The 576,716-nt window shown below is 40.3% G+C and overlaps 6 protein-coding genes and 1 long non-coding RNA gene across 9 annotated transcripts; 3 read left to right on the top strand and 4 right to left on the bottom strand.

Annotated features, from left to right (window-relative positions):
- Positions 1-1,662: 1,662 nt before the first annotated feature.
- Positions 1,663-16,401, bottom strand: LOC134854674 (glycine betaine transporter-like). The gene is made up of 7 exons (XM_063871027.1): positions 15,885-16,401; positions 13,017-13,220; positions 11,898-12,165; positions 11,207-11,472; positions 10,789-10,964; positions 8,093-8,277; positions 1,663-3,115 (listed from the first exon to the last, which is right to left on the bottom strand). The coding sequence occupies exons 1-7, from the start codon at positions 15,951-15,953 to the stop codon at positions 1,848-1,850; spliced, it is 2,436 nt and encodes an 811-aa protein (XP_063727097.1). The 5' UTR covers positions 15,954-16,401; the 3' UTR covers positions 1,663-1,847.
- An 11,628-nt stretch (positions 16,402-28,029) lies between these two features.
- LOC134854607 (probable E3 ubiquitin-protein ligase MGRN1) lies at positions 28,030-311,465 on the bottom strand. 3 transcript variants are annotated; one of them, XM_063870942.1, is made up of 14 exons: positions 311,434-311,465; positions 63,797-63,849; positions 63,557-63,738; positions 60,556-60,644; positions 60,334-60,492; positions 60,115-60,226; positions 59,764-59,892; positions 48,258-48,463; positions 46,850-46,994; positions 36,733-36,962; positions 36,210-36,270; positions 33,957-34,020; positions 31,988-32,200; positions 28,030-28,480 (listed from the first exon to the last, which is right to left on the bottom strand). In XM_063870942.1, coding segments are annotated over exons 1-14 (1,761 nt in total). In that variant the 5' UTR covers positions 311,436-311,465; the 3' UTR covers positions 28,030-28,364. The 3 variants fall into 3 exon arrangements, with proteins under 3 accessions (XP_063727012.1, XP_063727014.1, XP_063727011.1); XM_063870944.1 differs by having other exon boundaries at positions 36,847-36,962; positions 46,850-47,087; XM_063870941.1 differs by having other exon boundaries at positions 46,850-47,087.
- Positions 135,793-168,125, top strand: LOC134853918 (choline dehydrogenase, mitochondrial-like). Its single transcript, XM_063869884.1, has 7 exons — positions 135,793-135,920; positions 152,992-153,106; positions 153,562-153,789; positions 154,035-154,218; positions 165,592-165,767; positions 166,464-166,825; positions 167,369-168,125. The coding sequence occupies exons 2-7, from the start codon at positions 152,992-152,994 to the stop codon at positions 167,954-167,956; spliced, it is 1,653 nt and encodes a 550-aa protein (XP_063725954.1). The 5' UTR covers positions 135,793-135,920; the 3' UTR covers positions 167,957-168,125.
- On the top strand, positions 197,960-217,705 carry LOC134854341 (oxygen-dependent choline dehydrogenase-like). The gene is made up of 9 exons (XM_063870561.1): positions 197,960-198,151; positions 198,711-198,825; positions 199,284-199,466; positions 211,154-211,390; positions 211,887-212,070; positions 213,061-213,236; positions 213,698-214,059; positions 214,402-214,671; positions 216,859-217,705. The coding sequence occupies exons 2-9, from the start codon at positions 198,711-198,713 to the stop codon at positions 217,186-217,188; spliced, it is 1,857 nt and encodes a 618-aa protein (XP_063726631.1). The 5' UTR covers positions 197,960-198,151; the 3' UTR covers positions 217,189-217,705.
- Positions 223,129-311,456, bottom strand: LOC134854608 (zinc finger protein 771-like). The gene is made up of 3 exons (XM_063870945.1): positions 311,435-311,456; positions 229,111-229,303; positions 223,129-224,552 (listed from the first exon to the last, which is right to left on the bottom strand). Exons 2-3 carry the CDS (start codon positions 229,175-229,177, stop codon positions 223,306-223,308), a joined length of 1,314 nt encoding a protein of 437 aa, XP_063727015.1. The 5' UTR covers positions 229,178-229,303; positions 311,435-311,456; the 3' UTR covers positions 223,129-223,305.
- On the bottom strand, positions 258,977-262,549 carry LOC134854279 (growth hormone-regulated TBC protein 1-like). Its single transcript, XM_063870474.1, has 2 exons — positions 262,100-262,549; positions 258,977-260,371 (listed from the first exon to the last, which is right to left on the bottom strand). The coding sequence occupies exons 1-2, from the start codon at positions 262,536-262,538 to the stop codon at positions 259,671-259,673; spliced, it is 1,140 nt and encodes a 379-aa protein (XP_063726544.1). The 5' UTR covers positions 262,539-262,549; the 3' UTR covers positions 258,977-259,670.
- Positions 311,466-482,068: 170,603 nt separating the features above from the next.
- Positions 482,069-525,485, top strand: LOC134854255 (uncharacterized). Its single transcript, XR_010164400.1, has 2 exons — positions 482,069-482,495; positions 524,821-525,485. It is a non-coding gene; the product is annotated as an uncharacterized LOC134854255 (long non-coding RNA).
- The last annotated feature ends 51,231 nt before the right edge of the window (positions 525,486-576,716 follow it).

Consider the following 576,716-nt stretch of genomic DNA (forward strand, 5'->3'; position numbering starts at 1 on the left):
ACGCCAATAGGCTGCAAGAACTTGTTTTTGGGCGGCTCAAATCAGAAAAAAAAACACTTTTCTGCACTACCCGGTTAGTTAACAGGAAAAAGTAACGCTAATTCAGAGATATCGCAGCGATTACCACCTATGGTTCAGTGTATGATCAGGGTCACTTTATCCATGATCAGGGCTAAATCATCGCTGAATTAGGGCTAAATTTTCAGGTATGAATCAGCCATAAATCATCCATGAATCAGATAAGAATTTTCACTGCAATAACCCTGAAGACCTATGAATCAGGGATATCTCATTCCTGGAAAATTTCTGAATAGCCGTGAAAAATCAAATCATAAATAGTGCAACAATGAGCATGAATTTTCTAGATGTTAGTTCTTTAGCCCAGTTCACAAACTGGTTCACGACGTGGGTACGGTTTCCCAACCGACATTCTTTCTTGCGTGACGTTGTCTTCGGTTCGTACTTTCGTACCTTTCAACACTAGATTCAAGTTCACTTGCACGAAGTCCCAAAATTTTAACGCGTCAAACTCGCTTTTGAATTTAATAACCACTCGAGAGCCAGCACATTTCTTGAAAAAAATTTTTATGTGAAACGTATTTTACCTGCGGTGGCTGTTACTGGAGTTTTGGACCCTTTAGAATAAGGTTTCTGATTACTTCCTTGAAAGCCTTGATACCTGTGTAATCGGGCCTTTGAGAATAACTGCGAGGAAGTGCTCATTTTTTCTCCTCAGGGCAAGATTTTTTAAATTTGTTCCTTGCCGAACGGCAGATTTTTAAACACCAAATCTTTTTTGGCAACTTTTGATAAAAGAAAGAACTGTTTTAGGTTGTTTTGAGCTTAGTTTGGCTGTGGGGGATGCATCTTTTTTCTATTAAAAACAGTTTTTTTCTTCATATTTTTACCAAACATTGCCGCGTTTCCGGTAAATTTAGTTGCTCTTTAATTTTAACCACCAAAACTTACACATTTCTACATTTTCGCGAAAAAAAATTTAACAATTTTAAAAAACACAACACATTGAAATTGATAACTTGTTCCGTCGTGGCTGTTCTGATAAATTTTAATCAATTTTGGGAAGAAAGAGCTGTTTAAACAATTTTCTAACTCTCATGGTGATAGTTTGGCTCATTTATTTCTCACATCTCACAAAACCAACTTTTGTACGGCGCATCGACGGGTATTGCAAGGTTAAGTATGAAGACCAAATATGTGTGTGAAAGCCTAATCACACCAAATGTGTCGTGGCAATCTTTATAACAATCGGACAAGGTCAACCAAAAATACTAAAAAAGCCAGCCATATGGGGAAAGGAAAATGATAATTTGTTTGCCAAATTTTGCTTTTCTGTATTCGAAGTACCTCGTTTGTCTTTAAAGACGTCCTAAATTTGAGCGTTTCATTCTCTTTTCTGATAATTTCATCGATGTGCAAAAAATTCTGTTGGTAAAAACAATTGTTTGTTTGCTCTTATATCGCTAACTGATTCGTTTTTGCAATTGTAGTTTTTTGTACATGCTTAATTTTCATTTTAAGAGGTGTAATTCATGATGTTTCACTATTGGCGCATGCAAGTTTTTCATATTTCAGAACTAGCTGCGTGTAATTCATAAGTCATGTCCATAATTTACCATTTTCCTTATCAGCAAGCTATAAAAGTTTGATTGATTAAAAATCGTTTCTTGCAAGTAATTTTACAGAATAGGAAGAATTATTCAATCTAAAACCATTCAGTGTCTGTAATACTTATTGATACATGAAATCTCAAAACTCGATTTAAAGAAGTTGCTTGTGGTTCTTCTAGCTCCTGTACAGTTCAGTCCTATTTACAATCATCACCGATTTCAGAATTTGTAAGTGGGCGGCTCCATTTCTTTCTGGGCGTGACCGTTTTCGGCATGAGCCAAGTTGTTTGCCATCGGCTTCACCTCGTTGTCACAGCGTCGCAGCTGCTGTCCGACACTCGGGTACAGGAATAGTGCCGCGAACCAGTCCTCCACCGGGTTTCCAATGTAGTCGCGGTCCACTCGCACGGCAGTTCTGCAGGCGCCGATGATTGTTGCGAAGCCGAAGAAGCAAGTCCAGGCGAAGGCCCAGAACTCGTGTTCGACCCAGTGCAACGGGTACAAGACCACGAAGCAAAGGAGAAGGAAGTAGGCGATGCCAGCGAAGATGAAAGTCATGAAGTCTTTCATTTTCCACACTCTTACAGCCGCTTTTGCCGACCAGTAGGGTCCGAGAATGAACGCCAGAAGCCATTCACCAATGATGTCCAGTTTGAACTCAGTGGCGAAGTCCAGATATCCCACTGGGAAATCGGGCGCCTGAGCGTCAAGATCCCTGTAAGATACTCCGCATGCCCTCCACAGAGCTACACAGAGGAAGCAAATCACAAAGGTGTAGGGGAGGCCACAGACGATTGAAACTGTCTGCAAGGCTTGTAGCGCATCCTTTCCACCTGCAACCAGAAGTGCGGTTGCCGCTCCGCCCTCAGTCAGAGCCCAGAACACTCTCTGCAACGTCGGCGGTTCCAGGTCTCCGTTGGATCCCAACATGTCGATGATGTAGGATCCCGAGTCAGATGAAGTGACGAAGTACATGATTATAGCAGCAATTGAGAGGACGTCAAGGAAGACTCCGAAGTTGCCATGAGATTCCATGGTAAAGAACCACCTCTCTTCTGTGCTGAAACAACTGAGTCGAACAAATTTCTTGTCAGCAGATCTTGCCCTTTGGTTTCCGAATGATTCCCCAATCCAGGTATGAACCTCATTGCGCTGCATTCCCTCGGCAGCTGCATAGTTAAGCGTAGCATACCCGCAAGCATTGCAGCCTCCCAATTCAGACCCTGATCCGTCACAGTAAGCTCCAAAATCGGTAGCATCCACAACTAAAGCATTAGTATCGGTTGCATATAATCCTGTGATTGCAGTGTTATTTTGAAAGTTCTGGTTGCAGCAGTATCCTTCTTGAGCCGCCAGACGTTCCAGTCCGATTCCGGCACCCCCGAAGAACCCGAACCAGAGGAAAGTGTACAGACAGGGGGCTGTTAGAGTGCCGTTTATGAACTCCCGGATTGTTCTTCCTCTGGAGATTTTGGCGATGAAGATTCCTTAAAGTATGAAAAGTCAAAGAAGCGTCACCGTTGATTAGTATAGAAACAATTCTATCTTCAGTCAAAATGACAATTCTAAAACTATCAAAAAAAACATGAGCACATTTTACTGTGCGTGTTGCTCATCATGTCATGACCATTGTTACCTTAGCAAAGCCCCCGAAAAGCCCGTAGATATAATGCGCTTGAAGAGATGAGTTAGCCATTCATTGTTGATTCAATTTCCGCCGCTACTCGCTAAATTTGTGCATTACACGCGTAAAAAATTCAGACCAACTGTTCTAGACGCCGAGAGAAAGTTTATGAACTATAAACAAAGATAGCCGGTTCCTGTGCAAGTAGCACAAAATGTTCCAGCCATAGCCTTAAAAAACACATTTTTTTCTTCAAATTACTGTCGTGTCTTCTTTTAGGTGGTATAAAAAAAATCTGAACAGAAAAAGTAAATGAAGCACAATCAAACCTGCCGATTGGAAAACAGCTTTTGTAGAAAAACGATTAATAGAAACGAAAAAAAAATCGGTAAAAAATTTCCAAAACTTTCTGAAAAAAATTGAACTTTTTGATTCCCAAATTGGCGCTGAAACAATAAAAAAAATCACTAAAACTAAGTTTTCACGGCTCAAATAAGGCAAAAGGAGGCTTTTGCCAGCCTGAACGCTCACCTTATTAGCATGATTTTAACCAAGTTAAAAATTTAAAAGTGAAAAATTTCAGACTGGTTTTTGTGGACACGGAGAAACTTTTTTTATCTCGTTCGAAACACCACTGAAAGGGTTTCAATATGTTGTATGACTCGACCCGGCTCTTTTCCAGTTCCCCCCTTTCAAATTCAATTTTGAAAAGTCTATTTAACGTAATCATAATGCAATGAAATTTGGCGTGGTGAACAAATCGACAATTCTGAACAGATTTGTTCATCATACTTTACAGCGTAACATCACGCGTTTAGCCGTAATAACACGTAAAACAAACATAAAACTCGGTATTTTGAAAGGGGGAAACTGGAAAAGAGCCCTCGACCCAATCTGATGATAATTTTTGGCTCCTAGTTTTGCATGGAAAAGTAAAAAACTTCAAAATACCCGAACACAAAGTTCTTCCACGTTTTTAAATTGATCGGAACAAGATGTAAAATTGCGAGCAAAAAAAAAAAGATTTATGTCGTAAGTACCAAGCTCTCTTCCAAATGATCGCTTAAGCATAATAACAATCAAAGAATTTTTAGATTGAAAAATATTTAAGAACTGAACAAGTCTGCACGGATCAGAGCAAAATGCTGAAGGTTCAGAAAATTTTTTATGTAATTTCAGAGAAAAACAAACTTTTTTACAAAAAGAAACTTAAAATATTTAAAAAACTTTGACTAGTTTTGTTTTTATAAAACTTCCATACACACAGAAAAATCGTAACGGAACTTTTGAATCAAAAAGCAAGCAATAAGTCAATTCGGAAAAGTTTCTGAATCGGATTGTTTCGCCGCCAACGTTAAGCTTTAACACAAAATTTAAAATTTAGAGCAAGTTGTCCATACCATGTCGCATTAAATGGCAGCTTTCACATCCCCATAACTTTTGCAAAAGATCGCTGGTAAACTGTTTTGCTAATTTCAAACTTAAGGTATCAGTATCCGACAAATTTTATAAGATGTTTTCCTCAAATGTGTTATTCAAATTTTTCTTGATCAATCGAAAAAATCGTTTCGCCTTCCGCTCGTAAATTTTTGAAAGCAAAACCAGTTTTTGGAAAATTATTTTCCAGATCAAATCTATTTTAACCTAGGTAACGAAACATTTGATCTAAAGTTAAGTCCAAGCAATAGTTTGGCTATTCAACATTATAAAAAAACTAGTAAAAATCATAAACTTTTGAAATTAATTAATACGCGTTTGTTTGCAAACAACAATTTATTTGAAAGCTAGCAAAATCAATCTATACAAAACGGTTCCTCGGAACCAGGGGTGTATTTGGATTTAAAGGGAGACTTGGTATTATTTAATGACATCAGTTTTCGGCTGACCAACCGTTAAATGTTTCTTCAGGAGCCTGTGGCGCCATGCTTTAGCAACTTACAAGGAAGCGCACGCCAAAAAAATGCAATTCTAGGTCAAAACTGTCTGATTAGTCTCACGCAAAATTTGTTTAAGAGTTGGATTAGGGGGAGAGGGCGTTGACCTCAGGAAGTCCACCCCCTCACCAACCAAAGAGTCCACTCTTTGGTGTTATTTTATGGCATCCATTTTAGCCGGACCAACCGAAAAACTTTTCTATAGGCGTCTTTGAAAACAGCCTTTTTGACGTGTTATTTAAATTATTTAACTTCAGCTAAAAAATTTTGGTCAATATAGGGTCTTAAGATTGTTTTGGGAGTGCTCGGAAAATCAATTTGGTCGAACTTAAAAAATTTTTGAAAAGTTTTAGAAAAACCCGACACTTCAGACTCTCCTTTGAGAAAAGCCTAAGTCCACCCCTGCTCGGAAGGCTGCTAAAACAGGCTTCATAATTTTTGCTGTAGACAGCACTTCCAGGGTTGTGATTGAATCCTTCAGAGGAGCTCAGGCAGGTTCAGACTGCAAACATTTGTCCGCAACCTACGCAAACGAAAAAAAACTACCAGGTGCGCGAATGACCGGTATAATTGTTTTTGCTAGAAATTCGAAATTGTGGTGTAACTCTGATAAAAGCATATGCAGTGTAGTATATAGATATATTTTTTCTGTAACTGAATGTTTCTGAGCGCACTACTGGTTTCTAATACTTAAATTATAAATTTTTCGAAAAGCTGTTTTTTTTGCAATGTTGTTTCGAATCAAGTTTTCTTCTTTTTTAATACGAGGTAAATTAAAAACTGTTTCAGATTTTTAGGAGATAACTTCTTTTAGATTTTCTAGTTTGCGAATATGTGGATTTTCTTAATCAGATTTTGCAAGCTTAAGCAAAATTAGGACAAAACTTTTTCATCTAATTTCCAGACTGTCACAACTTTTTTCTGACTTTTTGGCGACTAATTTTTAGCCAAAATTGTAACTTCCTGAATATCTCAGTATATTTCAGACTAAATTCCGGCTGTTTTTCAGATTATCGCGACTATTTTATAGATTATCGTGACTATTTTCCAGACTAACGCGACTAACGCAACAAGTTTTCGGTATATCGCTTCCATAACTCGTTTCCAATTTCTGCAAGTTTCCGATTTTTTTTTCAGCGACTCAAAGATTCTGTTTGGACTATGAATTTTCGTTTGCAAAAATAGTGTCTTTAAACTTCAAAAATCTAGAAATTATTTGCGAATTTCAACTCGGGCTATGGAAAATTAATTTGAAAATATTGTGATAGCATCAGTCATATATAATGAGCAAGGCAGTTTTGAACGGGGTATTTATACTGTGAATAAGGCAGGTTGACAGGTAAATGTTGGCAGGTACCTGCCTCTAGTCAAAAATGAGTCCGATTTGAGGCCTCAAAATTGGACTCACTATCACACCTTGGAATTTTTACAGCTCAAATATTTTCACACCTCTACTGCAAATGGACAGGTTTTACTTAAAACATTTTAAGTAAGCAATCAAAAGGGAGGGACCCTTTGGTTTGCGTTGGTTTCAAATTCCTACCCCTATATCCGCTGGACCATATATTAGATAATGGCAATTTTAAACAAGACGAGCTGCACAGAACTTCCATTACTTTTTCCCCGATTGCTTATCAACTCATTGGTTTTCGACAACAACCCTGTAAAATTAGATAAGAAATTTAATTTTGTCTGTGGTGACAGGTATTTGAACTCAGGGGTAGATTGAGGGGGGAATGGTGGGCGAGCCGTCCCCTCAGTGATTCGAACCCCTCACCAACCGAAAGGTCTCCCTTTGGTATTTTTATCATCCATTTTTGGCCGACCAACCCTTAAATTTAGACGAATTTTTTTCGGCATTTTCAAAAAACGGCATTTTGACATGTTTTTTTAAAAACTAGCCTGCGGCGCAATTTTTTGTCCAAATACTTTATAATCGTCTGGGAGCCCTCAGGAAAAAATTGGTCGACCTAAAAAAAAACAGTTTTTGCAAATCCCCTCCTCGGTAAAATCCTAGATCGGCGCCTGTTGAACATTTTTTGCAAATCCCCCTCCTCGGGAAAATCCTATATCGGCAACTGTTGAACATTTTTTGCAAATCCCCCTCCTCGGGAAAATCCTATATCGGCGCCTGTTGATCATTTTTCGCAAATCCCCCTCCTCGGGAAAATCCTAGATCGGCGCCTGTTGAACATTTTTTGCAAATCCCCCTCCTCAGTAAAATCCTAGATCGGCGCCTGTTGAACATTTTTTGCAAATCCCCCTCCTCGGGAAAATCCTATATCGGCGCCTGTTGAACATTTTTTGCAAATCCCCCTCCTCGGGAAAATCCTAGATCGGCGCCTGTTGAACATTTTTTGCAAATCCCCCTCCTCGGGAAAATCCTAGATCGGCGCCTGTTGAACATTTTTTGCAAATCCCCCTCCTCAGGAAAATCCTAGATCGGTGCCTGTTGAACATTTTTTGCAAATCCCCCTCCTCGGGAAAATCCTATATCGGCGCCTGTTGAACATTTTTTGCAAATCCCCCTCCTCGGGAAAATCCTAGATCGGCGCCTGTTGAACATTTTTTGCAAATCCCCCTCCTCGGGAAAATCCTAGATCGGCGCCTGTTGAACATTTTTTGCAAATTCCCCTCCTCGGGAAAATCCTATATCGGCGCCTGTTGAACATTTTTTGCAAATCCCCCTCCTCGGGAAAATCCTAGATCGGCGCCTGTTTGAACTCTTTACACAACCTTGTGCAGCCAAAGATTAAACGTTTATGTTACGTATGGGAAAAAGGAAAAGAGGGCGCAACAGCCGTTCTTTGGAAATAATTGAACAGCTTGCTTGTTGTTCGTTTCGCTCGTGTATAAACACTTAACAAATCGGACGCCGCCGACCGACAGAGAGGACTGAGACTGACCGACGAAGGGGGACCAGGCGATCCACCATCCCCAGTAGAAGATGGTCCACCAGTCCATCCAGTCCTGGTGTCCGTCAGTGCCCTGCTCCACGTGTCTGCCCCTGTCCGTGCCCATGGCACTCGGCGAGTGCATCTCAAATGCATCGCAGTGGAAACCCAGTTGGATGATGTAGTTCAAGTAGTACCTGACAAACACCTCACCTCATTTCAAAACACAACTAGTCGCCATTTCACCTCTTCCCATTCAACCTTTTCCAGTTTCAGGACATTTTTGTCGGCTTTTATGGATAAATGCGAATGTTTGTGTTGTGAGCTATTAAAAATGACGTACAGAAAATTTGATTTGCTGTGTTGACGGTGCAGAACAAATCAGTAGAGCTGCTGCTCCGGCATTTTTATTGCGATATTAAGAAAAACAGAACTATGACATATAGCTCAAACATGGAAAAACATGAGCAATCAAATGTGAAATATTTTGTGGCATTGAAAAACTGATTGCTGTTTAACTATTTAAGGAGAAACACTATTAAGCTCTTGCTCAAGAAGTGTGTGCATTTTTTGTTTTAAAGTTTTCTGGACTGGGTAAAGATGTGCAAAAAGCACGCGGATTATATGGGTCTCGAACTTCCGACTGGGAGGGAGAATTTTGCACTTCACCGTCACTTCTTATAAATCGTTTTCATGCTGATTTAAATTATTTGGACAAAAGGCGAATAACTAGAAACTTAAAGCCAACTTAAGTTCAGTGCAATTAATAAAGTGCGATTTGTTTTGAAAAATTCGGCACAATTAATAAGGTGCAATTTGTTTTGAAAAATTCAGCACTATTAATAAAGTGCGATTTGTTTTGAAAAATTCAGCACTATTAATATGGTGCAATTTGTTTTGAAAAATTCAGCAGAAATAATAAGATGCGGTTTAATTTCAAAAGTTCAGCAGAATTAATATGGTGCGATTTGTTTTCAAAAATTCAGCAGAATTAATATGGTGCAATTTGTTTTGAAAGATTTGGGTCCAATTTGTTTTAAGTCGACCAAACTGGTTTTCTGAGCTCTGCCAAATTACAATAAAGAAACTATTTTGATAAATTTTGTGCGCCGCAGGCAATTTTTTGAAAAAAAACAGACCCAGAAAAAGCGTATTTAGGCACTTTTGGAAAATGTTAACCAAGAAAATAACGTTTTTTCGGCGCGCCTTCCCCCCTCAAAATCATAATTATTATAATTTGACACCAAAGGCCCTTTTAGAACAGCTATAGGGACAATCAGCCAAAAATTGATATTTCAAAATAGTACAAAGGGGGACCCTTTTGGTCGGCAGGGGGTCGAATCCCTGAGGCGAGCGGCGTCCGCCCCCCGCCTCTCTAAATCCGATGGTGTCCAAAGTTACCCTAAAAACTGGTCGTTTTGGCTTTCATTTATTCAATCAAGAATTACGCTAAAGCTACCAAATCAATTACCGTAGCCCAACAAAAGTTTAAGGAGGGTATAAATAACAAACTTTTAGGAGGGCGTTAAAGAATTGTTTTTACTTGAAAAAATGGTGCTTTGTATTGTAAAAAATGACATTTTTTGTCTATCAAACAAAAATAAATAATCTTTCACATTTTTTGGAGGTCATATCCACCTGAAATTTCGTTGGGTTATGCGAGGGTTTCACTTTTTTATAATTTATCAGTAATTAATTTTGTAGTCTTAGCGTAATTCTTGATTGACTAAAAGAAGCCAAAATGACTTATTTGAGAGTAAATTTTGGGCTTGAACTTCGCAGAACAAATTGAAATAAACTCTGCTGAAATTCTCAGCAAAATTTGTCTTCATTTTTATTAACAATATTTGACTCAAGTTGAAAAACACGAAAAAATTCAAGTTATTTGCGTTTCGTTCGAATTATTTCAATCAACACTGTAGTTTAAGCGAGAATAAAAACCAAATGCATACATGAAATCTTTCCGGAAAACTTTCATGTGATTAAATTTTTAATTATTCGAGAGATGAGGTTATGTAATCAAGAGGACTGCTCGTATCAGGGCGAAACCCTGAATGTTCCGGCTGCCTTTTAATGTCTATGGAGCACTAAAACGAAAAAAATCATATGTATTAAAACAAAATGATTTTTTTTTTTCAATTTGACATTTTTTGTAAAATCATCACCCCACACGCCATATAAATTACAAAGCTATAGATTTGCTCCTATTAACAAATCAATTAGGGCAAATCAGCTTCCTTCAACCAATTTGGAATGACTTCTAAGACGGATTACATCTCCGCTTACGCGTTAACAGCACGAAATATATCGCGCGTTGATTGTCTACATTGGCCCTCCTAAAACCGCCGAAACTTTGCAAAAACTGATAACAGGTGATATATCTTTTCAAATTGAATCTCAAAACAGCAAAAACTTTCGAATGCCAAAAAAACTTCCAACTAAAATTGTTAGTTAAAAAGTTTTTAAAAAACTTGTTTAGAGAAAAAAACACCCGAGCACAAACATTCCGTCTTTTTTTTCGAAAATAGTCAGGACAATTAACTTGGATATTTTTATTTTCGAAGATTCAATTGTCAGCTGCTTTTAGTTGTGGGCTTATTTTAACTAGCAAATCGAGAATCTAAGGCTGAAAAACGCCAAACAAGCGTTTGTTTGATTTGATAGTTTAAAAAATGTGTAGCTGCGTATGGGGATGATGTTTAACTTGCCCGATGGACTGAGTGAAGACGTTGAGGAGGTAGACGGGGTTCTGGAGCAGTCCGATGAAGGTGAGGAGGATCATGCCCATTCCGAAGCAGATCTCGCTCAGGCGTCGGATGCCGATGTCCATGCCAGACACTGTGGATGCAGTCGCAATGATGGTGATACCCCACACTATGATCACCTACAAACAACAACACAACACTGCTGTCACAGTATTGCACTTAACAAGTATGCAAACATGTACATTAAAAATAACTACTAGGCTAAACATGTTGATCTTAAAAAATGAACTTATCACAATAAGTTAGAAATCAACTGTTCCTCGTCAAAATCCTAGATGCGCTCCTGAAGGGCCATGATTATGTGCAATAATTATAGGAAAGAAGTTGGGTACTAGTGATGGTCGGTTTCACCGATGCTGACCTTGACCCAATCCTCATTGGGGATGTCGCTGTTCATGATGGTGAAGCCCCCGTTGATCTGGATCACCCCCAGACCCAGACTGGTGCAGACCCCGAAGAGGGTGGTGATGATTGACAGGATGTCGATGGCATCCCCCACCCAGCCGAACACCTTGGTGCCGAGCAGGGGGTAGAAGCACGAGCTCATCTTCATCGGCAGACCGTGTCTGTATGTCATCAAGGCCATCAGACATCCCACAATGGAGTACACAATCCAGCCGTGGATTCCTGCAATACACTAGTTTGCTAATAGTTAACATGTATTCATACTTTTTCTTAACAATTTTGTCAACAACTATATCAATCAATAACTCAAATCCCGCAGTCCATGTTATACACTATACTATCTCAAGTCGTGAATTTAGCGCAATGATTTATAAAAGTGCCTTTTGTTCCGACCACTTCACGGAGTAAAAGGAAAAACAAAATAATTGGTTCGGTCAAAACAAGTGGTCGGAACAATCTGTCCAACTTGCACAGCATCCGGTTACTCTTTACTGGTCTTATTGTTTTTCTCCATTTTTCTCTAACTTTGAAATGATTATCAAAACTTCTGAAATTTCGATGGTTGTTTCGGTTGGATACTATGAAGTTTGTCATTAATCTGTTTATAATTAAATAGTAATGGGAGGGGAGGAGTGTATGGTATGTACCCCAGTGGAAGAAGGTGAGGTTGATTGCGTCTTGGGCCACCAGATTGTCGGGTCTGTAGGGGTCAGCCAAGTACCTGTTGGTACCATCAGTGTAGTGGAAGATAGGTTCCGACACTCCGTAGTAGAAGAGACCCACTCCGATTCCACAGGCGAACAACATCGTGAACCAGGTGAGGGTTGGGTACTCGGGTTCTTCGTCATCTTTTCCCAGCTTCAGTTTTCCGTACTTGCTGAAGTAGAGCACGATCATGAACAGCGACCACACGTCCTGAAACAGATCAGATGTCTTCATCGACACTTGACTTCTTTCTAAAAGAAACAAATAATTATTCGACATATACACAAATTCCAGTTAACTTCCAAATAATTCAAGTGTTTTCCACAACTTCATCAGGGCCACTAAATGGAATATAAGAGCCAACTTGCTGTAGTCCTTGAACAAAGAAGTTCCAGAAAACATTGTGACAATATGTCCAAAAAACACGAAACAGGAATGCGTGACAAATGTAAGCTTTGTGAAAACGCCTATTTGTTTTCGGACGAGGCTTCCAGAAGCGCCTAAAACACATTGAAATATTTCAAACTTTCTTTTTAGTTTGACTAAAACAGATTTCCGTGGTCTACTCAAACCTTAAAAAATGAAAGCCTCCCCCACAAAATCTAACCCTGATTTTTCCAATGTTCCAATGAGTCAAACGTGCACGTGAATTGAAATCTCCGCTACCGCAAATTTTAAGTTTCTTGTTAACTACCTACCCCCACCCCACCCCCTATGGTACCTTGTAACGAATCCCTCCATCTACTAAGCGAAAGTTGATCAGTTGAGCGTAAACGAATTTTGTACCTAATACGAATGCCGCCCTTTTGCAAAAGGGAAAAAGTTATAGGATCCGATTTGAAAAATAAGCGATGAGCTTAAAGTAAATCATGATAGAGTAAATGTGAGATTGGGTCTTGTTGTGACCTAAAGGCTATCCACCACATACCTGTGTCATGGCTTAGTTAGTCCGCATGTCAATTTTTATAACAATAATCGGTTGATGCTGACAATAAGTTTACTAGTTGAAGTTCGCATATGATGGCGGGGGGGGGGGGAGGAAAAAAGGAAAAAGAGCGGACCTGGGATCCGACATAGAGCCATGTGAAGTTGTCGGTGACCCATGCCCTGGCCTCGCCCATGTGTGAGTTGGCCTCGTCGTGGAACATACACCAGAAGATGAAGCCCCAGATGAGGATGAAGGAGGGGATGGACACTCGGGGGTTGAGGTCCACTCGCAGCAGGCGGGGCACCGACTTCGGAGTCGCAATTCGCCAACTGGTGTCCTGAAAACATCCTCACTTATCCTTCACTTCTTCGCTATATTTATTGAGACAACTTTTGCCAACTACTGAAGCATCAAAGTATAAGCTAGACCAAATAAAGTTGCACATTTTCACAAACTAATTTTGTACAAACCGAAACCTGTATTTATCAGATAATTGATACATTCTTTTGCAAGGCGCTAAAATTAACCTTTTTTTTTAATCAGACCAGATGACTCAATAGCAACAGTCGTATATCTATGATGACAACAACATTATGAACACATTTTACTTCGGACGAGCATCACAACTAGAAACGAAACCATAACAATTCAACAGAATATCTGAATTGCAAATAAAACATTTTAAAAAATTGCTTTTTGAAGACGAAAAAATTATGCTAAGTACGTAACATTAAGACTATGAAGTTGTATCGCAAATACATTCGAAGGTGACGGTCCACAACGTATAGATTTTTAAGTGTACCATTATGAATATTTTTTGTTGCTTTTCAGTTTTGCATGGCAATCAGCGGGGTCTTTCGTATTATTCAGTAATTTTAGCCCCAACCCCCAAAAACTAAATAAAAAAAATACACATGCACAAAGAAAAAGCCATGTGCATGTGTATTTGTTTATGAGTAGCCTGTAACTCTAAACGGCGCTTTAGTTACGAGTTATCCAAGTGGCCGTCCAGCTCACAATTTTTACGGCACTTATTTCTGGTTATCGAACAATCCAAATTTTTCTTGAGGCGCTTGTGATGTCATAATACTTAAGCCTGATGGGGCATTGCACGCCAAAAAACTACGATCGTTAATTCCACTTTTTTCAAAAAACATGTAAAATTTGTTGTTCAAAATAGAGTCAAAACCTGTTCTACAAAATGTCTGTCTTTTGTTCCAAGTTTTTTTTTTAGTAATTTCTGCATAAAGATTAGTAAAATGAGCGCCGGTGAAAAATTAACAAAGTTGTGTTTGTTTTAAGTTTTTCGGTCAAAATTTGAGCTTTAAAAACATCCGTCAAAGAGGAATACCCGGGTTGACCTCCATGGATCAAAACGCTAATCATATAACTCCATAAACTAAGTCTATGAAAAAATACTAAGCAAATTTCGTACATTTTGCTAAAAAAGTCATCGAATTTTGAAGGAACAAGTTTCTTGTTTTGGCATAAAAACTGGTGTATCGTCGTCAATAAAAGAGAAAAACAAAAGACACATGGAAGTTGTAAGACTACGGTTTTTTTTATGGTGTCAACAATACTTATTCTAAGTAGTTCAAAATAGCCCCCGCATTTTTTTCAATCGCAAAACGAATTTTGTACTCAAACAAACGTTACCCAAAAGAAACTTTGCATGTGAAAATCAACTTTTGTGTACATTAAGTTCTGAGTTTTTTCTGATTCGCAAACTGACTTTTTTCCGTTTCGGTAGATTACTTTTTTTCATAAACGCCTTTCCTATCTATGACATGTTCATGTATGTCTTTGAGTAAGGTTTGTCACTTAGGTTCGGTTACGAACAAAACTCAAAATTTTATTAGATTCAATTTAAAAAACTTAATTTTTCAGTTTATGGAAAAGTTCTTAATACAATTTCCATATTTATCAAAAAACAATCATCATAGATTTTCATGTAATTTTCTGTGTTGATGGTATTGCATGAAAAGAGTATGATTAGCATTTTCCATATATAAAACGTATGACAAGGATTTTTGGTGAACCCGCCTAACCAAAAAGAACAGAAGATTTTCCAACAGCTTAAATTAGTAAAATAAAAAACCGTAGAAGCTATGTCTTTGATACCAGTTTACAAGGAAATAAGTAAAAAAAAAACTAAAAAGGCCATTTTTGATCTGTTTTTCAAAAAAGTTTCTGCTGCTCGAAAAATTGATGAAATTAGATTTTCATTGTTTTGGGAGAACTTTGATGGCTCGGAATACAAATTTGGTCTATTAAAACAACGTAGTCAAACCTTTCGAAAAAAATCAAAAACCGCCCAAATGAAAATCTGCAAATTAAGGGCGCCTGATCTGGTTAGCTGAAATAAATCTACTGGAAAATTATTACATGATTAATTCAATAATAATTAGTCAAGTCATTAGCCTCATAGTTCCCGGAAAGCCAAAAGTTTTTTTTTGATCTCGGATAGCCGACAAAAATAAATATGTAAATTGAAGCAACTTATCAAAAGTGCAAAACTATACAAGCAATGCAGTTCTTGCGCACAAATAGTATGATCAGCCACACCAACATTTAATGCCTTGAAACTTTTGGGCTATTCGGGAAGGAATTTCGTTCGGCTATCCGGGAACGCGACTCCGAGGTACGGTGGCGTGTCACAGAATCAAATACCCGGATAGCCGAAAAAAATTCCCCGCCCTTAATTAAATTATAGACCATCAAAATACAAAAATTGTCTTCTGAGGTAATGCGAGGGGTTGCTTTAAAAACGAAAAAAAAATCGATCGATATTTCTTAAGATCGCCGTTTTTTATCTATTCCGAAACGCTTATAGATCTGAATTTCAACAAAACATTCTCCGACAGGCAATTGTATGGCGGTTTTGTACATCTCTAAGTTAGTTATTAACAAGAAACTTTCAGTGTTTTCAGCAATCCGGGAATGCGGCTCCGTGTGTTTTAATTGGACAAGACTCAGTTTGAGTTTAGCTTCTTTGGTTTACCTTAATCTCCCCATAGGTTCCGTCTCCCTTGTCTCCGAAGTCGTCTTGAATGTTCGCCTTGTTTGCCATTCTCCAAAGCTACACAGACGAAGTATTTGTCGGCTTAATTGTTTTACTTTGCTGAAGAAAGTTCTTTTTCTGCTGTGTTGTAGGCTAAGCTGAGCGTTTTCACTCCAGATTGTGTTGTTCAAAAATGATTTTTTGCTTCTTTTTTCAATCCTTGGCTTCTTTTCTACAATATTTTGAGCTGTGGTGACAGAGTAAATTGATACACGTAGAAAAACGGCCAATTATTCGACCAAAAGTTAAAAACAAAAGCCAAAACAGAGCGACTGATGATAAAAATGAACAGTAAAGTTCAGTCAGTTGAATAAAAGCAAATTTGCAGCTCGCTGCTTATAATTTGCTAATTTTGAAAGCCTCGTGACAAATTAAAAATCTCTTTTTCTTGGTTTCTTTCAAACGTATTTGAGAATCAAACAGTAAAAAATGTTACCAACAAGCTCGTTCCAACTTTCGAGAGTTTAAATAACCACAGGGGATGAGATCGGCATGTTTAAACGCGTTTGAAAGAAACCAACCAACTCGAAAATTTAGTCTTTGATCCAACTTTTCTTTTCTTCACGCAGCGGCCACGAACGTATTCAGTGGTAAACTTTGTCAGCTTTTAGCATAATTGCTGGTGATATATAATCAATCACTCGACAAAAATAGAAAAAAGAGAACATTTTAGCTGATGATTAAATAACAAGCAGATTATTAAGAGATCAAATGTTACATGCAAAACTGCATGAAAAATGTGAGCTGAGGCCTTAGTATGATTTTAAAGTGAGATAAATATTTTCAGCATGGGTTGAGGAATAAGGATGGACATCCAATATCTCAGAAAATGAGTCCTTTGCTAAACCAAGAGCACCCCATTAATAAAAAAAAACATTTTTCTGAAACTTTTTCTGAGCACTTTTCATAGAGTTGAGGGTATCCCGAACCGGATTTCCATGAATATCAATCAATTAGACAGTCATTTTATCTTCAGCATCTATAAACATCTAAAATAGGTAATTATTGTTCCGAGTTTTGATACGAAAGAAACGGAATATTAGTGCTCGGGGAGGGTTTTCGTTCTTCAGGCAAATTTCGACTTTTAAACTAGCCATTTTTGACGGAATTTTTTAAATATCATTCAAAGGGTATTGTTGTCCCGAGCTGAAATTTGAAAAGATATTTCACCTGTGATCAATTTTCGTAGAGTTATGAGGGTTGTAAGATTGCCATTTTGGCCATTTTGACCAATTTGGGACAATTAACGCGCGATATAATTCGCGCTATTTACGCGTAAGCGGAGATTTAATCAGTTTTATAAATTGTTCTAAATTGATTGAACGAAGCTTGTTCGCCATAATTGATTTGTTACAAGGAACGAAATCTATCTTTTTGTACTTTATATGTGGGAAAGTTATCATTTTTTAGAAAAAAATTTTAGAAAAAAAATTATCATTTTGTTTTAATTCATTTAATTTTTTAAATGTTATTACTGCTGCTCCATAAACCTTAAAAGGCAGTCGAAACATTGAGGGCTTCGCCCTGATACGAGCAGTCTTGTATTCAATTTAAAATGAAAGATGATACTGCTACTGTTTTTTAAGCAAAATCATCCCTTTAGAATTATCTATAATGGTTTATAAAAGACATCATCGTTTTTTTCTCAAATTAGTTGACATTCTGATATACTTTTATTTCATTGAAAACTTGAACGGTGGAATACTTAAACTTTCAGGAAATTTTCTCTGATTGGAAATCTGTTTTTTTTTCTCTCAGGAGTTTTTGTCTTTTTTTATACATTTTTTTAGCTGCGCCTATTTATGTTCCACCATTTACGTCCCTCCCGCACTTGACTCGCCTTTCAATTGCACACTCTTTGGTATTCGATCTGAATTCGACGTAGAGAGTGTTGACTAAGCGAGGGATATCACTTTGCAAAAAAAACTGTAAAACTGCTGATTCGAATATTTATAAAAAAAAATTAGCTTCATCGGCTAACCAGCAAGCTAAGTAGACAAGCAAACAAACAAACAAACAAACAATCAAACAAACAAACAAACAAACAAACAAACAATTAAACAGAAAGCTCTAAATAGCTCGAATCTTTCAAGAAATAGTTCTGCCTATGGAAGAAAACCAGAATAAAGTAAGATCGGTCTAAACTCCCACCCTCCTCAAACCCCAATTGAGAACTAAGACCACTAACTATGAAACTCAAAGGACGGATCCTGTAGATGATTTGACACACGCAGTCAAAAATCCGGAACCCTCAAAGCTCCCCTGGCTCAAGTGATATCAGTTCTCGGGAGAGCAAATCGCCTTATTAAAATTCAGTAACTAGCGATGGAAACTGGAGGCTGGGTGGCCCTGAAATAAACAGTCCCCAACCCGGTTTCCGAAGTCATTTCTCGGCCCTCAAAAATTGCAGGAAAACAAATTTTATAGCTGCGATAGGTAGTGACAAGATACATAATCTTATGAAAAAGAACCATTTAGAACGGAGAAAGAAACTTTATGAACTCCGAAAACCACCCGTAGTCGAAAAATAGGCAATTTATGCAAAAGAATGAGAGAAGGCATATTGACTTTCATGACGGCTTTAAATTTTAATACAAACCTCAAAGAACTCCCTATGTGAGTAAAGTCCTTTCAGCGACTCCTTCTGGTGTTATTAGCTCTTTTCCGGGTAGAGTGATAAGGGTCAAAATAGGATAACTTGGAAATTTTTAATGGGAAACGGACAAAATTTAGTAGGTAGGAAACCATTAGACTCTTACTTCGAACAGGACCGTTTGAACCCTGGTGATCCCGGGTTGACCTTTTCTTGACTTTTTGGCATTAAGGCCCAAAACTGTACAGAAAATGCTTGAGTTTAAACATGAAGCAGGCCTGTCGCCAGCTCTAATCTTTGAAAATGGGAGTCAATCTCATAATGGAAAATTGGGAGAAAACTAATCGATACGAAACCCATCAGACATCCCATCGATTTTGACCTCGTTTTGGCAACGTGATCCTTTAGCTCATTGTACTTTCACGCAAATCTAGTGCTGCAATTGTATTTATATATAAAGTAAAAATAAACAATAGTTATTATTAAGGCCTCAAAAAATATCGGGTGAAAATACATATCTGAAATTCTCCAAAAATGACGGAGAAACTGAAAAATTTTTTGGAAATTTTTCAGTTTCTTCGGGATTTTTGTCGCAATTTTTTGCTCTCTAAATGACGCAAGAATTACAAGGAAAAAGTCTTATCTTTGTCAACAGAATTTAAAAAAAGCATTTTTTCCCGCATTATTTCAGTAAATTCAACTTTTTTGTTCGAGCTATTTTTTTTTTCTAAATTTATCAAAACTCAATAAAAACTTTGAATCTTTTCAATCATTATCCAAAGTATATTAGTGAGGCAATCAGGGGAAGGGGTCTGGTTGCTGACGCCCATGACTTTATATAGCTTGTAAGCATCCGGTCAGCAAGCTATGCATTAAGATAGGGAATAGGTTCTCAATGTATTAAGTTAGGCTATAGGTTTCCCAATGTATTAAGATGTGTTATACCCAGTTTCAGATGGTAAGTTTCAAGAACTTTTTGGCGCACCGACTTTAAAAAAATAGTTTTGCGCTCGACTTAGCCAATAGATGCGCTTCCATTTTAACTCCTACGGTTTGATTTTCTAAGAGCTATATTTTCCTACCAAATTGCTTTACCATACAGGAAAATTAAAAAAATCAAATCGTAGGAATTCAGAAAAATTTTGAAACTATTTCAAATTTTTAATTTTTGCAAATGCGTTTTTATGTTGAAAGCCGAAAAAAAATGGAAGAACAGGTTTCAGATTGTAAGTTTCGATTTAGAGCATGCAAAGGAAAAAACTGAATATTTATTTCATCTCAATTATATCCCCTCGGGTTATCTAAGGAAAAATTGACAACGGGGGACTATCTTTGACATGTTAACTGTGTCCGCTCCACTTATATACGAGGAAATTTGAAAGCTCCCCACGGATAATGGATTTATATCCCACTTAACCTCTTTCCAGATTATCTGCTGGGGAAAACGAAGGACAGCTCACTTCTACTAACTACTTTCATTAATTATTTTATCTTTTTCGACTTAATTATCTAACGATTATGTATCAAATGTACACTAGTCGTTCCCCACAGTGTTTTTGAAGCGTAAAATGTATTCTTAAGATAATAAAACTTCATTTTTTTAATATTAAAATTAGAATTCGTCCAACCAAAATTGCATAGTTATTTCAATAGAAACTTTGTATAAACAAGCAAAAAATATAAATTTCAACCAATCAGGTAATTTGGTCAAGATCTAAATTTTACTCCAAATTATTTATTTATTTTGTCATATTCCTTGCTAGGATTAACTTCAAATCTTCTTTATCTTTTATCTTACAAATACTTGGAAATTTTATTGGAAATTCCAAAAATTTAACCTCCAAAATTGTCAATGGTTTTTTTCCGAATTTTTTTTGTATGTTAACTTTTCTAACTCTCTCAGAGTAAGAAATGGAAAGCCTTCTCATCAAGAGTTTTATTCAAACTATTCCAAAAAAATTTAATAAAGAAGAAATGCTGAGTAAATTGCATAAAATTATCAGTTTTTGTTAGTTTTTGGTGAAGCATTCGTCGATAATTTTTGTTGAAAAGGAGTAGGGTTTCTTTTTCTAACAAAACAATAAGCAAAATAGTAGGTTTTATCCAATTGAGTAATCATGTTCCAGTAGTAGTAGTAGTAGTAGTAGTAGTAGTAGTAGTAGTAGTAGTAGTAGTAGTAGTAGTAATAGTAGTAGTAGTAGTAGTAGTAGTAGTATAGGATTTAGAGCATCTGCTCTAGTTTTACTTTTGATAGTTTGCACAAAATAGAAACTATTCATCTTTGCAATTCTTAGCTGATTCACATATAAAAACAAAGATAGTTTGATACTAAGTTCTGGATAATGCAACGGTTCAGCTGCATCTCCTAGTGAAGTCAAAGAAAAAAATAGAACAAAGTGACTTTCAAAATCTTCCATAGGACGTCCTGGAAGTTCTTAGTTAATCTGCATTAGTTTAAGTGTTGTGATATAGGGGCTCTTCCACACCGAATAATTCTAAGCTCTCTCAAGTTAAAATGTTGATAATTGAAAAAATTTTTATAAAAAGATCCTGCACCAGAAAAAGTTTTACTGAATAAATTGGTTTTGACGAGATGAATAAAAGTTTCTGCTATAGTTTCGATGTATTTGTAATGGACAAATTCTTTTTCCAGACTCCATTGCAAATTTTGATGATTAGGTACAACTGCTAAAAGTTTAACAGTAAGCAGCGAACTATCAAGAATAATCAGACCATTCGTTGAGTCATCCATCAGACAGCATGTAAAAATTAGATCTAGCTCAAACTAATTTAATTTGAACTTTGGTATTTGATGGTAACACTTTTTCACAAACAAATAAATCAAGGACAAGCCTATCGTATAAAAAAAGTTATCTCTGTTCCTAAGGACATTTCCTCTATCAGTGAACGGATATATATCAAATGCTTCCGGAAATTCTTCAAAAAAAATCCATGACCGAAATTTCAAAAATCAATTACTCCTTTATTACTCACTGCCGACAAGTTGAATTCGTTCGACATTTGTGCTTCATGATGATACATACCATTGGCGTTATAAGCCTTTGTTTTGGTTAAAATAAACTTAACAACTGGACAGCAGAAAATAAGGTAGATTGTTTTAATAAATTAAGTAAGGTTCTGGTTTCTCATCTGAGTCATCCCCTAATTTTGCTTGTTTTCTTTTTTTTTGTTTTATGAAAGCGTCAAACAAATTGCATTTGAATAGTTTCAGATTTAAACTGTGGCGGGTATCATGCATCCCAAATGAAGATTACGGTCTGTCTCAAATTCAAACTCAAAACTGCTTTCATCCCGAGAAGTACTGGGAAACAAACCTTGTTACTGGGAAACACTGCTTCCAAAATGGAAAACTAAAAAAATCTCTACAGAAGAATTTGTAAAAGCTCCGTACCAAAAATGGTTACTTTAGTCCAAATTCAATTAATTTGTCAAAAACGTCTTTCCGTCTACTCTTTCAAGAAATGGTTCTACTAGTTCTACGCCTAGACTTCTTTTTTTTACCTAATGGTTCTCAAACTGATTTTGTTTGCCTTTTTACTTTGGAAATGAACGCAATACAACATAGAACGTAGTAAATGAGTTTTTGTATCGCCTACTAAATTATATTCTACAAGATCACAATATATATAGTCAGGGAATGTATTCTTGTAATGTCGTAAAAATAATGGGGGATAATTGGGTCCTTTTCCGTTCAGTATAACTCCTGTCTGATTTTGCTCTAATCACAACTAAACAAAGGACTTGAAACAACACTTTGATAGATAAACACCGATTAATCCTCAGGTAAATAACTGGCTACTTTTTTGTAAAACCTTATCTACTGATATATATATTCCAATTATTTGAATTTTGTGTTTTTCTAGAACTTTCCGAACTTTGTCCTTCATGGCTGCAACTAAACCAACACTACTTGTATACAATCTAGGTTCAATATGCATCATTTCAATCTTTCTTTTTTTCCTCACTACTGTGTCTATGAGTGTAAACTTTTTTTCAGTAGCGTTTTGGAATAATAAAACGTACGATACTTCTGAAATAGGAACAAAAACACCATTCTCCTTTATGATGTATTTGTTCCGCTAAAAAAATTGTGAAACAACTGAAAGTATTATACGGATAACAATTAAAAGAAGCATTAAAAACTAACACAACAGTAAAAAAAATCCATGACTACTACATGATAGAAATTTAATATGAAAAAAGATCCTTTTTTAATTTGAACACTTACATAGCTCTTTTCGTCAAATGTCCAAGACTCTTTTTCTTCTCTGAGATATTTGATGATTTTTTTGCTGTTTTTTTGTAGATATTGATGATTTTTGAAGTTTTTCTACTGTACACTGGGGCTTGTATCCTTATCGAAACGAAATATCTTTTTTCTAGAATTCTCAACCTATGCCCATTTTTGATATTTAGTTTCGTATGTTTCATAAACGATTGGAAACACAATTGATAAGAAATCAATTTTTTCTCATCATACAGAGTTTTGCTATGACCAATTTTTACTATGATCTAATGTTAAAACAAACAGTTGCATCTTAGGAACAAATTTTTTACTATGATTTTCAATATAACGATATAGTTTATGTTTTGCAGACTGAATTGCTCTCTCTGCATTTTTGAATAGGTTTCAATGTCTTTTTCCTCGCAAAATTCCTTGGCAGTTCCCCCAGGTTAAGTTTGTTTATCAACCCCACAATTTTTCAACAGTTGTTTTTCCGATTATTTGTTTTTCTTAAAGCTTGCAAAGTGTATTTGTTCTATTTTGTTTCATTGTTTGAACTCTGACAAATCTCGAAAAATTATCTACAGCAACTAATAAATACATGCCTCCATTGTTTTGACTAGCTAGCTTGTCTACAAAAACCAAGTCTATACACCATATTTCAATGATTTATTTAGAAAAAGCTTGCAAAAGTTTGATTTTTCAAGGACGAGATTCACTGTACTTAAAAATCAAAAAAAAGTATGCAAATATTGGCGATGTTCCGAATAAGGCTGATACAAAAGCGAACCAGAATTTGAAATTTTGCTGTCAAAAAATTGCAATAAAAATCGTCTAATTTGATAATGGGTTTTTGATGAAGCGAAATTCTAACTCCACATATCGCATATTTTTTGCATATTTTTTCTCTATTGTTGAAAGTTAAAATCTAGATTGATTACAATTCTAAATTTTATCTTGATTGATTCCATTGTTGTTTTTGCAAATTACTTATTGCACTGATTAACTGTTGTTAGTTTTTCAACATGATATGGTAACTAAGCTAAACCGACAACACTTAACCAAGCAAACGACAAGCTTTCATTTTTTTGATATGCAACGTTTTTCAGCCGGAAAAATCCAGGCCAGGTCCATACTTAGAACCGTTGTTGTACCAAACGTAATTCAGGATTAAATAATATTGAATTAATTTTAACCAAATTATTTCAATTTGTTTGCGACGTTCTGCTAATGCTTGTCAATCTCAAGCGTAATACATAATAAAACAGAAAAAATTTAGTTCTAAGAATTTCACGCTTCAGTTACCTCTTTCTAAGTCAAAGTTTTTTGTTTTTCAAGGTTCAGCTGAGCACAAAACAGTTTGCTCTGTTAATTTAACTCTACAATGAATGAGCGTGTTTATGAGTGAGCAATGCGTTTACAGTCTCACACAAAATTGGAAGTTTGATTTTTCAAGAACGAGGTTCAGACAGCATGTAAAAATTAGATCTAGCTCAAATTAGTTTATTTTGAACTTTGGTATTTGATGGTAACACTTTTTCACAAATAAATAAATCAAGGACAAGCCTATCTTATAAAAAAAGTTATCTCTGTTCCTAAGGACATTTCCTCTATCAGTGAACGGATATATATCAAATGCTTCCGGAAATTCTTCAAAAAAAATCCATGACCGAAATTTCAAAAATCAATTACTCCTTTTTTACTCACTGCCGACAAGTTGAATTCGTTCGATATTTGTGCTTCATGATGATACATACCATTGGCGTTATAAGCCTTTGTTTTGGTTAAAATAAACTTAACAACTGGACAGCAGAAAATAAGGTAGATTGTTTTAATAAATTAAGTAAGGTTCTGGTTTCTCATCTGAGTCATCCCCTAATTTTGCTTGTTTTCTTTTTTTTGTTTTATGAAAGCGTCAAACAAATTGCATTTGAATAGTTTCAGATTTAAACTGTGGCGGGTATCATGCATCCCAAATGAAGATTACGGTCTGTCTCAAATTCAAACTCAAAACTGCTTTCATCTCGAGAAGTACTGGGAAACAAACCTTGTTACTGGGAAACACTGCTTCCAAAATGGAAAACTAAAAAAATCTCTAAAGAAGAATTTGTAAAAGCTCCGTACCAAAAATGGTTACTTTAGTCCAAATTCAATTAATTTGTCAAAAACGTCTTTCCGTCTACTCTTTCAAGAAATGGTTCTACTAGTTCTACGCCTAGACTTCTTTTTTCCACCTAATGGTTCTCAAACTGATTTTGTTTGCCTTTTTACTTTGGAAATGAACGCAATACAACATAGAACGTAGTAAATGAGTTTTTGTATCGCCTACTAATTATATATTCTATAAGATCACAATATATGTAATCAGGGAATGTATCATTGTTATGTCGTGAAAATAGTGGGGATAATTTGGTCCTTATCCGTTTAATATAACTCCTGTCTGATTTTGCTCTAGTCACAACTAAAAAAATGAATTGAATCAAAACTTTGATAGATAAACACCGATTAATCCTCAGGTAAATGACTGGCTATTTTTTAATAAAATCTTATCTACTGATATATATATATATTCCAATTATTTCAATTTTGTGTACTTCTAGATCTTTCCGAACTTTGTCCTTCATTGCTGCAACTAAACCAACTCTACTTGTATACAATCCAGGTTTAAAATGCATCATTTAAATTTTTCTTTTTTCCCTCACTACTGTGTCTATGAGTGTAAACTTTTCAGTAGCGTTTTGGAATAATAAAACGTACGATACTTCTGAAATAGGAACAAAAACTCCATTCTCTTTTATGATGTATTTGTTCCGCTAGAAAAATTGTGAAACAACTGAGAGAATAATAACAGAGGGGATAACAATTAAAAGAAGCATTAAAAACTAACACAACAGTAAACAAAATCCATGACTACTGAACGATAGAAATTTAATTTGAGATTTTTTTTTCTTAAAGATTGCAAAGTGTTTTTGTCCTATTTTGTTTCATTGTTTGAACTCTGACAAATTCTGAAAAATTATCTACAGCAACTAATAAATCCTTCCCTCCATTGTTTTGACTAGCTAGCTTGTCTACAAAAGCCAAGTCTATTCACCATATTTCATTGATATATTTAGAAAAATCTTGCAAAAAGTTTCATTTTTCAAGGACTAGATTCATTGTACATAAAATTCAAAAAAAGTATGCAAAATATTGGCGATGTTCCGACTGAGGCTGAAAAAATTGAGAACCAGAATTTGAAATTTTACTGTCAAAAAAATTGCAATAAAATCGTCTTATTTGATAATGGGTTTTTGATGAATCGAAATTCTAACACCACATATCGAATATTTTTCGCATATTTTTCCTCTATTGTTGAAAGTTAAAATCTTGATTGATTACAATTCTTAATTTTATCTTGATTGATTCCATTAATGTTTTTGCAAATTACTTTTTGCACTGATTTACTGTTGTTAATTTTTCAACATGATATGGTAACTAAGCTAAACCGAAAACACATAACCAAGCAAACGACAAGCTTTCATTTTTATGATATGCGACGTTTTTCAGCCGGAAAAATCCAGGCCAGTTTCATACTTGGAACCGTTGTTGTACCAAACCTAAACCAAGATTAAATAATATTGAACTAATTGTAATCAAATTATTTCAATTTGTTTGCGACGTTCTGTTAATGCTTGTGAATCTCAAGCGTAATACATAATAATACAGAAAAAATTTAGTTCTAAGAATTTCACGCTTCAGTTACCTCTTTCTAAGTCAAATTCTTTTGTTTTTCAAGATTCAACTGAGCACAAAACATTTCGCTCTGTTAATATAACTCTACAATGAATGAACGTGTTTATGAGTGAACAATGCGTCAACTTTTTCGATGTTTCGAGTAAGGCTGAAAAAGTTTGATTAGGGTACAACAATGTGAATTTTTACCGGTAAAAAGAATTTTTGGAAAAAATGGCTAGCAGTGACAAAAAGCAAATTATCTAAATCACCACATGACCAACTCTTGAAATAGAAAAATCAAACTATAAATTATCAAGTCCAAGAGCTATTTGTCTCAGACAGTTCGCGTTGAATCTTGAGATCTTATTTTTCTTATCTTTTGCTAATGGATCTCAGGCATCGGAAACGAATTGTTGTCTGGAGAAATTTTTTTTGTTCGACGATGGTCACTCAATTGATGATTTGGATAATTCAAATTGATAAAGATTGGCAACAAGTTTTTCAGAATTTTCCACAGATGGTATGATCTTTATCAGTCTATGGAGATTTCGAACGTCAAAAACAAGAAAAGTTCAGTGTCAAAAAAGTAAAAGCGAAAAAAATCTAACTGCAGCAAAATTCAGAAAAACCAAATTTCATGCTACTGCATTTTTGGCGAAGAAAAGATGCCGCGTTTTTTTTGACAACTTGCTAACAAACTTACTGCTGCTACCAGTCATGGTATTTTGCTTTGAAACGGTACAAAAAACTGGGTTTTACCTTTAAAAATCAAACCAGTTCAACTTTTCTTCAGCCATCTATTTTTTGTTTTACTTGGAAAAAATAGAACTGACTGAAATACCCAGCCAATGCGGTCAGCGTCGTGGGGTCAAATGCCTGTAGCTAATCCTAGGCAGAGTTGCTAACTTCATTTGAACCTAGTTATTTGTAAATAATTTGCAGCCAATTTTGGTATGAGGCTTGTTTTTGATGGAATGCAATGTATTTATTTTATTATGTATTTATTATGGGATTTCAAAACAAAATTTGATTAAAGAAACAGCAAACATATCGTTTCTGTTATTTGTCTCTAATTTACTTGAATTCTAAATTTTTGCACATTTCAATCTAAGACATCAGGCATTGGAATTGAATTGTTGTCAGGAGACAAACGTTTTTTTCGACGACGATCTCTCAATTGATGATTTGAATAATCTAAATGATAAAAGCTGGTAACAAAATTTTTAGAATGTTCCAAATGTTGCATGATCGTTTCCCATCTAAAAAGAATTCAAACGGCAAAAACGTGAAGATTTCACTGCCAACAAATTTTATGCGAAACTCAGACAACTTAAATCATCACAAGACAAATTTCTGAAAAAAGTTTTTCACATTATAAAAACATCGAAACTAAGAGTCACTTGTCTCAACCAGTTCGCATTGCATCTTGAGATTCACACAAGATTTTCACACATTTCTTCGATCTTGGATATCAGGCAGTAAATAACTCATTTCTCTAATACGCATATAGCTAGATCAAGCTGTTCAAATAAGGCATACTTTTTTTTACCAAACAGAAGGACTTAGGTTTCAAAAATGTTAAGCAAAAACAAATCGAAACTTCAATCAAAAACTTCACCTCCAAAAGTTTGAAGGAAAATCTAGCTCGCTATTCTTACCTGTCGATTGTTTCATTGACTTTAAAAATGAAATAAGCATTGTAATAAAGAAAAACCGAATATAATCAGTAAACAAAACAGCGTCATACTTTTGAGCAATTTAACGCAAAACACTAGCATTTGTATTTCATGTCAGTTTTTCAATCTATCAACACAAAAAAGGTTCACAGAGTTCATTTGTTTGGAGAGAAAAAGTTGGACGCAGTTCATCTGTCTAGCCCTGATTCTTCCACCGATGTGAACTTGTGATGTGCGCCTTGCATGTTAGGATCCCGGGCAGGCACCGGCGGTGGGTTCTCGGAATTTATGCAGCCACTTGCTCCTGCGGAAATACAAGAAGCATTAGTAGCATTTTTAAACCCGTTAAAATTCTGCGGGTTAAATTCTCTGTGATTCTGTGGTTAAACCCGTTTTATACAATTTTCCTATGTTTCTTAGGGTACAAGAACCAGGACTGCAACAATAAACGAAACTGAGACAAATATGATCAAGAAACACAACTGAATAGTGTTTCTTGATCATACTTGCCTCAGTGTAATTTCTTCTGATCAGAATGCGAATTTAGGAGCTTCAAACTTGATCGATCATTGGGCTTTAAAGGCCAATGAACTCCTGAATGCGCAACTGCTAACCTTAAAGCTGCTTCACTTGCCTTTTCTAGCCTCCGGTCCTACTCAATGCAGGACCAACCGTGGGCGAGGGGTGTCATTCAAGCCGGTCACACCTTGAGGAGCCGGATGACACTGGACCTATCCAACCGTGACCGAAAAGGATTTCGAACGCACGACCTTCATTCGTCCTCATTTTTCACATAAAATAATTTCCTTATAGAACTTCTGGAAACCAGTCACGTGTGATGATAAAAATCAATCGGATATTTTCAAAAAATAAACTTAAAGCATCCACAGTCAAAAGGTTTCTAGAAAGAAACATAACGAAGAATCTTAAAACCAAGCAAATATTAAATTCTATTTCGAGTCCTTAACCCTTAAATTCCAATTGCACTAGCGCCTAACTGGTATGTTTGTAATACTCTCGTATTCTCAACCGTTTAGTTAATCTTTGCTAGCGGTCCCTTTGCAGCTAAAGCTTCTCCTGAAAAACGACTATATATATTATAAGCAGAAAAGGCATTGGATGAAACCGACTTATATTGTAACTTCGGTAAAAAACTGGCTAGTAGGCTGGATGCCAGGCTATATTGATGCATGACTGGATGGATAACTCGATTGATGGCTGCATCACGCGATGGATCGTTGCCTGGAAGGATGGATATATGGCTGAATGTTTAGATGAATGGTCGGATGACTGACTGAAAGGATGAATGAATGGAGGAATAGATCGCTAAACGGATGGATGTATGGCTGAAAGGATAGATGGGTCGATGGCTAAAATTATTACTAGATAGGTGGAATGATGGATCGATGGCTGCATGAATGAAGAGTTAGATAGATGGACGGATTGCTCGATAAAAAGACGAATGGATTGATCGATTGTTGAATGTATAGTGGGATGATATATATGACTGGTTGGACTAATGGCTGAGCAAAAGGATGGATATATTGACCAATGGATGGCTGGTACAACGATGGATGGATGGTTCGATGAATGGCTGGAATGGATAGATGGATGAAAATCTCGTTGGATGATTGATACATCGCTGGATGGTTAGCTGGAATGATGACTGCATGATTCGATGTACGGATGCCTCGAAGGATGTACAGTTGTCTGGATGTTGGATGAATGACCAGATGAACGGATGACTGACTGAATGGTTAGATAGCTGCAATGATAGAACGTTCGATTAAAGGATAGCTGAAAGTATGGCTAGATAGAAGGATGGATCGATGGCTGGCTTTATGAATAAATAGTTGAATAGATTGCTCGATAAAAATGGATGGATCGATGGCTAAGAGATCGCTGGATGGATAGATGGCTGGCTGGGTGGATCGATAAATAATCGGGTGGATGAATAGATGAATGGCTGGATGGATCGAAAGATATCTGGATGAATGGATAGCTGAACGAATGGCTGGATAGATAGACCAATGGACAGCTGGTTGTATCAATGATTGGATGGCTCGATGAGTGGCTGGGATGAATGACTGGCTGGATGAATTAATGCAAGTCTGAAAGCATAGATATTTGACCAGATGTTTGACTGAATGGCCGGACGAATGGATGGCTGACTGAATGAATACACGAATCATGCATTGAACGATAGATCGCTGAAGGGATAAATGGTTGACTGGAAAGATAAATGGCTCGATGGACTGATGGCTATAAGTAAGGCTAGATAAGTGGCTCGATCCTAGTTGGATGATGGCTGAATGGATGAATTGGTGAAAAAAAAGATGGATGGATGGATCGACGGATGAATGAATGGTTGAGTGGATAGGTGGCTGGCTTGTTAGTTCAAAAGAAAATTGGTTGGGTAGATTGGAGCAGGGCTGGGTGGATCGACATATACCTGGCTGAATGGATCAACAGATATCAGGATGGATGGATGACTGAACGAAACGAATGGATGAACCAATGGATGGCTGCATGTATGATATGAACAGATGAGTGGTGGGCTGGATGTATTGATACTTGGCTGGATTGGTTGATAGCTGGATGGAAGGATAGATGGCTTGATGGACGGATGACTAAATGTATGGCTAGATAGGTGGATGGATCGATGGCTGTACCGATTTCTAGATAGAAAGATGGACGGATAAATCGATGTCTGAATGGATGGTTGGATAGATAGATGGATGGCTGGCTGGCTGGATCGATAGATAACTGGATGGGATGATTGATGTAAACCTGGCTGGATGGATCGATATGGATGAATGACTGGCTTGATGCATGGATGGATCGCTGCTCGCTGGATGAATTGATCGATGGATCGCTGTCTGGATAGATCAATTAATGGATTACTAACTCGATGGATGGCTGTGATGATGGATTGGATGGCTGAATAGATGGTGGCTGGTTGGATAGAGTGCTGTATGGACGAATGGCTCAATGGATATGGCTAGATGTATGGATGGCCGGTTGGCTGTAATGATTGGTGACGGGATTGATGACTGAATGAGTGACATGATGGATAGATGACTGAATGGAAAAAGGACAGGTAGCTGAATGTATAAATGAATTGCTGAGTAAAAAACAGGGTGGATAGATGGCTGAAAAGAATGCTGGATGGATGTCGAGATGTATGGCAAGATGGACGGATAGCTGAATAGATGAATGGATCAGTGCATGGCTTAATGGATCGATAGGTGGCTGCTTGGCTGGCCGGATGGATCCCACCCTTAGACTGTCCTGCCTTGCCTGGCCCTCACCTGCCTCGCCTTGTCCTCCCCTTCCCCGTTTTCCGTTATCCTGTCTTCATTGCTCTCACCTCCTCAGCCTTGTCTGGCCTTACTCTACCCTGCGAGTATCCCTACAGCCTCACATTTGAGCCTGATCATTGATCTTGCAATCAAACTGGAAAATCAAACATAGCCAACAGACAGTTGGAAAAACGAATAAAAAACAAGAAAACAGAACAAAAATATAGACAGAAAACTTTTTTTGGGAAAACTGTAAAATAGGGAAAACTGGACTGGCACATGTGTATTTTTTTATACCGCTGGAAATTGAGAAAAGTAACGTCCATTTTTGAAATTAGAGTTCAAGCATGTTTTTTGCGGCCTTCTCAATTTAATTTTAACAAGAAAATGAACTGAACTTGAAAAGGAATTATTAGTCAAACCATCGGAACAAAAATTAAGCTTTGATCAGTTTTCTCAAATTGAATCAACTCTATCTAAAAGCTTGTGATTACTTTTAGGAGCCTCACCGGTAATTTTATCTCTTGTCGTAGGTCTGCTGGACGCTCGGTCCGTCGAGTTTAGGGATCCCCAGTTGACGTAATCAGAGGCAGTCTGGGCTGGTGTCTTTTTACCTCCCATGGATTGAAAATTAGTCTGCTGGTCATGGTTAGTAGTTCGCAATGCTAACTCAAAGCTCTCAGGCTTCAACGCGCCAGCTGAATGATCCCCCGAATTCGCGGCTAAAACGCAATAACATATTTTATAAGTAAGGTTAAAGAAGTAATCAAAGTCAAAGTGTATCAGGCTACATTGCAAGTTCCTTCACTAAACTATGATGTATCTTGTTAAGTCCCATTCGTTGTTTCAAACAGCTCTTAACACTCCTTGTTTATGATAACTGGCTCCAAATTAGTTTTTATCGGACATTATCAAATATCTACCTTGAAAATGACCTGCCAGAATTATTGAAACCGAGAGCATGATAATTATTCAGTAAAAAAAATTAAATCGTCTATTCAAACTAGTCCCGTTCAAGCAGTTCATCACGTTTTAGTGACTTTTGGTTAAAATTGAGACCAATGAGCATCTCCAACAGACAGTTGTAAAAGAGTCAATGAACGCAAAGAAAAACGGACTTAATTATTTTTTAAAAACTGGCTCTTTTCCAGTTTCTCACCCCTGGTTAAATTTAAAAAATCAGCTGATCAAAAATTGTTCATGCTGCAGTTCGCATGCAAAAAATCCCAAAAATTAGATCACATATTCACGCTTACACGTTTGATGCAGTTTATAACATGAGAAGTAGTTTTAAATAGTTTCAAACGGCGAATTTCAGAAAAAAGGGGGAAACTGGAAAAGAGCTGAAAAACTTCATCTTTCGAATTTCAAAATGAAAATATATGGCTGAAAAACTCTTTGAATTTCAAGAACAATTCATGATTGACACTTTTTTGAAAAATTCAATTTGCAAAATACTGGTTCAATAGGTGAAGTTTTTATCCCGAAAAATAAACTCCTAACTTGAAGTCGATCACGTTTTTGTGACCTTTACACTTTTGCTGTTCGATAGTAGAGCTGCCTTACTTTCGACAAAGGAAACGAAATGAAGTTGAAAATCAATCAAAAGTCAAACCACGAAAAATCAAATTGGAGCGTGAAAAATTGTTTCAGATTTTTAGTGAAAAAAAATCACAACTATATAAGAGTGTGAACTGCGTTATCATTTTGCTCGATAGTGGAGTTTGCCTTCCTTTCAACGAAGAAAATGAACTGAATTCAAAGAGAAATCAAACGACAAAAAAGTACATTTGAGCCTGAAAAAAAATCATCGCCACCTATATAAGACTCTGAACTATGTTCATCGATCTTAATAAGCAGAAAACAATATTCAGACAAGCAATAGTCCAACAAAAAATTTTAAGACAGAAAGTACAAGTCCTAGCCTGATCCGAGCTAAGTACAACCTTTAACCCAAATCAAATCTGACGCTAAGTCTAAATTGATTCTAGAACCAGTCTATCGAAATATACCCAACAGACATTTGGAAAACTGTTAAGGAAACGGGGAAATGATGGATTTTTTTTCAAACATTTTTCAAGTTTAAGTTTCGGAGAAAAAAAAATATCACATTAAAACTGTTTGAATTTATTTTCAGAACCTTTTATGATTGACACTCTCTTCACAAAACTAACCCAAATAGAGAAAACTGGAACAAAAAGTAAACACAGAAATCTGAGTTGTAAAGCACTTCCAAAAAAAGTTGTGCTTTTACGCATTATTCGCAAAGTAATTGCACAGCGAAATCGGCCTTCCTTTTAGCAAATAAATTTTGAATTGGACTTGAAGGTAATCGAGTCAGACCGCAAAAAATCCAATTTGAGAGTTATCCAAAATTTGAGACATTCCTGGCAAAAAAATCAACACGAATTCTTTAAAAATTGTTTTCTTGAAATACTTTGACACTTAAAACCAGATTTCTGACGGGAATATGCTAACCGTTTTGTTTCGTCTGCAGCAGAGGGGTGACCGTTTCTTGATAGTCCTCCTGCACTCTCGAGTTCTGAAAACCAAACAAATTCAATGTGGCCTAGGAAATTAGACAAGCGAATTAGACGACCGTTAACAATAACTCTTTGTGAATTTATACAATAAGCACTGGTTCAACAAACTTTTTGCTTAGATTGAAGTTATATAGAATATATTATCACAGAAAAAAGAATATATTATCACAGAACTGATCAAATTTTGTAATTTTTTCTGTATAATAACTTTAATTAAAAAAAGTATAGTTCATTTGTGAATTACAAAAACTATACAACTGTGAATTAACCTGATTTATGGTTGACAACAGTGTTTAATCAGTCAAAACTTCATTCAAGTCTATAAACAATTTTTGCGAATCTTGCATGCGAGATATCTTCTAAATTCAGTTATTTTCTGATCCTCTATTTGCTTGTCGTCTAATTTCCTAAACCCCAAGCAAAAGTTGAACAGCAATTAAAAATGCACCAAGGCATTGCAGTTCTATAAATGCAGCAAAAACTTTGCATTATACTACTAGCTCAATTGAGGACACCTTGGGGTGGTCAATAGCTATGAATACTTAGAAGCAAATGCTAAAAAACTGACAATAAATACGAAAAAAAATTAAGGGTTAAAATCATGGCAATTTAAAAAAAAAATCCGAAAACAACACCAGTTTTGAATCTCATTCGCTAATTGCAAACTGCTCATATTGGTAACTGAACTAAAAACAAGTTCAAAAGATCGACCTTTACCCAGAAACCTAAAATAAAGGGTTTATGAGCTTAGAATAACAATATTTCTCAGATGATATAACAAAATTCCGTCGAAAACGTTTTGTTAACAAGTGGAAAATTGACTGAACTAAAAAAAACCACACCAAGCATAGATATTCCGCACTTTCTTCGAAAGTCGGAACAAAAATGATGGTCAAGACAATTATCGTGTTCATGCAAATCTTTCATCTTCTCAGCAGAGCATCAAACATTGATTCACGTTATTGTTCCGACTTTCGTATCGAAAGTTACGGAATACTTGTGCTCGAGGTGGTTTTATTTTCTTCAGACAAATTTTGACTTTCTAACTAGCCATTTTTTACGGAATTATATCAGCCAAAAAGTATTGTTGCCGTGAGCTCAAATTTGGAAAGATACTTCACCTGTGATTATTTTTCGTAAAGTTACGGGAGTTTGAAAATAGGCATTTTGGGACAATTAACGCGCGATATATTTCGCGCAATTAACGCATAAGGGGAGATTTAATCTGTCTTAGAAATCGTTCCAAATTTGTTGAAGGAAGAGATTGCCATGATTGGTGTGTTACTAGGAGCGAAATCTATCAATTTATATGGCGTCTGGGGGGATTATTTTCACAAAAAAATCTCATATCAAAAATCCATTGAACTTTAAAGGCAGTCGGAACATTCAGGGCTTCGCCCTGATACGAGCAGTCAGTCTTGTTTATTGTTTCCTTCCAAATGAAATGGCAGCTAAGTGTAGCAAACAGTCACTACTTGCCAATACCAGGATTGATATCAGCATTTAAAAATGACTTGTTATTACGTAGTCTGGTAAAAGTTTAGCCCCATATTGAGAGGAAGAAAAACAAGCCTGCTCGTATCAAGGGAAAGCCGTGAATGCTACGCCTGCCATTCACCGTCCAAATTTAAAAATGGAAAAAGTCGGAACAAAAATGATTTCGTATATTTTTTTTACAATCCCTTCCCACAAGATACGTTAAGTACAAAGTACGATATGTTGCATCTGGTAACGTCTTATTAAAACCAAATTAACTGCTTCAATTGAACTTGGAATGAATTTTTATGTCGGTGATTCTTTAATAGGACGAAATAAATCGCGCGGTAATTATACCAAATTGATAATTTTCAAACCATCATAGTTTTACGAAAAACATTCGCAGATAAAATATGTTCTTTTTTCGTTCAGAACATCAAAAGCGTTCAGATAACATAAACATAGCCAGCGAATGATCGGGAAAACTGAAAGAATTCGAGGAAAAGATTAAAAGCTATTCAAGATTTTCGTGATCTTAACAGTCTTGCTGTTAGATAGCGGAAGTTAGCTTCCTTTTGACCAAAGAACTTAAAAAATCAGCACTTCTTTCAAAGAAAACAATCATCACTTCGTCACTATCTCTCATAATAATAACGGCTTAAAGTACCGATTTAATTTAAGCAGTTAAAACCGAAGCAAGAGCAGAACTTACATGGGCAACGATAGCTGGATAGCATTGAATGTTTTCATTGCGAAGTTGATCCTTCTCTTCACTGTAACAAACACATCTATGTCAGAGTTGATTATTATATGCAGTACCGATTGGATAATAAAACAAAACAAAATCACCGCGAGCTATATAAGAGTCTGAATTACGTTCATCGACTCTTAATCAAACACTGCAGCCACCAGCATTTAATTCACAAGATACATTTCTTTTGCACAAACACATTGCACAAACAAAAAACGTGTTAAGGGGCTCTAAAAACAAAGAAACACGAATAAAAATATGCCTCAAATGGTAAAGTTCAGAGCAGAAAACCTCTAAGAACTCGGCAAAATTCGCTTTTGGGAAATCAGGAAACAGACTTAAACCATTACACCATAGAATTTGTGAGTTTGAACAACAAAGCCGAAGTATAAACCAGCGGAAAATTACGTCACTTGAAGGAAACTCGCATAACTTTCCTAACATAACAGTTACATAAATGTGACATATATTACGTAGCAGTTACGTGTTATCGGCTGGTTTATATGGTAGCAGTATATTTTCCGGTTTATCAATGGTAATGGAAGCTGCTGAGTTTTCAGACCACTGAGTATCGTAGCCACGCCTTGAGATATTTGACCTTGATTTTGAACGCCCATCGATACCTGCAGTTGCTTCAGGCGAACTCTTCCCAGGTGGACATATGACTATTCCTATTGGGAGACGAAGCATGCCTTGTGGTACCCTGCCAGATTCCTGAAGAAAAACACACAACAAACAATAACTGATGTTCACTTCAAGTAGAAGATTAGACACAGTGGCGAAGCGGTTCTTCGCACCACTTGCGATACAACACAATATTAGCAGTGCAAGCTAGCAGGCAGGAAAATAAAGTCACTAAATCCAAAAATAAAAAAAACATAAAAAATCCAAAACGTTGTCTGGAACCATGTCCTATTTGCGGAAAACACGTCCAGAAACGCAATCGACGGCAATTGATGAAAATTCAAAAAATCATTAACAAGCGGCTACTGAGCCGACGAAACTTTATAATTTCCCGTAGAACCGAAATATAACTGTTATAATGAAAAACTTTGAATCATTTTGTGCGATCCGGAATGAAGCATAAAACCTATTCTTCCTTTGAAATGACCCCAAACTAGGTCACTTAGCCGATAAAAAGTTAAGCCGGAATGAAGCATAAAACCTATTCTTCCTTTGAAATGACCCCAAATTAGATCAATTAGCCGATAAATAAATAAAGTACAAAAGTAATTCAAAAAACAGAAAGCAATTAATTTGAAAACAGCGTACAAAAAATCAGTTCTACGATTTGTCAACTAAGCCGACAAAACATAAGCAGGCAAACTATAGGCCGTCATTTTTTTGGAAAGATATAATTCAAGTTCGAAAAAAAAAAAAGGTTCCTGGTCAGATTCGAGCCCACGACCTTTGCCGTCCCAGCCGTATTATTCGCCTCTAGGCTAAGTGCCAATCACGCATATATATTTGAATTCATTATGAACCAAGATACAGGTAACTATGTTAAATAAGTTGGATCAAGGGAGCAATCTCCTCCCCCCGTAATGACTAAATGGGCTATCCCCGCAAAACAAAAACTGTAAAACGCTATGAAAAGACTTCGACAAACGCACGAAGATGGTTAATGTGTTCATATCACGCAATCAATTGACCGTCTGAAGTTTATTTTATAAGATTATCGAGAAAATTCAAACAAAAAATCGAAATTTATTAGAAAAAAACTTTTATTGCAAAATTTTGTTTGGGCGACCACTACCTAAACGCAACTCAGGAAACCAAATTACACTTCGTGACCATGAATAGAATTAAAATTAAAGTAAAAGCATAAACAACTAAACCGAAAAAAGAACTAGAGTAAAACGATAAATTAACACCGATAACTTTTGAATAGTCAATCTTTTTGTAATTAGCCACACAACATATTATGCGTTTTATACGCCCGAGGTTATTTTCCTCCCTCGCGTGCACTTTGTTTCCCAACTGCAACTGAGACAAAGTAAAGGCATGCAAGGATTGCTGTATTTGGATAGCTTCAAAAATCTGGGTTTGACATCTGTACCATATCGCCTCAAAACGGCGGCGAAATCCTTCGAGAGCGATGTTTGTTGTCGGCTGGTGGTCATTTGTACGGAAACACACAATCCACATCTTTCTGGAACCTGGCCTTGCTCCGTGAGGTATTCCGGTTTTCCTTTCCGCCAAATGTATCCTCGAAGAAATTTTTAAAATCCTCTGGGATCTGGTAGCTTTTGATGACAATTTTGTATCACTCCTCTACATAAAGAAGCGGTGCAAAAGCAAAGGAGGTCAAGAGGCGTATGGACAATTTGAAATCTTTGTCCTCTCGATAATGAACGGCATAACCGAGTTCAAGAATCTTTCTGTACATAGCCTGAGAAAAAAGAAAGCAACACCCCTTTATTTCTGTTTGTGGGAACTTCTCCCTACGAAGCCACGAGTCTAGCGAAGCCCTTACAAAGTCCATCATAACAGAAACTGTTGTTTTCGCGTCTGACTTTAGATTGGACCAGAGTGCGTGTGTGTCTTGACGCTTACCCGAGTGAAGTGCGCAAATGCAGGAGAAAGTTGTGCCGTCAAGAAAACAATGCACTGTGTAGACCTGGTAGAAGTTTTCCGCGCAGCTCTTAAAAGTTCTATCGCTGAACCCGTTCCATAACTGTTGAGAGCATCAAAATCTATTTTCATGCCAAATTTGTCTGACTCTCCTTATGGTTTTGGGGAGTACAGGCATCTTCGAGGAACATTCAGGCGTCCCGTGTACTAATGCGGAAGAAAGTAAATCAATTTTTTCATGAAGCGTCTGTGCAGGTTGCCGCGTTTTTGAGTTTCGCATTGGTTGCATATGTTTCCATTAATGCGTCATCGGGTCCATTCGTATGTTCCTGTGTTGACGATTTCACATACTCTCCCTTTTATGTCCAAAATGCATTGCTGCTTTGATCTCCTTAGTTCGCATTCCCAGTGGACTGAGTTGGTTAACTCACGTTTCCTATAATATGTGTAACTGTTGTATATGGCCTTCTGCCCTCTTTGATCTGCATTGAAAAGATGATTATTGGTTCTAAACAAATTTCACGTATTTAAGAAAATGAACCAAGAATTGCATCCGTAGCCAATTGTTTAATAGCTAATTGAGGGGGGGGGGGGTCACAATGAGTCTGCGCAAACTGGTGTTACATATATCAAGTTCATATTTTTGCTCCGACTTCTTTGTTGCAGCGCAAAAGTAAATGGATATAAACGAAACGAAAGTGTGAAAGTGAGCAAGAACTAATGGCCAAGCGGTCCAAGATAAATGCTAGAAATTAGGTCGACCGGTTCGGAGTAGGTTCAAGACTCCACCTACCCATGTTATAACATGCTAAAATAGGGTATCAGCCCCTATTTTTGCATGTTATAACATGTGTAGGCGGGAGGCTCGAACCTACGACGAGCCGGTCGACATAAGGTCTAGCATTTGTCTTAGACCACTTGGTCATTAGTACTTACTTACTTAGGGCAGAACGTGCGCATCCGTCTTTACTGTAGTTAAGCTTAACGATGAGCGCGAGAGGGTAATATGCTCGCGGGATGTCGGATTCAATAACCCATACGAGATCACCCGTCAGATTGGGTGTTCCACTTCGCACGCTTGTTCAGTAAGGGGACATATTCTCGTAGCCAACAAGACAATATTAACGTCCGCATACGGTCGAAGTGTTCGCCAGCAGATAGCGAAGGAAAGCTTGCGGCATAGCGTCCAAGCAAAACGTGATTGGGGGGCTAACGCTTCTAAATCGCGCGAATCGGTACTTACTGGAGTGATCGGCCTTGCATTCAAAGCCTGATCCACTAAGCAGAGTTTTGTTCCTCGCACTTTTTCTGTTACTGTCCTACTGCCTAGTATATCGTGGAGCACACGTTTAACACTACGGACGAGACGCTTCCAAGAACCGCCATGATGTGGTGCTCTGGGAGTGTTAAACTTCCAGGCAATACCTTCATGTGCAAAGACGGTTGGAGCCACGTAGTTTCAGTTCATGATACATTCAAGAATTTCCTTATCTGCACCAACAAAGTTTGTTCCGTTTCCGACCAAAAAATGCTGTGCAGTGGCGCGCGATAAAAAAAAAGCTCGGTGCCCATCACACATGAGCTGGTGTCTAGTGGAGGCACAACCTCGAGGTGTACAGCCCTAGTGGTGAGGCAAGTGAAAAGAAAACCATCTTTTCTCAGTGCTCTTTGGAATGGAACATAATATGGTCCAACATATTCCACGCCTGTAGAGGCGAAAAGTGGTTGCTTATACCCGAGGCGTTTGACGGGTAAATCGGCCATAATCGATTTGACCGTGATTGCTTTCCGCTTTCGACACGTAACGCACTGATTTTCAGTAGACTTCAGTAGTCGATGCAACCCCAGTATAGCGTACTTCAGGTCAATCACGGAGCGCATGTGGTCGAACCCTTGGTGAAAACCCTAAATTCCGAGCCAACAACCGAACTAAAGTATGCCGGTCGTCAAGCAAAATGGGGTGTTTGGTATCAAATTTGGTGTCATTTTAACTTATGCGGCCAATGGACCGAAGAAAACCAGCCGGCCCTAAGAACGAAGAGTACGTTGCAATCTTGTTGTTGCTCTTATTGTGTTTAACAGAGGTAGTAATTTCACTTCGACTTGAAACGAGTCGATTTGCGCAAGATGTACAAGCTTCTTCTCCGCTATATCTAGCTCAAGTAGATAGGTGAACTCAATGCTGGTACCGCAAATTGTGCATGTGATGGCAGCAGCCTCAAGATAAAGGCAATTGTTTGCTTATACCTTGTTGAAGAATCGAATTTTTCCCAGTCAAATCCTTGATCCAGTCTTGACTGACGCAACATCGGTGAAGAAGGAATACGATGTCTCCAAACACTTATCTACATCGCATGACGGACAGTTTAACCTGATTTAATTGATATCACCTCTTGATTGAGTTTAAACGGCCACACCCTAGTCCTACGAATGGCTGGCCCAAAAACCCAGCTGCTATCCTTGAGGGCTTCTGAAGAAACCCCTCGCGGACCGGTATCAGGATAATCGCCACTCAGGACATGGTTAATCTTGTCAACGATGGTAGATTTGAGTAATCCGCCGACACGCCGACACAGTTTCCGACGAAGACAGTAACTCATCATTAGAATTTAGCCAATACAGCACAGTGGTGCTACTTGTCCACAAAGATATTCACTTTAACGCTAAGTGCCTGCACAATTTTGACTTTCAACCATGTGGCAAGTAGAGCAGCTTGAAGCTCTAACTTGGGTATTGACAACGCTTTCTCTATCGCGAAACGCGCTTTACCGAAGACAAAATAGATTATGAGTCGCGCACGCAAAAACCCAATGACGCAGAAAACATCGTGCGAGTTATCACCGAACAGGTTAAGCTCGATGCGATCCACAGGTTCTGTGAAGTAACTGCGGGGAAGTGTCAATTGACATAACAGAGGGAGGGAGGCCGGAGTGACACTCGAGAAGCTTTCCCTTATATCTTCAGGTAAATCATTTTTCCATTTTTGGCCACTTATTCGCTAAGTGTCTTTGAGTAAAGACGAGCCGTTACGGAGTACGGGGCTACTAGCCAAATTGACTTCGGGGTTCATTACAAAGGTTATTTCTTCAATCTTACTGACAAACTCAGTCAAAACAAAAACAACTAATTTAAGCAATTTTACCAAATCCCGACTAGTTTTAACTGCTTGCTCGATGTTTTCGAACGATTCCAAAAAATCGTCCATATAGAACTTTTTGGCAACCACTGATGCTGCTGCAACTGCCACAAAAAATGAAGCGAAGATTGATCTTGGCCGAGGACTCCATGGAAATACAAACCCTCTACATCCGCAGAGACGGCGTGCACAAGCAGTCGGAAGCGCAATAGAACGAACATCAGGTTTTGGATTATGTCTGGACCCACCAATAGGACTTGATTTGAAAATGGGTCATGCTTTACAGCCCCGTTATACACTCGGCGCAGAAGATACCACTCTCGATCGGTTCGCGAACGTGGATCATAAGGTTCGGCGTTAACGACATGACCTTTCTTGATGTCCTCCCTTATTGTATCTGCGTATCTTTCGCGCAGCTCTGGGTCTTTACTTAACCTTCGCTTCGAAGTTTTAAATTGAGCGAGCTATGAAAAATAATGATTAGAGAGACAGACAATTTTATCAGCCCAAAGCAGGGGCACGATGTATTTTCACCATCGTGGAATGTTTCTGAAATAAGGATGGATAAAGCGCGTTTATCCGCAGAAAAACAGGCATCGACTTGTTTAAAGGCTCCATAAGATTCCAATTCATACCAAGACTTTATCTGGTCAGTTAAAGACGAGTCTTCATTAGCAAAACTAAAGCACGAACAAGTTGACCCGGCGGACAGTGGTAACGGACCACAAACGACCAAACCTATCGGTAGGCGGTAGGAACATATTAAGTTAGTCTTCTCCTAAGAAGAATTTAATCGGACCAAAGGCGTGGTAGTAATCCTGTCCTAAGATAACTTCTACATCTTCAGAGTTGTACAGTAAGGGCTTTATAGGAGGATATTTATCCCGCTACTTGATACATTCTGTACCAATGAGAATGTTGTAATCCACATATGCCTCCATAGTGAAGGATAAATTAACTTTATTTGGTTCAGACGAGACATTGAATTTGACTCGCTGAGTTTCGATGACGTTTAGGGCATGGAAACCACTGATAGAAAAAATAGTATGGCTCACCAACCTACTTTAAGCGGCTAGCGACAGATGCCGATACCCAAGAATGTGTAGATGCTCCGTTGCAAATAACCAACTTCTGGGCACTGGCGCTATCCGAAAATACACCACCTGTTGCAATTGGCAACAGTCTTTTCGGTATTTCTTTGTAATTTTCTCTCCTTACAGCGGCATGAGTGGAAACAGATTTAACATCTTTCGGTTTAGATTCATGTTGTTTAGTTGATGTTGTTTACTTGATGTCCCTACAGCGGCATGAGTGGAAACAGATTTAACATCTTTTGGTTTAGATTCATGTTGTTTACTTGATGTTGTTGTTTACTTCATGTTGTTTACTTGATGTTTAGATTTCAAGTTGTTTACTTGATGTTTTTAATTTGGTGGAAAAAAAATCTTTCAAGACGGTGAAGAAGGACGTTGTGCGTGTTCTCACAGTGCTGATTTGGATATTTCTTTGTTCTTTGCCTTCGTGCAATTAGAGAAGCTATGGTTCCCATTGAGGCAAGCAAAGCAAAGCTTTTGCTCAGCTACAAATTTCGCTCGCTTAGTATCTTTCTTTTCCTTGAACACAGCGCAAACCCAATGTGCATGCTTTACTTTACTCAGCGGAAAATTAGGCTTGCTTTTGTTATCGATAGGGCTTTTATAGTTAGATACAAACACTTATTTTCGGTTTATACTGTTTCTTTCTTTGGTTTGAGCAAAATCATAGCGCGCTCTCTTTTAACCAATTAGGGAGAGAGAGAGAGAGAGAGAGAGAGAGAGAGAGAGAGAGAGAGGAGAGAGAGAGAGAGAGAGAGAGATGGCTTAATTGATCGAAAAAAAGTTGTAACCCAAAAAAGTATATATTCCGGTTTGCTAACGCTTGCTAATCGCAAGCGTAATAACGGTTCCAACGAAGACACCTCTCAAAGAAGAGCAACTGCAACGCCCATATCCCACGGGACAAAAAACTTCATACCCCCCTCCTCGCGAAAAATCAGCGCATATGAAAAGACTGTTTTTGAAAAGAGGGTGCTCAGAGCCGCCTTGCGCACTGCACTCGTGTTATTCTTACTAAATGTCCGTTCCCTGCTGCCGCTGGATCTAAGGGATATGTAGAGAACTAAAAACAGCTACTACTTCCTGAAACAACCAAAGCACGCTCCCTGAAAAAACTAGAAGAAACAGTACAAACCAAAAACTAACATCTACTACTACCAGCACAAACTACAACAAGTACATCAACTAATAACACTTCAGCCAGACGACCAAACCGAAGCACTTCTAAACTCAAGCATTAACAAACTATTCAGCAACCACAAGAAGACGAGGAGAAATGTTGGCAGCTCATACGCACCTTGAATGGAACACGACCCAAATATTCGATTCCATTTACACTATCTCTCTTAGCACCATAGCCAATGTTTTCAAAACTCAACTCCAAAGAGAACTCAGAAGACTAAAAATGATGCCAATTTACAATGCATCCCAATTTTATGCTGAAGAGATTTGAATAAATCTATCTGAATAGTTCTATACTGTCAAGTCGCGTACTGTCGCATTTTATCTGAATGCAAGCGTCGCGCCTTTCCCGATCCTTCGGTCGGCCCAGACAGGCTCACAAAAGTTCATCTGAAGCGTTTGAGTGACAGTGCCTCTCAATAATTGACGTAAGCAACCAACTTAAATCTGCGATCTTTAAATACCTTCCACACGGAACACTGCCATGCGACTACTGCCTTTAGCAAAACCCAGACAGGACGCCATTCTTCCCACAGTATACAGCCCTATATATCTACAAAGGTAAGTACTAAGAAAACTTTAGCAATTTTCAAACCCCTCCATTATACCTGATTGAAAGAACAGCCCTGCATTCCATTAACAATGTACTTGCCTTACTAACTCTAATCAAGGCTTCAACCAGAAAAGATCCCATAAAACTGTACTTGCAGCCTGTGATCTCTCTGAAGCATTTTACTGCGTAAACCACCACGCCACTATACACATAGTCGAACATGACCTTTTTCCAGACTCAGTCTGCTGATGACACGCAAAAAGTCTTTTCCAATCATCTCTCCAAATCTAGGATAATCAGCAGCGGAATCCCCCAAGGATCAATTATCGCCTCGAAGCTTTTCAATTTCTATACTAGCGACTCACCAGCCCAGCCCTTCTACAAACCGAAGCCATTTATCATGCACAGCCGATTTTAATACAGTGCTGATTTAAATTAACCGGACAAAACGCGATAAACTTGAAATTTAAAACGCGTTTTTCTCAAATTAGGTTGAGTTTAGGTGAAAATTTATGAAGACAAAACTTGCTTAAAATTTTAGCAGAATTAATATGGTGTAATTTGTTTTGCAAAACTCGGGCCCAAAATTTTACCCCAAAAATGGGTCATTTTGGCTTTTCTTAGTTAATCAAAAATTACGCCAAAAATAACGAGTCGATCACAGACATATTTATATCAAAGTGAGCCCCTTACGTAGCCCAACAAACCGAAACAAATTCTCCAAAACATTGTATGAACTAATTTATTTTTGTTTGATAGACAAAAAAGGTCTTTTTTACTATATAAAATACCCACTTTTGATTTAAAAACATTTTTTAAACGTTTTGCAATTTTTTTTTGGAGAATATACCCTTCTTAAAGTTTATTGGGCTACGTAAGGGGCTCACTTTGATATAAATATGTCTGTGATCGACTTGTTATTTTTGGCGTAATTTTTGATTAACTAAGAAAAGCCAAAATGACCCATTTTTGGGGTAAAATTTTGGGCCCGAATTTTGCAAAAACAAATTACACCATATTAATTCTGCTAAAATTTTAAGCAAGTTTTGTCTTCATAAGTTTTCACCTAAACTCAACCCAATTTGAGAAAAACGGGTTTTAAATTTCAAGTTTAACGCGTTTTGTCCGGTTAATTTAAATCAGCATTGTATACATCCAAAGACCAAACAAAAGCCTCATTTTCATTCCTCTCTATCAACTTCATCTTCCATTTTTTAAACAAAAAATTTGCCCTGGAACTTTCTTCTCTATTTATTGTCACGCTTCTTCCCTGATTCAAAGAACATTTAGGAGCACCAACCCCCTCCCCCCCAATCAAAATCCAAAATAGTGAACTATCAGGTTATCTAATCGGACTTAATTTTGACCATTGTCTTAAATACTCCGACTCGGGCCATTGACATTGAATGAAATCCATCTTCCCCAAATATTCGCTACTGAACTACCCTCAACCGAAAAGCCCGCTGCAGCCTATCACATCGTGCCGGCTACTGTCAACTACTTAATTCATGCCTCAACAGACTCAACCAAAATACCATATCCATGTCCAAAGTTCTTCAACTCCTCTTTGGACACTAACCACCTGTTCTCCTGCCCCTATAAACTGCCAATTTGACTTAGCTCTCGTACCGATCCTGTCCAGTCCTGCTATTAAACCCAATTCCCATTTGACAGCTTGATGTCTCGCCGAAAGATGCGAAGACACCAGAAGCACTGACACATTCACTCATTCCCATTGACACAGCAGGTCTCCATTAACGAACACCGAAATAACCAATCGCACTGCGCCAGAGAGGCAACAAAAATGAAACGGTTCAGGCAGTGGATGACCATAAAAAAATAAAAATCCGTAAAGGTCGTTATAAGGAATATCCTAAAATATTTCTAACTTCTTCAAATTCTTCTTCATTCGAGCTTCCTGGGATTTGGCATTAGTTCAGTCGATTGCCAAAAATTAACAAATAAAAGCAATAGCAGGAAATAATCTAATTGTGGCATCTTTTCAGATTGTTTCGAAGATGCATGAAAACATTTTGCATTTGAATGGAGACGACACACTTACTGCTTGGTTTCCGTACGTATTGTCCCTTTGCCTATCTTGTTTAGAAAGAGCGTGTTCTAGACTCGCGGCCGCCTCTTTCTCCTCTATAGAACACTCTGACTCTGTCTTCAGGAAGAATATCTGGAGCACCAACTGGAAAGGCATCCTGCAAATCGGACACGAACTGTCATTCAGTTTCATCTTCATCGCACAAATGGAGCAGCAAGTCAAATGTCTACATGGCAGAAGCACCGAATCCCTCAAATGAACAAAACTTGACAAACAGATAAAAATTGTGGTATGTATGATAGATTTATTCATGTGTAAACAATTAGTAGCAATCGAGCTAACTTTTAATTTCAAAGAAAAACTACATGGCCCTAAAGCTCTCTGAAATGCAATTACAATTTTCGATTGGCTCTTTGTTAATTTTACCCCAGTTGAGAAAACATGATCAAAAAGGTAAGTTTTTCATTCCGCTGGGAAATTTAACACAGAGGCGAAGCTGCGATTCGCAAACACTAGCGACAACACGACAAAAAGCAGCTCTAGAAAAAGCAATAAGAAAAAATAAAAACAAGCCTCGAGTTAGTAAACATTCGGTGACGTCTCGGACTCGAGCCTACGACCTAGAAATTTTTAGTCCCACGCACTAACCACTCAGCCACGGACGCTTAATTTATAACGAACAATAGCCACAAATAAAGCCGAGAACAGATGCTATGAAATTTCCAATGCTACAGACACACACGTGAACAGTTTTAATAAACACTTTTTATTGCGAGTTCGGTTAGAAAAAAGATAAAGGTCGTACTAAAACATTAGCTGCCGGCTAGTGTAAAAAATAAAATCCACTTTGGAAACTAGAAATTGTTCACATTTCTATATTTGCAATTTCGCAATTAAAAAGCGCAATTTTCCTTGCTGTTAGAAAACAAATTTGAATTGAACTTAGAAAGTTAGCACATTCAAACCGCGAAAAAACCACAACAGTCAACAGATGGTCAGAAAAAGGAACGTGAAAATCATCGCTGTGAAAAATGAAAGTTAAAACCCACTTTCAAAATTATAAGTCGATCACCTTTTTCGTAGCATTTCTACTTTAGCTGTTCGATAGTTGGCGTTTGTTTCCTTTTAACAAAGGAAATGAAGTGATTTAAAAAAAATCAAAAGTAAAACCGCAAAAATCAACTTTGAGCGTAAGCAAATTCTGAGACTTTCTAAAAAATTCTACGTTCATTGACTCTTAAAAGAGATCAAGAAATCAATCAAAATCAGCAGTTGCTTGGCTGATTTTGAAAATTGGAAAATTTTTGAAAATTGGAAAAAAATTTTGTGTTCATTAGAAGTTTTTTTTAAGTGTACGCCTAGCTCGCATTTAAGGAGTGTGAAGGAAGCGCTGATACTATGTATCAAAATATACACTAACATTGGTTCCTCCAAGCACATTGTGCAGTCCAAACTGGGGGACTTCGCACGGGAGGCAATTGCATCCTCCTCTGCCAATCCTCTCTCTCCGTCTCCACTATGTTCAGTTGTTTCTGCAATGGCATTATATATCTCCTGCATCAAATACACTACTCCGTTGCTGCACTGGTAGAGCTTCTCCAGTTTGACAGAATACTGACTGCCACTCTGAAACGATTGCAAGCTGAGATTATTTGGAACGAAAACATGGTGGCAGGACAGTTTGCCCTATTCCCAACTACCCTTTACCATTCTACCCTATACCATTATACCCTATACTAATCTACCCTATACTAATCTACTCTATACTAATCTACTCTATACTAATCTGCCCTTTATACCAGTTTAACATGTGTCGATTTGGAGCTTAATGAAATCTTTCAAGTCCTAATAAGAATCGGAATGATAACAGCACGTGTTAATTCATTTGAGTCCAAACTTTTGGACACAATTTGATTCTTTCACTTCAGGAAATTGTTCTAAAGACTAAATCACAAATTAAGCCTCAAAATCTAAAATTTGTCTCAATTAACAGGTTTTAATCCCCAATTTTCAAAATCACGTAAAAAAATGAAACAAAAACTAGGTCTTATATCAATTTTCCTTGGAATTACATTTACCAAAATGAGTCAGATTTCTTGGGTTCTATCCCAACAGAATCGGAGAACGCTTGTAATTGGTGGCCACGAGTTTACCAAAAAACAGGAAACAAAAAATGGAACTGGAAGTGTTCAAGGTGGGGGTCCCATAAACGCAAAACGACAGCAATAACCCGAGATAACGATCTTATTTCCTGTACAAATGAACACACTCACGAAGTATTTCCTGGTCGTTCAGATGCAAGGCTTCTCGTGCAGAAAATGAAACAAGACACAAAATTCAGCAAGTACCAGTCAATAGCAACATTATAGCAAACGGCCTGCAGCCTGTGTCCGAAGAAAAAGCCGTTTAATTAGCTCTTCCTTGCCGGTCGGTGATTAATCGGGCCCTCAATCGACAGTAGATAAATTAGAGACCCACAGTGCCTCCAATTGCCGACAGATATTTTGAGGAACCAAAACAACACGAGGATTTTTGCGTCTTCAATAGCTGCATTGGAGATCCAGAAAGGATGTTGATTTTTCGTGATGTTTGGCTGTGTGATGGAACATTCAAAGTTTACCTTGTTCAACTTTATCAATTTCACACCATTCACATTCAACTCATTGGATTTTACCCCCCCCCCCTGCATTTATGCACTGTTGCCAAACAAAATGAGCATACTTACGAAGAGCTACTGAAGGGATTATCAGCCATCACCGAAAACACCGAGCCTCATCGCATTCTCCTCGATTTTGAACTTGCAGCAATAAATGCTTTCGCTAATCATCATACCGGAGCGTTGCTTAAAGGCTGCTATTTTCATTTATCTCAAGCGTCCAACCGGAAAACAAACGAAGTGGGCCTAAAACGACTTAAAGAAACTAATCACGAACTCATTGCGCTTAATTCCAGCTCTACCAGTTTTGTACCAGTTGGAATGGTCAACGCTGCTTTTGACTTAATTATTGAGGACATTGAAAAAGTGTCCGATAAATTTGATCTCGAAGACAACATCAATGAAAAACTTGATGAGGTAGCCTCATACTTCCAACGCACCTACATCAAAAGCCAAACCATCGGAAGGAATTCTCGCGACCCCTTTCCAGTAAACCTTTGGAAATATTCCGAAGAAACAGCTACTGGAATAATAAGGACAACAAATGCTGTAGAAGGCTGGCATCTTGGCGTTGCTACTCTATTTAAAGGAAACCACCCCTCCATTCACACCTTTCTGGAACAATTCAAATTGGATGCTGCCATTCAAAAAGTCAATATAATTAAAGCAATGGGGGGAAACAGCAACCCCAGTCCCAAAAAAAAACAGGGAATTGAATGAGAAAGTGAAAAACATTTGCAACACTTATAAAAAAAATTCTATTTTAACATAATTGTATTCTCTCGCGCAATTAAGTCATTCTTAATTCTGTTTATTTTATCAAACTTTTTGAATTTGTCAAAACTTCAATTGAATTTCTGGAAAACATACTTTTTGAGGTTCCCGTGGCCGTAGGGGGCTGATATTTTGGGAGGTAAAAGAGGCCAATATCAAAAGAATCTTACTTTCCCCTCACCCTGTCCCCCAGTACCACCTTGGCTTAGTACTGAGGGGTCTACCCCTCCTTTTGTGATCAACTAGTCAAACCTTCAGTAATTTTCGAATTTCATTCAAAATTTGACTTCTTGGTGATTTGCTCTTTCGAACTTTTGCTTTAACAACACATGCACTATCCGCTAAGCTATGACGACTTGATGTGATGTGACTTTTGTTTGTTAAAAAAATAGCCGCAACGCATTTCTATAGCAAAATTGGAATAAAATTTTTGTTCGTTCAGGCTTTGAACGCATTTCCATTTTGAACAAGCAAATTTCACGTTGCTTCGATATTTTGTTCACGTGAGTGAATAATTCTTTGATCACAATTAATGGTTCTTTGATTTGTTCGGAAATATGATGTTTCGGATTCTCAAGAGGATGCGGTAAGTTTCAATTGCTTTAATTATAGGGTAGAATGGTAGAAGGTAGATTGGTATAGGGTGGATTGGTATGTACGATAGAATAGTATAAAGTAGATTAGCACAGGGTAGATTGGAAAAATGTAAAATGTCATGGAACCGAAAACAAGACTATTCATGACATGAATTTGTCTCACTCCTATTTCACCTATTGACAACTTGAAGCAGATGCCAAACTCTTACTACCGATAATTCAGATATCGTCAAACAGAGAGACTTGATTTCACCAACGAAAAAAAAACACCAGAAAAAATAAATATGTAAGATAATCCATAGAAACTGCTATCAGCAAAGTTGACATTAACAAAACATAGCCAGCAGGCAGTTGGAAAAGAGTCAATGAACGCAAACAGAAAAAAAATAATATGGCTTGTTTTTTGATAAAATCTCAACTTTTGAATTTCAAATAAAGAACAGATGACCTTGAAGCTCTTTGAATTTCAAGAACAACTTATGATCGGCAATTTCTCGATAAAATTAACCCAATCTGAGAATAGATTAATTTTATTTCGCTGGGAAATCTGATAATTAATTTACATTTTCGAAATTAGAGGTCAATGTACACTAAAAAGAAATCAAGTCAAACCGCAAAAAATTGAAATTTAGCGTGAACAAAATTTAAGACTACTTTTTCCTGCAAAAAAATCTTCAAGACCTATATGCAGTAGCGGACTTTGGAGGGGGCGGGAGGGGGTTCAACGCCCCCCTCCCCCTCAGGGATTCGACACTCTGCCGACCCAAAGGGTCCCCACTTTGTACTATCTTGAGATATCCAGTTTTGGCTGGCTGACCTTAAAACTTTTCTAAAGGCGCGTTTGGTGCCAATCTATGCTAATTTTCAGGTGGGAGCTCGCGCCAAAAAACGCAATTTTTTGGTCAAAATTTTCCAAAAAAAGCCTAAAAATTTTTTGGTCTGTTTTTATTTCTAAATTTTGCCTGCGGCTCATAAAAGTTGGCCAAAATAGGGATTTTTTAGTTCATTGGGAGAGCTCGAAAAATTAATTTGGTCGACCTAAATAAATTTTTTTGAAAATCCCCTCCCCTCGAGAAAACCCTAGATCCAATCCCGACACTGAACAATTAAGATTTGAGCTTCCGAATACAAAAGTCGTTCCTGATACATTTAGATATCTCTGTAGCACTTGCTAATTTCGTCTAAAATCTTACAACAGACTGTTGAAAAAAAGTCAATGGACGCAGGTAAACAAAGAAAAACGTGTTTATTTTTAATAATCCCAACTTTCGTTTTTCGGAAAAAAATAGATGACCTCAATTTTTTTTTATTATATATACTAGCGTGTATATACTACCCAACAATATATATACTAGCGTGTAACTCACCACCGGTGCTTCGAATTTTTGACAACTCAGGAAAAACCGCATATACAGGAAACCAGATCTGCAGGCTTTTCCTGTACTCTGACAGAACCCAATTACATGGTAAGGAATTTCAAATTTTAAGTTTTGAAATTTATTCGAAAAAGCACAAAAAACGTCATATGTCAAAAACTACAAGAAGTTGAGCAGTCACACTTGGAGACAAGATTCGTAACCCCTGAGAGTAGCCTCAAATCACACAACTACAAGGCAATGCATTTCAAACTTTGAAAACAAAAATTACATCAAGTTTTTTTGAAAATATTTCGAAAAAATCACAAAAAAACGTCATATCTCGAAAACTACAAAGATTGGAGCAGTCATAACTGGAGCCAAGGTTCGCAATCCCTGAGAGTACTCTGATAGCCCCATATTACAGGGTTGGGAATTTCAAACTTTGGGAAAAAAAATCGTTAAGTTTTCTGAATTTTTTTAAAAAATCACAAAAAACGTCATATCTCGAAAACTACAAGGATTTGAGTAGTCATAATTGGAGGCAAAATTCGCAATTCCTGAGAGTACCCTGAGAGCACCCAACTACAAGGTAAGGAATTTCAAATTTGGGGGAAAATATTTCAACTTTTTGAAAAAATCCATAAAAACGTACCTTGACAGCACCCAACTAAAGGGTAAGGCGTTTCAAATTTTGAAAACAAAGTATACATCAAGTTTTTTTTGAAAATTTAGGTTTTAATTTAGAAAAAAATATATCAGAAAAAATAGAAAAAAGATCGAAAAGAAGGATTGAAAAAGAATTGAAGATTGAAGAAATTTAAAAAAAAGTAGATTCAAAAAATATACAAAATAGAAAAAAAAAGATTCAAAAGAAGGATAGAAAAAGATTGAAACAGAAGGATAAAAAAGACAGTAAAAAGATAGAAAAAAAATATTGAAAAGGAAGGATCGAAAAAGAAGAATCGACAAAAAGATACAGAAAATTTTTTTTTAAAAGATAGCGACAACAATCGAAAAAAAGGTTGAAAAAGAAAGATAAAAAAAAGACAAAAAAAGAGAACAAAAGATCGAAAAAGGATGGAAAAAGATAGATTAAAAAAATCAAAAAAGAGTTATCGAAAAAGAAGGATCGATAAGATTGAAAAAAAGATGGAAAAGAAGGATTGAAAAAAGATAGAAATAAAAAGATCGAAAAAGAAGGATTGAAAAAAAAGATGAAAAAAGATCAAAAAATAATACTGAACTATCAGGTTATCTGCTCGGACTTAACTTTGACCCTTGTCTCAAATACTCCGAGTCGGGGCATTGACATTGAATGAAATCCATCTTCCCCAAATATTCGCTACTGAACTACCCTCAATCGAAAGGCCCGCTGCAGCCTATCACATGTATTATATCAATATGGATTACATTTTACGGTTATAAACATACATATAAATAAACCGAAACCATTTGGGCAAACAAAGTTTTTAGCGAACAAAAACAAAATATAATATACGAGGTCAAGAAAGATAACTTCAATTTCAAACAGCAGAATTAAGTCAAAAGATAGCCACAGACAGTTGGAAAAGAGTCAAAGTACTCAATAAATAATTTTCTAAACAATCTTATTGGCACTTTTTTTTGTAAGAAAAAAACTAAACCATTTTGTTAAAAATGGACCAAAAGGTAAAAATATAATTAAAATCATTTTTTCGACTTTAAAAGTCGATTGCATTTTCGTGACCTTCACACTTTCGCAGAAGAAAGTGACAGTTACCTTACTTTTTTTTTAATAAGCAGACCAGAAAGAACAAGAACTATCACCTCCGCATGGTGGGTCCCGGGCAACGTATACGCCACTAAATGACCGGAGTCTAGGACCGAGGTCTGTATACGGCTAACGATCGCGCTCGTAGCCCCGCAACCAATTGAGCTTGAAGACTAACAGTTCGATCCTTCGGGTGGTATGTTGACATTCTTGCATGATGCTGCACGGTTGACGGTAGTTGACCAGATGCCAGACCGGTCTTGGAAGCCACTGGTATTCATAGCTGGGTATGTCTAAAGCAACCTCTGTTTCTGTCTGACCATTAAAAAAGCTCATGGTCAATATCCCAGTGCCGCACGAGGCTGACACACAAGGCATGTTATGCCCTGTGCTAAATGATGTCATTTACAGTGCCATATGCCCGAAAGATGGTTTGGACTCGTAAGGTGGGTGGTTAGGCATCTTGCCACCCTTTTGAGAGTCAAATCCTGGTGTTTCCGACCCCCTCAGTAAAGGTCTGGAAGACTAGACTCTGGTGCATTTGATTGCTTTGTTGCACTAGGCTGAGAACTTTTAACAAAGAAACTGAACTCAGCTTAAAAATATCTTAAGCCAAACGGCTAAAAATCAAAATAAAATCATAACAATCAGGACGACCTATGTAAGTGTCTGAACTACGTTCATCCACTCTTAAACACTCAACTCAACCGCAGTGTACGTACAGCAAAAAAAAATCAAAAGATATTGCAACTAAGCGAACAAAACAAAAGCAGACAAAAACAATTGAAACGGAATAATTCGTTTGAAAAAAAAAATTCTGTCAGATTCGAACCCAGGACCTTTACGGTCCCAGTCATTTTGATTGCCTCCAACACAAGTGTACCGGAGACGCTGAAAAATTTGAATTCGTTATGAACTGAGCCTAAATGTACCATTTCTAATTTTAACCATTGTGTGAACAAACTATTGTACGGGAAAAGTGTAGAACCCGACTGAAACACTTTTGCTGATCGCAAGGGTAAAAATCAATATGAAACGTGGTATTTGTATCGCAAAGTATATGTTCTTTTACTCAGAGTTTATGACTATCTAACTCCCATAATGTCGGGCAAATTTTCCTGTGAGGTTTAAGGAAATGATGGTAATAAGTAGGCACTTTTATAGAAAATTTCTGAATGTAAAATCTCAGGTCGTGGAGCGAGGAAACTTTTTTAAAAAATACATTTTCTATGTTTACATAAAAATTTACATTACCTACCATTTAATTAAACATTCTCCCATCCATACCCTTGATGCCCTGATTCCCGGTCTTGGAAGCCACTGGTATTCATAGCTGGGTATGTCTAAAGCAACCTCTGTTTCTGTCTGACCATTAAAAAAGCTCATTGTCAATATCCCAGTGCCGCACGAGGCTGACACACAAGGCATGTTATGCCCTGTGCTAAATGATGTCATTTACAGTGCCATATGCCCGAAAGATGGTTTGGACTCGTAAGGTGGTTGGTAAGGCATCTTGCCACCCTTTTGAGGGTCAAATCCTGTTGTTTCCGACCCTCTCAGTAAAGGTCTGGAAGACTAGACTCTGGTGCATTTGATTGCTTTGTTGCACTAGGCTGAGAACTTTTAACAAAGAAACTGAACTCAGCTTAAAAATATCTTAAGCCAAACGGCTAAAAATCAAAATAAAATCATAACAATCAGAACGACCTATGTAAGTGTCTGAACTACGTTCATCCACTCTTAAACACTCAACTCAACCGCAGTGTACGTACAGCAAAAAAAATCAAAAGATATGGCAACTAAGCGATCAAAACAAAAGCAGACAAAAACAATTGAAACGGAATAATTAGTTTGAAAAAAAAAAATTCTGTCAGATTCGAACCCAGGACCTTTACGGTCCCAGTCATTTTGATTGCCTCCAACACAAGTGTACCGGAGACGCTGAAAAATTTGAATTCGTTATGAACTGAGCCTAAATGTACCATTTCTAATTTTAACCATTGTGTGAACAAACTATTGTACGGGAAAAGTGTAGAACCCGACTGAAACACTTTTGCTGATCGCAAGGGTAAAAATCAATATGAAACGTGGTATTTGTATCGCAAAGTATATGTTCTTTTACTCAGAGTTTATGACTATCTAACTCCCATAATGTCGGGCAAATTTTCCTGTGAGGTTTAAGGAAATGATGGTAATAAGTAGGCGCTTTTATAGAAAATTTCTGAATGTAAAATCCCAGGTCGTGGAGCGAGGAAACTTTTTAAAAAAATACATTTTCTATGTTTACATAAAAATTTACATTACCTACCATTTAATTAAACATTCTCCCATCCATACCCTTGATGCCCTGATTCCCGGTCTTGGAAGCCACTGGTATTCATAGCTGGGTATGTCTAAAGCAACCTCTGTTTCTGTCTGACCATTAAAAAAGCTCATTGTCAATATCCCAGTGCCGCACGAGGCTGACACACAAGGCATGTTATGCCCTGTGCTAAATGATGTCATTTACAGTGCCATATGCCCGAAAGATGGTTTGGACTCGTAAGGTGGTTGGTAAGGCATCTTGCCACCCTTTTGAGGGTCAAATCCTGTTGTTTCCGACCCTCTCAGTAAAGGTCTGGAAGACTAGACTCTGGTGCATTTGATTGCTTTGTTGCACTAGGCTGAGAACTTTTAACAAAGAAACTGAACTCAGCTTAAAAATATCTTAAGCCAAACGGCTAAAAATCAAAATAAAATCATAACAATCAGAACGACCTATGTAAGTGTCTGAACTACGTTCATCCACTCTTAAACACTCAACTCAACCGCAGTGTACGTACAGCAAAAAAAATCAAAAGATATGGCAACTAAGCGATCAAAACAAAAGCAGACAAAAACAATTGAAACGGAATAATTAGTTTGAAAAAAAAAAATTCTGTCAGATTCGAACCCAGGACCTTTACGGTCCCAGTCATTTTGATTGCCTCCAACACAAGTGTACCGGAGACGCTGAAAAATTTGAATTCGTTATGAACTGAGCCTAAATGTACCATTTCTAATTTTAACCATTGTGTGAACAAACTATTGTACGGGAAAAGTGTAGAACCCGACTGAAACACTTTTGCTGATCGCAAGGGTAAAAATCAATATGAAACGTGGTATTTGTATCGCAAAGTATATGTTCTTTTACTCAGAGTTTATGACTATCTAACTCCCATAATGTCGGGCAAATTTTCCTGTGAGGTTTAAGGAAATGATGGTAATAAGTAGGCGCTTTTATAGAAAATTTCTGAATGTAAAATCCCAGGTCGTGGAGCGAGGAAACTTTTTAAAAAAATACATTTTCTATGTTTACATAAAAATTTACATTACCTACCATTTAATTAAACATTCTCCCATCCATACCCTTGATGCCCTGATTCCCGGTCTTGGAAGCCACTGGTATTCATAGCTGGGTATGTCTAAAGCAACCTCTGTTTCTGTCTGACCATTAAAAAAGCTCATTGTCAATATCCCAGTGCCGCACGAGGCTGACACACAAGGCATGTTAGGCCCTGTGCTAAATGATGTCATTTACAGTGCCATATGCCCGAAAGATGGTTTGGACTCGTAAGGTGGGTGGTTAGGCACCTTGCCACCCTTTTAAGAGTCAAATCCTGGTGTTTCTGACCCCCTCAGTAAAGGTCTGGAAGACTAGACTCTGGTGCATTTGATTGCTTTGTTGCACTAGGCTGAGAACTTCTAACAAAGAAACTGAACTCAGCTTAAAAATATCTTAAGCCAAACGGCTAAAAATCAACATAAAATCATAACAATCAGGACGACCTATGTAAGTGTCTGAACTACGTTCATCCACTCCTAAACACTCAACTCAACCGCAGTGTACGTACAGCAAAAAAAAAAATCAAAAGATATGGCAACTAAGCGAACAAAACAAAAGCAGACAAAAACAATTGAAACGGAATAATTCGTTTGAAAAAAAAATTCTGTCAGATTCGAACCCAGGACCTTTACGGTCCCAGTCATTTTGATTGCCTCCAACACAAGTGTACCGGAGACGCTGAAAAATTTGAATTCGTTATGAACTGAGCCTAAATGTACCATTTCTAATTTTAACCATTGTGTGAACAAACTATTGTACGGGAAAAGTGTAGAACCCGACTGAAACACTTTTGCTGACGCAAGGGTAAAAATCAATATGAAACGTGGTATTTGTATCGCAAAGTATATGTTCTTTTACTCAGACTTTATGACTATCTAACTCCCATAATGTCGGGCAAATTTTCCTGAGAGGTTTAAGGAAATGATGGTAATAAGTAGGCACTTTTATAGAAAATTTCTGAATGTAAAATCCCAGGTCGTGGAGCGAGGAAACTTTTTAAAAAAATACATTTTCTATGTTTACATAAAAATTTACATTACCTACCATTTAATTAAACATTCTCCCATCCATACGCTTGATGCCCTGCGAACTATAGCAATGGTCCTACCAGAGGTAGAAACAAATTGATGAAATTTTTTTTTGAAACAGCAACCCAATGTTTTTAAAAAAGAAGCGAAGTTTCACTTCCATACACAAGCAAAAATACCACCGATAACGCTACTGGGAAAAACTGAATGATTAAAAGTTTGAGTCTTCAAAACTTCTTAAGTGACGAACGCCAATTATGAGTCTAACATAATTGCTAAGTGACGCAAGCCAATTATGAGGCATTAGCAGTACCTGTCGATATGAAAGAAATTTACCAACTGATATGCCTCAATTTAAAGAGCGGGCTCATTTTAACTAGTATACGAAAAAGTTCATTAAAAACATCCGACCATGACCAGGTTCGAAGCCTCTATTTTGTTGTGGGTCCACGTCCCTACCTCTACGCTACAGATCCGTGATACCTTGAAGCTAAAGTGCTATTTGTAATATAATAGTCTATGTTAATATCCTTAGCATTGGCTGTACTTAATAGCTGGTTATTGATCAAAATTAACACTTTCAAAATGAACAATATTTGCGACTTCGGTTGGAAAACAAGAGAGTTCATACTATCACACAAGCTTCGCCTGTGTAAAAAAACGCTCAATCTATAAAATAATTGCCTGAATTAACTAAACGCCACAGAACAGAGCCAAAAGTCAGCTGTGAAAGAGTCAATGAACGCAAGTATACAGACAAAACATACTGACTTGTTCATGGAAAAAATCTCAACTTTCGAACTTCGAGGTTAAAAAAATATGACCATAAAATTCTTTGAATTTCTAGAACAATTTATGATTGACCGTTTTTATTATTAAAATAACCCAGTTTGAGACAACTGGTTCAGTAGGTAAACGTACTAGAGATTTTTATATCGCAAAAATTTCTATTTAGCGAAAATTTTTGTTTCGATAGGAAATCTGATTATCAAATCCATTTTCTAATTTTGAAGTTGGTCGTTTTTTCTTTTGTGGCTTTTTCACTTTTGCTGTTCGATAGTGGAGTTTGCTTTTATTTTAAGAAAGGAAACAAACTGATTTTTAACAGAAATATCTCAAAATTCAAACCGCGAAAAAGTAAATTTGAGCCTGATTATTTTTAAAGGGTTTTTTTTTGAAAAGAAGAAACAAAATAAAATCATCGCGACCTATATAAGAGTCTGAACGACTTTCATCGACTCTTAACAACAAAGAGTTCATTAAAACTTTATATTTTATTTTCCGTCAAACATTGAGCTTAAGAGCATGATCTCAGCGAATTTGACTTAAATACAATCCAATTCAGAGGAGTATGCTGGAATGGAGCTGAAAAGCGACCAACCTCGAAATTAAGTGTTTACCTGATCCAGGCTCATGAAGGCCGTGTGTGAATGTCCAGGATGATGATTCTCGTCAGCTTCCAGGTGTAGCACCAGGGGCGTCGGTGTATTTTTATTTTTACCATCTTTCTTACCCTCGCTGTACTTTTCCTGGGAAAAAAAAATCGATTTAAAGGGTAAAACTGAGTTCGGAACAATAGCATTATTGAACGATTTCTGTATGTTATAACTTTGAAGAGCAGCGTATGCATAAAATATTTCATACTCGTTGAGACAAAATAGCATGACACTTCGTTTCCAAGCATCGAGTAAAATTTAGCTGACTTAGTCATACTCGAGCGATGCTATCATGTTTCTTTCATGTGCTCTTACCCATTCTTTGACCAGACCTTCGTGATCAATAGGTACTAAGGCTTCAAAATCCACCGGAGCACCGTCTGTTGGCTTTTCAAACTTCATCTCGTGTAATATCTCTCCATTGAAGCTACATATTCAAAAAATATATAGAGAAATAACTTAATAGCAAAATGAATTTCTCTCATCAAAATTTGGAAGATGACTCATAATAAAGATACTTAAATAATCGCATACCATAGCTTGCCGTCCATGAACACTTCAGTGGCTCTTTGATACAAGGTTGCTCTACCTGGAACATCTGTAACAAAACTGCAACTGAAAATGTACTGATTTAACTCTTGTTCCTGAGGTCCGCTGAAGTATGTCTGCATTGCAAATCCATCGTTCACTTCTCTGAAAAAAAAATCTTGCCAGAAAAGTATTCTTTACAACTAAGATTCAGTGGTTTTAACGTACTTATTAATTTTCAATGAGTCCTTGTTAACAATAATTGAGGCACGCAATGTTGTCAGAGGCTCTTTTCCATTAGGTAGATGCCCATTGAACTGAAACAAATCACAAAAATACTCACTAATAGCACTTTCATCATAGTTTGCTAGTATTTTGTTCTTTATTGTTATAATCTTTGATCGATACATTCCACCTAGTATCTATTGTACTTCCTTAACTGTGAATTCAAGTCTTTTACTACTACTACTACTATCATCAAAAAGTACGGAAAAATATCTTTATGCCTAAATAATTATGCCTATTTCAGGAGCTTGGCGTTTACCCGCGGGCTTATAAAAGGCCATAGATACAAAATAACAGAAACAAATTTACAATGACGCCAGATACACAGAAAAACGTTACCAGATTTGCATAGAACAGAAAAAAAAGACTCATGAGCAGTACCGGGACAGGAGGAGGGTGGAGTTCCCTTTTTGCAGGACAACTGACAGATGTTGCATAAAATAGCAAGCAGCTTGCCCGGGGTCGGCACAGGCAGAGCGCGCTGCTGCCATCGAAGCAATGCGACGAATGATTTTAGCGGCAATGGGCGACCACCCACCAAGGGCCTCGACAGAGAGGGGCACAAACGAGATGCCAGCTTCTTCGCACGCGGGAAGGCGCTTTGTGAACTTTCGCTCGTCGGATACTTCGAGGGCGTGACCGGCACTAGTTCCAGGTTTTTGCAAAGTAGATGACAGCAGGGAACTAATGACGGTCATGTCCAGAGCGGCTGGACGACCTCGATAACAACAGGGGAGATAAATGTCTCCCGGGCGAGAGCGAGAAGTGAGATTGGCTTTTTCTAAAACGGGGGAGAGAGCTGCCTTAGTGGGACTGTTGAAAACGCCATCGCGCAGTCTGTCATTGCGCGATATGCGGTCTCCGTCGGCTGCGCAAGCGAGGGCGTGATCGCCAAACGTATCTAGAGTCCTGGAACATTTCGGGCACGTAGACTCGCTGTTGAGTAGGAAACTCCGAGTCGATAGCAAACTGCAAACCGAAACTCGGCTGCAGGAAGGGTTAACCCTGGCGCCTTCAGACCCGAAAGCCAGTCACCACTGTTGGGGAGCGAACAGGAGAGCAGTCTGACTGTCTCGGGGCGTAGAGGCGGATGACGTGAGCTCGGACCAAGACTTGGAATCAACTAGGCTTGAAAGTTTCATTTGTGCTTTGGGGGCCATTAAAAGAATGTCAGCGTTGTCACTTAGAAACTCGAGGGAGGACGAACAATTCAACACGGTGGAGGGCACCGTGGTGTTGTGAAAGATCCGGTCAGAGAAATTTGGTGTCAAGGTAGCACCCGAGGAAGGCCACTGGGGCAATCGAAGAAGAAATTGGAAGCCCGAGGACACCTTTAGCCACAGGCAGTGAACACTGCAGGCGTTGAGACGGCGACAGGGCTGAATCAGTAATGGACTCGAGACATAAGTGAACGGCATTGTCAGAAGGGATCGCAAGTCTCTTTTCAAGAACAGGGCTTGGATAAAGTCGTCGTTAGTCGAAATGGCAGCGCCCAGGTTCTTCAAACCACTGCTCCGAACGGTAATGGCATTAGGAAGAGCACTAAAATCCAGGTTGGGGTTGGGAGACCAAGCTTCACACTTCTCAACGCTGACCTCCAAGCCGATTTAGCCATAGACGAAACCAAATGCGGAAAAACCTGAGCAAGGAGATTAACATCGCCGACAAGGGAACCATCGTCTAAGTACCAGACGTTACAGGCGAGATCAGGAAATTGGTTCCTAAGAGCTACAATGATGGGATGAATCGTAATGGCAAACAAGCGAGGAGCCAGTGGGTCAGCTGTCACCTTCCTGGACGCCACACGCGGATAGAACAAGGGAATTACCGAATTTCAGCCAGGATGGTTGGCTATAGCAGAACTCGACCCACCGGAGAAGCTCTGGAAACTGGTCGGCAACCTGCCGAAGAATAGAGAACCGGTCGAGGGTATTAAAGGCGTTTTTCAGATCGACCTGGAGAATAGCCAAAGAAGATGTGTCACCCACGGGAGCAACGAGCCCGTTCAGCGCGTGAGAAACGGCTTCACAGCCACCAGGAACGCCCACTCCGACCAGAAGAGGAACGAGCAAAGAGGCGGCTTTCTGGCTAGAAAGACGACAAAGGCACTTGGCAACAAGTCTGCGCAAGATCTCACCAACTGCTATGGGTCTTACGCCACCATCTTTTTTATTCGGCGCAAGAAGGCTGGCTCCGCATAAGTAGGGAGCAATGGAGGTAGGCGCCTCACTACGAGCAAGAAGATTGACAACGTCGAGAACGGCAGAGATGGCTTGATCCCGGTAAGCGGGTGAAGGGCATAGAAAAGCATTAGACAAGTGTGTGGCATAAAATTTGGAGACACCTGCAGCAGAGTCTTTTGGAAAACTCTTACCACAGTTGATCAATATGTCACAGGAAATGCTGCACGGGATAAGATCTGGAGGATTATGCCTATTGAAAAATCTCCACCTAAATTATAATTTGGAGAAAATTAGGCCAATTAACTAAATTATTTTGAAAACATCGATAAACTCGTTAAGAGCGTTGTTTTCCACCCATTATAAAAAAGATCAACCGTTCAGTTCCTTCTCTCCCTGGTACACCGTAGAATGTGCTTTCCAAGCACGCATTAATTCTAAGTAAACTATGCATTTCATTTTGAAATATTTTCCTACATCACTTTGTATGTTGATGGGTAAAAAATAGTCAAATCGACGTTTAATTAAGTTTCGATGATTAAATCTGTAGTGCTAGACAACAATCTCTTCGTTAAAAAAATCTTCTGAAACAAAAATCGTATTTTCTGCCCCTAATTTACTTTAAGGGGTGTTGTAATGTTCATGCCACATTTTTATTGCACTTTGAATTGATGCATGATTTGTCTGTTTAAGTTTAAGTGTGAAAAACATCAACTCGCTAGTCACGCTAAAAGGAAACTGTTCAACTGATCCTAATACTCTACCGGAAATGCTTGGTTCTTTCCGAGATGCATCATATCCCTTCTAGACCCGAATAGCAGCCTTGAGTCAAGTTTGGCATCAACACGTCGGGTGTTGTTTCCGCCATCTGATTGTGTTTGATCTAGCTTGATTTGCTCCGAAGAAAATTTGATTCCACCGAAATAGAAGAAGTCATCAAAAAGCTCTACAAAAAAATTTGAAAATAAAAATTGTTATAAAAGCATATAGTTAACTGAACTTACCGCTATCTGGCTGATCGAATACACCATCACTCGGAGAGGAAAATATGCCACCCATCTGAAACAGCAATAAACCCCAATTCAACGAAGTGTAATCAGAAGGTCAAAAGTATCATAGAGACAGAGGTTACAGTCAGGAGTCCCTTCATCACGTATTCCAGTCAAAAACCTTGGAATTTTCTAGATATGGAAGTGATACTGATAAAAGGAGATGACAAGTGTTGATGTCCTTACAATAAAACTCGATACGGGTTACGTTTCTTCAATAAGAACACGCAACTCGACACGAAAAAATAGAATATACAAATACAATTATGTTACAAATTTCGTCAAAAGTTATTTTGTCATTTATTGTTCCGGGTATGCAAGCGGCGTTCGCAATCTGTAAAGCCAGGGAGATTAAAGCCAAGGAGATTCTCTGTTTTAAAAAGCTGCCTGCTCTGCAACTATTCAAATTCATCAATCCTTCCCAGCAGAGGATTGCTTGATTTCAATCCGATTTTAACACGCGGGATGAATTCAGGAGTAGCGAGCAAACACTTCGATTTTGGTCCAAAAAATGGAGTGCGGTCTTTATTTAGACAACCGCGTATTCATACTCGTCAGTATTTAGACAAACACTGTATGAACCAATCTCTATGAGCCATAAAAACATGTATGTAACATTCGCCCGGAAGTTGTTGTTGTGAAGTACACATCGACGGAAAATAGAGCCAAGCTATAAAACGACTGGCTAGCGTCTAATCAGAGCTCTACATGCTTTTCACCGTCTCTGCCAAAGCCAGTTCTTTCGGTGGTTTTTCAAACATCGGGTCGACAAAAACGTTACTGTTTTCCGGCTTCGACAAGAACGCTCAAATGAAATTAATTATATGCGAAAATAGTGAGCTCATGGCTGGGTCTCAGTATCCCCAGACCACGAGGTCACTCCTAAAAAAAGGGCTACTACTATCTATCATATTACTATTGTTTTTGTTCAGTGGATAAAAATCATCATCTCCATCGAAGATAGATCAACCCTTTCCCTCAACTTCTAAATCATCATAATCTGAAAACGAATGTAGATGTTATTAATTCAATTCAGGACATGACCAGAAGCTAAAAGTTGTTAATTTAACGAGTTAGTTTCCTCCCGAGGCCGCTCCGGATTCTGGAATCCGGGCAAAGAACAGTCTTAAGTGTTCCTGGAGGCTGTACACGTCGTCCAAATACCCTTCCTGGTTCTCGGGAATCGTGTTGTAACTAGTCGGTCACTGTAATATCTGTACCGCTGGTATTTCTTCCCGTGTCGTCTCTATCCACGAATATTGTTGTTGTGTGTGTTAGCACGTTTTCAGTTACTGCAAAATTTTAATATCGCGAAGTGTCTTTTCTTTTATCGAAATTTTAAAATTTTACATGTCACTCCAAATTGACCTTTCCCAATCCGTCAAAATGAACGATTAGCACCACTAATTCGTTAAAACCGTCAATCTTCCCAGTCAGATGTTTCGAAACCAAACTTGCATTTTGGTCAAAAATGCAAGTTCGGGTTCGGCAAAAAATTTCGAACCCGAACTTGCATTTTGGTACATTCTGGTCGAACTTCCCAAGTTCTTATAGAATAATGCTTAGATTTGATAGGTGAAAAGATTTTATTTTTTGTTTAAATCCACTTAATGGTCTTTTATGATGCTTTAACGTCTCTAAATCAGTTTATACCAACTCAATTATCCTGACGATGGACATAGTTCCGAAAAGGTTCGAATTCACATTTTGTGGCATTCGACCAGAATGGCCAAAATGCAATTTGTGCAGACTTCGAATTTTTAGCAGTAAGCCTTCCGGATTGGTGGTTGTTAAGAACTAGGAACGTTATTGGAGCGATTGGCCAGACGGTGAGGGCTGGAATATTCTGGTATTTTTATATTTTAAAATTTCGAATTATGACGTCATATTTCTGAGAAACGTCAGAAACGGCCATTTTGGCAGAGAAGTAAAAGAAAAAAGAGAACAACTTTATCTGCGATAGCGAACAGGACGAAAATCGAGATTAAAAACGACAACGAACTACAGAATAGCAGAGGACGTTCCGAGTTGCAACTATTGTGCTGCTACAATAGTTGCAAGGCCGTTGCGAACAACGGTGAAGGGTAAGAGACAGCCTTCCGGAATAGGAGGAAATCAAGATTAACGAGCTTCATTCAGCGGATTCGTCAATCCGGAAGGGTAAAGGAACTGAAACTTTTATCCTGCCACGTAAACTTTTAGCATCCTGTCATGTCCTGACTTGAATTTAATTGATATTTGGATTAGTTTTGACAAGGATGAGGTGCTAGGAGTTGTGGGGGAAAGGGTTGATCCATCTTCGATGGAGATGATGATTTTTATCTACTGAACAAAAACAATAATAATATAAATAGTAGTAGCCCTGTTTTCAGGAGTGACCTCGTGGTCTGGGGATACTGAGACCCAGCCATGAGCTCACTATTTCTGCATGTAATCTAGTTAATTTGAGTCTTTTGACCGAAGCCGAAGGCAATAACGTTTTTGTCGACCCGATGTTAGAAAAGACCACCGAAAAGTACTGGCTTGGTAGAGACGGTGAAAAGCATGCAAAGCTCTGTTTAGACGCTAGCCAGTCGTCTTAAGACTTAGTTTTGTTTTCCGTCGATATGTATCTTCCGGGCGAATGGAAAACAGCTGCAGTTACTCCTGTTCACAAAAAAGGTGACCGAAAAATGGTGAACAACTATCGACCAGTATCGCTATTAAATATTGACAGCAAAGTCCTTGAAAAATGTATATACAAAGACCTGTACCCTTACTTTGCCTGGTATTTGACGAAACATCAACACGGTTTTACTAAAGGTAGATCAGTCTTGACAAACATGCTCTCTTTACTGAAAGAAATATATGAAGCGCTTGACAATGACTCAAACGCAGAAATTGTAGCATTCTACACTGACTTTGCAAAAGCCTTTGATAAAGTTCCGCATTTTGATCTACTTAAGAAAGTTGCACTTATAGGAATAGGAGGCTGCATGTTAGAGGTCTCTATGACTATTTGAAAAACAGGAAACAGTTTTTACGAGTAGACAATATCAGCTCAAAAGTTTTAGAAGTCACTAGTGGTGTTCCCCAAGGATCACTTTTAGGACCACTGCTCTTTTGCATTTTTATTAACGACCTACCTGAAGTATTCAAATTCTCTGAACCATATATTTTTGCGGATGATCTTAAACTACTTTCCATCAAAAAAACATCAATTGAAATTCAAGAAGATCTGGACAAAATTCAGCAGTGGGTAACTGAAAACAAAATAGAATTAGCACTAGATAAATGTGCAAAAGTAAGTTTTAGGGGCGGAGACGCTAACTCTATGCTTTTTGGTGTAGTGCTTGGAACATCGATGGTTGTGAAAGATCTGGGAATTTTTGTGTCGGGCGATTTAAGTTGGAAGGTACACATTGAAACAAGATTAAAGAAGGCAAACCAAGTACTGTACCTCCTGAGAAGAAACCTATCAGCAAAGATAAATACATTTGTAAAGTTAGGCCTGTATAAGTCACTAATACTCCCAGTGTTATTATACGGACTCTCATGTACACATATATCGAGGGGGGATCAATTGCAGTTGGAGCGATTTCAAAAGAAAGTAATCCGTTGGATCACTGGAAATAAAACGGGAGTGTACATCAACGAACTACGCTTGCTAAACATTTTACCCCTGCCCATGTTCATCCGGCTAAATAACATCTTACTTCTTGCCAGTCTTGATTCTAATGAACGAAATGAAATAGTGTTAAACAGGCGAACCACACGGGCTAGAAATACAGAAATTTTTGAGATGCGAAAAGTGAGAACGGAAAAAGCGAGAAACGAATTTGTTTTCAGAACCAGTAGGATTGTAAATCGATTAGAACCATATATTCATTTTGATAAACGAATCGGCCTCAAGACGAGAATTTTAAACACGATGTGGAAATTTGTAAACGAGAGATTTTCAGAAATGACAACGTGCACGTGGCAATTATTCTGTGATTGTATCACGTGCAGAAACAAGTGGACATTGTTTTAGAGAAGACGCCGGGACCAAGAATCCCAACAGCTGTGCTGTGAATCCCCAACAACAACAACAACAACAACAACAACAACATGTATGTTTTTATGGCGCTCCTGGGTGTTATTCTTTTTTAAAATCATGACCGGCAGAACTGTTAACGAGCACTCCGCGCCGAGCGGATGCTCACATTAACGCCCTTAATAAGCCTAAACCGCCGGGGCGGAAGGGTAGTTCGGAACGCGGAAGCCTTCCGGATTACCGTGAATAGTTTTTTAACCTAGTTAAGACCGAAAATTCACGAACCAGGAAGGGTGGGGGGAATCGCGAACCCCTCATCCCCTGAGTGGTTTGTGACCAAAAACACTTAAAGATATAAGTAAAACCAAACAAAAAGTAGTATAGTACCCAAGAGAAACAAAAAACATAAAAAAATTGCCGAAAAAACCAAAAACAGTAAAAAAGTAGAAAATCAGTAGAAATCATCCCCCCAGACAAGATGTGATCCAACCCCCCCGTTTGTTGTTGATAGATATATTGTTGTTACAGGCATTTATATCGGTCAAGATCGTTACGATCAGTTTTGTAGCCCGTTTGTGAGGCTTGTACTGTAGGGTTATTTGAGCATTTAAGCACGTTAATGATAAATTGCGCTCAATCCGGAAGGGTCAGCTGATTTGCGCTCAATTCGGAAGGGTCTTGGGAGAAGGCTGATCCGGCAAGCAGTACAAGGAGCAACAAGAAGAGGCTCAACAAAAACAACAATCGACTGTTGGGTATCGTTAACAAGTTTTGTATCCCTTTTGGTACCAAAGTTAAGATAGTAATCTGTGGGGGGCTCGACAGTGCTGCACTGTAGTGACCCTTCACCGAACTGCGAATATCCGAGTTAAGCACCTTAATTCGGATATTAAACAAACCCGGAGGGGTATAGTATTACTAACATTATTACTTATATAGCCTATATTAATAGTCTTATATCGTTTTTCAGTGAAAAACAACAAAAACAGACCGGTTTTTAGGGTCAAAATAGCGATATTTTGATCCCCCCACAAGTCGCGATTTTTGAAATATCGATATTTTTTGAAACGGAAAAAAGCGCTAAAGTAGTGTGTTACATCGTAATCGCACTACCATAATAGATAGAACCGGTTAAGTTTAGTTCGGAAGTGGTTGGAACTATTTTGGAACCAAAAACCGAATTTTCGTGATTTTTGAGAAAACGAAACACGATAAATTTAGAAAATTTTTTGAAATTTTTGAGTTACAACAGTAAAAATAGTTGTTCGGACAACATCCACTAGTGAATCTACAAGTTTTAAAACCCGCTACCCGAAAGCCTTCCGGGTTGCAGAGAAATCGAACTTAACGTGTTTGATTTGGTGGATTCATCAATCCGGAGGGGTACAGGTAGCATAGTTTTTCGCAAATTTTTTCAGCAGCGTTTTAGATTGGGTCTTTTGCATTGAACTAGAAGAATATAGGCCTTCTGAGCTCGGATCAATAATTTTTAGGTCGAAAGGACCTGATTTGCGGAAAAAGTTAGGCGGAACCTATAAGAGAGAAATTTCTTGACTTTAGAAAAAAGACGTTTTGGTTAATAACTTTGGAACTACTGGGCATATCGAGTTGATCTTGGTACCAATAGATCAGGAATTAGCTGAGCTTACTGATAGAGACAAAATTTTTTCGGAAAAATAAGCGTGAAAATTTTTTGAGATTGTTTTTAGCAAATTCACCAATTAGGAAGGGTAGAGCCTTCACGTTTTATAAATTTCTTTTAGAAAAGCCCTTATACCCCTACTAAAAGGTGATAGCGGTTGAATAAAGTAACTTTTGGCTGTTCTAGACGAAAAGGGAAGGCTAAAGGCACAGCAAAACCTTAATCGAGCCGAAGTTAGGCGAGCGATAAGACCCTTCACCGTTAGTGTGAATTGTGAAATAAGAGGCTTATCTTCAATCCGGAAGGGTCTAGGAAAGTAGCACATACCCTTCCTAGTTAATTGAAAGAGCAAAATTGCATCGGAGAACGTATCCGGAGGGGTATAGGTTGGAAGTAAGAAATCTCCGAAAAGCTACTTTTACAAAACCGGAGGGTTCCCAATCCGGAGGGGTCAAAATTTTTTTCAAGTTAGGAGGGTTCCGAATCCGGAGGGGTCTTATAGTTGCTAATTCGGAGGAGTCCAAATCCGGAGCGGTCTTATATTAACTAACTCAGAGGGGTCCCAATCCGGAGGGGTCTAGATTCTATTAGTCCGGAAGGGTCCTATTTGTGCCAATCCGGAGGGGTATTTTTTTTTTATTAAAGGCCTTAGGTAGACGAAAGAAAGACTAAAAAGTGAGAGGTATTAGGTTATTAGCACACAGGCTAGGTATCAGTGACTGCACTGGTAACTTGCCTTTCAATAAGAACCAGACCAATACAAAACAGGTCCGAACTCGGATATTCGCGACACTAAATCTAAATTAAAAAGAGCGTGATTCATTGGTGTGGATTGTAACATAATACGTTTTTGGGAAAAGTGACTGCCCTGAGGATTTTAGTAGGTCTAGCTCGGGCAGTCCGAAGGCAGATAGGTAACAGAGTACTCGGTGGGTGCAATAGACGCCCACTTGAGAAAATTACTGCCTTCAAAGTTTTGTCTGTTTGGTGCAGCACCGAGCAGGGAAGGCTTTTTCTTTAAAAGACAGGTTCGACTATTGTACTGCGACCGACTAAGAGTACATTACACATATGTTTTTTTTTATAGAGGTATTCATAGTTTGACATTAAATATATATATATATATATTTTTTTTATTTTAAATCAACATAAACTGTGCTTGATTGGGTAGTGAGTACACTATCTTTTAAATTGACTGATAACATCATATTGTGCTAGTTTTCAAATCTTACCACCGATATTCGGTTAGTGTGAATAAATTTTATACAAACTGTACTCTGATAACATACAGGGATTCGTGGTCACTATTTAATAGAATCTGGTGAAATTTATTGTGTTGTGTCATTATTATTGTTAACAAAACTATAAGGTCTCTAGCAATTGAGTCAAGAATAGGCATTAGAAAGTGACAAATAGAGAATGAGTCTAGACAAGTCATGGATACCAAAGCGAGGTAATAGCTCTAGGAAATTCATACCTGAGGAGCAGAGAAAGACGATGACCGATCCTTTTGTGGATTGGATCAAGCGATCCCGGTCTGATAAAAAGGGACGGTTTCAGGCAGAATGGTTGAAACGAGAAGTCAGAAGACCTCAGAAGAGCGAAAAGAACTGTTAGAAGTGGAGAGAACTGTTAGAATTCAACAAGAGCAGTCTCTTGGGACTCTTGACACAAAGTTAGACGCGATGATGGAGAGGCGAACTCAGGCTATCATGGATAGGTTGGACGGGCTACTAAGCAGCAAGAGTGGACCAAAAGAAGGAGAGCCGATTTCGGGAGGTCCCAGCAGGGAACCGAGGGTGAACTTCAATGAACATCAAAGGAGGAAGACGTATGGATCCACTAGAGGCAGGGGCAGTTCGTCAGGCTATGCCACAAGGGGTAATGGAGCATGGGGACCGAACAGTAGAGCAAGTTCAACGGGGAACAGACGAACCTCTAACGAACGACCAACGCAAAGCACACATGCGACGGGAGAAGTGATTCCGGCAACAGGGGGCATGCAAGCCCGAGGAGGAGTCATGTGGGCCAAGCAGGAAACACTCACGGTGATTCGGATTGCAGGGATGCACCGCACACAGAGCCTTCGACGAGGTGTGAGGACACTCAAGCGGGACACTCAAGGGATGCTACGGCAATGGCCACAGCATTTGAACCCCTGAACAGGTCTTTGGAGACATTCCTGACGCGGTTATCTAGAACCAATGAACGCAGTGAGAAGTCCAGAAGAGTCTTTAAGAAACCAAGATGCTACAAAGACGAATCTGATGGCTGTATTGATACCTGGATAGAGGTATTGAAGCTGCATTTCGAGGAAGAGGACTTGTCGGAGAGACAGGAATGCAGCGCGCTCACCAGCAACTTAGAAGGGACAGCCCTGAACTGTGTCATGGCCAAGAAACAGTATCAACGTGACACTGCTGAGAAAATCTTCGAAATCTTGTTAAACCGTTTCGGATCAGGGGTGCAGGGGCACCAGGCGATGATGCGCTTCGAGAAACGGAGGCAACGAGAGGATGAAACCATAGACAAGTTTCTCGATGATTTGGATATGCTGAGAAGACGCAGCCAACCGGATGAGTCAAACCGAAGGATGAACCTGGCCGTAGCCTCAAAATTCATCGATGGTGTGAAAAATGATGAACTTCGTACGATGCTAGCAATGCATTACACACCACTATCAACTAATGGCCAACACCGGAGGAGTTGAGGCTCAAATCAAAGGAGTATCTTTTGTTGAAACCTCCTTCGAGATCTGGATATTACAAGAACAATTATGGCAATTTTAACAACGGACCAGCAAACCAAGGGAACAATTGGTACAAACCGAGGGATGATATGGACAAGAGACGCTCTTGTGCTAATTGCAGTTCAACAGACCATCATGTGACAGCATGCCAAGCTTACAAACAAGGCATGAAAGCAATAGGCTTTAGCCTCGAGGACGAAGATGCGTCAGAGTTGGACCATGAGGATTTCATGAGAGGATTAATTGCAAAATTCGGCCCGAGATGTTTCTTTTGCAACTTGGAAGGTCATTTTAAATCAAATTGTCCGCAACTCTGGGATGCAGTGGCAGACATCAAGCATCCAAGACATGAAGAAGCTTTGTCAGGAGTGAAAGCCAGCAAGGCTCGACTTTTGAGTGAAGCGGAAAGGATAAACCTCAAGAGCTGGCGGCAAAGAAGATGCAAGCGGTAACAGAGAAGGCACGTGAGCCGGAACCAGCAACTGCGGCTGAGGACTTCAAGTTTGATTATAAGGCAGCCGCAAGGGATGCTCTGAATAGAGTACAGCAGGAATTGGTGACAAAAGAGATCGAACAAAAAGTGAAACTTGAACTGGAAAATGAAAAGCTTCAGGAGCAATTGAATACCCTCGAAGCAACGGAGTTCGAAGAAACGAAAACACCAAGCAGCTTAGACATGAAACTTAAAGTGATCTCCGGTAAGAGGTTCGGCATAGTGCCGCAGGGAAATAAGATACAGTCGATAATCTCAGTGGCTGGACATCAGGTAATAAGAAATCTGAGTGAACCATCAGAGTTCACTTTAATGCATTTGGACACATATGCAGATTATCTGAGGCAGGTGGAGCCACGCACCGAGTCGAGAGCTGTGCGAGCACTACTAACGACGGGTGGCCCTCGCATGAAGAAACTTCATGGACGCTACATGGAGGTCTATGGGCCGTATCAAATAATGCTGAACGTGGATGGAATCAGTATCTACACCAGGACTTATATAACAACAGATGATGACCAAATGGGGCAGATCTATTTGGGTGAAGAGGAACTCAAAGTCCGCAGGATAGGCCATGACGCCATGATGGAACAAGACGCGGTACACATTGGATATGAAGCAGATGTGACAGCACATCTGCTCGACACCAACGGAACAAAAATCGGAGTCACAGGGCTTCTGGACACAGGAGCGGTGGTGAGTGTGATGCCGATAAAAACCTGGGAAAAGATGGGCTTCACGTGGGAAGATCTGATTCCTACGAATCTCCGACTGGCCGCCGCAAATCGAGGAGCTATCTACGTAGCCGGAAGAACACCGATAACGGTCCTTCACATGGGAGGACGAGATCTTTGGATGAGCTTCCTGGTGGTAGAGAATCTGGACGACGCCGACCAATTCATCTTGGGCAGAGACTTTGTCAGGAATTTTGACGTGATGATTGACTTGAACAACGGTCTAATACGGATTAGAAACCCGGACCGAAAGTATGTTAAGAGACCAATTAATAGGATAATAACAGACGAAAATAAGGTACCAGTTTTTTTGGATAGAAAAGTAAAATTACAACCAGGACAAGCTGTAGTAGCAATTTTTAGAATGAGAAATTTAAATTCGTTAAGTGATAGTAAACAGGTTTGCTTAGTACCGAATCCAAATAGTCAGAGTTCGGTGATTTTAGGCCGGAGCTTCTCGGTAACGCGAAACGGACTGTGTGTCAGTGTGTTGTTGAACACACTGGAGACCACGGTTTCAATCCAGCGTGGAAAGAAGCTTGGCTACGCTTTGCCGATGAGGACTGACTATGAGGAGACACCAAACTTGAAGAAATATAGTGTGAAAGACTGTCCTTATCATGCCAATAAAGATAAAATTTTAAAGAGGATTAATGAATTAAAATCTATTCATAAATTGTTTTCAATGAAATCCGAAACGGACGACGGCTTATCAAGCTGCTCGAATTTTCCGGAACGCCCCTCGTCATATTAATTAGAATCCGACAAACCGGTTTTGCCAGAGATAGAACATTTAAAAGGGAAAATAGGTGAGGGAGATTTCGAAAAATTGCGGCACCTCCTAAATCGGAACGCTGATGTATTTTCAAAACATAAGGCGGACATCGGTTGCTGTAATTTCGTCGAACACGAAATCGAACTAGAAGAGGGCGCCGTTCCCCATAGGGAAGGCGCAAGGCGAATGACGCCACATAAATCGGAAGCGTGCCGAGCGGAAATAGAAATGTTGCTTGAATACGACATGATAGAACCCTCGAAATCACTGTGGGCCTGCGGGGTAGTAATGGCGAAAAAGAAAGGGGGGCAGCTTAGATTTTGTTGCGACTTTCGTTACTTGAACGCGGTAACGATAAAAGATGCGTACCCGATACCGCGAATAGACGAGAGCCTATCTAAGCTTGGTGATGCCAAATTCTTCACCACATTGGACTTAGGTTCTGCCTTCTGGCAGGTCCCTCTGCGAAAGAAGGACAGAGAGAAAACCGGATTCGCGTGCAAATTGGGATTGTACCAGTGGAAGAGGATGCCCTTCGGCTTGTGCAATGCAACGGCCACTTTTCAACGACTGATGGCTCAGGCTTTGACGAAAGTGACCAAGAAGTACGGGAATCTCGTGATGTGTTACGTGGATGACGTAGTCATAGCGACACCGACCGTGGAAGACCACATTGATAGGCTCGATGAGGTCTTTGGATGCATGAAAAGAGCAGGATTAAAGTGCAAACCATCGAAATGTGAAATCCTTAGGGACTCGATTAAGTACTTAGGAAGAATGGTGGATAGGCATGGTGTGAGGCCGGACCCGGAAGCAGTGGAAGCAGTGTTGACATGGAAAGCTCCCAGAACGGACACACAGCTCATGAGCTTCTTAGGGTTTGCCAATTACTACCGAGAATTCATTAAAGGATATGCGGACAAGGTGTATCCGATGCAGAAGCTGATGTGCAACAAAGGGAAGAAGTTCGAATGGAACGATGAGGCACAAGCTGCTTTCGAGAACATAAAGCGGGAACTGTGCGAAGCGCCAGTGCTGGGCATGCCTACAGAAAAGGGCATGTATGTTCTCGACACAGACGCATCGGTGGTGGCCATCTCAGGAATCTTGCATCAAGAGCAAGAATGGAACGGAAGAAAAGTTCTCCGTCCCATTGCATACGGCAGCAAAGTCTTGAGTGACACAGAGATGAAATATGGCGCACCAAAAGCTGAAATATTTGCAGTAGTCACCTTCGTGGAAAAGTACCGTGCATACTTGGGGAGCGCTCCCTTCAAGTTACGCGTGGACAACAGAGCGTTATCCTGGTTGAAGACCTACTCGATGGATCAGAGTTATATTGGTAGATGGATAGTAAGATTGGATGGCTACCATATGATAATCGAACATAGGATGCGTGATAAACACCAGAATGCTGACAGCCTCAGCAAGAAAACTGAGTTCTATGAAAGATTGGAGCAAAAGCAGGCCAATCAGGCGGAAATAAAGGAGGGATTCTCGTTTCTGGACAAAGAAACTTATGGAGCTCTTCCCTTAACGAGATGGTTGGATAAGTCTGGACATCCAATTCCAGGGCACCCTGAGTTACCTGTAGAGAAAGCAGCCGAGATAAAGATCCTGTCCAAGGAGGACCCGGTCCCCTTGGATCTGTTGCTGCGCTCGAACCTGGTCCAGCAAGAACTCTCTCGCATGAATATAAACAGCCTCTCATTATTGGATAAAACGGTGCAAGTCACACCACAAGTGATGCGGATGCTGGGTGGATTGTTAGAAAGAGAAGTGACCAGAGATGACCCCGAGTGGACAGCTGCAGTGGCATCGCTAACAGTCAGTGAGAAAGTGAAGATCATGCCGTCCAGACGACAGCACGAAGAGAATGAGAGGGATTGTAGGACAATAGTTCAGCAACTAGTATCCTCAATACCCCAAGAGATTTTAACGAGTACTTCTTACGGACAGAAAGAACAGGGAAGCAGCAAGCGAAAGAAAACCGTCACCTTCGTGGACCAGGATAAGGAAGGTAAAAAGGTAGAACAAAATCGGCTGCAAGACTATTTGTCCGGGGAGACGAATGATGAAAAGAACCAGCGATCACAAGATCAACACCCGGGACAAAAAAATTTGTCCGGGGAGTCTGAGATAGACGAGAAAATTCCTGATGAGAAACAGGACCTAGAGAACAAGGTTTTGTCAGGGGAGTTCAGATGGATGCGAAGAAGGCACAGACATGATCTGGAGGAGCGTGCAGTCTCCAGCACAACCTCTTCGACGGATGATGATTCCCGAAACTCAGGAATGGACACCTATTCAGACAGGAACTCGAGTTTGGGATCAGAACTGTCAGAACTAGCGATACACACGCTACTAGTGGAAACTCGGGCAAGGGACCTGGACAGAGAGGTGTATCAGGATCCTGACAGCGATCGCTACCTTATACCAAGCGAAAGAGTCTTTGACAACGCAGCGGATGACTTAGAAACGATAGCGGTATCGAAACGTTCGATAAGCTTGTTGCCGCAGAAAGAGGTAGTCAGGACTGATCTTCAGCCGTTTGAACAAGAAACACAACCGTTGGCGAAGAATTGGTGCGTTAAGCTGGAAGAAGACACACATCAGCCCAACGAGCTGAATAGTCAGATGAGGGTCATGAAGACATACTTGAAGGCGAGATACAGACTCTCGGACCTTCTAAGAGCGCAGAGAAATGATCGCATGACAAGCAACCTGAAAAGGTGGGTCGAGAATGGTTCTCCGGATAAAGGGGACCTCGAGGAGGATAGTTATCGCATCCTGAGACAATACTTCATGCAGAAGGAAGGGAGGTTATATTTGAACAAGGACGGGATCGTGGCTTGCAAAAGAAGAGAGGAAGACAGAGTCCTATACAAGTATAACGCGATAGTGTTACCGCAACTCTATCAGACAGAACTATTATTCAGGTCACATGATCAGATGGGCCATCAGGGGATCGACAAAGTATATCAGAGGATCCTGAAGCGCTTTGAGTGGCCTGGGATGAAAAAGGCATGCGAGAAATGGGTAACAGCATGTCTGTCATGCCAACAGGTCAAGGATCCAAGGAAGTTGCGATTTCCTTTACAATCGATCGAGTCGTCTGAATTCAGCGAGGTGGTGCAGATAGATCACCAAAAGATATGCATGACAGACAATGGTTATAATCAGGTGCTGGTCATGATAGATCATTTCACGAAGTATGCAGAGGCCGTGCCCTGCATAACTGCCTCGGCGGAAGAGACATGCGACCACCTGATCAATACATGGATAGCAAGACATGGTTGTCTGATGACGTTTCAATCGGATAATGGAACAGCTTTCGTAGAAGAGCTTACGAAAGAGCTTATGAGACGCTCACAGGTCGCTCAGGCTCACTCCACGACATACCACCCTCAAACGAATGGCTTAGTGGAAAGACAGAATAGGACGTTAGTGTCGATGCTGAGAGTATACTGTTCCAGGTATATGACCGACTGGGACAGATACCTTCCACAGGTGATGGGATCATATAATAGCACGCAACACTCCACCACTGGAGTCAGTCCACACATGATGCTAACTGGACACGAAAAGTCTTTACCCTTAACCTTCTTCTACCCAGAATATGAGGGAAAGAAAACGTCTCCACAGGTCTACGTGAGGGATGTGATCAGACGCCAACAGGAGCTGAACGATTTGTGTAGACGAAACAATCAGCAGGCACAGGCAAGGCAGAGGAAAAGATTCGACAAGAAAGCAGCTGGTGCAAAGGCTTACTCGGTGGGAGACTACGTATGGGTATTCCAGAACGTTATACCACCGAAAGGGACAAAAAAGCTCCTAAAAAAAATGGAGGGGACCCTTCATGATTACAGAGGTGCATCAGGAGGGACGCTTTTATAGACTGAGTACTGGCCGAGCCGCACACTACGAGAATATAAAGCCACACAATCCATCAACAGAAGACTGGTGTATACCTGCAGACATGGAAGAAGGGGATTATCTGATGATGGATCCTGCTTGTGAGGTCAATGAAAAAGGCACCAGGGAGAAGAACGATGGAAACGAAGTCGTAGAGGAAGGTACGGATACACCGCTGGACCTGGATCCAAACGAACAGATCGAAGCGGACGATGAAACCTTACCCTACGCAGAGGAAGAGTGGCAGGATCCCGAACAGACAGAGGTTCCCAAGAACTTGGAACCAGATCTTCCGTTCACGATGCAGACTCGTCAGAAGGACGGGACGAGACCAAGAAAGAAATACAATCCTTACGGTGACGACTTTGTAGTGGATAGGATAGATCTAAAGAAAATAGTAGAGGAAGTAGTGGGTCTAGAGGAAATAACTGTGTCACAAGACATTGACATAGTCGATGATCACGACGATGAGTGGGTTGACGACTGGTCGAAACCCGAGGTAGAATTCGACGACGAGCAACAGCAGTCATATGAACAAGACTTGACGAACCTGCGTGTCTTAGAGTGGCTGAATGAAACGACCTCGGATCCAGAGGAGACCAGCGTCACGATTCAAGACGTAGATCGTGAAAGCATGAAATACATCAAGACCGAACGAGATGATCCTTCCTGGGCTGCCCAGGAAGGACGACTACTCATTCCAGCTTCTAACCTTGACTTGATACCCGGTATGCGATCGACGGGGACGTCGATGGATATTTTTGTCCGGGGAGTGGGGGTAGGACTTACCCACACTGAAAACTTGATAATAAAAAAATTAAGAATAGCAAGGGAAACAGGAGAATTAGAAGCAGAAACAGGTGAAGAACCTAATAAACCTGACATAGGCAGGGTAGTTGAGTCATATTTTAATTTACCGAATGAATATTCTAGTAACATAATACTAACAGACAGTGATTTCATACTCACAAACAGAACATGTGCGATAGCAATCACTGCAGACCTGAGTTTTAGGACAGCGTTAGCGGCAGATTTTAAGAGGGAATACAAAAACGTGGAATTCCTTTGGAAGCAAAGACCAGGGATAGGGGGCGTAGCAGCCTTACCTCCGGCGGTGTCGCAGATACCGGGAAAATACTTATGCTTCTTGGTAACGAGGGCAACAGAGAAGCAGCACATGGACCCAAAAAACCTAGTCTTGTCTTTGACGAGGCTGAGGGACTTCCTTGTGGAAATGGACGTGAAAGAGCTCTCGCTTCCAGTGTACGATCCAAACAGAGGAAGATTGCATCCTCGGGAATTGTACGCGCTTGTACACGTGATATTCTCTGATACGAACATACAAGTATATCTACATAAGAAATATTACTTAAGTATAGGCTGAGTGATGTGCGAGAGGGTGTTAGGCCAAAGACTAAGTTGTGTGTAATATGTAACATGTGTGTTATGTTATGTTATGTGTTAGGTTATTAAGATCATGGGTAAGTAGGGGTTAGTGACCATGAACAACTAAATGACGATTTTGGGAATAGATCCAAAGTTTGGACTGTCCAATCTTAGGTCGAATTCCAAAATTTTAGAAACCAATTGATTTTAATAAATTTTAGGATAAATATCTTTTTATCTGAACTGTTTTTAAGCAAATTTTAACGATATATGTTAAGGTGAAACTGACAAATGTGACATTTGTGATTGCTTTTCTAGATCCTGATTGATCATTTAAATTACTCACTTGAGTCAAATCATCAAATCGAATCAAATCAAACTTGAAAGAAAAGAATGGATAACTTCAACTTGGATGAATTGATGGACCTGGCAGAGGCATATGTAGGACCGATGATAGATGCGATCTACCGTCGGCTGATCGATCGAGACTTCGCTCTGGAGGACCCAGAGGTAGTCATGTTGCTGACCGCCCTGATCAACATCTTGGGGCACGACAACCGTGGGGACCGCCCCACGGAAGTCCTGTTGATGGCAGCATATGGAGAAAGAGGAGTACAAGACCGCCCGATCATGAGAGTGATGAGGTGGAGAAACGGGGCTCTCTCAGGGAGTGACTTGGCGAGTGAGCCTGGATTGGGAAGTTCTAGGACTTACCAACCAGGTGAGATGCCAATGCCCTCCAAGCCCAAACCTGGGCTGAAGAGAATGCATCGGGAGATGAACAGCGAGGCGACCTCGTCTGGTTCACCACTGAGAGCAGCTGTGCCACCAAAAAGGGCGAAAGTAGGACAGAAAGTTCAGACGAACCAAACCATGCAAGATCTGGATGAGATGAACGATGAACTGAAAAGTACGAAGAAGGAGCTGGACGAGATGACCAGAAGCATGCTCCAGATGGAGGAAGATCGGGACATGTGGAGAAAGTTGTTTGAAGATTGCAACAAAAAGCAGGGTCAAGAGCGCTTGAGGCAGGAATACAAAGAGCGATCGGAGCAGATGGCGTTGACAACGGCCGTGGAGAAAGTGATACCTGCAAGGGATATTCCTCTTGGGCAGTCACCGATGGAGCTCTTGACGCCTCGAGAAATGAGTCAAACAAGGGAAACACGGCTCCCGACAGAGACAAGTCGAGTAACGATCCCGGATCCTAGTGACACCTCGGGTGACCCCGTCGAGGAACAGACAGTGAGGAAGCTGATAGAGACAGCTGGACGACTGGTCGCTAACAAGAATGCGCCAGGTTCCGGGGTGACTGCACCCTATGGAACGATTGACGATACGGGCAGAGTACAAATCTCCCAGACCGTGATCAGACAAGGGATAAGTAACGTGACACCACTCATGGGGAGTTCGAGAATCCCAGAGAGGAAAGCACGAAAGATGCCAGCGAAGAAAGTGTCTCGCATAATAGACGTGCAGAAGAATAATCAATTGAAATACAATTTCACGGGAGTTCCGGAGACAGATCCGAGGGCCTGCTTCAATCGAGCTACCTGGAGCCCGTCTGTGAACCTGCAGCAACCACCACTCGGGACATCTCACCTGATATTGGGAGACAGCTTAGTCAGAGTGCTGTCGGATTTGAGGACCTCATGGGTCACCACGGTGATGGCCTTTGGAGGCGCGACGATAGCCCAATTATATCGGATGGAACTGATGAATCCAGGGAAGATTCCCAATGTGATGATCTTAGTTGGGACGAATGATATCTCCAGAGGATCAGACGAGCAGGAAGCACTGTGGGAGTCAATGATGGTGTGTTTGTTCACTACTCTCTGGCAGAAGTTCAGTTGCGCGGTACTGACCGTTTGCACGGTGCCAATGAACGCGAGAAGCCTGACAGCATCAGGAAGAAGGCACAACGAGGGAGTCATAAGATGGAACAACATCTTGAGGAACCTAGCAAATCGAAATGCCGGAAGGATGATCCTCATGGACATTGAACATGAGTTGAGAGCCATGGATCAGGCCAGACTGACCACGGATGGCATCCACTTCGACATTATCGAAGGACAAGCTTGGTTGAATCGAGTCTTCCAAGAACGGTTGGATGAGCTGGAAGCAGAACTCTTTGACACAGGAGTGCTGAAGGAAGAGGGAACGGTGAGTGATGCGGTGTTTACCACCTTTGTGCCTCCTAGCCTGGAAACACGCCTGGGTACGGTCCCAGCCGTCACGAATTACCGGCAACAAAGCTCCAGTGAACCAGGTCGAAGAACAGACGTGCAGGATCGGTTGGGAGAAGCACCGATGAGGAGAACAATTCATCCTAGGAGAAGGATAGGACCTGTCAACCAACCAATCGAAGAAGTAGCAGGCACATCTAGATCGGACACTAGATCGGAGACGACGAGTACCAGTCGAGAGGAAAGACCGAGCAGAGGCTCATTGTTGTGGTCGAGATCCATACCATCTCCTTGGCATATATACAAAGACGAATTAATGAAGCTGGGCCTACAGAGAATAAGCTTCATCGAAGATGCAAGGAGGATGCTGAATGGAGCGACGCTATCCGTCAGCAGATTGTACTCGATAACCGGCGTAGACTGGTTGATAGCCGCTAGCATAAATTTCAGCTCCACGACGGCCCTGAGATTTGCTGATTTGGAGGGACTGCCCTCTAACAACACGATGGGACCAGTGAATGCAAGACCGTTGCAAGATGTGAGATTCAACTATGATGAGGGGAATCGTGAAGAGAGACCAGGAAGATTCCTGACGGCGAGAGCGCCGATTGGACAACACGTGAAGATATTCAAGCAGCTGACGACACCACCTGGTCATGTAAAGGAAAGAGTGTACCCAAAACTAGTGAACCAAGATGGTGATGCCAGAGATATGGCGGATTGACAGCGATAAAGAAAGATGAAACCATCTTCGCCGCCTATGACAAAGCAGAGATGAGGAAGGCCAAGATTATGGTAGTAGCGAATTCAGAGTTCGTGTACACTTCCAAGTCTTTGTTTTGGCTGGACGTCATAATGTTGGCAGCGGTCGACCTGGACCTACTGCAATCAGTATCTTTGGCTATAGGGGTACAAAGGCAGACGGACATGAATCCAATTACAATTGTATTTGCTGGCATTAATGACCATCTACACAGTAGAGGTTTTCTGAGCAGGCTCAGAGATCCTGCAACAGCAGAAAACGCAGTATGGCCAGCGATAAAAGACATCCTGGAGTCGATGGGTGAAGTGGGGGATGCAACGAAGGAGGGGTCATTCAATAAAGTGGCGTTGAGAGTAGTATTCGCGTTGTCTCCGGGATATGCACATCTCCCGGATGGACTGAAGTTTGTGTACGCAATGGTAGCCTTACTTTCGGAAGGAAAATATGATGTGATCATATCGGCCCCGAATCGCATGATAGAAATGGAGAACCTGAGGCCACTTAAGGCTGAACTGCCTGCAGTATGGTCAGATATCTCAAACGCGATGAGAGGATTCAAGGACCACGCGCTACACATGTTAGTGTTGGACGAAGTGCTGGGGTTGGAACTGTCCAACTTCAGTCGGCAACTCAAACTGAAACCGGGAATAGACGACGACCATCAAGTGATCACGGCAATGTCCAACGACTTATGGCTGGAAGCTCATGTGAGAGAAAATAACAGACAGGAGGCACCAACGAGAGAACAATTGCGGAAATTAGATTGTCTAAAAGATTTAGATCTTTTTGAGACAATGTGCAAAGTTCTAAACATTCCGATGGAAGTGAAGAAGATATGGGCAAGAAAACGATTGATGCCATGGTTCAGAGCTAACATGACTGCATGGTTGTACGAGTAAGCGAAAAAGCATATGTCGAAGCATGGCAGAGTTTACAGTGAATATCAGCTGGACATTGGGGCAGGAGCTTTCAAGCGAGTTCTCGTGACTCATCGGAATGCAGTGACCACCGCTGTGAAAATAATTTCCAGGACGAGTGAACGTAGTGGAAAGGAAAAGGCAGAGATGCTGAAAGAAGATTTGGAGAGAAACGTGACGTTGTGTCTCCACAACAGCTTCTGCAGAAACAGAGAATCCAACGTGGATCCCCTACCTTGCTGTAAACAGAGGGTAGAACAGCAGAAGTGTTGGAGGACGGCTTCCAACAGCGTCAGGATAGCCAACGACATGCTACAAGACACGGAAACCGAAAGTGCGGAGTCAGTATCACAGGAGGAAGAAATGGAACATTGATGAATGGTCGAGAAAACAAGAGGCAACAAGAAAGAAAATTAGAAGAATTTAGAAGTTTTAGAACTTCTAAACGACCAAAAAAGAAGAGAACAAAGGAGTGATGAAGAAAAGTTAAAACTCAGAATTGTTTTATGTGTGTGAAAAACTCAAGTGAGAAACCAAGCAACCAAGTTGTAATTGAAAACTGAAACATTTAGTTGAGTTTTGAAATTGTTGCAATTATAAATTTGCATTTTGATTTTAGTTGAAGTGGCTTTAGAGACACTCACTTACTATTTATTTAGAAAGGCTTAATTGGAGGAGTATATTTAAATATTCCAGCCTGCATGACTGTTTTTAATCAGCTAGGAGAAGTGATCACTTTGTGATGACATGAAAGACTTGAGTAATCTCTCGAAGAGGGAGATTGTTTCATTGTTCTTTCTAACCACAAAGTTTCTTAGTTTTAATATTACAGGACAATAACAAGCAAGATTTCCGAAGGGAAGAGCATAGTAGGATAATTTTAGCTTGTTGGTTGGCAGGACTGTCCTGCAAGCCAACACCTTTTAAATCTAAGAGAAAAAGTTTTAATCGGGACATTGACACTGGAAGTCAGAAAATATGTTTTATCTTAGGTCATATCCTCAATGTGCAGATTAATGAGAGCATTTGAAGGCTATAGTGATGTAGTATGATGCCATTTATATTCTGCAGTGAGTCGATGTGATGTGGATAAAAGTAATTTCGTGCATTTTGTAAATTCTGTTCGATGACACTGTAACAATTTTATGAACATTGCGCGATTCAATGAGGACCTTGACCGGACTGTCCGGGGAGTATGTGGCATTCGACCAGAATGGCCAAAATGCAATTTGTGCAGACTTCGAATTTTTAGCAGTAAGCCTTCCGGATTTGTGGTTGTTAAGAACTAGGAACGTTATTGGAGCGATTGGCCAGACGGTGAGGGCTGGAATATTCTGGTATTTTTATATTTCAAAATTTCGAATTATGACGTCATATTTCTGAGAAACGTCAGAAACGGCCATTTTGGCAGAGAAGTAAAAGAAAAAAGAGAACAACTTTATCTGCGATAGCGAACAGGACGAAAATCGAGATTAAAAACGACAACGAACTACAGAATAGCAGAGGACGTTCCGAGTTGCAACTATTGTGCTGCTACAATAGTTGCAAGGCCGTTGCGAACAACGGTGAAGGGTAAGAGACAGCCTTCCGGAATAGGAGGAAATCAAGATTAATGAGCTTGATTCAGCGGATTCGTCAATCTGGAAGGGTAAAGGAACTGAAACTTTTATCCTGCCACGTAAACTTTTAGCATCCTGTCATGTCCTGACTTGAATTTAATTGATATTTGGATTAGTTTTGACAAGGATGAGGTGCTAGGAGTTGTGGGGGAAAGGGTTGATCCATATTCGATGGAGATGATGATTTTTATCTACTGAACAAAAACAATAATAATATAAATAGTAGTAGCCCTGTTTTTAGGAGTGACCTCGTGGTCTGGGGATACTGAGACCCAGCCATGAGCTCACTATTTCTGCATGTAATCTAGTTAATTTGAGTGTTTTGACCGAAGCCGAAGGCAGTAACGTTTTTGTCGACCCGATGTTAGAAAAGACCACCGAAAAGTACTGGCTTGGTAGAGACGGTGAAAAGCATGCAAAGCTCTGTTTAGACGCTAGCCAGTCGTCTTAAGACTTAGTTTTGTTTTCCGTCGATATGTATCTTCCGGGCGAATGTTACATTTCAATAATTTTTCTTCTTAACAATTAAAATTTCAGACCCCAGAAAAGCTTTAAAAAATTGGGTTGTGAACTGTTTTACCCACATGGGCGCGCAGTTTTCAAATTATTTAGCAACCCGAAAATTTGAAAAAGAAAAGTGAAAAGAAGTATCAAAAGAGTTTTGCTATTCTTTAGTTCATTTTTTTATTAATTTCCTGATATTTTTATACAAAAAATCATTCCTTGTGACAGCCAGTTCTCTTGAAAGACCTTGACGCAGTGGAAAAAAAGTAAATATTTGAGGCATATCACAGCCATACCGGGCCGTGCATCGAACCACAATCAAATCAACAGGGACAAGAATCTTGCTAAAAAAAACCACTGAGGGAGAAGATAATTTATTGTTGTGGCACGACATTACGAATAACTCTTAGACAAGCCACATGACCGGAGGTGCAATCGGAGGTCCCATCAAGAATATAGAACACAGAAAAGACCATGTTCGCTCCTTGACATACTGTACAAGGAACGGTGCCTAACGTATTGGAGTAACTGAAAAAGACTGGGGTTCTGACCATCTCGGCGGAAAAATTGCTGGTCTCCAAAAATCAAGCAGAAGTGTACACCTGAGATGGACAGTTGATGAAAATTGATCAACCAAGCTTAGCCAGGCAGTGAAATCCCGGCTGAAGCTAAGCAGACTGATCTGCGGCAATCTAGGAGTAATCCTTGTATTTTAAATCTGCCTAGTTGCAACGGGGTTGATAGGTTGACTTGCTGCGGCTATCATTCTCCTTGCGGCTGGTAGAGTATGCCGAGCAGCATTCTGCGTTGACTGACATTGATCGAATAACCGATCGTATTCTGCATCCTCGGTGATAGCGTCAAGCAGCTCCTGATCAGCTGTGCCATTCTGCCAGATGGCACAGCGCAACCTTCCGACGAAGCACGAATCAGAGAGAAACGGCCTTAACAGCAAAAAAGTGCTTGAAAGGAGGGTCGAAGTATTCTGAAATTTTCTATTTTTAAAATTTAGATTTTCAAGTTGATATTTCTCAGAAATACGAAAAACGGCCATTTTGACCAAAAAAGCTGAGAAAATCAGAGAACAACGACAAATATTGTGAAAAACAGTCGTCCAAGAGACGGAAAATACGAAGCCTCTTATCGTGGCAACAACGCACGATAAGACACTTGTCAGCGGATACTAGTGGAGAAGGAAGCTTCAGTGGGGAAGGAGTATTCCACGGAACCCTCCCGGGACGCAAATTAGGAGAGATAAGAGCGTTATCGCTGGAATATCACGGGAGCGGAGGCTTGGTCCCCCAGAGACTGTTTATATGAAGGGACTGTATAAAACTAACTATATAGCTACTTGGATGTCGTGAAACTTTAATTTAACACCGGTGTAACTTGATATTTTAGAATATGAGTAGCTAGGAAGAGGAAAGGGTCAATCCATCTCCAATGGATTTAATATAGAACTGTCACACAAAAACATATTAAAATAGGTTGTTCGAGCCGTGTTTTTAATGACAATCACGTAGTCTGAGGATCCGAGACTCAGCTATGTGGTTGTGTTCGCATGTAAACGAAAGCTGATCAAAAGTCGTTTGACTGATGGCCTAAAAAGGTAACTTTTTACTTTGCCCTAGACAGACCAGAAAATCAACTGGCAAGGTCGAGACGGTGAAAAGCGAGTAGGATTAAGGTAACTGACGCCTGCCAGTCGTTAATAGGTACTTTTTCCACGCTCCGTCGCTGTGTAGTATTTGGGCGAATGTTACATAGAAGTTTTTATGGCGCTCCTGGGTGGGCCTGTCAAAGGCATAAGACCATCATGATCAGCAAGCGTTTCAGCGACGAACCCTCCGCTCCGGGCGTAAGCCCGAGGTAGAGGCCTTAATGACCGTTATTGTACTGGGGGGAAGATGCGTACCCTCCGTCCAGTGCTATTTAGCTTTTTAACTTAGTTAACACCGAAAATTCCGGGGGCCGGAGGGTTAGGTGGGAAATCTAGAGCCCGCTTGTCCTGAGGTCTCAGGACCAAAAACAATTAAAGAGAAAGCGTAAAACCAAACAAAAATAGTGTATAACCAAGAAAAAGCCAAAAATAAGTTTATTTGAAAACAAAAAAGTACAAAAAACAGTAAGAAACCCAAAAAAGAGTAAAAAACATAAAGTGACAGTTTATATGTTATTTCCGGACGAGATGTGATCTGACCTTCCTATTTGTTGTTGTTTCAGATTGATTTATATCGTTTCTGATAGAAAGATTGTGTGTTTTGGTGAAGGGTTGGATACCCTCCCTCGAGTGTAATTTGAGTGTTTAAGCACGTTAATGGTGATTTTGCCGGTGACCGGAGGGTAGAGTGGCAAGCTGATCAACGTGTTCCACACTCAACAGGGACACCAGGGACAACATCCGCAACGACTGTTGGGTATCGTTGAAGCAATTTTAGTATCGTTCGGGTACTATTTCATTAAAACTTAAGTGGTGGGGGGCACGATTGGCGCGGTCCGATTGTACCCTCCATCGATTACAAATTTCCGAGTTAAGGGTCTTAATTCGGGTATTTTGGTGCAAAGTAGGGTATAGTACTATTCATTAACGACTACTAATAGGTTATTATCCTTATTACATATTACTTATCTCCTCAATTAGACCCAAAAAACACCCAATTTTATCGAAAATCATCGATTTTCGATCAAACTGTAGACCCCCAAAATTTTGGATATCCGAGCTTTTCCGAACAACAAAAAGCTTTTATATAGGGAGTAGCTACGTAGTTCGATCCCCCTAACTAAAAAAACTGCGTGAGAAAAGACTCAGTAGAAGTTGGAAAAAACCAAAATTTTTCGGTCAAAATTTCGATAATTTTCTGAATTTTGTCAATCTGTTTTGGGGATCGAGTTTTTGAGTTTTTAGAGTCAGAGCAATAAAATTTTTTGCGTTAGGAGCGTGCTAGCATAACGTGCTCGGTTACTAGAGAAATTCTTGAGTAACCCTCCGATTGGCTCCTTGGATAGAGCTAAAGACTTAAGGATTGGAAAAGGAAGGAACCGGAGGGTCCAAATTTGATAGTTATTGAACAAATTTTTTTCTCCAAACCAATTTTGATCCGGTTTTTTTGCACTATTCCAGTGCCGTACAGAGGGCTACTACGCTCGTTTCAATTATTTTTAGGCACTTTTGATAGGAATTGCGGAAAAAGTTTCTCAGAACCTATATAGGTGGTGAAAAAAGGCCATTTGGACAAACACGTTTTTGGCAATTTCTCAAAGACTAGTTATCCGATCGGAATAATTTTGGTACCATAAGTCGACGTTTTGGACCACTTTTCCGGACCGCAACCATTTTTGGGTTGATAATCTCGGAAAAGAGAAATTTTTTAGAATTTGTTGGTTCGGAGGGTCCAAATTACAGGTAACCCTCCGAGCGGCAGAAAATTTTATCAAAACACCTTTTTATCCAACTGGGAAGGTTGACCGTGTCAGCCAACCTAGTTTTAACTCAGGTGGACCGCTTTTGGAGACTTTATCGCGGTAACATAACCTTTTTTCTTGATTTTTGGGGAACCCTCCGAAGTAACCCTCCGGAGTCAGCTAAACCCTTTAGCAACCCTCCTTAGTGGAAAATTTCCACGAGATCATCCAAAGAAGTTAAAACAGCCCCCCATAGAGAATTTAGCTTGTTTTGACGCTTCCTGAAGTTAATTGAAGGCCCTTCTAAGTGAGGTTCAGAAATTTGAAAATTTTGGAGGTACCCTCCGGAGTAACCCTCCGGAGCATATTAAGCATCTTATTGACCCTCCTTAGTAAATTTAAGGGGACCCTCCGAGGTAACTTGGGTGATTAAGGTAACCCTCCGGAGTGTCTTAAACCTTCTAAACAACTTTCCACGAAACAACCTTCCTTGTTAGAAACTTGAGGAAATCTTCCGTGGCGATTTGGGAAAAGGAAAATATCCATTTAATCAAAATCATATTAGGATGTTAGGCGGGCTTATTAGGATCATAAGAGCCCATTTTGACCCGAAAATTCGTGATCAACTTTGGATTCTAGGACTGTCCTAAAAGCCAACACCTTTTAAATCTAAGAGAAAAAGTTTTAATCAGGACATTGACACTGGAAGTCAGAAAATATGTTTTATCTTAGGTCATATCCTCAATGTGCAGATTAATGAGAGAATTTGAAGGCTATAGTGATGTAGTATGATGCCATTTATATTCTGCAGTGAGTCGATGTGATGTGGATAAAAGTAATTTCGTGCATTTTGTAAATTCTGTTCGATGACACTGTAACAATTTTACGAACATTGCGCGATTCAATGAGGACATTGACCGGACTGTCCGGGGAGTATGTGGCATTCGACCAGAATGGCCAAAATGCAATTTGTGCAGACTTCGAATTTTTAGCAGTAAGCCTTCCAGATTTGTGGTTGTTAAGAACTAGGAACGTTATTGGAGCGATTGGCCAGACGGTGAGGGCTGGAATATTCTGGTATTTTTATATTTCAAAATTTCGAATTATGACGTCATATTTCTGAGAAACGTCAGAAACGGCCATTTTGGCAGAGAAGTAAAAGAAAAAAGAGAACAACTTTATCTGCGATAGCGAACAGGACGAAAATCGAGATTAAAAACGACAACGAACTACAGAATAGCAGAGGACGTTCCGAGTTGCAACTATTGTGCTGCTACAATAGTTGCAAGGCCGTTGCGAACAACGGTGAAGGGTAAGAGACAGCCTTCCGGAATAGGAGGAAATCAAGATTAATGAGCTTGATTCAGCGGATTCGTCAATCTGGAAGGGTAAAGGAACTGAAACTTTTATCCTGCCACGTAAACTTTTAGCATCCTGTCATGTCCTGACTTGAATTTAATTGATATTTGGATTAGTTTTGACAAAGATGAGGTGCTAGGAGTTGTGGGGGAAAGGGTTGATCCATATTCGATGGAGATGATGATTTTTATCTACTGAACAAAAACAATAATAATATAAATAGTAGTAGCCCTGTTTTTAGGAGTGACCTCGTGGTCTGGGGATACTGAGACCCAGCCATGAGCTCACTATTTCTGCATGTAATCTAGTTAATTTGAGTGTTTTGACCGAAGCCGAAGGCAGTAACGTTTTTGTCGACCCGATGTTAGAAAACACCACCGAAAAGTACTGGCTTGGTAGAGACGGTGAAAAGCATGCAAAGCTCTGTTTAGACGCTAGCCAGTCGTCTTAAGACTTAGTTTTGTTTTCCGTCGATATGTATCTTCCGGGCGAATGTTACATTTCAATAATTTTTCTTCTTAACAATTAAAATTTCAGACCCCAGAAAAGCTTTAAAAAATTGGGTTGTGAACTGTTTTACCCACATGGGCGCGCAGTTTTCAAATTATTTAGCAACCCGAAAATTTGAAAAAGAAAAGTGAAAAGAAGTATCAAAAGAGTTTTGCTATTCTTTAGTTCATTTTTTTATTAATTTCCTGATGTTTTTATACAAAAAATTATTCCTTGTGACAGCCAGTTCTCTTGAAAGACCTTGACGCAGTGGAAAAAAAGTAAATATTTGAGGCATATCACAGCCATACCGGGCCGTGCATCGAACCACAATCAAATCAACAGGGACAAGAATCTTGCTAAAAAAAACCACTGAGGGAGAAGATAATTTATTGTTGTGGCACGACATTACGAATAACTCTTAGACAAGCCACATGACCGGAGGTGCAATCGGAGGTCCCATCAAGAATATAGAACACAGAAAAGACCATGTTCGCTCCTTGACATACTGTACAAGGAACGGTGCCTAACGTATTGGAGTAACTGAAAAAGACTGGGGTTCTGACCATCTCGGCGGAAAAATTGCTGGTCTCCAAAAATCAAGCAGAAGTGTACACCTGAGATAGACAGTTGATGAAAATTGATCAACCAAGCTTAGCCAGGCAGTGAAATCCCGGCTGAAGCTAAGCAGACTGATCTGCGGCAATCTAGGAGTAATCCTTGTATTTTAAATCTGCCTAGTTGCAACGGGGTTGATAGGTTGACTTGCTGCGGCTATCATTCTCCTTGCGGCTGGTAGAGTATGCCGAGCAGCATTCTGCGCTGACTGACATTGATCGAATAACCGATCGTATTCTGCATCCTCGGTGATAGCGTCAAGCAGCTCCTGATCAGCTGTGCCATTCTGCCAGATGGCACAGCGCAACCTTCCGACGAAGCACGAATCAGAGAGAAACGGCCTTAACAGCAAAAAAATGCTTGAAAGGAGGGTCGAAGTATTCTGAAACTTTCTATTTTTAAAATTTAGATTTTCAAGTTGATATTTCTCAGAAATACGAAAAACGGCCATTTTGACCAAAAAAGCTGAGAAAATCAGAGAACAACGACAAATATTGTGAAAAACAGTCGTCCAAGAGACGGAAAATACGAAGCCTCTTATCGTGGCAACAACGCACGATAAGACACTTGTCAGCGGATACTAGTGGAGAAGGAAGCTTCAGTGGGGAAGGAGTATTCCACGGAACCCTCCCGGGACGCAAATTAGGAGAGATAAGAGCGTTATCGCTGGAATATCACGGGAGCGGAGGCTTGGTCCCCCAGAGACTGTTTATGTGAAGGGACTGTATAAAACTAACTATATAGCTACTTGGATGTCGTGAAACTTTAATTTAACACCGGTGTAACTTGATATTTTAGAATATGAGTAGCTAGGAAGAGGAAAGGGTCAATCCATCTCCAATGGATTTAATATAGAACTGTCACACAAAAACATATTAAAATAGGTTGTTCGAGCCGTGTTTTTAATGACAATAAAAGGATCTGAGGATCCGAGACTCAGCTATGTGGTTGTGTTCGCATGTAAACGAAAGCTGATCAAAAGTCGTTTGACTGATGGCCTAAAAAGGTAACTTTTTACTTTGCCCTAGACAGACCAGAAAATCAACTGGCAAGGTCGAGACGGTGAAAAGCGAGTAGGATTAAGGTAACTGACGCCTGCCAGTCGTTAATAGGTACTTTTTCCACGCTCCGTCGCTGTGTAGTATTTGGGCGAATGTTACATAGACGTTTTTATGGCGCTCCTGGGTGGGCCTGTCAAAGGCATAAGACCATCATGATCAGCAAGCGTTTCAGCGACGAACCCTCCGCTCCGGGCGTAAGCCCGAGGTAGAGGCCTTAATGACCGTTATTGTACTGGGGGGAAGATGCGTACCCTCCGTCCAGTGCTATTTAGCTTTTTAACTTAGTTAACACCGAAAATTCCGGGGGCCGGAGGGTTAGGTGGGAAATCTAGAGCCCGCTTGTCCTGAGGTCTCAGGACCAAAAACAATTAAAGAGAAAGCGTAAAACCAAACAAAAATAGTGTATAACCAAGAAAAAGCCAAAAATAAGTTTATTTGAAAACAAAAAAGTACAAAAACAGTAAGAAACCCAAAAAAGAGTAAAAAACATAAAGTGACAGTTTATATGTTATTTCCGGACGAGATGTGATCTGACCTTCCTATTTGTTGTTGTTTCAGATTGATTTATATCGTTTCTGATAGAAAGATTGTGTGTTTTGGTGAAGGGTTGGATACCCTCCCTCGAGTGTAATTTGAGTGTTTAAGCACGTTAATGGTGATTTTGCCGGTGACCGGAGGGTAGAGTGGCAAGCTGATCAACGTGTTCCACACTCAACAGGGACACCAGGGACAACATCCGCAACGACTGTTGGGTATCGTTGAAGCAATTTTAGTATCGTTCGGGTACTATTTCATTAAAACTTAAGTGGTGGGGGGCACGATTGGCGCGGTCCGATTGTACCCTCCATCGATTACAAATTTCCGAGTTAAGGGTCTTAATTCGGGTATTTTGGTGCAAAGTAGGGTATAGTACTATTCATTAACGACTACTAATAGGTTATTATCCTTATTACATATTACTTATCTCCTCAATTAGACCCAAAAAACACCCAATTTTATCGAAAATCATCGATTTTCGATCAAACTGTAGACCCCCAAAATTTTGGATATCCGAGCTTTTCCGAACAACAAAAAGCTTTTATATAGGGAGTAGCTACGTAGTTCGATCCCCCTAACTAAAGAAACTGCGTGAGAAAAGACTCAGTAGAAGTTGGAAAAAACCAAAATTTTTCGGTCAAAATTTCGATAATTTTCTGAATTTTGTCAATCTGTTTTGGGGATCGAGTTTTTGAGTTTTTAGAGTCAGAGCAATAAAATTTTTTGCGTTAGGAGCGTGCTAGCATAACGTGCTCGGTTACTAGAGAAATTCTTGAGTAACCCTCCGATTGGCTCCTTGGATAGAGCTAAAGACTTAAGGATTGGAAAAGGAAGGAACCGGAGGGTCCAAATTTGATAGTTATTGAACAAATTTTTTTCTCCAAACCAATTTTGATCCGGTTTTTTTGCACTATTCCAGTGCCGTACAGGGCTACTACGCTCGTTTCAATTATTTTTAGGCACTTTTGATAGGAATTGCGGAAAAAGTTTCTCAGAACCTATATAGGTGGTGAAAAAAGGCCATTTGGACAAACACGTTTTTGGCAATTTCTCAAAGACTAGTTATCCGATCGGAATAATTTTGGTACCATAAGTCGACGTTTTGGACCACTTTTCCGGACCGCAACCATTTTTGGGTTGATAATCTCGGAAAAGAGAAATTTTTTAGAATTTGTTGGTTCGGAGGGTCCAAATTACAGGTAACCCTCCGAGCGGCAGAAAATTTTATCAAAACACCTTTTTATCCAACTGGGAAGGTTGACCGTGTCAGCCAACCTAGTTTTAACTCAGGTGGACCACTTTTGGAGACTTTATCGCGGTAACATAACCTTTTTTCTTGATTTTTGGGGAACCCTCCGAAGTAACCCTCCGGAGTCAGCTAAACCCCTTAGCAACCCTCCTTAGTGGAAAATTTCCACGAGATCATCCAAAGAAGTTAAAACAGCCCCCCATAGAGAATTTAGCTTGTTTTGACGCTTCCTGAAGTTAATTGAAGGCCCTTCTAAGTGAGGTTCAGAAATTTGAAAATTTTGGAGGTACCCTCCGGAGTAACCCTCCGGAGCATATTAAGCATCTTATTGACCCTCCTTAGTAAATTTAAGGGGACCCTCCGAGGTAACTTGGGTGATTAAGGTACCCACCGAAGTAGGCTAAGTGTCTTAATGACCCTCCGAAGTAACCCTCCGGAGTGTCTTAAACCTTCTAAACAACTTTCCACGAAACAACCTTCCTTGTTAGAAACTTGAGGAAATCTTCCGTGGCGATTTGGGAAAAGGAAAATATCCATTTAATCAAAATCATATTAGGATATTAGGCGGGCTTATTAGGATCATAAGAGCCCATTTTGACCCGAAAATTCGTGATCAACATTGGATTCTAGATCGGGTGTATTAGAAGTACCCGAACAAAATTTTTTTTTTGATTGTGATTTTGGTTGTGCGGTTGCCTTGAGCTAATTAATAGGAAAGTTCGGGCAATCCGGGAACAAATAAAAGAAGACCTCGGTGAGTGTATTAGGCAAATACACACTCACTTGAGAAGAAAAGTTGTTCCCTGCTCTCGTGCACTTGGAGCGTTCCGGGTGTGGGGGAGCTTTTTCATAGACTTTAGAAATTTTCGATCAGAGGTTGCCTTGAGCCACTTGATAGGACAGCTCAGGCAATCGCGGGGCACCTAAAAGAAGACTTCGGTGGGTGTATTAGGCAAATACACACCCACTTGAGAAGACTGTGTCCTGGGCTTTGTTCTTTCGGATCGTTCCGATTGGGGGAAGTCTTTTTCTTTAAGACTAAGTTGTATTGATCTGTTTCTGAATCATCACTGCTTTTTATCAAAGATTGTTTAATTTTAACAAAGCAGTGACTTGATAAAATGTGTAGCGATAAATTGATACTGACAAAAGGTCGCTGTCACCTGTAGGATATTCTTATCTGATTATCTATTGTGTTTTGTGTGTTGATTAGATCTTGTGAAAATCTTGTGATACTGTTATACTATACGACAGGGTTGAGTTAGCATTATATCAATACTGAGCAGGCCCTGTGTGTGTGTGTAACTCTAGCTGAGTCACTAAGATTGTCATTGAAAAACCTAAGAGATTGATACTGACTTTTCGACATACGAATATTGTTTTTTTTTGTGTCACAAAGTATGCAGCGCAGGGACTCGTTAGGATCGACTACTAAGATTCCCAGGCTGAGCAAGGGCAGCACGCGAAAATTTAAAACTAGGCGTAGCCAGTCCTCGTTTAGCAGCGCCTCCGACGTGTTTGCTGAAAACGAATCGACTAAAGGTCAACCTAATCTTTCAGTGAGAGGAATGAGATTGAGGACGAATCCAGTTCCGCCGGAGGCAGATGCCACCCCGGAGACAAGGTTGCCAACTGTGCCACAAGTCAGTTCAGTACCAGATCTGACTACGGTCTCACAGGACACAACGATGTATGCCTCGATGTTTGAGCCTCTGAACAGATCTCTCGAAACATTCATCACCAAGCTCTCGAAGTCAACCGAGAGAGGAGAGAGGTCAAGAAGGACACTTAAAAAGCCGAAGTCATATAAAGACGAGTCAGACGGCTGCATTGATACTTGGATAGAGGTGATGAAGTTACACTTTGAGGAAGAGAATCTCTCCAAGAAACAAGAGTGCAGCGCGCTGACGAGCAATCTGGAGGGTACTGCATTAAGTTGTGTTATGGCGAAAAGAGCCAATGAGAGAGACAGCGCTCGCAAGATATTCGACATCCTGCTGAATTGTTTCGGCTCTGGAGTACAAGGGCACCGGGCTATGGTGAAGTTCGAGAAGAGGCGTCAAAGAGATGACGAATCCATAGATAAATTTTTGGACGACCTTGAATTGCTTAGGAGGAGAAGCAACCCAGATGAGAAAATATCCGAGCGAAACTTGGCGATTGCTTCGAAGTTCATGGACGGAGTAAGGAGTGAGGAGTTGAAGACGATGTTGGCCAATCACTTCATCCTGTCGCTTGACCAGGTACCCACGCCCGACGACTTGCGTATGAAGTCACGCGAGTATTTACTCATAAAACCGAGGGCGCAAAACCGTTACAGCAATTATGGCAACTATAGCGGGACAAACATTGGTGCGAATTCCAGTTGGTACAAACCTCGCGATGACATGGATAACAGGAGGTCGTGTGCGAATTGTGGTTCGATGGACCATCACGTTTCCGCGTGTTCTGCATACAAACAGAACATGAAGGCCATAGGCTACTTTCTCCAGGACGCCGACGCGACCGACGAGGATCATGAAGAGTACGTCAGAAGGCTCATCATGAAATATGGTCCGAGGTGTTTCTTCTGTAATTTGGAGGGACACTTCAAGTCGGATTGTACTCAATTTTGGGATGCAGTAGCGGACGCGAAAGATCCCCGCCATGAAGAGGCGCTTTCGGGTGTCAAGGCCAGTCGAGCACGACCGATGAACGAGGCTGAATCTCGGAGAAAGGAGACGACACCGAGCACCTTCACGACCAAAAAGGTTAAGATATGGCCTGACGAGGTGGTAGCCTCGAACCTCGAAGCAGAGTCGTCTAGCCCACTCAAGGTGGATTACGGCCTGGCGGCAAGGACAGCGCTGCAGAATGTCAAACAGGACCTAGCCACGAAAGAAGTGGAGCAATGGGTAAGGTCGGAGCTGGAAGGCACAGATCTTCGGGAAAGTTTTAATGTTCTGGGTAAAACGACAAAAGTAGAAGACAAAGAGGAACCCAGGAAACAGGGACTAAAACTGAACGTTATATCTGGTAAGACTTTCGGAATGACGAAGGAGGGGACCAAAATAATGTCCATCATCTCAGTCGCAGGGCACCAGGTGGTCAAGAACTTGAGTGAACCATCCGAGATTACACTAGTCCACCTGGACATCTCTGCCGACTACCTGAAGGAGAAAGATCCCAAACTGGACTCCAGGGCAGTGCGAGCGCTGCTCACAACGGGAGGTCCGAGGCTGATGAAAGTGGACGGACATTATATCGATGTCCATGGCCCTCACACGATCCTAATGAATGTGGATGGCATCAATATCTACACGAAAGCTCACATAACTGATGCGAACGATCAGATTGGCCGGATATACATTGGTCAAGAGGAGCTGAAGGTTAGACGGATCGGACACAACGCGATGCTCGAACAAGATGCGGTGCACATAGGTTGCGAGGCCGATCTGGCCGCACACGTTCTGGACGTGCAAGGCAGACAACTTTCAGTAAAGGGACTGCTAGACACGGGAGCAGTGGTTAGTGTCATGCCAGTCAAAACTTGGACCAACATGGGTTTCGAGAGGTCGGATCTCGTACCGACAAACATCAGGTTGGCAGCGGCCAATCAGGGAGCGATCTATGTGAGTGGACGAACCCCGATCATTTCACTGCAGCTCGGAGGAAGACATCTTTGGATGAGCTTCCTAGTAGTGGAGAATTTGGACGAATCCGATCAGTTCATCTTAGGAATGGATTTCGTTCGCAACTTTGACATCACGATCGATCTCAATGACGGGTTGATTAGGATCAAGGATCCTGAGAGAAAGTATGAAAAGAGACCCCTTAATAAGATCTTAATAACCAGGCCAAGGTGCCAATTTTTCTGGATCGAAAAGTTAGATTAAAACCAAACCAAGCCGTAGTAGCGACGTTTAGGATGAGGAACTTGAATGAACTCAGCAATGACAGACAGGTGTGTCTGGTACCAAATCCAAACAGTAAAAGCTCGGCTATTTTAGGAAGAAGCTTCTCAATCACTCAGAGCGGACTATGTGTGAGTGTGTTATTGAACACAGAAGCAACAACAGTGACAATACAGAGGGGAAAGAAACTTGGCTACGCTTTGCCTCTGAACACAGACTTTCAGAGTGTGGAGAACTTGAAAAAGTTTGATGTAACTAAATGTCCATTGCATGCGAACCAAGAATGTATAATGAGGAGAGTGAATGAATTGAAATCTTCTAGGAAATTGTTTTCAATGAAGTCGGAAATAGATGATGGGCTGTCTACTTGTTCCAACTTTCCTGAGAGGCCGACGGAAGCGGAGTTAGCAGCGAATAAACCTGTCTTACCTGAGATAGAACATCTGAAGGGTAAAATATCAGACAAAGAACTAGATTCGCTCAGAGCGGTGCTAAATCGGAACGCAGACGTTTTTTCGAAGCATAAGGCCGACATAGGCTGTTGTAATTTTGTAGAACACGAGATTGAGATAGAAGAGGGCTCGGTACCTCATAGGGAAGGGGCGAGAAGAATGACCCCAAACAAGTCAGAAGCGTGTAGGAAGGAGATCGAGATGTTAATGGAGTACGACATGATCGAGCCGTCGAAGTCCCCAAAAAAGAAAGGGGGACAACTCAGATTTTGTTGTGATTTCCGTTATCTGAACGCAGTGACTATAAAGGACGCATACCCCATTCCCCGCATCGATGAGAGCCTATCCAAGCTGGGAGACGCGAAGTTCTTCACGACGTTGGATTTGGGCTCTGCGTTCTGGCAAGTGCCACTCAGAAAGCAAGATCGAGAGAAAACAGGCTTCGCGTGTGAGTTTGGATTGTTCCAGTGGAAGAGGATGCCATTCGGATTGTGCAACGCGACGGCCACATTCCAGCGACTGATGGCCCAGGCACTCACGAGCGTCACTAAGATATACGGGAATCTCATCATGTGTTATGTCGATGATGTCGTGATTGCAACACCAACCTTAGAAGACCACATAGAGAGGTTGGAGGAGGTGTTTTCTTGCATGAAGCAGGGGGGTCTGAAATGTAAACCCTCTAAGTGTGAAATCCTCAGGGATTCCATAAAGTATCTGGGCCGCCTGGTTGACAAACATGGAGTGAGACCAGATCCCGAAGCGGTTGAAGCGGTGCTGACCTGGAAGGCACCTAAGACAGATACACAGCTGATGAGTTTTTTGGGATTCGCTAATTATTATCGAGAGTTCATCAAGGGGTATGCTGACAAAATATACCCCATGCAGAGGTTGATGAGAAACAAGGGCAAAAAGTTCACCTGGACTGATGAGGCGCAAGTTTCATTTGAAAACATCAAACGTGAACTTTGCGAGGCACCGGTCCTCGGCATGCCGACAGAGAAGGGGATGTTCGTGCTGGACATGGATGCATCAGTGGTTGCGATATCGGGCATACTTCACCAGGAGCAGGAGTGGAACGGGAGAACGGTTCTTCGTCCGATAGCCTTCGGGAGTAAAGTCCTGAGTGATACTGAAATGAAGTACGGCGCACCAAAAGCGGAGATGTTTGCGGTGATCACTTTCGTGGAAAAATACAGGGCCTACTTGGGGAGTGCTCCCTACAAGTTACGTGTGGATAATCGTGCCCTTGCCTGGCTGAAAACCTATTCGATGGACCAAAGTTATATTGGTCGTTGGATCGTGCGCCTGGATGGATACCACATGATCATAGAGCACCGTACCCGTGACAAGCATCAGAACGCAGATAGCCTCAGTAAAAAGACAGAATTTTATGAGCGCCTCGAGGATAAACAGGCTAACCAATCAGAGATCAAAGACGGGTTTTCCTTTCTGGACAAAGAAACCTACGACAAACTGCCACTTACTAGGTGGTTAGACAAGTCAGGGCATCCTATACCCGGACACCCTGACCTTCCAGGTCAGCACCGGTTGAAGCGGTGCTGACCTGGAAGGCACCTAAGACAGATACACAGCTGATGAGTTTTTTGGGATTCGCTAATTATTATCGAGAGTTCATCAAGGGGTATGCTGACAAAATATACCCCATGCAGAGGTTGATGAGAAACAAGGGCAAAAAGTTCACCTGGACTGATGAGGCGCAAGTTTCATTTGAAAACATCAAACGTGAACTTTGCGAGGCACCGGTCCTCGGCATGCCGACAGAGAAGGGGATGTTCGTGCTGGACATGGATGCATCAGTGGTTGCGATATCGGGCATACTTCACCAGGAGCAGGAGTGGAACGGGAGAACGGTTCTTCGTCCGATAGCCTTCGGGAGTAAAGTCCTGAGTGATACTGAAATGAAGTACGGCGCACCAAAAGCGGAGATGTTTGCGGTGATCACTTTCGTGGAAAAATACAGGGCCTACTTGGGGAGTGCTCCCTACAAGTTACGTGTGGATAATCGTGCCCTTGCCTGGCTGAAAACCTATTCGATGGACCAAAGTTATATTGGTCGTTGGATCGTGCGCCTGGATGGATACCACATGATCATAGAGCACCGTACCCGTGACAAGCATCAGAACGCAGATAGCCTCAGTAAAAAGACAGAATTTTATGAGCGCCTCGAGGATAAACAGGCTAACCAATCAGAGATCAAAGACGGGTTTTCCTTTCTGGACAAAGAAACCTACGACAAACTGCCACTTACTAGGTGGTTAGACAAGTCAGGGCATCCTATACCCGGACACCCTGACCTTCCAGTGGAGACGGCCGCGGAGATAAAGCTTTTAGCCAGAGGCGAGCCCGTTCCGTTGGATCTGCTAGTTCGATCCAACTTGGTGCAGCAAGAACTTACCAGATTAGGTATAAACAGCATGGCTCTGTTGAACAGGACGGTGAACGTGGCGCCGGACGTCATGGGAAAGCTCCGTGACTTGTTGGACAGGGAAGTGGATAGGCATGATCGTGAATGGATGGAGACCATGCAGCGGTTGACTGTCAACGAGAGAACAGAGAAGAGGCCAGTGTCCATTCGCAGCCGAGGCGTTGAACGGGATTGCAGGTCGATTGTCAACCAGCTGGTGAGCTCGATGCCGAAGGAGGTCTTGTTGAGAACTTCGTTCACTGAATATGGAACACTGAATCAGAACCAAACTACTGAGGAAGTCAGGATCAGGTCGAAATCTAGCTTCACGAGGAGAGTGCATTTCACGGATGCAAAAGAAGAATACGAGCCGAGCCCAGATTGTTCGTCCGTGGACGAGACAATTCCGGGGAGTCTGATACATTCGAGCCAGTCAAGGACGACTCGTCTGAGGAGTCAGACACCTTTGAGCCCGTGCAGGACGACTTGTCCGGGGAGAGGTTGACGAGACCACCTAGGGACAGAATTTTGTCCGGGGAGTCGAGAAACATCTCAGACAACTTGGAATATGATGTTGAGGAATCAGTCGACTCAAGTGTTGACTCGAGGCCCCAGTCCTGGGACAACACGTCTGAAACAACTTCCAATTCCGATATGTCAGAGATCGCAATCCACTCCTTATTGGTAGACTGGAAGCAGCGTGGGCTGGACCGAGAAACACATCAGGATCCAGACAGGGACAGATACACCTCAGATGAAGAGGGCACTGTGGTAGATAATGCCGCAGACGAGCTCGAGCTGATAGCAGTTTCGAAACGCCCAACCAGATTGCTGCCACAGGGTACGGTCGTCCGTACCAATCTGGAACCATCTGTGCAGGAAGCGACGCCTTTGAAAAAGATATGGTGTGTCAAGTTGATGGACGATGCTCATGCTCCGGAGATAATGAGTGGGCAAATGAACGTGGTAAAGACGTATTTGAAAGCCAGGTACAGGCTGTCGGATCTCCTAAGGGCTCAACGAAATGATAGAATGACGAGCAGTCTGAAGAGATGGATCGAGAATGGAGCACCTGACAAGGGAGACTTGGAAGAAGACAGCTACAAGATCTTGAAGCGCTTCTACCTGAAGCGAAACGACTTGTTATACCTGAATAAGGACGGAATCGTTGCCTGCAAGCGAAAAGAGGAGGACAAGGTCCTCTATAAATACAATTCAATAGTGTTACCACAGTTGTACCAGACCGAATTGCTCTTTCGCTCACATGATCAGATGGGCCATCAAGGCATGGACAAAGTGTATAACAGGATACAGAAACGATTCGAATGGCCGGGATTGAAAAAGGCTTGTGAGAAGTGGATCGCCGCATGCCTGTCATGTCAGCAGGCGAAGGATCCCAGGAAACTAAGGTTCCCCCTACAGTCAATAGAGTCGTCAGGTTTCAACGAAGTGGTGCAAATTGATCATCAGAAAATCTGCATGACAGCAACGGGCTATAATCAGGTGCTGGTAATGATCGACCATTTTACGAAGTATGCGGAAGCAGCACCCTGCATGACAGCATCGGCGGAAGAAACATGTGATCATTTGATAAATGTGTGGATAGCGAGGCATGGCTGCCCCATCACGTTCCAATCGGACAATGGCAAAGCATTCGTGAGTGATCTCACGAAGGAGTTGATGAAAAGGTCGCAGGTAGCGCAGGCCCACTCGACCAATTATCACCCGCAAACGAATGGCCTAGTCGAGAGGCAAAACCGCACACTGGTATCCATGCTGAGAGTCTACTGCTCGCGTTACATGGATGACTGGGACAAGCATTTGCCGCAAGTGATGGGTGCTTACAACAGCACGGAGCATTCCACCACGGGAATAAGTCCGCACATGATGTTAACGGGTCATGAAAAAGCGCTCCCCCTGACGTTTTTCTACCCTGAATATGAGGGGAAGAGGACAGCACCGCAGACGTACGTGCGGGATGTTATTAGAAGACAGCAGGACCTCAATGACTTATGCAGGAGGAATACGCAACAGGCATAAATTAGACAAAAAAGGAGGTTTGATAAAAGGACAGCTGATGCGAAGGCCTACTCAGTTGGCGACTACGTCTGGGTGTTCCAGGAAGTGGTTCCGCCAAAGGGAACCAAGAAATTATTAAAGAAATGGCGTGGTCCATTTCAGATAACAGAAGTGCACCAAGGAGGTAGTTTTTATCGATTGAGCACTGGAAGAGCAGCTCATTATGAAAACATCAAACCACACAATGCCTCGTCAGAGGATTGGTGCATCCCAGCGGACATGCAAGAGGGAGACTATTTCATAGTGGATCCTGCTTGTGAAATGAATGAAAGGGGTACTCGCGACAAAAACGACGGGAATGAGGTGGTGGATGACTGCGACCTACCACTGGATCTCGAGTTGACCGAGCGAGTAGAGGTGGACGATGAAACTCTACCCTATGCCGAGGAAGACTGGGACTGCCCGGAACAAATTGAAATTGACAAAGGAATACAGCCTGACTTTCCTCTCACTATGGAAACACGCCAAAGCAAGAGAGGAAAAAACCAGAAGAAATACAATCCGTACAGCGAGGATTTCGTTGTAGACAGGATAGCTGTAAGTGATGTCATGGACTCGCTAGTGGGACTGGACGAAGTGGCGATGCTAGAAGAAATCGACTTGGTGAACGATATGGATCAAGATTGGTTCGACGATCGATCAGAACCGGAAGTGGAGTTCGAACCAGAAGCGGAACAGACTCATGACCAAGAACTAACGAACTTGCGCGTACTCGAATGGCTCCATGATCTGCCGACATGATCTGCCGATTCAGGACGTCGATAAAGACGGCATCAAATACATCAGTCATGACAATACCGAGTCCAACTGGGTCGCCCCAGATGGTCCTCTACGTGTTCCACAGTCCAACCTCGACCTCCTAGACTTTGGGCGATCGACAGGGACGTCGATGGATATTTTTGTCCGGGGAGTGGGGGTAGGACTCACCAACACCGAAAATCTGATAATAAAAAAATTGAAATCGGCAAGAGAAACCGGAGAACTAGAGACAGAGGGCGAGAATGCTAAAAAACCAACTTTTAGACGAATCTTTGAATCGTATTTTGATCTACCGAACCATTATTCGAACAATATTGTCATAACGGACAGCGATTTCATACTCACGGAACGCACGTGCGCCATAGCGATAACCGCGGACGTAAGCTTCAAAACAGCACTAGCGGCTGACTTCAAAAGAGAGTATAAGAATATCGAGTTTTTATGGAAACAGAGGCCTGGTGTGGGAGGGATGATAGCGTTGCCCCCTGTTGCATCACAGATACCAGGGAAATATTTGTGTTTCCTGGTTACCAAGGCCACTGATAGGCAACACGTAGATCCAAAGAGCTTGGTATTGGCCTTGACTCGACTTAGGGATTTTTTGGTTGAGAGAGGAGTGACCTCTCTCTCGTTGCCAGTATACGATCCTAATAGGGGAAATCTACACCCGAGAGAGTTGTACGCACTTGTACATGTGATATTTTCAGAGACTGACATAGAAGTTTACTTACATAAAAAATACTATTTGAGCATATGCTAAGAATTGCGCTCGGCGATAAGTGGTTTTTATTAAGTTACTCGATAAGAATTAGAGTCAAGTTTTAGATTAGGTTAGGTTTTAGGTACAGTATTAGGGAATATGTTTTTATGTGATGGTATAGGCGTGTGATGTTTTTGTTTTTTATGTGTTATGTTATTGTTATGATATGTTTCATGTGATTGTTATGATGTGTCATAAAAGACCTGGGGTACTCCAGGTCATCAAGGTGACAGCGCACATTCGTGCTACCCTGACAAAGATAAAGGTGGACGATCCACCTTGGTGCTAAATTTTTAAATCAGAATTAAGAAGAGGATTTCAATGGAGAGTTTTAAAGAGTTGAATGATGTTGTATCCAAAAATGATGGTTTTAAGTCGCGACTTGTTTTTTAGATCTTGATTGATCGGAAATTGTTTACTGAATCCATTGAATCGAAACGAGACAGGAAGACACTACACGACAGCAAGAATCAACACGATAAGAAATGGGTGATACGAACGAACTCATGGAATTCCTCTCAGCGAGTCTAGGAGCGACTCTAGACGAGATCTATCAGCGGCTGATCGATTGTGATTTCACACGAGAAGACCCGGGGCTGGCGATGTTTGTGGTCGCGCTACTCAATGCATTAGGACGAGAGGGTCGAGGGAATCGCCCTACGGAAGTCGTGTTGATGTTGGCCTTCGGTGAGTCCGGGACCGCCGATAGAGGCCGAAATCGAATGATGAGATGGAGGCGTGGAGAAATGTCTGGCCTCGACCTGGCTCGTGAGCCAGGACTAGGCGAACAGAGGGACCACCGGCTAGGTGAGATGCCCTTACCAGTCCAACCGGCGCAGCCACTCATCGGAGCGAAGAGACAACGTGATGGGCCAGGCCCGTCACATTCGGTCGACTCCCCTACAGCTGCTCCTCCTTCGAAGAAAGTGAGGGTGAGTGAAATAAAGATCCAGACGTCGGAGACGATCGAGACGCTGGAAAAGAAGGAGAAAGATCAGAGCGAGCTGTGTGCCAAACTCCAGGAGTATAGGGCAATAGCTCGAGAAAGAAACGAATGGAAGAAGAAATACGAAGATCTCCAGGTGGCTTATAAGGAGGATGAAATAAAGCACCTGAAGGAGCTGTATATGGCGAAGGTGAGCCAGGTGTCACCGGAAGTTCTGGCGAGCATGAGATCCTCGGAGGGATCCAACGACACACGCCCCGGGACAACAGCCCAGGAGCTGTGTGTATCGAGAGGGCCCGAGGTTCTGGATTTACGTGCATCGAGAGAGCCCGAGGCTCCTCAGCAGACACGATTGTCTGCTTCTAGTCAAAGGTTCACGATACCAGACCCTTCTGACACTTACCTCGCTCCTCAGTTCCAAGAATCGTTCAACCAAGTGGCCAGAGCAACGATGGATGAGATCAGCCGAACCACTGGACGGACATTGGGTAGGATCGTTCCTTCCCAGCGTCGTGATCAGTCATCTAATAGCTCGGAGCGAGCACCCCACACGATAGTGCCCTCGGGGACTGCGCATGGCAGAACCTATCAAAAGTCCCGCGTGGTAGATATTAGGAAGAATCTGATGACACGGCACCAGTTCACGCAAGTAGCTGCGAAGCATCCTCGAGCCTGCCTGAATAACATGAGCTGGAACCCCGCTGCGAGCGACCAGGTAATTCCCCCAGGGAGTCGCCACTTGATCATAGGAGACAGTTTGGTGAGGGATCTAAATGAGATCTTCGTCTATGGTCAGACAACCACTCTGTCCTTTGGAGGAGCTTCAGTGGCTCAGGTCATCAAGATGATGGAATTCCAAAGCGAGGATCACCTGGATACGCTGGTGATAATGCTAGGAACTAACGACGTCTCGAGAGCCCCAGTGACTCCCGAGTGCAAGTGGGAGCCTCTGCTGGTATGCCTCTTGAAAGAACTGAAGGAGAAGTACAGGCCCAGGTTTGTGGTGCTGTGCACGATACCACAAAACCCGCTGATGGGCACCACAGTGGCAGATTTCATGAACGGCAACGTGACACGGTGGAACGAAATGATCCGTAATCTGGTGAGAAGCAACCCTGGCGAGTTGCGACTTCTGGATCTCGAAAACACGCTGCGCATGATTGATCATATTGCGCTTAACAGAGATGGGATACATTTCAACACCCAACGAGGCAGACACTGGATGAATGATGTATTTCAGACGCAGTTGAGGGAAATGGAGCAGGAGTCGAGGGCGACCAGTTCTCTGGCTCTGACCAGCTCAACGACTGGAGGAAGTAGAATAAGGGCAAGCGTGCCCGAATCCCTCGTCAACCGCCTAGGGCCCTTGGCAATGGAGACGGCTGTAGCCGCACCCACCGCTCCGAGCTCAAACGTGAGAGAGAGGCTAGGGACTGCTCCTCCTCCCAGAACACAACCGCTTGAAAGCCGACTCGGCAGATCAGTGGTTCAGAACAGAAATAACTCCCAGACCGTGTCTAGGAGGAACGATCCGCCCGCCACGGCAAACCCTGCTTCAGCAGCAGGACCGTCTACGAGCGCCGTGCCTGCGGAGGGAGTTGAACCAGGCAGCCTGCTGCTTTGGAACCGATCAGACCCGAGTCATTGGGGACAGTACAAGACAGAAATGTCCACGAAATTGAACATGAATACCCTGAGGTGTCGGGAGGACGCGATGAGAATGATTGGCGGAGAGAGTCCCACGGTGTCGCGATTATATCGGATATCAGGCGTGGATTGGCTGCTAGCAGAGCAGGAGCAGTTCAGCTCTACGACTATGCTCCGACATGCAGACTTGAGCGGGTTGCCTCAGGACAATACCTTTGGACCCTTGAACACGCGGTCCCTTACGGACGTCCGACAGAGAGCCCGGGAATTGACGCCACCTTCTCGAAGGGGCAAGTTTCAGGTAGAGAACAAGCCCAACAACAAGCATCATAAGATGTACAGGCAGTTCGCTAAACCACCCGGTCAGACGCCTGGCGAGTATTCAAGGGACTACCCCCGAACGACCACGGTAGATGGAGATGACCAGAGATATGGGAAATTGAAGGCCCAATAGGCGATGGCCTGTTCGCAGCTTACGATCCCTTAGAGATGAAAGCTGCAAAATATCTGATCGTAGCCAGTTCCGATTATCTCTACACGCCCCGTTCTCTCTTTTGGCCCAACGTGATTTTCTTCACGGCACCTAAATTGGATTGGGGACAGGAAATCGGCATGATGATAAGTGTACGAAGGGTGGTCAGTATGGAGCCGCAGGTGATAGTGGTTGCAGGCTCAAATGATCATCTGCAAAGCAGGGGCTTATTGTCACGTCTGACGGATGGGTCGATCCCGAGCAACGAGGTCATAGGGGAGGCGATAATGACATTGCTCTCGGCGATGGCTGAGGTAGAAGCAGCAGCAAAACAACGTTTCACCCATAATGTGGTGAAGGTGGTCTTTGTGTTGTCACCAGATACGCTGCATTGCCAGAACCCCTTCAGTTTGTATACACAATGGTTACGACGATAGCAGAGGGGAGGTTCAACGTGATAATTCCTGCCCCGAACAGAGTAGTAGACCCAGACAATTACTACCCGTCCCGATCTGAGCTTCCCGCCGTTTGGGCTGACATTTCGAATGCCATACAAGGGCTCAGAGATTGTAGCACAACTCGGTTGGTGCTAGATGAAGTTCTGGGGTTGGAGCTGTCCAACTTTGCCAGATTGCTGAAACTAAGACCAGGGGTGGACGACGATCATCTGTTAGTACAACAGGTGGCTGATGATCTCTGTTTCAGACAGATAGATCATGCCGAGAATGAGCAGGGCAGGATAGTCAGGAAGAACATGACATCAGCGGAAGAAGATCTCATGGCAATGGCTTTGCGCACGAAGCCGCACAATAACGTATGGTTGTACTTGTCACCAAGGCTGTGCACCTTGGGTGAGGACGCGTTCGAGCATTCGCCGGCAGTGATAAAGGAGATACATGTGTATCTGAAAAATTTGTTTGATGCCCGGGAGTTAGCTGGGGGCATGATGTTGAAGCTGATGCAGGACGTAAACACGATGTCACTGGACAAGTTCCAAGCTGACGTGCTAGCCACGAGGGCACAGTACGAACGATCGGATGCTATCTTGGGTGGAATGGGAGTGGGATGGACGCCATCCTTCCTGTCGACGTGCTATCCTAGGGCATCCCGGAACTTGATCGCGAGTTTTGTCAGAGACATCAGGAAGTTATCGATTGGCCTGGTGTTAGCCTTGTACGTGACATTTGGTCACGAAAATTTCGTGAAGGGGCCGGCGAATCTCTTCACCCAAGCGTTGGCAGATTTGAGATTGGATGGACTCCTGACCCTGATTGCCATTACCTACGGTCGACTGGGTGATTTCCTTGTGCTCTTACGTTACCCTGAACAACTACAGGGACCCAGTCGTGAGTTCAATGCACAGTTGGAAACCGCCTCGCTCAAGAAGATGAAAGACTGGAGGACTCTCCCGCTCCAATATCTTTTACAGCAGAACAGAAGCGTCACGGGAGAAGATAAGGTGGCGACGGATGCGAATGAGTGCAAGCAATATTGTGGCATTCCCTTGCTGACAGATTTGGCAGTCATGATGCGGATCGATCCGTTGGCTCTGATTCACGGACTGCGGGAATTCGTCACGGTGGTGTATGGACCGGTGATGTCTTTCGTGTTCCCGGACGTGCAAGTCGAGGCATACAGGAATTCGGTGTTATACGTCAACCTGGTCTCAGTCGTGGACTGTTCCGTGCTGAACTGGGTAGAACAGAGGGAGTTGAGAGGGCTGGCCAGTGACGATAGGCTATTCGGAAGAATAGCGGAGCCAGTTTGGATTTTGATGGATTTCAACAACCACTTCAAGTGCCGAATGGGCCGTGAGGAACTTTCTCACATCCAGTTCAACCCGAAGCTTTGGAACTTAAGACCAGTAGTGAAGGATACGGGAGCGGCCATGGGAGTGCCACTCTTACCAGAAGCCTATGCAAACGCTAAAGAGAACCAGCAAGCGTGGCTTTCCGGGTCCAGGCCGCTGCCGGACCAATGCCCTCGATATCCACCGATAAGGAGGATGTTATTGGGAGTCACATCTCCCATAATTGCCCCTCGAATCGGAGCAGCTCGTTACGCAGAGAAGAGAATGTTGAAGTGGAGTGAAGGGATGGAGCCGCGCTTCATCGGCTGGAATGTTGCAGCCGCGCACACGTTTGACTTCTCATTTCCTGATGCTTGGAGTAGGAAAAAGATCAAGGCGCTACCCTCTAGGAGACCAGAGGTCTTGGCCGAAATGTGGAACGAAGTGTATTCTCCCACAGATGACTTATCAAGACTGAAGTGGTCAGTAGAAGTGAAAGTAGTGATGATGGAAGTGGCAAAGGAGAGCAGAGGAGGCTCATATATAACAATAGAGGACCTGGCACCACATGGCGAGGAGTCTGTAGAATTCCTGGTGAATGATGAGTTGTTTTATCATGCAGGAGACATGACCGTACCGGCTCGGCCGGACTCGGGCATAGACTCACGACAAGGACCTTCAGGACCCAAGCCAAAACCTGATGCAGGTGATGATGAATTGATGGATCAGGACGATGACGATAACGATACCGAGGGAAAGACGGGAAAACCGGGTGAGACGGATCTGGGAGCGTTAGAGAGAGACTTGCTAGAATACCGGTTTAGTGAAGACGACGATGGGGAAGTCGATGGGAGTCTATTGCTAATGACGCCATCTTCTTTCATGTCCCCTACAAAGGAGGCGTCGGCCGACTTATCCCCGATAGACCCAATAAGCCAGGCGAGAGAATGCCGAAGCAGGGATCCGCAGAAATTGCTCCATGAGTCACCAAGGAGGAGAAAAATTGAAGAATCAATGAGGGTATCCTTCCTGAGCACGCTGCCGGAAGAGGAATGGGAGAGATATCAAGGTGAGTTAGAAGGCAAGACGGGAACAACCTGGAGCCGAGTGAATTTCATGGAAAGATTATGGGACGTGATAAGGCGATATGGGACGCAGTCCATAATGAAGGTGGGATTGAACCAACCCATCATGCGTGAGGTCTTGGAGAAAATAGTGAACTCCATGGAGTCGGATGTTCTGACCGAGTCAGTAACAGAAGACAGTGCCGATGATCAGCAGGTTGCAAAGAAATTACCTGTCAGACGAGCCAGGAAGGGGCTGAAGCGACTAAAAGGGAAAACAGGAAGTCGAGCCATGAACGCGAGAGTGGTGAAGTCGAGAGCCAGCGCAGTGGTGACCTCTTTAACGAGCGTAGGCAACGCTGACAGAGGGATAAAAAGAGAATCTGATACCCCCTATGCTCTTGGCAGGTCTGACCACGACTGCCGTAAGATCAAAGAAAACAGCACGAACCCTGGCAGACATTAAATTAGAGATGGAGATCATCAGTCAATGTGGATCTGGAGGACTTGGAGATTACAGGCCCTCGCGGACCAACATGTCTAAGTTGAAACTGGAAGGACAACTCGACGTGGTCGAGTACAGTCGAGTCACTGTTCCGGAATCGGTCCACATGGGAGATCCAGCAGGGGGTTATGTGGAGATGTTGAAAGCGAGAAACTCAGCGGGAGGGCACCTGATGGCTTGGAGCGAGAAGCGAGCCATGCAGGAATATCTGAAAGAGCTCACGGAGAATTCAAATTTAAATCGAAAAGAATACGGCACGGTAATGTCCTCTGAAGCGAACGAAATTGGATTGGAAAAGCTACTAGAAATCTCCTGGAGGGCGGCCCTCCAGAGATACTTCGACCAGTCGATGCATGCACCTGCTACGGTGGCAGCATACCTGGCTCATCCTTGCATGAGAACCGATCTGCAAGTACGGTTGGCTTGGTGCTTGATGGGCATCAAGAAGGCGGAGTATGAAGCCAGTAATGATTCGAAATCACTGGAACAGGAGCTGGAGTTGATGGAAGCTCTGCGAGCGTTGATTTCAAAAGACGGTTCTGCGATAGCATGGGCTAAGCGTAAGGATGCCCTTTGCTTTGTCAGGTTCGTGGTGGATCGTATCCCCACTCCTGTTTTGGGAGAATGTATAAAGATCATTCGGCAAAAGGGAGTTGATTGCGAAAGGAACTTCCTTAGGGCACTCCTGGAACTGTATCAGGACATGCCGTTGACTGTACCAAACAAGGAGTCGAATGGCATGGAGAGCTATCGCAAGTTGGAAGAAGTGAGAAGATATTCCAACAAAGAATTGAAAGTGAGCCGGGAGTTGATTGAAGCAGTCAAAGGACAAAAAGAGTTTGCAACACTAGGAAAACTGAAGTCGTTCCAATATGTGTCTGGCATACCGGGGATGGCGTATAATCCCTTCGTGAATGAAGAAGAAGCCAGGGAAGCGTACTTCGACAATGAGCAAGTCATAGTACTCAATTTCTGGGTTGAACGTATTAAAGAAACTGGAATGCTGATGGTGGAACAACCCAAGCTGGGAATTATCTTGGAAGAACGAGTGGTCGAACCCTCGGTTCCCGAGCTAAAGGGGCAAGTGAGTTTTGATTGTGGTTCTTGGGACGGTACCTTGAAAACCAGTCTAGTAACGATGTGGGAACTCATGAAGCCTTCTTGGTGTCCTCATCCTATCGCCGGTTTAATCTGGGACATGACGGCGGATATCACGTTAGACCTAGATGATGACGCGAGTTTGCATGATCTGGCCATGATACATCATCTGCTGGCCATGAGGTTGACGAAGCGGAAGAGCAACCCATCCACGGAGCTGTCCGAGGAAGGTCCATCGAGCAATTGGTTGAAGCAAGGCACATGCTTGGCTCAACATAGTGGGATGGAAGGACATGTTTGTAACCTGGGAGACTGCCTAGTTACGCTGAGCGAGCAGCATCGGCAACTGGCACGATTGTACGGAAGATTGAGCATGTCGGATAAGAGTGGTATGGAGTTGGTCGCGGACTGTCATGGGGTGACGGATGTAAATTTGATCACAGCCTTGGGATTTTGTAGCATGACGAGTTCGATTGAATCGCTTGAGCGCCTGGAGCGTGCCCATGAGCTAGTGACGTCCCTCAGCGTGGAAGTATTCCCTGGAGCATTGCAAACGGAGCAGAAGATCGGAGGCTGGAGAGAAGCTCTGGAGAACGAGATGAATCTGAAAGATAGTGAGGCCTATCATAAACCGACTGGTTCAAAATATCTGGTGGTTCAAAATATCAATTGCAGTAGTAGATATCCCACACACATGGTGGTGATGGATGCAAAGACACAGCAGGTGTTGATTGACCAACTTTTCTCTGTGCCAAAGTGCGTAAGGTTGGCCAGAATGTCGGAGAGGTCATATGATTTGTTGGCGAAGATCTTTCGGGCAGTCCCGAAGAGATCTGAAGGCGAGTTGCAAGACGTAGTGGGTGAAGAGTTTCTGAGATTAAACGAAGGCAATGTGAGTGAGTTCCAGAAGCAGAAAGCGAGTGGAGCGTTACCCACTGAATTCCCCACCATAGAAGAGAAAGACGACTTACACAGAATTCTGATGGAGGTGGAACCGTTGCTGGGAGCCTCAGGGTATCGGACCCGAAGGAACATAGTGAGAACCCATGGGGAGTATCCTTGCCACTGCTTGGCGCAGACGTTGTGGTACCCCAAACGCGGGAATCTGATGCTAGTATGGGACGTGGAGGAGTTATACTCTACGGGGTTGCCCGATCAGAATCAACAGGTGTCAATCGTGGTGGTTAGTGCCAAGCTGGCAGTGAGATGGCTGGAGGCTAACGCGGACACAAGTGAACAGGAGATGGCCGTGCCGACTCCTGAACAGCTGAGCAACGTGAAGATGAGTCATGAATTGGATATTTTCAGAACCACCTGCAAGGTTCTGAGAATACCTAAAGCCATTGAAAGAATATGGTCAAGGCAAAGATTGATGCCTTGGTTCCGTGCAGTGATGACATCATGGATGTATGAACGCGCGAAGCGTCACATGTCGAGGAACACGGAAGCCTATCAATCTTTCCATCTAGATATAGGACCAGGAGCCTATAAGAGAGCATTCCTGACGCACAGAAACGCGGTCACCACGGCGGTGAAGCGAGTAGCTGGAGCGCCTTGTGTAACTGAAGATGAGAAGAAAGAGGTCTTAAGAGCTGACCTAGAACGAAACGTGAGCCTGTGTCTTCACAACAGCTTTTGCAGGAACCGAGAGCAAAAGGTTAATGTTGACTTGCTACCTTGTTGCAAACCGAGGCTGTTGGAACAGGAGAGTTGGGGCACGGCCCACAACTCCATGGACATGCTGGAGAAAGTATTGGAAGACAGCGAAGCTGAAGATCAAGATGGAGAAGTGATGGAATGAAGATGAACAAAGAAGAGAAGAGAAGGAGAAAAAACATGATTTTATTTGTGTGCTAAAACTTGAACCAATCAACCAAGTTTTGATTATTGAACTTGTTAAACTTTTTGTTTTGATTTAGTTTGGTCAAACCAAACTTTGAAAATTGTTACAATTGTTAAATTGTTGAAAAAGAAATTTTAGTTATACTATTTATGTATGTATATATAGAACATAGGTGAGTATATTTACCTATTTAAACACGATTGAAGTTTTTAACCTGTGTAAGACACAATTTCACTGTGTGGCGACATGGTAAGATTGAGTAAACTCGCTCGAGAAGGGTGGGTAACCCAATAACTTTCCTAGCCACAGATTTTCTTAGTTTTAATATTGAAAGGACCGCATAAATAACTGATTATACTTGGTGAGTGACGTTAAGTTAGTTTTAACGGGTGCGTGGCCGTGCCACGTCCCACTTTTTAATCACAAAGAGTGAAAAGAAATTTTATGGCAAGACGACGTAAGTAGTCAGAAAAGAAATTTTATCTAGGACACTCCTCATGGTGCAAATTTTGTGAAAATGTTGAAAGGCAGTGAGATATAGTACGATGCCATTTGTGAACACGTAGTGAGTTGAGGTGGGGTAGATAAATTTCATTTTCTTATGCGATTTGTAAGATTGATTACAGAAAACTCGATAACTACTTGACGATAACCCGGTGTTATGCGATCAATAGGGACATTGATGGGGACTGTCCGGGGAGTATGTGCCATTCTGCCAGATGGCACAGCGCAACCTTCCGACGAAGCACGAATCAGAGAGAAAAGGCCTTAACAGCAAAAAAGTGCTTGAAAGGAGGGTCGAAGTATTCTGAAATTTTCTATTTTTAAAATTTCGATTTTCAAGTTGATATTTCTCAGAAATACGAAAAACGGCCATTTTGACCAAAAAAGCTGAGAAAATCAGAGAACAACGACAAATATTGTGAAAAACAGTCGTCCAAGAGACGGAAAATACGAAGCCTCTTATCGTGGCAACAACGCACGATAAGACACTTGTCAGCGGATACTAGTGGAGAAGGAAGCTTCAGTGGGGAAGGAGTATTCCACGGAACCCTCCCGGGACGCAAATTAGGAGAGATAAGAGCGTTATCGCTGGAATATCACGGGAGCGGAGGCTTGGTCCCCCAGAGACTGTTTATGTGAAGGGACTGTATAAAACTAACTATATAGCTACTTGGATGTCGTGAAACTTTAATTTAACACCGGTGTAACTTGATATTTTAGAATATGAGTAGCTAGGAAGAGGAAAGGGTCAATCCATCTCCAATGGATTTAATATAGAACTGTCACACAAAAACATATTAAAATAGGTTGTTCGAGCCGTGTTTTTAATGACAATCACGTAGTCTGAGGATCCGAGACTCAGCTATGTGGTTGTGTTCGCATGTAAACGAAAGCTGATCAAAAGTCGTTTGACTGATGGCCTAAAAAGGTAACTTTTTACTTTGCCCTAGACAGACCAGAAAATCAACTGGCAAGGTCGAGACGGTGAAAAGCGAGTAGGATTAAGGTAACTGACGCCTGCCAGTCGTTAATAGGTATTTTTTCTACGCTCCGTCGCTGTGTAGTATTTGGGCAAATGTTACAAGCAGTTTGTATACACAATGGTTACGACGATAGCAGAGGGGAGGTTCAACGTGATAATTCCTGCCCCGAACAGAGTAGTAGACCCAGACAATTACTACCCGTCCCGATCTGAGCTTCCCGCCGTTTGGGCTGACATTTCGAATGCCATACAAGGGCTCAGAGATTGTAGCACAACTCGGTTGGTGCTAGATGAAGTTCTGGGGTTGGAGCTGTCCAACTTTGCCAGATTGCTGAAACTAAGACCAGGGGTGGACGACGATCATCTGTTAGTACAACAGGTGGCTGATGATCTCTGTTTCAGACAGATAGATCATGCCGAGAATGAGCAGGGCAGGATAGTCAGGAAGAACATGACATCAGCGGAAGAAGATCTCATGGCAATGGCTTTGCGCACGAAGCCGCACAATAACGTATGGTTGTACTTGTCACCAAGGCTGTGCACCTTGGGTGAGGACGCGTTCGAGCATTCGCCGGCAGTGATAAAGGAGATACATGTGTATCTGAAAAATTTGTTTGATGCCCGGGAGTTAGCTGGGGGCATGATGTTGAAGCTGATGCAGGACGTAAACACGATGTCACTGGACAAGTTCCAAGCTGACGTGCTAGCCACGAGGGCACAGTACGAACGATCGGATGCTATCTTGGGTGGAATGGGAGTGGGATGGACGCCATCCTTCCTGTCGACGTGCTATCCTAGGGCATCCCGGAACTTGATCGCGAGTTTTGTCAGAGACATCAGGAAGTTATCGATTGGCCTGGTGTTAGCCTTGTACGTGACATTTGGTCACGAAAATTTCGTGAAGGGGCCGGCGAATCTCTTCACCCAAGCGTTGGCAGATTTGAGATTGGATGGACTCCTGACCCTGATTGCCATTACCTACGGTCGACTGGGTGATTTCCTTGTGCTCTTACGTTACCCTGAACAACTACAGGGACCCAGTCGTGAGTTCAATGCACAGTTGGAAACCGCCTCGCTCAAGAAGATGAAAGACTGGAGGACTCTCCTGCTCCAATATCTTTTACAGCAGAACAGAAGCGTCACGGGAGAAGATAAGGTGGCGACGGATGCGAATGAGTGCAAGCAATATTGTGGCATTCCCTTGCTGACAGATTTGGCAGTCATGATGCGGATCGATCCGTTGGCTCTGATTCACGGACTGCGGGAATTCGTCACGGTGGTGTATGGACCGGTGATGTCTTTCGTGTTCCCGGACGTGCAAGTCGAGGCATACAGGAATTCGGTGTTATACGTCAACCTGGTCTCAGTCGTGGACTGTTCCGTGCTGAACTGGGTAGAACAGAGGGAGTTGAGAGGGCTGGCCAGTGACGATAGGCTATTCGGAAGAATAGCGGAGCCAGGTTGGATTTCGATGGATTTCAACAACCACTTCAAGTGCCGAATGGGCCGTGAGGAACTTTCTCACATCCAGTTCAACCCGAAGCTTTGGAACTTAATACCAGTAGTGAAGGATACTGGAGCGGCCATGGGAGTGCCACTCTTACCAGAAGCCTATGCAAACGCTAAAGAGAACCAGCAAGCGTGGCTTTCCGGGTCCAGGCCGCTGCCGGACCAATGCCCTCGATATCCACCGATAAGGAGGATGTTATTGGGAGTCACATCTCCCATCATTGCCCCTCGCATCGGAGCAGCTCGTTACGCAGAGAAGAGAATGTTGAAGTGGAGTGAAGGGATGGAGCCGCGCTTCATCGGCTGGAATGTTGCAGCCGCGCACACGTTTGACTTCTCATTTCCTGATGCTTGGAGTAGGAAAAAGATCAAGGCGCTACCCTCTAGGAGACCAGAGGTCTTGGCCGAAATGTGGAACGAAGTGTATTCTCCCACAGATGACTTATCAAGACTGAAGTGGTCAGTAGAAGTGAAAGTAGTGATGATGGAAGTGGCAAAGGAGAGCAGAGGAGGCTCATATATAACAATAGAGGACCTGGCACCACATGGCGAGGAGTCTGTAGAATTCCTGGTGAATGATGAGTTGTTTTATCATGCAGGAGACATGACCGTACCGGCTCGGCCGGACTCGGGCATAGACTCACGACAAGGACCTTCAGGACCCAAGCCAAAACCTGATGCAGGTGATGATGAATTGATGGATCAGGACGATGACGATAACGATACCGAGGGAAAGACGGGAAAACCGGGTGAGACGGATCTGGGAGCGTTAGAGAGAGACTTGCTAGAATACCGGTTTAGTGAAGACGACGATGGGGAAGTCGATGGGAGTCTATTGCTAATGACGCCATCTTCTTTCATGTCCCCTACAAAGGAGGCGTCGGCCGACTTATCCCCGATAGACCCAATAAGCCAGGCGAGAGAATGCCGAAGCAGGGATCCGCAGAAATTGCTCCATGAGTCACCAAGGAGGAGAAAAATCGAAGAATCAATGAGGGTATCCTTCCTGAGCACGCTGCCGGAAGAGGAATGGGAGAGATATCAAGGTGAGTTAGAAGGCAAGACGGGAACAACCTGGAGCCGAGTGAATTTCATGGAAAGATTATGGGACGTGATAAGGCGATATGGGACGCAGTCCATAATGAAGGTGGGATTGAACCAACCCATCATGCGTGAGGTCTTGGAGAAAATAGTGAACTCCATGGAGTCGGATGTTCTGACCGAGTCAGTAACAGAAGACAGTGCCGATGATCAGCAGGTTGCAAAGAAATTACCTGTCAGACGAGCCAGGAAGGGGCTGAAGCGACTAAAAGGGAAAACAGGAAGTCGAGCCATGAACGCGAGAGTGGTGAAGTCGAGAGCCAGCGCAGTGGTGACCTCTTTAACGAGCGTAGGTCGTTCAGGCGAGAGCGGGCAAGGAGATAGTGCAACGCTGACAGGGGGAGAAAAAGAGAATCTGATACCCCCTATGCTCTTGGCAGGTCTGACCACGACTGCCGTAAGATCAAAGAAAACAGCACGAACCCTGGCAGACACTAAATTAGAGATGGAGATCATCAGTTAATGTGGATCTGGAGGACTTGAAGATTACAGGCCCTCGCGGACCAACATGTCTAAGTTGAAACTGGAAGGACAACTCGACGTGGTCGAGTACAGTCGAGTCACTGTTCCGGAATCGGTCCACATGGGAGATCCAGCAGGGGGTTATGTGGAGATGTTGAAAGCGAGAAACTCAGCGAGAGGGCACCTGATGGCTTGGAGCGAGAAGCGAGCCATGCAGGAATATCTGAAAGAGCTCACGGAGAATTCAAACTTAAATCGAAAAGAATACGGCACGGTAATGTCCTCTGAAGCGAACGAAATTGGATAGGAAAAGCTACTAGAAATCTCCTGGAGGGCGGCCCTCCAGAGATACTTCGACCAGTCGATGCATGCACCTGCTACGGTGGCAGCATACCTGGCTCATCCTTGCATGAGAACCGATCTGCAAGTACGGTTGGCTTGGTGCTTGATGGGCATCAAGAAGGCGGAGTATGAAGCCAGTAATGATTCGAAATCACTGGAACAGGAGCTGGAGTTGATGGAAGCTCTGCGAGCGTTGATTTCAAAAGACGGTTCTGCGATAGCATGGGCTAAGCGTAAGGATGCCCTTTGCTTTGGCAGGTTCGCGCGAAGCATCACATGTCGAGGAACACGGAAGCCTATCAATCTTTCCAGCTAGATATAGGACCAGGAGCCTATAAGAGAGCATTCCTGACGCACAGAAACGCGGTCACCACGGCGGTGAAGCGAGTAGCTGGAGCGCCTTGTGTAACTGAAGATGAGAAGAAAGAGGTCTTAAGAGCTGACCTAGAACGAAACGTGAGCCTGTGTCTTCACAACAGCTTTTGCAGGAACCGGGAGCAAAAGGTTAATGTTGACTTGCTACCTTGTTGCAAACCGAGGCTGTTGGAACAGGAGAGTTGGGGCACGGCCCACAACTCCATGGACATGCTGGAGAAAGTATTGGAAGACAGCGAAGCTGAAGATCAAGATGGAGAAGTGATGGAATGAAGATGAACAAAGAAGAGAAGAGAAGGAGAAAAAACTTGATTTTCTTTGTGTGCTAAAACTTGAACCAATCAACCAAGTTTTGATTATTGAACTTGTTAAACTTTTTGTTTTGATTTAGTTTGGTCAAACCAAACTTTGAAAATTGTTACAATTGTTAAATTGTTGAAAAAGAAATTTTAGTTATACTATTTATGTATGTATATATAGAACATAGGTGAGTATATTTACCTATTTAAACACGATTGAAGTTTTTAACCTGTGTAAGACACAATTTCACTGTGTGGCGACATGGTAAGATTGAGTAAACTCGCTCGAGAAGGGTGGGTAACCCAATAACTTTCCTAGCCACAGATTTTCTTAGTTTTAATATTGAAAGGACCGCATAAATAACTGATTATACTTGGTGAGTGACGTTAAGTTAATTTTAACGGGTGCGTGGCCGTGCCACGTCCCACTTTTTAATCACAAAGAGTGAAAAGAAATTTTATGGCAAGACGACGTAAGTAGTCAGAAAAGAAATTTTATCTAGGACACTCCTCATGGTGCAAATTTTGTGAAAATGTTGAAAGGCAGTGAGATATAGTACGATGCCATTTGTGAACACGTAGTGAGTTGAGGTGGGGTAGATAAATTTCATTTTCTTATGCGATTTGTAAGATTGATTACAGAAAACTCGATAACTACTTGACGATAACCCGGTGTTATGCGATCAATAGGGACATTGATGGGGACTGTCCGGGGAGTATGTGCCATTCTGCCAGATGGCACAGCGCAACCTTCCGACGAAGCACGAATCAGAGAGAAAAGGCCTTAACAGCAAAAAAGTGCTTGAAAGGAGGGTCGAAGTATTCTGAAATTTTCTATTTTTAAAATTTCGATTTTCAAGTTGATATTTCTCAGAAATACGAAAAACGGCCATTTTGACCAAAAAAGCTGAGAAAATCAGAGAACAACGACAAATATTGTGAAAAACAGTCGTCCAAGAGACGGAAAATACGAAGCCTCTTATCGTGGCAACAACGCACGATAAGACACTTGTCAGCGGATACTAGTGGAGAAGGAAGCTTCAGTGGGGAAGGAGTATTCCACGGAACCCTCCCGGGACGCAAATTAGGAGAGATAAGAGCGTTATCGCTGGAATATCACGGGAGCGGAGGCTTGGTCCCCCAGAGACTGTTTATGTGAAGGGACTGTATAAAACTAACTATATAGCTACTTGGATGTCGTGAAACTTTAATTTAACACCGGTGTAACTTGATATTTTAGAATATGAGTAGCTAGGAAGAGGAAAGGGTCAATCCATCTCCAATGGATTTAATATAGAACTGTCACACAAAAACATATTAAAATAGGTTGTTCGAGCCGTGTTTTTAATGACAATCACGTAGTCTGAGGATCCGAGACTCAGCTATGTGGTTGTGTTCGCATGTAAACGAAAGCTGATCAAAAGTCGTTTGACTGATGGCCTAAAAAGGTAACTTTACTTTGCCCTAGACAGACCAGAAAATCAACTGGCAAGGTCGAGACGGTGAAAAGCGAGTAGGATTAAGGTAACTGACGCCTGCCAGTCGTTAATAGGTATTTTTTCTACGCTCCGTCGCTGTGTAGTATTTGGGCGAATGTTACAAGCAGTTGAGGATTGAGCCAAGCAGTGCTCAAGCTCGGTTGTTTCATTCATCAACTCGTCCTGGTTACAACTGAGGTTAGCACAAAATTCGCTGATTTTAGAAATTTGCCATTTTAGAAATCCTTGAGTTTCTATGAGCTCGATTTAACTTCTTCATAGCTGATGTAGTTTGACTTTTTGCAGTAGGCTCAGCTTATTTTTTTTAGGTTATTAGGCGAACGAGAATGATTATTTAGCTATAACTAGAAAACGGATGTATCGTATGAAAAATGAAATAATGATGATTCACTTACAACAAACTGCGGAACAAATGAAATGGATAAATTATCGGAAAATTACCCTGCGTTTTAATTTGAGTTTACATGTGACCAAACTAAGCCCTTTCAAACATGCTTTGTTTGCTCCAACATTGTCAGCTCCATTGATCGCTGATCAATCCATGCAGTTTTATTGTCATATCTTTTGTTGTCTTTGCTCGACATTTTGCGTAATCTTAAAATCGGTCGTGTATTAAGCTTCCCAATCCCTGTTTTACTTGCACTACCCTCACTAGACTAGCTTTTCCGGCATATAAATTTTCCACATTTCGAGGTGGCCATGCTAATGGGGCGGTTATCATCATCAGTTGTTTGTATTTTATCTCCCCTTCTCAAGTTTTGCTTTCTGCACCGATCTTGAGTTGTTGCATAGCAGTTAGATACTCAAAAGTCGATTCTTTCCAGAATTCTGCAATCAGTTTGTGAATTTAATTGAATCGTGTTCTCGGGCATGTTTCATATTGATTAAGTTTATCAATGTTAAGAGCAGTAAAAATGGGCGTTTGACTTAAATTTAAACCGTATAGCACCATTGATGGAGTGAGTGGCACGTTTTGATTGGTCCTGAGTTGAGTATAGCATCTATCTGACAAAGCACTGTGTCACTGTGTCAAGTTTAAATTTTCCTCATTTGCTCATTGTCTCTTGATCGAGTAGTTTCATTGACTCAACAGCAGCTTCCCACAGTCCTTCAAAACTTGGAGCCCTTGCAGGTATAGTAATCCAATTGATATCAAAGTCTCGATCATGATCAGGGAGGCTGTCTATCTTGTTTCTATCCTGTGGAAGTCTCTTCTCTTGAATTAGCATGTTGAGTGATCCAATGAAGTTGGTTTCAATACCGGAGAAAATCTGCTTGGGGAATCCTCGTGGGAATCATGAACCTTCTGATAACCTTCAAACATTCTTCAGTGTCCAAGGTTTTTGAAATATCCAAGCGGATTGTTTTAGTAGAAAGCAAATGGAAAGTACTATGCAACACTTGAGTAGTTGATCAGCTTGCTTATAACACTTAGGTCTGCCTAATTCGATACCAATATAGGAGAGTGGTGGTGATGGGTTGAATCTTTGATTCATTGATTCATTGCTTTACAATGGAACCTGAAGCAAGTGATGCAGTTGCCTATCATTGCTCGCGCCATCGTCTTGTGAGCAACAAGGATATTCAGTCCACAGTGTACTTGAACAATGTGACTATGGCTGATCACTGTTCTCGAAAATAGAATGTTCGTAGCCAATATCAACCCAAATTTTGCTTTCTCGTTCAAGCAATCAGCAGCTGTGAGTCGTCCACCAACTTATAGCATTACATCACTGTCTATGAACGGATATAACTGAAGGAGGTTTAATGTTGGGCTAATATCTGGTCCATTTTTGATTACTTTCTTTTCTTCGTCAAAATGCTGCTCCTGGACGTCTCGTACAAGAAGGTTTAGTGCTAACTTTCGCAGCTGATTGCGATCTTCCGTGTTCTTCTTCAGAAGTTTCGGGGGCAAACTTTGCAACTAAAGCTCCGATGCGTAGAGCTTTACCAAAAGATCACCATCGTTCTAAAATGAGGATTTTTTCACTTTTTTTGATTCTCCGACATTCAGTCCTGGTTGCTTTTGCTGCTTGCATGATTTCCTTCCCACCAGCTGCCTGAATGAGCAGATTGGTTTCGTCGAATGACCGAGTGAGATCGTTCCTCTTTTCATTTGCTTCGATAATTGTTGGTTGTGATGGAATGCAAACTTCACTTGTCTGCAACCAAAAGGATCCTGACCACCAAAGCTACAAACTGTGTAGTTCAGCTGCTGCTACTGATCATGTTTTATGATAGGCTGGGTTTAAACGGGTCAGAACGTGTTTCCACTTGTCGGTGGGTAGCATCTGTTGATTTTTGGCAATGCGGTAGGCCACAAAAGTAGAAAACCTGCTTGGAGTTGATCTGATCCAAGCAATGGCTATTGTTGAATCACTCCAGGCGCTGACATCTAGCGTCAATTACAAATTCTCGAATGACTTCAAGACACATTTTAGCAGCTTACAGCCCAAAAACTTTGAACAGAGCTTAAGTCTTGGGATGCAAACTGTCTTCCTTGGTTTAAGTCGTGACTTGGCGGCTAGCAATGAAGAGTGGATTCCTGTGTCTGAATTTGTTTTGGCATAGACAGCTGCTCCATAGGCCATCTCCGATGCATGGCTGAAGAGAAGGAGATCGACTTACTGAAAGCTGTCCTTGGCCAAGTAACGAGGTACTGCCAGGGAAGACAAAAGTCCTAAGCTATCCATTCAGTGTTGGAATTGGTTCTCTTTATTTGCCCCAACACCATCATACCATTCCAAATTCGCATTCCATGTTTTTTTGGAATATTATCGTCGGCAGTGTCGTTACGGGGTTCACTTGTCCAAGAGGAGCAAAAACTCGTCTCAACTTGCTTGCTGTAATCCGGCGAGTAATTGTAGGTGTTCGAATGCTCTCAGGCAAAGCTAATGAGCTGCTCTCAATCATTCTAGGTGGGTTTCTGGTTGTCTTTCTTGTCTTTTTAGCTCAATTTAGCTGACCAGAAGATGCTAGTTGGAGTCCTGTTTGTGTTTTCTGCAAATTTTATGCTTAATTTCTTGACTTGATGTTTTGCGTCAGGAAATATGTTGGGGCATGACTGAAATGCGTCCCTGCTCTTTTTTTGGGGGGCGGGGGGTTGGTTTTTGACTCTGCGCCGTAAAAGTTTTTGTCGAGATAGACCTCATTATGGCTCCTGTGAAGCTTATGGCTTGATCTTTGCAAAAAAATCATTGTAGGAGGCATCTGGATGATTTCTGTCAGTGGGGCCAAGCCAGTGAAATGTGTTGATAGCCGGTTTGCTCTCAATTTTTGATTTTTTAGGTCGGAAAACATCGTTGCCCTCTTCTTGGGTTAAATCGACCCCAAAAATTAAAAAGTAAATTTTGACAATAGTTCATGTGATGTCGTGTCGAGGCATTTATGGTGAATACGACTGGCAAGGTCTGGTTGCTCTTTGTTTTCTTATTCAACTGTTTTCAAGATTCCGGAGTTGACCAGAGTGTGTTTTAGGAACTCGTGAATTTTGTTTTCTAAATACCTTGATCCATTGCAAAAATCTAGGCAATTTTTTGGGAATCCGCCAAGGTCCGAATGCACCAGATCCTGGCTGGTCTCAGAGGTTTCTCTTTCTTTTTCATCTGGGGGGCTGAACTTGGCCACGTTTTTGACTTTTTCGGCAACAATTGAAATTGCATCAAAATCAACACTCGAGACCTTTGCTGGCTTGATAAGATTTGCGATGACTTCGGGCATGTCTATAGGCTTCACTGAGTCCAATTTATTTGTACACCGGTACTGGAAACAATCAAAAACTGGATGGCAATTGAGCCCAGGAATTTTGACGCTCTGATCATTTTTTGCTAAGAATAACTATTTGTTTTCATGTAATTTGTCGGGTATTTCGTTCATGACAACCTTGCTGTTGCGTGCCCAGTTCCGATTGTGTAGGCAGTTTTTTACAGAGCTCTGGCGCATTCTGGTTGCTTGGTCCTCAGTATCTGTATCACTTTTTTTTTCGTCCACGTAGAAGGACTCCCGAAGTCCTAGCTTTGTCTGTTCATCATCTGTTGGTTCAGCGGTGTCTGACAAGACTCCTATGGCGTGAGAGCTACTCGATGCTACAACGTAGATGGCACAGGACATCCGGTATTTCTCAATCGTTTACTCTTTTTTTCTTCTTCAGTAGAGCTGATGTAGATTATCTGTCTATATTCCCTCAACTTCTAAATCCTCATAATGTGAAAACGAAAGTAGATGTTATTAATTCAATTCAGGACATGACCAGAAATAAAAAGTGTTAAATTAAAGAGTTACAGTTTCCTCTCGAGACGGCTCCGGATTCTGGAATCCGGGCAAAGAACAGTCTTAATTCTTCCCGGAGGCTGGACACGTCGTCTAAAGACCCTTACTGGTTCTCGGGAATCGTGTTGTAACTAGTCGGTCACTATAATATCTGTATTGCTCGTATTTCTACCTTTTTCGTCTCTTTCAACGAAGATTGTTGTTGTGTGTGTTTGCACGTTTTCAGTTACTGCGAAATTTCAATGTCGCGAAGTGTCTTTTTTTAACAAAATTTTAAAATGTCACTTCAAAATGAACTTTCCGAATCCGTCAAAAAGAACGATTAGCACCACTAATTTCTCTAAAAACGTCAACCTTCCCATCAGATGTTACAAAAAATTTTGAACCCGAACTTGCATTTTGGTATATTCTGGTCGAACTTCACAAGTTCATATGTAATAATGCTTAAATTTGATTGGCGAAAAGATTTTATTTTTTGTTTAAAACCACTTAATGGTCTTTTATGATGCTTTAACGTCTCTAAATCAGTTTATATCAACTCAATTATCCTGACGATGGACATAGTTCCGAAAAGGTTCGAATTCACATTTCAATAATTTTTCTTCTTAACAATTAAAATTTCAGACCCCAGAAAAGCCAAAAGCTTCAGTTGTAAACCTTTTTATCCACATGGGCGCGGAGTTTTCAAATTATTAAGCAATCCGAAACTTTGAAAAAGAAAAGTGAAAAGAAGTATCAAAAGATTTTTGCTATTTTTTAATTCTTTTTTAATTAATTTCCTGATTTTTTTATGCCCTGATGCCCACTGGGGAGAAGATAATTTATTTTTGTGGCACGACATTACGAATAATTCTTTGACAAGCCACATGACCGGAGGTGCGATCGGAGGTCCCATCAAAAATCTAGAACCCAGAAAAGACCATGTTCGCGCTCTGACATACTGTACAAGGAACGGTGCCTAACGTATTGGAGTAACTGAAAAAGACTGGGGTTCTGACCATCTCGGCGGAAAAATTTCTGGTCACCGAAAATCAAACCGAAGTGTCCACCCGAGATGGAAAATTGATGAAAATTGCTCAACGAGTCTTAGCCAGGCAGTGAAATCCCGGCTGAGCTATGCAGATTGATCTGCAGCAATCTTGGAGTAATCCTTGTAGTTTAAATCTGCATAGTTGCAACGGTGTTGATAGGCTGACTTGATGCGGCTATCATTCTCATTGCGGCTGGAAGAGTTTGGCGAGCAGCCTTCTGTGTTGACTGAAGTTGATCGAATAACCGATCGTTTTCTGCATCCTCGGTGATAGCGTCAAGCAGCTCCTGATCAGCAGTTGAGGATTGAGCCAAGCAGTGCTCAAGCTCGGTTGTTTCAATTATCAACTCGTCCTGGTTACAACTGAGGTTAGCACAAAGTTCACTGACTTTAGAACTTTGCCATTTCAGAACTCCTTGAGTTTCTATGAGCTCGATTAAATTTCTTCATAGCTGATGTACTTTGACTTTTTGCAGTATGGCTCAGCCACTCTGCTTAGTTTTCTTAGGTTATTAGGCGAACGAGAATGATTATTTAGCTTTAACTGGAAAACGGATGTATCGTATGAAAATTGAATTAATGATGATTCACTTACAACAAACTGCGGAACAGATAAAATGGATAAATTATGGGAAATTTAACCTGCGTTTTAATTTGAATTTACATGTGATCAAACTATGCTCTTTCAAACATGCTTTGTTTGCACCAACATTGTCACCCCCATTGATCGCTGATCAATCAGTGCAGTTTTATTGTCATATCTTTTGTTGTCCTTGCTCGACAATTTCCGTAATCTTAAAATCGGTCGTACATTAAGCTTCCCAATCCCTGTTTTACTTGCACTACCCTCACTAGACTAGCTTTTCCGACATATAAATTTTTTACAATTCCAGGTGGCCATGATAATGGGGCGGTTATCATCGTCAGTTATTTATATTTTATCTCCCCTTCTCAAGTTTTGCTTTCTACACCGATCTTGAGTTTTTTCATAGCAGTCCAGAATTCTGCAATCAGTTTGTGAATTTAGTTGAATCGTTTTCTCGGGCATGTTTCATCTTCATTAAGCTTATCCATGGTAAGAGCAGTAAAATGGGCAATTGACTTGAATTTAAACCGTTTAGCACCATTGATGGAGTCAGTGGCACGTTATGATCGGTCCTGAGTTGAGTATAGATTCTATCTGACAAAGCACTGTGTCACTGTGTCAAGTTTAAGTTTTCCTCAATTGCTTATTGTCTTGTGATCGAGTAATTTCACTGAACTAACAGCAGCTTACCACTGTCATTCCTAGCTTGGAGCCCTTGCAGGTATAGTAGTCCAATTGATATGAAAGACTCGATCGTGATCAGGGAGGCTGTCTATCTTGTTTCTATCCTGTGGAAGTCTCTTCTCTTGAATTAGCATGTTGAGTGATCCAATGAAGTTGGTTTCAATACCGGAGAAAATCTGCTTGGGGAATCCTCGTGGGAATCATGAACCTTCTGATAACTTTCAAACATTCTTCAGTGTCCAAGTTTTTTGAAATATCCAAAGGGATTGTTAAGTAGAAAGCAAAAGGAAAGTACTATGCAACGCTTGAGTAGTTCATCGGCTTCCTTATAACACATAGGTCTGCCTAATTCGATACCAATATAGGAGAGTGGTGGTGATGGGTTGACTCTTTCACTAAGGTACTCTGCCATCAATTGATTCATTGCTCTACTATGGAACCTAAAGCAAGTGATACAGTTGCCTATCATTGCTCGCGCCATCGTCTTGGCTCTTATAATTCAGAACTGCTGCCTAGTGTGAACTGCTGCCTAGTGTTTCAAAAACTTTGAACAGAGCTTAAGTCTTGGGATGCAAACTGTCTTCCTTGGTTTAAGTCGTGACTTGGCGGCTAGCAATGAAGAGTGGATTCCTGTGTCTGAATTTGTTTTGGCATAGACAGCTGCTCCATAGGCCATCTCCGATGCATGGCTGAAGAGAAGGAGATCGACTTACTGAAAGCTGTCCTTGGCCAAGTAACGAGGTACTGCCAGGGAAGACAAAAGTCCTAAGCTATCCATTCAGTGTTGGAATTGGTTCTCTTTATTTGCCCCAACACCATCATACCATTCCAAATTCGCATTCCATGTTTTTTTGGAATATTATCGTCGGCAGTATCGTTACGGGGTTCACTTGTCCAAGAGGAGCAAAAACTCGTCTCAACTTGCTTGCTGTAATCCGGCGAGTAATTGTGGTGGGTGTGCGAATACTCTCAGACAAAGCTAATGAGCTGCTCTCAATCATTCTAGATGGGTTTCTGATTGTTTTTCTTGACTTTTTAGCTCAATTTAGCTGACCAGAGGGTGCTTGATGTTTTGCGTCCGAAATTATCTTGGGGCATGACTGAAGTGCGTCCCTGCTCTTTTTTTTGGGGGGGGGTTGGTTTTTGACTCTTCACTCTAAAAGCTCTTGTCGAGGTAGACCTCATTATGGCTCCTGTGAAGTCGGCCTGATGTTTGCAAAAAATCTTTGTAGGAGGCATCTGGATGATTTCTGTCGGTGGAGCCAAGCCAGTGAAATGTGTTTATAGCCGGTTTGCTGTCAATTTTTGATTTTTTAGGTCGGAAAACATCGTCCACAGTTGGCCTCTTCCAGAGTTAAATCGACCTCAAAACTTAAAAAGTAATTTTTGACAATAGTCGAGGCATGTCTGGTGATTACGACTGGCAAGGTTTGGTTGCTCTTTGTTTCCTTTTTCAGCTATTTTCAAGATTCCGGAGTTGACCACAGTGTGTTATAGGACCTCGTGAAATCTGTTTTATAAATACTTTAGTCCTTGCAAAAATCTAGGCAATTTTTTGGGAATCCGCCAAGGTCCGAATGCACCAGATCCTGGCTGGCTCTCAGAGGTTTCTCTTTCTTTTTCATCTAGGGGGCTGAACTTGGCCACGTTTTTGACTTTTTCGGCAACAATTGAAATTGCATCAAAATCAACACTCGAGACCTTTGCTGGCTTGATAAGATTTGCGATGACTTTAGGCATGTCTATAGGCTTCACTGAGTCCAATTCATTTGTGCACCGGTACTGGAAACAATCAGAAACTGGATGCCAGTTTTGACGCTGTGGTCATTTTTTGCTAAGAATAAGTATTGGTTTTCATGTAATTTGTCGGTTATTTCGTTCAAGACAATTTTGCTGTTGCGTGCCCACTTCCGATTGTGTAGGCAGTTTTTACAGAATGCTGGCGCATTCTGATTGCTTGTTCCTCACTATTTTCACTACCAATGTTGTCGTCCACGTAGAAGGACACGCGAAGTGCTAGCTTTGTCTGTTCATCATCTGTTGAGTCAGCGGTGTCTGAAAAGACTCCTATGGCGTGACAGCTACTCGAAGCTATAAGGTAGGTGGCACGAGTCATCCGGTACTTCTCAATCGGTTACTCTTCTTTTCTTCTTCAGTAGATCTGATGTACATTATCTGTCTATGTGGTGGACGTCTATGTCTATACATCTTGGTTAAGTCACCAGATAGTGCAGTTTTGTAGAACCGGAATAAAAAAAAGCTGTTAAATGGTTCTGGTTTTCCGTTTGAAGTTAAAACTGATCCGTTGAAACTCTTGATTCCGACTTCCAAACTAACATATGATGAAGCATGATAAAGTACATCCCGAGTGGCAAAAACTGAACTGACACAGGTACCTTTTCGATATGGCAAGTGTCAATCATCTCCTGGAAGACGTGTTTATACTGGTCTATGGCTTCACGGTTCTGTCGTGGCTCCCGTTCATTAGAAAAGAATCGCCGGAAAGCTTTGCGTACTGAGTGACCAATATCGGTCAACCATTCATTGTTGATTTCGTCTTCGTCATAGATTTGTGATTTGTTGATCGGCAATCTCACCATAACTCCTCTGTCTGGTCCAAACATTGTAAATTGATCGAAAAGTCGGTTAAACTCAAGCTCGTTTGATGAGTGTTGGGATTCTAGAGTTGAAGAAAAATCTTGAGTTTCCAAGAACCTGTTAAATGTGGTGGACTGGCTGTCAAGTAAGTTGATTCCATGTCGTGGCGAGTGTCTTCTTGTTGTGACTGTGTGATCGGTGTCAGCGAAACCTGAGACTGTCCAATTAGAGATCGTGTCGGTTAGCAGTGTAGTTCCTCCCTTAACCTTCCGTGACTTCACAGTATATGTGTAGTCGGATTGTCCAAACAGGAGAACAATGGTGTTGGGCTTGTCGAAAGCTCGATCTGCTAAATTGTAGTTGCTGATCTTTCGTATGCCTGTGGCTGCAATTTGAGTTTGAATGCTATTGATCCGTGATATTTTCCAACACCACACAAAAAACTTTGAAATTGATAACAGACTTTGGTAGAATTGTGAGGTTAATTCGACCATGGGTAGACATAGCGTTTTTCTGGTTTACTCCAACTATGTTTGCCGTTGGGAGAAATGTGATTGTTCCAGCTCGGTTGATTTCAAGAGCCTCTATTGTCGCTGCGAGATAAGGTCTGGGCTAACTAGAAGTACCATGAAGAATTGTATGGTACTGCTTTTGACATGTATTTCACAGTGATGTCGAAGGACATTGCTGGATGACGTGGCTGGCAGACGAATAAAGGAAGCATATCCAATTATTGGTCACGAATATCTTTTTTTGAGATGTTGTCATCGATCTGTATTTCGCACATTGCCAAATTGGGTATCGCTCTCGGCAGGTTCGAGATTTACACTGGGGTAACGAGAAACCATTCTCATGAGATCGGTTCTCTCCTGTAAAGAACATCTGCTGCGCATGCTCTGGCTTATGGACTGTGGAATGAGATCCACCTCTAAAGACCTGACTCTGGTTGCAGTTTTTATGCATTCTGAGATTCAGGATCGAGATTCTCGAAGAGAAGGAAACGCCACAAATTGATTTCTACTGACCATTTGAGTTCCTTGATGGACTGTGAAGTCTCGTTGAAGACTGAGTGTAGCTGACGGAGCTGAGACACATTCACGATTCGAGCTACAGTGAAACCGTCAATTTGTGACAAATGCCTTGACGTTTTCGTATTTCTGCTGTAGCCTTTGATGCGCTATTTCGTAGTTGCTTTCTGTCGTCTCCAAATTCCTGATGGGCTTGGAAGCATGGATCGTCAAGCAACTCTTGAGATACATCAACATTTGAACCGGTGACAACTTGTCATTGTCATGGACAGTTGATCGAAATTGATCAATGAAGGTTAACCAGGCAGTGAAATTGCGGCTGAAGCTAGGCAGATTGATCTGCGGCAATCTTGTTGTAATCCTTGTAGTTTAAATCTGCATAGTTGCAACAGAGTTGATAGGATGTCTTGACTGACATTGATCGAATATCCGATCCGATTCTGCATCTTCGGTGATATCGTCAAGTAGCTCGTGGTCAGCAGTTGAGGATTGAGCCAAGCAATGCTCAAGCTCGGTTGTTTCATCTCTCAACTCGTCTTGGTTACAATTGAGGTTAGTAAAGATCGCTGTCTTAAGAAATTTGCCTTTCCAGAACTCTTTGAGTTTCTGTGAGCTCATTTAAGCTTCTTCATAGCTGGTGGAGTTTGACTTTCTGCAGTAGGCTCAGCCAGTGTGCTTAGTTTTTTTTAGAATATTGGGCGAACCAGAATGATTACTTCGCGATAGCTGGAAAGCGACTGCATCGTATGAAAATTGATTAATGATGATTTCGTTGCGTTTGTATATGGGAGTTGTGTAAGTGGGTGTGATGTACTTGTTTTTCTTTTTCTTTCTTTGTTCTATTCACACAAACACAGCTTCAGTTATAAAATCCGATCAAAATTTTTTTTGTTCATTTTTGTTCCGTTCATTGAAAATGGCGAGAATTTTTTTCTCGACTTTTTTTTAAATGTTTTTTTCTTTATTTTTGATATCCACGCAACATCAGTTCCCGCAATTATTCATCTGAATGAGGTGAGTGGTCATTTTTATTAAAATTTTTTCTATTTTGTTTCAAACAACACTAAAATTATTTCGAAAAAGTGTCACTGTGTCGAGAAAAACCGGTTTGAAACTTTTGAGCTTCAGTCTAACTTTATGGGATTTAAGGAAGCGAGCAGATTTATCATAGAAGTATAAGACAGGACTTAACACTAAATTTTTTTGAATTTTTATCGCGTTTTTTGGACTAAAATTAAAAGCATATTTCTGCAAAGAAATTAATAGAAGAATTTTTTACTTTTTACTTTTGTTTCTTGTCATTTTTCGTTTTCGTTAAGCACCCTTTCAAGATTTGCTTTTTTCATTATGACTGTGAAATATACCCAAAATCCGGGTTTTCTTTAAGTCCTTTCATCACACAAAGCTCAACAAAAAAATTTAAAAAAATGAAACATTTTTTTTATAATGTATATTTTTTAAGAATATCGTCGGAACATTCTGTGCTACTTGGGTCAACAAGTGTGATATAACTTTCAGGCTGGCTACTCAGCAACACAAATTTAGTATAACCTGCATGCAAAACGGATAGCATTTGACTGGGTTTCATTATCATCAGAACACATTTTCATTATTAAAAACAAGAGTTTACGACATCAATGAAATTGTTTTTGGCTCAGATTATAGTGAATACAAAATGAATAATTTCAATTTCAGGAACTTTCCACTTAAGCCTCACACGAGACTCAGGTGAAGGCTTGTTACACATCGTTTTTGTTTTGCTCCTGGTTGCTTACCTTATCATAACTACGGAATCGACCCCTCCCCCCAGACTCAGAAATGGTCAATTTGTTCACTCTCGTGTACCGGTGGGAAAGATATTCGATAACGCGAATAATCAACCGTCTTAAAAGACTACCGGATTTTTATAAAACCCGAAAAAAATCCAAAAACAAATTAGAATTAAAAAAAATAGAAACACTCATTATCCTAAGCATGCAGTCGACCTTTCAACTGATTTGAATCTTTGAACGAAGTTTATACATTCCCGATCAAACCGATAATCGCTTTGTTGGGGTTGTGAACAGGTTTTCATGTAGCAGTTGATAGAGGTAATTCTAAACGAGTGATAATCCTTCCCGGTTCGAGGTTGTGGTTTTATGATCAGACGGTCGCGACCAAGTTTTGGTATTTCCAGAGTTTGCGGACCGAGGCAATGTGTCCGCGACCGGCACAACAGAACGAAAGTTAACCGCGACCGGCGCGACCGAAGGAAAATTGGTGGCGGCGGTGAAATAACTAGTCGCACCATAATCAAAAATTTAATCGCGGCGCTATGGTAAAAAAATTAGTCGCGGCGGTCAAAAAATTAGTCGCGGTGGTTGAAAAATTAACCGATTGATAGACAAAAACGGCGGTTGATAGACAAAAAATTGGTCGGGACCGGCGCGATTGAAGAAAAGTTAACCGCGACCGGCACGATTGGAGGGAACTTAACATCAGTCGGCGGAACTGAAGAGAGTTCAAAATCAATAAGTACAACTGACTGGAAAAAAAAAACGTTTCAAAAAAGTTTGATGTAGTTAAAACAAACAACTGAGGCTTTGTTTTCGATCGAAAATGCTATTCTAGCTAAATGAACTGTAAACATACTTTCGCACTAGATTATTTTGCTAGTTACAACTAAAATACTGTTCTGCGAGCAAAAAAACTCCGATAATCAAATCAAACTCTTGGTGAAATTTTGTTTTTGTTTGACCTTGCTTCGACGGACTCCACTTCATGTTCCGACTTTGAGTTCAACTGTGATGTAAAATTAAGTTTGACTTCACGTTTTGACCTTATGTTGGACCTTGTGTTTTGTGTTCGTTTTTATGTGTGGGCCAACTTGACTTTGATTAGACTTTGTGTTCGACTCTATATTCCAACTTCGTTTTCGACCTAAGTTTATGTTTCGACTTTAAGTTAAACTATAGGACCTTCTCGATTGGATTTTTGGAAGATCTTTGACATGTGATCGACCCACTCGGTTGAAACATAAATCCCAAACCTCGACCCGGTGTATTTTATGTATGCATATATGTTAGTTTGAAATCAGCGCGACGTATTTTCCGACCACGCCGCGATTAATTTTTTGAACGGTGTGACTATTTTTTTGACCAAACCGCGACTAACTTTTCGATTGCTGCGACCTATTTTTCAACAAAGCCGCGATTAATTTTTTGAACGGTGTGACTATTTTTTTGACCAAACCGCGACTAATTTTTCGATTGCTGTGACTTATTTTTCAACAATGCCGAGCCTAATTTTTTGAACGACGTGACCATTTTTTTGACCACCTCGACTAATTTATTAACCATACCGCGACTAGTTTGCCGACTGCTGCGACTTATTTTTCGACGATGCCGCGACTATTTTTTTGAACGGCGTGACTAATTTTTCGACCATTCCGCGACTAATTTTTTAACCACCGCGACTAAATTTTTGACTACCGCGACTAATTTTTCGACCTTCGCGACTATTTTTTCGACCGCCGAGACTAATTTTTCGAAAGTGTGACCTAGTTTTTGACCACCGCGACAAATTTTTTTTACCAGGACGTGACTAAATTTTCAACCGCCGCGACTAATGTTTCAACCATGCCGCGACTAATTTTTTGACCGGCGTGACTAATTTTTTGCCCATTCCGCGACTAATTTCCGCGACCGACAAAGTCGAAAAGTTAGTCACGGACCTCGACCCGGGTTGTCAGTTGAGAAACTACAGTGATTTTGTTTGGACAGTATTGACTTATTTGGAAGTGTTTCTACGCCGGAGGGAGACCACTGGAACGCACTTCAAGAAGAATTGCTATTGTTGAATCGATTCTATCTGACTTTCAATCGGCACTAGATACTTTTCTCAGATAAAACAAAGTACGAAAGAACCAGAGAAAAATATCTTACATTGCTTTCCGATAAGGGGCAACCTCTGCAACAAACTTAGCAACAAATATGATGGCGGCTTCTTTTTGTAATAACAAGATTTGAAACTTCTTTTTCTGTTTAATTGAGTGATATGCAGCGACAAATTTAGCCAGTTTGCTTTTAAAAAAATTTCATGGTGGCAAAAAATTTTAAAAAAAAGAAGAATCGAATTGGTAACTGCGAGATATGTATTTGACCATTTGTTTTTGAATTACATTTTTTTCTCTTCAGAACTTGGATATAGTCTTGACAAACAGTTAAACAGTTTATGTTTTCCAAAACTGAACTTGAAGCAAAAATGATTCCGCTTTATTGTGAGTGAACAACAAAAAACTACTCATTTTTATGACTACAAAATATTGTTTTGAGGGACATCACATCAAAGGTAACCTCAATTCAAACAAAATCTAATGAAGCACACCTGGTTTGAAGAGATAAATGTCAGAGAGCATAAAAAACAGTGCATGTTCAAGGTGTTGTGATACACGTCCCTTCAAATCTTCAAAGAACATAATTTGATCGAAGACAAAATCATAAATGAATTTAAAAATTTGTTTGAGCTTGCATGTGGAAAGCACTTATGTTTCTTCATTTTTGGTTGTCAAAAATTCATTTGATAAGAAAGCGCGTTAGTAGAGATTGCATTTGAACAGCACATTTTGACTGACTGCTTATTATTGAAAAGAAGACTACAGCTGATTTATTGTGCACGCTAAATTGTAAGTGACTTCTTGTTTTATCAAGCTTGTAGAGTGAGTTTTTTTTGTAATGAAGCATGATAATGCGGGTTAAGGTTTCAATAATACATTTTTTTTCGTCTAATGAAAATCAGCACTTTGAGCTAATCCAAATTCCTCGTGTGATGATAAGAATGAACAGTACAAACATCAGTTTTATCGTTCCGACTTTCGATGCGAAAGTAACGGAATATTTGCGCTCGGGTGGGTTTTTTTCCTCAGACAAATTTCGACTTTTAAACTAACCATTTTTGACGGAATTTTTGGCTCTTTTTCCTTTCCCCCCCCCCACCTCAGACGAGCTTCAATTTTTTAGTGTAACGAGTGGTTTTACGAAGTTGATTATGGAGACCAAATATGTTTGTCATTGCTTAATTAGTCTATATGTCAATTTTCATAACAATCGGACAATGTGGTCAACAAACTTACTTAAAAAAAATTGCAGGTGGGGAGGAAAAGGAAAAAGAGCCGAATTTTTTTATATCATTCAAAAGGTATTGTTGTTCTGAGCTTAAATTTGAAAAATTATTTCACCTGTGCTTATTTTTTGTAAAGTTTTGGGGGATTAAAAATTGCGAATTTGGCAATTTCGGACAACTAACGCGCGATATATTTAGCGCTATTAACGCGTGAGCGGAGAATTAATCCAACTTAGAATTCGTTTCAAATTGGTTGAACGACGCTTAATCACCATTACTGATTGCTACTAGGAGCTAGGAGCAAAATTTATCATTTTTTACTTATATGGCGTGTGGGGGGATGATTTTCACAAAAAAAAACTCGATTTTTTTTATTTTCTTTTTATTTTTATTGCATTGTCTTTCTGTGGTTTATGACCGAAAAATCAACATTTTCGCTCTGACTGTATTCTGACAGAGCTGAAAAAAATTGTAGTCTTGAGAGGATACCCTTGCAATTTCATGCTCCAGAGCTATCGTGTTTGATCTCACCTTAAAGCACTTTATTTCGGGCCTGAAATCAAAAACCAAGCTCAAAATTTCTTCATGTCGGAAAAATCATGACGCACGCACTGAAGTTCCATGGATAATAATCAATTAAAATCAATTTTCATGTTCAAAATGTTGCCATCACGGGTTGACCTCCATATTAAAAAAATGTTATTACACAATTCCATACAAAAAAAAATGATTATCATACAGTTCCATGCATAGGTTCTATGGGAAAAATGCTTATCACAGGATTTCCATTTATGAAAATTGTATGACAAGCATTTTTTCATTGATTTTTTTTCAGGAGAATCTTTAAAAAGAGTTTTTTGGTAAGTTTAAATGAGCTTGATTTGTTTTCTAATTAGGTTAGATTAAATTGGCCCATTTTTTGTTTTTTGACGAAAAACGTTTGTCATACGATTTCCTTTTTTGTAAGCATATTTTCGATAAACAAATTTTTGTTCAAAAAATTTTCAAAAAAGCCTTTAGGAAGTTCAAATGAAACTGAATGGGATTTTTTAAATATTTGAAATCATTTCGATCATTAAAATTCTTGAATACTTTTTAGGACAAAAAATGTTTATCATACGATCTCCATTCTTTGAAAATGGTATGATAAAAGTTTTTTCGATACTCAAATTTTTTGACAAAAAAAAGAACTTAAGAATCAACGCAACTGCTCAAGAGGAGCTCAATAATATGTTTTTTCTGAAATCTGATACAATTTCGTCGAGAAATGGTCTTTTTTCTCCTACCAGTCAAATAACTATTATCAATGATTTTTTTTCGAGGACTGATAAGTCTTCGAGTTTTTTCTTGCATTGACTTAGTTGTAGTTTCATTTAAAAGATCGTAAGCTGAGGTTTCCGCAACATTCCCGTTTTTTCAAAAAACCAAAATAAAACCCACTCCCCCTACTTACAAACCCCTTCCAACCTATCCAATCCCCACCTACCCCCTCTCACCTATTGTACCCACACACACACACACACACCCCTCCCCCACGCACCTACTTGACACGCCCCTTCAGTTTTTTGGGGGGAAGGGGAGAAGGCGCGTAAAGATCTCTAGGATAGGGTGTGTTGAAGGGGTGTGCGCATTTTAGGGTGGTCGGGAGGGGGTAGGTGTTTTTACGTATTTTCACGATAAATGTAAGCAAGGGGTAAGTGTGGGGGAGGATGGTGGTGGTAAGTGAAGAAAACAAGCATGATGGGCGTCGGTGAGAAGTATACAGGGGGAGGGGAGACAAATAGAAAAAAGACCATAGAAAGCAACGCAACTTTTTGCTGTAGCCAAATGTAAAACACAATTTAGTGATTTCAGCATTCAATTTTTGAAAATTTGATTTCAAGGTTTTGGAAAATAGGAATTTTAATCATAAAAATCTATTATAATCCATTATTATTTATTATAATCCACTATAATCCATTACAACCCAATATAAACCATTCTTAACGATTGTGGTATAATCATTTATATTAGCATTTTACCAAGACAGACCACGAAAATCCATTATAGTCGATTATTAATCCTGGAACCTCATCATTGCCGGCTGTAATATTTTGCTGTAATATTTTGCCTAATTGCTGTGATGAACGTATTAAATAGCCGCCAGAACACATACCTGCTTAAAAAACTGCCTAGCTTGAGATTCCAGGACATGTCTTTAGGCACTGGCAGAAAGTACAACATACATGATTACATACAACCATTCTTCATGCTATCAGCACAGCATTCGAGGCCAAATTGCGTATTTTGTGAGTTGTTAGCGGATTCCGCAGCAAGGATGCTCTTTTTGTTCTTCTTTTCTTCTTTCGTTTTCTTTGATTGTTCTGACAAAACTTTAACATGTTTAAAGACTTGTCTCTGGATTCTAGAGACCTACATCTACACATTAAAATTGTGCGCCTATCCAGAGCACAATTTGGCCTCGTAATGACTCTGCAAAAACTCCTGTTCAATTATTTTCTAGACAAATTGGGCTGCAAATTTGAAGTCAATTGGAAAAGTTGCGTTGAATTGAATAAAACAGTCAATAAAGCGTCAATTAAGCGTCTAGTAAAAAATTTAATAAAGTTGAAAAGTGTGATATGCGTAGCGATATCAATTGAAAACAAGTTGTAATTCAATACTGTATTCTGAATATTGAATTTAGATTTTCTCTTTTCTTGGTTTCTTATGTACTGAGAGATAGATCATTGTTAAGTACTCTGATCTCTCGCTTAATCTCAGTGTCAACACTTACGTATGACCTTGAGAATACCATAAAATAATGATTGAGCACCAGAGGTTAGATGTACATACGTATAATAAATACTGCTACTGCAGTAGCGGTATGACACACCCCCCACGGTGAAAGAAATAAATTATACAACATCAGTAGGATAATTTATTTAAAGAGTTCAATTTACTCAGTTCAAAGAAAATTTTTTTTTTTCTGGTAATTGACGATTTGGATTATGTATTTTTCAGTTTTCCTCCAGCTCGATTTCCCAACTCGGGTTCCAATCGACTCCCTCATCCAAGGTAGCAAATCCGAATTTTCGCATAAATAGATGTCTTTCGAGTCGTCGCACTTTCGATTCTAATGGTCTGTCGTCCCGATCTTTAAAATCTCTCAGTTGGTTTCTGTATTGTCTAAGTGCCTCCTTTAGAAGACCTCTACCTGTAAGGTTTTCAGATATTTCTTTGATTGAATGTTTTATCGGATCTCCGAATCGTTTGGGTTCTTTGTTTTTTGTTTGTCTCGAACTTCGTCTAATACCTGACTCTTCTGCACTTGATTCGTCCGAGAATCCTTGTGGTGGTTCGAAGTTTGTGTCCAGTTCCGAGCTTTGTTGAGGATTTTCTCGAAGTTCATCCGCAACTCGCTGCACTCCTCTTTTTAACAATTGGTCCGCGTACTTCTCCCATTCAGACGGTGCCAAATTTCGATTGTGAAATGTGTCCACGATATCTTCAAGAGGAGTGTGAGAGTCAATGCCTTTCAGTTTCGGACGCTGTTTTGCTTTCGGCGTAGAACTTGACTGAATTTTGGTATCTACTGTGTCTGATTCCGGCTTAGATGTTGCTTTCTCTTGCTCCGAGTTTGCTGCAGTCGCAGCTTGATTTGTCCCCTGTTGTTTCTTGCTTCGGCCTTTCTTTTCCTTTCCGCTCTTTTCCGGCTTGTTTGTGATATTTTCCTCTGTCTTTGGTTTTGGTCCCGCCAAATTGGGTTTTGCTCTTTTGACTGCAAGATTCAGGCCTCCCCCGGCTTCTGTGTCCTTTGAAGTGACTATTGTTTGGCTCCTCTGAAAGCGCTCTATTGGATTCATTGTATCAGCGATTTCCATTTCTCCTTGAAGTTCGTCCTCTGATCCCAGCTCCTCTAGTCGTTCTGGAGAGCTGACTCGCTTAAACTTTTTGGTAGGTTCTGACGATGGACTTTTACTCGTGGTTCGCTGGTTTTCTTGCGTCAGTACCGTTTTTGATTGAGCTATATCCGATTTCCTATAGATCGAACCGGCTGATGTCCTAATTGTTGAGTCCGTTTCTGAAACAATTTTCCTCTTTAGTGGTCTGGTTAAGGCTTGTCCGCTTTTCCGTAGAGGGTCCTTTCGAAGTATAGTCTTGGTTGGTGACTTGCATTGGTTTTCTATTTTGTCCTCTACAAATCCCTTCTCCCAAGAGTAGATCATTTCCTTGAGAAGAGGAGATCGGGATTGAGTTGCCCTGTCTCGTCCACTAATTTCCGGATGTCATTTTTAGCCGCGTCCCTTCTTTCGTAGTTCCAGCGGGCGTTCGCTTCCAACAATTCCTTTAGGGCTTTGGCTCTTTCTTTGTCTCTGTCCGATGTTATCTGCTGCTTGTGCAGTGGGCTTGTATCCCTGCTCAGTTGTCCCTTGCGCACTATCTTTAGATTCTCTCTCGACTGATCAATTCTTCGTTTCATTTGAGAAGCAGTCAGTGCTGAGCGTTCCAAGTGTTGTTTGTCTAAAGAATCAGAATTATTTAAAAATTTATCCCTCACAATTTTAAATTCTGTTTTTGGTAGTCTGCCGAAATGTGCTTGGAACGGAGATACTTGAACTGTTTTCAGCTTGTTCCACCGTAAGTCTCTCATTATAATGCTGAGGCATAATTTGATTGATTTATTATTTTCATCGAGCATCATCACTCCCAGTCTTCTTTTTATTGTTTGAATTGTACGTTCAACCAAACCACAACCTCTGTGATCCCCCACCGGACAGAATTTTTGCTCGATATTGAGTTCCGAACAGAATTTTTTAAAAGTTTTTCCCTTAAATCCTGAAAATTGGTCCGATCGAATTGATTCAGGGACTCCATGTGTGTCGATATATGATCTCAAGAATATTACTGTGCTCTTTCCACTTGTGGATTTTGTAACCTTCACTGATGGAAATTTTGAGAATCGATCAATAGCTACTAAAAGATAGATTTTTTTTCCTTTTTGATTTTCTATAGGCCCCGCGTAGTCTAGTTGTACCTCCTGTCCCGGCTGCGTGAGCAGTGGCAATGGTTTTGACGAATTTTTCGAAATAAAGTATTTTACATTCTTACCATATCTGGTACAACTACGACACTCCTCTGCCAAATTCACGATGTCCTTATTCATGTGTGGCCACCACAGATATTGCGCTGCTCCCAACATAGCCTCCTGACCTGGGTGTCCTCGATGGATTCGTTTCAGGACAGCTTGTCGTAGTTGAACTGGTACTGCTAGCCGATTATTCACCAAGATGCAGTCGTCCTGAACTGCCATCTGTGACCACAACGGATTTGTATAGGGTCCCATCAATTCGAATCCTTGTTTATCCCCTCTCTCTACCACTCTCCTGAGGCGGTCCATCCACGTGTCTTCTGTGGTCAGTTCTGCTAGTAAGTTTTTGTCGAACAGTTTTGCGAGGTTGTCCAGGGTCTCCACTTGTTGCTGCTTTTGCAGTCCTGTTTTTCCTAGTCCCTTTGGCGGTTGAATTGAGCACACTTCCTCCTCACTCTCCGCCTCTTCTGTGGTTGTCAGGTCTACTTCTATTACATTCACCTCACTGAGTTTTCGTTCCGTCGATACGCTCGGTTTTGGCGATGTTGAACTTGATTCGTGTTCCAAGTTGTCCCTGACTTCTTGGGTATGAGCCACCAGTTCTCGATTTTCCTGAACATTGTTTTCTCCGCCTATTAACTGCCAGAATGAGAGCAGTCTTTGATCCGCTACTCGTTGTTGTTCCGGTTCCAACGACCATTTTACTCGTTGTGCATGACGTGTTTTGCTGTCGGAGCTGTCCCTATTTTTTCTGCCTCCTCGTATTATTTTTCTCGTGCGTTGGACTGTCTCTGTGATCTCCTCCTCCTCCGAGAGTTCGTTATTGGTGGAAAGTGATCGGTTCCACTTTGGGTCCATTATGCTTTCTTCGCGCTCCTCATTCCGCCATTCTTGTGGTGAGTTCGACCACCAGTCGTATGCTCTGTTTTTATTTTCTGACATCTCGATCCTTGAGTCTGTTTTTTCTATTTTGCTCGTTACTGGTCGTTTTTTGATTTTGTAATTATTTAAGACTGACTGTTTAGTGGGTTGATTTGACGAAAAAGTGATTTGTTTCTGTTGAACTGTTGTGTTTAGCTGTTTTTGCAGTCGTGGAAACTGTTTTCTCTCGTTCCGGTCGAGCCTTGTTCGGTTTTGACCGTTTTGGTTGCTATAGCAACCATTACTTGATGACTGTTTCGTAACATTCCTTCTAGAACATTCTAGAACGTTTTCGTTCCGGTTGAGCGACCTTGAGTCTTTAAGCCTACTGTTCCAGCAGTCGAACGCTTCATGAAAAGAGTTTATTGTGGCTACTACATACTTTTCGTCTAATTCTGATTCGGGCCAGGGATCATTGAAAGGATCACGCGATAAATAATCAACTATGCCCATGTCCCTCCCCGGAATGTGAACTATATTGAACTGATATGGCAGTAACCGGTCAACCCACCGGGTTAAACGTGATTGGTAGGTCTTGTTCGATTGATTAACATCCAATGCTGTTGTAAGCGCTTTGTGGTCAGTTGCGATGGTAAATGGTTTCCCCAGAAGGTAGTGTTTATATCTATCTACTGCCCAAACAACTGCCAATAATTCCAACTCATTTGTTGAATATTTTTTTTCTTGGGCATTTAAGTATCGGGATGCGAACGAAATTGGGGCCCACAACCCTTCATTATTTTGTTGTTCTAAAGTAGCCCCTAGCCCATCATGGCTAGCATCGCATTTAACTCGTGTTTCATGATTTGCATCGTAATAATGCACTTTCGTAATATTTGCCACAGCTCCTTTTATAGCATTAAATGCTACTGTGTGAACATCCCCCCACTCGAATTTTTTCACCGGGAGTTTCATGTTTTTTAACTTTTTCTTTTGATTTTCTTCTTTAAGAAGTGGTCTTAATTTTTCAGTCAGACTGGCTACGTTAGGTATAAATTTAGCTAAGTGATTTATGCTTCCTAGAAATGACCTTAGTTGTTTTAGGGATTTCGGCTGGTTCAAGTTTACTACGGCTTCCGTTTTAGTGATTTTCGGTCTAACCCCTTCTTCTGAGAGATGGTGACCCAACCAATTCACTTCTTGTTTAAAAAATTCACGTTTTGAGAGTTTCAGTGCCAAGTTTTCCGCATCCAATTTCTTTAGTACTGCTTCTACTAAGTTTGCATGTTCGATTTCACTTCCCTTTGACACAATAAGTATGTCATCCAGAAAACAGAACGTGTTTTTAGCGTGATTGATGGTTCTATCCATAGCTTTTTGAAATTCAGCTGGCATATCTGCTAGACCGTAGAACCCTGTCAAGAATCTGTAAGTTCCAGTTGCTTTTCCACCCACAATGTTAAAATTGCATTGTCTAGCTGTATCAGCAGCCAATTTTAGTTGACTGTACGCATATTTCAAATCTAACACCGAAAAATATAGCGTACCCTTTTTGTTTTCAGTTACAATCTGGCTTACCCTATCAATAAGTTCATCTACATTCGGCATTTGGTATTTGCTTTTGAACATTTGTCTATTGATTGGTTTTGCATCCATTGCCAATTTTATTGAGTCGTCCTTCTTTACTGTTATCACAATCGGGGCGATAAAACAATCACTTGTACATTTATCAAGTTTTGTTATATGACCTTCTGTCAATAACTTCTCGATTTCTTTTTCGACTTTATCTTGTATGTGAATTGGGATTCTTCTCCCCTTTTCTTGAATCGGACATAGTGGGTATTTGAATTTTGAACTGGCAATGTGATTTTTTGAAATGCCTTGCCTTTCAAATAAGTTTTTTAAATTTAGTGAAAAATTTTTCTTTCCAACCTTCTGACTGCTCGCACATGAGCACGTCAAACCTGGTGAGTTCTTTTGGCGCCGGTCTTTGTGTAGTCACTATTCCCACTTGTCCTTGCAGATCTAATCCCATGATGCATCTAGTTTTTCGTTCTGATACCAGAAAGGTTGCGCCCTTTACCTCCCAGCCCGCTGACCTCAGATTGGTTTTCAGGGCTCCCAGGATACTGATCGGTTGTTTGTTGTAATCCACGAATTTGGTTTGTAAGTTCAATTTGTCGGACGGTATGAATCTCACTTTGTTTGATTTTTCCATGATTTCCTTTGTCGTGGCCCAGTTAAGAAATGAAACAGGACTTCCAGTGTCCACTGTTAATTGAATTATCTGGTTATCTATTCGTACCATGGCTTTTAGTGATTTTACGCGATTCAATGTTGGATCGCGAATAGAATCTATTTTCTGAACTCGTATCACTTTTCCGTTTGTTTTGTTTCTCATTTCGTTGATTCGATCTTTCACATATTTTGAAACTCGCTCATTTTCCGGTTGGTAGGTTTGTATTGACATAACTTCAAATTCACTACATGACCACACACCTTCACTGATCTGGTCGCATTCCTCTACCGATCCTTCCGAATCTTTCGCAACTTCACTTACTTGTTGGGATCTGCACATTTTGGCGAAGTGATTTGGTTTACCACAGTGTTTACAATTCTTCCCCATCGCTGGACAATTTTTTAGATGTCCCTGTTCAAACGTCCTTCCACATCTATTACATGGTTTTGTTTTCGTGTTTTGAGTTTTGTTATTATTCTGTCTGTTATTTGTTTCTCTTCTATTTGGAGTTTTGGTTTTCCCCCCCAAATTTCGAACTGCCAGTACAGGTTCCTGTTTTATTCTCACACCCGATGTGTAATTGCTACTTGATCCTCCTGTAGCCGCAGCATTAGTCTTTTGAAATGCCATTGTGGCTAACTTGCTATGTTCGTTTTTTATATCCTTTTTAGAACTTCCTCTGGATTCGGAGTTTCGAATGTCAACGTGTCCTGCAATGTCATGTTTTTCATTTTCGAAATGAACAAGTCTCGCACTATTTCATTTTCCAATGTCCCCAGTTCTGAACGAGCAGCTTGAGCAGTTAATGCTGCGTGGAATGATTCTAGAGATTCTCCAGATTCTTGCATTCTCGTAAATAACTTGTATCTTTCGTATGTTACACATTTTACCTTTTGAAATGAGACTTCTGCCAACTCTGTTATTTCTCTGAACGTCATTTTCGATATTTCTGCGTGCGGATTCTTTTGTAGGAATCTCTTCTTTCCCTCTGTGCCCAAAGATAGAAATAATCGTGACACCAGTTTCTTTTGTACTTCGTTGTAGAAGACATTGTGTCCGACTCGTGGGCCTCTTGTTTTTCTTTCTTCGTTCTCCAATACTACTCTGTCTCTTGCTAATTTATCTCTAAGGATCCTAGCGTTTCTCGCATCTTCGTTCTCCCCTTCCCTGGGCGTTTCCGGGCGTGGTGGTGGTTCCTCTAATATGTCTTTTGGTTCTTCCAAAATAATCTCTGGGTTCACATTTTCTTTGACCGTAACCGCCATGAGAAATTGTTCGAACCAAATTTTGAATTGCCACGGAGGGTCTAGATTCGCTGATGCCCAAAATACCGGAATTCCCATATCCGTTCTGTTGTCTTGAGCTGCGAATCCTGCTGGCTGCGCCATGTGATATGCGTTGCGATATCAATTGAAAACAAGTTGTAATTCAATACTGTATTCTGAATATTGAATTTAGATTTTTTCTTTTCTTGGTTTCTTATGTACTGAGAGATAGATCATTGTTAAGTACTCTGATCTCTCGCTTAATCTCAGTGTCAACACTTACGTATGACCTTGAGAATACCATAAAATAATGATTGAGCACCAGAGGTTAGATGTACATACGTATAAAAAATACTGCTACTGCAGTAGCGGTATGACAAAAAGGGTTCAACTCGCACAGCTAAATGAAAAAGCTACAGATCAATCGATCTATGTTTTTTGCGCCGGTCGAAACATAAGCGTTTTTGGTCGCGCTGGTCGAACTATACAGTCGGAAACTGCCTGGAATAGACATCTTGTGTAGTGTCAGTCGAAGCATATCGAGCCTGTGTCGAGTCGGTCGAAACATCGATTGCAAACTTCGACCCGGGTAGCGCAAAGTCGCGCAAAACATTGTGGTTGTGCAAGTCGCAACATTATAATTATGAGATGCCCAAAGTCCCAATATGTTTTTTTTTCGGTCGAGCAAATTCGCAACGTTCCCTTTTTTGAGCCGCATTGGACGCAACATACCTTTTTTGGGTCGTGCAAAGTCGCGCAAGTTGCTTCAGTCGCGCAAAGTTGCAGTGTATCCGTTTTCAGTCGCAATGGTCGCAACATACCTTTTTGAGGCGCAAAGCTGCAAAACATCTTTTTTGGGTCGCGCAAAGTCACGCAAATTCTTTTAGTCGCGCAAAGTCGCAAAATACCCATTTTAAGTCGCAATTGTTGAAGGAAACTTCGTAAATGCATCAATTCTTACAAAAACCGAATGACTAGAAGTATACAATTGCCGCATACATTGTGAAAATAGCAGACCTATGTAAAAAAAAAGGTTCTGTAATCAGGAAATGTCTCTAAAGTGAAAGCAGGCTCAGCCAGGCATATTCAGGCCATCATATTTATTCAGGAAAGTTAGAGCATATAGTTAGTTACCGAGATAACCCAGAATAATAACTACTTAAAACTAGTGATTCAATTGGATATTGCAAATCATCCTATATCTATTCAACAGCTCCGTTCTTGATTTCATCAATATCAGAAATGACATGAAAATAAGACGAAATTGTGGAATTGATACTTTTTCCAATGTTTAAAGGAACAGTCTTTGACATGCATGACTACTCCTCATTTTCTACTAGCATCAATTTCCCAAAGCTGTCAAATTTTCCTCACAAACTAATTTGAAAGTTGAGAGAAACTGAAGGCCATGTCACTCTTGAGTAGTTATTCTGGGTTATTTAATTAAAAAATTAAATATCTTCTGCACTTTTTCTTGTACAAATGTTTTCTCCTCGATTTGTATAACAGACTGAAAAAATAAGAGTGGTTAGATAATAACCTTAAAATTGCGTTTTTGTTTATTTTTGGAAATGTTTTGATATGCATGATCACACTATTGTTCCGATGAATTTAAAATGTTAAGAATTTTGTCTGATTTGTTACTGATCTTTTGAAAATTCTTGAGTTTACAGTTATCAGCTTGTTAATGTGAAGAACTAAACACCAAACCAGTGGCTTGCGCTGAATTTTTTTTTGGGGGGTTTCGAAAAATTGTGAAAATTTTGCCGACCTTTTTTTAGGTTGACCACTTTGATTTTCCCAGCTCTCCCAAAATAGTATGAGGACCCTTTTAAAAGTTAAAAAATTTCTGCGTCGCAGGCAAATTTTTCAAAAAACAGGCAAGAAAAGGCGTTTTTAGGCTTTTTTGAAAAATTTTGACAAAAGTTTCCGTTTTTTTTGGCGCGTTCCTCCCTCAAAATTTTTCATATTGGCGCCGTTAGAAAAATTTTTAGGTTAATCAGTGAAAAATGGTTGTCATAAAATTATACCCCTCTGAAAAAATTTGGCAACCAGAATTGAGAAAAGGGGCCGTCGCCACCCCCCCCCCCTGGGCACCCTTCTGCATCAGACTAAATACCAATCAATCGAGTCAGTTCAAGTGTACCTGAAGAGTCAGTTTCTCGCTCTCTTTTCTTCAAATGAAACAATATGCAAAGATATGCTTTTTCTTGCTGATCATACAAACATAATGGAATATTTGTGCTCGGGGTGATATTTTTTTTCTTCAGACAAATTTCGACTTTTCAACTAACCATTTTGACAGAGCTTCTTATATCATTCAAAAAGTACTGTTGTCCTTAGCCTAAAATTGAAAAGATGTTTCACCTGTGATTATTTTTGTAAATTTATGGGGGTTTAGAGATTGCCATTTTGGCTAATTTGGGACAATTAACGCGCGATATCTTTCGCGCTCTTAACGCGTAAGCGGAGATTTAATCCGTCTCAGAAATTGTTCCAAATTGGTTAAAAAAAGCTTATTTGCCGAATTGTTTGTTATTGGGAGCGAAATCTATCACTTTTGCACGAGCAGATTTGTTTTCTTTCATTTTTTTATTACATTTAATTTTTATTTTTTTCATGTTGTTACAGCTCAATAGACCTTAAAGGGTAGTCGGAACATTCAGGGCTAGTCATTCAGGGTAGTCGGAACATTCAGGAACAGTTCTAGTCATCATAGTATCTTAAGCCAAGTGGGTGGAAAGCAGAAGCAAAGTTTATGGTAACGTCTTATTGTTCCGACTTTCGATACGAAAGCAACAGAATGTTTGTGCTCGGTTTGGGTTTTTTCCTGCAGAAAGGTATTGTTGTCTTGAGCTTAAATTTTAAAAGTTATTTCACCTGTGATCATTTTTCGGAAAGTTATGGGGGTTTAAAGATTGCCATTTTGGCCAATTTGGGACAATTAACGCGCGATATATTTGGCGCTATTAACGCGTGAGCGGAGAGTTAATCCGTCTTAAAATTGTTCCAAATTAGTTGAAAGAAGCTTACTTGCCATAATTGATTTGTTACAAGGAGCAAAATCTATCCTTTTAGACTTTGTATGGCGGGTGGGGGGATGATTTTCACAAAAAAAATCAAATTTTAGTTTAAAAAATTGCATTTCATTTTTTCTTACATTTCATTTTTTCATGTTATCACTGCTCCATAAAACCTTAAAAGACAGTCGGAACCTTCAGGGCTTCGCCCTGATACGAGTAGTCTTGTTCTAGTTTGTATTTGTTTCGAATATAAAAGATATCATCAGAAATTAGTTTTCAATTGCTAAATCAACTACAGCCAGAGTTTGTTGATCTCTCAAAAAATTTCATGATAATTTTGGAAAATCAAAATCTCAAACTTCAATAACTAATCTGTAGATTAAAACAATGGTGTGTAAAATTGCGAAAACATGAAAAAATTGATTAGATATGAAGAAATATTTTATCCGATTCACTCAAAATATTTTCATGATTGGTATTTATGAATTGCTAAAAAACAGTTTTTACAGATTTCGAAATCTTTCAAAATGCCTTTTTTTAAAATTAAACGCTATCAAAAAATTTTAGAATTTTAGAAAACTTTTTACTTTTGATTAGTTTTTGAGAACGCGCTTTTGAGTAAACTTCAGTTAAAAAACAGTGCAGAAAAAAATTGAATAGTTCAGTTGTTTTTTGTATTCGGAAAAAAAAAGTTAAAAAGACAGCACCCTAATCTACCAAAAACACAATACGGTCCTAAGCTATCCCCATTTTACATCATTTACAGGATTTCATATCACAAATACGCAGTTGTGGTTTCGAAATTCAAAAAAGCACATTTCGTCATGTAAGCCAAACATTATCATCCAGAGTAAAAACCAAAAAAAGAAATGGCCTAAGTGCCAACAGTTTACAAAGTTTGCCGTTTAGAGGAATTTTTGAAATTGCAGCATTACTATTTGGATGATGACCTAAACATCTACGATGCATGACTGATTATTGTACAATTTGTTAGATATTACTTTTTGATCTCTAAATCAAATACTACCAATTTTTGTCAAATTTTGTAAATCTCTGTAAGAATTGTGCGTATACTTAAAAAACCTAAAATTTCAATTGCCATTAAATTATCTGTAAAACAGTATCAAAGGCATGTTTTCTAAACGACGGAGGAACAAAACTGTTTAAATTTTCATGAGCAAAAATTTTCTATGACATGCAAAAACTGTCATGTGGATAAAAAATGAAGAGAATATTTTTGTTCCGACTTTCGATACAAAAGTAACGGAATATTTGTGCTCGGGGTGGGTTTTTTCTTGTCAAACAAATTCCGCCTTTTCAACTAGCCATTTTTGACGGAATTTTTTTATACCATTCAAAAAAAAATTTTGTCTTGAGCTTAATTTTGAAAAATTTTTTCACCTGTGATCATTTTTCGGTAAGGTATGGGGGTTTAAAGATTGCCATTTTGAACAATTTGGGACAATTAACGCGCGATATATTTGGCGCTATTAACGCGTGAGCGGAGAGTTAATCCGTCTTAAAATCGTTCCAAATTGGTTGAAAGAAGCTTATTTGCCATTTTTGATTTGTTACAAGAAGCAAAATCTATCCTTTTATACTTTATATGGCGTGTGTTGGGATGAATTTCACTAAAAATGTCAAATTTATAAAAGTGTTTCATTTTAACTTATTACATTCAATTTTTTGAATAATATTACTGCTCCATAAAACCTTAAAAGGCAGTCGGAACTTTCAGGGCTTCGCCTTGATACGAGCAGTCTTGTTTCTGTTTCCTTAAAGTAGAATCCTGATTTGTTCCGGAATAAAACAATGAAAAAAAATCTCTCCGAAAAACAATTAATTTTCGAAACCATCACAAAAAATGGCCTGAACATCCTTGATTTTTTGTGAGCCAGCGCAATAATTTTTAAAAGGCTTAGAACTCTTAATGAAGCGTTTGGTTGAGGAATAATTGACTGAAACTGTGAACTCATAGTTATGGGCGTATATAGGGACTTGAAAGTCATTTAAGTTTTCGAATAAAAACATCTACAAAAAAATTTCTCTAAATTTTACATCTCTCGGTTGTCCCTGTAGGATTATATTTTGGGACAAGGAAAAATTATTTAGCAAATTCGATGTTAACAAGTACGTAATTTTTTGAATGAAACGAAATTTAAAAAACGATTTATTTTTTATTGTTTACTGTTGTATCAGAAAGGTAACGGATTTTAATTGATACGATAGCATACTAGACCTCCTAAAAACAAAATTCAGCTCACAAAATGCCAATTATCTTAGAGACAGAATCCAATAAGTCTATGAAAAAGCAGAATTTTAAGAATTCCATGATTATGTCCTATCCTGTGGCCCTACACAGTGACTCGGTGAGAAGCCTCTGATAGTAGGGGTCCCCCTCCTCCAGTGCAAGGCCCGTTCGTGGTGCCAGAGTAATCACTGAATGCTAGTGACATCACTTGTTTTTCTCAATTGTTTCGTTTGATTTGTTTTCGGCGCAGCCCAAAAGCCCTTTTTCCTCTGATTGGTAATCAGAGTGGACCCGGGTTGACCAAAAATGCTAGTCATACAATTTTTAAAAATGAAAAAATGCTAATAATACACTTTTCATGCAATTCCATAAGTACAGAAAATTGCATGAAAGGTCTATCATTAGTGATTTTTCTTATAAGGAAATTGTATGACTTTTCCCATAAACTGAAAAAATGATTTTTCTTTTAAAATTCAATTTCTCGAAAATTTATGTGATCTTGACCGACCGCAAGTGACAAAACCCATGGTTTACTCAAAACTAGAGTCACCCAAGATTTGATCGTTTTGCATTCAAAATGCATTGGAAAAGACCTAATTTATATCAAAGTTTTCTTTCACAAATTTTATACTAAAAGCATTCAACTTTTAAATTTTAGCAAACGTTTTTAAAGATGACTATTTTTAAAATTATAGTTTTTAAATTATCAGATAACGATGAAGGCATACTTAAACTTGCGATACAAAAGAAATAGGAGTGTTTAGCGTTTTTGAAAAAAGTTATGCTGAGAAAGTTTTAGTGTATTCAGGACTACGTTATGTACACAAAAACGTTATGCACACATGTTTGTTTGAGTACAAAACTCGATTTGCGGCTGAAAAGAAAAACAAAAAATTTTTTTTTGGGGCATCTTCAAAATTACTAGGAAAAGTTTTTGTTGTCGCCATCAAACAAATGCTAGTCATACAATTTCCATATATGGAAATTATATGATTAGCATTTTTTGACAAACAGTTTTTCTTTTATCTTTAGTACGAAACATCGACTATTATGCCAAAACATGAAAAAATTCGTTGAAAATTCGATGACACCATTTTAGAAAAATGTTTGAAATTTGTATGACTAGTATTTTTTCATAGACTTGGTTTATGGAATTGTATGACTAGCATTTTTGGTCTATGGACGTCAACCCAGGGAACTAGTAATAAAATGAGCCGAGTGGCTAGCAAAGATCCAAAACGCATCAGCTTAATTGGTTTTTTCCATAAACATCTAGTATGAGGTCTGTTGAATTTTGTCCAAAGTTGAACAGGTTTTTGATATCATGTGGGCAGCGTTTTGCACAAAGGACATACGTTTATCTTTTGTGGGTAAGAGTTTATCTTTTAAGAACAGAGGTTTCAATCAAAAACTGAAGAAAAAAAAACAATTCAATGCTAGTAAATTTAAAAAATTACAGGAGTAAATTAAAAACAATTGAAACAACAATAAAAGTTGTTTGCAGCACAAGGTAAAACCGTGATGCGGAAAGGCAGCCTGCTAACCATAATGAGACAAACGATAGGCCGACGTTTATTTTATTGAACCGGAATGTTTTCAGTTTCCTGGCGGGATTCGAACATAAAAACTTTTTCGACCTGAGCGCATCTTTATTTCTAGGACAGGTGTGCCGGAGGAGACAAGAGCTTTAGATTTTTTAAAGAGTACTGATATGAAATTTAAAATTTATTATAATGAAAATAGTAGTCCAGTATTTTGATTTATCGTTTAAGCACAGTGACTCAACTGCTTTTTTATGTATACTTTTAACTCATTATGCATTATAACTTTGGGATTGAACTCTTGAGAGGAAAAAACGCATCCGATCCGCCTCTTTCCTCATTTTACCCTTGCTTTGAAATAGCTATTTTGTTTGAATGATTAGATGCCTTTGGTGGATGTTGCAGATGAGAGTTACGATTACGTAATAGTTGGAGCTGGCGCATCTGGCTGTGTGGTTGCGAACAGATTAAGCAGAACGTGCAAGACTTTGTTAATAGGTACGTATCTTTTCAAGGTGCATAAAAGTTCCCAATTGTTTTGACCAAATTCCTTGTTGAAAAACTGCTCTTTTAAAATTACCCGCACTCGCAGAGTTAATTAAAATAACTTTATAATTAAAACAATTAAATTTCCATTGAATCAAAAGAGCGCTGTAAATGTTTATTTGCAAGCCAGGGCATATCTAGGGTATTCTCTACGGGGCGTATGGTGTAATTTTCAAAAAAAAATCAATTTTTTTCGAACTTTTTAGTAACTATTTGTGCTTTAGAAAAATTTTAAGGTCGGTCGGCCGATATTGGAGTCTTTAAATGGCCTCAAAAGTGCACCCTTTGGGTGGTCAGAGGGTCGAATACTTGAAAGAAGTAGCCACCCAAAACTGCTTCTGCTAGCTTGGTACTTTGAAGCTTTTGTTATATACTGTAGGTGAAAGAGAATCTTTCTCTAATTTTAGAGGCCGGTGGAATAGACTCCTCATGGGAGATTCTGATGCCGCAGAATGCGGGTAAGACCTGGGGTGACGAGAGGTACAGCTGGGCTGTGAACTCCACTCCCCAGGAGGGGTTGAAGGGGAAAAGCACTCCCTGTTTGCTGGGGAAGGTGTTAGGAGGCTCTGCTAGTGTGAACACCCTGTGTTGGATGAGAGGACACTCGTCAGATTATGACTCATGGGAAGAGAAAGGTGAGCTCACAAGTGTATGACGCATTCGCTTTTGCGGCCCAAATAAATACAAACAAAGGAAATCATAAAATAAGTTTAAAGAATCATGCGCATGATCAATTTGTTTTCGCAAGTTTTGAGAAAGCCGTTTGATAAAACGTGTAAAATATTTGTCCTTGCAATATTTACACAAATTGAGTGCCTATTTCGAAATGTTTCTCCTTAAACAAAAAAATTAAATGTTTTGGAATGAATTTTGTCGTCAGGCGTCCAGGGATGGAGTTGGAAGGATGTGGCTCCCTACTTCAAGCGGGTGGAGGGGTGCACTTTCAAGTGCGACAGAGACACGAGGGGGACTGCAGGTCCCATGAAGTTAACAAAGGCACCCAGGACCCACTTCGTGGACACAGTACTCAAAGCAGCTGAACAACTGGGATGGCCAGTGACCGAGTGAGAAGCTGTTATGTATTTGAAGTTGCCGACAATTAATTTCTCCTAAACTAAAAAACTAAATTCTTAAAGTTTGTTAAGTGAAGTGTTAAAATTTTCAATCGAACTTTTATCCGTCCAGATATGTAAGTATTCATATACTTTTACAATAAAACCATCCTAGGTTATGGACGCTAACATTAATCTGGCGCGTTGAAGGTCATTTTTATGTTGTGACCTTCAACGCACCAGTGAAGCTATTAGGACTTCACTCAAGGAGCGACGAGTTTGTCTATGGTTTGTTACCGCATTACGGGGCCAAACTGTGCATTGGATAGGCGCACAACTTTGTGTCTGTATGTTCCTGGATTCCAAAGTCTTTAAACATCTGTCATGGTATCTAAATTTAGTTCAAGTTCCATTTCTAGTTGTGCTACTTAATTCATTTATCTGTCTGGCGCTAACTGGTATTTAACTTTCGGAGTTTGTCTGTCACCTTCGGATGACAGCTATTTTATTGTCTCCGACTAACTTTATGAACTACGGTTACGTATTAAAAAGGATTAAATTAACACCTCGAAACCGTCTTTTCACATGGCGCAGCCAACAGGCCAAAGTGGGGGGAAAAACCCGCTGGGGATTACATCGTTTTGGCCTTCGACGTTTGCAGAGCCACCAATGCTATGGGAGTTTTGGTTCAATCGTTTTCAATGGGGGATGGTGGCCAAACATAGTATAAACCCAAAGAATTTCTATTATGCCAGTACTTTAACCGCAGCGCAGGTTACAGATTTACCAGAGGAGGTAGACGGGAAAAATCGCCTGGCGTCGGAGCAAACGCTTATCTCGAACTTGTATTTGTGTCTGGGGGAGAAAGGACAGGATGAGCTACATAAGAGGAAACCACACCTGGATTTATCTACAACAAGGTACTCCAGAGTTTTGGATACTATTGAAACAGAATTCAGAAAGGAACGGAACGAAACTTACGAGACATTCCAACTATTGGCACGGAAGCAACAAATAGGAGAATCGCTGGAACAGTTCCACTCAGTGTTAAGTGGGCTGGCCGCCCGATGTAGTTTTGGAGCATTGGAGACCAGGATTTGGCGGGATGTGTTCATTGTGAACATGAACACAATAGGGAGGCCCAAAATTAGTTATGTCGCTCGACGAAGACACCGGAGGAGGTGTACCATATTGCACTTTCATATGAACGTGGATACAAATATGCTAAGTCATACGGACCAGTAACCGGAGGAGGAACTAGTGGCACTGCCGGCGGAGCTGGAGCGTTCCAAATCAAGACGGAACCGGTGGGAGCCATCTGTGGAGGATACAGAAACAATAGACATAGGGGCCGGGGATCGTTTAGAGGGCGAGCAGAAATGAGAGGGGGTGATTCTAGAAGACGCTATAATTGTGATCAACCCAATTTTACCCCGGAACACCTCACAACTTGCCCAGCCAAAAATGCGATGTGTAACTTCTGGCGGAAAACGGGACATTACGAGAGGACTTGTAGGGGAAAGCAAAACAATCGGGGAAGACCGGCAGTGGGACTAATCCAAAATCAGGAAGATATAGAAACTAGCGAAGTAGGCGACGCGGAGGATACTTACTCGCAGCATGAGAATTCCGTTGGCTGGGTTAATACGCCGGTAAAGAAGCAACGCTCGTGGGATTCGGATAGCTCAGGAGATTATGTTGTCATGGCTATCAAATCTCGGAGAGAAACAGAAATAAAAGTGGCCGGCGCACGACTACCAATTAAGGTAAATGGAAAGCAAACAAACGTTTGGATAGACAGTGGATCACCGATTTCAATATTCACCATTGGGGAATTGAAACGGACGTTGGGCACCGCAGGCGTCAAGATGAAGGCACCGACACCGACGGACGATGAGTTCAGGGACTACGGAAACAACCCCTTACGACTACTAGGAACGATGGACGTATTGTTGGAAACGAACGGATGGGTGACCAACGCGAATATCAGAGTGATTGGAGGAAGCAGACCATCAATTATTAGGAGAGACCTAATGCCAAATCTTGGATTACAGATAGTGCAGAAGGCACTGGAGGAGAATGTGATGTCGGTACAGAGCGATCAATCTGCGGTCGAGGCGACAGAGGTGGCGGATTCACTAGACCACTGGCAGACCTATTTCAGTAAGCAATTTGAAAACCTTTTTAACAGAGTCGGGAAAATTAAGAATTATAGGGTACACGCGGATTTTTTCGAAACCTTAACGCCAATTCAACAAAAAAAGCGTAGAGTGCCAATCACATTGCAGGATAAGGTCGATAAGGAAATTGATAAACTCTTACGACAAGGACACATTGAAAAGCTGAATGAATGTTCGGATAAGTATTTTGTTTCTCCGATTGTAATAACAGTGAAAAAGGATGGATCAGTAAAATTAGCGTTAGAATCCCGGAAGCTGAACAAGCAAATTCACAAGAATAAATACCAAATGCCGAATATTGAAGAGCTTATGGATACGGTAGGACAAACGATAAGCGAACGGAAACCAGGAGATGTATATTTTTCTACTATGGGTCTTACGTACGCGTACGGTCAATTACCACTTAGCTGGTGGGAGGAAAATCAACGTGCACGTATCGCTTTCAAACGGGGTTCTACGGCCTTACAACCATGCCAGCGGAATTTCAAAGAGTGATGGATACGATCCTTTCGGAATTTCCGCAGGCGCATGCTTTTATTGATGACATTTTGGTGGTCACCAAAGGCACGGAGATTGAGCATATCTCGACAGTTGAGAGAATTTTGCGGAAGTTGAATCGCGAGAAAATGTCGCTTAAGCTCACTAAATGCCAATTTGCTCGTAGAGAATGTGAATGGTTGGGGCACAAAATAACTCGTACCGGAATAACACCGCTCGTCCGAAAAACGGAACCGATCGAGTCGCTTAAAGCATCAAAAATGGTGTCACAACTTAAATCCTTTATGGGTTCCATTCACAGCTTGCACAAATATCTTCCGGCGCTGGCGAAATCATCAGCGTAATTGCGCCCACTATTAAGCCGGAAAAACGATTATATTTGGAGCGATGAATGTCAAATATCATTCGAAAACCTGAAAAAGCAGGTGGCAAACATAGTAGAACTTCGGCATTTTGATATACACCGAGATACAAGAATTGTGTGCGACGCTATTCATAACGGGCTCGGAGCGGTCCTTGAGCAACTAAATTCCGACGGCTGGCGGCCGATATCGTTCGCATCCCGTTATTTAAACGAGGCAGAGAAAAATTATTCAACGAATGAATTAGAAATGCTGGCAGTTGTGTGGGGTGCGGAATATTTCCGCAACTATGTGCTTGGAAGAAAATTTTTAATAGTTACGAATCATAAGGCACTAGTATCATTGCTAAATGGGAACAACAAAAAGAACAAAACAATGTTCAGCAGATTAACAAGGTGGTTAGATCGTCTTATACCGTTCGATTTTCAAGTAGAGCATAAACCCGGAGCAAAGATTGGACTCGCTGATTATCTATCAAGGCATCCCACTTTGGAGCCTCAACCGGTTAGCACCTACGATTGTATGTTTACGGTGGCAAAAATTGAAAGAATTAGATCCGCCCTCGGATTTGAAAAGGAAACTTTCTCCAAAAATAGACTCGAGTATCCACCGGTTACTAATAATAGACGCGTTTGTAATATATCGAATAGAAAACGACCGGTAGAGGGCGAACGATCATGCGATGGAAATTGGACCAATCACAGAGCGACGAATTGCATTTCCGGAAGGTCAATTAAGTCTGGTAATAATTTAGTTGGGACTATTATTGAACTAACTTTAGTTACTTAAACTCTTCAAAAACACTCAACATTTCTCCAAATTCTTCAACGAACACTTTTAAAACACACTTTAATTATGGAAAGTAAAATCAGAAAATTGTTGGAACGACACCCCAGCATCAGCAGTAGCGATGAAGTAGAGGAGATTGATGTGGATATGCAGGCGGTTACAACAGAAGTCCGGAGCACTAAAACAAATACTATTATTTCCATTCCGTCGGTTTACCCTGGTGAAAGTTATCCACCGGTTAATCCGGAAAATAGGGTTATGTCCATCATTCCGAGAAATTGCAAAATCGTCAGTAAACAAACTGCTCTTCCCGAATTGTTTATTCTTCGATTCATAGAATCACAATATAATTCAGATCCACAATTACAAGCCATTATCGAATTAATTAAATGTAAAGACCCTCATTTACACTCAAAAATTGCAGCGATGAGTAAGTACTTTGCGCAGTATGCTCAGGTCTTTCACGTAAGAGACGGATGCCTGTGGATGGACGAGAGACTAGTGATCCCTAACACCTTGCAAGCGGCGGTGGCTAATAGGCTATATTATTATCACCACGGGAAATCAAGTATGTACGACGCGGCTAAAGACATTTGGTACCCGTACATGTTCCAAAATTTAGCAACTACCGCCGGGAATTGACAAGAATGCACATTAGCGGGTAAGAACTTGAAAAAACATGTGTTCGAAGAATGATATAGGGAAAATACCTGAGCCAAAAGAACCGAATGAAACGGTACAACTGGATTTTTGGGGGCCCATTAACTACTTGAAGGAGTCTAAAAAGTATGTTTTGGTGGCGGTGGATCGGTTCTCACGTTGGCCATCAGCTATGGTCGGTAATACTAACCGATCGGATAAAATTATTAAATTTTTAAAAGCATACATAATTGCCCATGGAGTTCCGCGCCAAATTCCAGTTGATCAAGAAACAAACTTTATGTCTAAGGAGGTTAGGGCATTTTGTCATGAACAAGGAATTGAAATCCTCATCTCGCCAGTGAATGATCATAGGGCAACAGGATGTGTCGAACGCACGATTGGCAGCATCAAGAATTCAGTACTTAAGTATGCGCGGGAGGATAAACCGGAACCCTTGGATCGAATGGTCGAAAGAGCCCTCGGAGCTTTAAGATTTGTTAAAAACGCCACCCTCAACATAACACCGTTCGAAGCGCACCACGGTCGGGAAGCTAACACCGTTCTCAGAAATCTGGCTAAAAAGCCTACTTTACGGAACCTAAATTGGGAAAATGTAATACGATCTAAATCTGCATGTTTAGATGAACGAGACCCAATCGCCCAAGCAATGCCGGAGCCTATGGATACCAACTGGGGAATCCGATCGGACACTGAGTACGACCTGAAAAATAGGCGAAAACCCCTGAAATTGGCCGATGACTAAGCCGTTAACCAGGAGGATGAGCCTGGAATTGTGCGGGCGCCAAGTGACCCAGTAGCAATACCACCGGCAGTGGTGATGCAGAGGACCGGGGAGCGTAATTTAAATAGGTATAGACCATTAAATTCGGACATAGTTAATCAAAGTAAGCATACTATCGAAATGAGTAATGGTGCTGTGCTTAGAAAATCGGGAGTAGCACTAAAGAAAGCTAAAGTTCCAAAGAAACGGGCACCGGGTCAAATCGCGGCACCACCAACGCCAGGGGACCTAAAGAGAAAGTTACTGACGCGATGTAACCAGCCAAGCAGCTCCAAAGGCACCAGGGGAACTTTCCATAGCACCATGGGAAAGAAGTCACGATTCCAAAATTTGGAATTCGCGGAGGATTCAGACTCGGACGCGGAGGATCAATTGCCACTAATCACATCGAAGCAAGCAAAACAAACAAGTGGGGGAACAAACGTTGGGGAAAAGGGACAAGGAACGTCTAGTGGGGGACAGGATCACGTAATCTAGTAATTACGAGACAACGACAGACTACACAATCGCACGCGAGCAGGAAATCGCAATGAACCAAAGGAAGGGAGATACCGGAGGAATCACACCACAGGAAATTCCAGAAACCAAAGAGAAAAAGCGGGGTCGGAAACAACGACTTGTTTCCTACTCAAGTCAGGATTCAGCTAGTTCACTGGATGAAACTAGTTCTAGACGGTCGGGAAGAAAATGAACCGCAGTGACTAAGATGGGGGCAGTCATGATCGATAACATCCAAAAGACGGATAAGTCAGGAGCCAAATGAAAAGGAGGAGAAAAAGAAGTATGAGTAACAAACTTATATAAACAATTTACAAAACTGTCATATGTACGTCCAGGGAGAGGGCATGCTGTGAAACGGCAAAAACTCAAAAGTTTGTGTTTTAAAGGTGTTGTAGTTGAGTGACAAAACTTGTTATTAACCCTATTGATTACTGTTAACATTGATGCATTGGATACGTAATTAGAGTCATTAATTTTTACAAGGAGGGAAATGTCATGGTATCTAAATTTAGTTCAAGTCCCATTTCTAGTTGTGCTACTTAATTCATTTATCTGTCTGGCGCTAACTGGTATTTAACCTTCGGAGTTTGTCTGTCACCTTCGGATGACAGCTATTTTATTGTCTCCGACTAACTTTATGAACTACGGTTACGTATTAAAAAGGATTAAATTAACACCTCGAAACCGTCTTTTCACACACCTTAAAATGAAAGAACAAAAGAAGAACAAAGGGAGCGTCCTTGTTGCGGAATCCGTTTTCAATTCACAAAATGCACAGTTTGGCTTCGTAATGCGTAAACTGCAATCGGCAATAGACCTCCACTTCTAAGACCACAATGTCTATTCTCAGACTTAGGAGTTACCTTACTGAGGGATAGCAATCTCCGAGTGAAATGGTACCAAATATCTAAGGATACCACTATGGGTGAAAAATACGCATTACATGGCGCAGTCAGCAGATCAGAAGAACTATTCTACCATTCTGACACAAAAACGCAGCTGAACCGCCAGTATAATGGTTCAAGTGGATTGTAGGACTCCACATGGCGACGATTTTAGCCAAAGAAAACATCGACATTCGCAAACTACTATGGAACCGACCCACTCCTCCACGTAGACCACCGTCACTATTTCTAGAAGAAGAAATAGCGGAAAAAAACACAGAGACATAATACAACGAATAGTTAGTAATGGAGTACTAAGCGAAACAAAAACATGGGATAAGGCAAAAACGAGCATTAAAGTTACACCTGCTACTTCTGTCATGTTACAGACAATGTCCTAAAGGTATTTTTGTAGCAGAAAAAACAGAATTTGAAAAATAGAACTTCAACTGCAGAATATAGAAGAGAAACAAACCGCTGGAGCATTTCCACGCGAAGATAGTAGAATTAGCATCCAAGGCAGACTGTGGAGATCGAGAAGATGAATGGATGAAAGGTAAGGTCACAGCTTATATGCTAAATGGAAAAATATCAGCAGAACTTCTGAAACAAAAATCAAAAATCTGGGATGTTGTAAGACTATCTTCAGACAAAAAGAACTTGGAGAGGCCGCAACTCACGCCGGAGCAAATATACGATACGGACTGCTGGGGAGAAGGTGAAGGTATAATTGGTCGCCGAGCAACTAGAGGCAAACACTCAGAAATAGTGAGTCTGGAGAGTGATCAGCCAGAGGGCCAAGGTTCAAGTTCTAGACATTTAAAAACCAGCATCCAATAACACTTAAGTGACAGAAAAATCACCACACAAAAACTTAAGACAGCTGGATAAAAATTCGCTAATGATAGCACGAAAGCCATTCATGTTCCGACAAAAAACGCAAGACGGGAAAATTGTTACGTACGCCGCACACACTGCATGGGTACAAACAATCGAAAAGCAACTCAACCGACTTAGGAACAACGGATTTGCTTACGTATCGATCCAAAAATGTACAGAAACTGTCGACCGACACTACTAAGTGACTTTTTCGCCTACATATCAACCCGTCATAAAAAGAGCTAACAGTTTTTATACATTGAAAATCCCGGAGTACCTGCACCCCAATGCTTTTCGAAACTGCGGAAGGACAAAATGAGAAGATATAGCAAAACAGCCAACTAGGAAACAATTATTGGTACAAGGCACCTGCAAAACTTTGGGGGAAAATCCAAAAGAAGTCGGGTGAGCGCAGCAGCACATTAGGACACACCAACTGGGGCAATGCACCAGTAAACAAGCACGAATGCCACAAAAGAAAGCAAGTGACTGGCAGGAGCACAGCAACTGGCAATAAACAAGCCAAACAGCTAACACACCATGTGAAAAGCCTAAGAGGGATATCAAACAAACCAAAAGACGGGTTCATTTTCCTTGTAACACCCTTGTCGACATCGGACTAAGAAATATCACAGAGTTTGTCATCAAATTTTTGTCAGGCAGCGAGCTAAACGGACAGGATGGAACACCAGGAGCTGAGCTAGCAGGAACCTGAGAGGGAACGAAAACCTGACGGCGGAGGATAACACGTCAGGATTCAGCTAGTTCACTGGATGAAACTAGTTCTAGACGGTCGGGAAGAAAATGAACCGCAGTGACTAAGATGGGGGCAGTCATGATCGATAACATCCAAAAGACGGATAAGTCAGGAGCCAAATGAAAAGGAGGAGAAAAAGAAGTGTGAGTAACAAACTTATATAAACAATTTACAAAACTGTCATATGTACGTCCAGGGAGAGGGCATGCTGTGAAACGGCAAAAACTCAAAAGTTTGTGTTTTAAAGGTGTTGTAGTTGAGTGACAAAACTTGTTATTAACCCTATTGATTACTGTTAACATTGATGCATTGGATACGTAATTAGAGTCATTAATTTTTACAAGGAGGGAAATGTCATGGTATCTAAATTTAGTTCAAGTCCCATTTCTAGTTGTGCTACTTAATTCATTTATCTGTCTGGCGCTAACTGGTATTTAACCTTCGGAGTTTGTCTGTCACCTTCGGATGACAGCTATTTTATTGTCTCCGACTAACTTTATGAACTACGGTTACGTATTAAAAAGGATTAAATTAACACCTCGAAACCGTCTTTTCACACACCTTAAAATGAAAGAACAAAAGAAGAACAAAGGGAGCGTCCTTGTTGCGGAATCCGTTTTCAATTCACAAAATGCACAGTTTGGCTTCGTAATGCGTAAACTGCAATCGGCAATAGACCTCCACTTCTAAGACCACAATGTCTATTCTCAGACTTAGGAGTTACCTTACTGAGGGATAGCAATCTCCGAGTGAAACGGTACAAAATATCTAAGGATACCACTATGGGTGAACAATACGCATTGTATGCCGCAGTCAGCAGATCAGAAGAACTATTCTGCCATTCTGACACAAAAACGCAGCTGAACCGCCAGTGGAATGTCCCAAGTGGATTGTAGGACTCCAGATGGCGACGATTTTAGCCAAAGAAAACATCGACATTCGCAAACTACTATGGAGCCGACCTACTACTCCACGTAGACCACCGTCACTATTTCTAGAAGAAGAAATAGCGGAAAAAAAACACAGAGACATAATACAACGAATAGTTAGTAATGGAGTACTAAGCGAAACAAAAACATGGGATAAGGCAAAAACGAGCATTAAAGTTACACCTGCTACTTCTGTCATGTTACAGACAATGTCCTAAAGGTATTTTTGTAGCAGAAAAAACAGAATTTGAAAAATAGAACTTCAACTGCAGAATATAGAAGAGAAACAAACCGCTGGAGCATTTCCACGCGAAGATAGTAGAATTAGCATCCAAGGCAGACTGTGGAGATCGAGAAGATGAATGGATGAAAGGTAAGGTCACAGCTTATATGCTAAATGGAAAAATATCAGCAGAACTTCTGAAACAAAAATCAAAAATCTGGGATGTTGTAAGACTATCTTCAGACAAAAAGAACTTGGAGAGGCCGCAACTCACGCCGGAGCAAATATACGATACGGACTGCTGGGGAGAAGGTGAAGGTATAATTGGTCGCCGAGCAACTAGAGGCAAACACTCAGAAATAGTGAGTCTGGAGAGTGATCAGCCAGAGGGCCAAGTTTCAAGTTCTAGACATTTAAAAACCAGCATCCAATAACACTTAAGTGACAGAAAAATCACCACACAAAAACTTAAGACAGCTGGATAAAAATTCGCTAATGATAGCACGAAAGCCATTCATGTTCCGACAAAAAACGCAAGACGGGAAAATTGTTACGTACGCCGCACACACTGCATGGGTACAAACAATCGAAAAGCAACTCAACCGACTTAGGAACAACGGATTTGCTTACGTATCGATCCAAAAATGTACAGAAACTGTCGACCGACACTACTAAGTGACTTTTTCGCCTACATATCAACCCGTCATAAAAAGAGCTAACAGTTTTTATACATTGAAAATCCCGGAGTACCTGCACCCCAATGCTTTTCGAAACTGCGGAAGGACAAAATGAGAAGATATAGCAAAACAGCCAACTAGGAAACAATTATTGGTACAAGGCACCTGCAAAACTTTGGGGGAAAATCCAAAAGAAGTCGGGTGAGCGCAGCAGCACATTAGGACACACCAACTGGGGCAATGCACCAGTAAACAAGCACGAATGCCACAAAAGAAAGCAAGTGACTGGCAGGAGCACAGCAACTGGCAATAAACAAGCCAAACAGCTAACACACCATGTGAAAAGCCTAAGAGGGATATCAAACAAACCAAAAGACGGGTTCATTTTCCTTGTAACACCCTTGTCGACATCGGACTAAGAAATATCACAGAGTTGGTCATCAAATTTTTGTCAGGCAGCGAGCTAAACGGACAGGATGGAACACCAGGAGCTGAGCTAGCAGGAACCTGAGAGGGAACGAAAACCTGACGGCGGAGGATAACACGATCGAAACGAGAAAAGGATTCGGACAAAAACGGGCTGCAACCACCAAATTCGATGGCACAACAGGATGGAATCATCAAATCGAAGATAAAGATTAAGATGAAAAGGGTTCAACTAACAAACAGCAAAGAGAAAAGAAATGAGTGAAAAAAATACAACTCTATATTAAAGCTTGTAAAACTCTATTAGATTTTGAGCGCGACCAGGGAATGTTATCCCTCCAGATATGCAAGTATTTAAATTATTATCCTTGTAAAATCGTTCTATTATTTAATGCTATCAATTGTGCTCGGCTTTGAAAAGCGCTTTTATAAGGTGACCTTCGCGGCACCTGTGAATTTTTTTAAGACTTCACTCAAAGAGCGATGAGTTTGTCTATGATTTGCTACCGTACTATACCGTTGACGATAGACCTTCGCTTCGCTACCTTCACTACCTCACCATCATTGAATAGCGTGGTATTAATGCCCCACCATCGGTGTTGTACGTGTGGAAACTTACAACATACTTAAGGATACCACTGTGAGTAAGCAAAACGCAGAACAGTAACGGCAAAAAACTAAAGTGTTCTTGTTGTCAAATGTTTCATACGCTTCACTGGAACAAAAAATCCTTGTTTAACTTTGGCGTAAAAAAAAAGCTGCAAGCATCCTAATTTTCGAAACCAAGACTTCTTCGTTTCAAAATCAGGCAACAATTAGAGTTTTTATTTGACCAGGGACCTGAACGGGGGCAAGATGGAAGGCTTCGCCCAGATTGAGTCGCACACTTTCAAAGGGGTGAGATGGAGTCCCTCGCAGGCATACCTGCACCCGGTGCTCCACAGGGAGAAGCTGCACGTTCTCTGTCACACCAACGCATCAAAAGTCATCATCGAACAGTCATACGCAGCAGGTAACATAAGTGTCTTCTCTTCTACAGAACTGTTATAAAAACTCTTCTAACTAAGATCTCCCCTAATGAATATAGTTTACGATAAATAAATTTTTTAAAAGAAAATAGATTTTTAAAGTCTTCTCATTCAGGAGCGGATCTAGGATTTTCTCGAGGGGGGCGGATTTTCAAAAAATTTTCCAAAATTTTGACGACCTTTTTTTAGGTCGACCAAATTGATTTTTCGAGCTCTCCCAAAGCACTGTTTTGACCCTATTTTTGCTAAATTTTCTGCGCCGCAGGCAATTTTTTGAAAAAAAAAAAACAGTCAAAAAAGCCGTTTTTGGGCACTTTTTTGAAAAATTTTGACAAAAAAATCGCGTTTTTTTCGGCGCGCGCTCCCGCTCAAAGTTAGTATATATTGGCGCCCAAGGCGCCTTTAGAAAAATTTTAGGGTCGGTCGGCCAAAAATGGATTTCTGAAAAAGTATCAAAGGGGGGGCTCTTTGGGTCGGCCGGGGGTCGAATCCCTGAAGGGGGGCGTCCGAAACCCGGCCCCCCCCCCCCGCCCCCTTCCTAAATCCGCCCCTGTTCTCATTCCTTAAAGAGGTTTCCCGAATCTTAATTTCATTTGAGGAATCGTGCCATCAGTGTGACTTTACAAATTCTGAAAACTAATTTTGAAGTTCAAAATGAACTGATCTTTGAGTAAACCCAGGTGTCGAATATCTGGATTCCAAAACTGGAGATATGAAGGAAGTGATCGCCAACAAGGAAGTGATTGTCTGTTGCGGTGCCATTTTGACACCGAAAGTCCTTCTTCTCTCTGGAATTGGACCGAAAGCAGAACTGGAGGCACTGGGAATCGAACCTGTGTTGAATCTACAAGGAGTGGGGAAAAACTTACAAGCACCCATTTCAGTGCCGGTTGTCTGCACTGTCAATTCGAATAATTACTACTATGAGAAGTATACGGGCAACAAGAAAGAGATGGCGAACCGTGATTGGTTCGTGAGTCACTCGGGACCTCACGCTTCGTTCGGAATCCAAGTTGCCGCGTCTATCAAAACCGACGACAACGTAAGAGAAGGGTTTTCAGTGTTACGAGAAAGATAATGTTTTTTGTTCTTTTGCTTCCCTTTCATCTATTTTTGTTAACATTCAAACTAACTTTGATGGCGTATAGTCAATGTAGGACACTCGATTGCAAGGTTGATTTTTCTGGCTCATAGTTTATAGTTCACCTACAATTTGTTAATGGTTGGGAACATTTTTTTAGGTCGGAAAAGACCAGCATACGAGCACGATTAAGGTTTAAAAACCACTTTAACTCCTCGCTTTTCATTTTTTGTGCTCGAATCAGTAACCTCTAATCGCGATCTTCCAGAAAAAGGATTATTTTTGTCGTTTTTTTTTCAAAAAATTTCTCCAATGATAAGAAGTCTGATTTGATGATTTCAATTCTTGAACCCATTTTATGAGAAGAAACAAATTATTGCGCTCCAAACTTCCAGCCAGTAAAACATAAAAATTGAATCGTTTAATCTAGATTCAGAAATCCAACTGTGAGTTTGTGAGTGAATTGGCTTAGACTGTTTGTAATGGTTTTTTCTTTTGCTAAAGCTCGACAGACCAAATGTCAATTTCATGGTGTCAGATGCCATTTTTGGGCCCTTTCCACAGTCTAACGGGTTCCAGAAAGACCACAGCGAAACACCCGGATACTCAATCATGGTTGCACCCAACCAGTGCTACAGCCAGGGATCCGTAACTCTGTCCAGCAATGATTTTGACGACCCACCCCTGGTAGATTACGCAATGCTGAGTGATCAGCGGGACGTTGACAATGCGGTAGAAGGTGTTCGGCTAGCACGAGAAGTGTTTGAGCACGAGGTTCTTTCTGACGATGTAGCTACTGTGATTCTGCCTGACAACAATGTCCAATCAGACAACGAGTTGGAGGATTACGTAAGAGAGATGACGTCATCGCATGGGTACTACAGTGGGACGTGTAGAATGGGGAGCTACTCGGACCCCCTGGCAGTGACTGACAGCCAGGGCAGAGTGTGGGGAGTGGGCCACTTGAGAGTGATTGACAGCTCCCTCATCCCAGATGCACCCAGTGGCCCTCTGGTCTCTGTCTGCACCATGCTCGCCGAGAAGATATGCGACAAGATCGAAATGAGAGACATGAACACCAAATCAGTTTAAGTTTGTGAAAGACAAACGAACTGATCTAAATTCGACCAGAGCATTTCAATTAACAACAGGGTAACCATCTCAAAGCCAAATCATCAAAAACGTCTGTAAAGTCTGAATATATAAGACACTATTATAAATAACTTATTAGTTGCCATCAATTAACAATTCTGATTTCTAATTTGCAATAAAGCTGATAGTTCTTTGAAGCAAAAGTGGACGAAACAAAAAAAAACACATCTATAAGTTAGTCGGAAACAGAAGCTGAACTCGAGAGAATGTGACGGCCCGTAAATTTACGCAGAAGTCTTCTAGATTTTGCTGATTCATTCCATTAACGCCACAAAAAATTAATAACCGTTTAATAACTTAAAAATGTTTGAGGCATCAATTTTATAAAACGATGCTTGGACACTTGGAATTTCAGAAACAATTGCATGTTAACCTTTCATAAGAAAATTGTATGTTCTTCTTTCACGAGAAATTTTTTATTGTTCCGATCAGTAGCGGATTTGACAGGGCGCGGCGGCCTTGGGCGCCAATGTTTACTAATTTTGAGGTGGAAGCGAGTACTGAAAAAACTCAATTTTTTCGTGAAAATTTTCCAAAAAATGCCTTAAAACGCCTTCTTTTAGTCCTGTTTTTCAAAAATTGTGCCTGCGGTGCAAAAAATATGGCCAAAACACGGTTTTTTCAGTCCTTGGAGAAGTTGGGAAAATCAATATAATCACCTAATAAAAAGGTCGACAAAATTTTCGAATTTTTTTTTAAAATACCACCCCCACGAGAAAATCCTAGATTTGCACCTAGCTCCGACCATTTGGAACAAATTATCAATGTTATGGGGTGAGTAATATATCGCGTTAAAGCTTTTTCAGTCGTTATTCGAACAACGTTAATAAAACGTTGAAACGTGTCGAGAAAAAGCGGTTCGAAATTTTTAATGTTTAGTCTAATTTCGAGCAAACAAGGTGAGCAAGCAGCCTTTTTTTGATATTCAGCCAAAAAATTTACCACAATAACTCCTCACAGTAAGTCAATTGGCATATCAACCCTAATTCGAACACCATCAAATTGTTTTTGAGAAGTTGTCCCAGTGTTGAGAAAAACCGGTTTGAATTTTCGAGTTTTAGTGTATTTTCGAATGATTCAAGCAAGGGAGCAAGCTTAATAGAGAAAAATAAGCCATAAAACTTTCGCAAAACTGTTTTTGGAAAGCTTTTAGTGCCATTTATGGAAAAAAAAACTTTTAAAAAATAAAACCATTTCTGCAAAAAAAAACTATTTTGAACTTTTTTTTGAATTTTGATTTTTTTTGTTCTTGTTATTTTTCGACAAAAAACTATTGTGCAATTTGCTTATGCTACTGTGACCAATGAAAATATTTAAACTTTTTTCTCATCCTTTTTTTCAGATCCTTTCATCCTTAAAAAAACATGAAAAAAAAACTTATAGAGACTTTTGATGAGTTACCCATTAAATCTCGACTCCACCGTTGCAAAGAAGAGCATTTTTTTATACAAAGGAGACGTACCAGAGCACGCGAGCTAAATATTTCTAAGTTACATTTTATTTGAACAAATTGGAACCTGATCCAAACTACATTTTATGATTGGATAAATTAGATATTTTACCACTGTAAAGTATTTAAAATTAACCAATCATGATCCATCTAACTAACAACCCACTTATTTGTAAGTGCTGAAATTACTTGTAATTTCAGCACCAGAGAGAGATTTGAATTTAACTTAGAAATTAGTTGTCTCTCCAAGAGAACTTCAGCAGCCGCAACAAACCAGTATACCCTAGATCTATTGAGCCTAGCAGAGACTAGTTAAACACCCTGAGACTAGAAAGTATAAGAGTAAGATTAGGAGCGGTATTAAACTAAGAAGTTGCACGAATCTATCCGGCCGAAAATAAGATAGCGTGACGAGCAGACGGTGTACCCTATCCGAAATTACTCTATGAGTTAACCACATCGGTCCTAACTCATCTGGTGCGATTAACAGGTAAGTATAATTTCAAATATTCTTTACTAATAAATTTAAATTAATACTAACCATTCCTTACTCATGTTTCTTTTAGATTTTTAGTCTTCATACCACGATCATCAGCAAAAAACAGAAAACAAAAATAAAAAATAAAACCTTGTTAAAATTATTCTAAACTTCATTAATATTTTCCACAAAATAATCTGATAAAATTTATACCAAATGTAGTAAATTAATTTATAAATTATTCCCCCATAAAGCAGTAAATTTAAATATGATGAAAATTTATAACTTTAAATTTCCCCAAAACTAGCAGTTAAATTGAAATTCTATGTATTAAATTAATTAAATGAAAATGCAGTACTAACCTTTTGATATTTTCATTCACTCGCACAAGAATTATATCCAAACTCGCACAGCTCGCCCACGAAGAATTGTTTAAACAATGAATTTCAATTTCAAGTTTTCACACTTAACCTCTCTAACACACGATAACAAGTTTCAAACTTTCCTTTAACCCGGTTGGAAAGGAATTATATACTAAACCAAACTAACCAACGCAGCTTACTAAACATCACAAATCATAAAATAACAGCATGACTAAGAAAAGAAAGCCAACGGTACCCAAACCGGATTAACCCAGTTTAAAACTGGATAATTTATTCTTTTGAAGACTATTATAAAGTCTAAGAAAGAAATAATAAAACACAAAAAAGTCGAAAGACAAACCCATAACAAAAACAATTTGATTTTTGAAAAAAGGACACAACCAAAGGAACATAAGAAAGACCAACTTAAAATCAACATAAAACATTATCACATAAAAGGACCTCTCAAAGAAACCGCACGAAATCTTACTCCCACTCCTGGCCTAACCCACCAGAGAGGACGTCCTGAGCATGCTCTATAGCCGGCCTAACCCACCGCGCTACATCCACGCTTTGTGACCAAACTTTTATTTTTAATAAGAGGTACTCAAGGGCGAGTAACTCTTCAAAATAACCGAACTAAAACAAAATGCTTTTGTGAAAACAACTAACTAAATTCATAATAAAAAAACTGAACTAAAAAAAAATTTTTTAAAATGTAAATTATATCTTGCAGTATATAGATCAGCATACAACACCAAAGACGAACATCCAAAGACAAAATGACCCCACTACACTCGAACAAAAAGGGCTAACCACAACCGATATGAAGTCCACAATCACAACTCAAAGGATTTAGAGTACGACTTGACTTCGCAGAAAAGGACTTCATTGAACTAGACCAATGACCACCTCGATGTTCAAGTATACGTACAGATCCGAGTTACAAGGCATCCCCTCCACGCACAATCTCCACGCCATTCCCAGACGAGGTTGAACATAAAACAAGTTCTCTACATAATACAGAAAAACCCGTCATAGCAAACCATTTTGAAATCATATTGATTTCGTTGGGAAACACAGTCGTTGTCACAAGAAGACACAACGATTAATGCCCCCAACTCCAGCGTCCTGGAACTTCTCTAACAAGAGGAACCGGACAAGAATACGATGTTGGCCCAATACCAACGTTCATCGTCCATCCTTTGAATTGCAGAAAGATAATTCTAAAAAACTCTGTAAAACCCGGATGGGTGGAACCTGATCCAAACTAATTTTTATGATTGGATAAATTAGATATTTTACCACTGTAAAGTATTTAATATTAACCAATCTTGATCCATCTAACTAACAACCCACTTATTTGTAAGTGCTGAAATTACTTGTAATTTCAGCACCAGAGAGATTTGAATTTAACTTAGAAATTAGTTGTCTCTCCAAGAGAACTTCAGCAGCCGCAACAAACCAGTATACCCTAGATCTATTGAGCCTAGCAGAGACTAGTTAAACACCCTGAGACTAGAAAGTATAAGAGTAAGATTAGGAGCGGTATTAGACTAAGAAGTTGCACGAATCTATCCGGCCGAAAATAAGATAGCGTGACGAGCAGACGGTGTACCCTATCCGAAATTACTCTATGAGTTAACCACATCGGTCCTAACTCAAAATTGGCTACCGAGATCGTTCATTCAGAGAATGAAAATTTTTTCATTTGTTTATCCTCAAACGAACTGATACATGACAGTTTTGTACCTGTAAAGATAAACAGAATATAAAAATAACAAATATAATTTTGAAAGTTGTTTCCTCATAGATAAGTCCGAATTGTGAGATTATTTTTGCAGAATTCTTATGATTTAATCTTCAGGTTTCGCATTTTTTAGGTTCTTGCATCGTTGAACCTTAGGGCGCGTGCTGGATAGTTTTGATTTAGATATTGTATATCAATCTTTTTCCTATTTGGGAATACTACCCACTTCAGACAAAATCAAGCACAGCAACTCAAATTTTTTTCTAAAAATTGAAATACCATTTTGAAGTTGCTGCACGCGTGACTCCATGAAAACCAAAAAGTATCTTCAGACAGTTGATAAAATCCAAATAAACAATTTCGAGCTGAGGTTAATGATTCTAAAAACGCTGCGGTTATCTTGTACGTTGTAAATCAAAAAGTGTAGAAAAAACCTTATCAAAATGGTTAAAATTGACCATTTTCCAACACTTTTCGAGTCGCAGTGAGAGAAGTTTCATTCTAATTTAAGAAGCTTTGAGACGAATCATCCCGCTCCACAGATATTGTGCGTTATAAATGAAAAGCTTTGAGGAGCCTTGTTAAAATGATTAAAATTAACCATTTTGAAACCCCTTATAATGCAAAAAAAATCAAATTGATTTATCTTTGTTTTCAATTAGGTATTGATTTTTAAGTGCTTTAAGTTAACCTACAGTTGAAGTTTGTTTGATTATGGAGATTTGCAGGAAAAGTGTTTCAGGTCATTATTCTCGAAAGCGACAAACTACTTTCAAACTTTATTAGTAAAATACTATATTATGGTATTGACTTTTTTGCCGCAAAGCTGTGTCCATGCCAAAAACAAATAAATTATGAGATTAGTGATTGCCTTAGATGTGCAGGTATCAATCTGGTAGCAAAAAATCATTGCCCAAACTGATATCAATTTTTTATTTAAAAATGGGTATCAAAAAACTTCTTACAATTTTATTTCAAAACTTAGCCAGCCGGTTACTGTGCAGGAGACAATTCTTTTCCTAAAAAAAACAGAAGTTGGTTGCTGTTCAAGTAGCCCAAAAAGTTCAGAGCATTCATTTAAATTGAGTTTTTTGTGCACAGATGCGATGAGAGGAACTAAAAAAATCCTAAAATTTTCGCAATTTCAGAGTAATTTAATTACAGCTTTGAAAAGTGAATAATCTTTAAAAAACTAAGATTAAAACAAGTAACTTTTGATTTTTTTCCCGTTTTTTCGGCCAACGAATTGCTAAGTGAAGCTTCAAAAAATAATCTTCTTGGAACAAAGTAAGATTTTCACGGCTTGAATATATATTTTCTATCATAACAATTAGTTGCCTGCTTTACTTATTAAATTTAGACTGAAAAACGAAAAGGTTTGGCCAGTTTTTCTTAACATGGAAAAAGTGGTACTGAAAAAACTCTACAACGATAAATCAGGCAATCCATTCTATTGAATTTTCGAGATATTTGAAATTTAGGGAACAAAAATCATTGAAGAAATGTTTAAAAAGTGAAATATACCCGGAAATGAAGTACGTCCCCGTATTATTAGCGACTAACAAAAAAAATCAACTCAATGCAGAGAAGGCATCACGATTTAATATTAGCTTGAACAACATTGAGGAAAAATGTATTTCTTCAATTATAAAAAGTCAAGAAAGTCACCGTCGAAGTGAGGAGCTAATCTTCAATCTTGCCACAAGGTCAAAAGTTTGAACTAGTTTTTTCCAAATTTTACCCCTTAAGTTTTCTTCAAAAGAATTATTTAAAAGCTTATTTTTATATTTCATAACGATCATTCACTGCTGAAACATTTTTGTTAAGATGTTTTTACTCGATCTTGCTTACATTCAACATTCATTTGGTGCTCGTGGATTTGCGAATGAGACCACAAAATGAATTAAAAAATATACAGATTTTTAAAAATTCTAGGTCGGTACAAAGGTAAAAAAGTAAAAAACTATTTCACGTTCAATTTGGAACCTGATCTAAACTACATTTTATGATTGGATAAATTAGATATTTTACCACTGTAAAGTATTTAATATTAACCAATCATGAGCCATCTAACTAACAACCCACTTATTTGTAAGTGCTGGAATTACTTGTAATTTCAGCACCAGAGAGATTTGAATTTAACTTAGAAATTAGTTGACTCTCCAAGAAGACTTCAGCAGCCGCAATAAACCAGTATACCCTAGATCTATTGAGCCTAGCAGAGACTAGTTAAACACCCTGAGACTAGATAGTATAAGAGTAAGATTAGGATCGGTATTAGACTAAGAAGTTGCACGAATCTATCCGGCCGAAAATAAGATAGCGTGACGAGCAGACGGTGTACCCTATCCGAAATTACTCTATGAGTTAACCACCTCGGTTATAACTCATTTGGTGCGACCATAAGTCTCGAACAAGACCTTAATAGCTTAGAATTAACCAAAAATAGATTAGAAATTAGACAAAACATTTTTAAAATGTTACACGACGATAATTTAATCGAAATGTCTCTACGACTCAATAGATCAAAGCCAATATTCCGAACGATAAGAGAACTACCCGGAATTGGAAGAAGACCTCGAACCAGAGACGACATACGACAAAGTAGAAACTTACCGAATAGTTATATGATAGTACGGCAAAAGCCAACATAAACTTTTATATTTAGAATCTTATTAGCAATGAATTTAGATTTTCATTTGCAAACTTAAATCTTGAAGTCAATCTTCATGATCATTTCAGGCGCTAAAAAAATAGTAATATACAATAACGATTGATAAAAAGATCTCAGATCGTTCTCCTAAAATTCTGCAGTATTCTATAAAACATATTTGGAAAATATTTATTGAAAATCAAAACAAAAATTAGTAGCATGACAATAAACTGTTAGAAATCATAAAATCATCAGTTGTCCCAGCTTCATCACCTAAAACATAACAGCAATCATAAACTCACTAATATCATTAAAACACTAAATCTTTTTCTTAAACAAATTTAAACCATTTTAAACTTAAATTCACTTAATTTTAAAATCAGATCATCAAGGCTATCCTTGGGTCTTAATTCATTTTCTATTTAATTAAATTTAAACTTGATCATCAAGGCCTATCCTTGGATCAAAAAGAACAATTTTGTTCTCCCCCACCCACTTAGCTAGTGTCTAACGACCTCAAACGTCGATTCACTATCCAACCCTTTCAAAAAACCCAAGACTAATAGAAATTTTTCAACAAAACTAATCATTCAAATTAGGATAAACAGTGAAGAACTTCGGTTATTCATCCTTCACTTGAACCCTCCTCTTATCAAGACCCAGGATAAATCTTAGACTTAGTAAGTTTAAAATAGTATCTAACGAACTACTCGCGTTCTAATTATACCTGAACCTTGTGGATCGATTTACTATTCTCCAACCCTTGACCACAATCACTACCCTTAAGTAAGATTAAGTAAGTTAACACCTTAGCTTATACTAGCCACGAGAAAGTAAAAATCATTCTTCGGAATCGATATACTTTTCTCTCCAACCCTGAACAAATAGACCCAGGTTAAGCTAACCAAAAAATCGTTAGGACTAACAATTTAAGAAAATAGAAATCATCTAACAACTTTTTGCATCCGTCATCCTAAACCTTATGTCATTTAAAAATCTAGGAAACAAACAAACAATCGTTTTGCACAACTGTGAAATAGAAAACAAAAAATACGACCTTGTAATCACACTTCACACACAAACAGTTGGATATATTAGAACAAAACGACAAACACTAAAAAGAAAAATAATAACTAAACAAAGACAAATAACACGAAAAAGATTTTCCAAAAATAGAAACTTATTTTTAGAATCAGAAGCCAGCATTTTAGACGAACTCTATAAATTAAAAGAATCTATAGATAAAAATTGCCCCATACACGATCATTTATATTTTTCTGACTCAGAAACAACTTCAAATTCATCAAAAAGAGGAAAAAGACGAATAAAAAAGCAATATAAACACAAACCAGTACATTTATACAACTGGAATCAACCAATTAGACACATCGATAATTACCTATTAACAGTCATTAAACGAAAAAATGAGCCAAACACACACTCCAAGTGAAGATAGTCCAGATGATGACGATATCTTCCCCTTCCTTGTAGATGCACCCACTGATAGAGGACAGCATATACTTTGCAAGAATTTACTACTAAATTTATTTGAACCCGGAATCAGCCCATGTAAAGCAGAGTTCCCCGATGTAAAGATCAAAAGACAAATTATTGATCACTATCTGAAAGATATATGTAATTTGACACAACACTACGGAATCTACACCATAGAATTCACCTCACCAAACCCGAATCACCGCAAATATGTAATTCAAACAGACAACCTTGATTTAGAATTTTCAAAAGTATTCTCAGAATATATAAAAAGCATACAATATCATAACTCACAAAGAGCAAACTCCATATTTACTAATGAAGTTTTTGCAATAATAAATAGTTATATCTCAATATTAGAAAACGAAATCCCAATCTCAAATGTCTCACCGACAGAGACATCCAAACATATAAAGGTACGACATGAAATCACACTATTTTCAACTTTTCTACATACAATTAAAGAAAATTTCACCAAAGATGATGTTTCACAACATACAAAACATGATTTACAAAAAATTTTGGCATGGTTTATAATAGATTATTTCACACATAATATAGATTTAATTTCACAAGCAAGAAAAAATTTCAGACCTCAAAATTCAAACGATGATACCGCCATCACAGAACAGTCAGACTACGTTTGGGACCCCGAATGGTCTCATTATGCATTTATAAATATCCCACAATCAATTGCAAGCCAAGCAATAAGTACAATATCTTATATAAGAGATTATGTAAGAGTAGTACCAATAACCATTGACGCAACACCATTAAACTACAATACATTTTTACCTGATACTCGAAATAACAGTTTAAATTCGACCGTTATACACAATGAAAACCTTAATGGAACTAGAAATCTCACTCAACAAGATATTCAGACACCATCACACTTCATAAATGAAGAAATTGTCCAAACAACAACAACTACACAACAAAGTATTTCACCAATACGTCCAAATTTAACAACACCAAGAAATACAAACACTTCGCTAGCACAGGTAACCTTACAATCAACCGTTAAACCTTCGGTTGCTCCAAAATATTCACAAATGGATTACCAAACATATAGACCCATGACAATACCGTCAAAAACACGCAGAACATTCACAAGAAACAATTTTGCGGAACATAATTATAATTATACACATTCATCAAAAACAAACTATTCTCCACGAAATAACAATAATAATCAAATCAGATCTCGATATTGGAATAATCCAATGGCAACAACCAATTCAGTAAATTTTCAAGCTAATCCACATCCTCCACAGGATCATAGTGAAAATTACCCATTCTTTCAACAGAATAAAAATAAAAAACAAGCACCTCATCAAACGGATTACCTATCCTCAGATGATGATCATTTACAACCAGATATATTTGCACCATATACCCAAGAATATCACGGACAAGGAGTGCAGAAACCATATACACATCATAGAAATTTTCCTCCACACCAGATAGATACACAAAATCAACAACCAAAACAAATGCAAAACCCAATTAATACACAATCTTTTCAACCAATTCAGCCACAAAACCCAATGATTACACACTCATATCAACCAACACAAATGCAAAATGAAATACCACTTCCATATTATCTTCAACAACACGAAATAACAAAAAATCAACTTTCTAATTTTTCACAAATGCCAAATGCAGCAGAATCATTACAAATGACAATGAATCCATACCTGATGGGTGGATCATCAATAACATCAAACAAACCATTAATGGTATTCACAGGAACAGACCCTGAATATTCTGTAGAAGATTATTTAAATGCAGTAACAGCAAATTTAATTTTAAATATAGGACCTGAGCCAATTAATACGCCACTACATCAAAACTGGATACATCGACGCACAGCGTTGATACAGACAACCCTAGACGGCGCAGCCCAAAAATGGTTTTCAGTATTGCCTATAGAAATAAAATCAAATTGGAAGAGATTTACACAAGAATTTTCAAAAATGTTTGACTCCGAAAGAAATAAACAACAACAAAGAGTTTTATGTAATGAAATTCGCAGATTACCAAATGAAACCATCAAACAATTAGCAGTACGTATCGAAACACTAGTTCGAAAAGCATATTCATTAAATACACACGATTATAAAAACACAAAAATGACAGAAATCTTAATGATGACCTTAACACCTCAATTAAGGAAAATAGCAATAAAAAAGAGAGCATCCCATCCCTCCTCAATTCGAGAGCCCGATTTAGATTTTCGAAAACTAGTAGACAAGCTAGAGCAAGCGGAAATCACAATGAAACTTGAAGAAACAGAAAATCTGAAATTACAAAATGTTAATCGAATTGAAACAAATACCACAAATATCAATAATATACAGGATTCAGATACAGACCTCGTTGAAAAAATCACTGAAATACTCAATATTTATGAAAAACACCCAAACTTTAAAGGCAAACCATCTTTCAAAAAATGGTGTAATTATTGCCGACGATACGGACATAGTATTTCTGAATGTAGACAAAAACAACAGGACAATCAAAACAAACCTCAAAAATATAAAGAACCGAATAAATCGTTCTACCAATACATGAAGAAAGATCAAAATCTACCGAACAAAAATGTATACAGCAACAACAGTTCAGGAAAACCACTCCCAAACAATACCAACTACACGAGAAATCAATCACCATATAACTCAAGTTATAGAGGAAGATCACCAGAACGAAGAAATACACAAAATTCGTCACAAAATCATTACAACAGACCAAATAGTCGAAATAACTACTCCAGATCAAATTCAAATACAACACAATTTGTTTCTAGATCTAATTCCCAATCAAGAAATAATTACTATCCAAACAATCAATCACGAAACTCATCATACAATAGAAATAGAAACTACTCCAATAATCGGAATAGAAGTTATTCAAACAACCGAAACCAGAATTACCCGAACAATCGATCAAGGAATAACTCATATAATAGATCAAACTATAACAGACCAAACAATAATTATCAAAACAGATCACGAAACAACTCACAAAATCGACATTCAAGTTATAATAATCGTTATAGAAATTATTCCCAATCACCACACAGGAATAATAACCATTATAATAATTCTAACAATCGCCACAGAAGTAGTACACCTAAACATCAAAGAAATATTAATCAAGTACAATCAAACCCAGAAACAACATCAGACCCCCCAGGTATTGATGACACAGGAAATAACGAACTACAACTAATTCAAATAAACTGTGAATCATCAGATTCAGAAAGTGATACAGAAAACACTACCTCCATAAATATGATAGCAATCGAAAATGACTACGAACCTATTATATATGAACAACCTTTTTCATCACATATATACGAAAATCAATTAGAACTCCTTCACAATTATTATATTGAACCCATCCATTCTACACAAAAGGCACAAGAAACTAACGAAATTAACACTACAAATCAATCCAATGAAAATAATAAAACAAAATGCTTGAATACAAATCACATCTATCAAAATATACAAAAAGAACAACCCAAAGAAAAAATTTGGACAATACCATTTCTTTTAGAAAGTCCAAGAAGCAAAGAATTTCAACCACCAGATCTTGAAATTGATTTTTTAATTGATTCAGGAGCAGAATCAAACATAATAAACATTCCCACATGGAATGAGATAAAAACATTACACCCAAAATTAACACCTCTTGAAACATCCAGTAAACTAGCAACAGCACAGGGATCAACATTGGTAAACTATGGAAAAATTCAATTATTTCTTCTCCCCACAAGAACAATAGAACAAAATAAAATTTTAAATAAACCATTTAAACAAATATTCCATATCACTGATATTAAACACAATATCATTGGAATACCATTTATCTCCAAATATATACCAACAATCAACATTTTGAATAGTAAAATACTAATCAAAGATAAATACACAAAAACAAAAGACACATCCCTAACATTTTTTCAAAGATTAAATAAACAACCACCATTCTTTTCAAAATTTTATCCAATATATAATCAACAAAGAAAACACCTGAAACCACTATCAGGAAACATATATAATTTTTCAAAAAAACAAGTTCACCAATATGATAAAAAACAAAACAAACAACAACTCTATATGTCAGATTTTGAATTCAAACCTATCCATAAGTTTTTCAAAATCACAATTTCATCCATAAAATATTTGAAAAACTCGAATTCAGATATTATTTCTCTACATGTATACAACAATACACCCTATCAAAAAACATTACCTTTAGGACTTTTAGGCTATTGCGAAACCAACGCTACGATATCACCAATACATGAAAAAGCATACCGCGTAAATAATATACTCCAATTATTAGATATTTGTCAATCTACAATTCTTAATGAAGAATTATCCATAAATAATATAATAAGTAATGAAAAAAGAAATACAGATTATTTCACAAAAACTCCATATTTCAAACCTACATTCAACATAAGTAACTACACAGAGACTCAACAGAAGTTTTTAGCAATGTTTAACTTCCAACATTCACAAATAACACAAGACGAATTTGATAAATTAGCCAAACAGCTAATAAAATATTCATCAGTCTATGCAACATCTAAATTTGATGTTGGCAAAATCAGTTCATCACTACATCTCCCATTAAAACTTGACGCAGTTTTCAAAAAACAAAGAGCAAGTAAAGTACCAATTCATTTACACGATAAAGTGAACAGATTACTTGATATTTTAGAACAATACAATATAATCTCACCGGTAAACAAAGAAGAACAACCAAAAGGTAACACATTTATCAACCCTGTTATCATCCTAGCAAAAGGAGAATCATTAAAAATAGTTCTAGACGCTAGATACCTTAATTCACTAATAGAAGAATCAAAATGCAATTGGCCTATTGAACCAATACAAGTTATTTTAACAAAAATAAACGGAAAATACTTTACAACCGCAGATATGAATAGTGCATATAATCAAATGCCACTAGATGAACAATCGCGACGCTTAACACAATTTGTTATTGGAAATCAGCAATATGAATTCAATCGCCTATTCTATGGAATATCCATAGGACCAGCAGCATTTTCAGCTTTTATGAGCAAAATTTTTAGACCACTAATACTCAAGAAAAACGCAATCACTCATTTAGACGATGTTTTTATGCAATCACAGACAAAAGAAGAAATGTTTAAAGTTTTAGAACATTATCACAAAATACTTCAGAACGAAAATCTGAAGGCCGCCCCCGATAAATCACACTTCTTTTTAACACGAGTTAAATTCTTAGGACATAATATAGAAAGAAAAACAATCACCCCATTAAAATCACGCATTGATGCTATTCAAAAACTCCAACCACCAACAAACAAAAAGAAAATCCAAGAATTCCTTGGAATGTTAAATTTTTTAGGTAAATATGTCTATAAAATGCAATTATACCTAAGACCATTTTATAATATACTTAGACAACAAAATAATTTTGAATGGAACACAGAACATCAAGCACGATTTGAAGAAATTAAAAAACTCCTAACTGAACAAATTTCGAATACAATTCCAGATCCAAATCAACCATTCTATGCAATGTGCGATGCTTCGAAATTTGGCATCGGCGCAGCATTATTACAATCACACAATGGCACAAACAAAATGAATCTTATATCAGCAAATTCTCGATTATTCACTCAAGCAGAGCTACGACTCTCAACTCTAATGAGAGAGTGTACAGCTATAATATATACACTAACAGAATATGAATTTCTGATACTTGGATCAAAACATCCAACAGTTCTTTTCACAGATCACAAACCAATCATTTTTCTCTTTACACAAAAATCTAATCCAAATCACCGAGTTTATAGATTTCAACTAATTCTAATGAAATTCCCAAACTTACATATAGTTTGGACAGCAGGAAAAAACCTTGCATTACCAGACACATTAAGTCGAAATACACCACCTGAATTACTTACACGTAAAACTACAGTTGAAATACCCAAAAATATAAAATTCTACCTTGCAGAAAACGAAACATCACCCCGACTAGAATGCAAATATGCAGTAAAAACTGACGTTGAACAATCACAGATAAACAATCTACAACACTTCCCACTCTATTTAGATTGCCAAAATAATCACTACGAAGTTGATCTACTTGGAACATCAACTTTCAAACCAATTCCATACTCACAATGGATAAAAAATAACACCCAACAAAAAAGAGTAAAACAACACTCGCATAAAAAAGACCTTTTTCCATTAATTGAAAAAGAAAACCTAACTGATAAAAAAAATTTATCAGGACCACAAACAAACGATTCAAAATACACAATAAATCAAGTATTTGACCTCCATGACCCACTTGATACAATTCCCTTATCTAAATTAGAAATAGAAAACATTTTTCTCCCCCCAACAGATAAAATTACAATTAATACTTTGAAACAATATCAAAATCTTGACCCAGTAATTAGACAACTAAAATCATGGCACAAATATAAAACTAAACCCGTCAAGGCAGATACAACTATTTTAGGAAATAAAACACTCCTCCGATATTTTCGAAAATTCAATAATACAACAATTAACGAAAACACAGACCTTCTAGAATACAAATTAAATGAATCTACAGTTCCCTGTCTCCCTCTAAGTATGATTCTTATAGCTTTTAATATTTCACATACACAAAACATTAAAGGACACTCTGGATCAGAGAAAACATATTCAAATTTCATACAAAACTTTTATTTTCCAAATGCACCAATTTAGATAAAAGTACTATGCAATGATTGTATTGTATGTCAGCTAAATAGACCTTATCCAAATCAAAAACAAATAGCACAAAAACAAGATTTTAAAGGACAAAGTTTGTACTTTAACCACCGTATTTCATTTGATACGAAAGGACCAATTTCACCCTCATCCGAAGGAAACTCCTACATTATGGTAATTGTTGACGCGTTTACACATTATGTAGCACTTAACCCAGTACCACATTGTAACGCTTATTATGCTTACACAACACTATATGAACACTGGATAGCCAAATTTGGACTACCAGAAATTCTAGTTACAGATAACGGTACAGAATTCATAAATAATGAAATTATCACACTATGTCATCTATATAACATCAAACACAAACCACGTACATCTCACGCACCTTGGACAAACGGCTTAGTCGAAGGTATGAACCGTTCACTACAAGAATATCTTCGATGTATCATCAATGGAAATGATACAAGATATACCGAATGGTCAGCAGATGTAAAACTATTTCCCTTAGCATATAACTCACAAATCACGACAACTCTAGGAATGTCACCATATGAAATGGTTTTTAATCAAAAGCCACGCAAACCGATTATGTTTACAGCAAACTCTCATAAAAATGCACAAAGTTATTGTCAACCGAATAAAGAATCAATTTGTTACAACTTACCTTTACATACACACGATGAAGATCATTTTCATCACCCACAAATTCTTAAATTAGCCTCCGGTACACACACCGAATGGATTTTAAACAGAGATAAAAAACACAATGAAATTTACCAAAAAGTAACAAAAAAGTTGTTACAAAGACAAAACATTAATGAACAAATAAATTCACGCTTTACACCAGCCTCCGATTTAAAAATTGGAACATTTGTTTTGATACCCAATTTTGACACTCAAAAAGGAATCTCTAAAAAACTACAACCCCTCCGTAAAGGACCATACCAAATAATTGCCAAACCCACTGATGTCACATATAAAATTACCGACTCAGACAAAAAAGAAATTGTTCAACACCGAAACAACCTATTACCTTATTACCCAAAAGAGTACGCACTACGCGAACTAACTCAATTATATTCTTTCACAGGTTTAAAAGTTATTCAAAATTATCCACATACGGAAAATAAAACAAAGGAACAACATGACATTCACCTCGAAAACCAAAATAAAAAATCAACTACAACAAAAAACAATACAAAAAAGCTAGATCAAAATACACCACAAAAAGAAAGAAAAAATAGAAAAATGATAGAAAAAATAATACCTCAAGAACAAATCGACAAATCAGAACATAGAGAGTCATCACGACTTAGAAATCAACCACGTAAAAACTATAAAACATTCATTCCACAATCTAAAATATTAAAGAAAGTCGAATTTCAAAAACAGCTTTAAATTCATATTTAATAATTTTTGCACCTCTGAAATATTTTGAACTTTCATTTTTCAAAATAACATGCTGACAAACACGCAACGATTCTAGTTCATAATTAGCCAATAGGATTCATCCAATCCGTCACCTTCTCTAACTCTAACACAGATCAACTAGACGAACGATATTAAACTCCAGGCATATCTATAACTATAACTTTGCGACCTCCAGGTCAAAAATAAGCAAACCATTCCAACTTGACAACTAAAATAAATATCACCATAATATCATAACCCTCCCTTATCTAATAAACCAAAGATCAACAATATTTCCCCAACTCAGACCTCAAATACCCCCCAAACAAATATGTTAAATTAGCCAAAAGTAAAAGAACGACCATTTTAATTAGCCTAAAGTATAAAAATCTCAAAAATACCCCAGATCATTTGACAAATGAAAATAAAGACAAAGAAGACCTCCCGATCACCATAAGATTTGCCCCCAACAATTTTTCACAAAACTCAACCCACTTGTCAAAAAACCAATAAATAATCCGACCACACTTGAAAATTGCCTCAAACAACAAAAAATATTCGATCGAGAAGCCATTTCTTAAATGCTCTTCTCTCGACCAGTTACCATAATTCTAAACATTCTCGCAAACTTTTTCACAATATTTAAACCTTTCATCATATTTCTTTTTGATACCTTTGAATCTTTTATAATAATCTTAATCATTTTTCGCAATATTTTTTTAATTTTCGATTCCATATTTGAATTATACCTCCAGCTTTCAAAAGCTATTGACTATATCCACAGGTACGATTCACAAAACTTATCTAAAACATACGAACCATTTTTAGTAGAACAGATATTTTTTTACTATTTGTAATTTTTATAACATTTCTATCATCCCTCATCTTGACAATATGCAAATGTATAAAGAAAGCAATTATCACATTCGCCCTAGCAACAATCCTCCTAATACTTTTTCTAGAAGAATACTACAATAAACATAAATTTTTTCACTAAAAGAATCGATCAATAACCATCAAAAATTGCTAACCAACAATCACACAGTCAGTCTTCACCGACATCATCCCAGGAAAACCCGACACCACCTTCAACTACCCAAAACCCCCAAACATCTACACGAATTTCTTTTCAAGATAACCCATATACCTTTGAAGAACGACACGCTCGCTTATCAGAACCACTAGAACCAGTTCAACGACAAGCACCTCTAAGCGAACCAACATATAACTTATACCCAACACTACCACAAGAATTGAGTAAAATACGAAATCCTAGTCAAAACCAAAATACAGTCGAAATAAATAGACAAATTATACATCCTCGACGAAACAGAAATTTTCAAACTCCCCGAGTTCATTTTGATATACCTCAATCCCCATCACAAAGTACACCAGAAAATCCCATTGGTATATTACCAGAAACCCCTACGCTTCTTTCACAACGTAGCACCTCAAGCCTACCATCAGATTACTTAGGTTCAACACCAACATCTGAACAAATACGTGAAAATCCCTTTAACCCTACAAACCAAACATCACGACTACCATACTGGACAACACATTCATTCACACAAGGTGAACCAAATTTAATCAATGATCCAATAGATATTTCTACGGATACAACAACATCCTCATCACTACCAGAAACATTATCACTACCATCAACACCATCAATAAGCCAGATTTCACCACCACCTTTTAACTTAAATTTCCCAAATAACCTCGACGCTAGATATCGAGAACAATCATCAACAAATATTCCTTTAAAACTAGACTGGAATACATTCACAGCACCTCCACCATTATTTGGACAACACCTAGAAAGCAACCGACTCCACAATTGGGCACTAAATAGACTACAATATAGACAAGACATTTACGAAGACATTTGTGCTCATAACATCCAAATACTCCAACAGAATAGTCTACAATTAAAATTTGAAATCACGGTTAAATTAAACAACATTACTCAACATCCCTATCCATTAAATCCACCAAATATAACAGCCCAATCCCTACCACCACCATTTATAACAACTGAAGTAATATACAAATACGACAGATATACCAAAAAGACAATTGGTTACATCACATTTTATAACCCATACTCAGGATTGTCATACACATGTATATTCTAAAAATTTTAATTTTTCTCCAACTCCTTTTTCTAATAACCTCAAATGAAAATATAAACCCTTCCCCCCGCACAGGACCCCAAGATTTATTAGTAACACATTACGATTGTGACGAAAACGAACAAAAAACATTACACAAATATGCAATAAATCAAGTATCACAATGCGAAACAGAACCACAAGCTATAGAAACAACAAATGTAATAGCGACACTTTATTCAAAAGCCCGAGCAACAACAGTTAAAGGATATAAATTCACAGCGACATTTTCCGAAAAGAAAGTACATTGTTCACAAGTCTCAAATGGAAATAAAAACCGACTTGACCACGAATCATTCTACCAAAGTAATATCGAACGACTTCTACATCTCAATCCCGAAGATTGTAAAAACGAGTTACTAAGACTCAATATCACAAGAAATAAAAACACTGATAGAAAATTAGTATATTTCCAAGTTTTTGCAGATTCTGTACATCAAGCAGAACTTGAAAGATATCAAGGACATATAAAATTAGATGAAAAATACCCATACAACGGCGCACACGGAAGATTAACTTATGATATACACGATAAACACTGGATACCACACATTGGTATAAATGACCCATCAAACTGCAAAGCAGACACAAAAAATAAAGGATATCAAGAAATCATGTTTTTTGATTGGAAAATACAACTCGAAAAAATACAACTCACACGCGATTTATCAGACAACACAATGATCTATCAAGGAATTAGATTACCTTGTAAAAACGACCAAAGCTATTGTGACCCTACAACACGAACACAAGCAACAATTGTTTGGTTCCCTGAAGACACATGTACAACATTTCAAGTAGCAAAAATACACGCTCGTATGATAAAATTTCACGAAAAATATTTCATACAATCAATTCCATATGAACAAGTCCATCCATCACGAAGACAAAATTCTAATTTTAGAAACATGCACGATATAGAAAATAAATTGACACGTTTTCAAATATATCAAGAAACAGAACTTGCATGTAAATACAGAAATCCACTTCACAAAACACAATACTCCGAGATATTAGTTGAATATGAAAAAGGATTCGACATGACCACTGGAAAAGTAAAAATCGACCCATACGCCACAAGTCACCCTATAAACGAAGGAACATCATATATACCAGTTGATTTTCAAAAAAGTAAAAATCAACCTGGTGGACATCTAAAGCCCCATGACGCTAGAAGCACACGTTTACAAGAATTATCACTAATGAATAATACATATTTCGGTAACATACACTATGATATTCACCTAGATATGAAATTAGACTACACAATTAGCCGAATTTTTCAAGAAATGTCACTATCTGAATTAGAAACACTTCACCAGCTATGCGAATTAGAAAGGACACAAATCCTACAATCACTTGCACTAGCAGTATTAAAAATACCCTACGCAGGATATTTACTATCAGGAAATTGATCAAATTTTTTAGATTATGAAGGAAACATTTTATGGTTTTATACCTGTACCAAAAAAGTATCACCACTATATGTTTTTGAAGATAAACGATGCTATAAAAGAATCCCTATCTTTTATAAGAATAAGGTACACTTCGTTGACACACTTTCAAGACGAACCTATTTCTGGGATACCGCAGTCCCATGTGGATCAGAAAATAGCCACAATGTAGTTCAACTGAACCCTGATGAAGATAAATATTATCTTCTTACTCCATATCCCACATTAATGCAATCACTCAAAAAATTTTCACCTGAAAGCATTAGAGCTATTGTTCGAAACCCAAATATTGACTTACAATCAGTTGGAATATATTCAAAATCCGATATACAACATCACATTAGAACACAACAATTCCAAGAATTATTAACACAAATGGACAATACAAAGACAATCAATTGACCAAAACTTACGCAAACTTGCCGAAACAGCAGGACTTGCAGATATTTATACACAAGACTATAGCGGATATTTTAAAGACATTAAAGACTATATATATCTAAACGGTGAAAAATACCGACCACAAGATATTTCACCTATAAACATTTTTAGCTTTGTTACACTAAGAAATGAAATTCTCGATTTTCTAGGATGGCCCTACTACATCTTAGAAAAATTGACTATTTTATACGCAATGTTTAACTTTATAGGATTTCTTTTTTCGCTTTTAAAAGGAATCTATAATACATGCGCTATACACACACAAGTAAATAGACAAGCAAGTGTAGCACGCATACTATTTGCAGGATTTTTTGGAATTTTTTCATCATCAATAAACAAAATTCTTTTAGATGCACAAATAAAGGAATACAACACAAAAACAGCAACAAGACAGAACACATACGACGAAGAACATAACAATGTAGACATTACGTCTACAGCACCACAGTTACCACCACTACCACATAACCATCCATTATCACTAGTCCCACGAAATTTTCGAAATTTAGCAATAACAAATAATCCAAATTTTAGACCAACTATATCACAAAATCCCATTCAACATATAATGACACATCATTCACTAGATGAAAATACATATGAACAAATCATAGAACAACCCCATACCACCGCTTTTCAGTCTCAAAATAATAATTTTTTTAGCCCACGATGAGCCGACAACTTGGATCCCTACACCGCTCAAATTCACACCCAACCAACCTCAACACTCCAATTACAATAATTCCACTTTTTGCTTTCCCACCACCCGATTTCCCAACCAATAATATAACATCAGGCATGAATTCAGACACTAATTCACACATCTCAGTTTTATACTCCATCTCACAACTCAATAACCCAGATATTGAAACCCCTGACGAATTTGCCGACTCTGAACCATCTCCATCCAATAATTCTCAAACCAATCCCTCAGTTTTTTCAAGACCCCCTTTTCAACCAATCCCACCAAATCACCCACTCCCATCCCTTTCTACACCATCCTATGCTTCACAAGTTACCCCAACCTACTCCTCATTTCATTCAGACCGATCATCCAATTCTCCAGATACTCCCCAAATCTCCCAAGAACTAGATAATTTTATCACCCTACAACAACAACCCTTCCACCTTGACACCTCAACTATAAACCAGATTTCATCAACCATAGGATCATCAAATCCACCTACCCCTACACCCTCTTCAGCTTATACCGCATCACTAGCACCATCATCCACATCCATCGAATCATCAATTAGCACTAATAGAGCTTACCGCACTTTCAAAAGAAAATTCCCAAACCATCCATTTCCAACAAAACCAGGAACAGCCCGTGAATATATTAATCATCCAAATCATACTAACACGAAAGAATTTTTAGCAATCACCTTACCTTCATTTCCACAATATACTTTGAACTCCCCTACAGATACTAACGATACACGTAGCTTTGTAGATGAACAAGTTTTAATGCCTACACTTCATTGGACAGCATATTATCATTTTACTAACCCCCTTTGCCTACCTTTATCTAATACTCACATCGATATAGAACGAAATCAAGATATGCTATATCGACTCACTACACCACTAACACATAGACAATTTACTTACATCGGATATAAAAAATCACTAAAAACATACACTGCACCCCGAGCTAACGGATATACGCTAGAATATTACAATCATAACATCATCCGAACTAACCAAGACCAATTTTTAGATGATGATCGCTTCGCTAACCCACAAATCACAGAAAAATTTTTCATCAAAACACCATATGTTTTTACACTCAATATATTTGATCGCAAATTCGACCACATCATTTCTGAAGCACTAACCGACACACAAGCTTACGAAAGTTTTAAAGAAAGATTTCAATTATTTTCACTAACCTTTCATTTCCTTGCACCACATGAACGAGATTTGCACTGCTCACATGACATTATGTTACGCACTAAACAAACCCACACATATACATATTACCGCTTTATACAAAATCACTTTGACCTACACACTCCATCAAGACAACCACACCATCGTTTTCAATTTATTAACTCTAAATACACATCACCATTTTTTCTTAACTTCACATATTGCATCAAAGATACTAACCTTCACGGTATTCTTCGCAATTATGATCCCATAACCCAAATGTATATTTTTTGTCCCATCACAAAGACCTTCAACGCAGAAGAATCCAGACCCTTCCTTATCCCACATGAATTTGTTCAACCTATAGAAATCCCCATATTAGAATTCACCCACAACACTAAATATAACCACAAATTATATAACCTCATCCAAAACACACCTTATGATTTTGCAGTTGGCACTGAAGAACTAAAAACCATTAAAGCACTTCAATTGCTTTGGCCACTGCTTCAAACTAAAAACATCATTCGCATACTAGCAAAGTTACTAACAAATTCCGACATAATCCACGACATCTTCCCCCACGGTTTTTTCCCCGACGACTAACAGGTAAGTATAATTTATACATATACTAATAAATTTAAAAATAAAACACTAACCATTCTTTATCCATATTTTATTTAGATTTTTAGTCTTCATCTCACGATCATCTGCAAAATACACAAAATAAAAATAAAAAATAGAAAACTTCTTCAAATTGTCCCAAACTCTAATAATCTTTTGCACCAGCTAAATTAAATAAAATTCATACAAATGTAATAAATTAATTTATAAATTATTTCCCTAAAAGCAGTAATTCTAATAATGATGAAAATTTGTAACTTAATTTTTCCCCAAAACGAACAATAAAATTGAAATTCTATGTAGTAAATTAATAAAACGCAAATGCAGTACTAACCTTTTGATATTTTCATTCACTCGCACAAGAATTCTATCCAAACTCGCACAGCTCGCCCACGAAGAATTGTTTAAATAATGAATTTCAGTTTCAAGCTTTCACACTCAATAACTCTAACACACGATAACAAGTTTCAAACTTTCCTTTAACCCGGTTGGAAAGGAATTATATACTAAACAAAACTAACCAATGCAGCTTACTAAACACCACAACACATAGAATAACAGCATGACTAAGAAAAGGAAACCAACGGTACCCAAACCGGATTAACCCAGTTTAAAACTGGATAATTTATTCTTTTGAAGACTATTATAAAGTCTAAGAAAGAAATAATAAAACACAAAAAAGTCGAAAAACAAACCCATACCAAAAACAATTTGATTTTTGAAAAAAGGACACAACCGACGAAACATAAGAAAAACCACAATAAACCCAACATAAAACGTTATCACATAACAGGACCTCTCACAGAAACCGCACGAAATCATACTCCCACTCCTGGCCTAACCCACCAGAGAGGACGTCCTGAGCATGCTCTATAGCCGGCCTAACCCACCGCGCTACATCCACGCTTTGTGACCACACTCCTATTTTTAATAAGAGGTACTCAAGGGTGAGTAACTCTTCAAAATAACGGAACTAAAACAGAAAGCTTTTGTGAAAACAACTAACCAAAATCATAACTAAAACACTAAACTAATAAAAATTTTTTAAAATGTAAATTATATCTTGCAGTATATAGATCAGCATACAACACCAAAGACGAACATCCAAAGACAAAATGACCCCACTACACTCGAAAAAGAATGGCCAACCACAATCAATATGCCGCCCACAATCACAACTCAAAGGATTTAGAGTACGACTTGACTTCGCAGAAAAGGACTTCATTGAACTAGAACAATGACCACCTCGATGTTCAAGTATACGTACAGATCCGAGTAACCAGGCATCCCCTCCACGCACAATCTCCACGCCATTCCCAGACAAGGTCAAACACAAAGAAGTTCTCTACATGAAACGAAAAAACCTGTCATAGCCAACCATTCTGAAATCAGATTTGAGTTTGTTGTGAAAACCCAGTAGTTGTCATGAGAAGACACAACGATTGAATATGGAACTTTTCTAACAAGAGAACCCAGACGAAATATGATGTTCGCCAAATACCAACGTCCATCATCCATCTTTTAAATTGCAGAAAGACTATTCTAAAAAACTCTGTAAAACCCGGATGGGTGGAATCTGATCTAAACTACATTTTATGATTGGATAAATTAGATATTTTACCACTGTAAAGTATTTAATATTAACCAATCATGATCCATCTAACTAACAACCCACTTATTTGTAAGTGCTGGAATTACTTGTAATTTCAGCACCAGAGAGATTTGAATTTAACTTAGAAATTAGTTGACTCTCCAAGAAGACTTCAGCAGCCGCAATAAACCAGTATACCCTAGATCTATTGAGCCTAGCAGAGACTAGTTAAACACCCTGAGACTAGATAGTATAAGAGTAAGATTAGGATCGGTATTAGACTAAGAAGTTGCACGAATCTATCCGGCCGAAAATAAGATAGCGTGACGACCAGACGGTGTACCCTATCCGAAATTACTCTATGAGTTAACCACCTCGGTTATAACTCAAATTGTTTATTCAAAAAGTAGAGCGCTTTGAAAATTGCCAATTTGATTAATTTAGGGAAAAGAACGCGCAAGATTTTTTGTACTTATAACGTATGAGCGCCAATTTATCCGAATAAAAAATGTTCACTATTGATTTGAGACAAGATATTAAGCACTATTAAACGTTGTTAGTAGCTTATTTTATCAAATTGTACTTTAAATAGAAAGAAGGTGAAATCTTTTCAAAAAATAAAATTTCAGGAAACAATTCCCTCTTTTTATTTGAGCTTCCATCGGTTTAGTTTTTTATCATAAAAACGACTATATCTTGAATCTTGAAAAGCATTCGGAATGAAAAAGGTTTTAATTTAATACGAGCAGCTCGTTTCCGCTTAGGTTTTATTTGTGGTATCCCAAAGAATCGTTACTTATTCAAGCTGTGGTAAACCTAATAGCTTGAAGCCGAATTAGGCGTTTTTGGAATGGCAAGTCATCAAAAATAGCATGGTAGGAAAAACCCTTCAAACTTTGCTTGTAGCCTCATTTACATCGTTGGAGCATTTTGACATTTTGGTACCCGCCTAAATATTATCGTAGCATTCTCAACAGTTCAAAAGTAGCAAATTAGTTCTGAAACTTTGTTTTTTTTTGAACATCAGGGAACAGCTTTTTTGAGTATCATAGTCCTCGAAGTTTTCGATTGACGAGGGTGATCTTTGATGCCACATTTATCTTAGAACCTTTCGATGGGTAAGCAAGAAAACCAGGGCTTGTGAAGTCGACTCTAAAAAAATAGAAGCAAAAAACGGTACATTTTTTTCTGCACTTCAATTTTTACTTGACGTTATAGCAATGTGAAAAACTAAGTCGATCATTTTATTTCTCAACGTAGATATTTTACATATTTTATAATCAACGTAGATTTTAGTCTTTCGAAGACTACGGCTAGAGCAGAAGTATCTTAACCTCAATCAATCATATTACAAAATTTGAAAATTAAAGTAAGAAACTCGAAACCTTCAGACTATTCTAAAATTTGAAATTTCTAAAATGCAGAGAGCTTCTAAAATTTGAAATTTTTTTATGAAATCAGTCATTCCCCACACGCCATATAAAGTTTAAAAGAATAGATTTTGCTCATTGTAACAGAACAATTATGGCAAATAAGCTTCTTTCAACCAATTTGGAACGATTAAAAAGACGGATTAAATCTCCGCTTACGCGTTAATAGCGCGAAATATATCGCGCGTTAATTGTCCCAAATTGACCAAAATGGCAATCTTTAAATTTACGAAAAATGATCACAGGTAAAATATCTTTTCAAATTTAAGCTCAGGACAACAACACCTTCTGAATGATATTTAAAAATTCTGTCAAAAATGGCTATTTAAAAAGTCGAAATTTCCAGAAAAACTTTGAATAATTAGCCTTTTTCGAATGTTTTTTAAATAGCATTAACAAATTTATCGAAAGTTTTAATTTTTGAAATAATTCTGACCTTGAGACAGTGAAATGGCGTTAAAACTGCAATCGAATTTTCAAAACTGCATTTGAACTGACAAAAGAGCATATTGGCTGCGCTTTTTCGTAGAACATCGTTTCAAGAGCACAATAGCAAAAACTTTTTCGTTCAACAACGATTTGCCATGTAATTTTTCAAGAAAAAAGCACATCCAATGCCGACGAAAAGGCAAACGCCGACAAAATAGCAAAGTATTTCAGTTTAATTTCAATTTGAAGGCCAAAATTAATTCAGAAATTTAATACGTTGTCCGATGAATTCGTTGAAAGCTATAACATCTGAAAATTGTTGACCACTTCAGCTCAAACTTTCAAACTTAAAAAGATATTTCACATGTGATCTTTTTCCAAAAGTTACACAGAGGCGAAGCGGAGCTATGCAACACTTACAAAAAAATTAAAACATTGCAAGATAACAAAAGAAAGAAAGAGGTATTTTCTTCAAAGAAAGTTGGGCTGAAAAAACTACCTGAAAAATTTCCCAAAAACTTTCTACAAAACTTTCGTAACTTTTTCTAGGATGAAGTTCATAAAAAGTCTGTACAACCATTTAGAATCAATCATCCAGCAGCATCTATCTACGGGAAAAGAATATGGACCGACCCTTCTCATGTCGAAAAAAAAACTGTAGACATAATAAATTTCACTTCTAAAAACTTTGTTAATTAAAACTTTCACTATCTAAAATTGTGCTGAAAAAAGTTCGAAAAATCCAAAAAAAATATCAGCAAAACTTTTAAATCTTTCTATCGGACGACTTCAACAAGCCTTTAGAATCAATGACCGAGCGGCAAAATACATGGGACGACCCTCGTTGAGCCGAAAACGAAACTGTATACCTATAAATATTCTAGCTACAAGGAAATATTTTTTTAAGTAATATTTTTTCAAGTAATATTTTTTTACAAACCAACCCTCATGAAACAGGCAAAATATTTAAAACATTAACCGCTGAAACTCCGCAACATATATCGATTAACGACACAACGGAAAAAATGTTTTACAATATATTTAATACAAAAACAAAAGACAAAAATCTTATTTTTCAAAAACAAGCTGAAAAAATTAACCTGAGAATAATTCAAAAACCTTCGAAAATTTTATATCTTTGCCTCGGATTTGTTCATAAATAGCCTGAACAAAACTTGAGAATCATTGTCCGAGCGGAAACTGAGGCAAAAAATATTGGGTAGATTCTCGTTAAGCCAAAAACGAAAACGAAACCGTAGACATAAGAGTTTCTATTGACGCTTGAAAAGCTTGAAAATCTTTTTTGTCCACTGTTTCGTTTTCGGCTTAACGAGCGTCGATCCCAGTTTTTTTGCCTGCGTTCCCCCTGTTTCATTGACTGTCAATGCTTGTTCAGGCTGTTCATGATCATCGAAACATACAAACGAAAATACTCATAAAAATAGCTCGAAATTTCTTTATAGTATAATGTTCAAGACCCATCCCTCCTGAAACAATTAAAAGAAATAAAACTGCTTGTCTTTCAAACTGTGCAAACATTTTGACTAAGCCAGAAAAACATACTCCGAGATCTTTTAAAGGAAAAAAAATAAAAAAAAATTATTGAAAATCAGAATTATTAAAAATTACAAAATACAGAGCAACTATAGTTTACATTATATTGAAAACAGTTTGAATCAAAAAACAAAAGATCCCACCTTTAAAAAAACCACCTGAAAAACTAACCAAATAAAAAACCTGGGATTTGAAAAAAAACGAAAATCAGCCGACAGAAGTTAGGACAACCACAAACCAACATTTTAAAAAACATATATATTTGAAAAACTCAATTACTACCCCATATGAACTAAAAAGTAGTTTTATTTGAGCTTTCAAGAAGTTGAATACTACAGCTTTTAAGCATGTCTGAATGTCGGTAAAAAGTGTAAAAGTTGTTTACGGGAAAAAAGTCAAGCACCCGCTTGCAAGTCACGTGCTTTCGTAAGTGAAATATAGATTTGAATTTGGAATTTCGACGACAATGCGCGATATATTTCATTCCATTGAAGCATGAACGGCAATTTAAATCCTGGCAAAATAAACCAAGGCAAGCAATTTGATATTTTTTATTCAATACCACATGCAAAGCACAACACTCGGTACTTCACTTCGCATAACTCGAGGGGGGATAAAATACGAAATAATTTTTTTTGTATTCAAATGGTCACTGTTTTTTCAAACGTTTTAAAAAAAATTTTGAACCAAAACTTGTGATCAGAGATAGAGGGCAGGCTTGTTTCTGGTGAACGAGCAGTCTGGTTTGCGTTCAAATTTTATTTATTTTATCCCCAATGAAGCTTAGTTGACTGAAACCGTGGTAAACTTGCAGCTAGATTCCGAGCTAAGCTTTTTTGCTTAGGCCAAGTGATCGAACATAAGATAGCAATAAAGTGAATCTCTTAAGCTATGCTCGTTTGCCCCAAACGTTTGGGCAGTTTCATAAGTTGGTATCAAATCTAACACGGGGGCGCAGCTCGGCTTCGCACACACAAACGAGAAAATGACTAAAATTAGCCGTGAAATTGAAATAAGAAGGAACGATGAAAAGTATTAAAAATTCGAAGTTTTCCAGCAGCGCGTTTGAGCCTACGACCGGAAGACATGTTCTCGCACGCGCTCGCATCTGCGCCACATGCCCATGCAACTTCGCTAACACTAACTACCAGTAAATCAGCTACATCCGCTAAGAAATTGCCAGTGCTATTTAAAAAAACTGCCTTATAAAATAATAGGCAAAAAGTTTGCATGAAGTAAGCTGAATTACAAGGGAATCTACACTAATTTTTTTGTAATTAATTGGAAAGCATAAAACAAATTTTGTATAAATTGGGTGACATATTAAGATGGAAATTTTCTGCAATTGAATTTGTATTATACTGTACTATTGTTAGAAAAAAAAACTTTTTTTCATTTCATTGAATGTATGAAAAAAGCATCAACTGTGGCAATTGACTACTAATCGAATGTCAAAGTTTACGCTATCAAAAAACCTTAAAGGTTCTTCCAAAGATGGCACCACTATTCGCGATTCAGGTTGAAAAAAGAGTAGCCAAACCCGTACTTTTACACTACGCCCGCTAAACCTGGCTTGTATAATCACATCGGAGTTCAAGGGCACCACCATAAGTTTTAAATTAGCAAAAAAATCTCTTGGTGAAATTTTTGAATATCGTGGAAGTTTTTCTCGAAGTCGTTATAATTTCAGCTTAAAGTGGTCATCTATGATGCCACATTTGTATTAGAACTTTTCAATGATTGATAACTTCTGTATTGAATACTTGAAAACTGAGACCTGTGAGGTGTACTCTGAAAGAAGGATAAGCATGAAATTTTTCAGTCATTTTTCATATTTATTTTTCTGTGTTATAATCAATTACCTGATTAAGTTTTTAAACGGCGAATTGCAGCTCAGCAGCGCTTGATTGGAAAAAGACAAATTATTATTCGCGGCCCTTCAATTTTTCTTTGATGTTATAACAATATGAAAAACTAACTCGATCATAGTACTCGAGCGTACGTAGTTTTTGGTCCGTCAAATACGACGGCCAAAACAGAAGTATCATAACTATAATCAAAAATATTAAACAGATAAATAAAGTAAATTAATCGCAACCATCAGAAAGTTCGCTTTGATTGAACAACAAGCGCTTTTGATTGAAGAACAAGAGCTTTAAATCTTTGGAACTTCTGTTCTCATTAAAAGTAAGTTGATTTTATCTTGGTTGAAATTCACTTTCAAAGATTAAGAGGAGCTGAGTAAGTTGCGGTGGAATGAGGGGCTGATGGTGACGCCCTCCGTATCCCCGTGTTCAAACAAGTTCGTTCCCCTAACAAACAAAGAGAATCGGAAGACGATACTTTAGATCAAAACTTTCGGACCAAGGTAACATCCTCGCCCGCCCCCCCCCCCCCCCCCCCGAGCAATTTGGGGAAGAGGATGTTCATTGGTCCTAAAATGGATTTTCAGCCAGCCACAACCGAGCACTTACCATTCAGCGCTAAGAAATTTTAAACCAAACTATATGTATCCTAACTTGGTCTATCGCCCCTCCCTCGTAGAAGTCTTCTATTCTTTCAGAATCACTCACTAAACGGCCGAATGAATTGTTTTTCATAACAAGTAATTCAACTTATCTTAGAGTTAATCGCTGACGCTTCAACGTCTAAATAAATTTCAGTATCACGTGTTAATATTTTTGTTTTAAAATAATGGTCAAATTTTGGAAATAGATGCAATTGTTGACAGTTGACACATGTTTAGATGCCTCTTGTGGATGTTGCAGATGAGAGTTACGATTACGTAATAGTTGGTGCTGGCGCATCTGGCTGTGTGGTTGCGAACAGATTAAGCAGAACGAGCAAGACGCTACTGATAGGTTCTTTCATCTAACTTTCACCCCATTTGTTACTTTTTGCAATCTTTCTAAGACTTTGCATTCTTTGTAAGACTTAAGTATTCTCATCAATCTAGCTCAAAGCAACGACTGAACTTGCTTAAACAATGCAAATTATTCACAGTTTTCAGGCAAAATTTTATGACAATGTCAATTAGTATCTTTCAGTTTCTAAATAATTGCAACGATGCCAGTAATCAATTGGTGGGTCAAATGAGGAAATCGATAAATAAGTCGAGAAAAAGCTCTTCCAAAAGATGCTAGAGAAAAGCTTAACAACTCAAAAACTCGGCCAATATGCAAAAAACGTTGTTACTCAAAACTATATACCTGATAGATATCTGCGCATAAAACGTATATAACTACAATTCATTTGTTTGTACAGCTTCAATTCTACTATCTAAAGTTTCAATTACAATTTTAAAAAATAATTACTGCAGAAGCCGGCGGCCTTGACGCCTCTTGGGATATTTTGATGCCCCAGAACTGTGGGAAAACGTGGGGGGACGAGAGGTTCAGCTGGCCCATCGAGACCATTCCTCAGGGGGGACTGAAGGACAAGAGTAGCTACTGTTATGTGGGCAGACTATTGGGGCAGACAATCACATTTCTTTTTGACAAGAGTTAAATTCTTAGGACATAACATAGAAAGAAAAACAATCACTCCACTGAAATCACGCATTGACGCTATTCAAAAACTTCAACCACCAACAAATAAAAAGAAAATCCAAGAGTTCCTTGGAATGTTAAACTTTTTAAGTAAATATGTTTATAAAATGCAATTATATCTACGACCATTTTACAACATCCTTAGACAACAAAATAATTTTGAATGGAATACAGAACATCAAACACGATTCGAAGAAATAAAGAAACTTTTAACTGAACAAATTTCAAACACAATTCCAGACCCTGATCAACCATTTTATGCAATGTGCGATGCTTCGAACTTTGGCATCGGCGCAGCATTATTACAATCACATAATGGTACAAATAAAATGAACCTAATATCAGCAAATTCTCGATTATTCACTCAAGCAGAGCTACGACTCTCAACTCTAATGAGAGAATGTACAGCCATAATATATACACTTACAGAATATGAATTTCTGATACTTGGATCAAAACATCCCACAGTTTTATTCACAGACCACAAACCAATCATCTTTCTTTTTACACAGAAATCTAACCCAAACCACCGAGTTTACAGATTTCAACTAATTCTAATGAAGTTTCCAAACTTACATATAGTTTGGACTGCAGGAAAAAATCTTGCATTACCAGACACCTTAAGTCGAAATACACCACCTGAATTACTTACACGAAAAACAACAGTTGAAATACCCAAAAACATAAAATTCTACCTTGCAGAAAACGAAACATCACCTCGATTAGAATGCAAATATGCAGTTAAAACTGATATTGAACAATCACAAATAAATAATTTACAACATTTCCCACTTTATCTAGATTGTCAAAATAATCATTATGAAGTTGACCTACTTGGAACATCAACTTTTAAACCAATTCCATATTCTCAATGGATAAAAAATAACACCCAACAAAAACGAACAAAACAACACCTACCTAAAAAAGACCATTTTCCACTAATTGAAAAAGAAGATTTAACTGATAAAATAAATTTATCAGGACCACAAACAAATGATTCAAAATACACAATAAATCAAGTTTTTGACCTTCACGACCCACTTGATACAATACCCTTATCTAAATTCGAAGTTGAAAACATTTTTCTCCCCCCAACAGATACGATTACAATTTCAACACTGAAACAATATCAAAACCTTGACCCGATAATTCGACAACTAAAATCATGGCACAAATATAAAACTAAACCTATCAAAGCAGATTCAACCATTCTAGGAAACAAAACACTCCTCCGATACTTTCGCAAATTTAACAACACAACAATCAATGAAACTACAGACCTTTTAGAATACAATTTAAACGAATCCACAGTTCCCTGTCTCCCTATAAGTATGATTCTTATAGCTTTTAATATTTCACATACACAAAATATTAAAGGACACTCTGGATCAGAAAAAACATATTCAAATTTTATACAAAATTTTTACTTCCCAAATGCACCAATTTGGATAAAAGTACTATGCAATGATTGTATAGTATGTCAGCTAAATAAACCTTACCCAAATCAAAAACAAGTAGCACAAATACAAGATTTTAAAGGACAAAGTTTATACTTTAATCACCGTATCTCATTTGATACTAAAGGACCAATTTCACCCTCATCAGAAGGAAACTCCTACATTATGGTAATTGTTGACGCATTTACACATTATGTAGCACTTAATCCAGTACCACATTGTAACGCTTATTACGCATACACAACACTCTATGAACACTGGATAGCAAAATTTGGACTACCAGAAATTTTAGTTACAGACAATGGTACAGAATTCATAAATAATGAAATAATAACACTATGTCATTTATACAACATTAAACACAAACCACGTACATCTCATGCACCTTGGACAAACGGCTTAGTCGAAGGTATGAACCGTTCATTACAAGAATATCTCAGATGTATCATCAACGGAAATGATACAAAATATACCGAATGGTCAGCAGATGTAAAATTATTTCCCTTAGCATATAATTCACAAATTACGACAACTTTAGGAATGTCACCATACGAAATGGTTTTTAACCAAAAGCCACGCAAACCAATAATGTTTACAGCAAATTCACATAAAAACGCACAAGGTTATTGTCAACCAAATAAAGACTCAATTTGTTATAACCTACCTTTACATACACACGATGAAGATCATTTTCATCACCCACAAATTCTTAAATTAGCCTCCGGTACACACACCGAATGGATTTTAAATAGAGATAAAAAACACAATGAAATTTATCAAAAAATAACAAAAGTTATTACAAAGACAAAATATTAATGAACAAATCAATTCACGTTTTACACCAGCTTCCGATTTAAAAATTGGAACATTTGTTTTAATACCTAATTTTAATACTCACAAAGGAATTTCTAAAAAATTACAACCCCTCCGAAAAGGACCCTATCAAATAATTGCAAAACCCACAGATGTCACATATAAAATTATCGACTCAAACAAAAAAGAAATCGTTCAACATCGAAACAACCTATTACCTTATTACCCAAAAGAATACGCACTCCGCGAATTAACTCAATTATATTCTTTCACAGGATTAAAAATCATTCAAAATGAACCACATCTAAAAAACACAGAACAAAATGATAACCCCACCGAAACTCAAAACACAAAACCAACCGCCACCAAAAACAATACACAAAATCATAAAGAATCTCCAAAACAAAGAAAAAATAGAAAAATGACAGAACAAATAATACCCCAAGAAGAAATAGACAAATCAGAACATAGAAAGACAACAAGACTCCGAAATCAACCACGTAAAAACTACAAAATGTTCATCCCCCAATCTAAAATATTAAAGAAAGTAGAATTTAAAAAGTAATTTTAACATTCTATACTTCACAATCTTGAAACCTCCGTAACATTTTTCATTTCCATTTTTCAAAATAACATGCTCACAAAGTACGCAATAATTCTAGTTCAAAATAGACCAATAGGATTCATCCAATCCGCCACTTTCTCTAACTCAAACTAAGATCAATTAGACGAATAATCTAGAACTCCAGGCACATCTCTAACTATAACTTTACAACCTCCAGGTCAAAAATAAGCAAACCACTCCAACTTGACAGCTAAAATAAATATCACCATAATACCGTACCCCTCCCTTATCTAATAACCCAAAGATCAACAATATTTCCCCAACTCAGACCACGAATACCCCCAAAACAAATTTGATAACTTAGCCTAAAGTCACAAAGTGAAGATTTTAATTAGCCTAAGGTATAAAAATCTCACCATACCCCGGATCATTTGACAAACAAAAATAAAGAAAAAGACGACCTCCCAGTCACCATGAAAATTGCCCCCAACAATTTTTTACGAAACTCAACCCACTTGTCAAAAAACTAATAAATAATTCGACCACACTAGAAAATTGCCTCAAACAGCAAAAAAACATTCGACCAAGAGATCATTTCTTAAATGCTTTTCTCTCAAACAGTCGCTCAAATATTTATCAATTTTAAACATTTTTTTTCAATACTTCAAGCCTTTATAATATTTCTTTTTGATATCATTGAATCTTTTCTAATAATCATAATAATTTTTTGTAACATTTTTTTAATTTTCTACACAATAATTGAACTATTCCTCCAACTTTCCAAAACCCTTGAATATATCCACAGGTACGATTTTAACAACTTGTCTAAATGATACGAACAATTTTCAGTAGAACTGATATTTTTTTATTGTTTGTAATTTTCATAACATTTCTATTATCCCTCATTTTGACAATATGTAAATGTATAAAGAAAGCAATCATCACATTTGCCCTAGCAACAATTTTTCTAATTCTTTTTTTAGAAGAATATTATAATAAACATAAACCTTCCCACTAAAGTAACAATTTAAAAATCCATCAAAAATTGCTACCCAACAGTCACAGAATCAGTCTTCACCGACATCATCCCAAGATAATCCAACACCACCTTCAACTACTCAAAACCCTCAAACATCTACACGAATTTCTTTTCAAGACAATCCATACACTTTTGAAGAACGGCACGCTCGTTTATCTGAACCACTAGAACCAGTTCAACGACAAGCATCCCTAAGTGAACCAACATATAATCTTTACCCAACACTACCACAAGAACTAAGTAGAATACGAAACCTTAGTCAAAACCAAAACACAGCAGAAATAAATAGACAAATTATACATCCTCGACGAAATAGAAATTTTCAAACTCCCCGAGTTCATTTTGATATACCTCAATCCCCAACACAAACCACTCCAGAAAACACCACTGGTATCACACCAGAAACTCCTACACTTTTTTCACAACGAAGCACTTCCAGTCTACCTTCAGACTACTTAGGTTCAACACCAACATCTGAACAGATACGTGAAAATCCCTTTAACCCCCCAAACCTAACATCACGACTACCATATTGGACTACAAATTCATTCACACAAGGTGAACCAAATTTAGTCAATGACCCCATAGATATTTCTACGGATACAACAACATCCTCATCACTACCAGAAACATTATCACTACCATCAACACCATCAATAAGTCAATTTTCACCACTACCCTTTAACTTAAATTTTCCAAATAATCTCGACGCCAGATATCGAGAACAATCATCTATAAATATTCCTTTAAGATTAGATTGGAATACATTCACAGCACCTCCACCATTATTTGGACAACATCAAGAAAGTAACCGCCTTCATAACTGGGCACTTAATAGATTACAATATCGCCAAGATATTCACAACGATATCCGTGATCACAATATTCAAATACTCCAACAAAACAGTTTACAATTAAAGTTTGAAATCACAGTTAAGTTAAATAATATTACCCAACATCCCTACCCATTAAATCCACCTAACATAACAGCTCAATCACTACCACCACCGTTTATTACTACTGAAGTAATATACAAGTACGACAGATACACCAAAAACACAATTGGTTACATTACATTTTATAATCCATACTCAGGATTATCATACACATGTATATTCTAAAATTATTAATTTTTCTCCAAACCCTTTTTCTAATAACCTCAAATCAAAACATAAACCCTTCCCCTCGTACAGGACCACAAGATTTATTAGTAACACATTACGATTGCGAAGAAAATGAACAAAAAACACTACATAAATATGCAATCAATCAGGTATCACAATGTGAAACAGAACCACAAGCTATAGAAACCACAGATATAATAGCAACACTCTATTCAAAAGCCCGAGCTACAACAGTTACAGGTTATAAATTCACAGCAACATTTTCCGAAAAGAAAGTACATTGTTCACAAGTCTCGAACGGAAACAAAAACCGACTTGACCATGAATCATTCTACCAAAGTAATATAGAACGTCTTTTACATCTCAATCCCGACGATTGTAAAAATGAATTACTTAGACTAAACATCACACAAAATAAAAACTCCCAAAGAAAATTAGTTAATTTTCAAGTTTTTTCAGACTCTGTACATCAATCACAACTTGAAAGACACCAAGGACATATAAAACTAGACGAAAAATACCCGTATAACGGCGCACACGGACGATTAACCTATGACCTACACGATAAACATTGGATACCACACATTGGTATAAATAACCCATCAAACTGCAAAGCAGACACGAAAAATAAAGGATACCAAGAAATAATGTTTTTCGATTGGAAAATACAACTCGAAAAAATACAACTCACACGAGATTTATCTGATAATACAATGATCTATCAAGGAATCCGACTACCTTGTAAAAATGATCAAGGATATTGCGACCCTACAACAAGAACACAAGCAACAATTGTTTGGTTCCCCGAAGACACATGTACAACATTTCAAGTAGCAAAAATACACGCTCGTATGATAAAATTTCACGAAAAATATTTCATACAATCAATTCCATATGAACAAGTCCATCCATCACGCAAACTAAGTTCCGATTTTAGAAACATAGACAATATAGAAAATAAATTGACACGTTTTCAAATATATCAAGAAACAGAACTTGCATGTAAATACAGGAATCCACTTCACAGAACACAATACTCTGAAATATTAGTTGAATATGAAAAAGGATTCGACATGACCACTGGTAAAGTAAAAATCGACCCATACGCCACAGGTCATCCTCTAAACGAAGGAACATCCTATATACCAGTTAATTTTCAAAAAAGCAACGGACAACCTGGTGGACATCTAAAACCTTCTGACACCAGAAGCACACGCTTACAAGAATTATCACTAATGAATACTACATATTTTGGTAATATCCACTATGATATTCATTTGGATATGAAACTAGACTATACAATTAGCCGCATTTTTCAAGAAATGTCACTCTCCGAATTAGAAACACTACATCAACTATGCGAATTAGAACGAACACAAATACTACAATCACTTGCACTAGCAGTATTAAAAATACCCTACGCAGGATACTTATTATCAGGAAATAGATCAAATTTTTTAGACTACGAAGGAAACATTTTATGGTTTTATACTTGTACTAAAAAAGTATCACCACTATACGTTTTTGAAGATAAACGATGTTATAAAAGGATCCCTATCTTTTATAAGAATAAAGTACATTTCGTGGATACACTTTCACGAAGAACCTATTTCTGGGATACCGCAGTCCCATGTGGATCAGAAAATAGCCACAATGTAGTACAACTAAACCCTGATGAAAACAAATATTATCTTCTCACTCCATATCCCACATTAATGCAATCACTCAAAAAATTTTCACCAGAAAGCATTCGCGCTATTGCTCGAAACCCAAATATAGACTTACAATCAATAGGAATCTATTCAAAATCAGATATTCAACATCACATTAGAACACAACAATTCCAAGAATTATTAACACAAATGGACACTATACAAAGACAATCAATAGACCAAAATTTACGCAAACTTGCAGAAACTGCAGGATTTGCCGATATCTACACGCAAGACTATAGCGGATATTTTAAAGACATTAAAGATTATATATATCTAAACGGCGAAAAATACCGTCCCCAAGATATATCACCAATTAACATTTTTAGCTTTGTTACACTCAAAAATGAGATCCTAGATTTTCTAGGATGGCCCTACTACATCTTAGAAAAATTGACTATTTTATACGCAATGTTTAACTTTATTGGATTTCTTTTCTCACTCTTAAAAGGAATCTACAATACATGTGCTATACACACACAAGTAAACAGACAAGCAAGCGTAGCACGCATACTTTTTGCAGGATTTTTTGGAATTTTTTCCACATCTATAAACAAAATTCTTTTAGACGCACAAATAAAAGAATATAACACAAAAATAACAACACGACAAAATACATACGACGAAGAACATAACAATGTCGACCCACAGCCAACGGCACCACAATTACCACCCCTACCAAATAACCATCCACTATCCCTAGTCCCACGAAATTTTAGAAATTTAGCAATCACACATAATCCAAACTTTAGACTCACCACATCACAAAGTCCCGTCCAACATATAATGACACATCAATCACAAGATGATAATACTTACGAACAAATTATTGAACAACCACATACCACCGCTTTTCAATCTCAAAATAATAATTTTTTTAGCCCACGATGAGCCGCCAACTTGGATCACTCCATCGATCAAATTCCCATCCAACCAACCTTACCTCTTCAATCCCAATAATACCACTTTTTGCTTTTCCGCCACCCGATTTTCCATCTAGCAATGTAACATCAGGCATGAATTCCGACACTAACTCACAAATTTCAGTTTTATACTCCATTTCACAGCTAAATAACCCGAATATTGAAACCCCCGACGAATTTGCCGACTCAGAACCATCTCCATCCAATAATTTTCATAACCCTTCTCAGTTTTCTCAACCTCCTTTTCAACCCATATTGTCCAATAACCCTGACCCAATCACTCCGACACCCTCTTATGCTTCCCAAGTTACCCCAACCTACTCCTCATACCATTCTGACCAATCATCTCCAGACACCCCCCGAATCTCCCCAGAGCTAGACAATTTTATTACCCTCCAACAACAACCCTACCACCTTAACACCCCGACCATAAACCAAATCTCCTCCACTACAAATTCATCCAATCCCCCTACACCCTCTTCAAATTATACTGAATCATTAGCACCATCATCCACATCAACTGAATCCTCACTCAACACTAATAGAGCTTACCGCACTTTTAAAAGAAAGTTCCCCAACCATCCTTTCCCAGCAAAACCAGGAACAGCCCGTGAATACATCAACCACCCCCAGCATACTAACACTAGAGAATTTTTAGCTATCACTTTACCCTCATTTCCACAATACACCTTAAACACCCCTCATGACGCTAACGAAACACGCAACTTTGTAGACGAATACGTTTTAATGCCCACTCTCTCTTGGACCTCATACTATCATTTCACTAACCCTCTTTGCTTACCTTTAACCAACACATCCATCGATATAGACCGAAACAAAGACATGCTATATCGACTAACTACACCACTCACCGCTAGACAATTTACTTACGTAGGATATAAAAAATCACTAAAAATACACACTGCACCTAGAGCTAATGAATATACACTAGAATACTACGATCACAACATCATCAGAGCTAACCAAGATCAATTCTTAGACGACGATCGCTTCGCTAACCCACAAATCACCGAGAAATTTTTCATCAAGACACCATATGTATTTACACTAAACATCTTCGACCGAAAGTTTGATCACATTATTTCAGAAGCACTAACAAGCACACAAGCGTACGAAAGTTTTAAAGAACGCTTCCAAATCTTTTCACTAACCTTTCATTTCCTTGCACCACACGAAAGAGATTTACACTGCTCACACGATATTATGTTGCGAACTAAACAAACACATACATACAGTTACTATCGTTTCATCCAAAATCACTTTGACCTCCACACACCATCTAGACAACCACACCATCGCTTTCAATTCATCAATTCAAAATACACTTCACCGTATTTCCTAAATTTCACATATTGTATTAAAGATACTAACCTTCATGGTATTCTTCGTAACTATGACCCCATAACCCAAATGTACATTTTCTGCCCCATCACCAAGACCTTCAACGCCGAAGAATCCCGACCCTTCCTTATCCCGCACGAGTTTGTACAGCCTATAGAAATCCCCATTTTAGAATTCATCCACAACACTAAATTTAACCACAAATTATATAACTTAATCCAAAACACACCTTATGAGTTTGCAGTAGGCACTGAAGAACTAACCACTATTAAGGCACTTCAATTGCTTTGGCCACTGCTTCAAACTAAAAATATCATCCGCATCTTAGCTAAACTACTAACAACTTCAGAACTAATTCACGATATCTTCCCCCACGGTTTTTTCCCCGACGACTAACAGGTAAGTATGAATTAAATGAATATTACTAACTAATTAAAATATTAAAAAACTCACCATTCTTTATTCATGTTTTCTTTAGATTTTTAGCCTTCATCTTCGATCATCTGAAAAATTCACAAAAGAAAAATAAAAAATAGCAAACTTCTTCAAAACTGTTTAAGACCCTTTTAACTTTTGCACCAACAATTAAATAAATATAATACCAATGCAGTAAATTAATTTATAAAATTTTCCCCCAAAGCAATAAATCTACATATGATGAAAATTTGTATCTTAAAATTCCCCCATTACTAGCAGTAAATTTCCAAATTCTATGCAGTAAATTAATAAAATGCAATTGCAGTACTAACCTTTTGATATTTTCATTCATTCGCACAGAAATTCTATCCACACTCATACAGCTCGCCCACGAAGAATTGTTTAAAATAATGAGTTTCAGTTTCAAGTTTTCACACTCAACAACTCTAACATATAATAACAAGTTTCAAACTTTCCTTTAACCCGGTTGGAAAGGAATCATATACTAAACAAAACTAACCAACGCAGCTTACTAAATACCACAAATCATAAAATAACAGCATGACTTAGAAAAGGAAACCAACGGTACCCAAACCGGATTAACCCAGTTTAAAACTGGATAATTTATTCTTTTGAAGACTATTACAAAGTCTTAGAAAGAGATAATAAAACACAAAAAAGTCGAAAGACAAACCCATACCACAAAAAATTTGCTTTTTGGAAAAAGTACATAACCAACAAGACATAAGTAAAACCACAACAAACCCAACATAAAATGTTGTCACATAACAGGACTCCTCATAAAAACCGCATGAAATCATACTCCCACACCTGGCCTAACCCACCAGGAAAGGACGTCCTGAGCATGCTCTATAGCCGGCCTAACCCACCGCGCTACATCCACGCTTTGTGACCACACCTTTATTTTTAATAAGAGCTACTCAAGGGTGAGTAACTCTTCAAAATAACCGAACTAAAACAAAAAGCTTTTGTGAAAACAACTAACTAAAATCATTATTAAAAAATATTAAACTAATAAAAGTTTTATAAAATGTAAAATCACATGATGCAATATATAGATCAGAATACAACACCAAGGACGAACATCAAAAGACAAGACGACCTCACTACACTCGAGAGAGAATGACCAACTACAATCGATATGCCGCTCACAATCACAACTCAAAGGATTTAGAGTACGACTTGACTTCGCAGAAAAGGACTTCATTGAACTAGACCAATGACCACCTCGATGTTCAAGTATACGTACAGATCCGAGTAACCAGGCATCCCCTCCATGCACAATCTCCACGCCATTCCCGAGCTAGATCAAACACAAAAGAAGTTCTCTCCGAAGAACAGAAAAACCTGACATAGCCAACCATTCTGAAACCAGAATTGATGCTGTTGCAGAGACTCAGTCGTTGTCACAAGAAGAACACAACGTCTTGTGTCCTCAATTCCAGATCCCTGGAACTTCCTTAACAAAAAGGAAACAAAAGAAAAATGATGTTCGCCAAATACCAACGTCCATCATCCATCCTTGAACTACAGAAGAACTGTTCTAAAAAACTCTGTAAAACCCGGATGGGTGGAACCTGATCTAAACTATATTTTATGATTGGATAAATTAAATGTTTTACCAATGTAAAGTATTTAATATTAACCAATCATGATCCATCTAACTAACAACCCACTTATTTGTAAGTGCTGAAGTTACTTGTAATTTCAGCACCAGAGAGATTTGAATTTAACTTAGAAATTAGTTGGACTCTCCCGAGCACTTCAGCAGCCGCAATAAACCAGTATACCCTAGATCTATTGAGCCTAGCAGAGACTAGTTAAACAACCTGAGACTAGATAGTATAAGAGTAAGATTAGGATCGGTATTAGACTAAGAAGTTGCACGAATCTATCCGGCCGAAAATAAGATAGCGTGACGAGCAGACGGTGTACCCTATCCGAAATTACTCTATGAGTTATACACCCCAGTCCTAACTCAGTGGGTCAAATGAGGAAATCGATAAATAAGTCGAGAAAAAGCTCTTCCAAAAGATGCTAGAGAAAAGCTTAACAACTCAAAAACTCGGCCAATATGCAAAAAACGTTGTTACTCAAAACTATATACCTGATAGATATCTGCGCATAAAACGTATATAACTACAATTCATTTGTTTGTACAGCTTCAATTCTACTATCTAAAGTTTCAATTACAATTTTAAAAAATAATTACTGCAGAAGCCGGCGGCCTTGACGCCTCTTGGGATATTTTGATGCCCCAGAACTGTGGGAAAACGTGGGGGGACGAGAGGTTCAGCTGGCCCATCGAGACCATTCCTCAGGGGGGACTGAAGGACAAGAGTAGCTACTGTTATGTGGGCAGACTATTGGGGGGCTCTGCCAGCATCAACACCATGTGCTGGATGAGGGGACACCCCTCCGACTATGACTCATGGGAGTCTTTGGGTTCGTAGATCCTCTTAATTATTTGGTCTGAATTTTCAGCGATTCAAAAGCAAAAGATTATTTCGGGGGGGGGGGGGGGGGGGGGTGACAAAAAAAGGTGGTGGAACGCCTACTTATGAATTCTCAGTTCGAAGTGGCCCCACTTGAGTTTCATTTTTCTCGACATGTTTTCGACGTACTTGATCTAGGAATTTTTCGACCGTTTAGAAGGTGATTGTGTAAATTTCAACTTTGTCCTCAGCCCATATTGCGAACATGATCGATTTTCGGTCGAGCGCTGTCATTGCTTCAAAATTTTAAAGTCGAGACTTCAAGTGGGCACCTCCATCCTGGCAAGTCAGCGGAAAATTGTACCAATTCTGTTGCAAAGGGAGAGGATGAGATTAGAAATAAATGGGTTGATGCAAGCAGACATCCGAGGCCAGCGTTTACTTAACAATTTGAAAGACCAAATAAGTTTCTTAAATGTCCTTCATGTGTATTGACCATTTGATAGGCGTGCAGGGATGGAGTTGGAAGGATGTGGCGCCCTACTTCAAGCGGGTGGAGGGGTGCACTTTCAAGTGCAACAGAGACACGAGGGGGACTGCAGGTCCCATGAAGTTAACTAAGGCTCCCAGGACCCACTTCGTAGAGACAGTACTCAAAGCAGCTGAACAACTGGGATGGCCAGTGACCGAGTAAGTCGCATGCACTTGTTTGACATTCTAAGACACTTCCGCCTTTTTCCTAACATAGACAACAGAAGATTGAAAAAAGCCAACAGAATTCAAGGAAACGGAAAAAAAGTTGATTTAAAATTTGTGAGCATTTTTCAATTTTTGAAGAAAATACATATCAGGCTGAAGCTCTTTGAATTTCAAGAATTTTTCTTGAATGGCACTCTTGTCTTAAAACAAACCCTAGGTTCGAAAAAGAGATCAATGGGTAATTGTTTCAAACCAGAAATTGGAAATCTAAAAATTAAACTCTACTTACGAAATTCAAAATTGAGCACGTTTGGTGTTCGCGCCATTCCGTCTTCATAATTGGAGAGCTCCAACCTTTTAGCAAAATAACTTGAATTGAAATAAAAGTGCATATACACTTATAGGCAAGGGTAGATTTAGGGGGCGGGGGCGGGGTTCAGGGCGGCGCCTATTTCTTTCTGAGATTCTACACCCGCAAAATTTTCCAAAAGCGCCCTACCAAAGCATTTTCGTCAAGCATTTTCCCGAAAATTTGCCAGCGGCGAAGAAAATTTGGTCGAAATGGGGTCTTCATAATAATTTGGGAGAGCTCAAATAAATTTGGTCGACCTAAAAAAAGTTCCACAAAATTTTCGATTTTATTTAAAATCCGATCCCTCGAGAAAATCCAAGATCCGACCCTGCCTATAGACATTCATAAATGAACTGATATGCGTGCACTTCTGTAATTAATACCGTATTCTGGTACTTTTTCGCGAAAAAAAAAACAAAAAAATCACTAAGACCTCTATAATTAAAAATCACTTCGTTCTTTTACACTTAAAAAAGTGTCTTTTAAAAAATTCTTTTTTCGTCATTTGACGAGGAGATTTTGGTTAGTTATACAGTGCTTGCAAACATTTACAAAGACGGTTAGCATAGATTGCTTCGTCGGATTCATCATCGCCAAAACAAACCATTTTTATGCTATTTCTTTTGCAGGGACTTAAACAGCGGCAAGATGGAGGGATTTGCCCACATTGAGTCTCAGACATACCAAGGAGTTCGATGGAGTCCATCCACGTCATACCTGCACCCAGCCATGGCCAGAGAAACACTTCACGTGTTGTGTCACACCGCTGTCACAAAAGTGACCTTGAACGGATCATATGCCTCTGGTTGGTTAACACATTTTTCAAATTTTATTCAAACATCTAACAACAGATTGATGATCAAAGGCTAAAGACCACCTACATGAAATAAATGATGGGTCAAATTTTCTCGACGATAGTTTTTTTGCAGAAATTTATTGAAAACAAGTAGAGCCAGTTCCTTTGCAATACTCGCAGAACGTTCCGACCACAATGATTTAAGAAAAGAAGTTTAAACACAGAAAAAACTCACAACGACCCCGATAAAAATGAAAACAAACGGAAAAACCTAAATCAACTGAGGAAATAACGCTTTGTCGCTATGAAAATTTGTTCAGGGAAACACTTCATTCCTTGTAGTTCATTGGTCATTTTTGCAAGTGAAAAAAGAAGAGGCGGGGTTGCGATGGGGGAGACTCAAATGAAACGAAATCCTAATACGGCTGTTGATATTGTCCGCCTCTTTTCAAATTGACTTCTGGTTTCAGGGGTAGAGTACATAGACAGGAAGACGGGGGAATTGAAACAAGTAATTTCCAACAAAGAAGTCATCCTGTGTGCCAGTGGCCTACTCACTCCCAAAATTCTGCTCCTCTCTGGCATCGGTCCAAAAATAGAACTGGAGGCTCTCGGAATCGAACCTAAACGCAACTTGGCGGGTGTCGGAAAGAACTTGCAAGCTCCAATTTTAGTTCCGGTGGCATGTGCGGTGAAGTCGAATAATTATTTCTACGGGATGTATCCTACTAATAAGAAAGAGTTTGCCAATCGCGACTGGTTCATGGATCACTCCGGACCTCACAAGTCCATGGGACTAGACATTGCGGCCTTGCTAAGAACAAAAAGCGGGGTTATTCATTTTTTTCGGTTGTCCATTTAATAACTTCTACGCATTCTGTGTAATTTTAACATGAAAATAAGAAACTGGAAATCATCCAGTGGTCTTATAAAATGCTTAATTGCTGTTGAGTTTTTAAAGTAAAGCTCCAATTTTCCCAAGTTAGAGTTTAAGTAACCTATTGTTTATTATTGTTTAAATTAATTATAAATATAGACGTACTCATGTTTAAAACATGCTAGATTTTGCTTTCATAATCGGCTGCATTAAAATAAACAACCATGCAAGAGTCTCTATGAGCTCGCTACGACTGCTCAAGACTTGCTTAAATCGGAGATGTAAATTACTTTTCAGCTGTCCAAGCCAAACATCAACCTCATGATGGTCGACGCTGTGTTCGCGCCCTTTCCCCAATCCAACGGATTCCAGAAAGACCATCTGGAGATGCCTGGATACACTTGCATCGCCTCACAAACACAGACTTTCAGTCGGGGATCTGTAATTCTTAAGAGCAAAGATGCAAGCGAGCTTCCGGTGGTGGACATGGCTATGTTGGCTGACCACAGAGACGTGCACAATGCTATCGAGGGTGTTAAAGTGGCACGGGAGTTGTTCCATCACGAGGTATCATCCTTTTGTTCCGAGCACTCTCCGAAAGTGAAAGGAACTTTGCCCTAAAGCGATTTTTTGTTTCGCTCCATTTAGGGTTTTTCAACAAGCGCACCAACATGGTCATGTTTGGTATCGTCATTACGCAATTTAAGAAGTTATCTTGCTTTTAAACAGTTATTTTTGTCCAGACAAACCGAAACCGGTGTGACCTATTTCTGCTATTCAGACCACATTGCCACGGATCAGTGGATGATTACAGCCACGCCCATCTGATTTTACAGTTGTTTTCATATTGTCAATATCATTATTTCACCACTTTGCGCCACTTTCGATTCAATAATAAGTTTGGTATTAGAAATAATAGTATTATTATAAACTTATATTGACTATTTGATAGAAATCTCAAAATATTTTCTACTTTTGAAAACAGTTCTCTAACATTATTTTAACTCAAAGATTTGTCAAACAACCCACAGTCGATGGAATTGTGATGATATCATATCATTTACGAAAAACATTTATGCAAAATCCATTTTTAAAACTTGTTAATTCAGATAAAATCACAATATAAACAAGGATAGCCGGTTGATGTGCAAGTAGCACAGAATACTCCGACCCTATTCATAAGTATTGTAAAAAATTTTGTTTTTACTTTCCTTCAAAGTAGTGTCGTTTTTAGCGGATGGTGGGATGCGAGAACTATACGATCGCGTAGAAAATAAGTAAATTAGGCATCATCGACAACACTTGAATCCAAAAAACGAAGAAAAAGTATTTCATGACTTTTTGCACACTATTTCGAAATTTTTTGAAAAATCATTTTTTTTTGCCGAACAAGCGCTAAATGAAACTTCCAAAACTAGTTTTTTTTATAATAAATTAAAGTTTTTCATCCAAAAATACTAAAAAAAACAGTCAATTTCCATATTACGAGCGTTTCTTGATCGAGTCACTCGCTCGAAATTAGACTAAATCTAAAAAAATTCAAACCAATTTTTCTCGACACTTTGAAAAAAATTAGGGTCGTTCGAATCACGACTGAACAAATTTTCATATGACAAATCACGCGGGCCATTCTGATGATTATTTGTGGTACTTGATTTTGCATGGAAAAAACAAAAAAACGCGACTAAAAAGTTTCTCTCCATTTTCAATGGTCGGAACAAATTGTTTAGACAAGGATCCAATTGATGCTTTTTTCAGAAAAATGAAATTCTACAATCATCAAAATAAAATCATTAAAAATTCAGCATAACTTTTTGAAACTCAATTATCTTCACCATCTCAGAAAACGATCTAAGACCAACTGAATTTCGTAAAGACACTTTCAGTTTTAAAAACCAAGCCAGTATGCAGAATTTTTTGAATTTTGAAAAGAAAATTTGAAAGTTTTTGATTCCCACAATAAATCTTTATGGCGTTCGAATAACAACTGAAAGGGCTTTATTGTGAGATATAACCGATGATTATTAGTGGTACCTGAATTTGACTGGAAAACAAAAACAAAGAAAAAACCAAAACACACCCGAATACAGAGTTTTCCCCCATTTTCAATAGTCGAACAAAAAAATTTGCTACTTAGTTTGGAAAAAAGTGAACGATTCTTATAACTCAAGCGGTTTTTGTGCGAATAGTTCAATTAAAAGAGCTAAAATATCAATTACAGCAAAAAGACAGTTGAAAAATTCAATGAAGAAAAGTTTTGACCAGCTTTTCGAATTTCAAAGCAAAATTTTTGATGAGATAAATCCAATTTGAGAACACTGGATTGATAGGTAAATTTTTTCTTCCGCTGAGAAATTAAAATAAAACCAAAAGTCAAACCGCGAAAAATCAAATTTGAGCGTGATCATATTCTAAGACTTTTTTTCTGAAAAAAACCATGACGACCTATGATTCGCTACGAACACTGAATCCTAACAACAATCATTCATCAAACATTCATACATATATGGGGGCATTGTTGACGTTGCTAGTATTTCCGCCTTTCAACCATGATGAAGTAGATAGCTCGAAACTCATTATCAATGAGCAGTGATTCAGATTGAGGAAACCATTCCTAATCCAAAAAACAATCAAAGTATGTCCTTATGTTTTCGGCTAAGGGTGCATCAGAGATAACTTATCAAGAGCAGATTAGATCGATTGTTTTTTGCTCCCTCATAGTTAAAAAGCTTCAAAGCTTAATTTGATGTTTAGGTTCTGTCGAACGATGTAGCGACTGTGATTCTGCCTGACAACAATGTCCAATCAGACAAGGAGTTGGAGGATTACGTAAGAGAGATGACGTCATCGCATGGGTACTACAGTGGGACGTGTAGAATGGGGAGCTACTCGGACCCCCTGGCAGTGACTGACAGCCAGGGCAGAGTGTGGGGAGTGGGCCACTTGAGAGTGATTGACAGCTCCCTCATCCCAGATGCACCCAGTGGCCCTCTAGTGTCCGTCTGCACCATGCTCGCCGAGAAGATATGCGACAAGATCGAAATTCAAAACTCGAAACGAATGGAACGTGCCGAGAAATTTTAGTCGTTTATATGCTGTTTAAAAAACTTTGATTGTTATAAAAAAGTGTCCGCCATTTTCAAAGTTTATGGATTATTCCCTCCACATAGAAAATTAAATTATAAGACAATCAACAAAAAATAACCAGATGACAATCGAATGAAAAACAAGACTGCTCGTACATCAGGTTAAGTATTTATCTTTTTTTTCTTCATTTTATCCCCCACACGCTTATTTAAAGTACGAAAGCATGACTTAAGCACTTCGTATCCTAATAAATAAGATCAAACTAGCATGTAACGCACCTCCGATGCTTCAAACAGAAAATTGAACCTAAAAATTGCTTATACATAAAATGTATGGAAAAAAACAGCGAAATGAATGCAACCGTAAAAAAAGACGAGGGTAATCCAACAGCGCTTTTGTTTTCAAAAGTTGAGCGATAAAAGCAACATACGGCTTTTCTTTCCATAAAAATAAATTGAAATTTTTTCAATTTGATAGAGATTCATAATCCAACGTAATTAATATTAAAACATCAGACTCTTTTTTCATAATTAAAACCTAAGTTCAATGAAAAAATTTGAGCGATAATATTGGAATGAGAGGCCACATATGATGCGTTTACTGGCAGTAACCTGACATCCTACCAAAGGGTTATCGGATACTACTTTAGACTACCATTTATATATACTATCACATTAAATTCTTCGCATGCATGTTAGGCTCATGCTGTTTCCCGATGCTGTTAAGATTTCAAAACATAATAATATTAACATATTTTACTGCAAAACCAACCAACTGGCCTCGATAATGGTGATATGATTTTTGTGTCAAACTATTTTATCAACTATCATTGAACAATTTGACTAATATTACAGCATAATGTCAAAGTCAAAAGAGTTCAGCTATACGCCCTCAGATTGTCGAAGTTCAAAGTCCGGACATTAATTCTTAATGTCACACTAACTCCCTCGAAATAACTTCCCCGCCAGTTTTTATTTCCAATTTTTTTAAAATTCCGACAGAACTGCACATCACGTCGATATTCTCTTTTGTAGGATTTCAAACTTCAGATATTCCGGCTAGCATGTTCTTCTGGCAACAATTGACGAGGACCATTTACTGAAGATGCTTTTTTGAACATTTAATATCCTCAATCAGTTGAGTTCGATTTTCCTACTGAGCTTTAATTGAATACACAAACACGTCAAATTTTGAAATTACCATCAAAAAGGCCAGGAATACAATTTGGTTCCAACCGAAGATCTCATTATTTTGCTCAATGACCTGATTCACATTGCCAGGATATTTAGCCGCTTGGTGTTCCGGTTGCTAACCACTTGAGCAACTTTGAGTAAGGCCAACTTCGTTCTCTATTGGGCTTTAGAGTGCTGGTACACATTTTTCTCTGCAGTGATCTTGTCAATAATAGAATGCTGAAAATCTTGCCTGAATAAAAAATGTCTTGAAATCGTGAACTCATGACATCGCAGCTTTGACTGTCACCAAATCGGATAGTGCTTAAGACTACATTTATATATGCTGTAACTATAAGTTTTTCGGATGCATGTTAGTCTCGTGCTGGGTCTCGATGTTAAGATGTCAACACATAATAATATTAGAAAAATTATATCGAAAAACCAACCAACTGGTCTCGATGTTGGTGGTATGATTTTTCGGTCAACCTTTTTTTAATCAAATTTTAACAAAGAGTTTGATTAAAATTAGCATAACGTCAAAGTCATAAAAGAATTGCTGTACGCCCTCAGATTGTCAAAATTCAATGCCATGAAATTAATCTAAATGGCACATGCGTCGACAATTTCAAAAAAAAGGGAAAGTTAGTTAATTAAATTTTGAACAAAAATTTCAAATAAGATAAAAACGTCATATCTAAGAACGCAAAAGGAAGCAAAAAAAGCAGTCACTGTTGGAGTCCTGAAAACATCCTGAGAGTACCTTGAGAGCACCCCGCCATAGTGTTGAGTATTTCGAATTTGGAAGTTATTTTAGACCAGAAGTATTTAGAAAAATTTAGAAAAGGCATAAAATACGGCATATCTCAAAAACTAAAATGATTTCAGCAACCCATATTGGAAAAATATTGAAAACAGTCATATCTTGGAAACCAAAAGCATTTGAGCAGTAAACTTCGGAGGCAAGATTTGCAACTCCTGAGAGTACCTCGACAGCACCTGACTACATGGTTGGCAATTTCAAACTTCGTTCGTTTTTCAAATCTGAACTTTCTTCAAATTTCTGAAAAAAAAATCATAAAACTGTCATATCTCGAAAGAAAAAAAGGTTCGAGCAGTCAAATTTTGATGAGGCACAATTTGCAACACCTGGAAGGACCCTGATAGCACCTCATACTATAGGGTTCATAATTTCAATTTTTGTAAAGTTTTTTAAATCTAAAATACTTGAAAACTTTTGAAAAATCTTTAAAATATCAATGAAAATATTCAAATTGAAAAAAGTCATATTTCGAAAACCAAAAAGATTTGATCAGTCATATTTAGAGGCATGATTTGAAATCCCTGATATTACATTGACAGCACCCAATTACAGTGTTGAGAATTTCAAATTTTGTCAAGGTTTTATCTATAATTTCTTTCAAAATTTTTTTTCGAAAAATCATAAGAAACGTCAAATCTTGGAAACTAAAAATAAGTGAGCAGTCAGATTTGGATAAACAGTTTTCAGCGCCTGAAATTACCCTGATAACAAATCACACCATAAAACTGAGATTTTCAATTTTTTGTTAAGTTTTTACAATTAAGTTCTTTGAAAGTTTTTGAAAAAGCATAAAAAGTCGAGAAAAAAGAGTTGAGAATTTCAATTTTTGTGGAATTTTTGTAAATTAAGTTTTACGAAAAATTTCGAAAAAATTACTATAATATTGTTATCTTGTAAACTAATAAGATTTGGATATTCATATTTGTAGGCCCAATTTGCAACCCTTAGGGTAGCTTTGACAGCATTCCAACTTTTGGTTGCTAATTTCAAACTTGGCAAAAAACATTGAAATCAAGCTGGAAAATCGAAAAAAATTCCTAAGCATTGCAATATACAATATAGCTTAAACGTACCAAAATCCTTTCGTTAAACATGCAAAAATAATACCTTGAAAAAGCTTAAACACGGCGAGATAGTGAAGGCCGCATTTAAAAACATAATAATAGATTACTTGCCTAACAAGAGTCAAAACGTTATAATGCCAATTTAGCAATTTCAAACCCCCATAGCTTCACAAAACAGGTTAAATCACAGGTAAAAAGTCTTTCTAAATTTGAGCTCAGGACAAAAATATGTTTTAGATGGTACAACATCCTGTCAAAAACGCCAAATTAAAAAGTCGAAAATTGACTGAATGAAAAAACAACCCCAAGCACAATCATTAAGCAGTTTCTTCCAACGTCGTAACAAAAAACCAGAGGAATCATAGCAGCCAAAGCTGCTCTGCACAATGAGCTGACATAATAAAATAATAAGAAAATCAGCGATATGTATAGCTTCCATATCAAAAACAAGAAACGTCTCGGCATGCAGAATTCAGACCATTCCGTAAGAAACCATTATGCTGAGGTTTGCAAAACTCCTGATGAATATCAAAATTATAACTGAAAATAATTACAGAGGCCAAGCAGCGGAGCTTCGCATCACTTGTGATACAAAACAAACATAAAAAACCGATATGTTGAAAAACAACAAGGTCTAAGTAAATTTAAATTTTCGGATATCTCGATTGAAGTTCATTCTAGGCAAACATGCCTACATTCGATTGATAAATTAGCAACGGAACAAAGCTTCCGAAGAGAAAAAACAGCCGACGTTTTCTCAGCAGACGCAAATGGAGTCGAAAACACAAAACTAAATATAAAAAAATCAAGGAAAAAATTCTTAATAAAAATCATATTAAAAATTAATTTAATTATTTTACGAAAAAAGAAATTCTGAAGTTACAATTGACAGTCTTTGCACTTCTAACTACAACAAAAACGCTTACAGCGTAAGCACAACCGTTCATGTAGCAACGAGGCCGAAAATCATTGAGCAGACACCAGTTCAGCGGAAAAAAAGAGAAAAAATATTCAAAATTTTCAAATCCCTCTGAAATTACAGAACAACACCCGCACTTGCAACTAAAATTAAAGCTGATTACAGCACAAGCAAAATCCGTGAATTGGCAACCAATCCGACAAAACTTGAGCAGACAAACAAAAAATTCAATTACATACATACTGAAAAAAAAACAAGGTCCGACCGGGACTCAAAACCTAACCTTAGGGTGCAGAGGCGGCGGCGTTAAATCTAGGCCAATAGGGAACCAACCTGAAGTAAATAAGCTTCAATAATTAATCAAATAAGAAAAGCAAGTCAGATTTATAAGAAATCTCGTTTAAGGAAAAATAGTTCCCGATTGTAATACACTTGCTTCGAGAGATCAACAAAAACAATTGTTGATCTCAAAGTTCGTGTCTCAACACGTTACCCATAATAAGGGTTAAGTTCGGAAACAAAATAAAAAAATTGACAGCACAGAAGGACAACATGAATGAGCACTTCTTTTTTAAAGTATTATAAAGATTAACAGCGCTTTGCTAGAATAAGTAAAAAATCAGTATTCCAAAAAAAATTGCGAAACGATTATTTTTTTATTATGAAAACTCATTAAAAAACGTACACAAAACATAACACAAAACACCCCTTGCTAAAAAAGTGGACGGTTTATGAGACTTTGCTTTTTGGAATTAACATGCAACCCTACAGAGCTGCAGAAAAAGGAAGCTACATTGAAAGAAATTTAAGAGGGAAACGGAGCTTCGAAGACTTGCAACACAACAAAAACATAACATGACAAATTAGCCGATAGAGGATGAGACAAAAACCAATTCTTCGAATTGTTTCTTGATGACAAAAAAATCTAGCGAAGATTTCATATATTTGTCGGTATTTGTCTGAAATTATAATCAGTTATTATAAAAACCATGCCAGACAAAAACAATTAAGACAATTGAATGCTACGCTAATCGGTGACAGAGATGAATTTATGACCAGACACACGTTGAGCCGAAAAAATGTTCGCATAAAAAAACGGCAACAAAATTCAAAGTTTTCAAGCCCCCTTAAAAGATATAAGAAACATTTAGCATATCAAACGAACAATATGAGGCCACACAACTGGTATGTCATATCGAAACTTTGTTAAGCCGAAAAAACAAAAAAAATAGAAAAAACCAAAACAAACTGAATTTATAAGGAAAGAGTAAATTTACAATCAAAATAAAAAACCGCTTTCGAGTAGAGCGGGCATGCGAAATGCAGACATGCTCAAAAATGTCTGCCGGTTGACGAAAGTAAAGATTAGAACGTGAGTACCATATTTAGTTACCCTGTAAACAAAGTTATTTAACAAAAGAAGTCTAGTAACCTGTTGAAACCGGTTGACGAAAGTAAAGATTAGAACGTGAGTACCATATTTAGTTACCCTGTAAACAAAGTTATTTAACAAAAGAAGTCTAGTAACCTGTTTACACTTCATTAATTCTGCAAGGGTTGTCAGTTCATTTCACTATTTTGTATTGAGAAAAATCTATAAATTTCTATAAAAAAATTTCGAAATTTTTTAAAAATTAAATTACCCTATTACATCAAGCTGAAATTGATACGAAACGTCAAGAGAGCTGGACCGAAACAAAAAAAGGCGCCCATTTCGGAATTACAAAATACGTGAATTCATTTTTCCCAAAATTGTCAGACAGAAAGAACCATACACTTAAATCTAATTCGTCAGTCGACACAATCTTTCGCAGATATCACAGTCACGACAATTCTTTCAAAGTTTTTCAATTTTCTGGATATTTGAAAAAGTTTTGACATATTGAAACAATACAACATGCAATCTCTAGAATTGATTTCAAATGAAGATGCTCAAGTCAGACTTTTAAGTGAAAAGACTGAAAATAAAATTACTTTAATAAAAATTTGCGGCAATATAAAAATATCAACGTCAGAGATTCAGTTTTCCAACTCGAACTTGACAACAAAAATACAACACAAAAGCAGTTACTGAAACTATATTGGAAATAGTTGCTGAGTTTATAGGTCAAACAGCTTGCAAGCAAGCTATGACTTCTATATTTCCGATTTGACTGGATATTCTTTTTCGGCAATAGAGGTGACCGAGTCAACGACTATATCGTGATAACTTTCGGTTTTTGTAGTATTTATTGAACAAGGCAGGTTGTTTTGGAGTTCGGTTTGCTCGATTGATACGATCGGATTGATTTGGAAACCCGGTTCTAGTTTTGGAATGTGCAATGGCGACTCTTCTACGCAAACAGACTCAGCGGTAAAGGCCGCCTCCCGCGAGGAGCATGGAACAAGCTGTGTTAAGCCTGCTTCGTGGCGATGCCTCATCGTGAATGGTTTATTCTCGGACTTGATGCTTTCTTTGTGAATTCCTAACAAGTGGTTTCGTAGAGTTCCGGATTGAGCAAATGTGCGCTGGCAGATGTGACATTGGAATGGCTTCACGCCAGTGTGAGTATGCATGTGTGCATTAAGAGTACCTGACTGAGCGAAGCTCTTGCCACATTGTTCACATGAGTAAGGCCTCTCTGCAGTGTGAATGCGCTGATGTCTCTCAAGACAACTTCTCCACGCAAATCTTCGCCCACAAACATCACATGCGAATTTCTTTGCCTTCCCTCCTCCACTCTCATCATCAAAGTGAACATCTCTCCTGTGTTTCCTGAGACTTGAACTTGATATATATCTTTCTCCACATGTACCACACGAATAAGGTCGCTCGCCAGTGTGCACTCTTAAATGTACTCTAAGACTACTTTGTTGACTGAATTTCTTCTCACATATTCCACATGCAACTGATTTCTCTCCTGTGTGGGTTCGCATATGTCGTTCAAGGTCACTTCTCCTAAAGAATCGTTTGCCACAATCATCACATGCGAATTGCTTTTCTCCACTATGGGTATCCCTGTGTCGATGCAGATATTGAAGTAGGGCAAACGTTTCTCCACATGTACCACACGAATAAGGTCGCTCGCCAGTGTGCACTCTTAAGTGTACTCTAAGACTACCTAGTTGACTGAATTTCTTATCGCACAAGACACAAGCAAATGGTTTCTCTCCAGTGTGGGTTCTTTCGTGCAATCGAAGACTACTTACTTGACTAAATTTCTTCTCACACATTCCACATGCAAATGGTTTCTCTCCTGTGTGAGTTCGCATGTGTATTTCCAATGTTGCCATTCTTTGAAAGATCTTGCCACACACGTTGCATTCATGAGTAGCCCCACTCATCTGCGCTTGTGAAGATCTGTTCTGTTGACTCCCACGTCGCCTGCTTGTAGAGCCCATCTCTAAAGGCAACAAAAACTAACCAACTAAGACCACACGCAATGCAAAACATCCTTCTGATAAAATACTGAAAACAAGGATTTAGTTTTGGGTACTTTCCCATTATAGCCCCAACCCCAAGTAAGTGAATAAGATAAAATAAACAAATAAGCACAGTGAAATAGCTTGTGCATGATGATTTATTCATATATAGCTCGCATAATTGTTGTGATAAACTTATTAAATAGAAGCCGAAATGGAAGGCGAAATGAACACACAGACGAATGGAGAATAAGTCTCTATCGAAAATATTAGACCAGAAAGTGCGAAAGTACAAAGACCAAATTCCCATTGCAACAAAAGAAAAAAAGCGGACGTGATCAGCGTTAAGTCCGATTCTAGATGGGGGTGAAGAAGAAACAATGATGATGAAATCGGAGAAGACTATCACAGAAACAATTGAAAAACAAATGGCCACTATGCTAGATGTCAACGTAAAAATTACTTAAACTGTTCAAGAGATCATATCCCGCGAAATCCAAACATTGAAAACGCAGATTCTCGAACCCAAACACAATCTATAACCCAGGAAGTAAAGCGACATGAAAGCTCGAAGTGAGGAAGAGTTAGTGGAGGGCTACAATCGCAGAGACAATCTGAAAATCATTGGAATACCTGAAAACCGTGGCTTGGACACAAATGGACGTCAAATAATTGAAGACAACAATGAAAGTATAGCTAGAGTGATTAAAGTAGCTACCAATATTGACGCCAAAGTAACAGAAGGTGGTATTTCTATTGCGCATCGATTACCCACCAGAAAAAAAACAAACTCGAACAAAGATTGTGCATTTTTCAAGGAGAGTCGGAAAAGTGAACATGCTAAAGAACAAGAAATAACTCATGCAATCTACAGCAATGAAAGATATTAAAACATTCGAAGACCTAACGGCACCTAATTTCTTATTATGATGAAGAAAGATGATATGCTTGATTCAGCTTGGCCACGTGAAGGATCAACATTTACAAATACAAGAATAGCGACAGCTTACATTGCATACGAGGTCTCTACGAAGGCAGCATTGCCTCATAATACTACCTCTAGACGTTGAGAGCTGTTTTTATAGCACCTGAAAATCAAGAGCTAATGGTGCTAAAACTTTAAAATTATAATTTCTGAAAACTACTCCATATAAATGCAAGATCTATTATAAAACATCACGATGAACTAGAAGCTCTTATAAGCAGCTTTGAGTCAGCACCAAAAACAATAGCAATAAGCGAGACCTGGTTGAATGATTTAGACGACCCTATCTGCATCAAAGTTGACGGTTTCGAATCCTTCATCTCAAAATGCAGGTCTGGTATGAAAGGAGAACGCGTTCTGATCCAATGTGATAAAAGCTGTGAAGTTAATAAAGAAACCGATTGTTTCTTACCCGAATCGATAATTATACAAGTAAGTGTACTAACAACAACCTATACTATAGAATTGATCTATAACCCTTCTAGAACAGACAAAGTGTATTTCATCGCGGAATGTGATAATCTTCTGGAACAACTGGTATCTCAAAAACTGCCACTTATTGTCTGCGGTGACGTCAATATCGATTTACTCAGAAAATTTAGCAAAATCAAAATATTTAGATGCAGTGATTTGAAATGGCTTCTATGTTCTTAGTCATGAAGCAACGCGAATTAATGAAATTTCGGAAAATTGCATAGATCATTTTTTTTACAAATGATATAGACCAGCACGGGGTTCATTTGCTGAAAAATCAAGGTTTTTTCTGATCATATGCCAGTCGAATTACAAGTCTTCAATTGTAACCTGAGAGATTTATTAGCTAGAGACATTTCTTTCACCAAAAGTAAAAAGCAAACAGAATTGTTCAAAAGAGAGCTCCGGCAAGAATTGCAGATGCTGAATTACAATCTGAAAAACACAGATGATTGTTTTGATAAGTGCAAAGACACGTTTACAAAAGTCACTGACAATTACGCCCCAGTTACAACAAAAAAAGATCATATTAATGAGACTATTTGTAAACAATTTCGGCTTGTTTTACTTATTGATCTCCAAAAGAATTAGACTCCATCAATCTTGAGTTTTGAACAAGTCTAATCGGAGTGCTTTAGAGCGATTCAAAATTGAGAAGTGTAAAGTTGAGAGTGAGCTTAAGAAATCCACTTCATTGTATTACTTTAGAAAACTTGAAAACTATTGGTGACTCACGGCAAATATACAAAGTCTGAGATAGCATTAAACGAAAATCATCAAATGAAAGCTTAATTAGTGAGTTGAATGACAGAAACGGTTTCTTTATTCATTCTCGAAAACCCTAGATTCAGCTATCCCTCAAACATCAAATGATTTAAGAATAGAATCGTACTTCTCAATACACATTTATCCATGCATTGAAGAAGAAGTTCTTACTATCATCAAAGAGTTTAAAAATAAACCCTCTACTGGGATTGATGATATTAGTAACATAAAAAAAAATTATCATGCGACCAAGTGCTTCCCCATCTAACCAATTAATAAACTCATCAATGGAAAACGGGATTTTTTCCAAAACGTTTAAGCCATGCTAAAGTTCTGCCACTTTTCAAGGAAGGATAAGAACTAAATATGGGAAATTAAAGACCTTTTTCTTAATAAATTGTTGGAGCAACATTTTGGAAAATGCATGTTCAGAAGAATATATAATAATATGGAGGTTAATAATTTGTTTTATTGCAAACAGTTTGGTTATTGATTAAAACATTATGCAGCTGACGAAATAGCTGAATTCACGGAATACATTCGTGCAACATAGGGTATAAATGAGGTACCAACTGTTTTCCCTGATGTAAAAAAGATAGTAGATATTTTAAATCATTCTATCTTAATTAAAAAATTGGAGTGTTATGGACTGAATGGACCATGTCTTCAATGGATGAAAATTTTCTTATCAAACCAAATTCAACGCGTTGAAAGGAATGGCATACATTCATCATGGAAAAAACCAATTGTGGTGTCCCGCAAGGATCAAAACTCGGTCCTTTATTGTTTCTTAAATATATATAATAATGATTTACCAAGTCTGCAAAAGCTGTAAGTAGTTTTGTTTGCTGACGATACTAACATAACGGGAAAAATCTGTTACATCGGAAAAATGAATGAGGATTAGCAAAGGAGTCGAAACGGTTAAAAGCAAACAAGCTCACTTTAAATTTCAAAAAAACTGTACAAGTTACTGAATCAAACAAAAGCGCTTCTAATTTAAACCTTTTTTTTTGATAATTGGAAAATCGTTGAACAGACTTCATCCAAATATCTCGGTATAAATCTAGATTCTTGTCCCACTTTCAGAAAGCACATTGAAACTGTGCATATTAAACTGCGTAAACAATGCGGAATCAAATCTAAACTTAGGCATTATGTCCTCACGATTGTTTTATTACGATACTACGACTCGAATATTCAATCAATTATCCAATACAGTGTTTTGATATATGGTGGTACTAGTTACAATTCACTTCTACTCATTCTAAACATGCAAATAAAAAGAATTGGAAATTTTTACTTTTTGAAAAATCGACTGTTTGCACCCTCTTAAAACGTGCCAAAATTTTAAATGTCCACGAGCTGTATATTTACCAATTATTGAAGATCTTATTCCGATCGCTCGCAAGCATGCCTACAAGAAATAAATAATCTATTCAAAAACAATTCATATATTCCAAATACCTGAACATTTAAAAAAGGCCTGTTGAAAAAACCCTTTGCTCTAACGAAGATGCAGAAGTATCGGGGATCCAAACTGTTCAATTTATTGCAAGCAATTTGCTTCTATTCTATTGTAACTTTTTCACTCTAATTTATGTTATTATCATTGTCTTATGAACATATTCGTGCTATGGGGCAGTCATCTGAAATCCAAATGGGTTCGTAGGCTGTGCTCTCAGAGTTGTGAATTGTGTATATTTTTACTAATGTGTATTTATAACTCTTGAGAAATGAATCTTCTTCTTCTCGTAACTCGATGCAGCGCTTAGCTCAGTACTAACAAAACAAAACCGCATTTTTGTTTAAGTACAATTAATGAGAGAACATTAATTGTTTGAAAACCAATTGAAAACTGACAAATGGGGAGCCGGTAGAATTTTGGAGGGGGACTGTAATGGGAAAGAACCAAACTTTTAAGATGATATCAATTTGCGAATAAAAAAATCAATGCTCCAAAACATACGAAATAAGTGTATTCGAAATATATGTCTCCAGTTGAAGTCCAAGAGGAGCAAGAAATTCCCTCATAGTTTTGATCGTTTTTTGTTTTATTCATTCCGAAATTTCGGCACTCGTGAACAACCCATTTTTAATACATTCAGCCAAAAAAATCTTTTAGAAATTCTTGAGCTGAACCAAATTTTTGGGCAGGCATTTTATGTCCATACCAACTAGAACTGATTTTGAACACATTAGCTTTACACTAACTTGCAACACAGTAGGTCAATGGAAATGACTATATTTTTGGCTTGTAAAACAATTACTCTAGCATGAGTTAAACTTTACTGAATCTGATCCGAAATGCTCACCTTCAAGCTCCTTTTCAAAGCAAACACGCTCCAAATCTTCGTTCTTATCGAACTCTTCAAACTTCATTTTCACCTCATGGAAAATGAAAATTTGAGCAGAGAGGCGAATCTTGGCAAACCTCGAGCTAAACTTGTTCGGAGATGGTCTTTGGAAGAAGTAGCCCAAAAAGTCATCTAGATCTTCATCATCCGGTCTGAAAAAATCAACCCCACATTTTAGATCCTCTGGTAGTGGTTAACTGATCTAATAAACTCCCCAATAAATATTGATTATCACATGGTCGTCGAACGATTGAACCATTTCTACAAAGAGCCGCTAGTCAAAAAATTAAAGAAAACTTCAAAACTGTCAAAAAAACTAGATCTATCAAATTGAATAAGACTATTTTTGAAACAAAAACATGCCAAGACAAAAGAATAGGAAATTAGTATCGGAAGAAAAATTACCAAGCGGTAACGAAGCCGAAAATACCTTAGCAGAAATCCGTCAAGGCGAAAAAAACTCCACAGGACTAAACTTATTAACAGTTATTAAGTACCCGTCACTCTCAAAACACACACAAGCACACAAAAAATTTTTTTCGCTTGTCGAACGACGCAATATGAGGCTACTAAACCGATATAATAAAGCCGGTACAACCAAGTCGAAAAAAGGGAAAATTAAATTTTAACAAATCGAACTTTTACGTCACACTTGCTCTCAAAACAAATATACAAGCACAAAAAAAATATTCGTCGAACGACGCAACATGTGGCCACTTAGGCAATAAAGTAAGGCCTAGCTTATCAAGTTGAAAAAAAGTGAAAAAAAAGTTTTAAATCGAGTTATAAAGTCCCCCTCACCTTCAAAACACACAGTTTACTCGCCTGTGAAATGAAGCAAAATGAGGCCAATGAGCCGATATTACATAGGACTAAACCTCTTAAACCAAAAAAAGAACAACAAAAATCCCTATAATAATTCAAACTGTTAAAGACTAATTAAAAGTTATTAACTTCCCCTCACCCTCAAAACACACACGCCCATAAAAACAATTTCTACTCGTCGAAAGACGCAATATGAGGCCAATAAGCACCTATCCATAGTTGTTTCGTGGCTTAAATAAGTAAGGAGAGTGAATTTGTTTGAGCTTCGAATCTTCCCAGATACAACGTTTTCCTTAAAAAAATTATCACCGCTTCTACAAGAAAAATTCTTGCAGCTGGTTCTTTCGATTGAACCCTGCATCCCAGATCTGATATGGGTAGTTTTTAGGAAAAGTCAACAGTTTCGTAAGCACCGATTCCCAAAACCGGGTTTCTCGACTGAACACTTAATCTAAGTAAAGGCAGGGCAGTTTTCGAGAACTTTATGCAAGAAGGAGTCCAAAACTCTGCTGTTTTGGTTGAACCGTTGATATCAATTTTGGCAGGACAATTATCGAGAAAAGTCGAGAAATTATCGATTATCGAGAAAACGATTATCGAGAAAACAATCCATAAAACGGTCAATAAATCCAAAATTTGACTTTTCTGAGAGCTAAAGCTTTTCGTGTAAAATTTTAAGGCGTAGAGATTCATGCAGAAGAGATTCACATAACCGGTTAATTCGGTTGAACGCAAAAACTCGGATTTGGAGGAACAGTTTTCTGAAAACGTCAATTAGCTGCAAAGGGCAAGAAACCAAAAATTGACTTTTCCGAAGGCCAAAATTATGTGTAAAAAATTTTGGTGTAGCGTTTATGCAGGGAAGCTTCCCTTAAATTTTTCTATCCATTTAGCTCAAAATTTGGGAATTTTGGAAAGTACTTTTCAAAAAAAAAATTCAAAAACGGTTAAAAAAATTAAAAAAAGTTTTTTTTTGCACGGGCTATAACTTCTTGTATAAAAAATATGGGTGCAGCCAGATATGCAAGGGAACTTCCTAAAACTCGTTTGCCAGACTGAACACAAAGTCTCAGATTCGGGAGGGTGGTCAAAAAGATTTAGAAAACAATCAAAAAATCAAATGTTCGACTATTCCGAGGCCCAATAAATTTGTTTAAAAACTTGGGAGTAGCGTTTCAAACTTTTGCGAAGACTGTAAACAGTGGGGCAAAGCGAAAAAAGACTAGGCGATGATTATACAGGCACAAAGGCGAGTAGACAGTCTTTCCGTTGATACCCTTTTTGAAAATCCGTAGAGAAGTTTCCGAGAAAAACTATAATTTTTGCAAAAGAAAAATTTTCCAAAGCATCTCAAAAAACAAATTGAAGTAAAAAACACAACCCCGTACATCTTTATAATATCTGTTTTTACCAAACAGGAATTCTGACCACGCATGTCAAGCAAGACAATTTTTTTGAATTTTAAATAAGCAACGTAACGAAAACCGACAAACTTCAAACAGACACCAGTTGAGCCAAAAAAAATTGACTTGACAAAAAGCTTTCTGAAACTACAGTGATCAACACTTTCAACTACCCTGATACCAGCTTACAATGCAAAAAAAATCCATGCTGCGGTATCTAAGCCGACAAATCTTGAGCAGACAAACAAAATTCCGGCTATTCAATTTTTACCTTAAAATTTTCTTCTATTTCAAACAACCTAAAGAAAACAAAGTCCTGCCGAGACTCGAAGCCAGAACGTAGAATGCAAAAGCAACTGCGTTACCCCCAGGTCAATTAGGAACGACTCTGTTAAATCTTAGTGTTCAATAATAAAGCTCAATTTCTTGTAAAAAAAGTTGTTTCCTTGAAAAGTAGTGTTTAGTTCCCGATTAGAAGACACCTGCTCACGGAAGTGTAGAAAAAACATCCGTACCTCGAAAAGCAGAAGACTTGAAAGTCTCATAGTTTCATTCTGCAGGCTCATTTTTACACATGATTCTAGAAAACAGCTCTAGAATGCATTTCTCGATGACGTATGAACAGCTCTAGATGACGTATGCATTTAATTGTTTAATAAAAACGTGACGATATTAGCAATAACAATCTTAACTAAATTTTTACACAGAGGCGAAGCAGTGTTTTGCAAACACTTGCGAGAACACGACCAAAAAGCAGCTCTATCAAATGAAAAAAGAAAAATTAGAAATAAGCCTCGAAATAGCAAAATTCGGCTACGTCTAGGATTCGAATCTGGGACCAATTGCAATCAAGAGATTTCGAGTCTCAAGCATTATCCACTCAACCACGCAAGCTTAAAAACCAACGATCACTAGTCACGAATAAAGCCGCTAGATCTGCTACTAAATTGCAATGCGATTCACCAAAAGTGGCACCAAAGACAAATAGACACAATTTTGCAAGTAATAATTTGGAATACAACAAACTGAAGGCATCCACACAACTTTGCGTAGATGAAATCGTAAATCATAAAACCCCATTATGTATAATATATGCATTTCAAAAAATTGCGAGAGGTATTGAGTTAGAAAATTTCTGAAATCGAGTTTTCATCATTGTTATGTTGTTTGAACCAAATCACTGCATCAACTGTGTTAACTTATTACTATTCGAATGTCAAAGCACATGCTATGAAAAAGCTGTACAGTTTTTTCAAAATTGCCACAACTATTTGCGACTTAGGTTGTAAAAAAGGAAGGATCGTACTAATACACTCGCTTCGCAAGTATAAAAATAACTATATTGAGGCCTGTGACCTATTTCAACCGGGGCTTCCAGATCCATAAGCTTGCTGTAACCTTATTATCAATTAACTGAATGAGCACGGGAAAATTCAATTTACAGTAAATATTCACTCTTTCGTTAAGATAAACAAAAACTAGCGTTTAACGCACCTTCGGTGCTTCGAAATTTTTCGATAACTCATGAAAAACCGCATATATTGGAAACAACATTTGCAAACTTTTAGTGTACTCTGACTGCACCCAATTACAGGGTTGGTAATTTCGAACTTTTAAATTTTTTAAATTCCCATTTTAAAAGCGTCATGTCGAAAACATAATGGGCCTCTGGAGAAATTTCGAGGCCAGATTTGCAACCACTGAGAGCACCCTACTATAGGATTAGGAATCCAAAATTTGAATTTTTTAAACCTAAGTTTCCCTTAAAAAATTGAAAAAAAAAACGTCTTATCTCGGAAACTAAAATGATTTGAGCATTCATTTTAAGAGGCAAGATTTGACACGCCTGGGTGTAGGCTGACAATAAGGTTGTATCTTCATCAAGTTAGTAGTTTTAAATTTCTTTGTAGATAAGTTCTTTGAGAAACTTTGAAAAAATCAAAAAACGTCACATCTCGGAAACTAAAAGCATTTGAGCAGTCGCGTTTAGCAGTCGCATGGAGCAGGATTTGCAACTCTTTAGAGTACCCTGACAACACCGAACTATAGCGTTTGGAATTTCAAATTTAAAAAAAATAATTAATTTAAACTTTCTGAAAATTTTGAAAAAATCACATAAAACGTCAAATCTCGATAACTACAAAGAACTGAGCAGTCATATTTGAAGGCAAGATTCGCAATCCGTGAAAGTACTCTGACAGGACCTAACTTCAGGGTTGGGAATTTCAGATTTTTAAAGATTAATAAAAATTTAAGTTTTCTGAAAACTTTTGAAAAAATCACATGAAACGTCATATCTCGAATACTACCAACGATCACTAGTCACAAATAAAGCCGCTAGATCTGCTACTAAATTGCAATGCGATTCACCAAAAGTGGCACCAAAGACAAATAGACACAATTTTGCAAGTAATAATTTGGAATACAACAAACTGAAGGCATCCACACAACTTTGCGTAGATGAAATCGTAAATCATAAAACCCCATTATGTATAATATATGCATTTCAAAAATTGCGAGAGGTATTGAGTTAGAAAATTTCTGAAATCGAGTTTTCATCATTGTTATGTTGTTTGAACCAAATCACTGCATCAACTGTGTTAACTTATTACTATTCGAATGTCAAAGCACATGCTATGAAAAAGCTGTACAGTTTTTTCAAAATTGGCACAACTATTTGCGACTTAGGTTGTAAAAAAGGAAGGTTCGTACTAATACACTCGCTTCGCAAGTATAAAAATAACTATATTGAGGCCTGTGACCTATTTCAACCGGGGCTTCCAGATCCATAAGCTTGCTGTAACCTTATTATCAATTAACTGAATGAGCACGGGAAAATTCAAATTACAGTAAATATTCACTCTTTCGTTACGATAAACAAAAACTAGCGTTTAACGCACCTTCGGTGCTTCGAAATTTTTCGATAAATCATGAAAAACCGCATATATTGGAAACAACATCTGCAAACTTTTAGTGTACTCTGACTGCACCCAATTACAGGGTTGGTAATTTCGAACTTTTAAATTCCCATTTTAAAAGCGTCATGTCGAAAACATAATGGGCCTCTGGAGAAATTTCGAGGCCAGATTTGCAACCACTGAGAGCACCCTACTATAGGATTAGGAATCCAAAATTTGAATTTTTTAAACCTAAGTTTCCCTTAAAAAATTGAAAAAAACGTCTTATCTCGGAAACTAAAAGGATTTGAGCATTCATTTTAAGAGGCAAGATTTGACACGCCTGGGTGTAGGCTGACAATAAGGTTGTATCTTCATCAAGTTAGTAGTTTTAAATTTCTTTGTAGATAAGTTCTTTGAGAAACTTTGAAAAAATCAAAAAACGTCACATCTCGGAAACTAAAAGCATTTGAGCAGTCGCGTTTAGCAGTCGCATGGAGCAGGATCTGCAACTCTTTAGAGTACCCTGACAACACCGAACTATAGCGTTTGGAATTTCAAATTTAAAAAAAATAATTAATTTAAACTTTCTGAAAATTTTGAAAAAATCACAAAAAACGTCAAGTCTCGAAAACTACAAAGAATTGAGCAGTCATATTTGAAGGCAAGATTCGCAATCCGTGAAAGTACTCTGACAGGACCTAACTTCAGGGTTGGGAATTTCAGATTTTTAAAGATTAATAAAAATTTAAGTTTTCTGAAAACTTTTGAAAAAATCACATGAAACGTCATATCTCGAATACTACAAAGAATTGAGCAGTCATATTTGGAGGCAAGATTCGCAATCTTTCAGATTACTTTGACAGGACCCAACTACATGGTTGATCAATTCAAATTTTGCGAAAAAAAATTAAATTAAGTTTTCTGAAAGTTTTTTGAAAAAATCACAAAAAACGTTATATCTCGAAAACTACAAGGATTTCAACAGTCATATTTGGAGGCAAGATCTTTAACTCCTTAGAATATTCTGACAGCACCCAATTACAGGGTTGGGAATTTCAGATTTTGCGGAAAAAAATTAATATACTTTTCCTGAAAACTTTTTGAAAAAATCACAAAAAACATCATATCTCGAAAACTATAAGGATTTGAGCAGTCATCTTTGGAGGCAAGATTCGCGATCCTTGATAGTACTCTGACAGTACCCAATTACAGGGTTGGGAATTTCAGAATTTTGAAATCATAATAATAATTCTGAAAATTTTGAAAAAATCACAAAAAACGTCATATCTCGAAAACTACAAGGATTTGCACAGTCAAATTAGGAAGCAAGATTTGTAACTCCTAAGAGTACTCTGACAGCACCCAACTACAGGGTTGGGAACTTGTAAATTATTTAGTTTTTTGAAATTTCTGAAAATTTTTGAAAAAATCTCAAAAATCGTCTTATCTCGTTAACTAAAATGATTCGGGCATTCAAAATTGGAGGCCAAATTCGCAACCCCTAATTCGATAATGGGCTGCTTAATTTAAACTTGGTAATATAACCACTAAAATCAAATTGGAAAATCGAAAAAATTTCTTAACCATTGCAATATACGATATAGCTTAAACATGCCAAAATAATACGTTGAAAAAGCTTAAAAATGGCGAGATAGTGAAGCCCGCATTTAAATATATAATAGATTAGTTACGTCAATACTGAGTAAAGACAAAAAAATGAATGAAATCATCATATTTAATTAATTAGTAGTTTAAACAAACAAACGTTAGCATATTTTACACAGGCGAAGCTGAGCTTCGCAAACACTATCGAGAACACGACAAAAAGGCAGCTTTAAAAAGTTAAAAAGAAAAGATTGAAATAAGCTCTGAATTAGTAAAACTTTGCTACATATGGACTTCGAACCCACGACCTCGAGAATTGGAGTCTCACGCCCTGCCCTGTTCGCCACGAGCGCTTAACAACCTGCAAACACTAGTCAAAAATAAAGCAGCTACTTATGCTAACAAATTGCCAATGCCATGCAGCAAAAGTGGCACCAAAAATAAATAGACACAATTTTGCAAGTAATAGATTGGAGTATAAAAAACTGAAGGCATCACACTAATTTCGCATGTAATTAATTGGAAAGCATAGAGCCATTTTATGTATAAATTATGCATCTCAAAAAAATTCCGCGATATTTCAGTTAGAAAATATCTGCAATCGCGTTTTAATTATTGTTGTTTGAAACAAATAGCTTTTTTTTTCCGGTTCATTTGATGAATTTAAAATGTATCAACTGTGTTAACTTATTCCTATTCGATTGTCAAAGCTTATGCTATCAAAAAGCCGTAAAGGTGTCCAAAGTTGCACCAATATTTGAGACTTAGGTTAGAAAAAGAATAGTCGTAGTATAACACTAACGCTCACTCAACTTGGATGGTCTGATAAGGGATAGAAAAAACTTAAATATGATACACACCACTGGTCTTAGCTTTAAGTATTTGGAGATAAAAATTTGAGAGAAAATGTTCAAAATGATGAATTCTGCATCAGATTCTATTAGCCCCTTTTCACTCTCAGATTTAGAATAATTTGCATCTTCAGATGTGTTGTACGTCGTGCCTATTCTCGGAGAAAACTTTGAGAAAAAATCAAGGAAACACGAAAGAATTATTTATAGAAAGCTTATTAAAATAATGAAAACTACCATATCCCAGTTCTAAATCTCTTAAAACATTCAATCCACAAGTGAAAGGAGCAACATACGAGCTGTTCAGATCTTCACAGAAAACGTCTATTGTGCCCCTGGTTAATATCTACATGCAATTTGTTTTTTTTGTTACTTTTCTGGGCTGGGTAATGAAGCTTCATCCTCAAGCAACAAATACGGATCATGGTGGGCTTCGAACATCCGACATTTTAATTGAGAGGCGGAGACGTAACCACTTATCCATATCTCGAAAAACTGAGGGTTAGCTTTTACGACAAGGCAACCCTAAGACAGCACACAGCTTCTAGTGTACCTCTTTAACTATTTCCCCCTTTTGCAAAGGGTACATGAGTCCTTACTAGGTACAGAAGTCACATATGCTTAATCGTTGAATTCGTTACTAGGTAACAAGACTACTTAAAGTGATCCCTTCCAGCTAACAGTGCTAATTAATTGCAAGTAAATCTGAGTTAAGCCATTTATGTATTAAATCTGTAAGTATTTCATTAACACGCATCGAAAATTCACTTGACAAACGTGATTGGTGGCACATCAATCGAACTCTATAAATTCAATGCCTTACAGCCCTGTTTGACACAAAAAAAAGATTTCAACTAAATCTTGCAGGCGGGAGAAACAAATATAGCAATCTTCGATATATGCATGTTATATGAAAAATTTTGAGTATCACAGAGCATTGAGAAAATAATGGGGGATGTTAAATTGGTCCAGCTTCTGTGATTGCTTCATACATTCTTTTGAATGAATGTGTCGTGGCAGTTTTGCGCGGACACATTTAAAGGTAGGTTGCTACACCCACCAAATACCATATCACAGACACAAACCGTAGATTCTCTCCCTTGAAAACATGAAACAAATAGTCGTTCCTCAAATTTGAAATTCATTCAAGTGAGAAGATGTTTTTTTTCGCGCTACCTGGATCATCACTTATAAAGAAAAAAAGAAATAATTTCCGATTTCCCAATTGTATTTCAAACTAACAATCGTTTGCAATCACACACTCCAATTATAGATATTGTTTCACAGAAAATAAACTAATTAATTTATTGATAAAAATAAAGATGCAGACAAATAGAATCTAATCAAATAAAAGGAATCTATTATTTTCCAAACCAAACAGTTCATAAACATCGCACCTGATCAAAATTATTTTGAATAGAAATTGAAGAAGTCTAAGCAACCAAACAAAACTGAGCACCCGAACAATGAAAACTACACAGAAAAGAAATTCAATTGATGACTCATGGTATAATCTTCTTTAAGCTTATTTTGTTTGCTTTGAATCGCCGTCAAAATATGGTGAAACCAAAAAATTCTATTACCATTTTTTTTGAAAAAGAAGCACATAGAAGAAAACAGATGAATGGATTATTCCCAAATTGCAAAACAGCACAGTGATATGAGTAATTCAATTGCATGAAATTTGGCGCTATAAAAGCTGATTGATGTACTAGTTCAACACCACCATGAATGTTATTAAAGGGAACTAAATGCCAGGAACAAACTAAACAGAAGGCAGCATCAAGATGACCGAATAAACATTATCATTGATATTCATCCATATGACCATTGATTTAACTAACTACTCTACTCTAAATCACTATTCTAATAATATAATAATAATACGCTAATTTAACTTAATAAATCACTGATATGTTTGATTCAAATCAAACAAAGAAGAGCTCAAGCATATACGTCTTTCTGAGATTGACATAAAGTCGGTTCCAATTTCAAATTAACGCTCAATTTCTACCGCAAACTATTTCTGAAGCCACATGAACAAAACCCAAGCAGGAAAAATGAGCCAGAGGTAAAACAACAAATAACTATCTCAGCAAAATGATGCATTTTCTGGTGTACTTTTTTCAACTATATTTTTTGTCGATTTGTAAGTTTTAAAGGGCAGTCTCTATTTAAGTAATTGCATTACTTTTTAGGCTGTCCGCTTCGGTGCTTACCTCACATTTCAGCATGAATTTAATGACATAATTGATTCTACTTTTTGCCGAAGAAATGTGCCAATTTATTTAATGTCATTCAAAAACTCAACGTCTCCTCAAATTGTAAAAAAAACTGTATTTCCCTGTAACTTCAATCCCATGTCCATGTATTGCATTGCAGTCACGAGTGTACTGTACTATGCGCGTCTAGTAGGTTAGACCACTAGATCCACATTAGACAACTGGCAAAAATATATTTAAACAATTTTGAAAAAGTTCTGCTCTCGGTGCGACTCGGCTACTACGTAATAACAATACACGACTAGAATACCCAAGCATATCGAAAAGAGGGATCCTCCAGGCAATACTTGTGTGTCATATCCAACCATCGGAAACTCTATAGGCAAAAAAGCGACCTCTATTCAACAAAGAGAATTGCTCGACCGTTCCATTTTAAACGAACCCAACAATAGGACATGTAACGCTTTTATAAGAGTGGAGATCCCCACACGCTCATATTCTTCCAGTCAACCGCTGCAGCCAGATTACTATTCCTAATAAAAATAATCTAAAATCTATTCCAAACTTAAGCTTAACAAAGCTTCATTAACAAATCTGGTTACTGGCAATATGTTAGTTCCGAGACTTACGGTGCAATTTTATGCAAGGACAACAAGACTGCTCGTATCAGGGCGAAGCCCTGAATGTTCCGACTGCCTTTTAATGTTTTATGAGCAGTAGTAACATTAAAAAATTAAATGAAATAAAATAAAATGAAACTTTTTTTTTCTAAAATTTGAAATTTTTTTGATGAAAATCATCCCCCCACACGCCATTTAAAGTACAAAAAGATAGATTTAGCTCCTTGTAACAAATCAATTATGGCAAATAGGCTTCTTTCAACCAATTTGGAACGATTTTAAGACGAATTAACTCTCCGCTTACGCGGTAATAGCGCGAAATATATCGCGCGTTAATTGTCCCAAATTCGCCAAAATGGCAATCTTTAAACCCCCATAACTTTACAAAAAACGATCACAGGTGAAATACCTTTTCAAATTTGGGCTCAAGACAACAATACCTTTTGAATGATATAAAAAAATTCTGTCAAAAATTCTAGTTAAAAAGTCGAAATTTGTCTGAAGAAAAAAAAACCCACCCCGAGCACAAATATTCCGTTACTTTCGTATCGAAAGTCGGAACAACAAATCAGACTTACGCATGATCAAAAACATTCAGGAAAAAGTTTTAAAGCGGATCCTGGGAACTAAAAGTTTGGATTATAAGGAGGTTAAGAAGACTTTCACTTTTGCCACTATCCATATACCATGAAATGCATCTTCTTTTAATGTTTGTCGACATAATCAAAGGCAGATACAACATCTAGAAGAAATCCTTCGTTCAAACCCAATGCAAGTTAGAACAAAACACAAGAATTGATTTTTTTAAACGCGTAAAATTGTCAAAGCAAAAACAACAAAGCGAATTCTGGACAAGAGGTACATTCTTAGCGAAAGCAATTGGAAAAAAGGTTAGGTTCAATCTTGATGAATTAGAACATCCGAAGAATATTATCGCTGAAGTGTACAATCAGTATTTTATAAATAAATATAATCTCGAAAACATTTGCTCGTGGAGACCGACAACTCAAATGAACTTTGGAAAAAATTGGAATAAATTAGAATTCGGGAACAAAAACTCCCTTGGGCGCTACCCTAAAATCTGTTTTATAATTGTTATTATTTTATCTTTCAAGAAAACATCTCCGGGAATATGAATATCACACAAAAACTAAGCCAAATGAATATCCCGTCCCTTCGTAGAACTCCGGAATTTTTTTATGTAAAACGCCTATAATTACCAGTTTCCCAGGGACTACTTCTTAGGTCTAATAAAGTTGCTTTTAGTAACCCAAATGTCATAGCTGCGATTGACCCAATGTGTCCAGATTTGCTTATATTAAGCCCACCAGTTCAAAACAAACTAAAAGACAAGCGTTAATTTCATCCTTTCAACTTCATCCCCCATAGATAAAGTACCTAAATCATCCGTTAGTGATCAATTCCCAAAACCAACGGCTAATGCTAGAGGATAACCTAGTTTCCGGCGCTAATCATGTGCACTTTATGCATCTTCGAAAACTTAACACTCGAAGGTCAGTTACAGGTCACCATAACTACAAAGTTTCATCCATATTCGATTAATACTATCCAATTTACCCCATGTGTAGTGTTCATTATTACTTTCCCTGGGAAGAAGCTATTACCGCAAAAAAGTTGCCGGAGACATTTTGTTAACAGGTAAAAAGGGAGTCAATTTTTGGATAGGTCCACTGTCTAACGCCGCCATAAAACCAAAAAGCCCCCGCTCATTATTTTGCCAATTTCCAGTCCGAGGGTGCTTCTCAGAAAAGCTAACAGCTTCCGGTCTGACCGATGGTTTTCGTTGAAAAAGCGTATCTTGCCTCATATCACAAATATCACTTGTCAGACTGCAAAATTTTTGCTTTCTGTTGCACCGAGAGGTTAATCAGTTCAGTTGTAGTTTTATCTTTGGCGTTACTTTGCTGCGTACAGTCTAAGTGAAAATATTCGACTTTCTACATCTTATGGCCAGAGAAGCTACAGACTAAGAAAAATGGAACTATCACTTGGTATAATTTGGCGTTTAGGTTGAGAAAAAACTCAAAAAACTCCCTGTTGCCGATCGAGAGCATTGGCCGCTGCCACTGCAGCCTCTTCAATCAGCTGTCTGTCTTGATCGTTCATCGCCAAAGCAATTGTTTCGTCGATCGTTCGTTCGTTCTTCTCGTCCTCGTAATCCCACACAAATCTTCATTGCAGCTACAATCCAGAATAGCGCCCACCCAGGAGCGCCACTGTAAACGTGGGGGAATTCACAATATCTCTAGGCCGGTCTTGCTCGCTATTTCACACCGCCGCAATATGTTCCCTTTTGTACTGAGGTCAGCGGGGCAACCGATTCCCAGTACTGTTCACAATCCCAAAAGGGTTGATTTGGTGGTTGGCTGCTCTGTACTGTACTGTGCTGCTCGCCCCGTGATTCGTGCTCTTCCGACTGTATCTCACCCGTCAATCAATAATCGATCGCAACATCAACTCCAATAATAAGAATGAATTAACAAATGAATACAACCAAATACAGAGTAGCCTATAATTGGTTGGAATATAAATTAATCGTTCAATTAAAGAGAAGGGTCTGCGATTTATATTAACTAACTAACTGCCTTCAACAGTTATTTATTTTCCAAGCCTAATTATCTTCAGAGCTATCTTCTCTGAACTACACTTTAATCCCGAAAGTACTTTGGAAAAAAAATCACCTCACCCGATAAATTAACAACTTTCACGAAGTTGTTCCTTTAAGGCTTTTTGTAACTTTTTCCAGCCGACTTACTTAGTCTTCGTCATCTTTCGTTCTCTGCTCGCAAAGGTCGACCGGATCGTTCGTACCTTATGTCTATTTACCCTTAGTTTTAGTTAAAGATGCCATCTCCCTATAAGTCTTAACATATGCCTCTGTGTCTCCTACGCCGCGTTCCAGTTCATAAATTCAGCATGATCGTATTAATTTAAATGCTAAATTCAAAATGCCAATCAAAGCTATGCTAAACAAATAACAAATGCAACTTCAACTTAATTCAAGCTATGTTTACATATCAAAAAACCCAAGGACTTTATTTAATTTTCCCGTATCTTTTCCCTTTTTCCAAGCCTAGAATAAATTCCTAGTGACCTTAATTTCCCATTCATCATACTCCAAAAATTCCCATACGTAACCTATTCAAATTTCAACCTAATCGACAATCAGGGTAATTAACCGGGGTCCAATTGAGCCAATAAAACATTCCCCAGAAGCCAATGGAATATCCTGTACATTCCTAACGTTTAGACTAATTAATTCCCCATTCCCTCATTTATATTGCCAAATTAATATGCGACTACTTTTCTGTGCCATTGACGCATTTCTATTTATAGTTCATTCACCAAGTCAAATTGAACCCAATGTTTGTTTGGCTAACTCTTAATAATTCCAGCAATAGACCATTATACATTAAGCCAAGATATTCCATCAATTTCGGAGAAATGCCTAAACAATTCCTCATGCATGCAAATCGCTAATCCCGGATTCATCAAATAGTCAATTAACCTCCCTAATTACAAAACATATGATTTGGGCTATTTTCCGGTGCTAAATTTAAGGCTTTGGTGCTAAAAACGTAAAAAATCAAATAAAGGTCATCCCGGGGTCAAATCTCCCAAATCGGTTTGAGGTCATATGAGGGTCATACCTATCAAGTTTCATCCATATCCGACAAATACTTCCCGAGTTATCCCATTTTTAAGTTCCATTATCACTTTTCCTGGAAAAGGTCAATTAGCACCGGAAAGGTCAACTGGGAACTAAGACTTACAGGGATCCTTTTTATCGGGGTGGGTCCTACTACACATAAGTACCCTAAAATTGATATGCCCTCGTGCTTTATTTTTCATAATTTGCCCATTAACACCTCCAGGGGGTGATTTTCCCAAGTGCTAATAGCCCGTGCCATTATCACCCAATAGGGTCATTATCCTAACATACGATAGACCATGTCACTATCTATCATCCCTGTAAATTTCAGCTCCCTAGGGTCATTGGGGGTTGAGGAATAGCCTCCGGAAGTCGGGTGGGGGTTTGTTTGTTTAGGACATAAATCGGGCCGGGGTGACCTTGAGGTTCCGAAACTTCAAACTTAAGCTTCCCTCGCCTAGGGCTACCACATACATAAAAATGAGCTCAATCGGACCAGTAGTTAAGGATTTCCGGTGGCGCCATTTGCACTTCCGGGAACCGTTATCACTCGGCCCCGGGGGTCGAGCGGGTCCGGCCCTTTGCATGCCCGGGTCAAGTCATCTCTAGTATCACCCCACTAAAGTTCATAAAGTTCGCCCCAGTAGCTCCCGATGGCTGGAGCTCCATTGCCTATTTTTGCTAAGGAGGGGGATTAATTCCATGAACTTAAGCAATTACAAGTTTAATTCAATCTTAACTTAACTACTTTATTATTTACCAATCGCTCATTGAGTCTCGTACTACACGTTCAATTCATCTTATTACGCGTTATTCAATTCATCGTCGCTATCATGGATTTTGAAACATATACCAAATTTTCCCACTATCTTAAGGCCGATTCAAAAGGAAAGGATGATATTGTCTGCCCGCTTTCCTGAAACCAACGGTCTTTCGCTTGAAGGTAAAGAAATTTTCCCTCATCGATCATACGCTATACCGAGACGGAAAGGTTGTTATACACGACCTTAACGTCACCCCCGTGCTCCGCAACCTACACAAATTGACATTAAACCACCAGGGAAATTACCGCGAAGAAGTATTTTATAGAGGGAGACCTCTAAAGCAAGTGTAAAGAAGTCTGCTTCGAGTGTATCACGTGCACCGAAGCCAGGATGATTTTATACGACGATGTCCCTATGCGGCACTTATCAGCCAAGACCCGCGAACGAATATGCCGGACGATTATGACACCGGTGAAGAAAGAGAAGGGAAATCGTTCGCATAATCATCGCGTCCCTGTCTTCATTGCCGGGAAAAACCCTATTGCCACCCAGGACTGCGATAGCGCCAACATTCGTACGCACGAACCGATTACTATTGAAGGTGCTTGTACTCTTTCTTCTTGTTTACTGGTTTGCATACATTACCTTATTATCGGGAGAAAGGTACAGTCGTACCGCCTGCAACGGACCTTAGAGTATCGGCAATCGTGCGAACAAAAGCGGTTAGGCTCCTATTATTACCCTTATCACGATCCCAACAAAACATTATTATCCCGAGGAGTGATTGATTTCGACATGCACCTTCTCGCCGAAATGCTCGGATTACATATATACAAGTACCGGACCGACCTAAGTCCCCCTAAGTGGAGTTACATCGCGGGGGATAAGCACGGAAAGAACGGATCGGAAGCCATCTGCCTCCAGTACTGGATGCAACATGAGGGGGTACATAAGGGGGAGGGGCACGTCGCCCTTATTACTGGGATGCGTCCAAAAACGTCCTAGATTTATCCAAAATCCACTTTTACTTTCACCTTTCATATTATTACATATATCCACCTCATTTTCATCTTGTTATTTAATTTCCACCAATTTGGATATATATTATGCATGCTTCGATTCGTTCAACTCTGACAAATACTTACAACTAATATTTACTAGCTTATAGGACGTTCGATTTTGGGCTGTGCTAATACTTCTAATCTGAATCGCCGCTTACTTCAATTGCTGTAAAACGTGAGTAATCTTGCGGTATAAACTTTCAATAATTTGTTTTGAATATTTTGTAACCTGTATTTTTAGCCCCTCTTTTCACTTAACTTAGAAACAACCCCTTTTTGTCCTATTTAGGATCAATTTCGAATCGAATATCAACATGCCCTACAAGCAAATTTGGGTCCTGAATTTTGAAGGGGTGTGGCCTAAGGCTGACCCCTTCTTCTGGTTCGAACGGCCGGAGAAAAACGACTTCCCCCTTCGGATCCTCACGATTGGCGCGGCGGCCTACCTAGGAGACGTCCGTGGGGACTTCGATGTGTTTCCACTGAAGATTACATTCCTACGGAATAGGCAAGAAGAACTCACGTCGTTAAACCCAGGAAGCCCTGTCGCCCGGGAACTGATACGCCAGTTGAAGACATGGGCGAAGAACCTTGGTTAAGAACAAAAAGAATTAAAGGCCGATATTGGTAAGGTCGGGTCACTCGTTGACCTGGCCTCTGAATTTATCGATCTATTGATGTAAATATTACTCTCCAATATGTATATTATCGGATTGAATTTGAATATTAACTGCGTTTCCTGGCTATTGAGTTTAGTTAGAATCTACAGTCTTCTCTCCTATTATCTTAATCCCCGAATAAGGGAGCCGCGCCGCTTAATATTCCTATCTTAGATCTTAGTGTAATCGCAGACCCTTTAGTCAACTTCCCCGAAATAAAAAAGATACAGGTTCCTAGAGTATAGCACTAATGGATGTAAGGTCAAGCCTCGCTTGACTCGGGGAAATGACTAGTACAACAATTTACTCTTCAAAGTATAACCCAACCTCTCTCTCAATCATAAGTCAGGGTATACCTGTCAGGAGGTGGGATTACACAACCATGTAAGTAGCACCGAATACACTGAACTTGGATATGAAAGTTTGACTAATAAGTTTAACTCACGGCCGGTCGACTGGCTCCTCTCCCTCTCACTCACACTAGCATTCACCCGCCTCTCTACTCTCACAGGGTCGCACTGGTCCCCACTCTTGGTCCACGTTTGGAGGTGCCTTTCCACTTGCCCCTCATGTAGCTAATCCCTCTCCCTACCAGCGGGGTGCTGGTCGCATCGCTCGCGTCCGTCACTCTCGAAAGACTCACATCCTCGAACGAAGGACTCTCGGGAACCCTCGGGGGTAGGAATATCTGCTCGATGGTCCTTGGGGGTAACTGTTGGGTCTCGCGGGGCCCCCTCTCGAACTGTGGGTCGTATCTGGGTGGCGGAACCTCTCGGGTTCAGGATGGAGGTGCACAACAATAAGAATCCTCGAATTCTTCGCCCCGTCGGCGTCGCATATTCACTCGTAACAATCGTGACCTCCTTGAAAAACATCGCCAATACACACGCTAAGATCAAGAACACTGTCACTAACAGCCAAACCAACACTCCCAATTGTACGGGTCCGTTCCGCAGCATCTGCCAGTGAAAGGGAGTATGTTTCCGTAGAATTTTGTCGGCAAAGGTTTCGCGATCTCAGTCAGGGCTTCTTCATCCACGGATCCCTCAGGCAACTTGATCAGATTCAGTCGGAGTGTTTCGACCATCTCACTCCTCGTCTGCTCTCGTAAGATCTCCGGTATCACCACTCCTGGGAGATTCTTTTCGGCTTCTTTCAAAGTAGCAAACAAACTTTGGTTCAACGGGTGCTGTCTAATCTCCACTGTCAGTCCAGTCTCGTACTGGCAATTCTGGGGTCCGGTACTAACACCAAGCACCATCTGGCGTTTCGATCCTTCCGTCACAGCTGGGTCGTATGAGGCAACTTCTGCAACCTGCTATAGGTTCACCCCTCTCCTTAGCTCCTCTTCTGTAGTTGAAAAGGGTATAGTCGTCATCCCGTGAGGCCACCAGATAAGTTGAATCTTCTAAGTACAGGGCTGTAGGGGTCTCGGGTAGGACAATTACTCCTTGAGGGCACAACTTCAACGCATTCGTTGGTAGATCGAAGAAAAGGCTCGCCAGGCAAGATGACTCGCTGCTCCGGGACATCGCAAAGGGTCGGAAGCAAAGTTTCAACCGACTGCTTCCGCTGCAGTGTGCTGCTATTACTTCACCGGATACTTCCGCGAAATTATCCCGTCTTTCCGACAACAGCAAGTGGGTATGTACGAACTTATACTGAGTCGCTGTGGATCCTCCATTGGCTGGTTGCGGGAGAGGAATCACCCTGTAGACGTCGTGCAAGCCCATCGTATCATGCACGGGAATGTTGATCAAGACATTGATTCCCGTCTTCGTAATTACTGTCGACTGCACCAACTCGAAACCATAGTACGTCATCAGCTCGGTCCTGGGGATGGCTACCGGCATCTTGTTCAAATGGATGCCATCCAAGATCTTCGTCAATACTTCCGATGGTACAAGTGTCGCTGGAATATAGCCCCGGGTCAGTGAGCTCAACGCATCGTCCATGATATACCCGTAATTATGAACGGCCATTTTAAACGCTATCAATTCAGCTCTGATGGTGTCTAGTGTCTGTGAGTGGTTCGCAATCACAGTTGAGTATTTGACAGCTTGACTATAGAGGGAGTTCCAGTTGTACATCTTGCACGCACTGTTCCCTTTTCGTTGATCATCCGTTCCGCCTAGGAGATGCTTTAGTTTTCCCCTGGATAATTCAAGTTCGCATTCGAGTCGTGAGATAGCAGCTTCAGCTGGGTTTGGGTCTTGTTGAGGCAGAACCCCTCCTTCAATATCGGGGCTAGGACTATCGCTGCTGCAATCCCTCCGAGTGCTGACTTGATCCACCTTCCTCTCGGAGAACTCTCTTTGTGTTCGTCGACAAAGGTCGTGGCCCGATTCCTCATCTCGTGGAGAACGGCTTCTATCTCACTGATCTCGTATTCGATTCCCTTGAATGCCAGGTAGGTTAAATTCACAAATGCTTCCGTAGTGAGTCTGTCTCCGCAAATCTTGCCGTTCCACTCTTTCCAACGTTCTGTCAACATATACTGATGTTCCTGGAAAGCGATGTCCAGGAGAGTCTGATTGACCGCAGGGACCACAGGGAACGGCACTGAGACCCAAGACGTTTCCATCGCACTCGCAATGATGAGGGGAGTTTCCGCCATGAACACTGCTCCGGCCGTGTGGTTGATCGTCATCGCAGAAGAGGGCCAAACACCGAGGATTAGGAGAATCACCAGTCCGACCAGTCGTGAGTTCAAATGTACGCTACAATTTACGATCTAAACAACACTACTATAAGGATGAGACTACGGAGCGTAGGGTCTTGAGATTCTTAAGTATCCCTCCCAGATTTACCAGAGAAAACTATACTAGTCTATCGATGTCCCCTTAATTCCATTACCATTCAACAATCACAGTCTAATATAATATCCCTGAGTCATCTATCATTTCTAAGTCTTAACTCTACACTACGAGTTCCCTCCTTCAATCAGTTATTATTGGGGGGGGGGGAAGAATTATATAAATGAGACTAGTTAGGTTCAGGTTGAAGCTATCTCCGGTCGAATTCGTCGATCCCAAAGCGGACAGGTGGTCTTCGCCTCCGCGTTAGTCGCTCAAGCTCCTCCACACCTCGCTCAGCACTCCGCTCCCTCGGTTCGTCGGGTTCGGGAAAATTGTCGTCCCCCGGGTCCGGCACATGCGAGGGTTCTTCTTCTCTCCTGGCTTCCAGTTCTACTGCGTCGTAAGTCTCCACCGCGTCAGCCTCGGTGAGGGGTTGTTCCTCCTCGGGAGCTGGGTTAACTCGGGCCTCGTTATCCGCTCGACCGCGGATCGGCAATTGGGCAACAGGTAGCCTTACTGGTCTCGAGTCGCGGGTCCCTTCAATGGCCATCTCCACTTCGTCATCCGTAATTCCAGGGTCGTCTACGTAGGGCTTCAACATTTTAAAGTGCAAATAGCGAACCTTCGCCGGGTTGGAGGTTCTAGCCACTTTATAAATCACCTCAGAGACCTTGGTTAAAAGCACGTAAGGTCCTTCCCAGGGCAGGAAGAACTTCTTCGACTTTATCTTCTCCTTGGCCCAAACCCAAACTTTATCGCCCGTCGCATAAGAATCCACATGAACTCTCTTTCGATACTGGTCCTTCTGACGTCGCTGATTCGTCCCTAAAAATTCCCGAGCACTGCTGTGGGCATCCCGGAATTGTTCATCGAGCCATTCGACAAAACCGTCCTGTATGGGAATCACGTCATGCGGTTTCGGATAGAATAGGTCAATCGGATATTGAATTTCCTGCCCGTGAACCAAATTACAAGGGGTCGCTCCCGTTGTCCTGTGTATCGTTGTATTCCCTTGGGGATGGTAAGGGGAAGTTCGGGATTTATCAATTCCTAACAGCCGACACATCTCGTGAATTAGGTTGCTCCCGAAGTTCTTCCCTTGATCGGTATGCAAAACATTCGGGGCTCCGAATTTGAGTACCCAGTTCTCCACTATCTCTCTGGCCACCTCCGCCGAGTCCGTAGATACAAGGGGTGCCGCTATCGCAAATTTCGTAAATAGATCAGTCATCACTAATATGTGCTTCGCTCGTGATTTGGCCGCCATCGCCACGGGTCCTAGGATATCAGCCACCACAGTATTGAATCTAATCCCCACTTTGAAAGGAACGAGTCCTGCGACCCTCTTCTTCCCTCCTGTACCTCTGACATCGCAAGTGAGACACCATTGAATCTTCTTTTCCACATCGGTCCTCATGGTTGGCCACCAAAACCGCTGGCGGATTCGAGAAAGCGTCTTCTCGACCGCAAAGTGTCCCCCACTCATATGTGATGAGTGCAGTTGCACAAGAGTTTCCTTTCTTCCCGCTGCGGGGACGACTGTCTGTAGTGTCGGGTATAAATCGTCCTTCGAGAACCACTTCTTATAGAGTATCCCGTCCCTGATGCTCAGTTCGTTCCATCTCGATCAATATGCTAACGCTTCGGGTCCGTACTGTATCGCCTGTTCCTTCGGAATGAGGTTCGTTCCTATCGAAGGCATATCGCACTTGCCGCCCTCTAACTCCGCCCAGTAGAACACCTGGGAAATGGCGTCATCTTCTCTCTGCAATCTCGAAATCTCTGATGGGGTTCGCTCCCATGTGATGGCCTCATGTTCGGTGTCGGCCCCTTCCTCGTTTAGGACTGCAACTGTCTCGACTCCTGGGGTTTCGACTCTCCATAGTGCTTCCTCGAGGGACACGGGTTCGGGGCATGGGCCGAAAGCCTCCTCTCGTTCGCCTGGTAGACAATCCGGTCCCTGCTCCAGCATTCGGGGTAAACCCTCAGCGTTTCCATGTTTATTTCCAGCACGATGAACCACTTGAAACTCGAATCCTTGAAGTTGTTGCTGCATCCTGAACGTCATCCCATCGGGTTCTTTCTGCTTAAACAGCCACTGGAGGCTCGAGTGATCTGTCCGAAGCACAAACTTCACTCCCCAGATGTAGGACTTGAACCATTTCACTGCCTGGACCACCGCCAGCGCTTCACGCTTCGTAGTGGAATAATTCGTTTCCGTTTTCGAGAGGACCCGACTCGCAAACACTAACGGCCGTTCGTCGTCATGGATGACATTGGACAGCACCGCCCCCAGCACCGTGTTGCTCGCATCCGTGTCTAGAATGAAACTCCCGGTGTAGTCTGGGAATTCCAAGACCGGAGCGGTGATGAGCTCCCGTTTTAGTCGTTCGAAGGCCGCCTGGCATTCGTCTGTCCACACGAAGGGTACCTTCTTTTTGGTGAGTGAGGACAACCGGCTAGCTATCCCTGCGAAGTCCTTCACGAATCGGCGGTAGTAATTGCAAAATCCCAAGAAGGATCTCACACCCTTCACGGTGGTGGGCACCGGCCAGTTAGAAACTACCTCCACTTACTTGGGGTCCACTTGGATCCCTTCATTTCCGATGATGTGGCTCAAGTAGATGACTTCTTTATGAACCAGTCTGCGCTTCTTTGGTTTCAATTTTAGGTTCGCAGCTCTCAAGAGCTGGAAGGTAGCCCGCAATTGCTTAAAGTGGTCATCCTCGGTTGGACTGTAGACCAGCACGTCCGTCAAGAACACCAGGGCCCACTTCCACAAGTGCTCCCTGAACAACTTGCTCATCAACCGCTGGAAGGTTCCCGGGGCATTGGATAATCCAAATGGCATCATGACATATTCGTAAAACCCGCCGCCAGGAGTGACGAAGGCTGTCTTGTGTCGGTCCTTTTCAGCCACTGGAACTTGCCAATAACCACTTGCCAAACCCAGGGAGGAAAAATACTTCTGACCATTCAGTGCATCGAAAGTCTGATGTATCTTTGGGATTGGGAAAGCATCCTTGACAGTCACGTCGTTTAACTTCCGATAGTCCACGCAGAACCGCCAACTGCCGTCTTTCTTCGTCTGGAGGACGATCGGGGCACTGTATGGGCTTTTGGAGGGCTGGTTCACACCCCTCTTCCACATGCTCTGAACTTCTTCTCGGATGATGGGTAACTTGGCGGGGGAAGCCCGGTGAGGGGGAATTTTAATCGGGCAAGTATCCCCGGTGTCGATCTTGTCCGTCACTAGGTTAGTCTGACCCAATTCCGCATCCGTTAAGGCAAACACATCTCTATACTCCTGAACTAACTCCTTCAGTCGTGTCCTTTCAGTCTCGGTCACATCGGGGGCTGACAAATCCAGGATTTTCTCGACATCTTCATTTAGGTGCCGTTGGGCCTGCCCTTGAAGACATTCGGGATCACCTTCGTCGACAGCTCGTACCTCATGGCCTCCATCAAGGGAGGGCCAATCGTCCACCACATCGCCCGGTCCATACGAAGGTTCCGACCCAACTTCCGGGACTGTTGAGTATGCTCCCGAAAGGGTGGGAGGTGACGATACTTCTTTGGATTCGCTGACCTCTGGATCTCGTCGTCAATAGAGCCTAGCTTCAGGTTCATGGCAACCCATCCTTCAACTCCTACTTGACGTCCATCCGCAGTCTCTAATGTCCCTTTGTATGGCTTTAGGGTCGGGGCCGATACAAGGTTCCGGTACACTTCACTTCCGATAAGGTTGATCGTCGCTCCCGTATCCACCAGGGCTTTCACTGGGTTCCATCCTAGTCGTGCCTCTGCTATTAAACCGAAGGGTGCTTCTGGGACTTGGCATACGCTCACAAACTCCAGCGACGTCTCGGTCTAGCACTGGATACTCGAGGTCCGTTTCGGTTCTTCGGGTAGCGAGGGGGTCGTTTCGTGAAACAGCGACTAGACCTGTTCCGTTCCACTCGGTCTTTTAGTCTGCTTCAGGATTCGGGGAGTGTTCGTGGGTGTAGCACGGTGGGTTAGGCCGGCTATGGAGCATGCTCAGGACGTCCTCTTCTGGTGGGTTAGGCCAGGAGTGTGGGTATGATTGCATGCTGGTTTTTTGAGGGGCCCTGTTTTGTGCTAACGTTTTATGTTAGATTGTTTCAAATTTTTTCCTTTGTTGCTTTGGTTGTGTCCTTTTTTCAAATAAATCGAATTGTTTTTGGTTTGGGTTTGTCTTGCGACTTTTTGGTGTTTTATTGTTTCTTTTTTAGACTTGTTAATAGTCTTCAAAAGAATAAATTATCCAGTTTTTAAGCTGGGTTAATCCGGTTTGGGTACCGTGGGTTTTCTTTTCTTAGTCATGCTGTTAGTTTGTGGTTTATGGTTTTTAGTAAGCTGCACTGCTTAGTTTAGGTTATTATATAATTCCTTTCCAACCGGGTTAAAGGAAAGTTGGAAACTTGTTATCGCTTGTTTGAGTTGTTGTTAGTGGAAGTTAAAGTTTGAATTCATTGTTTTAAACAATTCGTCGTGGGCGAGCTGTGCGATTTTGGATAGAATTCTTGTGCGAGTAAATAGAAAGATAAAAAAGGTTAGTACTGCCTTCTTCTTTGTATAAATTTACTACTTAGAAACTGAATTTTATTGCTTTATGGGGTTTGAAATTATTATTTGATTTTCATCGTATTGAATTTTACTACATTGGGGAAAATAAAATATAGATTAGTTTACTACTTTGACTATTAAATTTTACTGCATCATTTAGTGCTGAAGGTTAAGTAAGGTTTATAATGGATAAAAGAGTTTGTACTTTTATTTGTTTTTTCTTGTTTGTAGGTGATCGTGATGTTAAGACTAAAGAAAATATAAAACATTTATAAAGAATGGCTAGTTTTAATTTTGAAATAGTTAGTTTTAAATTATTCAATTCATACTTACCAAACCGCTGGAAAGAAGCCATGAGGAAAAACTTCGTGAATAGCATCTGATGTGGTTAATAATTTTGCTAATATGCGAATAATGTTTTTAGTTTGAAGCAGTGGCCAAAGCAATTGGAGTGCTTTAATGGTTTTGTAGTTCTTCAGTGCCAACGGAAAATTCATTAGGTGTGTTCTGACTTAGATTGTAAATTTTGTGATTACATTTAGTGTTGTGAATGAATTCTAAAATGGGTATTTCTACAGGTTGAATATATTCATGCGGAACTATTAGTGGTCGGGATTCTTCTTCATTGAAGGTCTTGGTGAAGGGACAGAATATATACATCTGGGCGGTGGGGTCGAAGTTAGTATTTTAACGCACTATGTGAAATTAAGAAAAAACGGTGAGGTGTATTTAGAGTTTATGAATTGAAATCTGTGGTGAGGTTGTCGTGATGGTGTGTGTAAGTCAAAATGATTTTGTATGAAACGATAATAAGTGTAGGTGTGCGTTTGTTTAGTTCTCAACATGATGTCGTGTGAACAGTGCAAATCACGTTCTTTTGGTGTAAGGAAACGGAAGGTTAGTGAAAAAGTTTCAAAATATTCGTAAAATGATTCATATGCTTGGATGTCAGATAGCGCTTCTGAAATGATGTGGTCATGCTTTTTATCTACTATACTAAGTGTGAATAATTAAGATGTTTTAATGAAGAATTTTTCTGTTAGTTGCGGGTTAGCAAATTGATCTTCGTCAAGAAATTGATCGTGGTTAGGTCTGATTATGTTGTGATCATAATATTCAATTGAATAGTCGTTAGCTCGGGGTACAGTGAATGTTTTAAGTAATTTTTTAAACCCTATGTATGTAAATTGTCGAGGTGTTAGTGCTGTTGTTAGTCTAAATAATTCACTCTTATTTCGTTCAATATCTTGTGCGGTGTTAAGGAGAGGTAAAGCAAGGGGATTTGTATAATTATAATAGGCTGTCTAATGAAGTGTGGTTGTTAATGCATGTTCATCTACAAAATTATGTGGTTCAGGGTTAGGGTGGGATTGATTTAGTGTGTATAGGGGAAATAAAGGTAGGGTTACTTGGAGGTATTTGGCAGTATTGGTATGGTCTGGATGATTAACGTATTCTCGGGCGGTTCCGGGTTTGGATGGTAATGGGTGATTGGGGAGTTTTCGTTTAAGTTCTATAAGCACGGTTAGTACTAGTGGATGATTCTGTTGATGTGGATGATTGGGCTTGTGGTGGAGTGTAGTCCGAAGTGTGTGTAGGAGTTGGTGGATTTGATGATGTTATTGTTGATGATAATTGATGAATAGTTAGAGTGTGGGGGTATTGCAATTGTTGCTGCAGTGTTATGAGGTTGTTTAGTTTATCAGATATTTGGATGTTGTCAGGTAGTAGGTTGGAGTTACTTGGAAAAAGTGAGAATGAGTAGAGGGGGATATACAATTGGTTTGAGAGTGGATGGGTTGAAAGGAAGGTTTGGAAAAGGTAGAAGGGCTGGTTTGAGAATAAGTGGAAGGTGATGGTTCGGAGTCGGCAAGTTCATCGGGGGTTTCTAAGTCGAAATTTTCAAATTGTGAGATATTTTTAAAAACTGTGATATCTGAGCTAGTATCAGAATTCATTCCTGATGATGAGTTAATTTGAGGTGAATCAGGTGGCGGAAAAGCAAAAAGTGGGATAATAGGGATTGGGTTTTGGAGATTGGCAGGGTGGGAGTTTGAACGATGGAGTGATCCAATTTGTCTGCTCATCGTCTGCTCTGCTAGGTTTCTAAAATTTCGTGAAACTAATGAGAATGGATGGTTGTGATGTAAAATTGTGGTGCTGAAGGGAATACATTTAAATTATTTTGCGATTCGTCGTATGTGTTCGGTTTTGTTGATAGTTTTGTATTGTATTGTATTCTTTGATTTGTGCATCTAAGAGTATTTATTTATTGATGATGAAAATATTCCAAAAAATCCTGCAAATAGTATGCGTGCTACGCTTGCTTGACGGTTTACTTGCGTATCTATTGCGCATGTGTTATAGATTCCTTTTAGTAATGAGAAAAGAAATCCAATCAGGTTAAACATTGCGTATAATATAGTCATTCTTTCTTAGATGTAATATGGCCATCCTAGAAAGGCAATAATTTCGTTTTTCAAAGTTACGAAGCTAAAAAATATTTATTGGTGGGATATCTTGTGGTCTATATTTTTCGCCGTTTAAACATATGTAGTCCTTAATATCTTTAAAGTATCCGCTGTAGTCTTGTGTGTAGATATCTGAAAAGCCTCCGGTTTCTGCAAGTTTTCGTAAATTTTGATCTATCGATTGTCGTTGTATAGTGTCCATTTGTGTTAGTAGTTCTTGAAATTGTTGTGTACGAATGTGATGTTAGATATCTGATTTAGAATATATTCCTATTGATTGTAGATAGATATTGGGATTGCGAGCAATAACTCGAATACTTTCGGAACTTTTTTCGGGTTGCATTAATGTGGGGTATGGTGTAAGTAGGTATTACTTTTCTTCGTCGGGGTTTAATTGTACGACATTGTGGCTATTTTGTGATCCACATGGGACTGCGGTATCCCAAAAATATGTTCTTCTTGAAAGTGTATCAACAAAAGGTACTTTATGTTTATAGAATATCGGGATTCGTTTATAACAACGCTTATCTTCAAAAACATATAATGGTGATACTTTTTTGGTGCAAGTATAAAACCATAAGATATTTTTTTCATAATCAAGGAAATTTGATCTATTTCCAGATAATAAATATCCTGCGTAGGGTATTTTTAGAACTGCTAGTGCTAGCGATTGTAAAATCTGGGTTCTTTCTAGTTCACATAGTTGATGTAATGTTTCTAATTCTGAAAATCATATTTCTTGAAAAATTGTGCAATCTAATTTCATGTCTAAGTGGATGTCATCATGAATTGCGCCAAAATATGTGTTATTCATTAGTGATAGTTCTTGTAGTCGTGTACTTTCAGTGTCTTGTGGTTTTACTTTTCCACGAATATTTCCTGCGTTTCTAAGAAGATTTACTGGGATGTATGAGGTTCCTTCATTGATAGGATGATGTGTTGCATAGGGATCCTGATTTGTTTTTCCAGTGTTCATATCGAAACCTTGTTCGTATTCGACAAGTATTTCGGAATATTGTGTATTATAGAGTGGATTAGAGTGGAGTTATATTTACATGCAAATTCTGTTTCTTGATAGATTTGCAAACGTGTTAATTTATTTTCCAGGGGGTCAGGTGGAAGAAAAAGATCAATCATGTCCATACAAACTCATCAATACGTTCAGCCCCAATATAGACCGAGGCATCTCTTGTTTCCCTAAATCGGGTCCAGAAAAGTCGGCTTTAAATTTGTTCTGAATACTTGGAAAAGCTCTTCGCATATACAAACAAAATGCTGTGCAGAAGAGCCACAATTCTGTGCATCTGTCAAAAAACGTTGGAAGTGACTCATCAGATTTCCTTTGAGTTTTTGAGCTTTACAGACCTTTGCTTAGTTTATGTTTGCTTCGTAGTTTTTGTATGTATTTATTGTTCAGTTGAAGATAATGCTACCGTTCATAAAAATTTGCTTAATTCAATCGGGCATTCACAAGGGTACAAAATTATTTTGTTTCTTGATCTAATTTTCCATTCGTTAAGTTGAGTATTTATTTATTACTTCTTTTTCGTAACATTCCATTCATCGTTAAGACCTTCACCCTAAAAGCAATCAGACTGCCTTTTTCTTTATACGCTAAACACTGAAATTAGAAAAAGTGCGTTCATTTATTTAGACTCAGAAAAATTAGTTCTAAATGTGTCAAGTTTGTGCAGTGGTTTGAAATACCAAGAGTTTGATGAATAAATTCAAAATTTGGTAGTCGAGCTGCGTTATTTAAACAAACACTTTCTCCAAGATACTGGCAAGATTGAGGCGTATTTCACAACAGACACATCAAATACCGGGTGATCAAATGAGATAGTCCAAATACATATGAAATAGTGAAGTAGACAAGGAATACTTGATGGTAAATGCTCACTTGCAATGAACATGTTGATCTTGCAACATTGATGTAATTCAACAAGTTGTAATTCATCAATGTTGTAATTCAATTTGCAACATATTTAGCTTGAATATTATAAAAACTCCAGTATAAAAGCAACAATCCTAACTTAACATAACACATTCATAAATTGTGACATCAAGAGCTTTTGAACTTATTGCTGTTTTTGAAATGTTGTTTATCCGAAAAAAATAAAATTCATTTTGATTCGGCGGTTTGATTTTCGAAAGCTGCTGTAAATTAATCTCTCAAAATTTTCATCAGATATGTGAAATTTTAGCACAAAAACCGCCTTAAAAATCAAAATCATTCAGCGACTTTTTTCATACTTTTGAAAACTTCAAAAGTTCCCCGCAACTGTTAAAAAACTCATTAGTTAAGTGGAATTTTTGAAAAACTAATTAAATTGCCATATCTCGGAAACTTAAACTAAAGATTACAAACAAAACCAATTTCGCAACCTCTAAGACCACCCTCAGAAAACCCCCTATTCTAAGAGTTGAGAAGTTCAAGTTTTGTTAGTATTTTTTTAATCTAGACTTTTCAATCATAAAAAACGCTTTATCTAGTAACGCAAGAGGTTTTGAGTTTTTTTTCAGGTGAAATTTCTAGTCCAGATTTTAAACCCTGAGTCTACCCCGACAACACCCGAGTATAGGGTTATGAATTTCCAAGTTCTGTTAGTTTGGGTTGATCGATTTTTTTGAAAAAATTGAAGAAATTATTTAAAAAACGCCATATCTGGGAAAACAGTAGGATATGAGCAGTAAATATTTGATAAGACCATATTTGCAATCCCTGAATGTACCCCGACATCACCCGATCAAGGATTTGATAATCTCAACTTTTTAGTGTGTTTTAAAACAAAAATTGAAAAAACCAAAAAAAATTCAATACCTTGGAAACCAAAACAAAAAACGCAACAGGAAACCAAAACAATTTTTTTTTCATATCATTATTGAGACTGTACAAAAAAACTGTACAAATAAAGCATTCGTACTTCAACAGTTGAATGGTCAGAATCTTAGATGACCTCGGAAAATGAAAAGGCTGAATTCGTAGAAAAAAAACATACTAAATAAGTTGCATAATTTTGGCATTTTTTTAACATATCAACGAAGGGACTTTTTAAACATGTGCTAAGTGAAACGCAAATTAAAAAGTGTTTAGATAACGCGTATATAAACGCCAATTTCAAAAATTTCACTTATTTTAGTACAAAAACAACAACAGTACTCGTATCAGTACAACAAACTCAAAAAAGCATTTAGGTAACTCCAACTTTAGCTGGGCCCCTAAATTAGATTCAAAAACTTTGTAGTCTTTTAACGCCACGCCTCATATACAAGAAGCTTTCAAATTGAATACGAACAATAAGGGTAGCAAAAAGATGAGTTTCGAAAACTGTTTTTTTTTTAATTTAACAATTAGATTTTTCAAGATGTATCATAAGGCTCTGCATAGGATATCTGCCCGCTTGAACTCTTTTTTCTTTTGATGTGTTGCTCTATGAGACCAATAGCAAAAGCACAATTAAAAGCGCACGAGAGAATACCAATTCTACCTCTAAAAACCACGGTTTCGGAGTCTCAAAAATTCGCTCAGCTAAAACATCAGTTCCTTTTTTCCTGAACACATCCTGGTTGGATCAAAAACATCTTACAATCTTTTGATTTTACCACTACATGAAACTTTATACGGACAAGATGTAGATCCGTTGTGAATTTGCCAACGCAAAATCAAGAGCGCATTTTCACCTCATCAAAAATGCCAACAACAATAGACATAAAACCAGGATTGACGTTATCTATGGATCATACTTAATAATTCAAAATGCGGTCATATGAAGTAGAACATGTTCACTGAGAATTTTTCGATTGAAACGAGGCAGAAACTATGAATGCTATCAGGAATACAATTTGGATCCATTATTGCACATCAGTTGATACATCTGAACTATTTCGAAGTTGAAACTAAAGGAGCTTCAATGAAATATTGTTATGCGATAAAGCTTGAAGTGGTTTACCATTTGTCACAACCTGAAAAGTTCAGGTGCAGCAACTACTGATGATGCAAAGCTGCTGTTAGCTAGCAATTAAATCCCCAAAAATTATCGGAGTTTGATTATAAGTTGGATAGACCTAGATATGTGCTTTTAGAGAGGGACGCTTCTGACCGCTGTTGACGCTCTAGATGAGTTGCGATAACTAACACTATTACTACTGACACCATTACTAGACTGTTGTTTTCGTCTCAGTTCTTTTTCCTTGGCCAATTCCTCTCTTCTCTTCTTGGACTTCTCTGCATGCTCCTCAATTTCTTTTTCAACCACCGGAGTAAACTGGTTGCGAAGTCTCTCTACACTTACTCTGCTCAGACTTGAAGTCAAACCCATCATTTCTTTCACAAAATCTTGAGAGTTGTTGAACTTCGGGTTGTCCTTCAAAGAGCTAAAAAGCTCTGCTAACACCATGAAGTCATTTGTCCGTAGAATTTCAGCTTTCAACTTATGAATAATTGTGATCGCAGCTCGATGGAAAACTTTGAAGGACTCGTAAAATAACATGTCCCAAACTCGCAAAGCAAGCTCCATGGGAAGGCAGTCTATAAATAAGCAGACAAACCACTTGTCAAAGTAGAGCTCGAACCCACTGAATTCCTCAATTTTGGCGAACTGCTCTGGGCAATACTTGCGAATGAGAGACTTGAAGACAAGTCGCTCAACTCGGAGACCTTTCAGGTTCGACGAGTAATAAGAAGGAGGCACAATGTGAAATATAACTCGGTCCATTAAAGTGAAACAGTCCAACTCCGTCCCCCGCAACAGCAGAAAAGTGGCAGCTATGCTGTTCATCCCTAAACAACACATTCAAACTATTCTAGGCCAGGCAAGCTGATATTTTAACACCTTTTCACTGCTATTTTTTTTTTTCATTTTTAACAAAACTTGCACAAATGCTTTCGCTAGTCGCACTGAAATCTTTTTTTATTCCTCAGCATAATTTTTCCACACAAAGAAGAAGCGGTGCTTCGCACAACTTGCAATACAAAATAAAAATAACAACGCAAGCTAGCAGACAGAAAAAAAGCCACTAAGTCCAAACAGAAATAGAAACAAAGACACTTCAAAAACTTTGAAAATTCAAACTAGTGTCTTGATCATGTTCTATTTGCGGAAAACACGTCCAGAAGCACGATCGACGGCAATTAAAGAAAATTCAGAAAATAATTGACAAGCGGCAACTGAGCCGACGAAACTTGAATAATTTCCAGGTGGAATCGCTCATACGCGAAGGTCCGAATGCGCGAAAACAAAAATCAGCCAATCAGATTTCAGTAATCTGAAATTTGCAATGAAAGTAAACATTTCCAGGGTGAAAGTAAACATTTCCAAATATAAAAACGGCAGAATAATGCATAATTTTCAAATTGTCACTGACAGCCGCCGAATTAGAACAAATTTTATATTTCAAGGGTTTCGTTATGAAAGAAGCAAAAAATAGCTTCATTTATATCGTTTTAATTGAATGGCAATTGCTTTTTTTTTAAATTGACTTTCGGCTAATTTCGTTTTCGGTCTTTCGCTCACAAGTTTTTCGCTCACTCGGTCCTTCGCGCATAAGAAGAGCCCCCTAATTTCCATAGAGCCAAAATATAATTGTTGTCATGAAAAACTTTGAACAATAAATTCTATTCTAAGAATTTAAGCAATTGGTGCGATCTAGAATGACCCCATATGGGGCTCTACGTTAATAAAATATAAGCCGAAATAATTCAAGCCGATAAGTATTTAACCGGAAAAAAAACAGCAAAGAACAGGAAGTCAAGGCTAGTAAAAATTAAAAATTGCAGGAGTAATTCAAAACACCGAAAACTAATTTGAAAATATCGTACCATAAAATAAATTCTATAATTTGGCTACTAAGCCGACAAATTACAAGCAGGCAAACTACGGGCCGACGTTTTATTGGAAAAGAATATTTCCAGTTTGAAAAAAGTTCCTGGTCAGATTGGAACCCACGAGCTTTGCCGTCTCAGGCATATTCTTCAACACCAGGTGAAGTGCCGGACACGCGTAGAAGTTTGAACTCCTTATGAACCAAGATACAAGTGATTCTCTGAAACAAGTTGTTAACCCGAAAAAAGTCTATATGTTTACAGCAAAAAATGATTCTTAGATGGGGAAACTAGGCCGAAAAAACATTAGCAGACAAATAAAAGGCCAGAAATTTTTTGAACCGGAATATTTACCGTTTGAAAAACAACAAAAAACTGGTCTTAGTCAGATTCGAACCCAGGATTTTTGCCGTCCCAGGCGTATTCGTTACCTCCAGGCTACTAAGTGTGCAGAAGGCACTAAAAAATTTGAATTCATTATGAACAAAGGCACCACCAGGAGTCCACATGAGTTCTTTACGGGTAAAAAGTCTAGTACCCGATTGCAATACCCTTGCTTATCGCAGGGGTAAAAATCCGATATCATCAGCCATTAACTGATCAAAAATCTCCCATTCCTTCTTGATGATCCGATGAACTTTGGAATGAGAAATGCACAACGTATGTAATAGATCGCACTCAACTTACCTTGGCAATAACCGGGATCTGGTCTGAAGGAAGCAAAAGCTTCGAGCACCAATTTCAAAGAGGCCATGAGTGCTTCTGAGTTCTCTCCATGAAACTCGCTATTATCGGGAAAAGTTCTTCTCAGATCCTCGAAAATTACACTTTTGAAATCCGACTGACATGGACTCCTGCAAGCCGACTGGAAAGATTGCTCGTAGTTTACTCCCTCTGTATTAGATACAGTCAACCAAACAGCGACACGTTTGTCTCTAGGGACACCTTTTCTGCAAAACCTTTTCAACTGATTAGTTTTAGTGAAGTTTTTTTGACCGTACATCAATTCCCATCTCTGCTCGCGCCGCCTTCGATGCACTTCGTCAATGGTTTTAAAACCATCTTTGCGAACAAACCCATAATTATCTAGGGCCCGTCCTTCAAATCGATTCCTCAGACTCGTCATTCATTCATACATTATCTGCGCACGAAATTCGCAAACATTATAGTATTCTAGTCGCCAAACTACGGAACATAGGTCTAAGCATTCAAATACAAGACATAATACAAGACTATCTAACAGATAGAATGCAGTTTGTGAAAATCAATAAAAGTTCATCAACTCTGAAAGAAGTAATTAGCGGTGTACCACAGGGCTCAATTCTTGGCCCTCTACTTTTTATCATATTCATTAACGACTTTCCCAAATGCATTGAGAATTCAGATTGTTTTGGCTATTGTGACGATATGAAGATCTTGTCTACTGAAGAAATTCATCTGCAAAAAGACACGGCAAATGTTGAAAAATGGTGCAAAGAAAATAAAATGCCGCTGAATGAAGATAAATGTAATTTGTTAAACCTCAAAGGGAAAATGGAAGTTACACTATTTAATACAAATGTTGATACCGCAAAGACCCAAAAAGACTTAGGTATTTTAATGTGTGACAACCTTTCGTGGTCAGTAAATGCTGAAAATCGCATATCAAAAGCAATGGGAGCTTTTTACAAAATCAAACGAAATATCTCGAAAAAAACATCATTAAAGTCAAAATTAAACTTATACTGCGGATACATCGTACCAATCATAAGCTATGCATCGCAAACATGGTATCCGAACAAAGCAGAATTAAGACAACTAGAAAGAGTACAAAAACGAGCGACATCTTGGATTACAAATAACTTCAAAATGAGTTATACTGAAAGACTGAAATTTTTAAAGCTCCTTCACTCTCAATGTACTTTGAATTACACGACATATTGTACTTAGTTTCACTACTAAAAAATAAACATGACATTGATTTGAATACAATTATTCATAAAAACGAATCACGAACGAGACAAGCAACACGTGGTGAGATTGCTGTTCATGCAACAAGACTGAAAAAGTCAAATGAAAATTATTATATACGTTCTAATACGCTATACAACTACTTTAGCCAAATTGTGGACTTCGAAAATCAAGATTATGACAGCCTGAAAATATCTATAACAAACACGTTTTGGAAATTCTTCAACAGAAATTTTGCAGAAAACAACTTGTGTATGTGGAGAATTCTTTGCTGGTGTGGAAACTGCAACCCACCGGGAAAAATTATGAACTTATAAACGAGGGTTCAAAACCCATGGAGAAATCCTAAAGCCTACACTACTACTACTACTACTACAGCTTCACGAAAACAATTTAAAGCCACTAACTGCATGGCGAAGATATATAGTAAAAATTATATAGTTAAAATTATTTCGCACAACACATACAAGGGAAATTAAACAAAACTTCTCTATAGACCAAGCACAAATGATAAGCGCTACCCTGCATGAAATTATTGAGGCTCGGTTTCAAGGGCTTACCAGTTGTTTCCAGGTTTGAAAATGCCAGTTTTTACTATCTGCACTAAGTCTTTCATCGGCGTGGACACTTTCACGAAAAAGCGGGGGAAAACGTTTGTGCCAGTCGGTCATATTCGGAAGTTTGACCTTGAGAGAAGCAAAAAACACTTGATTTTGGAGTGAAATTTAGTTTTTCAAAATTTCGAATGGAACCTGTCATGCACGATTTTCTCGCGATAACTGAAAATCAGAAAAGAGAAGTCAGAACAATCGAGTAACAATCGCGGGAAAGTTGCTAAATAAAACGGTGGGAAATTGCTATTCGCAATTTCTGTCATAATAGAACAAGAGTAGAGCTGTCCCATCTAAAACAGAGACGAGAGCATTCCCACGAACTGGATTGTTGTGATTGGAGTACTATTATTAACTGGACCAGAGTGAACCTTCGGTGGAAAGGTGGACAGCTAGAGTGTCCCAATGGTTCACGAGAACTTACAGTCTAGAGAAAAAACTTGTTCTTATTATTAAAACTGACTAACATTAAACTCATTTTAGTTACTTTATTAATTCTTGAGTTGCTTACCGACTTTTTTACTTCCTGGTTCTTGAGCGTGCTACAATGTGAGTACTTAATTTAAATTCCTAGAGTGTGTTTTATAATTGTTATGTTGAGGTAAGGCGAGTTTTAGGTTGATCCATCTGAAATGGATCAAAGTTCCACTGTCTAATAAAAAGTAACTTAACGGATTGTTCCAACCCGGTTTTTAACGGCGTTCATGTATTTTGGGTATCTAGAGACCTAAGTATGGGGACGTTTCTAATTCTAGAGTGGGGGGATATTTTAGTAGTAGCCTTTAAGCTGTAACGGGTCGTAGTCTCATGTCACAAACGAACCGAACTGGCTCCGACCGTTCTTGAGGTAGAAAAACACAAGAGATGGTGTCCCTGACCCTTGAGCCAGTGGTTATAGGGCCTATTTTTCTTAAGCCTCATGTGTGACTGCAGTAGACGAATGTTACATAGTGTTTTTATGGCGCTCCTGGGTGTTTACGACATCAAGACTACGGAGTCGAACCCACTTGAGACAGCTTCGGGCTGAATGCCCATTCTAGAGTACCGGCGGTACGGTTCGACAGGAACGTGCAAACCTTCCGGTTGTACCGTGATAGCTTTTTAAGAAAACTCGAGAAAATTTCCTGGTACGCTCTCCGAACGAGGCTTAGCTAACCGAGTAAAGGGGGGCAACTAGGGGGACAAAAACACGAGCAAAAAGACAAAAAGCAAAACAAAAACCAAAAAAGAATAGAAAAAGGAACAAAAACCATAAAACGAAAAAAGACAGTGACTTTGACACCAGATTAGTTGGATCAAACCTTTATATTAATTAAATAGTATACCCATACTGTTTTACAAGTTCGATCGTTTCGATCAACCTAGCAATTTAAACCAGTAAACTGAATAAAGTGCCCGAAGTGGGGCGTTGTCAAGGGTTTTCAGATAGCTTGGAACTTAGCTGGACCAATAGGAGACTTGACTGGAAGAGGTGACCAGCCGAGTGGGAAAGTGGTTCAGGGACACTTGAGCTGAACCAATAGGAGACTTGACTGGAAGAGGTGACCAGCCGAGTGGGAAAGTGGTTCAGGGACACTTGAGCTGAACCAATAGGAGACTGGACTGGAACAGGTGACCAGTCGAGTGGGAAAGCAGCCAAGAAGGATTTGGCAATTCTCGAGTTCTCAAGTTGGGCAGAACGGGTATCGTTAAAATCCACATTACATTATAGGAGATAAGTGTAAAATAGGATAGGCGACATCCCCCGGTTTTGAGGAACGTTTTTACTTGAGCAGGCCTGGAGACAGGTCTACGGTTTTCTCTTGAGAGGTTTAGCACCCGGCGCTTAAGGTAATTTTAGGCTTAAGAAGGGGGGCTAAAAAGGGGGGAGGTTAGAAGGGGGGCTGGTTAAGTTAGAGGTTGGCGGTTGTAAATTGTAAAAAGGGGGAAATTAGAGTAACTAATTAGTCGACATCGTTGACTTAGTTACATTAGAAATTAACACGCGTTGGTAATATTAGGTGGATATCGAATTTTGAACTCGAGTTAAGGAAGGTACCCTGGTCGGATTGGTAGGGGGGAAGGGACATAGACAGTTTTTGTAATACCCCATAAGATCGCTAGCAGGGGGGAAGGTAACGCGTGGCAATTAGGTACAAGACATTTTTTTTCTATAGAAGGTAGACATTTGTCACCTTTGAATTTTAGGTGGGCTCATCTTTCTGTTTTTATTACTTTTTCTTGCTTAGATTTTTGTTGCATTTTGGTGAGGATTTGTGTTAAAATTTTGTACGAACAGGTGATCACAAGATACCTGCGCACAGGTTTTGGTCTCAAGTTATTTGGAACATTGAAATAGAGGTAGCCAAAAAGAGAAATAAGAAAAAGGGGGGTCAGCATTTGGTTTTTAAGAGAGGATTTTGGGAAAATTTTACTAGAGCTTGAGTGGTGGTACAAGGTACGGCGAATCAAGAAGTCCCCATAACGAAGAGGGAAGAAGTCCCACCACCCAGACACTTGTCAACAGTCTTGGGACAGTGCCGAAGAAGTCTTAGGACAGAGCAGTCTGGGGACAGTCTTGGGACAGTACAGTCTTGGGACAGTGGTCTTGGGACAGGGCCTTGGGACAGGGTCTTGGGACAAGGGTCTTGGGACAGGGTCTTGGGACAAGGTCTTGGGACAAGGTCTTGGGGCAAGGGTCTTGAGACAGGGTCTTGGGACGGGGTCTTGGGACAAGGTCTTGGGACGGGGTCTTGGGACAAGGTCTTGGGACAAGGGTCTTGGGACAGGGTCTTGGGACAAGGTCTTGGGACAGGGTCTTGGGACAAGGTCTTGGGACAAGGTCTTGGGACGGGGTCTTGGGACAAGGTCTTGGGACAAGGTCTTGGGACAAGCGTCTTGGGACAGGGTCTTGGGACAGGGTCTTGGGACACTAGTCTTGGGACAGTAGTCTTGGGACAGTAGTCTTGGGACACTAGTCTTGGGACACTAGTCTTGGGACACTAATCTTGGGACAGTAGTCTTGGGACAGTAGTCTTGGGACACTAGCCTTGGGACAGTAGTCTTGGACAAGAGTCTTGGGACACGGGCGGAAAGTACTGGGACGGTACCGAACAGTCTTGGGACAGGAGAAAGAAGCCTGGGACGGTACAAAGAAGAGTAGGGACGGCAATTGGAAGTCTTGGGACAGTGTAAAAGTTGAAGTAAAATTACAAGAAGTGTTTTAAGACAGAATTAAGATAGAACAAGACTAATTGGAACCAGGTACGGTTGAGACCACAAATAAGGAAAGTTTCTCGAAAAGTTAATAAAGAGAACTGAAACAAGGTTTTCACCACGTTGTATATATATTTTTTTCTTCCTTCCCGAAAGATTTTATTCTTAGAATAGGATTGTGTATATAGTAAAATTGTAAATAAAAGCAATTGTAAATAGAAATAATGAGGCGGAGCAGGGTACCGGTAGCTGAAAAAAGACCTACCGAAGCAAAGTATAATTCGTCGCTACGCAAAACAACATCAATGGGCCCAAAGATAACAAAGAAGAACTTTTCAGTTAACATGGTCAGCACAAGGAGTACAGCGGAGAACAGAGCAAGAGAGTGCATGGAAGGGGAACGAGTAGAACCCACCATCGAGATTGATCTAGAGACACCTGATCAAAGTGTTGATGAAACAAGGAAAATAGCGACGGAGTCAACTCCAATGCCCAATGCAGAAGAACCAAACTCGAAACCCATAGAATTTTCACCAATAGACAACGTGGAAGATGCAATAGGCAACACCGAAGAAACGGTGAAAGAAGACTCTCAAGTAAAAAAGACATCTTTTACAGAAAGGTTGGCGATGATGGTCGGAATAAAAACGAAAGAGAACGTGACTGAAGAACCAAAAGCTGAAAGAGCACGAACATTTGGAACAGTGAGCACGAAGACGACAGAAGCCAATCCGAGAGAGGGACAAACTAGAGCAGAAGCGACGGCCGAAGAAAAACCGACGGCTGACCATGAAGAGGCTACTCTTGAGCTAGGTGACTTGATGGCGAAACTGAATCAGATCGACAAAAAGCTGAAGCACAGCGAAGAGGACAGAGAAGTGATAAGAAAAGAATTAAGATACAACAAAAACGAGTATCTGGATAGTTATTTTAACCTGGCCAAGGCAACAGAAGAGAGACTCAAGGAAATGTCAGATAATGTAGAAACCACCAATGAAGAACGAGATAAGAACATCAAAAAAGATTTGCAACAGTTAAAAAACCGATATGATGATGTCAACAGCCAATTAGGTAGCCTGGAAAAGAGAATGGACACAATGAGCAAAAATCAGGCCGAGAGTTCGTGTGCAATACAGGCGAAATTGGATGCAATCTTGAGTAATTCTACCTCACAAGAAAGACCGGCAGCGGATCGCGCGCAAGGCACCAGAGTTGACTTTGTGGAACCACAAAGGAACAAACGGCAATCGACACCGTTGCCCTTAACCCGGGATACGGTGAGCATAGCACCAACAGCTGCTAAAACAATCATGAAGAATGGAATGTCAAGTACAACGACTGGTCCGGGGGACTCAACAGCTAACAGCAACGCAGGTCCGGATGCTATGACATGGGCAAACACTTGGGAGATGATGAACAGGACTCTAGAGGCCTTCGCCACGAGGAACACTAACTCGAGCGATAGGAGAGATGGGAAATCAAGAAAAACATTCAAGAAGCCAAAAGAATTCAAAGACGACTCAGATGGATGCATTGACACGTGGGTGGAAGTGATGAGATTACATCTAGAGCAAGACAACTTGAACGATGAAAGACAAGCATGCACAGCCATACTCAGCAATTTAGAAGGCACAGCATTAAAATGCGTGGTTGCGAAGAAAGAAGAAGAACGCGATACCGCGGACAAGATCTTCGAGATATTGCTGAATCGATTCGGGTCAGGCATGAAGGGTCACCAAGCGATGATGCGATTTGAAAAGAGAAGGCAGAGGGACGACGAGTCAATAGATCGGTTCCTAGATGATCTCGAGAGCTTGAGAAGAAGGAGTGACCCAGAGGAGTCGACAAACAGAAGAAACTTTAGCATTGCCTCGAAGTTCATTGATGGGGTAAAAAGTGACGACTTAAGGACAATGTTAGCAACATGCTACACATTGTCGAAAGACAGCGCACCAACCCCAGAAGAAATGAGACAGAAATCAAGGGAATACATGCTGATGAAACCCAAGAAATACTCGTATTCAGAAAACAGGAACACGCAAGGGGGAAGTCAACCGCAGAGGTCGTCATGGTACAAACCTAGAGATGACATGGACAAGCGCAGATCATGCGCGAACTGCGGGTCGGCGGATCACCACGTGGCTGACTGCACAACATACAAACAAGGCATGAAGAGTCTAGGATATGCACCAGATGAGGAGGACATGAGCCAGATGGAGGAACACGAGTACTATAGTGGCTTAATCATCAAGATAGGCGCAAGATGCTTCTTCTGTAACCAGGAGGGGCACTTCCGAATGGATTGTCCCTTGTTCTGGGAAGCGGTCAAGGACCAGAGTCACCCTAAACATAAGTTGGCATTAGCGGCGGTGCAGAATCAGCGGAACAGGCAAAACGAATTTGAATCGAGGAACTTAGGAGCACCAAGCACGGAATTGCCGACGAAGACAGTGAAAGCTGTATCACATGTTAATGATGCCATAGAATCCGCGGCAGGGAACTCTCTAGAGATAAATTATGAGAAAGCGGCGACGGAAGCAATTGCCAAAGTGAAACAGGATCTGGCTGCGAAAGAAATAGAGCAACGACTAAAGCTGGAGATAGAAAGACAGAATTTTAACGAAGCATTAACCGGATCGAAACAAATACCAGAGGCTGTACCAGGCTCAACGAAGACAGGGAATTGCAATACTGTGAAAACGGTGACAGGTAAACCTTTTGGCATATCGAGAATCGGGGCAAGGATAATGTCGATAATCACAGTGGGCGGCCACGAGGTAACCAGAAACTTGGGCGAGTTGAGCGACCAGACGATAATGCACATTGACGTGTATGCAGACTATTTGAGTGGTATAAGCCCACAAACGACTTCTAGAGCACTGAGAGCACTACTCGTGAGAGGGGGCAGCAAGTCGGTACGTGTTGATAGCAGATATACTGAAGCTTACGGTCCACACGAGGTGATGCTAAATATAGATGGGATTAACATCTATACCAAGACGATGATAACATGTGACGAAGACCTAATTGGACAAATCTACGTAGGGAAAGAAGAATTGAAAGTGAGATCGATTGGACACTGCGCCATGCTTGAGGAAGATGCAATGCACATCGGGACGGAGGCAGATGTGACAGGGCACGTGCTGGATATAAGTGGCAAAAAGACTCAGTTGCGTGGGTTGCTTGACACGGGAGCAGTCTTGAGCGTTATACCAATCGAAACTTGGGAGAAGATGGGCTTTGACAAAGGTGACTTGATAGACTCGAGAATACGGCTGTCAGCTGCAAACAAAGGGGCCCTACGGGTGCTGGGCAGGACGCCAATAATAGCCCTCAATTTGGGGGAACGTAACCTGTGGATGAGCTTTATCGTGGTAGAAAACCTAGATGAATCTGACCAATTCATTTTGGGCAGAGACTTCATCAGGAATTTCGACGTAACGATTGATTTAAATAACGCAATGTTCAGGATACGGAACCCGGATAGGAGGTACGCAATCAAACCGGTAAATTTAATAATGGTAAATGAAAACAAAGCACCGGTATTCTTGAGTAGTAGGGTGAGGCTAAAAGCTAATGAAGCGGCAATCGTAAGTTTGAGGATGAAAAATTACAATGAACTAAGTGACAACAAGCAAGTGTGCATAGTTCCGAATCCTAATAGTCAAAGTGCTGCTGTTTTAGGAAGATCATTTTCGATAACGAAGAGCGGCCTCTGCGTCAGTGTCTTGTTGAATACCCTTGATATACCGATCACGATACAGAGAGGGAGGAAACTGGGATATGCTTTACCGGTTAAAACTCGATATGAAACAATTGAGAACTCGAAACAAAATGAAGTTGTTGATTGTCCCAATCACAGGGACAAAATTTGTATCTTGAGACGATTGCAGAAAATAAAAGATTCTTCAGGTCTTATTAAATCACTTAAGTCAGAAACGGATGATGGTCTTTCGAGCTGTTCGAACTTTCCAGAGCGACCCACACTAGATGAAATGCAAAATGAAAAACCGGTTCTGCCGGAGATTGAACATTTGAGGGGCAAACTGAAAGATGAACAGCTCGAAGCCATCAAGGACGTACTAGAGCGGAACGAGGAAGTTTTTTCGAGGCATAAGGCGGATATCGGGTGTTGTAATTTCGTTGAGCATGAAATAGAACTTGAGGAAAACGCGGTACCACACAGGGAGGGGGCGAGGCGCATGACCCCACACAAATCGGACGCGTGTAGAAAAGAGATCGAGACGTTACTAGAGTATGACATGATAGAACCATCCAAGTCACCGTGGGCGTGTGGAGTAGTGATGGCCAAAAAGAAAGGCGACCAGTTGAGGTTTTGTTGTGACTTTCGATACCTGAACTCCGTCACGGTGAAGGATGCCTATCCCATACCTAGGATTGATGAGAGCCTCTCGAAGTTAGGTGATGCAAAATTTTTTACGACTCTTGATTTAGGCTCAGCCTTTTGGCAAGTACCACTAAGGAAGCAGGACAGGGACAAAACAGGGTTTGCCTGCGAGTTGGGTCTGTTTCAATGGAAACGGATGCCGTTTGGACTTTGCAATGCCACAGCCACGTTTCAGCGGTTGATGGCACACGCGCTGATAGGCGTAACGAAGAAGTATGGCAACCTGGTAATGTGCTACGTGGATGACGTGGTAATAGCGACGCCAACACTGGAAGACCACATTGAGGGACTAGACGAAGTGTTTGCATGCATGAAGAGGTCGGGGCTAAAGTGTAAACCATCAAAGTGCGAGATACTCAAGGACTCAATAAAATACTTGGGCAGGATGGTAGACAAGCACGGCATCAGACCTGATACGGACGCCGTGGAAGCAGTCCTGACCTGGAAATCACCGAAGACAGAGCACCAGTTGATGAGCTTCCTGGGTTTCGCTAACTATTATAGAGAGTTCATCAAAGGCTATGCAGACAAGGTATACCCGATGCAACAATTAATGAGACACAAGGGCAAGAAGTTCACGTGGAACAACGCAGCAGAAGAGTCATTCCAGAGGATAAAGAAAGAGCTATGTGAGGCACCAGTACTGGGTATGCCGACTGAGAAAGGGATGTACGTGCTGGACACGGATGCGTCGGTAGTCGCGATTTCTGGGATTCTCCACCAAGAACAAGAATGGAATGGGAAGACAGTCTTGAGACCAATAGCGTACGGGAGCAAAGTCCTGAGTGACACGGAAATGAAGTACGGAGCACCGAAAGCTGAGATGTTCGCGGTGGTTACCTTTGTCGAGAAATACAGGGCATACCTGGGCAGTGAGCCATCCAAGTTGCGAGTCGACAACAGAGCACTGAGCTGGCTGAAAACGTACTCAATGGACCAAAGTTACATTGGGAGGTGGATAGTTCGCCTGGACGGATACAACATGATAATTGAGCATAGAACGCGAGATAAACATCAGAATGCCGACAGCTTGAGTAAGAAGACGGAGTTCTATGAGAGACAAGAGCAAAGAGAAGCAGACAGACCTGAAATCAAAGATGGCTTCTCATTCATGGACAAGGAAACGTACGACAGTCTTCCACTCACGAGATGGCTGGACAAGTCAGGCAAACCGATAGAAGATCATCCTGAATTGCCTAAAGAGCCTCCAGAGAAGACCATCTTGAGGAAGAGCAAGAGGATTCCGATTGAGATTATACTCAAGTCGAAGATCGTGAAGGAGACGCTCAAGGCAAAAGGCTATGATCTTAACCAGGTCGAAGCAGGAACTGCACAGATAGATGATGACTTAATGAGGTTGCTCGAGAAACTATCAGATGATAAGCCCGTGATCCAGGAGAAGGGTCAAGAGAAACCGGAATTCACTATACTTCGGAGAAAAGAGACAGTGAACGATACTGACTCATCAAGAGGAAGCGTCACTGACAGCAAAGATGTCGTGCGGTCACTAGTTGACAAAATCCCCGAAGACATTCTGGAGCAGACCAAGGTTAGGAAAAAGAAAGTGACGTTCAAGGAAGATACTGAACACCTGGGACTAGGTCAAGAGTCCGGGGAGTGTTCCAGGTTCACGGAAGAAGGAACCGGAGAAGGAAAATTGTCCGGGGAGCGTGAAGGATGGGATGAAGACTCGGATGAGAGCAGCGAAAACCAAGACAGTCTGTGCATGATACTGGCGGAAGAGAAGACAAGGCACCACGACAGGGAGTTACAGACGGATCCATCTTCAGGAACATACAACATGGACATACAGGAGATGCGAGGTGGTGAGGAACTTGAGAAAATGGCGGTCGCAAGGAAACCATTCAGGGAACTATCATGCAACTCAAACATCAGAACGAATCTGGTGCCAGAAGATGATATGAAAATCGTGAAAAGGATGATATGCGTGAAACTGAGTGATGACATCCACAACCCTGGGGAGATGAATGGACAAATCATGGCGCTAAAGGAGCATGTCAAGGCGAGATATAGGCTGTCAGACCTAATAAGAGCCCAGAAGAATGACAAAATGACAAGTAACCTCTCCAAATGGATCCAGTCGGGGGTCAAGGAGAAGGGGGAACTTGAGGAAGACAGCTACAAGATCTTGAGCCAGTTCTACAAAGAAAAGAAAGACTTGCTTTATCACACAGCTGATGGGGTGGTAGCGTGCAAGAGGAGAGATGAAGAAAAGATATTACACAAACACAATCTCATCATACTACCACAGTTGTACCAGACGGAGGTGCTTTTCAGATCGCACGACCAGATGGGCCACCAGGGGATAGACAAAGTACAACAAAGGATACTTCACAGGTTTGATTGGCCAGGAATGAGAAAAGCTTGCGAGAGATGGGTGAATGCCTGCCTGGCATGTCTCCATGTAAAAGACCCAAGGAAGATGAAGTTTCCACTCAAGTCCGTTGAGAGCTCGGAGTTCAATGAAGTGGTGCAGATAGACCATCAAAAAATCTGCATGACAGAGTCGGGATACAACCAGATACTGGTTATAATAGATCACTTCACAAAGTTGGCGGAAGCGGTTCCGTGCCAGACAGCCTCGGCCGAAGAGACATGTGATCATCTGATAACGCATTGGATATCGCGGTATGGTTGTCCAATGACTTTCTAGTCGGACAACGGCAAAGCTTTTGTGGGGGACTTGACAAAAGAATTGATGAAGAGATCGCACATTGCTCAAGCACACTCGACGACCTATCATCCGCAGACCAATGGGTTGGTAGAGAGACAAAACAGGACACTGGTCAACATGTTAAGGGTGTAATGCTCAAGATACATGACGGACTGGGACAAATACCTGCCACAGGTAGTAGGAGCCTACAACAGTACACAGCACTCAACTACGGGCATCAGTCCTTTCATGATGTTGACGGGCAGGGAGAGAGCAATGCCTCTGACATTCTTTTACCCGGAATACGAAGGGAAAAGGACGTCGCCTCAGGCATACGTGAAAGAAGCGATCAAAAGACAACAGGAGTTGAACGAGCTATGCAGGAGGAACACGGCGCAAGCGCAAATGAGGCAACGCAGGAAATACGACGAAAAAATATTACGAGCAAAGCCATATGAAGTGGGCCAATACGTGTGGGTCTTCCAAAATGTCATACCGCCCAAGGGAACAAAGAAACTACTCAAGAAGTGGAGGGGACCATTCATGATAACGGAGGTTCATCAACAAGGACGGTTCTATCGCTTGAGTACTGGGCGAGCGGCACATTATGAAAATCTGAAGCCTCACGTCCCGTCCCCAGAGGATTGGTGCATACCGAAGGACATGGAGGGTCTTGAGTACCTGGTGGTAGAGCCAGCGTGTGAAGTGAATGAGAAAGGCACTAGAGAGAAAAATGATGGTAATGAGAACTTGAGTTTGGACGACAATGAAAAGATAGGAGTGGAGTCTGATGCAGGATCATTTGTAGAAGAAGACTGGAACGACCCGGAGCAAGACGAGGTGCCGAAATGGATGGAACCGGATCGAACAACACCACCGGAAACCAGGACTGGCAATCGTAAACGCACAGGCATGAGGTACAACAGGTACGGGGATGACTTCTTGATCGATAAGATACAGCCAGACAATTTGGGCGAGGAATTACTGAAGGCAGGCGAACTGGAAGCCGGAGAGGAATGGCAGGTCATTGATGATGGTGGTCATTATCCGCAGGATGATTACTCGACGCCAGAAGTAGAAACGGATCTCGAACAGAGTGAGATAGAGAGGAGGGAGAACACGAACTTGAGGATTCTAGAGTGGATGCGTGATGTCAAAGACGAGAGCCGCGAAGGACAAAGCATTCAGCAAGTCGATGTATCAGCAGCAAATTACATGAAGACAGAAGACCCTCTTTTCGGATGGACGGCAACGGACAGGCCACTACGCGTTCCTCAGGACAATTCAAACCCGACAACATCGACGGGGACGTCGATAAATATTTTTGTCCGGGGAGTGGGGGTAGGACTTACCCACACCGAAAATTTGATGATAAAGAAGCTCAAGGAAGTGAGAGAAACGAGTGAATTGGAACTGGAGGAAGAAGAGCCAGAGCCTACTATAGGTCGGAATTTCAAAACGAAATTCGAAATACCCAATGAATACTCGGAGAACATCATGATAACGGATAGCGACTTCATCCTGTCAAACAGGACCAGCGCGATCTGCATCACGGCGGACATGAGTTTCAAATCAAGATTGGAAGCTGACTTCAAAAGAGAGTACCAGAATGTAGAGTTTCTGGTCAGACAGAGACCAGGACTGGGAGGGATGGCAGCGCTTCCACCGTCAGTGGCACAAGTCCCGGGCAAATATCTGTGCTTCCTAGTGACGAGGGTCAATGACAGGAACACAATTGATCCCGAACACGTGATATTGGCACTAACAAGATTACGAGACTTCATGATTGAAAGAGGGATAACAGATGTCTCAATGCCGGTGTATGACCCAAACAGGGGCAAACTGAGCCCGAGGGAATTGTACGCTATCCTACATGTGGTCTTTGCAGAAACTGAGATAATGGTGTATCTCCATAAGAAGTATTACTTGAGCATCGCCTGAGTCGGGTACATGGGGGTATCGAGTCGGGTGTGAGGGAGGAGTCTTGAGTCAGGTACTGGGGTGCGGCGCAGGTAAAGGGATCTTAAGATATGATTGGCATGACAATTAAATTTTAAAACGAGTTAACGGTGCTAAAACATAAAATGAATCTGCATGCTTTTAAGGGAATTCCAATTGAATTGTTTTAAGTGATATGAAAATGATAAGATTTTAACCATACTGGTAAAAGGGGGGTCTCTAGGTTAGGAACATGACATGTCAAGTTTCAATATGCTTTCTGTTTTCAGATCAAGTTTGAAAAACAAAGTTGAAAATCCAACTATACTCAAGCGAGAAACAGAGAGAGAAACCTTGATTGAACTCGCGATAATCGGCACTTACAGCAAGTATTTGCAAGGGAACATTTCGAGAGAATTCTTGAGTTGGGTAATACTTGAGTCGGTAAGGTAATTCTTGAGCTGGTAAGGTAATTCTTGAGCTGGTTAACACATACCTGTATACATCCCGAAGTCACGAAGAATGGCAGACCGATTATGGAAATCCGTGCCCGCGGCCCTGAAGAAGCCCACTCTTGATGAGCTGTACAGACGCCTGAGGGACTTGGACTACACCCAAATAGACGAGAGAATGGCGGTGATGCTGAATGCCATCCTCCAGTTGGAGGACCAGGGTGAGTGCAGGGAGTCTGCAACGGAGGCTGTCTTGATGATCGGCTACACCACCGAGGGAATATCGAACCAAGAACAGACCAGATGGTTGTCTTGGAATGTGGATGGAGGAGTAAGGGGTTTTGACTTGGCAAGGAATCCTGGCCTGAATAACAATACCGAATATGGCGCAGGGGAATTCGCACTACCGACTAGGCCAACAGTAAGATCCACAAGCCAGAACTCGAGTAGGGTGCCATCGATGTCACGAACGCAACAGACGACCGAGGCATATCCGGATCTAGGTGTTCTAAAGAAAGAGCTCGAGAAGACGCAGAAGGAAAGGAATAAGGCGAACCTCGATCGGGATCAGGCAAAGCTGGATCGGGAGAAGGTTCAGCTGGAAAGGGACCAGGCGGTCAACGAGCGAGACCAGGCTCTGAGGTTGCTTGAGATACAAAAAGCTGAACATCAACAGGAGTTAAGGGTGCGGGAGAACGCCGCAAATCGTGATCAACTGAGGTCGGAATTGGACAGAATAGAACAACGACAACGCGAGCTTGATGCACAGAAGGGAGCCAGGCCGAAGGAGCGAGTGGTCACCAGCTCGAGGCCAGAGTCACGTATGGAGGTGGATGAAGCCCCCAGAGCAAGAGCACGGTTCAACCTTGACCGCGAGGCCCGAGAACACATGAGTGAAGGGTTGGAAGTCTGGATACCGAATGACACAACGTCTTCCTTGCGTAGCCTAGAGACGCAACCCATACGCCCACTGATGGATGTGGAGCTGCCGGGATATACCCCAACCTCAACCTCGAGTGACAGTCAGGTGAGCGGCGGCTCATCGCGTCTGAAAGAACTGGGCGAGAGATTGCGACAAAAGAGTCGTGAGAGTTCGGCAAGACCGGAGCTTCCCCCGACGTGGAGGGAACAGCCGGTTAGGAGTGTCGTGATCTCGAGTTATAAGAAGAATACAGAGGGGAGGTACCACAGGCACAATCGGCTGGACTGGAGTGCGGAGCAGAAAGCTAGGAGAGACTGCTTTCATGATGCGGCCTGGGTGCAGTACTTGGCGCCACCCCGGGTACCAGAAGGTGCGGTTCACCTAATCGTAGGGGACAGCCTGGTGCGGGTGTTGACCCGGATCCGATCGCACTGGCAGACGGGAATCTTGAGTTTCGCTGGAGCTGCCACGCCACAGATGTTGGCAACGCTTGACATGCTGGGGATGACCAAAGTATACACGGTGACCCTGATGGTCGGGACCAACGATGTATCAAGGGGTGAAGCGAGGAAAATAACAAGGCTGCACGATAAGGTGAGCTGCCTTCTTGAGGAACTGAGGATTCAGATGGACCCCATCCTGTTGACGATATGTACTGTCCCCTACAACATGATGTTTGATCAGCACGCCTTGGAGATGAACGAGAAGGTGCGGAACCTAAACAAGGTGATAAGAGACATCCACCGGAAGAGTGTGCTCCCTGTCAGACTGTTGGACGTGGCAGAGCGCATGGAGAAAGAGGGATTCCCTGAAGACACCTCCAATGATGGAATCCATTTTGATAGACCAAGGGGAGCAGAATGGCTAAACGACGTCTTCCAAGAACACATAAACGCGCTAGAGGCGGATCTGCTAGAAACAGCCCAATTCACATTAGGACCACCTCCGAACCCACCATTCCTTGCCTCAAGGGCCTTGTCTGGTCGCTTGGGACCGAGAGTTGACACTAGAGACAGTTCAAGGAGCAGCCAGACCAGATTGCAGAGTGCCACGCCAATGGAGTCTGAGGAGGTGACGTCATCAACACCTCCAAGCTCGGCGATATCCTCAGTGGTAGTGGCGGAGAGCAAACGGGAAAAGAAGTCTATGGAGACCGCTCGCTTGAGATATCCTGAGAAGGTGAAAGAACTGGATCTAGAGAGTTTGGAATACAGGCGAGAATTGGCGGAAACCCTGGGGATCGAACGAGTGTCACACGAGGATTTGAATAGGCATGATTGCGTGGACTGGTTGAAAGCTCATGAGGCGCACTTCTCGAGAGCGAAGTTGATGGAGACCGCAGACCTGACTGGAATTCCCACAAAAGCGATCATGGGACCCATTAACTACAGACCTCTCAAGCTGCTGGGGAGTCCTGGACTTATAGCAGAACCTCCCAAGCACCGAACTAGCATCGTTAGGATCAGGTTGGCAACCCCGGCACAGTTAAAGGTGGTAGGTAAGCTACTCAATCCGGGAGGAACGGGATTGCCAGATGCCGCTTACGAAGGCTCGAAATTGGCGGAAGATCCCAGGTACGGGAAGCCCTGTGGGAGTACCCAGCTGGCCAAAACCCTGGCAGTTTATGATAGAGCAGATCCAGCTGCTGCGAGAGTAGTCATTGTGGCGGGATCAGACTTCGAAGGAACGTCTCCCAAGTTGTTCTGGCCGGAGACTTTGATATACTCTTTGCCAGGAGCTGAATTAAATCAGATGTTAACTCTGGTGGTGGCAATAAAGTCGAAGATGCCCTGTGAACCTGAGCTGCTGTTGTTTGCAGGAATGAATGATCACCTGCACGCGATGGGACTTCTTGAGCAACTAAAGGGCGATAAAATTCCGACATCGAGGAAGATATGGGAAGCCATTCAAGCGTTGTTTGCGGCGATGAATGAAGTGCAAGAGAATGTTGTCTCGAGATTCGGGTCCAAGACGAAGGTGGTGTTTACCACGTCCCCTGGATACGCGAATATGCCACCCGCCCTACAGTTCGTGTACGCGGTCTTGATCCTGATAGCAGAAGGGAATGAATGGCGGATTCTAATGGCAGCTCCCAATCGGGAGTTGGAGCCATCGAACCTGAGGCTTCGCAAGTCAGAATTGGCGGCGGCATGGGCGGACATATCTCATGCACTGAGGGGCTTTTATGGACTAGGCGACATCCTGATCGTATTAGACGAGGTGCTCTTGCTAGAGATATCGAACTTTGCCAGGCAACTCAAGTTCAGCCCAGTCATCGGGGACGATCACCCGGCGATAAGCAAATTAACGGCCAGCTTGTGGTTTCGGAGTATGGATGTGAAGATCACAAACTCCACCAGCAGGTCTAGAGGTCCCAGTAACGAGAGAAGAAATGTGGCCGAGACGGAAAAGCAATTAGAATCGATGAAATATCGTTTGACTCAAGAGAATGGCTGGTGGCCATTTTTGACACCAAGGCTGGAGAACGCCACGAATAAGACAAGGGAGGAAGCACCACCCCTCGTGAAACAAGTCTGGAGTTTTCTGGAGAAACAACTGGAGCTGGCCGAAACAAGAGACATGACGGTGGCTAGATTTGTCTCGGCCGCCAATGAGGTGACGATTGGAGGGTTCTGGAGAGAGCACGCCAAAGGCGAATTAAAGACTAGGAGGGATTACGAGATTCTCAAGTTCTTGAGTCCTTGCTGGGAGAAGGAATTCTTGGCAGGAATATTCGGTACCACGGCGACTATCTTTGGAGCCTTCGTGCAGGAGATACTGGGCATGCCCATCAGCCTGCTCTTGGCCCTGTATTTGGTCTACCCCAGATACTTGTTCAACATGGGCCCAGCATACATGTTTAGTCGAGGAGTGGAGACACTTCGAGTTGATGGGTACCTGGCACTAGTACTCTTGACCCATGGGGAATTGGTGTCGTTTCATCGATTAATGGAATATGGAGAGCCTCTGTCTATGGGGAGAGTCCACACGAGCATTGAAACCAGCTCCTACAAGTGTGCCGCAGGGTTGAAGACGTTGCTAGTACAATACCTCATGATGCAAAATCGGCACATGACGGGTGAAGATGAGAATCCAACTTCGAGAGAAGAATGGAAGAAGACGAACAGAGGGATGCCTCTGCTGACGGACCTATGCCTGGCAATGAGGTCGGACCCAATGGGGATAATCCGGGGCCTAGAGGAGGTGGTGACCTGCATTTATGGTCCAGCAGTGACGTACGCGTTCCCAGACCCCCTGGTGACAACGTATCGTCACTCTGTAACGCACTTGAGTCTTATCAGTATACTGGATGGGACGGCGTTAAATTGGTGTCAGCAGGAGGTGCTCAGAGGGCGAATGAGCAACACGGTACTCTTTGGAAAGGTGAAAGATGCCGAGCTAATAGTGTACAACTTCAGGGGGCAAATGCAATGTAGAATGGGAGGCAAGCGAGAGGGTCCCATCGAAATGTATCCCAAATTCTGGAACTTGAACCCATTGACGGCGGACGGACGAGAAATCTTGAGAATTCCTGCCTGGAAGGAGTGCTTCGCACTGGTGAAGAGGGAGCTGGAGACCATAATGGAGAAAGAAATCCTCCCAGCCACCATGCCTGAGTTCCCAATAGTCAGGAGGATGACCTTAGGAATGAATAGTCCCTTGGTAGTTCCCTCCATAATGGCGAAGATGACGACGGAGGAAATGCAGAAGGATTTCACTGATGGCTGGGACCCCCTGTTCATTGGCTACACGGCGGCGGTCTACTTCCATACCAGCAAGACGAAGGTAAATTCGTGGACGACGCAAGCGAAAAAGAGTAGAGGTTCGCAGCCCCCAGGGTATGAGGTGCGGAAGGTCTTGAGAACTCTAGAGAAGGAGGGACTTGAGAACATGTTACCCATATGGGATGATGGCAGGATGATCGTGATGGAGGGGCACGTCGCACTGGTGGACGACATGAAATTTGCCACGAGAAAATATAAGGCGCCCTATGGCTTGGAACAGGTGGAAATAAGACAGGAAGGAACAGAACTAGATGCAGCAGGTCATCTGCATGTAGCACTGACGGAATACAAAAAGCTGGATCCTACGACACCATCACCACTGTCCGTGGACACGCCTGGAGACAAGAGGAGCGGACCCGTCGAGGACCGATTTAAGAAAATTCTCGAGAGAAGGAGACATGAGTCAGAAGAAGAGAGTATGGATGAAACTCTCAGTGAAGCCGGTGAAGACATGGAAGTGGGGAATACGCCTGAACCAGGGCCATCAGGGGAGGAGCTCACCACTCAAGAGCTGTTGAAAGACTTGAGCGAGGAGAATTGGGCAGATACTGCCACACCACCCCTGATTCCGTCTCCCCGGAAGGATCTGGAATTGCCATTGGCAAGTGAGACCTTCAATATGGGGATGATACTCTTGAGCTCGGAGGAAAGGGAAAAGAACACTTTCGAAGGGAACAGGGACATATTCCTGGGATCACTGAAGGACGATGCTTGGCAGGAGTTCTTGGAAGAATTCAATCAAGAAGTGGGCAGCGAGACGACGCTGGACAAATTCAAGGAGGAACTGTGGGACACAGTCGTAAGATTTGGAGAACCGCTTCTGATAGGAACGGGCCTGGATGAGAAGGCGAGAAAAGAGCTACTGAGCAAGCTGGTAGAGCTGAGGAATTCACGATCGAAGACTAGAGAAGAAAAATGTGAGGACAGCTCTACTCGGAGACAAAAAACTGTAGATAAAATGGTTGATAAGGTTGGGACTAGTAATATGATTAAAAGTACTAATATCCTTAAGGCTCGAGCAGGGGGGAGGCAAGAGTTGGAAGGAGTGGATGGAGAGGTCGAATCAGTGATGGTAGCCACAACACCCTCAAGTAGAGATGTGAAGACTCGCAAGAGGAAGAGAGAAGTGGAAGGATTGGGTAGTCCTTCAGTGGATGCTGTTTCGGAAGGAAACTTGAGAGAGACGGCGCCCATGGTTTTGGCTAGATGCAAGACGGCGGCATACAAGAGCAGCTCGGAGCTCAGAAGACCACTTGAAGTAGAGAGGGAAATAGAGGTTTCCACCAGTTCGACATCGGAGGAAGACTTCAAGCCTCAGAAGATAAACGTGAAGAGAGGTTCAACGAACGGACAGACATGGGAAGTAGATGTCGGCAAAGAATGGATCTCGAAGGCACACCAGGCCACGGGCAAGCGAGTGACAAGTGATCCATTGGAAAGGAACAAGACGAGGAACACCTCCCGGACGTGGTGGGTGGCCCTTGAAACATTGAAAGAAATGGAGGACTGCTGGAAGAAGTTGGACAGTGGAGTAGCTCGCAAGCGACGTAATTGGGCCACCCAGCAAAAGGCCGAGGTTAATGGAATAGAAATGGCAAATCATCTGAAGAGGTCCTGGCAGAGTTTGTTGAAGGATCATTTTGAAGAAGCAATGAGGACACCCTCATCAGCACCACCATTAATGGCGAATCCCTTCGTTAGAATTGCAGGACAATTAATGTTCACCTGGAGTCTGGTGGGGATAGAGTTGGAAACACTGACCTCGTATGACAGGCTGAAGTTGGGAAGCAAGAAGCTAGAGATGTATCAGGCACTGATGCAACACGTAGTCAGGGAAACTCAGGCTTGAGCCTGGCCAGAAGAAAGGATGCCACGTGTTTCTTGAGATGGATAATGTCGACGATGTCTGATAGCACCATCCTGGCATGCCAACAGAGAGCAAGCGCAAGCAAAACCATGGAAAAAAGAGTCTCAACGGTCATCTTGAACGTGTATCAGAGCACAGGAATAGAAAAGGAAGAGGGTTCCAGACTATCCCTAGAGAACCATAGGAAGCTAGACGAGGTACGGAGGTTTTATAATAAGAAGTTCGAAGAAGAACATGATGTTCACCGTAACCTGGCCTCGTCAGAGCAGTACTCGAGAATCAGCGAGAAGGGGGAATACCAATATGTGTCTGGAGTGATGGGAATGGCCTACAACCCCTTCTTAGACTCGGAAGCTGGAGGCGCCCACAGGAACCATGAGGTAGCGGAGCTACTGAAGTTTTGGACAGAAAGAATAATGGAAATAGACGCGGTGGAAAAAGAGGGGCCGAGCCTGGGCCTGATTCTTGAGAAAACACCAGAGGTGGTGAGCATACCACGTTCAGACAAGAGAGTTGAAGTGAACATGGGCGATGGAAATGGCTTGTTAACCACGAACTTGGGAGTGGTATGGAAACTAATAAGACCCTCTTGGTGTCCACATCCCCACGCGAGTCTGATCGAGGAAACCACCGAGCGAGTGAGGTTAGCACCAACGGAAGATGAAGATCTGGCAAAGTTGAGTGTGCTGCATAAGCTAATTTCACCTCAGATGCAAGAGCCAAGCGAAAAGACTAGTAATCCCGGGTCAGCAAAGAAATTGGAGCCGGGTAGCTGTCTGGATTCGACGTGTGGAAACGGAGAGCACACCTGCGATGGACGGTCATGCGTTAGAATACTGTCATTTCAAAAAGAAGACCTGGTCACTTGGTTCGAAGACATAACAGAAAGGGAGAAAAGTGAAGTGCAAATAGTAGCGGAGTGTTACGCGAGAACCACGGTGAATATAGCGACAGCTCTCGGATTCTTCTCGAGAATGTGTAGTCTGCAGTCACGGGAAAGACTAGAATCTGAACATCATTTAGTGACGGCGTTGAGCGTAGAATCATGGCCCGGGGTGTTGCAGGTGACTCAAAAACACATCCGGAGCTGGAAGGTTGGTCTCGAGGCGGAAATGGGATTTCCCATGAGCGAAGCTTATGGCTTGTCATTGAACGCGAAATCGCTGATAGGGTCAATGATGGCCAACTTGTGCGGAAGTCACTACCCACTGCACATGGTGATGGTGGAAGCATCCAGCCAGAGAGTACTGGTGGACAAGGCCTTCTCAGTGCCCAAGTGCGTGAGGTTGGCTCGGATATCGCATCACTCGCACAAGTTGTTGAGAAAAATCAGAGGGACAGTACCAAAAGAATTGAGAGATGACTTGAGTGAAATCTGGGGAGAAGAACTTTTGAAGTTGGAGAGAGAGAACACAAGCGATCACGGGAGACAAAACGTGATCGGAAAACCTGTGGGAAGTGCTCCAAACCTGGAAGATAACGACACGATACATGAGAAAATGATGGAGCTTGAGCCTCTCTTGGAAGCCTCGGGGGAGCGTAACCTCAGGAGCATTGAAATCACCCATGGAGAATGCCCATGCCACTGTTTAGCGCAAACGGTGTGGTATCCAGATCACAAGAACCTTTGCCTGGTGTGGGATATGGAAGAAATCCGGTCGATCGGACTACCGGATCACCGACAGAAGGTGACGATCTTGGTAGTGAGTACGATCTTGGCTCTGAGATGGATAGAAGAGAATATAACGAAGTATCGGGAAGCGGGGACGCCAACGGCAGAGTCAATATACGCGATAGACTACAGTAGGAGACTCGAGTTGTTTGAGACTGCGTGCAAGGTATTCGCCATACCAACGGAAGTCAGACATGTCTGGAGCCGTTTGAGGTATTTCCCATGGTTTCGGGCGACGCTGACGTCCTGGTTGTACATGACAACGAAAGATCACATGAGAAAACATCAAAAGGAGTATCGACAGTTCCAGGCCGAGATTGGGCCGGAAGCTTTCAAGAGACCCCTGTTAACCCATCGTAATGCAATCACGACAGGATGGAAGAGAGTGGGTAAGATGTCTAGAGACAATACCAAGGCGAGGGAATCGATACTAGAGGAGGACCTGGCGAAGAACGTGAGCTTGAGCCTGCACAACTCCTTTTGTTTGAACCGGGAATCTAGGGTGAAGGCACTACCCAACCAAGCAAAGAGGTTGCAAGAGCAAAGAGAATGGATGCGATCCTACGAGCAGCTGAAGGCTTGGGAGGAGATTGTGATTAGCTCCGATGATGAAGAGGAACTGTTGAGACAGTTTGCCGTATCTAGTACTTCAGGGTGCAGTACCTCCAAGGCGAAGAGTGCGAGATGAGCAGGTGGCTCGAATGGATCTTGAGTCTTGAGAGGGAAAGGGGGGCTTGAGCGTGGATCCGGGTGAAACTTGGATTCACGAAAAAGAAGTTTTAACAAAGCAAATATTGTTATTAATATACTATATTTATTATATAAATCAAAATGCTGCATGACAATTTCCTGATTGAATAGGACAAAAGAAATTTTAAATGATTGGCTTGGAAAACAAGAATTCAAGGGTGCAGGTGTGTGCAGGTTTTGATTGCTGTTTAGCGATAGTGTGAAAATTTTACATGGCTGTGAATTTTGGGGTGTAGATAAGCTTAAGTCTGCTGCAAACTTCTGTAAATGACCACTGGCACTGTATCTTGAGTAACGCTCGGTTTTCTGGGACTCACTGGCAGAAGACAGCACGCGATGAGGACATCGATCTCGAGTCCGGGGAGTATGTGCCAGTCGGTCATATTCGGAAGTTTGACCTTGAGAGAAGCAAAAAACACTTGATTTTGGAGTGAAATTTAGTTTTTCAAAATTTCGAATGGAACCTGTCATGCACGATTTTCTCGCGATAACTGAAAATCAGAAAAGAGAAGTCAGAACAATCGAGTAACAATCGCGGGAAAGTTGCTAAATAAAACGGTGGGAAATTGCTATTCGCAATTTCTGTCATAATAGAACAAGAGTAGAGCTGTCCCATCTAAAACAGAGACGAGAGCATTCCCACGAACTGGATTGTTGTGATTGGAGTACTATTATTAACTGGACCAGAGTGAACCTTCGGTGGAAAGGTGGACAGCTAGAGTGTCCCAATGGTTCACGAGAACTTACAGTCTAGAGAAAAAACTTGTTCTTATTATTAAAACTGACTAACATTAAACTCATTTTAGTTACTTTATTAATTCTTGAGTTGCTTACCGACTTATTTACTTCCTGGTTCTTGAGCGTGCTACAATGTGAGTACTTAATTTAAATTCCTAGAGTGTGTTTTATAATTGTTATGTTGAGGTAAGGCGAGTTTTAGGTTGATCCATCTGAAATGGATCAAAGTTCCACTGTCTAATAAAAAGTAACTTAACGGATTGTTCCAACCCGGTTTTTAACGGCGTTCATGTATTTTGGGTATCTAGAGACCTAAGTATGGGGACGTTTCTAATTCTAGAGTGGGGGGATATTTTAGTAGTAGCCTTTAAGCTGTAACGGGTCGTAGTCTCATGTCACAAACGACCCGAACTGGCTCCGACCGTTCTTGAGGTAGAAAAACACAAGAGATGGTGTCCCTGACCCTTGAGCCAGTGGTTATAGGGCCTATTTTTCTTAAGCTTCATGTGTGACTGCAGTAGACGAATGTTACAGTTGCTCATGCAATAAGAAACATTTCCAAGAGTTAAATTTGAACTGTTCAGCCTGAAAACTTAGTAAGAATTTTAAAAAGTTAATTTAAACTGTGACATTCGACCAGAATGGACAAAAATGCAGATTTTTTTTTGGGTAATCAGAAGGTCAAAAGTATCATAGTAACCGAGGTTACAGTCATGAGTCCCTTCATCGTGTATTCCAGTCAAAATCCTTGGAATTTCTAGATATGGAAGTGATAATGATAAAAGAAGATGTCAAGTGTTTAAGTCCTTGTCATTTAAAATCGATACGTTCAATAAGAACACGCAACTCGACACGTGTAACAGTCGCCTACTTTAGTCACATATGAGGCTTAAGAAAAATAGGCCCTATAACCATTGGCTCAAGAGTCAGGGACACTATCTCTTGTGTTTTTCTACCTCAAGAACGGTCGGAGCCAATTCGGTTCGCTTGCGACATGAGACTAGAACCCGTTACAGCTTAAAGGCCACTACCAAAATACCCCCCACTCTAGAAGTAAGAACGTCCCCATACTTAGGTCTCGAAATACCCAAAATACATGAACGCCGTTAAAAACCGGGTCGGAACAATCCGCTTAGTTACTTTTTATTGGACAGTGGAACTTTGATCCATTTCAGATGGATCAACCTAAAACTCGCCTTATCTCAACATAACTATCATAAAATACACTCGAGAAATTTAAATTGAGAACTCACATGTCTATGCGCTGGAGTATGAGGAGTAATTAAAAGATAAGCAGCTCGAGAATTAAATGATATAACTAAATAAGTTTGATGCTAATTAGTTTTAACAACAGAAGTAAGTTTTGTCTCAAGAATCAAAGTTTCTGTATGAACCATCGGGACACTCGAGTTGTCCTCTCTTCCATTGAATGTTCACTCTGTCCCGTTCGAATAATCGTCCTTTCTCAAGTCTGTTTTCTATCCTCTTGTTTTCGGGATAAGACAGCTCTACTCTTTTATTATTTCGTATCGGGAAATTGCGAATAGCAATTTCCTGCCCTTTTTTTGAGTAGTTTCCCGCAATTGTTAATTCGGTTGTTCTGATTTTTTACTTCTTGTTTTCAGTTGGTTCGAGAAAACTGAGCATGACAGGCTCCATTCGAAATTTTTAAAATTAATACTTCACTCCAAAATTACGTGTTTCTCAAGGTCAAACCTCCAGACATGACCGACTGGCACATACTCCCCGGACTCGAGATCGATGTCCTCATTGCATGTTGTCATCTGCCAGTGAGTCCCAGAGAACCGAGTGTTGCTCAAGATACAGTGCCAGTGGTCATTTACAGAAGTTTGCATCGGACTCAAGTTTATCTATCTTCCAAAATTCACAACCATATAAAATTTTCACACTATCGCTAAACAGCAATCAAAATCTGCACACACCTGCACCCATGAATCCCCGCTTTTTAAGCTGGTAATTTTAAAACTTCTTTTGTCCTATTCAGTCAGGAAATTGTCATGCATCATTTTGATTTATATAATAGATCTATCATATTAATAACAATATCTTATTCGTCTAAAATTTCTTTTTCGTGAACCCGGATTTCATCCGAGTTCACCCTCGAGCCCCCTCCCTCTCAAGACTCAAGACTCTAGAATTTTCCCTTCGAGCCACCGGCTCACCTCGTGTCCTTCGCCCTCGAGGTACCCGACACCGGTGTTCTTGACACTGTAATTTGTTCCAACAGTGCCTCTTCGTCATCGGAGCTGATCACAATTTCCTCCCAGGCCTTCAGCTGTTCATAGGATCGCATCCACTCCCTCTGTTCTTGCAACCTCTTCGATTGATTTGGTAAGCTCTTTACCTTCGACTCCCGGTTCAAACAGAAGGAATTGTGAAGACTCATGCTTACATTCTTCGCTAGGTCCTCCTCTAGTATCGATTCCCTCACTCTAGAATTGTCTCTGGATACTCTGCCCACTCTTTTCCACCCCGTCGTGATCGCATTTCGATGGGTTAGCAGAGGTCTCTTGAAGGCATCTGGTCCTATCTATGCTTGGAATTGTCGATATTCCTTTTGATGTTTCCTCATGTGGTCCTTTGTCACCACATATAACCAGGATGTTAACGTCGCACGAAACCAAGGAAAAAATCTCAGGCGGCTCCATATATGTCTGATCTCCACTGGTATGGCGAATACCTTGCATTCGGTCTCGAACAACTCAAGTCTCCTGCTGTAATCTATCGCATGAATCGACTCAGCTGTTGGCGTTCTCGATTCTCTATACTTCGCTATGTTTTCTTCCATCCATCGTAGAGCCAGCATCGTGCTCACCACCAAGATGGTCACCTTTTGTCGATGCTCCGGTAGTCCCAACGACTTAATTTCTTCTATGTCCCAGATCAGACAGAGATTGGCGCGGTCTGGGTACCACACTGTCTGCGCCAGACAGTGGCATGGACAATCCCCATGCGTGAGGTCGATGCTTCTAAGATTGCGTTCTCCCGAGGCTTCTAGGAGAGGCTCAAGTTCCATCATTTTCTCGTGTATCACGTCGACTTCTTCCGAGCTTGGAGCACCTACTGCGGGTTTCCCCACCACGTTTTGCCTTCCGTGATCACTTGTGTTTTCGCTCTCCAAGCCTAGGAGTTCTTCACCCCAGATTTCACTCAAGTCGTCTCTTTGTTCCTTCGGTACTGCTCCTCGGATCTTCCTCAACAGCTTGTGTGAATGATGCGACATCCGAGCTAGTCGCACGCACTTGGGCACTGAGAAGGCTTTGTCTATCAATACCCTCTGGCTGGACACCTCCACCATCGCCATGTGTAGTGGATAGTGGCTTCCACATAGGTTAGCCAACACTGACCCCACTAAGGATTTCGCATTTAGAGGCAATCCATAGGCTACGCTCATGGGAAATCCCATCTCCGCCTCGAGTCCAATCTTCCAACTCTTGATGTGCTTCTGGTTCACTTGTAACACTCCGGGCCATGATTCCACGCTCAACGCGGTCACCAGGTGGTGTTCTGACTCTAGCCTCTCCAGTGACTGGAGACTACACATTCTTGAGAAAAATCCAAAGGCTGTCGCTAGGTTCACGGTGGTACTCGCGTAACATTCAGCCACTATCTGTATCTCGCTCTTCTCCCTTTCGGTGATATCCTCAAACCAGGTGATGAGGTCCTCTTTCTGGAAAGACTGTATCCTGACGCATGATCGTCCATCACAAGTATGCTCGCCGTTGCCACATGTCGAATCAAGACAACTGCCCGGCTCCATCCTCTTCACCGACCCTGTTCCACTCGTCACCTCACTCGACTCTTTCATCTGAGGCAGGATCAGTCTATGTACTATACTCAAGGTCGCCAAATCCTCATCCTCTGTCGGTGCCAATCTCACTCGCTCAGTGACCTCCTCAATCAGGCTCGCATGGGGATGTGGACACCAGGAGGGTCTGAGTAATTTCCATACCACTCCCAGATTCGTGGTCAACACGCCATTCCCGTTACCCATTTTTAGTTCCACTCTTTTACTTGAGCGTGGCACACTTATCACTTCCGGCGTTCTCTCGAGAATCAGACCCAGGCTAGGTCTCTCTCTCTCCACAGTGTCTATCTCCATTATCTTCTCTGTCCAGAACTTCAGCAGCTCCGCCACCTCATAGTTTCTGTGGGCACCTCCGGCTTCCAAGTCCAAGAAGGGGTTGTACTCCATTCCCATCACTCCAGAAACATACTGGTACTCTCCCTTTTTGTTGAGTTTTAAGTACTCCCCTGACGAAGCCAGGTTGCGGTGAACGTCGTGTTTCTCCTCGAACTTCGTGCTGTAGAACCTTCGTATCTCATCTAACTTCCTATGGCTCTACAGAGATTGCCTAGAACCATCCTCCTTCTCTACTCCAGTACTCTGGTACACATTCAAGATGACTGTGGAGACTCTCCTTTCCAGCGTCTTGCTTCCAACTGCTCTCTGATGACATGCTAGGATGGTACTGTCAGTCATCATCGACATCGTCCATCTCAAGAAACAGGTTGCATCTTTCCTTCTTGCCAGACTCAGGCCTGAGTTGTCCCTGGCGACGTGCTGCATCAGCATTCGATATATCTCTAGATTTTTGCCTCCCAGCTTCAATTATCGTACGAAGTCAGTGTCTCCAGCTCTATCCCCAACAGGCTCCACGCGAACATCAGTTGTCCTGCAGTCCCGATGAAGGGATTCGCCATCAGCGGCGGTGCCGATGAGGGTGTCCTCATAGCCTCTTCAAAATGATCCTTCAATAAGTTCTGCCAGGATCTCTTCAGCTGGTTCGCCAATTCTATCTTGTTAACCTCAGCCTTCTGCTGGGTGGCCCAACTGTGTCGTTTGCGGGCTACTCCACTGTCCAATTTCTTCAAGCAGTCTTCCATTTCCTTCAATGTCTCAAGGGCTATCCACCACGGTCGGGAGGTATTTCTGGTTTTATTATTCTCAAGAGGATCGCTGGTCACTTGTTTCCCAATAGCCTGATGTTCACTTGAGACCCATTCTTTGCCGACGTCTACCTCCCAGGTCTGCCCGCTCGTCGAACCTCGCTTCATTTTTTTTCTCTGAGGTTTGAAATCTTCCTCCGTCACTGAGCTAGTGGGGTTTTCCATTTCTTTTTCTATGTCGAGCAATTTCCTCGGTTCATAGCTACTCTTGTAGGCTGCCGTCTTCCATCGCGCCAGAACCATGGGGGCCGTCTCTCTCAAGTCCTTTTCCGAGACCGCGTCAGCTGAAGGACTGCCCAATCCCTCCACGTCTCTCTTCCTCTTGCGAGACCTCACGTCTTTATTCGGGGGCGTCGTCGTTATCATCACTGATTCAACTTCCTTCTCTCCAGCCAACTCTTGCCTCCCCCCTGCTCGAGCCTTAAGGATATTAGTACTTTTAATCATATTACTAGTTCCTACCTTATCCCCCCTTGTATATTTAATCATTTTATTGTCAGTTTTCTGTTTCGGAGTAGAGCTGTCTTTACATTTGTCTTCTCTGGTCTTTCTTGATGTTTTCCTCAACTCGACCATCTTGCTCAGCAGCTCTCCTCTAGCTTTCTCCTCTAAACCCGTCCCCATCAGGACAGGTTCACCGAACTTCACCACCGTGTCCCACAGTTCCTCTTTAAAATTGTCCAATGTGGTGTCTTCATCCACTTCTCGATTGAAATCGCTCAAGAATTCTTGCCAAGCATCTTTGTCCAGAGTGCCCAGGAAGGCGTCTTTGTTTCCCTCGAAGGTATTCTTCTCCCTTCTCTCCGCACTCAAGAAGATCATTCCCATGTTGGGATTCTCGCTCGTCAATGACAACTCTGGGTCCTTGCGGGGGGATGAGGTCAGAGGTGGCGTGGGGGTATCTGCTCAGTTTTCTTCACTCAGATCCTTCAACAGTTCCTGCGCAGTGAACTCCTCCTCCGCTGGCTTCTGCTCCGGTGTGTTTCCCACCTCCATATCCTCTCCTGCCTCACTGAGAGTTTCATCCATGCTCTCGTCTCCCGATTCTGCTTCTCTTCTCTCAAGAATCCTCCTGAATCGATCTTCCACGGTGCCACTCCTTTTATCCCCAGGGGTGTCCACCGATAGGGGTGATGGTGTCGTTGGATTCGTCCCCTTCTGCTCTGTCAGTGCCACGTACAATGGACCTGCTGCATCCAGCTCCTTCCCTTCCTGTCTCTTTTTCACCTGCTCTAGTCCGTGAGGTGCCCGGTATCTCCTTGTGGCAAGCAGTATCTCGTCGTCTCTCAGCGCGATAGGCCCTTCATTCACTATTTTCCTGCCATCGTCCCATACCGGCAACTTATTCTCCAGACCTGCTCGCTCAAGTATTCTCAAGGCATCTCGCGCCTCGAATTTCGGGGGCAATGACCCTCTCATTTTCTTCGCTTGAGTGGTCCATGGACTTATCTTCGCATCGCTGGTATGAAAATAAACCGCTGCAGCGTAGCCGATGAAGAGCGGATCCCAGCCGTCGGTGAACTCCTTCTGCTGTTCTTCGATTGTGGTTCTCGCGTAAAGGGACGGGACAACCAGGGAACTGTTCATCCCCAGGGTCATTCTCCTCACTATGGGGAACTCAGAAATGCTCGCTGGCAGGACTTCTTTCTCCAATATCGCCTCTAGCTCCTTTTTCACTAGCTCGAAGCTTTTCGTCCATGCAGGAATTCTCAAGATTTCTCGCCCATTGGCTGTCAAGGGATTCAAGTTCCAGAACTTGGGGTAAGTTTCGATGGGGCCCTCGCGCTTGCCTCCCATCCGGCATTGCAGTTGTCCTCGGAAACTGTACACGACCAACTCCGGATCCTTCACCTTTCCAAAGAGCACCGTGTTGCTCATTTGTGCCCTTAGCACCTCTTGCTGACACCAGTTAAGTGTCGTTCCATCTAATACGCTTATGAGGCTCATGTGGGTCACAGAGTATCGATAAGCTGTCACCAGAGGATCTGGAAACGCGAACGTGACGGCCGGTCCATAGATACAGGTCACGACCTCCCCTAGCCCCCGGATCATCCCCATGGGGTCCGATCTCATGGCCAGGCATAGGTCCGTCAATAGGGGCATGCCTCCATTCACTCTTCTCCATTCCTCTCTTGTCTTCGGGCTCTTTTCTTCACCAGTCAGGTGCCTGTTTTGCATCAGTAGGTACTGCACTAGCAGCGTCTTTAGCCCGGCCGCACACTTGTACGAGTAGGTATCAATACTCGAGTGTGTTCTTCCCATCGACAGGGGCTCCCCGTACCTCATCAATCGGTGAAATGACGCCAGTTCACCGTGGGTCAGAAGCACTAACGTCAAGTATCCGTCTATCCTGAGGGTATCCACGCCACGACAGAACATGTATGCTGGGCCCATATTAAACAAGTATCTCGGGTAAACCAGGTACAGCGCCAGCAACAGACTGATAGGCATATTCAATACCTCCTGTATGAACGCTTTAAAGATAGTCTCCTTCGCACTGTACACTCCGGCCAGGAACTCTTTTCCGCAACAAGGACTCAAGAACTCGAGAATCTCATGATCCCTCCTCGTCCTTAGCTCACCCCTAGCGTGCTCCCTCCAGAACCCTCCAATCGTGACCTCATTGGCTGCTGTGACGAACCTGCCAACCGTCATCTCCCTCTTCTCAGCTATTCCCAGTTGCTCCTCAAGAAAATCCCAGATCTGCTTCACCAGAAGCGGCGCATCTTCTCTTGTTTTCCCCGTGGCGTTTTCCAGTCTTGGTGTTAAGAAGGGCCACTTGCCTCCCTCTTGTGCCAACCGATGCACCATCGACTCTAGTTGCTTCTCCGATGCGGCCACGTTCTTCCTTTCGTTATTCGGCCCTCTAGATCTGCTGGTTGAGCTCGTGATGGTCAACTCCATGTCCCGAAACCACAGACTAGCCGTCAGGTGAGCCACCACTGGATGATCGTCCCTTATAATCGGGAGGATGTCGGCCAACTCGTAAAAGCCTCTCAACGCATGGGAGACATCCGCCCATGCCGCCGCGAGTTCTGATCTGCGCAGTCTCAAGTTCGTCGGTTCCAATTCTCGGTTGGGAGCTGCCATCAGGACACGCCACCCATTCCCCTCTGCGATCAAGATCAAGATCGCGTACACAAATTGCAGAGCAAGCGGCATGTTCGAGTACCCGGGGGACGTTGTGAACGCCACTTTTGTCTTGGAGCCGAATCTTGAGGCGACATTCTCTTGTACTTCATTTATAGCCGCGAATAAAGTCTGGATGGCCTCCCAGATCCTCTTTGGTGTAGGCTCACCACCCTTGAGCTGCTCAAGAAATCCCGTTGCTTGCAGATGATCGTTCATCCCTGCAAACAGTAGTAACTCAGGTTCGCAGGGCATTTCTGACTTCATTGCCACCACCAGGGTCAACATCTGGTTTAGCTCCGCTCCCGGCAAGGCATATATCAGACTTTCTGGCCAAAACAACTTGGGAGACGTTCCTTCAAAATCTGATCCTGCCACGATAACCACCCTTGCTGCAGCTGGGTCTGCCCTGTCGTAAACTGCCAAGGTTTTGGCCAGCTGCGTCTGCCCGCAGGGTTTCCCGTATCGGGGGTCATTGGCTAATCTTGTGCCTTCATATGCGGCGTCTGGTAACTCCATTTCTCTCGGGTCCATCAGTTTGTCTACCACTCTCAACTGTGCTGGAGTGGCCACTCTAATTCTGGCAATGCTGGTTCGGTGTTTGGGAGGCTCCATCACCAGTCCCGGGCTCCCCAATGACTTGAGAAGTCTGTAATTAATCGGTCCCATCACCGATTTTATGGGAATTCCAGTCAGATCCGCCGTCTCCATCAACTTCGCTCTCGAGAAATGTGTTTCATGAGCCTTCAACCAGTCCACGCACTGGTGTCTCCCCAAGTCTTCGTGTGATACCTGCTCAAGACCCAAAGTTCTCGCTAGCTCCAGCCTACATTCCAGATCCTCCAGATCCAGTTCCTTGACCTTCTCCTCATATTTCGACCTGCTGGTCTCCAGTGGCTTTTCTGACCTCTTCTTCTCCGCAACCACCACTGAGGATATTATCGACCCCTGAGGAGTTGCTGATGTCGCTTCATCAGCTTCCATGGGCGCGGTGCTCGGTAACTTGGTCCGACTGTTCCTCGAACTGTCTCTAGAATCGGCTCTCTCGCCTAAGCGACTGGACAAAGACCTCGAGTTGAAGAAGGGTGGGTTTGGAGGTGGTCCGAACGTGACCTGTGCCGTCTCCAGCAACTCTGCCTCCAGCGCACATATGTGTCTTTGGAAGACGTTGTTCAACCACTCCACCCCTCTGGGCCTATCAAAGTGAATGCCATCCGCAGATGCATCGTCAGGGAAAGAGGATAGCTCCATTTGCTCAGCCACGTCCAGTAGCCCAAGAAGGACACTCCTTTGATGTATCTTCCTGATTGTTTCGTTCAGGCTTCGCACTTTTGTGTTCATCTCCACTGCATGTTGATCCGCTCCCATGTTGTAGGGAACGGTACATACCGTGAGAATGGCCGGATCCATTTGGATCCGTATTTCCTCGAGAATGCAGCTCATCTTGTCGTGCAGCCTTGTCACCTTCCTTGCTTCCCCCCTGGACACGTCGTTCGTCCCGACCATCAGGGTGACCGTGTATGCACTTACCATCCCTAACATCTCAAGTGTCGCTAACATCTGCGGCGTTGCGGCTCCGGCGAAGCTCAAGATTCCCGTTTGCCAATGGGACTGGATCCGGGTCAGCACCCGCAGCAAGCTGTCCCCAATGATCAAGTGAACCACGCCTTCAGGCACTCGCGGATGCGTGAAGTACTCCACCCAAGTCGCGTCGTGGAAGCAATCTCTCCTCTCCCTCTGCGCCGCGTTCCAGTCTATCCGATTGTGCTTGCGATATCTCCCTTCCGTATTCTTCTTGTAGCTCGAGATCACCACACTCCTGACAGGTTGCTCCCCCCACGTCGAGGGTAAGTCCGCTCTTGCCGGACTCTCGCGACTCCTCAGCTGTAGCCGCTCGTGCAACTCTTTCAATCGTGACGAGCTGCCACTCACCTGACTACTACCCGGGGTCGAACTCGGTGTATATCCAGGCAGCGCGACGTCCAACAATGGTCGTATTACTTGAGTCTCCAAACCACGCAGTAAGGACGCTGATTCGGGCGGTATCCATACCTCCAGCCCCTCGTTCATATGTTCCTGAGCCGCACGATCGAGGTTGAATCGTCCCTTCGACCTAGGAGCTTCATCTACTTCCATGCGTGACTCTGGTCTTGAGCCAGTCACTACCCGTTCTTTGGGCCTAGCCCCTTTCTGCATATCGAGCTCGCGTTGTTGTCGCTGGATCCTCTCAAGTTTTGCCTGATCTCTCTCGAGAGCCTGCTTCAGCTGCTCACAATTCGCGGCATTCTCCCGCACCCTTTCTGCCTGTAGCTGTTCAGCTCTCATCATGTCCAGTTCTCTCCGCGCTTGATCCCTCTCAAGCACCGCTTGATCCCGGTCGAGGTTCGCCTTGTTCCTTTCCCGCTGGGTCCTCTCGAGTTCTCACTTCATGGCACTGACGTCCGGGTAAGCTTCCCCCGTCTGCTGTGCCCGTGTCATCGATGGTACTTTACTCGTACTCTGGCTTGTGGACCTGACTGATGGTCTGACCGGCAGTGGGAATTCCCCCGCGCCATACTCCGTATTGTTGTTCAGGCCAGGGTTCCTCGCCAAATCGAACCCCCTTATCGCCCCATCCACGTTCCAGGACAGCCATCTGGTTTGTTCTTGATTGGACACTCCATCAGTGGTGTAGCCTACCATCAAAACCGCTTCCGTCGCAGACTCCCTACACTCGCCCTGTTCCTCCAATTGGAGGATGGCATTCAGCATCACTGCCATTCTCTCGTCCACTTGAGTATAATCCAGGTCCCTCAGCCGCCTGTACAATCCGTCAAGTGTGGGCTTTTTCAGAGCCGATGGCATGGACTTCCAGAATCGATCTGCCATTTCTGTGATTTCAATTGAGTCCTTGAGTATTATCAACTTGAGTTTTACCTGAGCAACTTGAGTTTTACCTGAGCAACTTGAGTTATCTTTTTGAGATATCGTTTTCTTCCTTCAATTGAACATAGATGAGTAGTCAATGTGAGTTCAACAAATCAATCTGAAAATAACACCCGATTTTTTAGACCGACAAGCTGTGTTCCTAACCAGAAAACCCCATTACTTTTATGATTAAAAACCCTCTCTTTTTCGCCCTTCTAAAATAGTTCAATTGAAATTTTCTAAAAACATGCAGATACATTTTATGTTTTAGCACCATCAATCATTTAAAATAATAATTGTCATGCCAATCACCCCTAAGATCCCTTACCTGTTTTGTACCCCAGTACCTAGCTCAAGACTCCTCCCTCACACCCGACTCGATACCCCCGTGTACCCGACTCAGGTGATGCTCAAGTAGTACTTCTTATGAAGATACACCATTATCTCAGTTTCTGCAAAGACTACATGTAGGATAGCGTACAATTCCCTTGGGCTCAGTTTGCCCCTGTTTGGGTCATATACCGGCATTGAGACCTCTGTTATCCCTCTTTCAATCATGAAGTCTCGTAGTCTTGTTAGTGCCAACATTACGTGTTCGGGATCAATTGTGTTCCTGTCATTGACCCTCGTCACTAGGAAGCACATGTATTTCCCCGGGACTTGTGCTACTGATGGTGGGAGCGCTGCCATCCCTCCCAGTCCTGGTCTCTGTCTGAACAGAAACTCTACGTTCTGGTATTCTCTCTTGAAGTCAGCTTCCAGTCTTGATTTGAAACTCATGTCTGCCGTGATGCAGATCGCGCTCGTTCTGTTTGACAGGATGAAGTCACTATCTGTTATCATGATGTTTTCCGAGTACTGATTGGGTATTTCAAATTTCGTTTTGAAATTCCGGCCTATGTTAGGCTCTGGCTCTTGTTCTTCCAGCTCCAATTCGATTGTTTCTCTCACTTCCTTGAGCTTGTTTATCATCAAATTTTCGGTGTGGGTAAGTCCTACCCCCACTCCCCGGACAAAAATATTTATCGACGTCCCCGTCGATGTTGTCGGGTCTGAATTGTCCGGTGGAATGTCCAGCGGCCTGTCTGTCGCCGTCCAGCCGAAGAGAGGGTCTTCTGACTTCATGTGTTTTTCCGCTGACACGTCGACTTGCTGGATACTCTGTCCTCCATGGCCTTCGTCTTTGACGTCGCGTATCCACTCTAGTATCCTCAAGTTCGTGTTCTCCCTCCTCTCTATCTCGCTCTGTTCGAGGTCCGTCTCCATTTCTGTGTCGAGTAATCTTCCTGCGGATAGTGTCCACCATCATCAATGACCTGCCATTCCTCTTCGGCTTCCAGTTCGCCTGCACTCAGTAATTCCTCGCCCAATTTGTCTGGCTGTATCTTGTCAATCAAGAAGTCATCCCCGTATCTGTTGTACCTTATACACGTCCGTTTACGATTGCCAGTTCTGGTTCCCGGTGATATTGGTCGATCTGGCTCCATCCACTTCGGCACCTCATCTTGCTCCAGGTCGTTCCAGTCTTCTTCTGCAAACAATCCTGCTTCAGACTCCACCTCTATCTTTTCATTGTCGTCCAAGCTCAAGTTTTCATTGCCATCATTTTTCTCTCTGGTGCCCTTTTCATTCACTTCACACGCTGGCTCTACCACCAGGTACTCGAGACCCTCCATGTCTTTCGGTAGGCACCAGTCTTCCGGGGACGGGACGTGAGGCTTCAGATCTTCGTAATGTGCTGCTCGCCCAGTACTCAAGCGGTAGAACCGTCCTTGTTGATGTACTTCCGTTATCATGAATGGTCCCCTCCACTTCTTGAGTAGTTTCTTTGTTCCCTTGGGCGGTATGACATTTTGGAAGACCCACACGTACTGGCCCACTTCATATGGCTTCGCTTGTAATAATTTTTCGTCATATTTCTTGCGTTGTCTCATTTGCGCTTGCGCCGTGTTCCTCCTGCATAGCTCGTTTAGCTCTTGTTGTCTTTTGATCGCTTCCTTCACATATGCCTGAGGCGACCTCCTCTTCCCCTCGTATTCTGGGTAGAAGAATGTTAGAGGCATCGCTCTCTCCCTGCCCGTCAACATCATGAAAGGACTGATGCCCGTCGTTGAGTGCTGTGTACTGTTGTAGGCTCCTACTACCTGTGGCAGGTATTTGTCCCAGTCCGTCATGTATCTTGAGCAGTACACCCTTAACATGTTGACCAGTGTCCTGTTTTGTCTCTCTACCAACCCATTGGTCTGTGGATGATAGGTCGTCGAGTGTGCTTGAGCAATGTGCGATCTCTTCATCAATTCTTTTGTCAAGTCCCCCACAAAAGCTTTGCCGTTGTCCGACTGGAAAGTCATTGGACAACCATACCGCGATATCCAATGCGTTATCAAATGATCACATGTCTCCTCGGCCGAGGCTGTTTGGCACGGGACTGCTTCCGCCAACTTTGTGAAGTGATCTATTATAACCAGTATCTGGTTATATCCCGACTCCGTCATGCAGATTTTTTGATGGTCTATCTGCACCACTTCATTGAACTCTGAGCTCTCAACGGACTTGAGAGGAAACTTCATCTTCCTTGGGTCTTTTACCTGGAGACATGCCAGGCAGGCATTCACCCATCTCTCGCAAGCTTTTCTCATTCCTGGCCAATCAAACCTGTGAAGTATCCTTTGTTGTACTTTGTCTATCCCCTGGTGGCCCATCTGGTCGTGTGATCTGAAAAGCACCTCCGTTTGGTACAATTGTGGTAGTATGATGAGGTTGTGTTTGTGTAATATCTTTTCCTCATCTCTCCTCTTGCACGCTACCACCCCATCAGCTGTGTGATAAAGTAAGTCTTTCTTTTCTTTGTAGAACTGGCTCAAGATCTTGTAGCTGTCTTCCTCAAGTTCCCCCTTCTCCTTGACCCCCGACTGGATCCATTTGGAGAGATTACTTGTCATTTTGTCGTTCTTCTGGGCTCTTATTAGGTCTGACAGCCTATATCTCGCCTTGACATGCTCCTTTAGCGCCATGATCTGTCCATTCATCTCACCAGGGTTGTGGATGTCATCACTCAGTTTCACGCATATCATCCTTTTCACGATTTTCATGTCGTCTTCTGGTACCAGATTCGTTCTGACGTTTGAGTTGCACGATAGTTCCCTGAATGGCTTTCTTGAAACCGCTATTCTCTCAAGTTCTTCACCACCTCATATCTCTTGTATGTCCAGATTGTACGTTCCTGAAGATGGGTCAGTTTGTAACTCCCTGTCGTGGTGCATTGTCTTCTCTTCCGCTAATATCATGCACAGACTGTCTTGGCCTTCGCTGCTCTCATCCGAGTCTTCATCCCATTCTTCACGCTCCCCGGACAATTTTCCTTTTCAGGGTTCCTCCTCTTCTGTGAACCTGGACCACTCCCCGGACTCTTGATCTAGTCCCAGGTGTTCAGTTCCTTCTTTGAATGTCACTTTCTTTTTCCTGACTTTTGTCTGCTCCAGAATATTTTCAGGGATTTTGTCAACTAGTGATTGCACGACATCTTTGCTATCAGTGACGCTTCCTTTTGAGGAGTCAGTATTGTTCGCTGTTTCTTTTCTCCGAAGTATAGTTAGTTCCGGTCCCTCCTGACCCTTTTCTTGGATCACGGGCTTATCATCTGATAGTTTCTCGAGCAACCTCATTAAGTCATCATCTATCTGTGCAGCTCCCGCTTCTACCTGGTTAAGATCATAGCCTTTTGCCTTAAGTGTTTCCCTCACGATCTTCGACTTGAGTATTACCTCTATCGGGATTCTTCTGTTCTTCTTCAAGATGGTTTTTTCAAGAGGCTCTTTCGGTAATTCGGGATGATCTTCAATCGGTTTGCCTGATTTGTCCAGCCATCTTGTGAGTGGAAGACTGTCGTACGTTTCCTTGTCCATGAAGGAGAAGCCCTCTTTGATTTCAGGTCTGTCTGCCTCTCTTTGTTCTTGTCTCTCGTAGAACTCCGTCTTCTTACTCAAGCTGTCGGCGTTTTGATGTTTATCCCGTGTTCTGTGCTCAATTATCATGTTGTATCCGTCCAAGCGAACTATCCACCTCCCAATGTAACTTTGGTCCATTGAGTACGTTTTCAGCCAGCTTAGTGCTCGGTTGTCGACTCGCAGCTTGAAGGGCTCACTGCCCAGGTATGCCCTGTATTTCTCGACAAAGGTGACCACTGCGAACATCTCTGCTTTCGGTGCTCCGTACTTCATTTCTGTGTCACTTAGGACTTTGCTCCCATACGCTATTGGTCTCAAGACTGTCTTCCCATTCCATTCTTGTTCCTGAAATCGCAACTACCGATGCATCCGTGTCCAGCACGTACATCCCCTTCTCAGTCGGCATACCTAGTACTGGTGCCTCGCATAGCTCTTTCTTTATCCTCTTGAATGACTCTTCTGCTGCGTTGTTCCATGTGAACTTTTTGCCCTTGTGCCTCATCAATTGTTGCATCGGGTACACCTTGTCCGCGTAGCCTTTGATGAACTCTCTGTAGTAGTTAGCGAAGCCCAGGAAGCTCATCAACTGGTGTTCCGTCTTCGGTGACTTCCAGGTTAGGACTGCTTCCACGGCGTCTGGATCAGGTCTGATGCCGTGCTAGTCTACCATCCTGCCCAAGTATTTTATTGAGTCCTTGAGTATCTCGCACTTTGATGGTTTACACTTTAGCCCCGATCTTTTCATGCACGCGAACACCTCGTCAAGTCTCTCAATGTGGTCTTCTAGTGTTGGCGTTGCTATTACCACGTCATCCACGTAGCACATTACCAGATTGCCATACTTCTTTGTCACGCCTATCAGCGCGTGTGCCATCAATCGTTGAAACGTGGCTGTGGCATTGCAAAGTCCAAACGGCATCCGTTTCCACTGAAACAGACCCAACTCGCAGGCAAACCCTGTCTTGTCCCTGTCCTGCTTCCGTAGTGGTACCTGCCAAAAAGGCGAGCCTAAATCAAGAATCGTAAAAAATTTTGCATCACCTAACTTCGAGAGGCTCTCATCAATCCTAGGTATGGGATAGGCATCCTTCACCGTGACGGAGTTCAGGTATCGAAAGTCACAACAAAACCTCAACTGGTCGCCTTTCTTTTTGGCCATCACTACTCCACACGCCCACGGTGACTTGGATGGTTCTATCATGTCATACTCTAGTAACGTTTCGATCTCTTTTCTACACGCCTCCGATTTGTGCGGGGTCATGCGCCTCGCCCCCTCCCTGTGCGGTACCGCGTTCTCCTCAAGTTCTATTTCATGCTCAACGAAATTACAACACCCGATATCCGCTTTGTGCTTCGAAAAAACTTCTTCGTTCCGCTCTAGTACGTCCTTGATGGCTTCGAGCTGTTCGTCCGTCAGTTTGCCCCTCAAGTGTTCAATCTCCGGGAGAACCGGTTTATCAATTTGCATTTCATCTAGTGTGGGCCGCTTTGGAAAGTTCGAACAGCTCGACAGTCCATCGTTCGTCTCTGACTTAAGTGATTTAACAAGACCTGATGAATATTTTATTTCTTGTAATCGTCTCAAGATACAAATTTTGTCCCTATGATCGGGACAATCAACGACTTCATTCTGTTTTGGGTTTTCAGTCATCTCATATCGGGTTTTAACCGGTAAAGCATATCCCAGTTTCCTCCCTCTCTGTATCGTGATCGGTATATCAAGGGTATTCAACAAGACACTGACGCAGAGGCCGCTCTTCGTTATCGAGAAGGATCTTCCTAAAACAGCAGCACTTTGACTATTAGGATTCGGAACTATGCACACTTGCTTATTGTCACTTAATTCATTGTAATTTTTCATCCGCAAGCCTACGATTGCCGCTTCATTCGCCTTTAGCCTCACCCTCCTACTCAAGAACACCGGTGCTTTGCTTTCATTCGTCATTATTAAATTTACCGGTTTGATTGCGTACCTCCTATCCGGGTTCCGTATCCTGAACATTGCGTTGTTTAGATCAATCGCTACATCAAAGTTCCTGATGAAGTCTCTGCCTAAAATAAATTGGTCAGACTCATCTAGGTTTTCTACTACAAGAAAACTCATCCACAGGTTACGTTCCCCCAGATTGAGCGCTATTATCGGCGTTCTGCCCAACACGCGCAGGGCCCCTTTGTTCGCAGCCGACAACCGTATTCTCGAATCTATCAAGTCATCTTTGTTGAAGCCCATTCGTTCCCAAGTTTCGATTGGTATGACACTCAAGACCGCTCCCGTATCAAGTAACCCACGTAACTGAGTCTTCTTGCCACTTATGTCTAGCACGTGCCCTGTCACATCTGTCTCTGTCCCGATGTGCATCGCATCTTCTTCAAGCATGGCGCAGTGTCCAATCGATCTCACCTTTAACTCTTCCTTCCCTACGTAGATTTGCCCAATTAGGTCTTCATCACATGTTATCATTGTTTTGGTATAGATGTTGATTCCATCTATATTTAACATCACCTCATGTGGACCATAAGCTTCTGTGTATCTGTTATCAACACGTACCGACTTGCTACCCCCTCGCGTGAGTAGTGCTCTCAATGCTCTAGAAGTCGATTGTGGGCTTATTAAACTCAAGTAATCTGCGTACACATCAATGTGCATTTTTGTCTGGTCGCTCGGTTCGCTCAAGTTTCTGGTTACCTCGTGGCCGCCCACTGTGATTATCGACATTATTCTAGCCCCGATTTTTGATATGCCGAATCATTTTCCTGTCACCTTCTTTACAGTGTTACAATTTCCAGTCTTTTTCGAGCCCGATACAGCCTCTGGTGCTGGCTTCGATCCAGTTAATGCTTCGTTGAAATTCTGCTTTTCGATCTCCTGCTTTAGTCGTTGTTCTATTTCTTTCGCTGCCAGATCCTGCTTCACTTTGTTGATGGCCTCCGCTGCCGCCTTCTCGTAATCTATTTCTGGGGCTTTCTTCGCCGTGGCCTCTGCTGCACTACCACATTGTGTTACAGTTTTCATTGATTTCGTTGGTAGCTCTACATTTGGTCCCTCAAGTTTCTTCGTCTCAAATTCACCTTGTCTGTTTCTCTGGTTCTGCACCGCTGCTAGCGCCAACTTGTGTTTCGGATGACTTTGATTCTTGACCGCTTCCCAAAACAACGGACAGTCCATCCTGAAGTGCCCGTCTTGGTTGCAGAAGAAGCATCTTGCACCTATTTTGGTGATCAAGCCGCTATAGAACTCGTGTTCTTCCATCTGACTCATATCTTCCTCATCAGGTGCATATCCCAAACTCTCCATGCCCTGTTTGTATGTCGTGCAATCCGCCACATGATGATCAACTGACCCGCAGTTAGCACACGACCTGCGTTTGTCCATGTCATCTCTGGGCTTGTACCATGACGACCTCTGTGGCTGACTCCCCCCTTGGGTGTTCCTGTTGTCTGAGTACGAGTATTTCTTGGGTTTCATCAGCATGTATTCTCTTGACTTCTGCCTCATCTCTTCTGGAGTTGGCGCATTATCTTTCGACAATGTGTAATACGTTGCTAACATCGTTCTCAAGTCATCACTCTTTACCCCATCAATGAACTTTGAGGCTATGCTGAAGTTTCTTCTATTGGTAGATTCTTCTGGGTCACTCCTTCTTCTCAAGCTCTCGAGATCATCTAGGAACCTGTCTATCGTTTCGTCATCTCTCTGTCTCCTTTTTTCAAATCGCATCATCGCTTGATGACCCTTCATGCCGGAGCCGAATCTATTCAACAGTATTTCAAAGATTTTGTCCGCGGTATCGCGTTCTTCCTCTTTCTTCGCAACCACGCATTTTAATGCCGTGCCTTCTAAATTGCTGAGTATGGCTGTGCATGCTTGTCTTTCATCGTTCAAGTTGTCCTGTTCTAGGTGTAATCTCATCACTTCCACCCAAGTATCAATGCGTCCATCAGAGTCATCTTTGAATTCTTTTGGCTTTTTGATTGTTTTTCTGGATTTTCCCTCTCTTCTATCATTCGAGTCAGTGTTCCTCGTGGCGAAGGCCTCTAGAGTTCTATTCATCATCTCCCAAGTGCTTGCCCATGTCATAGCATCCGGACCTGCGTTGCTGTTAGCTGTTGAGTCCCCCGGACCAGTCGTTGTACTTGACGTTCCATTCTTCATGATTGTTTTAGCAGCTGTTGGTGCTATGCTCACCGTATCCCGGGTTAAGGGCAACGGTGTCGATTGCCGTTTGTTCCTTTGTGGTTCCACAAAGTCAACTCTGGTGCCTTGCTTGCGATCCGCTGCCGGTCTTTCTTGTGAGGTAGAATTTCTCAAGATTGCATCCAATTTTGCCTGTATTGCACACGAACTATCGGCCTGATTTTTGCTCATTGTGTCCATTCTCTTTTCCAGGCTACCTAATTGGCTGTTGACATCATCATATCGGTTTTTCAACTGTTGCATATCTTTTTTGATGTTCCTATCTCGTTCTTCATTGGTGGCTTCTACCTTATCTGACATCTCCTTGAGTCTCTCGTCTGTTGCCTTAGCCAGGTTAAAATAACTATCCAGATACTCATGTTTGTTGTATCTTAATTCTTTTCTTATCACTTCTCTGTTCTCTTCGCTGTGCTTCAGTTTTTTGTCGATCTGATTCAGTTTTGCCATCAAGTCACCTAGCTCAATAGTAGCCTCTTCATGGTCAGCCGTCGGTCTGTCTTTGGCCGTAGCTTCTGCTTTAGTTTGTTCCTCTCTTGGATTGGCTTCTGTCGTCTTCGTGCTCATTGTCCCAAATGTTCATGCTCTTTCAGCTTTTGGTTCTTCAGTCATGTTTTCTTTCGTTTTTATTCCGACCATCATGTAAAAGATGTCTTTTTTACTTGAGAGTCTTCTTTCACCGTTTCTTCGGTGTTGCCTATTGCATCTTCCACATTGTCTATTGGTGAGAACTCTATGGGTTTCGGGTTTGGTTCTTCTGCATTGGGCATTGGAGTTGACTCCGTCGCCATTTTCCCTGTTTCATCCACACTTTGATCAGGTGTCTCTAGATCAATCTCGATGGTGGGTTCTACTCGTTCCCCTTCCGTGCCCTCTTTTGCTCTGTTCTCCGTTGTACTCCTTGTGCTGACCATATTAACTGAAAAGCTCTTCTTTGTTATCTTCGGACCCATTGATCTTGTTTTGCGTAGCGACGAATTATACTTTGTCTTTGCTTCGGTAGATCTTTTTTCAGCTACCGGTACCCTGCTCCGCCTCATTATTTACAATTGTTATTATTTACAGTATTATTATCTACAAAATTTCTACTCTAAGGTTAAAACTCTAAGGAAAAAGAAATTGACAATTCGCTAAAAACAATTTTTCTTAAACTCTTGAAAACTTTTATGTGTTAGGTTAGGATAGGGAATGTGTTGTTATAATTGGTTACTTCAACCTAACTTAGTACTTTTGTAGTACCCCCTTCCTAATATTGTTCCAAGACTTTCTCTCTACCGTCCCAAGACTATTCAGTGTTGTCCCAGTACTTCTTGTTGGTATCTTCAGACCAATGTCCCAAGACCAACGTCCCTAGACCAACGTCCCAAGACTAACGTCCCAAGACCAACGTCCCAAGACTAATGTCCCAAGACCAATGGCCCAAGACCAACGTCCCAAGACCAACGTCCCAAGACTAATGTCCCAAGACCAATGGCCCAAGACCAACGTCCCAAGACTAATGTCCCAAGACCAATGGCCCAAGACCAACGTCCCAAGACTAATGTCCCAAGACCAATGGCCCAAGACCAACGTCCCAAGACTAATGTCCCAAGACCAATGGCCCAAGACCAACGTCCCAAGACTAATGTCCCAAGACTAACGTCCCAAGACCAATGGCCCAAGACCAACGTCCCAAGACTATTGTCCCAAGACCAACGTCCCAGGACTAACGTCCCAAGACCAATGGCCCAAGACTGTTTCGTACCAAGACTGCTCTGGTCCAAGACTGCCCCAAGGCTGCACTGTCCCAAGACTGTGTTGCCCCAAGACTGTCCCCAGACTGCAATGTCCCAAGACTTCTTCGGTACTGTCCCAAGACTATTCACTGAGTGTCTGGATATCGGATCTCTTTCTTCTTCGTTGTAGGGACTTCTTGATTCACTGTACCTTGTACCACCACTCAAGCTCTTGTGAAAATTTTCCCAAAAACCCTCTCTTGATGGCCAAATGCTGACCCCCCTTTTTTAGTTACCTCTTTTTCAATGTTCCCAGCAATTGAAAGCCAAAACTTGTGAGCAGGTATCTTGTGATCACCTGTTTGTATAAAAACCAATTGCAAATCTTCACCAAAATAAAACAATATAAAAAAAATTTTAAGCCAGAAAAAATAATAAAACACAGAAATCAACCCACCTAAAATTCAAAGGAGACAAATGTCGACCTTCTGTCGAAAAAAATGTCTGGTACCTAACTGCCACGCGTTTTCCTCCCCCCACTAGCGATCTTATGGGGTATCACAAAAACTGTCTATATCCGTTCCCCCCTACCAATCCAACCAGCGTACCAATCTTAACTCGAGTTAAATTTTGGATATCCACCTATTATTACCAACGCGTGTTGATGGCTAATGTAACTAAATCAACGATGTCGATTAATTCGTTACTCTAATTTCCCCCCTTTTTACAATTTACAACCGCCAACCTCTAACCTAACCAGCCCCCCTACTAACCTCCCCCCTCTTTAGCCCCCCTCTTAAGCCGCAAAATCCCTTAAGCGCCGGGTGCTAAACCTCTCGAGAGAAAACCGTAGACCTGTTTCCAGGCCTGCTTGAGTAAAAACTGCCTCAAAACAATGGGACTCCGCTTATCCAATTTTACACTTATTTCCTGTAATGTAATGTGGATTCTAACGATACCCGTTGCTCGACTTGAGAACACCCCTGTGCGTCCTCTTGTAGTGGTCCTGTGCTGGTTGTCTCTGTTCTGCACTTGACAGCAGAACCACTTTCCCACTCGACTGGTCACCTCTTCCAATCAAGTCTCCTAGTGGTCCGTTTCGATCCTTGTGAACCAGTTTCCCACTCGACTGGTCACCCTTTCCAGTCAAGTCTCCTAGTGGTCCGGTTCGATCCTTGTGAACCACTTTCCCACTCGACTGGTCACCCTTTCCAGTCAAGTCTCCTAGTGGTCCGGTTGGGTCGCAATCTATCTGAAAACCCTTAACAACGCCCCCCACTCGGGCACCTTACTGAAGTCACTGGTTTAAATTGCTAGATTGATCGAAACGATCGGTCTTATAAAACAGTATGTGTATACTATTTAATTAATACAAAGGTTTGATCCAACTAATTTGGTATCAAAGTCACTGTCTTTTTTCGTTTTATGGTTTTTGTTCCTTTTTGTATTCTTTTTTGCTCGTGTTTTTGTCCCCCTAGTTGCCCCCCTTCACTCGGTTAGCTAAGCCTCGTTCGGAGAGCGTACCAGGAAGTTTTCTTGAGTTTTCTTAAAAAGCTATCACGGTACAACCGGAAGGTTTACACGTTCCCGCTGAACCGTACCACCGGTACTCTAGAATGGGCATGTAGCCCGGAGCTGTGTCAAGTGGGTTCAACTCCGTAGTCATGATGTCATAAAAACACCTAGGAGCGCCATAAAAACACTATGTAACAGTCGCCTACTTTAGTCACATATGAGGCTTAAGAAAAATAGGCCCTATAACCATTGGCTCAAGAGTCAGGGACACTATCTCTTGTGTTTTTCTACCTCAAGAACGGTCGGAGCCAATTCGGTTCGCTTGCGACATGAGACTAGAACCCGTTACAGCTTAAAAGCCACTACCAAAATACCCCCCCCCCCCCACTCTAGAAGTAAGAACGTCCCCATACTTAGGTCTCGAAATACCCAAAATACATGAACGCCGTTAAAAACCGGTTCGGAACAATCCGCTTAGTTACTTTTTATTGGACAGTGGAACTTTGATCCATTTCAGATGGATCAACCTAAAACTCGCCTTATCTCAACATAACTATCATAAAATACACTCGAGAAATTTAAATTGAGAACTCACATGTCTATGCGCTTGAGTATGAGGAGTAATTAAAAGATAAGCAGCTCGAGAATTAAATGATATAACTAAATAAGTTTGATGCTAAGTAGTTTTAACAACAGAAGTAAGTTTTGTCTCAAGAATCAAAGTTTCTGTATGAACCATCGGGACACTCGAGTTGTCCTCTCTTCCATTGAATGTTCACTCTGTCCCGTTCGAATAATTGTCCTTTCTCAAGTCTGTGTTCTATCCTCTTGTTTTCGGGATAAGACAGCTCTACTCTTTTATTATTTCGTATCGGGAAATTTCAGAATGTTTTTAAGGTCCCGGAGTACTACCTTATATCGTCGGCTAAATTCCCATCATCTAAATACCAGATGTTAATTTTCGACTGCAACTGTTTGACTAGTGTATGAATTGCTTCCGCAAAAAGGGGTGGGGCTTCAGGATCACCTTGCTGAGTTCCGTCTTCTGACATTATGACAGAGCTTCCGTAAAAAAGGTAACTAGGTTTACCATACGCGCAATGGGTGTAATTATACAATTCGGGGCGATTTGAAAAAACACGATACAGCATTGTTTCTCTGTTTAAAGAGTTAAAGGCATTCTTAAAATCTAGTTTTAAAAGAACAGTACATTTTGGATTGTCGTCGCGTTCAATTAGGTTTCGAAACGAGTGCGCAGATATTTCTGCTCCTCATTTGGTACCGCATCCTACCTGTACGTTTCCGAAAAAATTTTGTCGCTCGGAGAGGGCCTTGCTTCTAGCGCATTTAGACGCGATACGTCTCAGCGTGTTGCCTATGGCAATCGGTCTCAACCCTTCGTCTATTTTTATGAGGGCGATAAGCTTTGCGCCAAAAAAGAAAGGTCTTAGTGGTTCCGGTATTTTGCCATCTCCAATGAGGTTTATCAGCTTAGTAAGCGATTTCAGAAAATTAAGTCCTGCACTGCCATTCGACTTACTAACAAGATCTTTAAAAATTTGAGGAAATATTTTATCAGGACCTGCTGCTGATCCGTTTGGAAAGGACATTATCGCTTTGTATAGGTCGAAATCGGTTACGAAAAAACTATCCAACTTTTCTGGATTTGGAGCTGCAAATTTGGCTCGCTGCGGGTGCTTAGACAACAATTTTTGATAGTTATCAGTTGAAAAAGGAGCTATTTTGTCATCCGAAGCAGCAAGCCTTATTCCTCCCTTTACATTTCCTTCATCGAGCCTACTACTTATTAACTTTATTCTCTGCTCGAGGTCACTCAGAGGCGGGCTTGAAACTTGGGGATGGGGTTTTGGAAGTGACACGTCATTTGCTCGAATTTTTTTATTTATCAAAGAGCTCATGCTTGTGGTCTGTTTGCGTCCACTTCTTTTCGGTTGCTCCAAAAAAACAAGAAAGACAATAAAAAAATTAGCCATTTTGTAACATCTTCTACATTGTAGACGATGTCATTTATTTTGTCCGACAGACTTTCCGCCAAGGGAACACGCGAGTCTTTTGGTACTCTCTTGAGTACTCGGACATTTGAGATGGCTGTATTAACATAATTATCTAGCACTAAATCATTACCTATTGTCGCTTTATTAACAGATTTTACATCAACGCATAAAGGACACTGAAACCATTGGGTTTTCTTAGAGTCGCTAAGAGAAATATTTACACAACTGATATGATACCAACTAGAACAACAATCACATCTAATCCAATTTATCAGTCCTGAAGGTTTTAAGCAATCTTTGCTTGTACACTCTTTGTTGTTTTTCCTCATCTTGACGCAGCATAAAGGTAAAAAAAAAGGATTTTGACTGGACTTTAGGGGACTGAACTAACCCATGATAAGCGGTTAGTGGGAATTTTACAAATCAGCAAATAAAAAAAAGACAACTAAATTAATTTAAAAGGTTAAAAGGTTAAAAGGCAGCATAAAGGTTAAAAATCAAAAACAAGGAACAATCTCACCCGAGCTCAGTAGGTCCAGCGGCGCACCACCAGACTCCTCAAGGCAGTTCCAGTTCCCCACCTCCCCACAGAAAGCCACTTGACAGACCTGTCTCTAAAATCCCTCAGAGGGCGCTCCACATACAGGCACAAACATCAAACATAACAAATCTATTTAATAAGTTTATCACAACAATTAGGCTAAAAGGTGAAAAGCATGTAGATTCAACAGATTCGAAATTTTAGCAGCTGACCTTCCGATTTGGCGGTTTTGGGAGATTGACAGCGTGATTGGGACGATTGGTCAAACGGTGAAGGTCAAGATAATCTGGTATTTTGAAATTTTAAAGATTCGAAGTGACGACGTAATAATTCTGAGAAGCGTCAAGGGCGGCCATTTTGGAAGGGGGCCAGAATGAAAACACAACAACATTAGTTGCGATAGCGATAATGACGAGAATTGTGATTGGAAAACAACAACAAATTGCAGAAGTAGCAGAGACCGTTCCGAGTTGCAACTATTGTGTCGCTACAATAGTTGCAAGGCCGTTGCGAACAACGGTGAAGGGTGGAAGACAGCCTTCCGGAAGGAAGATGAGGGTCTCATTTCCCTGGATTCAAGAATCCGGAGGGGTCTCGGGACTGAAACTCTTAGCATTTCATACAAACTTTTAGCTTCCCTATTATGTCCTGAATTAAATTTATTTAACATCTGAATTCATTTTGCTAGGATGAGAAGCTAGGAGTTGTGGGAAAAGGGTTGATCCATCTTCGATGGAGATGATGATTTTTATCTACTGAACAAGAACAATAATGATTCAATAAATAGTTCTAGCCCTGTTTTTAGGAGTGACCTCGTGGTCTGTGGATATTGAGACCCAGCCATGAGCTCACTATTTCTGCATGTAATCTAGTTAATTAGAGTGTTTTGACCGAAGCCGAAAGCAGTAACGTTTTTGTCGACCCGATGTTAGAAAGAACATCAAAAGAACTGGCTTGGTAGAGACGGTGAAAAGCATGTAGAGCTCTGTTTGGACGTTGGCTAGTCGTCTTAGCTTTATTTTCCGTCGATATGTATCTTCCGGGCGAATGTTACATAGATGTTTTTAAGGCGTTCCTGGGTGTTATTCTTTTTTAACATCATGACCGGCAGAACCGTTAACGAGCACTCCGCGCCGAGCGGATGCTCACATTAATGCCTGTAACATTCGCCCAAATACTACACAGCGACGGAGCGTAGAAAAAGTACCTATTAACGACTGGCAGGCGTCAGTTACCTTAATCCTACTCATTTTTCACCGTCTCGACCTTGCCAGTTGATTTTCTGGTCTGTTTAGGGCTAAGTAAAAAGTTTTGGCCATCAGTCAAACGACTTTTGATCAGCTTTCGTTTACATTCGAACACAACCACATAGCTGAGTCTCGGATCCTCAGACTACGTGATTGTCATTAAAAACACGGCTCGAACAACCTATTTTAACATGTTTTTGTGTGACAGTTCTATATTAAATCCATTGGAGATGGATTGACCCATTCCTCTTTCTAGCTACTCATATTCTAAAATATCAAACTATACCGGTGTTAATTTAAAGTTTCACGACATCCAAGTAGCTATACAGTCAGTCTTAAACAGTCCCTTCACATAAGACAGTCTCTGGGGGACCAAGTCTCTGCTCCCGTAATCTTCCTGAGATAACGCTCTTATCTCTTCCAATTTGTGTCCCGGGAGGGTTCTGTGGAATATTCCTTCCCCACTGAAGCTTCCTTCTCCACTAATATCCGCTGATAAGGGTCTTATCGTGCGTTTTTGCCACGATAAGAGGCTTCGTGTTTTCCGTCTCTTGTGCGACCGTTTTTCACAATATTTGGCGTTGTTCTGATTTTTCGTCGTTTTACGTCAAATCGGCCGTCTTTTTGTTTTTCTGAGAAATATTCCCCTTCCGATCGAAATTTTGAAAATAAAAATTCCAGAATATTCCTACCTTCCTTCGCAATCCTTTTTCGTTAATAAGGCCTTTATTCGTTTTTTCTCGTGTCGCCGAAAGGTTGCGCTGTGTCATCTGGCAGAATGGCACATACTCCCCGCACAAGTCCCCATCAATGTCCATATTGATCGCATAACACCGGGTTATCGTCAAGTAGTGTTCCAGTTTTCTGTAATCAATCTTACAAATCGCATAAGAAAATGAAATTTATCTACTCCACCTCATTTCACTGCCTTTCAACATTTTTACAAAATTTGCACCATGAGGACTGTCCTAGATAAAATTTCTTTTCTGACTACTTACGTCGTCTTGCCATAAAATTTCTTTTCGCTCTTTGTGATTAAAAAGTTGGGACGTGGCACGGCCACGCACCCGTTAAAATTAACTTAAGATTACTCACCAATTATAATCAGTTATTTATGCGGTCCTTTCAATATTAAAACTAAGAAACTCTGTGGCTAGGAAAATTATTGAGTTACCCACCCTTCTCGAGCGAGTTTACTCAAACTTACCATGTCGCCACACAGTGAAATTGTGTCTTACACAGGTTAAAAACTTCAATCGTGTTTAAATAGGTAAATATACTCACCTATGTTCTATATATGTATATACATAAATAGTCATAACTAAAATCAACAATTTCAACAATTTTAGCAATTGCAACATTGTAGTTTGATCTGACCAAACTAGATCAAAACAAAAAGTTTAACAAGTTCAATAATCAAAACTTGGTTGATTGGTTTAAGTTTTAACACACAAAGACAATCAAGTTTTTTTCTCCTTCTTCTCTCTTCTTTGTTCGTAATCTTCACTCCATCGCTTCTCCATCCTGATCTTCAGCTTCGCTGTCTTCTAATACCTTCTCCAGCATGTCCATGGAGTTGCGGGCCGTGCCCCAACTCTCCCGTTCCAACAGCCTCGGTTTGCAACAAGGTAGCAAGTCAACATTAACCTTTTGCTCCCGGTTCCTGCAAAAGCTGTTGTGAAGACATAGGCTCACATTTCGTTCTAGGTCAGCTCTTAAGACCTCTTTCTTCTCATCTTCAGTTACACAAGGCGCTCCAGCTACCCGCTTCACCGCCGTGGTGACCGCGTTTCTGTGCGTCAGGAATGCTCTCTTACAGGCTCCCGGTCCTATATCTAACTGGAAAGATTGATAGGCTTCCGTGTTCCTCGACATGTGACGCTTCGCGCGTTCATGCATCCATGATGTCATCACTGCACGGAACCAAGGCATCAATCTTTGCCTTGACCATATTCTTTCAATGGCTTTAGGTATCCTCAGAACCTTGCAGGTGGTTCTGAAAAGATCCAATTCACGACTCATTTTTACGTTGCTCAGCTGTTCAGGAGTCGGCACGGCCGTCTCCTGCTGACTTGTGTCCGCGTTAGCCTCCAACCATCTCACTGCTAGCATGGCGCTAACCACCACGATTGACACTTGTTGATTCTGATCGGGCAACCCCGTGGAGTACAACTCCTCCACGTCCCATATTAGCATCAGATTCCCGCGTTTGTGGTACCATAACGTCTGCGCCAAGCAGTGGCAAGGATACTACCCATGGGTTCTCACTATGTTCCTTCGGCTCCGATACCCTGAGGCTCCCAGCAACGGTTCCACCTCCATCATAATTCTGTGTAAATCGTCTTTCTCTTCTATGGTGGGGAATTCAGTGGGTAACACTCCACTCGCTTTCTGCTTTTGGAACTCGCTCACATTACCTTCGTTCAATGTCAGGAACTCTTCACCCACCATGTCTTGCAACTCGCCTTCAGATCTCTTCGGGACTGCCCGAAAGATCTTCGCCAACAAATCATATGACCTCTCCGACATTCTGGCCAACCTCACGCACTTTGGCACAGAGAAAAGTTGGTCAATCAACACCTGCTGTGTCCTCGCATCCATCACCACCATGTGTCTAGGATATCTACTACTGCAATATGGTGCGGAGCTTGAACCCACCAGATATTTTGAACCAGTCGGTTTATGATAGGCCTCACTATCTTTCAGATTCATCTCGTTCTCCAGAGTTCTCTCCAGCCTCCGATCTTCTGCTCCGTCTGCAATGCTCCAGGGAATACTTCCACGCTGAGGAACGTCACTAGCTCATGGGCACGCTCCAGGCGCTCGAGCGATTCTATCGAACTCGTCATGCTACAAAATCCCAAGGCTGTGATCAAATTTACATCCGTCACCCCATGACAGTCCGCGACCAACTCCATACCACTCTTATCCGACATGCTCAATCTTCGGTACAATCGTGCCAGTTGCCGATGCTGCTCGCTCAGCGTAACCAGGCAGTGTCCCAGGTTACAAACATGTCCTTCCATCCCACTATGTTGAGCCAAGCATGTGCCTTGCTTCAACCAATTGCTCGATGGACCTTTCTCGGACAGCTCCGTCGATGGGTTGCTCGTCCGCTTCGTCAACCTCATGGCCAGCAGATGATGTATCATGGCCAGATCATGCAAACTCGCGTCATCGTTCAGGTCTAACGTGATATCTGCGTCATGTCCCAGATTAAACCGGCGTTAGGATGAGGACACCACGAAGGCTTCATGAGTTCCCACATCGTTACTAGACTGGTTTTCAAGGGGCCGTCCCAAGAACCACAATCAAAACTCACTTGCCCCTTTATCTCGGGAACCGAGAGTTCGACCACTCGTTCTTCCAAGATAATTCCCAGCTTGGGTTGTTCCATCATCCGCATTCCAGTTTCTTTCATTCGTTCAACCCAGAAATTGAGTACTATGACTTGCTCATAGTCGAAGTACGCTTCCCTGGCTTCTTCATTCACGAAGGGATTGTACGCCATCCCCGGTATGCCAGGCACATATTGGAACGACTTCAGTCTCCCTAGTGTTGCAAAGTCTTTTTGTCCTTTGACTGCTTCAATCAACTCCCGGCTCACTTTCAATTCTTTGTTGGAATATCTTCTCACTTCTTCCAACTTGCGATAGCTCTCCATGTCATTCGACTCCTTATTTGGTACAGCCAACGGCATGTCCTGATATAGTTCTAGGAGTGCCCTAAGGAAGTTCCTTTCGCAATCAACTCCCTTTTGCCGAATGATCTTTATACATTCTCCCAAAACAGGAGTGGGGATACGATCCACCACGAACCTGACAAAGCAAAGGGCATCCTTACACTTAGCCCATGCTATCGCAGAATCGTCTTTTGAAATCAACGCTCGCAGAGCTTCCATCAACTCCAGCTCCTGTTCCCGTGATTTCGAATCATTACTGGCCTCATATTCCGCCCTCTTGATGCCCATCAAGCACCAAGCCAACCGTACTTGCAGATCAGTTCTCATGCAAGGATGAGCCAGGTATGCTGCCACCGTAGCCGGTGCATGCATCGCCTCGTCGAAGTATCTCTGGAGGGCCGCCCTCCAGGAAATTTCTAGTAGTTTTTCCAATCCGATTTCGTTCGCTTCAGAGGACATCACCGTGCCGTATTCTTTCCGATTTAAGTTTGAACTCTCCGTAAGTTCTTTCAGATATTCCTGCATGGCTCGCTTCTCGCTCCAAGCCATCAGGTGCCCTCTCGCGGAGTTTCTCGCTTTCAACATCTCCACATAACCCCCTGCTGGATCTCCCATATGGACCGATTCCGGCACAGTGACTCGACTGTACTAGACCACGTCGAGTTGTCCTTCCAGTTTCAACTTGGCCATGTTGGTCCGCGAGGGCCTGTAATCTTCAAGTCCTCCAGATCCACATTGACTGATGATCTCCATCTCTAATTTAGTGTCTGTTTTCTTTGATCTCACGGCTGTTGTGGTCAGACCTGCCAAGAGCATAGGGGGTATCAGATTCTCTTTTTCTCCCCCTGTCAGTGTTGCACCATCTCCTTGCCCGCTCTCGCCTGAACGACCCGCGCTTTTAAAGAGGTCACCACTGCGCTGGCTCTCGACTTCACCACTCTCGGGTTCATGGCTCGACTTCCTGTTTTCCCTTTTAGTCGCTTCAGCCCCTTCCTGGCTCGTCTGATAGGTAATTTCATTGCAACCTGCTGATCATCGGCACTGTCTTCTGTTACTGACTCGGTCAGAACATCCGACTCCATGGAGTTCACTATCTTCTCCAGGACCTCACGCATGATGGGTTGGTTCAATCTCACCTTCATTATGGACTGCGTCCCATATCGCCTTATCACGTCCCATGATCTTTCCATGAAACTCACTCGGCTCCAGGTTGCCCCTGTCTTGCCTTCTAACTCACTTTGATATCTCTCCCATTCCTCTTCCGGCAGCGTGCTCAGAAAGGATACCCTCATTGATTCTTCGATTTTTCTCCTCCTCGGTGACTCATGGAGCAATCTCTGCGGATCCCTGCCTCTGCATTCTCTCGCTTGGCTTATTGGGTCCATCGGGGATAAGTCGGCCGACGCCTCCTTTGTAGGGGACATGAAAGACGATGGCGTCACTAGCATCAGACTCCCATCGACTTACCCATCGTCGTCTGCACCAAACCGGTATTCTAACAAGTCTCTCTCTAACGCTCCCAGATCTGTCTCACCCGGTTTTCCCGTCTTTCCCTCGATGTCGTTGTCGTCATCGTTCTGATCCATCAATTCATCACCACCTGTATCGGGTTTCGGCCTGGGTTCTGAAGGTCCTTGTCCATGCCCGAGTCCGGCCGAGCCGGTACGGTCATGTCTCCTGCGTGATAAAACAATTCATCATTCACCAGGAATTCTACGGACTCCTCGCCATGTGGTGCCAGGTCCTCTATTGTTATATATGAGCCTCCTCTGCTCTCCTTTGCCACTTCCAGCATCACTACTTTCACTTCTCCTGACCACTTCAGTCTTGATAAGTCATCCGTCGGAGAATACACTTCATTCCACATTTCGGCCGAGACCTCTGGTCTCCTGGAAGGTAGTGCCTTGATCTTTTTCCTACTCCAAGCATCAGGAAATGAGAAGTCAAACGTGTGCGCGGCTGCAAAATTCCAGCCTATGAAGCGCGCTCCATCCCTTCACTCCACTTCAACATTCTCTTCTCTGCGTCACGAGCTGCTCCGATGCGAGGGGCAATGATGGGAGATGTGACTCCCAACAACATCCTCCTTATCGGTGGATATCGAGGGCATTGGTCCGGCAGCGGCCTGGACCCAGAAAGCCACGCTTGCTGGTTCTCTTTAGCGTGTGCATAGGCCTCTGGTAAGAGTGGCACTCCCATAGACGCTCCTGTATCCTTCACTACTGGTCTTAAATTCCAAAGCTTCGGGATAAATTGGATGTGAGAAAGTTCCTCACGGCCCATTCGGCACTTGAAGTGGTTGTTGAAATCCATCAACACCCAACCTGGCTCCGCTATTCTTTCGAACAGCCTATCGTCACTGGCCAGCCCTCTCAATTCCCTCTGCTCTACCCAGTTCAGCACGGAACAGTCCACGACTGAGACCAGGTTGACATACAACACAGAATTCCTGTTTGCCTTGACTTGCACGTCCGGGAACGCGAAAGTCATCACCGGCCCATACACCACCGTGACGAATTCCCGCAGTCCGTGAATCAGAGCCAACGGATCAATCCGCATCATGACAGCCAAATCTGTCAGCAAGGGCATGCCACAACATTGTTTACACTCACTCGCATCCGTCGCCACCTTATCTTCTCCCGTGACGCTTGTATTTTGTTGTAAGAGATATTGGAGCAGGAGAGTCCTCCAGTCTTTCATCTTCTTGAGCGAGGCGGTTTCCAACTGTGCATTGAACTCACGACTCGGTCCCTGTAGTTGTTCAGGGTAACGCAACAGCACAAGCAAATCACCCAGTCGACCGTAGGTCATGGCAATCAGAGTCAGGAGTCCATCCAATCTCAAATCTGCCAACGCTTGGGTGAAGAGATTCGCCGGCCCCTCCACGAAATTTTCATCATCAAATGTCACGTATAAGGCTAATACCAGGCCAATCGACAACTTCCTGATGTCCTTGACAAAACTCGCGATCAAGTTCCGGGATGCCCTAGGATAGCACGTCGACAGGAAGGATGGCGTCCATCCCACTCCCATTCCACCCAAGATAGCATCCGATCGTTCGTACTGTGCCCTCGTGGCTAGCACGTCAGCTTGGAACTTGTCCAGCGACATCGTGTTTACGTCCTGCATCAATTTCAACATCATGCCCCCAGCTAACTCCCGGGCATCAAACAAGTTTTTCAGATACACGTGTATCTCTTTTATCACTGCCGGCGCATGCTCGAACGCGTCCTCACCCAAGGTGCACAGCCTTGGTGACAAGTACAACCATATGTTGTTGTGCGGCGTCGTGCGCAAAGCCATTGCCATGAGATCTTCTTCCGCTGATGTCATGTTCTTCCTGACTGTCCTGCCCTGCTCATTCTCGGCATGATCCATCTATCTGAACCAGATATCATCAGCCACCTGTTGTACTAACAGATGATCGTCATCCACCCCTGGTCTTAGCTTCAGCAATCTGGCAAAGTTGGACAGCTCCAACCCCAGAACCTCATCTAGCACCAACCGAGTTGTGCTACAATCTCTGAGCCACTGTATGGCATTGGAAATGTCAGCCCAAACGGCGGGAAGCTCAGAACGGGACGGGTAGTAATTGTCTGGGTCTACTACTCTGTTCGGGGCAGGAATTATCACGTTGAACCTCCCCTCTGCTATCGTTGTGACCATTGTGTACACAAACTGAAGGGGTTCTGGCAATGCAGCGTACCCTGGTGACAACACAAAGACCACCTTCACCGCATTTTGGGTGAAACGTTGTTTTGCTGCTGCTTCTACCTCAGCCATCGCCGAGAGTAATGTCATTATCGCCTCCCCTATGACCTCGTTGCTCGGGATCGACCCATCCGTCAGACGTGACAACAAGCCCCTGCTTTGCAGATGATCATTTGAGCCTGCAACCACTATCACCTGCGGCTCCATGCTGACCACCCTTCGTACACTTATCATCATGCCTATTGCCTGTCCCCAGTCCAATTTAGGCGCCGTCAAGAAAATCACGTCGGGCCAAAAGAGAGAACGGGGCGTATAGAGATAATCGGAACTGGCCACGATCAGATACTTGGCAGCTTTCTTCATGTCTAAAGGATCATAAGCTGCAAATAGGCCGTCGCCTATTGGGGCCTTCAGTTTCCCATATCTCTTGTCATCTCCCTCTACCGTGGTCGTTCGGGGGTAGTCCCTTGAATAATTGCCAGGCGTCTGACCGGGTGGTTTATCAAACTGCCTGTATATCTTGTGATGCTTGTTATTGGGCTTGTTCTCTGCCTGAAACTTGCCCTTTCGAACAGGTGGCGTCAATTCCAGGGCTCTCTGTCGGACGTCCGTAAGGGACCGGGTGTTCAAAGGTCCAAAGGTATTGTCCTGAGGCAACCCATTCAAGTCTGCATGCCGGAGCGTAGTCGTAGAGCTGAACTGCTCCTGCTCCGCTAGCAGCCAATCCACGCCTGGTATCCGATATAATCGCGACACTGTGGGACTTTCTCCGCCAATCATTCTCATCGCGTCCTCCCGACACGCCAGGGTATTCACGTTCAATTTCGTGGACATGTCCGTCTTGTACTGTTCCCAATGACTCGGGTCTGATCGGTTTCAAAGCAGCAGGCTGCCTGGTTCAACTCCCTCCGTAGGCACGGCGCTCGTAGACGGTCCTGCTGCTGAAGCAGGGTTTGCCGTGGCGGGCGGATCGTTCCTCCTAGACACGGTCTGGGAGTTATTCCTGTTCTGAACCACTGATCTCCCGAGTCGACTTTCAAGCGGTTGTGTTCTGGGAGGAGGAGCAGTCCCCAGCCTCTCTCTCACGTTTGAGCTCGGAGCGATGGGTGCGGCTACAGCCGTCTCCATTGCCAAGGTCCCCCTAGGCGGTTAACGAGGGATTCGGGCACGCGTGCCCTTATTCTACTTCCTCCGGTCGAACTGGTCCGAGCCAGAGAACTGGTCGCCCTCGAGTCCTGTTCCACTTCCCTCAACTGCGTCGGAAATACATCATTCACCCAGTGTCTTCCTCGTTGGGTGTTGAAATGTATCCCGTCTCTGGTAAGCGCGATGTGATCAATCATGCGCAGCGTGTTTTCAAGATCCAGAAGTCGCAACTCGCCAGGGTTGTTTCTCACCAGATTACGGATCATTTCGTTCCACCGTGTCACGTTGCCATTCATGAAATCTGCCACTGTGGTGCCCACCAGCGGGTTTTGTGGTATCATGCACAGCACCACAAACCTGGGCCTGTACTTCTCCTTCAGCTCATTTAGGAGGCATACCAGCAGAGGCTCCAACTTGCACTCGGGAGTCACTGGGGCTCTCGAGACGTCGTTAGTTCCTAGCATTATCACCAGCGTATCCAGAGGCTCCTCCAAAGGACAGAGTGGTTGTCTGATCATAGACGAAGATCTCATTCAGATCCCTCACCAAACTGTCTCCTATGATCAAATGGCGACTCCCTGGGGGAATTAACTGGTCGCTCGTAGCGGGGTTCCAGCTCATGTCATTCAGGCAGGCTCGAGGATGCTCCGCAGCTCCTTGCGTGAACTGGTGACGTGTCCTCAGATTCTTCCTAATATCTACCACGCGGGACTTTTGATAGGTTCTGCCATGCGCAGTCCCCGAGGGCACTATCGTGTGGGGTGCTCGCTCCGAGCAATTAGATGAATGATCACGACGTTGGGAAGGAACGATCCAACCCAATGTCCGTCCAGTGGTTCGGTTGATCTCATCCATTGTTGCTCTGGCCACTTGGTTGAACGATTCTTGGAACTGAGGAGCGAGGTAAGTGTCAGAAGGGTCTGGTATCGTGATCCTTTGACTAGAAGCAGACGGTCGTGTCTGCTGAGGAGCCTCGGGCCCTCTCGATGCACGTAAATCCAGAACCTCGGGCCCTCTCGATACACACAGCTCCTGTGCTGTTGTCCCGGGGCGTGTGTCGCTGGATCCCTCCGAGGATTTCATGCTCGCCAGAACTTCCGTTGACACTTGGCTCACCTTCGCCATATACAGCTCCTTCAGGTGCTTTATTTCATCCTCCTTATAAGCCACCTGCAGATCTTCATGTTTCTTCTTCCATTCGTCTCTTTCTCGAGCTATTGCCCTATACTCCTGGAGTTTGGCACACAGCTCGCTCTGATCTTTCTCCTTCTTCTCCAGCGTCTCGATCGTCTCCGACGTCTGGATCTCTATTTCACTCACCCTCACTCTCTTCGAAGGAGGAGCAGCTGTTGGAGAGTCGACCGAATGTGACGGGCCTGGACCATCACGTTGTCTCTTCGCTCCGATGAGTGGCTGCGCCGGTTGGACTGGTAAGGGCATCTCACCTAGCCGGTGGTCCCTCTGTTCACCTAGTCCTGGCTCACGAGCCAGGTCGTGGCCAGACATTTCTCCACGCCGCCATCTCATCAGTCGATTTCGACCTCTCTCGGCGGTCCCGGACTCACCGAAGGCCAACATTAACACGACTTCCGTAGGGCGATTCCCTCGACCCTCTCGTCCTAACGCATTGAGGAGCGCGACCACAAACATCGCCAGCCCCGGGTCTTCTCGTGTAAAATCACAATCGATCAGCCGCTGATAGATCTCGTCTAGAGTCGCTCCTAGACTCGCTGAGAGGAATTCCACGAGTTCGTTCGTGTCACCCATTTCTTATCGTGTTGATTCTTGCTGTCGTGTAGTGTCTTCCTGCCTCGTTTCGATTCAATGGATTCAATAAACAATTCCTGATCAATCAAGATCTAAAAAACAAGTCGCGACTTAAAACCATCATTTTTGGATACAACATCATTCAACTCTTTAAAACTCTCCATTGAAATTCTCTTCTCAATTCTGAAATAAAAATTTAGCACCAAGGTGGATCGTCCACCTTTACCTTTGTCAGGGTAGCACGAATGAGCGCTGTCACCTTGATGACCTGGAGTACTCCAGGTATTTTATGACACAAAACATAAAACATATCATAACAATAACATAACACATAAACACATAAACATCACACACCTATATTATCACATAAAAACATAATCCCTAAAATTGTACCTAAAACCTAACCTAATCTAAAACCTGACACTAATAAAAATCACTTATCGCCAAACACAATTCCTAGCATATGCTCAGATAGTATTTTTTATGTAAGTAAACCTCTATGTCATTCTCTGAAAATATAACATGTACAAGTGCGTACAACTCTCTCGGATGTAGCTTTCCCCTTTTAGGATCATATACTGGTAACGAGAGAGAGGTCACTCCTCTCTCAACCAAAAAATCCCTAAGTCGAGTCAAGGCCAATACCAAGCTCTTTGGATCTACGTGTTGCCTATCAGTGGCCTTGGTAACCAGGAAACACAAATATTTCCCTGGTATCTGTGATGCAACAGGGGGCAGCGCTATCATCCCTCCCACACCAGGCCTCTGTTTCCATAAAAACTCGATATTTTTATACTCTCTTTTGAAGTCAGCCGCTAGTGCTGTTTTGAAGCTTACGTCCGCGGTTATCGCTATGGCGCACGTGCGCTCCGTGAGTATGAAATTGCTGTCCGTTATGACGATATTGTTCGAATAATGGTTCGGTAGATCAAAATACGATTCAAAGATTCGTCCAAAACGTGGTTTTTTAGCATTCTCGCCCTCTGTCTCTAGTTCTCCGGTTTCTCTTGCCGATTTCAATTTTTTTATTATCAGATTTTCGGTGTGGATGAGTCCTACCCCCACTCCCCGGACAAAAATATCCATCGACGTCCCCGTCGATCGCCCAAAGTCTAGGAGATCGAGGTTGGATTGTGGAACACGTAGAGGACCATCTGGGGCGACCCAGTTGGACTCGGTATTGTGATGACTGATGTAATTGATGCCGACTTTATCGACGTCCTGAATCGTCAGGATCGTCTCTTTTGGATCTGTCGACAGATCATGGAGCCATTCGAGCACGCGCAAGTTCGTTAGTTCTTGCTCATGAGTCTATTCCGCTTCTGGTTCGAACTCCACTTCCGGTTCTGATCGATCGTCGATCCAATCTTGATCCATATCATTCACCAAGTCGATTTCTTCTAGCATCGCCACTTCGTCCAGTCCCACTAGCGAGTCCATGACATCACTAACAACTATCCTGTCTACAACGAAATCCTCGCCGTACGGATTGTATTTCTTCTTGTTTTTTCCTCTCTTGCTCTGGCGTGTTTCCATAGTGAGAGGAAAGTCAGGCTGTATTCCTTTGTCAATTTCGATTTGTTCCGGGCAGTCCCAGTCTTCCTCGGCATAAGGTAGAGTTTCATCGTCCACCTCTACTCGCTCGGTCAACTCGAGATCCAGTGGTAGGTCGCAATCGTCCACCACTTCATTCCCGTCGTTTTTGCCGCGAGTACCCCTTTCATTCACTTCACAATCAGGATCCACTATCAAATAGTCTCCCTCTTGCATGTCCGCTGGGATGCACCAATCCTCTGACGAGGCATTGTGTGGTTTGATATTTTCGTAATGAGCTGCTCTTCCAGTGCTCAATCGATAAAAACGACCTCCTTGGTGCACTTCTGTTATCTGAAATGGACCACGCCATTTCTTTAATAATTTCTTGGTTCCTTTTGGCGGAACCACTTCCTGGAACACCCAGACGTATTCGCCAACTGAGTAGGCTTTCGCGTCAGCTGTCCTTTTATCAAACTTCCTCTTTTGTCTAATTTGCGCCTGTTGCGTGTTCCTCCTGCATAAGTCATTGAGGTCCTGTTGTCTTCTAATAACATCCCGCACGTACGTTTGCGGTGCTGTCCTCTTCCCCTCATATTCAGGGTAGAAAAACGTCAATGGGAGCGCTTTTTCATGACCCGTTAACATCATGTGTGGACTTATTCCCGTGGTGGAATGCTCCGTGCTGTTGTAAGCACCCATCACTTGCGGCAAGTGCTTGTCCCAGTCATCCATGTAACGCGAGCAATAGACTCTCAGCATGGATACCAGTGTGCGATTTTGCCTCTCGACTAGGCCATTCGTTTGCGGGTGATAAGTGGTCGAGTGGGCCTGCGCTACCGGCGACCTTTTCATTAACTCCTTCGTGAGATCACCCACGAATGCTTTGCCATTGTCCGATTGGAACGTGATGGGGCAGCCATGCCTCGCTATCCACACATTTATCAAATGATCACATGTTTCTTCCGCCGATGCTGTCATGCAGGGTGCTGCTTCCGCATACTTCGTAAAATGGTCGATCATTACCAGCACCTGATTATAGCCCGTTGCTGTCATGCAGATTTTCTGATGATCAATTTGCACCACTTCGTTGAAACCTGACGATTCTATTGACTGTAGGGGGAACCTTAGTTTCCTGGGATCCTTTGCCTGTTGACAAGACAGGCATGCGGCTATCCATTTCTCACAAGCCTTCTTCAATCCGTGAAGTGCACTCTCCTCTTGAAGCTAGATTTCGACTTGATCCTGACTTCCTCAGTGGTTTGGGTCTGATTCAGTGTTCCATATTCAGTGAACGACGTTCTCAACAAGACCTCACCAGCTGGTTGACTATCGACCTGCAATCCCGTTCAACGCCTCGGCTGCGAATGGACACTGGCCTCTTCTCTGTTCTCTCGGTGACAGTCAACCGCTGCATGGTCTCCATCCACTCACGATCATGCCTATCCACTTCCCTGTCCAACAAGTCACGGAGTTTTCCCATGACGTCCGGCGCCACGTTCACCGTCCTGTTCAATAGAGCCATGCTGTTTATACCTAATCTGGTAAGTTCTTGCTGTACCAAGTTGGATCGGACTAGCAGATCCAACGGAACGGGCTCGCCTCTGGCTAAAAGCTTTATCTCCGCGGCCGTCTCCACTGGAAGGTCAGGGTGTCCGGGTATAGGATGCCCTGACTTGTCTAACCACCTAGTAAGTGGCAGTTTGTCGTAGGTTTCTTTGTCCAGAAAGGAAAACCCGTCTTTGATCTCTGATTGGTTAGCCTGTTTCTCCTCGAGGCGCTCATAAAATTCTGTCTTTTTGCTGAGGCTATCTGCGTTCTGGTGCTTGTCACGAGTACGGTGCTCTATGATCATATGGTATCCATCCAGGCGCACGATCCAACGACCAATATAACTTTGGTCCATCGAATAGGTTTTCAGCCAGGCAAGGGCACGATTATCCACACGTAACTTGAAGGGAGCATTCCCCAAGTAGGCCCTGTATTTTTCCACGAAAATGATCATCGCAAACATCTCCGCTTTTGGTGCGCCATACTTCATTTCAGTATCACTCAGGACTTTACTCCCGTAGGCTATCGGACGAAGAACCGTTCTCCCGTTCCACTCCTGCTCCTGGTGAAGTATGCCCGATATCGCATCCACTGATGCATCCGTATCCAGCACGAACATCCCCTTCTCTGTTGGCATGCCGAGGACCGGTGCCTCGCAAAGTTCACGTTTGATGTTTTCAAATGAAACTTGTGCCTCATCAGTCCAAGTGAACTTTTTGCCCTTGTTTCTCATCAACCTCTGCATGGGTTATATTTTGTCAGCATCCCCCTTGATGAACTCTCGATAATAATTAGCGAATCTCAAAAAACTCATCAGCTGTGTACCTGTTTTAGGTGCCTTCCAGGTCAGCACCGCTTCAACCGCTTCGGGATCTGGTCTCACTCCATGTTTGTCCACCAGGCGGCCCAGATACTTTATGGAATCCCTGAGGATTTCACACTTAGAGGGTTTACATTTCAGGCCCGCCTGCTTCATGCAAGAAAACACCTCCTCCAACCTCTCAATGTGGTCTTCTAAGGTTGGTGTTGCAATCACGACATCATCGACATAACACATGATGAGATTCCCGTATTTCTTCGTGACGCTCGTGAGTGCCTGGGCCATCAGTCGCTGGAATGTGGCCGTCGCGTTGCACAATCCGAATGGCATCCTCTTCCACTGGAACAATCCCAGCTCACACGCGAAGCCTGTTTTCTCTCGATCTTGCTTTCTGTGTGGCACTTGCCAGAACGCAGAGCCCAAATCCAACGTCGTGAAGAACTTCGCGTCTCCCAGCTTGGATAGGCTTTCATCGATGCGGGGAATCGGGTATGCGTCCTTTATAGTCACTGCGTTCAGATAACGGAAACCACAACAAAATCTGAGTTGTCCCCCTTTCTTTTTCGCCATGACCACGCCACAAGCCCATGGGGACTTCGACGGCTCGATCATGTCGTACTCCATTAACATCTCGATTTCCTTCCTACACGCTTCTGACTTGTTTGGGGTCATTCTTCTCGCCCCTTCCCTATGAGGTACCGAGCCCTCTTCTATCTCAATCTCGTGTTCTACAAAATTACAACAACCTATGTCGGCCTTATGTTTCGAAAAAACGTCTGCGTTCCGATTTAGCACCGCTCTGAGCGAATCTAGTTCCTTGTCTGATATTCTACCCTTCAGATGTTCTATCTCAGGTAGGACAGGTTTATTCGCTGCTAACTCTGCTTCTGTTGGCCTCTCGGGAAAGTTGGAACAACTAGACAGCCCATCATCTGTTTCCGACTTCATTGAAAACAATTTCCTTGAAGATTTCCTAATCAACCCGTCATTGAGATTGATCGTGACGTCAAAATTGCGCACGAAATCCCTTCCTAAGATGAACTGATCGGATTCGTCCAAATTCTCCACTACTAGGAAGCTCATCCAAAGATGTCTTCCTCCAAGCTGCAGTGAAATGATCGGGGTTCGTCCAGTCACATAGATCGCTCACTGATTGGCCGCTGCCAAACTGATGTTTGTCGGTATGAGATCCGACCTCTCGAAACCCATGTTGGTCCAAGTTTTGACTGCATGACACTAACCACTGCTACCGTGTCTAGCAGTCCCTTTACTGAAAGTTGTCTGCCTTGCACGTCCAGCACGTGCGCAGCCAGATCGGCCTCGCAACCTATATGCACCGCATCTTGTTCGACCATCGCGTTGTGTCCGATTCGTCTAACCTTCAGCTCCTCTTGACCAAGGTATATCCGGCCAATCTGATCGTTCGCATCAGTTATGTGAGCTTTCGTGTAGATATTGATGCCATCCACATTCATTAGGATCGGGTAAGGGCCATGGACATCGATATAATGTCCATCCACTTTCATAAGCTTTGGACCTCCCGTTGTGAGCAGCGGTCGCACTGCCCTGGAGTCCAGTTTGGGATCTTTCTCTTTCAGGTAGTCGGCATAGATGTCCAGGTGGACTAGTGTAATCTCGGATGGTTCACTCAGGTTCTTGACCACCTGGTGCCCTGCGACCGAGATAATGGACATTATTTTTTTGTCCATGCCGAAATGGTCATGCCGAAAGTCTTACCAGATATAACGTTCAGTTTTAGTCCCTGTTTCCTGGGTTCCTCTTTGTCTTCTACCTTCGTCGTTTTACCCAGAACATTAAAACTTTCCCAAAGATCTCTGATCTCCAGCTCCGACCTTACCCATTGCTCCATTTCTTTCGTGGCTAGGTCCTGTTTGACGTTCTGCAGCGCTGTCCTTGCCGCCAGGCCGTAATACACCTTGAGTGGGCTAGACGACTCTGCCTCGAGGTTCGAGGCCACCTCGTCGTCAGGCAGTGTCTTTACCTTTTTGGTCGTGAAGGTGCTCGGTGTCGTCTCCTTCCTCCGAGATTCAGCCTCGTTCATCAGACGTGCTCGACTGGCCTTGACACCCGAAAGCGCCTCTTCGTGGCGGGGATGTTTCGCGTCCGCTACTGCATCCCAAAATTGAGTACAATCCGACTTGAAGTGTCCCTCCAAATTACAGAAGAAACACCTCGGATCATATTTCATGATGAGCCCTCTGACGTACTCTTCATGATCCTCGTCGGTCGCGTCGGCGTCCTCGAGAAAGTAGCCTATCGCCTTCATGTTCTGTTTGTATGCAGAACACGCGGAAACGTGATGGTCCATCGAACCACAATTCGCACACGACCTCCTCTTATCCATGTCATCGCGAGGTTTGTACCAACTGGAATTCGCACCAGTGTTTGTCCCGCTATAGTTGCCATAATTGCTGTAACGGTTTTGCGCCCTCGGTTTTATGAGTAAATACTCGCGTGACTTCATACGCAAATCGTCGGGCGTGGGTACCTGGTCAAGTGACAGGGTGAAGTGTGTGGCCAACATCGTCTTCAACTCCTCACTCTTTACTCCGTCCATGAACTTCGAAGCAATCGCCAAGTTTCGCTCGGATATTCTCTCATCTGGGTTGCTTCTCCTCCTAAGCAATTCAAGGTCGTCCAAAAGTTTATCTATGGATTCGTCATCTCTTTGACGCCTCTTTTCGAACTTCACCATAGCCTGGTGCCCTTGTACTCCAGAGCCGAAACGATTCAGCAGGATGTCGAATATCTTGCGAGCGCTGTCTCTCTCATTGGCTTTTTTCGCCATTACACAACTTAATGCAGTACCCTCCAGGTTGCTCGTCAGCGCGCTGCACTCTTGTTTCTTGGAGAGATTCTCTTCCTCAAAGTGTAACTTCATCACCTCTATCCAAGTATCAATGCAGCCGTCCGACTCGTCTTTATATGACTTCGGCTTTTTCAGTGTCCTTCTTGACCTCTCTCCTCTCTCGGTTGACTTCGAGAGCTTGGTGATGAATGTTTCGAGAGATCTGTTCAGAGGCTCAAACATCGAGGCATACATCGTTGTGTCCTGTGAGACTGTAGTCAGATCTGGTACTGAACTGACTTGAGGCACAGTTGGCAACCTTGTCTCCAGGGTGGCATCTGCCTCCGGCGGGACTGGATTCGTCCAGCCAGGCCTCGACGGGGCTGCCCTTGGCCGCTCCTTGTTTCTAGGTTCGTAGTTCGTTTTCGAGCTTTGCTGGGCCCTGGCATTGCTGCCCGTACCATCTCCATCATTCGCATGGCGTGAGCGCTCCCTTGGGTTGGAACGCTCCTGCCAATTGCTCCCATTCAGGATCGCGTCAAGCTTCCGCATCATTAAGTCAGACTTTGCATCTAACCTCTTCTCCAGGCTAGTCATCGTGTGGGCGTAGGTACTATCATGATCGTTCAACAATCGTTCGATCTCCCCGGTCATCCTAGCCTCTCTTTCGTATGACTCCTTGTTTGCCTGTGCCAGGCTCTTCGCCAGGCACTGATCGGTGTTGCGAATCAACTGAGCTTGATCAACCCTCGCCTGCGACTTCACGTGCGTTAATTCATCTCTCAGATTCTCTTGGCTTTGTGAGCCCTCTCATCAACGTGATCTATTCTTTTAGTCATGTCCCGTCTCAGTTCATCCAGACCATTCATTACGCCAGCGAACATGTCACTTATTTCGCAGTGGCCCCAAATGACGGGGTTAGTCCCAGAGAATATGAGCTGCAGCCTGGTGCTTGATGACGCACCGCCTTTTTGCTTGCTCATCGACGTCATCAATCTGTCGAAGGTTGATGACGCTCCCATCGTTATCCCATCTGACATGGGCCTGGTCGGCGAGGCTGACGACGCCTTCCTGCTCACATCGTTCCTTGGGCACGGTGTGAAGTTCACATCCGGATGGGCTATCTCCGGGTAGTCATAACTGGAAGTTAAACCTACAGCTGGTAGTGACGCCATGCGCTCGTCGTACAAAGATTTCCAACTCTTCTTGGCCTTCGAACCCGGTTGTTCTTCACTCGGGCTAATGCTCGACATCATCGCGTTGTTGCTCTGCTTGGCCAGAGATGAGTGGGTACTAGCCGAATGTGAATATTCTCCCCTCCACCTATGACTCTTGGTCTACAATTTGGACATTCCCTTGAATAACACTTCCTCTCGCGGCTCGACCTCGGAACGCTCCGAGGTCTTCTCTGTCCTCTCGACTTCCTCCCGCTCGAGGTCCTCGCTCGGCTCAAAGTCGGGTCGAATGAGCGTCTGTTCTCCCTCGTCGAAGGGGTCCACAAGCGTTTCGCCTTTGATCGCCATCGAGGTTTTTCTCGCTCCTCAATCTCATTTCGCTCACTGAAAGATCAGGTTGACCTTTAGTCGATTCGGTTTCACGTCTGAGGCGCTGCTAAACGAGGACTGGCTACGCCTAGTTTTAAATTTTCGCGTGCTGCCCTTGCTCAGCCTGGGAATTTTAGTAGTCAATCCTAACGAGTCCCTGCGCTGCATGCTTTGTGACAAAAAAACAATATTCGTTTGATTTAATGGCGATGCACACGTACCGCAAACAAGTTCAAGCTAAATTACTTAACGCTGCCTCTTCGATCTCGTAAGTATCAAGAGTGTCTCTTAGGTTTCTCAATGACAATCTTAGTGACTCAGCTAGAGTTGCGCACACAGGGCCTGCTCAGTATTGATATAATGCTAACACAACCCTGTCGTATAGTATAACAGTATCACAAAATTTTCACAAGATATAATCAACACACAAAACACAATAGATAATCAGATAAGAATATCCTACAGGTGACAGCGACTTTTTTTCAGTATCAATTTATTGCCACACAATTTATCAAGTCACTGCTTTGTTAAAATTCAACAATCTTTGATAAAAAGCAGTGATGACTCAGAAACAGATCAATAAATCTTAGTCTTAAAGAAAAAGACTTCCCCCAATCGGAACGATCCGAAAGAACAAAGCCCAGGACACAGTCTTCTCAAGTGGGTGTGTATTTGCTTGATACACCCACCGAGGTCTTCTTCTAGGTGCCCTGAGATTGCCCGAGCTGTCCTATTAAGTGGCTCAAGGCAACCTCTGATCGGAAATTTCTAAAGTCTATGAAAAAGCTCTCCCACACCCAGACTGCTCCAAGCGCGCGAGAGTAGGGAACAACTTTTCTTCTCAAGTGAGTGTATATTTGCCTAATACACTCTCCGAGGTATTCCTTTTATTGTTCCCGGATTGCCCGAACTTTCCTATTAAGTAGCTCAAGGCAACCACACAACCAAAATCACAATCAAAAAAAAATTTTGTTCGGGTACTTCTGATACACCCGATCTAGAATCCAAAGTTGATCACGAATTTCCGGGTCAAAATGGGCTCTTATGATCCTAATAAGCACGCCTAATATCCTAATATGATTTTGATTAAATGGATATTTTCCGTTTCCCAAATTGCCACAGAAGGTTTCCCCAAGTTTCTAACAAGGAAGGTTGTTTAGAAGGTATAAGACACTCCGGAGGGTTACTTCGGAGGGTTGTTAAGACCTTTAGCCTACTTCGGAGGGTACTTTAATCACCCAAGTCACCTTGGAGGGTCCCCTTAAATTTACTAAGGAGGGTCAATAAGATGCTTAATATGCTCCGGAGGGTTACTTCGGAGGGTACCTCCAAAATTTTCAAATTTCTGAGCCTCACTTAGAAGGGCCTTCAATTAAGTTCAGGAAGCGTCAAAACAAGCTAAATTCTCTATGGGGGGGGCTGTCTTAACTTCTTTGGATGATCTCGTGGAAACTTTCCACTAAGGAGGGTTGCTAAGGGGTTTAGCTGACTCCTGAGGGTTACCTCGGAGGGTTCCCCAAAAATCAAGAAAAAAGGTTATGTTACCGCAATAAAGTCTCCAAAGGCGGTCTACCTGACTTAAAACTAGGTTGGCTGACGCGGTCAACCTTCCCAGTTGGATAAAAAGGTGTTTTGATAAAATTTTCTGCCGCTCGGAGGGTTACCTGTAATTTGGACCCTCCGAACCAACAAATTCTAAAAAAATTTTCTTTTCCGAGATTGTCAACCCAAAAACGGTTGCGGTCCGGAAAAATGGTCCAAAACGTTGACTAATGGTACCAAAATTATCCCGATCGGTTGGCTAGTCTTTGAGAAATTGCCAAAAACGTGTTTGTCCAAATGGCCCTTTTTCACCATCTATATAGGTTCTGAGAAACTTTTTCCGCAATTCCTATCGAAAGTGCCTAAAAATAATTGAAACGAGCGTAGTAGCCCTGTACGGCACTATAATAGTGCAAAAAACCGGATCAAAATTGGTTTGGAGACAAAAATTTGGTCAATAACTATCAAATTTGGACCCTCCGATTCCTTCCTTTTCCGATCCTTAAGTCGTTAGCTCTATCTACGGAGCTAATCGGAGGGTTACTCAAGAATTTTTCTGGCGGCCGAGCACGTTATGCTAGCACGCTCCTAACACAAAAATTTTATTGCTCTAACTCTAAAAACTCAAAAACTCGATCCCCGAAACAGATTGACAAAATTCAGAAAATTATCGAAATTTTGACCGAAAAATTTTGGTTTTATCCAACTTTCACTGAGTCTTTTCTCACGCGGTTTCTTTAGTTAGGGGGATCGAACTACGTAGCTACTCCCTATATAAAAGCTTTTTGCTGTTCGGAAAAGCTCGGATATCCAAAAATTTGGGGGTCTACAGTTTGATCGAAAATCGATAATTTTCGACAAAATTGGGTGTTTCTTGGGTCTAATTAGGAGATAAGTAATATGTAATAAGGATAATAACCTATTAGTAGTCGTTAATAAATAGTACTATACCCTCCTTTGCACCAAAATACCCGAATTAAGACCCTTAACTCGGAAGTTTGTAATCGATGGAGGGTACAATCGGACCGCGCCAATCGTGCCCCCCCACCACTTAAGTTTTACTGAAATAGTACCCAAACGATACTAAAATTGCTTCAACGATACCCAACAGTCGTTGCGGATGTTGTCTCTGATGTCCCTGTTGAGTGTGCAACACGTTGATCAGCTTGCCACTCTACCCTCCGGCCACCGGCAAAATCACCATTAACGTGCTTAAACACTCAAATTACACTCGAGGGAGGGTATCCCACCCTTTACCAAAACACACAATCTTCTATCACAAACGATATAAATCAATCTGAAGCAACAACAAATAGGAAGGTCAGATCACATCTCGTCCGGAAATAACATATAAACTGTCACTTTACATTTTTTACTGTTTTTGGTCTTTTTTGGATTTTTTACTGTTTTTTGTACGTTTTTGTTTTCAAATAAATTTGTTTTTTTTTGGGTTTTTCTTGGTTATACACTATTTTTGTTTGGTTTTACGCTTTCTCTTTAATTGTTTTTGGTCCCAGGACCTTGGGACAAGCGGGCTCTAGATTTCCCACCTAACCCTCCGGCCCCCGGAATTTTCGGTGTTAACTAAGTTAAATAGCTAAATAGTACTAGACGGAGGGTACGCACCTTCCCCCAGTACTATAACGGTCATTAAGGCCTCTAACTCGGGCATACGCCCGGAGCGGAGGGTTCGTCGCTGAAACGCTTGCTGATCATGATGGTCTTATGCCTTTGACAGGCCCACCCAGGAGCGCCATAAAAATATCTATGTAACATTCGCCCAAATACTACACAGCGACGGAGCGTAGAAAAAGTACCTATTAACGACTGGCAGGCGTCAGTTACCTTAATCCTACTCGTTTTTCACCGTCTCGACCTTGCCAGTTGATTTTCTGGTCTGTTTAGGGCTAAGTAAAAAGTTACCATTTTTAGGCCATCAGTCAAACGACTTTTGATCAGCTTTCGTTTACATGCGAATACAACCACATAGCTGAGTCTCGGATCCTCAGACTACGTGATTGTCATTAAAAACACGGCTCGAACAACCTATTTTGACATGTTTTTGTGTGACAGTTCTATATTAAATCTATTGGAGATGGATTGACCCTTTCCTCTTTCTAGCTACTCATATTCTAAAATATCAAACTATACCGGTGTTAATTTAAAGTTTCACGACATCCAAGTAGCTGTACAGTCAGTCTTATACAGTCCCTTCACATAAGACAGTCTCTGGGGGACCAAGCCTCCGCTCCCGTAATCTTCCTGAGATAACGCTCTTATCTCTTCCAATTTGTGTCCCGGGAGGGTTCCGTGGAATAGTCCTTCCCCACTGAAGCTTCCTTCTCCACTAATATCCGCTGATAAGGGTCTTATCGTGCGTTTTTGCCACGATAAGAGGCTTTGTGTTTTCCGTCTCTTGTGCGACCGTTTTTCACAATATTTGGCGTTGTTCTGATTTTTCGTCGTTTTTCGTCAAAATGGCCGTCTTTATGTATTTCTGAGAAATATTCCCCTTCCGATAGAAATTTTGAAAATAAAAATTCCAGAATATTCCTACCCTCCTTCGCAATACTTTTTCGTTAATAAGGCCTTTATTCGTTTTTTCTCGTGTCGCCGGAAGGTTGCGCTATGTCATCTGGCAGAATGGCACAGTCTTTATAGGCATAAACCGCCGGGGCGGAAGGGTAGTTCGGAACGCGGAAGCCTTCCGGATTACCGTGAATAGCTTTTCAACCTAGTTAAGACCAAAAATTCACGAACCAGGAAGGGTGGGGGGATCGGCCATCCCTTCGTTTCCTGAGAGGTCTGTGACCAAAAACACTTAAAAATATATATAAAACCAAACAAAAAGTAGTATAGTATCCAAGAAAAACAAAAAACATAAAAAAATAACCGAAAAAACCAAGAACAGTAAAAAAGTAAAAAATCAGTAGAAATCATCAACCCAGACAAGATGTGATCCGACCCCCCCGTTTGTTGTTGATAGATATATTGTTGTTACAGGCATTTAAATCAGTCAGGATTATTATGATCAATTTTGTGGCCCGTTTGTGAGGCTTGTACTATAGGGTTATTTGAGCATTTAAGCACGTTAATGATAAACTGCGCTCAATCCGGAAGGGTCAGCTGATTTGCATTCAACCCGGAGGGGTGTTGGGAGGAGACTGATCCGGCAAGCAGTACAAGGAGCAACGAGAAGGGGCTCAACGACAACAACAATCGACTGTTGCGTATCGTTAACAAGTTTTGTATCCCTTTTGGTACAAAAATTAAGATAGTAATCTGTGGGGCGCTCGACCCTTCACCGAGCTGCGAATATCCGAGTTAAGCACATTAATTCGGATTTTGAACAAACCCGGAGGGGTATAGTTTTACTAATATTATTACTTATATAGCCTATATTAATACTCCTATATCGTTTTTCAGAAAAAAACACAGAATGCAGACCGATTTTTAGGGTCAAAATAGAGATATCTTGATCCCCCCGCAAATCGCGATTTTTGAGATATCGATAATTTTTGAAACGGAAAAAACGCTAAATTAGTGTGTTACATCGTAATTGCACTACTATAATAGATAGAACCGGTTAAGTTTAGTTCGGAAGTGGTTGGAACTATTTTGGAACCAAAAACCGAATTTTCGTGATTTTTTTGAGAAAACGGAACACTATAAATTCAGAAAATTTTTTGAAATTTTTTAGTTAGGACAGTAAAAATAGTTGTTCGGAGAACGTCCACTAGTGAATCTACAAGTTTTAAAACCCGCTACCCGAAAGCCTTCCGGGTTGCAGAGAAATCGATCTTAACGTGTTTGATTTGGTGGATTCATCAATCCGGAGGGGTACAGGTAGCATAGGTACAGGTCAACTAAGCGTTTTAGATCGGGTCTTTTACTTTGAACTAGAAGAGTATAGGCCTTCTGAGCTCGGATGAATAATTTTTAGGTCGAAAAGAACAGAATTGCGGAAAAAATTAGACGGAACCTATAAGAGAGAAGTTTCTTGACTTTAGAAAAAAGACGTTTTGGTTAATAACTTTGGAACTACTGGGCAGATCCAGTTGATCTTGGTACCAATAGATCAGAAATAGTGAGCTTACTGATAGTGACAAAAATTTTTCAAAAAAGTAAGCGTGAAAAATTTTTGAGATTGTTTTTAGCAAATTCACCAATTTGGGAGGGTACACCCTGCACGTTTTAAAAATGTTTTTTAGGAAAGCCCTTACACCCCTACCAAAAGGTAATAGCGGTTGAATAAAGTAACTTTAGGCTGTTCTAGACGAAAAGGGAAGGCTAAAGGCACAAGAAAACCTTAATCGAGCCGAAGTTAGGCTAGCGATAAGACAATTAAGAGGCGTGAATTGTCAATTAAGAGGCTTAACTTCAATCCGGAAGGGTCTAGGAAAGGATCACATACCCTTGCTAGTTAATTTAAAAAGCATAATAGCATCGGAGAACGTATCCGGAGGGGTATAGGTTGAAAATAAAGGAAATCTCCGAAAAGCTACTTTTACAAAACCAGAGGGCTCCCAATCCGGAGGGGTCCAAAATTTTTTCAAATTCGGAGGGGTCCCAATCCGGAGGGGTCTTGTTTTCACAAAACCGGAGGGGTCCCAATCCCGAGGGGTCTTATACTTGCTAACTCAGAGGGGTCCCATTCCGGAGGGGTATTATATTTGCTACCTCAGAGGGGTCCCAATCCGGAGGGGTCTAAATTTTTCCCAATCCGTAGGGGTCTAAATTTTGCCAATCCGGAGGGGTCTCAATTTTGCCAATCCGGAAGGGTCCTATTTTTGCCAATCCAGAGGGGTATTATTTTATTAAAGGACTTAGGTAAACAGAAGAAAGACTACAGTGAGAGGTATTAGGTTATTAGCAGACAGGCTAGGAATCAGTGACTGCACTGGTAACTTGCCTTTCAATAAAGACCAGACCAAAATAAAACAGGTCCGAACAATAAGTCTAAACTAAAAAGAGCGTAATTCATTGGTGTGGATTGAAACCCAATACGTTTTTGTGAAAAGTGACTGCCATGAGGATTTTATTAGGTCTAGCTCGGGCAGTCCGAAGGCAGATAGGTAACACAGTACTCGGTGGGTGCAATAGACGCCCACTTGAGAAAATTATTGCCCACAAGGTTTTGTCTGTTTGGTGCAGCACCAAGCAGGGAAAGCTTTTTTTTTAAATATAAGTTCGACTATTGTTCTGTGACCGACTAAAAGTACAATACACATACGTTTTTCATAGAGGTATTCTTATTCTGTAAAAAATTTTTTTGGCTTTAAATCAACATAATTTGTGCTTGATTGGGTAGTGAGTACACTATCTTTTAAATTGACTGATAACATCATATTGTGCTAGTTCTCAAACCTTACGACCGATAATCGGTTAGTGTGAATAAATGATATACAAGCTGTACTCTGATAACATACAGGGATTCGTGGTCACTATTTAATAGAATCTTGTGAAATTTTTTGTGTGGTGTCATTATTATTGATAATCAAACTATAAGGTCACTAGCAATTGAATTGATTGTATAGGCATTAAGAAGTGACAAATTGAGAATGAGTCTAGACAAATCAAGGATACCTAAACGAGGTAATAGCTCTAGGAAATTCATACCTAAAAAGCAAAGAAAAACAATGACCGACCCTTTTGTGGATCGGATCACACGAGCCCGGACCGAAAAAGGGGAGACGGTTTCAGGCAGAATGGTTGAAACTAGAAGTCAGAAGTCCTCAGGAGAGCAAAAAGCTATGTTAGAAAGGGAGGTCCATACGGTCCAGGCCATGAATGAGAACCAGGATGCACATGGAACGGAGGGGAGAGACAGAAGGCTGGCGAGTGAATCTACTCCGTTAGAACAAGGCCATGATTTGGCCACTTCCACCGGGACATTGGACCGAGAGGAGATGTCGGAACTGTCCGAAATCTCAACTGAAATAGTGGCAACTAGAAGAACTCCAACAGACAACACCATGATGGCAGGCGGGACTGAGAAACAAACAACGTCCTCATCGTTCTCAGAAAGATTGAGGAACACCTTAGGAAACATCTTTTTATTCACCATGGTAATGGGCACAGGAAATGAAGGTGAATCCCAGGAGGAAAAAGAGGACCAAGAAGAGCAAGTGGACTTTGGGTCTCAAGTCAGCCTCAATAGTTCGACCCAGGAGAATGAGGCATACGTCGAAAGAGAGACTGGAACCATGGACAAATTTGGTGTGGTGAGAACGATAAGCAAAGAGGTAAACACACCGGGCCAGTCGAGAGGCTTCGCGATTATAACAAAAAATTCAGAGCCGCGAACTGGGGAGAGTAGAAACAAAGGGCTAGGCAACGCCTTGGCGGATCCTGAAGTGGATAATGAAAAGACGTCGAGACAGAGAGTAAAAGCCCGAATCTCGACAAGCACGAAGCTACCTGGGACCGACAGGGTGACACCGCCACTAGTGAAGCCACTCGTGGATAACAGGGCAGCACTAGAAGAAGCCTTGAACAACATAGTGGGCAGTATAGAAGAACAAAACGAACAGATGTCCTTAAGAATTAGTGAACTAGAAAGAGCAGTTCACATTGAGAGAGAAATTCTACGGGAAGAAATAAATCGCAATAGACAAGAAGTTGGTAGGAGCGAAAAACGCTTGAAAGACAGAACGGACGAGCACATAGCGAAGAACTTGTCGCGAATGACAAGAGAAGCGGAACAGAGAGAGTTACGCTTAAGAGACGACATGAAGAAGTTAAGAATTCAGCAAGAGCAGTCTCTTGGGACACTTGACACAAAGATAGACGCGATGATGGAGAGGCGAACTCAGGCTATCATGGATAGGTTGGACGGGCTACTAGGCAGCAAGAGTGGACCAAAAGAAGGGGAACCGAACTCGGGAGGTCCCAGCAGGGAGCCGAAGGTGAACTTCAATGACCATCAAAGGAGGAGGACATATGGATCCACTAGAGGTAGGGGCCGTTCATCAGGCTACGCCACAAGGGATAATAGAACATGGGGCCCGAACAGTAGAGCAAGTTCAACGGGGAACAGACAGACCTCTAACGAACGACCAACGCAAGGCACACATGCGACTGGGAGAGGTGATTCCGGTAACAGGAGACATGCGAGCCCAGAGAGGAGTCATATGGACCAAGGGGGAAACACTCACGGCGATTCGGATTGCAGGGATGCACCGAAGACAGAACCTCTAACAAGGTGTGATGACACTCAGTCGGGGCACTCGAGAGATGCTACGGCAATGGTCACAGCCTTTGAACCCCTAAACAGGTCTTTAGAGACATTCCTTACAAGGTTATCCAGAACCAATGAACGCAGTGAGAAGTCCTGAAGAGTCTTTAAGAAACCAAGATGCTACAAAGACGAATCTGATGGCTGCATTGATACCTGGATAGAGGTAATGAAACTGCATTTCGAGGAAGAGGACTTGTCGGAAAGACAAGAATCCAGTTCGCTCACCAGTAACTTGGAAGGGAGAGCCCTGAACTTTGTCATGGCCAGGAAGCAATATCAGCGTGACACAGCAGAGAAAATCTTCGAAATCTTGTTAAACCGTTTTGGATCAGGGGTGCAGGGGCACCAAGCAATGATGCGCTTCGAGAAACGGAGGCAACGAGAAGATGAAACGATAGTTAAGTTTCTAGATGACTTGGAAATGCTGAGGAGACGCAGCCAACCGGATGAATCGAACCGAAGGATGAACCTGGCAGTAGCCTCAAAATTCATCGATGGTGTGAAGAATGATGAACTTCGAACAATGCTAGCAACGCATTACACACCACTATCAAACCAATTCGCCAACACCAGAGGAGTTGAGGCTCAAGCCAAAAGAACATCTTTTGTTGAAACCTCCTTCGAGATCTGGATACTATAAGAACAATTATGGCAATTTTAACAACGGACCAGCAAACCAAGGGAACAACTGGTACAAACCGAGGGATGATATGGACAAAAGACGCTCTTGTGCCAATTGCAGTTCAACGGACCATCATGTGTCAGCATGCCCAACTTAAAAACAAGGCATGAAGGCAATAGGCTTTAGCCTAGAGGACGAAGATGCGTCAGAAGTTGACCATGAGGATTTCATGAGAGGAGTAATTGCGAAATTCGGCCCGAGGTGTTTCTTTTGCAACTTCGAAGGTCATTTTAAATCAGATTGTCCGCAATTCTAGGATGCAGTGGCAGACATCAAGCATCCAAGGCATGAGGAAGCCTTATCAGGAGTGAAAGACAGCAAGGCTGGCCTGTTGAGTGAAGTGGAGGCGCGCAGAAAAGACAAACCGCAAGAGCTGGCGACGAAGAAAATGCAAGCGGTAACTGAAGAGACACGTGAACCGGAACCAGTGACTGCGGCCGATTACTTCAAGATTGATTATAGGGCAGCCGCGAGGGATGCTCTAAATAGAGTGCAGCAGGAACTGGTGACGAAAGAGATCGAACAAAAAGTGAAACTCGAACTGGAGAATGAGAAACTACAGGAGCAACTGAATACCTTCGAAGCAACGGAGGTCGAGGAGACTAAAGCACCAAGCTGTTTGAGCATGAAACTTAATTTGATCTCCGGTTAGAGGTTCGGCATGGTGCCACAAGGAAGCAAGATACAGTCGATAATCTCAGTGGCTGGACACCAGGTAATCAGGAATCTGAGTGAACCATCCGAGTTCACTTTGATGCATTTGGACACTTATGCAGATTATCTGAGGCAGGTGGAGCCACGCGCTGAGTCGAGAGCTGTGCGAGCACTACTAACAACGGGTGGCCCTCGCATAAAGAAACTTCATGGACGCTACCTGGAGGTCTATGGGCCGTATCAACTGATGCTGAACGTGGATGGAATCAGTATCTACAATAGGACTTGCGGATAATCTAGACTTGCTTTAATCTACAATAGAAAAATTGCGGAACGTCTTAAATCGGAACGCAGATGTATTTTCAAAACATAAGGCGGATATCGGTTGCTGTAACTTCGTCGAACACGAAATTGAACTGGAAGAAGGTGCCGTTCCGCACGGAGAAGGCGCGAAACGGATGACGGCACAAAAGTCGGAAGCGTGCCGAGAGGAAATAGAAATGTTGCTTGAATACGACATGATAGAACCCTCGAAATTGTCATGGGCTTGCGGGGTAGTAATGGCAAAAAAGAAAGGGGCAGCTTAGGTTTTGTTGCGACTTTCGTTACTTGAATGCGGTAACGATAAAAGATGCGTACCCAATACCGCGAATAGACGAGAGCCACTCTAAGCTTGGTAAGAAAGAGTTCTATGAAAGATTGGAGCAGAAGCAAGCCAATCAGGCAGAAATAAAGGAAAGATTTTAGTTTCTGGACAATGAAACTTATGAAGCAATTCCCTTAACGAGATGGTTGGCTAAGTCTGGACATCCAATTCCAGGGCATCCTGAGTTACCTGCAGAGAAAGCAGCCGAGATAAAGATCCTATCCAAGGAGGACCCGGTCCCCTTGGATCTGTTGCTGCTCTCTAACCTGGTCCAACAAGAACTCTCTCGCATGAACATAAACAGCCTCTCATTATTGGATAAAACGGTGCAGGTCACACCGCAAGTGATGCGGATGCTGGGTGGATTGTTAGAAAGAGAAGTGACCAAAGATGACCCCGAGTGGACAGCAGTAGTGGCATCACTAACAAACAGGGAGAAGGTGAAGATAATGCCGTCCAGACGACAACACGAAGAGGAGAACGACAGGAATTGTAGGACAATAGTTCAGCAACTAGTATCCTCAAAACCACACGAGGTTTTAACCAGTACTTCTTACGGACGGAAAAAACAGGGGAGCAGTACGCGAAGGAAAACCGTTACCTTTATGGACCAGGATAAAGAAGGTGAAAAGGTAGAACAAAACCTGCTGCAAGATTGTTTGTCGGGGGAGACGAACGATGAGAAGAGCCAGCGAGTACAAGATCAACACCCGGGACAAGAAAGTTTGTCCGGGGAGTCTGAGATAGATGAAATAGTTCCTGATGAAAAACAGGACCTGGGGAACAAGGTTTTGTCCGGGGAGTTCAGATGGATGCGAAGAAGGCACAGACAAGATCTGGAGGAACGTGCAGACTCCATCACAACCTCTTCAACAGATGAAAATTACCAAAACTCAGGAATTGACACCTATTCAGACAGGAACTCGAGCTCGGGATCAGAACTGTCCGAATTAGCGATCCACACACTACTAGTGGAAACTCGTGCAAGGGATCTGGACAGAGAGGTGTACCAGGATCCTGACAGTGATCGCTACCTTATACCAAGCAAAAGAGTCTTTGACAACGCAGCGGATGATTTGGAGACAATAGCGGTATCGAAACGTTCGATAAGTCTGTTGCCACAAAAAGATGTATTCAGGACTGATTTTCAGCCGTTCAAGCAAGAAACACAGCCGTTGGCGAAGATTTCGTGCGTTAAGATGGAAGAAGACACACACCAGCCCAATGAGCTGAATAGTCAGATGAGGGTCATGAAGACGTACTTGGAGGCGAGATACAGTCTCTCGGATCTTCTAAGGGCGCAGAGAACCTGAAAAAGTGATGAAAAAAGTCGAAAGAATTCGAGGAAGACAGTTACCGAGACAATACTTCATGCAGAAAGAGGGAAGGTTATATTTGAACAAGGACGGGATTGTGGCTTGCAAGAGAAGAGATGAAGACAAAGTCCTATACAAGTATAACGCGATAGTGTTGCCGCAACTCTATCAGACAGAACTATTATTCAGGTCGCATGAGGATCCTGAAGCGCTTCGAGTTGCCTGGAATGAAAAAGGCATGCGAGAAGTGGGTAACAGCATGTCTGTCATGCCAACAGGTCAAGGATCCAAGGAAGTTGCTATTTTCTTTACAATCGACCGAGTCGTCTGAATTCAACGAGGTGGTGCAGATAGATCACCAAAAGATATGCATGACAGACATTGGTTATAATCAGGTGTTGTTCATGATAGATCATTTCACGAAGTATGTAGAGGCCGTGCCCTGCATAACTGCCTCGGCGGAAGAGACATGCGACCACCTGATCAATACGTGGATGGCGAGACATGGTTGTCCGATGACGTTTCAATCGGATAATGGAACAGCTTTCGTAGGAGGGCTTACCAAAGAGCTTATGAGACGCTCACAGGTTGCTCATGCTCACTCCACGACATACCACCCACAGACGAATGGCTTAGTGGAAAGACAGTATAGGACGTTAGTGTCGATGCTGAGAGTATATTGTTCCAGGTACATGACCGATTGGGACAGATACCTTCCACTGGTGATGGGAGCCTATAATAGCACGCAACACTCCGCCACTGGAGTTAGTCCACACATGATGCTAACTGGACACGAGAAGTCTTTACTCTTAACCTTTTTCTACCCAGAGTATGAGGGAAAGAAAACGTCTCCACAGGTCTACGTGAGGGATGTGATGAGACGTCAACAGGAGTTGAACGATTTATGTAGACGAAATACTCAGCAAGCACAGGCAAGGCAGAGGAAAAAATTCGACAAGAAAGCAGCTGGTGCAAAAGCTTACTCGGTGGGAGATTACTTATGGGTATTTCAGAACGTTATACCACCGAAAGGAACGAAAAAGCTCCTAAGAAAGTGGAGGGGACCCTTCATGATTACGGAAGTGCATCAGGAGGGACGCTTTTATAGACTGAGTACTGGCCAAGCCGCTCATTACGAAAACATTAAGCCACACAATCTATCGACAGAAGACTGGTGTATACCTGCAGACATGGAAGAAGGGGATTATCTAATGATGGACCCTGCTTGTGAGATCAACGAGAAGGGTACGAGGGAGAAGAACGATGGAAACGAAGTGGTGGAGGAAGGAACGAATACACCGATGGACCTGGATCCAAACGAGGTGATCGAAGCGGACGATGAAACCTTACCCTACGCAGAGGAGGATTGGCAGGATCCCGAACAGATGGAGGTTCCCAAAAATTTGGAACCGGACCTTCCGTTCACGATACAGAATCGTCAGAATGACGGGACAAGACCCAGAAAGAAATATAACTTTTACGGTGACGACTTTGTAGTGGATAGGATAGATCTGGAGAAGATAGTGGAAGAAGTAGTGGGTCTAGAAGAAATAACTGTGTCACAAGACATCGACATAGTCGATGATCGCGACGATGAGTGGGTCGACGACCAGTCGAAACCCGAGGTAGAATTCGACGACGAGCAACAGCAGTCATATGAACAAGACTTGACGAACCTGCGTGTCTTAGAATGGCTGAACGAAATGATGTCGGACCCAGAGGAGACCAGTGTCACGATTCAAGAAGTAGATCGTGAAAGCATAAAATACATGAAGACCGAACGAGATGATCCTTTCTGGGCTGCCCAGGAAGGGCGATTGCTCATTCCGGCTTTCAATCTCGATTTGATACCCGTTATGCGATCGACGGGGACGTCGATTGATATTTTTGTCCGGGGAGTGGGGGTAGACTTACCCACACTGAAAACCTAATGATAAAAAAATTAAGAATAGCAAGAGAGACAGGAGACTTAGAAGCAGAAACAGGCGAAGAACCTAAGAAACCTGACATAGGGAGGGTAGTTGAGTCATGTTTTAACTTACCAAATGAATATTTAAGTAACATAATACTAACAGACAGTGATTTCATAGTCACAAATAGAACATGTGCGATAGCAATCATAGCAGACATGAGTTTTAGGACAGCGTTAGCTGCAGATTTTAAGAGAGAATATAAAAACATAGAGATCCTATGGAAGCAAAGACCAGGGATAGGGGGCGTAGCGGCCTTACCTCTTGCGGCGTTACAGATACCGGGAAAATAACTATGCTTCTTGGTAACGAGGGCGACGGAGAAGCAGCATGTGGACCCAGAGAACCTAGTCTTGTCGTTGATGAGGTTGAGGGACTTCCTCGTGGAAATGGACGTGAAGGAGCTCTCACTTCCAGTGTACGATCCAAACAGAGGACGACTGCATCCTCGGGAATTGTACTCGCTTGTACACGTGATATTCTCTGATACTAATATACAAGTATATTTACATACGAAATATTACTTAAGTATAGGCTGAGTGACGTGCGAGAGGATGTTAGGCTAAAGACTAAGTTGTATGTAATGTGTGATATGTGTGTTATGTTATGTTATGTGTTATGTTATTAAGATCTTGGGTAAGAAGGGGTTAGTGACCATGAACAACTGGATGACGATCTTACAAATAGATCCAAAGTTTGGACTGTCCAATCTTAGGTCGAATTCCAAAATTTTAGAAACCGATTGGTTTTAATAAATTTGAGGATAAAAATCTTTTTATCTGACTGTTTTTAAGTAAATTTTAACGAAAAATTGAGGTGAAACTGACAAGTGTGATATTAGTGACCTCTTTTCTAGATCCTGATTGATCATTTAATTGCTCACTTGAGTCAAAACCTTGAAATCAAATCAAATCGAATCTGAAGAACAGTATGGAGAATTTCAACTTAGATGAATTGATGGACCTGGCAGAGGCATATGTAGGACCGATGATAGATGCGATATATCGTCGGCTAATGGATCGAGACTTCGCTCTGGAGGACCCAGAGATAATCATGTTGCTGACCGCCCTGATAAACATCTTGGGGCATGACAACCGCGGGGACCGCCCCACGGAAGTCCTATTGATGGCAGAATATGGAGAGAGGGGAGTACTAGACCGCCCGAACATGAGAGCGATGAGGTGGAGAAACGGGGCTCTCTCAGGGAGTGACTTGGCGAATGAGCCTGGATTGGGAAGTTCTAGGACTTACCAATCAGGTGAAATGCCTATGCCCTCCACGCCCAAACCTGGGCTGACGAGAATGCATCAGGAGATGAACAGCGAGGCTGCCTCGTCCGGTTCACCACTGAGAGCAGCTGTGCCATCAAAGAGGGCGAAAGTAGAACAGAAGGTTCAGACGAACCAAACCATTCAAGATCTTGATGGGATAAAGGACGAAGTGGAAAGAACGAAAAGGGAGCTGGACGAGGTGACTAAGACCATGCTCATTGCGGAGGACGACAGAGACATGTGGGAGAGATTGCTCGAAGACTGCAACAAAAAGCAGGGTGAAGAAAATGAGCGCTTGAGGCAGGAATACAAGGAGCGATCGGAACGGAGGGCGCTGTCAACGGCCGTGGAGAAGGTGATACCTGCAAGGAGTATTCCTCGTGGGCAGTCCCCGATGGAGCTCTTGACGCCTCGAGAAATGAGTCAGATAACGGAGACACGGCTCCCGACAGCAACAGATCGAGTGACATTCCCGGACCCTAGTGACACCTTGGATGACCCCGTCGTGGAACAAACGGTGAGGAAGCTGATAGAGACAGCTGGACGACTGGTCGCCAACAAGAATGCGCCAGGTTCCGGGGTGACTGCACCCTATGGAACGATCGACGACACGGGCAGAGTACGACTTTCCCAAACCGAGATCAGACAGGGAGTTAGCGACGCGACGCCACCAATGGCGAGCTCTAAGGCCCCAGAGAGTATAATACGGAAGATGCCAGCGAAGAAAGTGTCTCGAGTAAAAGACGTACAAAAGAATAATCAGTCGAGATATAACTTCACGGGAGTCCTGGAGACAGATCCGAGAGCTTTCTTCAATCGAGCGACTTGGAACCCGGCAGTAAACATGCAGCAACCGCCACTGGGGACATCACATCTGATACTGATACACAGACAACAGAGCTCCAGCGAGCCAGGTCAAAGGACAGACGTTCATGATCGATTGGGAGAAGCGCCGGTGAGGAGGACGATTCAGCCTAGGAGAAGACTAGGGCCAGTCAACCGAATGGAAGAGGCAACTGGCACGTCCAGATCAGACACGAGATCGGAGACGACAAGTACCAGTCGAGAGGAGAGACGCCCGGATAGAGGCTCATTGATGTGGTCAAGACCCATACCATCTCCCTGGCATGTGTACAAGGACGAACTAATGAAGCTGGATCTCCAGGGGGTGAGCTTCATCGAGGAAGCCAGGAGGATGCTGAATGGAGCGAGGCTATCCGTCAGTAGACTGTACTCGATAACAGGCGTAGACTGGTTGATAGCCGCTGGCATAAACTTCAGCTCCACGACGGCCTTGAGATCTGCCTTGGGAATGGTCACAGCGATGTCGAACGACTTATGGTTCAGAGCAATGGAAGTAACAGGTGAAAAAGCGAGAAGGAAGAATTCACAGGAGACTAGAGCTCATTTGGAGGCGATGGTTTTGAGGACCAAACCGGAGGCCATCCAGTGGTTACATTTAGGTCCTCGAGGAGAGGCATTGGGTGCAGATGCTTTTGAGCAAGGCCCCATAACGATTAAGAAAATCCATGCCTACTTGTTGAAGGAGGTGAACCTAGCGGAAAATGCTGAAGAAAAGACAGCTGAATTTTTGAATAGAATGTGCCAGATTACCTTGGAAACCTTCTGGACCCATGAAGTGAAGGGGAAGAAGGCTTTGAACGGACAGATAGCATAGGGACAGATAGGGTTGGGAGCCGGATGGACCGCGTCCTTCTTGGCGAAAGTTTACCCGAAAGTTTCTCATTACTTGATAAAGTAATTTCTCCAAGAGGTAGTGGAAGTATCGATTTTGGAGCTACTAGCCTTGTTTGTGACGTTTGGAGCTGAGAGTTTCGTGAAAGGACCGGCGGTACTGCTCACCGAAGAAGTTCAGCACCTGCGGTTAGAGTGACTTCTAACGTTGATTGCGATTACGCACGGAAACTTGGGAGGATTAATGAAGCTGCCACGTTGTCCAGAGCAGATGAAGGAGAGGATGAGAAAGTTGGACATGAAGAAAGCCACGGAATCGTGGAATAAGATAAAAGACCTGAGACACACTCTTATCCAAAATCTCTTACAACAAAATCGCTTTGGAACGGGAGAAGATGAGACTATCGAGAGAGAAGAAGATATGAGACGACATGTTGGGGGCATGCCCCTACTAACCGATCTGTGCTTGGCCATGAGGACTGGTCCCTTAGCGTTGATCAGAGGAGCCACGGAGTTTGTGACAGTGATCTATGGACAAGCAGTCACATTTGCGTTCCCTGATGTCAAAGTGGAGGCGTACAGGAGGTCGGTGCTGCACCTGAACCTCATATCAGCAGTGGACGGTAGTGCGCTGAACTGGTGTGAGCAGCACGTGTTGCGGGAGCTCATGAACAAAGATCTGTTGTTTGCAAAGATATCAGAGCCAGAAATGACGGTCATCAATTTTGACGATCACTTCCGTGATCGCATGGGAGAAGTAGAAAGAGGACACATCGAGGTGTTTCCGAAGCTTTGGAATCTGAGACCCTATGACAAAACGAATGTCGAGATAACCAGAGTGCCTCGTATCACTGCAGCATATCACAAGGTGAGAGAAGAGACGAAGGATTGGGGTGATTACGAGAAGCTGCCAAAGGAAATCCCCGAATTCCCTCTGATAAGAAGGATGTTGCTCGGAGCAGTCTCCGTGGTACAATCATTTAGGTTGAGAGCATTTGAAACCAATGAAAGGAGAATAGGGAATTTCGTGGGAACGATGGATCCATACTTTGTGGGGAAAAATGCCGCCGTGTTACAATACACACGATTTGCCTATACGGATCAAGCGACGAGAAGGCGAATAAGCAAACCCGCGACTCCCAAGCCTGGAAGATTTGGCGAGGAATGGGCGGGATAGGCTTAGCCCCTATGAAGATGAGAGGCAGGACCGAACTGTCTGAGGCCGCCTTGATACCGACTGGTGTGAAACCGGAATTGAAAGTAGGAGGAACACTGCAGGCGAGAACCTTCCTAGCACCCTTCGGCTGCGAGGAAATCAAAGTGGTCGATGGAGAAGAGGAAGACGGATCAGCTGGCACACTGATCATACCAAAATTTCCGAAAGGGGCCGACAATGAAAAGCAAGGGCCCTCAAGCTCGAAGAAGGATATGGCGGACAGGGAGAATGCCGTCAAGCGGAAGAACCCATGCAACAAGATACAAGTCAAGCTGGTGGGGAAGACGACAGGGCATCGACAGGAGGAGTATCCAGCCTGGTTTTCAATATCTTCAGTGATCTTGAGAACAACGCGGATACGTTGGAGGCGACTGAGCCAGCGGATGAAGTCATTTCGACACTGGAACCTCCGTCAGCCTTTACAGAAATGAAACGGAATTTACCGGAGAGCAGCTCTCCTGGCAATTCGAGAAATAACGAACAAAGAGTCCTCATGGAATTACCTAGGAGAAGAAGAATAGAGGGCTCAGCCAGAGTACCTTTCTTGGGAACGTTGCCCGAAGAAGAGTGGGAAGTACATCATCGAAACCATGAAAGTAGGACGGGATGCAGATTGGACAGAGTGGCGTTTATGGAAGAAGTCTGGACAGTGGTTCAGAGCTATGGGAACCAGTCCATTTTGAAAACAGGTCTCAACCGACCATTGATGCGGGAAATCCTTGACAAACTTGATGAGTGTGAAGGGAGATTGAGTGAGTTGTTGATTGACTCAGCCACTGATGAAAGTGAAGCGAACTCTCCCATCAAGATGACACCACAGGATGATAAAGGAGAGGTGGTGTATCTGTCAAGAACCAGGAGGGGAACGATGCGATCGAAACTGGTGATTGATAAGATCAATGAGATGAAGATAAAGTTAGGCAGCAAGAAGATGCCGAGGAGAGTAGGAAAGACGAAGGTGGATTCAGAGATATCAATGAAAGCTGTCAATTCAGCGAAACGAAAACGAGTCGAAGAGGCCATGGATTTGGGACAAGGTGATTATCAATTACCTGGCACGGACAGAATGTTAACCGATGTAGCGATGGTGCCACCCATTCTCATGGCAGGGATAAAGTCAACAGGTTACAAATCCAAAAGGAGTGACCGCACTCTGACTGGAGCAACTTTAGAAATGGAAATACTTCGCCAATGTGGAGAAAGCACAATGAAAGACTTTAAACCATCTCCCATGAACCACGGAAAGGGAAGTGTCGCAGGACAACTAGTACCGGTGGAGTATAACCGGTTGACAGTGTCGGAGACTGTGTCAATAGATGAACCCGCCGATGGATACATGGAGATGTTAGAATACCGGAACTCGGTTAGAGGGTATGTGATGGCTCTGGAAGACAAAATGGCCATGGAAGGTTATCTGGAGACGATGTTGCGAGGCACCACCCTCAAGCAGAAGGCGTATGGAGCTTTAGCGTCATCTGAGATGCAGGCGGAAACGATCGAGCAGTTAGTGAGCCTTCCATGGAAAGCAGTGGTGTTGAAGTACTTCGAAGAGGAAATGAGGACTGCGCCGAGAATACACGCTCTCATGGCAGTACCCTACGGAAGAACCGAATTACAACTGAGGTTCGCCTGGTGCATGATGGGGTTAAACAGCGGGGAATATGACTCAGAAGAAAGGAAAAGGTCAAAAGAAGAAAAAGTTTTCCTTATGACGAACCTGAGGGATCTGATAACCCAAGAGGGAACAACAGTAGCGTGCGGGAAGCGGAGAGACGCTTTCTGTTTCATTCGATTCCTGATAGAGCAGATTTCAGTACCAGCATTGAACACCTGTGTCAAGATGTTGAGGGAGGGCGATGAACGAGCAAAAGCCTCACTCTTCCTAGCACTGCTGGAGATGCATGAAATCAAGCCGATGAGGGTGAATATGAAAGAACCTGAGGAGTTAGAGCCCATGAGAAAGATAGACGAAATCAGGAGATTTTCAAACAAGGAGCTGAGACTCACTAAAGAATCTATGGGGGCACTACCGAAATCCAGTGAGTACTGTGGACCGATCAAGAATATGTCGTACAGCTACGTGTCCGGAATCATAGGGATAGCGTACAACCCTTTCCTGAGTGAAGACATACGCAATTGCTTCTTCGATTACGAGCAGGCAGTGTTGCTAAGATTCTGGACGTCGAGAATTGTAACCTTTAAGAGCGCTAATAATCCACAGACCAAATTGGGACTGGTCTTGTAAGAAGACGTGACTGCACCTTCCGTACCAAAATTCGACAAAAGAGTGGAGTTTGGGTTGGGCTTCTCAGATGAACTACTGAAAACGAGCTTGATGGTAGTGTGGGAACTGATGAGACCATCATGATGTCCTAGTCCCAATGCTGACTCGATATTACGGGCGACACAAGACGTGCAGAGGGAACTGAATGCAGATTGTAACCTGCGTGACCTGAACATCATATATAATGTGATGATAACAGCCTCTAGGAGCAACGGGGAAGACAAAGTGGAGTTGCCTGGCTGGGGACCAGAAGACTGGGTCAAACCTGGTAGCTGTCTGGCGGAAGTCTGTGGACTGGAAGGTCACGTTTGTGGAGGTCTGGATTGTGTGAAAACCCTAGAGAGACAGCACAAGCAATTGACGATATGCATGAATTGATGAAAGCAAGGACGGAAAGGGAACTGATCGAAGATTGCCATGGAGGAACCGAGGTGAATCTAGTGACTGCACTAGGATTCTACAGCATGTTTGGTTCTTTAGAGTCACTATTGAATCTAGAACAGAAACATGAGATGGTCACAGCCATCAGTGTAGAAGTGTTCCCAGGATTTCTGCAAACTGAGCAAAATTACATAGGAAAATGGAGGGAAGCGATTGAGACAGAAATGAAAATCAGACATAGTGAGTCTTATTGTAGACCATCAGGAGCACGATATTTGGTGGGATCGACATTGGCTCCAATGTGCAAGAGCAGATACCCGGTGCATTTCGTAGCGGTGGATGTAAAGAGTACGAGAACGATCGTGGATCAAGCCTTCTCAGTGCCAAAGTGTGTGAGACTAACGAGAATGTCCGAAAAATCTTACGAGTTGCTATGTAAGATGTTCTCAGCAGTTCCAGAGAGAACAAAGGAGGAGTTGGAATCGATACTGGGAAGGAAATTCATGGGATACGTGAGTGGGAACTTCAGTGACTTTGAAGACATAAACAGAGAGGATCAACCGTTACGGATTACAATACAGTAGACGAGAATGATGAAAACCACCGAGTGATGATGGAAGTAGAGAAGAAGAAGAAGAAAGAACACCTGAAATACCATACAGTAAAAAGCCGAGGCATCAGTATAGCATAGTGTAAAAAATAAAGTTGGTTAAAATTCATTGGTTACATCAAACAAAAATACAACATCAGAAAACAAGCAAAAAACAAAACAAAACAAAACAAAACAAGTTCAGTTACAGTTCAGAAATTGGTTGATTAAAATATATGAAGTTACGGATACTAAAAAAACATCAAGTTTAAGAATTAAGAACCAGCTGGTATCAAAACTTTACAAACAATTTTATCTATAGTCCAAACATACAGCGTATATACAGAGTATATACAGATTCTCTTTCAAACAATGTCTGGAAAATTAAACTAAATTAAAACATATAGAACTAGCGAAAACGGAAATCACGCCATGTTTTTGTATTTGTACATATTGGATTGTTTCTCAATTCACTCACGTAAAATTCTTTCAATTTTTTCTTGAATCCTATTCTCGATTTTTCTAAATTGCGCAAAATTATGGGCAGTGAATTCCAGTTTTTAGAAGTCAAATGAAAAAATGACTTTTGTAGAGAAGCGGTTGAACAGTGTTTGTCAAAAATAATTTGTTTCGTTCTTTTATTGAGCCTATAATTGGCAGTCGGTACTCTCAACGTATTTTGAAAAGCCTTCTTTTTGTTTGTAAGATATTGGTATAAGTATGTTATACACTTTAACTCAATTCTTTTCTCGATTCCAATGAACGATTTGCTAATGCGAAGAAGGGAAGAAGATTTAAATTTCGATCTGAAATATGTTCTTTTTAACGCCCAGTTCAACTGTTTCTCTAGAGATAGCATCAAAGTAGCATTAATTTGTTGTAAGAATATTGCTGAATATTCGAAATTTGATAAAACAAGACAATGAAACAAGGCGACTAATGATAATGTCGGCAGTTGTTGTCCAATTGTATCTATAGTTTTAATTCCTTGTGCCATTTTTTGGAGAATTGTTTTGATTTGAGCATGAAAAGATAAACTTGAATCAAGAATAAGGCCAAAATATTTGCATTCTGATTTTTTGGCTACATAATGCCCATTAATTACTATTGTATCAGTATCTACATTTTTGCTATCATTTTTTTGACAAAATGTTATAAACTTCAATTTAGATGCATTCAGATTCAATTGGTTCACTGCAAAAAATTCCGTTAGATTATTGAGTGATTTTTGCAATCGATTCAAAGCATCCTCAGAAATTATAGAAGAGGAAAAAACCATACAGTCGTCAGCATATTGAACTAAAGTACAACCTTCATTTAATCGCTCTCGTATGTCATTAACATATAAATTGAACAACAACGGATCAAGTACCGTTCCGTGTGGGACACCTCGTTTGATTTCAATCCAGTCTGAAAAGATTCCATTGACGTTTACTCTTTGAATACGTTTGTTTAGGAAGCTAGCAATTAAAGCATTTGCTCCATTCGAAAAACCGAGAGAAAGCATTTTTTCAATTAAAACTTCATGCGAAATAGAATCAAAAGCCTTGGACAGATCTAATAAAGCTGCATGTACAATTTTTTTTGAATCTATTTGATTTCGAATACTTTCTGTCACATAAACAAGAGTATCTTGTGTTGAAATGCTTTTGCGAAATCCTAATTGAAAAGATGTCATTATTTGAAATTTGTCAAGATGTTCTGTTATTTGGGCATTAAAAAATTTTTTCAAAAATTTTAGAAAAAGCACAAGTTATTGATATAGGCCGATAATTTTTTGCATCCATTGGGTCATCTTTTTTAAACAAAGGGGTTACGTGTGCTTTTTTCAGTTCGATCGGGAAAATGTTTTCATCTAAGCAAGTATTCATAACAAAGGGTAAATGTGGAACTATAACTGATTGACCGCCAATGATTGCCCAAGCAGGTACGGTACCAGGTCCGAGAGGTTTTCTGACATTGATTTTTCGAACTATATCAAAGCATTGCTTCACTGTAATGTGTTGAAAATGGAAAGGTGCAGATTCAAAGGCAGACTTGTTGTAATTCGGAGGCTTTTTAGTTTGAAAAAATATAATTTAAATGAATGGCAATTTTTTTGTCTTGGGTTATCATTTCACTGAAGGAATTTCGTAGAACTGTAATTCGATTGTTGCCAGAACATGTACCTCTAACTTGGTTAATATATTTCCATTTTTGTTGGATAGTGCTGAGAAGTGAAAAACAATTTTTTGAGTGATCGAGTAGTTTACTTCTTATCAATTGGCTCATTTGATTACGTAAAAATTGGTACTTTGACCAATTATTGCTTATGCTTTGGCTGCGATATCATCTGAGTGAGTTCTGTTTCTTAATCAACAATTGCTGACATTCTGAATCAAACCATTCCGTTTTCAACACATTTTTTGGTTTAAAAATACGAACAAATTTTTTTTCGATAGGAGCATCTTGCTGAAGAGCACTAGAAATTGAATAAATCATCGTCGAGAACATGTTTTGTGCGTCTGTACACTGATATAAGAGATACCAAGGAAGAGCAGGAGTGTATTGCAAAATTTCATTTTTCTGATAATTTTTCTTATTGAAAGTCGAAATTATCCTCGGTAAACTTTTGTCGCATTTTATGTACGTCAAAATAAATGAAGCAAAATGGTCGGTTTTGTAAGGTGTATCAAAACAAAATTCAATGCCCTTTGTTTCATAGTCACTGATACTGTAGTCGATATGAGTTTTAGTTGCGGAACTAATTCTGGTCTCATCGTTTGGACAAAAAACCTTCAATCCATATGGAATAATTATAGAATCTAAATTTTCTTGTTCTTTGCTATCCAGATAATTTATGTTATAATCACCCAGAAGCGTAACTTTAATAGAAAAAGAAATTGCATTATCTATGTTAAGCGTTAATTGTTCCAAAAAATCAATAAAGTTTGATCTGCTTGGATTATAACATAAATTAACTAACATTTTGTCTTTACTGGAAATGTTTAATGTAGATTTGCACTCAACCCACACTGACTCATATTTTTCTTTATCAAATAAATTTAAATCAGGCCTCAATTTCGGAGCCATTTTGACTGGTATATATAACAAAACGCCACCGCCTTTCTTTTTTACCGCTGATTGCCTATCATATCTGAACATCGCATGCGTTCTAGGGTGGAGATTCCATAAATTGTCACTATCTTCTTTTTTAAGCCACGTTTCGGAAATTCCTATAATTGTATTTTTGCCCATATCATCAAGAAATTTTTTCAATTCCATCCGTTTTCTAATAATACTTTGAAAATTCAAATGAACAAATTTAAGATTTGCACAATTTTTTGAGCAGATGCCGTAGACTGTTTCAACGGTTTCAATAGGACCAGGGTTTTTTTCAACATCCCCACTTTGGGTCAGTAACAACGCAAAAAGGAAAAGATGAGTCAGTGTGGTAGCTCTCCGCTCATTTATCCCACATTTCGATGATAATATCTTTTGATGGCAGCTTAGATAGCCCCAGTGAACAATGGTTTTTTCTATATTTTCCATCTGAGCCTTGGAAATTAGAAAAATGGCACAAAACCACCAGAATTTAATACTCAGCATAATAAATTAAATAAATTAAATAATCGCCAAAGTTTGCACCAAAAAAATGCGAAACTAGTATTTCCTAAGGAATTTTGCACCATTTTGGAAAAATTGTATCATTTCTGTCGTTTTTGAATCTAAATTTGATGATTGTTGGGTTTGCTTCATTCTGGGGCGGTTTGTAATCTCACAAGTGTTTGCATTAATATCAGAACCTCTAAAAGAATCTCTAAAATTTTGCACTAAAATTTCAACACCCCCATCAGAAGGATGCAAACCATCCGAGCTAAGCGCATCGGTATTTTGACTAAAATTTTTGTTTATGTCTAAAATATCCAATTTTTTTTTGTTCAAGTCCTTTACATTCCGTACTAAATTAAGAATTTGCTTGTTTAGCTTCTGTACATTTGGATTAAAATCTTTTCTTAAAGCGCCTACGGGAGTTACAGTACATAGTGAAATTGTTTCTGGGGAGAATTTATGATTTACGAGATAAATTAGTTTTTCTAAGCTACTCACGGCTTCCTTCGCGTCGAAATCATTTGAGAGGCAGTCATTTATTCCAACTAGCGTAGTTACATGTTTAAAATGTCGCGATTTACTGTTTCTCACGCGTTCCAGCAATGCAGAAACTTTGTGCCCACCAAATCCTCTCGCCAACACGTTTTCCGATATTTGTTCCCCATTGATTCTGTTAACAATTGAGTCTCCCAGTAACAGGCCAGAATATTCTCCTTCTCGTGGTAAAAATAAATGTTTTGTTGTTGGTCGAATTTTTCTTCTTGAATATTTGTTGCTTGTATTTTGATTTCTTGGTTATTCTTGCTTTCTTGGTTATTTTCGCTTCGTTTGTTCTGATTTCTGCTCCGAGTTTCAATCTTGCTCCATTCATTTTCAAATTTGTTTTCTCTAATTTTCGAATTGCCCGTGTTTTTAAAATTTTCTAGATCAATAAATTTGCTTCCTTTTTCTTCATCTTTCGTTGATACAGTTAAGTTTTCGTTAATTCGTTAAAAATAAGTAACATTTTCGATCAAGTCTTTATACAGCTCGTATTTCATTTCGTCGTTCAAATTTCGGAAAGTTTCGAGGTCAAACATGTTGGCGATTAAAAGCGAAATTAAAAATAAGACATTAAAAGGAACCGACTGATCGCTAGAAATTTATATTGGAAGTGAAACCATTACTGGAAGCTTCGGGAAAACGTAATTGGAGGAGCATCATGTTGACACATGACGAGTTTACCTGCCACTGCTTGCTGCAGACCAGGTGGTATCCCGAGCGTAGTAGTCTGGTGTTGATCTGTGACTCTGGAGAGCTGCTCTCCATGGGTTTACCAGACTCATCACGGTCCCATAACGATAGTGATAGTGGGAGTTATGATGGCGATACGATGGCTGGAGGCTCATGTGAGAGAAAACAATAGACAGGAGGCACCGACGAGAGAACAGTTGAGAAATTGGATTGTCTAAAAGATTTAGATCTTTTTGAGACAATGTGCAAGATTCTAAACATTCCGATGGAAGTGAAAAAGATATGGGCGAGAAGACGATTGATGCCATGGTTCAGAGCTAACATGACTGCATGGTTGTACGAATATGCCAAAAAGCATATGTCGAAGCACGGCGGAGAGTACAGTGGATATCAGCTGGGCATTGGAGCAGGAGCTTTCAAGCGAGCTTTCGTGACTCATCGGAATGCAGTGACCACCGCTGTAAAAAGAATTTCCCGGACAAATGAACGCAGTGGAAAGGAGAAGGAAGAGATGTTGAAGGAAGATTTGGAGAGAAACGTGACGTTGTGTCTCCACAACAGCTTCTACAGGAACAGAGAATCTAACGTGGATCCCCTACCTTGTTGCAAACAGAGGTTAGAAGAGCAGAAGTGTTGGAGGACTGCTTCCAACAGCGTCAGAATAGCTAACGATGTGTTGCAAGACACAGAAACTGAAAACACAGAGTCAGTCTCACAGGAGGAAGAGATGGAACATTGACAAATGGTCGAAAGAACAAGATGCAAAATGAAGGAAAATTAGAAGAATTTAGAAGTTTTAGAACTTCTAAACGACTAAAAGAAGAGAAACAAAGTAGTGACGAAAGAGAAGAAGTTAAAACTCAGAATTGTTTTATGTGTCTGAAAAAACTCCAATGAGAAACTAAGCAACCAAGTTGTAATTGAAAACTGAAACATTTAGTTGAGCTTTGATCATTAAAGAATTTGTTGCATTTATGAATTTGCATTTTGATTTTAGTTAGTGGCTTTAGAGAGACTTACTACTTATTTAGAAAGGCTTGAGTAAAGAGTATATTTAAATAATCCAGCCTGCATGACTGTTCTTAATCAACTAGGGGAAATGATCACTTTGTGGTGACATGAAAGGCTTGGGTAGTCTCTCGAAGAGGGAGATTGTTTCATTGTTCTTTCTAACCACAGAGTTCCTTAGTTTTAATATTCAGGACAATAATAAGCAAGATTTCCGAAGGGAAGAAGCATAGTAGGATAATTTTAGCTTGTTGGTTGGCAGGACTGTCCTGCAAACCAACATCTTTTGAAAGTCTAGGAGAAAAAGTTTTAATCAGGGCATTGACATTGGAAGTCAGAAACGATGTTTTTATCTTAGATCATATCCTAAATGTGCAGAGTACTAAAAAAATTTGAAGGCTATAGTGATGTAGTATGATACCATTTATATTCTGCAGTGAGTCGATATGCCGCGGATAAAAGTAATTTCGTGCATTTTGTAAACTCTGTTCGATGACACTGTACCAATTTTACGAACATTGCGAGATTCAATGAGGACCTTGACCGGACTGTCCGGGGAGTATGTGACATTCGACCAGAATGGACAAAAATGCAGATTCAACAGATTCGAAATTTTAGCAGCTGACCTTCCGAATTGGCGGTTTTGGGAGATTGACATTGTTATTGGGACGATTGGTCAAACGGTGAAGGTCAAGATATTCTGGTATTTTGAAATTTTAATGATTCGAAGTATTGACGTAATAATTCTGAGAAGCGTCAAGGGCGGCCAATTTGGAGGGCGGCCAGAATGAAAACACAACAGCATTAGTTGCGATAGCGATAACGATGAGAATTGTGATTGGAAAACAACAACAAATTGCAAAAGTAGCAGAGACCAATCCGAGTTGCAACTATTGCGAACAACGGTGAAGGGTGGAAGACAGCCTTCTGGAAGGAATATAAGGGTCTTATTTCCCCGGATTCAAGAATCCGGAGGGGTCTCGGGACTGAAACTCTTAGCATTTTATACAAACTTGTAGCTTCCCTATTCTGTACTGAATTGATTTTTATTAACATCTGAATTCATTTTGCTAGGATGAAAAGCTAGGAGTTGGGGGAAAAGGTTGATCCATCTTCTGAACAAAAAGAATAATGATTCAATAAATAGTAGTAGCACTGTTTTTAGGAGTGACCTCGTGGACTGGGGATACTGAGACCCAGCCATGAGCTCACTATTTCTGCATGTAATCTAGTTAATTTGAGTGTTTTGACCGAAGCCGAAAGCAGTAACGTTTTTGTCGACCCGATGTTAGAAAAACCACCAAAAAAAACCGGCTCGGTAGAGACGGTGAAAAGCAAGTAGAGCTCTGTTTAGACGTTGGCCAGTCGTTTAGAACCTAGCTTTATTTTCCGTCGATATGTATCTTCCGGGCGAATGTTACAAACTTTATCGCACATTTAGTGCATCAACAGGATTTAAATTTTTTCAACGATCAAAGATCAGGAAAAGTAACAAATTGTCTCAAAATGCCCAACAAATTTCTGACCACTCAAAATTAAACAACTGTAATTACAAAAAAAATTACGTGATCTCTAATAACATTTTCCCGTAAACTTCTATTTGTGACATTCGACCAGAATGGACAAAAATGCAGATTCGAAGTTTTAGCAATTAGCCTTCCGATTTAGCAGTTTTGAAGGATTAGCAGTGTTATTGGAACGATTAGCCAAACTGTGAAGGCTAGAACATTCTGGGGTTTCAATTTTTTAAATTTTCGAAGTATGACGTCATATTTCTGAGAAACGTCAGAAACGACCATTTTGGCAGAAAAACCGAAATAAGACACAACAACAACAGCAGTTGCGACGATAACAACGGAAAAACTTAGAAACGGAATTAGAGACCAGCAGAAATAGCAGAGACCGTTCCGAGCTGCAACTATTGTGTCGCTACAATAGTTGCAGGGCCGTTGCGAACAACGGTAAAGGGTAGAAGACAGCCTTCCGGAAGGAAAATAGAGGTCTTATTTCCCCGGATTGAAGAATCCGGAGGGGTCTCGGGACTGAAACTCAAAGCATTTTCTATAAAATTTTAGCTTCCCTATTATGTCCTGAATTGAATTGAATTAACATCGGAGTTGGGGGAAAGGGTTGATCCATCTTCGATGGATATGATGATTTTCATCTACTGAGCAAAAAACAATAATAATTCAATAAATAGTAGTAGCCCTGATTTTAGGAGTGATCTCGTGGTCTGGGGATACTGAGACCCAGCCATGAGCTCACTATTTCTGCATGTAATTAAGTTAATGTGAGCGTTCTGGTCGAAGCCGGAGAACAGTAACGTTTTTGTCGACCCGATATTAGAAAGACCACCAAAAGAACTGGCTTTGGTAGAGACGGTGAAAAACATGTAAAGCTCTGTTTAGAAGTTGGCCAGTCGTCTTAGGACCTAGCTTTATTTTCCGTCGATATGTATCTTCCGGGCGAAGGTTACATAGATATTTTTATGGCGCTCCTGGGTGTTATTCTTTTTTAACATCATGACCGACAGAATCGTTAACAAGCACTCCGCGCCGAGCGGATGATCACATTAACGCCCTTAATATGCCAAAACCGCCGGGGCGGAAGGGTAGTTCGGAACGCGGAAGCCTTCCGGATTACCGTGAATAGCTTTTTAACCTAGTTAAGACCGAAAATTCACGAACCAGGAAGGGTGGGGGATCGGCCATCCCCTCGTTCCCTGAGAGGTTTGTGACCAAAAATTTTTAAAGATATATATAAAACCAAACAAAAAGTAGTACCCGAGAAAAACAAAAAACATAAAAAATAACTGAAAAAACCAGAAACAGTAAAAAAGTAAAAAAAAATCAGTAGAAATCATCCCCCCAGACAAGATGTGATCCGACAACCCCGTTTGTTGTTGATAGATATATTGTTGTTACAGGCATTTATATCAGTCAGAATCGTTACGATCAATTTTGTGGCCCGTTTGTGAGGCTTGTACTGTAGGGTTATTTGAGCATTTAAGCACGTTAATGATAAATTGCGCTCAATCCGGAAGGGTCAGCTGATTTGCGCTCAATTCGGAATGGTCTTGGGAGACGACTGATCCGGCAAGCAGTACGACTGTTGGGTATCGTTAACAAGTTTTGGATCCCTTTTGGTGCAAAAAGTAAGATAGCAATCTGTGGGGGGCTCGACAGTGCTGCACTGTAGTGACCCTTCACCGAACTGCGAATATCCGAGTTAAGCACCTTAATTCGGATACTAAACAAACCCGGAGGGGTATAGTATTACTAATATTATTACTTATATAGCCTATTATTATTACTCCTATATCGTTTTTCAGTGAAAAACACAGAAAGCAGACCGGTTTTTAGAGTCAAAATAGCGATATTTTGATCCCCCCACAAATCGCGATTTTTGAGATATCAACATTTTTTGAAATAGAAAAAAGCGCTAAATTAGTGTGTTACATCGTTATTGCACTACTATAATAGATAGAACCGGTTAAGTTTAGTTCGAAAGTGGTTGGAACTATTTGGTACCAAAAACCGAATTTTCGTGATTTTTGAGAAAACGGAACACTGTAAATTCAGAAAATTTTTTGAAATTTTTGAGTTAGGACAGTAAAAATAATTGTTCGGACAAGTTCCACTAGTGAATCTACAGATTCTAAAACCCGCTTCCCGAAAGCATTCCGGGTTACAGAGAAATCGAACTTAACATGTTTGATTCAGTGGACTCATCAATCCGGAGGGGTCCAGGTAGCTTAGTTTTTCGCAAATTTTTTCAACTAAAGCGTTTTAGATCGGGTTTTTTGCATTGAACTAGAAGAGTAAAGGCCTTTTGAGCTCGGATCAATAAATTTTAGATCGAAAAGATCATAATTGCGGAAAAAGTTAGGTGGAACCTATAAGAGAGAAATTTCTTGACTTTTGTAAAAAGACGTTTTGGTTAATAATTTTTGAACTACTGGACAGATCCAGTTGATCTTGATACCATTAGATCAGAAATCAGCTGAGCTTAATAGTAGGAACAAGAATTATTCAAAGAAGTAAGCGTGAAAATTTTTTGAGATTGTTTTTAGCAAATTCACCAATTTGGGAGGGTAGACCCTTCACGTTTTATAAATTTTTTTTAGGAAAGCCCTTACACCCCTACCAAAAGGCAATAGCGGTTGAATAAAGTAACTTTAGGCTGTTATAGACGAAAAGAGAAGGCTGAAGGCACAAGAAAACCTTAATCGAGCCGAAGTTAGGCAAGCGATAAGACCCTTCACCGTTAGCGTGAATTGTCAAATAGGAGGCTTAACTTCAATCCGGAAGGGTCTAGGAAAGGACCACATACCCTTCCTAGTTAATTCAAACAGCATAATAGTATCGGAGAACGTATCCGGAGGGGTATAGGTTGAAAATTAAGGAATTTTCCGAAAAGCTACTTTTACAAAACCAGAGGGCTCCCAATCCGGAGGGGTCCAATTTTTTTTTAAAATTCGGAGGGGTTCCAATCCGGAGGGGTCTTGTTTTCACAAAACCGGAGGGGTTCTAATTCGGAGGGGTCTTATACTTGCTAACTCAGAGGGGTCTTAATCCGGAGGGTCTCAATTTTGCCAATCCGGAAGTGTCCTATTTTTGCCAATCCGGAGGGGTATTATTTTTTAAAGGACTTAGGTAAACAGAAGAAAAGACTATAGTGGGAGGTATTAGGTTATTTACAGACAGGCCAGGAATCAGTGACTGCACTGGTAACTTGCCTTTCAATAAAGACCAGACCAAAACAAAACAGGTCCGAACTCGGATATTCGCGACACTAAGTCTAACCTAAAAAGAACGTAATTCATTGGTGTGGATTGAAACCCAATACGTTTTTACGAAAAGTGGCTGCCCTGAGGATTTTAGTGGGTCTAGCTCGGGCAGTCTGAAGGCAGATAGGTAACACAGTACTCGGTGGGTGCAATAGACGCGCACTTGAGAAAATTACTGCCTTCAAAGTTTTGTCTGTTTGGTGCAGCACCAAGCAGGGAAAGCTTTTTCTTTAAAAGACAAGTTCGACTAATGTACTGCAACCGACTAAAAATACAATAAACATACGTTTTTCATAGAGGTATTCTTATTCTGTTATTTTTTTTTGATTTTAAATCAACATAATTTGTGCTTGATTGGGTAGTGGGTACACTATCTTTTAAATTGACTGATATCATCATATTGTGCTAGTTCTCAATTCGTACGACCGATAATCGGTTAGTGTGAACAAATTATATAAAGCTGTACTCTGATAAAATACAGGGATTCGTGGTCACTATTTAATAGAATCTTGTGAAATTTTTTGTGTGTTGTCATTATTATTGATAATCAAACTATAAGGTCACTAGCAATTGAATTGAGTGTATAGGCATTAAGAAGTGACAAATTGAGAATGAGTCTAGACAAGTCAAGGGTACCTAAACGAGGTAATAGCTCTAGGAAATTCATACCTAAAAAGCAAAGAAAAACAATGACCGACCCTTTTGTGGATCGGATCACATGAGCCCGGACCGACAAAGGGGAGACGGTTTCAGGCAAAGTGGTTGAAACTAGGAGTCAGAAGTCCTCAGAAGAGCGAAAGCTATGTTAGAAGTGGAGGTCCGTACGGAACAGGCCATGAATGAGAACCAGGAAATACATGGACCGGAGGGGAGAGACAGAAGGCTGGCGAGTGAATCTACTCTGGTAGAACAAGGGCAAGATTTTACTAATTCCACCGGGACACTGGACCGAGAGGAGATGTCGGAACGGTCCGACATCTCTACTGAAATAGTGGCAACTAGAAGATCTCCAACAGACAACACCATGATGGCAGGCGGGACTGAGAAACAAACAACGTCCTCATCGTTCTCAGAAAGAATGAAGAACACTTTCGGAAACATCTTTCCATTCACCATGGGAGTGGGCACAGGAAATGAAGGTGAATCCCAAGAGGAAGAAGAGGACGAAGACGAGCAAGTGGACTTTTGATCTCAAGTCAGCCTCAATAGTTCGACCCAGGAGAATGAAGCATACGTCGAAAGAGAGACTGGAACTATGGACAAATTTGGTGTGGTGAGAACGATAAGCAAAGACGCAATTACACCAGGCCAGTCGAGAGGAGTTGCGAGTATGACAAATTCAGAGACACGAACTGGGGAGAGTGGAAAGAAAGGGCGGGGCAACGCATTGGCGGATCCTGAAGTGGATAATGAAAAGACGTCGAGGCAGAGAATCAAAGCCCGAATATCGACCAGCACGAAGCTACCTGGGATCAACATGGTGACATCGCCACTAGTGGATAACGGGGCAGAATTAGAAGAAGCCTTGAACAACTTGAAGAACTTGTCGCGAATGACAAGAGAAGCGGAACAGAGAGAGTTACGCTTAAGAGACGACATGGAGAAGTTAAGAATTCAGCAATAGCAGTCTCTTGGGACTCTTGACACGAAGATAGATGCGATGATGGAGAGGCGAACTCAGGCTATCATGGATAGGTTGGACGGGCTACTAGGCAGCAAGAGTGGACCAAAAGAAGGGGAACCAAAATCAGGAGGTCCCAGCAGGGAGCCGAAGGTGAACTTCAATGACCATCAAAGGAGGAGGACATATGGATCCACTAGAGGTAGGGGCAGTTCATCAGGCTATGTCACAAGGGATAATAGAAAATGGGGCCCGAACAGTAGAGCAAGTTCAACGGGGAACAGACAGACCTCTAACGAACAACCAACACAAGGCACACATGCGACTGGGAGAGGTGATTCCGGTAACAGGAGACATGCGAGCCCAGGGAGGAGTCATGTGGGCCAAGGGGGAAACACTCACGGCGATTCGGATTGCAGGGATGCAACAAATACAGAGCCCTTAACAAGGTGTGATGACACTCAGGCGGGGCACTCGAGAGATGCTACGGCAATGGCCACAGCCTTTGAGCCCCTGAAAAGATCTTTGGAGACATCCTGACGAGGTTATCCAGAATCAATGAACGCAGTGAGAAGTCCAGAAGAGTCTTTAAGAAACCAAGATGCTACAAAGACGGATCTGATGGCTGTATTGATACCTGGATAGAGGTAGTGAAACTGCATTTAGAGGAAGAGGATTTATCGGAAAGACAAGAATGCAGTGCGCTTACCAGTAACTTGGAAGGGACAGCCCTGAACTGTGTCATGGCCAAGAAGCAATATCAGCTTCGAAATCTTGTTAAATCGTTTCGGATCAGGGGTGCAGGGCACCAGGCAATGATGTGCTTCGAGAAACGGAGGCAACGAGAAGATGAGACAATAGACAAGTTTCTAGACGATTTGGAGATGCTTAGAAGACGCAGCCAACCGGATGAGTCAAACAGAAGGATGAACCTGGCAGTAGCCTCGAAATTCATCGATGGTGTGAAAAATGATGAACTTCGAACAATGCTAGCAACGCATTACACACCACTATCAACCAATGCGCCAACACCAGAGGAGTTGAGGCTCAAGTCAAAAGAATATCTTTTGTTGAAACCTCCTTCGAGATCTGGATAATATAAGAACAATTATGGCAATTTTAACAACGGACCAGCAAACCAAGGGAACAACTGGTACAAACCTAGGGATGATATGGACAAGAGACGCTCTTGTGCCAATTGCAGTTCAACGGACCATCATGTGTCAGCATGCCCAACTTACAAACAAGGCATGAAAGCAATAGGCTTTAGCCTCGAGGACGAATATGCGTCAGAAATTGACCATGAGGATTTCATGAGAGGAGTAATTGCAAAATTCGGCCCGAGGTGTTTCTTTTGCAAATTGGAAGGTCATTTTAAATCAGTTTCTCCGCAATTCTGGGATGCAGTGGCACACATCAAGCATCCAAGGCTCGCCTGTTGAGTGAAACGGAGGCGCGCAGAAAAGACAAACCGCAAGAGCTGGGGACGAAGAAAATGCAAGCGGTAATGAAGAGACATGTGAACCGGAACCAGTGACTGCGGCCGATGACTTCAAGATTGATTATAGGGCAGCCGCGAGGGATGCTCTAAGTAGAGTGCAGCAGGAACTGGTGACAAAAGAGATCGAACAGAAAATGAAACTCGAACTTGAAAATGAGAGACTACAGGAGCAACTGAATACCTTCGAAGCAACGGAGGTCGAAGAGACTAAAGCACCAAGCAGTTTGAGCATGAAACTTAATGTGATCTCCGGTCAGAGGTTCGGCATGGTGCCTCAAGGAAGCAAGATACAGTCGATAATCTCGGTGGCTGGACACCGGGTAATCAGAAATCTGAGTGAACCATCCGAGTTCATTTTGATGCATTTGGACACATATGCAGATTATCTCAGGCAGGTGGAGCCACGCACTGAGTCGAGAGCTGTGTGAGCACTACTATCAATGGGTGGCCCTCGCATAAAGAAACTTCATGGACGCTACGTGGAAGTCTATGGGCCGTATCAGGTGATGCTGAACGTGGATGGAATCAGTATCTACACCAGGACTTATGTAACAACAGATTGTGACCAAATAGGGCAGATCAATTTGGGTGAGGAGGAACTCAAAGTCCGCAGGATTGGCCATGACGCCATGATGGAACAAGATGCAGTACATATTGGGAACGAAGCAGATGTGACCGCATATCTGCTCGACACCAACGGAAAGAAAATCGGAGTCACAGGGCTTCTGGACACAGGAGCGGTAGTGAGTGTGATGCCGATAAAAACTTGGGAAAAAATGGGCTTCACGAGGGAAGATCTAATTCCAACGAATCTCCGACTGGCCGCCGCCAATCGAGGAGCGACTTACGTAGCTGGAAGAAAACCAATAACAGTTCTCCACATGGGAGGACGGGATCTTTGGATGAGCTTCCTGGTGGTAGAGAATTTGGACGACGCCGACCAATTCATCTTGGGCAGAGATTTTGTCAGGAATTTTGACGTGATGATTGACTTGAACAACGGTCTGATACGGATTAGAAACCCGGACCGGATGCGTGTTAAGAAACCAATTAATAGGACAATAACAGACGAAAACAATGTACCAATTTTTTTAGATAGAAATGTGAAACTACAGCCAGGACAGGCTGTGGTAGCAATTTTTAGAATGAGAAATTTAAATTCATTAAGCGATAGTAAACAGGTTTGTTTAGTACCGAATCCAAACAGTCAGAGTTCGATGATTTTAGGCCGGAGCTTCTCGGTAAAGCGAAACGGACTGTGTGTCAGTGTGTTCTTGAACACACTGGACACCACGGTTTCAATCCAGCGTGGAGAGAAGCTTGGTTACGCTTAGCCAATGAGGACCGACTACACAAAACTTGAAGAGACATAGTGTGAAAGACTGTCCTTATCATGCCAATAAAGATAAAATTTTAATGAGGATTAATGAATTAAAATCTTTTCATAAATTTTTTTCAATGAAATCCAAAACGGACGACGGCTTATCGAGCTGCTCGAACTTTCCGGATCGCCCCTCGTCATATGAACTAGAATCTGACAAACCGGTTTTGCCAGAGATAGAACATTTAAAAGGGAAAATAGGTGAGGGAGATTTCGAAAAATTGCGGAACGTCTTAAATCGGAACGCAGATGTATTTTCAAAACATAAGGCGGATATCGGTTGCTGTAACTTCGTCGAACACGAAATTGAACTGGAAGAAGGTGCCGTTCCGCACGGAGAAGGCGCGAAACGGATGACGCCACACAAGTCGGAAGCATGCCGAGCGGAAATAGAAATGTTGCTCGAATACGACATGATAGAACCCTCAAAGACGCCATGGGCTTGCGGGGTAGTAATGGCGAAAAAGAAAAGGGGGCAACTTAGGTTTTGCTGCGACTTTCGTTAATTGAACGCGGTGACGATAAAAGATGCGTACCCGATACCGCGGATAGACGAGAGCCTCTCCAAAGTTCTTTACAACATTGGATTTGGGTTCGGCCTTCTGGCAGGTCCCTCTGCGGAAGAAGGATAGAGAGAAAACCGGATTCGCGTGCGAATTAGTGTTGTACCAGTGGAAGAGGATGCCCTTCGGCTTGTGCAATGCAGCGGCCACTTTTCAAAGACTGATGGCTCAGTCTTTGACCAGAGTGACCAAGAAATACGGGAATCTTGTGATGTGTTACGTGGACGACGTGGTCATAGCGACACCAACCCTGGAAGACCACATTGATTGGCTTGATGAGCTCTTTGGATGCATGAAAGGAGCAGGCTTCAAGTGCAAACCATCGAAATGTGAAATCCTTAGGGATTCAATCAAGTACTTGGGAAGAATGGTGGACAGGCATGGGGTGAGGCCGGACCCGGAAGCAGTAGAATCAGTGTTGACATGGAAGGCTCCCAGAACAGACACACAGCTCCTGAGCTTCCTAGGGTTCGCCAACTACTACCGGGAGTTGATAAAAGGATATGCGGACAAGGTGTATCCGATGCAGAAGCTGATGCCCAACAAAGGGAAAAAGTTCGAATGGAACGATGAAGCACAAGTTGCTTTCGAGAACATAAAGCGGGAACTTTGCGAAGCACCAGTGCTAGGCATGCCTACAGAAAAGGGCACGTATGTTCTTGACACAGACGCATAGGTAGTAGCCATCTCAGGAATATTGAATAAGAACGGAATGGAAGAACGGTTCTCCCTCCCATTGCATACGGCAGCAAGGTCTTGAGTGACACTGAGATGAAATATGGAGCACCAAAAGCAGAAATGTTTGCAGTAGTCTTATTTGTGGAAAAATACCGCGCATACTTGGGGAGCGCTCCCTTTAAGTTACGCGTAGACAACAGAGCGTTATCCTAGTTGAAGACCTATTCGATGGATCAGAGTTATATTGGTAGATGGATAGTACAATTGGATGGCTACCATAGGATATTCGAACACAGGGTGCGTGATAAACACCAGAATGCTGACAGCCTCAGTAAGAAAACTGAGTTCTATGAAAGATTGGAACAGAAGCAGGCCAACCAAGCAGAAATAAAGGAGGGTTTCTCGTTTCTGGACAAAGAAACCTATGAAGCGCTTCCCTTAACGAGATGGTTGGATAAGTCTGCACATCCAATTCCAGGGCATCCTGAGTTACCTGTCGAGAAAGCAGCCGAGATACAAATCCTATCCAAAAGGGACCCGGTGCCCTTGGATCTGTTGCTGCGCTCAAAACTGGTCCAGCAGGAACTCTCTCGCATGAACATAAACAGCCTCTCATTACTGGACAAACCTACGGTGCAGATCACTTCGCAAGTGATGCGGATGCTGGGTGGATTGTTAGAAAGAGAAGTGACCAGAGATGACCCTGAGTGGACAGCAGCAGTGGCATCACTAACAGTCAGGGAGAAGGCGAAGATCATGCCGTCCAGACGACAACACGAAGAGAACGAGAGGGATTGTAGGACAGTAGTTCAGCAACTAGTATTCTCAATACCACATGAGGTTTTTACCAGTACTTCGTACGGACGGAAAGAACAGAGGAGCAATACGCGAAAGAAAACCGTTACCTTTGTGGACCAGGAGAAAGAAGGGGTAAAGGTAGAACGAAACCTGGTGCAAGATTGTTTGTCCGGGGAGACGAACAATGAGAAGAGACAGCAAGTACAAGAACAACACCCGGGACAAGGAAGTTTGTCCGGTGAGTCTGAGATAGATGAAAAAGTTCCTGATGAAAAACAGGACCTGGGGAACAAAGTTTTGTCCGGAGAGTTCAGATGGATGCGAAGAAGGCACATACCTGATCTGGAGGAGGGTGTAGACTCCATCACAACCTTTTCAACAGACGACAACTCCCGAAACTCTCAGGGATTGACACCTACTCAGACAGGAACTCGATCTCGGGATCAAAACTGTCCGAACTAGCGATCCACACATACTAGTGGAAACTGGTGCAAGGGGTCTGGATTGAGAGATGTACCAGGACCCTGATAGTGATCGCTACCTCATACCAAGTGAGAAAGTCTTTGACAACGCAGCGGATGATTTGGAAACAATAGCGGTATCGAAACGTTCAATAAGTCTGTTGCCACAAAAAGAGGTATTCAGGACTAATCTTCAGCCGTTCAAACAAAAAACACAGCCGTTGGCGAAGATTTGGTGCGTTAAGATGGAAGAAGACACACACCAGCCCAATGAGATGAATAGTCAGATGAGGTTCGTGAAGACATACTTGGAGGCGAGATACAGACTCTCGGACCTACTAAGGGCGCAGAGAAATGACCGCATGACAAGCAACCTGAAAAGGTGCATAGAAAATGGTGCACCAGACAAATGTGACCTGGAAGAAGACAGTTACCGTATCCTGAGACAGTACTTCATGCAGAAGGAGGGCAGGTTATATTTGAACAAGGACGGGATTGTGGCTTGCAAGAGAAGAGAAGAAGACAAAGTCCTATACAAGTATAACGCGATAGTGTTGCCGCAACTCTATCAGACAGAACTATTATTCAGGTCGCATGATCAGATGGGCCATCATGGGATAGACAAAGTGTATCAGAGGATCCTGAAGCGCTTTGAGTGGCCTGGAATGAAGAAGGCATGTGAGAAGTGGGTAACAGCGTGCCTTTCATGCCAACAGGTCAAGGATCCAAGGAAATTGCGATTTCCTTTACAATCAATCGAGTCGTCTGAATTCAACGAGGTGGTGCAGATAGATCCACAAAAGATATGCATGACAGACAGCGGTTATAACCAAGTCTTGGTCATGATAGATCACGTCACGAAGTATGCAGATGCCGTGCCCTGCATAACTGCCTCGGCGGAACAGACATGCGACCACCTGATCATTACGTGGATAGCGAGACATGGTTGTCCGATGACGTTTCAATCGGATAAGGGAACAGCTTTCAGAGGAGAGCTAACGAAAGAGCTTATGAGACGCTCACAGGTTGCTCAAGCTCACTCCACGACATACCATCCCCAGACGAATGGCTTATTGGAAAGACAGAATAGAACGTTAGTGTCGATGCTGAGAGTATATTGTTCCAGGTACACGACCGATTGTGACAGATACCTTCCACAGGTGAGGGAGCCTATAATAACACGCATCACTCCACCACTGGAGTTAGTCCACACATGATGCTAACTGGACACGAGAAGTCTTTACCCTTAACCTTTTTCTACCCAGAGTATGAGGGAAAGAAAACGTCTCCACAGGTCTACGTGAGGGATGTGATCAGACGTCAACAGGAGTTGAACGATTTATGTAGACGAAATACTCAGCAAGCACAGGCAAGGCAGAGGAAAAAATTCGACAAGAAAGCAGCTGGTGCAAAAGCTTACTCGGTGGGAGACTACGTATGGGTATTTCAGAACGTTATACTACCGAAAGGAACGAAAAAGCTCCTAAAAAGTGGAGGGGACCCTTCATGATTACGGAGGTGCACCAGGAGGGACGCTTTTATAGACTGAGTACTGGCCGAGCCGCCCACTACGAGAACATTAAGCCACACAATCCATCGACAGAAGACTGGTGTATACCCGCAGTCATGGAAGAAGGGGATTTTCTAGAAGGGTCTAGAAGAAATAACTGTGTCACAAGACATTGACATAGTCGATGATCACGACGATGAGTGGGTCGATGATCGGTCAAAACCCGAGGTAGAATTCGACGACGAGCAACAGCAGTCATTTGAACAAGACTTGACGAACCTGCGTGTCTTAGAATGGCTGAACCAAATGATGTCGGACCCAGAGGAGACCAGTGTCACGATTCAAGAAGTAGATCGTGAAAGCATAAAATACATGAAGACCGAACGAGATGATCCTTCCTGGGCTGCCCAGGAAGGGCGATTGCTCATTCCGGCTTCCAATCTTGATTTGATACCCGATATGCGATCGACGGGGACGTCGATGGATATTTTTGTCCGGGGAGTGGGGGTAGGACTTACCCAAACTGAAAACTCAATAATAAAAAAATTAAGAATCGCAAGAGAGACAGGAGACTTAGAAGCACAAACAGGCGAAGAACCTAAGAAACCTGACATAGGGAGGGTAGTTGAGTCATATTTTAACTTACCAAATGAAAATTCAAGTAACATAAAACTAACAGACAGTGATTTCATTCCCACAAATAGAACATGTGCGATAGAAATCACAGCAGACATGAGTTTTAGGACAGCGTTAGCGGCAGATTTTAAGAGAGAATATAAAAACATAGAGTTCCTATGGAAGCAAAGACCAGAGATATGGGGCGTAGCGGCCTAACCTCCGGCGGCGTCACAGATACCGGGAAAATACCTATGCTTCTTGGTAACGAGGGCGACGGAGAAGCAGCATGTGGACCCAGAGAACCTAGTCTTGTCGTTGATGAGGTTGAGGGACTTCCTCGTGGAAATGGACGTGAAGGAGCTCTCACTTCCAGTGTACGATCCAAACAGAGGACGACTGCATCCTCGGGAATTGTACGCGCTTGTACACGTGATGTTCTCTGATACTAATATACAAGTATATTTAAATAAGAATTATTACTTAAGTATAGGCTGAGTGACGTGCGAGAGGGTGTTAGGCTAAAGACTAAGTTGTATGTAATGTGTGATATGTGTGTTATGTTATGTTATGTGTTATGTTATTAAGATTTTGGGTAAGAAGGGGTTAGTGACTATGAACAACTGAATGACGATCTTAGGAATAGATCTAAAGTTTGGACTGTCCAATCTTAGGTCGAATTCCAAAATTTCAGAGACCTATTGATTGTAATTAATTTTAGGATCAAAATCTTTTATCTGACTGTTTTTAAATAAATTTGAACGAGAAGTTAAGGTGAAACTGACAAGTGTGATATTCGTGACCTTTTTTCTAGATCCTGATCGATCGTTTAATTGCTAATTTGAGTCAAACCTTGGAATCAATTCAAATCGAACCTGAAGAACAGTATGCATAATTTCAAATTGGATGAATTGATGGAACTGGCAGAGACATATGTAGGACCGATGATAGATGAGATCTATCGTCGGCTAATGGATCGAGATTTCGCTCTTTAGGACCCAGAGGTAGTCATGTTGCTGACCGCCCTGATAAACATCTTGGGGCATGACAACCGTGGGGACCGCCCCACGGAAGTCCTGTTGATGGCAGCATATGGAGAGAGGGGAGTACTAGACCGCCCGAACATGAGAGTGATGAGGTGAAGAAACAGGGCTCTCTCAGGGAGTGACTTTGCGAATGGGCCTGGATTGGGAAGTTCTAGGATTTACCAACCAGGTGAAATGCCTATGCCCTCAAGCCCTAACCTGCCTCCACCACTGAGAGCAGCTGTGCCACCAAAGGGGGCGAAAGTAGAACAGAAGGTTCAGACGAAGCAAACCATGCAATATCTGGATGGGATAAAGGACGAACTGGAAAGAACGAAAAGGGAGCTGGACGAGATGACTAAGACCTGTGACATTCGACCAGAATGAACAAAAATGCAGACGCAACAATTTCGAGTTTTTAGCAGCGAACCTTCCGAATTGGCGGTTTTGAGGGAATGGGAGCGTTATCCGAACGATTGGACAAATCGTGAAGGCTGAAGGATTCGGAAATTCCTAAATTTTAAAAATTCGAATTGATGATGTAACAATTCTAAGAATTGTCAAAAACAGCCATTTTGGAGAAGAAACTGAAATAAACACAACAACATTAGTTGCGATAGCGATAACGACAAAAATTGTGATTGGAAAACAACAACAAAATGCAGAGTTAGCAGAGACCGTTCCGAGTTGCAACTATTGTGTCGCTACAATAGTTGCAAGGCCGTTGCGAACAACGGTGAAGGGTGGAAGACAGCCTTTCGGAAGGAAGATAAGGGTTTTATTTCCCCGGATTCAAGAATCCGAAGGGGTCTCGGGACTGGAACTTATATCATTTTATACAAACTTTTAGCTTCCCTATTATGTCCTGAATTGAATTTAATTAAGATCTTATTTCATTTTGCTAGGATGAGAAGCTAGGAGTTAGGGGAAAGGGTTGATCCATCTTCGATGGAGATGATGATTTTTATCTACTGAGCAAAAACAATAATAATTCAATAAATAGTAGTAGCCCTGATTTTAGGAGTGATCTCGTGGTCTGGGGATACTGAGACCCAGCCATGAGCTCATAAATTCTGCATGTAATCTAGTTAATCTGAGTGTTGTGACCGAAGCCGAAAGCAGTAACGTTTTTGTCGAGCCGATGTTAGAAAGACCACCAAAAGAACTGGCTTGGTAGATACGGTTAAAAGCATGTAGAGCTATGTTTAGACGTTGACCAGTCGTCTTAGAACCTAGTTTTATTTTCCGTCGATATGTATCTTCCGGTTGAATGTTACATAGATGTTTTTATGGCGCTCCTGGGTGTTATTTTTTTTAAACATCATGACCGAAAGAACCGTTAACGAGCACTCCGCGCCGAGCGGATGCTCACATTAATGCCCTTAATAGGCCAAAACCGCCGGGGCGGAAGGGTAGTTCGGAACGCGGAAGCCTTCCGGATTACCGTGAATAGCTTTTTAACCTAGTTAAGACCGAAAATTCACGAACCAGGAAGGGTGGGGGGCTTCGCAGTCCCGTCATCTCCTGAGTGGTCCGTGACCAAAAACACTTAAAGATATATATAAAACCAAACAAAAGTAGTATAGTACCCAAGAAAAACAAAAAACATAAAAAATAACCAAAAAAAAACCAAAAACAATAAAAAAGTAAAAAATCAGTAGAAATCATCTACCAGACAAGATGTGATCCGACCCCCGTTTGTTGCTGATAGATATATTGTTTTTACAGGCATATATATCAGTCAGAATCATTACGATTAATTTTGTGGCTCGTTTGTGAGGCTTGTACTGTAGGGTTGTTTGAGCATTTAAGCACCTTAATGATAAATTGCGCTGAATCCGGAAGGGTCTGCTGACTTGCGCTCAATCCGGAGGGGTCTTGGGAGAAGACTGATCCGGCAAGCAGTACAAGGAGCAACAGGAAAGGGCTCAACGAGAACAACAATCGACTGTTGGGTATCGTTAACAAGTTTTGGATCCCTTTTGGTGCAAAAAGTAAGATAGCAATCTGTGGGGGGCTCGACAGTGCTGCACTGTAGTGACTCTTCACCGAACTGCGAATATCCAAGTTAAGCATCTTAATTCGGTTATTAAACAAACCCGGAGGGGTATAGTATTACTAATATTATTACCTATATAGCTTATATTAATACTCCTATATCGTTTTTCAGTGAAAAACACAGAAAGCAGACCGGTTTCTAGGGTCAAAATAGCGATATTTTGATCCCCCCACAAATCGCAGTTTTTGAGATATCGATATTTTTTGAAATGTGGTTGGAGCTATTTTGGAACCAAATTTTGGAACCAAACACAAAATGCAGAGTTAGCAGAGACCGTTCCGAGTTGCAACTATTGTGTCGCTACAATAGTTGCAAGGCCGTTGCGAACAACGGTGAAGGGTAGAAGACAGCCTTTCGGAAGGAAGATAAGGGTTTTATTTCCCCGGATTCAAGAATCCGAAGGGGTCTCGGGACTGGAACTTATATCATTTTATACAAACTTTTAGCTTCCCTATTATGTCCTGAATTGAATTTAATTAACATCTTATTTCATTTTGCTAGGATGAGAAGCTAGGAGTTAGGAGAAAGGGTTGATCCATCTTCGATGGAGATGATGATTTTTATCTACTGAGCAAAAACAATAATAATTCAATAAATAGTAGTAGCCCTGTTTTTAGGAGTGATCTCGTGGTCTGGGGATACTGAGACCCAGCCATGAGCTCATAAATTCTGCATGTAATCTAGTTAATCTGAGTGTTGTGACCGAAGCCGAAAGCAGTAACGTTTTTGTCGAGCCGATGTTAGAAAGACCACCAAAAGAACTGGCTCGGTAGATACGGTGAAAAGCATGTAGAGCTATGTTTAGACGTTGGCCAGTCGTCTTAGAACCTAGTTTTATTTTCCGTCGATATGTATCTTCCGGTTGAATGTTACATAGATGTTTTTATGGCGCTCCTGGGTGTTATTTTTTTCTAACATCATGACCGGAAGAACCGTTAACGAGCACTCCGCGCCGAGCGGATGCTCACATTAATGCCCTTAATAGGCCAAAACCGCCGGGGCGGAAGGGTAGTTCGGAACGCGGAAGCCTTCCGGATTACCGTGAATAGCTTTTTAACCTAGTTAAGACCGAAAATTCACGAACCAGGAAGGGTGGGGGGCTTCGCAGTCCCGTCAAACCTGAGTGGTCCGTGACCAAAAACACTTAAAGATATATATAAAACCAAACAAAAGTAGTATAGTACCCAAGAAAAACAAAAAACATAAAAAATAACCAAAAAAAAAACCAAAAACAATAAAAAAGTAAAAAATCAGTAGAAATCATCTACCAGACAAGATGTGATCCGACCCCCGTTTGTTGCTGATAGATATATTGTTTTTACAGGCATTTATATCAGTCAGAATCATTACGATTAATTTTGTGGCTCGTTTGTGAGGCTTGTACTGTAGGGTTGTTTGAGCATTTAAGCACCTTAATGATAAATTGCGCTGAATCCGGAAGGGTCTGCTGACTTGCGCTCAATCCGGAGGGGTCTTGGGAGAAGACTGATCCGGCAAGCAGTACAAGGAGCAACAGGAAAGGGCTCAACGAGAACAACAATCGACTGTTGGGTATCGTTAACAAGTTTTGGATCCCTTTTGGTGCAAAAAGTAAGATAGCAATCTGTGGGGAGTTCGACAGTGCTGCACTGTAGTGACTCTTCACCGAACTGCGAATATCCAAGTTAAGCATCTTAATTCGGTTATTAAACAAACCCGGAGGGGTATAGTATTACTAATATTATTACCTATATAGCTTATATTAATACTCCTATATCGTTTTTCAGTGAAAAACACAGAAAGCAGACCGGTTTCTAGGGTCAAAATAGCGATATTTTGATCCCCCCACAAATCGCAGTTTTTGAGATATCGATATTTTTTGAAATGTGGTTCGAGCTATTTTGGAACCAAACACCGAATTATCGTGACTTTTGAGAAAACGGAACACTATAAATTCAGAAAAATTTTTTGAAAATTTTGATTTAAGACAGTGAAAATAGTTTTTCGGACAACGTCCACTAATGAAACTACAAGTTTTAAACGCCGCTTCCCGAAAACCTTCCGGGTAGCAGAGAAATTGAACTTAACGTGTTTGATTTGGTGGATTCATCAATCCGGAGGGGTCCAGGTAGCAAAGTTTTTCGCAAATTTTTTCAACTAAAGCGTTTTAGATCGGGTCTTTTTCATTGAACTAGAAGAGTATAGGTCTTATAAGCTCGGATCAAAAATTTTTAGGTCGAAAAGAACAGAATTGCGGAAAAAGTTAGGCGGAAGTACAAGAGAGAATTTTCTTGACTTTAGAAAAAAGACCTTTTGGATAATAAATTTGGAACTACTCGACAGATCCAGTTGATCTTGGTACCAATAGATCAGAAATTAGATCAGCTTACTGAAAGGGATACAATTTTGTCGAAAAAGCAAGCGTGAAAAAATTTTTGAAACTGTTTTCAACAAATTCACCAATTAGCGAGGGTAGACCCTCACGTTATATAAAAATTTTTTGGAAAGCCCTTACACCCATACCAAAGGGCAGAAACGATTGAATAAGGCAAATTTAAGCTGTTCTAGAAGGCATCGGAAATCATTGGTAGAGCCGAAATTAGGCTAGCGATAAGACCCTTCACCGTTACCGTGAATTGTCAAATAAGAGGCTTAACTTCAATCCGGAAGGGTCTAGAAAGGATCACATACCCTTCCTAGTTAATTCAAACAGCATAATAGCGTCGGAGAACGTATCCGGAGGGGAATAGGTTGAAAATCAAGAAAATTTCTGAAAAGCTACTGTTATAAAACCAGAGGGCTCCCAATTTTTTTTTCTTCAAATCCGGAGGGGTCCCAATTCGGAGGGGTCTTGTTTTCACAAAACCGGAGGGTTCCCAATCCGGAGGGGTTTTATATTTGCTAACTCAGAGGGGTCCCAATCCGGAGGCGTCTTATAATTGCTAACTCAGAGGGTCCCAATGCGGAGGGGTCTAAATTTTGCCAATCCGGAATGGCCCTTTTTTTTGCAATCCGGAGGGGTACTGTTTTTTTGTCAACCCGGAGGGGTATTATTTTATTAAAGGACTTAAGTAAACAGAAGAAAAGACTATAGTGGGAGGTATTAGGTTATTTACAGACAGGCCAGGAATCAGTGACTGCACTGGTAACTTGCCTTTCAATAAAGACCAGACCACAACAAAACAGGTCCGAACTCGGATATTCGCGACACTAAGTCTAACCTAAAAAGAACTTAATTCATTGGTGTGGATTGAAACCCAATACGTTTTTACGAAAAGTCGCTGCCCTGAGGATTTTAGTGGGTCTAGATCGGGCAGTACGAAGGCAGATAGGTAACACAGTACTCGGTGGGTGCAATAGACGCGCACTTGAGAAAATTACTGCCTCCAAAGTTTTGTCTGTTTGGTGCAGCACCAAGCAGGGAAAGCTTTTTCTTTAAAAGACAAGTTCGACTATTGTACTGCGACCGACCAAAAGTACAATACACATACGTTTTTCATAGAGGTATTCTTATTCTGTTATTTTTTTTTTATTGTAAATCAACATAATTTGTGCTTGATTGGGTAGTGGGTACACTATCTTTTAAATTGACTGATATCATCATATTGTGCTAGTTCTCAAATCTTACGACCGATAATCGGTTAGTGTGAATAAATTTTATAAAGCTGTACTCTGATAAAAAACAGGAATTCGTGGTCACTATTTAATAGAATCATGTAAAATTTTTTGTGTGGTGTCATTATTATTGATAATCAAACTATAAGGTCACTAGCAATGGAATTGAGTGTATAGGCATTAAAAAGTGACAAATTGAGAATAGGTCTAGACAAGTCAAGGATACCTAAACGAGGTAATAGCTCTAGGAAATTCATACCTAAAAAGCAAAGAAAAACAATGACCGACCCTTTTGTGGATCGGATCACGCGAGCCCGGACCGACAAAGGGGAGACGGTTTCAGGCAGAATGGTTGAAACTAGAAGTCAGAAGTCCTCAGGAGAGCGAAAAGCTATGTTAGAAGTGGAGGTCCATACGGTCCAGGCCATCTATGAGAAAAAGGATGCTTATGGAACGGAGGGGAGAGACAGAAGGCTGGCGAGTGAATCTACTCCGGTAGAACAAGGCCATGGTTTTGCCACTTCCACCGGGACAATGGACCGAGAAGAGATGTCAAACTGTCCGACATCTCAACTGAAATAGTGGCAACTAGAAAATCTCCAACAGACAACACCATGATGGCAGGCGGGACTGAGAAACAAACAACGTCCTCATCGTTCTCAGAAAGAATGAAGAACACGAAGAACACCTTCGGAAACATCTTTCCATTCACCATGGGAGTGGGCACAGGAAATGAAGGTGAATCGCAAGAGGAAGAAGAGGACAAATACGAACAAGTGGGATTTGGATCTAAAGTCAGCATCAATAGTTCGACCCAGGAGATTGAGGCATAAGTCTAAGAGGGACTGGAACCATGGACAAATTTGGTGTGGTGAGAACGATAAGCAAAGAAGCAAACACACGAGGCCAGTCGAGGGGCTTTGCGATTATGACAAATTCAGAGACGCGAACTGGGGAGAGTAGAAACAAAGAGCTAGGCGACGCATTGGCGGATCCTGAAGTGGGATAAGAAAAGACGTCGAGGCAGAGAGTCAAAGCCCGAATCTCGACCAGCTCGAAGCTAGCTGGGACCGACAGGGTGACACCGCCACTAGTGACGCCACTCGTGGATAACGGGGCAGCATTAGAAAAAGCCTTGAACAACATAGTGGGCAGTGTAGGAGAACAAAATGAACAGATGTCCATAAGAATGAGTGAACTAGAAAGAGCAGTTCACATTGAAAGAGAAAGTCTGCGGGAAGAAATAAACCGCAATAGACAAGAAGTTGATAGGAGCGAAAAAGGCTTGAAGAAAAGAAAGAACGGACAAGCACATAGCGAAAAACTTGTCGCGAATGACAAGAGAAGCGGAAAAGAGAGAGCTACGCTTAAGAGACGACATGGAGAAGTTAAGAACTCAGCAAGAGCAGTCTCTCGGGACTCTTGACACAAAGATAGATGCGATGATGGAGAAGCGAACTCAGGCTATCATGGATAGGTTGGACGGGCTACTAGGCAGCAAGAGTGGACCAAAAGAAGGGGAACGAAACTCGGGAGGTCCCAGCAGGGAGCCGAAGGTGAACTTCAATGACCATCAAAGGAGGAGGCCATATGGATCCACTAGAGGTAGGGGCAGTTCATCAGGCTATGCCACAAGGGATACTAGAACATGGGGCCTGAACAGTAGAGCAAGTTCAACGGGGAACAGACAGACCTCTAACGAACGACCAACACAAGGCACGGATGCGACTGGGAGAGGTGATTCCGTTAACAGGAGACATGCGAGCCCAGGGAGGAGTCACGTGGGCCAAGGGGGAAACACTCACGGCGATTCGGATTGCATGGATGCACCGAATACAGAGCCCTTAACAAGGTGTGATGACATTCAGGCGGGGCACTCGAGAGATGCTACGGCAATGGCCACAGCCTTTGAACCCCTAAACAGGTCTTTAGAGACATTCCTTACAAGGTTATCCAGAACCAATGAACGCAGTGAGAAGTCCAGAAGAGTCTTTAAGAAACCAAGATGCTACAAAGACGAATGTGATGGCTGTATTGATACCTGAATAGAGGTAATGAAACTGCATTTCGAGGAAAAGGACTTGTCGGAAAGACAAGAATGCAGTGCGCTCACCAGTAACACCAGGATGCGTGATAAACACCAGAATGCTGACAGCCTCAGCAAGAAAACTGAGTTCTTTGAAAGATTGGAGCAGAAGCAAGCCAATCAGGCAGAAAAAAAGGAAGGTTTTTCGTTTCTGGACAAAGAAACTTATGAAGCGTTTCCCTTAACGAGATGGTTGGATAAGTCTGGACATCCAATTCCAGGGCATCCCGAGTTACCTGTAGAGAAAGAAGCCGAGATAAAGATCCTATCCAAAGAGGACCCGGTCCCCTTGGATCTGTTGCTGCGCTCAAACCTGGTCCAGCAGGAACTCTCTCGCATGAACATAAACAGCCTCTCATTACTGGACAAAACGGTGCAGGTCGCGCCGCAAGTGATGCGGATGCTGGGTGGATTAATAGAAAAAGAAGTGACCAGAGATGACCCCGAGTGGACAGCAGCAGTGGTATCACTAACAGTTAGGGAGAAGGTGAAGATCATGCCGTCCAGACGACAACACGAAGAGAACGAGAAAGGATTGTAGGACAATAGTTCAGCAACTAGTATCCTCAATACCACATGAGGTTTTAACCAGTACTTCGTACGGACAGAAAGAACAGGGGAGCAATTCGCGAAGGAAAACTGTTACTTTTGTGGACCAGGATAAAGTAGGGGTAAAGGTGGAACGAAACCTGGTGCAAGATTGTTTGTCCGGGGAGACGAACAAAGAGAAGAGCCAGCGAGTACAAGAACAACACTCGGGACAAGGAAGTTTGTCCGGGGAGTCTGAGATAGATGAGGAAGTTCCTGTTGAAAAACAGTACCTGGGAAAAGAAATTTGTCCGGGGAGTTCAGATGGATGAGAAGGAGGCATGGTCATGATCTGGGGGAGGGTGCAGACTCCATCACGACCTCTTCAACAGATGACAACTCCAGAAACTCAGGAATTGACACCTACTCAGACAGGAATTCGAGCTCGGGATCAGAACTGTCCGAACTAGCGATCCACACACTACTAGTGGAAACTCGTGCAAGGGATCTGGATAGAGAGATGTACCAGGACCCTGATAGTGATAGCTACCTCATACCAAGTGAGAAAGTCTTTGACAACGCAGCGGATGATTTGGAAACAATAGCGGTATCGAAACGTTCGATAAGTCTGTTGCCACAAAAGAGGTAGTCAGGACTGATCTTCAGCCGTTCAAGCAAGAAACACAGCCGTTGGCGAAGATTTGGTGCGTTGAGATGGAAGAATACACACACCAGCCCAATGAGCTGAATAGTCAGATGAGGGTCATGAAGACGTACTTGAAGGCGAGATACAGACTCTCGGATCTTCTAAGGGCGCAGAGAAATGATCGCATAACAAGCAACCTGAAAAGGTGGATCGAGAATGGTTCTCCGGATAAAGGAGAATTCGAGGAAGACAGTTACCGAGACAGTACTTCATGCAGAAAGAGGGAAGGTTATACTTGAACAAGGACGGGATTGTGGCTTGCAAGAGAAGAGATGAAGACAAAGTCCTATACAAGTATAACGCGATAGTGTTGCCGCAACTCTATCAGACAGAAGTATTATTCAGGTCGCATGATCAGATGGGCCATCAGGGGATCGACAAAGTATATCAGAGGATCCTGAAGCGCGTTGAGTGGCCAGGAATGAAAAAGGCCTGCGATAAGTGGGTAACAGCATGTCTGTCATACCAGCAGGTCAAGGATCCAAGGAAATTGCGATTTTCTTTACAATCGATCGAGTCGTCTGAATTCAACGAGGTGGTGCAGATAGATCACCAAAAATATGCATGACAGACAGTGGTTATAATCAAATATTGGTCATGATAGATAATTTCACGAAGTATGCAGAGGCCATGCCGTGCATAACTGCCTCGGCGGAAGAGACATGCGACCACCTGATCAATACGTGGATAGCGAGACATGGTTGTCCGATGACGTTTCAATCGGATAATGGAACAGCTTTCGTAGGAGAGCGTACGAAAGAGCTCATGAGACGCTCACAGGTTGCTCAGACTCACTCCACGACATACCATCCACAGACGAACGGCTTAGTGGAAAGACAGAATAGGACGTTAGTGTCGATGCTGAGAGTATACTGTTCCAGGTACATGACCGATTGGGACAGATACCTTCCTCAGGTGATGGGAGCCTATAACAGCACGCAACACTCCACCACTGGAGTTTGTCCACACATGATGCTACTTGGACACGAGAAGTCTTTACCCTTAATCTTTTTCTACCCAGAGTATGAGGGAAAGAAAACGTCTCCACAGGTCTACGTGAGGGATGTGATCAGACGTCAACAGGAGCTGAACAATTTGTGTAGACAAAAAACTCAGCAAGCACAGGCAAGGCAGAGGAAACAATTCGACAAGAAAGCAGCTGGTGCAAAAGCTTACTCGGTGGGAGACTACGTATGGGTATTTCAGAACGTTATACCACCAAAAGGAACGAAAAAGTTTCTAAAAAACTGGAGGGGACCCTTCATGATTACGGAGGTGCACCAGGAGGGACGCTTTTATAGACTGAGTACAGGCCGAACCGCCCACTACGAGAACATTAAGCCACACAATCCATCGACAGAAGACTGGTCTATACCCGCAGTCATGGAAGAAGGGGATTTTCTAGAAGGGTCTAGAAGAAATAACTGTGTCACAAGACATTGGCATAGTCGATGATCACGACGATGAGTGGGTCGACGACCGGTCGAAACCCGAGGTAGAATTCGACGACGAGCAACAGCAGTCATATGAACAAGACTTGACGAACCTGCGTGTCTTAGAATGGCTGAACGAAATGACGTCGGACCCAGAGGAGACCAGTGTCACGATTCAAGAAGTAGATCGTGAAAGCATAAAATACACGAAGACCGAACGAGACGATCCTTCCTGGGCTGTCCAGGAAGGGCGACTACTCATTCCGGCTTCCAATCTCGAGTTGATACCCGGTATGCGATCGACGGGGACGTCGATGGATATTTTTGTCCGGGGAGTGGGGGTAGGGCTTACCCACCCTGAAAACTTGATAATAAAAAAATTGAGAATAGCAAGAGAGACAGGAGACTTAGAAGCAGAAACCGGCGAAGAACCTAAGAAACCTGACCATGAACAACTGAATGACAATCTAAGTAATAAATCCAAAGTTTGGACTGTCCAATCTTAGGTCGAATTCCAAAATTTTAGAGACCGATTGAATTTTAATAAATTTTAGGATAAAAATGTTTTTATTTGACTGTTTTTAAGTAAATTTTAACGAGAAGTTAAGGTGAAACTGACAAGTGTGATATTCGTGACCTCTTTTCTAGATCCTAATTGATCATTTAATTGCTCACTTGAGTCAAAACCTTGGAATCAAATCAAATTGAATCTGAAGAACAGTATGGATAATTTCAACTTGGATGAATTGATGGACCTGGCAGAGGCATATGTAGGACCGATGATAGATGCGATCTATCGTCGGCTAATGGATCGAGACTTGGCTCTGGAGGACCCAGAGGTAGTCATGTTGCTTAACGCCCTGATAAACATCTTGGGCATGACGACCGTGGGGACCGCCCCACGGAAGTCCTATTGATGGCAGCATATGGAGAGAGGGGAGTACTAGACCGCCCGAACATGAGAGTGATGAGGTGGAGAAACGGGGCTCTCTCAGGGAGTGACTTCGCGTATGGGCCTGGATTGGGAAGTTCTAGGACTTACCAACCAGGTGACATGCCTATGCCCTCAAGCCTTAACCTGCCTCCACCACTGAGAGCAGCTGTGCCACCAAAGAGGGCGAAAGTAGAACAGAAGGTTCAGACGAAGCAAACCATGCAATATCTGGATGGGATAAAGGACGAACTGGAAAGAACGAAAAGGGAGTTGGACGAGATGACTAAGACCATGCTCAGCACGGAGGAAGATAGGGACATGTGGAAAAGATTGTTCGAGGACTGCAGCAAAAAGCAGAGCGAAGAGATTGAGCGCTTGAGGCGGGATTACAAAGAGCGGATGGTGTTGACAGCGGCCGTGGAGAAGGTGATACCTGCAAGGAGTATTCCTCGTGGGCAGTCCCCGATGGAGCTCTTGACGCCTCGAGAAATGAGCCAGACAACGGGGACACAACTCCCGACAGCAACAGGTCAAGTGATAATCCCGGACCCTAGTGACACCTTGGGTGACCCAGTCGTGGAACAAATGGTGAGGAAGCTGATAGAGACAGCTGGACGACTAGTCGCCAACAAGAATGCGACAGGTTCCGGGGTGACTGCACCCTATGGAACGATCGACGACGCGGGCAGGGTACGACTCTCCCAGACCGTGATCAGACAGGGAATTAGCGACACGACGCCACTAATGGGGAGCTCTAAAGCCCCAGAGAGAAGAATACAGAAGATGCCAGCGAATAAAGTGTCACGTGTAATAGACGTACAAAAGAATAACCAGTTGAGATATAACTTCACGGAAGTCCCGGAGACAGATCCGAGAGCTTGCTTCAATCGAGTGACTTGGAACCCGGCAGTAAACCTGCAGCAACCGCCACAGGGGACATCACATCTGATACTGGGAGATAGCTTAGTCAGAGTACTCTCGAGTTTGAGGACCTCTTGGGTCACCATGGTGATGGTATTCGGAGGCGCGACCATATCCCAGTTATATAGGATGTTGGAATTAATGAATCCAGGGAGGATCCCCAATGTGATGATCCTGGTTGGAACGAATGACATCTCTAGAGGTTCGGATGAGCAGGAAGCACTATGGGAATCAATGATGGTGTGCTTGTTTACTACTCTCTGGCAGAAATTCAACTGCCCGGTACTGACCGTTTGCACTGTGCCAATGAATACAAGGAGCGTGACAGCAGCAGGGAGAAGGCACAACGAAGGAGTGGTCAGGTGGAATAATATCTCGAGGAATCTCGCAAGTCGGAATGCCGGAAGAATGATCATCATGGACATCGAACGTGAGTTGAGAGCTATGGATCAGGCCAGATTGACCACGGACGGCATCCACTTCGATAGTATAGAAGGACAGGCTTGGTTGAATCGAGTCTTCCAAAAGCGGTTGAATGAGTTGGAAGTAGAACTCTTTGACACAGGAGTGCTAAAGGAGGAAGGAGCATCGAATGAAACGGTGATTAACACCTTTGTGCCTCCTAGCCTGGAAACACGCTTGGGGACGGTAGCGAACCAGGTCAAAGAACAGACTTTCAAGATCGATTGGGAGAAGCGCCGTTGAGGAGGACGATTCAGCCTAGGAGAAGACTAGGGCCAGTCAACCCAATGGAAGAGGCAACTGGCACGTCCAGATCAGACACGAGATCGGAGACGACAAGTACCAGTCGAGAGGAGAGACGCCCGGATAGAGGCTCATTGATGTGGTCAAGACCCATACCATCTCCCTGGCATGTGTACAAGGACGAACTAATGAAGCTGGATCTCCAGGGGGTGAGCTTCATCGAGGAAGCCAGGAGGATGCTGAATGGAGCGAGGATATCCGTCAGTAGACTGTACTCGATAACAGGCGTAGACTGGTTGATAGCCGCTGGCATAAACTTCAGCTCCACGACGGCCTTGAGATTTGCTGACCTAGAGGGACTGCCCTCTAATAACACAATGGGACCAGTGAACGCAAGACCATTGCAGGACGTGAGGTTGAATCATGATGAGGGGAATTGAGAAGAGAGACCGGAAAGATTTTTGACAACGAGGGCGCCGATCGGACAACATGTGAAGATGTTCAGGCAGGTGGCGACACCCCCGATTCATGTGAAAGAAAGAACATACCCGAAACAAGTGAGTCAAGATGTTGACGTCCAAAGGTACGGCGGATTGAAAGCGATAAAGAAAGATGAGACCGTGTACACTTCCAAGTCTCTGTTTTGGCCGTATGTCATAATGTTTGCAGCGGTCGACCTGGACCTACTGCAAGCCGTATCTCTGGCAATAGGGGTACAAAGACAGACGGACATGAACCCAGTCACGATCGTGTTTGCTGGCATCAATGACCACATGCACAGTAGAGGTTTTCTGAGCAGACTCAGAGATCCTACAATGGCAGAAAATGCTGTGTGGCCAGCAATAAAGGATATCCTGGATTCAATGGGTGAAGTGGTGGATGCGACCAAGGAGGGGTCGTTCACCAAAGTGACACTGAGAGTAGTATTCGCGTTGTCTCCGGGGTATGCGCATCTCCCGCATGGACTGAAATTCGTGTATGCGATCGTCACCTTGCTTTTGGAAGGGAAATATGATGTGATCATATCGGCCCCAAATCGCATGATAGAGATGGAGAACCTGAGACCACTCAGGGCTGAACTACCTGCGGTGTGGTCAGATATCTCGAACGCGATGAGAGGATTCAAGGACCATGCGCTGCACATGTTAGTGTTGGATGAGGTGCTGGGGTTGAAACTGTCCAATTTCAGTCGACAGCTCAAACTTAAACCGGGAATAGACGACGACCATCGAGTGGTCATAGCGATGTCGAACGACCTATGGTTCCGAGCAATGAAAGTGACAGGTGAAAAAGCGAGAAGGAAAAATTCCAACGAGACTAGAGCTCACTTGGAGGCGATGGTTTCGAGGAGGCCAACCAGTGGCTACATCTAAGTCCTTGAGTAGCGGCATTGGGTGCAGATGTTTTTGAGCAAGGCCGCATAATGATTAAGAAGATCGATGCCTACTTGTTAAAGGAGGTGAACCTAGCGGAAAGTGTTGAAGAAAAGACAGCTGAGTTTGTGAAGAGAATGTGCCAGATTACCCTGGAAACCTTCTGGACCCAGGAAGTGAAGGGGAAAGAAGGTTTTGAACGGACAGATAGCATGCTGGAAGGTTTGGGAGCCGGATGGACCGCGTCCTTCTTGGCGAAAGTTTACCCGAAAGTCTCTCATTACTTGATAAAGGAATTCCTCCAAGCAGTAGTGGAAGTATCTACTGTGGAGCTACTAGCTTTGTTCGTGACATTTGGAGCAGAGAGTTTCGTGAAAGGACCGGGGGTACTGCTCACCGAAGGAGTTCAGAACCTTCGGTTAGATTGGCTTCTAACGTTGATTGCGATTACCCACGGAAACTTGGGAGGAATAATGAAGCTGACATGTTGTCCAGAGCAGATGAGAGAGAAGGTGAGAAAATTAGACATGAAGAAAGCCACGGACTCGTGGAATAAGATAAGAGACCTGAGACACACTCTTATCCAATATTTCTTACAACAAAATCGCTTTGGAACGGGAGAAGATGAGACTATTGAAAGAGAAGAAGATGTGAGACGACATGTTGGGGGCATGCCCCTACTAACCGATCTGAGCTTGGCCATGAGGACCGATCCCTTAGCGTTGATCAGAGGAGCCACGGAGTTTGTGACAGTGATCTATGGACCAGCAGTCACGTTTGCGTTCCCTGATGTTAAGGTCGAGGCGTAAAGGAGGTCGGTGCTACACCTGAACCTCATATCAGCAGTGGACGGTAGTGCGCTGAACTGGTGTGAGCAGCACGTGTTGCGGGAGCTCATGAGCGAAGATCTGTTGTTTGCGAAGATATCACAGCCAGAAATGACAGTCAGCAATTTTGACGATCACTTCCGTGATCGCATGGGAGAAGTAGAGAGAGGGCACATCGAGGTGTTTCCGAAGCTTTAGAATCTGAGGCCCTATGATAAGACGAATGGTGAAATAACCAGAGCTCCTCGTCTCACTGCAGCATATCACAAGGTGAGACAAGAGACGAAAGACTGGGGTGATTGCGAGAAGCTGCCGGAAGAAATCCCTGAATTCCCTCTGATAAGAAGGATGTTGCTCGGAGCAGTCTCCGTGGTACAAACTCCTAGGTTGAGAGCATTTGAAACCAATGAAAGAAGAATAGGGAAATTCGCGGGAACGATGGATCCATACTTTGTGGGGAGGAATGCTGCCGTGTTACAGTACACACGATTTGCCTACACGAATCAAGCGACGAGAAGGCGAATAAGCAACACCGCGACTCCCAAGCCGGGAGGATTTGACAAGGAATGGGTGGGATTAGGCTTAGCGCCTATGAAGATGAGAGGCAGGACCGAACTGTCTGAGGCCTCCTTGATCCTGAATAGTGTGTAACCGGAGTTGACAGTAGGAGGAACGCTGCAGACGAGAACTTTCCTAGCACCCTTCAGCTGTGAGGAAATCAAAGTGGTTCATGGAGAAGAGGAAGATGGATCGGCCGGCACACTAATCAAACCAAAATTTCCGGAAGGGGCCGACACTGAAAAGCAAGGACCCTCAAGCTCGAAGAAGGATACGTCAGAAGGAGATGATAGGCAGGGATGAAGCCGTCAAACGGAAGAACCCATGCAACAAGATGCAAATCAAGCTGGTGGGGAAGACGACAGGGCATCGACAGGAGGAATATCCAGCCTGGATTTCAATTTCCTCAGTGATCATGAGAACAACGCGGATACGTTAAAGGCGACTGAGCCAGCAGATGAGGGCACTTCGACACTGGAACTTCCGTCAGCCTTTACAGAAATGAAACGGAATTTGCCGGAGAGCAGCTCTCCTGGCAATTCGAGAAATAACGAACAAAGAATCCTCATGGAATCACCTCGGAGAAGAAGAATAGAGGGCTCAGCCAGAGTACCTTTCTTGGGAACGTTGCCCGAAGAAGAATGGGAAGTACATCACCGAGACCATGAAAGTAGGACGGGATGTAGATTGGACAGAGTGGCGTTCATGGAAGAAGTCTGGACAGTGGTTCACAGCTATGGGACCCAGTCCTTATTGAAAGTAGGTCTCAACCGAACATTGATGCGGGAAGTCCTTGACAAACTTGATGAGTGTGAAGGGAGATTGAGTGAGTTGTTGATTGACTCAGCCACTGATGAAAGTGAGGCGAACTCTCCCATCAAGATGACACCGCAGGATGATAAAGGAGAGGTGGTATATCTGTCAAGGACCAGGAGGGGAACGATGCGATCGAAATTGGTGATTGATAAGATCAGCGAGATGAAGATGAAGTTAGGCAGCAAAGTGATGACAAGGAGAGTAGGAAAGACGTAGGTGGATTCAGAGCTATCAATGAAAGCTGTCAATTCAGCGAAACAAAAACGAGTCGAAGAGGCCATGGATTTGGGACAAAGTGATTATCAATTGCCTGGCACGGACAGAATGTTAACCGATGTAGCGATGGTGCCACTCATTCTCATGGCAGGGATAAAATCAACAGGTTACAAATCCAAGAGGAGTGACCGCACTCTGACTGGAGCAACCTTAGAGATGGAAATACTTAGCCAATGTAGAGAAAGTACAATGAAAGACTTTAAACCATCTGGTACTAGAAGTGTCGCAGGACAACTAGTACCAGTGGAGTATAACCGACTGACAGTGTCGGTGACTGTGTCAATAGATGAACCCGCCGGTGGTTACATGGAGATGTAAGAATACCGAAACTCGGCTAGAGGGTATGTGATGGCTCTGGAAGACAAGAGTGCCATGGAGGGTTATCTGGAGACGATGTTGCGAGGCACACCCTCAAGCAGAAGACCTACGGGACTCTAGCGTCGTCTGAGATGCAGGCGGAAACGATCGAGCAATTAGTGAGCCTTCCATGGAAAGCAGTGGTGTTGAAGTACTTTGAAGAGGAAATGAGGACTACGCCGAGAATACACGCTCTCATGGCAGTACCATACGTGAGAACCGAGTTACAACTGAGGTTCGCCTGGTGCATGATGGGATTAACTCGCGGGGAATATGACTCAGAAGAAAGGAAAATGTCAAAAGAAGAAAAAGTATTCCTGATGACGAACCTGAGGGATCTGATAATCCAGGAAGGAAGGGCAGTAGCGTGCGCGAAGCGGAGAGACGCTCTCTGTTTTATTCGATTCCTGATAGAGCAGATTTCAGTACCAGCATTGAACACCTGCGTCAAGATGTTGAGGGAGGGCGATGAACGAGCAAAAGCCTTACTCTTGCTAGCACTGCTGGAGATGCATCAAAGCAAGCCGATGAGGATGAATATGAAAGAACTTGAGGAGTTAGAGCCCATGAGAAAGATAGACAAAATCAGGAGATTTTCAAACAAGGAGCTGAGACTCACTAAAGAATATATGGGGGCACTGCTGAAATCCAGTGAGTACTGTGGACCGATCAAGAATAAGTCGTAGAACTACGTGTCCGGAATCACAGGGATAGCGTACAACCCTTTCCTGAGTGAAGACATACGCGATTGCTTCTTTGATTACGAGCAGGCAGTGTTGCTTAGGATCTGGACGTCGAGAATTGTAACGATCAAGAGAGCTAATAATCCGCAGATCAAATTGGGACTGGTCTTGGAAGAGGTGACTGCGTCTTCCGTACCGAAATCCGACAAAAGAGTGGAAATTGGGTTGGGATTCTCAGATGAACTACTGAGAACGAGCGTGATGGTAGTGTGGGAACTGATGAGACCATCATGGTGTCCTAGTCCCAATGCTGACTCGATATTACGGGCGACACAAGATGTGCAGAGGGAGCTGAATGCAGACTGTAATCTGCGTGACCTTAACATCATATATAATGTGATGATAACAGCATCTAGGAGCAATGGGGAAGACAAAGTGGAGTTGCCTGGCTGGGGACCAGGAGACTGGGTCAAACCTGGTAGATGTCTGGCGGAAGTCTGTGGACTGGAAGGTCACGTTTGTGGAGGTCTGGATTGTGTGAAAACCCTAGAGAGACAACAAAAGTAATTGACGATATTGTTTGGGAATGTCGTGATGAAAGCAAGGACGGAAACGGAACTGATCGCAGATTGCCATGGAGGAACCGAAGTGAATCTAGTGACTGCACTAGGATTCTACAGCATGTCTGGTTCTTTAGAGTCACTATTGAGTCTAGAACAGAGACATGAGATGGTCACAGCCATCAGTGTAGAAGTGTTCCCAGGAGTTTTGCAAACTGAGCAGAAGCACATAGGAAAATGGAGGGAAGCGATCGAGGCGGAAATGAACATCAGACACTTATTGTGAGACTTATTGTAGACCATCAGGAGCACGATATTTGGTGGGATCGACATTAGCTCCAATGTGCAAGAGCATATACCCGGTGCATTTCGTAGCTGTGGATGTAAAGAGTACGAGAACGATCGTGGATCAAGCCTTCTCAGTGCTAAAGTGTGTGAGACTAACTTGAAGAGGGAGTCTTGAAGAGGGAGATTGTTTCATTGTTCTTTCTAACCACAGAGTTCCTTTGTTTTATTATTCAGGACAATAACAAGCAAGATTTCCGAAGGGAAGAAGCATAGTAGGATAATTTTAGCTTGTTGGTTGGCAGGACTGTCCTGCAAACCAACATCTTTTGAAAGTCTAGGAGAAAAAGTTTTAATCAGGGCATTGACATTGGAAGTCAGAAACGATGTTTTTATCTTAGGTCATATCCTCAATGTGCAGAGTACTAAAAAAATTTGAAGGCTATAGTGATGTAGTATGATACCATTTATATTCTGCCGTGAGTCGATATGCCGCGGATAAAAGTACTTTCGTGCATTTTGTAAACTCTGTTCGATGACACTGTACCAATTTTACGAACATTGCGAGATTCAATGAGGACCTTGACCGGACTGTCCGGGGAGTATGTGACATTCGACCAGAATGGACAAAAATGCAGATTCAACAGATTCGAAATTTTAGCAGCTGACCTTCCGAATTGGCGGTTTTGGGAGATTGACATTGTTATTGGGACGATTGGTCAAACGGTGAAGGTCAAGATATTATGGTATTTTGAAATTTTAATGATTCGAAGTATTGACGTAATAATTCTGAGAAGCGTCAAGGGCGGCCAATTTGGAGGGCGGCCAGAATGAAAACACAACAGCATTAGTTGCGATAGCGATAACGACAAAAATTGTGATTGGAAAACAACAACAAAATGCAGAGTTAGCAGAGACCGTTCCGAGTTGCAACTATTGTGTCGCTACAATAGTTGCAGGGCCAATGCGAACAACGCTGAAGGGTAGAAGACAGCCTTTCGGAAGGAAAATAGAGGTCTTATTTCCCCGGATTCAAGAATCCGGAGGGGTCTCGGGACTGAAACTCATAGCATTTTCTATAAACTTTTAGCTTCCTTATTATGTCTTGAATTGTTTATTGACTAACATCTGAATTCATTTTGCTAGGATGAGAAGCTAGGAGTTGGGGGAAAGGGTTGATCGATCTTCGATGGAGATGATGATTTTTATCTACTGAGCAAAAACATTAATAATTCAACAAATAGTAGTAGCCCTGTTTTAGGAGTGACCTCGTGGTCTGGGGATACTGAGACCCAGCCATGAGCTCATAAATTCTGCATGTAATCTAGTTAATCTGTGTGTTTTGACCGAAGCCGAAAGCAGTAACGTTTTTGTCGACCCGATGTTAGAAAGACCACCAAAAGAACTGGCTTTGGTAGAGACGGTGAAAAACATGTAAAGCTCTGTTTAGACGTTGGCCAGTCGTCTTAGGAACTAGCTTTATTTTCCGTCGATATGTATCTTCCGGGCAAATGTTACAATTATTTTTTAACTTTGTGTTCTTGAAGTTTTTTCAAATTAATCAGAAGGTCGAAAGTATCATAGTAACCCAGGTTACAGTCAGGAGTCCCTTCATCACATTATCCAGTCAAAATCCTCGGAATTTTCTAGATATGGAAGAGTAAAGTATGTGGATAGTGGTAAAGAGAGTCAGATGGTTGGCAATCAAGCCAACCAGATTGGGAACTAACATCTGCGCACAATAAACCGGAGTTGAAAGTGACTCAAAAAGACTGACCTGATATGAGGCTACGGTTCTTCGTAGTAGGTAAAACATAGTTGAAAGATGCCCGAGGGAAAAAGAGCCCGGCCATCTTCAACAATGTTCTAACTGTTGAAGAGTATTTTGCTCTTTCTGAGGTAAAGATGCCGAAAATTGTGAAAGTGCCCGGAAAGTTGTGAGGGATCCCCGAAAAGTGCACGAAACTATGCAATTTTTTTTTTCATTCATGCGTTGTAATATTTCATTTTGCATTAATGCCTTAACGTGAAAAAAAAATTGGTGAATGAGCAAAAACATACCCTTCCAGATACTTATATAAAACTGCGCTTTTCTTCTCTTGGCTCTATAATTAAAAAAACTCATTCGAAAGTATTTTTTATCACTTTTAGTGCCATTAATAGTTTTGCGAGAGAGATTCTCTTCTGGAGAAAACTACCTGCCCTGGGTTTGTCGGTACACGTGAACAAGTTCTAACAAAGTTTATTCAGAAAAATCACGATGCTAGTGCCGGCGGCACCCTGAACTTCAAAAGCTATTGGTTAAAAATATATCATTATTAATTATATCTCAAAGTTTGTCAGATGTTCGATCTTCCGCCTCGGCCGCGGCCGTTCCGGGGTTACAAACCGAGCCTGCGTGCGCTTATTCTACTAGAGGCTTGGGAGTCAACTACCGTTACATTTTACATGAGCTGTCTAACAACATCCCATAGGACAAGCATCAAATCGTATGGTCGCTTCTGATCTGTCCGGTGGAGATGTCATAGCTCTAAGACAGATCGAATGTGAGTAGAGGCAAGACTTTGCTTTTTAAGGGCATTCAAATCTGAATGCCTAGAGAATCTCCCTGCACTTTTCAGACAAGATAGGCCATGCCATCCATCTTTGGTTTCATCTTTTCCGCAAGTGCATCTATGTTTTCCACAAATTTTTGAAACTAGGCTGAGTGCAATTGAAATTCTAAGCTGCTTATTCGAAATCTTCAATCTTGGATTTTTACAGGGTATGACAATCAAACTTTGCAATCAGAACATATCATGGTAAGCATTGAAACGCTTCACTTCGGTAGGTTCTAGTTTCGAAATCATCTGAGATACTTCTTTATCAAAAATAGGCACCGTCCAATTTCTTTGATGTTCGTTTTTTGTAGCTAGTTCACATTTTGCTGAACAAAACTAAAATTCTAATGCATCTTTTTATTTTCCATCCTCCGAGCCAAATATCTCTTTTAAGGTAGCTCTTACTCGTACTGCTGAGATTTAAAAGGCGGGTAAAGCCAGTAGGCGAGCGGAAGATAGACCCAAGCTAACTTTGCTTGCCGGGAGAACTGCTTGGAAAAACTGGTTATCAATCATCTTCACTTTTGTTACCTCAATTAAAGACTTTGTTAAAATTTGAACGTATTTTTCCAAAAGTCCCTTTGCAAAAAACAGGGACTGGATCTAAAAAATTGAGGAGTTTTGGCATGCTAAAGCAAATTTTTAGGAGGTAAAAACTATTATGTGCATCCAGTTTATCAATTACCTTCGAAATGATTGTCAGCTCAGCTATTTTTTCATTTAGCAGTTCTGTTCGACAAGATTCGCCTGTAGGGAGCCCAAGATTACAAGTTCATCCTATGAGTTGATTTTTTAAGGACATAATTTTTGAAATTGACTTTCAATTGTATTGTACTGCGTACATGTGGTCTGTCCTAAAGAAGATAGCTCACATTTTTTAATGTTTAGACTTAACTCATAGCCTTTTCCTGATTTCAGTGATTTTAAAGGTCCTTTTATGTTTCCTTCTAGCCTTTATTTCTCCTTCCATATTCCTCCATCGAGCTTGCTGCTGATTAGCTTTAATATCTAATTCAGATCTGGAGGGGGGGTGGCGGTATTGAATCTCGAGGAAGGTTTTTAGGCAGTAAAACAAAATTGGCTGTAATTTTTTGTTTATTATAGAGCTCATAGCTGTCGTTTGTTTACGACCACTTCTCGCGTTGTTCAAGAAAAATAAAAAAAAACTTCAGAAAAACCAGCCAAAAGTAACTTTTTCTACATTGCAGAAATTATAATTCAATTTAACCAAAAGATTTTCTGCCAAGGGAAAACGCGAGTCCTTGGGTACTCCCTTGAGCATTCGGACATTAGAAATGGCTGTATTTACGTAATAATTTACCACTAAGTCATCACCAATCGAAGCTTTATTGACAGATTTCACATTAACAGACAAAGGAAATTGAAATCATTGGATTTTCTTAGAGTCGCTTAGAGTTATTTTTACAAAACTGATATGATACCAATTAGAACAACAAATAGAGCAATATCTTGTCCAATTTAAAAGTCCTGAAGGTTTAAGCATTCTTTGCTTGTGCCCTCATTGTTGTTTTTTCTCCTCTTGAAGGTGCGGCGTTAAGGTAAAAAATATTTGACTGTACACAAGGGGACTGAACTAACCCATATCAACAGCTTTGAAGTTTTATAGATGAAGAAGAAATTATTACAAAAATAATTTAAGAAAAAATATCAAATCTAAAAATTTTGCTGAGCAGGAACAATCTCAACCGAGCTCAGAAGGTCCAGCGGCGTACCACAAGACTCCCCAGCCAGGAACTCCCTCCACCAGACCAGAGACCTACTTGAAAGACCTGCCTCTAAAATCCCTCTAAAGGTGCCCGACAAACAGGCACAAACACCAAACATATCACATCTATATAAAAGGTTTATCACAACATTTATTTCTGGGAATAATTAATTCTGCAATGTCAGTTTTATAAATTTTAGCCATGTAATACATGGAATGTAATTTTGATGTTATTCTTGGCTCGTGAATTGATTGCACGTGTTAAAGTTTGGTCTTTCCTTCTAAAATCGCGAAGATTCTAGTATGAATAGGTTATGAATGTTGACTGTTTGGTCTTGATTCTCTGAGTTCAATTCAGCAGTACCGGCTACCTCCTTAGTACATTCTAGCAAAAACTGTCCTACTTGGCAGTTCTCATGGCAAAACGTACCACTGTCTGGCTTGCATAAGCAAAGTTACATCCCCTACATAAAAACTTAAACACGAAACTGGATCTTAGTTCACGTGCAAGGGAAGTTTTGAGGTATGGCAAGCATAATGTCAACTTTTTGTTGTAAGAACTAATTGTCCCCCGGATATTTGATGCTTCATTGCAGCTAGTAGTTGCGTTAGACTGCCTCGACATTACATTCACAATCGAGGGGGACTTTTTCAACCATTTAAAAATTATCTGTTTGATTAACTGATCTTTTTCTTACAATATCATTAAACATTTTTTGATGCATTTGGTAAAAAATGCCGTTTTTGAATCTCAAAACAACTCAAGTCATTAAAAGCCAAATTTTATTAATACAATGAAGGGTAGGTTTGATCAATTGCTGTCTATGCAAAAACCTTTTTTAAGTAGCCAATCTATAGTGTACCAAATCAGTCTTGAACACATGCATTTCAGCGAAAAAATTCGGGTTTTGCGTTTAATTTTGTCGTCTAGTGTATATGCATTACAAGTGTTTTTCGCCAAACAGATTGAGACGTCTAACACCTGCACGGAAGAAACCGGAGTCGAAAAAAAACTTGAAAGAATATGAGACTATGGGTCTACAAGATAATTTTACTATGCTGTACTTACTTTCTTTAGGCTGCACAAAAAAAATTTTTCAAAAGGTTTTTTCATCAATAGTAGTGGCAAGTACACAGACACCATCCGCAACCTGTATGGCGAGGTATATACTCTGCTTAAGAAAATTACTTTTCAGGGTTTCATTGTGCTCCGTTATGTATTCAAGTTATTACAGACTGACTTATTAAAATCTCAGTGCATCCTGAACTTCAAAAGCTAATAGTTGAAAAAAGTATCCATCCCTAATTAAATATCTATGTTTTCAGTTGTGCGATGGCAGCCGTTCTGGCTTTACAAATCGAGCTTGCGCTTTTTCTACTAGGAGATAGAGAGTCACATACCGTTGCATCTTACACGAGCTGCCTGTATTGTACTGCGTACATGTGGTCTGTCCTAAAGAAGATAGCTCACTTGTTTTAATAGCGATTTTAAAGGTCCTTTTATGTTTCCTTCTAGCCCTTATTTCTCCTTTCATATTCCTCCATCGAGTTTGCTGCTGATTAGCTTTAATATCTAATTCAGATCTGGAGGGGGGGGGTGGCGGTATTGAATCTCGAGGAAGGTTTTTAGGCAATAAAACAAAATTGGCTGTAATTTTTTGTTTATTATAGAGCTCATAGCTGTCGTTTGTTTACGACCACTTCTCGCGTTGTTCAAAAAAATAAAAAAAAACTTCAGAAAAACCAGCCAAAAATAACTTTTTCTACATTGCAGAAATTATCATTCAATTTAACCAAAAGATTTTCTGCCAAGGGAAAACGCGAGTCCTTGGTTACTCCCTTGAGCATTCGGACATTAGAAATGGCTGTATTTACATAATTATTTACCACTAAGTCATCACCAATCGAAGCTTTATTGACAGATTTCACATTAACAGACAAAGGAAATTGAAATCATTGGATTTTCTTAGAGTCGCTTAGAGTTATTTTTACAAAACTGATATGATACCAATTAGAACAACAATTAGAACAATATCGTATCCTATTTAAAAGTCTTGAAGGTTTAAGCATTCTTTGCTAGTGCCCTCATTGTTGTTTTTCCTCCTCTTGAAGGTGCGGCGTTAAGGTAAAAAATATTTGACTGTACACAAGGGGACTGAACTAACCCATATCAACAGCTTTGAAGTTTTATAGATGAAGAAGAAATTATTACAAAAATAATTTAAGAAAAAATATCAAATCTAAAAATTTTGCTGAGCAGGAACAATCTCAACCGAGCTCAGAAGGTTCAGCGGCGTACCACAAGACTCCCCAGCCAGGAACTCCCTCCACCAGACCTGAGACCTACTTGCAAGACCTGCCTCTAAAATCCCTCTAAAGGTGCCCGACAAACAGGCACAAACACCAAACATATCACATCTATATAAAAGGTTTATCACAACATTTATTTCTGGGAATAATTAATTCTGCCATGTCAGTTTTATAAATTTTAGCCATGTAATACATGGACTGTAGTTTTGATGTTATTCTTGGCTCGTGAATTGATTGCACGTGTTGAAGTACGTTCTTTCCTTCTAAAATCGCGAAGATTCTAGTATGAATAGCTTATGAATGTTGACAGTTTAGTCTTGATTCTCTGAGTTCAATTCAGCAGTACCGGCTACCTCCTTAGTACATTCTAGCAAAAACTGTCCTACTTGGCAGTCCTCATGGCAAAGCGTACCACTGTCTGGCTTGCATAAGCAAAGTTACATCCCCTACATAAAAACTTAAACATGAAACTGGATCTTAGTTCACGTGCAAGGGAAGTTTTGAGGTATGGCAAGCATAATCTCAACTTTTTGTTGTAAGAATTAATTGTCCCCCGGATATTTGATGCTTCATTGCAGCTAGTAGTTGCGTTAGACTGCCTCGACATTACATTCACAATCGAGAGGGACTTTTTCAACCATTTAACAATTCTCTGTTTGATTAACTGATATTTTTCTTACAATATCATTAAACATTTTTTGATGCATTTGGTAAAAATTGCCGTTTTTAAATCTCAAAACAACTCAAGTCATTAAAAACCAAATTTTATTAATATAATGAAGGGTAGGTTTGATCAATTGCTGTCTATGCAAAAATCTTTTTTAAGTAGCCAATCTATAGTGTACCAAATCAGTCTTGAACACATGCATTTCAGCGAAAAAATTCGGATTTTGCGTTTAATTTTGTCGTCTAGTGTATATGCATTACAAGTGTTTTTCGCCAAACAGATTGAGACGTCTAACATCTGCACGGAAGAAACCGGAGTCGAAAAAAAACTTGAAAGAATATGAGACTATGGATCTACAAGATAATTTTATTATGCTGTACTTACTTTCTTTAGGCTGCACAAAAAAATTTTTCAAAAGGTTTTTTCATCAATAGTTGTGGCAAGTACACAGACACCATCCGCAACCTGTATGGCGAGGTAGATACTCTGCTTAAGAAAATTACTTTTCAGGGTTTCATTGTGCTCCGTTATGTATTCAAGTTATTACAGACTGACTTATAAAAATCTCAGTGCATCCTGAACTTCAAAAGCTAATAGTTGAAAAAAGTATCCATCCCTAATTAAATATCTATGTTTTCAGTTGTGCGATGGCAGCCGTTCTGCCTTACAAATCGAGCTTGCGCTTTTTCTACTAGGAGATAGAGAGTCACCTACCGTTGCATCTTACACGAGCTGCCTACCAATAGCTCTTGAGACAAGCATCAAACCGTCTGGTCTCTTTTGAACTGTCCTGTGGAACTGTCGTGGCTTCAAAACAGAAGGAAAGAAGGAAAATGAGTGAACGAGAATTTTTGTTTAATAATTGCATTCAAATGTGAATGCCTAGAGAATCTCCTTGCATTTTGCAGTTAAGCCAGTCCATCCCTTTTCGATTACATCTTTTCCGCAAACGAATCTAATTTTTTACAAAACTTTTGCTCTTTTTATTGCAGCTTGAAAAATAAATGCAGCAGAAAATGTGTCTTCAACAAATAATTTCTCTCAATTTTGTGCATCTTCAGCTCATAAAACGTTCAACCTTAAAAAAAGTTAAATTAAAATGGGCCCATCCGTCATGCGACGGTACGTGCACAAGTTGGATAGGGCCGTACCAACGCTATATGAATACATCGGCAAAAATTTTAGGATTAAATCAAGTCGATATTATTGCATCAAGAGAATTGTTAGTTTAAATCTACCCTCCTCGATTATAGCACAGATAGAATTGTCTATGTTGGATGTATTTTTTAATGAAGAGATTATAATTAACGTAATGGACGTCATTCAATCAACATTTTTCGAGATTTTCAGCTTTCTTTTAACCTTAAAGTTCGATTCGTTTCTAATTTTAAGTAAAAAGGCAGGTTAATTAAATAGCTCTATTTTAAGACAAAATATTTGCACTTGGAACAATGGCATTTGAATAAACTCTTTTCCTAATTCATCGAGGGCATTAATTGCGGGCCACTCTTAATTTCCCGGGCTCTTTACTGAAATTGATTGCATTTTGAATATAATTTTAAAAATAAATAGACTTTCTCAGAAATTTACGTTGGTTTATGTTTTTTTAATGACTTTCAGTTTTGCAAACGTGCGATTAGTTGAATTCTTATGATTTTGTTGTAATATGTTTCAGAACAAATGTATGATCGACGATCTTTTTGAAACAAATTTTACTGCTTTCAAAGCTACTGATTCACAAATACAAAGAAATGTTAAAATTTTTCGACTATTAACTCCTTCTATCTTTCCTAAACAACAGCGCTTCTACTGTGAGTAACTTCACGTTGCCAGAAACTTATTCTCAAGAAACTTATTCTCAAGAAAAAGTTAATTCAAACGCTTTCGCGCATTTTGTGCATCACCCGGATTAAAAACTTTTTAAAAGATCAAAGAATGATCAAAGATCGAGAAAAAGTGACATACGTGTCTCAAAAAGCCCAAAAATTATACAACTGTAATTACATAAAAAATACGTAAACTCTTATAAAAAATTTTTCGTTTTTTTCTGTTATTTTTAAACTTTTTCTCCTGATTTCATGGCGCGTGTTCGACCTTCCCTCGAAATACTCAAAGACTCAAGCTTGGTTAGCTTATGGGAATATTAATGGTACAACGGAATAGGAAAATCAATGGTACATACCCCCCGGACAGCCCGGTCAATGTCCTCTGTAACAGTCGCTTACTTAAGTCAAATATCAAGTTAAAGAAAAATAGGCCCTATAACCATTGGCTCAAGAGTCAGGGACACTATCTCTTGTGTTTTTCTACCTCAAGCGGTCGGAGCCAATTCGGTTCACTTGCGACATGAGACTATAAACCGCGTGACAGCTAAAAGGCCACTACCAAAATACCCCCACTCTAGAAAATAAGAACGCCCCATGCTCAGTTCTCAAAATAATTAAAACACGCAAATGCCGTTAAAAATACGGTCGGAACCTTACGTAAACAGTTACTTTTTTTTAGACAGTGGACCTTCAATCCATTTCAGATGGATCAACCTAAAACTCTTTCTAACTAAACATAACAATGAAAAACACACTCAAGAAATTTAAATTGGTTACTTTCAAGTCTGTCGGTATTGGGATACCGACGAAACCTCTAGAATTGACTAACTAAATCAAAAAGTAACTCTCGAATTAATCCGGTAATCAAGTTTAACTCAAGAATGTTGCAATGAACAAGTTTTAACCTAAGACACAAGTTTTCTATTTAAACCAATGGGCTTCAGCTGTCCACCTTTCCACTGAAGGTTCACTCTGGTCCACTGAAGCTCCTTTTCTATTTGTTCTCGGTCACTCTCAATCCGATTGAAGTGTCGAAATTGCGAATAGCAATTTCGCGCTTCTAATTTATGGACTACTCTCCCGCGATTGTAATTTGATTCTTCTCATCATATTTTTTCGTACTTTCAGTTATCGCGAGAAACTTGAGCATGACAGGCTCAATTCGATTTTTTGAAAACTTCGATTTTACCGCAAAATCATGACTAAACGTTGCTCAAGGTCAAAAGTCCAAATATGCTCGACTGGCACATACTCCCCGACTCAAGATCGATGTACTCATCGCGTGTCGTCGTCGTCTGTCAGTGAGCCCCCAGGATTTGGAGTGCCGGTGGTTATTTACAGAAGTTTGCAGTAGATTTAACTTTACTTACACCCCAAAATGCACAGCCAAGCAAAAATATCACATTATCGCTAAACAGCAATCAAAATCTGCATTCACCTGCACCCTGAGTTCCAGCTTTATAAGCTACTCATTAAAATGTCTTTTTTCTTATTCAATCAGAAAATTTTCATGCAAAATTTTGATTTATATAATAAAAATAGTATACTAATTACAATATTTCCTTTATTAAAATTTCTTTTCCGTGCCCTCAGACTTCATCTGAGTTCACACTCAAGTCCCTTTTTCTCTCCCCCGCCCAACCCCTGAACTTCCTGCTCAGTTTGTGCCCCTCGTCTTCGAGGTACTGAGTCCTGATGCACTCGACACCGTAATCTGCCTTGCCAGTTCTTCTTCGTCATCGGAGCCGATTACGATATCTTCCCATGCCTTCAGCTGTTCGTAGACCCGCGTCCACTCCCTTTGCTCTTGTAGTCTTTTCGCCTGATTCGGTAGACCCTTCAATTTAGATTCCCTGTTCCTGCAAAAGGAATTGTGCAAACGCAGGCTCATGTTCTTCGCCAAGTCCTCCTCCAATATCAATTCCCTCACTCTTGTGTTGTCACGAGACACTCTACCAACTCTTTTCCAACCCGTGGTTATCGCATTACGAAGGGTTAACAAAGGTCTTTTGAAAGCTTCCGGTCCTATCTCGACCAGGAACTGTCGATAATCCTTCTGACGTTTCTTCATGTGATCCTTCATCACCGTGTATAACCAAGACGTCACCGGATACCATACTGTCTGTGCCAGGCAGTGGCATGGGCAGTCGCCATGTGTCAGGTTGATAATCCGGAGGTTGCGCTCTCCCGAAGCTTCTAACAGAGGTTCAAACTCTATCATCTTCTCATGTGTTACGTCATTTTCTTCCATGGCTGGGGCACTATTCATCGCTTTCTCGATCGTGTTTTGTCTCTCGAAATCACTCGAGTTTTCGTTTTCTAAGCTCAAGAGTTCCTCCTCCAAGACCTCACTCAAGTTATCTCTTTGATCCTCCGGCACACTTCCCAGGATTTTCCTCAACAGTTTATGTGAGTGATGCGACATTCTTGTCAGGCGTACACACTTGGGTATCGAGAAGGCTTTTTCAATTAACACCCTCTGACTGGATGCCTCCACCATCGCCATTTGTAATGTGTAGTGGCTTCCACACAGATTGGCCACTACTGATCCCACTAGAGAATTCGCATTCGTTGGCAAGCTGTAGGCTTCACTCACGGGAAACCCCATCTCCGTCTCAAGACCGATCTGCAATCCTCTGATGTGCTTTTGGACCATCTGCAACACTCCAGGCCATGACTCCAAGCTCAACGCCGTCACCAATTGCTGTTCGGATTCTAGCATCTCCAGTGACTGCAAGCTGCACATCCTTGAGAAGAATCCCAACACCGTCGCTATGATCACCGTGGTGCTCGTATAGCATTCAGCCACTATCTGCACCTCACTTTTCTCCTTCTCCGTGATGTCACTAAACCGCGTGGCTAGCTTTTCCTCCTAAAATGATTGTATTCTGACGCAGAATCGTCCATCACATAAATGTTCTCCACCTCCACCGTTCTCCATCTACAGACAACTACACGGCTCCATCTTCTTCACTAGCTTTTCTTCTTTGCTCGTCGTTTTCTCTGATTCCTTTCGATGAGGTAAGATTAGTTTGTGCACCACGTTCAGATTCCCTAAATCTTCATCCTTCGCTGGTGACAGTCTCACTCGCTCAGTGATTTCTTGAATCAAACTCGCGTGGGGATGAGGGCACCAAGCGGGCGAAATTCTAGTTGTAGAACCTCCGTATTACATCAAGTTTTGCATGGACCTCCAAAGACTGCCTTGGGCACTCTTCTTTTTTGTTTCCAGCACTCTGGTATACGTTCAGGAAAATAGTGGAGACTCTCCTTTCCATGGTTTTAACTCCCGTGGCTTTTTGATGGCACATTTGCACAGTAGTGTCGGTTATCACTGACATGATCCACCTCAAGAAACAAGTGGCATCTTTTCTTCTCGCTAGGCTAAAGCCCGAGTTGTCTCGAGCAATATGTTGCACCAGCATTTGGTACACCTGAAGACTCTTTCCGCCCAGTTTAAGTTTGTCCTGCGAGGTCAACGCCTCTAACGCCACTCCCGAAAAACTCCACGTGAACATCAACTGTCCTGCCGTTCGGACAAAAGATTTGCCATCAATGGCAATGCTGATGACGGTGCTCTCATCGGATCTTCAAACTAGTCGAGAAGCAGGTTCTCCCAAGACCGCCCCAACTGTTTTCTCAACTCTAGTTTGTTAACTTCGGCCTTCTGCTGGGTAGCCCAATGCCGCCGCTTGCGGGGCATCCCGAGATCAAGCTCCTTCAGGCGACTCTCCAGTTCTTTCGTGGTCTCCAGAGCTATCCACCATGGGCGAGCGGTGTTTCTCGTCGCATTTCACTCGAGAGGATCACACGTCACTTGCTTCCCAATGGCCTGGTGTTGCGTCGAAAGCCACTCCTTACGGATGTCCACTTCCCACGTCTGTCCACTCGTCGAAACACTCTTCATGTTTGTCTTTTGGGGTTTGAAGTAATCCTCCGTTCCCGGAGTTGTCAAGGCTTCCATTTCCCGCATCACTTTGGTTAGCCTCCTGGGTGCTGAGCCGCTCTTGTAGGCCGCTGTTTTCCCTCGCGCTAGAATCATGGGAGCTGTCTCTTTTAGATTTTTCTCCGAAACCGCATCCGCCGAAAGACTCGCCTCCTCTGACTATCGTTTTCTTTTTCCTAGACCTTATTTCTTTACTCGGGGGCGTTGTTATCACTATTACTGACTCCACTTCTTTGTCCAGGTCCCTCTTTTCCGACTCTTGCCTCCCCCTTCTCTAGCCTTAACAATATTAGTATTTTAAATCATATTACTAGTCTTATTTTCATCATCCACCTCGACACTTAATTTTTTTATCATCAGTTTTTTTGTTCAGAGTAGAGCTATCCTCACATGGGTTGGCCCGGCGTCCTGCTTCTGCTTACTTAGGCCAATCATCTTCTCGAGCAGCCTTTCTCTTCCTTTCTCGTCCAGTCCAGTGCCGATCAGGATTGGCTCTCCAAACGTCAGCAGCGTACTCCACAGCTCTTCCTTGAGGTCATATACTCCACGCACTTCGTTTTTCCACCTCTGGTTGAATTCGCCCAGGAAACTTCGCCACGCCTCTCGTCCAACGTGCTCAAGAAAATGTCTTTGTTGCTTTCAAAGGTATTCTCCTCCCTTGCTTTATCGGTTAGGAGCACCATTCCCATGTTGGATGGTTCACTCGTTAGTGGCAACTCAAGATTCTTCATGGAGATCCCAAAGGTGGGGTGGCCGTGTTTGCCCAGTCGTCCCCACTCAGTTCTTGTAATAGCTCACGTGTGGTGCCGGGGCTAAATTCTCTGTTCGTTGCCCCTCCGTCTGGCATAATCCCCCCCTACATTTCCTCTCCAGCTTCGCTGAGAGTTTTGTCCATGCTCTCTCCTTCTCCTGACTCCGGTTGGTCCCTCTCTAGCGCGGCAGTGAATCTGTTTTCCACTAAAAGGTTCTTTCTGTCTCCTGGGGTTCCCACAGACAGGGGTGATAGTGTCATCGGATCTACCGTCTTATATTCTGTGAGGGGCACGTATAGAACTCCTGCCGCGTCCATCTTCCGTCCATCCTGCTGCAGCTCTACTTCTTTTAATGCATAAGGTGCCCAATATTTTCTCGTGACAAATTTCATTTCTTCCTTCAGGGCTAGGTGACCTTCCTCTACGATCATCCTCCCGTCATCATAGATGGGAAGCTTGCTTTCGAGCCCCGCCTTCACAGGAGTTTTCAACACTTCCCGAACCTCGTACTTTGGAGGCATCGAACCCCGCATATTCTTTGCTTGCGTGGTCCACGAATTTATCCTAATTTCACAGGTATGGAAGTACACCGCTGCCAAATACCCGATGAACAAGGGGTACCAGCTTTCCATGAATTCCTTTTGCTGCTGCTCCACTGTCGCTCTTGCGTGTAGGGAAGGGACTACCATGGGGCTATTCATCCCCAGCGTCATCCGCCTCACCGACGGGAACTCAGGAATCGCGGCGGGCAACACGTCCCGCTCAAGAATTGTCTTCATCTCCCTCTTCGGTCAGGCTGGGATCCTCAAAACTTCTCTCGTGTCTTTTGCAGTTGGATTCAAATTCCAGAATTTTTTTGGATAGACTTCGATGGGAACTTCTTGCGTTACCCATATCCTGCATTGCAGTTGACCCCTGAAGATGAGCACTGTTAGTTCTGGGTCCTTTATCTTCCCGAAGAGTACTGTCTCACTCATTCGCGCTCTCAAGTCTTCTTGTCGACACCACTTCAGTGCCGTCCCATCCAGAATGCTGACCAGGCTGACGTGCACCACCGAATGTCGGTACGCTGCAACAAGCGGATCCGCGAAAACGTACGTCACGGCTGGCCCATAAACACAAGTCACCACCTCTCCCAATCCCCTGATCATCCCCACGGGATCAGAACTCATTTCCAAGCACAAGTCAGGAGAGGTATTCCTCCGTTCGCCTCCCTCACTTCTTCTCTCGTCTTTGCGCTTCTCTCTTCGCCTGTCAAATGCCTGCTCTGCATCAGGAGACACTCCACTAGCAGAATCTGCAGCCCAGCACCTTATTGTAGAAATACGTATCCGGACTCGGGTGGGCCTTCCTCACCGACAGGGGCTCCCCATACTTCATCAGTCGATGAAATTTAGTCAGCGCCCAATGTGCCAGGAGTATTAGTATCCATCAATTCGGAGCGTCTCCACACCTCTGCTGAACATATATGCTGGGCCCATTATGAACAGGTACCTGGGGTATACCAAGTACAAGGCCAGTAAGAGGTTGATCGGAATGCTCAAGAGTTCCTGCAGGAACGCCTCGCAGATTGCGTTCCCCGCGTAGAACACCTTGTCCAGGTATTCCTTCTCCCAACAAGGACCCAAGAATCTCAAGATCTCGTGTGAAATCCGGGTCCTCAGTTTGCCCTTCGCGTGCTCTCTCCAGAAGCCTCCAATAGTCACTTCGTTTGCAGCCGTGACGAATTTTCCCACCGTCATCTCTCTCCCTCTTCTGCCACTTCCAGTTGTTCCTCCAGAAACTCCCATATCTGCTTCACTAGTGGTGGAGCACTCTCACTCGTCTTGTCCGTCACATTCTCAAGTCTCGGGGTCAGGAATGGTCATCTTCCTCTCTCTTGTGTTAGACGGTATACCATCGATTCCACTTGTTTTTCGGCTGCCGCGACATTCTTTCTCTCGCTGTTTGGCCCCCTCGTCTTGCCATGCCAGTGGAACTCGTGATCCTCGGCTCCATACTCCTGAACCACAGGCTGGCTGTCAGATGAGTTATCACTGGATGTTCATCCCCCACTTCCGGGTTGAACTTCAGTTGTCGGGCGAGGTTCGATACCTCAAGACAAAGGACCTCGTCCAAGACAATCAGGATGTCCGCAAGCTCGTAAGAACCCCTTAGAGCGTGGGACACATCCGCCCACGCCGGCGCTACTTCCAACTTCAAGAGTCTCAAGTTCAACGGTTCTAGCTCACAATTTGGGGCCGCCATCAGCATCCGCCAACCGTTTCCGTCTGGAATCAGAACTAACGTGGCGTAAACGAATTGTAAAGCAAGTGGCGTACTCGCGTAACCCGTTGAGGACGCGAATACCACTCTCGTCTTCGATCCCAACCCGGATGCCACCAGCTCCTACACTTCATTCATTGCTTCAAACAGCGTCTGAGTCGCCTCCCAGATCTTCTTTGTTGTATGCTCCCCGCTGCTCAGAGGATCAAGCAGTCCCGCCGCGGGCAGATGATCATTTTTACCGCGAATAATAAAAGCTCCGGCTCACACAGTGTTTATCGCTTTATCGCTACAGTCAGGGTCAACATTTGAATTGACTCCGCCCCTGGTAGTAGGTACACTAAAGTTTCTGGCCAAAACAACTTCGGTGACGTCCCCTCAAAGTCCGACCCCGCTACAATTATCGCTCGCGACTCTCCAGGATCAGACCGATCCTAACTCGCTAACTGGCCAGCCTTGAAGATCCACAGGATCTCCCGTACATTGGGTCTCCCGCAAGTTTCGCACCCATTTAGGCTGTATTAGGAAGTCCCATACTCTTTGGCTCAAGAAGCTTGTCCACCGCCCTAAGCTGCGCTGGTATCGCCACTCTGATCCTGGCGACACTATTCCGATGCTTGGTTGGCTCACTCTGAGGCCTGGACTTCCCCGCTCTTTCAGAGGTCTGTAATTGATTGGCCCCATTATTGATCTCTGGGGAATTCCCGTCAAGTTTGTCGTCTCCAGTGTATTGGCTCGGGAGAAGTGCGCCTCATGGACCTTTAGCCAGTCCACACAATAGTGATTGCTCAAGTCCTCATGTGAAAACCTAGTGATCCCCAAGGCCTGCGTCAACTCTTGTCGGCAGGCTAGATTCTCAAGATCCAAATCCTTCACTCGCTCCAGGTACCGGGTTCTGCTTGCTTCCCTCGGACCTTCCACCATCTTCTTGCTGCCTACCACCACCACTGACGACACAACAGAGCTCTGGGGCGTGGAATGTTCCTCCTCGTCTCCTTCCATGGGTGTTGATCTCAACTGTCCTAGTCTCACAACTGCTACTAGTTGAGCTTCCTCTCGAGCTGATCCTCCCCCCCCCCAAGTGATCAGTTACCGATCGGGCTAGGAAGAAGGGAGGTATCGGTGGTGGACCAAAGGTGAATTGCCCCCTATCCAATAGATCCGACTCAAGGAAATTTATATGCCTCGGGAAGACGCCATTCAGTCACTCTGTGCCCCCTCGGCCTGTCAAAGTGGATACCAACCGAGGATGCATCCTCCGGCAAGGAATCTTCCATCATTCTTGCTACATCAAGCACTCTCATGGGCAGCACACTTCTCTGCTGGATTTGTCTGATTATCTCGTTGATGTTTCGCACCCTCTCGTTCATCTCCCTCGCATTCTGAACCGCCATCATGTCACAGGGAACGGTGCAGATGGTGAGGATTGTTAGCTCCAGGTAAAATCTTAGCTCCTCAAGAATGCAGCTCACTTTGTCTTTTAGACTCATCATTTTTCTCGCCTCGCCCCTGGACACGTCGTTGGTTCCCATCCTCAACGTAACTGTGTATATCTTTCCCTTCTCCAGCGTCTGCAGGGACGCCAACATCTGGGGCATTGCTGCGCCCGAGAAACTCAAGATTTCCACTTGCCAATGGGCCTGGATTCTTGTCAGGACTCAGATGAGACTGTCCTCTATTATCAAGTGTATCGTGCCTTTGGGTATTCTCGGTTGTACGAAGTACTCTGCCCACGTAGCGGCCAGGTGGCTGGTCGCTGCTCACGTGCAGCGTTCTCAAGATTTTTTGCCTGCAACTTTTCTTGCAATTCCCTGAGGTGTGACATTCCCGTCCCGGACTGACTGCCGCTAGTCGAGCTGGAAGACAGTCCTGGTAGCGCAATGTCAATTAGTGGTCTAACTCGATTCGCCTCCAGGTTCCTCACGGAAGGAACGGGCTCAGAAGGCGTCCATGCCTCCAAACCTTTGTTCAAGTGTTCTTGAGACACGCGGTCCAGGTTGAAGCGGTTCCTCGATCTGGGTGCTTCATCCACTTCCATTCTCGACTCTGGTCTGGATCTCGTTACCACGGGTTCAGTCGTCGTCCTCTTTTTCTCTTTACCACTCGCGACCATTTGCTTCCTCCTTTATAGCCGCTCTAATTCTGATTTTATTTGATCACAATTGCGTACGATTTCTTGTAGCCTCTGATCTTGCACTCGCTCAGCCATCGGCAGATCCCGATCAGAATCGCCTTATCTCGCTCAAATACTACCTGCTCGCGATCAAGATTGGCCTTGTCCCGTTCCCTTTGGGCCCTTTCCAACTCTCTCCTCATGCTGCCGAGATCTGGATACGCTTCCTCTGTTGCTTGTTGCGACCGGAACATCGAAGGCGGTTTACTTGTGGACTGAGTCCCTGCTCCTGCTGGCGGGGAAACTCTCCATAACACCATATTCCGTATTGTTGCTCAAGAGGGTTTCTCGAAAGGTCATGTCCTCTCAGGCCTCCATCCACGTTCCAAGACAGCCATCTGGTCTGCTCCTGATTTGATATTCCGTCTGAAGTGTATCCCACCATCAAACGGCTTCAGTCGCTGACTCCCTGCATTCGTCTTGTGCTTTCAGTTGCAGGATGGCATTCAACATTACCGCCAATCTTTCATCCATTTGTGTTTAATCGAGGTCAATCAAGCGCTTGTATCATCGGGGGTGGGTCTTTTGAGCGCTGCTGACATAGACTTCCAGAAACAATACGCCATCGTTGCTTCTTTTCAAGCGATCTCACGTGTCAACAAGCTCAAGAAAAATTTTCACCAAACCAACTCAAGAAATACCTTCCCAGTTAAACTCAAGAAGTAACTTCCCAGTTAAACTCAAGAAATACCTTCCCAGTTAAACTGAAGAAATATCCTCCTCTAGTACTGCTAGTGAAGAACCGTTCGAGATCTCTGCTGTTTCGTTAGAGCAAGTGTAGTTTGATCGTCAATTCAATTTGCAAATCAATCGTGACCATTCAAAGCTCAGGCGATACTCAAAACAAACTTCTTGTGTAGGTGCACCATTATCTCCGTTTCTGCGAAGACCACGTGTAGAATGGCGTATAATTCCCTAGGTTTCAACCTGCCCCTGTTCGCCGGCATTGAGATCTCTTGTATCCCTCTTTGGACCATGAAGCCCCTCAACTTCGTTAGTGCCAACATTACTTGCTCGGGGTCTATCGTGTTCCTCTCGTTGACCCTCGTCACCAAAAAACACAGATATTTACAGGAACTTGTGAAACTGAGGGAGGAAGCGCAGCTATTCCTCCTAACCCTGGCCTCTGCCTAAAAAGAAATTCCACGTTCTGATATTCTCTTTTAAAGTCTGCTTCCAGTCTCGTATTGAACCTCATGTCCGCTGTAACGCAGATCGCTCTCGTCCTATCTGACAAAATGAAGTCGCTGTCTGTAATCAGGATGTTCTCTGAATTTTCATTCGGTATCTCAAATTTTGTATTGAATTTCTTCCTATAGTAGGCTCAACTATCCCTTGATCAAGTTCCAACCCGTTAGTCTCTCTTATTTCCCTGAGCTTCTTTATCATCAAACTTTCGGTGTGGGTATGTCCTACCCCCACTCCCCAGACAAAAATATCGATGGTGCTGGGTTCAAGTTATCCGGTGGTAATTGTAGCGGTCGGTCGGTGGCCTCCTTTTTGTCAGTGTCAAGATTATGCATCCATTCCGGTAGCCTCAGGTTTGTATTTTCCCTTCTTTCCATCTCGCTTTGTTCCAAATCTACTTCTCGTTTCGGTACTGAGTAATCTTCCTGCAAGGAATGCTCGCTGTCGTTGATAATCTGCCAGTTTTCATCGGCTACCAGCTCGCCCACGTTCACCAATTCCTCGCTTACCTCATCTGGTTGTATCTTGTCAACCAAGAAGTCGTCACCATACCTGTTGTATCTCATGGCTGTCCGTTTGCGATCGCCTTTCCTCGTCCCTGTGGTCATCAGCTGGACTGATTATGTCCCCTTTGGTACCTCGTTCTGCTCTGGATCATTCCAATCTTCTTCCGCGAAAGATCCTTCGTCCGAATCCACATCTATCTTCTCGTTATTATCCATGCTCACGTTCTCATTCTCGTTCACCTCACATGCTGGTTCTACCAGTAGGTACTCTAGTCCTTCCATGTTCTGTGGTACACCAGTCTTCCGGAGAGGAGACGTGAGGTTTCATATTTTCGTAGTACGCCGCTCGGCCTGTACTCAAGCGATAGAACCGGCCCTGTTGGTGTACCTCTGTTATCAAAAACGGTTATCTCCATTTCTTTAGCAACTTCTTACACCCTTTTGGGGGTATGACATTCTGGAATACCCAGATGTATTGTCCCACAGCACACGGTTTTGCCTGAAGTTTTTTTTCATCGTAATTTTTCCGCTGTCTCATTTGTGCCTTTGCCATTTTCCTTCTACAAAGCTCGTTCAGTTCTTGTTGTCTCCTGACCGCTTCCTTCACGTACGCCTGCGGCGACGTCTTTTTCCCTTCGTATTCCGGATAGAAGATTTTTATGGGCATTGCTCTCTCCCTGCCAGTCAACATCATGAAAAGACTGACCCCTGTCGTTGAGTGCTGCGTGCTGTTGTACGCCCCTACCACTTGTGCCAGGTATTTGTCCCAATCTGTCATGTATCTCGAGCAATATACCCTGAACATGTTCACCAGAGTTCTGTTCTGCCTCTCCACTGATCCGTTCGTTTGCGGATGGTAAGTTGTTGATAGCGCCTGAACAATATGCGATCTCCTCATCAGTTCTTTTGTCAGGTCCCCCACGAAGGCTTTCCCATTGTCCGACTGAAAACCATATCGTGATATCCAGTGCGTTATCAAATGATCACAAGTCTCTTCCGCTGAGGCCGTCTGACATGGTACCGCTTCTACCAGTTTCGTGATGTGTTCTATAATTACCAGTATCTGATTGTAACCCGTGTCCGTCATGCAGATCTTCTGATGGTCTATCTGCACGACCTCGTTAATATCCGAGCTTTCGACGGTTTTAAGTGGAAGTTTAATTTTTCTAGGGTCCTTTACTTGCAAACACGACAAACATGCGTTCAGCCACCTTTCGCAAGCCTTTCTCAACCCTGGCCAATCAAACCTGTGTAGTATATTTTGTTGTACTTTGTCTATCGCCTGATGTCCCATCTGGTCGTGCGATCTGAACAACACTTCTGTCTGGTAGAGCTGGGGTAAAATGGTTAGATTATGCAAATAATTTTTTTTCCTCATCTTTCCTCCTGCAGGCTACCACACCAACAGATGTGTGATAGAGTAAGTCCCTTCTCTCCTTGTAGAACTGGCTGAAGATCTTGTAACGTCCCCCTCCAGGTCTCTTTTCTCCTTGTCTCCCGTCCGGATCCATCAGGAGAGGTTGCTCGTTCTCTTGTCATTCTTCTGGGCTCATATCAGATTCGATAGTCTGTATCTGGCTTTGACGTGCTCCTTCAATACTATCATTTGACCATTCATTTTTCCGGACTGTGGATGTCGTCTTTTAGTTTAACGCAAACTATCCTTCTCAAGACCTCCCTGTCATCATACGGTTACAGGTTCGTCCTGACCTTTGAGTTGCACGATAGCTCACTGAATGGTTTCCTTGACACCGCTATCTTCTCAAGCTCTTCTCCTTCGTACGTATTATGTTGCTCTAGGTTGTAAGTTCCTGCGGAAGATTCTGTTTGTAGTTCCCCGTCTTGGCGCCTCATTTTCTCTTCTGCTAGTATCATGCAAATACTGTCTTGCTCATCACCACTCTTTTCTTAGTCATCCTCCCATTCTGCCGACTCCCCGGACGAAATCTCTTCTTCACTGTTTCCTTCTGATTTCGAACACTCTCCGGACTCTTGATCTGGTTCTAGGTGTTCGGTTTCGTTCTTGAACGTCACTTTCTTCTTCCGAAGCGTAGTCTGTCTTAGTATGTCCTCAGGGATCTTCTCGACCAATGTCCGCACAATTTCTTTGTCGTCAGGTTGCCTTGTTGTTGAGTCCTCGCCTTGAGCCGCTTCCTCTTTTTTCAATAAGGTGACTTCCGGTTTGTCGTCATCATTGTTTCGGTCTACCGGTTTATCGTCGGCTAGTTTCCCGAGTAGTCTCCTCAAATCTTCTCCTATCGTCATCCTTCTTGTCTCCGCTTCATCGAGGTCATAGCTTTTTGCTTTTAATGGTTCCCTCACTAGCTTCGACTTGAGCATCATTTCCATTGGTATCCCTGTTTTCTCTTGAGATTTTTTTGTCTCATGTTCTGCTGGTAGCTCGGGATGGTCCTCTATTGGTTTCGCTGACTTGTCAAGCCACCTCGTGAGTGAGAGACTGTCATACGCCTCCTTGTCCATAAATGCGAAGCCATCTTTGATTTCCGGCCTGTCGGCCTCCCTTTGCTCCTGTCTCTCGTAAAACTCCGTCTTTTTGCACAAGCTGTCGGCATTTTGATGTTTGTTTCTTGTTCTGTGCTCAATAATCATGTTGTAACCATCCAGACGCACTATCTATCTCCCTATGTAGCTCTGGTCCATTGAGTACGTTTTTAACCAACTGAGTGCTCTGTTGTCGACTCGCAGCTTGAATGGCTCGCTACCCAGGTATGCCCTATATTTTTCAACCAGGTGACTACCGCGAACAATTCCGCTTTGGGTACTCCGTATTTTATCTCTGTATCGCTCAAGACTTTGCTCCCGTAAGCTATCGGTCTCAAGACTGTCTTTTCGTTCCATTCCTGTTCTTGGTGGAGTATTCCAGAGATCGCTACAACCGATGCATACGTGTCCAGCACGTATATTCTTTTTTTCGTGGGCATCCCCAGCACAGGTGATACGCAAAACTCCGTTTTTAATATTTGAAATGAATCCACGTGAGCTTGTGCCTCATGAGTTGTTGCATTGGACTTGATTTGTCTGCATAGCCCATGATCAACTCCCTGTAGTAGTTTGCGATTTCCAAGTCAGTGCTGCCTCTATCGCATCTGGGTCTGGTCTAATACCATGTTTGTCCCCCATTCTTCCCAGGTATTTGATCAAGTCCTTGAGAATTTCACTTTTCGATGGCTTGCACTTTAGACCTGCTCTCTTCATGCAAGCAAACACCTCGTCCAGTCGTTCAATGTGGTCCTCCAGTGTGGGTGTTACAATCACCACGTCATCTACATAGCACATTACTAAATTGAAATATTTCTTCGTTACGTTTGTCAGCGCTTGCGCCATCAGTCGTTGGAAGGTTTTTGTCACATTGCAGAGGCCAAAGGCATCCTCTTCCATTGAAACAATCCCAGTTCGCATGCAAAACCCGTCTTGTCCCTGTCTTACTTCCTCAGTGGTACCTGCCAAAAGGCCGACCCTAGATCAGGAGTTGTGAAAAACGTTGCCTCACCTAATTTTGACTGATTTTCATCTATCCTAGGTATGGGATAGGCATCCTTCACCGTGACGGAGTTCAGATATCGAAAGTCACAACAAAAGCTAAGTTGGTCTTCTTTCTTTTTAGCCATCACTACTCCACACGCTCACAGTGGTTTGGATAGTTCTATAATGTCATACTCTATCAGGGTCTCTATCTCTTTTCTACAAGCATCCCTATGCAGCAGCGCCGATTCTTCTAACTCTATTTCATGTTCAACAAAGTTGCAGCATCCAATGTCTGCCTTATGTCTCAAAAAAACATCCTGATTCCTATCTAGAACGTCTTTGATGGCTTCGAGCTGTTCGTCTGTTTCCTTCCCCCTTAAATGTTCAATCTCTGGTAATATGGTTTATTCATCTCCAATTCCTCCCTTTGGGTCTTTCTGGAAAATTCCCACAGCTCGACAGTCCAGCGTTTGTCTCTGACTTAAGTGACTTCACTAGACCTGATGATCATTTTATTTTCTTCAATCGTCTCAAGATACAAATTTTATCCCTGTGATTCGGGCAATCGAGAACTTCATTTTCTTTCACATTTTCAGTCATTTCATATCTGGTTTTCACGGGCAATGCGTATCCTAGCTTCCTCCCCCTCTGGATTGTGATTGGTATATCAAGCATCTTCAACAAGAACTGACGCAGAGGCCACTCTTGAGTATCGAGAAGGATCGTCCTAAAATAGCAGCTCTTATCTTCCTAAAATAGCAGCAGCCTTACTTTCATTCGCCAATATCAAATTAACCGGTTTAATTACGTACTTCCTTTCCGGATGCCGAATCCTGAAAGTTGCATTGTTAAGATCAATTGTTACATCGAAATTCCTGATGAAATCTCTGCCTAAAATGAATTGGTCAGACTCATCTAGATTTTCCACCACCAGAAAGCTCATCCACAAATTGCGTCCTCCTAGGTTAAGGGCTACTATTGGTGTCCTACCTACAAGCCGAAGCGCCCCCTTGTTTGCCGCTCACAGAGGTTTTCTTGAGTCAAGCAGGTCATCTTTGTCGAATGTCATTCTTCTCCAAGTCTCAATTGGTATTAAACTCAAGACGGCTCCCGTGTCCATGAACCCACGCAGTTGTGCCTTCTTCCCGCTTATGTCCAATACGTGTGCAGACACGTCTGCTTCCGTTCCCAGATGCATGGCATCCTCCTCCAGCTTAGCGCAGTGCCCAATGGATCTCACGTTCAGTTCCTCTCTACCAACAAAAATTTGCCCGGCTAGATCCTCATCACTTGTTATCATCGTTTTTGTGTAGATTTTTATACCATCTATATTCAACATGACCTCATGTGGTCCAAAGTTTTCCCTGTTTCTGTTGTCTATGCGAACTGATTTTATACCACCTCTCGTGAGAAATGCCTTTGAAGCTCTAGAAGGAGTTTTTGGGCTTATTGCACTCAAGTAATCCGCGTACACATCTATGTGCATTATTGTCTGATCACTCGGTTCACTCAGATTTCTTGTTACTTCGTGGCCGCCCACTGTGATTATTGGCATGATTCTTGCCCCAATTTTCCAGATGCCAAATGGTTTTCCAGTCACCATCTTCAAAGTGTTGCAATTGACCCTGCCCATCGAGTTCTCTCCGGTCTCTGCTTCTGGTCTTGTCATACAGAGCGTTTCATTTAATCTCTGTTTTTTCTATTTCCTGTTTAAGCCGTTGTTTGATTTCTTTGGTCGCCGCATCTTGCTTCAATTTGTTAATCGCCTCTGCAGCTGCTCTCTCGTAGTTGATCTCTAGAGAATTGCTCCTCTCGGCTCCCGTGGCATCTTTGTTTTGTGTCACGGCCTTTACTGTCTTTGTTTATAATTCACCACTCGCTGCTTCTTTGTTGTTCAAATTGTTTTCAGCTTGTCCGTTCCTAGTGTTTTGCACTGCGGCCAGTGCTAGTTTGTGTTTCGAGTGATTCTGATTCTTCACCGCCTCCCAAAACAAGGGACAGTCCATTCTGAAATTGCCTTCTTGATTGCAGAAAAAAACACCTCGCACCTATCTTGATGATCAAGCCACGGTAAAACTCATGTTCCTCCGTTTGATTCATGTCCTCTTCTTCCTGTGCGTATCTCAAGCTCTTCATGCCCTGCTTGTATGTCGAGCAATCCGCCGCATGATGATCCGCTGATCCACAATTTGTGCAAGACCTACGTTTGTTCATATCGTCTCTAGGCTTGTACCGTGACGAATTTTGTGGCTGGCTCCCCCCTCGCATGTTCCTGCCTTCTGAGTACGAGTACTTTTTCGGTTTCATTAACATCTACTCTCTTGACTTTTTTCTCATTTTTCTGGGGTCGGTGCATTATCCTTCGATAGGGTATAATACGCTGCCAGCATCGTCCGCAAGTTGTCAATTCTCACCCCGTCAATGAACTTCGAGTGATGCTGAAATTTTTTCTGTTCGTCGATTCTTTCGGGTCGCTTCTTCTTCTCAAGCTCTCGAGATCATCTAGGAATCGATCGATTGACTCATCTTCCCTTTGTCTTCTTTTTTCAAATCTCATCGCTTGATGACCCTTCATTCCTGATCCGAATCGGTTCAACAGTATCACGAAGATCTTGTCTGCTGTATCACGCTCCTCCTCTTTCTTTGATACCACGCATTTTAGTGCGGTGCCTTCTTAGTTGCTTAGTACTGCCGTGCAGGCCTGCCTTTCGTCGTTCAAGTTATCTTGTTCTAGATGTAGTCTCATTACCTCTACCCATGTATCAATGCAACCATCTGAATCGTCCTTGAATTCCTTAGGTTTTTTAAAGGTTTTTCTGCGATTTGCCACAGCCTCTGTCACTTGAGTCTGTTCCTTGTTGCGAATGCTTCAAGCGTCCTGTTCATCATTTCCCAGGTATTGGCCCACGTCAGGGCATTCAGTTGTACACCCGTATGTGACACTGACTCTTCTGTCGTCCTTGTCGAGTTTCAGGCTCCCACCATCATGGCGGTCCTCATCCCTCCTGATGCCATGGTATTATCAATCCATGTCAACGATGTAGATTCTCGTTTCTTTCGTTGTGGTTCCACGACGTCAACTCTATTTCCGGATGGTTTTTCCGCCACTAACTTATCTTGAGCTATTGAGTTTCTCAAGAAAACATCCAGTTTGGACTGTACGGCACAAGAACTTTCAGACTGATCCATGCCCATTGTATCCATTCTCGTCTCTGGACTCCCCATTTTCTCATTCACGGTATCATACCGTTTCCTCATTTCTTCCATATCATTCTTGATATGTTTCTCTCGCTCTTTGTCGGTAGCCTCTACCTTGTCCGACATCTGTTGTAGCTTCTCTTCCGTTGCACTTGCCAGGACAAAGTATTTATCTGGGTACTCATTCTTGTTGTGTCGTACTTTTTTTTGGGACACTTTGTACTGTCCCAGGTTTTTTCTGAACCCTCCTAGGACCCTTCGCTCAATTGTTGGGACACTCCGTACTGTCCCAGGAATTTTCCGAACCCTCCTAGAACACTTCGTTTTAAGTGCTGGGACACTTCGTACTGTCCCAGGACTTCTCTGAACCCTCCTAGGACCCTTCGCTCAAGTGTTGGGACACTTTGGTACTGTCCCAGGACTTTTTTGAACCCTCCTAGGTCACTTCGCTTTAAGTGTTGGGACACTTCGTACTATCCCAGGACTTTTCTGAACCCTCCTAGGACACTCGCTTATGTGTTGGGACAATTGGATCTCTTGTTTTTTAGTGTTGGGACAGTTAGATCACTATCCCAGTACTGAGTGTTGAGACACTTAGATCACTATCACAAGACCGCCGGCTAGACTTCTCCGACTGTCCCAGGACTTTTCCGAGCCCTCCTAGAACACTTCGCTTTAAGTGTTGGGACACTTCGTACTGTCCCAGGGCTCCTCTGAACCCTCCTAGGACCCTTCGCTCAAGTGTTCGGACACTTCGCTACTATCCCAGGACTTTTCTGAACCCTCCTAAGACCCTTCGCTTAATTGTTGGGACTATTCGTACTGTCCCAGGACTTTTTCGAGCCCTCCTAGAACACTTCGCTTTAATTGTTGGGACACTTCGTACTGTCCTAGGACTTCTTTGCATCCTCCTAGGACCCTTTGCTCAAGTGTTGGGACACTTCGTACTAACCCAGGACTTTTCTGAACCCTCCTAGGACCCTTCGCTCAAGTGTTGGGACACTTCGCTACTGTCCCAGGACTTTTCTGAACCCTCCTAGGACCCTTCGCTCAATTGTTGGGACACCTCGTACTGTCCCAGGACATTTTCAAAACCCTCCTAGAACACCTCGCTTTAAGTATTGGGACACTTCGCTACTGTCCCAGGACTTTTCTGAACCCTCCTAGAACCCTTCGCTCAATTGTTGGGACACTTCGTACTGTCCCAGGACTTCTCTGAACCCTCCTAGGACCCTTCGCTCAAGTGTTGGGACACTTTGGTACTGTCCCAGGACTTTTTTGAACCCTCCTAGGTCACTTCGCTTTAAGTGTTGGGACACTTCGTACTATCCCAGGACTTTTCTGAACCCTCCTAGGACACTCGCTTATGTGTTGGGACAATTGGATCTCTTGTTTTTTAGTGTTGGGACAGTTAGATCACTATCCCAGTACTGAGTGTTGAGACACTTAGATCACTATCCCAAGACCGCCGGCTAGACTTCTCCGACTGTCCCAGGACTTTTCCGAGCCCTCCTAGAACACTTCGCTTTAAGTGTTGGGACACTTCGTACTGTCCCAGGGCTTCTCTGAACCCTCCTATGACCCTTCGCTCAAGTGTTCGGACACTTCGCTACTATCCCAGGACTTTTCTGAACCCTCCTAGGACACTCGCTTATGTGTTGGGACAATTGGATCTCTTGTTTTTTAGTGTTGGGACAGTTAGATCACTATCCCAGCACTGAGTGTTGGGAAAATTAGATCACTATCCCAAGACCGCCGGCTAGACTTTTCCGACCAACCCAGGACTTTTCTGAGCACTCCTAGAACACTTCGCTTTAAGTGTTGGGACACTTCGTACTGTCCCAGGACTTCTCTGAACCCTCCTAGGACACTTCGCTTTAAGTGTTGGGACACTTCTTACTGTCCCAGGACTTCTCTTAACCCTCCTAGGACACTTCGCTTATGTGTTGGGACAATTGGTTCTCTTGTTGTTTAGTGTTGCGACAGTTAGATCACTATCCCAGGACTGAGTGTTGGGACACTTAGATCACTATCCCAAGACCGCCGGCTAGACTCTTGCACTTCTTCCAACCTCGTAGCTCAAGTGTTTCTTCTTCTGATGAATTCCCCTGTACCTTGTGTCGAGTATTGGAATTCCAATCCAATACCCCAGTACCACCTCTAGTGTTAAAAAGTCCCCAAAACCCGATCCTGTTAATCAAAATTTTACCTACTAGCCACCCTCAAGTTACCTTCCCTTTATTAATCCGACACAAGCCGAAACACGAATTATTAGCAAGTGCCTTTTGATCCCCGATTCGTTAAAAGCCAACTAAATTTGATCCAAAAACATAAAAATTTAACTCAAAAAAATGAAAAAATATTAAAAAAATGTGATGAATACACCCAAAATTCAGAGGCGACCAATGTGAATTTCGTAAAAAAAAGTATCTGGTACTGATTGTCACACGTTTTTTCTCCCCACTACTAACAGTTTTATGGGTTATTCTCCTTTTGGGTTCTAAAAATGGTCTATTTCCGAGTCTCCCACCCGATCCGGGTTACCTACTTTAATTCGATCGTAAATTTGGATATCCTCGCGTTACAACTCTTGTTCTGAGTCTAAAGCTGAATCGTTCCAGACACTAGGTCTGCTAATGTAACCAAATCGACTATATCGATTGTATAGTTACTATAAGGTGTCCCCCATTTTACAATTTGCAACCGCCAACCTCTATCTTAACCAGCCCCCTTCTAACCCTCCCCCTATCTAGCCTCTCACTTAAGCCGAAAGTAAAACCTGATCACTTAGAACCTGTTTCCAAACTATGCTCAAGTAAAAACATTTCCTCAAAACGGTGGGTATTCGCTTAATCATTTTTACATTTATTTTCTAAAATGTAAAATGGGTTTTAACGAAACCTCTGTCAACCTTCTTCCGTTTGCTCTGTTCTGCTTTAATCACACTGCTGCCTGGTCACTTGCCGGTTGGTCACACTTTTCCCCTGGGCTGGTCACCTGTTCCAGTCAAGTCTCCTAGTGGTCAAGCCTCCTTGTTGTCCATTTTCCCACTTCGCTGGGCACTTTTTCCAGCCAAGTCTCCCAGTGGTTCGCTGATATCTAAAGCTATCGGAAAACCTTGTAACGCCCCTCACTTGGGCACCTATAAAACGTTGCTGATTTGATCGAGACGATCGGCCTTATTGGAAAAGAGTATGGGTATGCTATTTTATTTAATATGAAGGTTTTGTCTACCTAATTTGGAAGCCAAAGCCACTGTTCGTTTCATGTTTTATGGTTTTTTGTTCCTACTTCTAATATTTTTTGGTTTTTTGTTTCGCTTTTCCTCTTTTGCTCGTTGTTTGTCCTCCTAGTGACCGCCCTTACTTGGTTAGCCAGACCTCGTTTCGGAAAGCGCGTTAAATTTTCTCAAGGTTTCTTAAAAAGCTATCAAGGTACAACCAGAAAGTGAATACGTTCACGTTGCACCGTACCACCGATACTCTAGAATGGGCATGTAGCCCGGAGCTGTGTCAAGTGGGTTTGATCCCGTAGTCTTGATGTCGTAAAAACACCCAGGAGCGCCATAAAAACACTATGTAACAGTCGCCTACTTAAGTTTTTCTACCTCAAGCGGTCGGAGCCAATACGGTTCACTTGCGACACGAGACTGAAAACCTTGTTACAGCTTTAACGCTACTACCAAAATACCCCCACTCTAGAAAATAAGAACGCCCCCATACTTAGGTCTCGAAATAACTAAAATACACGAACGCCGGTAAAAACAGGGTGGGAACCTTATGTTTAGCTACTTTTTATTAAACAGTGGACCTTTGATCCATTTCAGATGGATCAACCTAAAAACTCTCCCTAAGTCAACATAATAATAAAAAAACACACTCAAAAAAATTAAATTAGGTATTCACATACAGACACGACCTCTAGAATCGAGTAACTAAACTATAAAGCAACTCTAGAATTGATTGGGTAATTTAAGTTCAACTCGAAAAGTTTGTATTGAATAAGTTTTAGCTCAAGAAATAAGTTTTGGGTCTGGACCATTGGGAGACTTCGGTTGTCCACCTTTCCACCGAAGTTTCACTCTGGTCCACTCGAATTTACTCTCCTTTCACTCGCGATTACTTTTTGTCTCCAGCCACGAATCAGACAGCTTTACTCTCGTTCGAATTATGTGTTGGAAATTGCGAATAGCAATTTACCGCTGCTAATTTGACTACTTTCCCGCGATTGTAGTTCAAATCTTCTGATCTTATTCTTTTTATTTTTCATTTGTCGCGAAAAACTTGAGCATGACATCCCAAAATCATTTCATCCCAAAATCAAGACTATTGAAAAAATGAAAAATTGCATTTCACCCCAAAATCAAGACAAAACGTTTGCTCAAGGTCAAACTCCCAAAGATGACCGACTGGCACACTCATTGAACTTCGAGTGACCCATCAAAATGGCACAGTGCCACGATACAGAATTTACAAAAAATACACATAAGTAACTCTATCCACATCATACCGACTCAGCACGTGCTATAAATGGCATCATACTAGTTTTTTTTTTTTTGACTTACGTTTTTACTTCCAAAGTATTGCTTTGTTTTTAAATATGGATATCACACTTATCGCATTTTAACGAGGGGGGTCAAAATATCAAAACATTGACCTTAAAATTTGGTCTGTTTACAGTTTATTTCATTAAAAACGGAATAAGATTATCAATACGGATAGTATGAGAGATAATACTAATAGTATTATACCCCTCCCGGTCCGTTCAATGTCTAAATTAAGTTGCTTATCTCGGAAAATTGCAACTCGGTTAAGGGCTACTAGTGTGCAGTCACTGTCGAGCTCCCCGATTGATATCGTACTTTCACTTGACCCTTCCGGATTGAGTGCGAATTAGCATTAACGCGCTTATGTACTCATATAACCCTACAGTACAGGTACAAGATGAAAGCTACAGGGATGACCGTAACCATATATTTGATATAATTGTCCCCAATAACAAAATATTTAACAACACAAATCGGGAAAATGGGATCTCATCTCATCTGGGGGATGTGCCTTACAGATTTTAAGTTTTGGTACAGTTTTTTTTCGGTTAGATTTATGTTTTTTTGGCTTTTTCTTAAGTTCTACACTACTTGTTGTTTGTTTTCTTGTTTGTCTTTAGTTGTTTTGGTCATATAACGTTTTAAGATTGACAAGACGTTCAATCCCCCACCCTTCAAAATCTACCAACTCTTGATTAAGAACTAATTTTAGAGCTTCTGCTCGGCGCGGAGGTCTCTGTTAATTCGTTTGCTGATAATGATGTTACGAGTAACACCCAGGAGCGCAATTAAAACAGATAAGTAACATTCACCGGGAAGTACATACCGACGAAAAACAGAGTCAGATCCTAAAACGAATGGCTAGCGTCTAAATAGAATCATACTTGCTTTCAACTGTCTCTACCCTAGCCATTTGAAGATATTACTTCTAACATCGGAGGACAAACTTATTACTACTGAAAGGACATCGGCCGAACCACGCAAAGTAACGTATTAACATTAAAAAATGGTGAACTTATGGCTGGAAGCTAAAAAAGTATCCATCGAAACTCCACAAAATTGCTCGGATCACAACCCGATTTTTCCAGGAAACCATTAAAGATTTTGGTAGTGGAAAATTCAAGATAAGTTGTTCCATGTAAATAAATTGCAAGTGCTCGAAACAAACACAAATTTTCATTATATGGTTGTTGCGTGTGCGCATCCGAAGTCAAACATAAACTTGATTATTCCTCAGAAGTGGTTGGGGAATCACTGAGTGTCGGCATCCCATGGGTTTGTTTTTCAGGGTGGTAAAAATGTTCACACTTGTGATTTATTTGAATCGCCATTTTGTATTTTGTCGATCTTGTGTACAAATTTTAATGCTATCTGGCTTATTGACCTTGTTCTGTATATTCGTCAAGTCTGCTTTAGTACAAAGCATCATAGACTTATCAAAGAGTGTGTAATTTCCATGCGCGTAGAAATAACGATATTCGCCGGTTTCTACTTTACGCAACACAAGTCTCAAGGTTAATTTTTGCTGCACAATTAAACTTTTCAAAGACATCTTTCAGTTTTACATCAACTAGGTTAGAATCTACTTTTGGTAGTTGAAAACTTAAAACCTTGTGGCGTCCATTTTCTATCTCGGTATCTGTCAAGAAGTGATGAAAGGCAACCAATTCCTCTCGTTTTCATAAAATCAGAAGATTTCATTGAAATCAGCAACAGAATCACTCGTTTTCATCGCTTTCCACTCATGATCTTTCTTGCAATGTTATTGACGTGAATAGGAGCTCGGAAATTCTTTCTCACACGATACACACTTTGTTGACTTTGGGGTTTGACTTTACGTGCACCCAATGAAATAACCCCTTGCACTCAACTCTTGTGATGTCGGGCTGCATCAGCTCTCCTGTACTCTTTAACACAGTCATCGCTTTTCACTTATCATTGCTGTTGATTGTCGGCTTCAAAGGGGGATGATTGTCGGCATCAAAAAGGGGAGATTTAGCCTGTACCAATGTTTTAAAAAAAGTACATAATGGGAGATTGATAATGTCCAGAAAAATTAAAAATTATTAGTTTATTTATACTTACTTTGAATTAATCAGAATATTTGAAAATACTTTTAACTAATTTACAAATAATAGAGCGGTTGCTTTAAACGTAAAACAAATCAAACAGAACTGAATTTTTTAGTAAACACTGTGTACTCTTTTAGTAAACACGGTTTGTTCAAAATCAACCAATCAGAATCCAGCATTTTCTAAAATTGAACTGATTATTATTTTTGAAAAAACCATATTACTTATTTGAAAAATGTCTTTCAAAAAGTGTTGAATTTCCTCGAGTTTAGGTACAAGGAAAAAAGTTCAAAATCCTGCGTGATCACGTTTTGAATAAGATTTCCAGAGATTTGCTGTGAAAAGTTTACATCAGAATCGAAGAACTTGACTGTTTACTCAAAAATCAACAATTTCTCCTTGAATATGACAGAAAAATTAATTGACTTGATAAGAAAACTTGCAGGTGTACTTCCTATTATAAATTTTTTCATGAGTTACTTGTATCGGCGATTTTTCATACTTTCGCAGCAAACAACCTGTAGTCAATTATTTTTGCAATTTACTTTATGTTTATTTTTACTTATTTGGAAGATTTAAGTAATTTAAATGTAAGATTTCTTCTGATTGGATACGACAACCGGAACAAAATTTGGGAATTTTTCTGATTGGTAACGACAATGTCTACAAAGTTCCTAAAACGGAACTTTTTTTTCTGATTGGACACGACATTGATATAAATCTTCCGCAACAGGGAGCATAAATCTGGCTGGACACGACAACAGACCAAATAAGTAAAATCAATTCTGATTGGTTAAACCCACACTATTTTGTTGAAGGTATCTCTCACTCTTAACGCAAAAAATTTCATTTTCTACTTGATTATCGTCAACTACTTCCTCTCTCAGCTCTAAATCAGACATTATTCTCGTTTTTACTCTATTTTTTACACAACTTCTTGCTCATAATGATCTTGTCAGCGCAAAACCGCAACCTTATGTACAGCAACCTTATCCCGAGGTTCTACAAAACCTCCTATAAAGAAGAAAAATCATCCAATTGGTTGGACAAATTGTTCTCTTTTTTAATCAAAAGGACTGAAGTGTTGAATAAATTTTGAATGAATTCAGATATTTTTTCCTGTATCATGTATATCGGCGCTTTATCTTTTTTTTACACAGCAAGCAGTCAGTGGTTGTTTATTTTTGTATTTCCCTTTGTGTATATTTCTACTTATTTAGAAGGTTTAAGTCCTTAAAAGGTAAACTTTTTTCCGATTGCACACGACAACCAGAACAAAATTGAATATTTTTTGTATTTGGAAACGCAATGTCTAAAATGCAAGGTCAACTATAACTCTGAATGGACACGACATAAAAAGTCATTTTTCGCAGCAGGGAGCAGATATCTGATTTGACAGAACTACAGATCAAATACGGAAAATCAATTCTGACTGGTTAAGCTCACTTATTTTAGTTGAAGGTATCCCTCACTCTTAACTCAAAATCTTTTTATTTTCAACTTAATTACCCCAAACTACCTCCTTGCTTAACTCTAAATACTTTAATTTCAACCCTAATCCTCAACTACCTCCTCTCTCAGCTCTAAATTAGTCATTATTCTTATTATTATTCGGTAATTTTTACTCAAAATGATCTTGCTCAAAATGATCTTCTCAGTGCAAACCTTATGCACTCGATAGAAATTTTTTCCTGATCTAGTACAAATCCGAGTGCGAGAAACAGTCTCTGGAGTTTTTGGCATGAATGGTCATCCCAACCCAAGTGTGGCACATTTTGGGAAGAGATGCGAAAGGATTTCAACGAGCATCATTTGACAAAAAAGCCCATCAAAGAGAACCAACTGGGAACAATGGAAATGATGGAGGAAGTGTCTGAGCATGTAAAAATGAACTACCCCGCGATTCCTGACTCAAGATTTGACCTCAACAACTCGACGATTTCCTCTTTCCTCGGGAGGAAGCAGGATCAGCCGAAAACGCCACCGCAATAGATGGAGATGAGGGGTTCTCTGAAACAATGCCTCAAAACAGCCCAAAACAACCAGCTACCACTACAACCACATCCAGCTCTGCATTTTGTAGAGAGCATCTTAAACTCTTCTGCAGCTCGACAGCTCTTTGATTGATAATTTTTGTGAATAATTTTTGTTGGCCACTTATATTATCTTCTGTAATTATTATTCTTTTTTCTTCAAATTCCTTTTAACTATAAGAATAAATGAGTAGTTCAGGATAAAACACACCACATGCTTGATAAAAACTGGAAAGCAAACTAAATTATTGAAACAGCAATTTCGCACACTTTTAAAAAAAATTCTTACACATGATCGAGAAAACACTAGGAAATTTAAACATAAGTAAATTTGGCATCTTGTCTGAAAAATTGAAACGTTTTTTTTTTCGCTTTTTGTAGAAAAAAATGAAACACTTTTAGCATTTTGTTAATCAAACTGAAAATTTTTTTGCGTTTTGTTGAAAAAAGTGAAACACTCTTGACATCTTGTCAAAAAAAAGTTGTGTTTTGATGAGACAAATTGTTTTCTTTTTCAACCAAAAGGACTGAAATGTTTAATATTTTTTGATTGAAATCAGATATTTTTAGAGAATGTATCCGAAACTCACTTTAAGCTGGTAGTAGGATACAGCTGAAATTTTTCATTTATCTTGAAAATCTACTACAATTCAGTGCATTCCACCATTATGAAGAAAACTTCTAGAAAAAACTGAAATCCATCTAAAAAATTGAAGCAAATTATTATAGAATGGGAGATTACTGCATCCATTTTAAAACTGGTACCAAAATTGTCAGGACTCTCAAACTTAATAAAATATCCTAGTCTAGTGAGCAAATCATCAAAGATCTCTCAGAACGGAGAGAATTCAAAAGCAAAAGAATTGGAGAACTTAGAAAAGAAGTAGCTATGTCTAAGTCACCATCGAGAAAAAAGTACGGGTTTTCATATGATTCAATTCAAAATTATTTTGTTGATTTTGTGGATCTGCAATTTGGACATGGATTTTGCTGGAACTTTCAAAATTTGTTGCAAAGTGAGTTCCAAAGTGAAAATTTGGTGCAAAGTTTTTGCTGTCAGTTTTGCAATGGATCTTTGAACGGTCGTTGAAATGATAAAGTTTTATGAGCAAATTTTTGTTCATAAAAGAATCAATCTGAAAATGGTATATCAATCAGAAAGCAAAAAACACTCATATTGAATTTTTTGACAAAACACAGCCGATTTTAATTATCTAGGAGTTTTCGGATCATTTTGCTTCAATTCAGGTTATAAGTAATAGATTGAGAAAAAAATCCAGCATAAAAAAAATCAAGTAAGGATACGATAATTTTGTGTAACTAATTGGATTTTTTTCTTAATTTCTGATGAATTAAGTAAAATTATCTGAATACTCAGATGATTTAAGGATACTTTCTTTCAAAGTAAAATACTCCGAGACAAAAATGTTTTGTTAATTGATACGTTTAACCCTAAAATTATCTAAATTTTTTGTTGAAATCCAGCAAAAATAGTTCTAATGGAAGAATATAGATGAATCGTAAAGCTAAAATCTACCGTCAAGATCTACCTTTATTTATCTTTGTTCAAACTTTGTTATAGAGGTTTTAAGAGATAGTATTATGAGTTTTGCTAGAATTTTCAAAATTTGATGCAAAGTGAGAATTAACATGCGACTTGTTCGGAAAAATCATGATACATTAAGATATAGAAGCAAAAGTGAGATATTAAAATTTATGAAGAGGTTGTACCTGAAAAATCACCACCTTCTAATATTCTTTTTTCTAAATTTTTGCTTAGATCGGTTCAGTATTAGTTGTTTGGTAAGCAGAATTTGAATCCTCCAAAAACTGAATGAATTTTGTCAAATAAAATATGTAGTTTTTGAAATTTGTCTCTGAAACTTCCGCCAATTTTGCCCATTTTTAAATGCCACAATAATTGTGATTAAGACTTTTATAAAACTTGAGTTTTTTTCGTTCAGCTTGACTTTTGCCTTTTTTAAATTTTGCATTGATTTTTTTCATTGCAAAAAACGAGGAAGATTCGCACTATGAACTTATTTTTTATGAAATTTCAATTTTTGTTGCTATTAGTGATCAATGAAAATGAATTTGTTAACTAAATTTACCCTTGGCATGACAAAGAAAAACTTGCAAAGAGTACATATGAGAGGTGTAAAGTGGAAAAAATTTTGATAGATGCTGAGTTCAAAATGAAACTAATTGTTTAAAAAAAATGTTAAATTACACGATTCTTCCAATAATTCGAAAAATACAGTATTGATTCGACTGATCTGACGATTGTTTCTGGTATTCACAACACTATAACATTTGCACTTTAGCTTGAATTAGATCAAATTTTATCGTATTTCTATTTTTGAGGAAAAAATGAAGAAAAAACTCTTATTTTTGATTAAAGTTATAAGTCAATTTTTAACATGACACCAACTAATCAACAATTTATTTTTTTCACTCTTTTCACATATTATTTCACTGGTTTCTTTAATGATTAGACTGATAAAGTTACAAAAAATAGTCAAAAACTGCTACAACTTACCAAAAAATTGATATTTTTCACAAAAGTTGAGATTTTTGGACAAAAAAATTACCATCTGAAACTTACCATCTTATCATCTGAAACTCTGAAACCTATAACCAATCCTAATACTTTGGAAAATCTATTCCCACGTAATACACCAACGATAACTACCAACTAGGTAACTGGCGCCGGTCTTTCTTACCATTCGCCTACTCTCGCGCAAACCATAAAACCTTCATAAATTTATTTCCTAACTTCATACATTGGGAAAACTTTTCCCTATGCTAAAACATAGGATGCGGGCCGAATAATTTTTAGCCTATGTTAAAACTAGTTTGGGTAGTTTACCCCAACAATCGATTCCGCCCTTGACAGTGATGACAGGAAAATAACTTAAAGACGATTGTAACCAGCAAAACAAAAGCGGCTATCGCCGAATACAGTTAAAGTGGATTTTTAAACAATGATGCAACAGCTACAATGCAGAGAAAGTTCGACAAGGTTCAGAATTTTGTTTGGGCTCATCTGATTATTTTAGCTAGTTTTGCTCCCCTCAAAAAGCATAGTTCGGAGAATGTCATCAGTTTCTCCTCCGTCATTTCGAGAATGGTTGTCGTCTTTCAGTCGTTGTCAATTCAAGACGACCTGAAAAGCGTGACTCTTTTCAACCAAGCTGTCGGCAAACTCAAACCAATTTTAAAAGAAGCTTGGCCTTTAGGTATAATGGCGGCGTCCAGCCTCAAAGAATTCAATAAATGCATAAAAGATGAAGTGGAGGGCCACCATCGGTTCTAGAGCTAAGACGGAAGAAACAGTTAAACCTAAAACAACCAAAGTATTTGCATCAAAAGCTTAGAGCCCTAGCAGTTACAAAAGCAAGCCTATTTATCCCCCGCGCCTGCTGTGTAAAGGATTGCATGCCCTTTGTTCTTGCTCTGCGTTCAAGTAAAAGAATGCCACTCAGCGAGCAAAATTTGTAGCTGAGAAAAAATTTTGCTTTGCTTGCCTCAATGGGAAATATATCTCACTAATTGCACAAAGAAGTGTCCAAAAGAAGTCATGGTGCTGCAAGTAATTTTTCCACCAAAAAAAACGTCAAGTATTTCTCATGAATTCAAACCGAAAGATATTAAACAAGTTTTCACTCATGACGCTGTACGGAGGGAAAATTACAAAGAATTACCAAAAAGACTGTTGTCAAATGCAACAGTTGGTGTATATTCGGCTAGCACCAGTGTCAAGACGTTGGTTTTTTTGCGACGGAGCATCTACGCATTCTTGGGTATCCGGGGTATCCGCATCTCTCGCTAGTCGCTTGAAGTCGATTGGTGAACCTATCCCCATCAGTGGTTTCAATGCCGTAAACGTCATCGAAACTCAGCGAGTCAAACTCAATGCCTCGTCTGAACCGAATAGCGCTGATTTTATGTTTCACTATGGGGGCTTATGTGAAAAACTAATTTAACATTGGTACAAAAATATCAATATCCCTGAGTTGCAGGATAAATATCATGTACCAGCTCATAAAGAGCCATCGCAGCATAACAATGAATATGTAGAATTTATCTTAGGACAGGATTTCTACCACGCCGTTCGTCCGATTGAAGTCCTATTAGGAGAAGACTCTGACTCACCATGTTCCGCCAGCCTACCGATAGGTTGGGTCATTAGTGGTCCGATACTGCCGTCCGCCGGTTTAATATCTTCGCGCTTCTAGTAAGTTGTTGAAGTTTCTTCTGTAACTGACTAGATAAGTTATGGTATGAATTGGAACCTTATGCAGCCCTTGAAAAGTCGATACCCGCTCTTCAGCGGATAAAAATGGTTTATCAATTTTCAATTCAGAATTATTACACGATGTTGAAAGATACATCGTGCCTATGTTTTGAGCTGATAACATGGTCAGTCTACCGATCACGAGTGGTATCTTCCCCAGCAATCAGTTTAAAATCTGAATAAGCCGAGTAAGTTGCTCCGAGTCCTTAACAAGCTCCTAAATTTCATGGCACATCCTTGAATCAATCCCCATTGTTTGGTGTAGACCTTCTACGAAAGCTGATTTTCGTTTTATTTCGCTTCCAACAGCACAAGTCGTTGTCTTCTCGGATATATAGGGTATGTTTCATCAGGTGGGAGTCCTCAAACAAGATCAGTTTTCGCTTCGTTTCTTGCGGCGAGAGAATCCTACATCGGATGTTGTAGTCCATGAGTACACTTGCCATACATTTGGTGCCCGTGTCTCGCCGACATGCACAAATTCTGTTTAGCAAAAAAACAGCAATTGATTGCATATGTCTGCATACCCAGAACCAGAATAAGTGGTCACCGAAAATTTTTTTTGGATAATTCCTTATGTTCGTTCAGAAACACCGAGCAAGCACTCAAGATTAGTCGCGATTGGTTCAAAGTGCTTGAATTAGGAGGTTATTTTTTTACTGAATTTATCTGTAATGTTGAGGAAATAACATTAGCAAGGAACCCCGAAGTCAATGAGACACCTTCAGTTTTTAGAGAAATAAATGATGCTGAACAATCATCGCTCGACTTAGCTTAGGTTTTAAACGGGATCATGCAATGGTTATATTGGCTGTGAGCCGAAAGAGTCATCGCCCTCTCGATATGGCGATAACTCAATGAACCGTTTTTAGTTTTGTATCGTCGGTGTTCGGCCCTATTGTGTTAGAAGGCCCAAACACTGTTATGGCTCGTCTTTTTTAAAGACATTTGCAAATAAATGACCAAAAATGGGATGATGATTTAACAGAAGATATCACGGGAAAATTTCTAGGATGGCGCACCCGCCTCCCTCTGTTAGTTCAACTGGCAATTGCCGCAGTTACTTCACATAATCTGTCGATAGTTCGGTGACAATTCGCAGGATGTTTTCAGCGTCGTTGAGTTTTTTGCGTGCGCGAGTCATAAACTTGCACAAAACTAAAAACTCTTTTGTCTTCGCTAAAGCGCAAATTGTGCCAATGAGAGCAACGTCAATACCCAAGTTAGAGCTTCAAGATGCTCTACTCGCCAAACATTTGAAAAATGAAATTGTTATAGCATTTACAGTTAAAGTGAATGACAGATAGCACCATCGTTTTGCAGTGGCTCAACTCTAATGATAAGTTACCAGAGTTCGTCGGAAACCGCATCGGTGAAATACTCGAAACTAACACCATTGACGAGTGGCACCATGTCCTGAGTGGCGATAATCCAGCTGATGCCGGTTCACGGGGGAATGCTTCGAAAGCCCTCTAGGATTCCAGTTAGGTTATTGGGTCAAGTAATCTTTAGACTAGGGAATGGCTGTTTAAAATCAATCAAGAGGTGATCAATAAAATCCCGTCAAAGGGTACGTCATGTGATGTCGATAACTGTTTGGATGTTGCCTCAATCAAACCTCCGGATCATGGATTTGACTGGGAAATTTTCGGTTCTTCTGCAAGGTATAAGCAAACCATTGCCTTCAATTTAAAGCTGCTGCTGCCACAAGCTTATGTTCGCGGTACCAGCATCGAGATCACCGATCCAATTGATCTGAAAGCTGTAGATATGTAATTTATACATCTTGCTCAAATCAACTCAGTTCCCGTAGAAATGAAACTACTTGCCTCTGAAGTACCATAAAGAATGCCATGTTCTTCCCGTTCTTGGGTCCGGCTGGTCTAGTTCGGTCCACTGGCCGCATAATACGTTGAATTGACACCAAGTTTGGTACTAAACACCCCAATTTGTTTGACGCCCGCCATACAATAGTTCGTTTGTTGACTCGGAAGCTGAACTTTGACCACTTTCATCAAAGGTTGGACTACATGGGCTCTGTGATCAAATTACAGTACGCTATATTCGAGTTGCATCAACTGCTGAAGTCAGCTACTGAAGTTCATTGCGTTTAATGCTGATAGTTGAAAGCAATCTCAGTCAAATCCAATATGGCCAGTATCAGCACGTTTTTGGGGGAATCAGCAAACATGTTTTTCCTCCAGAGGAAGGTTATTTTAGACCATGTTACGTTTCCAGTCGAAGGAGCACCGAGGTAGTCTGGTTTTTTTTCTACTTGCCTCGCCACCGGGGCTGCATACCTCGAAGTTGTACAATCACTAGACACCAATGAGTGTGTGATGGCTATCCAGTGTTTCATTGCACACTACGCAGCCTTTTTGGTCCGATAGCGGTGCCAACTTTGCTGGCGCAGAAAAGAAATTTTTTTTGCTTGTATCAAGAACTGTAACCAAATGACTCCAATCGTCTTAGCACATAAAGGTTTAGCCTGGAAGTTTAACCCACCTAGTGCATCACACCCTGGTGGTTCTTAGGAGCGTGTCGGATGTAGCGTTAAACGCATGCTGCGCGATATACTAGGCAGTTGGCGAGTAAGAGAAGAAATATTAGTTACAACAGTCTGCTTTCCTGAGCAGGCTTTGAATGCAAGGCTGGTCAATCCGGTAACTAGCACTTCGCGCGATTTAGATGCGTTAACCTCGATTATTTTTTTTGCTTGAGCGGTATGCTTCAGTAGTACTTTTTTTTGCTTTTTCGCTCTCTCCTGGGGAACACTTTGATCATAAAAAAGTTTACGTACAAGCGCAGTCATACACAGACGCTATATGGTCTCGTTGGCTACGAGAACATGTCCCTTTACTTAACAAGCGTGCCAAGTAGAAAACCCAATCTGATATTTTTCTCAAAATGTTGATCTTGTATGGGTGACTGAACCCGATAGCCCGCGAGGTTATTACCCTCTCGGCCGCATCCTTAAGCTCAACTACGGTAAAAACAGATACACGTTGTTTTGTCTTTGAGGCAAATTGTTTTGTTTTTGGGGCGGAGGCTTTTGCAGCGCCAAAGAAGCTTTGAACTTTTGTGAAAGTAATTCAAGACAAACTGGAATATGATTGGATCAAAATTGTCTACATCAAGGGTTTAATGGCCGTGTGGCCGAGGGATTAGAATATCGCACCGGACATCCCAGGTCAAATCCTCCATACCAGTACCTTTCTTTTATACATGTAAACTTGAGGGAGCATAATCCCATGCGACCATTTTTAACTGTTTTCGTCTCCTATTTGGTTCAAACTTGATTAAACGTTTTTTTGAAACGTTTTGTTCCTTGCCAAGCTTTTTTATTTAAGCAAACAGATGTAGAAAACCTTTAGTTTTCAGAATTCTATAATTGTAATTACAATCAACGATATAAAGATAATTTTTTTTTGAAAATTTTCTGGTATTTTTTGTTTGTTTCGTATAATTTTTGTTCCGAAATCATTTTTACATCTGATTTGTGATGCGTTCGAAACTTTCAAGACACGCTTCTACCTGAACTACTAATTTTGTGGTAATACTTCGCTCCTGAAATCTATGCTTGTGTTGATTTTGGGCCTTTCCTCCATGGATGCAAATCATTTAGCATGAGCATTGAATGGGCGTTGCCTGCTATATCCATGATCTCTGACTTAAATTCAGCATTACGAAAAAAATGTGACCACATGCTCCGGTGAAAAAATTAAAAGAGTTTCTCATACAATTTTCACATTGAAAACTGTAAGATAAGCTTTTTTCCCGTAGCGTTCATATATGAAACTGTATGATAGGCATTTTTCTTGTGTGGACGTCGTCAACCCGATAGTATACGTTGTATGATTTCAAGAGGGGTTCAATCATATCTTCAATTAGCTCGTGTATACTAAGCGAGTTTCAACTGACAACAATGAAATACAATATAGAACAAAGCATGGCGAAACAAGTTTTGGCGTATGCTTGAAACGAATCTGAGATGAATAGAATAATTTTTAAAATGTTTTTTGTTCGCCGAGAAAGTATCCAGGGTCGAACAAACAAGATTTTAAGAAATGTCTGTCAAGAAAGTCGAAACCTATCGAATTCTGCTCGAGAAAGTCAAAACATATCTAAACTGGGTAAAAAAAAAGTCGAAAATTTTTATTGGGTCTAAAAAGTCTAAACATACCAAAATTTGGTCGATAAAGTCGAGGTTGATAGCCGATCGAAAAATTTAAGAACAAAAAGTAAGATGTCTCGCTCGATAACGGCAATTCGTTTAAGCATGATTAATGCCTCCTCTATTGCTCACTGGGACGTGGCATAGAAGTTTTTCAGGCCTTTTTGGTGACTCGATTCCGGTGCTGAAACAAATTGTATGTGTTTTGAAATTGTGTCGTTAGTTCTTTTGTGTCGTTAAGTCTCCACAATATTTTGTTGATAGAACTGCTCTAAAGAACATTAAAGAACAGGCTCAGCGAAAGTGCTGTTCAAGGATAGGTTGAGGTATGAACTTGATATATTATTATTATTATTGTGAAAGATGTTCAAAAATTCAAACTGATTTTGAGGGGTGTTTTGTGAACGTTTGAAATTAAATCAATGGATAAAAGTGTACAAAAATATGTTAAGACAATTGAGCAATACTGCTTACTTGTTCATGTTGGTTTTGATAAAAGCAAAAATAAACTCATTGGAAACTATTTTTAATAGTTTAAGAACAGTCTGCTACATCACGATACGTAATCAGACAATTAAACAAATAACAAATCAGAAAAGATTTTATGCCGTTATCGAACTCCACATTTATGAACTACTAAAACCATTAGAGATTGTTTTGATAAAAAAGTGCGCTTCGGAATTCAGAATTTAGAATTTCAATCATGCTGAAATTTTTAAGATCAAGACGCGAAGACTGAAAACTCAAAAATTTCTCATTGACCGCGAGAATCTTTTAAAACGCCTTTTGGACTAGGATAAAAAGAATTTTCAATTGTATGCCCTCCTCTACCTCAGATTTTTTAAAACGCTAGTCATACTCAGTTGTACAGGTTCGACCACTTGTTTTTAATAAATAATTACTGTTTTTGTGACGATGAACTAATAAATGAAATTTTCACACTTTCGGTATATTGAGGTCAACCCAGAAACTCAATAAAAAAGCTTTTTTTTCAACAAGAATGCAATATGTTTTAAAAAACACAATTCTTCTACACGCCATCATGAAGTCCTAAAACAAATCAATTGATTTTGGGGCCAAATAATGCAGGCAATGATGAACATCAACGTTCACTTTTTTCTTTGAGCAAACTACATGGGTTTTGCTCTGCAGCTGAGTTTTATTGCTCAGTTTTGAAGAGGTATTTTTTTTGTGTGAAAACTGCCTTTTGTTTCTCACCAAATTAAGCGGTCGAGTCAATCACTCAGTTTCTGTTTTCTCAAAAAAAACTTCAGGAGTTTTAAAATACAGTGCTGATTTACATTATACAAACAGAACAAACGAAGGTTAGAAAACTTAGCCAGTACACCTCGGGATACAAAAGAAGAAGTTTGCAACCTTTGTTTTCGTAAACAATAACGATAGTAAAATTGTTTCGAAACAATATTTAGTCACAAAGTTATATATAAAAATTTACAACCACAAATTGGAATCATTTGGGAGAACATCATAAGGAAAACACGGCCCGTTTTCTGGTGTCTCAGCGGAAAACCAAAAAATATGTTAACTTCTTAGATCCTATTCAATTGACCGTTCGAACGGAAAACATTTATCAAACGTAAACCTCTTTATTCGCACCTTTCAACCCTTCTCTTCGAAAAAAACTAATATGATTTTTTTTTATTTTCTTGGTAGTCTTTTCTACACATAGTCTAGAAACCAACAGACACATTTTCTACATAATCAGCACAAAAAAAATATCTCAAGGCAGGCCTTATAAAATCGAACTTCCCAGAATGTAATTATCCAAAATCGTATTCATTGAAATCGAGATAACCCTTTCAAAAAATGACCTAGGCGGGAAAAAAACAATATTAAACATTTTTCGAACTTTAGGTATAATCAAATCTCTATTGAGTTTATTTCTATTTATAGCTAATTTTTTATTCAATTTTCTATTTGAAAATATCAAGTTTAACCCTTGTTCAGTAATGTCATATCTCAATGGATCAACTTGGCTTTAAATGCGAATAACTTTCCCTGCTATTTTCAGAATTACTTCCGCAAAAATTTCTCTAACAGAAATTTTTTCGTCAATGAATTTTTCCATGCTTTAATTCAGTGATTGAACTCATCCTGCACCTATAAAAAAAACCTTCTTATTAGCGCTCTGATTTTCATTTCCAGTTCTATCAGTTTGCTTTTGCCGCTGTTTGCATCAACTAAAACTCCATGGATGCAAATCATTTAGCATGAGCATTGAATGGGCGTTGCCTGCTATATCCATGATCTCTGACTTAAATTCAGCATTACGAAAAAAATGTGACCACATGCTCCGGTGAAAAAATTAAAAGAGTTTCTCATACAATTTTCACATTGAAAACTGTAAGATAAGCTTTTTTCCCGTAGCGTTCATATATGAAACTGTATGATAGGCATTTTTCTTGTGTGGACGTCGTCAACCCGATAGTATACGTTGTCTGATTTCAAGAGGGGTTCAATCATATCTTCAATTAGCTCGTGTATACTAAGCGAGTTTCAACTGACAACAATGAAATACAATATAGAACAAAGCATGGCGAAACAAGTTTTGGCGTATGCTTGAAACGAATCTGAGATGAATAGAATAATTTTTAAAATGTTTTTTGTTCGCCGAGAAAGTATCCAGGGTCGAACAAACAAGATTTTAAGAAATGTCTGTCAAGAAAGTCGAAACCTATCGAATTCTGCTCGAGAAAGTCAAAACATATCTAAACTGGGTCAAAAAAAAGTCGAAAATTTTTATTGGGTCTAAAAAGTCTAAACATACCAAAATTTGGTCGATAAAGTCGAGGTTGATAGCCGATCGAAAAACTTAAGAACAAAAAGTAAGATGTCTAGCTCGATAACGGCAATTCGTTTAAGCATGATTAATGCCTCCTCTATTGCTCACTGGGACGTGGCATAGAAGTTTTTCAGGCCTTTTTGGTGACTCGATTCCGGTGCTGAAACAAATTGTATGTGTTTTGAAATTGTGTCGTTAGTTCTTTTGTGTCGTTAAGTCTCCACAATATTTTGTTGATAGAACTGCTCTAAAGAACATTAAGGAACAGGCTCAGCGAAAGTGCTGTTCAAGGATAGGTTGAGGTATGAACTTGATATATTATTATTATTATTGTGAAAGATGTTCAAAAATTCAAACTGATTTTGAGGGGTGTTTTGTGAACGTTTGAAATTAAATCAATGGATAAAAGTGTACAAAAATATGTTAAGACAATTGAGCAATACTGCTTACTTGTTCATGTTGGTTTTGATAAAAGCAAAAATAAACTCATTGGAAACTATTTTTAATAGTTTAAGAACAGTCTGCTACATCACGATACGTAATCAGACAATTAAACAAATAACAAATCAGAAAAGATTTTATGCCGTTATCGAACTCCACATTTATGAACTACTAAAACCATTAGAGATTGTTTTGATAAAAAAGTGCGCTTCGGAATTCAGAATTTAGAATTTCAATCATGCTGAAATTTTTAAGATCAAGACGCGAAGACTGAAAACTCAAAAATTTCTCATTGACCGCGAGAATCTTTTAAAACGCCTTTTGGACTAGGATAAAAAGAATTTTCAATTGTATGCCCTCCTCTACCTCAGATTTTTTAAAACGCTAGTCATACTCAGTTGTACAGGTTCGACCACTTGTTTTTAATAAATAATTACTGTTTTTGTGACGATGAACTAATAAATGAAATTTTCACACTTTCGGTATATTGAGGTCAACCCAGAAACTCAATAAAAAAGCTTTTTTTTCAACAAGAATGCAATATGTTTTAAAAAACACAATTCTTCTACACGCCATCATGAAGTCCTAAAACAAATCAATTGATTTTGGGGCCAAATAATGCAGGCAATGATGAACATCAACGTTCACTTTTTTCTTTGAGCAAACTACATGGGTTTTGCTCTGCAGCTGAGTTTTATTGCTCAGTTTTGAAGAGGTATTTTTTTTGTGTGAAAACTGCCTTTTGTTTCTCACCAAATTAAGCGGTCGAGTCAATCACTCAGTTTCTGTTTTCTCAAAAAAAATTTCTGGAGTTTTAAAAGACAGTGCTGATTTACATTATACAAACAGAACAAACGAAGGTTAGAAAACTTAGCCAGTACACCTCGGGATACAAAAGGAGAAGTTTGCAACCTTTGTTTTCGTAAACAATAACGATAGTAAAACTGTTTCGAAACAATATTTAGTCACAAAGTTATATATAAAGTTTACAACCACAAATTGGAATAGTTTGGGAGAACATCATAAGGAAAACACGGCCCGTTTTCTGGTGTCTCAGCGAAAAACCAAAACATTTGTTAACTTCTTAGATCCTATTCAATTGACCGTTCGAACGGAAAACATTTATCAAACGTAAACCTCTTTATTCGCACCTTTCAACCCTTCTCTTCGAAAAAAACTAAATGTTTTTTTTTATTTTCTTGGTAGTCTTTTCTACACATAGTCTAGAAACCAACAAACACATTTTCTATATAATCAGCACAAAAAAATATCTCAAGGCAGGCCTTATAAAATCGAACTTCCTTGAATGTAATTATCCAAAATCGTATTCATTGAAATCGAGATAACTTTTTCAAAAAATGACCTAGGCGGGAAAAAACAATATTAAACATTTTTCGAACTTTAGGTATAATCAAATCTCTATTGAGTTTATTTCTATTTATAGCTAATTTTTTATTCAATTTTCTATTTGAAAAAATCAAGTTTAACCCTTGTTCAGTAATGTCATATCTCAATGGATCAACTTGGCTTTAAATGCGAATAACTTTCCCTGCTATTTTCAGAATTACTTCCGCAAAAATTTCTCTAACAGAAATTTTTTCGTCAATGAATTTTTCCATGCTTTAATTCAGTGATTGAACTCATCCTGCACCTATAAAAAAAAACCTTCTTATTAGCGCTCTGATTTTCATTTCCAGTTCTATCAGTTTGCTTTTGCCGCTGTTTGCATCAACTAAAACTCCATATTGGATGATTGGTTGCACATAACTTTAATACGCAAATGTTAATTGCTGTCCTGCAAATTTTTACCTGATCAAATTTAATTTTTTACCCGGTGAAAATTGAGTTTACTGCCGAGGTGGATTCTAAGGTATTTAAAACATTCTACATATTCTGTGTGGTTGACATTTGAAAAAAATTAACAATTCTTTTCGCAGGTTTTTGGGTACGACATTGGCCCATGGTCTTGTTTTGTTTGACAATTAGTGTCAACTTATTCTTTTTTAATCAATCAATTATTTCAAACAAAACCGACTGATGTGCGAGAGCAATATAGTCTGAGTTGTTTGTGGATTGGAGAACAGTGTCATCAGCATACAAAAGTATCCCTGTGAATTTCGTGACAATTTGAAAATTGTTCATGTAGAGATGAATAAAAGTCGGCCAACGATAGATCCCTTATAAACTTCAAAAGATATCAGCATAAGTTTGGTCTCGATGTACTGATAGTGAGTGTCAAGGTAAGATTCGAAGAGTTTAAGACAGGCCCTCTGAACCCCATAAATTCCATTAGCTGATTAGAAAGATCAAGCAAGTCAGAAGCCTTTGGGAGGTCTAGAAAATTAATTGGTTCAGTTAATTTTTTTGTTCGTTAGCGAAATTGAAACTTCCTCCAGCAAAATACGGATGGCGTCAACCATGATCCTTTCTGATCTAAAACCAAACTGAGTGTTTCGGATGATAATAAATTTGTCTACATATGATTGGGCGCATCTACAAATTAAACACAAATAAAATTTTTACCAGAACTGGAAGAAAGAAATTGGTCTATAGCCGCGAAATCTAGATTGAGAAGAAGCAAATTCTAATTTGAGATGGTTCAGAATTCGGGAATCAGCCGCACAATTCTCTTCCCCCACAATTCGATTTAGAGGGGAGAAAATATGAATTTCTTATAGGCTAACTTTCAAAATAGCTTAGATTCATTCAAAATCAACCAATTCACTAAATGAAATTGAATTAAAACATTAATTTATGTTATTAACAGAATACAAAAGCAAAAATCCCGCTTAAAAAAAGTAAAAACAAATTTGTTTGCGCTTTTTTATGAAATGCATATAATATAGAAAAAGATTTTCAAAGTTATTACAAGCTTAGAGAAGGCTTTCTACCGGAGGTCACATAGTGGGGGGTGGGGGGGGGGGGGTTAGATTGTACGGTTGCTGATTGTACGAATTCATGTTAAGTTAAATTTTTGCAACAGTTAACAAAACATCTGCATTGCTCTATTGAGTTATTCAAAAATCGTCACACGACGCAAATAAAAACAGAAAAATAAAAAAATCCAAAAATCGTCATTTGGATTGTGATCATGTTTAAACTCTAGAAAGTTATCGATTTTTGATTTTTTTAATAGTTCGATTACGAAATGGGAATCAAGGAAATTGACATCATTTAAAAATACAAAAATCCATTATCAATGAATTTCCTCTTTTCGGTTCCACTTAACTTGGATGCGGGGTTGAGACAGTAGTTTTGGCATAATCAGTGCGGCTCGCAGAAATTTTTCTAGGCGCCTTCAGAAAACTTTTGAGGTGGGTCGGTCAAAATTAGATGTCGTAAAATCATATCAAAGGGGAGACCCTTTGGAAGAATTTGGCAACCAGCCAGAATTGAGGGTAAAGATGTATGTACGTATCTTTGTATATATCTATGAGCGATTTTTTTATTTATAAAAAAAATGCTCAAAAAACCACTCAAGATTTGAGCGGTTTGAGCGGTTTTTTTAGACAATTACGCTCGAAATCTTGCTTCTAAATGAGCGGTTTGAGCGGTTTTTGAACGGTTTATCTAAAAAAACCGCTCAAAAACCGCGCAAGATTTGAACGGTTTTTGGAGCGGTTTATCTAAAAAAAAAACGCTCAAAAACCGCTCAAATTTTACGCGGTTTTTGAGCGGTTTTTTTAGTTAAACCGTTCAAAAACCGCTCAAACCGCTCATTTTAAAGCAAGATTTTGAGCGTAATTTTATTAAAAAAAACCGCTCAAACCGCTCAAATCTTGCTTCAAATTAGGTGAAAAATCTCGACTCGGGGCGGGGGGGGGGGGAGGGTGAGGGGGAGATCGCTCTAAGTCCGCCCCGCCCTCACCCTCGGAACGCTGAATACTAGTTGTTTATTTCTGCCGCCACCGAAAAAGTACATTTATTTTTCAAGAAAAAGATTGCAAATGAGTATGTTGTTAAATCTCCCCCCTCCGAGCCCCAAGCGTGGAACTGAATGACATTTGATTATAATGCTGTTACTTGACTGGGATATTGCATTTAACGGGACCCAAGTTCCAATGAAATGGAAAATTGTGTTAACCAGACCATGCAAACTCATCATCACAACAGTCTGTGTTTTCTGCCTGGGAATAAATTACCTCTTTTTATGATAGTTTTTAACTCGATAAACCATCGCCATGAGAATATAAAAACTCTAATAAACATTACTGGCACTTGTATTTTTATATTTGATGGGCGGGCCATTTTCTAAGTTTAGTCTATTTTATAGAAGAAAGAAGTGGTAGAAATAACCCTGAAATAAACATAGAAGTTACTCGTAGAGCAACCTTGTTAGCTTTCAATTTAAGTTAACTGCATTTAACTGTATGATGAAAACGCAAAATATCTAGACTTCAGTTCCCGAGTCGAGATTTTTCACCTAATTTGAAGCAAGATTTGAGCGGTTTGAGCGGTTTTTTTAGACAATTACGCTCAAAATCTTGCTTCAAAATGAGCGGTTTGAGCGGTTTCTGAACGGTTTATCTAAAAAAACCGCTCAAAAACCGCGCAAGATTTGAACGGTTTTGAGCGGTTTATTTAAAAAAAAACGCTCAAAAACCGCGCAAGATTTAATAAAATAAGTCGCCCATATAGGGATTGGAACCCGTAATCTCCTGATTCGAAGTCAGACGCCTTATCCGTTAGTCTATGCTGACTTAGTCTATGCTAAACATGCACAACAAATGGGTGGGGTTGTTGACGTGAAGAGCTGGTCAAAAATGCTGTTTTTGGGCACTTTTTGGAAACTTACTACATATTGGTCGCCCCTGGATGAACGTGCTCGTTCGAGTTTTGCAGAGAAGAGAAACGTTGAGTCTGGGACCTCGACCCGGGAAGACCTCTCAAAAACCGCTCAAATCTTGCTTGAAAAACCGTTCAAAAATCGCCGCAAGAAATGAGCGGTTTTTGAGCGGTTTTTTAAGCAAGATTTGAGCGGTTTGAGCGGTTTTTCCAAAAAAACGCCCAAACCGCCCAAACCGCTCAAATCTTGCTGGAAAACCGCTCAAACCGCTCAAATCTTGAGCGGTTTTTGAGCGGGATCTCGACCCGGGTTTGTAAGCCAATAGTAATATTGGGTACCTTTGCGCAAAAAGCAGAATGCTCCGACTATGGTCGATTTCAGCAAATCAGAAAGACAACTTGAACAGCAATGTTATTAAACAAAAATGTTATTAAACAAATTTCAACAGATTTGTTTCAGTTTTTTGCTAAGTGAGAGCTCTCTTGTTTGTTGAAAAAAGTTGGTAAATGAATTTCAAGAAATTTATTTCAGTTTCTTGCTGAGTGAGAGCACTTTTGATTGTTGAAAAACGCTTTTAAACAAATTTCAACAATTTTTTTTTAAATTTCTGGCTGAGTTTTGATTGTTGAAAAAAGTTTTTAAAAAAATCTCAATAGATCTATATCAGTTTTTTCCTGAGTGAGAGCACTTTTAATCGTTGAAAAAAAAATAATTTCAACCAATTTATTTAAGCTCCATGCTGAGTGAGAGCACTTTTGAAAATAGTTTCAAATAAATCTAAACGCAGATCTATTTCAGTTTCTTGCTGAAAGAGAGCTTTTTTGTTCGTTGAAAACAGTTTGTATATATAATCAAAAATTCTGTTTCGGTTTCTTGCTGAGTGAGAGACTTTTTGATTGTTGAAAAACGCTTGAAACAAATTTCAACAAATATTTTTCAATTTCTGGCTGAGTGCGAGCCCTTTTGATTGTTGAAAAAAAATTGATGAAATAAATCTCAACAGAAATATTTCAGTTTTTTGCTGAGTGAGAGCACTTTTGATCGTTGATAAAAGTTTTAAATACATTTCAAACAATTTATTTCAGATCCATGCTGAGTGAGAGCCCTTTTGAAAATGGTTTCAAATAAACCTGAACAGATCTATTTTTAGTTCTTGATGAATGATAGCTTTTTTGATCGTTGAAAATAGTTTGCATATAAGTTCAAAAAGTCTATTTCAGTTTCTTGCTGAGTGAGAGCCCTTTTGATTGTTGAAAAACGCTTGTAAACAAACTTCAACAAATATTTTTTAATTTCTGGCTTAGTGCGAGCCCTTTTGATTGTTGAAAAAAATTTGGTGAAATAAATCTGAACAGTTATATTTCAGTTTTTTGCTGAGTGAGACCACTTTTGATTGTTGAAAAGCGCTTGTAAACAAATTTCAACAAACATTTTTCAAATTCTGGCTGAGTGCGAGCCCTTTTGGTTGTTGAAAAAAGAATGGTGCGAGCCTTTTTGATTGTTGAAAAAAGTTAGTACATAAATCTCAACAGATCTATATCAATTTTTTGCTGAGTGAGAGCATTTTTGATTGTTGATATTAGTTTTAAATATATTTCAACCAACTTATTTCAGCTCCATGCTGAGTGAGAGCCCTTTTGAAAATAGTTTCAAATAAACCTGAACAGATCTGTTTTTGTTTCTTGATGAAAGAAAGCTTTTTTGATCGTTGAAAATAGTTTGCATATAAGTTCAAAAAATCTATTTCAGTTTCTTCTGAGTGACAGCCATTTTGATTGTTGAAAAGCGCTTGTAAACAAATTTTAAGAAACAGTTTTCAGTTTCAGGCTGAGTGCGAGCCCTTTTGATTGTTGAAAGAGGTTAGTAAATAAATCTCAACAGAACTATTTCAGTTTTTTGCTGAGTGAGTGCCCTTTTGAATGTTGAAAAACGCTTGTAAACTAATTTCGTCAAATATTTTTTCAATTTCAGGCTGAGTGCGAGCCCTTTTGATTTTTGAAAAAAATTTGCTGAAATAAATCTCAATAGATCCATTTCAATTTTTTGGCTGAGTGAGTGCACTTTTGATTGTTGATAATAGTTTTAATTATATTTCAACCAATTTAATTCAGCTCCATGCTGAGTGAAAGCCTTTTTTGGAAAAAGTTTCAAAAAAATTTTGACGGATATATTTCAGTTTCTTGCTGAATGAGGTCTCTTTTGTTCGTTGAACATAGTTTGTAAATAAATTTCAAGAAAGTTACTTCAGTTTCTTGCTGAGTGAGAACCATTTTGATTGTTGAAAAACGCTTAAAAACAAAATTTAACAAAGTCTTTTTCAAATTCTGGCTGCGTGCCAGCCCTTGTGGTTGTTGAAAAAGTTTGGTGAAATAAATCTCAACAGATCTAATTCTGTTTTTTTTTGCTAAGTAAGATCACTTTTGATTGTTGAAAAAAGTTTCATTCTAGTTCAACCATTCTATTTGAGCTTCATGCTGAGTGAGAGCCTTTTTTGAAAATAGTTTCAAATAAATTTTGACGGATCTGTTTCAGTTTCTTGCTGAATGAGAGCTCTTTTGTTTGTTGAAAATAGTTTGAATATAAGTTTCAAGAAACCTATTTCAGTTTTTTGCTGAGTGAGAGCCCTTTTGATTGCTTAAAAACGCTTGAAAACAAATTTCAACAATATTTTCGCAAGTTCTAGCTGAATGCCATCCCTTTTGATTGTTGAAAAAAGTTTCATCATATTTCAACCATTCTGTTTCAGCTCCATGCTGAGTAAGAACTCTTTTGAAAATAGTTTCAATTCAATCTACATAGATCTATTTCAGTTTCTTGCTGAATAGGACCACTTTTGGTCTTTGAAAAAAACTTGGAAAATAGTTTCAACCAATCTAATTCAGCTTCATGCTGAGTGAGAGCCCTTTTGATTGCTGAAACTAATTTTAAATAAATTTCAGCAGAATACTTTGTTTTTTTTTGCTGACTGAAAACCCTTTCAACTTTTGAATTTAATTTGTAAGTAAACTCCCAAAAAAGTTCAGTTTTTTGCTGGATGAGAGCCCTTTTGTATTTTGATAATAGTTTTTAAACAAACTTCAACATATTTACTTCAGCTTTTCGCTGAGCGAGAATCCTTTTGATTGCTGAAAATAGCGTGTAAATAAGTTTCAACAAATTAATTTCAGTTTCTTGCTGAGTGAGAGCACTTAGATCAAAAAAAGCTTATCATACATGTTTAATCAATAGAACCTGCGTGATAAGTTTTGTTTTCAAAAATTGAAAATTCGAAAATTTTCTCTTTTTTTTCAATAGATTCAACACAGCTCAGTCAAACAATTTTCAATAAAGTTCAACTTGAAATTAATGACTACAACGTAGTCGAGACACAGGAGTTTTACCCAGAAAGATCGAACATCTCAAGCAAGGTTGTCTGTCAAAAATGTACTTTTTGCTCCGAGTTTTGTTTGAAAAGTAACAGATTATCAGTTCTTGGGGTAGTTTTTTTTTCAGACAGTTTTAGACCTTTTTAGTAGACTTTTATGGCGAATTTTTCTATCATTCAAAATGTTTTATTGTCATAAGCCTATGTAAGAAAAACAATTCATCTAATTTTCTTCAAGTTTTTGATTCCTAAGGTGAAGATAAAAAATACAAAAACTATCCTCAATAGAAGAAAACTAAATATTCAAGGCTTGAATTAGGCATACATAAGCTAATGTAAGCCCGCTCAATTGCCCAAAATTAGACGAAAAATTAAAAATTTCAAACAAGTTTTTCTCGACAACGGGATTTTTTTTGAAGTTTTTTGATGTCGTTTGAATTACGACTGAAAGGGGTTTTAATATGATATATTACTGATCCAGTTCGATTTTTATTTGTGGTAGCTGTTTTTGCGTGGAAAACAAAACAAAACGAAAAAAAAACTAAAACAGACCCGAATACAAAGTTCCTTACCATTTTCAATGGTCGGAGCAAAAATTACGTATTTTATAATGTCTTTGAGTGAAAAACAAAAACAAAAGGTACTTTGCATATCTCTACATGCAGTTCAATGTGCGTTAAAATGGTCGTTTGACTTATAGGTTTTCTCATTTAAAAATATTTTTGGACAAAACACAAAAAATGAATGCGAAAGAAAATAATTTCTAACTTTATAAAAAATGCTCATCTTCATGGACAATTTTCTAAAGATTCTAAAGATTTTAAAGATTTCTTAAGATTCTATTCATGAGAAAAATGCCAGTTATGATATTTTCATAGGGTTTTTGCCAAGCCCATGGTATCGTCTGATATTACATATTAAGGATGATTCTTGAATTAAAATGATAGCGGTTTTCTCAGGAAGTAGCACTGAATGTTTCGAACACATTCATAGAAAATCGACTTTTGCTTATTGTAAATTTTACTGAGGTTTTTTGTGCGTGATGTGATTAGAAAATCACAAAAAAACACGTAGAAAAAAATTGTTATGGCATAGTTGACAACTGTTGTCTTCGAAAAATGAATAACAAAAAAAAATAAATATGAAAAAAAGTGTTTCAAAGTTTTTCTAATGCTTTTTAAAAAAAAACTTCTGCCAACAAAGAGCAGATTGAAGCACCAAAAAAAACGTTTTTGTTTCATAAAAATCATTTTTTTTAATCCAAGCGATTTTTTTATAACGAACGTTTCTGTATTCGGTTGCATTGCTCGCTCGAAATTAGGTTAAGCTCAAATACTTTAAACTTCAACCATTTTTTCTCAAGACTGGGTCATTACGAGGCCAAACTGTGCATTCTCTATATTGTAAGCGGAATCCGCAACAGGCCAAAATCAGATTTGTTGCGGAATCCGCAACATTGCTACCTACTTTTCTTTGATACTCTATGCTGTTTTGGATTCAACAAACAAATACCTAAATCATTGTAGCGCTCAAAATTGCTCGAAAAATAGGCGAATTAGCGGAATCCGGAACTGTATTTGCGGAATCCAGATCAGTTTATGGAATCCACAAACAAATGATAAAAGATTTGGATCATTAAATTGAGCTGTTGCGGAATCCGCAACTTTATGTGGAATCCGCATTTTGTACGCGGATTCCCTTTACATAAATTTAGATGTGTAGTAGCTTTTGAAATTATATCTTTTAAATACATGATTTGTTTCGCTAGAAAAGAAATTTACTAGAATAGAAATTCACTAGAATATATCAGTGTTTGGGATTAACGGAATCCCAATTACTGACCAGTATTTTGGATCAATGGAACCCCAAATACTGAACTAATTTGACAATTTGCTATGCGTTGCGTTTCTAATCACTCTCAACCTAATGACTCCAAGTAATGGAAATATTTCATATTTATTCTACATTATTCCAATTTTTTTTTGGGATTTCATCAATCCCAAATACTGACCAGTATTTTGGATCGATGGAATCCCAAATACTGACCTAATTTGGCGATATGCTGTGTGTTCTGTTTTGTGTTTCCATACACTCTCAACCCAATGACTACAATTACTGCATTTAATCGGCGTTATGCTTCCAAATCAGTATTTGGGATTGACGCAATCCCAAATACTGACCTAATTTGTCGATATGCTCTGTGTGTTTCATACACTCTGAACTCAATGACTCCAATTATTGAAACTGTTCGGTGTTTTGTTTCCACAATACTAAAAGATGACTTCCACCGATTTACGTAACCAATGTTTTAAGATTTGTTCGTGGATTCCGCTGACAATGGCTAAGTATTTGCTTTTAAATTCCGCATTGCTAGAGATAAGAATTGCAGCTCAGCTTTTAATTGTTCATATGCAAGTTCAGTATTGAACGAAATTCGGAATCCACTTACATTTTGCGGAATCCACTTACATTTGCGGGTTCTGCTTACATTTTACGGAATCCACTAACAGTTGCGGAATCCAGAACAACTAGCTATATTTGCTAGTTGCGGAATCCGCAACAAAACAAATGTGCCGACAAAATTTACGTTACAGGTATATATATGCAGAATCCACTGAAATTTTGTTTGTGGAATGCAACTAAAGCGTTGGGCGCCAAATGTATCACAAAGAGTACCTCAAACTAGAGAAGACCTAGAGGAGAGTCAGCCTTTTTCTTTGAATGATCTTTAAATTTTCTTCACTCGGTTTGAGAATCGAGAAGTCATTCGAGCAGTTTTGCTCGGCTATGAACCTTCTTTGAGCAAAACCGTTTGGGCAAAAATCGTTATTTTCCTTTTGAGCAAGCATTTTGTCATTTGTTTAATGGCCGCAAGATACATAATATTTTACAACATATACTAATAGCTTTTATAATACGAAACAACTTTTTTGCCATAATTTGAACTGATTTAGGACTTTTCTGATCGGTAAGTTTTTAAAATCACCATCTCTCTAAATTTGACTTTCGGTTGTGAGGTTTTTTACTTGATATTTTACTCAATTCAAAGGTGCGTTCGTTTTTAGCTTCTGCTTCGGGTGTCAAAACGATTCGTTCAGTAAGAAGCTTACTATCGTCGATAACTATTTCAATTCTTCTCATACGTTTCTCTTGCTCCCATTCATTTGTGGGTATTGTCTTTTTTCTTGCAGTTTTCAAGCTGTTCTACCTAAAAAAGAGAAAATTCTGTCTACAAAATGGGTAAAAATTGTGTTGGCTAAAGTTACCTCATTCTTTTCATTTAGTTGTGTTTGTTAAACTGTAGCTTTACTTTTAGTTGGAAATATAGTCGTCTTAATAGGTTTTGAATTGTACGTTGGCAAGTTCTTCCAATAATTTCCGACAGTAATGACACTGGCTCTTCATGTCAATTTTCGGATAAGAATCTCCAACTAAGTTGTATAAATGTAAAGTCGAAACTATCCTTTAATCCAAGTTTGATTTAATCAGCAACTTTAGCAATGAGGTTGAGAGAATCAACTTAAAAGCGTTTTGCTTCCTATTGAAGGAAAACAGTTTGCTCGATCCTGTAAAAACTTTGAAAATCTGAGGTGGAACAGTTTCTTTTGAGCTGGGACATTTTTTTAGCTTGTGTTTACTGTGAATTACCTTTTTATTTAATTGCATTTTAATATAACTGGTTTTGACGTTATGACCATGATGTATTCATTCTCTACGGCGGAGAGAAAGCTCGCTCACTTTTCAATGTTTTAACTTTGAGATTAATTAACTTTTTTTCCTAGGCATTTTTTCTGTACATAGATAGAATTAGCTGCAACAAAGAAACATTTTTTCATGGAGCAGTCAAACAGGATCCAACGTGAGAAGCATGCCTTCAAAACGAATCCAACGTGAGAGGCATGCCTTCATTTCGGCAAAATCATACGGTGGACCCAACAATTCCTTGGGAGAATCGGATTGATCTTTTTTGAACTTGCAGTGTTAGCAATGGAGAATATTGATAGAGAAAATCTGAATCCTATACAAAAGTATCATCCACAACCACCTCTTCTAGAAAATCCGCCAGATAGCGAAACGGAAATACAGAAAATTGCTCGCTTAGACAGAAACTTCCGGGAGCAAAAGAGATACGATGATGAGGAATGAGCCCCAATAAAAGCAGAAACCAAACGATTCAATGGCATGAGAATTGAAGAAACAGATAAGAAACTTCAATCAATATTGTATTTAGCTCTCAGAAACGAAGATAAAAAGGGTTTTCGGCCAAAAATTTATACGAGTGAAAATTCTCCAATTCTCCTTCAAAAACATTTTTTTCGTAGATTTTGTGAGGAAAACAGATGTTACATTTGCGAGACATAAATTCCTATACAAAAACAGAGAGATAGAGAATCGCTGGAATAATTTTGGAGAGTTCTTGCCAAAATGGCAGAGAAATGCGACGTATCCGAAGGAGAAGATGAATGGATAAGATAATTTTTCTTAACGATATGAAGAACTCGCAAAAACCCTCCCATACCTTCTGTTTCGCAGAAAACCTCCCATACCTTGAAGTACTAAGAATGGCACTAATCGAAGAAAAAATAATAACGAACCACATAAAAAAGACTAAAAATTTCAAATCCAATGGACCATCTGTACAAAAACCTTTCAATCATTTTAATGTAAAAAGGGAACCAGTTTTAAAAATCGAGCAGAGTTACACTTCTAAAAATTGCGTTGGCATATTTTCCGAATCTCACCTGGCAGTGTGTCCAGCAAAAAACACAGCTTGTAAAACCTGTAATTTCAGAGGACATTTTACCCGTCTGTGAAAACGAAGAACATTTATGAGAAAAACGAATATTACGTTTGAGAGACATGAAATCCTAAACATAAAACAGAGAGATAGAAAATTGATGGTACGATATTGGGGAGATCATGTCAAAATGGTAACCAAATGCAACATATCTGCAGAAGATGAATGGATAGGAGAAATTTTTAATAACAAAATGACGAACCCAAATCCAACAGAAACTTTTCGCAGAAACCCTCCCATACCTAGAAGCACTAAGTATGGCACTAATAGTTGAAAAAACAAATAACGAACCACATGAAAATGACGAAAATTTGCAAATCCAATGGACCATCTGTACAAAAAAAAAACTTTTTTATCATTTTAATGTAAAAAAAAGAAGCAATTTTAAAGTTCGAGCAGAGTAACACTTGTAACAATTGCGGCAGCTTATTTTGCAAAAGCCACCTGGCGGTGTGTCAAGCAAAAAACACAACTTCTACAACCTGTAATTTCAGAGGGCATTTTGCCAGACTTTGTAAATCTCGCCGTAAAAATGTAATTATCGTAGAAATTCAAACTGTACATAAAACAGATTGTAACTATCCACCGGAAAAACCGGATGTAAATAATGACTGTATAAACTCCTGAGCTCAATCATTTTCCCCTAAAACAAGGACAAATCGATAGTATTAGCACATGAGACGAAATTTATCAACAATCAAATATAAAAGAACAAATATCCAATGCCTAATCTACATAAATTAGTTGACAATGTTGCCGCTCAATTTTCTAGCGATTCCATTGGAGAAGTCTAGTTCACCAACTTGAACTTAAAAAACGCTTTTACTAGTAGCTTGGTAGGTGGGAATATAACCGGTACGTACCAATTTTTAACCGGTTTTTATGGACTTGGCGACATGCCGAATGAATTCCAGAGAGTCATGGACTCAACAATCGGAAACATTCCTTTGACAAAATTTTACCTCGACGACATTCTTGTGGCTTTCAAAGGAAGCCCTACAGAACAAAAAAAGACCGTTTACAAAATTTTATCGACTTTAGACGAATAAAGTTTTGCCATTAAGTGGCCAAAATGTAACTTCTTTCTTTTAAAAAGAAATTGAATTACTCGAATTCAAAATATCCAAATCGTTAATTGCTCTGTTAGTTGGCAAAACTAAAGCCATCAAAGATTTACTAATTCTAAAAATTCTTGGGAATTCCGTTAAAGCCGTTGCCATATAAGAAATCAATCTTACATTAGAATGAAGGGCATTCAAAAACGTTTGAGGAATTAAAAGAATAAATAATAAATCTTGCAGACATTACACATTTCGACGTAAAGCGCAATACGAGGGTAAAACCAGACGCATCTCTTAACGGACTCGGAGCATCGCTAGAACAACTCCACGGGAGTGACTGGAAAACAGTCTCCTCCTCTTGATTTTAACTATTCTGCAAATGAATTGGGACTTTTGGGAGTTGTTTTGGAGGTCGAGCATTATACAAATTATCCTTACGGCTCGGAGTTCCGAATCATTACTGACCATAAAGCCCTTTTTGTAACCCTTTCACCTAACCACGGAAATGAATCATATCATATTTGTCTAACTAGTTGGGTCTATCGACTTTTACCTTTTACTTTTTTAATTAAACACCTGACGTGGAAAAATATTGGTTTCACAGATCTCAATTCAAACATTCCATCAGAAAAACAGTCCCTTCATCCCATTTTGACGAAGAAACTATAGTCGCTACAATTAATAAAATCAACAAAGCAAAAAATCCAACGGATAACAAAAAATAAACTGCACTGCTAATGGCTCAAAATTGGAAAAATCTATGAAGCAAGGTTACATAATTATCTGATCATTTCAGTTCGAAAGCTCAATAACTCGACTCTTCCAATTTGTGACTTAAAAAAATTGGTAGTTTTTGCAATTCCAACTGTAATCCTTCGGGTTTTTGAAAAGTATTAATTCTTCAGAAGTTACTTTATCAAGTTTTGCTTTCTTATAGTTTTTAATTCTTAATTGTAGCCGAATTAACTCTGTTCAGGATCTTAAAACTGTAGAAACTAAACATATGTACAATGATCAAATTACAATTGATCCCTCTACTTCTTCGGGTATCCAAGTTTGAGTCGAATAACCGAATTTATCAGAACATGAAAAACTTGTAAATAAATACCGAGAGAATTTGATGTTGCCTGAACATCCTATGCGCTCGAACACCCTATTCAACGCTAAGTTGGTAGCCCTTTTAATAGAGCAAGATCAAGTGCTTAGTTCTATCGTCAAAGCTCTTCAAGATAAGGAAGACAAGATTAACGCAAATTTCCATCACTTAAACCAGCTTATTCGAGATCTTCATGAATCAATTTTATTTCCACGGTATAAACTGTTCCCAACGCACAAAAACTGATAAAAACGTAAAATACTTTATTCCTTCTACTCAAATCAGCCAACTACCCACTTTATCGGAACCTAATGAGGGATTAAACCTTGATTTTACCGGTTTTTTGGATTCTGGCAGGGGAAAAAGTAAATATGATTTTTTTATGCTTTGACAGATTTGCAATTTTTCTCTCGGCTTAGATTACATCTTGTTCTTCATCAAATACAGTGATTAAATTCCTTCAGGATTTTTTTAAAACGCCATTCCCTTTTCTATTCGTGTCGACCACGCGTCTTACTTTATAGCCAGAATGTCAAATTATTTTGCGATTCCAATAATATTAAATTATTATTTTGTACAGTAGGCGACAATCGCTCGAACGTTTTAGTGAAAAAACTTGTAACTACTGCAAAAATTGAATTATAAGCCTTGGCTCACGACTAAAAAAAACCTACAACACGCGGTCTCAAAAATTATCTGGAACCTTCATTCTTCCTCGCAATCTAAAATCAAATGTTCACCAAGTGAAACTCACTTCAATAGAAAACCAAACACGGTCTGGAAATATATAGCTTCTAATAAACTATCCGATGGAGTTTTAAGAAAAATCAATCCTAAGCAAAGGGCGGGCACTGACTGGAACTCCGACGACCGACTCGAAGATGGATATAAGGACACTATAATCCCGAAAAAAAGTCTGTTTCCCTTGGAGAGGCTACGAGTCAAACTAACCCTCACCATTCATGCCTTCATCGTCTCGAATGCCAAAACAAAGTCCTTTAAAAGGTAATATAATTATATAGTATATAATATAACAATATAATAGAAAACTAAGGAGAGCGTAAATGGACACCCTTTTGAAGAAAATTTAAAAACCACTATAAAATTATCCGACCAAAAAATTATCAGTAAAGTCAGACTTCGCCCTACCGAAAAAAGGGTTGGCTAAAGTTCGTTCCTTTCGAGGAAATATTTCATAACCGTTTGTCTTCCAATTCCGATTTTGAAGTAGGTTCCATACAGACTACGAAAGCAAAATAGACAAATGCCAGAAAACCAGCCCCAAGACAAGATTTGAAACCGAGATAACTACCTCCGATAACGACACAAGGAAAACAGTTTCAAACTCCTCAGCCAAACTGGATAAAAACAATTCTTCACGTAACAAAAACAAACCACAGACACAGATTACTTAGCTTGCGACGAATCAATGATAATTCCCTCGGATGCCTCAGATTTTAGTGATTGAGAGTGGATAGCGGAAAGTTTCCCTTGCAGAGATACGACTAGGGAACTTTACATTTCTGACCATATTAGAGAACCGAAACCTAATACTTCCACCTTAGACTCACATATAGCTCGTAATACGACAAAACTGAGATCTTAGACGGTCAAGCTTCTATAGAAGCCCAGCAACCAGACTATCCGCCACATAAACAGGAGACCTCACAAAAAAGGCGACCCTAGACTTCCCAGTCTACGAGATAACCGATTCTTTGGACGAAAACGCGGCTGTCCGAGAATCTTCAAACAATAATAGCATCAACTCTAACGAGTTTAAGCTTCGTCGATCGGGGCGAAATGTAGGACCTCTTCAGCTTACGGTAAAAAGCTTTACACAGACATTATAGATGGTAAGACCGCCTGGATCGGACAATCCGACTTCATCCCCATTTCCTTTGGAAGAGAATGTTCCAATTTTCTCAATCCACTCCAACGACGAGGCAGCGAACTCAATAGACACATCTTCAGTGGACCTATATCCATTTCTTCGACACATCAGTCCTTGAGAGTAGCTCTGGACAACTTCAATGAAACCGGAAAATTGGATAGCGAATGGTTTAAAGCAGAACTAGAAACTTTTATGGTAGATGAAAAAAAACTCATTAAGCAAACTTTGCTTCACTTTGCCTTAATATGGTTATTTTTTTAAATCTTCAGATTTTAAATGTTGATCTCTCAGTAAACACCTGCGGTGCTAATAGTTTTCTCCCTCTTTTGTCACAATTTTCTTTTTCAGTTACCAATAATGTAACACTTATGTGCTAAATTCCGTCGGATTTACTCTGACAACTCAGTTAGTAACTTATTTTAACTGCTTATTTAGCAAATGTTAGTTTTGTCATTTTGTCAGAGTGCAGAACCTAGCGGGGACTTTCCTTCGGCTTCCTCTAATCGGAGAAAAGGGTCAGTTACATTTCGATTTATATTAATTTTTTTCTATCAAAATGAATGATGTGAATTGCAGTATTTCACCATTTTAATTATTTGGAATTTGTTATAACTGTTACTGGCGTTAACAACTTGATGTATTCATTCTCTGCGGCAGAAAGAATGCTCGCTCACTTCTTAATGTTTTAACTTTGAGATTAATTCACTTTTTATTTTAGAATTTTTTCTGTACATAAAAAGAATTAACTGCAACAAAGAATCATTTTATCAGTGTATGTTTGTTCTTCCGTGCTTTGTTTGTTCTTAATTGTTCATCAAAATAAGTTCTGCAAGAACAAAAATATGCTCTTAGTAGAACATACTTTCAATTTTCCACAGTATACGATTGCAAAAATAATGATCACATTAAAAATTGACCAAAATCTTATGAGTAAAATTGTGCTTTTAATCTACCTTGTTGAAATTGCAATCTTTAACGCGAAAATTCCATCTTTTCGCGTTACTCAGAGAACCTAAATTCTATGCCACAATCTTACATTTGCTTGTTTTCCGGGGGAATACCTATCTTCGGTCAAGTTATTTCTTTAAGTAAATTTGCAATATATCAGTAAAATTGACAAATTTAAAGGCTTCTATTCAAGTTAGTTTTCCGCCGAAATATTTCTAAATTCACTCTAAGACAGCCGCTAATAAGCATCTTGATTTCAGTCATTTTAAACTTTGCTATCATGAAAGCCAAACCCAAAATATAATATCCGACATTGGTCCTCATTTTTACTCCCAAGAACTTAACTGAGTAATCCATTTAAATGCGATAGAACCACATTATCATAAGGAAAGAATAGCTCTTAGGCGGTATCGTAGACGCGACAGACAATACCTTTTATAATTAATAAAAAACACCACCTAATTACTAAGCACCAATGGGCTAGGTAGACACTAGATAGCAGAAGTTACTGATTCACAATTTACTCGAAAAAAGGGACAACCTGTTTTTGAAAGTGTGTTTCAAAATGATACGCTAAATCTTATACATACTCAATAGACTGAGATTAGAGTTTACTTATGTTATAAATTTAGTGGAGCTGATTAGATGGACGGAATGATTTGTTTTGTAATTAGTGTTAAATGACGAACTAGTCATCCCCAAAACAGACGGTGAAGCAAGTTGTGGTGTAGCGTAGTTTATTAGATTATTATGACGTCATTAGTGTGCTAGCTATTCGTGCTAAACTCGCCTTTTGTTTATCAAGGTCGCGACCGACCTGCCAATCCTTTCTAGATTTATCACCAAGTGCTCTCATTCTTTCTGTCTCAACTTATGAAAGATTTAAGGTGTATTTAAAAGATTTGTCATGACATTATCTACGTACTGAAACTATCTATATTGTTTACATTACTATTAAACATAAAACAAGGAGAATTGATTCTTGTTTTAACAACTGTTCTTTAATTATTCACATGGCGCAGCCAGCAGTTTCGACCTCGGAGGATCGAACTGACCTGTTAGGCGTACCCGTATTCTGGCATAAACCAACAGCGGATCCACCCTGTAGTTGGGATTCTTGGATAGGACAATTCAACTTTGGATAGGCAACCACTTTGAGAGAAAGGTGTGATCCACGCGAACTATTGAAACTTCCGGGTATAGTACACGACGATCCTGTTCCAAAACCAGAAGCTGTGGGGGTGGATGAAGATGCTGCAGCAATCGCAAACCGTATTGCACGAAACCAAGCGGCTGTCCGAAGAGTGGCGGAAATGAACGAAGAGCGCCGGGCGAAAGGTCCCAGAGTTGCACCAGGAGTGTATTATTACGAGGTTGAACAACGAATTAAATCTCGTTTATTTTTCTCGCTCGGCTCAGAAGGGAGGAAAAGGTTCCTCCAAAGTTATCCACACGCGGACCTCAGTGCAATATCATTTCGGGAATTTCACGAATTCTGTATCCTCCTTTTCAGAAAGGAGAAAAATTACATTATCGAACGTATGCAAATGTACAACGCGGTACATTCAGATCGAGAAGGTTTGGAAGCATTTTATCTGCGGTTGACGGGACAAGCCGCCCTGTGTGGGTGGACAATCGATCAGGAAAAAGAAGTTGTAAGAGATATCTTCATTGCCAAGATGAGATAAAAAGATATTCAGAGAGAACTGTGTATTCGTCCAGGTGCTACTCCAGAGGATACACTGAAATCAGCGTTACTTCAAGAAAAAGGGGCACAAACGGCCACCGATTTGCAAAGGCAACTTGGGAGTTCGTCTTCGATGGGCAATTTTTCCCAGTCAGGCGCCACTTCGGGCCAAAACACCCGAATAAAACAGGAACCTACTTTCTCTGTCCAGGGAAAGAAACTATCTGATAGGATTAGTCGGGCACAAAACAGTAAGTCAAAGGGGAACAACGAGAAATCGAAATCGTGTTATTTCTGTGGTAATAGGTTTTCAGCAAATCACAAGCAGAGTTGTCCAGCCAGAAAAGTTACTTGTAGGAACTGTAGCAAGAAGGGTCACTTTGCCAAGTGCTGTAATTCTAAGAACGTAGCGAATGTAGAAGCTGAGTCAGATGAGACAGTGGAAGAAAATTGTAATTTCATCACGTCCGATAGTGAGTCGGAATTTGCTGTTTAATCAGTGGCAGCAGAAAAACCAAATCGTCCAAATGCGTCAGTGAGGAAGTTGGAGGTGGTCAATGCCGCTACGGGCAAGTTAAGTTCCATTCAGATAACACTGCGTTGTGGGAAGACGTTCTTCAAGGCAACGGTGGATACGGGAAGCCCGGCTTCTTTCGTGAATAAGAAGACAGCAGATTATATCTTGAAAACTGTTCTATCAGCCAAGGTCTTTACTGTTCAAGAAAGTCCAATCGATACAGTATACGTTGACTATAATAGGAAAAGAATTGAACTGATGGGTATATTAATTCTGGATGTGTCATCTTTGGGCTGGCATGTCAAGTCTGCAAAATTCCTTATTTCGGAAAACCGCACACGTTGTTTACTAGGTTTGGATATGCAGCCCCACTTGGGGGTGAGAACAACGCAAGTTAGACCAGATCGGCCTTTGGTGGGTGAAGTCTCCCAATCAAACCTGAATATAACGTCTGAGTCCTGGAAAACTGACTTCCACCAGAAATTTCATCGTGTGTTTACTAGAGTAGTTAAAGCAAAAAACCATAAAGTATTCTCTACATTCAAGTCCCCACTCGTACTGATTCAGGAAAAAGGAAGGAGGGTTCCGGTGCATATTCAAGACAAAGTTGGTCAGGGATTTCAAAAACTATTTCAAGAAGGCCACGTGGTCAAACTTAATAAATGTACAAGTGAGCATTTTATTTCTCCGATTGTAATTACTGCTAAGAAGGATGGTTCCGTGAAATTGGCTATGGACGCAAAACCTATGGATGATCAAATTCATAAGAACCAATATCAAATGCTGAATTTGTTGGAGCTGTTGGACTCGGCAGCCCAGATAATCACATCGGATACTTTAGGTGATGTCTGGTTTACGTTCCTAGATTTAAAATATGCATTCAGTCAGATCCCGCTCAGTGATGAAGTTAGTCGTCATTGCAATTTTAATATCGTCTGCGGAGAACAAACTGGCCCGTATCGGTTCAAAACTGGGTTTTATGGGTTAACGGACATGCCAGAAGAATTCCAAAAAGCGATGGACAATACCCTCCAGGGTTTGTCGGGAGTATTCTGTTTCCTGGACGATATTTTGATAGTCTCGAAGGGATCAATCTTGGATCACAATATTCTTGTAGATAAGGTGAGAACTCGTTTGGGTGAAGAAGGTTTCGCTCTGAAACTGTCGAAATGTGACTTCTCTTTGAATCAATTATCTTGGCTAGGCTACGACATCGATTCAGAAGGCTATAGGCCGAAACGTTCTAAAATAGAGGCAGTGCTAGCTCTGGAACCACCAAGGACGCTCAAGCAACTCCGTTCGTTCATGGGCATACTCAACCATCTACAACGACTTTTGCCGAACCTTCAGGTCCATTCGGACCAATTACGCCCGTCCTTGAAAGCAAGTAATAAAAGTAAGTTTGTGTGGGGGGAATGCCAACAAACTGCGTTTAGTAACATCTTGCATTTGATAGCGAACATCACAAAAATGTATCAGTATGACCAAAGTCGGAACTCGCGTGTGAAATGTGACGCCAGTCATAGTGGTTTGGGTGCTGCGTTAGAACAGGAGATAGAAAAGGATGTTTGGGTCCCTAGTGTTTTTGCGTCACGTTTTCTCAATGATCAGGAAAAGAAATATAGTACTAATGAGTTAGAACTTCGAGCAATTGTATGGTCGTGTGAGCGTTTTCGAAATTATTTGTTGGGGAATCATTTTGTGGTTTTAACTGACCATAAAGCGATTATCTCCGCGTTAACGACCAATCGAGGTAACAAAATTCATCAATCACAATTAACCAGATGGGCTGATAGGTTATTGCCTTTCGATTTTGATATTTTCTATATCTCCGGATGTAAATTGGGTATAGTGGATTGTTTATCCCGTTTCCCAACGTCTGAAGCACCGCGACCAAGCAGTTTTGACGAACAATATGTGGTCAAAAGTAATAGTCGATTCTTTGATGCGTGCGATTTCCTGGACGAATGGGCCAGGTGTTGTTCTTTATTAAAAGAATCACCTACTATCACGAAAAACAGCCAGAATTCTGCCGTATCTAATACAATAAACCTAATTGAGTCATTGGATTTCGGTCAGCCTCGGGCCAATCGTCCCGTCATGGACAATTCAATTGTTCCATCTAACAAGTTTGGAAGCCTATCGGTAGAGGGCGCCCTAATTCAAAACATTCCAGCTACATCGCAAGGCATAAAATCGATAGAGGGCGACAAAAGTTTGTATCAGTTGAGGGCATTTATATCGATAGAGGGCGACAGTAAATATATCGGTCTATCCCAACAATTCAATACGTTTGTCACTTCTCCGCTAGAGGGCGTCAAAATTGCTGGTTTAAAAAAATGCCAATCAGCGTTGAGAGAAATCATGCAAGTTTTTGTCACTTTTTCAGCATGGATTACATATTATCTGCCGGTTTTGATTTCAGTGTGGATTATTACTTTGGCCGTTAGTGATTGTGATTTTTTGTTGTCGTTCATAGATTTTTTCGTCTTTGTTTCATCGTATCGGTTTTGCTGGAGTGTAATCGTATTATTGGGTTTTATTGGGTGCTTTTCATTTTCAGACTGCAATGGATTCTAACACCAACAACACAAATGACAGTTTTGAGCAACTTCTTAATCAGTACCTTCCAGTCAACCAACATGGGTTTTCCTCTGATAGGGCTCGCTCGCGTTTTCGCGCGCGGGCAGTACGTCCCAGAAGGTTGTCAACATTACAACGCGGAGTGGAGTTGAGGAGTCAATATGCCCGTATATTAGCCAATTTCAGAACAAAAAGGGCCAGGAAAACTACATTAACAAATCGTCAACCTCATTCAGTTTATAGTCTAGAAATTTTGAAGTCACCAGTGGTCGCTAAGGACCAGAAATCGTTAACCGGGTTGGTGGGCATTTTGAATTCCGATGTACTGTTGGAACTTACGGACGAAGATACCCGTCTATGCCTAATTAAACGAGCACTTATTAACCGGGACTACGAAGGATTTTGCCGTATCGACCCCTATATAAAATCCTTTTGGCATTGTGCAGCGGTGGTTGATGGCTGTATTGTCGTGGACAATAGGATCGCTATACCCATGTGCCCAAGAAAACCATTATTGTCTCGACTACATAGGTCGCATGCGGGTCAGTTAGCCATGGTTGATGCTGCGCAATACATCTGGTGGCCCCGAATGCATCGAGATATCGTCCAGCTTTGCAAAGATTGTCCCCAGTGCATAAAGTTTGGTAAGAATTTGAAAGCGAACGCTTCATTTAACTCTTCCAAGCCTTTACCCCTCTTGTCTGGGTCTAATGAAGAGCTGCAGCTCGATTACGCAGGCCCTCTACTTGATTCGTTTGGTAACAGTATTTATATCTTGGTCGCGATCGACCGTTACTCAAAATATCCGTCAGCTATGATTACACGTTCTACGGGAGGACGAAAGATTATTAAATTTCTTAAATCGTATGTTCAACGGCATAGTATCCCCAAATCTATCAAAACTGACCAATATTCTGGTTTTAAGAACAAATTAGTGCAAAATTTTTGTAAAGATAAAAAGATTGCCCAATATTTCTGCCCGGTGGGGGACCATCGTGGTTGCGGTCTAGTAGAAATGTCGATCCAAACGATTAAACGTCGTTTGGGCGCCTCGCGGTTGAGTTCGGATTTTTCAAATGTTCAAGATACTCTTAGAAATATTATTGAAGATATTCGGATTACAAAAAATTCTGTTACTGGGGTTTCACCTTTTGAGCTTCACTTTGGCCGTCCTCCGAATACGGAGCTATCTATTGCGGCTGAGCGTTTATCTACGGGCGTTAATTTAGATAACCAACAATTGGAACGGGACCTATTAACACCCGAACAGCGTCGGGAGCAGTGCGATAGCCGACCGAGGATAAAAGTTGTCAGGAAGGGGCAGTCAAGCCCGACGGTGTTTCCATACTTTGGAGGACCTACGGACTCAGTTTCGGATACACCTCACTATCGCGCACTGGAGAGCCTGGCACATTCCGCCAATCAGTGGCTGACTTTGAAAAAGTCCTTGTCACATCAGGAGGGAGTCAAAGCGTTGAAGACGCTGACGGAAAGAAATCAAGTCCTCGCAGCCACCCTTCGCTCCAATTTGTCTGCTGGTACCCTTAGATTTAGGAACCAGATGCAAACGGATCAAATTCGCCCGTCGTTACCAAAACGTAATTTGGGTTACTTAGTATTGAATGAACCAAATAAAGTCGAAATATTTAGGAAATTTCTAAATAGGAAGTCTGGCAGAGAACTTTTCAAACCTTTTAAGGGCAAAAGTGTGCGGATTACTGGGTCCACATATATTTCTGATAAGGGAAAAATGATTAAAAGAAATCATTTGGCGGTACATCTTAAATCAACCGATCTAAGTTTTTCAGGCATACAACTAACGCCTGTCAAGATGGGGCAAAAACGTCCCATTGTGTCATCTTCACCGTCATCATCGGAAGACAATCGGCCTCTCAAACAATCGAGTTCTCGCCAACGAATCACAGCCAAAACTGTAAAGGTTCCTGCTCACCCGAAATTCCCATCTCTGCCAACTTCATATACTCCATCTCGTGGCCAAATTGTATCAACTAAGTCAAAGGAAACTTCAGTCCCGGAGGCTCCAGGCGTACAGATTATTCCTTTTCCACAACACTCTACTCCAGTAGTAGACTTAACGGCATCTTCTTCCAAGTCTGGAAATCCAGGAACGGAGGTTCCCATCAGTATTAAACCAAATTCACCAACTTCAGTAAAAAAATCCAGTATGTCCAGACCTCATCCCCATTTCTTCAGACGATGAATCTTTAATTACGAAATCTCAAGAAGGAACTTCGACAAGTTTGGCAGCATCGGGCCTTCCCACCCGAGATGGTCCCGGCATAATGTCCGAACCGGATGGAAGTATCTCATCTTCTTCGAATTCGTCTCGTGCCTCTTCACGACGGAAAAAGCAGACCACATTTTACGGCAGTCCCATCAGACATTCCGTGAATATCATTCAAACACAGTCAATGTCTACACCTCCGTCAACTCCTGCTTCGCCGGACAAGAAAGTTCGTTTTGTCGTGGCTAATCCAGAACTAGTGAACCAAGCAGGACAGTCTCGGGTTGTTCTTCCCGATGATTCCGAAGGCTTATATAGAAAATTCACACGCTTCCCTAAAAAGAGTTCTTCCGACCATCCATTGCGTCGTTCAGACAAATAAAACTTTTCGTACCTTCGAACTAGATAAAACTTACAAAACTCTCGTATTCTCCCTCAAGTCACATCAGTTAATTTGTAAAACTCCTAGTGTTTTATCTGATACAAGAAGTATTGTTTAACGTCCGTGAGGGCACATTTAGTTTTTTTTTTCTCACAGTAAAGAAATTCAAACGTTGTTTGAATTTTTCCCGAGAGGGGGAAATGTGGTGTGGCGTAACTTATAAGATTATGATGACGTCATTAGTGTGCTAGCTATTCGTGCTAAACTCGCCTTTTGTTTATCAAGGTCGCGACCGACCTGCCAATCCTTTCTAGACTTATCACCAAGTGCTCTCATTCATTCTGTCTCAACTTATGAAAGATTTAGGTTTTATTTAAAAGATTTGTCATGGCATTATCTACGTACTGAAACTATCTATTTTATTTATATTACTATTAAACATAAAACAAGGAGAATTGATTCTTGTTTTAACAACTGTTCTTTAAGTATTCACACAAGTCAACTATTTAATTTCAAGTCAATCACGGGAATGGTCGTTGGGAGTGGTAGCTGTCGGTAATCCAGTTGCTCCTATGGAAGATCAGCAATCAATGGCGTAGCCACGTGTGTATTTCCTTTTCAGCATAAATTACAACGCTGATCTGTTGAACGGAGGGCGGGAAAGAGCCCCAACAAAACTCTCAGTAACCAACAATACTCTAAGTGTATAACGGCATGCAGTGTATAACGGCAAAATATTTATGATTCGTTTGGTGAAAAAAGAGCAAAAACGATACGAGTTGATGAAGATTATTTAAACTGTCGAGATGCTAACCGTTGAAAGCAACTGCAGCGAGACGACTAAAACGACCCATCGAGCGGACCGAACCACCGGGACCGAAAAACGGCGAACAAAGAGTTGCTAACGGTCTGTTGTTTATAATTTTCTAGATCTTTGATTTCGATGGCAAACGAATTTGAATGAGCCGGAAGCAATCGTTTTTGCTCAAACAAATCGAACGCGTACGGTTAATTTTGAACGACTTTGATGGTGATGAGGAAAAAACTTCAACATGAAAGGGTCGATTTTAGGAATTTAGGGAAGAAAGTTTTTCTGAATAGGACTGGACCTGTAGTTTTAGGTACGCTAAAAAAAATTGATGCCTGTTAAAAAAACCTCTTTCAGATCAAATTAAACTCTTTGAGATGACTGCTGGTAAGAACTTCGAAGTCAGTGGTTAAAAACTAATCATTAGAATTAAAAATTGGGCCCTTTACCCAACCACCTTTTTTAATATCTCATAATTAGGTCCCCGTGGGCTGTTTTTTTTTTAGTTTAAATACATCCAGTGGACACATGGTATCACTTTTCAATTTAAGTTGGATAAAAATTTTGGAAGGTCGATTTGCCACGAAAAAAGGCAATTAATTATTTTGAACTTGACCGTTGCAACACATTTATGCTTTCAGTTCATATGTAAAAAAGTTTCGAATTTGGGTTTCAATGTTTTCTCAGACTTAAGGCTCATACAGCTCACTAAAACTGCTGCTTGCATTTCGAGCATGAGAGTTGCAATACTTTTCATCGGTGCTAAACGATTTTTTTTCTCGTTGGAAAATAATCCTAATTTCATTTGTGACAATGAAGCGACCGCGCTGAGAAGTAACAGAGCAGAAAACTTTCTAGGAAAAGTCACCAAACAAATTCAAATCTATTTAGGAGACCGGATTGTCGGCGAAACAGCGAGAAAATTTCTGACGGTGAAATTTTTTTATACCATGACGTCATTCTACGAACTGTTCATGAAGTTCGCCCAACAATGGTTCATCCCATGGCTTCAGAGAGGCCACATAAACTTCAGTCAGTAAAACCGGGCACGAAGAGTAAAAGGTGTGAACTGACCGAAAGGGTCAAAAATCGACTAGACATAATTTAGAGCGCTACGCTGCGTAATCAGTTTTATTGTTCACGCTATATTTTTGTTCCCGCGACGACTAATGTTCAAGGTTTCACTTACTGTTGCCTCTACTTAGACTTAATACATGTGTTGCGGTATTGAAGCTCAAGTTGATTTATTTCATAGTTTTGAGCTTAAATTTCTCTTAACTCGATTTTTTTTTTGCTAAGCCTGCGACATTACTGAGAGACCTAGTCAATCTAGATCCTCCTAGACTTGAGAAAATTGATTTTTTTTGTCTCAGTTCAACGCGTTGTTCGAAACGGCAACAGAACTTAAGAGCTCATCAAATGAAACTTACCAGGATGGCACAAAGAGCAATTAGATTTTTTTGTAATTATTTATCTCGTTCACGGGTTTACTCGAGAAAAAGTACGTGGGGAAACCACTTCCGGAAAGTCAAGAGAGCCAAAGATATAATGAGGAATTTTGAAAATGCTTGCAGTTTTTGATGGCCTACGGCTAAAAAAAACCGTAACGACGGCTGTTCAGCTGAAGCTACTCCTAGCTGGAGTAAAACTCCATCAATGCCTGCCGATACTACTTTCCAAATTGATTCGGGTTAACCACTCTATGGTAGGGAAAAAGTCATTCGAAGTTTGTAAGAGTGTTCAACTCATTGTAATTTTAGCAACGATATATTCCAATCAAAAAAGTTTTGAATAATTCCACTATTTTGAATTTTCCAGTCAGGAACATTTCTGAATAGTTTTTCCAAAATTTATAGTTGCTTAGCAATCTGATTTACTTATTAACCTGAAGTATTGGAGTTGCGAGTTCCTTTGTGCAAATTTTAGGACTCATTTTTTAATTTGTTGTATGATGCAAAACGCAATTTGGTGGATTTGAAAGTCTGACTTTTTATATGATGCAAAGAGCAAATTGGCGGATTTGTAAGTGCCTTAGGACTCAAAGTCAAACCTTTTTAAATTGGTTTTGTGAAAGAGTTAACTTCAACCTTCGCTGGAAAGAATTTGATTGCACTCCTGAAATTGATGGCAAATGACCACTGAGAACCCAACCGATAGGCAGGTGCACGGCAAATGGTCAACTTACTAACATTGATGTTATCAGACGTTTAACTTGAAGCATTTTTCACAGCAACTGTATCATTTTGGTTCAAGGAACACTGATATCGTTGTATCTTCTTGTTCTGTCAATAAAACTTTTTGTTTTTCATTTCTTCGAAGGCGAGGTTCAACTTCTTGCCGTAGAAGTTGTCCAGGTTTTTTTTAGCAAAGAAATATATATGAATGACAGAGCAACGAATACTATAGATCAAGATTAGAGGCGGATGATAAATTGGACAAAATTAGTTCAACAATTTGAAGTTGACTTTTAGGACGCAAAACGGACTTGGCAAAATAAGTTTTAATTAATTCTACCTCAGGACTAGCAATTTTGTTGATTCTTTGGCAGATTACCTTCTGACGGCTTTATGTATGACGAGTTATTGAGTACTGTTGCAACCAAGCCTACACTAATTGCTAGATTTTAAATATTTCTTCACGGCGGTAGATTGCAAGTTTCAGTTTTCAATGTCTTCGGCTAGAAGTGATAAACGCCTTCAAGAGTTTTCAAAATTGGAACTGGATTTTGTGCGAGGTAGCGGCAGACCTTCGAGAATTACGATTTTTCGAGACATTTGACTTGCTTGGTGTCTGCTTGGTGTCGCGTTATTGACATTGTTTACTAAAAGCTTCATTGTGCTGTGGTTGTTTTTGGAAATATTTTTTCCTTAAGATAACTCACTCAACTTTGGACCCAGTTTTGATCCTTAGCTGTGCGACTTTTCTTATCAATGGTCACAAGTATGTACTCATAGTTGATGGCAAGCATCAATACTCCGAGTGACTTCTATGAGCGTGAGACAACACCTGAGAGAAATTCCCGAGGTAAGAAGTTAGCACAGTGCAGTCAGCTAGAAACAGTTCTTGCTAATAGGAAGTTTTGCGAACAGGAAAAGTATCTCGCCTTTCAACATAATCTTAGCAGAACGAAAGATGCTAGCAACTCAATAGGTCAAACTAAATTAGTTTAAAGCCTCTAAATTGAGAAAGTGTACAAAAAAATCGAACTAAGAGAGTTCGCAAAAACGTTTGATTCAAAATAAACAACCTAAGGGACATGTTTGTCGGCAAGTTTTGCTTGCTTCTTTTTGAAAGCTTTTCATTAATTTTCAGCGTTTGGTTTTTGGTTTAATTTTTTCTTATCTTTTTCAAAGTTTGGTTATATGATAAGCATTGGATAGAATTATCAAACTCAGACGATCGTTTTGGAACGAAGTTTTCAATTATGTTTAAACGCTTTAACCGTCAGCATTCCTTCGACATACAACATGGTGTAAAAATAATATCTTGAAGGGGAAGAACCTCGCAAAATTTTGCGAGATTTATCTGTGAGTTCTCATTGACAATAAATGGTTGCACTAATGTGTTTCTCATAATTTTGGAATTGTTCATTCAATTTCAAAGACAAAATTTTGAAGTTTGTGCTAGCATGCTTTTGTTTCAAATGTCAATTCAGACTAGCCTCAATAAAAGATCAATCAGGCCAGCTTATTGTGTGCTATGGTGTGAAACACATTGTAAACAATTTCTTGATTTCATGAATAAAGTTTTTCGTAGAGTCGTTTTATAATTAAATGCTAATCTATCTCTCGTTTTTTTATGTTGTGAATGTATAGCTTAAGATGAACAGTTTACTCCTATATGAAAACCATTTTAGTACTGAGTGCGCTTTATTCGCTTTAATAAAATCACAGGTTCGACACTAAGATGCAAAACCAGTAGTATGTCATAGTCGAAGGGCGAACTGTACGACTAGGTATGATGATGTACTGTGACGTAAACTCACACGTTTTTGGTTCAAGAGGTAAGTGTTTTGATCTGAAATTCAGACACCCCAGCAGTAGAACGTGGGGTAAAAAATCAATCCAAAATGTTACCCACAACGACGGCAAAGACTCGGTGGTGTCATTGCGAGACATTTTTTTGACCTCAGTATAAGATGTTTTGCTACCGGACGGGTTCAAAAATATGTTAAATCGGGTTAAATGAACAATTATAAGATCCAGACAAACCCCTTGGGAAATATTGAGGTGAAAAATTGACCCAACCTCTCTTTCATATTAATGAAACATTAGGCGGAGGAATCAATTAGGTTTTCTTTTAAAACTATGCTTAAATTCAATTTTACTCTAGTGTTTGGGAAGTTGTTAATACCATTTTAGGAATCAAAAAGCTAAAAACTTTAAAGTATTTGAGTTTTTAAAATTTTTTATTAAGTTTTTTTTTGGTTTTTTAGTTAATTCTCTTTTAAGTTCCTTGTGATGTCTACCTACATCGCCATGACTGTCGAATATGCCTAAATATTTTTTACATCAGATCCTTTCATCAAACCGCGCAGAAATACTACACTATGAAAAAGTGTGAAGTAATTCTTTTAAAGACTATCGAAGGAACATTGTGTGCTTCTCCTTCTTGCACAGTAACCAACTATTCTTGTTGTTCCTATCATTGAAAATGGGAAAGAACTTCAACAACGTTTCCACCGTTTTTCAGAGCATATTTCACAACTATACCAAATTTGACATCATATAGGTTTTCAAGGCGCCTTGAAACTTTTGTTTTACTACGTTTTAGGAAAAAAGATATAGCTCAGGCGACAAAATGGTTGTGGAGTGTTCAGAAAATGTAAACATACAAGAAAAGTTTTCGGTCGATTTTGTTATCAACTCCAAACTAGCCTCAAATCAAGTATACTTAGTCCGCAACTTTCTTAATGGGTTTGTGCGTTTGTAAACATTAGTTCTTATGAAATTTTGGATTTTTGTCCTAATTCGAGAGAGTCAAGTGAGCAGGCACGCTTAATTATGTTTCATTTAGGCTGTTTTCCACAGCTTGCTTATGCTTAAAATAAATTTTACTCTAGTGTTTGGAATGATTTTAGTACCATTTTGGGAATCGAAAACTCCAAAAATTCAAATTTTTTTATTTTTAAAAAAGTTTTCAATGAGTTGTTTTGGGTTTTTAGTTATTTCTCTTGTAAGATCCTGTGTTGTTTACCTTCATTGCTATTACTGTCGAATATAGCTAAAATAATTTTACATCAGATCTGTTGCGGCGCAAATATAAACGCAAATGTGCGAGAGTATAAATGCATATAAAACTGAACCAAAATATAAATGCATATAGGGTCAGTAGCCGAGCGTATACATGGTGCGTCCCGGCGGGGTCGGCGGCGGTTCGAATCCCGTCTAGGTCATTTCCTTTCTAGAACTCGAATATGCACCGAACTTGATGGGATGCTCCGTAACCAGGTTCGATATTCCTCAAAACCAAAACCTATTTTAACCGTCTTTTCGCTCTAATTTGGTTCAGCCTTGATTAGGGCTGACCTTTAAAAAGAGCAATTTGTCTCAAGGACAAATACTGACCATTTTTGCAGCTTGCTTTGAGTTATGCAGTTTTTTGTGGCCGATGTTACTGATGATAAAGCTTGTTAAAATTATCGTTATATTTTTAAACTTCCGGAGTTATTTTGCCGAGAAAATACTCATTAATTAAAGTGTTTAAAAACCGTTTTTTATATAATCGTGGAGATTGACGCGCACATTTTGGTGCCCCACATGGGACACGAATTTAGCCTAATTCATTGGATAAACTTATCAAATAGTTGGCTTGTTGCGTGCTGGTTAAATCCAACTGACCCAAAGTTGTACCCTAGTCTATTTTATTTATTCTGCCCACTCGCGACAAATAATCTCGAGACCCGATTGAAGAGCCCATCCAGCAGTTTGAAGCCAAAGAAAATTGAATGAAAAGCAAAAGGATCCGCCAACAATTCCTGGTCAAATTCTAAAGAAGGCAGAGCTAAGCTATTGTTCAACCGCCAGTTGAACTTAATCGGCCGAAAGGAGCTAATACAATCTCAAAGAAAAGAAACACAGCACAACTAAAGCAAGAGAGCCAATTTACAAGTCAGAGAAACAGCAGGATTAACAGTCGGACAGAGAACCAAACCGCAAGTTTCTTGGTTTGGAAGAAAGAAAGAAAACCCCAACTAGAGAAACGCTCACTGTTCACCAAAAATCAAAGTCAATTTCAGCGCAAATTGTCTCATTATCTCAAACCCTGAGCAGATTTCCCAATCGCTGTGTCCCTGAAGACCAGGCCGCCTGTGACTACAACGAATAATAACTTCTTATCACGCAGGTGACATCACTGGAGCAAGGAGCTGCATTCAAGGAGCTCAATTTCTCCAGTAAACCGGTGACGCCAATCTCCAAAACTGTAAGACTATTCTAATTTTTAATAACTTGCAATTAAATTACGTACGATGTGGTAATGTCTTATTGTGTATCCCAACTCAAAGCAAGCTACAAGTGGTAATTTTCCCGATACCACAAATTTTTGGGTAATTTTGAACGGATTGAAAATCCAGAAAAACGGAACATAGACAAGAGGTGCTGGACTAGTTTTTTGAACTGGCCGACGACTCGAACCTGCTGACCAAAATTTTCCAAAAAGTTTTGAGAAAAAAGTAAAAACTTGCCAAAAATTCCTCAAAACATCTCCATAATTCTGCGAAACTGTGCGGTAACATGACACCAACCTTAAGGTAAGTGGTCTGGTAGCAAAATATCAGGCAAATTATGTTGAGTTTTTTCATCCTCAGGTTTTTTCCGCTTGTGTTGTTGGAACTTAACCAATTTGCCTGATCCCCCACCCACCATCGGTGAAACTGAAAGCCAGTTCGCTTCAAGTAAACCTAAGCCGTTTCAGCCCGTCCGATTATTGACTTCGATGCGCGACACTAAAGTGAGTTAAGTTGAATTCTTTCATCCTCAGGTTTACTCCGCGCGCGTTGTTGGAGTTCAACCGACCTACATAATTTCCCACCCCATTGGTACTTAAACGTAACGTAGCCGTCGCATAGGTCTCTTAAGTATATGGTATTCATTCTAGGAGCTAGTTCTCTAGAGCACGCGCTCCGTATACTATCCGCGCCGTCTCAAAAGCGCGTGAAAGAGACTTGTTTCACAAAGCCCGGTTTAAGCTTTAACTTTAACGCCAGGTAAAAGTATTTTGTGGATTTACTTGACTGAAATTACAGTATTTTCTGAGAGTCGATTATTTCTGAAATTATTAAGCATGGAAGTTAAGTTTCAGAAAAAAACTAAGAAGTTTTTTGCGAAACGTAGCAATCTCGAAAACGAACTTTGTAAATGCCATGAAATAATTTTAGAATACATAGAGAGTCAGAGTCGTTGCTCAAAAATTGATAATTATATTGAAAAATGTAGGAACTATATAGAACAAGCGGTCGAGATAAATACTGAGTTGATTGATATGGCTGCAAAAAGTGCCAATCCCGACGAATTGATACCGGCTTCATAAGTTGACTCAAAGCAACGATAAAGTTTTACAGGAAGCTATCACATATAAAACAAGTTTTGAGGCAGTAACAGAGCCGGACAACATAGTTAGCAGCTCAAAAGTTTCTCATCATTCTGAAAAAAGTGAAAAACCCCGGTCGCATAAAACAGATACCCGCTCTAAGTAGTCGCATCGAAGCAGCCGGTATCAGCAATCGGGTTCTCAGAAATCTGGCTATACCGCCGCTCCGTCGAAAACACTTTCTGAGAAAAAGCGCGATTTAATGATTTTAAAGAAACAACAAGAGGAACGTGAGAGGCAGGCAAAGGTATCATTAAGACTGAAAAAAAACAACAAAGCCGTTTAGAGTTGGAAGAATTGGCTGAAGAACACAGGAAAAAACTGGCAGAAATTGAGTTGAAAGGGCTCGAGTTAGAAGATGAGTTGTCGAAAATCAGCGAGAATGCTGAGGAAAGTGGTTTAACTCGAATCTCTCCACAACTAACAATAGACGAAAAGGATCGTACGCGTCACTGGGTCGAATCTGTCGACCACAATCAGCCTGATGCTGTTGTAGTTCCCAATCAAGAGCAGCACGTTCCTTCAACAGCTCCTGAGGCAACTTATCCCGCATCAACAAATAACTTGGTCTCATCAAGTTTTACAGGAGTGAATAATGGCCAGGCAGCTTCTAGGGATCCTGGATTGCCTTACAGTAACCACATTCACGGACAACATCATAATTTGTCGAATTTGGTCCGATCGCAGGTTTCCGTTAACAATCCAGTAGGGTTACAACAGGTCATTCAACCTGTTTCTAATAATTTGCCTCAGCAAACTCTTTTGTCCACTCATCCGGTGCTAGGCAATCCAAACACAGGGTCAGTAGTCCCGGTAACTTCTGAAAATTATTTTGCTCCGACAACATCTGCAGATGTTCCTTCTGGTGTAGCACCGTTCGTTCCTGCATCAACAGCAGTTAATCATGTTTCTTTAAGTCATCACACTACAGGGTCAGTAGTAGCTGGCTACCAAGCACCTGTAGTCCCATGACAACAACATATAGGTGTTCCCGTTAGTAGTTATAACTTTTCAAGTGACCACTATCATCCTTATATTAATTTGTGGAGACCAGCTGTTGCTGCCCCATTATTGTCATCTCAACAACATTACATTCCTTCGACAACTGTTTTTTCCGCAGTAACTCCGATTATTCCTCCGAATAATTTTGTTCATTATACAAGTGGAGGGACTGTGTTCTTTGCACAGCCTGAAAATTCTTCACATGCTAATCAACCGTTCGTTCCTGATTATCACGGTAACTCTTCGAGTTACACAGAGACAACTCCCGGTAATTCACCTGCTGCAGACGCCGAGCGTCCACTTCCGACACGAGAGTTGGTTAATATACTCATGCACAGCCGAAAAGATCATCTCCCTGAGTGGAAGCTGACCCAATTGGCATGAGTGGTTTGGGCAATTCAAATCGACGGTCGATTCAGCCATACTCAGTGACGATGAAAAGCTTACCTATCTGAAAACGCTCGTAGTGGGTAAAGCAAAATCCGCAATCGCTGAGTATAGCTACAGCGGAGTACTATATAAAGACGCATTAGCAACTCTTCAAAGAAAGTTTGGGCAGCCGCATTCTGTAGTAAGGGCTCATCTAGATAAATTGAGAAATTTTCCACCGCTGAAAATACATAACTCGGAAAATGTAATTGGATTTTCCTCTGCAATTTCTGGACTTGTTGCCGTATTCAAGTCTCTGTCTTTTAACGACGACCTGAAAAGTGTTAACTTACTGAATCAAGCTGTGAGTAAGCTTCCCCCGAACCTTAAGGAGGCATGGTTAATGCAAACCGTAAGACGCCAATAGCATAGACCAATTCTGCTAGATTTCAAAGAATGGCTTAAAGAAAAAGCTGAGGGTCATGAGAGGCTAAAAACGATCAATTCTAAGGGTAAGTCTGAAGAACCAGTTAAGCAAAAAGTAGGTACAAAAGTGTTTGCTAGTAACGCAAATGTAAGTAATAAGACTAAGGAAAAACCAAAGTACCCTCCATGTTCTGTATGTAAAGGTCAACACGCTCTTTGGAATTGCGCCGTGTTCAAAGAGAAAAACGCTACGCAGCGAGCAAAACATGTAGCCGAACAAAAACTTTGCTTTGCGTGTTTACAGAGCAATCACAGTTTTCGTAATTGTAGCAAGGCCAGAAAGTGCCCCAAGCCAGATTGTGAAAGCACACACAACGTGCTCTTACATGGAGCGGAAAAAATTTTTCCTCCTAAGGATACTAAAAGTTCCCCGGCGTCAGGTAACGCAAACGCTAAACATGTATCGACTAACGCTGCCGTCGGCGATATTCATAGCCAGAGTCAACTAAAGGCCTCCTGCCAGTTGCATCACTCACCGTCTCTTCGGATGCGACGATTACTAATGCCCTAGCTCTTTGCGATAGTTTTAAAACGCACTCACGGGTATCCGCCGATCTCGTAAAACGCCTCCATTTGGTTGGCACTCCGGTTAACCTCACCATAAAAGGATTCAATTCCACGAGCTTGATGAAAACTCAGCAAGTAAGTTTTCAAGTTTCCGCCGAAACGAATATTAGTGAATTTTCGTTTTCTTTTCGAGCTTATGTTAAGGATCATACTCGTATTGGATCGGATAGCATAAGCATTCCTGAATTACAGGAAAAATACCCGCAGTTGGCTCCGATCAAACCTAGACATTATAAGTATGAGCACGTCGAAATAATTATTGGACAGGATTTCTACCATGTCATAAGACCCGTTGAGTACCTTCCGGGGGAGCTCTCGATTTCACCGTGCGCCGAACTCCTTCCGATAGGTTGGGTTTTAAGTGGTCCGTTACCGCCGTCCTATAAGTCGAACTTGTCTTGCTTTAAGTATATTGTCGAAGAAAATTAAAACTTGGTTCGAGTTGGAGTCAAATGGAGCCTTCAAGCAGGTAGATGCCCGTTCCGCCGCCGACAAACGCGCTTTGTCCGTTTTGAGAAATGACACCTTTCACGATGGTGAGAGGTACATTGTACCAATGCTTTGGAATGATAAGGAAAGTAGTTTACCGAATAACTATTTTTCCTCCTTAGCTCAATTAAAGTCTTTGGAAAAGAGGCTAGATAAAGATCCGTCACTCCGTGTAAAATACGCCGAAACAATAAGAGAAGATATACAAAAAGGATGTCATAACGGTTAAGGCACACGATCCCAAATCACGAGCCGATCGTGAGTGGTATCTCCCGCATCACCCGGTGTTGAACCCGAATAAACCCGGTAAGGTGCGCCGAGTCCTCAATGGGGCATCGAAGTGTCATGGCGCTTCCTTGAACAAATCTCTGTTGGTTGGCCCAGATCTCCTTCAAAACCTCATTTTTGTACGTTTAAGATTCCGTCAGCATAAATAAGCCGTTTCAGCTGACATTGAAGGGATGTTTTTACAGGTTGGAGTCCGTGAAGAAGATCAATCTTCTCTTCGTTTTTTGTGGCGGAAGGACCCCACATCAAGTGTGGTAGTTCACCAATATACGCGTCACGTTTTTGGTGCTCGTGACTCACCGACTTGTGCGAATTTTGCTTTGCAAAAGACTGCATCGGATAATCAAGCTGAGTACCCCGAATCTGCTTCGGCTGTTGTCCAGAAATCTTATATGGATGATTATCTGGATTCTTTTCAAAACAGGGATGACGCCTTGAAATTAGGTAGGGATTTAATCTCGTTGCTTAAACTAGGTGGGTTTCGTCTGACAAAATTTGCAAGCAACGTGCCCGACGTAACAACCGCTCTTGATCCGGACAACCGTGGGTCCAATGCGTCTGTTAAAGATATTTGTGCGAGTCCAGACCAGTCGTCGCATGTTCTCGGTCTTAAGTGGGATCACGTAAAAGATACCTTAGATGTTAGTAGAGGGGTTGATCGTCCACTAGGCAAAGCAATCACTCAGCGTACCGTGTTGAGTTTTGTTTCTTATGTTTTTGATACAATTGGGTTAGTGGCTCCGTATACCGTGAAGGCTCGCCTTCTATTAAGAGATATCTGGCGAATCAGCGGTCAAAAATGGGACGATGATCTGCCAGAGGAAATCAAAAAGCAATTCCTTGAGTGTCACTCAGGTCTTCATTTGTTAGGTTCTCTGACAATACCTCGCAGCTATTTCACTGAACCTTTCGACCGAATAGAACTTCACATGTTCGGTGATAATTCGCAGGATGTTTTCTGTGCCGTCGCTTTCCTTCGTGCGCGACTTGTTAGCTCCCATCAGACCGAATTAGCCTTTGTGTTTGGCAAAGCCCGCGTCGCGCCTATGAAAGCGCTTTCTATTCCAAAGTTAGAGCTTCAAGCGGCTCTCCTTGCAACCCGCTTAAAGGAAGAAATTTTGAAAGGTCCTACTTTCAAAGTTACGGATATTTTCATGTGGACAGATAGTACCGCTGTTCTTCAGTGGCTTCACTCTTGTAGTAAACTACCAGTTTTTGTTGGTAATCGCACTGGTGAGATTCTGGAGTCTACCAGCACTGATCAGTGGCATCACATACTTAGCGTTGATAACCCAGCTGATACCGGTTCAAGAGGGATTTCTTCGGAAGCCCTCAAGGAAAGCAGCTGGGTTAATGGCCCTAGTAAATTGAGAACAACTGATTGGCCGTTCAAGCCCGATACAAGGGTTATCGATAAAATAAGACTCAAAAGACCATCATGTGATATCGACATTTGTCTGGAAAATTCGTCAAATTTCGTCGTCGATGTTTTGACAGAAAAAAATCTTCCCTTCGGAAAATGGGAGAGATTCAATTCAATTGTAAAATACAAACGCGCAGTAACAATTTTTTTAAGATGCTTGCCATCCCATAAACATTTCCGGTCGAGTATATTAGAAATTACAGACCCGTCTGAAATGGATTTTGCTGAACAGAAGCTCATTTACCTGTCCCAGGGTGAGACATTCCCTAGTGAGCTAAAACTACTAAGATCCCGTAAAGTTATCACGAAGAATAGTCGGATCGCCAAGTATTCGCCGTTCATTGGACCAGCTGGCATCCTTCGCTCGACTGGGCGCATCAGCCGCTTGGTTAATTCCGATTTCGATAGCAAGCATCCGATTATACTTGATGCACGTCACGCGGTTGTTCGGTTATTGGTTCAGCACTTGCACGTTAGGAATTTCCATCAAGGCTTGGATTACATGCGTGCGGTGGTTAATTTGAAGCGTGGTTGTGTTAAATTTGCAATGATTGCTGCGAAACATCGAAAATACTTGCGTTGTGTGCCGAAAACGCAAAGCGCAAACCGTAACTCATATGATGGCTGATCTGCCCATTGAAAGGCTGGGTTACAAGCAACTTCTTTTCTCTAACACAGGTGTCGACTACTTTGGGCCGTTCCTAGTTCCAATCCGGAGAAGTACGGAAAAGAAGTGGGGTTTTTTGTTCACCTGTCTCAACACTAGAGCGGTGCACATTGAAGTGGTCCCCTCGCTCGACACAAGCTCTTGTGTGATGGGCGTGGAGAGGTTTATCGCACGTCGCGGTACTCCGACTACCATCATGTCCGACAACGGCACGAACTTTGTTGGCGCTCAGAAAGAGCTCTTAGCTTGCGTTGAGAGTTGGAACAAGCTCGCACCCGCTGTTTTTGTTCAGAAAGGGATCAAGTGGAAATTCAATCCACCCAGCGCACCGCACCATGGTGTTTCCTGGGAGCGATTAGTTCGGAGTGTTAAGCGCGTTTTGTATGACATCCTAGGCAACAGGAGAGTAACTGGGGAGATTCTAAGAACCACGCTGTGCCTTGTTGAGCAATCACTTAACACTAGACCGATAACAGCCATTAGTACCAATCCGCTAGATCTAGAGGCGTTGACCCCGAACATTTTATACTTGGTCAACACGCAGCGAGTTTTCCGTCGCTAATTTTCGATTAAAACTTCGACCATAAGAAGCGGTTCGCCAGAGCGCAATCATACGCTAACGCAATATGGACACGGTGGATGCGGCAATACGTTCCTTCCCTCAATAGGAGGGCAAAGTGGCACAACCAGTCAGACGTTAAGTTGAAAGCCGGCGACTTGGTTTTGGTCATAGAGCCTAACACTCCAGGTGAACATTATCCACTCGCACGTATCCTTAAACTGCACCATGGCACATAAAGACCGTTACGAGCGAACTTACCCGCCCAACCGTAAAGCTCGCTCCGTTCTTCCTTGTTTAGGGGTGGAGGATGTTGCAGCGCAAATATAAACGCAAATGCGCGAGAGTATAAATGCATATGAAACTGAACCAAACTATAAATGCATATAGCGACAGTAGCCGAGTGTATACATGGTGCGTCCCGGCGGGTTCGGTGCCGGTTCGAATCCCGCCTAGGTCATTTCTTTCTAGAACGAATATGCACCGAACTTGATGGGATGCTCCGTAACCAGGTTCGATATTCCTCAAAACCAAAACCTATTTTAACCGTCTTTTCGCTCTAATTTGGTTCAGCCTTGATTAGGGCTGACCTTTAAAAAGAGCAATTTGTCTCAAGGACAAATACTGACCATTTTTGCAGCTTGCCTTGAGTTATGCAGTTGTTTGTGGCCGATGTTACCGATGATAAAGCTTGTTAAAATTATCGTTATATTTTAAAATTTCCGGAGTTATTTTGCCGAGAAAATGCTCATTAATTAAAGTGTTTAAAAACCGTTTTTATATAATCGTGGAGATTGACGCGCACAAGATCTTTTCATCAAACCACTAAGAAAAATTACACTAATTTGAAAAAAGTGTTAAGTACTTCTTTTAAAGACTATGGTAGGAAAATTCCGTGCTTCTTCTTCTTGCACAGTAACCAACTATCCTTGTTGTTCCGATCATTGAAAATGGGGAGGAATTTTGTTTTCATTTTTTAAAATTTTATAATTTTTTAATTTTTTCTTAGCTTTAAATTTTTGATTTTTTGTCTTGTTTCGAGCAAATGAAACGAGCTAGTAGTCTTATTTTAACTTCTGAAAGCTAACAGTAGCTTAAATTAAACATAAAAACCTAGTTTTACTCGAGTAACTTATGTTTATTTTGAGGACTTAAGCGCCTTTTTGGAATCAAAATTTTCAAAAATTCAAAAAAACTGCTAAATTTGAGAAAAAAAAAATTACTATTCTTTTATTTTTCAAGTAACTTTTCTAAAAAATTTTTTTTTCAATTTGCTTATTTTACTATGACTGTCATTTATACCTAATCTCCTTTTCAGCTCTGTGTATCAAATCACTCCAAAAAAAACGACGGTAATTTCAAAAAAATGTGTTGTATTTTTTAAGGCTATGGTCGGAATATTCTGAGCCTTTTGCACAGTAACCGGCTATCCTTGTTTGAGCTTTTGACTTTTTTACTGCCCTACTTGGCTTGGCGAACCATTAAAACAACTTTCAGCTAGTAGAACACTAGAAACGTCAAATCTATATCATCATATCATTTTTTGGAGACTCTATTGATTAGCGGGCCTGATGATAATTTGACATCTCGGGCTCAGGTGGAAAATCCGTTCAGAGTAAAAACTCTCTCTTGATACCCGGAAATGTACTGTTTGATCCACGACCTCTTAGACAACAGGTAAAGTAGTCCATCTCCTAGGGATCAAGATGTGCTTAAAAAACCACCTCCGGGAAGCCAATTAATTATATATCCCATTCCTTCGGTTAACTTAGAGATCCTAACTCCTATGTCATACTCCTTTAATTGTCGCTTTTCACTGGGACTACTTTACTTCGGTCTAGTACCCTTCTTGTACCCTACGTCTGATTTCTACCAAAATAGGACCAATTATTTCGAGCTTGTGCTATTTTGAGATGCCATTTTTTTGCCTTACTATGTTTAGCTTGCTGTTTAGTTATTAATGCAAAGTTTGGCTATCAACATCAGAGTCGCCAGTTCTACGTCACGATTTCATTTTTAGAGCCTCTACTGATTAGCAAATATTTAAAGAAAATTTTTTCTTGACAAATTGCTAAATAACTAAATCTATAGAAGATCCTTGCCTTAAAATAGCTCTCACAACAATCAGTATTTTTTCTTTATTCTTTTTAGAATTGACCAATCATTTCTTATTCAATTAGCTACAGCCTTTGGGCAAACTCTACTAATTTGATTCTCGTCCTTACAAGTTATAGTCAATTCTGTCCCCTACCTTCAGCTATTTGTGTGAAATCACGAATATCATCAGTTCAAAATTGGAATCACCTTTCAACTCAATCAGCTGAAAGGTTTGTTTTCATTTTAAATAAATTCTTTTTTTTCCAAATAAATAGTATAATTTTTTTTCGGCAAAATAAGGCTATTTCATTTCTGAGTTTCATTGTACTTTTTATGGACACAACTTCAACTACGTTTCCACCAACTTCAGAGCATATTTCACAACTATACGAAAATTGTCTTTCATATAAGTTTTCAAGGCGCCAATAAATGCACCAATTAAATGAAAGTTCCTCAGTTTTGTTTTTCAGAAACTGTACGAAGTTGAGATCAAGTTAGCATCTTCTCCCATAAGTAGGCAAGTTAGGAGTCTCAAGTCCTTCAATCCATCACCTCGCCCCACTCAAAGTACTGTAGTATGATAGGCGATAATCCAAATAAAGACCTAGTTAAAATCCTCAACCCCCCTCCCCCCACCAAAGCGTTTGTCGGATGTTGTTAACTTAGGCAAAATAGTTCCTAACAAAGACTAGAGATTTTTGCCTCATGATCTTATTGTTGAGATTTGCACTCCCATAAAAATCGGCATTCACAGAAATTTCAAAAGAAAATAGCAAATTTCGAAGCTTGATTCTATTTAAAAACTGATGTTTAGTAGAATAAGTATGAAATTTCACTTCGCCTGCCGGGGAAAGTGAAAGCAGCAAGAAAAGATATTATAAAAAGCAGCAGTTTTGCACCTCCTTTCTCTGTTGACTTCATTCAAAGTAATATCTTTTATGACTTGTAAGTATCACAAAAATTCTAAAACGAAATATATTAATTATACCATTTTCATTTCTTTGGGAGTTTCGTTGATATCTTTCGTTGATATTGTTTTTATTTTTAGGAACATCAGATTTTCACGCAGCTCTTAACTAATTATATACATTAGGTGGCGGATTTGCAGCAAAAAAGTTCTATCACCAGAAGCGCCGCCTTTTTTCGTATTCTGCGTTTTGCCGCTTCTTTATTTGCTCACTTACCTAGTTGTTTGGTTCAATTTTCAGTCTTTTGAGGAAAGTGAAAACTTTTTTCCATCTAACCAATACCAAATTTGCCAACAAGTTAGTACATTTTGTGTTCTTTTTGTTTTCCTTTGGGTTTTTCTAAATCTCAATTGAGGTGTTAAAAGTAGAGAATTTGGGTTAGAAGAGACTCAAGACGGCTATTAAAGGTCTTTGTCCCCTGTTTTCTTTTGCCTTTAACCAGTTGATGACTTCGCAAATGGGCTTTGCTAGTTTATAAAAAAGCAAAATTTGTATTTTTTGAATTTTAATTTTAAGATAACCGACTTTTTATTCATAAGCTTCGTCGCAATAACTCAAGTGGAAATATCACCTTAAAATAGTTTTCCTGTTTTTCTTCTTTTTCATTTCCAGATCAGAAAAAGTTGATTGGCAAATTATTTCAACTGTGAAAAGCTATATACTTGAATTTCATTTTAAAATTTAAACTGGGACCCTTTTCTCACCCTCATTTTTCAGCGATCGATCACGCATCAGAAGGTTAGTCAAGCATTCTATATTTCGTAGGCAGTTTCTTGATAATAGCCTCATTTTTTCAAAAACGGCTTAATTTTCAGCTTAAATTCAAAAAATAAAGACTTGTAGATAGTGATTTTTTAGGTTTTTATACGCTTCTGGGGCAGCACTTTCCTCTTTAGATGTGAAAACATTTTTACTGGTAACCACTAAAAGAGAAAGTTCAGCTTCTCTAAAAAAAGGACTGTTAGAAGAAAAACGATCACTACCTCATTTGAAGAAGAAATTCATCCCGAAAAATAGCAACCCGGTTAACCAATTTGTTCGAAGACAGGATAGCATAATTTTTTCTTCGCTCCTTTTCACCTTTTTAACAGCTCCCATCTCGAGAAGTAGTTTTTTCTTATAAAAAATTGAAGTTTCATTATATTCTGATGTTACATTTCCAGCTGGATGGTTATTTAAAATTATTATTTTTTTGCTTTTCTGTTCCCCTATTTTTGCGAGAATTGCCATATACAATGAAAGAATCATTCGTGAACGCATATCTTGCACCAAATTCTTTTTCGAGACAAAGCGGATGCCTTGGGATTTTCAGTTTGAATTAATGTTTGTGAATGTCTGTATGAACTGCAGTTATTTGGGCCTGAAATGGCATTGAACTATTTACATAAGTTTATTCGCTTCTTCTCCACAAAAAGTTTTTCCCACAAAGATAGGACTTAAAAAACCGAAAAACAATGCGGTATTTTTTATCATCACTTTGTGGGTTTCTTACGTTAAAATCCTGTATGGTAACTTTTCGGCTAGCTCTTGTTCAACAAAATATTGGATATAACGGGGAAAAATTAGCGCTTTTGGGAGCGTTTTATCCTCGAAGCCATTATACTTATATCAATTACTTCTCTAGAAAAAATTTTAAGTTTCGTCTGCACGAGTTTGTGTTGTCCTCGTAAACTTTTTTTCATGATAATGTTTTGAAAAAAAGTTGAGAAATGAAAATCTCACTTTAGATGCGTATTATTTCAAGCGGACAATGAAGGAAAAAATGAATTTTTCAGCAATCTAACAGGCTCTTTGCAAAAATCCAAAAATCTTTGATACAATTTTTGCCATGTTCTCAGGAAAAATTTTAGAATGGCGTCTATATAGAAAAACTTAGGTGTCAGCCAGCCAAAGAAAATTAGGGCCTAATATAGTACCAAAGGAGTACCCTGTGGGTAGTCAGGGGTTGGTTCTCGGAGAGAAGGGGCATCCGCCAGCCCTTCCAGCCCCCATGATTCCGCTACTGATCTTTCCCTTTAGATATTGTCAGTTTTCTTTGGAAGTTTTTAAGTATCGATATCAATACATTGCTAAGGTTTTGAAGGATAACTAAAAATTTTTTGTCATTCAACTTTCAAAATACTTCATTTTTTTCCCGTAATTCAATTCGTAACATAAATTTAAGCCGCATCAACGTTGCTACTGGAGCCTCAATAACACGAAATATTCGTCGCTCGTTAAATGTTCCAAATTTGCCGTATTAAAAGCTCTCAAATTTAAACTCTCAATTTTTTACAAAAACCCTGATCACAGATAAAAACACTTTTTTAATTTAAGCTCAAGGTTGTATTTACTTTCTGATGATATAAAAAAGACCGTTAAAAGTTGCTAGTTGAAAAAAAATTGTTTGACGAAAAAAACTACTCTCAGTACAAACAGTTTAATATTTTTTTGAAAGTCGAAGCAAAAACTAATTCACAGTTCTTGCAAAACAGCGCTTTAGTTATCGGAGAGCATTAAAAAGGGGAAGTGCTGAAGTAAAGAACAACTATTATCAAATTTGAAAAAAAAGTTAGAAAAAAAGCAAAAAAATCAAAAAAAATCAAATTTTTGTCTAATCTTCTCATTTATTTCTCGCCAGAAAAGTTTCCTTTTTGGACTAGTTGAAAAAATTGTGAGAACAAATAGTAACAAAAGCTAAAAACAACTTAATTTTTTCGTAATTTTCTCGTAAATTTTGCTGGTCAGCCTCTGCTCAAATGATCAAGTTTAGTCTGAACACTGTTAACATTCAGACGAGTTTTATTTGGCAACGAATCATTTCGGAAGAAAACTTTTTTTGTCCAAAACACTAGCAATAACTTTTTTCATGCTACCACAATTTGGCTCTTACAAATTTTCTTAGAGGTAGTCATCATCGGAAAGGCACCTCTTACGCCAGAGTTTCTTCCATCCTTTTACCCAGTGAAGGATATGGGAAACACAATGGCTCAGGGCGTAATTTTTTCTTTCGGCGGCTGGAACAAAAAGGGCATTGAAAGGATAAGCAAAACTGCTCGTGTATCAGGGCAAAGCACTGCTTGTTCCGATGACCCTTAATCCATATCGAATAGATTTGGGAAAAGAAAAAATTGAAAACTGTACATTTTGGACAATACAAAGTATCAAGTGTAATAAATTGAGTCGTGCGAAATTACTACGACCAAGCTTGCCCTAATTCAAAGTAGGAACGATTTTGCTGTGCGGGACACGCCATGCATAAACAATTCGCGTTACGCTTCCTTGAATGAAACGTTCAAAGCGCGCATAAATTAGTCCAGAGCTTAGCTAAATTAGCAATTTTCAAACGACTAGAACTTAGAAAAAAAAAGATCGAAGATGATTTTTTTGCTGCATTCAATTTCAGGGAAATTACCTTTAATTTCAGATTTTTTTGTTGAAAGCTATTATTTCAGTCACCACAAATTGACTGAATAAAAAAACCGAAACTAGCACAAACATTCCAATTTCTTCGGAAGTCGAGAAAAAACCATGTCCTAGAAATTTAAGCTCTAATGGTTGAGCTGGCACAGAGATGACTCTTAACTTCCAAATCGTTTATTTTCCAATTGGTTGTTTTTTGGACTCTTACAATACTTTTCGGAATATTCTTAAAAAGAATCAAAATGAGGCAGACAAACTTTTCTAAGATAAATTACACAGCGTCTCGTCATTTTGATTGGGAAATATTGTAAGATTCTAAAACACGCTTGAATGAAAAAGTTGTTCACATTTTGGAGTCTGAATAAAAACAAAGAAGGTATGGAGCCAATGTTTTGAGGGTTTCCTGTGTTACTTGTCTATGAGGAAGTGTCTATGCATCCAAACAGTCATCTGTTGAGCCAGGCCTGACTAAAGGAAAAATTATGTCGAAAGAATTCACAGATTGTTCTTGAGTTCTCGAGTGGATAAGCAATGCAAAATGAGTATTCTCCTCCCTCGGTGATTTGAATAGTTAAATTACCTCAAATGAAACAGTTGCCTGAAACACATAGCCATTGAGCTTGTATTTTATATTTTAATTGATTTTTTTTCGCACTGTAAGTGTACCCTAGTAATCAGTATATCATTCAGATTTTCTCTCAAACTATTTAAAAACCCCATTAAGTTTGCTCTTAAAGCTTTTAGATTTCTTGACCCTGGTCCCCAAGGATTAAAATTTTAAATTTGATAACGGATTAACCTCTAATGAAAATATTGCTAATCTCAGATATCAATTCGAATGCCACGTCTCTAGATTTACTGCTGGAAACTTCAAAACTCCAGGGAAACCCTGGACTCTTCAAGTGCCTGACAACTAGTACAGGATTGCACTGGACTCTTTACGCTGGATTTTTTATGGCTTTTGCGTGAAAAATTAAGATTTCCTGCCCTTTTTGAGTTTTGACAGGAACTTCAAGATTTTGTTGGCTTCAAGTTTAATCAAGACTATAGGAGAAACAGGTATTCGTTTACTCTAATGTGTCAAATCAAACGACCTAATCACTGCGACCTGTCATCAAATTTTTTGCCTAATCTCAAGTTTGCTTTTGAAGAAATGAAAATTTTCTGTATACGGCAAATGCAGCATACTTTTTGAATTTCAAATAAAATTTGTACTTTTTAAAACATTTTTCTTTCGCAAAAACTAGATGAATATTTTGAAATTAATTTGGAAGACATGGACGAAATTGTTTTGAGAAGCAGTTTTGGTCTCTTTATCTCTTATCAATTCTTTCGCTTTGTCTGTTTATTCAAAAATCTCTGATTGAACACGTGATTTTTGATCTAAATATATAATTTAGGCTCTATGAGCATATACATATTGTATCCTATAAAAATTAATTATCTAAGTCACCATCCTACACAAATTTCCACTATCGATCTTACAACTTTATTACAAAACTTTGAAGGCACTTTTTCCAAAATGTGCAGTTGATTTTGAGGCTTCTTTTAGGGTTTCGCTCCCCTCAAAATATATACTTATTTTGAGGGGGGAGCGCGCGCCCGAAAAATGCGATTTTTTTGGTCAACGTTTTCCAAAAAGTGCTTAAAAACGCCTCTTTGACCATTTTTTCAAATTTTTGCCTGCGGCCCAGAAAATTAGGCCAAAACGGGAACTTTTTAATGCTCTGGGTGATCGACCTACAAAAAAAACGACCAAATGTTTGAAGTTCCCCCTTCGAAAAAATCCTAGACCAGCCCCTGCTGAAGGCAATTTGAAATTCAATTTTCAAAGTAATATACGGATTAAAATCAATTTGAGTCATTCAGGGGCGGATCTAGGATTTTCTCGAGGGGGGGGGGGCGGATTTTCAAAAAGTTTTCAAAAATTTTGACGACCAAATTGATTTTTTGAGCTCTCGCAAAGCACTTTTTGAAAATTTTTGACAAAAAAATAGCGTTTTTTTGGCGCGCGCTCCCCCTCAAAGTCAGTATATCTTGGCGCCAAAGGCGCCTTTAGAAAAAGTTTTAGGGTCGGTCGGCCAAAAATTTTAGGATTTCTGAAAAAGTATCAAAGGGGGGAACCATTGGGTCGGCAGGGGGTCGAATCCCTGAGGGAAGAGGCGTCCAACCCCCCCCCCCCCCCTCCCCCCTAAATCCGCCCCTGGAGTCCTTTGAAAATTTAGTTTGTAGTTATAATGTCAGCAATTTTGGACAAAGTTTTGGACAAGAATTTCAAACATTTTGCAAAAACATTTCTTTTTTTTGCGTTTTCAGCAGTTGAAATTTTTACTCGGGTTTTTTGAATAATTAATGTGATCAGTCCTGTCGTGTTTTTTGCATGGCAATCTTTTGGTTTTTGATTTGTATTTTAAAAAAATCCACCGTGCAAATTGTCTTTCCTTGCGGCAATTACAGTGAAATCAGTTTAAAAAATTGGTAGTTGCGTGTAACGGTCTGGAATAGCTGTCAACCTTGCAAAAAATCTTGGGCTAAATTTTATACTAGAAAAAAATTGAGAAGAAACTTTTGGAATTGATTTGATCCTTCAACTTTCTTTCAAAACACAATTTTCGTCGTAAATTTTTTGAACAAAAAAATTAGTAACCAAGTCACACTGTTAGAACACAATTTTGTAAGAAGTTGTAAGATGCTTGAAAAAAACTTTAAAGGATAGTGACTTTATTTCAATCCAAGTCATTACACAGAAAAATAATAATCATAATAGCTTGAATTCATATGGGGTCTTTTTGCTTTGTTCCTCTCTGAAACAGATTTCAAAAAGCATGAGCTAGCTATATAACTAGTTTTTAAAGTTTTATTAAAAAAGTTTCAAACTAAATTTATTACAAAACTATAAAGGCCTTTTTTTGGAAATATGCATTTGATTTTGAGGCCAATTAACAGCAAAAAAAGCTTGTAATCATTTTTTAGAATTTGTGTCAGGCAAAAGAAAAACTAAAATTGATCAAGGCAATTTAAATTGATTTTTTGTAACTTAAAATACGGAAAAAAATAGTTATGTAAATACTTAAGTAATAATTTCAAACTTTTTTTACAAAAACGAATTTGTTTTTGCATTTTGAGCAGTTGAAACTCTCACTGGGGTAAGTTGAAGAAATAATATAATCAGTCATGCCGTAATTTTTGCATGGCATTCTTTTGGTTTTTGAAATGCTTTAAAAAAATTTTCTACCGTGCAAACTGTCTTTGCAGCAATTACCATGAATTCAGTGTCCAGATTGATGGTTTCTTGTAAAGTTTTGGTATTTTTGTTCTGTTTTCAGGGATACCCGTTCACTTCGCAAAAGTATTTGGGCTAAGTCTTCATATTAAAAAAAGTTCAGAAAAGCTTTTGAAGGAATTGATTTGATAGTACAATTTTCTTCTAACTCGTAATTTTCTTCTCAAATGTTTTTAACAGAAAATTTACATTCCAAGTCACACTGTTAGAGCCAATTTTGTAAGAAAATATAAAATTCGCGAAAAAAAAACATAAGAGGATTGCGAATTTTAGTCCATCCAGGTCATTACACAGAGCTTGAAATGAAATAATTTCGAGGTTTTGTTTAACTTTTAGCCGACATGTTATACAAGCGGAATAACAAATTTAATAGTTTAAACTAATGAGCTAGCTATATAACTAGTTTTTAAAATTCTGTATAAAAAAATTTTCAAACAAAGTTTATTACAAAAATTTAAAGGAAATTTTGGAAATATGAATTGATTTTTAGACCAAAAAACCGTAAGAAAAACTTGAAATCAATGTTTTAGAGTTTATGTCTCGCAAATCTTCAAAAAAAAACTAAAATTGACAAAGCCAATTCAAATCTGTTTTTCGTAACGTAATATAAGAATAAAAAGCAAATTGAGTTTTCTGAGCATTTTTGGGCAAAGCTTTGGACAAATTTTTGAAATTTTTCTGCAAAATCATTTTTCATTGAAATTTATACTGGGTAATTTGAACAATTAAAAGAATCAGTCATGGCGTTTCCACATATATTTCACAAAAATTTTCTGCCGTGCAAATTGTTTTTGTTTGCGGCAATTACAGTGAAAGAATGATAGTTGCTTATAGCGGTCTGGTATTTCTTCTGTGATAGCCGTCCATCTTGCAAAGTTTTCTCGGCTAAATTAACATACTATTAAAAATCGAGAAAATATTTTCTATGAATTATTTTTTCCTTCATTTTTCTTGTAACTTCCAACTTTCTTCTTAAACCTTCTTTTTAAAAAAATTGTTGCCATGTCACATTCTTAGAGCCCAGTTTTGTAAGCAGTTGTAAGGTTGTTGAAAAAAACATCATTTTAGTATAGCGGCTTTTGGTCAACCAGGTTCATTACGTAGAGCATGGCATGAAATAACTTCGAGGTTATAATTCACTTCGGTGATGAAACTTTTAGCCGAAGTGCGTGATATATCATACCGCAGCTATTGCATTCGTGATTAGATTTATAACTTAACATTATTTCACAATGAGCAACACCTTTTCTCGGTGTGGAGAAAAACCAGTCCTTATAATTCTAGTTGTCAGGCCAATTAAGAGCAGTAAAGATTCACAAAAAAATTGGATGAAGAAGAGGTTCACAACCAGGGACTACTGCGAGAGTATCGTCTGTTGATACTCTTCTAATTAAAAAGGTCTCCTCTTTACTTTAGTCTCATTGGTTGTCATTCTTCAAAATATATCATTACTTGTTCTCCAAATCCCATAACATTAAGGCCTACCCCTAATTTTCGATGAAAAAAAATCTAGAGAAAGTTTTTAATTGATAGAAATTGTTCAGTCAAATCATGAGCCTGGAAAATGTTTAATTTAAAAATTTTTTCAAATAATTTAAAAAGTATTTGTCAAAAGTTTTTGGTTGACAAAATCTCTTTACTTGATGCTTTATTTGGTATAAAACGGCAGTTTTGCTTCTTAAGGGTTTTTAAAGATCAAATTCTTATGCGCCCAATATAATCTACACAAATTTCATCGTTTTTGTTTTCTACCTCACTTCGAACTGAATATACCTCTGTTGATATATTTCGCAAAACATCCTGATTTAATTAATTTTTTTTATTTTGTTAAGAGAAAAATAAAGCACTTTAATTTGTGCAGAGTGGTTATCATTGAAGTAATTGAGTAGCCTTTTCAGGAGTTTTTTCTGATTCCCTAAAAATAATCTCGAATCTTTTTCAAGTGAGCCAATTTAACAAAATTGAAAACACTTTGCTTCTTGCAAATTTTGCAACAGATTAATTTATAAAAAAGGGCGTTTTTTTTGCTAGAAATGGCTCTTAAAAATTGAATGAAATTAATCTTGAAGCTAAAAATACGACTATTAGCTTGCTCTGATTTCTTTTGTAATGGCATCGCATTTGCAGAATAAACAATAAGCACCACTAATAGTTTCTCCACTATGAGTTTAGGTGAATTGGTCTTACTAACTGTGTCGAGGACCGCAACTCATTCTTAGACTTTCAGAACCGTCCCGATGTCAACTCTGCAACATATTCTGAACCAAAGTCGCATACTTGAACCTAAGACGAAATGATTTCTCTCGGTCAAACTTCGGACCAAATTAACATCTCTCCCCCCCAATCCGTTTGGGGGAGAATGTTAAATTGATCCCGAAATTCTTCTGGCTCGAAAAACTTCTCTTCGAACGCGGTCGAATCGTTTTTCTTTGGTAGAACTTGGTCGAAACAAAGACAATTTTTGGGTCGAGTCGGATGAAACATATCGAGGTTGGGTGGAGACAATGGAAAGATACCATTTTTTTGGTCGAGTAGGTCGAAACACGCTCAAAAAACAAGTTTTCGAGATGTAAATTTTTACTAGTTTTTTGCCGACTTGACATCACGATCAATAGGCCACATGCTTCAGAAAATAAGGAAAACAGAAATAATTAAGTTACAAAAAAGAATTTTTTTGAGATGATAAGCTTTCTAGTCCTGAAGTCGTTAATTGCTTAACAAAAAAACAGTCACCCGGAATGACTAAAAATGCTAGTCATGCAAATTTCATATATGAAAAAATGCTAATCATGCACTTTTCATGCAATTCCATTGGTAAATAAAACTGCATGAAAGGAGTATGACTACTGATTTTTCATACATGGAAATTGTACGACTAGCATTTTTCTATAAACCAGATTTACTGATTTTTTACATGTTAATTTTCAAAAATTTTTGTTTGTATTCGTAACCACTCAGAATTAACAAAAACCTTGATTACTCAAGTAGTAACCAAATTATTGAATGTTTTTTTTCTGATTCCCTAAAAAATGTCGAATCTTTTTCAAGTGAGCCAATTTAACAAAATTGAAAACACTTCGCTTCTTGCAAATTTTGCAACAGATCAATTTATAAAAAAAAGCTTTTTTTGCTAGAAATGGTTCTTAAAAATTGAATGAAACTAATCTTGAAGCTAAAAATACGACTATTAGCTTGCTCTGATTTCTTTTGTAATCGCATCGCATTTGCAGAATAAACTCTAAGCACCACTAAAAGTTCCTCCACTATGAGTTTAGGTGAATTGGTCTTACTAACTGTGTCGAGGACCGCGACTCATTCTTAGACTTTCAGAACCAGCCCGTTGTCAACTCTGCAACATATTCTGAACCAAAGTCGCATACTTGGCCCTAAGACGAAATGACTTCTCTCGGTCAAACTTCGGACCAAATTAACATCTGCCCCCCCCCCCCCCCCCCAATCCGTTTGGTGGAGAATGTTAAATTGATCCCGAAATTCTTCTGGCTCGAAAAACTTCTCTTCGAACTCGGTCGAATCGTTTTTCCTTGGTAGAACTTGGTCGAAATAAAGACAGCTTTTTGAGACGAGTCGGTCGAGACATATCGAGCTTGGGTGGAGACAATGGAAAGATACCATTTTTTTTGGTCGAGTAGGTCGAAACACGTTCTAAAACAAGTTTTCGAGATGTAAATTTTTACTAGTTTTTTGCCAACTTGACATCACGATCAATAGGCCACATGCTTCAGAAAATAAGGAAAACAGAAATAATTAAGTTACAAAAAAGAAGTTTTTTGAGATGATAATCTTTCTAGTCTTGAAGTGGTTAATTGCTTAACAAAAAAAACATTCACCCGGATTGACCAAAAATGCTAGTCTTACAAATTCCATATATGGAAAAATGCTAACCATGCACTTATCATGCAATTCCATTAGTACATAAAATTGCATAAAAGGAGTATGACTACTGATTTTTCATATAAGGAAATTGTACGACTAGCATTTTTCTATAAACCAGAGATACTGATTTTTTAGTTGTTAATTTTCAAAATTTTTTGTTTGTGTTCGTAACCACTCAGAATTAACAAAAATCTTGATTACTCAAGTAGTAACCAAATTATTGAATGTTTTTTTCTGATTCCTTAAAAATAATCTCGAATCTTTTTCAAGTGAGCCAATTTAACAAAATTGAAAACACTTCGCTTCTTGCAAATTTTGCAACAGGTTAATTTATAAAAAAGAGCGTTTTTTTGCTAGAAATGGCTCTTAAAAATTGAATGAAATTAATCTTGAAGCTAAAAATACGACTATTAGCGTGCTCTGATTTCCTTTGTAATCACATCGCATTTGCAGAATAAACAATAAGCACCACTAATAGTTTCTCCACTATGAGTTTAGGTGAATTGGTCTTACTAACTGTGTCGAGGACCGCAACTCATTCTTAGACTTTCAGAACCGCCCCGATGTCAACTCTGCAACATATTCTGAACCAAAGTCGCATACTTGAACCTAAGACGAAATGATTTCTCTCGGTCAAACTTCGGACCAAAATAACATCTCTCCCCCCCCCCCCCCCCCAATCCGTTTGGGGGAGAATGTTAAATTGATCCCGAAATTCTTCTGGCTCGAAAAACTTCTCTTCGAACTCGGTCGAATCGTTTTTCCTTGGTAGAACTTGGTCGAAACAAAGAAAACTTTTGGGTCGAGTCGGTCGAAACATATCGAGGTTGGGTGGAGACAATGGAAAGATACCAATTTTTTGGTCGAGTAGGTCAAAACACGCTCTAAAACAAGTTTTCGAGATGTAAAATTTTACTAGTTTTTTGCCGACTTGACATCACGATCAATAGGCCACATGCTTCAGAAAATAAGGAAAACAGAAATAATTAAGTTACAAAAAAGAATTTTTTTGAGATGATAAGCTTTCTAGTCTTGAAGTGGTTAATTGCTTAACAAAAAAAACAGTCACCCGGAATGATCAAAAATGCTAGTCATGCAAATTTTATATATGAAAAAATGCTAATCATGCACTTTTCATGCAATTCCATTAGTAAATAAAATTGCATGAAAGGAGTATGACTACTGATTTTTCATATATGGAAATTGTACGACTAGCCTTTTTCTATAAACCAGAGATAATGAATTTTTACATGTTAACTTTCAAAATTTTTTGTTTGTGTTCGTAACCACTCAGAATTAACAAAAACCTTAATTACTCAAGTAGTAACCAAATTATTGAATGTTTTTTTCTGATTCTCTAAAAATAATCTCGAATCTTTTTCAAGTGAGCCAATTTAACAAAATTGAAAACACTTTGCTTCTTGCAAATTTTGCAACAGATCAATTTATAAAAAAGGCGTTTTTTTTTGCTAGAAATGGCTCTTAAAAATTGAATGAAATTAATCTTGAAGCTAAAAATACGACTATTAGCTTGCTCTGATTTCTTTTGTAATGGCATCGCATTTGCAGAATAAACTCTAAGCACCACTAATAGTTCCTCCACTATGAGTTTAGTTGAATTGGTCTTACTAACTGTGTCGAGGACCACGACTCATTCTTAGACTTTCAGAACCACCCCGATGTCAACTCTGCAACATATTCTGAACCAAAGTCGCATACTTGGCCCTAAGACGAAATGATTTCTCTCGGTCAAACTTCGGAACAAATTAACATCTCCCCCCCCCAATCCGTTTGGCGGAGAATATTAAATTGATCCCGAAATTCTTCTGGCTCGAAAAACTTCTCTTCAAACTCGGTCGAATCGTTTTTCCTTGGTAGAACTTGATCGAAACAAAGACAACTTTTTGGGACGAGTCGGTCGAAACATTTCGAGCTTGGGTGGAGACAATGGAAAGATACCATTTTTTTGGTCGAGTAAGTCGAAACAAGCTGTAAAACAAGTTTTCGAGATGTAAATTTTTACTAATTTTTTGCCAACTTGACATCACGATCAATAAGCCACATGCTTCAGAAAATAAGGAAAACAGAAATAATTAAGTTACAAAAAAGAAGTTTTTTGAGATGATAAGCTTTCTAGTCTTGAAGTGGTTAATTGCCTAACAAAAAAAAACAGTCACCCGGATTGACCAAAAATGCTAGTCTTACAAATTCCATATATGGAAAAATGCTAACCATGCACTAATCATGCAATTCCATTAGTACATAAAATTGCATGAAAGGAGTATGACTACTGATTTTTCATTAAAGGAAATTGTACGACTAGCATTTTTCTATAAACCAGAGATACTTATTTTTTATACATGTTAATTTTCAAAATTTTTTGTTTGTGTTCGTAACCACACTGATTTAACAAAAACCTTGATTACTCAAGTAGTAACCAAATTATTGATTGTCTCGCCTTAAAAAATCCTTTGAAACGCCTGAAACTTTCCTATTTCTGACTTACACAAGTAATATAACAAAAGTATCAATTTTAAAATTTTGGCGAAATTTTTCAACTATGGTTATTTTTAAAGTTTGAATTTTCAAATTAACAGACATTACATTAACCAAGACATAGATACACGTGTCATACAAAAGTAATAGGAGTTTTTAGCGTTATTGAAAAAAGTTATTGAGCGAAAAGGTCAAAAATCTAATATCAGTGTATCCAGGACTACGTTATGCACACAAAAATTGAATTTCGCATAAAAACAAAAGGTTGGAGTAAGAAACTTGATTTGCGGGTGAAAAAAAAACAAAAAAAATTGGGGCAATTTCAATTTGTCGCCATCAAAAAAATGCTAGTCATACAACTTCCATATGGAAATTGTTTGATTAGTGTTTTTTCTGACAAATAATATTTTTTTTTATTTTGTACGACACACGGAATTTTATATCAAAACAAGAAATAAGTCCTTCGAAAATTCGATTTTACTATTTTATCAAAATGTATGAAATTTGTATGACTAGTATTTTTTCATAGACTTAGTTTATGGAGTTGCATGATTAGCATTTTTGGCCTATGGAGGTCAACCTGGGTAAATAGCTAGCATCATTTTAATCGGCTAAATGAAACAGAATAGTTGGAATTTGAAGCTTCGAAAATGCAACAACCGCAAAATGCAACAATTGCGGTTAAATTTCCCGCACTGGAGTTTCATGAAAAAAGATCAACTATAATGGATTACATGTCCAACAGTCACTCAAATGTAATTGAATACAGACTGCTCGTATATCAGGGCAACGCTCTAAATGTTCCCACTGACCTAAAACTAATTAACAAGTTGTTTTTTTATTGAATAAATGACAAAACTATTGTGAAAACGAGTTTCTTTTTTTTTCTTCTTCATTTTTATCCCCCACACGATATGTACAATTCTAAATGTTTAAGGGTTTGTGTGTAACGTTTCGTATTGTGATAATAGGACTTACCTCGATTCAATTTGGAACGCATTATTTTGTATCTTATGCATGTCATAAGAACGAATAAACCGAATTTTAATTAACTCAAAATGGCCAAATTAGCATGTTTCAAACGCCCGTAATTTTACGAAAAAATTATCACAGGTAAAATATCTTTTAAACTTGTCCTTAGGATAACAATATCTCTCAGATGGTATGAGAGTTCCGTCAAAAACGTTCAGTTAACAAGTCAAAAGTTTACTGAACAAAAAACCACTGCAAGCATAAATATTCCTCTTTTCTTCGAAAGTCTTTTCTTCGAAAGAATAATTACTCCTATAGAGCTTTACTTTTCTAGAACGTATTTTAAATCCAGGATTATTCATTTTTTTCCAGAAATTTACGTGAAATATAATTAATTTAAAATCTACGATAACGGAATATGTTGTATTATAACTCATAAATTAAGTTTTTACAAACTAGTTTCAATACTTGCTGCAGTTTCCGCATTAATCACGGCCTTTGCATTTTTATAAATGTTTTACACTTTTAACATCCTTGTCATCATTTTTAACACCCACCTGTAAAACCCTCCCCATATTTACCTTCCATACTTAGAAAATACAGGAGGGTGTAAGTATGGCAGGGAGAAGCGAGTGAGTTTCGAAAAATAAAACGTTGAAAGAACAGGCTACAAAGACATTTTTTCGAACTTTATTATAATTGGTTGAAAATTGCGTTTTTCAGATTGATTTTAAGGGCTTGCCGGCTCTTTTCCACTTCCCCATCTTCATCAAAATTTTGAAATTCTATTGTTGTTATACGTGAAATTATGGTTAAACGCATAAACTTACTATGTGAACTGTAAGTTTATGTGAACTGTAAATCTGTTCACAACTGTCATGATAACAAGTTTTATTGAAAATTGATATTGTTAAGATAGTTTTTTAGAAATGAAATCTAAAAAAATTGGGGGAAATGGAAAAGAGCCGGGAGGCCTATGAAGGGATGTCAAATGCGGTGAGGCTGTAATTAGAGGAATGTTTACCGAAATTAAGAAACTAAACGATTATAAGAAAGCAGGGGAAAAACTACGTAGAAAAAAAACACAAGGTTAAACGTGTGTTTTGCAAAAGCAATGGTCAAAAAAATATTTCATTGAAAGTAAATAGAAAGCGTCACACTAGTTTAAAAAAAAACAGTTGTTTATTTTTATTTGATTAAAATTGATAAAAAATGGATTCTGTTGTTTAAGACAATGGTTACAATATTATCCAATCTAAATCAGTTTTATTTATTTCTTAAAAATTTTATAGAGACTGAATGCCTCTTTTTGGTAATTAACACCCCAAAAAGATGAAAATATAAAATGAAAATTTGGTAACTTCCCAAATGGCATAATTCCCAAATGGCATAAAAATGGAAACTTTTCCCAAATGGCATAAATTTCAAGTTTTCATTGTAATTTAAACGTTTTCTATCAATTTCTATTTCTATCATTTTTTCAGGAACGAAAGCATGCGAACAAGATTAGGAATTAATTGCTTCCAAACAATTTTACGCAACAAATTTGTCGAAAAAGTTGACCACAACAAGATTATTAATAACCGCAAGCTTAATCTTTTTGCTTTGATAAAAAATGTACAAATTTTTCACGATAAAATGTCAATCAACATTTGAATTGACAATTTGACTAATTTTCTCACATTGTTCACGAAAAAATTGTTCTCGATTTTTCCAAAGCAACTGTTGCATGAAATTTATGCCATTTGGGAAATATTTCATTTTTATGCCATTTGGGAATTATGCCATTTGAGACGTAATCGAAAATTTTACTATTGCAAAGTTGAATAGAATTTTCGTAGAAATGCAGAACTGATATCACGAGCAGAATCCATTCGGAATAACGCATAAACGTGCAAATCAAACTACATTTATAAATGAATTTGGTCGCAAAATTAATGTTGAGAAAAGAGCAAAACTATACAAAAGACTAAAATTTAGGCTAAATTAGATTTTTTGCATCGTTTTGACCAGTCTCATATTAAAAGCGTGCCTTTCCTAGTAATGGTTTTTCTTTTCCACCATTTTGATGGAGGGGAGGTATCACCGAAAAAAACCTGACAGACTATAAAATGAGTTTTTAATCGATTATCAATTATAGCACTTCGGTGCGGAGTTCTTCGGTCGCATCGCTCGTATGAAAAAAAATTGATCCCTCTCTACGAGTTTTATTGCAGTTCTGCTGCAGTTTTCATTTGTAAACAAGCGATTTCCTGGCGCATGAAGGTTTCGATCAGAGAAGCTTTGTCGAAAAATCATGAAAAAGTCACAGTTCCCTGAACGTGCTTGTGACTCTGTTATCTATGTTTTTTAGTTTGTAGACTAGCATTAGGATTACTCATATCAAGGCAAACGGCAAAGTTTAAATATACTATGTTAAAAATTACGTTCTTTTAAAAAAGATGCGACAAAAAACAGGGGTGAATCTAGGAATTTCTCGAAGGGCGAATTTTCAAAAAATTAACAGTAGCGATTCAGAAGGTCGCCCCCTCTAAATCGTTAGTGCAATAGGATCTTTTTAACAATCTCCCCCTTTAAAGAAAGGGGGTTATTTTTTGGTAGATTAAGTTAATCGAATTTGCGGCCAATCAGAATGAAGCAAATTTAGAATTTTCAATAGAACGCTCTAGTGATTTTTACTGTATTTGATTATAGGAGTGAAAGCCATAGGGGGGGGGGGGGGGATGTTGTTTAGTATATCCTTGCAAAAACCCACTTTTTCTTGCAGTTTCGAAATTGGAACACTTTTAATTTGGAACAATTCATGAGATGGCAATCATTAAACACAGCCCTGAATCCATTCAAAAACTCAGATAGTCAAAAACCTGAGGAAAAACATGCAACCGGGCACAAATACTCTTGAACTTTTTCTTGTTTTAACTTAGTAACTGTTTTTAAGTAACTGTTTTTGAAGTAGAATAAAACCACTGTTTTTGTTTGCAAAATGAGTAAAAGGGTCAGGTTGTTGAAGTCATTTGAAACATGCAACAGAACAGCTCAATGAAGCTGCTCGTATTCTAAACCACTGCTTGTGTCACTTGCCATACAGATGGAAGAGGGCCACTTCTGGTGGGAAATGAAGGCAAGCAAACACATTACCCACTCAATTAATGTCATTTCTCATTGTATACACCAGTTAAGAATAGAGTCCATTAGCTGCAAAAACGCTTCATCTCCAAAATTCGATGGAGAGTAGATGATTTGAAAAGGAATGAAATGAAGTTATTGAAAAATAGTTAGAGGGAACGTTTTTGTTTCGTTTTTCAAAGAAAGTAACGGATTATATGCTTGCGCTATACTTTGTTATTCAGATTAGTCTGGCCGATTGTAATAATAGTTTACAACGAAACATTTTTTTAAGGTCATATTGGTGATACTAATTAATGCGACCTAAACTTTCTAGTAGATTTTGGCTAGGAGGAAAAACACAACAAAGTTGAATTCATTAGTTTATGGATTTTTTTTTGTATTTTTGTAAATATTACTCAGATCACACTAAAGGCCAGTCGGAGCATTCAGGACTTAGCCCTAACACCATCAATCTTTTTTGCTTGTTTTACCTGAAAGCAACTAGTTTCCAAACGCAGTTTCAAACTAAAGGTCATCACTAATGTCTACTCACTAATCATTAACATTAACAACTGAAAACCTAGTCTTGGTTTTCACGCAACATCATCCAAGCAGCACAACAACACGCTCTTCATCGTTCGAATGTTGTATGATTTCTTCAATTGGTAAATTGATTTCTTTGGCGGTTTTTGAGACTTTTATGACTTTTAACCGCCGAACTTAATTAAACTAGGCACCGAGTATTTGATCACCGAAAATTGAATTTGAAGTTGGTATACGGGGGGATTACGAAAACAACTAATAGCGATAGTTTTGAGACGCCGGGGAAGCCGCCCCGCCTGACTGCAGCTATCGGTTCCTTTTCTAGAAATGTGTGAGAAGTTTCTGCAGCCATAACTGTAAACCTAGTTTATAGGGCGTTCATCGTCTCAATTCCGTCAAACGAATTTGGGCCAGCAATAAAATTTTATTTTACTATCTTTGTTTTACCAGAAGCATTTCAAATGCTGTCTCAGCACTTTTCTTAAACAGTTTTTAAACAGCTGGAACTTAAGCAATTCAAACAGCTCTTCGCGAAAGTTGACTTTTTGCTTAAGGGCTCTGTTTCTGTGGCAGCAAGTAGTTTTATTCGTTTGAAAAGTTGAGTCGCTTCTAAAAGGAAATTTTCGACAGAAGGTTTCCATTTTCACATCTGTTGAAAATCTGTGTTTTGCTGGAATCAAAATAGACTATGATAATCTTATGGCGTCATTAAAATGACGAACTGCAGAAAGATTAACTACATGTATTGTTTTGCTTGGCATCAATCATAAGCCAGGTAAACAATTTTTCTAACCGAAGTTGGTATACGGACCAATACGGACCAATAAACATCAAATATAGACTTTTTGGTGGGTCTTCAAAAAACTTTGGATTAGCTATCTATAAAAAAGGTAATTATCATCGATATACATTCTTTTTTCACCTATTTTTATACCGGAATTCAACAGAAGCCGATATTTAGATTTGTACTGGTAGGTACCCGAGTCGAAACTTCAACTGAACTTTTTCCGTGGAGGCGCTAAATGAGTCTAAGTTTTAGTGCGATTGATCCACGAGTTATCACGGATAAAAGGAACACAATGAGTTTAAAATATTGTGCTCAGTTAGCTTACTTTGCTGAAAACAGGGCTCATTTAGCTACTGTTGCTCAAAATTTGGTGCAGTCGTTTTTCTAAAAAAGCTGGACTCATCCAGCTGCGTTTGCTGACAATTGGGCTCAAAAAGTAACTTTTCCTTAAAATTAGGCTTCAAAAAGTAACTTTTCCTTAAAACTAACTCTTATTGCTAAAATTTGATCTCATTCAGCCTCAGCCCCTTTTGCTAAAAACTGGGCTCACATAGCTTCTTATGATGAAAAGAACGCCCATTCAACTACTTTAGTTAAAAGTTCGCGCAATCTGCTCGTTCAAAAAAATTTGGTTTCATTCAGCTCTTCTGGGTAAAATTGAGCTCATTCAGCTCCATTTGCTGAAATTTAGGCTATATCAGCCCGTTTTCCTAAAAAATGGGCTCATTCAGTTCTTTTTGCTAAAAAGTTGGTTCATCCACCTCCTTTTGCTACGAATTGCGCTCATTCAGCTCCTTTTGCTATACAGTTTTTGCTTTTTGCACTCAGCTCCGTTTGCGTAGAAACAGGCTCATTCAGCCTCCGCCATTTTTTTATAGAAAAAAGGGTCCGTTAATTATTTTATTGAAAACAAGGCTCATTCAGCTTCTTTTGCTCAAAGTTTGTAACATTCAGCTTGTTTTAAAAAAAAATTGGAATCAATCAACCTTCTTGCAATAAGGTGTGCTCATTTAACTCCGTTCGCTGAAATTTGAGCTCTTTCAGCTCCATTTGCTGAATACTGGGCTCAGCTAGCCTCTTTTCCTATAAATTTGGCTCATTCACCTCCTTTTGCCACAAATTGGGCTCGTTCAGCTCCTTTTGCTAAAAAATTTTTTGCATTCAGCTCCGTTTGCTAACTATTGGGCTCATTCAGCCTCAGCCGTTTGTGCTAAAAAATGGGCTCACTTTATTATTCTGCTGAAAACAAGGCTTTTTCAGCTGATTTTGATCAAAATTTGGCGCACTCAGCTTGATAAAAAAATGGGCTCGTTCAGCTCTTCCTTTTAAAAATTTGGCTCATCCAGCTCCGTTTGCTGAAACATGGGCTCATTCAGCCTCTTTTGCTAAAAAATTGGCTCATTCAGCTCCTTTTGCCAAAAATTTAGTGAATTTAGCTACCTTTGCTAAAAATTGGGCTCATTCAGCCGCAGTCCTTTTTACTAAAGATTGGGCTCATTCAGCCGCAGTCCTTTTTACTAAAATTGGGCTCAGTTAGCTTTTTTTTTACTGAAACAAGGCTCATTCAGCTACTTTTGCTATAGACTTGTCGCTTTCAGTTTGTTTGAGAAAAATGAACTCACTCAACCTCTTTGCAAAATTGTGTGCTCATTCAGCTTCGTTTGCTGAGAATTGGGCTCATTCAATTCGTTTTGCTAAAAAATGGAGTCATTCAACCTTCCTGAAAAAAGCTGTGCTCATTCAACTCCGTTCGCTGAAAACTGAGCTCATTCAGTTCCATTTGCTAAACAGTTTGTGCACTCTACTCCGTGTGCTTATACTTAGGCTCAGCAAGCCCATTTTCCTTAAATTTGGTCTCATTCAGTTCCTTTTGTTAGAAGTTGGGCTCATTAACTTCCTCTTGCTAAAAATTGGGCACATTTGACTCCTTTTGCTAAGATTTGAGAAATTGAGCTAATTCAACCGTTTTCGCGCAGCCCTGTTTACAAGAAAATTTTTGGATCAATCAGTTTTAGCCAATTTTGCTAAGTATTGGGCTCATTTAGATATTTTTTATCAAAATTGTGCGCAGTCATTTTTCTAAACAAGTTGGACTCATCCAGCTGCGTTTGCTGCAAGTTGGACTCAATGAGTTCTTTTTCCTAAGAGTTGGGCTCATTGAGCTCTTTTTCCTAAAAATCGGGCTCAATCAGCCTCAGCCTCTTTTGGTATAAATTGGGCTCATTTTGCTTTTTTTGCTGAAAACAAGGCTACTTTAACTACTTTGGCAGAAAAATTGGCGCATTCAACCGCAGCCCCTTCTGCTAAAAATTGGGCTCAATCAGCTTCTTTTGCTGAAACAAGGCTCCTTTAGATAATTTGGCTATCAATTTGTCGCTTTCAGTTCTTTTAAAAAATTTTTGGAATCCTTCAACCTTCTTGCAAAATTGTGTGCTCATTCAGCTTCGTTTGCTGAAAACTAGCTCATCAAATTCATTTTGCTAAAAACTGGGCTCATTCAGCTCCTTTTGCTAGAATTTTAGTAAATTCAGCTTCGTTTGCTGAAATTGGGCTCATTCAGCCTCAGCTCTTTATGCTAAAGACTTTGTTTTTTTTTTGCTGAAAAAAAGGTTTTTTCAGCTACTTTGGCTAAAAATTTGGCTCATTCAGCTCGCTGAATAAAAATTAGAATCATTCAGCTCTTTTGCTAAAAAGATTGGCTCATTCAGCTTTTACAGCTGAGATTTTACTGCATAAAACTCCTATAGCTAAAATCTGGCATATTTAGCTTCAGCCTTTTTGATATAAATTCGGCTCATTTAGCCTCTTTTGCTGAAAACAACGCTCAATCAACTACTTTTGCCAAAAAAGGGCGCATTCAGTTCCTTCAATAAAAAATTGACTCACTCAGCTGTTTTTGCAAAGTTTGTGCTCATTGAGCTCCCTTTGCTGAAAATTGGGCTCATTCAGCCCCTTTTCCTAAAATTTGGGCTCATTCAATTCCTTTTGCCAAAAGTTGGGCTCAATAAGTTCTGTTTGCTAAAAACTGGGCATTCAGCTCCGGTGCATTCAGCTCCGGTGCAAAAATTGGTGCATTCAGCTCCGGTTGCCAGAGTTTAACTCGTTGCTAAAAAAATGGGCTCACTTAGCTTGTTTTGTTGAAAACAAGTCTCATATAGCTGATTTTTCTCAAAATTTGACGCAGTCAGCTTTTAAAAAACAGATCAGTTTGATCCTGCTCCGTGTTCTGAAAATTGAGCTCATTCAGCCCCTTTTTTCTAAAATTTGGGCTCAATCACTTATTTTCCCGAAATGTGCTCATTCAGCTCCGTTGGCTGACAATTGTGCTCAATCAGCCCATTTAAAAAAAAACTGGGCTCATTCTAAAAATTTAGAGCATTCAGCTGCGTTTGCTGAAAAAACGGGCTCAATCAGCTTCAGCCATTTTGTGAAAATTCGGGCTCACTTAACTTCTTTTCGGAAAACAAGGCTCGTTCAGCTACTTTTGCTACAACTTGTCGCTTTCAGCTTGTTTTAAAACTCATTCAGCTCTAACTGCTAAAAGCTGTGTGCATCCAGATATTTTTGCTGAATTTTATGCTCCTTCAGCTTCTTTTGCTAAAAACTGGGCTCATTCAGCTTTTTTTGTTGAAAATTGGGCTATTCCAGCTCTTTTTACTGAAAATAGGGCTCATTTGGCTCTTTTTGCTGTAGATTGAGCTCATTCCGTTGTTTTACTCGGAGAAATCTGTTCGCTTGCTTCTCTGAAATTTTTCTGCACTGCCGATGATATTGACATAAAACGATTTTTAATTGAAGTTAGGTTAATTCGGAAATTGAATTCTTTTGATCTAGACGGAATTGCCTTTTCCAATTGAAAGTTTGCTCCTCGATTGGAAAATTACTAAATTGGTTCTATTACGAGATGAGAGATTTCAACTCAAGCGATCGTTCTTAAGTCTTCCCAATTTTAAACCTGGACCAAATTTTTTTCAGTCTTCATTTAAAAGCTTGCTCATTCAGCTCAGTTTGCTGAAAACTGAGCTCATTCAGCATTTTTTGCTAAAAATTGGCCTCATCCAGTTCCTTTAGCTAAATTTTGGGCTCATCCATCTCTTTTTGCTAAAATTCATGCTCCCTCAGCTTGTTTTGCTGAAAATTGGGCTCATTCAGCTCCTTTATATGAAAAAACTATTGGTTTGCTTCCCTCAAAACTTTCCGCCTTGCCATTGACCTTGACATAAAACCTTGACATAAAACCCTTGACCTTGACATAGAACGGTCATTCAGCTCCGTTGGCTGACAATTGTGCTCAATCAGCCCCTTTAAAAAAAACTGGGCTCATTCTAAAAAGTTAGAACTTTCAGCTGCGTTTGCTGCAAAACGGGCTCAATCAGCTTCAGCCATTTTGTGAAAATTCGGGCTCACTTAGCTTCTTTTCGGAAAACAAGGCTTGTTTAGCTACTTTTGCTACAACTTGTCGCTTTCAGCTTGTTTTAAAACTCATTCAGCTCTAACTGCTAAAAGCTGTGCGCATCCAGATATTTTTGCTGAATTTTATGCTCCTTCAGCTTCTTTTGCTAAAAACTGGGCTCATTCAGCTTTTTTTGTTGGAAATTGGGCTATTCCAGCTCTTTTTACTGAAAATAGGGCTCATGTGGCTCTTTTTGCTGTAGATTGAGCTCATTCCGTTGTTTTACTCGGAGAAACCTGTTTGCTTGCTTCTCTGAAATTTTTCTGCACTGCCGATGATATTGACATAAAACGATTTTTAATTGAAGTTAGGTTAATTCGGAAATTGAATTCTTTTGATCTACACGGAATTGCCTTTTCCAATTGAAAGTTTGCTCCTCGATTGGAAAATTACTAAATTGGTTCTATTACGAGATGAGAGAGTTCAACTCAAGCGATCGCTCTTAAGTCTTCCCAATTTTAAACCTGGACCAAATTTTTTTTCAGTCTTCATTTGAAAGCTTGCTCATTCAGCTCAGTTTGCTGAAAACTGAGCTCATTCAGCATTTTTCGCTAAAAAGTGGCCTCATCCAGTTCCTTTAGCTAAATTTTGGGCTCATCCATCTCTTTTTGCTAAAATTCATGCTCCCTCAGCTTGTTTTGCTGAAAATTGGGCTCATTTAGCTCTTTTTGTTGAAAATTGGGCTCATTCAGTTCCTTTATTTGAAAACACTATTGGTTTGCAGCCCTCAAAATTTTCCGCCTTGCCATTGACCTTGACATAAAACCTTGACATAAAACCATTGAACTTGACATAAAACGGTCATTCAGCTCCGTTAGCTGACAATTGTGCTCAATCAGCCCCTTTAAAAAAAATTGGGCACATTCTAAAAATTTAGAGCTTTCAGCTGCGTTTGCTGCAAAACGGGCTCAATCAGCTTCAGCCATTTTGTGAAAATTCGGGCTCACTTAGCTTCGTTTTGGAAAACAAGGCTCGTTCAGCTGCTTTTGCTACAACTTGTCGCTTTCAGCTTGTTTTAAGACTCATTCAGCTCTAACTGCTAAAAGCTGTGCGCATCCAGATATTTTTGCTGAATTTTATGCTCCTTCAGCTTCTTTTGCTAAAAACTGGGCTCATTCAGCTTTTTTTCTTGAAACTTGGGCTATTCCAGCTCTTTTTACTGAAAATAGGGCTCATTTGGCTCTTTTTGCTGTAGACTGAGCTCATTCCGTTGTTTTACTCGGAGAAATTTATTCGCTTGCTTCTCTGAAATTTTTCTGCACTGCCGATGATATTGACATAAAACGATTTTTAATTGAAGTTAGGTTAATTCGGAAATTGAATTCTTTTGATCTACACGGAATTGCCTTTTCCAATTGAAAGTTTGCTCCTCGATTGGAAAATTACTAAATTGGTTCTATTACGAGATGAGAGATTTCAACTCAAGCGATCGTTCTTAAGTCTTCCCAATTTTAAACCTGGACCAAATTTTTTTCAGTCTTCATTTAAAAGCTTGCTCATTCAGCTCAGTTTGCTGAAAACTGAGCTCATTCAGCATTTTTTGCTAAAAATTTGCCTCATCCAGTTCCTTTAGCTAAATTTTGGGCTCATCCATCTCTTTTTGCTAAAACTCATGCTCCCTCAGCTTGTTTTGCTGAAAACTGGCTCATTTAGCTCTTTTTGTTGAAAATTGGGCTCATTCAGCTCCTTTATTTGAAAAAACTATTGGTTTGCTTCCCTCAAAACTTTCCGCCTTGCCATTGACCTTGACATAAAACTTTGACATAAAACCATTGGCCTTGACATAAAACGGTCATTCAGCTCCGTTGGCTGACAATTGTGCTCAATCAGTCCCTTTAAAAAAAAACTGGGCTCATTCTAAAAATTTAGAGCTTTCAGCTGCGTTTGCTGCAAAACGGGCTCAATCAGCTTCAACCATTTTGTGAAAATTCGGGCTCACTTAGCTTCTTTTCGGAAAACAAGGCTCGTTCAGCTACTTTTGCTTCAACTTGTCGCTTTCAGCTTGTTTTAAAACTCATTCAGCTCTAACTGCTAAAAGCTGTGCGCATCCAGATATTTTTGCTGAATTTTATGCTCCTTCAGCTTCTTTTGCTAAAAACTGGGCTCATTCAGCTTTTTTTGTTGGAAATTGGGCTATTCCAGCTCTTTTTACTGAAAATAGGGCTCATGTGGCTCTTTTTGCTGTAGATTGAGCTCATTCCGTTGTTTTACTCGGAGAAATCTGTTCGCTTGCTTCTCTGAAATTTTTCTGCACTGCCGATGATATTGACATAAAACGATTTTTAATTGAAGTTAGGTTAATTGGGAAATTGAATTCTTTTGATCTACACGGAATTGCCTTTTCCAATTGAAAGTTTGCTCCTCGATTGGAAAATTACTAAATTGGTTCTATTACGAGATGAGAGATTTCAACTCAAGCGATCGTTCTTAAGTCTTCCCTATTTTAAACCTGGACCAAATTTTTTTCAGTCTTCATTTAAAATCTTGCTCATTCAGCTCAGTTTGCTGAAAACTGAGCTCATTCAGCATTTTTCGCTAAAAATTGGCCTCATCCAGTTCCTTTAGCTAAATTTTGGGCTCATCTATTTCTTTTTGCTAAAATTCATGCTCCCTCAGCTTGTTTTGCTAAAAATTGGGCTCATTTAGCTCTTTTTGTTGAAAATTGGGCTCATTCAGCTCCTTTATTTGAAAAAACTATTGGTTTGCTTCCCTCAAAACTTTCCGCCTTGCCATTGACCTTGACATAAAACCTTGACATAAAACCATTGACCTTGACATAAAACGGTCAATCAGCTCCGTTGGCTGACAATTGTGCTCAATCAGCCCCTTTAAAAAAAACTGGGCTCATTCTGAAAATTTAGAGCTTTCAGCTGCGTTTGCTGCAAAACGGGCTCAATCAGCTTCAGCCATTTTGTGAAAATTCGGGCTCACTTAGATTCTTTTCGGAAAACAAGGCTCGTTCAGCTACTTTTGCTACAACTTGTCGCTTTCAGCTTGTTTTAAAACTCATTCAGCTCTAACTGCTAAAAGCTGTGCGCATCCAGATATTTTTGCTGAGTTTTATGCTCCTTCAGCTTCTTTTGCTAAAAACTGGGCTCATTCAGCTTTTTTTGTTGGAAATTGGGCTATTCCAGCTCTTTTTACTGAAAATAGGGCTCATGTGGCTCTTTTTGCTGTAGATTGAGCTCATTCCGTTGTTTTACTCGGAGAAATCTGTTCGCTTGCTTCTCTGAAATTTTTCTGCACTGCCGATGATATTGACATAAAACGATTTTTAATTGAAGTTAGGTTAATTCGGAAATTGAATTCTTTTGATCTACACGGAATTGCCTTTTCCAATTGAAAGTTTGCTCCTCGATTGGAAAATTACTAAATTGGTTCTATTACGAGATGAGAGAGTTCAACTCAAGCGATCGTTCTTATGTCTTCCCAATTTTAAACCTGGACCAAATGTTTTTTCAGTCTTCATTTAAAAGCTTGCTCATTCAGCTCAGTTTTGTGAAAACTGAGCTCATTCAGCATTTTTTGCTAAAAATTGGCCTCATCCAGTTGCTTTAGCTAAATTTTGGGCTCATCCATCTCTTTTTGCTAAAATTCGTGCTCCCTCAGCTTGTTTTGCTGAAAATTGGGCTCATTTAGCTCTTTTTGTTGAAAATTGGGCTCATTCAGCTCCTTTATTTGAAAAATATATTGGTTTGCTTCCCTCAAAACTTTCCGCCTTGCCATTGACCTTGACATAAAACCTTGACATAAAACCATTGACCTTGACATAAAACGGTCATTCAGCTCCGTTGGCTGACAATTGTGCTCAATCAGCCCCTTTAAAAAAAACTGGGCTCATTCTAAAAATTTAGAGCTTTCAGCTGCGTTTGCTGCAAAACGGGCTCAATCAGCTTCAGCCATTTTGTGAAAATTCGGGCTCACTTAGATTCTTTTCGGAAAACAAGGCTCGTTCAGCTACTTTTGCTACAACTTGTCGCTTTCAGCTTGTTTTAAAACTCATTCAGCTCTAACTGCTAAAAGCTGTGCGCATCCAGATATTTTTGCTGAGTTTTATGCTCCTTCAGCTTCTTTTGCTAAAAACTGGGCTCATTCAGCTTTTTTTGTTGGAAATTGGGCTATTCCAGCTCTTTTTACTGAAAATAGGGCTCATGTGGCTCTTTTTGCTGTAGATTGAGCTCATTCCGTTGTTTTACTCGGAGAAATCTGTTCGCTTGCTTCTCTGAAATTTTTCTGCACTGCCGATGATATTGACATAAAACGATTTTTAATTGAAGTTAGGTTAATTGGGAAATTGAATTCTTTTGATCTACACGGAATTGCCTTTTCCAATTGAAAGTTTGCTCCTCGATTGGAAAATTACTAAATTGGTTCTATTACGAGATGAGAGAGTTCAACTCAAGCGATCGTTCTTATGTCTTCCCAATTTTAAACCTGGACCAAATTTTTTTTCAGTCTTCATTTAAAAGCTTGCTCATTCAGCTCAGTTTGGTGAAAACTGAGCTCATTCAGCATTTTTTGCTAAAAATTGGCCTCATCCAGTTCCTTTAGCTAAATTTTGGGCTCATCCATCTCTTTTTGCTAAAATTCGTGCTCCCTCAGCTTGTTTTGCTGAAAATTGGGCTCATTTAGCTCTTTTTGTTGAAAATTGGGCTCATTCAGCTCCTTTATTTGAAAAAACTATTGGTTTGCTTCCCTCAAAATTTTCCGCCTTGCCATTGACCTTGACATAAAACCTTGACATAAAACCATTGAACTTGACATAAAACGGTCATTCAGCTCCGTTGGCTGACAATTGTGCTCAATCAGCCCCTTTAAAAAAAACTGGGCTCATTCTAAAAATTTAGAGCTTTCAGCTGCGTTTGCTGCAAAACGGGCTCAATCAGCTTCAGCCATTTTGTGAAAATTCGGGCTCACTTAGCTTCTTTTTGGAAAACAAGGCTCGTTCAGCTACTTTTGCTACAACTTGTCGCTTTCAGCTTGTTTTAAAACTCATTCAGCTCTAACTGCTAAAAGCTGTGCGCATCCAGATATTTTTGCTGAAATTTATGCTCCTTCAGCTTCTTTTGGTAAAAACTGGGCTCATTCAGCTTTTTTTCTTGAAACTTGGGCTATTCCAGCTCTTTTTACTGAAAATAGGGCTCATTTGGCTCTTTTTGCTGTAGATTGAGCTCATTCCGTTGTTTTACTCGGAGAAATTTATTCGCTTGCTTCTCTGAAATTTTTCTGCACTGCCGATGATATTGACATAAAACGATTTTTAATTGAAGTTAGGTTAATTCAGAAACTCAATTTTTTTTGATCTACACGAAATTGTCTTTTCCAATTGAAAGTTTGCTCCTCGATTGGAAAATTACTAAATTGGTTCTAGTTACGAGATGAGAGATTTGAACTCAAGCGATCGTTCTTAAGTCTTTCCAACTTTAAACCTGGACCATTTTTTTTTCAGTCTTCTTTTAAAAGCTTGCTCATTCAGCTCAGTTTGCTGAAAACTGAGCTCATTCAGCATTTTTTGCTAAAAATTGGCCTCATCCATTTACTTTAGCTAAATTTTGGGGTCATCCATCTCTTTTTGCTAAAATTCATGCTCCCTCAGCTCGTTTTGCTGAAAATTGGGCTCATTTAGCTCTTTTTGTTGAAAATTGGGCTCATTCAGCTCCTTTATTTGAAAAAACTATTGGTTTGCTTCCCTCAAACTTTTCCGCCTTACCATTGACCTTGACATAAAACGGTTTTTAAGAGAGGTTAGGGCAACTCGTAAAATCAGTTCTTTTGATCTAAAACGAATTGCACTTTCCAGTGTAAATTTTGTTCCTCTATTGGAAAATAACTCAATTAGTCCTATTATTAGATGAGAGATTTGAACTCATTCGTTCGTTTTTAAGTATTCCCAAATTTAAACCTTGGCCAATTTTTTTTTTCAAAAATTTATTAGTCTTCTTTTTAGAGCTGTCCTCATTGCGTTTGCTGAAAACTGAGATCATTCAGCAACTTTTGCTAAAATTGGGCTCATTCAGTTCCTCTAGCTAAACTTTGGGCTCATCCAGCTTTTTTTTCTAATTTTTAAGCTCCTTCAGCTCGTTTTCCTAAAAGTTGGACTCATTCAGCTGTTTTGGTTACAAATTGGGCTAATTCAGCTCCTTTTGCATAAAATTTTTTATAGATTGGGTTCCGTGAGCTCCTTTTGCTAAAACTGGGCTCATTCAGCATCTTTTGATAATATTTGGCCTCATCCAGTTCCTTTAGCTAAATTTTGGGCTCATCCATCTCTTTTTGCTAAAATTCATGCTCCCTCAGCGCGTTTTGCTGAAAATTGGGCTCATTTAGCTCTTTTTGTTGAAAATTGGGCTCATTCAGCTCCTTTATTTGAAAAAACTATTGGTTTGCTTCCCTCAAAATTTTCCGCCTTGCCATTGACCTTGACATAAAACGGTTTTTAAGAGAGGTTAGGGCAACTCGGAAAATCAATTCTTTTGATCTAAAAGAAATTGCACTTTCCAGTGTAAATTTTGTTCCTCTATTGGAAAATAACTCAATTAGTCCTATTATTAGATGAGAGATTTGAACTCATTCGTTCGTTTTTAAGTATTCCCAAATTTAAACGTGGACCAATTTTTCGAAATTTTTTTATTTTGGCCTTTTACTCCTTTTGCTATAGATTGGGCTCATTTAGGGCCTTTTACTGAAAATTGAGCTCATTCACCTCGTTTGTCTGAAAAAATTATTGGCTTGCTTCCCTCAAAATTTTCTGCACTGCCATCAACCTTGACATAAAACGGTTTTTAAGAGAGGTTAGGGCAACTCGGAAAATCAATACTTTTGATCTAAAACGAATTGCATTTTCCAGTTTAAATTTGGTTCCTCTATCGGAAAATAACTAATTTAGTCCTAGTTACGAGATGAGAGATTTGAACTCAAGCGATCGTTTTCAAATATTCCCAAATTTAAACATTGGCCAATTTTTTTTCAAAAATTTATTAGTCTTCTTTTTAAAGCTGTGCTCATTGCGTTTGCTGAAAACTGAGCTCATTCAGCAACTTTTGCTAAAATTGGGCTCATTCAGTTCCTTTAGCTAAAGTTTGGGCTCATCCAGCTTTTTTTTCTAATTTTTAAGCTCCTTCAGCTCGTTTTCCTAAAAGTTGGACTCATTCAGCTGTTTTGGTTACAAATTGGGCTAATTCAGCTCCTTTTGCACAAAATTTTTTATAGATTGGGTTCCTTGAGCTCCTTTTGCTAAAACTGGGCTCATTCAGCATCTTTTGATAATATTTGGGCTCATTCACTTTCTTTAGCTAAATTTTTGGCTCATCTAGCTCCTTTTGTTGAATTTTATGCTCCTTCAGCTCCTCTTGCTAAAATTTTTGGCTGATTCAGCTTATTTTTACTGAAGATAGGGCTCATTTAGCTCCTTTTGCTATAGATTGGGCTGCTTGAGCGCCTGTTGCTAAAATTTGGGCTCATTCAGCATCTTTTGCTAAAATTTAGGCTCATTCAATTCATTTAGCTAAAAATTATGCTCTTCTAGCTCTTTTTGTTGAATTTTATGCTCCTTCAGCTTGTTTTGCTAAAATTTGGGCTAATTCAGCTCTTTTTACAAAAAATAGGGCTCATTTGGCTCATTTTGCTATAGATTAGGCTCCCTGAGCACATTTTGCTGAAATTTGAGCTCATTCAGCATCTTTTGCTAAAAATGGGCTCTTTCAATTCCTTTAGAAAAAATTTAGACTCTTCTAGCTCTTTTTGCTGAATTTTAGGCTCCTTCAGCTTGTTTTGCTAAAGTTTGGGCTACTTTAGCTCTATTTACTGAAAATAGGGCTCATTTAGCTTCTTTTGCTATTGATTGGGCTCCCTGAGCACCTTTCGCTGAAATTTGGGCTCATTTAGAATCTTCTGCTAAAAATTGGGCTCATTCAATTCCCCTAGCTAAAGTTTAGGCTCTCCTAGCTCTTTGTGCTGACTTTTATACTCCTTCAGCTCGTTTTGCTAAAAATTGGGCTTTTTATGAAATTGATTTTGTCTGAGAGTAATAACATGTCATTTTGGAAGAAACATTTGTTCTCTCTTATTTGTCTTGTCAAAACTCAGACTACTGAAACTCGGAGAAGTCGTCAAACGCGTAAAGAATGTTGACTCAAAAAAACGTCAGAAGGAGAGTGAAATTTGAATCAATTCGAATTTCATTCCCCTCTGACGTTTTTTGAAGTCAACATTCTTAAGCGTTTGACTACTTCTCAAACTTTCAGCTCCATTTGAAGATCATTTTGACAAAATTGATTTTGTCTGAGAAAAACAAAATGTCATTTTGGAAGAAACATGTGTTGTCATTTGTTTGTTTTGTCTTAACTCAGACTACTGAAACTTTGTGAAGTCGTCAAACGCATAAAGAATGTTGACTTGAAAAAACGTTAGAAGGGGAATGAAATTCGAACAATTTCGAATTTCATTTTCCTTCTAACGTCTTTTCAAGTCAACATTCTTTATGCGTTTGACGACTTCTCAAGGTTTCAGCTCTGTTTGAAGATCATTTTTGATTAAATTGGTTTTGTCTGAGAATAGTAACATGTCATTTCGAATAAACTTGTGTTCTCTCTTTTTGCCTTGTCAAAACTTAGACTACTGAAACTCTGTGAAGTCGTCAAACGCATAAAGAATGTTGACTTTAAAAAACGTCAGAAGGGGAATAAAATTCGAATGAGTTTCTTTTTGATCTTATGGTTGCATGCTTTATTGTTTCGACATTCGATAAGAAAGTAACGGAATATTTGTGCTCGGGGTGGGTTTTTTCCGACAAATTTCGACTTTTGAAAGGGCTATTTTTGACGGAGGTTTTTTTATATCATTCAAAATGTATGGTTGTCCTGAGCTCAAATTTGAAAAGATACTCAACTGTGATCATTTTTTGTAAAGTTATGGGCGCTTAAAGATTGTCATTTTGGCCAATTTGGGACAATTAACAAGCAATATATCCAGCTCTAATAACAAGTAGGCGGAGATAAAATCTGACTTACAAATTGGTTGAGGCAGACAAATTATCAATATTTATACATAAGTAGGAGCAACGTAATTCTTTTTGTTCATTGCATATTGCGTGTGGGCGCTGATTTAAAAAACACAAAAAAATAGCTATGTGTTTCATTACGAGGCCAAACTGTGCACTGGATACTTATGTTCCTCGATTCCATAGACAAACCTTCAAACATGTTCCAAAATGTCAGTGGATTCCACTCGCAAAACTTCCGTGGATTCTGCGTACAAATACCTGTAACGTAATTTTTGTCGGCACATTTGTTGTGCCGCGGATCCGACTACAAGCGAATATAGCTAGTTCTTCTGGATTCCGCAACTGTAGTTGGATTCCACAAAATGTAAGTGGAATCCGCAAACGTAAGTGGAATCCGCAAAATTTTTAGGCGGAATCCGCAAATGTAAGCGGATTCCGTAAACTGTATATGGATTCAGAAATTTGTTTTTTACTGAACTTGCATATGATCAACTAAAAGCTAGAGGTGGAATTCTTATCTATAGCAATGCGGAGTTTAAAAGCAAGACTTAACCATTGTCAGCGGAATCCACGGACAAATCTCAAAACATTTGTTAACTAAATCGGTGGATATCACCTTTTAGTATTTTTGAAACACAACACCGAATAAGTTCAATATTTGGAGTCATTGGGTTGAGAGTGTATGGAAATACAAAACACAGCATCTCGCCAAGTTAGGTCATTGGGACTGCGTTAATTCCAAATACTGATTTTGGAAGCTTAACGCCGATTAAATTCATGATTTGTAGTCATTGGTTTTAGAGTGTATGGAAATACAAAACACAGCATCTCGCCAAGTTAGGTCATTGGGACTGCGTCAATTCCAAATACTGATTTTGGAAGCTTAACGCCAATTATATTCATTATTTGTAGTCATAGGTTTGAGAGTGTTCGGAAATACAACGCACGCATATCGCCAAGTTAGGTCATTGGGACTGCGTCAATTCCAAATACTGATTTTGGAAGCTTAACGCCGATTAAATTCATTATTTGTAGTCATTGGTTTGAAAGTGTTCGGAAATACAACGCGCGCATATCGCCGAGTTAGGTCAGTAATTGGGATTGCATCAGTATTTGGGATCGAAGTTCAGATCGAAGTAGGTCAGTATTTGGGATCGAAGTTGAGATCGAAGTTGGGTCGACAGGAGTGGAGACCAAACGTTTGCTATTTCAACTGGTAGTTGATCAAGGTAATAATTGACACTGATTTTTTTTGGTAACCAATAAGAAAAAAATATAATTTTAAAAGTTATACTACACATACTTATATGTAAACGGAGTCCGCAAACAAAAAGCGGATTCCACTTACAATTTGCGGATCCACTTACAGTTGCGGAATCCAAAACAGCTCAACTAAATTAAACAAAAGTCTTATGATTTGTTTGTGGATTCCGCAAAATCGCCTATTTTCGGAGCAATTTTTAGCGGTGCAGTGTTTTAGGTATTTGTTTGTGGAATCCAAAACAGCGATGAAGATCTAAGAAAAGTAGCAAAACTGCGGATTCCGTGACAAATCTGATTTTGGCCTTTTGCGGAATCGGTTTACAATGCACAGAATGTACAATTTGGCCTCGCAATGTTTATTTTCAAAGATTTTTTTGTTGTTGAAAAAATCAGTATTATGATTTTTAAAAATTTAACCCATCCTGAAAAAGCAGTCAGAATGTTCAGGGTTTTGCCCTGATACGAACGGTCCTGTTTTAGTTTTGCGGATCTCAATTTCATCAAGAGAAAATTGAACAGCTTTGAACAGCTCGGTTTGGCTTGAAAGCGCCTCAATTAATTTAATTGGTTCACACTGGTTTTTTGAGCCAAAGAAGAACGGCTGCTAGTTCATTTTGAATTGAAGACTAACTAGTCTTGCTGTGTGTTTTCTCAAAAACTGTCTGACGTGAAAATTAAACCATTAAATGTTGCTTTTGAAAGATCAATTTATACTCATCTTCAGAACAATCGACATAACCGCAAGCATCATTATGTCCTTATTTGTTAAACCAAACAATTGCTGGCCCATTAGATCTATTCCTAATTATTGTAACCAATGTTCTTTTACCGTATAAAATACGTTTTCAGCAATTGCTTCCTAGTTCTATCTTTTTAAATACCGTTTTAATCCGTGCTTTCATTCAAGTTAATTTAACAACGTGTTCTAATAAATAACACGAGCGAGTATTATAATTTAGGTTTTTTTTGGTCTGGAGACATCTTTTTCATAGAAAGCACCACAAGCAAAATAAAAATATATGGCTAACATTTTTTTAAAGTTAACCGAAAGCATCTACAACTAGGGAAATGTTTTCGATAATAACTTTGTCTTTTAGAAAAGTTTTTTAGTGTTTCTGAAAAAATCTACGTGCGGCATATGATTTGTCATTTTCCTAAAAAGCCATGATTGGATGTGTATGGTTGCGCGTGTTATTCTCTGGTGAACATTTCGGGTCGGTCTGAAAGTTGTCCCGGATGCAAACAAATGGCGTTCAAATTTGAAACCGAAACAGTTTTACCTTTTTTGGAAAACAAAACATTGAAAATCTCTCTCGTTCAATTATATTTAATGTTTTCACCCTCACCAAAAAGTAATCAAACATAATGAGTAGTTAGTGCTTCTTCCACACTCTAAAAATGTGTCGTTTGCAGTCTAAGTATAATGACTACTTTTGTTTGAAGTTCCACCTTCTGGTTAGTACAAAATTTTCACTATGATTGCTCGACGTTAATTAAATTGGACGGCGGGATAAGTAACCAAAAGTTTGCTTGGAAGTATTCCTCCTACTGAGTATACCTAAATACTTTAGATAAAAACCATGTTTTTTTTTCAGGTCAAGTATTAATATTTTATGCATTGGTGGGTTTCTTAGTCTGTTCAACTGATCCAGAGGGCAGCCAGCATAAGCTGATGGATTTATTCAATTTGTTCACAAAGTAGCCGTCCCCTCTCATTACAATATGCACTATGCTTTATCCCCTTGTTCTATCACCAGTCCACACATCATTTACATTCGGACATTTCCGTGGGCAACTTCATGCGTTTATTTAAGAGCTGAGCTGTTAAGCTGAAAGTAGAGATAAACCTACTTGGAAGAAGGATATAAAAAGAATATCTTTTAAGGAGCAATGCGACATTTTACTAAAGAAAATTTAATTTTTTTTCCCAAATAATGAAATGAATTAACTTTTTTTGAAAACAAAAACTAATTCAAACATGGTAAACAGGGGCGGATCTAGGATTTTCTCGAGGGGGGCGGATTTTCAAAAAGTTTTCGAAAATTTTGACGACCTTTTTTTTAGGTCGACCAAGTTGATTTTTGGAGCTCGCCTAAAGCACTGAAAAGACGCTGTTTTCGCCAAATTTTCTGCGCCGCAGGCCAATTTTAAATAAAAGGTCCAAAAACCCGGTTTCGGGCACTTTTTGGAAAATTTTGAAGCACGTTTTTTTGGCGCGCGCTTCCCCTTAAAGTTAGTATAAATTGGCGCCAAAGGCGCTCTTAGAAAAAATTTAGGTTCGGTCGGCCAAAAATGGATTTCTTAAAATGTACCTGTGGGAAAGAAGCATCCGCCCCAAATCCCTCCACCCCCCTAAATCCACCCCTGATGGTAAACCATAAGTTTTGAAGTGTAGGCCATCATTATTATGTCCATAGTAAATCAGTTAGGGTGCTCCGTATACTGGAAAATAACCACACTTCAAGTGAAGTGCAGACACCATCTGGTCGCGAAAATCCTGAAAGGGTAAAAGATAAATTGGCAGTCTGCCGCTGTCATAAATTTTGACCGTTCTGATGAACGAATCGAATCTGACATGATTCGAATTTAATCCAGAGGTGATCCAGCTAAATGCAGGTCACACTGGAAACTTTCCGCCTTTCATCTTAATCACTTCTGGTCAAAGCACTATCAGACTCCACATAAGAGTTACTCCCATAACCAGTGAATTTTGGAGATGAAGTCGATATGTGAAATAGGAAATAATAGTTAGTTCACTTCCATTAAGCTCCTTCAATTGAAGCTCTCCTAATTATTGTTCCGACTTTCGATACGAAAATAACGGAATATTTGTGCTCGGGTGGGTTTTTATTTTCTTCAGACAAATTTCGACTTTTTAACTAGCCATTTTTGACGGAACTTTTTTACATCATTCGAAAGCTATTGTTGTCCTGAGCTTAAATTTGAAAAGATATTTCACCTGTGATCATTTTTCGTAATGTTATGAGGGTTTAAAGATTGCCATTTTGGCCATTTTGGCCAATTTGGGACAATTAACACGCGATATAATTCGCGCTATTAACGCGTAATAAGCGGAGATTTAATCCGTCTTAGAAATCGTTCCAAATTGGTTGAACGAAGCTTATGTGCCATAATTTATTTGTAACAAGGAACGAAATCTATCTTTTTGTACTTTATATGGCGTGTGGGGGGATGATTTTCATAAAAAATTTCAATTTTTAGAAAAAAAAATTTCATTTTATTTTATTTCAATTAATTTTTTTCTGTGATTACTGCTGCTCCATAAACCTTAAAAGGCAGTCGGAACATTCAGGGCTTTGCCCTGATACGAGCAGTCTTGTTATAATTTAAAAATTGATTCATCTAGTGTGCCTCATAGGGAAAAACTGGGACAAACTTGTTCGCCTCATTGTTCCGACTTTCGATACGAAAGTAACGGAATATTTGTGCTCGGGTGGGTTTTTATTTTCTTCAGACAAATTTCGACTTTTTAACTAGCCATTTTTGACGGAACTTTTTTACATCATTCGAAAGGTATTGTTGTCCTGAGCTCAAATTTGAAAAGATATTTTACCTGTGATCATTTTTCGTAAAGTTATGAGGGTTTAAAGATTGCCATTTTGACCAATTTGGGACAATTAACACGCGATATAATTCGCGCTATTAACGCGTAATAAGCGGAGATTTAATCCGTCTTAGAAATCGTTCCAAATGGGTTGAACGAAGCTTATGTGCCATAATTTATTTGTAACAAGGAACGAAATCTATCTTTTTGTACTTTATATGGCGTGTGGGGGGATGATTTTCATAAAAAATTTCAAATTTTAGAAAAAAAAAATTTCATTTTTTTTTATTTCAATTAATTTTTTTATGTTATTACTGCTGCTCCATAAACCTTAAAAGGCAGTCGGAGCATTCAGGGCTTTGCCCTGGTACGAGCAGTCTTGTTTGAATTTGCAAAGATTTTGAGTGCGAATTTAACTGCTGTTCTCAAATAACTTTTGCATAAGGGCAACTTATGTTTTGAGCTGTAATTTGATGCAAACATGAAATTTGAAAGCACATGCGAAAGCTACGAAAACTTGAAAAAATATTGCTGTATGCAGTATATCGATAGAAAAAGCAGCTGTTTGTCAGTATCTATTGCAGCTAATTTTTAAAATTTTCTTCTCATGCCGATATACATCTAATTTTTTTTCATTTTTCAGTTTTCCAGCCGCAATTCAATGCTGTTACTCATTCGCACTGATCGATTTGTAAATGTTGGAAATACACTCGGAAACTCCAAATGATGATAATACGAGTTTGACTCCCGTACCCAACAGCCCAACAGAGGCTGTTTTTCTAGATAGAATTTTAATATAAATTATCTAGCCAAGTTTTCTCGTACTTTCTGTGCACAAACTATCTATTTCTTCAGTTTACAAAAAATTGGTTTCTAGAAACAAATGAAAGGGAAAATCAGTTCACTGCTCACCGCGAGTAAAAATGCTTCGAGTATACACAACAACAGTAGCAATACTATGTACATTAACACTTGTTATATCAAAAGTTACTTTGCGGTAGGTTGGTACAGCTTTTCACGATCATCTAAGCGTGTGGCCTAGTGGTTAGCACAATCGCCTAATAGGCAAATTCAAACGAGTTCAAGCCTCACCAGGCAAATGTTTTTCTAGATAGAAATAGCTTAGATTTAGCTATATTCTGATCAGAAATAGGATGAAAAAAGTAGAATTTAAGAAAATCCCTGCTCCATTTAAACTTTTCATAATGAATTTCGGACTAGAAATTAGACTAGATATAAAGTATTTCAGGTCTGAAATAAAAAAAAATCTCGGTATGGGCTAATAAGGGCATCTGCCCAACTTTGAATTTGTTTTGAAAATTTATTACACAATTTGATTTTTGAAAACCTTGATGAGTTTTAATCCAGGTAATTCGTTTTATTTGCGCATATATTTCTGGCTCGACTCCTTAACCTTTTGTACTTTTTTGCGAATTCCATATTTAGCTCATCGGCTCTAAAATTTGTCTAAGCGTAAGCTTTCGAAGCCAATATTATACAATTTTGGGGACGCGCGTTGTAGTTATACCTTTCAAAAGGGCCAAAAATTGCAATTCGACCTGTTTTTATTCCAAAAAATTGGCTTTGGTGCAGTATTTTTGGCCTAACAGGGACTTTAAAGTGATTTAAGAGATCTCTGAAATTCAATTTTGTCGACTAAAAAAGGGGACGAAATACACAAAAGCTGCTCAGATGTGGATCTCTGAAAAAGACTAGACGGCATGTATTCGGTTGAGTACATAATTGAGGGTTACATAGCAATATTTAGACATGTGCATATTCTTACTTGTCAAGAATAAGCAAAAAAACACTGTATTAACCAATCAGAATCGATATAAGGAAGAAATTCAGAATATATAGTTATTTATTTGGTAAGCTTGATTTCTCATCTCATTTGTTATTGGTTCAAAGACAACCTCTGCCATTCCGCAAACCGTAGGACCGTGTCCGGAAACTACACCGGGCCACTCGTTAAGCTCTTGCCCGTTCTCGCTCCTTCGGGGGTGGTGGATGTTATTCCTTCTTAGCATTGAGTTGAAAGTATATGAAAGCTAGTATAAAGACAATATAATGGTTTGTCAATGCACTCTAGATAGCCTATCGTGGACATAGAGCGTTCCGGAGAGTTTGGCGTGAATTCGAACGTCACCTATTTTCCTTTAGAATCACATTCGAGCCGAACTTGATAGAAATTATAATGCTAATATTTTAATTGGATGCAAATTGGTTTGCAAATAGGTTTAGATGATATATATATTTGAGCTGATTCTGATCTTATGTGAAAATCATGAATCAACACATGATCAACCCCATTTTTGTCACAATCTACATGAGAAAGTTTTTTGATGCTGAAACTTTGGAAACCGTTGAACCAATTTCTTTTATAGAGAAAGAAAAATAAAACCGATTCTGTTTATGTTTTTAAATATTTTGAAAAGAACATTTCTAGTCAGTCTGTTTTTGAGCTATTTCAATGCATAAACATAAATTTTTGTTGAGTGTTTTCAAATTCTTTAATTTCCAAGCTAGTATATGAAGTCAAATTTCAGTTGTAAAGAAAAGGTCGATCGTTTCCAAAGTACTGAACAACGCGGAAAGTTAGTTAATTTGTTTTGTCTCTAACTAATCTAGGAGGTGATTCAAATAACCGGTTGCCGGATATCAGGTCAACAATATATTGAACAGCAACATTTAATTTTTACCAGAACTTTTTCAAGGATTAAAGCACTGCGGGCTGATTTAGGGGGAGGGAACCTCCCCCCTTTCTTAGGGATTCGACCTCCTGCCGACCACAAGGGTCTTTACTTTGGTACTTTTCAAAACATCCGTTTTTGGCCGACCGACCCTGAAGTTTTTCAAAAGACGTCTTTGGCGTCAATATATACAAATGTTGAGAGAGAACGAGCGCCAAAAAACGTGGTGTTTTTCAAAATTTGCATTCTTAATAGTGTTCTGGGAGCGCTCGGAAACCCATTTTGGTCGACCTAGAAAACTGGTTGATGAAATGTTCATAAAATTTTAAAAAATCGACCCCCCTCCCCCTCGATAAAACTCTAGATCCGTTCATGATGTTGTTCCCACTAACATGTGTCAACTTTTTAAATTTTAACCTACATTTCAGTCGAGCTGGGAGACACAACGGGTGTTGAGAAATTGAGCCTAAGTTATTTTCCGCTCTTATGAACTAAGACAGAATAGTTGCTCGCGATAACTCATAACTGACACTTAACTAACCAGCAAAGTTGGTTTTATTTCAAGTTTCAGTTTTCTCTCGTGAAACGGGATTTGTGCTTTTGACCCTGAAAAAAAGAGGTAAAAAATTGGAGGAAACATTTTGAAAACACCGTCTTTCTCTCCCTAAACTCTCAAATGTTTCCAAAGGGTCCTCCCTCTGCTATAATTTTACGAGATCCATTTTTGGCCGACCAACATAAAAATTTTTCAAAGGCGCCTTTGGCGTCAATATAAGCAAATTTGAAGGGGCGCGCGCGCCATAAAAAACGCATTTCTTCAGTCAAATATTTCTAAAAAAAGCTCAAAACATAATTTTTAGCCTTTTCTCAAAAAACAAAACAGGGTCCTTATTTTAGTTTTGGATAGCTTCGAAAATCAAATTGGTCCACCAAAAAAGAACTGTCCACAAAATTTTCGAATATTGAAAAATTGGTTTGATAAAATGCTAGTTCTACAATTCCAATACAGTAGCCCACACGCGTTTCATATACTCAAAAAACTGTGTTAAGGGCTTGGGTCAATAATTTAAGACAAAGTGAAATAGTATAACAGCTTTTTTGTGTGCATTTATATGAATACCGTTTTTATATATACTATCGAAACTTAAATAAAAAAGTTGTGCTCGAACTATTTTCTTTTGTTCATTTTAAAAATAAAATCGAACCTTGAAAATAACCGCTGATTAGTCAAAACGGATTTTTTTCATATCAAATGACAGCTGGCTAGAAGCAGAGTTTTAGACTTGGCTAATGCAAAGGGTCTTTACTTTGATCGCAAATATGCTGAATAAGAGCCCCTAGACAATAGACAAGACTGCTTGTTCGAACTCTCCATATTTTGTCTCAAATGATTTTTGGTTAATGAAAAATTGACAAACTTTCAATTTTATGCTGAAAATTAACAATCGTTAATGGAATTATTAAGACCATGGAAATTATCACATGGAGTTTTTGAATCTTATTCACCAATTAGCCTGTCTCAATTGAGTGTGGAAGAGTTTTGTGGTGCGGGATAATTTTATCACGCGTGAACAATGTGCGGTTGACTTTCAAAGTGGCAGGGGCCGATCTAGGATTTTCTCGAGGAGGGGGCGAATTTTCAAAAACTTTTCCAAATTTTGGAAAACTTTGTTGACTTTTGTTTTTAACTGGATCAAAGTAAATTCACAACTTCGCTCAAAACATTAGAAAGACCCTGCGTTTTTTTGGCGCGCGCTCCTCCCTCAGAAGTAGTACATGTTGGCGCCAAAGGCGTCTTCAGAAACTTTTAGGGTTCTTTAGCAAAATCTGGAATACTCAACTGTTTTCCACTTTTACCTCTTTTTCCAACTTTCTTTTTACATAATTTTTTCACGTACAAGTGTGACTAAATGTGTGATTTTATGAAGTGCGTATTAATAACAAACTTCTTCAAAATAGTCAGTATGTTCAGTATGCCGAATTTCATTGCATTATGACAGCGTTAAAATGAAACCTCAAAATTGATTTTCAAATGTGAGGGGAAAATTGAAAACTTGAAAGGAGCCGATTGTTCTAGGTTCGATCACAATAGCACAATTAAAGAGAAAAAACGTTACACCAATATTTTTTTATAGAAAAATTCAATTAGAAAAAAGAAAACCGAATAGCCAAAATTTTCATTGGAAAAGAGCAAATTCTCACTCAGTTTAAATCTTGACAGTTTAAATGACGGTTTAATGTGAATCGGCTAGTTTCTGGGGAGAGCAAATTGGGCAGTTAATTTTTATATTCCAGCTTTCTTAGTGTTTCAGAAAGAAATGCGTATTTTTTGAGAAAATTTGATCTGGTTTATGGTTCTGGTAAAATTTTTTATCGTAGTAATTTCGATCAAGTTATCATCCCCCCATTCTTTCAGAATTCAGAATCTAATTCAAATTAAAATGCTAGCTCTTTTTTCCAACATCTCCCCTCTCACATAAGTATCAATGATAGGGTACAAAAAGGGGTTCAATGAGATGTTAAATATGAACAAATATGCTTGCCATAGCTTACTTAGTCTATGCCATTTTTTTAAGCAATCGAACAAGTTGAAGTTGAGCAAAACTTTGATTGTAAGAATTCGAAATCAGAGGTAACGAAAAAGCCAAATTGCTCAGCGTTTCATGTAAACTTCTCGATATTAAAACTTTAATCGATTTTGGCTGTTTTCCAGTTTCCCACCCCCTCAAAAAGTTGCTGGGAACTGAAAACGAGCCACGAATTTGTTAAAACTTGCTTGGGAGGGGGGCGGGGTGTTCATTTGATTCACTAATTAGTTTATGATGTTTTTCAGAGTCTTGTCTTTGCCTGTGAGCTTAGCTCCTTGTAAAAATGAAAAGCTGAATTTTTTCAAACTTCCTCCCCACATTTTAATTTTTCCATTTTCTACTTGTATTACGTGTGGTTATGGCTGAATGCGTGATGTTACGGTGCGATGTTTGTAGAACAAATGTTTTCACAGTAGTTAAGTTGTACACCATGCAAAAATTCCATACATCATGACAACGTAAAAAAAGTTTTTCAAAACTCAACTTCAAATGTTGGGAAAGTGGAAACCAGCCGCAAAATCTACTTTGTAAAGGGTATCACTAAATAAATTGTAAATTGAAAGCATAGTTTTGTAAAAAAATTTGTTTTTGAGTTTCTTGAGCATGATTAATATAAAATTCAAAGAGGCGTGTCTTTTTCATTTAGAAAATTATCCTGCCCTTAAAAATAGTATCATGGTTACTTTTATCCGTGCCCTTTTCTGAGAGAGACAAGACATTACTTTATTTGAAGCCACGTGACTGACTTTGGGGGGATTTTTAAACGAAAATTTCAAAGGATTTTCAAAAGGATAAGGGACGCATTTTTTCACTTGATCACTTATAGATGGTCTGAATGAATTCTTTGTAATGAGACTAATCTTAACTCAAATGGAATTGTAAGGTTCCCTGATTGAACCTTTTCCTGATTATCAATCTAGAAACTAGGAACACATTTTCCACAGCTCATTTGGCACGTGCAGATAAAAAACAAGGTGTTCGCTCAACTCGAAGTTATTTCATTTCGCCATTTCAGAGCGAGAGATTCATCAGCCGCAGAGCAGAACAGATACCAAAGTTCCCAACAATCATCTAGACGAACACCGCCGCAAACATGGACTCCAGATCGATTTTTTCCTTTCTAGGAAGTTTGGCGCTCGTTTTGCAGTTTGTTTTCGTGACGTCAGAAGCCAACTTTTTACCCGCGACAGCCGGCATGGTCAACGATATCACGAATAAACGAAGCTACCAGTTCCTCATTCCGGAAAAAAGGAGCTACCAGTTCCTCATTCCAGAGAAGAGAAGTTATCAATTTCTCATCCCAGAGAAACGGAGCTACCAATTCCTGATTCCGGAAAAACGAGCAGTTTAGTTCATCATCAAAACCTAATCTTTGGCTTAATATCACAACCATACGGTTTTTCATGGTGTTTGAGTGGTCCTTAATGAAAGCTTAACTAGAAAATGTAAAAAACAAAATTGATAAACCGAAAATTTTTTGAAACAAAGCCTTTAACATAATGAGAATGAAAAACTATATTCCAGAATTCTTTCTGCTTCTGTTAACTTATATTTTGGACCACTTCAATTTTGCTGCTCTACATTGTCATATGAAGTGTTGTAAAAATTTTGCCAAAATTAAATTGACTTATCAGCCGGTGTGTCATCTTTTATCGATCTTTTAATTGAATCTCGAAACTACTTTTGTTCGTTTGACACAAACTTCAAATAACAAGCCAGACCAGAAGCAGGACTGCGAAGTGTGTGCTTATGATTTTCTTTTAAAAGAAAAACTGGAGCTTCATCAATTTTTTGCTGATAAACTGAAAAAAACTCTCCCACTTATGCTCTTGTTTGAAAACATTTATCAAAAATATATTTATGTTTTTGGCGATTGTCCAACATTAGAGCAACACGATCGAAAATGACTGACTTGCAATAATTTTTAAAAATCATTAAATACTGTCAAATTGAACGACTTGATTAGATTCAAATCGGAAGCTTCATTTTTATCGTTACCAATTATTTGAAGTCAAGCAGAATAAAGTACTTGTAAAACAACGCATGCAATTTTCTTATCACTAAAAGCCTTTATATACAAGAAAGTTTACAGACAACTCATTTCTGCCTCGTCTCGATTCTGAGGTAGATCAGTGTCGGGTAGCTGACTGATTGACAATATATCGTTTCATTCATAATTTAACCCTAAATATCGGAAACTGCAAGTCAAGAAATAATAACACAGTGCCATACGGCTCCATTTCATTCCCCCCCCCCCCCCCCCACCTTAGAAAAGCATCAGTTTTATGATGCAAGGAGAGGTTTTACAAGGTTATTCTTGACCACCAAAAACGTTTGTCATGGCGAAAACGGCCTTGAGTCGCAAAAGAAAAAGAGCTTCGCTCAACAAAAATAACTGAGTCTTGAGTGTGAGGAAATAAGATAAACAGACTATGCTTAGACAGGCTAGAAAAAGAGGCTTTCAAAATCCCCTGCGAAACGCAGAAACCACTCATCATCATCAAGGCCTAATTACATCGCATGCCGATTTTCGTCACATTCGGAAACAAAATGTTCAGGTGGGGGGAGGGGGGAGGAAAAAGGCTGGCTTACATTTTGGCTTTTAAAAGCAGAAATCAAAGTAAAAATTACGCTAACTGAAGAATACACTAGTGCTGGACTAAAGTAAACGCAAATTAAAACGCAAATTATGTTTTTTTTTCTTCTAAAATGTCTCTTTTCAAATTCCATTTTGGAAAAAAGTTTTATTGAATTTCATTTAAATTTTTATATAGACCAAGACAAAACCATCTTATGTACCCGTTACAAAACTATCAAGGTTTTGGCTCAATGAGTTACCAATATAATGAGGGTCTGCAAATTCCACATTTTTTCATCTGCACTAAGTTTTTCAATCCGCGTGAAAAACTAAGAAACTGCCCAGTTCAATAAAAGGTATACACAAATTATTTCAATTCAAGAAATGGTTCACTGCTCACTATGATGCAAAACTTAGTGCAGATGAAAAAATCTGGCATTTTCAAACCCGGATTACAATGGTAAATCATTAAACTAAACATTGATAGTTTCATAGAGGGTAGCTCTGATAATTGTCCAAATCTGGCGATGCAAACAGGCTTTTTAGAGAAAAAAATCCTAAAATTGCGCTTAATTTTTTTCCACTAGTGTAAAACAGTAGATCAATTTTAAAACAGCTCTTGAAAAAATTGTGAAATTTTTTTGATCAGCCATTTTGTTTTTCCAGACATTTATCTTTGCTCAACAGAAAAAGCAAAACTCACGACCTTGATTTTGCTCGCTTTTTTTAGCGAGAACATTAACATCATTGCGCTTCACCAGATGAAAAAATCGATGTAAGTATCAATGAATTTAGGAGGTTGTGTTTGTATTTGAAAATAAATAGTGGTTTCTAATTACTCGGTTAACTCACATGACAGTTTTCACGACCTTTGCCCTTGAGAACAGAATTATTTTAAAAAAAGCAATGCAGGCCAGAAATCAAAGAAAAGTATAGAAACAGCCATAATAGAAATAATAGAAACAGCCAAAAAACTCTGATTTTCAAACTTCTTGGTAGTTTTTGTAACATTTCACCACTCCAAAAATTTGTGACTTTTATAATTTATATGCATGCTATAAGCGCTAAAGGCACACTTTTTTGTTAAGCGAAGAACAATTATCTTTGTCATTGCGTAATTAATCATCATGTAAATTTTTGTAACCATCGGAAAAGGTGAACAGAAAATCAATGCAAAACTTCAAGAAAATGAGTCTCAATTTGGTGTTTTTTGGCGCGCGCGCCCCCTCAAAATTAGTTTGTTTTGGCGCCAAAAGCGTCTTTTGAAAAATCTTAGTGTCGGTCAGCCAAAAATAGTTTTTTTAAAGTACCAAAGCGGGACCCTTTGGGTCGGCATGGGGTCGAATCCCTAAGGGGGAGGAGTCCGCCTAAATCCACCCTTGCTGCTGAAAAACCCAAAGTTTCAATGATTTAAAACTGCCAATGAAACATGGCGAGGAAATTTATAAGAGAGAAGGCGACGATGTTCTGAAGACAAAAAAAAGATTAACTAGCTTTAAAGTTTTCCATTTTAGCGTAAATAGCGAGGCTTTTGTTCAAGAAGTTCTTACGCTTGATTATGTTGAGCTCTAAAATCCAAACGGAGTTTATAACTGTAATTACTTAAGCGAAGCGTTGTGCACTACTACGGAGAATTTTTACTAACCTAAGTCGCAAATAAAATGCTTAGTTGGTGGCACTGTTGGTGAATTTCGTTTTGATCAAATTTTCGGGAAAATGGGGGAGAAAAAGAGGCCCAGCTCGGCCCTTTTTCCTTTTCCCCTCCACCTCACTCAAACATGATTTTTATGGTCTAACGAGTTGTTTTACAAGGTTAAATATGAAGACCAAATATGTTTGTCATGGCCTAATTAGTCTGCATGGCAATTTTCATGACAATCGGACAAAGTGAACAGTAACTTCAAACATAAAAATTTGCAGGTGGGGGGGAAAAGGAAAAAGAGCCCCCAGCTGTAACAAAAAATAGATTGCTGTCGGTTTTGCATATAAAAAATACAGATTAAACTCAGGTCGATTTTTGTATCTGGAAAGTATATGGGTTGAAATATGTGGGATGAATTTTGAAAACTCTTAAAGTGATATAAAATGATATCACTTTCCAAGTTAAAAAAAACGAAAACAGAAGGACTTTCAATGACTTCAATTTTTCTTTTGTCATTTGAGCGCTCCTTTGGTTTGAGGCCTTGTAAAATAATTTAAATTGATTTTTTTCATTTGAAATAAAAAACATGAAATTGCAAATAAAAACAATTGATGACATTGCGTTTAAATTTGTTTTCTTTCATGACTTCGGAAATTTTTTTTTGCCCTCAGAATTGTACGGAATTCCCACTGGAATTACTTGCTTGCGGTCATAAGCGCTCCTCAAATGGCTATAGATAAATACATCAATAGCGGAGATTTCTTTGACAACAAATTTTACTCAAAATTTTGAGCAAAAAAATTACTTAAAGTTAAAATTAAAGACGACTGAGCTTTTGGCAAAAAAGAACCCATTAAATTTTGTTTAAATCTGTTTAAAATCATTTCAGTGTATAATGTGCACATGGTTGATCAGTTTGTATGGATTTTAAATCAATTAAAAATGATTCAAATTGATTCAAAACCATTTTTGTCAGTGGCAAAAAAACCAATGAATGACAATTTATGAAACAGTGCAAATTTCAAAAACAAGAAAAATTACACTACGGTTTTTTGGGTTCATTGTGATTGTCATTCAACAAAGAAAACCAAAAACCTTGCATCATTAAAAATCTTGAGAAAGTAGAATTGTCAGAAAACGACATAGAATTGGGTGGATTTGACTTTTTGCTGTTTTTGCCGGAAAAAATTTTCGCGCTTTTCAACAAATCTGACACTTCGTTGACTTGACTTTTTGCTGACTTTGCGAAAAAAAATTGTCAGAAAACGACATAGAATTGGGTGGATTTGACTTTTTGCTGTTTTTGCCGGAAAAAATTTTTCGCGCTTTTCAACAAATCTGACACTTCGTTGACTTGACTTTTTGCTGACTTTGCGAAAAAAAATTGTCAGAAAACGACATAGAATTGGGTGGATTTGACTTTTTGCTGTTTTTTCCGGAAAAAAATTTTCGCGCTTTTCAACAAATCTGACACTTCGTTGACTTGACTTTTTGCTGACTTTACGAAAAAAAATTGTCAGAAAACGACATAGAATTGGGTGGATTTGACTTTTTGCTGTTTTTGCCGGAAAACATTTTCGCGCTTTTCAACAAATCTGACACTTCGTTGACTTGACTTTTTGCTGACTTTGCGAAAAAAAGTTTTCGCGCTTTTCTACAAACCAAAAACATTATTCGGCTCTTTTCCAGTTTCCCCCCCCCCCCCCTTTTCAAAATACCGAGTTTTGTGTTTGTTTTACGTGCTATTACGGCTAAATGCGTCATGTTACGCTGTTAAGTATGAAGAACAAATCTGTTCAGAATTGTCGATTTGTTCACCACGCCAAATTTCATTGCATTATGACAACGCTAAATAAGGTTTTCAAAATTGAATTTGAAAGGTGGGGGGAAACTGGAAAAGAGCCCATTATTCATATCCTATGCGCCCATTGAAAACTCTCAGGAAATCTACAATAATTGTCGACTCTTTTCAATTCAGGGCTCTTTTTTCTTTCAATTCAGGAAGGAAAAAGAGCCCAATTCAGCCCCACACAATGTGGCTGAAAGCGTAATACTACGATGAACGGTATGAAGACCAATTGTGTTCCCATTAGATAAGTTGCTCACCTTGCAGATTTCGCAATATCTATTTTTTAAATGTTGGGGAGTGGAAAATGGCCTAAGTCCCAACTTGCAACAAAATTATAGTTTTGCGGTTAAAATATTGTTCATCAGGTCAGTAGTATGGAAAGCTTCAAATTCAACAATGAAAGTAACATACTGGAATCTGCTATCGTAAAAAACCAAAAAGTAAAACTTTTCGAAATTGTGTTCATTCTTTTATTTGGCTTTTTGTCAACCCGCTCGGCATCACTCCATTCGCAATGACAAAATGGAGAGAAGATTGAGTAAACACAAAATAAAACTACCGATTAACGTAACTAGAGAATTGCTTCAGCTACAACCCATTCGGCATCACTCCTCTCGCAATGACAAAATGGAGAGAAGATTGAGTAAACACAAAATAAATCTACAGATTAAAGTAACTAGAGAATTGCTTTAGCTACAACCCACTCGGCATCACTCCTCTCGCAATGACAAAATGGAGAGAAGATTGAGTAAACACAAAATAAATCTACCGATTAACGTAACTAGAGAATTACTTTAGCTACAACCCACTCGGCATCACTCCTCTCGCAATGACAAAATGGAGAGAAGATTGAGTAAACACAAAATAAATCTACAGATTAACGTAACTAGAGAATTGCTTTAGCTACAACCCACTCGGCATCACTCCTCTCGCAATGACAAAATGGAGAGAAGATTGATTAAAAACAAAATAAATCTACAGATTAACGTAACCAGAGAATTGCTTTAGCTACAACCCACTCGGCATCACTCCTCTCGCAATGACAAAATGGAGAGAAGATTGAGTAAACACAAAATAAATCTACAGATCAACGTAACTAGAGATTTGCTTTAGCTACAACCCACTCGGCATCACTCCTCTCGCAATGACAAAATGGAGAGAAGATTGAGTAAACACAAAATAAATCTACAGATTAACGTAACTAGAGAACTGCTTCAGCCACAACCCACTCGGCATCACTTTTCTCGCAATGACAAAATGGAGAGAAGATTGAGTAAACACAAAATAAATCTACAGATTAAAGTAACTAGAGAATTGCTTTAGCTACAACCCACTCGGCATCACTCCTCTCGCAATGACAAAATGGAGAGAAGATTGAGTAAACACAAAATAAATCTACCGATTAACGTAACTAGAGAATTACTTTAGCTACAACCCACTCGGCATCACTCCTCTCGCAATGACAAAATGGAGAGAAGATTGAGTAAACACAAAATAAATCTACAGATTAACGTAACTAGAGAATTGCTTTAGCTACAACCCACTCGGCATCACTCCTCTCGCAATGACAAAATGGAGAGAAGATTGATTAAAAACAAAATAAATCTACAGATTATCGTAACCAGAGAATTGCTTTAGCTACAACCCACTCGGCATCACTCCTCTCGCAATGACAAAATGGAGAGAAGATTGATTAAAAACAAAATAAATCTACAGATTAACGTAAGTAGAGAATTGCTTTAGCTACAACCCACTCGGCATCACTCCTCTCGCAATGACAAAATGGAGAGAAGATTGAGTAAACACAAAATAAATCTACAGATCAACGTAACTAGAGATTTGCTTTAGCTACAACGCACTCGGCATCACTCCTCTCGCAATGACAAAATGGAGAGAAGATTGAGTAAACACAAAATAAATCTACAGATTACCGTAACTAGAGAACTGCTTCAGCCACAACCCACTCGGCATCACTTTTCTCGCAATGCCAAATCGAGAAAAAATTGAGTAAACACAAAATAATTCTACAGATTAACGTAACTAGAGAATTGTTTCAGCTACAACCCACTCGGCATCACTCCTCTCGCAATGACAAAATGGAGAGAAGATTGAGTAAACACAAAATAAATCTACAGATTAACGTAACTAGAGAATTGCTTTAGCTACAACCCACTCGGCATCACTCCTCTCGCAATGACAAAATGGAGAGAAGATTGATTAAAAACAAAATAAATCTACAGATTAACGTAACCAGAGAATTGCTTTAGCTACAACCCATTCGGCATCACTCCTCTCGCAATGACAAAATGGAGAGAAGATTGAGTAAACACAAAATAAATCTACAGATCAACGTAACTAGAGATTTGCTTTAGCTACAACCCACTCGGCATCACTCCTCTCGCAATGACAAAATGGAGAGAAGATTGAGTAAACACAAAATAAATCTACAGATTAACGTAACTAGAGAACTGCTTCAGCCACAACCCACTCGGCATCACTTTTCTCGCAATGACAAAATGGAGAGAAGATTGAGTAAACACAAAATAAATCTACAGGTTAAAGTAACTAGAGAATTGCTTTAGCTACAACCCACTCGGCATCACTCCTCTCGCAATGACAAAATGGAGAGAAGATTGAGTAAACACAAAATAAATCTACAGATTAACGTAACTAGAGAACTGCTTCAGCCACAACCCACTCGGCATCACTTTTCTCGCAATGACAAAATGGAGAGAAGATTGAGTAAACACAAAATAAATCTACAGGTTAAAGTAACTAGAGAATTGCTTTAGCTACAACCCACTCGGCATCACTCCTCTCGCAATGACAAAATGGAGAGAAGATTGAGTAAACACAAAATAAATCTACCGATTAAAGTAACTAGAGAATTACTTTAGCTACAACCCACTCGGCATCACTCCTCTCGCAATGACAAAATGGAGAGAAGATTGAGTAAACACAAAATAAATCTACAGATTAACGTAACTAGAGAATTGCTTTAGCTACAACCCACTCGGCATCACTCCTCTCGCAATGATAAAATGGAGAGAAGATTGATTAAAAACAAAATAAATCTACAGATTAACGTAACCAGAGAATTGCTTTAGCTACAACCCACTCGGCATCACTCCTCTCGCAATGACAAAATGGAGAGAAGATTGAGTAAACACAAAATAAATCTACAGATCAACGTAACTAGAGATTTGCTTTAGCTACAACCCACTCGGCATCACTCCTCTCGCAATGACAAAATGGAGAGAAGATTGAGTAAACACAAAATAAATCTACAGATTAACGTAACTAGAGAACTGCTTCAGCCACAACCCACTCGGCATCACTCCTCTCGCAATGAAAAAATGGAGAGAAGATTGAGTAAACACAAAATAAATCTACAGATCAACGTAACTAGAGATTTGCTTTAGCTACAACCCACTCGGCATCACTCCTCTCGCAATGCCAAATCGAGAAAAAATTGAGTAAACACAAAATAATTCTACAGATTAACGTAACTAGAGAATTGTTTCAGCTACAACCCACTCGGCATCACTCCTCTCGCAATGACAAAATGGAGAGAAGATTGAGTAAACACAAAATAAATCTACAGATTAACGTAACCAGAGAATTGCTTTAGCTACAACCCACTCGGCATCACTCCTCTCGCAATGAAAAAATGGAGAGAAGATTGAGTAAACACAAAATAAATCTACAGATCAACGTAACTAGAGATTTGCTTTAGCTACAACCCACTCGGCATCACTCCTCTCGCAATGAAAAAATGGAGAGAAGATTGAGTAAACACAAAATAAATCTACAGATTAACGTAACTAGAGAACTGCTTCAGCCACAACCCACTCGGCATCACTTTTCTCGCAATGCCAAATCGAGAAAAAATTGAGTAAACACAAAATAATTCTACAGATTAACGTAACTAGAGAATTGTTTCAGCTACAACCCACTCGGCATCACTCCTCTCGCAATGACAAAATGGAGAGAAGATTGAGTAAACACAAAATAAATCTACAGATTAACGTAACCAGAGAATTGCTTTAGCTACAACCCACTCGGCATCACTCCTCTCGCAATGAAAAAATGGAGAGAAGATTGAGTAAACACAAAATAAATCTACAGATCAACGTAACTAGAGATTTGCTTTAGCTACAACCCACTCGGCATCACTCCTCTCGCAATGACAAAATGGAGAGAAGATTGAGTAAACACAAAATAAATCTACAGATTAACGTAACCAGAGAATTGCTTTAGCTACAACCCACTCGGCATCACTCCTCTCGCAATGAAAAAATGGAGAGAAGATTGAGTAAACACAAAATAAATCTACAGATTAACGTAACTAGAGAACTGCTTCAGCCACAACCCACTCGGCATCACTTTTCTCGCAATGCCAAATCGAGAAAAAATTGAGCAAACACAAAATAATTCTACAGATTAACGTAACTAGAGAATTGTTTCAGCTACAACCCACTCGGCATCACTCCTCTCGCAATGACAAAATGGAGAGAAGATTGAGTAAACACAAAATAAATCTACAGATTAACGTAACTAGAGAAATGCTTCAGCTACAACCCACTCGGCATCACTCCTCTCGCAATGACAAAATGGAGAGAAGATTGAGTAAACACAAAAAAAAATCTACTGATTAACGTAACTAGAGAATTGCTTTAGCTACAACCCAGTCGGCATTACTCCTCTCGCGATGACAAAATGGAGAGAAGACCGGGTAAACACAAAATAAATCTACAGATTAACGTAACTAGAGAATCGCTTTAGCTACAACCCACTCGGCATCACTCCTCTCGCAATGACAAAATGGAGAGAAGATTGAGTAAACACAAAATAAATCTACAGATTAACGTAACTAGAGAATTGCTTTAGCTACAATCCACTCGGCATCACTCCTCTCGCAATGACAAAAAGGAGAGATTATTGAGTAAACACAAAATAAATCTACAGATTAACGTAACTAGAGAATTGCTTTAGCTACAACCCACTCGGCATCACTCCTCTCGCAATGACAAAATGGAGAGAAGATTGAGTAAACACAAAATAAATCTACAGATTAACGTAACTAGAGAATTGCTTTAGCTACAACCCACTCGGCATCACTCCTCTCGCAATGACAAATTGGAGAGAAGATTGAGTAAACACGAATTAAATCTACAGATTAATGTAACTAGAGAATTGATTTAGCTACAACCCACTCGGCATCACTCCTCTCACAATGACAAAATGGAGAGAAGATTGAGTAAACACAAAATAAATCTACAGATTAACGTAACTAGAGATTTGCTTCAGCTACAACCCACTCGGCATCACTCCTCTCGCAATGACAAAATGGAGAGAAGATTGATTAAACACAAAATAAATCTACAGATTAACGTAACTAGAGAATTGCTTTAGCTACAACCCACTCGGCATCACTCCTCTCGCAATGACAAAATGGAGAGAAGATTGAGTGAAAACAAAATAAATCTACAGATTAACGTAACTAGAGAATTGCTACAGCTACAACCCACTCGGCATCACTCCTCTCGCAATGACAAAATGGAGAGAAGATTGATTAAATACAAAATAAATCTACAGATTAACGTAACTAGAGAATTGCTTTAGCTACAACCCACTCGGCATCACTCCTCTCGCAATGACAAAATGGAGAGAAGATTGAGTAAACACAAGATAAATCTACAGATTAATGTAACTAGAGAATTGCTTTAGCTACAACCCACTCGGCATCACTGCTCTCGCAATGACAAAATGGAGAGAAGATTGAGTAAACACAAATAAATCTACAGATTAACGTAACTAGAGAATTGTTTCAGCTACAACCCACTCGGCATCACTCCTCTCGCAATGACAAAATAGAGAGAAGATTGAGTAAACACAAAATAAATCTACAGATTAACGTAACTAGAGATTTGCTTCAGCTACAACCCACTCGGCATCACTCCTCTCGCAATGACAAAATGGAGAGAAGATTGATTAAACACAAAATAAATCTACAGATTAACGTAACTAGAGAATTGCTTTAGCTACAACCCACTCGGCATCACTCCTCTCGCAATGACAAAATGGAGAGAAGATTGAGTAAAAACAAAATAAATCTACAGATTAACGTAACTAGAGAATTGCTACAGCTACAACCCACTCGGCATCACTCCTCTCGCAATGACAAAATGGAGAGAAGATTGATTAAATACAAAATAAATCTACAGATTAACGTAACTAGAGAATTGCTTTAGCTACAACCCACTCGGCATCACTCCTCTCGCAATGACAAAATGGAGAGAAGATTGAGTAAACACAAGATAAATCTACAGATTAACGTAACTAGAGAATTGCTTTAGCTACAACCCACTCGGCATCACTCCTCTCGCAATGACAAAATGGAGAGAAGATTGAGTAAACACGAAATAAATCTACAGAATAATGTAACTAGAGAATTGCTTTAGCTACAACCCACTCGGCATCACTGCTCTCGCAATGACAAAATGGAGAGAAGATTGAGTAAACACAAATAAATCTACAGATTAACGTAACTAGAGAATTGTTTCAGCTACAACCCACTCGGCATCACTCCTCTCGCAATGACAAAACGGAGAGAAGATTGATTAAACACAAAATAAATCTACAGATTAACGTAACTAGAGAATTGCTTTAGCTACAACCCACTCGGCATCACTCCTCTCGCAATGACAAAATGGAGAGAAGATTGAGTAAACACAAATAAACCTACAGATTAACGTAATTAGAGAATTGCTACAGCTACAACCCACTCGGCATCACTCCTCTCGCAATGACAAAATGGAGAGAAGATTGATTAAACACAAAATAAATCTACAGATTAACGTAACTAGAGAGTTGCTTTAGCTACAACCAACTCGGCATCACTCCTCTCGCAATGACAAAATGTAGAGAAGATTGAGTAAACACAAATAAATCTACAGATTAACGTAACTAGAGAATTGCTTCAGCTACAACCCACTCGGCATCACTCCTCTCGCAATGATAAAATGGAGAGAAGATTGATTAAACACAAAATAAATCTACAGATTAACGTAACTAGAGAATTGCTTTAGCTACAACTCACTCGGCATCACTCCTCTCGCAATGACAAAATGGAGAGAAGATTGAGTAAACACAAAATAAATCTACAGATTAACGTAACTAGAGAATTGCTTCAGCTACAACCCACTCGGCATCACTCCTCTCGCAATGACAAAATAGAGAGAAGATTGATTAAACACAAAATAAATCTACAGATTAACTTAACTAGAGAATTACTTTAGCTACAACCCACTCGGCATCACTCTTCTCGCAATGACAAAATGGAGAGAAGATTGAGTAAACACAAAACAAATCTACAGAATAACGTAACTAGAGAATTGCTTCAGCTACAACCCACTCGACATCACTCCTCTCGCAATGACAAAATGGAGAGAAGATTGATTAAACACAAAAAAATCTACAGATTAACGTAACTAGAGAATTGCTTTAGCTACAACCCACTCGGCATCACTCCTCTCGCAATGACAAAATGGAGAGAAGATTGAGTAAACACAAAATAAATCTACAGATTAACGTAACTAGAGAATTGCTTTAGCTACAACCCACTCGGCATCACTCCTCTTGCAATGACAAAATGGAGAGAAGATTGAGTAAACACAAAATAAATATACAGATTAAAGTAAATAGAGAATTGCTTTAGCTACAATCCACTCGGCATCATTCCTCTCGCAATGACAAAATGGAGAGAAGATTGAGTAAACACAAAATAAGTCTACAGATTAACGTAACTAGAGAATTGCTTCAGCTACAACCCACTCGGCATCACTCCTCTCGCAATGACAAAATGGAGAGAAGATTGAGTAAACACAAAATAAGTCTACAGATTAACATAACTAGAGAATTGCTTCAATTGCAACCCACTCGGCATCACTCCTCTCGCAATGACAAAATGGAGAGAAGATTGGGTAAACACAAAATATTCTACAGATTAACGTAACTAGAGAATTGCTTCAGCTACAACCCACTCGGCATCACTCCTCTCGCAATGATAAAATGGAGAGAAGATTGATTAAACACAAAATAAATCTACAGATTAACGTAACTAGAGAATTGCTTTAGCTACAACTCACTCGGCATCACTCCTCTCGCAATGACAAAATGGAGAGAAGATTGAGTAAACACAAAATAAATCTACAGATTAACGTAACTAGAGAATTGCTTCAGCTACAACCCACTCGGCATCACTCCTCTCGCAATGACAAAATGGAGAGAAGATTGATTAAACACAAAATAAATCTACAGATTAACTTAACTAGAGAATTACTTTAGCTACAACCCACTCGGCATCACTCTTCTCGCAATGACAAAATGGAGAGAAGATTGAGTAAACACAAAACAAATCTACAGAATAACGTAACTAGAGAATTGCTTCAGCTACAACCCACTCGACATCACTCCTCTCGCAATGACAAAATGGAGAGAAGATTGATTAAACACAAAAAAAATCTACAGATTAACGTAACTAGAGAATTGCTTTAGCTACAACCCACTCGGCATCAATCCTCTCGCAATGACAAAATGGAGAGAAGATTGAGTAAACACAAAATAAATCTACAGATTAACGTAACTAGAGAATTGCTTTAGCTACAACCCACTCGGCATCACTCCTCTTGCAATGACAAAATGGAGAGAAGATTGAGTAAACACAAAATAAATATACAGATTAAAGTAAATAGAGAATTGCTTTAGCTACAATCCACTCGGCATCATTCCTCTCGCAATGACAAAATGGAGAGAAGATTGAGTAAACACAAAATAAGTCTACAGATTAACGTAACTAGAGAATTGCTTCAGCTACAACCCACTCGGCATCACTCCTCTCGCAATGACAAAATGGAGAGAAGATTGAGTAAACACAAAATAAGTCTACAGATTAACATAACTAGAGAATTGCTTCAATTGCAACCCACTCGGCATCACTCCTCTCGCAATGAGAAAATGGAGAGAAGATTGAGTAAACACAAAATAAATCTACAGATTAACGTAACTAGAGAATTGCTTCAGCTACAACCCACTCGGCATCACTCCTCTCGCAATGACAAAATGGAGAGAATATTGATTAAACAAAAAATAAATCTACAGATTAACGTAACTAGAGAGTTGCTTCAGCTACAACACACTCGGCATCACTCCTCTCGCAATGACAAAATGGAGAGAAGATTGGGTAAACACAAAATATTCTACAGATTAACGTAACTAGAGAATTGCTTCAGCTACAACCCACTCGGCATCACTCCTCTCGCAATGAAAAAATGTACAGAAGATTGAGTAAACACAAAATAAGTCTACAGATTAACGTAACTAGAGATTGCTTCAGCTACAACCCACTCGGCATCACTCCTCTCGCAATGACAAAATGGAGAGAAGATTGAGTAAACACAAAATAAGTCTACAGATTAACGTAACTAGAGAATTCCTTCAGCTACAACCCACTCGGCATCACTCCTCTCGCAATGACAAAATGGAGAGAAGATTGAGTAAACACAAAATAAATCTACAGATTAACGTCACTAGAGAATTGCTTCAGCTACAACCCACTCGGCATCACTCCTCTCGCAATGAAAAAATGGAGAGAAGATTGAGTAAACACAAAATAAATCTACAGATTAACGTAACTAGAGAATTGCCTTAGCTACAACCCACTCGGCATCACTCCTCTCGCAATGACAAAATGGAGAGAAGATTGAGTAAACACAAAATAAATCTATAGATTAACGTAACTAGAGAATTGCTTTAGCTACAACCCACTCGGCATCACTCCTCTCGCAATGAGAAAATGGAGAGAAGATTGAGTAAACACAAAATAAATCTACAGATTAACGTAACTGGAGAATTTCTTCAGCTACAACCCACTCGGCATCACTCCTCTCGCAATGACAAAATGGAGAGAATATTGATCAAACAAAAAATAAATCTACAGATTAACGTAACTAGAGAATTGCTTCAGCTATAACCCACTCGGCATCACTCCTCTCGCAATGAGAAAATGGAGAGAAGATTGAGTAAACACAAAACAAATCTACAGATTAATGTAACTAGAGAATTGCTTCAGCTACAACCCACTCGGCATCACTCCTCTCGCAATGACAAAATTGAGAGAAAATTGATTAAACAAAAAATAAATCTACAGATTAACTTAACTAGAGAATTGCTTCAGCTACAACACACTCGGCATCACTCCTCTCGCAATGACAAAATGGAGAGAAGTTGGAGTAAACACAAAATATTTCTACAGATTAACGTAACTAGAGAATTGCTTCAGCCAGAACCCACTCGGCATCACTCCTCTCGCAATGACAAAATGTACAGAAGATTGAGTAAACACAAAATAAGTCTACAGATTAACGTAACTAGAGATTGCTTCAGCTACAACCCACTCGGCATCACTCCTCTCGCAATGACAAAATGGAGAGAAGATTGAGTAAACACAAAATAAGTCTACAGATTAACGTAACTAGAGAATGGCTTCAGCTACAACCCACTCGGCATCACTCCTCTCGCAATGACAAAATGGAGAGAAAATTGAGTAAACACAAAATAAATCTACAGATTAACGTAACTAGAGAATTGCTTCAGCTACAACCCACTCGGCATCACTCCTCTCGCAATGACAAAATGGAGAGAAGATTGAGTAAACACAAAATAAATCTACAGATTAACGTAACTAGAGATTTGCTTTAGCTACAACCCACTCGGCATCACTCCTCTCGCTATGACAAAATGGAGAGAAGATTGAGTAAACACAAAAAAAATCTATAGCTTAACGTAACTAGAGAATTGCTTCAGCTACAACCCACTCGGCATCACTCCTCTCGCAATGACAAAATGGAGAGAAGATTGAGTAAACACAAAATAAGTCTACAGATTAACGTAACTAGAGAATTGCTTCAGCTACAACCCACTCGGCATCACTCCTCTAGCAATGACAAAATGGAGAGAAGATTGAGTAAACACAAAATAAATCTACAGATTAACGTAACTAGAGAATTGCTTCAGCTACAACCCACTCGGCATCACTCCTCTCGCAATGACAAAATGGAGAGAAGATTGAGTAAACACAAAATAAGTCTACAGATTAACGTAACTAGAGAATTGCTTCAGCTACAACCCACTCGGCATCACTCCTCTCGCAATGACAAAATGGAGAGAAGATTGAGTAAACACAAAATAAATCTACAGATTAACGTAACTAGAGAATTGCTTCAGCTACAACCCACCCGGCATCACTTCTCTCGCAATGACAAAATGGAGAGAAGATTGAGTAAACATAAAATAAATCTACAGATTAACGTAACTAGAGAATTGCCTTAGCGCCAACCCAATCGGCATCACTCCTCTCGCAATGACAAAATGGAGAGAAGATTGGGTAAACACAAAATAAATCTACAGATTAACGTAACTAGAGAATTGCTTTAGCTACAACCCACTCGGCATCACTCCTCTCGCAATGACAAAATGGAGAGAAGATTGAGTAAACACAAAATAAGTCTACAGGTTAACGTAACTAGAGAATTGCTTCAGCTACAATCCACTCGGCATCACTCCTCTCGCAATGACAAAATGGAGAGAAGATTGAGTAAACACAAAATAAATCTACAGATTAACGTAACTAGAGAATTGCTTCAGCTACAACCCACTCGGCATCACTCCTCTCGCAATGACAAAATGGAGAGAAGATTGAGTAAACACAAAATAAGATACAGATTAACGTAACTAGAGAATTGCTTCAGCTACAACCCTTTCGGCATCACTCCTCTCGCAATGACAAAATGGAGAGAAGATTGAGTAAACACAAAATAAATCTACAGATTAACGTAACTAGAGAATTGCTTCAGCTACAACCCACCCGGCATCACTCCTCTCGCAATGACAAAATGGAGAGAAGATTGAGTAAACATAAAATAAATCTACAGATTAACGTGACTAGAGAATTGCTTTAGCTACAACCCACTCGGCATCACTCCTCTCGCAATGACAAAATGGAGAGAAGATTGAGTAAACGCAAAATAAATCTACAGATTAACGTAACTAGAGAATTGCTTTAGGTACAACCCACTCGGCATCACTCCTCTCGCAATGACAAAATGGAGAGAAGATTGAGTAAACACAAAATAAGTCTACAGATTAACGTAACTAGAGAAATGCTTCAGCTACAACCCACTCGGCATCAATCCTCTCGCAATGACAAAATTGAGAGAAGATTGAGTAAACACGAAATAAGACTACAGATTAACGTAACTAGAGAAGTGCTTCAGCTAAAATCCACTCGGCATCACTCCTCTCGCAATGACAAAATGGAGAGAAGATTGAATAAACACAAAATCAATCTACAGATTAACGTAACTAGAGAATTGCTTCAGCTACAACCCACTCGGCATCACTCCTCTCGCAATGACAAAATGGAGAGAAGATTGAGTAAACACAAAATAAGTCTACCGATTAACGTAACTAGAGAATTACTTCAGCTACAACCCTTTCGGCATCACTCCTCTCGCAATGACAAAATGGAGAGAAGATTGAGTAAACACAAAAAAAGGCTACAGATTAACGTAACTAGGTAATTGCTTCAGCTACAATCCACTCGGCATCACTCCTCTCGCAATGACAAAATGGAGAGAAGATTGAGTAAACACAAAATAAATCTACAGATTAACGTAACTAGAGAATTGCTTCAGCTACAACCCACTCGGCATCACTCCTCTCGCAATGACAAAATGGAGAGAAGATTGAGTAAACACAAAATAAGATACAGATTAACGTAACTAGAGAATTGCTTCAGCTACAACCCTTTCGCCATCACTCCTCTCGCAATGACAAAATGGAGAGAAGATTGAGTAAACACAAAATAAGTCTACAGATTAACGTAACTAGAGAATTGCTTCAGCTACAACCCACTCGGCATCACTCCTCTCGCAATGATAAAATGGAGAGAAGATTGAGTAAACACAAAATAAATCTACAGATTAACGTAACTAGAGAATTGCTTCAGCTACAACCTACCCGGCATCACTCCTCTCGCAATGGCAAAATGGAGAGAAGATTGAGTAAACATAAAATAAATCTACAGATTAACGTGACTAGAGAATTGCTTTAGCTACAACCCACTCGGCATCACTCCTCTCGCAATGACAAAATGGAGAGAAGATTGAGTAAACACAAAATAAATCTATAGATTAACGTAACTAGAGAATTGCTTCAGCTACAACCCACTCGGCATCACTCCTCTCGCAATGACAAAATGGAGAGAAGATTGAGTAAACACAAAATAAGTCTACAGATTAACGTAACTAGAGAATTGCTTCAGCTACAACCCTTTCGGCATCACTCCTCTCGCAATGACAAAATGGAGAGAAGATTGAGCAAACACAAAATAAGTCTACAGATTAACGTAACTAGAGAATTGCTTCAGCTACAACCCACTCGGCATCACTCCTCTCGCAATGACAAAATGGAGAGAAGATTGAGTAAACACAAAATAAGTCTACAGATTAACGTAACTAGAGAATTGCTTCAGCTACAACCCACTCGGCATCACTCCTCTCGCAATGACAAAATGGAGAGAAGATTGAGTAAACACAAAATAAATCTACAGATTAACGTAACTAGAGAATTGCTTCAGCTACAACCTACCCGGCATCACTCCTCTCGCAATGACAAAATGGAGAGAAAATTGAATAAACACAAAATCAATCTACAGATTAACGTAACTAGAGAATTGCTTCAGCTACAACCCACTCGGCATCACTCCTCTCGCAATGACAAAATGGAGAGAAGATTGAGTAAACACAAAATAAGTCTACAGATTAACGTAACTAGAGAATTGCTTCAGCTACAACCCTTTCGGCATCACTCCTCTCGCAATGACAAAATGGAGAGAAGATTGAGTAAACACAAAAAAAGGCTACAGATTAACGTAACTAGGTAATTGCTTCAGCTACAATCCACTCGGCATCACTCCTCTCGCAATGACAAAATGGAGAGAAGATTGAGTAAACACAAAATAAGATACAGATTAACGTAACTAGAGAATTGCTTCAGCTACAACCCTTTCGCCATCACTCCTCTCGCGATGACAAAATGGAGAGAAGATTGAGTAAACACAAAATAAGTCTACAGATTAACGTAACTAGAGAATTGCTTCAGCTACAACCCACTCGGCATCACTCCTCTCGCAATGACAAAATGGAGAGAAGATTGAGTAAACACAAAATAAATCTACAGATTAACGTAACTAGAGAATTGCTTCAGCTACAACCTACCCGGCATCACTCCTCTCGCAATGACAAAATGGAGAGAAGATTGAGTAACCATAAAGTAAATCTACAGATTAACGTGACTAGAGAATTGCTTTAGCTACAACCCACTCGGCATCACTCCTCTCGCAATGACAAAATGGAGAGAAGATTGAGTAAACGCAAAATAAATCTGCAGATTAACGTAACTAGAGAATTGCTTTAGCTACAACCCACTCGGCATCACTCCTCTCGCAATGACAAAATGGAGAGAAGATTGAGTAAACACAAAATAAGTCTACAGATTAACGTAACTAGAGAAATGCTTCAGCTACAACCCACTCGGCATCACTCCTCTCGCAATGACAAAATGGAGAGAAGATTGAGTAAACACAAAATAAGACTACAGATTAACATAACTAGAAAATTGCTTCAGCTACAATCCACTCGGCATCACTCCTCTCGCAATGACAAAATGGAGAGAAGATTGAATAAACACAAAATCAATCTACAGAATAACGTAACTAGAGAATTGCTTCAGCTACAACCCACTCGGCATCACTCCTCTCGCAATGACAAAATGGAGAGAAGATTGAGTAAACACAAAATAAGTCTACAGATTAACGTAACTAGAGAATTGCTTCAGCTACAACCCTTTCGGCATCACTCCTCTCGCAATGAAAAAATGGAGAGAAGATTGAGTAAACACAAAAAAAGGCTACAGATTAACGTAACTAGAGAATTGCTTCAGCTACAACCCACTCGGCATCACTCCTCTCGCAATGACAAAATGGAGAGAAGATTGATTAAACACAAAATAAATCTACAGATTAATGTGACTAGAGAATTGCGTCAGCTACAACCCACTCGGCATCACTCCTCTCGCAATGACAAAATAGAGAGAAGATTGAGTAAACACAAAATAAATCTACAGATTAACGTAACTAGAGAATTGCTTCAGCTACAACCCACTCGGCATCACTCCTCTCGCAATGACAAAATGGAGAGAAGATTGATTAAACACAAAATAAATCTACAGATTAACGTAACTAGAGAATTGCTTTAGCTACAACCCACTCGGCATCACTCCTCTCGCAATGACAAAATGGAGAGAAGATTGAGTAAACGCAAAATAAATCTACAGATTAACGTAACTAGAGAATTGCTTCAGCTACAACCCACTCGGCATCACTCCTCTCGCAATGACAAAATAGAGAGAAGATTGAGTAAACACAAAATAAATCTACAGATTAACGTAACTAGAGAATTGCTTCAGCTACAACCCACTCGGCATCACTCCTCTCGCAATGACAAAATGGAGAGAAGATTGATTAAACACAAAATAAATCTACAGATTAACGTAACTAGAGAATTGCTTCAGCTACAACCTACCCGGCATCACTCCTCTCGCAATGACAAAATGGAGAGAAGATTGAGTAACCATAAAGTAAATCTACAGATTAACGTGACTAGAGAATTGCTTTAGCTACAACCCACTCGGCATCACTCCTCTCGCAATGACAAAATGGAGAGAAGATTGAGTAAACACAAAATAAGTCTACAGATTAACGTAACTAGAGAAATGCTTCAGCTACAACCCACTCGGCATCACTCCTCTCGCAATGACAAAATGGAGAGAAGATTGAGTAAACACAAAATAAGACTACAGATTAACATAACTAGAAAATTGCTTCAGCTACAATCCACTCGGCATCACTCCTCTCGCAATGACAAAATGGAGAGAAGATTGAATAAACACAAAATCAATCTACAGAATAACGTAACTAGAGAATTGCTTCAGCTACAACCCACTCGGCATCACTCCTCTCGCAATGACAAAATGGAGAGAAGATTGAGTAAACACAAAATAAGTCTACAGATTAACGTAACTAGAGAATTGCTTCAGCTACAACCCTTTCGGCATCACTCCTCTCGCAATGACAAAATGGAGAGAAGATTGAGTAAACACAAAAAAAGGCTACAGATTAACGTAACTAGAGAATTGCTTCAGCTACAACCCACTCGGCATCACTCCTCTCGCAATGACAAAATGGAGAGAAGATTGATTAAACACAAAATAAATCTACAGATTAATGTGACTAGAGAATTGCGTCAGCTACAACCCACTCGGCATCACTCCTCTCGCAATGACAAAATAGAGAGAAGATTGAGTAAACACAAAATAAATCTACAGATTAACGTAACTAGAGAATTGCTTCAGCTACAACCCACTCGGCATCACTCCTCTCGCAATGACAAAATGGAGAGAAGATTGATTAAACACAAAATAAATCTACAGATTAACGTAACTAGAGAATTGCTTCAGCTACAACCCACTCGGCATCACTCCTCTCGCAATGACAAAATGGAGAGAAGATTGATTAAACACAAATTTAATCTACAGATTAACATAACTAGAGAATTGCTTTAGCTACAACCCACTCGGCATCACTCCTCTCGCAATGACAAAATGGAGAGAAGATTGAGTAAACACAAAATAAATCTACAGATTAACGTAACTAGAGAATTGCTTTAGCTACAACCCACTCGGCATCACTCCTCTCGCAATGACAAAATGGAGAGAAGATTGAGTAAACACAAAACAAATCTACAGATTAACGTAACTAGAGAATTGCTTTAGCTACAACCCACTCGGCATCTCCCCTCTCGCAATGACAAATTGAAGAGAAGATTGAGTAAACACAAAATAAATCTACAGATTAACGTAACTAGAGAATTGATTTAGCTACAACCCACTCGGCATCACTCCTTTCGCAATGAAAAAATGGCAGAGAAGATTGAGTAAACACAAAATAAATCTACAGATTAACGTAACTAGAGAATTGCTTCAGCTACAACCCACTCGGCATCACTCCTCTCGCAATGACAAAATGGAGAGAAGATTGAGTAAACACAAAATAAATCTACAAATTAACGTAACTAGAGAATTGCTTCAGCTACAACCCACTCGGCATCACTCCTCTCGCAATGACAAAATGGAGAGAAGATTGATTAAACACAAAATAAATCTACAGATATACGTAACTAGAGAATTGCTTTAGCTACAACCCACTCGGCATCACTCCTCTCGCAATGACAAAATGGAGAGAAGATTGAGTAAACACAAAATAATTCTACAGATTAACGTAACTAGAGAATTGCTTTAGCTACAACCCACTCGGCATCACTCCTCTCGCAATGAAAAAATGGAGAGAAGATTGAGTAAACACAAATTTAATCTACAGATTAACATAACTAGAGAATTGCTTTAGCTACAACCCACTCGGCATCACTCCTCTCGCAATGACAAAATGGAGAGAAGATTGAGTAAACACAAAATAAATCTACAGATTAACGTAACTAGAGAATTGCTTTAGCTACAACCCACTCGGCATCACTCCTCTCGCAATGACAAAATGGAGAGAAGATTGAGTAAACACAAAACAAATCTACAGATTAACGTAACTAGAGAATTGCTTTAGCTACAACCCACTCGGCATCTCCCCTCTCGCAATGACAAATTGAAGAGAAGATTGAGTAAACAGAAAATAAATCTACAGATTAACGTAACTAGAGAATTGCTTTAGCTACAACCCACTCGGCATCACTCCTTTCGCAATGACAAAATGGCAGAGAAGATTGAGTAAACACAAAATAAATCTACAGATTAACGTAACTAGAGAATTGCTTCAGCTACAACCCACTCGGCATCACTCCTCTCGCAATGACAAAATGGAGAGAAGATTGAGTAAACACAAAATAAATCTACAAATTAACGTAACTAGAGAATTGCTTCAGCTACAACCCACTCGGCATCACTCCTCTCGCAATGACAAAATGGAGAGAAGATTGATTAAACACAAAATAAATCTATAGATATACGTAACTAGAGAATTGCTTTAGCTACAACCCACTCGGCATCACTCCTCTCTCAATGACAAAATGGAGAGAAGATTGAGTAAACACAAAATAATTCTACAGATTAACGTAACTAGAGAATTGCTTTAGCTACAACCCACTCGGCATCACTCCTCTCGCAATGACAAAATGGAAAGAAGATTGAGTAAACACAAAATAAATCTACAGATTAACGTAGCTAGAGAATTGCTTTAGCTACAACCCACTCGTCATCGCTCCTCTCGCAATGAAAAAATGGAGAGAAGATTGAGTAAACACAAAATAAATCTACAGATTAACGTAACTAGAGAATTGCTTCAGCTACAACCCACTAGGCATCACTCCTCTCGCAGTTAAAAAATGGAGAGAAGATTGATTAAACACAAAATAAATCTACAGATCAACGTAACTAGAGAATTGCTTTAGTTACAACCCACTCGGCATCACTCCTCTCGCAATGACAAAATGGAGAGAACATTGAGTAAACACAAAATAATTCTACAGATTAACGTAACTAGAGAATTGCTTTAGCTACAACCCATACGGCATCACTCCTCTCGCAATGACAAAATGGAGAGAAGATAGAGTAAACACAAAATAAATCTACAGAGTAACGTAACTAGAGAATTGCTTTAGCTACAACCCACTCGGCATCACTCCTCTCGCAATGACAAAATGGAGAGAAGATTGAGTAAACACAAAATAATTCTAAAGATTAACGTAACTAGAGAATTGCTTCAGCTACAATCCACTCGGCATCACTCCTCTCGCAACGACAAAATGGAGAGAAGATTGAGTAAACACAAAATAAATCTACAGATTAACGTAACTAGAGAATTGCTTTAGCTACAACCCACACGGCATCACTCCTCTCGCAATGACAAAATGGAGAGAAGATTGAGTAAACACAAAATAAATCTACAGATTAACGTAACTAGAGAATTGCTTAGCTACAACCCACTCGGCATCACTCCTCTCGCAATGACAAAATGGAGAGAAGATTGATTAAACACAAAATAAATCTACATATTAACGTAACTAGAGAATTGCTTTAGCTACAACCCACTCGGCATCACTCCTCTCGCAATGACAAAATGGAGAGAAGTTTGAGTGAACACAAAATAAATCTACCGATTAAGGTAACTAGAGAATTGCTTTAGCTACAACCCACTCGGCATCACTCCTCTCGCAATGACAAAATGGAGAGAAGATTGAGTAAATACAAAATAAATCTACAGATTAACGTAACTAGAGAATTGCTTTAGCTACAACCGACTCGGCATCACTCCTCTCGCAATGACAAAATGGAGAGAAGATTGAGTAAACACAAAATAAATCTACAGATTAACGTAACTAGAGAATTGCTTTAGCTACAACCCACTCGGCATCAATCCTCTCGCAATGACAAAATGGAGAGAATATTGAGTAAACACAAAATAAATCTACAGATTAACATAACTAGAGAATTGCTTTAGCTACAACCCACTCGGCATCACTCCTCTCGCAATGACAAATTGGAGAGAAGGTTGAGTAAACACAAAATAAATCTACAGATTAAGGTAACTAGAGAATTGATTCAGCTACAACCCACTCGGCATCACTCCTCTCGCAATGACAAAATGGAGAGAAGATTGAGTAAACACAAAGAAAAAAATCTACAGATTAACGTAACTAGAGAATTGCTTCAGCTTCAACCCACTCGGCATCGCTCCTTTCGCAATGACAAAATGGAGAGAAGATTGAGTAAACACAAAATAAATCTACAGATTAACGTAACTACAGAATTGCTTTAGCTACAACCCACTCGGCATCACTCCTCTCGCAATGACAAAATGGAGAGAAGATTGAGTAAACACAAAATAAATCTACAGATTAACGTAACTAGAGAATTGCGTCAGCTACAACCCACTCGGCATCACTCCTCTCGCAATGACAAAATGGAGAGAAGATTGAGTAAACACAAAATAAATCTACAGATTAACGTAACTAGAGAATTGCTTTAGCTACAACACACTCGGATTCACTCCTCTCGCAATGACAAAATGGAGAGAAGATTGAGTAAACACAAAATAAATCTACAGATTAACGTAACTAGAGAATTGCTTTAGCTACATCCCACTCGGCATCACTCCTCTCGCAATGACAAAATGGAGAGAAGGTTGAGTAAACACAAAATAAATCTACAGATTAAGGTAACTAGAGAATTGCTTTAGCTACATCCCACTCGGCATCACTCCTCTCGCAATGACAAAATGGAGAGAATGTTGAGTAAACACAAAATAAATCAACAGATTAAGGTAACTAGAGAATTGCTTTAGCTACAACCCACTCGGCATCACTTCTCTCGCAATGACAAAATGGAGAGAAGGTTGAGTAAACACAAAATAAATCTACAGATTAAGTTAACTAGAGAATTGCTTTAGCTGCAACCCACTCGGCATCACTCCTCTCGCAATGACAAAATGGAGAGAAGATTGAGTAAACACAAAATAAATCTACAGATTAACGTAACTAGAGAATTGCTTCAGCTTCAACCCACTCGGCATCACTCCTTTCGCAATGACAAAATGGAGAGAAGATTGAGTAAACACAAAATAAATCTACAGATTAACGTAACTAGAGAATTGCTTTAGCTACAACCCACTCGGCATCACTCCTCTCGCAATGACAAAATGGAGAGAAGATTGAGTAAACACAAAATAAATCTACAGATTAACGTAACTAGAGAATTGCGTCAGCTACAACCCACTCGGCATCACTCCTCTCGCAATGACAAAATGGAGAGAAGATTGAGTAAACACAAAAAAAATCTACAGATTAACGTAACTAGAGAATTGCTTTAGCTACAACACACTAGGATTCACTCCTCTCGCAATGACAAAACGGAGAGAAGATTGAATAAACACAAAATAAATCTACAGATTAACGTAACTAGAGAATTGCTTTAGCTACATCCCACTCGGCATCACTCCTCTCGCAATGACAAAATGGAGAGAAGGTTGAGTAAACACAAAATAAATCTACAGATTAAGGTAACTAGAGAATTGCTTTAGTTACAACCCACTCGGCATCTTTCCTCTCGCAATGACAAAATGGAGAGAAGGTTGAGTAAACACAAAATAAATCTACAGATTAAGGTAACTAGAGAATTGCTTTAGCTACATCCCCTTCGGCATCACTCCTCTCGCAATGACAAAATGGAGAGAATGTTGAGTAAACACAAAATAAATCAACAGATTAAGGTAACTAGAGAATTGCTTTAGCTACAACCCACTCGGCATCACTCCTCTCGCAATGACAAAATGGAGAGAAGGTTGAGTAAACACAAAATAAATCTACAGATTAAGTTAACTAGAGAATTGCTTTAGCTACAACCCACTCGGCATCACTCCTCTCGCAATGACAAAATGGAGAGAAGATTGAGTAAACACAAAATAAATCTACAGATTAACGTAACTAGAGAATTGCTTTAGCTACATCCCACTCGGCATCACTCCTCTCGCAATGACAAAATGGAGAGAAGGTTGAGTAAACACAAAATAAATCTACAGGTTAACGTAACTAGAGAATTGCTTTAGCTACATCCCACTCGGCATCACTCCTCTCGCAATGACAAAATGGAGAGAAGGTTGAGTAAACACAAAATAAATCTACAGATTAAGGTAACTAGAGAATTGCTTTAGCTACAACCCACTCGGCATCACTCCTCTCGCAATGACAAAATGGAGAGAAGATTGAGTAAACACAAAGAAAAAAATCTACAGATTAACGTAACTAGAGAATTGCTTCAGCTTCAACCCACTCGGCATCACTCCTTTCGCAATGACAAAATGGAGAGAAGATTGAGTAAACACAAAATAAATCTACAGATTAACGTAACTAGAGAATAAGCTACAACCCACTCGGCATCACTCCTCTCGCAATGACAAAATGGAGAGAAGGTTGAGTAAACACAAAATAAATCTACAGATTAAGGTAACTAGAGAATTGCTTTAGCTACAACCCACTCGGCATCACTCCTCTCGCAATGACAAAATGGAGAGAAGATTGAGTAAACACAAAGAAAAAAATCTACAGATTAACGTAACTAGAGAATTGCTTCAGCTACAACCCACTCGGCATCACTCCTCTCGCAATGACAAAATGGAGAGAAGATTGAGTAAACACAAAATAAATCTACAGATTAACGTAACTAGAGAATTGCTTTAGCTACATCCCACTCGGCATCACTCCTCTCGCAATGACAAAATGGAGAGAGGTTGAGTAAACACAAAATAAATCTACAGATTAAGGTAACTAGAGAATTGCTTTAGCTACAACCCACTCGGCATCACTCCTCTCGCAATGACAAAATGGAGAGAAGATTGAGTAAACACAAAGAAAAAAATCTACAGATTAACGTAACTAGAGAATTGCTTCAGCTTCAACCCACTCGGCATCACTCCTTTCGCAATGACAAAATGGAGAGATGATTTAGTAAACACAAAATAAATCTACAGATTAACGTAACTAGAGAATAAGCTACAACCCACTCGGCATCACTCCTCTCGCAATGACAAAATGGAGAGAAGATTGAGTAAACACAAAATAAATCTACAGATTAAGGTAACTAGAGAATTGCTTTAGCTACAACCCACTCGGCATCACTCCTCTCGCAATGACAAAATGGAGAGAAGATTGAGTAAACACAAAGAAAAAAATTTACAGATTAACGTAACTAGAGAATTGCTTCAGCTTCAACCCACTCGGCATCACTCCTTTCGCAATGACAAAATGGAGAGAAGATTGAGTAAACACAAAATAAATCTACAGATTAAGGTAACTAGAGAATTGCTTTAGCTACAACCCACTCGGCATCACTCCTCTCGCAATGACAAAATGGAGAGAAGATTGAGTAAACACAAAGAAAAAAATCTACAGATTAACGTAACTAGAGAATTGCTTCAGCTTCAACCCACTCGGCATCACTCCTCTCGCAATGACAAAATGGAGAGAAGATTGAGTAAACACAAAATAAATCTACAGATTAACGTAACTAGAGAATAAGCTACAACCCACTCGGCATCACTCCTCTCGCAATGACAAAATCGAGAGAAGATTGAGTAAACACAAAATAAATCTACAGATTAACGTAACTAGAGAATTGCTTTAGCTACAACAAACTTGGATTCACTCCTCTCGCAATGACAAAATGGAGAGAAGATTGAGTAAACACAAAATAAATCTACAGATTAACGTAACTAGAGAATTGCTTAGCTACAACCCACTCGGCATCACTCCTCTCGCAATGACAAAACGGAGAGAAGATTGAATAAACACAAAATAAATCTACAGATTAACGTAACTAGAGAATTGCTTTAGCTACATCCCACTCGGCATCACTCTTCTCGCAATGACAAAATGGAGAGAAGGTTGAGTAAACACAAAATAAATCTACAGATTAAGGTAACTAGAGAATTGCTTTAGTTACAACCCACTCGGCATCTTTCCTCTCGCAATGACAAAATGGAGAGAAGGTTGAGTAAACACAAAATAAATCTACAGATTAAGGTAACTAGAGAATTGCTTTAGCTACATCCCACTCGGCATCACTCCTCTCGCAATGACAAAATGGAGAGAATGTTGAGTAAACACAAAATAAATCAACAGATTAAGGTAACTAGAGAATTGCTTTAGCTACAACCCACTCGGCATCACTCCTCTCGCAATGACAAAATGGAGAGAAGGTTGAGTAAACACAAAATAAATCTACAGATTAAGTTAACTAGAGAATTGCTTTAGCTACAACCCACTCGGCATCACTCCTCTCGCAATGACAAAATGGAGAGAAGATTGAGTAAACACAAAATAAATCTACAGATTAACGTAACTAGAGAATTGCTTCAGCTACAACCCACTCGGCATCACTCCTCTCGCAATGACAAAATGGAGAGAAGATTGAGTAAACACAAAATAAATCTACAGATTAACGTAACTAGAGAATTGCTTTAGCTACATCCCACTCGGCATCACTCCTCTCGCAATGACAAAATGGAGAGAAGGTTGAGTAAACACAAATTAAATCTACAGATTAAGGTAACTAGAGAATTGCTTAAGCTACAACCCACTCGGCATCACTCCTCTCGCAATGACAAAATGGAGAGAAGATTGAGTAAACACAAAGAAAAAAATCTACAGATTAACGTAACTAGAGAATTGCTTCAGCTTCAACCCACTCGGCATCACTCCTTTCGCAATGACAAAATGGAGAGAAGATTGAGTAAACACAAAATAAATCTACAGATTAAGGTAACTAGAGAATTGCTTTAGCTACAACCCACTCGGCATCACTCCTCTCGCAATGACAAAATGGAGAGAAGATTGAGTAAACACAAAGAAAAAAATCTACAGATTAACGTAACTAGAGAATTGCTTCAGCTTCAACCCACTCGGCATCACTCCTTTCGCAATGACAAAATGGAGAGAAGATTGAGTAAACACAAAATAAATCTACAGATTAAGGTAACTAGAGAATTGCTTTAGCTACAACCCACTCGGCATCACTCCTCTCGCAATGACAAAATGGAGAGAAGATTGAGTAAACACAAAGAAAAAAATCTACAGATTAACGTAACTAGAGAATTGCTTCAGCTTCAACCCACTCGGCATCACTCCTCTCGCAATGACAAAATGGAGAGAAGATTGAGTAAACACAAAATAAATCTACAGATTAACGTAACTAGAGAATAAGCTACAACCCACTCGGCATCACTCCTCTCGCAATGACAAAATGGAGAGAAGATTGAGTAAACACAAAATAAATCTACAGATTAACGTAACTAGAGAATTGCTTTAGCTACAACAAATTTGGATTCACTCCTCTCGCAATGACAAAATGGAGAGAAGATTGAGTAAACACAAAATAAATCTACAGATTAACGTAACTAGAGAATTGCTTAGCTACAACCCACTCGGCATCACTCCTCTCGCAATGACAAAACGGAGAGAAGATTGAATAAACACAAAATAAATCTACAGATTAACGTAACTAGAGAATTGCTTTAGCTACATCCCACTCGGTATCTTTCCTCTCGCAATGACAAAATGGAGAGAAGGTTGAGTAAACACAAAATAAATCTACAGATTAAGGTAACTAGAGAATTGCTTTAGCTACATCCCACTCGGCATCACTCCTCTCGCAATGACAAAATGGAGAGAATGTTGAGTAAACACAAAATAAATCAACAGATTAAGGTAACTAGAGAATTGCTTTAGCTACAACCCACTCGGCATCACTCCTCTCGCAATGACAAAATGGAGAGAAGGTTGAGTAAACACAAAATAAATCTACAGATTAAGTTAACTAGAGAATTGCTTTAGCTACAACCCACTCGGCATCACTTCTCTCGCAATGACAAAATGGAGAGAAGATTGAGTAAACACAAAATAAATCTACAGATTAACGTAACTAGAGAATTGCTTCAGCTACAACCCACTCGGCATCACTCCTCTCGCAATGACAAAATGGAGAGAAGATTGAGTAAACACAAAATAAATCTACAGATTAACGTAACTAGAGAATTGCTTTAGCTACATCCCACTCGGCATCACTCCTCTCGCAATGACAAAATGGAGAGAAGGTTGAGTAAACACAAAATAAATCTACAGATTAACGTAACTAGAGAATTGCTTTAGCTACATCCCACTCGGCATCACTCCTCTCGCAATGACAAAATGGAGAGAATGTTGAGTAAACACAAAATAAATCAACAGATTAAGGTAACTAGAGAATTGCTTTAGCTACAACCCACTCGGCATCACTCCTCTCGCAATGACAAAATGGAGAGAAGGTTGAGTAAACACAAAATAAATCTACAGATTAAGTTAACTAGAGAATTGCTTTAGCTACAACCCACTCGGCATCACTCCTCTCGCAATGACAAAATGGAGAGAAGATTGAGTAAACTCAAAATAAATCTACAGATTAACGTAACTAGAGAATTGCTTCAGCTACAACCCACTCGGCATCACTCCTCTCGCAATGACAAAATGGAGAGAAGATTGAGTAAACACAAAATAAATCTACAGATTAACGTAACTAGAGAATTGCTTTAGCTACATCCCACTCGGCATCACTCCTCTCGCAATGACAAAATGGAGAGAAGGTTGAGTAAACACAAAATAAATCTACAGATTAAGGTAACTAGAGAATTGCTTAAGCTACAACCCACTCGGCATCACTCCTCTCGCAATGACAAAATGGAGAGAAGATTGAGTAAACACAAAGAAAAAAATCTACAGATTAACGTAACTAGAGAATTGCTTCAGCTTCAACCCACTCGGCATCACTCCTTTCGCAATGACAAAATGGAGAGAAGATTGAGTAAACACAAAATAAATCTACAGATTAACGTAACTAGAGAATTGCTTTAGCTACAACCCACTCGGCATCACTCCTCTCGCAATGACAAAATGGAGAGAAGATTGAGTAAACACAAAATAAATCTACAGATTAACGTAACTAGAGAATTGCTTTAGCTACAACACACTCGGATTCACTCCTCTCGCAATGACAAAATGGAGAGAAGATTGAGTAAACACAAAAAAATCTACAGATTAACGTAACTAGAGAACTGCTTTAGCTACAACACACTCGGATTCACTCCTCTCGCAATGACAAAATGGAGAGAAGATTGAGTAAACGCAAAATAAATCTACAGATTAACGTAACTAGAGAATAAGCTACAACCCACTCGGCATCACTCCTCTCGCAATGACAAAATGGAGAGAAGATTGAGTAAACACAAAATAAATCTACAGATTAACGTAACTAGAGAATTGCTTTAGCTACAACACACTTGGATTCACTCCTCTCGAAATGACAAAATGGAGAGAAGATTGAGTAAACACAAAATAAATCTACAGATTAACGTAACTAGAGAATTGCTTTAGCTACAACACACTCGGATTCACTCCTCTCGCAATGACAAAATGGAGAGAAGATTGAGTAAACACAAAATAAATCTACAGATTAACGTAACTAGAGAACTGCTTTAGCTACAACACACTCGGATTCACTCCTCTCGCAATGACAAAATGGAGAGAAGATTGAGTAAACACAAAATAAATCTACAGATTAACGTAACTAGAGAATAAGCTACAACCCACTCGGCATCACTCTTCTCGCAATGACAAAATGGAGAGAAGATTGAGTAAACACAAAATAAATCTACAGATTAACGTAACTATAGAATTGCTTTAGCTACAACACACTTGGATTCACTCCTCTCGAAATGACAAAATGGAGAGAAGATTGAGTAAACACAAAATAAATCTACAGATTAACGTAACTAGAGAATTGCTTTAGCTACAACACACTTGGATTCACTCCTCTCGAAATGACAAAATGGAGAGAAGATTGAGTAAACACAAAATAAATCTACAGATTAACGTAACTAGAGAATTGCTTTAGCTACAACACACTCGGATTCACTCCTCTCGCAATGACAAAATGGAGAGAAGATTGAGTAAACACAAAATAAATCTACAGATTAACGTAACTAGAGAATTGCTTTAGCTACAACACACTTGGATTCACTCCTCTCGAAATGACAAAATGGAGAGAAGATTGAGTAAACACAAAATAAATCTACAGATTAACGTAACTAGAGAATTGCTTTAGCTACAACACACTCGGATTCACTCCTCTCGCAATGACAAAATGGAGAGAAGATTGAGTAAACACAAAATAAATCTACAGATTAACGTAACTAGAGAATTGCTTTAGCTACAACACACTTGGATTCACTCCTCTCGAAATGACAAAATGGAGAGAAGATTGAGTAAACACAAAATAAATCTACAGATTAACGTAACTAGAGAATTGCTTTAGCTACAACACACTCGGATTCACTCCTCTCGCAATGACAAAATGGAGAGAAGATTGAGTAAACACAAAATAAATCTACAGATTAACGTAACTAGAGAATTGCTTTAGCTACAACCGTTTTGGGAACGATAATCGATTCTATACAGATAGAATTGACTTTTTTGTACCAAAAATGAGAAGATTTTGGTGACAGAATACTTGAATTTGAAAATCGTTTTAACCGTTATCTACAGCTGCTCGACTACATTTATATAGAGCAGAAATTGTTTGTTAGCTTTTTTGATTTACCTTAGTAGTTTCAATTTTCCAGAGGTCGTTTTGATGACATCTGAGTTGCTTACACTCTTGGTTTGCGCCCTAATTTTTCCATCTCTTTCATCATCCGAACTCCAAGTTATTTTTGCTGTCTTGTTCGAATTCTATATTTTCATCTCCAAGCTAAGAGGCAAACTGAAAAAAAAATTTTATATTCTGACATATTTTACACCTGCTATATTTTAAGATACAGTTTTTGCAATGACCTAGTAGGTAGCCCCCATCCCCCCCACCGTATGTTCTTGCGTTATACGGACCGGGTAAGATGGGGATTCATTTGACAGTAGTTTTTGAAAAAGAGCTGGATTTTTGCCACAGGACTGAACTACCGTAGTTGACGTCAAAGTTTCATCTGGAACCTTTTTTCCGCATAACTTCTTTCACAATCTCAGTGAATTTCTATGAAGACGTCTCTGAGTTTTCGCTTTTTTCTCCCATGGCCATTTGCATAAAGCTGCTTGGACTGAGTTGAAAATGATATACATGAATTTTGTACCCCTCCTTCCGGTAGATGTCCTGATGCCTTCGTGAATAATGTTTCAACCTTCTTTGAATACTTCTCCGCATTTTGTGTAAAAACGACCAGTTAAAGAGCATTGAAATTATCATAAGATATTTTAGCATAAAATTTTTTTTTTTCCGTTCCTAAAAATAAGAAAGATCTCCACTTTACCCTAGATTTGGCTTCATGATAATACACAATTGCCTATAATTTAGGTCGATTTAAACTACACCCTTGAGTTATTTTGGTATCAGTTTTTGTACTGGTTGTTTATTCTGGGTAGGGGTCAACACAAACGCTCTTGAAAGTGTCAGTTACCCATGAGGATCACTTTTTTTCCATGCCACTGCCTCAAGGAATGGTTCAATCCAGCTGGTCCAGGAGTTAGAGGACCCAATGTTAAGAAAGAACGCCATACATATGTACGCTCCTCTCGAAACAAAGCTGCTGGCTGGGCCATGACAGATCTGTGCCGCACTCTCGTATCCTGTAAGATCTAAAAAATCTGGTTCAACATCTGTAAATTAGCGGCAATTTAAACAGATAATATAAAGAAAAAGTAACATCTGAAAACAATGAGTTAAACATTTTAGGGTTAACATTTTAGCTATAAGGTTTTCAACAATCTCCAAAATCTATAAACATTTTTGAAGGCAAACTGACCTTAATCGGCCAAACCAGTAGTTTTCAAGGCCTTTTGTCTAAGAAAATCTAATTTTAGCTTTTTCACTTTCGCGCTATAATGACGTCATTAATTTAAGATTAATTTAAGCGCGAACATCTTCCGCGCCCAAAGGAGCGAAAACGGGTGCGAGTTTTACGGCCGGTCGAGTTAGCTCCCCGGAGCGGGTGGTGACTACGGCGGATCGGGCTAGGTTGTCTTTTCCGTAATTAAGGGTTTTTATACGAGCCAGATGGTAGTGTCCCCTTGGGCTGCGTTCGTCAACAATCCACACTAAATCCCCTGTTTTTAAAATAACGTCACTATCGGAGTGCCACTTACTGCGTTTATTCAGCGCTGGCACATAATCTCGCAGTCAACGACTCCAAATTGCGTTGGCGTAGCTTTGCGCTCGGATATATTGCTTTCGGTGGTCGAAGTGCTCCTGGAAAGAGAGAGAAGGGAAACTAGTACCATTTCGGCCTAACAAAAAATGATTAGGAGTTAACACCTCGAAACCATCCGGTCTTGCACCTACTGATGTTATAGGTCGAGCGTTCAGTGACTGTTCTACAAGACAGAAAGTTGTTTCAAGGACTTCGGGAGTGAGCTTTCTACTTCCTATTAATGCGTATAATACCCTTTTACAACAGCGAACGAGACGATCCCAAGAACCACCGTGATGCGGGGCTGCCGGGGGGTTAAATTTCCACTTAATACCCTTTTTCGCCAGCTCTGGGGGTGCTTGTCCGTTCCACGATTGAATACAATTTAAGAGTTCTTTCTCGGCTCCTACAAAATTGGTGCCGCTATCAGACCAAATGACTGATAGAGTGCCGCTACGGGCAATGAATCTTTCGATTCCCATTACACACGAACTCGTGTCCATGGATGAGACAATCTCAATATGTACAGCTCTGGTGGTCATACATTTGAAAAGGAAGCACCATCGTTTTTCAGAGCTCCTCCTGATTGAGACGTAAGAGGGTCCAAAATAATCAACACAGCAGTTTGTGAAGGGAGGCTGGCGGTAGCCAAGCCTTTCAACTGAAAGCTCTGCCATCATAGGTGTGACAGTTTTGGCTTTGCGCTTCCTACATATAAGGCAGTGGACTTCAATGGACTTTAATAAAGAGCGAAGGTTGAAGATTGCGAAATCTAAGTGCATTACAGCTCGCAGGTAGTCTGAAAACTGGTGCTGATAGCGATAATGATTATCACTTACAAACAATCCATCAAGGATTATGGGGTGTTTTGTGTCATATTCACTTTCAGCTAGGCGGCGAATTCGCCCAGTTGAACGAATGAGGAATGCAGGACCCATAAACGGTGCATATTGTGCGATACGACTAGACTTTTTGACGGTTTTGTCGAAGGACAGGAGTAAATATTCCGCTTCAAAAGATTCCTTTTTTTATTCAACCGGATCGGTTATTTCCTTAACTTCAGCGCGGTAGTTCCGGTGTTTCGGACTAAGTCTGAGCATGAAAAGCAACCACTCGCTGGAGTTTACGAAACGAGCTGAATTCTTCCCATGCAAATAAAATGGGTTGTTTTTGTTTTGTGCAACGTTTGAAAAATTAGAGGCCTGCTGTAAACTTTCATTTAGGTCACAAGCGGGACCAGCCAGGCGGACTTTCTTAAGTATTTCTATGCTCGGATTGAAAGGCCACTCGCCACTTTTCAGCAGACTTGGCCCGTTCACCCAGCTGCTTGTTTTTAAGGACTCCGCTGAGATTCCTCTGGTTCACGTATCATCAGGGTTGTCTCCACTTAAGACGTTAAACCACTGGTCTACGATCGTACTTTCCAGAATCTCTCCAATCCGGTTTGCCACGAATGTGGGTTGCTTACTACCTGAGTTTAACCACTGGAGAACCATGGTGCTGTCAGTCCACATGAACGTGTTTGACACAGGAATGCTTAGAGCTTTGATGACATCTTCGTTGAAGCGGGTAGCGAGTAACGCGGCCTGCAGTTCAAGCTTCGGGATGGAAAGCGCTTTCATGGGCGCGACTCTTGCTTTTCCCAAGACGAAGACAACTTGTGTTTCGAGTGAAGTTTTCACACGGGCGCGAAGAAAAGCTATAGCACAAAAAACTTCTTCTGAGCTGTCACCGAACATGTGTAACTCAACCCAATTGACTGGTGCGGAGAAGTAGCTGCGCTTTATACTCATTTTTCCTAGAGATGGCAAACCAGAGTGCCAGGCGAGAAATTTTGTCTTGATATCAACGGGTAGCTCATCATCCCATTGTTGGCCATGAATGCGCCAGATTTCTTTCAACAACAATCGTGCTCTTACGGTATAGGGCGCTATGAGACCTATGGGATCGAAAACGGAAGAAACAAAACTTAACACTGTTCGCTGTGTTATCGAACTTTTAAGTTCACGGCTGACACCACGGCTTACGACCAAAGTGTCGTCGATATGGTCCCACTTTAGACCAAGAACATGGAAAGAATTATCCCCACAAGTTGCAATATTTTTACTTTCCTGTTGAGGCGCGCTTTGGGGCGGGTTCAACTCTTTATTAATTTTAGTTAAGTTACTTAGGAACTTAGTTAATTTAAAACCACCTAGAGCTAACAGAGTAATCAACTCTTCACTCATTTTAAATGCAACATCAGGGTCCTCAAAAGAGTCTAGGTAGTCGTCCATATAAAATTTCTCTAGAACTGCGGACGCTGCGTCAGGGAACATCGCCTGATTATCCATTGCAGTCCGTTGCAATGCATAATTAGCACACGTTGGCGAATCTCTCGCTCCAAAGATATGTCTGGATATCGGCTGTGGGTTCCTCCCGCTACAGAAAACGAAGAGATGGTTGGTCCACTGGAAGGACGCCGACTTGTAGGAACATCCCTTCAATGTCAGCCGATACGGCAAAATGATGTTGACGAAAACGGAGGAGAACGAACACAAGGTTTTGCAGTAGGTCGGGTCCTACAAGCAACGATTTTTTCAATGACGTACCGTGGAATTTAGACGCTCGGTTAAGGACACGCCTCACTTTACCAGGTTTGTTTGGGTTCACCACGGGATGGTGAGGAAAATAACACTCGCGTATGCTGCGGTTTGAAAAAATATCGGGAGGAACTTGAATCACGTATCCTTTTACTCAAATCATCTTCGATTTTTTTGGTTTTTGATCCCTTAAGTGAGGATCTTTCGCTAAACTTTTTTCCAACGATTTTAACTGAACCAAAGAGGAATAGTAATTGTCTGGTAACATGATAGATTCTTCTGCCCAAAGCATACCTACAGCGTATCTTGATCCATCATGGGCGGTGGAGGAATCAAGTATTTTAGCCGCCCTGTTTTTGGGCTCCGTATGACTCTATTTCATACCAGCGTTTGATTTGACAAGCTAGTTCGGTATCATTCGTATTGCACTTGAAACAAGTAGAAAGGAAACCAATAGATGTCGGCATTGGGCCGCCCAAGACGCAGCCTATTGGAAGGCGAACCGCGACGGGCGAAGTGTTTGGATCGGCCTCACTCTTGAAATACTCCTCAGGCCGAATAGCATGGAAGGAGTCTTGACCAATTATTAAGTCTACATCGGCATAGCTATACACAATTGGTTTGATTGGAGCAAGGTACGGATACTTGCACTGTAATGCAGGGAAGTTGACGGTATCGGTACCGACCTTAAGTTCATCCTTGACAAATGCGGTTAATTCAAATATGTATTCGAATCCATCGAAGTTAGAAGATACCTTCATCTGAACTTGTTTCGTTTTAGCAACAGTCGTTGTGTTAATACAATTTACTGTGAGACCCAAGTCTCTTCCTGGGAGATTCAGACATTTGACTAATTTAGCCGATATCCAGGAATGACTAGATGCTGAGTCACAAAATGTTGGACAATCAGCACTCTGGAAATCGGTGGAAACTTGGAGCTTGATTATGGGCAGTAACCCTTTCGATGTTATGATTGATGATTGGTCGTTCGAGATTGCGCAATATACATCCAATGGAACGGGATTAATGTCTGCATGATTCGATTTTGCGTTTGGTATATTCTTGCTGCATGATTTTCGATCAGCGTTTGTGCTCGCTTTATCCGGCTCTGCATTAGATCTTGTTTTACCAGCGTTGGGTCTTGTATGACGATCATTTTTGTCCGGATTTCGTCTAGGAAAAACACGTTCATTACCATGGAGAAGTACACTATGGGTGCTAAGGCAAACTGGTTTGGTGCATTTCCTTGCTCTGGGACATTGCCGGAACGTGTGGTTCCCTTGTAAGCAGGAGAAGCACAATTTGTTTTCCGCAGAGAATTTCGCAAGTTGCGTTGGAGTTTTCTCCTTAAACACAGAGCACTTCCACATGGCATGTTTCCCCTTGCAGAGGATACAAGAAGGATATTCAAACTTTGTCTCAATTGTACTTGGCGAGGCAAAAACTCTCGTTACAGCTTTAGTTTTGGATGGCTCTTCGACTTTGGGCTTTCCAGGCATATTTTTCGTTTGCTCATGAGCTTCTGCTTTATCTATTAACCAATTGTTAAAGTCAATTAGATTGGGGCGTGACCAATTACGTTTCACGACAAAAAGTGACCACGATTCTCTCATGTTTGGTGGAATTTTCGAAAGAGCTTGATTTAACAAAGAGACGATTTTCAAAACTTCTTCATAATCAAGAGACCTAAAGGCAGCCACTAGACTTGAAATGGTCATCGAGAAGCTAATGATGTTCTCGGAGTTGTGCATTCGAAGCTGCGGGAAATTGGACAACTTATCAAGGTGGGCCGTAATTACGTTTTGTGGCTGGCCAAACTTTCTTTCTAGAGTTTTCAGAGCATCCTTATACATTCTTCCACTGTATGCGAACTCTGCTATGGCTGACTTAGCTTTTCCCGTGACTAATATTTAAATAAGCTAACTTCACATCATCGCTTAGGGACGCTGCGTCTACAGTACTGCAAAATTAGCCAAACCATTCGTGCCATTGGAGCGGGTTGCCATCGTACTGGGCCAGCTTCCATTCTGGAAGGGGATCCTTCTTTGAGACTGACAGAGCTTGGACTAAGTCATTCAGTGTCACGGCTTGCCTTTGGGGAGCTGGTTGCAACGACGGCAATGTGATGCTAGGATCAGCTGCGAAAGGTTGCTGCTGATATATGTAAGTATTTTCCGCTGATGCGTCGTGATTGGGAACCCCATAGTAAACGGTACCACAACTTGATACTTGCGGGAATTGTTGTTGAGATATTGGCGTTACGGATGAAAAAACACCAACTGATGGGTTCGTGTTACCATCACTTGTTACCCCAGTGGTGATACAATGGGCGACTGCGGGTGTCCACTGGGACATTAGTGGCACATTGGGCTGACTAATAATGGCAGACTGTCCGCTAAACGGATTGTTCACCGAAGCAGGGTTGCTATACACGTTATGTGATAGCAAGCTTTGATTTCTGCAGATTAAATTTGCAGGTGTTTGTGACAAAATGGCATGGGGGGGGTGTGTCCAATATTGATTGGAGATGGCGGGCATGTTTCCAACAACTCGAGAATCGTTTTTAAAGTTGTTTACGGGGATATGTTGAATGGAAGACGAAGGATGAGGTACAGAGAAGTAACAGCATACCGGAGTATTGGTAGCTACTCATAGGGAAAAAACAATAGGGATAACATTGTTGATCACAATCAAAAGTCTTATTCGGCAACGATCGCCGAGGTTAAACTCCCGCTGTGGACACATTTCTGTGTTGATGCGAACTACTTTCTATATTTATACAGGTTTCAACCTTTGAAGAAGACGGAACTACCTCGGGTCCTTTTTGGTTTTCTAATGCATGATCAACCCAATCGTTTACCCGGTCAGAACGACTATCAACCGAAGACGATCAACCTCGAGGTATTCAGTTTCAACCATTTTTGCTTCAGATACTTTAATACGATTTTCTTCGCGTAATTGTTTCATTTCAAGCCGACTTTTTTCGATTCGTAAACAATATTCTTGCTCTTTACGGTCAATTTTAAACTTAATTTCTTGTTGTTTTCGTTCCATCTCAATCAGATGCTGTTGCTCTTCGATGATAGCTTCCTGTGTTTCAGTCTTAAGGTTGCTTCGTATTGTTTTTCCAACTCTTTTCGCTTCATCTTCGCTAGGAGCATTTCTTTGCGGCACTCACTGGGGGTCAATGATTTCATTGAGCTTTGCTTACTCGACCCGGATTTGGCCGATTTTGATGAAACTTTTGATCGACTTGTTTCTTTGACGCAGAACTCTGAAGCTTCATCGTTAACTTTAACTATCCTATCCCACCATGCAGCCAACTCCGTTAATAATTTGCTAGGTTTATCGGTTTTATTAGCTAATATCACAAGTTCATCATTTTTAGCTAATGCTTTTTTGAGCATACTCTTGCAAGATTCAATTAAGTCGCTTATTTTTGTTTTCCGAATTGGTCCCTCTAAACTCTCAGTTATGCGAATGTGAACTAGGGAAAGCTCATTTTCTAGTGATGTTCGACCATTCATCAATCGTCGATATTTTAACTCAATTTGTTCTGTCATTTTGATTACTTTTAAACTTGTTCACTTCTACTCAACCGCTCAACTGCTCAGTTTGAGAGAAAAAAGGGAATAATTAATTTAAGACCTTAACTTTAGTATCAACAAATTATATTATGACTCATTAAACAATATGTATCACACATTGGAGAAGCACTTTATTTAACTCCTAGTTGCTGCTCAGCATTTCTTCTGTTTCGATTAGCTTGCCGCTTGCGTTTTCCTGGCTTAGAAGTATTTTTCTTTGAAATAATATACTTCAAGTTCTTGCTATAACGCCTAAGGATCGTAATCGTTTTCAGTTCTAGAGAGGGATCCTGGTATAGTTCTAAGTACTTTTGCCCTAACTCAGTGAGGTTCTGCGTCCTTCTAGATATCAGGTCTGTTACTATATTAATAACTAATTTACCTGACTCTTTCAACTTACTATATATATCTTCCGTGCCTACACGTTTGCAGTAAACGATTGCATCAATATAACGTTTATAGTTTAAAAGAATCTTCTTAAGCTGGTTAGGAGTTAGTGCGTTGAAGTTATTACTACAGTGTCGAATAATAGAGTTATTAACGGCGTCGTGCCAAATAACAATGTCGGTTCAGTTTAAGAGATAGTGATCAAGTTGATACTGACATTACTACGGTGTCGACTAATAGAGTTATTAACGGCGTCGTGCCAAATAACAATGTCGATTCAGTTTAAGAGATAGTGATCAAGTTGATACTGACAAGTTTTATGGACGTTTACTGCGTTATGGTTGAAACTTAACCCGGGAATGGCTAAGCACGATTGAGATACACGCTTTTGCGAAGCGGGGGAAAGTATTTTTAAAGCGTGGTGCAGCGAGCTAGCAGCTAGTATGAACATTTAGTGAAATAAATCAACTTTAGAGGAATCAAGCAAACCGCGACCTGACCTCCCGCAACACCCTGCGCTAACAAGTTTGTAGCAAAAGGTAAGACGGTTTGCTTGATAATACGCTAAGGGTCTCGACTACGGCTACTTTTATCCAATTGAATTAGTTTAGTTAGCTGCACCACGTTTCAAGAATAAACACGGCGTTTTTTACAGAAATTTGTTCGAAAATTTCGGATTTTTTTTTCTGAAAATTTTCCAAAATTTTTTTTTCCGAATTTTTTTTGTTCGAAGTTTTTTCCACGTTTTTACCCAACGGTTCAAGTTCCAACAGTAACCTGATGCGTCTGCGAATTTTTTTTTAAAGTCTGAAAATTGGGCAAAAAAACTCGACTCGGTTGCTTTAATTAAAATATTATGAAACTAGGTGCTTTCGAGAATACAAAACTTTAAAATTTTTGCTAAACTTAAAAATTTTTGAAAAAAAAAAATCAAAATTTTTCAATTTTTTTTTTCAAATTTTTGGCTTTTTTTCGATACGGTGTTGAGCTTACAAAAACGGTGTTAGGATAACGTAATTAAGGTTTATGAGGCTGGTTTTTTCTTAAACCCACAGAAAATTTTCTGATCAGGTTTTGATATCGAGAAAAATTGGGGGCTACGATTTTGCCATCAAAAAACCTCGAATCAGAATTTAAAGCATCAAATCATCAAGTTAACACAAATGGATAAAGTTTTTTTTTTTAGTCTTACAAGTTTTGTAGAGGCGTTCACCGGTAGATTCCAAAAAGCCACAGAAAACTTCGGGTCTTGAGAAAAAATGGGTGTCCACAATCCACCATCCAATGGATGTCCACAATCCACACTCCAAATGGATGTCCACAATATGGATGTCCAAAAAAAATGGATGTTCACAATGGATGTCCACAATCCACACTTCAAATGGATGTCCACAATCCACACTCCAAATGGATGTCCACAATATGGATGTCCACAAAAAAATGGATGTCCACAATCCACACTCCAATGGATGTCCACAATCCACATTCCAAATGGATGTCCACAATATGGATGTCCAAAAAAATGGATGTTCACAATGGATGTCCACAATCCACACTTCAAATGGATGTCCACAATCCACACTCCAAATGGATGTCCACAATCCACACTCCAAATGGATGTCCACAATATGGATGTCCATAATCCAAACTCCAAATGGATGTCCACAATCCACACTCCAAATGGATGTCCACTAGTATTTTTCTTACCCGGGGTTTTTAGAGAAGCGACAACTGAAGTTCTGTTTCTGCCAGGTAAGTGTAGCTCACTCCAATTTTGACAAGTTAATTCAAATTTCGAGACTCATTTGGCCAAACGTTCGTCTTGATATCGTGTCCGGAATATCGTCCTGAATATCCTCTGGAATATCGTCCGGAATACGGTCCGGGTCGGCGTACCAAAATGTGCCGCACTCTCGTATCCTGTAAGAGAAAAAAACCTGGTTCAACATCTGTAAATTATCGGCAATTTAAACAGATAATATGAAGAAAAAGTAACATCTGAAAACAATGAGTTAAACATTTTACGGTTAACGTTTTAGCTATAAGGTTTTCAACAATCTCCAAAATCTATAAAAATTTTTGATGTCAAACTGACCTTAATCGGCCAAACCAGTAGCTTTTAAGGCCTTTTGTCTAAGAAAATCTAATTTTAGCTTTTTCACTTTCGAGCTATAATGACGTCATTAATTTAAGATTAATTTAGGCGAACAAGATCCTTAAATTATCAAAAGACTAAAACTGTAAATTTACATTTAAAAACATCATTGAAGAATTAGAATTGAAGATGACAACCCGGGATGACAAAAAATACTAGTCATACAATTTCCATATATGGAAAAATGCTAGTCATACACTTTCCATGCAATTCCATACGTACAGAAAATTGCATGAAAGGTCTATGATTAGTATTTTTTTCATATATGGAAATTGTATGACTAGCATTTTTTCATATATGGAAAGTGTATGACTAGCATTTTTTCATATAAGAAAATTGAAAATTTAGAAACTTTTTATACATGAAAATTTTATGACTAGTATTTTTTAACAATTAGAAATCCAGCAAAATGAGGCAAAAAAATTACTTTAATTCCCATCCCATACGACGAGCAATCTCTGAACAGAGAAGAAAAACCAGAGAAAATTGATTTCTCATAGTCAATTCTCCTCACACACTGAGAAAGCAGAGCATTTCTTAATCGTATCTTAGGGAGACTCCAAGCCAGGAGGGACTGCCTCAGAAAAATTAAGAAAAAAACCTGTTAGCTAGCTGAGTAATCCAAAACAAGAAACAGTCCAACAGAAGCATCAATATTCTGGACTTCTTCTCTTCCATTCGCATCTGACATCAACATCTAAAACAGTTCCCTATAAAACACACATTTAATTGACACTCAGATTGAAAACATCAACAAACATTCAAACATCATAAAAATCCTAAATTTTTCCCACGTGAGAAATTTCAACTTTTGAGATCACTTTGGAAATCATGTATGAGAAGATGCAGTCAGAAGTCGACCAAACTATGGCAGACAGGAACACCAAATTGTACCGATTTACAAGGTAAAAACTGTGCAAAAACGTGTTTCTAGGTGCCATCGATTGGCTGACTTTCCACTAGGTCTTCTCAGTTACGAATCCTCTGATGACATTCAAAACTACTTTTGACCAATGAAAAGCGAGTTAGTAGAAAATACAAAGGCGAAGCAGAGCTCCGCACCACTCGAGATACAAGAAAAATTGAAATCGGAAAAAAAAGTTGCGGAAAAATAGGCGAGGATTTGCGGGGGTTAGGGGAGTGCAGACTTTCTCTCCCAACCCCTCAGGATTTCGACCCCATGCAGACCCAAAGGGTTCCCCCCTTTGTGCTATTTTGAGATTTCTCTTTTTGGCTCCGCTTACGCTTTAAATCTCCTCTACTACGGCAAAATTCCTGTAGTGGGCACTGCAGGGGATAGCAAAGAGTGGCTTGTCCGCTGAAAACTCATCATGTGGCTGAAATATACTTACAAAGGTTCACGTAATATAACAAGAATGATGTACCAGGACGACGCCCTGATATTCCGACAGCATTTTAAATTATATGGAGCAGTTATAAAATGGAACAAGACTGTTTATGGAGCAGTAATAACTTTCAAAAATTAAATGTAAAAAAAACAAAAAACTAATTTTCAAAAATTTGCAATTTTTTTTAAAAATAAAAGTCATCCCCCACACGCCATATAAAGTACAAAAAGATAGATTTCGTTCCTTGTTACAAATAAATTATGGCACATAAGCTTCGTTCAACCAATTTGGAACGATTTCTAAGACGGATTAAATCTCCGCTTATTACGCGTTAATAGCGCGAATTATATCGCGTGTTAATTGTCCCAAATTGGCCAAAATGGCCAAAATGGCAATCTTTAAACCCTCATAACATTACGAAAAAAATGATCACCGGTAAAATATATTTTCAAATTCAAGCTCAAGACAACAATACTTTTTGAATTATATAAAATAATTCTGTCAAAAATAGCCAGTTAAAAATTCGAAATTTGTCTGAAGAAAAAAACCTTCCGGGGCACAACTTTTTGGGCTGTTTTGGAAAGGAACTTTTTTTGTCTAATTGTTCCTTAAATTTTTCAACGAAATGGTACATCATATACTGATTACCATTTCGTCCTTCACGCAAAAAAAACTAGTATCCGGTTTGTCTCATTTTAAGTCAATTTTAAGTTTCCGGTTTAATTTTTGTCTCCAATTGGTTTGAGGTTACACAAAAATTATACCAAGACTAAGTTTAGATCTATTTTTGGCGAAAATTCAAATACTGATGTACAGGTTCATTTCGCAAAAATAAGCAAGAACAGCGAAAAAGATTATGAAGTTTAAAATATGGAACTCGAGATAGCAAGTCATTCTCCACCAATCAATCTGCTTTCCTATCTTTGTTTAAAAAAAGGAAAAATTTAAAATATTAAGCAGCAATTTGTGCAAATAAGGCCGTAAAAAGCGAATTCGTAGTACAACAACGGTTGCTTTAGTAATCTTGGTTTGCCACTAATTTAAATCAGAGGCTCTTTTCCAGTCATCTACTTTGATTGTTCCTTCAATTTTTCTAAATTGTTTTAAAAGGTTTACAGAGAGGCGGAGTTGCACTTTGCGCACACAAGCAAAATATGACCGATAACGGTACTGGGAAAAACTGAATCAGTAAACTGAATTGATTTTGTGAGTCTACAAAATTTCTTAGTGACGCACGCCAAGTATGAGTCTTGTTGTGCAGCAAAAGTTGGGAAACGAAAAATCACCAATCCGACTGAATAAAACTAGTGATTCGCAAAGAGTGTAAATTATTTCATGAGTTATAGATAGAAGTTTATTGATTTTTGTTAAATGCGGTTTTAAATAAGTAAATCAGTTCAATCGTAGATTTAGTTCAAGTAGAAAGCTGAGATGTCTTTTTTAGGCTTCAACATTCCGCCTCCCTTGAAGCGTCTTCAATTTTCAGATCGTTATTATGCCTGGATATGACAACCCATTTACAGTGTATGAGACGAAGGAGAGGAAGCGTAGGGCGGAGTCGGGTAGAGCACCACGTCTGCCTCCACATGGCGAGGTGCGAAGGTCCAGTAGGCGGGGCGCTGTCGACCGGGAGGACCTGCAGGGTTTCTTCGTGACCAGAGGAGATCTGGGTTTCACTCCGATTCCTGTAAAGTCGTTGGATGAGATCCAATCTTCACGGAAGGAAGCTGCAATCGTGGATAGGGCAGTTCTGCGGTTTCCGAAAGCTGAGACTGTGAGTAGCTTTTATTCCATTGTATCATAGTAGTAGAGTATAGCGGGTGTGCATCAATTGTTGGTTTTGTTTTAGGAGCAACTTAGAGGTCTTAAACGTATTAGTGACCTCATCGTAGAAGGGTCAATGTGCACTGGCTGGTAGCAATGATTCGGAGATGGGGTTCACTGATGCTGCTAAGTATCTGAGGAACCTTGGTTCTCAGCAGAAGAAACTGGTCCGCTATGGTGTTCTTGAGAAGGGGAAAAGTTTGTATCTTCCATATGCGTAGTGCCATGCAGTTCTGACTCTCTGCGACGAAGAGAGGGTCTGCTGCATGTACTATACGGAGATGCAAACTCGACTTTCCTTGGTAGCATCTGCGTGGAAGCGCTGCCAGCAACACTGCAGGGTCAACAAGCGAAGAGGACCAGATGACAGCGAATCGCGTGACAGCGAATGACTGTTCAACGGTAAATATGTAAACAATTATTCAATAAATGAACTAAATGTGATTGCACCATAAGTAAGGAGTATACAAGTGAAGTATTAACGGTACGAGTCATGAGCGAAAGTTTGTCCTAGCTGTTTTCAGACAAAAATTACATTTTGGGTCATGAGGGTACAACCTCATACGAATTTTTAATGCTGGGAATTTACAACATTGGGAATTTACATGAAAGTGGTCAATATGGACGATTCAGACTATAATGTATTGCATAGGGGTAATTTAGGTTCCTACTTTTGAAAGGGTCATGGGGGTACTACCACTTAAAATTTGAAAACTGCACATTTTGATATTTTTCGATTTTTAGCACTATAAAGTTCTTGTTTTAATTGAACTGCACATTGGATATGACTTGGTTGCTATACTGGTAGTTTCCGCAGCTTCGCGACTGGGCGTATGTATTCACCAGTTGTGGTCTTCACTTTTACCACTTGAACAATCGAGTCATTTCCAGGATAAACTTCTATGATTCGTCCAGTTTTCCATTCTAGCGGTCGTTCATTGTCTTCGGCAAGTAGGACTAGGTTGCCAACTTTAAATTCCGGGCCATTTTTTTCCGTATTTGTAGCGTCATGAGGTAATCCCTTTTCCAAACTTTCCAGAAATCCTTGATCATATTCTGTAATAGTCGATATCGTACATTGGTTGAAACTTGGATGTCAGCAGAGGGAAGAGTTAGCAATGATTCCCCTATCAGAAAATGAGCGGGTGTCAGCGGAGTTGGGTCGTTAGGATCACTTGACATTGGATACAATGGTCGTGAGTTTAAGACAGCTTCAATTTGATTAAAAATTGTAAGAAATGCTTCAAAACTGAGACGTTGCAGTCCTATAACTTTTCGCATATGTCTCTTTATACTTTTTACAGCTGCTTCCCAGAGTCTTCCAAAGTGAGGAGCACGAGGAGGGATGGTGACCCATTCAGTTCCTTGGCTATTGACGAAACTAACAACTGATTTGTCCGTTCCATTTTTGTCGAGCAGTTCCTTGATTTTGATCAGATCATTTCGAGCCCCGATAAAATTGCTTCCATTGTCACTTAAGATCTTCTCAGGTTTGCCACGGCGTGCAGTAAATCGTTTCAATGAAAGGATGCATGCTTCTTTGGTTAGACGAGTAACCATTTCCAAATGAATAGCTTTTGTCGCGAGACAAACAAAGACGGCAACATAAATTTTTGAGACCCCTGCTTCATTAATTTCAAAGGGACCAGCAAAATCTATTCCACATTGAGAAAATGGTTTTGCGGGTATTATTCTTTCTGTAGGAAGATCAGCCATGAATTGAGAAGTAGGTTGCTGACTAAATCGGACACATCTCATGCATCTTCTAATGAACTGTCGAACTAGATCACGGTCTCCGATTATCCAAATTTCCTCTCTCATTGTGTTCAGTACTAATTGCCCCCCGCCATGAAGAGTATCTTCATGATATTCGCGTATAAGTAGGGATACTAAATCAGATTTTTTTGAAACGAGTTTTGGAAACTTCTTGTCTGTTGGGTAGTTCGATTGTGAAAGTCTGCCTCCAACTCTTAGTAGATCGTAATCCTTGTCAAAAAACGGACTAAAATTGAGTAGTTTCGATGTTTTACTCAGCTCCCTTTTCACCTTCAGACAATTTAGCTCTGATTTGAAGTGTATTTCTTGGTCTAAACGAAGAATTAGCATTTTGGTATGATTCTATTTTTAGGACTAAGACAATCTTCTTCAAGTTGTACATCAGATGTCCGCTTAGATCTGAGCCGCTTCCGATAGTTTGTCGATATTCTATGCTTAAGATGTTGAAAAAATGATAGTACATAGCATGCGATGCGTACTGTCTTGTTCCAAGTGCTGTAGTCCTTTAAAAGAAAAAATTCCATCCGTCATTTCTTCGTTTTGAGCATGATTTGCGAGAACAGTTCGAATTTGTTCACTTTCTGCATTAGTCTTGGCTTTGACGGTTCGTTTTCCAGGTGCTTCAATTTTTTTTTTATCTTTCTTAGAGTTTCCAGGTTGGTCTGAATTTCCTTGATGATTTTTTCTATGAATTGAAGGTAACTGGAGGTCCTTCGTAGCTTCTAGGGCGCGAGATCGTTCCTCCAAGAACTTCTTCATCTGTTTGATTTTTGGCACGTCACTTCCCGCGCAGGAAAGTTCCCATTGTCTTCTAGTTTCAGGATCTATTTTCTTGGACAACTCGTGAACCCAGATCAAATCGCATTGATCAATTTTTAGTCCAAGTCCTGTCAGTGCCATCGTGTTTTCCGTGTAGGTATTAACCAAGCGACGTATTGCAGCGGATGACTCATGCTTCATTGGAGTGAATTCAAAAATTGCTTCCAAGTGAGCGTGTGAGATCATCTTGACATCAGCATATCGATCCTTTAGAAGTTCCCTTGCGACTGGGTAGTTCGCGTTTGTAGTAGGCAAGTGGGATAGCAAACGAAAAGGTTCATCCTTGAGGGCACCCTTTAGGTATTGCAGTTTCTGAACATCAGACAGCGATGCATTTGAGTGAACTGCTCCATCTTAGGAATCTAAGAAATGTAGCCATTGATCATACCTTCCGCTAAATGTTGGCGAATTCAGTTTCGGCAATTTCAGGCAAGTATCTTGGTTTCGGCCAGCACCACGTTGGGAAGTGGATTTGTAGGATCCTGTTCCGCTTGCGCTGTCGTCATCTTTGACCGATACAGTTGAATATTTTCCTCTGTCATCTAACATAGTTGTGATCATTTCCATCAAACAATCTACTTGAAGGTAGATTTTCTCAGCTTCTTCCAATTCAACTTCAAGTGCATCTTCATCATCGTTTAGAACATTTGAAATTTGCTGATTAAGCTCTTCCAGTTCCTTTTTTTTCGTTCGCACATCGTGAGATTGGCCTTGAGAGTTTCAATTTCCTTGTAGGTTAGAGCAGATGCCTCTTTGTTGAAGATTGCTGAGACGGCATTTTCCGATCGAGTAATGACACCGATGTTAGCACTTCTTGATCGCTTCAAAGCAGGAAGAGTGAGCGTCACGTTGCTCATGTCACTAGCCGGTGATGACATTTTTAACTTTCCTCATTGTTTCTAATCTTTGGTTCGTTCGTCAGTCGCGTTGCACCAAAATTAATGTGCAGCAAAAGTTGGGAAACGAAAAATCACCAAACCGACTGAATAAAACTAGTGATTCGCAAAGAGTGTAAATTATTTCATGAGTTATAGATAGAAGTTTATTGATTTTTGTTAAATGCGGTTTTAAATAAGTAAATCAGTTCAATCGTAGATTTAGTTCAAGTAGAAAGCTGAGATGTCTTTTTTAGGCTTCAACATTCCGCCTCCCTTGAAGCGTCTTCAATTTTCAGATCGTTATTATGCCTGGATATGACAACCCATTTACAGTGTATGAGACGAAGGAGAGGAAGCGTAGGGCGGAGTCGGGTAGAGCACCACGTCTGCCTCCACATGGCGAGGTGCGAAGGTCCAGTAGGCGGGGCGCTGTCGACCGGGAGGACCTGCAGGGTTTCTTCGTGACCAGAGGAGATCTGGGTTTCACTCCGATTCCTGTAAAGTCGTTGGATGAGATCCAATCTTCACGGAAGGAAGCTGCAATCGTGGATAGGGCAGTTCTGCGGTTTCCGAAAGCTGAGACTGTGAGTAGCTTTTATTCCATTGTATCATAGTAGTAGAGTATAGCGGGTATAACGATATAGTTTAAACGTGAAAAATTCTTTCGATGATTATGAAAAAATATTACGTTAAAAAATGAAGATAACAAGCCTTTCAATCGCTAATGAAATCAATAAAAATTTAAATGCCATTTAGAATGATATTAGAAATACATATAGAGAATGTCAGAAAATCTATGGATTCAACATAATATCTACTAACATCTCAAATTCAAACGTTACATCTCTAATTACACAGGCAACCAGTAAGGGATTTAGGGGTGGGGGGGGGCGAACGCTTTTTTACTCTAATCCCCCTCAGGGACTCGACATTATCGTGCATTAAAGAAGCCTAATTGTGCAATTTGATTGATCCACATTACTGGTGCATGGTGGTCTGTGGATTAGTGGTAACGTTGAAATTCTTAACACTATAAATTCAAATTCAAATTTAAATTTTGATTAAGTACGTTTGTATTTTTTTCTCAAATCGCTGGTGTTTTTGCTTTTAAATTACAGATTGCGTTACGGTCTAGTAAGGAACCTTAAATTCTATGATTGATTATCGATTGAAAATCTAAATCCTGAAATATTAACAAATTTCAGGTTTTGAAGGTACCTTATAACTCATACCAGAGATCACCTGGCTGCACTGATAGAACTTCAAGTCATACCAACCCTTCATTTTTCATGGACTGATAGGTGTGCTTTTTGATGAACAATGAATAGTATGGCTGACTTGAAGTTCCATGTATGCAGCCAGGTGACCTCCAACATGAATACCATGGTCACCTCAAAAGTTACAAATTCGCTCAGGATTTCGAGTTTCACAAATTGTATATATATGGTACTGTCAGCAAGAAATTTCTTAGTTTTACAAATAAGTTCACAATTTAAAAAAAAACAAATTGTTTTAAATTTCAATTTTAATTTTTTCAAATATTG

This window comes from Symsagittifera roscoffensis, chromosome 9 (assembly GCF_963678635.1).
Source record: "Symsagittifera roscoffensis chromosome 9, txSymRosc1.1, whole genome shotgun sequence".
NCBI lineage: Eukaryota > Metazoa > Xenacoelomorpha > Acoela > Convolutidae > Symsagittifera > Symsagittifera roscoffensis.

Coding starts and splice junctions, on each gene's coding strand:
- LOC134854608 (XM_063870945.1), bottom strand. CDS start 229,177: ATGAAGTTTGAAGAGTTCGATAAGAACGAAGATTTGGAGCGTGTTTGC. Junction 224,553..229,110: donor CTTTGAAAAGGAGCTTGAAG/GTGAGCATTTCG, acceptor TGTTGCCTTTAG/AGATGGGCTCTACAAGCAGG.
- LOC134854674 (XM_063871027.1), bottom strand. CDS start 15,953: ATGGCAAACAAGGCGAACATTCAAGACGACTTCGGAGACAAGGGAGAC. Junction 12,166..13,016: donor GGCTCTATGTCGGATCCCAG/GTCCGCTCTTTT, acceptor GATCTGTTTCAG/GACGTGTGGTCGCTGTTCAT. Junction 8,278..10,788: donor GTCTTCACTCAGTCCATCGG/GCAAGTTAAACA, acceptor GGTGTTTGTCAG/GTACTACTTGAACTACATCA.
- LOC134853918 (XM_063869884.1), top strand. CDS start 152,992: ATGCCTTTGGTGGATGTTGCAGATGAGAGTTACGATTACGTAATAGTT. Junction 153,107..153,561: donor GTGCAAGACTTTGTTAATAG/GTACGTATCTTT, acceptor CTCTAATTTTAG/AGGCCGGTGGAATAGACTCC. Junction 153,790..154,034: donor TGACTCATGGGAAGAGAAAG/GTGAGCTCACAA, acceptor TTTTGTCGTCAG/GCGTCCAGGGATGGAGTTGG.
- LOC134854279 (XM_063870474.1), bottom strand. CDS start 262,538: ATGACGAGTCTGAGGAATCGATTTGAAGGACGGGCCCTAGATAATTAT. Junction 260,372..262,099: donor AGATCCCGGTTATTGCCAAG/GTAAGTTGAGTG, acceptor TGTGTTGTTTAG/GGATGAACAGCATAGCTGCC.
- LOC134854341 (XM_063870561.1), top strand. CDS start 198,711: ATGCCTCTTGTGGATGTTGCAGATGAGAGTTACGATTACGTAATAGTT. Junction 199,467..211,153: donor CACATTTCTTTTTGACAAGA/GTTAAATTCTTA, acceptor TTTAAAAAATAA/TTACTGCAGAAGCCGGCGGC. Junction 211,391..211,886: donor TGACTCATGGGAGTCTTTGG/GTTCGTAGATCC, acceptor ACCATTTGATAG/GCGTGCAGGGATGGAGTTGG.
- LOC134854607 (XM_063870941.1), bottom strand. Junction 63,739..63,796: donor ATTCGATCAGCCAGATAGCG/GTAAGTTCAGTT, acceptor ATTTTTTTGTAG/AGCTTTTTGATGACTTCTTC. Junction 60,645..63,556: donor GAAAGAACCAAGCATTTCCG/GTAGAGTATTAG, acceptor GATTTGTTTCAG/TTCAATGGGCATCTACCTAA.